General features: G+C 45.9%; 5 protein-coding genes, 1 non-coding gene and 1 pseudogene across 12 annotated transcripts in view; 6 read left to right on the forward strand and 1 right to left on the reverse strand.

Moving 5' to 3' along the window:
- The window catches only part of PARP6 (poly(ADP-ribose) polymerase family member 6), a 24,168-nt gene extending 18,792 nt beyond the window's left edge, over positions 1 to 5,376 (forward strand). For 2 of the 4 annotated variants that reach the window (XM_036495485.2, XM_004594654.2), the window contains exons 20-23: positions 4,111 to 4,190; positions 4,514 to 4,577; positions 4,732 to 4,816; positions 5,025 to 5,376. In XM_036495485.2, coding sequence (XP_036351378.1) covers positions 4,111 to 4,190; positions 4,514 to 4,577; positions 4,732 to 4,816; positions 5,025 to 5,127 — 332 coding nt within the window. In that variant the 3' untranslated portion in view covers positions 5,128 to 5,376. Of the gene's footprint in view, positions 1 to 4,110; positions 4,191 to 4,513; positions 4,578 to 4,731; positions 4,817 to 5,024 lie in introns of those variants that run through there. The other 2 variants (XR_009245568.1, XR_009245569.1) reach the window with 1 other exon arrangement.
- A 10,131-nt stretch (positions 5,377 to 15,507) lies between these two features.
- On the forward strand, positions 15,508 to 36,368 carry PKM (pyruvate kinase M1/2). Of its 3 annotated transcripts, none has more exons than XM_058665443.1 (12): positions 17,062 to 17,162; positions 22,172 to 22,288; positions 25,125 to 25,306; positions 25,424 to 25,515; positions 29,237 to 29,368; positions 29,711 to 29,897; positions 30,320 to 30,590; positions 30,806 to 30,956; positions 31,062 to 31,214; positions 33,448 to 33,614; positions 35,028 to 35,209; positions 35,766 to 36,368. In XM_058665443.1, exons 1-12 carry the CDS (start codon positions 17,113 to 17,115, stop codon positions 35,870 to 35,872), a joined length of 1,791 nt encoding a protein of 596 aa, XP_058521426.1. In that variant the 5' UTR covers positions 17,062 to 17,112; the 3' UTR covers positions 35,873 to 36,368. The 3 variants fall into 3 exon arrangements, with proteins under 3 accessions (XP_004594707.2, XP_058521426.1, XP_004594708.2); XM_004594651.3 differs by lacking the exon at positions 33,448 to 33,614 and adding an exon at positions 32,932 to 33,098 and having other exon boundaries at positions 17,098 to 17,162; XM_004594650.3 differs by lacking the exons at positions 17,062 to 17,162; positions 22,172 to 22,288 and adding an exon at positions 15,508 to 15,612.
- Positions 36,369 to 55,403: 19,035 nt separating this feature from the next.
- On the forward strand, positions 55,404 to 69,074 carry GRAMD2A (GRAM domain containing 2A). Of its 2 annotated transcripts, none has more exons than XM_058665296.1 (12): positions 55,404 to 55,517; positions 61,581 to 61,673; positions 62,120 to 62,297; positions 62,629 to 62,704; positions 63,552 to 63,655; positions 64,448 to 64,546; positions 64,737 to 64,808; positions 65,190 to 65,252; positions 66,741 to 66,885; positions 67,052 to 67,151; positions 68,697 to 68,801; positions 68,969 to 69,074. In XM_058665296.1, exons 2-12 carry the CDS (start codon positions 61,591 to 61,593, stop codon positions 68,970 to 68,972), a joined length of 1,029 nt encoding a protein of 342 aa, XP_058521279.1. In that variant the 5' UTR covers positions 55,404 to 55,517; positions 61,581 to 61,590; the 3' UTR covers positions 68,973 to 69,074. The 2 variants fall into 2 exon arrangements, with proteins under 2 accessions (XP_058521279.1, XP_058521278.1); XM_058665295.1 differs by having other exon boundaries at positions 68,697 to 68,760.
- Positions 69,075 to 86,280: 17,206 nt separating this feature from the next.
- SENP8 (SUMO peptidase family member, NEDD8 specific) lies at positions 86,281 to 105,618 on the reverse strand. The gene is made up of 3 exons (XM_004594649.4): positions 105,506 to 105,618; positions 98,697 to 98,814; positions 86,281 to 87,314 (listed from the first exon to the last, which is right to left on the reverse strand). Exon 3 carries the CDS (start codon positions 87,293 to 87,295, stop codon positions 86,657 to 86,659), a length of 639 nt encoding a protein of 212 aa, XP_004594706.1. The 5' UTR covers positions 87,296 to 87,314; positions 98,697 to 98,814; positions 105,506 to 105,618; the 3' UTR covers positions 86,281 to 86,656.
- A 452-nt stretch (positions 105,619 to 106,070) lies between these two features.
- Positions 106,071 to 341,384, forward strand: MYO9A (myosin IXA). Its single transcript, XM_058665444.1, has 43 exons — positions 106,071 to 106,206; positions 152,149 to 153,059; positions 162,652 to 162,746; positions 166,177 to 166,239; positions 170,332 to 170,431; positions 172,292 to 172,348; positions 179,560 to 179,657; positions 184,537 to 184,663; positions 195,889 to 195,978; positions 200,453 to 200,569; positions 207,497 to 207,631; positions 216,888 to 217,009; positions 225,289 to 225,430; positions 227,436 to 227,631; positions 234,025 to 234,144; positions 247,121 to 247,196; positions 254,857 to 254,997; positions 258,182 to 258,221; positions 262,561 to 262,683; positions 269,241 to 269,321; positions 270,939 to 271,049; positions 271,778 to 271,900; positions 274,460 to 274,609; positions 275,276 to 275,580; positions 276,078 to 277,670; positions 280,897 to 280,996; positions 281,503 to 281,715; positions 289,532 to 289,644; positions 292,647 to 292,759; positions 295,650 to 295,873; positions 296,319 to 296,435; positions 297,989 to 298,177; positions 299,352 to 299,399; positions 306,600 to 306,711; positions 309,709 to 309,770; positions 320,201 to 320,393; positions 322,658 to 322,786; positions 323,467 to 323,572; positions 324,230 to 324,361; positions 324,970 to 325,093; positions 337,180 to 337,382; positions 339,257 to 339,399; positions 340,478 to 341,384. The coding sequence occupies exons 2-43, from the start codon at positions 152,220 to 152,222 to the stop codon at positions 340,933 to 340,935; spliced, it is 7,824 nt and encodes a 2,607-aa protein (XP_058521427.1). The 5' UTR covers positions 106,071 to 106,206; positions 152,149 to 152,219; the 3' UTR covers positions 340,936 to 341,384.
- Positions 341,385 to 423,153: 81,769 nt separating this feature from the next.
- On the forward strand, positions 423,154 to 423,316 carry LOC118759384 (U1 spliceosomal RNA). Its single transcript, XR_004996174.1, has one exon. It is a non-coding gene; the product is annotated as a U1 spliceosomal RNA (small nuclear RNA).
- A 100,030-nt stretch (positions 423,317 to 523,346) lies between these two features.
- LOC101517515 (polycomb protein EED-like) lies at positions 523,347 to 524,656 on the forward strand (annotated as a pseudogene).
- Positions 524,657 to 535,183: the final 10,527 nt, after the last annotated feature.

Consider the following 535,183-nt stretch of genomic DNA (forward strand, 5'->3'; position numbering starts at 1 on the left):
GATTTTCTGTCTGTCAATTTTTTCACCAGAATGGTCACAACGGCCAGGGCTGAGCAGCACTAAAGCTTCCTGATAGTGGCCTGGGAAAGCCATAGAGGACGGCCCAAAGCCTTGGGACCCTGCACCCGCGTGGGAGACCCGGAAGAGGTTCCTGGTTCCTGGCTTCGGATTGGCACAGAACCAGCTGATGCAGTCACGTGGGGAGTGAATCATCGGACGGAAGATCTTCCTCTCTGTCTCCTCCTCTCTGTATATCTGACTTTGTAATAAAATAATAGTCAGATATATACAGAGAGGAGAGACAGAGAGGAAGATCTTCCATCTGATGGTTCACTCCCCAAGTGGCCGCAACGGCTGGAGCTGAGCCAAACTGAACCCAGGAACCTGGAGCTCTTCCGGGTCTCCCACACAGGTGCAGGGTTCCAAGGCTTTGGGCTGTCCTCGACTGCTTTCCCAGGCCACAAGCAGGGAGCTGGATGGGAAGTGAAGCTGCCGGGATTAGAACCGGCACCCATATGGGATCCCAGCGTGTTCAAGGTGAGGACTTTAGCCGCTAAGCCACGCCGTCGTTCCCTATATATCTGACTTTGCAATAAAAATAAATAAATCTTAGCTGGAACTCCAACCAATGCTCTTATGAGATCCTGACATAGAAATATGTAAAACATGGGGTGGTTCTGTGGCATAGTAGGCTAAGGCCTTGTCTGTGGCATTGGCATCCCACATAGGTGCCAGTTAATGTCCCTCTCTCTGTAGCTCTCTAACTTTAACTTTCAAATAAATTAATATTTTTTTAAAGTAATAGAGAGCTTTTCCATCTTATGGTTCACTCCCCAAATGACCAAAACGTCCAGGGCCCTGCCAGACTAAACGCAGGAGCATAGAACTCCAAGTCTCGCCTGAGGGTAGAAAGGACCCAAATCTGTGAATCATCTTTTGACACTTTCCTAATAATATGAATGGGGGGGGCGGAGTAAAGATGGCAGAATAGGCTCCCTGCTTGTGGCCTGAGAAAACAGTCAAGGACGGCCCAAAGCCTTAGGAGCCTGCACCCATGTGGGAGAACCGGAAGAAATCTGGTTTTGGTTTGTCTCAACTCCAGTCGTCGGAAGAGGTTTCTCGCTTCGAATCATCTTGGCTCCAGTAGTTGTGGCCGTTTGGGAAGTGAACCAGCAAATGGAACATCTTTCTGTCTCTCTTCTCTGTAAATCTCTCTTTCCAATAAAAATCAATACATGTATTTAAAAAAGAGGATATGGGATGCTGGTGTATCTCACGTGGTGGGAGCCTGTTTCATGTCACTCACCGTAGGCACAGGACTTGAGCCATCCTCTGTTGTCTTCCTAAACCGTAAGCAGGGAGCTGGATGGGAAGTGGAGCAGCTGGCACTGGAACCATATGCAGTACTGGTGCTTGACGTTGGAGTATTATCCTATTGAGCTATGGTGCTGGCCCCCCCTTTTTTTTTTAATTAAAAAAAAACCCAACATTTATTTGAAAGGCGGAGAGAAAAATCTTTCATCTACTGGTTCACTTCTCAGAAAGCTTTTTGGGTTGGGACCAGAGTGCATTGAAAACTCTGGAACCCTATCTAGGTCTCCCGTGTGTCAGCTGCCCACACACTTGGGCTGTCTTTGCTGCTTTCCCAGGCACGTTAGTAGGAAGCTGGATCGGCAGTGGGGCCAGCCAGGACTCAAACCAGCGCCCATATGGGAAGCCAACATCTCAGGCAGGTGCCAATCCCAGCGGTTCAGCTCTTGGGATGAATTTCTAGGTACCTGTTTTCCTATTAAAAGATGACGGTGTGTCTTGTAACAAAGGTTATGAGTCTCCCCATAAGGGAGACTGGATCTCATCCCGTGGGCTTGGGTCTCAAGGTGGGAGTGGGGCAGTCATCTGAACCTCTCGTCATGCAACAAACAGCATGCTCTGGCTGTCTGTGAAGATGTTTGATGGTGGGTGCACCACAGGGAGGTCAGAGGTACTCAATCCTCCCTTACTGTTTACCAACAACATGGTTGGTCCCAAGAGGTTAAGTGGCTTTCTCAGACCCCTGCTGTTGTGAAAGGATTAGAGAGGGTACAGGAATCCAGCTCTCCTAAGTTCTCAGCCAGTATTCTTTATCAGTATATTGGATGGACAGAGCAGATGTTGCTTGCATAACTTGATCTCTTTGGCCCCCGTAGACAGGTGAGAGTCCCCCAGCAGCAGGTGGGGTATTTGGTTTCTCCTGCATATGGCCAGCCAGCCGTGTGTTTGCTCCGACTCTGGCCTACTCTCATTTTCCATTGTCTTTCTCAGGGTGCCTTTAGTCTGATTGGTGTTTGGTACCCTCCAGGGCTGGGTGGTCAAAGTAATATTTCAAAGGTGGAGCTGCTGATAGCTTGCCTATAGTGTTGAAATGTGCCATGAGAAAGGAGATGTTGGGCACAAAGGATCCAGAGGTTGTTCTAGCCCCTGGGTTTTTGGGTCCTGGCTTCAGGACACTATACGAACAGGACAGTGGGTGGCAGGATTGTGATAGCCCCAAGTTTTAGTGAGAGCTTCCAGGGCCAGCTCGCAGCCCCATCTCAGAATTCAGGTCATTCTTTGTTACCTTCTGTCTGCCAGTTCTGGGTGTCACCTGCATGGAAGGGCAGTCACCGACCTCTTCAGGCTGAGGAGGTCATGCTGCTTGCAGGCAAAGCTGAGCCTTGCTAAGGCTCGTGGAGTTGCCGGAGCTGGTGTAGAGGGTCTGCTCTCTGGGAGGAAGACATTGGCAGTCCAAGCCTCAGACCTTTCATTGCCTTGCGTTTTGGTCAGACCACAAACCCGTCCTGAGTCTGCATTGTGAGCACATAGTGTGTTGGCAGCCTGGGCACTAAGGACTGTCACCCCAGCCTGTTCCCCCATGGCTGCTGGAAGGCTGAGAAGTGCGGCAGAGTGGAGTTTGTAAGCAGAGACCCCTCCAGGGTAGAGTGGAGACGGGGGGCCCTGCCTGGGATTGGTTTCTGTCTTCACCCTCCTCCCTCTCAGTCGCTCTGTGTGTCCCTCACGCCTAGCCAGAACCAGGCCTGTGATGAAGCTGAGCACAGATGGTGAGGGGGCATCTGACACAACAGTGTGGGTGCTGTTGGCTCGAGTGGTTGGGTCCCCAACACCCACTGGGAGACCCAGATTGGGTCCCTGACTTCTGTACTTGGCCTGGCTCTGCTCTGGCTCTGCTGGGCACTCATGGAATGAACCAGTAGATGGAAGAGCTCTCAGTGTCTATGTACCTTTAAGATAAAAGTGAATAGAAATTTTTTTAAAAATAGAAACTAAAAAAAAAAAAAAGTTGAGTAGAGAGAATGAAGTCTTTTCCTCCAGCCCAGAAAGAGCCTGGAGTGGGGGCAGCATGGTTTCCTGTCTGAACAGGAGACATGCAGGATAGTGTGGATAGGGGAGCTTGTGGGTCTGGACCCTGAGGGACGCAGTGGAGCATGGGAAGAACTGCCCCTGCAGGAAGCTGCTTCTCGAGCTTTCCGTGCTGTGACATCCCAGGAAGTGACTTGGCCCAGGAATGCTGTGCTGTGTCCTGTTCTTGTGAATGGTCAGTTTCACACATAGGCAGGCAGGTGCCACGCTGCCCGCTGGCTTCCTTCACACCAGCCTCACCCAGCCTGGTGCTGACACTGACTGTGGAAGGGCTTCTCTCCTGGGTCCTCTGCTGTTCCAGCTTCCTGTGCAAAGCCTACAAGGCTCACCGGGCAGCCCCCTAGCCTCCTTGTGCCACTTCATTTCCTGCCACGCCTCTGCCATTGCCCATCCCCTACTGTCTCGGACACAGACTTGGTCTTTCCTTCAAGCCCTTCATCTGCTGTTACTTCTGTGCAGAAAACTGCCCCCGCTGGAATCCCTGCTGAGGCCGCTCCCTTCCCCTGGCCCACACAGTGCTCCCCGACCCGTGGCACCACCTCTGCTGTGCTGTGCTGCCAGTCCTCTTTCCTGGCCGGTGGCCTCCAGAGACCCAGTCATGTGTTCACTGCCACATCACCCGGCGTCCAGCTCAGCGCCTGGTGCACAGTGGGTACTTTGGTCGCTGCTGGAGTGAGGACTGCATGGATGAACTCATTTGTTGTCCTGTGACAGGAATGGGAAAAGGACAGCACAGGATGCCTTCCAAGGATGAGTTGGTCCAGAGATACAACAGGATGAACACCATCCCCCAGGTACCACCAGCAGGCCTTGCTCTCTGCAGCAGACCCCTTCTCTGGGACTGGTTCAGGCTGCAGAGGTGGGTGGAGACAGTGGGGCAGGGTGACTGGAGAGCACTTGAAGGAGTCCCATGTGTCCTCAGTCCTACCTTGGGATGAAAATGGGAAGCCCGACGCATGGTTCCTTCCGACTGGTAATGGGAAAGTAAGGTTTTGTGGAGTGGCTGGGAGCGCAGGAGGCTCTGATGCCAATCCAGTCTCCAGCCACTGACCAGCCTTGTAGGGAAAGCTATCACCTTTGGCCTGGCTCTGCCTTCCTTGGATTCCTTCTCTTGCAGACCCGATCCATTCAGTCAAGGTTCCTGCAGAGCCGAAATCTAAACTGCATAGCACTTTGTGAAGGTAGGTGCCTGTTTCTGGGGTCCTCAGCCTTTATTTCTGATGTACCTTTGGCCCATGATCTGCCCCTGGTGGTGTCAGAGCTTTGTGTCTTCCCTCCCCTGGCGGGACGCTGCCGTAAGCATTCTGCCCCTGATATGTGGCCTCTTGCGCCCAGTGATTACATCCAAGGACCTCCAGAAGCACGGGAACATCTGGGTGTGCCCTGTGTCTGACCATGTCTGCACTCGGTTCTTCTTCGTGTGAGTCTCGGGAGGGAGGGTGTGGTGTAGTGGGCTGTGGCTCCAGGGAAAGCCCTTTTCTGTCCCCGAGAGTGGGTAACACTCAAACATCCCTTGAAGACTGGGGATGGGCAGATCCTGCTGGAGAGGGTTGGGTCCGAGTGCTGAGCCGGGGTAGGCACTGCTGTGTGGTGCCCGCCCTCATGCTAATGTGCACCGTCTTTGGCAGGTATGAGGATGGGCAGGTGGGCGATGCCAACATTAATACTCAGGACCCCAAGATACAGAAGGAAATCATGCGTGTGATCGGAACTCAGGTTTACACAAACTGAGGGGGCTGCGGCCCTCCTTCCACCCCGACCCCCAGGATCCATCTGCTCTGGTGAAGGGCTCAGGAGCCGCAGGTGAGGCTGACCTGAGGAATCAAGGGGCCATTTCCTAGGGGAAGAACAAGGATAGAAGACAAGAGCACGGAGGAACCACTCCACATCTGGATGGCCCTGACTGACTCCGACCCCTAGTGTCCCCACTTGACTTCCCCCTGTTTGTAAATAAACCAATAAAATGGAAGGTGCTGTGGACTGGATTTGATCACTGTGGTCTAACTAGTCTTGGCCCGGCACCTGCCACAAGCCCTCACATGGGGGTGGGGTTAGTCTGAGAGTTAGGACTGTGTGTATTGCATGGAGTCAACACTGAGCATTTTTTTTAAAAGATTTATTTATTTATTTTGCAAAATTAGATATGCAGAGAAGAGGAGAGACAGAGAAAGGTCTTCCACCCGATGATTCACTCCCTAACTGGCCACAAAGGCCGTAGCTGAGCCTATCTGAAGCCAGGAACCAGGAGCTTCTTCCCAGTCTCCCACACGGGTTGCAGGATCCAGGCCACAGACAGAGAGCTGGATGGAAAGTGGAGCTGCTGGGATTAGAACTGGCGCCCATATGGGATCCCGGCGCGTTCAAGGCGAGGACTTTAGTCGCTAGGCCATGCTGCCGGGCCCCATCTGATAACTTGTACAAAGAGCAAGTTGGCAGGCTTCTATTGGTGGGTTTGAAGCAAGCAACTTTCAAAAAGTACAAACTGGTGGGCTATAGGGCAGTGAGCCACTTATCTAACAAGCACACCAGGACTGTCCTCCCTGAGGAATGCTCTGCCCACCTGACCTGCCAGGTGTCACGTTGACTGTCAGGCCTGGAGTTCACACAGCTCCCAGCCAAGCAAGCAAGGCAGAAATCACAAAAGCAGAAAACACCTAGGTTCTTCACCTCCGCAGGGACTCGAGGTGTGACGTCTGCACGGAGAACACAGGAAGTGCACAGTGAGATGAACCAGTGCACACTTTATTTAACTTTTCTGGACTTCTTATATCATTCTTTTGCAGGACAAGCAGGTTGGTAACAGTTGCGAGTTAACTGAAGAATGGTACACAAACTACTCCAACAATAGAACAGGAGGGATTGGGGGAAACAATCACCAGGTTCAGAGCAGCCAGACAGGAATCCACACCGGTAAACAAACATCTAACTAGAAAAGGAATCCAACAGAAATTTGCACTCAGATGTATTTAGGCCACAATCACTCAAACAAGGAAGGTGGTGAAGACCACGCACCTCCCCAGAGGTTTATCTGCAGTCCCAGCAGGGCGTCTGCTCCCTGCAGCATTCCTGCTCCACTGAGAAGGGTTGAGATTAGGAGTCCTCAAGCATCGTGATCTGGTTGTTGAGGGGCAGATCTCCACAATTCTTAAATCTCCACGCAAAACATCCTAAAGGAATCCTGCTCCTCCTGAAACCCAGGCTCTCCCAGGTCGGTAAAGACAATAAAGGAAGGCAGCCATTTCAGGAAGTGGAATGTCTCAGTGGGTTTATCTTGTCATTCCTGTTGCAAACAGGAATGCAAAAGTGGAGCTTCTGGGACTAGAACCTGTGCCCATATGGGATCCCAGAGTGTTCAAGGTGAGGACTTTAGCCACTAGGCCACCATGCTGGGCCCCCCTAATAGCTTCTTTTTAAAAACCAATTATTCATGGTCCCAGTGCAGTAGCCTAGTGGCTAAAGTCCTTGCCTTCCATGTACCAAGATCCCACATGTGTCTCGGTTTATGTCTTGACGTCCCCACCTTCCCTGCTTGTGGCTTGGGAAAGCAGTCAAGGACAACCCAAAGCCTTGGGATCCTGTATGTATGTGGGAGACGTGGAGGAGTCTTCTGGCTCCTGGCTGCTGGCTCTAGATTGGCTTATCACCAGCTGTTGTGGCCACTTGGGGAGTGAATCAGTGGACAAAAGATGTTCCTCTCCTCCTTTCTGTAAATCTGACTTCCTAATAAAAATAAATATTGAACATTTAAAAATAACTATTATTGGGCCCTGTGGCGTGTCCTAGCAGCTAAAGTCCTAGCCTTGAATGCGCCGGGATCCCATATGGGCGCTGGTTCTAATCCCGGCAGCTCCACTTCCCATCCAGCTCCCTGCTTGTGGCCTGGGAAAGCAGTTGAGGACGGCCCAGTGTGAGAGACCTGGAGGAAGTTCCTGGTTCCCGGCTTCGGATTGGCACAGCACCAGCCGTTGTGGTCACTTGGGGTGTGAGTCATCGGACGGAAGATCTTCCTCTCTGTCTCCTCCTCTCTGTATATCTGACTTTGTAATAAAAATAAATAAAATCTTTAAAAAAACCCTATTTTTTATTTTATTATTTTTATTCATTTGAGAGGGAGAGACAGAGAAACAAAATTTATTATCTGCTGGTTTACTACCCACATGGCTTCAACACCCAAGGCCACACCAGCTGAAGCCGAGCCTGAAATTCCACCCAGGGTAAGTGGCAGACACAAGTACTTGGGCCATCTTACTCCGCTTTCTCAGACACCTAACAGGAAGCTGGATTGGAAGTGGAACTGGTAGGGGTGTCCATGTTGCAGGCAGTGATTTCAACTTTGGCCAACACTGGGCCCTAATAGCTTTTTGATTTACAAAGCTAACCCTAACTGTTGCTTTCCTAACCTTGGCCGTAAGGTATAGGTGCCTGGATATTGGACCTTACTGTGTGATTCAGGGTCTGCTGAAATGTGGGAAACCCTTTCCTAAGCCCTAGGCACTGTTTCTTCAATTCCTTCTTTATCAAGACTAGTCCAAGGTGTCATTGCCCCAACTGATTTCAAGTCTAGCAGGAATATCTCTGCCAAGAATGTGACCTCTCACAGCCCGTGCTTATGGGAATCCCTGCCTGCCGGAAGGACCCTGGCAGGGAGGGGTATAGAAACAGGGCTGGCTGGCACCTCTAAACTTCTGGGTGGGTACTAAGCATTGTCACTTTCTAGCACTTCATACGACTGGCAGGTGCTTACACTGTTCCTGGTGCCAACGCTGCCATCGTGCAGTTCGGCCTTTCAAAGGTTCTTCATTGACTCCTGAGAGCAAGGCTAAAAGATAGCTTCTCTCTATGATGACGTTAAACGCCTCTGAGGTCTCACGGCTGCTCAGGGAAGTGCCGGGTATCTAACTAGATTTCCCAAGTCCAAATCTCGTGGTCTCAGGTGTGTTCTAGAAATTCTCAAGTGGCTCTGTTGTTGCTGTGGCAGAAAACAAACAGTACACATTGGCCACAGGTTTTTCTTTTGGCTGTTTACTTGGAAGAGATCCATCTTCCATCTGTTACTTCATCCTGCAAATGGTCTCAGTGGCTGGAGCCAGGAGCTTCATCTGGATGTCCTGCGTCGGTGCAGGGTTTCGAGGGCTTGGGCTGTCCTCTGCTGCCTTCCCAGTCCACGAGTAGAGGGCTGTATAGGCAGTGGAGCAGCTGGGACTTCAGCCAGCCCCCATGTGGGATGCCTGCACTGCAGATGGTTTTACCTACGACGCTACAGCACCAGCCTCAGGTTTTTCTTCATTGTTAGCATTTCTTACACTTCATCAGTGGCATCTGATAATATAACCAAATGCTAGCAAATGGTGAGTGGTGAATGAGAGCAAAGGATAGAAATTCAGCTAGCTCGGGTAGTCTCATGGGGGGTAACTTTATTTGTATTGAAAGAAATATTTACAGAGGAAAGGAGAAACAGGAAGATCTCCCATTTGCTGGATCACTCTCCGAATTGCCACAATGTCCAGAGCTGAGCCCATCCAAAGCCAGGAGCTCTTCCACGTCTTCCACGTGGGTGCAGGGTCCCAAGGCTTTGGACCGTCCTTCGCTGCTTTCCCAGGCCATAGGCAGGGAGCTGGATGGGAAGTAGGGCTGCTGGATCATGAACCAGCATGCATTGGGGATCCTGGCACTTGAAGGTGGGGGAATAGCATAGTAAGCTGTTGTGCCAGGCCTGTGGTTCTTCAAGATATATATATATATATCTTGAAAGGCAGAATTACAGAGAGAGGCAGAGAAAGAGAGAAAAGGAGATCTTCTATCTGTTGGTTCACTTGCAAAGTCACAATGGCCCCAGGAACCAGGAGCTTTCTGTAGTTCTCTCGTGTGGATACAGGGGCCCAAGCATGTCTCTTCTGCTTTCCAAGGTCATTGGCAGGGAGCTGGACTGGAAGCATCCAGATCTCAAACCAGTGCCCATATGAGTTGCCATTACACTGTAGGCAGATCTACCTGCTCTGCTATAGCTCCTGCCCCCATAGGATTTGTATCTCAACTGAGGCAGGCTAAAGCCAGGAGCCTGATGTAGGTCTACCGTGTGTGTGTGAGGGCCAGGGATTTAGGCCATCTTCCTGCTTTCCTACGCATTTTAAAAGAGCCGGATTAGGGGGCCGGTGCAGTAACTTAGCGGCTGAAGTAATCGCCATGATCCCATGTGGGCACCGGTTCTAATCCCGGACGGCCGCTCTTCCCATCCAGCTCCCTGCTTGTGGGCTGGGAAAGCCGTTGAGAACGGCCCAAAGCCTTGGGATCCTGTACCTGTGTGGGAGCCCTGGAGGAAGTTCCTGGCTCCTGGCTTCGAATTGGCACAGCATTGGTCATGGCAGTCACTTGGGGAATGAAACATCAGACGGAAGATCTTTCTCTCTGTCTCTCCTTCTCTCTGTATATGTGCCTTTCCAATAAAAATAAATAAATCTTTTAAGCAAGTAAATCTTGAAAAAGACAGAGAGAGCCAAGTCAGAAGTTTAGCCGCCAAGTCTCAAACTGGCACCCATATAGGATGCTGGTGCTATAGGCAGTGGTTAACCCACTGAGCCACAGTGCCAACCCCTTGGGGATAAACCTTTTATACACAGCATATGGGGATTCGGCATTGTAGCATATTGGGTTAAGCTGCTGCTTATTATGCTGGAGTGCCAGTTTCCAAGTGGTGCCTACCTGGCTTCTGATGCTCTTGCTAATGTGTTTGGAAAGCAGTGGAAAAAGACAGTTCATGTGCTTAGGCCCTGCTACCTAAATGGGAAGCCATGGTGGAGCTCCTGGCTTCTGCCCGGCCCAGATGTGTTTTGTCATGGCAATTTAGGGGAGTGAACCAGAGGAAGGTAGATCTTCCTCTGTGTCTCTCCTTGTGTCTCGCACTCTGCCTTTCAAACAAATAAATGAAAAAAAAAAACCTTAATGATAATTTGTTGATAAAACCTTAATGAGGGGACCGGTGTGGTAGCATAGCGGCTAAAGTCATTGCCTAACACACCCAGGATCCCAATGGGCGCCGGTCCTAATCCCGATGGCTCCTCATACAGCTTCCTGCTTGTGGCCTGGGAAAGCAGTTGAGGACGGCCTAAAGCCTTGGGACCCTGCCACCCACGTGGGAGACCTGGAAGAGCTCCTGGCTCCTAGCTTCGATTGGCACAGCACCGTCAGTGGCAGTCACTTGAGGAGTGAATCAGCAGATGGAAAATCTTCCTCCCTGTCTCTCTTCCTCTCTGTATATCTGACTTTCCAATAAAAAAAAATCTTTAAAAAAATCATAATGAAATTGAAGCACACCAGTGTCCTGCAGAAAAGCACACGACTTTTTGGATAGGAGAAGTATGAAAGTCGCAGACAATCCTCTCATAAAATTCAAAACATGAAGAATTCCCAGCAGGGAATATGGCTGGGTGTGGCCTTCCTCACTGGAGAGGAATCCTCCTACAGCCCGGAGGCTGCATTCCACTCTGGAAGCTGCACTTACAGGCCCCTAAAGCCTTGGCCAGGGAAAGGACCGTTTCTTGGTTATTTTCAGGTGGAGAGAAGGTGGCTATGGTTTCTGCACGGAAAACTCAACAACTGCCTTGCTCCCTTGTGCGCTGGTAACTTTCCATGCAGGCAGGGTGTGGCTATGTATGAGTCAGTGTGGTGACCATGTGGCATCCACTGGGGAGGAGCTGCAGGGCTCTGCTTCGTTCTGGGTAGTGGGAAGAGGGAAGGAGACTCGGTGCTGAGTCACTGCTCTGTCACTTGCCAGCTTCTCACAGCACAGGTCCTGAGATGGAGGGTTGGGGACTCCTCAGCTTCCAGCACTGATGAGGGAGGGGGCTTGGTGGGTCCTGAAGTTCCCCTAGAACTGCCACTGCCCCCTCCCACCCCCGGGAAGGAGGGCAGCAGTTAGCTCGGTCCCCGACACCCGTGTCCAGAATGTACTCAACTCCTGCCGTGATGCAGGGATGCACCCTGGATGTGAAAGCATTGCCTGTGGACATGATCTAACCCAGGGAGAGGCCCTTGGGTGTACTTAGTCCTGAGATATAAATAGACCAGGTTGATCAGCAGCCCTGGCGTGTGCGTGGACGACGTGGGCAGCATGGTACCACTGTGAGCAGCCAGCAGGACTCCCTGGGGGGGGGGGCGCATGTGACTGACCCCTCACCAACACCTTCTCCATCGTGAAGTCCTAGTGTACAGGCTTGAAGACACTGAAGGTTATGCAGTTCCATTTGCACCCCGGAGAGTGGGAGCTGGGTGAGCACTAGCTGCCTCTGCAGGGGAGCACAGGGCCTACTTGAGAGTGGCTGGCATTGGGCCACCCGAAGGAGGCTTTGCCCAGAGAGCCGCGGCAGTTCTGGCTACCACGGCAGGATTGCAGAGGTCACATCAGGGACGCAGTCACCTTGGCTGGGTGGCACTTCCGTTAGAGTGACCCAGGACTCCTCCAAAGTGCTGACCTGGCATGTCTCCGTAGGAGAAACCCCAGGCACACAGTTGGCAATTTCAGTTTCTGTTTGCCATTGCAGCCTGGGCAAACCCAGGTCCATCCTGACCAGCCCTACACATCCAGCCCAGACACCTGTGTTCCATGTTTCCCAAAATTCAAATGGCGAGTGTTTGGGAAAAAGGGCAGGAAGTGTTTGGGAAAAATCTCTTGACATCTGTCACCCTGGGCAGGGCAGGAGGGAGATTTTACGAGCCTAAAGGAACACACAGAACAAATTAAAAAGTCCAGTGGCAAATGGTTTAGCTTGAATCTTGGCACCCCAGGCTTTATGCAGACTAAGTAGCACTGTTCATTTCTGGGTGTCACACACCCACATCATGCCTATGATTGAGCCCTCTGACTGGGTGCAAGTGTGGCTTGCTAACACATGAGCATCCATCCCTACCCTAGGACTCCAAATCACCTAACCCCAACACCAAACCCCAGAGTCCGAGGTTCTGGGACCAAGAACCCAAGTGGGAAAGCAGATGTCAGAGCTCTTACATGGGCTGGGGCAACAGGAAGGCAAAGGGCAGGTCCTGGGGTAGGGGCCTGTGACTTCATTCAGCAACCCCAGTTTGCTATAACCCTAGAGGTACCTTGCCATCAGGGTCAAAGGAACGAAGATTCAGAGGGATGGAAGGGCAAATTTAGATTCAGAAAAATGCCCTGGTCCTGGCCACTGGTCTGCCAGTGTGAGAGGGAATGGGCCTCAGCATATTCTGAGGAACAGTGCTCCTTGAGGTTCAATAACAGGGTGAGCTCATAGGAGCTGGACAGCGAGTAGAAATGGAGCAAGTGCAGGCAGCTCTCCTGCCCAGCCTGAAACTCCAACAGAACAAATTATTCTAAATTTATTCTAACAATATACCTACTTATTTGGAAGACTCAGTCTTGTGGGAAGAGGGGGCGCTGAGAGGGGATTGGTGATCAGTAGATTTTCCATCCCAGTATGACTACCAGACCAGGGCTGGGCCAGGCAGAAGCCAGGAGTCTGGAACTCCGTCTGGGTCAGCCACATGGGTGCATGAGCCATCCTGCATTGCTTTCCCAGATGTGTGAGCAGGGAGCTAGAAAGGAAGTGGAGCAGTTGGAACTCCAACCTGTATTCCCATAGATGGGGTGCTGGCATCACAGGCGGTGGCATAGAGTTGAAAACTAAACGGAGTGGGCATGGATCATTGCTAACTGCAATGCTTTTTGCTTTTCTAACTTCTGCTTTTTGGGAAATTGTGTGAGCACGGAGGCCAAAAGGCCTATGTGACCTTCAGCACTGATGGGCCACAAATCTTGTGAATCAAGGTTATCTCACAGATGACTCCACGGCCCAAGTCTGGTTATCTCACAGGTGGCTCCAAAGTCTGGTTACCTTAATTGTGGACCAGAGAAGAGCCAGTTATGGGCTGTCCAGCTAGACAGACAGGGAATGTGCGGCATTTCCTCCCTCACCTTACAGGGGGTTGTAAATCTCTCCTTTCAAGCTATTGTAAATTGCCCCCTATAAAACACCTGTGAATGAGCCTGAGTCAATGTCCTAGCCACTAAAGTCCTCACCTTGTATGCACCAGGATCCCATGTGGGCACTAGTTTGTGTCCCCGGCTGCTCCATTTCCCTTCCAGCTTCCTGTTTGTGACCTGGCAGTGGAGGATGGCCCAGGGCCTTGGGAATCTGCACCTGCCGTGGGAGACCCAGAAAAGGCTCCTGGTTTCAGATTGGCTCAGCTTGGGCCATTGTGGCAACTTTGGGAGTGAACCAGCAACCAGCAGATGGAAGATTTTTCTGTTTCTCCTTATATCTGTAAATCTGAATTTCCAATAAAAATAAAAAAATCTAAACAAAAACCGAATGTGCTGTTCTGGGCCACACTCTGGCAAGGGGCATTGGTCCTGGCTGGTTAGTCAGTTGCTTTGGCTCTCATTGTAATATTGTGCCTGTAATTGTAATTGTAATTGTCATTGTCATTGTCATTGTGCCTGTCACTGGTGAATGTAACATTGTCTTAGTGGTCAAACGGATGCAACAGTGGCTTAACCCTGAAAGGAGTCATTCGAACATCCCATTCTGGACCCGGCGCCATTTCCTCCTCCTCACAGCTCACGAAATTCGCGCCGGTCCAGCTGTCCACCAATCAGATGTCACCAGGCATTTCACCTGAGAATCCCATCCCCAGTCTCTCCCGGGCCTTCTCCAACCCCGCCCACTCATCAGTCCTCGGCGGCAATCCCCGCCCCCACACCTTGCGGGCTCACCTGAAGGACACAGCGTCCCCAGGTGCGGCTCTGCATTCCGCCCCCCTTCCTCTTGTCCCGCTGAAATAAACCTGGGCACTTCTGGTGTTTTTCGGCTCACGGCAAAAGAACTAGGCTGCGGGAATTAGCTGCGCGTAACAACGTTAAGAACTTCGCGTTGAGTAACTCACAAACCCTGTGCATGCACCACAATGCAGTCCACGGGGATCACCGTGACAGTCCAGCCCAATCTCTGCGACACACGGTTTCAGCAAACAGTCCGATGAAGGACCAGGGTACACAGCTGAATGGCCACAGCTTGCCAGCAGGTCACCTCAGTCTTGAGAGAACACATCTAGAATTACCACTCCAAAATGCCACACATCCCAGCATCTGGCCCCAGCTACTATTCTCGGGCAGTCCCTCAGCTCAACGGCCAAGATGAGCAGTTTTTTCTTTCATCCGCTATGGCAGCAACAGCACGGGTGACACGGGAGCTGGAACTTTCTCTCACTACCTCAACAGTCCAGTTAAAGGGTGCACAGAATCCTTATGGAAGAAATGGAAAGATTTTATCTCCCTGCAGGAACTTTGGCTGTTGGGCCCTAGTTTGCTCCGGGCAGATAATCAGGAAAAGAATGAAGGCCCCAGATTTAGGAGGCCACTCCCACTGGTTCCAGGAAAAGAAGAAGGGCTCACGTTTTAATCAGCCCTGCAAACCCGGCTGAAGCTGGCGAGCAGCAGCAGCAGCTGTTCAGCTGATAACCGCCCTCAGCATCGCTGCTGGCTAATAATGCAGAAATCAGAGCGCCTTGGGGCGGGAGGCAAAGGCAGGAAGGCACACGCAGCCCGTCTCTGCAGCAACGCCCACCGCAGCCCTCCTTCCCTCTCGGTCGGTTCTTACACCGGTGCTGCCCTCTCCTTGAAACTCGTGACCGCAGATTTCTTAGGACCCCCAACCCACACCCTTGCTCTTGAGGGGCTCCTCTTAGGAACTCGGCTGCAGAGCTCGAGCCCTCCAGGGTTGCTCCTTTCCCCCCCTCCTCACAGTGCCCCTCAGGCTCGGCCGGATGGGAGCCCTCGGGGATGGGTGGGGCGGCCGAGAGCTAAACGCAGTCTGTGGGGCCGTGCAGCGCATGAGGTGCGGGGAACAGTTGGCCTGGTGCCCAGGGGTCTGCGGGGCGGGGCCTGCGTGCTCGGGGCGGGGATTCCTGTTCGGGGGCGGGGCCTCCAAGAATGCTACGTGAGAAGAGAGTGTCCTTCCGCCGCAGAACGTAGTCCCCTCAGGCCCACAGCCCAAGCAGCTGCAGCCGAGGGGCGGGGCTTGCAGGGGGTTGGACCGGCCGCGTCGCAGCGGTCGGGCTCGGATTGGCCGGAAGGGCGGCGGAGGGATCCGCGGCTGGGGGATCACCTTGAGGCTGCAGCGCCGGCTCTCTCACTTGAGCGGCCGAGCCCTCGACGAGCACGCGCATCCGCAGAGTCGAAGTGAGGTGAGCGCGCGGCCCAGTCCCGATCCCCGTCCCTGTCTCCTCCCGGGCCCGTCCACCACGGGGCCCCCCACGTGGGCGGTGCAGGGGCCTCCTGGGCATCCTGGACCCTGCGGCTTGGGAAAAGGGAGGAAGGCGCGTCCGCAGCCCCTGCTCCGTTCTTCAGACCGCTGCGGCCGGGGTGCGCTCTCCTCCCTGTTTGCTCACTCCTTCCTTTGTTCGCACCCCGGGTCCTCCCTTCTCTCCCGCGCGCTCCGCATCGTCCGAGGCCGCCCTCTCCCCCTCCCCGTGCCGGACACATCCACCTCCCGCCTCCCTCAGCCCATTCAGGTCACGTGCGCGATGTTCCGGTTGGGGTCTCCTTCCCCGCAGGTCCCATCCTCCTCCCACCCGCGCCCGCCTCCGGCTGCAGTCCCCTCCCCCTCCGCGCAGGTCACGTCCGCATCTCCCCCTCCTCCCTCATGTCCCCTCCCCTTCGGTGCAGGTCACGTCCGCATCCCCGCTTCTGGTCCACCCCCTCCCGATTCCGAAGTGATCCCGGCTGCATCCCATCCCCGCTTCTGGTCCCATTCCAGACTTCATCCCGACCGCATCCCATGTTCGGTTCAGGTCCGGTCCCACTTCTTGGTTCGCAGGTGTAACGCGAGAGTTGCGCTCATGGCTGCGCCGCACGTGGCTCCCGCAGTCGGAACCCACCCGCTTGGTGGGAGGTGGGGCTGGAACAGGTCCTGGCGAGGCAGGAGGCTCCCCGTGCCCTCGGCGTGCGCGGCTCCCGCGCTGAAGCTGATGCGGAGAGCCGGGCAGGCCCAGATGCGCAGCATCCCCTGCTGGAGGAAGAACCGTGAGGGCGCCTTGAGTCCACATGGCGTCCGCGGGTCCAGACGAGCAGCGGCATCCCTCGGGCTCCCGGGAGGGAGGGAGGGAGACATGGGGACTCCGTGGATGACTGCAGGAGGTGGCTTCTCCGTCCCTCTCCGGTTTCCCGAGTGCAATCCAGTGGTACCATTTTCCTCATGATGGCTAGCTGAAAGGGCAGCATTTGCCCTCTAGTGAGATGTCCCCCAAGAAAGCGCAGCTACGTGACCCACAGTTGAACACCTTGCTGTCCCCCATAGGTGCTCCCAGCTCATGTATCTGCTGTGGCTTTCTGCCGACCACAGCTCCTGGACCGGTCACCTGGTGACCCTGGCAGTGTAACTGTTCTCTCCTGAGAATGGGGACATGTAGACAAAAGCAGGGGAGCTGGCGGTGGGAGGCTTAGCCCTGCCCATGGCTCCTCTTGGTGTTCTAAGCTTTGTTCAAGCCCTTACTGGATACCCAAGGGCAGAGTTGGAGACAACGGGCCAGTGTGGGAGACACTGAGGGGGAGCTAGGTCAGAACCCCTGTTGGAGTAGCATTATTAGCAAATAATTTGCCCTCTGGTGGCCTGGGGGTGCCTCATGGTGGGTAATATCAGCCATCACCAGGTCGGTAGGGGTTGGAGGGGGGACTGTGTGGGGAAGATGAGTCAGCCTTTCAACCTGATTGCTTTTGAGAGAATTTGCTTCCGTGGGTGAGTGGGGGAACTTGGCGCTGTGGCTTTGGAAGTCCCCTCCCCTTTCAGTCAGTGAAGGGGCATGCCCTTAAAAGTGGCTCATTACAGGGAAAGTGGGTGGTTCAGGTCCCTGTTAAGCCCTCCCTAGAATCCTTGGTAGAGTGGTGAAGCACTGTGGTGCCCCCCCATCACGCAGGCTATGTACCTGCATTCCAGAACATTCTGTGGTGGGCATGGGAGCCTCTCATGGGGAGCACATAGATAACTGGGCAGGGGCAGAATACACAGGCACTCGTCTCCAGTCAGCAGCTTGCATGGTAAGCCTTGTATTAGGAGTAGTTTTACAGAAAGTATAATTAGCTGGTTAAGAACTTCATGCTGCTACTGCCTGTGACTTGGCAGATTTGGTAGGTCTGCCTACGGACAGCCTGCCCCTTGCTGGAGGCACAGGAAACTCTGTTTTGTTTCTTAAAGCTGTAGATTACTTAAGATTGAAGCAATGTAGGAAATGGGGAAATGGTAGTGAACAGGAAGGTAGAGGAAAAAAATGCAGGCTTGTATCTCCCAGACTCGCATTACTTGCATGTTAACTTCAGCCTTTATGAAGGCAAGTCGGGATGTGTCGCTTTTGGTCAAGAACTGCGGCCCAGTCAAGGTTGAGAATGACTCACGGGACATTGGTTATGTTTCTGAATCACTACAGATGGGCACAGTCAGATCCCAACTAACTGGTCCACCGCAAGAATGCACTGCTCCTCTGAGCTTCAATGAGGCTTTGTTTGAGAGCCTTGGTGAGCTGTTTAGTGGAAGGTCTTGCAGACCTCAGCTAAGAGACTGTGTGAACACGTTCTAGAACCCTTCCCCCATTCTGGGGAGTTCATTGAGCATGGATTATTGAACTGCCTGATTGATTACTTGGGCCTTTGTTAAAAAAGCTGTTGGAGACTAAGCCAGGGTGTGGGGTGGTGTGCTGCCTGCTGTAGGTCTGGCATCCCTGTGGGACTGCTTGGCCCTGAGGTGGGGGGCTGGTCAGCAATTGAACAAAGTGGCAAGGCCCCGCCTCTGCGGTGGTGTGTGCAGAGCTGCACGTAGGAGGGAGAGCTGCAGTACCTCTGGTGGCCTGTGAGGCCCATCCGCAAAGCTCCTTGAGAGCTCTAAGCTGCTATTTCTTGCTGCTGGCAAGCTGTGGGCCAGAGGCCAAGACCAGCTAAACTAGGCCAGGGAGGTTGCTGGTCCTGGCATTTCAGTTTGGACCAACTTGGCTGCTGTTGAACTCTGCAATCAGAAAGGTTCCCTGCAAACATTAACCACCCTACAGATAAGGTTTCTTCAGCTCCTCTCTCACGGCTCTATCAGTCATTCCTGGCACGGAGGACACACTGTCCACGTGCCCTGCACGGAGGAGCCTTTGAAAGAAGACTTGCCAGTCACCTGCCAGCGGGGCTTACACTGGAGTCCCATCAGTGTTGGGTGAGAAGGCAGAAACTCACAGAAGTCAGAAGTCGTGGGTTGGTGATAGACTGGAGAGCCATTTTTCAGTGCTGAGGAAAGGAGAAATAAAAGGAACCTCAGGACCCAAGAATTTCAGACAGTTGAGGTGTTTGAGGAGAGGTTCCAGAGTAGGTTAACCGGGAGGACTGGCTTCCAGGGGAGGAAAGGGCAGTGGTCAGGGAGCTGATCTGAGAGTGATAAGGAGCTTCAATGAGATGCTAGGTCTCTGTGCCCACTGGGTGGGTCCTAAACGGAATGCTGAAGGAAATAATTACTCAGTGATACAGTGTGCTTGGGGACCAGCCCTGAAGGTTGCCAACCCCTGGAATTCAGTGTGCAACTAGGTACTCTGTACTACACTTACAGTGAGCCAAAGGAAAACAGCATTTTGGAGTAAATTCTGGAAGGTGTGTGTGGGGGGGATGAGTTGGAGAAGGTGAACTGCATTAAATTAGCTTCTGCTCTCTTTTACAAGGTGTAAAGAAAATGTGATTAAGTAGTAAGGACCTGTTCTGGGTTGTTTGTAGGTTTTGTTTTTAACAGAAAGCAAGATGGCAGCGCCTTGTGAGGGTAGCAGTAGGGAGACAGGTCAGAGGAAAGGCTGCTGTCTGGGAAGCTGATGGGTCCTGCCCCCTGTCCTCCCTGCTTGGACCCTGTGGGGGTCGAGGCCATCGTCCCCTCTGGTTGTGCCTTACCAGGGAGGGCTTCACATCACACTGCAAGCCCCTGACAACTTGGTGCCCAGCTGCCCCATGCATACGTGTAGAGAGGCTCCATATCTGAACACAGCAAAACTTCCCAATTTCCTCCTCAGGCCGGAACCATGTACCACTTGCTTGGAAGGAGTGGCCTTTGGTGGTGGTATCTGCTTGTTGGTGCTCTCTCACAGCCTTGTTTGAGATAGGATCTTAGACTCCAGCTGGTGAGGTTTTTTTTTTTAAAGATTTATTCATTTTTATTACAGCCAGATATACACAGAGGAGGAGAGACAGAGAGGAAGATCTTCCATCCGATGATTCACTCCCCAAGTGAGCCGCGACGGGCCAGTGCACGCCAATCCCAAGCCGGGAACCTGGAATGCGGGTACAGGGTCCCAATGCATTGGGCCGTCCTCGACTGCCTTCCCAGGCCACAAGCAGGGAGCTGGATGGGAAGTGGAGCTGCCGGGATTAGAACCGGCGCCCATATGGGATCCTGGCGCGTTCAAGGCGAGGACTTTAGCTGCTAGGCCACGCCGCCTGGTGAGGTTTTAAGTTGCTTGGTTAGATGCCTGGATAGAAGAAGAGAATATTCTTAAATTTTGAGCAATTGAGAGTTTGTACTTCAGCTTACACACAGGCTCATTTTGTTCTGCATAGCCTGATTACACCAGGCTTTGCTTCCTGTGTGTTTTGTTGGGGGTGAAGAGAAGACCGTCCCCGCCCCAAGCAGCAGCACTGCCCTCCTGTGTGCACAGTGTGCACGGACAGTGCTCGCCCACACCTGCCTGGGCTCTGGGCTCTGCTCTGTTTGGGGCCAGCCTTGGACGTTCTGTTTCTATGTTGCACTGTTGAAGGCTTCTAGGGAGCATCTGGAAGTTGGTGTGTCAGAACGCAGCCTTCCGGGTGGAAGCTGAGACTTGCATGCCTGCTTGTTGGCCTGGAACAGAATTCTGGACTCCTGCCAGAAATGTTGGAAGGAGGAAGTGGGCACTGGGTCTGTCATTGTTGGCTTTGTCCAAGGGGCGAATAGGCTGATCTTGACATGATTGGTGCAGGGAGATGTAACAGACACACTGGCTGGCCGGGCTCATTAGGGCAGATGGTGGGGGTCTTTGTGAGAGGTGGATGAAGTGTGGATCTTTCTCAGCACAGCCTCTCCTTCTGGCTGTGGGTATCCTCACTCCACCCTTCCTCTGTTCTTGAGGCATGGCCACAGGAGTGTTTCTGGCACAAAGGAATCTTGTTACATAAAGCTCTGGGAGCCATCTGGGGTGAGAGGAAAGGGCAGAACACCTGGAGCTCCGTTAACAGTTGTGCTTGTGGCTGTCGGGCAGCACATACTCGGGTCTGCAGCGGAGGGGCGATGGCATTGAGGAGGACCCTGCTGCAGGGGCTCAGCCTCGCTCGGCTGGCTGGAGATTGCCTCTGCAGGTCTGTGCAGGAGTGAGTCACGCAGTCCTGAGTGCAGCTGCATGTCCTAGTAGGAACTGGCCAGGAGGCCTACCCTGAAAAACCAAGGCTCGGGTTGTTCTCTGTGGCCAGGGACCATTCCAGAGGGTGTGTCTTCTGCTGATACCTGGTTGATGGGATGGGCAGCTGGTACTAGGCACAAGACCTTTAGTTCCACCGGTAGGGCTCTAGCTCTTTGTGTCCAGAGGCCCCAAGTCAGAGCCTCAGGGGGAAAAGAAGTGGGTGTGGTTCCGGGGGGGCTTCAATGACGTACCTGAGATCTTGCAGAAGGCTGGATAGGCCTCCCACATGGGTAGCTGAGCCACCAAGCACTTGGTTTGTCTTCTATTACTTCTTTGACACAGTACCAGGGAGCTGGGTGGGAAGCAGAGCAGCTGGGGCTCTTAATACAGGATCACTTAAGTGATTGCTAAAGGGTACTGTGATGTCAGACCCAGCGAGCCTTTTCCTACTGCTTGGTGTATAAATTCATCATAAAATACCATGTACCCTTCCTTTGTCATTTTTTGTCCTTCCTGGCCAAAAGTTGAGGTTTTTTTTGGCTTCAGGTTGAATTCAATATGGTGAAGCCAGGGTTTAAATGTTCGAAGCCAGCATAGTGGTTTGCTGGTGGCACCTTGAGTCCTGGAGGCCAACAACCTTGTCACAAAGGCTTCCCTGTGAGAACAGACTAAACAGGAAAAGGAATTGGCCGGATTGGAGCATGAGGCTGTACTATGGATCCATTTTTTAACATGTTTTTCTGTTTTCCTTCTCAGAGGTTCTGAGTGGGAAAAGGTTGAGACATCAAAGTGGCCTCGCTAGCGTTTGTGGTCTAGGACATGGGCTGCAGCCGGGAGAGGGGCTGCGAGCTTGGCGCTCTTTTGATTGCTCCCCACTGTTGGGCAGCTTGCCAGAAGAGTGACTTACGATTTTTTGTTTTACCCTGGTCCGTATGAGTATTATGTATCAGCAAATTTATCAGTAGCAAAAAGAGGCTGTCTGTAATCTTTCCACCCAGATAGCCTGCTGTTTAAACTTGGGGACATAGCTTTGCATCCTGTAATGTATGTTTAATTTGGTATCCCCTTTATAACCCAAGAAAGGGAGGGGCGGGGTTCTTGCAGAATAACGCAGTAGTAGTCACAGATTTCAAGGGACTTGGGAGGTGGGATTTGAGTATTAAAGGGGAGGAGACCTGGAGCACCACAGAGGGTACCTGAGCATTTCCTGTTAATCATATCTTTGCATTTTTGGGGGAGCCTGCTGTTCTCTGTAACCCAGCTCAGTCTAGTTGCAGCCACCACCTGGACATCTGATGAAGAAGGTAACTTCACTTCCAAAGAGCTTTAGTCACTCTCCGCTTCTACCTTAACCCTTGTGCAGCTCTCCAGGGCAAACCTTACTCAGCTCTGAGCGATCTTTGCAAGTGGGGCCAAGGAGCCGCCCTGAGCCAAAAAAAGAGCATTATGTCACCGGAAGCCCAAGTCCAGAGAACCAAAGGTATGACCCGATCGTCAGCGGCCCCAGCTAGGTCTGCCAGGAAACCCAAACATCTTTGGTCAAGGAAGGATCAACTCATGATTTTTTTTTACTTGTATTTTATTCTAAGGACAGAGTCAGCACCCAGATTTCCCATTTGTTAGATTGGTTTGCTTCCCCAAATGTCTGGGGCTGGGTCAGATAGACCAGTAGTGCCTGGAACTCCATCTAGGTCTCGTGTGTGGCAGGAACTGAAGTATTTGAGCCATTGCTTACCTCTTCCAGAGTGTACCTGAGCAGGAAGCTGGGACCTGAACTCTGATGCGCTCTGCAGGTGCCCCAGGCAGTGTGTTAATCACTTCACCATAGCACCTGTCCTAGCTGATGTTTTTCTATGAAGGTAATTGAGCTCCTCCAGCCCTCCCCTTGGGTTTTTTCTGTGTTCACAGTCGGTCCTTGGACTGGATGACACTGCGGGTAATGCTGCCTTCCCAGCCAGCCTTGTGCCCCGTGGGAGCTCTGAAGGTGTTCAGGCCATGCTGTTGGCAATGTAGAGGTTCCTCAGGTTTGGGCAGAGGGAAGCAGTGGTACAGCTGGAGGTCAGGTCCATCTAGCAAGCACTTGACTCAAGCCTCGAAAGAGAGGACCTTCTGATCATGCTTTGTGTGTGTTACTGAGTTAGGTATCAGTCAGGCCTGTGCTGTGCACAATGGTTATCTGGTATCCTTCCCCGTTTTGAAAATTGCTGACTCCATGGATGGGAGTATAGTGCTGTTTTCCATAGCTGACAGTCGCCTAGTGCCCTGTGCTGCAACCTGACCTTCTTGGAGATGGCAGAGATGAGCTGGCTGAATCCAGGGAGACGTCCAGAGTTGATGAGGTTGATGAGGGAGGAGAATAAGGAGTAAGAATCCTTTACAGAGGATCTTCAAAAAGTTCCTAAGAAATTGTTAGCAGGAGGGCCCGGCACGATGGCCTAGTGGCTAAAGTCATCACCTTGCATGTACTGGGATCCCATATGGTCCAGTTTGTATTCTGCTGCTGCATTTCCCTTCCAGCTCCCTGCTGGTGGCTTGGGAAAACTGTAGAGGATGGCCCAAACCCTTGGGACCCTGCACCCAATGTGGGAGACACAGAAGAGGCTCTGGGTTCCTCCTGGCTTTGGATCAGCTCAGCTCCAGCCGACGCGGCTGCTTTTCCTTCTGTAAATCTGACTTTCCAATAAAAATTAAAAATCATTAAAAAAAATGGCTAGCAGAAAAATGCATGAATTTCAAGATTTAATTTTATCTTTATTTGAAAGGCAGAAAGGCAAAGATCTTCCATCTGCTTGTTCACTTCCAAACGATTATAACAACCAGGGCTGGGCTGGCAGAAACCAGAAGCTGTGAATTCTGTGTCTCCTGTATGGACGACCGTTGTCTTTGAGCCATCATCTGCAGCTGTCAAGGTGGCTCAGAAGCAAAGCAGCTGGGTCCCAAACCAGGTGCTACAATATGGGATATAAGCAACCCAAGAAGGGAAGAAGGCAGGCTACATTCTAGTTCGTCCTTTTAAAAGTTGTTTTTAGTTGAAAGGAAGAGTTATGGAGAGGGCAGGAGGAGACAGATATCTCATCTGCTGGGCCAGGAAAAGCCAGGAGCTTTTTCAGGTCTCCCATATGGGTGAAGGGACCCAAGTTCTTGGGCCACCTGCTGGATCGGAGGTGGAGCAGCCAGGACTTAACTGGTGTCTACATGGGATGCTGACACTGCAGTTGGCAGCTTAACCTATTGAGTTACAGTGTCAGCTTCCTTGGAGGGGCCAGTTTCTGAACCTAGGTAGAAGCCTTTAAACTCGGGGATTGTAGAAGGAGCAGCCTTGGATCTGAGTTCACATCTATCCGATACCTATGATTGCCCGGAAGCTTCTTTTGACTTGTCCTTGAAGCAGCTGAGTGAGTTTCCTTGTAAGTCAGCAATAAAGTATAGCAAAGGTCAGGACAGTTGTTGGGATCCTGACCTGGGCTGGTTAATTGCCTGGAACCATCCTCTGCATTTCGTAAGGTCAGACTTGGCATTGGAATTGAGATGGTGTATCCAACATCGGTTGGGAGAAACATTTAATCACACTGCACCCATCTTGTTAATGTAATCATTTTAGGGCTGCACCAGTGCCACTATGGTAATCCTTAGTTGTATGCAAACTGCTTTGAAATTCTAAATTCCTCTGACCAAGAGTGGGAGTGGTTTTGAGATACAAGCTCCTGATAAGGAAGACTGTATTCAGGGAACCTGTTGGACTGAGTTTGTTGTTGCTGTTGGACAGGGGGTTTGGTATTGAGTACGTCTAATGGGGTTCTCTGGGTTAGTAAAAAAAAGAAACCCAGGACACAAGAGCCAGGATGACTCCTCGGACAGGGATGGTCTCGGTGTAATCACTTTGGGTTTGGGTGGGGAGTGTAAAAGACTTATAGCTGTCCCATGCCAGGGCACATATGGTGGCTGTGAGGCTTTGTCATACAAAATCGACTGGCATTGGTAGTAAGCCTGCTTCGTGTTTGCTGAAGGAATTGGCTTCAATGGGTTTCTGTGGGGTGACCTGCAGCCTCGCCGAGCCCCACCTATGGCATGTCCCTGGGACGTGTCCACACCAGATGTACAGCTTCTTTTGCTGAGGTCTTTCCTCGGTCTTTCCTCGTCCTTTCCTCGTTGCCCCGGATCCCACAAACCCTTTGCCCAATTTGAGGACTGCATGACCAGAGTATGACTGCCTGGGAGCTTGTGCACAGAGCATGCTTACCAAGTTAAATGTGTCAGCAGGAGGTGGCCTGGGCCAAGTGGTGTACCAGACCCTGCTCAGTCCTCTCTGTCCGCAGTCTCCCAGAAGCCAGGACCTCAGCAGCCATGTCGAAGCCCCACAGTGAAGCTGGTACTGCCTTCATTCAGACGCAGCAGCTGCACGCAGCCATGGCGGACACATTCCTGGAGCACATGTGCCGCCTAGACATCGACTCGCCACCCATCACGGCTCGTAATACAGGCATCATCTGTACCATTGGTGAGCATGTGAAGCAGCCAAGACACATACCAGTATCTATGAAGTCGGGGGAAATGTTCAGGGGGGAGGAATAAGATAACACCATATTAACACTTGCGGCTTTCAACTCCATAACAGGCCCTGCCTCCCGCTCGGTGGAGATGCTGAAGGAGATGATTAAGTCTGGAATGAATGTGGCACGAATGAACTTCTCCCACGGGACTCATGAGGTGAGCCTCAGCGGAGCAGTGGCTGCTGGGACATCTTGTGAGAAATGAGGAATGTCATCATGTTCACTGAGATGCTCCAAGTTCGAGGTTTCCCAGCCACCAGGAAAATGGCGTGCACTAGCCCATCCACAGCCACCTCAAATGGCCACCTCTGTGTCAGCCTTCACTAAGGAACAGCGAAGTGTGCTGACTGCACTGTCCTGAGCCTTTGCAGCAGCCTCTGTTGCCTTGGCTCTCCCTGGGTTCTGGCTGCAAAGGGTTGCCTCTCCTAAGACAGTGCCCCGCCCTGTCAGCATGCTGTTCCCAGCTTACCCCTTTCCAAGCTCGACTCAGCTGGCATTCTGCTATGATTGTTTCTGTAGCAGGAAAGGCACTGCTGTGTTCAGAAATGCGGGATTGTGAGGGTTGTGGGGCTTCCCTAAGGAATGGAAGAGTCAAAGGGGGAGGCTGGTTGACCTGTCCTGACCTCTGCCCTTCCCCTTCAGAGTAAGGAAAGCACACTCCTGTGAGGTCAGTGGGGAGGGGTCATCTGGCATTTGGAAGTTGGTATTAAGTTTGGACTAAAAATAAAGTCCCAGGAAATGCAATCCATGGGGTCATTTCTGCTTTCTGGAAACATGAGACTCTTCATCGTGGATGCTGTGGCCCCTGTTCATGATCATCAAGCTGTCCTGTAATGTAGGGGAGAGGGACACACCTAGCCAGGGCAAATTGCCACCTGAGAGTGATAAAGACGCTTCCCTGTGAATTAGATCCCGATTTTTCCAAAGCAGGGGCTCGGGCACTGGGAGAGCAAAGGCAGTTCACGATTGATCTGTGCTGCTGGTGTCCACCATGGCCGCCTGAGTGCTGGGGCAGGAGCAGAAATAGATTTTGAGCAGCTGACCTTTCAGCCGGCTGCATGTTCCCGCCACCCAGTAAAACAACACCGCCCTGCTCTGAAATGGCAAAGGCTGCACCTGTCGGACTAGGGCTCACATTTTGGATTTTAAAAGAACAGAAGCATTCGGAGGCATTCTGAAACGAAACAACATGTGCTTGTGGTGGTCCCTTTGGGGTCCTGGTCCCAGATGAGCTTTTGTCTGGGCTCGGCATGTTGGCAATGGGCCTGAGCTGGTAGTGCTAGTGTGGACAGATGTTACTGATGGCTATGGCCGGGGCTGGGCCAGGGTGAAGCCCAGGTCCAGGAGCTTCTTCTGTATGGGTGGAGTGGCTCAGGCGTTTGGGCCATGTTCTGCTGCTTTGCCAGGGAGTTGGATTGGAAGTGGAATGGCTGAGACATGAACCAGGGTCCATACGGGATGTTGGTAGTGCTGGCATTGGCTTACCTTTCTGTGCCACGACACCTGACCCTGCAGGTAGCATCCTCAGTGGTATGCCAAACATCCTGGCATCCCCGTGTCTTCTGCTGGCAGCCATGGTACCATGCCATCAGCCCCTACCTTGATGTGTGGGTAATTTCTGTTCTTGCCGAACATGTGGTTTCATAATGCCTTATGCACAATGTAAATATTCTATATCACCACAAAAGCCTCACGTTCTAGAAAATAAAATTAGGCAGACTCATTAGCTGGCAGTTTTGAACATTTATTTAAAATATTTGAGAGAGATACCCGACATCTCTGGTCCAGTCCTCAAATGTTCATAGCAAGCGGGCCTAGACTGGAACAAAGCCTCTATAGAGACAAGAGCACTTGACACATTGCTTACCTGCCTTCCAAAGCTCTGCATTAGCAGGAAACTGGATCAGAAGTGCATCTTGGGACTGTAATGCAAGAACTGTAGTGTGGCAAATGCAGATGTCTTGGTTTTGAGTTTGTTTCATGTATTTATTTGAAAGGCAGAGGTAAGAGAGACATCTTTCATCCTCTGGTTCACTCCCAGAATGGCCTCCATGCCTGGAGCTTGGCCAGGTCAAATCCAGAAGCTTCATCTGGGTCTCGCACATGGGTGCAGGGGCCCAGACCCTTGGCATTTTATGCTACTTTTCTAAGTGTAATAGTAGGGAGACAAATCTGAAGCAGAGAAACCAGGGCTCAAACCAGGGTCCATGTGGGATGCTGGCAGTATAGATGGGCTTGAATGCTACTCCATGGAGTTGGCCCCATCAGTGAAGTCTTACTTTTGGGGATGTTTATGTAGTTGAGAAGGAAGCATGTTGTAGACCACTGATTAGGGAGGAAGGGTTGAGGAATGGGGGGAAAGTGGATGATACCATTGTTGAAGCCATTTTTCTTTTTCTTCCTGTATCTGGGGTAGAGAAGGGGAGAAGCTGCCCCCAGCATCCTAACCACATTAGTACCGGGGGATGGTGAGAGCCACCCAGAATCCTCCCTGGGTCCCAGATAATGGCGCAAGCTCTGAGGGTACTCGGGATGGGGAGAGCCACCCAGTGTCCTCCCAGGGTACCTGAAGTGGAGCATGCTCTGAGGGTACTCGGGCAATAGGGCAGACTTGCCCAGGGTCCCCCCCATGGGGAATCTTAACTGCTATACAATACTCAACCTGGACAGGTTTTAATGAAAATCCAGACCACCAGTATAGAGGTGAAAAAATCTTTGAAGCTTATTGTAGGAGCAGAAGTTTGAAGTTAACAAACTATTTAGGTAGGAACACTAGGAACAGCAAGAAAAATAACCCATACTGTGTGCTTGACTGTTTTAACTCAAATGTTATCTCAATCCTTAGAGCATTTGATGTCTTATATCTAAGTGCACTGTTTAAGTCCCAGCTCTCTGCTTCCATTTCATTTTCTTGTTAACATGTATCCTGGGAGGCAACAGATGGTCCACCCATGTGGGAGAGACTTGGAGGGAGTTCCAGGCTTCTGGCCTCAACTGAGCCGAGCCCAGCCCTGCTTATTGCAGACATTTATTTGGGCAGAGAACCTACCAGATGGAAGACCAATCTCTGTCTCTGTTGTATGTTTCAAATAAAAATTTAAACTAAATTAATGCAAAATAAATTATGCCTGCTACAAGTCAGCAGTATAGTGAAAGAACTTTTTGTAACTTGCTACAAGGACCTCTACAAAGACAAACGGAATTGTCCTCGGGCAGTGTGATCCCTGGAGACAGTGCTCTGGTTGCAGACCTGAGGCTGTGACCCATAGGCAGGCAGTGGTGGTTAAAGGCCAAACCCATAAAATGCTGAATTAGGTGACCCTGTTATCAGTAGTGCTGTATTGATTACCTTATCTGAGAACTCTAGACATCTTATCTGGATTTAACTCCCTTTTTAACTGAATGGCAGTGGCAGGTGATGAGGAAAAGGCCTGGAGAGAAAGCAGGTGTCAGGATTTGTGCTGGGGTGCTTTGGCAAAAGGGCAGCTTGAAGAAAGACGTCTGTGAGCACCTTTTCCAGTTCCTGTCTCCTCAGGTCACACCCTGGACAGTGATGGCGAAACCAGGTCTATGTGACCTTCGTGGGGAGGTGTTCAATTCATCCTTTTAAGTCAATAACTTCATGTTTGAACTGTAGCAGGAATCAATTGGGGGGAAAAGCATTCAGCATTGCCATCTGGGTCAGGCTGTGCAATGATTGCCAATGCACTCAGCCCAGCCTGGTCAGTTGCCTGCTCTGCCAGCCGTGGGTGGCTGGTGAATCCTGGGGAAGAGAGGACAGTTCCAGATGATGCAAGGAAGTGAAGCTGTGGGTGCTCCTAAGCCCTTTCCTGAGTGAGCAGCTGTGGACCTCACTTTTCCTCTTGTTCCTCCTCCAGTACCATGCTGAGACCATCAAGAACGTGCGCACGGCCACGGAAAGCTTTGCTTCAGACCCCATCCTCTACCGGCCAGTGGCTGTGGCTCTGGACACAAAAGGCCCTGAGATCCGAACAGGACTCATCAAGGGCGTGAGTATGCTGGGAAAGTGAAGGCATGGCAGGGTTCCCAGCTTGGGGACCATAACGCCTTGGCAGCATTGAGTTCAAGTGAGATCTTTATTCTGGCTGGAGATAGTGCTGATCTGGTCCACTTTGTTTAAGATTGGTACCACAAAGGAGTCTACTCTTACGACCCTACTCTGACTTTGAGGAGGGGTTTCTTTATATCTCTTATCCATCCAAGTATGCTGAGAAGGGCATTCATCCACCAGGGCAGGTCTTTGTTAACTTGTCTAAGGTTGGAACCCAGTGTCCACGGGGCCTGGATATTGTCCTCTGCCAACTGGACTCTTGGTGATTTGTGTCTTACAGAGCGGCACCGCGGAGGTGGAGCTTAAGAAGGGTGCCACGCTCAAGATCACATTGGACAACGCCTACATGGACAAGTGTGACGAGAACATCCTGTGGCTGGACTATAAGAACATCTGCAAGGTGGTAGATGTGGGCAGCAAGATCTACGTGGATGACGGCCTCATCTCTCTGCAAGTGAAGCAGAAAGGTGTGTGGGAGGCAGGGTCGCAAGCTGACCCCAGCTCCACTCACACAGGAAGCTCAGTTGGCTTCCAGGAAGATTGAGTTTGTGTGTTCCCAGAAGTTCCTACTAGAACTCCTTCATCCTCTGACCAGGAGAACAAATCGGGGGAGAGCACTGTGCCTCTCTGACGCTGGAGAAGTGGAGAGACAAATTTTCCATCTAAATTTATTTAAATATTAAAAGGATTAGTATTTTCACCAGTAAAGCTAAGGTAACTTAGATGCAAAGAGATTGTTGGCTTCTCCAAGATTATGCAGTGAGTGGAGATGGGGGTATGAAGGCAGTTATGTGGGTTCAACCCCTGGTGTGTCCCTTCCCCAGTTGAGTGCAGGGAGGAAGGCACCTGCCGGTGGCTGTGCCTCCCCTACTTCCTCCTTTTCCCGCAGGTCCTGACTTCCTGGTGACGGAGGTGGAGAACGGTGGCTTCCTGGGCAGCAAGAAGGGTGTGAACCTGCCTGGGGCCGCTGTGGACCTGCCTGCAGTGTCGGAAAAGGATATCCAGGACCTTAAGTTCGGGGTGGAGCAGGACGTGGACATGGTGTTCGCTTCTTTCATCCGCAAGGCAGCTGACGTGCACGAAGTCAGGAAGGTCCTGGGCGAGAAAGGGAAGAACATCAAGATCATCAGCAAAATTGAGAACCATGAGGGCGTGCGCAGGTGAGCCCCTGTCCGCCCGGCTCCCCGAGTCAGGGCGTGAGAGAGAATGGCTGGGCTGATGACTGAGAAGTTTCCCATTTGACATTGCTCTGGGGCTTAGCTCCCAGGCCTCAGTGGGATAAGGAGTATGGACGGTGTTGGGAACTCAGCTGCCTGTCACCATTTGTGGGACACCTGTGGAACATGACCTGTGTTATCTCTGCCCTCCCTGTCAGGTTTGACGAGATCCTGGAGGCCAGTGATGGGATCATGGTGGCTCGTGGTGATCTTGGCATTGAGATTCCCGCAGAAAAAGTCTTCCTTGCCCAGAAGATGATGATCGGGCGGTGCAACCGTGCAGGGAAACCTGTCATCTGTGCCACACAGGCATGTAGCCTCCCCAAGCACCCTGTCCCACCTATGTCCCTTCCCTGGGTTCCTGTCCTGTGGGTTGGCCCCAGCTGAGCCTTATCTGGGTTCTTCCCCTTCCAGATGTTGGAGAGCATGATCAAGAAGCCCCGCCCAACTCGCGCAGAGGGCAGTGACGTGGCCAATGCAGTCCTGGATGGAGCTGACTGCATCATGCTGTCGGGAGAGACTGCCAAGGGCGACTACCCCCTGGAGGCCGTGCGCATGCAGCACCTGGTGAGTGTGCGGGGCCTACCCTGCCCCAGCCTTCATTTCAGCCGGGCTTGTAGGGCCTAGGCCGCCTTCCCACAGGCTGCCACCAAGCTCCACCTCACCTCACCTGAGTAAGGAGGCGGTGCAGGGATCACATTCCATCTGCTCCTGTGGGAGAGGCGTGATGCCCTTAATGGACAGTTGTCAGTCCTCCTCAGACGGGCTAGAGGGTCTGCCTACTCCTGCCTGATCTGGGAAAGACTGAGAACTCCTGCTCGGCTACTTTGTGTGTCTTCTAAGTCGAATGCTTATAGGGGCCTGTTGTTGGCCTTGCATGGTGCCTGCAGCGGGACCTGCTTGCTGCCTGTTGAAGGTGCAGCTGCCATACTCACCCCAGACAAGGAAGTGCAGCTTAAATGACTGGCAGCAAAGCCACAAAGAGACTGGTACAGGGGTAGCCAGCCCTATGGTCCCCTCCGCAGCTACCTGGAACTGGAGCTTCCAGAGTTGAATAGGACCATAGCCTACCTGACCTCTTTTCCAGGGTTGTGGGGGGTTTCCCCTCCTCTGCTGTGAGGATGGTCAGGCAGGACCACTCAAGCCTGGTGCCCTGTGCACTGTGGATTTCCTGTTGGCGGAGCTGGCACAGCCCATCATGTAGTTGTGGCAATGCCCTTTCTCTTGAGATGTTGTATTTTCCTATACGCTGTGTTAGAGGAGACATGCTGGCTGCTGGTGTTAAGTTCTGTCAAGTCACTGTGCACATTGATGTGATTTTTATGGCTACCAGCACCTCAGTTTATGTAAGGTCAGAGTGCCGCCGCCCAAGAGCCTGGGCTACTGATCCCAAAGCTGGCCTCCCTGCCTGTGACCTAGAGCCCTGGAGTAGAAATGGAGACCAAGATTCTGAGTCATAATGCCCTTTCTCCCGTAAGTGGTATTTCCCAAGCAGAGAGAAACACCTTAAGTCCTGGGTTGGGCCAGGTCTCCCGGCTTGTGTGTGCTGATGCACTTCCCGAGCTGTGACGGAGGGCTAGGCAGCACCAGGTACGCCCCCACCTCCCCGACCTATGCCTGTCCTCTGGGCTGTGTGTGTGTTCCGTTCTTAACTCGCTCGGTGCTCCCACACATCTGCTTCTACTGTGAAATTAATGAATGGCATTTGACTCCTCCCTTGCCCATTGATCACTAAGACGCTGGGAACTGCATGTAATCACCACAAACTTAAAATTTCCTCTCTAATTCTTGGTGTTGTTCGAGTGGGCAGTCTGTCTTCACCCGGTATCATGCCTGTTGTAATCATTACATGTTAATCAGCCCCCTGCATGCTTCTGTGGGTGTCCCCTCACATGGCTGCTCATTGTGCCCCTCCCAAACTAGCAGTCCTGCTCTCAGGCCTTTGGCCTCCCACCTCCCAGGGCTGCTCACTGGTGTGAGCGTCCCTGTGTCACTGAAAGGGCAGCCAGCCATGTGAGGAGGGGCCTGCTTCTTCTTGAGGCAGGAGGGTCAGGTCCAGCCAGGCGGGCCAACATGCCAGGGTGCCACGGCCCATGGCCACACTGCCTTGCCGTGCCACACGTGCCCCTGATGCAGAGGGTGCTGGCTGGACCTTGTCCCCTTGCCTCTGCCTGATGACCTCATTAACCCCTGATGCCTTCCTCCCTGATTAATCCCTCCTTCTGTCTTTCCATGTGTTGTCTTTTCTCCTGCCCTCCTCTCCCCCCTCCCCTGAACCTTACAGATAGCTCGTGAGGCTGAGGCAGCCATGTTCCACCGCAAGCTGTTCGAAGAACTTGTTCGAGCCTCCAGTCACTCCACAGACCTCATGGAAGCCATGGCCATGGGCAGCGTGGAGGCTTCTTATAAGTGTTTAGCAGCAGCTTTGATAGTTCTGACGGAGTCTGGAAGGTAGGGCCCCGAGGTCAGGTAACGCTGCAGGTACAGTCTCTTGTTCCAGCTGCTTCAGGATGCCACAGCTGGGTGCAGCTGTTCTCTGCTCATCTGTAGGAAGGCAGCCTAGGAAGTCACCACAAGGCAGGGCCACAAGGTCCTCTGGCTCAGTAGGCAGTCACAGGCAGCTGGGGAAGGACTCCCCCAGGGGAGCCTCGGCCTCCTCATCACTGGACCTCAGGCCTCGTCTTGGCCTTTGTTCCTGGGGTGTGTTCTTCACCTGCTGTCTGTAGACTCACCCCTTCCCCTGCTCCACGACAAAGGTCTGACAAAGCTCTGTCCCTCTGGATGGATGTTGCTCCCCTAGATTGCCCGTGAGGCAGAGGCTGCCATCTACCACTTGCAATTATTTGAGGAACTCCGCCGCCTGGCGCCCATTACCAGCGACCCCACAGAAGCCGCCGCCGTCGGCGCCGTGGAGGCCTCCTTCAAGTGCTGCAGTGGGGCCATTATCGTGCTGACCAAGTCTGGCAGGTAGGAGGCGCCAAGTGGTCCTGGGGGCACACCCTGCTCCATTGCACCCCAGCTGGAGGGGCCCGGGAGCAGTGCTCAGGTGATGCTGAGCCAAGGTAAGCCCCCCACCCACCTCAGGCCAGGAGCTGATGGAATGGGCTAAGCCCAGATCTGGCCACATGGGGTGTCTGGATCCAAAGCACTTCTGCAGATGGAACAAACAGGACAAAGTGGAGTTTTTAAAGCTGGTCCTTTAAACAGTCAAAGATGACCAACTTTGCTTATGCTGGTGATTTTGTTCTCTTTAAAAACCAAGTTGGGACAGTGGACTCTGGGTTGAGCCCCAAAAAGGTTGTTCCATGCTGGCATTTTGTGGCCCGGCTCTCTGGGGTCAGGCTACTGGAGTTAGCATCCCTGACTGATGGCAGGTGGGCCACTTTGTGGGACCAGGATGGGCAAAGCACTCAAGGTGCACTCCTGCCTAGGCAGCACCATCCTTTAGGGCTGACCTTGCAGAAAGCCCTGCCTTCGCCCTGGGGCTCTTTTTAGCTGGAGCTGTGGTCTGAGCTTTCAGCTGCCTCCCCGTGAAAGCAAAGCCTTTTCTCTGTCACCAGTCGGGCTCCTGGGGCTTGCTTCTCCTGCAGGTCCCTCCCCACACTGGCCACCACACACAAGTAAACTACTGGGAGGCACCTGGCGCCAGTGTTGGTCTCGGCGGTGCCCATGCCTTCCGTAAGATTCTCAGGCAGAACTGTTCCTGTGTTCAATCCCTCTTTGAGATCTAGCGTCTTAGGACTTGGTAAAAATTTGCCTTAAAAAATGGAGCGGAGAAAGATCTGGTTTGAACCATCTGCTGGACTACTTCCCAGATGGCCACAATGCCTGGAGCTGAGCTGCTTCTGGGTCTCCCACATGAATGCAGGGTCCCAAGGACTTGGCTCTCCTCCACTGCCTTCCCAGGCTATAAGCAGAGCTAGATCAGAAATAAAACTGGGACATGAACCAGTCAGTGCCAGTAAGATTTGCCAACACTATAAGGCAGAGGATTAGTTCTCTGAGCTATCACACCAGCCCCTTACATCTTGCATTTGGTTCTGGACCCCAGAACTCAGTTGCTGGGGCTGTTTCCGGGGTCTGGAACGAGGTTGGTCAGGAGAGCATGGGAATGGAGACTCCACACTTGGCTGGCCGCTGTGCTGACATTTGGCCATCAGCTAAAGGCTGCTCTAGGACTGGGTCCTTTCTCTAGGGTTGCCTCTGCCAAGATGGAAAAGTTCAGGGTGTGGGCAGGCTCCCCCTGCCCTCATCCCGGGGTTAAGGGGTTTGTGGGGTGCAGGTGGGGCAGCAGGTGTTAAAGGCCAGAGCTTTGGGATTAGGGGAAAAGTCTTGGTACTGCTGGATTGCTGCTCACAGGCCTCCTGTCTCCTGTCCCAGGTCTGCTCACCAAGTGGCCAGGTACCGCCCACGTGCCCCCATCATTGCTGTGACGCGGAATCATCAGACGGCCCGTCAGGCCCACCTCTACCGCGGTATCTTCCCTGTGGTTTGCAAGGACCCTGTCCAAGAGGCCTGGGCTGAGGATGTTGACCTTCGGGTGAACTTGGCCATGAATGTTGGTGCGTGGTTGGGAGCAAGGGCTCGCATCTTGAGGGGTGGTGTGGGCTGTTTGGCTACATCTCTAGGGACAAAGGGGCCTGCTAGCCTCTTGGTCCACACGGGGAATGTTTTCTGAACCCTGCCGGGAGGGGAAAGCTTAAAGGGGCGGAGGCAGCTGCCAAGCCCCTCTCATTGCTGACCTAGGTCCCAAAGCAAGAATGTTGTTTCAATACACCAGGGATTTATTTGAAAGGTGGTTAGTATTAACAGGAACATCTGGTTCAGTCCTCAAATAGGTACCAACAGCTGAGAGCTAGGCCAAAGCCAGGAGCGCAGAGCTGCTTGGGAGTCTCCCATATGGGTGGCAGGTGCAAGAGGCACCTGGACTTCCTTCTAACGCCTTCCCAAGCTCAGCAAGTTGGCCAGAACTGCTCCTGTTTGCAGGACACAGAAGGGTCCTGTTCCCCGCATGAGATATACCTGCTGTGGTCTGCCAGCCTAAAGAAGGTTGGCGCCACCTTATGGTGTCTGGAGGTCCTGGACCTGCCCATTTCTCACTGGCTTCTCTCTCTCCAGGCAAGGCCCGTGGCTTCTTCAAGACTGGAGATGTGGTCATTGTGCTGACCGGCTGGCGCCCTGGCTCCGGCTTCACCAACACCATGCGCGTGGTGCCGGTGCCGTGACAGGCTGCAGCTGTTCCCCCAGCCACTGTCCCGTCCCTTCCCCCTACCCATCCATTAGGCCAGCAATGCTTGTAGTGCTCCCTGGGCCTGTAGTGTGGCACTGGTGGGCTGGGACGTCGGTGGAAGAGCTGGAAGATGACTGTGGGCATGCCAGAACCCTGCTGTTCATCATGTGGCTCTGCCCATGGCCCCACCCGTTGCACTGTGCGGTTCCTATAGAGTGCAACCCCAGGACAACTCCCAATCCTGGCCTGGGGTCATGAGCAGACAGCAGGACCTTAAGGGAAGCTGCAGATCCGGTTTTGGCAGATCTGGGCCCCTGATCTCCCCCACTCCCAAGTTGTGTGCGTTGTGCTCACCTGCGTTCCCTTCCCCACTCAGCTGACATCAACAAACACTCCATCAGCACCTTCCACTTCACCCGCGAGCACGGCCCACCCAGGCCTGTTGCTGCAGAGCCTGCCTGTGTGTCAATAAACAGCGGCTGAACAACTGTTTCCTCTTCTCTGCCCGGGTGTGGCTGGGGTGTGGGCACGGGTGGGGATTGGCCAGGAGCACTCAGCCTGGTGCGGAACGGTCTCCTACAGATTCCTGGTCTGTGGGGTTCTGGGCGTTGCTGCTCAGGCTGTGCAAGCAGCAAGCTGCCGGGAGACAGGAATAGTAACCGCCCTGAGGCTGTAGAATGGCCAAAATGCCACTGCCCCCTATTGTATCAAACCCGACAGCGACGCTCACGGGCACGGCCCTCAGCATCGCAAGTGTGCAGTGCGGTCCCTCCTGGCCTCCTGAGGCAGGCCGCAACCGTTTTCCCTGCGCTGGGACGGATTAGGGAAAAGGGGCCCCAGGCTGAGGTTCCCGGGTAGCGGGTTGGGGCTGGGCCGCACGTACGCCTAATAGGAGGCGGTCTAGGCCCAGTCCCGCGGTAACCGGCGGCACCTGTCGGCGAGCGCTTTAGGTCAATCCCCGCCCGAGAACTGCCCGCCCCGGGCTTGGAGGATCCGCCCTCCCACTCCTCGCAGCCCGTGTGCCCTGCAGGGGCGCCAGGCGGAGCTGCCTCGGCAAGACCTCTGCCGCACCCGTTCGCCAGCCCCAGGCGACCGGAGCGGGTACCTGTGCCTTCCCCGTGATGGTGCTGAAGGCGGGCCGGGAGGAAGCAGGGTCGGACAACAGGGGACGGAGTGGCCGCGCAGAGCAGGCGGAGAGGTGGCGGTGCTCCCTGGGGCTCCAAAGATGAAGGTGTAAGTTGCTGCGCGGGGCGCACACCGGACCTCCGGGCAGGGTGGGCTGAGTATCCGGGGCCTTCCGTGAGGCTGGCAAGCGGGACGCACAGCCCGAGGGGCGCAGCCGCTGGGCCCCCTTGGAGCCAAACCCAAGTTCTCACCTGGGGAGAATTTTCTAAATGTCAATGGGAGCGCAGGTTGTGGTGCGGGTGGCTTCCCAACCACCACATTCCCGGGACCCCCGTGAGGACCGCAGCCGCACCGTGCCTTAGGGCTGCTCCCCAACCTACCCAGCTCCCCCATTCCATCACACAGGGCCAGGAATGAGCCCTGAGCCTCAGACTCAGTTCCGGGCCTCAGACTGGCTGGGAAGTGGGAGACCCGGTGTGTCTCCATCCCCCTCAACACAGCCGGAGATGACCGGCTTTGCTGCTTTCCTGGGGAGCGGATTTCCATTCCTCTCCCGGACCTTTTTTTGGGGGGGCGGGTAGGCAGACTCAGACTTCTGCATTTCAAAAGCTTTTTGTTTTTCCTTTGGCCTCCAAGTAAACACAACTTCCCGCTTCCTGTAAGCTTAGTGAAGTGCCCCCTTCCTCTTCTGGAAGTTTGCCGTGGCCCTGCAGTCCACCTGGACTGAAAACCTTCCCAGCCTTCAGGGTTATTATCACCGACCTTTGAGGCCTAGGACTGTTTATTGGGATGGGCACAATCCCCTGGGAGCCGGAGCTTCCTGTGTCATCAGGAGGAAGCAGCTCCTGCCAGCATAACCTGTCTACCTCTGCAAGAGAACATTCCAGAGGGAGGATTCCTTTCCATCACGCCACCACTCCAAATTTCCAGAAGTTTGCAATCTTCTGGGCCATTGTAAACTGAAGCATTTACAGCCTGTAAGAGTCTGACAATTTTTTTTTTATTATTATTATTATTTTATTTAGAAGCCAGAGTTGCTGAGAGAGCTTCCATTAACTGCTTCACTCCCCAAATGGCTGCAACAGTTGGGGCGGGGCCAGGCTGAAGCCAGAAGCTTTGTTCTGGTCTTCCATTTGGGTGCAGAGGTCCAGGCCCTGGACCTTTCCCAGGCCATTAGCAGGGAGCTGGATGGGAAGTGGAGCAGCCCATGTGGGCTGCCGGTGTTACGGGGTCCAGCCAGTGATAGCCAGCACCCATTGACTGGGCAAATGAAATGTGGCTGTGTCCCCCACCCTCTGTCCTGCAGGTGGGTCCTGACAGCAATGGAATGTTGATTCCATCCTCAACCACTTTCCCTCACCACCACTTAGGTATTCGCTCCTGTCCACCTGTGACTCACCTATCATCTGAGAGGGGACGGTATTGCATTGTTGTGTAACCACTCCCCTCACAAGCCCCTTTAAAGGGCCCCGTGAAGCAGGGCTAGCTCTCTTTCTGGTCAGGGGCTTCCGTTGCTCTGGCACCTCAACTCTTGGCTGACCCAGGACAGGTAATCCCGAGTATTGTCCCTGTGTACTGCTTAGATGGGACAGTGGATATAGCAGTGTTGTTTCTGGTTTGTGTACTATTGGGCGTTCCAGGAGAGGTGAGGCCTAGCAGTGATGGAATGTGGGCAGAAAAGCCAGGGAAAGGTGAATGTCTGCAGCTTTGTAAGTGTATCCAGATTATTCGTTGTGTGTCTTTTAGGATAACTTATATTGTTTGGGAAGCTGGGACATAGATCTTCAGCTTAACGGATGGACTCAAGGGTAATGACCATTTGTTCCTCTTGGGGTTATGTTTGGTTGGATTGTGATCGATACTTGTAATTTGTTATTTCTTTTTTTTTTTTTAATCTATTTTATTGTATTGTTGTTGACAATCTTTACATAGTTAATTACAGTTAAAGGAAAAAAAAGGTTCAGGGAGTATAGGGAAGTGGGTAATACTATTATGTCCATATTGTTTCCATCGTGTATCTGAGGTAAAGGGGGATATTGAGGGAGAAGCCCCACCCGGTTTCCCGCCCACCCCAAGTCCCGGATGTGGGGCATGCTCTGAGACATTTGCTCAAGTGGTTTTAATAGTTCTCCAGTTATGAATCGCTGCCAGTTTCGCTCGATGAGGTCGTCCACTGATTGATATGGTCCATCATAAAGTCTCCGTTTGCCCCATATTTCGCTGCCAACATATAGCTGAGATGAATGATTGATCTGTTCTGCCTTCTGTCTTTTCTTGATTAGAGTTCTGAGTCCAGCAGCTCAATTGGGGAGATCTCCAAAGAAACTTTGAGGTATTCCCAGACTAGTTTCTTGTATGTTCTAGCAAGCACAGGGCCCGGCACAGTCCATCACCCCGATCAGCTAGTGGTTTCAATTGCTGGGTTGGTTCTGTTTTCAGTCCCGAGTTGCACTGGAACCAATGGGTGTTGCAGTCCAATCTGGTTCAGCCCTTACATCAACCAGTGGGAGCTGCAGCCTAGTCGGGGCGACCCACAATAACCCCCACCAGGCCTGCCCCCTACCCTGGTTTGCCAGTATGTGTAGCAGACCAGTCTGTCACCCATCCCATTTGGCTCTTGGTAATTTGTTATTTCTAATGTGCTCTATCATCACCAATCTTTGTTAAAAAAGACTCCTTAATAAACCTTAGACATGTCTGGTGTGATCTTGCTCGCACCCCGGCATGGTAACTACATGATGTCACCTTGTCCTGAAGGATTGCCAGTCTTTGCAACAGACGTTCCTTGTTGCCTGGCACTGTGTGTGTGTATCAGTGTGGCATCAAACACACACATGTAGAATTCATGGAAGTCAAAAATGACCTGCCTCCTAGCATGTTGACATTCCGTGTCAGAATGCCACTGCACTTACACCCCACCAGCAAGCAGCTCTTCCTTTTCTGCCTTGAGACGGACCAGTAGTATTCTGCAGGACACCGTGCCCACGCCAGTGCCTGTGGTTGCTGGTTAGAACTGTGTTCTCTATCAGACTTGAAGTGTGTCCAGTAGGTGTCAGAATCAAGCAAATTCTGTAAAACTGGCCCTTTATGGCTCAGGTCACACAGAATGCTGTTTTCGCATAGCAAGTTAAAGTTCTGCCTGCAGAACTAGCCTCCTGTATGAGTGCCAGTTCAAGTCCTGGCTGCTCCACTTCCGTTACAGCTCCTTGCTAATAACCTGAGAAAGCAGCATGAGATGACCTGAGTCTTTTGGGTTCCTGTACCCATGTGGGGAACCCAGAGGAAGCTCCTGGCTCCTGGCTTTAGACTGGTCCCACTTTGGCATTAACACCCATTTGTGGAGTGAACTAGCGGATGCAATATCTCTTTTTCTGTCTCTCCTTTGGTCTATGTAACTCTGCCTTCCAAATCGGAAAATAAATACATCCTTAAAAAGTTTGTGGGAAAATGGAATTAAAATGTTTGTTTTGGTGTGAAGATTTTTGTGTGCAATAGATTTTCTGTGATGCAGTGTGTACCATCTCCCTTGCTGCTGGGTTATTTGGAAGTGAACCTAAGTTATTATTGGCAGAAATATGTCAGTGTGTATCCGTAAAAGATAACACTTTTGAAGAAATGCTGCATGACCTACACTCCAGTCATGATGACTGTGTCTCCCATTTGAATGTCTGGGCTTAGTTTCCCACTGTGGCTCCTGACACTTGCCTCCTGCTAGTGTAGACCCCAGGAGGCCACAGTGATGCTCCACTGACTGGGTTCCTGGATTGATTTCTTGGCGTTTGGGGAATACACCAGCTGATGGCAGCTCTCTATCTAAATGTGTCTCTGAAAAAACAGACACATTACTATTGTACCATTATTACACATAAAAACAATGAAAGTCCTTAAAATTGTCATGCGGTCATTAGCATTAGATTTCTGTCATTGTCTGGAAATACCTTCTTTCAAAAAATATTATTTGCTTGAAAGGGACAGAGGGAGAGATGGAGAGACAGATGTTCCATCTGCTGGTTTATTCCCCAGATGGCTACAATGGCCGGAATCCGGCAGCTCCTTCTCCCTCTCCCACATGAGCCAGAGGCCCAGGCGTGTGTCATCTTCTGCTGCTTCTTCCAAGCCCTTAGCAGGGAGCTGGGTGGGAAGTGGAGCAGCTGGGGCTGGACCTGGACTGGACCTGGCTCCCATATGGGATGCTGGTGCCACAATGCCAGCTCTTGTCTATGCCTTCAAACACTGGTTTTATAAGGATCTCAGTGTGGCACTTTGTATATATGTATGTCTTTTTCATCTTTCCAACTTTATGTCGTTAATGATCTTAAGAGGCAGAGAAGGGCCAGTGTGATGTAGCAAGCTAATCCTCTAACTGCAACCCATAGGGGTGCCAGTTCCAGTCCCAGGTCGGGTTTAGGTTCTGGCTTCAGTTCGCCAGTTCCCTGGAGGCTTGAGCAGAACCAGTCAGTCCTGGATCAGGGCATAAAGAATGCAATGATTCATCCGATTCCATCTTTCTTACATATGAGCCGTAATCTTCCAACAGAACACATGCTGCTTGGTAGTTGCTTGGCGGTACTGAGGACAGCCAGCAAGGGAGAGGCTGAGTCTGTATCATTTGCTCTGATTTCCTGGTGGGCAGGTTGCTGGCCTGGGTTCCTAAGCTGCCATAGGAAGGACTGTGACACAGAGCTTTGCTCCTCAGTGTGGGAGCTTTTTCAGGAGCTTCTTCCAGGTCTCCCACACGGGAGTGGGCTCCCAAGGCTTTGGGCAGTCCTTGACTGCTTTATCAGGGGCATTAGCAAGGAGCTAGATGGGAAGTGGAGCAGCCAGAAAACAGTCAGTCACCCATATGGGATCCCAGCAATTGCAGACATGAGATTGAACCACCATGCCTGCCCCTCTTATTTCTTTTTCTTTTTTATTTTTTAAGGTTTATGTCTATGGGGAAGGCAGAGTTAGAGAGCCAGAGAGATCTTCCATCTGCTGAAGTGGAGCAACTAGCACCTGTACGGGATGCCAATGCTGCAAGCAGAGGCTAAAGGTGCTGTTCTGCAGCACTGGCCTCATAAGAGTTGTATTTCCCAAGAACGTTGATAGACACCAGAAAAGCTGGCTCAGTTTCCAGGCTCATTTCCAGGATGACTGTCATTTCCAGAATGACTGTTTTTAAAATGAGAACAGTATGTATGTGTGAATTGCTTGATTTGGTCTGCCATCATGTATTTGCTCCCTGGGTGCTTGTACCTCCCAAGGTTTGCCTTGGGACAAAGTCAGGTGGGGACCAGAGGATAGGTGGACACAGTGGGCACTGCTGAAAGCCTGGCCTCCATTCACTTTTCTATGATCTTGTTGTTATTCACTTAGATGAGCTCATTTTGTAGAAGCAGGCATTGTGGCACATCAGGTTAAGCTGGCTCTTGTCATGCCTACGTCCCAGGTTGGCATGCCTGGAATCAAGTCGTGCCTCTGCGGCAGATCCAGCCCCCTGCCTACGCACCTGGGAGGCAGCAGGTGATGGCTCCCTGCGACCCACTGGGGGACCCAGGTGGACTTCTGGCTGCCAGCTTCAGCCTGGCCTGGTCCTGGCTGTTGCAAGCATTTGGGGAGTGAACCAATAGAAGGAAACCTGCCCTCTGTCCTTCTGTAGCAAATACATAAAAATGAATACACAGACAGAAAAGGACATACTTATTCAATAAGGTATAGTTTTTAAGATTTATTTATTTTTTAAAATTTTTTCCTGAAAGAGAGAAAGGGAGAGGAAGAGAGAGCTTATCTCCTAGTCCACTGCTTAAATGGCTGGAGCAGCCTGAGCTGGGCCAATCTGAAGCAGGGAAGCAGGAACTTGTCTGGAGTCTCCCACAGGGAAGCAAGGTCCAAGAACTTGGGCCGTCCTCTCCTGCTTTCCCAGTCCACATGCAGGGAGCTGGGACTCAAGCTGGCACCCGTATGGGAAGTCAGACTGCAGGCAGAGAATTAGTCTGTTATACCAATGTGCTGACCCCAAAACTTTAAATTTTTTATGAGTTTAACGCTTTGATGTGTTTTGTTTCTGGGTTATATATTTTGCTTAGAGAAACCTTTACAGATATTTAGCTATTCGGAGTATACTTTTGTGAATGAGGTGAGGTAGCAGTTTCCCTAATGCTATGTTTCAGGCCATGTATTTTCCTCTTGCTTCTTTGAAACGGGTTACACTGGGTTCTTTGAAACATGTTATATACTAAGTTCTTTCCTGCCCTTTGATCATTTCCAGGTCTCTATCTTATCTTTCCCTGATCAGTTCATCTCTCCCAAGCCAATACATTCCTCTCTACTGAATTGCTGTGCCTTTGAGGGTTGTTCTGCTATCTGATATCTTGCATTATTTGTCTTTTTCAAGGATTTCCCGGCTCTTGTCTTGCTCTTGGGCCAAATTCAGAGCTGAGTCACGTGTCTGCATGTACACACACGCACACGCACACATGCACACACACACACCTGCCTAGACGAAGTTATGATTATATTCTGATTATGATTAAGTTATCATTTGCAGCAAAATAATTAAAAATTTTTTTTTTGGTACTTCACACTCAAACGCAAGGTTCTTTCAGGTCATGTAAATATTTCTGCTTTTCTTCTGGTAGACAGACTAAATTTTAAAAGATTATTTCTGGGCACATTTTCGTTGTAGCTGGGAGGGGAGATAGTTGTTTTCCCAAATTATTTGAATGACCCTATGTTGCAGGTCTGGGTTTTCATGAGGTGACTGGTTAGGACAGGGCAAGCCACTTCCCTCACAGGCTTCCCTAGTTTCCTGTGACCCCTTGAGATAGCCAGGGATGGCAGAATCTACCCCCCAAACTAGAGGGAGAGCAGGTGTTTCTGGGGATCCAGAGGAAATCCCTGCTGGGTTAGAGGGGCATCGCCATCTGGGGTCAGGGATCAGAGAGTGCAGCCCCGCTGGGTTCCTGTGAAGGCAACAGCTGACCCAGGAGGCAGCCCTGCAGCTCCTGACCTGCTGGTCCCTGGCCTCTGCAAGTTGACTTCTGGCCTTGAACTGCTTATCTCAAGCCACTCACCACCACGCCTGCCCCCAGCCTCATGGAGATGACAGCCAGCTGTTGAGAGGGCCTAGTTTCGTTCAGTTGATCTAATCCTGGAATTTTCTCATTCCCCCTCTCCTGAGTAGATGACTGTGACCGTGTGGTTGTCGGGACCCATGGTTGTGGTCTTTTGTGACTGCCCTTGTGCCCTTGTGCTTGCCCTTGGTGGTATATGCTGGTGGCTTCACAATGTTGCCTGTGTTTGGCCAAATGTATGAACTGCATCCACTTTGCTGCTTTGGGCATTGGGGTCAGATCCCACGCTGTGGCCATGTGCTCATGTCTGTCTTTCGGCTTCAAGGAGCCAGGCATTGAACCCTGAACTGGTTTCCATGGCAGCCACAGCTGGCACCTGCTATTGATAATGGTCTCCTTTGAGTGAAATCACAGGTTGGGTTTACATTTCTCTGGTGACTCATAATGTTGACTGCCTTGAATGGCTCACTGGTTATTTAATATCTTCTTTGTAGAAATATTTATTCAGACATTTGTACCTTACAAATTATTTATTTCAGAAGCAAAGAGGGAAAAAGACGGAGATCTTCCATCTGCTGGTATACTCCCCAAATACCTGCAGCAGCTAGGATTGGGCCTGGGCAAAGCTGGGAGCCAGAGCTCCATCTGTGTGTCTCCTGTGGATGTTGGGACTCAAGCACTTGAGCTGTTGTGTACTGACAGGAGGCTGGAATTGGGGACCAGAGCCTAATATTGAACTGAGGCACTAGGATGTGGGTTGAGGGTACTCTAACTGCTAGGCTAAATACATGCCCCTGTCCATGAGGTCTGTCTTTTCTTTTCTTTTTTTTTTTAATATTTACCTATTTTTATTGGAAAGTCAGATATACAAAGAGGACGAGAGGCAGAGAGGAAGATCTTCCATTCACTGGTTCACTCTCCCAAGTGGCCGCAACAGCCAAAACTAAGCCGATCTGAAGCCAGGAGCCAAGAGCTTCTTCTAGTTCTCCCACACAAGGTGCAGGGTCCCAAGGCTACTTATAACCTCCTCCATTGCTTTCTCAGGATGCACGCAGGGAGCTGGGTGGGAAGTGGAGCTGCCAGGACACAAACCAGTGCCCATGTGGGATCCCAGTGTGTGCAAGGCGAGGACTTTAGCTGTTGCGGCTAGCTGAACCGGCATAGTAGGCACGGCGAAGGTCGGAGCGAAAAGCACCGACACACGGAGATCATGATGGTGTTAGAAGTGCTGGGTGCCGTCTCTCCACAAGCCTCCTTATTACCATATTATATCCTCTTCCCCCCAAGCCCATTAACAGGACAATAGGACGCCAATGAGTCTGCAAAGGTAAGGTGTCACTGCCTAAGGCCCAATTCCTGAGTGCTCAGCTAAAGGAATGTAAATCAGCTCCTCAGCCCACAACATTTAGCCACTAGGCTACTGCGTTGGGCCTCCCTGAGTTTTTTTTTTTTTTTAAGTTTATTTTTATTTTTTTAAGGCAGAGTTACAGAGAGGGACAGAGATCTTACATATACCAGTTCACTTCTTAAATTGCTAAAACAGCTAGGGTTGGGCCAGGATGAACCCAGGAGCCTAGAATTTCATTTGAGTCTCCCACAGAGGTGCAGGGGCTCAAGCTCGCTCGTTCGAGCTCTCTCTTTCTCTGTCTCTTCTTCTCTTTCTGCAACTGCCCTTCAAATGAAAATAAATCAGTCTTTAAAATAGTATTCCTTTGGGGCATTGAACGATAGCTAGTGGCTAAAATCCTCACCTCGGTTGAGCCAGGATGCCAAACAGGCACTGTTTCACGTCCCAGTTGCTCCACTTCCCATCCAGCTCCCTGCTTGTTGCCTGGGAAAGCAATGCAGGATGGCCCAAAGCGTTGGCACCCTGCACCTGCGTGGGTGACCCGGAAGAAGCTCCTGGCTTCGGATAGGCTTAATTCTGGTCCTCGTAGCTACTTGAGGAGTGAACCAACAGACAGAAGATACTTCTGTCTCTCCTCTCTGTAAATCTTACTTACCAATAAAAATAGTAAATAAATCTTTTTTAAAAAAAGAACAAATAATATTCCTTTTTTTTTAAAAAAAAATTAAGGCTATTTGAGAGGCAGAGAAAGATAGAACCTTTATCTGCTGGCTCACTCAGCACATGGCCACAGTGGCTGGGAAAGGCTGGGTAAGGCTGGGTCAGGTAAATGCAGGTTGCAGGAGCCCAGATACTGGGGCTGTCAGGTGCATTAACAGGGAGCTGGATGGGAAGTGGGGACTCAAGTGCCCGTGTGAGATGCTAACATTGTAGTGGGAGGTTTAACTCACTGTGCCATAAAGGCTCCAATTTCTTTTTTTTCTTTTTTGACTGTGTACCTCCACCACAGTTTATCATCTTATGGTTGTTAATGTGCTGGGTGGTCATGTGAAGTGTGTTCACACTATTATGCAGCTAGTTCCCATAGCTTTTTTTTTTTTTTTTTAAAGATTTATTTTATTTTTATTACAAAGTCAGATATACTGAGAGGAGGAGAGATAGAGAGGAAGTGGAGCTGCCGGGATTAGAACCAGCGGCCATGTGGGATCAAGGCAAGGACCTTAGCCACCAGGCCACGCTGCCAAGCCCCCCATAGCTTTTTAATGCTGCAAGACTGAAATTCCGCACTCATCCAACAACAGCTCCCCTCTCCTGCTCACTGTATGCTGTCAGCACCTTGGTTGTGTTTGTTTCTCTTTTTTTTTAATTTTTTTAAATTATTATTATTTTTTTAAAGATTTATTTTTATTACAAAGTCAGATATACAGAGAAGAGGAGAGACAGAGAGGAAGATCTTCCGTCCGATGATTCACTCCCCAAGTGAGCCGCAACAGGCCGGTGCGCGCCAATCCGATGCCGGGAACCAGAAACCTCTTCCGGGTCTCCCACGCGGGTTCAGGGTCCCAATGCATTGGGCCGTCCTCGACTGCTTTCCCAGGCCACAAGCAGGGAGCTGGATGGAAAGTGGAGCAGCCGGGATTAGAACCGGCACCCATATGGGATCCCGGGGCTTTCAAGGCGAGGACTTTAGCCACTAGGCCATGCCGCCGGGCCCTTAAATTATTTTTTAATAATCTTACTTAGTTGATTAGGGAACAAAGGGTCAAGGGCTACAGGGTGAAAGTGGGTAATACCATTGTTTCCACATCAATATCATTTTACCCTGTATCTGGGGTCAGGGAAAAAAACAAAGGGAAAAGCCCCACCCAACCTCCCACCCATCCCAGATCCCCAACGGGAGGCGCGCTCTGAGGGTCCTGCTCATACAGTTTCGATAGTTCATCAGTTCTGGATTGCTGCCAATCTCTCAGTTCCAATCGCAATGAACCCTATTCAGAATCCACTGGCTGATAATCTCTTCATGGTTGGGGTTCTAAGATCAGCAGTTCAGTTGGAGGGATCTCCAAAGAAACTTCATCTGAGATGATCCCAGACCTGATTCTTGCGCGAGTTTGCTAGTACAGAGTCCGACACCGTCTGTCACACCAATCAGCTTATGCACATGCTGGTCGTTGGGATTGCTGGGTTTGTTCTGTTTCCAGCCCTGTCTTCCTCGTGAACCAACGGGTGTTGTAGTCCAGTTCGATCCTGCCCACTTCATACTCGGTCCTCACGCAAACCGGTTGGAGCTGCAGCCTGGTTGGGGCGACTCTCCATAACCCCCACCAGTTCTGCCCCCTACCTTGGTTCCCATGCTTGCCAGTATGCACTGCAGGCTTGTCAAGTCTGTCCCACATCCTGTTTAGCTCTCGCACGTGTCGATGGGCATTGAAGCCCAGCTCAACCCAACCGACCTACTATCCAGCCCACACACCTACTGGCAGGTGCCCTTCTGTACAGCCACCCCTGCCCCTGTCCTGGTGTTCGTGCTTTCCAATGAGAGTGGTAGCCCCGAAGGAGGTGCCGGCTATTTCTCTTCTAGGCCACACTCACTCCCAGATTATGCACTCTCCAGGTAGTTCTGGCATTTGACTTGACAGAATTAGCTCCAAGTGCCAGCCTCTGCCAGCTAGTACTGCGGCTAGCCCATTGGTTGTGTTTCTGTGACTCTGCTACTTTGGGTCACACGGTATTCACCTTTTTGTGGCTGGGTTGTTCACGTAACCCTGTATCCTGATGACTGTACGGGTTCCTTGGTATTCTGGCTCCTTCTCAGGCATGCTTGCAAATACTTCTGTCATCCTCTGGATTGCCTTTCATTTTTCTTGTTTTAAATTTTCATTTAATTGTAAAGGTTTTGTTTTGTTTCGTTTTTTGGTAAAGGCAGAATTACAGAGAGAAGGGGAGGGGGGAAAGAAAGGAGGAAGAAAGAGAGAATGAATATCTTCCATCACTTCCCAAATGGCCATAGCAGTCTGAGCTAGGCTGGTCTGAAACCAGGAGCCAGCAGCTTCTTCTGGGTCTCTCGTATGTGGGTTGCAGAGTCCCAAGGCTTTGGGTTGTCCTGCACTGCTTCCCCAGGCCACAAGCAGGGAGCTGGATGGGAAGTGGAGCAGCTGGAACATGAACCAGCACCAATAGGGGAAGCTGACATCGCAGGCAGAAGCTTAACATGCTATGCCAGAGCTCCGGCCTCTGGTAATTTGAAAGGCAGCACAGAATTTCCATCTGTTGATTCACTCCTCAGATGTCTGCTGCGATGGGTTGAGGCCGAAACTGGGATCTGGGAACTCAATTCATGTCTCCCACGTGGTTGTCAGGGACCTAAATACTGGAAGATATCACCTGTACCCAGGGTGTACATCACGTGGGTGTGTTAACTGGAGGCTTATCCCCAGGGGATAGTGATGCAGAAAGTAGCCCTTCAGCCCAGAACTTTCTTCGGAGGAGCTCCTCAGTCACGTGACTGCTCCACTTCCCTGTCCTGTGTGTGGCTCACACTGGACTTATGGGGTGTTCCTCCGCAGGTGCTTGCCTAAGCTTTTCCCCTGATGGTTTGGTTAAAGCCACCCAGCATCCTATCGCAAGTCACGAAGCATCATTAATGACACCCTCTCTCCCTTTCAGCCCACATCTGACCCTTCACCAAGTCAGGTTGTACACACATATCCCGAATCCCTCCCTGTGGCTTGGTCACCAGTACCACCAAGGCCATGACATTGTGTTGGCTGTGCCACAGCCTCCCTGATTGGCTTGTCTCCAGGGGGGATGTTGGACACACAGGAAGAGAGTTAAACCAGTGGGTGGAAGATCTCTCTCCTCTGCAACTGCTTTTCAAATAAATATTTAGGCCTGAGCCATCCTCCATTGCTTTTCCAGGCCATTAGCAGGGAGCTGGATGGGAAGTGGAGGAGCTGAGACTATATAGGGGGTGCCAGTGCCACAGGCAGAGGATTCGCTTGCTACATATACACACAGCTCCTACCTGTTCGTTCACTCCTCAAATCCAGCAATGCCCCGGGCTGGGCTGGGTGCAAGCCAGGATGTAAGAACTCAGTCCAGGTCTCCCACAGGGGGCTGCAAGGACCCAACTCCCTGAGCCATGGCCGCTGCCTCCCAGGGTCTGCTTGAGCGGGAAGCTGGAGTAGTCAGAGGGGATTCCACCCCAGTTCCGCCACCCCCCCCCAGCATGGTATGCCAGTGTTGTAACTGCTGAACACCTCCTCACACACACTTGTCCATGGCTTTGAAGGTGAGCACAACTCTTTTTTTATTTTCTCCCAATGGGAAACTTAGATATACAGAGAAGAGGAGAAACAGAGAGGAAGATCTTCATCCGATGTTTCACTCCTTAAGTGGCTGCAATGGCTGGAGCTGAGCCTAACCAAAGCCAGGAGTTGGGAGCTTTTTCTGGGTCTCCTATGCAGGTACAGGGTCCCAAGGCTTTGGGCCGTCCTTGACGGGGTCCACCAGAATTAGAACCGGCCCCTATGGGATTCCCGTGTGTGCAAGGTGAGGACTTCAGCCGCTAGGCTACCAGGCCAGACCCGAGGTGACCATAGCTCTTACAGGGACACAGAGGCCCTGCCAGCCTCCTAGCCTCACCACTGTGCACCTCTACCCAGGCTCTGGCCTTGGGCATTTGCATAGTGTGACCCCTCTTCCAGTGCCGTACCCCTTCTCTGTGGCCAGTCCCCAGCCCCCATTCCCTACCCAGCTTCCCCCAACTTCCCGCTATGTTTGCTGCTACTTTCCCATTCCTTTCAGGAGGAAGCCCCTGTGAGGCAGAGAAGAGGGCCAGCCTGCACCCTCCTCCTCCCGGACCCAAGAGGACTCTGGGGTGTCCACAGAGCCAGAGGTGTCCTGAGGTGGGTTTCCACTCGGGAAGCACAGAGCTGACTTGTGGCAGGGAGGCCCCGGCCCCCCAAGCAACCCCCATCCCCGTCTGCGGCTGCCCTCAGGAGGTTGGCTCCCCTGAGCTGCACAGGGCGGTTCTGTGTGGCAGTGAATGCAAGTCTGTTTGCAGGCCTCAGTGACTGGCGTCTTGTCTGGAAGTGGCCCGCCAAGAAGTACTGCCAGGCCCTGAATGCTGCTTCCCGGGACAGGCACACGAGTGGGCGGTCGCACACCCTGCACAGTCATCAGTCTGTGGGACCTGGGAACCCGCCTCCGCCCCGGGAGGGCCTCCTGGCTCCAGCGCCCTGTCTGCCGCCTGCAGGCTTTAGCACTTCAGGCAGGAAGAAAAACAATGGCTGGCCTTCTTCCTGGGCTGTTGGGAGAACAGGCGGAAGAGGGTTCCGGAGCTGTCTGGGGTCTCCAGCCTTGAGGAGTTGGTGCAGCCCCTGGGAAAGGGGAGGGAGATACAGGGAGCCTTGTCTGTGGAGGACCTCAACTGCCCCTAAGACGGATTAGAGATCCCAGCTCTACTTCCCCTCAGAGAGGCACCTCCGGGGACCCTGCAAGGGTAGTATAGGGCTCAGTAGGTGTGGCCTGATCCTCCCCAAGGCTCTGATGCTCCTGGAAGGATGGGGGGGCACGGGGAGTGACCATGTGGTTCCCCCTCCATGTGGCTCCCCCTCCATGTGGTTGCCTGCCTGCCTGCCTACCTGCCACTAGGGTGACTGCTGAGCCTCAGGCTGTGCAAGACGTTGAGAGGAGAGGGGGCAGGGGCTCTTCCTACAGACTGGCAGGCTGCAGATTCCCCTTCCTGCTGTGCAGAACTCAATAGGAGGGGGAGGCTGAGTTCCCAGCTGAGTTCCCAGCTCACAACCCACCAGCGGCTGTTGCAGGTATTTGCAGGAGCGGCCCCGGGGATGGGAGATCTGTCTGTGCTTCTGTGTACCTCTCAAATATTCCCAACAAAAGAAAAAGAAGATTCCTCTGGTGGGGAGACAGGAGTGCCAGCCTGCAACTCAAGCTAAGAAAGATTATCGGGTAGTATGCATGTGGACAGGGGGAGGGAGGGAGCCTGCCCACCCTGAAATTCCAGACCAAGCTTCAGGGAAGGGAAGATTCTAGGGGAAAGGCGGGGCGGGCTAGAACAAGGGTCAATTGAGCACCTGACTCTGAATTCCATCCTGAGGGAGAGCCTGGGGCTGGGTGTGGAAATCTGGGAGCAGGGAAGTGGATGGTCCATGCGACACAGTGGTCCAGTGTGCAGTCAAGCACTGGCCAAGGGTGTGGCTGACCAGATCTGGGCTCCCTGAGAGCCTGGGGGGGAGGTGGAACCAGGCGCTGCCTCGAGCGCCTCAGGCCCCAGGGTTTCTGAGCTTCCTAGAGGTAGAAGGAACTGCCAGCTGCTGGTCTGAAAGGGGTCCTTATTTGTCCTGGATCCGAGTTCTCACTTGCATCCTCTTTGGCTCTGGAGTGAGAAGAGGAAAACTTTGGGAAGGTCTGACCTAGGGATGTTGTGCCGGATTTTGAAATCCCCAGATAATCATCAAGTCTGAAGTTGGTGCTAAGGCATAAAGGTGGTTTATTCAGTTTACCTAGGTCTCCCAGCCACCTCCCCCAGCCCAGCAGGGCTGGGCGGGGCAGGGACAGCCGCGGCCAAGACTGCTCAGGGAGGAGAAAAAGAGAAGGACACGTGAGCCAGAGAGAGAGAGAGAGAGAGCCCAAGCCCCCCAGTTCTTATACATTTCAGGCGATTAATTATACAGTCATGATTTAACAGGATGCTATTGGTGGGTTTGAAGCAAGCAACTTTCAAAAAGTACAAATCGATGAGCTATAGGGCGGTGAATCTTATCAAACACCAAGTACCTCCTTCCTGAGGAGTGGTCTGCCTACTTGACCTGCCAGGTGTTCAGGCCTGGAGTTCACACAGCCCCCAGCCAAGCCATTAAGGCAGAATCACAAAAGGCAGAAAACTTCCAGGTTCTTCAGGAACTCTTGTTTTTGCCTCCTCACACCCCTCTCCTGACTCTGGCGAGGGGCAGAATGCCAGGCTAAGCACCCAGGATGCTGTGCAGGATGGAGCAGGTGTCAGAACCAAGCAAGCTTCCTGCCGCGCTGGGAGCTAGCAGCTCTCTCATCTGGGCTGTGGTTGATGCCGTCTCCTGGTAGGCTGTAAGCTGCCTGTTTGCAGGTCCCCGTGGGTGGGATCTGTTTGCCTGGGGAACACAGCTGCCTGGGCCAGCGGGGCTTGACCAAGCTGGGACCTTTTCCAGTCTCTTCCTAGCCCTGGGACTTGCAGGCTTGGGTGTCCAGAGGGCGTCCATGAAGTCCCGGAACCCAGCTGGGCCTCATTGCCAGCCTGCCATATGTATGTGGCACCTTGCTCTGTAACGCTGGCATATCTCATATGAAGGCTCAAATCCCAGCATCTCCACTGCCAATGCAGCTCCCTGGGAAACAGCAGCCGATGGCACAAGTCCTTGGGTCCTTGCTTCTCATGTGGAGGCCTCAATGAAGTTCTTAGCTTCTAGTTTCCACCATTTAGGGAGTGAACCAGTAGACGGAAGCTCTCTTTGTCCTTTTCTCTGTAATTGTCTTTGGAATAACATAAATCTTTTTTTTTTTTTTTTTTTTTTGATTATCCAGAACAGTTCAACAGTTTCTTGGGGAGACCATCTCTGGTCTGAAAGTAGAGCTGGCAGAATATCATTCCAAACAATTAAATGCCCCAACATAACATCAAGAACAATTTACAACATTATGGGGTTAATTGACAAGGTACTGAGTGACCAATATGTTAGAAAACGCGAGTTCTTAGCCACATCCTGTGACGACTTCATTGACATTTCAATTTTAGTTTATATACAGAACCGGCTGCTATACACCTTAAAATGGCTATAGGGTACTATTCAGCTGTCTCGTGTCTATTTTCATTTTAGTATTTAGCAGTTTTTAGTGTTGAAGCATAATTTTGCTGAACTTGGCAGATTTTAGGATAGTCCAAACTGGCTTATACCTCTAACAAGGCATAGGAATAACATAAATCTTGAGGTATCTTCTTAGCTGCTCCCTGGGCCGTGTCCAGGACCAAGACCCCAGAGGGCATGGCAGCTCCTGGACGCTGTTTAAGCTGCCTGTGACCTATAGAAGGCTGGTTTTGGTGCTTGCCTGGTATGACTTTAGGACATATTAACAGTGGGACTCCTGGCCCCATGAGGAAGGTGCCTGAATCCCAGGAGAAGCAGGGACCTGGCCTTGACCAGAGGAGGGTCCTCTCTCCTGCAATAAGAAAAGGGAGGGGAGTGCCCTTCGTAATGCTGGCTGCTGGGAACCCGGAACAGCCCCAGCCTGGACACACACCCACCTCATGACCCAAGAAGTTCCTGTCCTAAGTGTTTACCATAAGAGTCCCGAGAAAGGCACTAGAATTTTCTTAGCCATTACATAATAGGTCCAACAGGAGTGTAATGAATAAATGAGTGGTGGCAGGGCTCAAGCCAGTGCCCGTATGGAATGATAGTGTCCCAGGAGCAGATTAACCCACTATACCACACACCAGGTCCTCTTCACTTTTTTTTTTAAGATGTATTTATTTTTATTGGAAAGTCAGATGATTCACTCACCAAGCAGCCGCAATGGCTAAAGCTGAGACAATCTGAAGCCAGGAGCCGGGAGCTTCTTCCAGGTCTCCCATGTGGGTGCAGGGTCCCAAGGCTTTGGGCCGTCCTCGACTGCTTTCCCAGGTGCATTAGCAGGGAGCTGGATGGGAAGCAGAGCTGGAGTCTAGGCCCTCTTGTCAGCAGACGTGGCCATCCCCAGGTGGCATCTTAACCAACTGCCTGCCTTTTATGTGCACTTTACGAATATGTAATCAATGCTTCGATGACAGCTTAGAAGTATGTCCTTCCTAAAAGCCTTCCACACAGATTCTGATTTAACTGGCTGTACTTCATTCCTCTAACATGTGCTGCAGGTGACGGAGGCCGGAGGAGGGGGATACTGGTGCGATGACTCAATGGCTAAATCTTTTCCTTGCATGTGCTGGGATCCCATATGGGTGTTGGTTCCTGTCCTGGCTGTTTCACTTCCCATCCAGTTCCCTGCTTGTGACCTGGGAAAGCAGTGGAGAACAGCCCCGAAGCCTTGGGATCCTGCATCCGTAAGGGGGACCTGGAAGAAGCTCCTGGCTCCTGGCTTGGGATCAGCTCAGCTCCAGCTATTGCAGCCACTTGGGGAGTGAATCAGCAGATGGAAGATTTTTTTTTGTTTTGTCTCTCCTCTGTAAATCTGCCTTTCCAAAAGATACAAACAAGTGCTGCAGGTGACTAAAGTCTGCACACCCAGTTGCTCCTGGCAGAGGGATGGCTGAGCAGGGGCTGGGGTGCTGCCAGGGTGAGGATGGAGGAGGGCCTGGGCACTTGGAGCCTCAGCTGGTGTGAGGAGCTCTAGGCTCGCTGCTGCCAAGCCCGTTTTCACAGTTCTGAACAGTGTGTGGATGCTTCTAGGGTCTCTCCATTTGTCCTCACAAGAGCCCCACCCCTAGCATGCATTTTCTCTGAGGTGCCAACCTTTGGTTGGCATTCACAGGGGCTCGGTATCCTGAGCTTTGTGGCTGGCCGTGGCGAGGGCCCACAGGGACGCCCTCAGGAGTCTGGAGGAGTTGGCTCTCAGCATGTGGCACCTCCCCAACCCACAGAGGGGAGCACCCCTCCCATGGCCACGCAGGCTACAAGGCCCTGGGCCTGGCATGAGCCCTGGCAAGGCCCGCCCTGTGGCTGGGAAGGGCTGGTACTACCCAGGCGTGGAAGGCTGAGGGAGAGCCTCTGAGTGGACGGGGCAGTGGAGACGGGAGGGGCCCAGATCCCCCTCCCACCATGCCTTTGCAGAGGCAGAGCCTCCCAGGAGGGGCCCCTGTGCTCTGGCAGCTGGCAGCGCTGGGTGAGCGCCTGATCCTGCTTGCCCGCTTGGGAAGGGCCCACTGCGGGGAAATGGCAAGCCTGCCGCCTCCTCTCCCTCTCCTCCTCCCCTTTGGGTGTCATCACTTCTCTGTCTCTCCTTCCTTCCTTCAGCAAACATCGGCTGCCAGCTGCGTGCCGGTGATGTGGAGCCACGCCCCTGCTGGAGCTGAGAGCCAGCTGGGGGAGGCAGGTGTGCCCTGGGACACACACTGGCTGGCGGTGAGTGCTGCGAAGCCCACACGCGAGAGAGGGCAGCTCTGCTGGTGGCTTCCCAGCGCAGGTGCTGATCTGAACTGGAGTTTAAGGGAATGCCCTGGGCACGTGAGCGTGTGGACAGAGTCCTGGAAGGGTGAGCAGGCCAGGTCTGGAGCTGCATGGGGTGGGTGGCAGGTGGGCAAAGCTGGAAGGTTAGGGGAGGGAATGATGGGATAGTTGCATGGAGGAGGAGAGCGGGAGGGGCCAGCCTGGCCCTGCTGGGAGGGTGAGACCGAGTCCAAGAGGGAGGGTGGAAGGCAGGGGGCATGTTGGTTCAGCCACCCGAAAGCTCTTGGGCCCTAAAGGATCTCCTGGTTGTGGGAGTGGGGAGAGCTGAGGACTTCTAGGCAGCCTAAGCAGGACAGGGCGGGGAGAGGCGCAGTGTGGGGGCGTGCTGCCGAGGGAAGCTCACTAGGGACTGCTGTGGATGAGGAGGTCTGAGGGCATGGGGGAAGCTGAGAACAGTGGCTCTGGGGCTCTGCCTGGAGGAGGGGGCTGGACTGGACATGCAGAGCAGTCAGGTGCAGGATGTGAGAGGAGCAGTAGGAGGTGGAGAATGGTGTGGGAGGCCCTGTTTGTAGCTGTGAGGCTCCTTGCTCATTTCTCCCCCTCCCCATAGCAGGCTCCTAAAATTAGGGGGTTGAGGGGATGGGCAGTGGCTCCTCACAGCTCATGGAAGGGCTGTGCCCTACAAGCTCTCAAGTGCCTGGCTCCCTTTTAACATCCAGAACCACGGCCACTGCCCTGCTCCATCCCACTACATCCTGCTTGCTACAGAAGCTCTGTAGCTTTGATTGAAAGCCTTGGGAAGGGCTTTCCAAACCCCTGATACTCACCCCGCGGTCTGGACACAGGAGGAGGATGGAAGGCAGGCAGGGTTCACCACGTAGAGGAAAAGTAGCAGGGGCAATGAGCAGAGGGGGCTGGGGCTGAGTGGACACGCCTAGGTGAGCTTGGGAATGCCGCCTGTTCCCTGCTCAGGCTCTGGGCAGAGCTGGCCGTTGGGCCCTTGCCTGGCTGGTACCTGGGTCTTCATTTTTCTAAACATTTGGAAGGTAAGAGAGGAATTTCAGGGGTGGAAAATCTGAGCTGGAGACTTTTTTTTAAAGATGTATTTACTTTTATTGGAAAGTCAGATATACAGAGAGGAGGAGAGACAGAGAGGAAGATCTTCCATCCAATGATTCACTCCCCAAGCGGCCGCAATGGCCGGTGCTGCGCCAATCTGAAGCCAGGAGCCAGGAACTTCTTCCAGGTCTCCCACACGGGTGCAGGGTCCCAAGGCTTTGGGCTGTTCTCGACTGCTTTCCCAGCTCACAAGCAGGAGCTGGATGGGAAGCGGAGCTGCCGGGATTAGAACCGGCACCCAAATGGAATCCCAGGCGCGCTCAAGTTGAGGACTTTAGCCGCTAGGCCATCACGCCACAACCCCTCCTTAGTTGGAGTTAGGGAGACAGGGATATCTTCTATCTGTTGCTTCATTCCCCCTAATGGGCCAGCCGAAGCCAGAAGGCTTATTCTGGGTCTCCTATGTGGGTGTGAGGGCCTGAGCGCTTGGGCCATCCATTGCTGCTTTCCCAGGTCATTAACAGGGAGCTGGATGGAAAGTGGAGCATCTGGGACTTGAACTGGTGCCCATGTGGGATGTCGGCACTGCAGGGGCAGCTTTACCCTCTATGCCACATTGTCAACAGCCCTAGAGACTGTTGAAAGCTGCCTCTGGGGTCCAGTGCAGTAGCCTACTGGCTAAACTCGCCTTGCATATGCCGAGATTCCATACAGGTGCTAGTTCATATCCCAGCTGTTCCGCTTCCCATCCAGCTCCCTGCTTGTGGCCCAAGGCCTTGGGACCCTGCACCTGTGTGGGAGACCCAGAAGAGGCTCCTGGATCCTGGCTTCAGATGGTTTCAGCTTTAGCTGTTGTGACCACTTGGGGAGTGAACTAGTGGATGGAAGATCTTCCTCTCCCTCTCTCTCGTTCTTTCTGTAAGTCTGCCTTTCCAATAAAAATAAATGTTTTAAAAAATAAATAAAACAAAAAGCTGCCTGTGCTGCACGTGGGGTCTCTGACAGCATTTGCAAGGAAGAGCTGGGAAGGACATCCCATGTAAAGCAGTTGCTTTTCTAAAAAATTGTTTTCATTTGCATTTATTTTCTGCTGAATGGATTCCTGAACTGTGAGTGTTTATTTTTTTAATTTCTTCTGGGATGGGTTTTTGTTCCATGCAACCTCCTTTTCTGGCTTAGCAACAATTTGTTCCTTTCCAGTGAAGGAGAAGGAGCTCAGGGATGCCTTAATGCAGCCATGGGCTCAGTAGCTTCCATAGCACATCTTGGGTTGTTCTGTTCACTGGTTGGAGAATCTACAAAGCCTTCAGTTCAGCCTTACCCTCTGCCGTTTATCTTGAAGATTTATGTTTTATTTGAAAGAGTGAGGAAGAAGCAGAGACAGAGAGGGAAAGATCTTCCATCTGCGGGTTCCCTCCCCAGTTGGCTGCCTCAGCCAGAGCTGGGCCCATCTGAAGCCAGGAGCTTCTTCTAGGACTCTCATGTGGGTACAGGGTCCCAAGGATTTGGATTTTGACTGTTTTTGTTTTTATTGTCATTTCTTAACAACAACAACAAAAAGCAGCCAGGATTTGAATCACAGCCTTAAGTAACACTGGTGCTGAAGACAATGGCTTTACTCACCTGTACCACAAGGCCTGTCACAAGGCAGTGAGACCGAAGGTGGGAGAGGTGTGTTGGATTTGCCCCATCATAGTGCATGAGCAGGCAAAAACACTAAAGGCACATCACCAACTAAAGGAAATATTAGTAAAAGTGATAAAACAGGGTTAATATTCTCAATAAAGACTGTATATAAGTTAAGAAAAATATTTGTTGGCAGTTCAGAGACAAAATTTCAATAGTTAGTATATATATTAATATATGTGTATTTTATATATATACACACACACATATATATATAAATTTGGGGTGGGGGAGTCCAGCCTACCAATAAGCAGAAACACAAATGAAATCAACAAGAGGTCAGCATTGTGGCCTGTGACACCAAATCCCATCTGAGCACTGGTTTGAGTCCTGGCTGTTCCATTTCCGATCCAGCTCTCTGCCAATGTGCCTAGAAAGTCAGCAGAAGATGGCCCACCTGCTTGGACCCCTGCATCCATGTAGGAGATCTGGATGGAGCTCCAGGCTCTCTACTTCCACCTAGCCCAGCACTGACTATTGTAGCCATTCAGGGAATGAACCAGCAGATGGGAATTTTTTTTTAATATTTTTTTTATTGCATTTCATTTTATAACATCGTTTCATAGGCTCTGATGTTCCCCCTTCCCCTTCCTGTGCCCTCCCCCCATGGTGGAATGCTCCACTTTGTTGCAGTATTACAGTTCAAATCCAGTCTTGTTTCTTTCATTGCAAGCATGTGCCATGCATAGAGTCCAGCATCTTATTGTCCAGCTCTATTCAACAGTTTCTTGGGGAGACCATCTCTGGTCTGAAGGCAGAGCTGGCAGAATATCGTTCCGACCAATTAAAAGCCATAACATAACATCAACAACAATTTCCAACATTATGAGGTTAATTAACATTGTATTGAGTGACTGATACGTTAGAAAATGCGGGTTCTTAACCACATCCTGTGACTTTCATTAACATTTCAATTCTAGTTTGTATACAACTGGCTTCTATCTACCTTAAAATGGCTATAGGATACTATTCCTGTCTCATGTCTATTTTCATTTTAGTATTTTTTTGCTTTCTCTTCTACATCCTTCCCTCCCTGCCATGTTACCTTCCAAATACATAAAGTGACAATAACATAAGTCCACCAGATCAGCTCATAAAGTGAGAGGATGACAGTAGAGTGGAGAGCAGGTAGAGACCCTGGCTGGTGCAGTGCCTGCATGCTCAGCAATAGTCGGTGACACTTGGAGTGCCCATGGAGTCTTGTCCAGCAAAAGACACAGGGCCCAGAGGTGGGTTAAGTGCCCCTGGAGATGTCTGTATCCCATAAGCATGTGCTGGCTCACATACTTGGGTTCTGGCCACCCATATCAAAGACCTGGACAGAGCTGCTGGATCCCTGCTACAGCCTGACTCAGCCCTGGCTGTCAGCATTTGGCAAGGAAATCAGTGAGTGGAAGATCTCTCTCTGTGCCTTTCAGGTAAAATTGAATTACAAGATTTAAAGATTTATTTATTTTTATTTGAAAGGCAGACTTATAGAGAGAGAAGGAAAGATGACTCCAGATGGCTGCAATGGCCGGAGGTGAGCCAATCAGAAGCTGTGAGCCAGGAGCTTCTTCCTGGACTTTCACATGGGTTCAGGACCCTAAGGACTTGACCCATTCTCCGTTGCTTTCCCAGGCCGTAAGCAGACAGCTCCTGGGACATGAAGCTGTGCCCATAGGGAATGCCAGTGCCACAGGCGAATGCTTGGCCTCCAGTGCCGTAGTGCTAGCCCCACTCTGGGTAATTTTTACTTGTTTAAATGTTCAACCCACTGTGGCATGATTATTTTTTTTTCAGCGATTGATTGATTGATTTGAAAGGCAGAGTTACAGAGAAAGGGAGAGACAGAGATCTTTCCATTTGTTGATTCACTTCCCAAATGGCCAGCAACACCAGGGATAGGCAGAAACCAGGGATCAGGATTTTCTCCCAGGTCTCCCTCATAGGTGCAGGGGCCCAAGCACTTGGTCCATTTTCCACTGCTGTCCCAGGTGCATTTTCAGGATTGGAAGTGGAGCAGCTGGGAGTCGAACCGGCGCCATGTGGGATGCTGGTATTGCCATCAGTGGCTTTTCCTGTCGCAGCCCCTGGCTTATTTTTAAATAATTTTTTTGTGAGCATATTTCTCATTTTCTATCATGACCCCCCCCCCAAAAAAAAGAAAAAGGAAACAAAAAAAAAAAAAAACAAGAAGAAAAACCCTTGAGAGTCAGAAAGTTCATTGCACCACCATCCATTTCAAGACTTAATAACTACAGCCACATGACATGCCTTAATGTGCATGTTCTGGTAAGTGGCGACTCAGCTGCTGTGCAAACATCAGCAGATGCTGGGCAGATGCGTGCCCCGACGTCCCTGGCGATACCGTGTCGGGGACCAATGTCCCCATGCCTGTCCATGCCGATGAGTGTGACGTGGAAGAAGAAGGACACAAAGCTGCGGCTATGCTGTCCCCGGGTGAGGTGCCCATCGTTTCGCTTGTGGAGCATGGCAACTTCCATCCCTTGCTGGCCTCCGTTTCATCTGCAGTGGGCCAAGTTGGCTGGCCTGCCGGTGAAGGTTGTGGCTCCTCCCACTCTTCCCAGAGCGAGGGTGGGTAAGCACTGGAACCTCAAGGCCAGGTGCCTGCTGCAGATCTTCTGAGAGAGACCAGGCTTCCTGGAGTCCCAGGCTGGCCTGGGGGGAGCAGGAGTGAGCAGACCCTGTTCTTGGAGCTGTTTAAAAGACTCCACCTGCCCAAGGAGAGTGCGGCACTCAGACCTTTCTCTCAGACATTTTTGAGATGTTTTGGCTCTCCAGGGTGACCAAGGCCACCTGTGGGCACTCGGTGTCTGTCTCCCTGACCTTTGGATGCCTGTGCTACTTGGCGTGTGATAGGGCTGCCCTGACTGAATCCCTTCCCGGAACCTGAGGGTTTACAGCAATCCCACTCGGGTACCACTGCCACTTTCCCTTTTGCTTGTGAGCAGGTGCCTGCACCTGCCCATCCTAGGTGGCTAATCCCAGGTGGGGCTGGAGGCCCAGCTCTACCTGGCCCCTCAGCCACCGGGCCCTGGCCCGGAGACTATTGCTGATGCAATGTTTTGACTGAGCCAGATACGTATTGAAGTTCAGCTTGTGGAAAGGAGACTGGCTGAGGTTCCCATGGCTGCAGGTACCCTGGAACCTCTGGTCGCTGCCTCCCAACTGTGGAAATCTGGGGACTGGCTGCGCAGGGAATGGAGGCAGCTAGCCACCCCAGCTGCTCCCTTGGAGCCCACTTCTGAATGTGGAATTGTTTCTCCCTAGCAAGCAACCCATGCCTGGAAAGACAGCTTCCTTGGAGAGCCCTGTGTCCGGCACACAGAAGGCAGACCAAGTGTGGGAGGCGCCATGCTACAGGTGAGGCACTTTCTGGGGTGCTGAGGGCTGGAGAGCCCTCAGGGAATGGCCCGGTTCCTTAACGGGCTGCCTGGTGAGACCATCAGAGCTGTCCAGTGCACTTGAACCTGGCCTTCTCAGGTTACCAGCCTCCTCCTGCCCACCTGTCCTTGGGCCACAGCAAAGGTTTGCATTTTGGCACCACCCCCTTGGACGGTTTGTGCTGTACTGCTCAGCCCACAGCCCTGGGGCCACGCCTGGAGGCAGCCTGGCCTTCCTGCCTACAGAGGGGGCTGTGAGTCTGACATCTCTGCCTCTTGCACTCCCCAAACTGGTCCTCCCACCCCCAAATCCCTGCCCTGCTTGGCCCCGAGGCAGAGAAAACTGGAGTGGGTCCCAAACGTCCAAAGGTAGGCTACTCCTCACCTTGGCAGGGCTTTGCCCTTTTCATTTTGCTGTGTTCCTAGGAAAGCGCCCGAATCTCTCCTCTCTGCCCCGAGCTGCTGGACCGAGGCCCAATCACAGTGGCCACAGAGAATGCACAGGCAGGGATCCGGGGCTGCCTGTTCCTGGAATGCAGCGTCCCCTTGCCGTCTGCACTGGTCGGAGGATTGCGAAGGGATGAAAAAGTGTAGCCGGGCAGGGGTAAGTGTGCCCGGCTGGCTTTGCCCATTTTCCAGGGGAGAGCCCAGTTTCCCGCACCCAGGGCTCAGCCAGCAGGTGCATGTAGGGGACTGGAGTGGGTCCTCCTTCCTGGGGGAGGGAGGCATTGGTGTGTCCCCTGTGGTCACAGGGCTACCTCTGGGGACTTGTGTCAGTGGGAGACATGCTGTGGTCAAAACTTGGTTCTTGTTGTGTGTTGGCTGCCGCGTGCTGAGTCCCTGGGCCCCTCCTGATGCTTCTTCGTGGTGGTGGGAGCGGAGCTCGGGGTCAGGTCTGGCCTTCTAGGTCGTACTTCCAGCTCGTATGTTTACAGGCCCTGCTGAGTAAGTCTAACCAGCAGTACCACAAGGTGTTCAAGGACATCCCCATGGAAGAGATGGTGCTCAAAGGTGAGCCTTGGACCTGGCCACCAAAGCTGGCAAAGCCCCGTGTGGACTTGGGAGCTGGCCTTGGGCACTGGTCGCCAGAGCCAGCAAGGCCCCGTGTGGACTTGGGAGTCAGCCCTATTGGGTGTGGCTGGTTCCGTCCAAGATAGGTAAAGCTGACTGTATGTGCAGGGTTTCAGTTGACAAGCATTCTCAGGAGCATCCTAGGCTCCTGACCCTTGTTGGCCATTGTTTGCCTCCAGCGTTTCCAGCTCAGGCTGTTGCTGGGGGCATCTGCCACAGCCAGGGTCCTCCTTCCAGGCAGACAGGGCAGACGCCTCTCCTGGGCTGGTGCTGTGGCATAGCGTATTAAGCCTCTGCCTGCAGTCTGGCATCCTATATATGTGAATGCTCCCTGCTTGTGGCCTAGGAAAGCCGTAGAGGAAAATGGTCCGAGTCCTTGGACCCCTCCCTGCTCCCACGTGGAAGACCCAGAAGAAGCTCCTGGCTCCCAGTTTCAGACTGATGCAGCTCAACATTATGGCCATTTGAGGAAGGAGCCAGTGGCTAGATCGCTCTCTCTGTTTCTGCTCCTCTCTCTGTAAACTTGCCTTTGAAATAAAAATAAAGTACATCAAAAAACAGAAAATAAAGGGTTCTTCTGAGAATCTAAACTTGACGCCTCCACTTGGACCTGCATAGCCCTGGGTGACATGAGTGCAGAAGGAGGGAGATTGAGTGCCAGGGAGGAACTTTCTGGTTCTGGGGGGTTGAGTGGAGGCCAGCGTGAGCAGGCCTCTGGCCTCCTGGGTGTGGGTGTCCAGGCCACGTGGCTGCGCGCTGACCTGGCTTTTCCTCATTGCTGTCCCAGTGTGCTCCTGCGCCCTCCAGAGGGACCTCCTGCTCCAGGGCCGGCTGTACATCTCCCCCAACTGGCTTTGCTTCCACGCCAGCCTCTTTGGCAAGGACGTCAAGGTAGGCAGCCTCTAGCCCCTTGGCCATAGCTGCCTGGCCTTCTTCTCCTTGTGAACCTGGGCGGCCCTCAAGCTTCCCATCCAGGGGCGGGGGAAGTAGTCCTGCTGCCCCTTCTGGAACATGGCCCCCATGGAGACCCAGAGTGTAGCCTGAGCTCGTTTGCCTGTGGGCATCTCAGACAAACCTTGAGGGTCCCTGACGTGGTGGCACATCATGTTAAGCCGCCCCTTGGAACACCAGCATATCTAGCAGAATGCCATTTCCAGTCCTGGCTGCTCTACTTCCTACCTCGCTTCCTGCTAGTGTACCTGGGAAAGCAGCAGAGTGAGTAGGCCCCTGCCACCCATGTGGGGGATCTGGGTGGAGTTCTGGGCTCCTGGCTTTGGCCTGGGCCACTCCTGGCTGTTGGAAGCATTGGAGGAGTAAACCAGTGGATAGATCACTCGCAGCTTCTCCCTATCACTCTGCCTTTGAAATAAATCAATCTTCAAAGAAAAACCAGGCCTTCGGCATTGGAGGGGAGTGTTGTACACAGGCAGCCATTACTATGGCCAGAAGGTGGCTGTGTCATTAGGGCTTAGGATCTGCCAGGATGGCCTATGGCTACCGGGGTTGGATCTCAGAGTGCTGGGTAGAATTGGTTGATGGGAGGGGTCCATATGAGAGAGGGGGTAGATGCCCATCCCTGACATGGGATCCTTGTTTGGCCCTTTTCCAAGAGCAAGGGGGCCCATGCTAGAGTGGGGGGCCGGGAAGAGCAGGAGGCTGAGCCAGCATGCCCTTCTCTCTTAGGTGGTCATCCCAGTGTTGTCCGTGCAGACGATCAAAAAACACAAGATGGCACGTCTCCTTCCCAACGGCCTGGCTGTCACCACCAACACCAGCCAGAAGGTCTGTGGGTCTCCAGCCAGCACCAGCCCCTGTGCACAGGGAGGTGGGGGCGGAGGATGGAAAAGGTTCCCAGCCCGTCTCTGGCGCCCTGCCATGTCTTCCCGTCTGCTTGCCCCACGGCTCCTCAGGAGGACGTTTCAGGCTACAGGGCGGCTACAGGGCACCTCACCACCCGTTTCCTTCCCTGCAGTACATTTTTGTATCCCTGCTCTCCCGGGACAGTGTGTTCGACATGCTCAGGATGGTGTGTACCCACCTACAGGTGCGCAGCTCAGGGGCCGGGTTGAGCTAGGGTGGCTCCAGGTCTCGGGCAGGACTGCTGAGTAGTGTGTGGGGGTGGGGATGGAGGCTGCAGTCCAGGCAGCAGGTGTGCCAGGTCTGAACTCGGCTGCATGCCCGGGTTTGTGTCTCTGTGATCCGCATGGGTTCCCCATGGGTATCTGCCTCTGTTCTTGACTGCTGATGCACAGGTGGGAGTGTGTTGGGGGGTGCGGAGGAGGAAGAAGAGGAGGGGTGGTTGCATAAGTTTTGCCCATGCTTTTATAAACTGGGAGGGCAGGCTTCATGGACACAGTGGCTAGTGTGGGGGAGGCAGTGCTAGTGTTTGCCACATCTGACCCTGCCCATTCCCGCCTCTCCTCAGCCTTGTAGCGAGAAAAGTCTGAGTGTACGGAAGTGCCCGGAGGAACCCATACATGAGCCCCTGGTGAGAGTGTGCGGGGTGTGGGGGACAGGGAAGATGGGGGTGAGATCACAGGCTGTATCAGGACTCGCAGGAGGGACCCACTGGGCAGAAGGGGCTCAGCAGCAAGCTGAAGAGCCCGTGCCAAGCTGTGCCAGGAGGCCCTGGTCCTACTGAGCCCCCGTGGTGCACAGCCAGCACAGGACAGACGACCCCCCCCACATGCTGGCCAGGTTAGGCTCCACCCCTGTGCAGAGGCCCAACTGGCAACCCTCCCTCCTCCCTTTCCTGAGACTGGGAAGTGGGGCCCCTGAGGGAGAGACCTTCATGGCGGGGAGCGGGTCTCTGCAGAAACTGGGCAGAGGTATCTACACATTGTTGAGGCCCCGGTAGTTCCCGTAGTAGCTGGAGCCCTGGGTAGGCACAAGTCAGTTTCTTTCAAAAAATGTTCTTGGGGCTGGCTCAACAGGCATGCCAGGAGAAGCTGGGAAATTGGAGCTCACACACCAGGCACCTTCAAGCACTGGTTTCCATATGGGCTCTGGTTCATGTCCCAGCTCATGAACCGCTTCCCATCCAGCTCCCTGCTTGTGGCCTGGGAAAGCAGTCAAGGACGGCCCAAAGCCTTGGGACCCTGCCCTGCGTGGGAGACCTGGCAGATGCTCCAGGCTTCAGATTGGCTCAACTTTGGTTGTTGTAGCCATTTGGGAAGTAAGCCAGTGGATGGAAGATCTTTCCTTTCTCTCTCTCTCTCTCTCTCTAAATCTACCTATCCAATAAAAATAAATAAATCTTTTAAAGAATTATTGATTTGAAAGAGAAGAGGGAGATCTTTTTCTATCTGCTGAGTCAGTCCTCAAGTGCCCATAATAGCCAGGATGAGGTCAGGCCAGAACCAGGGAGCTGGGAGCTCCATCCGGGTCTCCCAGGTACGTGGCAGTCCGTCACTCACTGCCTTCCAGGCATCTTCTTAGGCAGCTGGGATGGGAAGTTGGAGCTCACACACACCAGACACCATGACGTGGGATTGTTGGCTGTCAACCAAACACCTGCCCAAGCTGGGCTGAGCTTCTGGGACAAGCACGGGCTGAGAATGGCCCCGGGGTGGGATCCAAAGTGTCCTTCAGTGACTCTTGAGTGTTTAGCAAGGCGCAGTAGGTATACTGACTGGCACCCAGGGCATGGAAGGTGATGTTCCCTTTTTCTGTGGATAGGTCCCTGAGCCTCCCCCCACCTCCAGCTGAGGTCAGTGACTCATGCAGTTACAGCAGGGAACTCCAAGGAGCTGTAATTGACTCCCTCTCAACTTTATCGTGAGCTTGCGGGAGGAGCCTGGTGTGGTCACTGCCAAGGAACAGGCATGTGGTTGCCATGGCAACCCCCTTTCTTCCCTGACCTGCCTTGATCTGGTCATGATCTGGCTCCCTGGGTGTGTGGCACCAGTGGGGAGCAGGGGAGCCATTGGTATCCACCCTCCAACCCCTCACATCGCTTCTCCGACCCACACCACAGGATGTACTCATCCCAGAGATGAAGTGGAGGAACGTGTGCCCAGCCTCAAGGTCCTTGGTCCTTGCAGATAACATCTCATGTGTCCCTCGGGCATCCAGGGACACCACCGACAGCCTCTTTGCCTCTGGGAAGGCTCCAGGGCCTGGTGAGCTCAGGGTTGGGTTGGGGGGCTTGGTTGTGGGCACACCCAGGCCCAGCTGTGACTTTGTGGCTTGGGCTCAGCCCAGCTGTCTCAGTTAGTGAGGAAGGGGGAGGTGGGTGTGTATGGCCTTGGCTGCCCTCAGCAGGTGCCCACTTTTCTTTCCCGGCAGAAGCTGCAGCCCCAGCAGAGGACCCATTGCAGTGGGAACCCAGGAGCAGCCTGGAGCTGAGGCCCTGGGACTCGAGGCTCCTCAAGGTCATCTTTGTGCTGTAAGTAGTGTGCCATGGGGTACAGGGGAGGTCAAGGCCGGGAGCCAGCTGGCCAGTGTCTGAGGCCACAGTCACTCATCTACACTAAGAAAAAGGAACTCCAGCTTGTTTTTTGTTTTTAAGTTTTTTTGTTTTTTTTTTTTTTTAATGGGGGCCCTGAGTGGTGGTCTAAAATCCTCACCTTGAATGTGCCGGGATTCCATATGGGTGCCGGTTCTAATCCCGGCAGCTCCACTTCCCTTCCAGCTCCCTGCTTGTGGCCTGGGAAAGCAGTCAAGGACAGCCCAAAGCCTTGGGACCCTGCACCCGCGTGGGAGTCCCGGGAAAGGATCTGGGCTCCTGGCTTCGGATTGGCTCAGCACTAGCTGTTGCGGTCTCTTGGGGAGTGAATCATCAGACGGAAGATCTTCCTCTCTGTCTCTCCTCCTCTCTGTATATCTGACTTTGTAATATAAATAAATAAATCTTTAAAAAAAGATTGATTTATGGACTTGAAAGGCAGAGTTAGTAGCAGAGGTAGACAGCAATCTTCCATCCGCTGGCCCACTCTTCAGTTGGCCACAGTAGCTGAAGCTGGGGAGTCAGAGTGTCTTCCAGGTCTCCCACGTGTGTGCAGGGTGCCAAGCACTTAGGCTGTCCTCTGCTGCTTTCCAGGCCCATTAACAGGGAGCTGTATCAAAGCAGAGCAGCCGGGACTTGAACCAGCAACCATGTGGGATGTTTGCACTGCGTGTATCTGCTTAACAAGCTATACCACAGTGCCCACCCTGGATCTCTTGTTTTATTCTGTTTTGCACAGATATTTATTTTCCATTTTATTAAAAGGGTTGCAGAGAGGTGGCAAGACAGTGAGAGAAACAGGAACATTCTCTCAGTTTCTCTTTCTGGTCCATTGTCCGTACATACCTGTAATAGCCAGGCCTGGGCCAGCCTCAAACCAGGAAGCAGGAGAACTGCATTCACATCTCCCACATGGGGGCCAGGGACGCAGGTGCGTGAGCTATCACCCGGCGCCTCCAGCAGGAAGCTGGATCAGAACTGGAGCTAGGACCTAAACCCAGACACCCACATGCAGATGCCAGCGTCCCAAGCAACATCTTAGCTGCCTCCTCCTCCATTTTGTTTTTTTGGGTAGGGGGCTGGTGATGGAAGTGTGGAGAGGAGCAGCTGCTGCTCCGAGTGGGGAAGGGAGGAGGGGCTCTTGGGCAGCTGCGGGGAGGTGGAGGGGGAAGGGGGCAATCTCACCTGTGGGCAGGAAGTTATAGGAACAGCCGGCACCTGGCTTCCCCTCCGCATGTTACCTGTCCTAAGCTAGCTGGTCTTTGACTCATCTGTAATACCTGCCGGGGAAGGGGGTCGGGGAAAGATGGGCCTTCCACCTTTTGGGGGGGGCAGGGGTGACCCCGTGACTGTGTAGAGGGTGACAGCCATGGCTATTTGGGCTGTTCTGGAGTGCGGCACCTTCCCCACTGCTGCTGCTGGTGTGCTCAAAGTCGTCCTATTTCTTGGGGAAAACCTGAGCTCCTTCTCTCCCCACCTCCCCAGGATCTGCTTCCTAGTGCTGGCCTCGTCCTACCTGGCCTTCCGCATCTCCCGGCTGGAGCAGCAGGTGTGCTCCCTGACGCGGGAGGGCCCGCTGCCTGGGCACAGGTGCGACCCTTGTCTTTGCTCGTTGTGGGTGGAGGGAGGCCAGTTGCCTGCCTGATTGCACTTGGCTCCGTTTTGAGCCGGCTCAATGGTTCTCAGTAACCTTGGCCTTTCCAAGGGAAGGCCAGCTTCATGCCCTTTGTTCATCCAGGCGTCTTTGTTGTGTGCAGGTAACAGCTGCTCTCCTGTTGGGCCCAACGCTCCATGAAAAAAATTCCTACTGCTGTTCCCTCGGAGGATGCTGCTGAGTCTGAAGGAGAACATTCTAGAACCCCCCTACTCTCCACGCTGTACCCCAAGTCAGTGAGCTGAAGTACCTGTATACGAGCTATGCTAAGTTTTGAACTCAAAACCAAAAGTCAGATTTTTTGGAACCAGCTGAGGAATTCTGTGCATGACACTGAAGCAGCCACATCGGCAGGAAAAAATCCAGCATGTTCCTCTGGAGCCATTCTGACCTCTCTGTGGACAGCGGATATGCTTGGGGTCTGGAATGCGGCTCTGACTGTCACATGGCCACTCCAGTCTGGTCATGTGGGCTCCTTTGACCCTGAGAATCCCTGCTCTGGCGCTCCCTGGGCTGTTGTGCTGGGGAGCCAAGCACTGGGCAATTCTCAGCTGCCACTTTGTGGAGAGATGGGAGGCCCGCTGGCCCTGGGCTGTCCTGTCCCCTGTGGGCTCACATATTTTCAGAGTGTCCCAGGCCTGGGATGGGGCCACAGGACGGGGAAGGTGTTGAGCTGGGCACTCCCTGCTGGCAGCTCAGGGCTCGCTCGAGTCACCTGCAGGCAGCGTGTCTCAGCCGTGGAGTGGGCCTTCCCCCCAGCCCCAGGGCATCTGCTGTCCAGGAGCAAGGTGCAGATGTTCCAGGCGGGTTTGGTGCACACAGCATCCTGGCCAAGGGCAGTTGAGGTAGTGGGTGCCCCAGGGGACTCGGAGTGTGTCTGTCTCTGAGAGGCTTCCTCCTCCTCTCTGTTCTGAGAAGCTTCCCTGTACTCTGTGCCTGATTCATCTTCTGAAACTCCTTGGCTGCGCACACAATGCTTCTGGAGTTTCTGGAGGGGCCATCACCAGGAGGTCAGAGGTACCAGGGAGGTCATCAGCCATACGACAGGTAGTGTGGGACGTGGCCACTGGCTTCCCGTCTCCCGACACCAAAAGGTTAATCGGAACAAAGCCCAGGTGTGTGCTGTTCACTGCAGAGCAGGGACTGCCTGTTCTGTGGAGGCGGCCTGGGAGCGCTGGCTGTGGGGGACTCCATGCTTGCTGGCTTTCAGGACTTGGTTGCAAGCCTGGCAGTGTGGTTGGCGGGCACTGAATCTGTCCGTTTCAGGAGAAACTCAACACATGCCCCCCCATGCCACCTTGGATAAAGGCTGTGCTTTCTTCAGAACCAGCCTTCTTCTGCATTGAATCTTAAGGGAAATAAATTTTTTTTGCCCCCGTATTTTCTTCTCCCTGCAGGGAGGGCCAGCCTGCCAGGCTGAGCAGAGGCCGGGATAGAGGCTGGGTCATGGGTGGGAGGTGCTGGGTCACAGATGGACAGCCTGGTTTCCCACCACAGCCCGGCCTCAGAAGGAGACACTGTTGGACCTGACCTTCTCCTGTGGCTTTGTGACCAATCCAAGGGACCTGCTCGCTTGGCTGATGCGCCTCTGAGGCTCTGAGAGTTTAGCTCACTCAGCCACCCTTGGGTTGATCCATTGTGGCGTCAGCCTTTGAAAATGTGTTTAAAACAAGAAATGTCTAGCATCTGATGGTATGGGAAGTCCGTCGTCACCCTTGGCTCCCTGGGAGTCACAGGCGTGGCGCTGACGAGGCAGATCGGGTCTGCATTATACCCAGAATGCCGACTACCCTTGCCAATCTCCTGGGACTATGGCCGAGCTGACTCAACACCCCAGGCACGTGGGGCTGGCTGAGGCTGGCCACATCCTGGGTCGAGGGTACATAAGCTTACACAGCCGTGTCTGATTCCTGTAGCTCCAGGTTTCAGCCACAGGAACTAATATGTGGAATTCAAAGCCAAAAAGCCCTGAATTTTTTTTCTATGATGGAAGCCTAGCAAAGAGAGCTTAAATTCCAGTTTGGGGGATGAGTGACCTAGAGGTTGAAGACACCCCATGCTTCACATCTGGAGTGCTGGGCTCATTTCCAGGCTCCCAGGCCTGGCTCCAGCTTCCTGCTAATACCCTGGGAGGCTTGAGTAGCTGGGTTCCTGCCATTCGTGTGGGAGACCTAGACCTAAGAATTTGGACTATCACTTGCTGCCTGCCAGGGTGTGTGCATCAGCAGGGAGCTGGTTTAGAAGCAGAGGAGCCAGAACTTGGGCCCCAGGCACTATGCAGTGGCCTTCCTTAGGCGGTGGCCTTGGGTGGGGTGCTGAGGAGAGCTTTCAGGAGTGATGAAGGATGAGGAGCTGGGAGAGGAGCATTCCTGGAGGAAGGGCCAGCCACTGCAGACAATAGGAGAATGTGTACAGGTCTCTGAGGGTCCGAGACCTTTGCTGGGCACTGGGTAGGAGCTGAAGCTGGGACTAGGGACAGGGACATGGGCTCAAGGTCACTGACCAGGGTCGGAAGAAAGAGGGATGTTGGAAGTGGTTAGAGAGGTCCATCCCAAGACAAAACCGCAAACAGCCAGAATGAAGAATGCGTCCAGAATGTGAGTAGACACCTTTGTAACAATTGTTATATCCACAGGGCCCATTCCAGTTTAAGGAGGCTCACTCATCGCATGGGAGCCGCAAGTCACAGTCACCATTAGGGTGACTGGAAGTCATTGGGTGCACAGAGGTGGAGGCAGGTGACATGATGTAACCAAGGCAGAAACAAGCATGCAACAAGGCTGCGTGTGTGGCCTAACAGATAATCCGCTCTGTAGGACACAGCAATCCCATGTCCAGGTGCAAGTCTGGGCCTTGCTGCTCATTCTGGTTTCCTGTGAGTGTGTACTTAGAGACGCATCAGGTGATGGGTGGTCCTTGGCTCTCAGGTGGGAGACCTGGCTTCTGGCTTTGGCCTGGCTGCTGTGGGCATTTGGAAGTGACAGAGATAATGGGAAAGCACCATCTGTTCCCTCTCTGCCCTTTGAGATTTTTCCTTTAATTTAAAAATGGAAATATTGTGTGATCTAGCCATTCTACTTCTGGATGTGCACCCAAAAGCACTGAAAGCAGAGTCTTTTATTATTATTATTATTATTATTATTATTATTATTATTATTATTATTGGAAAGCCGGATATACAGAGAGGAGGACAGACAGAGAGGAAGATCTTCCATCCGATGTTTCACTCCCCAAGTGAGCCGCAACGGGCCGGTGCAGTGCCGATCCGATGCCGGGACCAGGAACCTCTTCCGGGTCTCCCACATGGGTGCAGGGTCCCAAGCAGGGAGCTGGATGGGAAGTGGAGCTGCCGGGATTAGAACCGGCGCCCATGTAGGATCCCGGGGCTTTCAAGGCGAGGACTTTAGTCGCTAGGCCACGCCGCCCGGCCCGAAAGCAGAGTGTTGAAGCTGTACCTGTACCCTTTAGCCATAGCTTTAGTCATCTTGGCGTCCATTGTGGTTTTCAGGCTGCAGAAGGAAGGCTGAGCCAATTCACACTGCAACATGGATTCATCTTGAGGATGAAGAAGATTGCTGGGTGAAGCAAGACAAAACAGGCCAGAGCTCCAACTACCACAAGGACCTGGAGTAACAACACATTCAGAGGCAGGAGGGGGCATAGAGAGAGGCCATGCTTGCAAGGTGCAGCCTTGGATATGGCACTAAAGAGCTGAACACCTAAAGCTAGGCCCGTGGTCAGTGTTCTGTGATGTGCTTATCGGCAGTGTAACTCAAAAGGTGGGAGTTCAGATTCACCTGCCCTGATTGATATCCAAAAGCCTGGAGGCTGGTACTTGTCCTATCAAAGGAGGAATGCTTGGGCGGCTGGCACCCTGGTGTAGCAGGTTAAGCCTGCTAATTCCTGGATCAGTTCAGCCCAGCTCCAGCCATTGTGGCCATTTGGAGAATGAACCAGCAAGTGGAAGATCGTCTCACTGACTCGTCCAACTGTGCACAGTCCCACTTTACAGTTTAAGATTTATTTAAAAGAAGGCCCGGCATGGTAGCCTAGAAGCTAAAATCCTTACTTCGCACGCACCAGGATCCCATATGGGAACCAGTTCTAATTCTGGCAGCTCCACTTCCCATCCAGCTCCCTGCTTGAGGCCTGGGAAAGTAGTTAAGGTTGGCCCAAAGCCTTGGGATCCTGCACCCATGTGGGAGACCTGGAGGAGGTTCCTGGCTCCTGGCTTTGGGTCAGCGCAACACCAGCTGTTGCAACCACTTGTGGAGTCAGTGGACAGAACATCTTCCTTTCTCCTCTTTTGAATATCTGATTTTCCGATTAAAAAATCTTTTAAAAAAGGATTTATATAAGAGTTACAGGCATGGGGTGGGTTGGGGGCGGGGACCCTGCCCATCCAGGGCAGGCGGTTAGACCTGGGCAGGTGACCTGACCTGAGGCTTCGGGGAGGAGGAGGAGGCGGCGACGGAGTGGCCCGCCAGGTGGCAGCAGAGTCCAGGGAGCCTTGGCCGACACCGGGTGGAAGTGGTGTCCTCCACCCAAGAGCTCCCCTGCTCCGGCTTTGCATCCTGGGGAGGCCGCAGGGAGAGCCTTGAGGGGGTTTTGGCCTGGGGAAGGAAAGCCTGGAGCCGGCGTAGGGGAGAGTGCATTGTGTGTTCGTGCATGCATGCACGTGTGTTTAGTGCATCGCGTTTGTGTGTGCGCACCATAGTACCAATGTGCATACGTGTGTGGTGTGTGCACTTGCGTGTGTGCCATGCATTCTTTTTTCTCTGTGTGTGCACACATATATGTGCAGAGCCAGCTAGGGGAGTTGCGCTGCTGGGCACAGTTCCAGGCTGCTCCGTTGCCTTTAGGCTGTCTTTCTCTAGGGTGCCTAGTGTTCAGTTCCCCTCCTACATTCATCTGGAATGGGACCGACTGGGCCTTGCGCAGAGGTTCAAAATATGAGGGTTACAAACATTTTATGTCCTGGAACGGAGAGGCCTCCCCCAAAAGTGAAGGCAGGGCCAACTGACTACGAAGCCAGTTGTGTGCCTGACGCGGAGCGAGACCACAGGGCTGGGTGCCCTGGTGCTGTCCCCGCTGGTTGGGCTCTGTGCCTTCCTGAAATGGGCTCCTTCTTGTTTGCCACTCAATGCCTGGCCCAAAGCCCACCCGGGGGCTGCTCGGAATGCCAGCCGCCCCCTCCCAGACTTCAACAAGGTGCTTTCTGATGGAGAAGGGGCGGGGTCCTCACCACCTCGCCAACAGAGCATGGCACCGTGATCTGCTCCGCTGGCAGCCCTGCGCGTGGGCTACGGGGTGGGCAGAGTTACTCACAGGCCTATTGATGAACTCGCTAACTACACAAAGGCTGGCTGACTGGTTGGCGTGGGGGGAAAACGTGACACCCGCTGCTGGGGCGGGGCTGGGAGGGGGTAAGGGGAGAGGAGTCAGCCTAGCATGAAAGCTGTGAGTTGGTGTCGGGTTTCCAATGGAAGTTTTTCTGGACTGTTCTGTTCTCAACGCCTAGCTGGTTCTGACTGCGTCTGAACAGCGCCCTGGGGGCCTTTCCTCCGGGGCACTGCCGGGGTGGTGGTGGCGGCTGCGCAGGTACCTTGGACATGGCTGAATCCACACAGCAATGCGCTGCCCCACCCTCCCGTGGAAGCTGAGATGGACCCCATCGGGAGAGCTTAGGGAGGAGCAAGGCTCGGGGAAGAGCTGTGCGCTCGCTGGGGGGGTGCATGTGCCATTTGCGGAAGGGTGTGCTGAGTTGACTCTGGGGGCCTGGGAGGGCACCTGCACAGGCTGTGGTAGAATGAGTAAGACCTGGATGGGGGAGAGAGATGGGGCGGAGCTTCCCAAAATGTGTATTTGCGGGGCTGGGGCCGGCACAGGGAGGCCCACTTTCTTTGACCCCCTGCCACCCCTGTGGGACACTCAGATGAAGTTTCTGCCTTCTTGCAGCCTTCTGAGGAGTAAACCACTAGATGGAAGCTCTCTCTCCCTCCTCTAACTCTGCCTTTGAAATCATTTTTTAAATGTAAGTATCATAGAATAGTCTAGACCAGTTTCCCAACCTGTTGATCTTTTCTGTGTATTTAAGGATGCTTCGCCTTGGACTCTGCCCACCTGAGGCCAGGTGCAGGCATCCCCGGCCTCCGGCTATGACAGCCAGAAACATCTCTAGCCCGTTGCTAAACACCTCTTGAAGGAAGGGAGCAAGAGGATTCTGGGTTTAGCTGACAGGGAATTATCAGAATATTTGCAGGTGTTTTCATAACTGGCTTGAGTTAGTCTGCAGACTTTGAGGAAAGCTAACAGAACTGAAGATGTCTTCCTTCACCAATGGAAACTCACCGACAGTGCCACAGAATGGGTGGGGCCAAGCACAGCTGGCTCAGAGTTGCCCTCTGGAGAATGTGTCCTTTCTCCGTATTGCCTTCACCCTGCAGGCTTTCCTGTCTTGCAGCTGGAAGAGGAGAAGGGTGCAGCCTGGCCTGCTCAGGGTACGGGGGTGGAGAGGGAGAAGGTCTGAATTGCCAGCACTGGTTTCTGGCTTGGGCAGGTGTGGGCACAGTCTGCAGCTGGTTTCGGGGGACACTGCCAGGCCTATCTGTTTGCGTGTCTCTGGCTGCTCTGAGTGCCAGGCAATGCCGAGTCAGGGTGTGACTCAGAAGCCTCAGGTGCCTCCTGCCTGGCCCTTTTCAGAGACAATTTGCTGGTTCCTGTGCTGCTGAAATTGTGAGCTTGTATTCTAACTCTGCTGGCCAGGAGTTAGAATTTTTATCCAGGTAATGCTCACTGAGTACCCACTGCAAGGCAGGCACTGGTGCTGAGGACTTGAGCCCTAAGAGGAGACTGCAGCAAGTCCATGCAATAGAGAATTACAGTTATTTGGGCACAAAATGTTTTTCCAAGGCCAGGTGTGGTTTTGTTTTGTTTTTTTCTGTGGTCTGCATCTCCCATGAGGTTTCCAAAGTGCTCTGGTTACTAAACGAAGCAGGTGCAAATGTCTGATGTATCCATGCAGTGAGACAAGTCAGCTGTGTGGAGGGATGACGAGATAGTACATGCATGCTGCAGGGTGTGGGCAGAGTGTGACCAGGGAACAAGATTGGCGGCGGGGTGGGATTGCATCTGGGCTGATGTTGCAGCAGGGATATACAAGCTGGACAGGGAGAGCATCTAAGGTAGGACGGAGCCTAGCTTCAGTGAGGGTGCAGCCACAGAGCAGGACCAGGGCTGCAGGGCAAGGTAGGGGTTGGTGCAGAGAGGCATAAAGACACACTGCACAGACTTGAGCTTTGACCCCCATGAACAAATAATCATCTCTTACGATGCAGATCTTGGCCAAAAAAAATTGGTCTGTGACTGTGAGGGAAGAAAAGACTGGGCATTGGGAGATGAGCTGGGAAACTTGCTGTCATCCAGGAAGACACGAGGTAGCTCTGAGCAGGGTGGTAGATAGATGTGATGTGGGAAGTGGTCTCCTGTTGGGTTCTGTAGCCTGATGCTCTGGGGGCTCCTCGGAACTGGGGAGATGGCTCCCTGCTCTGGGAGGTGTGAAAGGGTGGATGGAGGAGGAGCTGCTGAGCTCCTGGAGGCATGAAGGCTTAGGAAGAGTAGGAGCACCGTATCAGGCAGCACAGGCTGAGGGTGAGTTTTAGATATTGTGGGGGATGTGGAGTAGGCAAGAGGCTGCAGGGGGTCAAGAGAGAAGCGGAGGAGCTGTCCACACAGGATAGTTGAGGGAGACTGCAACTCTGCTAGGTCATTCCCCACATGGTCACACTAGCCAGGACCGGACCAGGATGGAGGCAGGAACCTGGAATTCCAGCCAGCTGGCCCACATCGGTCGGGGATGTGTGTGGAAACCCAAGTACTTGGGCCATCACCCTTTGTTTTCCAGGTCAATTAGCAGGGAGTTGGATTGGAAGAGAAGCAGTCTGGACTTGGTTTGATGCCCATATAGGATGCTGACATTGTAGGTTGTGATTTAACCTGCAGTGCCACCAGATGAGCCCTAGGATGTTTATTTTTCAAGATTTATTTAATTTTATTTGAAAGACAGATGAGAGAGAGAGAGAGAGAGAGAGAGAAAGAGAGAGAAAGAGAGAGAATCTTCCATCAGGTAGTTAATTCTCCAAATGGTCACACTGACCAGAGCTGGTCTGATTCAAAGCTGGGAGCCAGGAGCCTCTTCCCAATTTCCTATGTGGGTGCAGGGACCCAAGGGTTTGGGCATCATCTGCTGCCTTCCTAGGTTACAAGCAGAGCTCAATTGGAAGTAGAGCTGCTGGGGCATGAGCTGGTGCCCACATGGGATGCTGGGACTGCAGTCTGACGGTTAACTTGCTAAGTCACATTGCTGACTCTCAGGATAGTGTTTAAAAGTCTGAAATTAGGGGCTAGCATTGTGGCATAGCCCATTAAGCTGCTACCTACAATTCTGCCATCTCATATTAGAGCACCAGCTGAGATCCTGGATGCTCTGCTTCCGACCTAGCTCCCTGCTTATGTCCTAGAGGAAGGCAAGTATTGGGGTCCCTTCCATTCATGTAAAGGAACAGGATGAACAGTCATTCTTCCGGCTTGTGGAAGATTTCCATCCACCCCGATCTCCACCTATCTCTCTTTTATGTTCCCCTCTCTCTGTAATTCTGCCTTTTGAATTAAAAATGAGGCCTTTGAAAAATAAAGCTTGAGAGCAGATGAATTCATTAAGATTCTAAATTGGGGGCTGGGTGCCATAGTGTAGTGGTTAAGGTCCTAGTCTTGAACGTGCAATGGGATCCCATATGGGTGCCGGTTCTAATCCTGACAGACCCTCTTCCCATCCAGCTCCCTTCCTGTGGCCTGGGAAATCAGTAGAGGATGGCCCAAAGTCTTGGGACCCTGCATCCACGTGGGAGACCCGGAAGAAGCTCCAGGCTCCTGGCTTTGGATTGGCTCAGCTCTGACTGTTGTGGCTGCTTGAAGAGTGAGTCAGTGGACAGAAGATATTTCCTTCTGTCTCCTCTCCTCTCTGTACATCTGACTTTCCAATAAAAATACATGAATCTTAAGAAAAATGATGTATGGAAAAGAGTGTTTGCAGCACTGCTGATCCTGATGACCTCAGATTAGAACCCACCTAAAGACTCAAGGCAGGGAAAATGGTGGGGAAAAAAAAAACATAACCTACTAACTTGATGCAGAGCTACATGACCTTTGGACACTGCAAAATCACAAGGGCTGAGGGGGAAATTCACCCAGAACAGAAGAGTGCTTTACATGAAACTCCGCAGTGCAAAATGGGAAGATTCCCTAAGACAGCCTCAGCTGAGCTGAAGAAATGTGCATGGTTAGAGTGACGCATGCAGGCTTGAGTTCCTTATTTTTGGTCAGGTTGCTGAAGTTCACCCTTCCTGCTCCCCCCAGGCTTACTCTTGTGCAAGAATGAAGTTTACATGGATTAATGGGTGCATTTTTTGGAAGGATGTATTTTATTTATTTGAAAGGCAGACTTACAGGTTAAAAAAAGAAGAAGAGAGTGAAAGAGAGAGACAGAGAGAAAGACAAATCTTCCATCTACTGGTTCGTTTCTAAAATGATCACAGAAGCTGGAGCTGCTGGGGCAGGCTGAAGTGGGAGCCCAGAAGCTTCCCTGGTTCCCCCATGTGGGTGGCAGGGCTCTAAGCACTTAGGCCATTTTCCACTGCCTCCCCCCAGGTGTATTAGCAGGGAGCTGAACTGGAAGTGGAGCAGTCCAGACTTGAAATGGTGCCCATATGTGATGCTGGCATTTTAGGCAGAGGCCAAATCTGTTGTGCCACAACACCTCCCCCCAAGTGGGGCAATGTTTTTTTTTTCTTTCTGCTGCTATGGCATGGAAGGATTAAGGGCTTTGTTTGTGTTTGATAAAAAGCTCCTGTTTGTCTCTCACATATTCATTCCAGGAGTGAGTGTCTACACACCAGATGATGCTCTCAACAACAGGGATTCAACAGTGAACAAATCAGCTTGGTCCTGGGTCTGCAGGGCTCCAACAGAGCAGTAGGACCAAGGGTCAGATGCTAGAATTGTCTGTGAACACATGGAAAGCATGGTTCTAGGGTGTTGGTTAACAAACAGTGCAGTTGGTGCATCAGAGATGGTTTTCAGAGCCAGTCTGTGTGGAGGGTTGTGGGTAGCAGGGACTGAGCAGAAACAGGGAGGAGTGCAAAGCAGTTTGCAGATACAGGATGCAAAGACAGGAGCTGTGTGGCTTGTTTTTACAAAAGCACCGAGGGCCGCTGCTTCAGTGACACCAGTGCTGGAGTATTAGTCACAGTGGTTTACCACGCCACTTGGGATGCCTGCATTCCATACTTGGAGTACCTGGGTTTCAAGTCTCTATATCTATATCTATAACTTATTTTTATTACAAAGTCAGATATACAAAGAGGAGGAGAAACAGAGAGGAAGATCTTCCGTCCGATGATTCACTCCCCAGGTGACTGCAACGGCTGGTGCTGTGCCGATCCGGAACCCGGAGCCAGGAACTTCCTCCAGGTCTCCCACATGGGTGTAGCATCCCAAAGCCTTGGGCCGTCCTCGACTGCTTTCCCAGGCCACAAGCAGGGAACTGGATGCGAAGTGGAGCTGCTGGGATTAGAACCGGCGCCTATAGGGATCCCGGCGCGATCAAGGCAAGGACTTTAGCTGTTAGGCCACGCCACCGGGAGAGACAAAGAGGAAGATCTTCTGTCTGTTGATTCATTTCCCAAGTGGCTGCAGTGCCTGGAGCTGAGCCAATCCAAAGCCAGGAGCCTTTTCTGGATCTCCCACACAGGTGCAGGTTCCCAAGGCTTTGGGCCGTCCTTGACTGCTTTCCCAGGCCACTAGCAGGGAGCTGGATGGGAGGTGGGGCCTCTGGGATTAAAACTGGCGTCCATGGGGACTTTAGCCACTAGGCTACCATGCCAGGCTCACGTCTCCCGTTTCTGATTTAGCTTTGTTACCACACACCCTTGGATGCAGCAGATACTTGGGTCTCTGCCACTTAATGTTGGGGATCTGGATTGAGTTCTAGGCTCCTGGCTTTTGGCCCTGGGTATTCTAGAGATCCAGAAGATTTGTGTCTATCTTTGCTCTTCCTTTAAAAACAAAATCATGAAAATAAAAAACAGATTTATAGAGTATGCCTCTAGAATCAATTCTAGGCTTTGTTCCTCACTCCAGCTTCCTGTTAACGCAGGCCTTGGGAGGCAGTGGGGATGGCTCAAGTCATTGGCTTCCTGCTGCTCTGTGGGGTTACTTGGACTGAGTTCCTAACTGCTAGTTTTGCCCTGCCCCAGCTGTAACTGTTGCAGGCATTTGGGGAGTATCCCTCTGTTTCTCAAATAAATAAATGGCATTGGCAGGATGGAGGATGGGCAGAGAATGTGAATGGGCATTGATAAACACTTCAGAAACTGTTCTCCGCATTTCCCCTCTCAGTGTCCTCACCAGGGAGGGGGCAGCCTCTGGAGCTCGGGCAGGCCCAGGGACAGCTGGTTCTAATCCCGCAGCTACACTTCTCATCCAGCTCCCTGCTTGTAGCCTGGGAAAGCAGTCAAGGACAGTCCCAAAGCCTTGGGACCCTGAACCCATGTGGGTGACCCAGAAAAGGATTTGGGCTTCTGGCTTCGGATTGGCTCAGCTCCAGCTGTTGTGGTCACCTGGGGAGTGAATCATCAGAGGGAAGATCTTTGCTTCTCTCTGTAGATCTGCCTTTCCAATAAAAATAATTAAGTTTTTAAAAAAAAGATCTACAGAGAGGAGGAGAGACAGAGAGAAAGATCTTCCGTCCGATGATTCATTCCCAAAGTGACCACAATGGCTGGAGCTGCAAAGCTCCAAAGCCAGGAGCCAGGAGTTTATTCCAAGTCTCCCAAGTGGATGCAGGGTCCCAAATCTTTGGGTCATCCTCGACTGCTTTCCCAGGCCACAAGCACAGAGCTGGATGGGAAGCAGGGCTGCTAGGATTAGGACTGGTGCCCATATGGGATCCCATTGTTGCAAGGCAAGGACTTTAGTTGCTAGACCACTGCACCGGGCCCTCCCTGTTTTATTTTTATGATTTTGTTAAAGGATGTACCTTATTTGGAAGAGTTACAAAGAGAGAGGGCAAGAGAGAGAGCAAGAGAGATCTTCCATCTGTTGGCTCATGCCCCAGATGGCCATCAGGGCCAGGGCTGAAAACCCAGTCAAAGCTAGGAGCCAGGAACTTCATGTAGAGCTCCTTCATGAATGACGAATCCAAATGGTCATGTCATGTTCCACTGCTTTTCCTAGGCAATTAGCAAGGAGCTGGGTAAGAAATGGAGCAGCTGGGACTTGAACTCTGGCCCTTAAGGGAGGCCTGCATCGCAGTCAGCAGCTTTAGCTATCATACCACAATGCTGCCCTCCCTCCCCCTTCTCTCACACAGATTTGTGAGACAAAGAGACAGAGACACAGAGAACTTCCAACTACTGATTCATTCCATAATGGCTGTGGCTGGGCCAGGGGTGGGGAGCACAGGCCAGGCCTCCCACGTGACTGGCAGGCACTCAGCTACCTCGTGTCTCCCAGCATCTGATCTGGCAGGAAGCTGAAGCCAGGGGTCAGGAGCTGCGCACAGGTGCTCTGATATGGCACATGGCAGTCTTAACCACTAGACTGAATGCTCACTCCTAAAAAAATTTTTTTTTTAAGATTTTATTTTTATTGGGAAGGCTGAACTACAGAGAGGAGAGACAGATCTTCCATCTGCTGGTTCACTCCCCAAATGGCTATGATGGCCATAGCTGTGCTGAAGTCAGGAGCCAGGAGCTAGGAGCCTCTTCCTTTAGGTCCCGCATGCAGGTGCAGGGTCCCAAGGCCTTAGGCCATCCTCTACTGTTTTCGCAGGCCACAAGTGGGGAGCTGGATCGGAAGTGGAGCATCTGGGGCTGGAACCAGTGTTCATATCCATCTGGGATCCTGGCACATGGAAGGTGAGGATTTTACCATTGAACCATTGCACTGGGTCCCTGGAAAGTTTTTTTTTTTTTTAAAGATTTATTTATTTGAGGGCCCAGCACGGTAGCCTAGTGGCTAAAGTCCTCTCCTTGTATGCTGCAGGATCCCAAATCCCAGTCTAGATTGGAAGTGGAGCAGCTGGGACTGGAATGTGGATATTCTAAAAGTCTGCTCTAACTAGCTGCAGCACAACTCCAGCCTTCCAAGGAGGGAGGCAGAATTAGGATGACTTAATGATTGGAGAGCTTTTTGTGGAGTGGGGCAGAATCCAGATAAAGTGGGTTGAGGAATGGGAGGGGGATGTGGACTGGTGACCATAGATCTGGGAGTGAAGCGGTCGAAGGTCAGCACCTGGGGCGCTGTGAGCTCACGGTTTTATTTATTCTGAGGCTGGGAGGTTTGATGCATTTCAGTGATGAAGCAGCCAATGAAGGCAGGCTAGTGGGGTGTGTGTGTGTGTGTGTGTGTGTGTAGGAGCTTCTTTGCTCAAGAGATCCGGTCAGCAATGCGGTGCCTAGTGTAGTTTTCAGGGTCTGTATCAGAGACGGGTGTGCAGACATGGACAGGCTGGTTAAGCAGGTATCCTGCAAGTTGAGGTACATGCTTGGTGGCTTTTCCTTTCTTGGGAAGGAGGAGGCTTCTGGATCTGAGGCAGCAGGTGGATGGGGCAGGTGCGAGGTGGCCGGGGGCAGAGTCTGCTGTGAAAGCTTCTCTCAGCTTGCATTTGGCTTTGGTGCTGCCCGTGGGTGGGAGAGACCCAGGAGGCAGCCCTTACCTTGTCTTTTAACAACAATGGCAGTGACTTTTCCCCCAGTGAGGACATTCGTTCCCTCCCACTGACCCTGGAGGTGCCATCACTTCCTTTGCTGTGTTACTTTTTCCCCTAGGAAAGGACATTTTGGTGCATGTATAGCTTGATTTTTTTCCTTAGTGGAATTTCAGCCTCATTTTGGAACGTTGCCACCAATTTTTGTCCCTTTTGTGCAGGACACACCTTTTGCTCTCCCACTCTTTGGCCTGATTCTTTTAAGGCCCTCCCTCCTTTTGAGTGACGTTCCCCAAGCTGCTGCTCCTGCTCCACACACTTCCTCTGGCTCGCTCACGGCTGCTGCTGAGTTGAGTTCACACAGGACGTTCCATGCAGGGCCTCTAAGAGAGCATCAGGTCGTCAGATGGATGTGAGGTGCTCATACGAACATGACGTGAGATGCAACACAGAGTGGGCAGTCTTTGGGGGGGGGTCCCGCTGCCTGGCAGTCGAGGGCATTTCTGACCTCTCACTGTGGGCGCCCACTTCACCAGCTGAGTGTGAGAGGCAGAAAGTGAACCCAGGCTACGTTGAAGACATTCAAGCAGTGCCTCCCTGCCACCATCTTCAGGGAACTAGAACAGGAAACAGGGAGAGGGAGCATGAGAGGCCCCGCCTGTGATGCAGGATCTTCCCCAGGGAATTATCAAGAGGGAACGTAACTAGAAAACAGGAGGATGAGCTGGAATTGGGTACAGCCTCCAGTGTCACAAGGCACGCTGCTTGTGTAGCAGTGGACACGGTAAGCATGTGTGGCGCTGAGTCACAGGGCACCAAGCAGGTCAGCTGTTGCCATTTGCCACCCTGCAGGCTCTCCTTTGTACCTAATCCTACAGGCCTTGCCTCACCCAGCCGTGTGGCTGCATGGCAACGTGAAACCACATTTCTAGACTTGTTGTTGGTCTTAAACTGGAATGGGGGTGGGAGGGAGGGGACTGAGGTCTATTTTAGTGCCTGTGCTGCGCTTCCCGTTGTCCCTCACAGTGTCTGTTTCAACAGCGGCCTGGCTTCCCTCCGTAGTTGAGGCTGTGAGCTTGCACAGCTAGGATTTGAGAAGAAGCATCCATGCTCTTGACACCACGGCATGTAAGTTCCTGTGAATGTTCTTTCCTTTTCTGATGTTAGGGAAAAACCCCACCAAACCAACCTCGTTTTCATTGTAATAACCCTGACATTGAGAAATCCTACTTCGCAGGTTGAGTGTTTCTTACATCACAGGGTTAACGTTAATATAATAAAAATGGGGCCCGGCGGCGTGGCCTAGCGGCTAAAGTCCTCGCCTTGAAAGCCCCGGGATCCCATATGGGCGCCGGTTCTAATCCCGGCAGCTCCACTTCCCATCCAGCTCCCTGCTTGTGGCCTGGGAAAGCAGTTGAGGACGGCCCAAGGCATTGGGACACTGCACCCGCATGGGAGACCCGGAAGAGGTTCCAGGTTCCCGGCATCGGATCGGCGCGCACCGGCCCGTTGCGGCTCACTTGGGGAGTGAATCATCGGATGGAAGACCTTCCTCTCTGTCTCTCCTCTCTGTATATCTGGCTGTAATAAAATGAATAAATCTTTAAAAAAAAAAAAAAAAAAAAAAAAAAATAATAAAAATGATGGCATGGTCAGAGTAAGGCTTATTACCAGAAATGCAATCCACCCATAATACTTACATTATTCTGCTTTAGGTAGGGCCAATGCCTGCAAGGGCTGAGAGAAACTAGCCAAACAACAGAAGCATCTGTGGTTTAGATGCACTCGATGTAAAATCTACTGATGTTGGTGGTTCTTGCCACAGTCTATGCTGGGGTTGCACGGGTGACTGTTAGGAAGTCGCTGAGGGTCAGGTGGGATGTGTTAGAGTACACCTACAGGGCAACACAGCAGGATACCCGCCCCATGTTCAACTCACTAACTGCTGACACCAAAATCTAAACGGTTTTTTGGGAGTATTTGCACAATAAAAAGGTGAAAGATTTACATGATCTGAAGAGAAACCAGAGTATTACTTTCACAATAATTATGCATAAGGACTATAGATTTTGAAGCTGAACCTGGTGTCCTGGATTCTTTTGCTTCTAAGAGATAAAAAAATGCAATAGGAGCAAAACAGGATCTTTTTCCTCCTTTGTACCCTGTAACAGGCTATCAGAATACCCAATGAAATGCTGGGAAAAAAATACAAAATACAAAAACAAAAGAAAATCTCCAATCCTGCTATGTGAAAAAGAAAAAAGCATTTATTTAGGTTTTCATGTAATTAAAAGCCAGAGAGAGAGAGAGATCTTTTGTCTACTGGTCACTCCCTAAATGGCCACAGCAGCCAGAGTTAGGCCAGGCTTAGCCTAGAGCCAAGGAATCCCACTGGGGTCTCCCATGCAGGTGTCGGTGGCCTACCAAGTGCTTGGTTCATCCTTTTCGGCTGCCTTCCCAGGCACATCAGCAGAGAGCTGGATGGGAAGTGGAGCAGGCAGATTGGAACTGGTACTCTTGATACGTGATGTCTGGTGTTGTAAGCTGTGGTGTTTACCTGCTGAGCAAACACCAGCCCGGGGTGTGGGAAGGTAAATACTAGGGCTGATGGTTGCCTGAGTGCTCTTCTCTCAAAATACAGTGGCCTTCTGGAACTTTCTCTTTGAATTTCAGTTTCAACTTTAGTGCACTCAGGCCTGCTGTGGAAGCTGTCCTTACCAGTACTGTGTTCCCCTCCCAGGCTGACAGGAAGCGAGTGAAGCATTGGGCTCACTGGGTGGTGAGGTTACTCTGGGCTGGGGAGCTGGGGGCAGGGTAGGGTTGTGGAGGTAGCTGAAAGAAATTTCATGGCTCAAGCTAATCTTTGGTTTTCACATCTCTAATTCTCATGAGGAACAGAATGAGTGCCTCATATGATCGTGCATGACCCAGAGTACCTGCAAAAATCCCATCTGTGCTACCGGAGGGATCCCGTTTTGACTCTGGCTTCCACATTGTAAAAATTGCATTGTTTGCATTTTGAGTTAAGGGAAATGGTGGAGGGAGGTCATTTTTCTTCTTCTTTTAAAAATAAACCAACTCTAAATTTCAGATGCTCTGATGGTCCTAAAATTATCATGACGTAACTGAAAAACAAACAAAAAGACTGTGCCAGGTTCAAGGAGAGGGAATTCTTAACTACCAGAAAGCAGAAATATTTATCTGAAACAATAGGTAACCCTGAGAAGTTATCAACTCTTATTTTCTATAACCAAAAGAACTTTGTATATGAGGAGGGAGCATGCGTGTGGCCCTTTAGCCAAGGCCAGGAGGCACTGTTAGCAATGCAGGGGGCAGGAGAGCCGGCTTCCTGAGCACACCGAGGGGCCCAATGTTCAAGTTCTCCTGCTTGTCCTTAAAGCATTCCGGGAATCAGATGGGAGGAGGGGGCTAATACCATTTTTGTTTTTTTACATTAAATATATGCACAGGCAAGGCCTCTGCACTGTGAACGGCCAAGATCACAGACCTCGATCACTGATGCTTATAATGTTTTGGTCTTGGGTGAAATCTGGCTGTGATCTGCTTCTGGCCAGTTGAGCTCTTTAATTGTGCAGGTTGTATTAAAAAACAAACAAACAAACAAACCTGTAACATTTTTTTTTGTTGTAGTTGTTCTTTTCATAGCTTTTTTTTTTCTTTTCTCCAGACTACTCGAATTCCTGATTTGTTTTACAGATCACTGATTTTTGTTTTTTTTAAAGCTAATGGGGATTAAGGGAGACCAAGAGGGATTAATTTTTAGACCAAAATGAGAAGTGTGTGCGATAGATGTTAAGATATACTGACTTTAAGGTTCTGGTGCGTAACTCTGACGCGCTCTTACAGGACGTATTGCTCTCGAATCAAGGGTGGTAACAGAGGATGCTCACTCTCGCGCAGGAAGAGGTCAGGTCACGCTGTCCCCCACCAGGCAGTCTCCCTCCTGCATGGAGGCCGCGCTGCAGCCTCAGGAGAGACTCCACTGGCACAGATATTCGTCACCAGCTAATTTTTAGCAAGCCTGGCGATGAGCTCTTTCCATTCCGCCCTCTTCTGTGTGATGTATGTGGGGGTGAGCAGCTGCAGCAGGGCCTCTGGCTGCTGTCCAAAGAGGCTGTGGCACAAGGCCTCGGCATTACAGATCACATACATCCCACAGTCGTAGCTGTTCTGCTGAGCAGGGGCTTTCTCCTCCACAAAGGCCGGCCTGTCTCCATTTCTGACTAAGAAAGCCTGCAGCTTCTCTGCCACCTGCTTTGCGTGGATGGAGTTGCTCCTGCTATGGGAATCGTAATGACAGAAGCGGTTTTTATCTTGGAGATAAACCAACAGGCTCCAGTGGGTTCCCCCGGCTGCCTGGTTGGAGTTGTCATTGATGGCTAAAAATATCACCCGTTTCTGGGGGAGCCCCAGGGGTTCCAGGAACAAAGCAACCTCAGCTGGGTCACTCGTGCACTTGATGAACTGGGTGACTTCAGGGCTGATGAAGGCGACCTGGCTGGAGAAGTCCCGGAACTGACAGTTGGCAAAGTACTCAAAGGCGAATCCAATGATGTGGTCATTCAGCCAGCTCGGAGGGTCCAACAGTGAGATGTCTGACTGCCGCAGGAGGCTGTCCATGTAGCTGAGGACCACAGGGTCCATCCTGCACCGACTTCAGCAGCTGCAGGAGAGGCAGAAGATGTTATTTATAGCTGAGAGTGGCACCTAGCTAAGACTGGGGCTGTGGCACTGTCTGTAAGGGCTGTGGTCAAAATGATATGTCATTATAAATGGTTTGGCAACAACTCCTGGCTAAGTGTAAACATTCAGGGAACTTGAGCTGGCATGCTGTGGAGAAACAATTAGAAAAACTTTGGAGATTTTCCATGTAGATAGTAGGTATGAATTTGTAATTTCCTCTTTAAAGTTTTTAAAAGATTTTTATTTGAGAGGTGCCGACAGAGAAAGAAGGGAGGGAGGAAGGGAAGGAGGGAGGGAGGAAGGGAGGGAGGGAGGGAGAAGAGCAGGGAAAAGAGACAGACAGAATACTACTGCCCCCTCCCTGCAACTGGTTTACCACCTGAATGCCCAGAATGGCTGGGACTGGACTGGGACTGAAGGGAGGAGCTGGGGACTCGGTCCACATCTCCCATGTGATGCCAAGGGCTTAGTGATTTGAACTGTTACCAATCCTAGGGTCTGCAGGAGCTCAAGGCACTCCAATATGGGACACAGACAGGTATAAATTACAGCTTATATTCTATCAGACACCTTAGCAAATTCATATATTTGGCTCCTTCAGGAACATATGTGATGATAATGGGAAACTGTTTTTACAGCAAATATAAATTCAGAGTCTGAAGAAAAAGTTACTAATTATAAAGGGAAAATAGTTTCCATTTCAACACTAACTTTTAAGACATAACATGAAGCATGACTTCCTCCTTCAATAGTGGAAAATGACAGGGATGAGAACTGTAGTTGAAAGGATCTGGGATTTCAGGAAGAGAAAATCTTGAGAGTGAGACAAATGAAATTCATTCCTGAATTTGCCCACCTATGTGCACAGGGATGTAACAGCACATCCATTTCTCCTCTTCAACCTTAAAAGTATGATAAACACTAGATAAAGTATGATAAAGTATGCTAGAAATTCTTTCACACTTTTAAAAGGCACTGTAGCATATGAATCAGGAAATCTGGGACTGTCCCAGCTTTTTTTTTCCTTCCTTCCTTTTATTTTTTTTAAAGATTTACTTTTATTGGAAAGGCAGATATACAAAGAGGAGAGACAGAGGGGGAACATCCTCTGTCCTCCGGTTTACTCCCGAAGTGGCTGCAACGGTTGGAGCTGAGCTGATCCGAAGCCAGGAGCCAGGAGCTTCTTCAGGGTCTCCCACGTGGGTGCTAGGTCCCAAGCCTTTGGGCCGTCCTCTACTGCTTTCCCTGGCCACAAGCAGGGAGCTGGAAGGGAAGTGCAGCAGCCGGGATTAGACTGCTATGCCTATATGTGCATGCCCACAGGAGATCCCGGTGTGTGCAAGGCGAGGACTGTAGCCACAAGGCTACTGCGCTGCGTCCAAATTCTGTAATTTTTTATCTGTAAAAGGGCATCTATCTGCCTTAGGTACTCAAGAGAGTTGCACTGATGGCCAAGTTTATTTGAAGGTACTCAAAGAGGTTACCAAAGGGGCTGGTGCTGAAGTTCAGAAGGGTTAAACTTGGGCCTATTGTGATGGCTCAGTGGCTAAATCCTTGTATACTCTGGAATCCCATACGGGCCACTGGTTCATGTCCTGGCTGCTCCACTTCCCATCCAGCTCCCTGCTTGTGGTCTAGGAAAGCAGTGGAAGATGGATGGCCCAAAGCCTTGGGACCTTGCACCCAAGTGGGACACCTCAAAGAAGTTCCTGGTTTTTGACTTTGGAGCTCAGCTCCAACTGTTGTAGCCACTTGGGGTGTGAACCAGTGGATGGAAGATCTTTCTCTCCGCATCTCCTTTTCTCTAAATCTACTTTTTCAATAAAAATAAATCTTTAAAAAGAAAGAAAGAAAGGAAAAAAGGAAGCCTTAAGCTACTACTTGTGATATAGGCAACCTATATCTGAGTGTCAGTTTTGAGTCCTGGACCCTGCCATTCTAGTGGGATATCAAGATGGGGTTCCTGGCTCCTGGTTTTGGCCTGGCTCAGTTCTGGGATGTGAGGCCATTTAGGGAGTGAAGCAATAGATGGAAAATTTCTTTCTCTGTCATTCTGCCTTTCAAATGTGTACACATATACACACATAAGTGTTTAAGGTTTAGAAAACCCATTCAGAGCCCCAAGCCAATCCAAGCTGCTGATATTATCGTGTCCACCAACAAAGCTGCAGCAGGAACCAGATCAGGCTTCCTGTATGAGGGGCTGCCCGGCTCAGGCTCACCAGGAAGGGCAGCAGCAGGACAGGAAGGCTGATGGGAGAGGATGACATCATCCAGACTTGGCAGAGCCAACGTGGTTGAGTGCTGTGTGCTGCCTGTGGTGCCTTGCTAAGCTCTACTCGGTAATGCAGAGTCACTGGCAGACCAGAGAGTGGCAAGCAAAGCTCACTGTGAGGAACCGGTGATGCTCTGCAAAGGGCAGAGCTGGGATGATGGAATCAATTTGATCAGTTCTGGCCAGCAGACTGCTTAAAAGTTGAGGCTGGTGTTATGGCGTAGTAGGTAAAATCGCAATGTGTGACACCAGCATCCTATGTGGGCACTGAATCCTGGCTGCTCCACTGCTAATTCCCTCCAAAGCAGCCTGGGAAAGCACAAGATGGTTTACCTGTACCCACATGGGAGACCTAGCAAGAAGCTCCCGGCTTTGTCTGACACAGCCTGGCCATGGCAGGCATCCGTGGATTGAACCAGTAGATGGAAGACCTCTCTATCTCTACCCCTCTCTAACTCTGCCTTTCAAATAAATGAAAGAATTCTTAAAGAAAAAAAAAAGACAATAAAACTTGCGTGACATAGCCTTTTTTCATGTAATCAAAATCCTATAAAGGGCACAGCATGAGCATGATGTCTCAGTAGCTGAATCCTTGCCTGGCATGCAATAAGATCCCATATGGGGACTTGGTGTTCTGGTGGCCCCGCTTCCCATCCAGCTCCCTGCTTGTGGCCTGGGAAAGCAGTCAAGGACGGCCCAAAGCCTTGGGACCCTGCACTCATGTGGGAAATCTGGAAGAAGCTCCTGGCCATTGTGGCCACATGGGTAGTAAAGAAGAGGACGGGTGTTTCTCTGTCAATCAGCCTTTCTAATAAAAATAAGTCAATCTGAAAATAGAAATTGTTACAAAACAAATCCTGTAAAGCCAGCTTTCGGGCCTGGCGGCATGGCCTAGCAGCTAAAGTCCTAGCCTTGAATGCCCGGTATCCTATATGGGCGCCGGTTCTAATCCCGGCAGCTCCACTTTCCATCCACTTCCCTGCTTGTGGTCTGGGAAAGCAGTCTAGGACGGCCCAAAGCTTTGGGACCCTGCACCCGTGTGGGAGAACCGGAAGAGGTTCCCGGTTCCTGGCTTTGGATTGGCGCAGCACCGGCCGTTGCGGCTCACTTGGGGAGTGAATCATTGGACAGAAGATCTTCCTCTCTGTCTGTCCTCCTCTCTGTATATCCGACTTTGTAATAAAAATAAATAAATCTTAAAAAAAAAAAAAAGCCAGCTTTCATCTTAAGGTACATACCAGAAACAAAGTTCAAGCGAATGAACTAAGAAGCATCCAAGATGATTCTATGCATACACACTAATCCTTACCTGAACGCCTGCAGAAACAATGTAAGGCTGTTGATGAGAAAAAGAAATATGTGAAAGATGGCATGAGTTAACATTTCCTGAAGAAAGAATAACTAGAGCAGAGACATCAAGTGGAGCCAGGCCTGGAGTTAACGAGGCATAGCGCACATTTGTCATAGGAGAGCCACAGATCTGGCTCTAAGCTTTTTGGCAGCCAAACAGAGAGTGATAAGTTAAACATTCACAACATCCACAAGGTGAAAACAAGCTGGTGCTCAGGAGAGGGAAAAGCATTCTCTATATTAAGGCCAGGTGGCCTCTTCTCTGGCTTGTCCCACCACCACCTGATGATGAGCACGTTATCGCCAGGGTCCGGCTGATGGCAAACTGTCCCCCAGGAGCCCAGCAGCACAATGTGAGCCAGGAGTACACCAGGACACAGGGAATGACGGCGACTGTGCCCAGTAAGGCTCCTCGGGTGCTGTGTGTTGGTGTCCACCTGGAGAACTGCGCTTGGTGTTGGCCAATGAAGTCTGGCCCAGCCCATTCCCAGCCAATGGTGCTAGGGTGAGGAGCAGAGTGCCTGGGTGGACAGTCACCTTGCCTGGTGGGGAGAATCCTTTGCCAGGACCAAGAGGGCCTTCAGAGCTCTGTATTGTTCTGATGTTTCAGACAGCATACATACGGCAGGCGTGTGATGCAGTGGTTGATACCCTGGTTGGGGTACCAGCACCCCCATCAGAGTGCCCAGGTTTGAGTACCAGGGTCACATCTGATCTAGCTTCTTGCTAAAGAGCAGTCTGTGAGGCAGCAGGTCACGGCCCAGCTGCTACTTGTGACCCTGCCAGCCACGTGGCAGACCCAGATGGAGTGCAGAGCTTTGGCCTAAAGTTGAGCCCTGGTTGGTGTGGTCATTTGGGGAGTAAATCAGCAGATGGAAGAGCGCTCTCTCTCTCTCTCTCTCTCTTTCTCTCTCTCTCTCTCTCTCTCACACACACTCTCTCTTTCTCCCCCCTTCCCTCTCCCTGTGTCACTCTGCATTAAAAAGTAAAAAAAAAAAAAAAAGATCCTTTGAATGCATTAATTGGAATAAAATTCAAAATAAAATATAAAAGAAAAATGGAAGAGCCTTATTCAGTTTTTTTTTTTTTAAGATTTATTTATTTTTATTCGAAAGGCAGATATACAGAGAGGAGGAGAGACTGAGAGGAAGATCTTCCATCCAATGCTTCACTCCCCAAGCGGCCACAATGACTGGAGCTGAGCCAATCCAAAGCCAGAAGCCAGGAGCCAGGAGCCAGGAGCCAGGGGCCAGGAGCTTCCTCTGGGTCTCCCACATAGGTGCAGGGTCCCAAAGCTTCGGGCCATCCTCGACTGTTTTCCCAGGCCACAAGCACAGAGCTGGATGGGAAGTGGGGCTGCCGGAATTAGAACTGGTGTTCAAATGGGATCCCTGCGCATTCAAGGCGAGGACTTTAGCTGCTATGCTATTGTGCCGAGACCACCTTATTCAGTTTTATTTTTAAAAAAATTATAAAGCACAGCTGCTGTAGTCATTTTAAGTGAAAATGATTAAAAGTTAGTAGTTTCTGAGTATGGTTCCCCTCATCAGGCCCTTTGGTTACCGTTTCAAGTTGTGACAAACCACAAATGTTCAGACTCAGAGGGTCCCATGTCATCAGGAATGCTGACACCCACAGGCGCACTGAAGAACAGGCCCCACCCACCGGGCTGCTGCTTGCTGCTTCCTGCAGCTCTGACTTTGCCAGCTTCTATGGAAAAAGCTCAACAATTTGTTGGCTGACTTAAATATTTTAATCAGTAACAAAGTATTTTACTTATTAACTTAAACATGGACATGCTGCAGCACAAAATGCAAAACCAGCATGAATTTCCGAAAAAAAAAAAAAAATGAAAGATGAGATTCCCACAGAACTTTCCTACCTACACAGGCAGTTTTCTTGGCTCCATCCACTTTATTCCGCTGGCTCAGAAACTCCGGCCCAGCGGTCTACTCAGCGTCCACAGCCTCCCGGAGTTCCCTGAATCTTAAGCACTACACTTCTTATTAATTACGGAAAGCATAAGCACAGACTTACACTTTAGGAGATTAACTGTATATGGGAGGAAGACACTTATTGCAGCAAATCTCTTCAGAAGCTTAGTGTGCATTCATTGGTGCTAAGTGATGACAGTTCTGTCAATAATCAGAACGGAAATGGAGCTATGAAGAGACAGCATCCCACGGTTTTCGATTTTTTTTTTCTCCCTGTCTCACATGCAGTTGGTAACACGTCCTGCTGATTCTTCACCCACAATGTTCCAAGTGTGTTCAGGGCTTCTCACTACAATTTGCCTGACAGATCTCGCATACACCACTGACCCCACCCTCCCGCTGTATTTTCCACACAGCCACAAGAATCCATGTTTAAAACTTGGTGATGTCATGCCTGTGTCTGCTTAAAACATTCTAGCAGCTACCATACTGAGGAAAACAAAAATGCAATTCTGCAGTTTACAACGCTCTACCTAACTTGCCTCCAGCTCCTGCCATTTCATTTCTCTTACTTTCCTAATGGTCCACTGTATCCCAGCTTCACCAACTGGTCTTTCAGCGGTCAGACAAGCCATGCTGCTCCCTCCCGAAGGCTGTGGCTGGCTGCGCTTGGATCTACCCTTGGGTAGATCTGTGTTAAATACCACTTCTTTGCACAGTCCCTCTGACTTGCCAAAATAAAGGCCACTGTCTTTACGACCTTCATTACATTTTTTTTTTGGTTTTGTTTTACATAGCTTTCATGATTGACAGTTTTATTCACTTGCTTGTTAGTTAACTTCCTCTCTCTGCCCTCTGCTCTGTCTCCCTCCACTTTCCCCACCGTTCCCCACCCTAAAATGAAACTCTGTGAAAATAAGAGAACTAAGGACCCTGACTGGCTTGTTTGTCAGTGTCTGCAGACGGATCCTCAATGACTGTCAAAGGAGCGAGTCCGGACCTCAGCACGCAGAGAAATCTGAACACTTACAATACGTTGAGCAGTAGCAGGGCTTTTACTGTCCCATGCAGTCAACCCACTCTGTGCAGGAATTCTTCATTCCTTTATTCAGGAGAAAAGCTGGACTCACAACCACCTTTGTCATGCTGATGCAGAACTTCAATCAGTGGTACCACACAAAACGAGTTCATGTGCTTATTGGAAATTTCAAATCTGGTGATGGAGCTATTTAGAATGAAGATGAGAAGCTTGTGGTCCCTTGAACACACTACGTTCCTAGCAGTCCTTACTGTGACAATGGAAATGTCATGCAGAGGCCCCAGGCACATGTGGCTAGGGACAAATTAGCAGGAAGCTGGAGTTGGGAGTGGAAGTAGGACTTGACTCCAATACCCATCTGAGAACTGACTGTTGTCCAAACCACTAGGCCAAACACCCAACCCTATATTTGTGTTTTGACTCTTTTTTTTTTCTTTTTTTTTTTTAAAAGATTTATTCATTTTATTACAGCCAGATATACACAGAGGAGGAGACAGAGAGGAAGATCTTCCATCCGATGATTCACTCCCCAGGTGAGCCGCAATGGGCCGATGCGCGCCGATCCGAAGCTGGGAACCTGGAACCTCTTCCGGGTCCCCCACGGGGGTGCAGGGTCCCAATGCATTGGGCCGTCCTCAACTGCTTTCCCAGGCCACAAGCAGGGAGCTGGATGGGAAGTGGAGCTGCCGGGATTAGAACCGGCGCCCATATGGGATCCCGGGGCGTTCAAGGCGAGGACTTTAGCCGCTAGGCCACGCCGCCGGGCCCAGTGTGTTTTGATTCTTAAGAAGTATACATAGTTGGGGATTATACTTCCAGAAATATATCTCAAGGGAAATACTTGGGCTGTGTGCAAAAACTGAACGCAGGTGCTTACCACAGCAACACCTGTAACAGAAAGACTGGGGCACCCGAGAGTCTAATGTTCAGGTGTTACCAGGCTCATATGGGACACAGGGATGAAGCTTCTGGCTTCGGTTTGGTCTGGTCCCAGCCACTGCGGCCATTTGGGAAGTGAACCAGTGCATGGTGGATCTCTATCTCACCCTAACTATGATTTTCAAATAAATAAGGTAAATCTTTAAAAAGGTAAAGTTATAGATGCAGTTTATTGACACAGAAGACGCTTATGATATACTAGGAGGATGGTTACATAAAAAGTGTGTATAGGATAACTACATTTCATAGCAATCGATGATATAAAAATTTTTAAGAAATAGGATTAGTACTTTGTTTTTACTATTCTTTTAAGATTTATTTATCTGTTGTTGAAAGGTAGAATGACAGAGAAGGAAAAACAGTTTGTTTCTATAATAGCTGTAGGTGTCAGATCTGGGCCAGGCTACTCCATTCATGTCTGCCCTAAATGTGACAGGGACTTACGCACTTGGGCCATCCCCTGCTGCCTTCTGAGGCAGAATCCACTGGAAGAACAGGAGCAACCATGGTGGCTGGCACTGTGCTGCGGCAAGTTAAGCTGTTGCTGGCACCCTATACTGGTACTGGTTCAGGTCCCACCTGCTCCACTTTCAATGAATTCAGCTCCCTACTAATGTACCTGAGGAAACAGTGCAAAGTCCTTGGGCTCATGCACCCACACAGGAGACCCTGATGAAGATCCAGCCCCAGCTCTTCCAGCCACCTGAGGAATGAAATTAGTGAATGAAAGATCTCACCCTCACCTCCCCCTTCTCGCTCTCTGTAACTCTTTTTTTTTTTTTTTTAACTTTTTGGAAGATTAGTTATTTATTTGTTACTAGAAAGACTGATTTACAGAGAGAAGATACAGAGAAAAAGACCTTCCACCTGCTGGTTCATTTCCCAAGGGGTTACAACAGGCAGAGTTGAGCTCATCCAAAGCCAGGAGTGTTTCACAGAAGTACAGGGTCTTATGGCTTTTGGCTCATTCTCCATTGCTTTCCCAGGCCACAAGCAGGGAGTGAACGGGAAGTGGAGCACCTGGCACATGAACTGGTGCTCGTGTGGGATCCCGACACCTGCAAGGCAAGGACTTAGCTACTGAGCCATCATGCATGGCTCTCTGAAACTTTTTAAAATGTTGTTAAGTCTTAAAAAAAAAAAAAAAATAGAGCCTAGTGCGGTGGCCTAGTGGCTAAAGTTCTCGCCTTGCATGTGCCGGGATCCTACATGGGTGCCAGTTCTAATCCTGGCATCCCCGCTTCCCATCCATCTCCCTGCTTGTGGCCTGGGAAAGCAGTCGAGGACGGCCCAAAGCCTTGGGATCATGCACCTGTGTGGGAGACCTGGGGGAGGTTCCTGGCTCCTGGCTTTGGATCGGTGCAGCTCTGGCTGTTGCAGTCACTTGGGGAGTGAATCATCGGACGGAAGATCTTCCTCTCTATCCGTCCTCCTCACTGTATATCTGCCTTTCCAATAAAAATAAATAAATCTTAAAAAGAAAGAAAGAAAAGGAGGAAAGAAAGCAAGCAAAGCAAAGCGGTGAATTGCCCACACACAAGGCTGGCATGATGATTCAACCTGCTAATCCTCCCCTTGCAGGTGCCAGAATCCCACATGGGTGCCAGTTTGTGTCTTCCTTCTTCCACTTCCCATCCAGCTCCCTGGAAGAGGCTCCTGACTCCTGGCTTCATGTCAGATCAGGTCAGCTCCAGCTACCGCAGCCCTTTGGGGTGGGGGTTGGTGAACCCGTGGACAGAGGATCTTTCTGTCTTATTTCTCTCTAAATCTGCCTTTCCAATAAAAATGAACAAATCTTTAAAAAGGAATAAGGGAAGAAGGGAGAAGTAAAGTGAAAGAAGATGGAGAAGGAGGAGGACTCTGGCATGGAGTGTTGGCAAGTGTTCGCTTAGCCTCTTGCACCTTAACACTGGCCCCTACTCTTTGCTCTTCTCCCTTCTCCCTTTGGGTAATTACTTGCTTTCTCTGCATATCTCCACCACCCCACTCTATCAATTTTTATTTTTCTTTTTAAAACATATTTATTTTACTTTTGAACGTCAGTTTCAGAGGCAGGGGGAGAGACAGAGAGAGAATCTTCCATTGGCTTGTTCGCTCCTCCAGATGGCCACTGTGCTAAGAGCTGGCCAGGCATCTGAGTCTCCCATGGGGTGGTACTTGGCTGTCTTCTGCTGCTATCCCAGGTTCGTTAGCAGGGAACGGTGTAGGAAGTGGAGCAGCAGGGACTAGAACCCAGTGCACACATGGAACGCCTTTTATCAAGTGCTGTGCCACAACACTGGCCCTGACCACTTTCTCTTTACAATGAACACATAGGTGGTAAAAATCTGTGTCCACGTTGGAGAAAACAAGACATAGCATGTCCCAGTTTTACTTCAAATATGTGTCTTCAGCTTGATTCTTTTGCCTGCTGAGAAAACAGGACTAATTCTCTGTCTTTTTAAATAAACCACCAAACGAGGAGCATTCAAGATAACTTAGTGTCCACTGGGACTAGAAGGTGGGATCCAGCTCCTGGCCCCAGTCCACCTGCCTTCCCAGAGGGTCACATCCAAGCCTGACCTGCGTTTCCTAGCAGCAGAGGCAGGAATGCTTTCAGGAAGGAAGTTCATGGCTGTGTTCTCAGTTTCAATTTCCCCCAATTAAATGTTTCCTTTTAATGCTAGGGATAAGCTACTGCAAATGCGGGTCATGCGTGATGTGTATAATGTAAAAATTATCATTGGAACTTAGAGATCTGTTTTGGGCAGATATGAGCTCTTATCCTGTTAACAGCATGCCCCACAAACTTGTACTCATGTTTATGTTGGTAAGGTTTGTATTAACAGATGCTTGTTCTTCCTGAGCAACATAAGGAAGTGAAACATATTTGCAGAAACTCCTAAAAACACAAAATTGTTATAGGAAATGCTTTTAATTTCATGACTGATAAACTGAAAGAGCATGTCTCTAGTTATCAGCATTTTACCAGTGGAAGATTTGACCTCTTAAAAAATAAAAGGGGTGTCCTGTTTAGGCAATTCTACCACCACGGATTCCACTTGGTTCTGTTTGGGCCAGGGAAGAGGTCCAAGTTATCTTTTAGGGTTACCTCCAACACCAAGAGGCTCCACCAGTTTTGCCACCAGGCTCTGCTGTCAAGGGCTAGGATGGCATTGACCCCAAACAGAATATGATTCCCAGTTTTTTTTTCTTTAAGAGTTATTTATTTTTACTGGAAAGGCAGGTTTACAGAGAGAAGGAAAGACCAGAGAGGAAGATCTTCCATCCGCTGGTTCACTCCCTCAAGCGGCTGCAATGGCCGGAGCTGAGCCTATGCAAAGCCAGTAGCTATGAGCCTCCGCCAGGTCTACCATGCAAGTACAGAGTTCCAAGCCCCTGGCCCCCCCTCTACTGCCTTCCTAGGCCACAAGCAGAGAGCTGGATGGCAAGTGGAGCAGCCAAGACATGAACTGGTGCCCATATGGGATCCTGGCCCGTACAAGGCGAGGATTTAGCCTGAGTCACTGTACCAAGTCATTTTTACTTGGAGGGTTCTCTGTAGAGTGGTGTCAGTTTTTTTTTCCCGTGATCACAAACTCGGTGTGTAGCAAATTTTTTTTTTCAACTGCTTGAAATGACTTTCTTTTTCATCAGAGGAGACCTGATACAACTGTAAACTTTCAAATGATTAGAAAGTGAGAGCTGTGTATGGGGAGGCCATTTGGCTTGGCCAGGTCTGAGGGAGATGGCACAGGGGGTGCCAGCTGAGGGGGTGCACAGAATTCAAGTGGGTGCAACAAATACAGTTTGGCAGTGTCCGGCTAAGCTTGCCACGTCACTCACCTGATGAGATCAGTGATTGCGGTGCTCAGTAGCCCATGATGGTTACATGCAACCACGATGTTGGAAACGGTGTGAAAAAGCCATCATCTTCTCATCTTAGTCTGTTGATTTCAAAAGCCTGGAAGATGGTTAAGAGATAAACCGTCATCATAAATTGCTAATGAATGGGTTTCAAAATTATATCTGATATATAGTAGTGAGGGTTCAAAAATTTTCTAATAAATGAATTTAATTTATGCTTTATTGTACTCTGCAGATTGGAAAAGCAGCCTCATGGGACCCAGTCATAACATACACCTTTCTGACTTAGCAATTTATTTATTTCAAAGGTAGAGCAGCAGGTTTTCCATCCATTGGATCACTCCTCAAATGCTTCTAATAGCCAGAGCTAACTCAGAGTGAAAGCAGGAGTCAAGAACTCCGTGCAGATCTCAGGATGGCAGGAACTCAAGTCCTTGGGCCATCCTCTTCCCCCTCCTGGTTAGAAGCAGAGGAGTCAGGACTCAAACTGGGCATTCTGATACGGGATGTGGGCACCGTGATATGCGAACAATGCTCTCACCTGCTGCATCATGTGCCACGTCATGCACTCCAGCTATCTGCCTTTAAATGTTAATGAACAAGAGTCTTATTTTGGGACTGCCATTGTGGCGCAGTGGGTGAAACTGCTGGTTGGGACTACTCCGGTAACATCATCTCTAAGGAGTCCTGGCTGTATAGTTTCTGATTAGACTTCCTGCTAATACACTGGGAAGGCAGCAGCAGACGGCCCAGGTAGTAGGGCATCTGGTATCCATGTGGCGGACTAGCACAGAGCTTAGCTCCTGGGTTTGGCCTGACCCAGCCCATGTTGCGTACTATGTTCTCTGGAAAGAGAATCACTGGACGCAATATCTTTTTTTCCCCTCCACCCACCCCGGGTTGCTCTACTGTGCAAACAAACAAATACAATCTTGAAAAAAGAAAATACTTTAAAAAAAAAAAAAAGATTTATTTTTATTGGAACGTCAGATATACAGAGAGGAGGAGAGACAGACAGGAAGATAGTCCATCCGATGGTTCACTCCCTAAGTGGCCGCAACAGCTGGAGCTTAGCCAATCCAAAGCCAGGAGCCAGGAGCTTCTTCCTGGTCTCCCACGTGAGTGCAGGGTTCCAAGGCTTTGGGTTGTCCTCGACTGCTTTCCCAGGCCTCAAGCAGGGAGCTGGATGGAAAGTGGGGCTGCCGGGATTAGAACCAGTGCCCATATGGGATCCTGGGCGTGCAAGGCAAGGACCTTAACCACTACGCTATCGTGCAGGGCCCAAGAAAATACTTTTGAATTATTGGACTATGTTTGAATTACATGTTCCTGAGGAAGGCTAAACATTTCTAATAACAGTTTATTTCAGTTGCTAATGGAAAGTGCCAGATTGCTGCAATTGTTGTGAGAAAAATCAGAGCCTACTAACATTAAAATCCTTAATCTCCTTTCTAGAGAGATTTAAATGATCATATCACTGACAGAGCTTTACTTCACCAGCCATCGGAGAGGGCAGGCCCAAGGGTTTTAAACCCATAAGTGCTCCAAATAGTAAGTGCATGCGCATGCGCTGCGGTATAGTAAGTGAAGCCACTGCTGAGGATGCCTGCATCCCATAACAGAGTTGTGGCTGCTCTGCCCCCGATTTCAGCTTTCTAGCGACGCAGTCTGGGAGGCAGCAGGTGGTGGCTTACTTAGTTCTTGGATCCCTGCCATCCACATGGGAGATTCAGACACTGGGGTAATGAACCAGCAGATGGAAGATCTTTGTCTCTATTGCTCAGCCTTTCAAATGGATGAAAATAAACCAACATTAGAAAACAGTTATAATTGAGACAATCCCCTCTCCCCTACTTTGGTGTCAGCAGTATGGTCTAGTGCTTCTTAAAAAAAAAAAAAAAAAAAAAAGATCATTGTGGAACTGGTAGTACTGAACTAAAAGAGAAAGAATTTTTTTGGAAATTTCTTGTGAAGAATGAGAACTCTGAAGCCTCCTAAGGTATTCTCTTTGATTTCAGATATACCTGCTCACCCCTGCCTACAGGGGGGATGCCCTTGAGATTCCAGTTTGTGCTGAACTACGCCAGCTGTTCGCTGGCTGAAGAAGGTAGTGAGGGTGGACTGTCAGAGAATTTGTTCTGTATATCAAATAGCTATAACTCATTGGGATGAGTGACATGTCCACTCCAAAGTAAAATTTTTTTAGAATAATGTGTGTAGAAAGCACGTAATGTGGCTTTGTAATCAGTTTTATTCATTCAGCGGTTTCAAGGGATTGGCAAGGAAGGCCTAAGAAACATCTGTGAAACTAAGTGTGATAGCCATTTATTTTAACAGAAGTATAAGGGGGGGGGGTCTTCAATTTATGATAGGAAATAGATATTAGGAAAAAAGTATACATGGATATCATTTTTTGTTTCTAGCAAAATAAAGTTTATTGGGGCCAGCCACTACTTGCCATGTGGATGTGGGTACCCCATCTAGGAGTGCTGGTTTGAGACCTGGCTGCTGGTCTAGTGATTAGCTTCCTGTTCACGTAACCGGAAGAACAGTGCAAGATGGCTCTCTGCCACCTGTGAGGGAGCCCAGGATAAATCCTGGCTCTTTAGGCCATCTGCTGAGTGAACCAGTTATTTTAAGGTCTGTCTTCCCCTCTCGCTCTATCGTTTTCTTTGAAATAAATGTTTTTCTAAAAAAAAAAAAATCCATCTATTTAAAAGGCAGAGTGATGGGGGAAGGAGGGAGAGAGGTTGCTCATTTATTCGTTTATTCTCCAGATGCCTTCAAATGGCCAGAGTTGGGTCAGGTTCAAGTCAGGAGCCTAGGACTCTATGGGGTCTCCCGCAGGGACACTTTAGCCACACTTTAGCAGCAGCTTAGCCACACTTTGGCAACAGCTTAGCCCATGGAACAACATCCACCACTCACCTTCTAATCCCATTATGCTACACACTTTTTGAAGCACCTATGTATGAGCAACACCACTGAAAACATAAGAGTGAATTAGCCTCTTGCCTATAGTAAAAGGTAACTGATTCCTACAGTGAGATGTACATATCCTTTGTTGAAAGATATATCATCGCTCCAAGCTATGCTTCTTTAGACTGGTCAGTACACTGGGGAGAAAAAGTTTTTTAGCAGACCAGATAATATTTCCATGTCCATTTCTTAAAGTTACTTATGTATTGCTCTAGTACCCTCACTCCTACTTCTATTTCTGATTTTAGTCACACATAAATTCATATTAGTTTTTCAACTGCCACTCTAATCTGCAAAAACTTTTAACGTCTTCCATTGTTCACGAAATTAAGGACAAACTATAGTCTGGTAGTCAGTGATTTCCAAAAATAGCCCAAGTCTACTTTTCCTGATTTTTAATTTTTTTTACTACTTCTCCCATGGATGAGGATCCAAGCAAAATCGGACTGGAAGATGTCTCTGCTGTGGGCAGGCCCATTGGCTGAGATGCCTCTTGGGACACGTGAGCGCCAGGGTTCAGGGGCGTGCTGCACTCTCCTGATTGTGCCTGCTTGTTGACGCACATCCTGGGAAGCAGCGGGTCTCACTCAAGTAGCTGGAACCCTGCCATGCCATGTGGGAGACCCGGATTCAGTTCCAGCCTCCAAGTGGTGGCTGGTCCTGCCTCAGCTGTGGCCGGCAGTTAGGGGAGTAAACTAGTGGACGAGAACTCTCTGTTGTCTCTGAAATAAATTAAAAGAGTTGATTTTGGTACATTTTTTTTTGAAATCTATGCATTTTTCATAATTTGCATTTTCCATGAATTTTCTGCATACCCCTCATATGCGTGGAATTTAACATCTGTACTGACACGAAGTTATTTCATTTTCCAGGGACTTAATGACCCACTTTTCCTCTTGCATACACAACTACAGATCACTTGCCCTGCTGCCATTGCTGTTAAGCAACAGCAGGTTAGCTTTGGTTGCTGCATCACAGGTAAAGAACATAAACACAAAACAAAACAAACAAACAAACAAAAAAAGCCCTAAAGAAAAAAGCTGAGGCATAAGGGAACACTGCTCCATCATCTTTCTGAAACAGATTTGGTCTGTCACATTCTTGTCTAAAACTATCATCTGGTGGTATTTTTAAATTTTTCTTGGAAAGTCAGATATACAGAGGGAAGAGACAAAGAAGATTTTCCATCCATTGATTCACTCCCCAGGTGGCTGCAATGGCTGCAGCTGTGCTGATCCGAAGCCAGGATCTAGGAGTCTCTTCTGGGCTTCCCAAGCGGGTGCAGGGTCCCAAGGTTTTGGGCTGTCCTCGACTGCTTTCCCAGGCCACAAGCAGGGAGCTGGATGGGAAGTAGGGTCACCGGGATATGGACTGGAGCTCATATGGGATCCTGGTGTTCAAGGTGAGGACTTTAGCTGCTAGGTTACTGCGCCTGGCTCATCCTGTGGTAGTTTTAAACACAGCATCCATAGACTAGAATGTGGCTATTTCAGGATTCATGAACTTGACGTGGGGGAAAAGCTGCATCTTTATTTTTCTGATTCAAAGTTAGTCTTCTTTTCAATTACTATAGGCTGAACACTGAAATATTAGCAATCCCTTCATCTTTGTCACCAACAGAAATCTGATATTTCCTTAAACATGTTTTTTTAAAAGAATTTTTTTGTTTGATTTGAAAAGCAGTGTTAGAGAAGATGGGAGAGAGAGAGAGAATTTTCCATGTGCTGGTTCACTCCCCAAACGGCTGCAATGGCCAGTACTGGGCTAGGCTGAAGCCGGAGCCAGCAGCATCTTCCAGGTCTCCCACGTGGGTCATCTTGTGATGCTTCCTGAGGCCACTGGCAGGGGCTGGATTGGAAATGGAGCAGCCAGGTCTCTACAGCACCTATATGGGATGCTTAACTTGTCATGCCACAATGTATGCATGCCCCCTGATGGTTTCATATTATGTTAAAATATTTGTCAGTGTCTCAAGTATAATTTATACTCCTTATTTCTTTAAATTATGTACTTAGACCTGCTGCTAGATGCTACTTAATAAAAGAAGCCCTTATATGACTATATGACACATTTTAGTATTTAAATGACGTTGAAAAACACTGGTTCCCTCTTTCATGTCTATGCATTTTATACATTAAAAACATTTTTCGGGCCCGGTAGTGTGGACTAGTGGCTGAAGTCCTCGCCTTGAATGCGCCGGGATCCCATATAGGTGCCGGTTCTAATCCTGGCAGCTCCACTTCCCATCCAGCTCCCTGCTTGTGGCCTGGGAAAGCAGTCGAGGACAGCCCAAGGACTTGGGACCCTGCACCTGTGTGGGAGACCGGGAAGAAGTTCCTGGCTCCTGGGTCTGGATCGGCACAGCACCGGCTGTTGTGCGCTCACTTGGGGAGTGAATCATCGGACGGAAGATCTTCCTTTCTGTATATCTGACTTTGTAATAAAAATAAATCTTAAAACAAAACAAAACATTTTTCCCCCCTGAGATCAGGTACCTGGGTCAGACTCCCAAGAGGGCTACGGTGTGAAAAGGGTTCAGAATCTTTGTTATTTACACTCACTAACTGCTGATGGGGTATAATCTCAACTCCTCAGCATGGACCCCGAGGCTCCTCCCCATTGGCTCACACCCATTTTATCGTTTCCATCTCTGCCACACCCCTGCTCTCCGGTTGTATCTGCCAGGGCCAAGCCAGACAACAGGAACTGCTCGTTCTCTGGAGGCAGAGAGGCAGGTTTGTGGAGTAACCCTGGTTAATAAGCCAGCAGCTGAGCTCCACTCTGGGTTTCACCTTAGGCAGCTCCTTTCGAGAGCAGTGCCCCCCAGTACTGTCTGGTCCTTAGGTGACAGTATGTGATCCCGTGTAACCAAGACAGACTGTGCACCGGGAGGCACTGTGTGGAGTCATTCCCAGGGTTTTGGGGTTCAGCTTGGGGTCTCACAAGTGGGGAGGGTCTCCTAGCTGTAAAGCTGAAGAGCAGCCCGGGAGGGGAGGGAGGAAACCAGCAGTCTTGGAGGGGCATCAGAACAAGCCGAAGGTGACAGTGGTTACCTTGGCAGTCACTGCAAACTTTCAGCTTCTCATTCCAGCCCCAATGACACCCACTCCACCGAGCAGGTGTCCCCACCTCCTGCCCCGCCCATTACTGTCATCCAGGAAACTTGGAAGAAATCCCGACGTCTGGCCTAACACAAGAATCTGTTGAACTGGTTCAGGATAGGAAAGCAACATTGCTCTTATGATTTTTTTTTAAAGTCCCACGTGACTGCAACGTGCAGTTGAGGCTGGGTTGCAAGAGCCCTCCAGATCCTACCCATCAGTTTCCCTCACCCTCGGAGCACCAGCTTCTCTGTTCTGGGGACACATTTAATGCCCTCAGAGTCGCTCCCGTCGGGGAGCGGGGGCATACTCTGGGGGGTCAGTCCTCTCATCCTGGGTGCACAGGGGCGGGAGGTGAGGGGTGCACCTGCCCCGGTGTGTAAGCGATCCGTTCACTTCTTCCTGACACCCTGCGGGGTTGGCGGGGGGCAAGCACTGGACTCCGAGAGGGGTCCCCCCCGTCACGTCCTCCCCCGTCGCCCGTCCTGGGCCGCCGCTCACGGCGCGCGAATCACTCACTCGGTGAAAACTTTTCAAGAAATGAATGGAGACGGAGGTCCGGGGCGGAGACTCGGGGGGGAGGGGGTGGGCAGGGAAGGCGGCGCTCGATGGGGACGGGGGACGGACACGCCAGAGCCTGCGCGGGCGGCCGGGCGACCCCACTGGAGCGGCGAACCGACAGACCCAAGTGGGGAGGCGACTTCTTACCTGCCTCGGGACTCACCGCCCCCAACAGCCTTCACTCAGGCACCTCAGGGTTGGCCGCAAAGCGAGCGCTTGGAGTCGTTTTCCGGCGCAGCCTTTTGCGACAGACACACACACACACACACACACACACACACACACACACACACTCAGTGCAACCTAAGGCGGGGTTCCCCGCGCTGCCGTAAGGCGCGGCGGCGGCGTGGGGGCGGGGCCGGCGCGGCGCGGCGACGTCACGTGGGGGGGCGGGGCCGGGCGGGGCGGGGCCGGGCGGGCGGCCGGGGGCGTGGGCGGCGAGTGCGCGCGCGCGCGCCGGCGGGGCTGCGGCCGGGGAGTCGGCGGGGCCGGGGCGGCGCGGGTGGGACGGGCGCCGCGGCGCTGGAGGCGGCGCTCGAGGAGGCGCTGGAGGCGCCGCGGCCGTTGCCGCTGCCCGGAGCGTGGAGGCAGGCGCGGGGCTAAGGCGGGGTCCGGTCGCAGCGGCGTCCACGCGCGGTGTCGGGGAGCGGGAGGGGGTGGATGTGCCTGCCCAGCCGGGCGGGGTCTGTGTGACAGAGATGCGCGGCGGCCGCTCGCCAGGACCCTGAGGCGGCTGGGCCCACCCTCCTGGAAGCGGCCGGCCCTCGGGGGCCGCCCTCCCCATCCTCCCCGGGACCGCGGCGCAGGCGAAGGAAGGGGGCTGAGGTGGCCGCCTCGGCGGAGCCAAGGTAAGACCCGCCCCAGCGCCCGCGGCCCTGCTGGCCGCCCCGCCGGGCCCTCTCTCCGGAGAGCTCCGGCGGGAGGCCCCCCGCTCCCCTGCCCCGCGGAGCCGCCGCAGCCCCGCGCTCCCGGCTCTCCGAGGACCCTCCCGCGCGCCTTGCAGTGGCCGGACGCTGACGGGTCCCCGCCCCACAGCCCTGGGAGAGCCCGCTCGGGCTTTTTTTAATTTATTTTTTAAAATTTTTTTGGGGGGTTGTGGGGGGCGAGGACGTTTCCCGGAGCCTCCGGGCGCCGCGCGGAGCCTGGGACGGCAGCCCCCTCAGCTAGGCGAGCCCCCCGGCTCCTCTGGCCGCGGGCTTGCAGCCAGCCCGGGGCGCGGCTCGCGCTGTCGGCGTGGTGGAGCCGGCCTCCTTCGGAAGGGACTGGCTGAGGGAAGCCCTGGGAAGACGGTTGCGTGCCGAAGTCAGTCCCGCTGGGCCGGGGGCAGGCGGCCGAAAGGCGGGGAGCAGCGAGGAGGGCGGCGCCGGGCGTTGCGGGTCCAAGTGCTCCCCTTCCTTGTCCCTGGCGCTGCCGGAGCGCGCCCGGGTCTGACCTCTCAGGGGCTTCCATCTGCACGAAGTCCCCGTCGCACGAGTCGACGTTGACTGTAGATGTTTGCAAGGATTGCGCGTTGCATTTCGGTGATGCCTCCCCCCTCCCCCCGTTTTTGTGGGTGGGGAGGATGATTTGTTGTTACAAAATTCGGTCGAGAAATGCAGAGGTTTGTATCTTGCAAGGAGAGTAAGTAATAGACCTTAAGTAATTAGACCTCTGCTACTCGGTGCTTCTTCAGAGAGCAGGTACTGATGATGTCAGGGCAGCCCCGTCTGTAGCGGTGACAGGCTGGAAGACATAAATGTATGTTGAAGTTGTGTTCCTGAGGTGTCAGGAGATGTGATGTCACGTCAAGTGATCAGTGCGGTTTAAGGTTGGCATGGGATGAAGTAGAAGAACTTCTTTGTAGTAGTACTTTGTGTGTGTGTGTGTGTGTGTGTAGCAGAGGCGGGGGGACATCTTAATTGCAATTATTGGTCTGAACGCAGCTTGAAAGTCGAAGGCTCCCTTCCCCAAGCCACCCATTCTCCCTCTTTAGTTAGGGTCCCACTGTTCCCGGCTTCTCTTGCGTTGGTCCTGGGGTGTTTCGGGTGCTCAGCTGTTCTGTATGTTTATGTTGTAAAGATGCGAGGCACACTTGCATGTCTAGCATGCTGTCTGCTTTCCATCAAGCTTGCTTTTTGAACTTCAGAATGATTAGGTCCTAGAGGCCAATCTTCAGAAAGTTTTTGGAAAACGCATATTATGAAAGCACCATGGCTGGTTTAACTTTTTTTTTTTTTTTTTTTTTTTGCCAAAGTGAGTCTCTTTTGCAAGTTTAGTTCCATCTATTTGAAAGGCAGAGTGACTGACAAATCTTCCATCTACTTGTTTATTCCTGAATCCCTGCAGTAGCCAGAGCCAGGCTGAACAGGAGCAGGGAGGCTGGACCCAAACACTGGGTCTGTCCTCTGCTGTCAGTGATGGGTAAGTGGGAAGCTGGATCAGAAGCTGAGTAGCTGGGACCAAACTGGCTGGTCAGGGATGTGGGTGTCCCAATCAACAGTTTAACCTGTTGCTCCATCTTTTCATCCCTCCACTGTGAACTTCACTGTTGACGTATGATTTGCGTCTCAGTTTTGCCTTTTCTTTATTTTTCCCTCCCTTCCTCCCATATTTTTTCTCTTTCCCTTCCCCTCCCTGCTTCCCTCTCTCCCTTCTTCCCTTCCTTTTTTTTTTTTTTTAATTGGAAAGTCAGATTTACAGAGAGAAGGAGAGGCAGAGAAAGATCCTCCATCCGCTGGTTCACTCCCCAAGTGGCTTCAGCTGCTGGAGCTGAAGCTGAATTGATCCGAAGCCAGGAGCTTCTTCCAGGTCTCCCATGCCGGTGCAGAGTTCCAAGGCTTTGGGCTGTCCTCTACTGCTTTCCCAGACCGCAATAAGGGAGTTGAATGGGGAGTGGAGTAGCCAGGATACGAACCAGCACCCGTATGGGAGCCCGGTGCACATTAGGCAAGGACTTTAGCCACTAGGCTGCTTTACTTGGCCCTTGCACATTCTTTCTTAAGTTTCAGAAAGAAGTTTCACATAATTCCTTATTGCTTTTTTGTTATGTTTACCTTCTTTTAGTCCCAGATGTCTGCTCTCTAATGCTTTCTAAGTGGTGGTCTACTGTTTTTCTGCCTCTTGTTTTGTTGTACACTGGCGTTACTGCCTGCATTGCTGCCCAGTACATGTTCTAGGAAGCTGTTAAAGTGGAGCACTTGTTGAAAGGAGACGTGCACAAGGGAACCCAGGACTTCAAGAATAAAAGGAACCTAATACAGCTAGCGGCAGCAGAAGATAAGACTTCATCTTAGTGCCGTGTTGTCTTAGATACCATTTCTTTTGGGCTTTTTCTCTAACTCCTCCCATCTTACAGCTTTAGTTCCTAGTTTCTACTTGGGACGGCTGTGTCACTCGTATGCCAGCATCTTGCCTACTCCTGGCTGCTATCTTTTTTGTTGCTAGCTTTCTTCATCCTAGCAATGTCTGGCCTTAAGTCCTGGGAGGCAATTTCTTTTGGCTTGCTGCTGCTTCTCTCTGGCTGGTAGCAAGCTTGTGTACTCAAGTATCTAACCACTCCTGACCACTTAGTTGTCTGAGTGTTTATGGCGCATACGGACAGAGGGCAGGGTTGTAATGGTGACAGACACGGCGTGGTATGCAAGCTGTCCTTCCATAGAGTGGAGTTGTGAGCACGAAGATTTACCCTGCCTAGTCAGTGGGACACCAGGTGGGCGCCGTGTAAGCACGTTCTCACTGCTTGAGCGTGGCTGAAGGTGAGCAAGCTGTGGCTGTGCCTTTTCCTTCCCTTCTGTCTTCTCTAACTTCTGTGAGTTTTTAGTTAATCATGGTTGCACCTGGTGTTGGTCAGTTGCAGTGATATCAGCGTCTCTCCTTTTTCATGTTGTTTTGTGATTAGAAGCTTGGAGCTCCTTTCCTATAGAGTGACCTGCAGGTGCTCCTCCCTGCGTCTGTAGTAGTAGGAACTGCTTTCCTTCATATCGCTCTGATTACAGATTCCCTGCTCCTCTAGTAATAGTAATCACTGGCCTGTGTTCAGATTGTTTTTCTTTCTGTCCCTTTTTTCCCCACACATAATGGAAAATATGCGTTATTTGTCTTTCTGTGTCTGGCCTGTTTCACTTTTTAACTTTACATGATAACCCATTTTATTACCAATGAGAGTATTTCATTAGCTTTTTAAAATTCTATTTATGTACTTCATTTTCTTGATTGATTAATCTGTTGAAGGACACGTTGGTTGAGCCTGAATCTGGGCTATTGTGAATGGTTATGAACCTAAACACAGTAGTTCACATACCTTTGGAACCATGATTTGACTTTTTGTTTTTTTTAATATATGCCTAGTAAGATTGCTAGGTCATATTGCAGTTGGATTTCTAGTTTTTTTTAAATTTTAAATTTATTTTGTAAAGATTTACTTGTTTGTATCAGCAACACAGATTTACAGAGAGAAGGAGAGACAAAGTGAGAAAGATCTTCCATCTGCTGGTTTACTCGCCAAATGGCCATAGCAGCTGGAGTTGAGCCAGTCCGAAGCCAGGAGCCAGGAGCTTTTTCAGGTTTCCCATGTGGGTGCAAGGTTCCAAGGCACCGGGCCATTCTCCACTGCTTTCCTAGGCCATTAAGCAGGAAACTGGATGAGAGGTAGAGCAGCTGGGGCACGAACTGACACCCAAATGGGATGCCGGTGGTGCGGGATGGAGGATTAGCCTAGCACCATGCTAGTACCTATTTCTAGTTTCTAAAAGAGTTTCAATACTGTTGTCCATAGTAACTGTACTAATTTATGGTGCTTTTTCTTTGAATTGTTTTTTTCCATTCTTAGTGGATTTAAGCGTCCTCAGATGGCAGGTGTTCTTGCTGTAGCCCGTGGTTCTTTACAGCTCTGTAGTGTAATTGCTTAATTACTTGTCTGTTTTCTATTGTAGTCTTTGACTTCTTTGGTGGAAGAGATGAGTATCAGTGTTGTTAGTAATAAAGATTTTTAGATTGGTTTCTGAAGTTACACACTTTCTGTACGACATATGATGGGATTGTGTCCTGATAACACAATTGGAAATTCTGTAAGTTGAAAATGCATTTAATGTATCTGACCTACCAAACAGCATTGCTTAGCACAGTGAACTCGGTGGAATGCTGATTCTTTCCCTTTGTGAGTGTGTGGCTGACCGAAGGCTGTAGCTACTGCCACTGCTTAGCATCAGAAGGAGACTGAAGCTAACAGAACTATCCAAAAGGGGTTAAGGTTCAAAGTGCAAGTACAGTGCCTACTGAGCGAATATTGCTTTCCCCAAAGTGAATTGTCATTAAGTTTGGTGGGTATATTTTTATACTGTTTATGAAAGTACATAGATCAGTTGAATTTTCACCAAATGAATACAGAAATGTAAGAACACCTGTATTAGGATACAAAATATTACTGTTACTCTACAAACTATGTTGTATCCTATTTTAGTGAATTAGACTTATGTACGGGGAGAGAGAGAGAGACACCTTCCATTTGTAGATTTACTCTCCAAACGGCCACAACAGCTGGGGTTGGGCTAGGCTGAATTCAGGAGCCAGGTGCTGTGTTCTGGTCTCCCACATGAGTGGCGGGGTCCAAGCTCTTGGACCATCTTCCTCTGTCTCTCAGGTACATCAGCAGGTAGCTGGACTGGAAGTAGAGCAACTGGAACTCGAACTAGCACGCCAGTGCAGGATGCTGGGAGGCTTAACCTGTACCACAATGCCAACTCCAGATTTAATTTTAGTTTAACTGTTTAGTGTTCAGGTTTCTTGACATAACCTCTGTGTATCTTTAGACATGTAATAAGGGTCATCGACAGTGGAATTTTTATTTTATATGAAGAATTATGTAATTTATATTGTGCTATAGAAACAGTTTTGGGGGCTGATGATGTGGAGTAGCGAGTAAAGCCGTTGCCTGTGATGCTGACTTCCCATGTGGACATCTGTTTGAGTCTTAGGTGCTCCACTTCCATTCTGGCTCCATACTAATGTGCCTGGGAGAGCAGTGGAAGATGGCCCAAGTGCTTGCATCTTTGCACCTGGAAGAAGCTCAGGGTTCATGGCTTCAGCCTGGCCCAACCCTGGCCCAACCCTGGCATTGGTAGTTACCGGGGCAGTGAATCAGTAAATGGAAGATCTCTGTGTCTCTTTTTCTATGTAACTCTGACCTTCAGATAAAGAAAAGAAACAGTTTTGACATTTTTAATGCAATGGTTAAGTTAAAAAACATATACTGCTCATCTAAAATTTATTGTGGGGTGTTTACATTTGGGGAAGTTTTTTATTTATAAGTTGAATATGACAGATTGAAGTGCTTTGGCTGACAGTGGTCTGTTTGGAGTGGTGAACACACTTGGGCTGGTAAGGGGGCTTGAGGCAAATGCTGCTGGCTTGTGAGTTTGAGTGTGAATTATGTTACTAGCATTTTTTGGCGGTGGGGTCATCCAGCGGGCAGCTGGAGTGTAATTTTACATGTAGAGTTGAGGAAAGGACTAGCTGTCCTCTCATAGACAGCTGGCTTGCTGAAAATTGCTTCTTTTTATATGACTAGTGTTAGACTGTAACTCTCCTTTGATTTTCCTTAAACGTTTACAGTTTTGTAGTTCTTTGAATAATAAAAGTTTTTAAAAGTATACCTTTTCCTTAGAAAGACTCTGTTAACCTTAAATCCATGAAGTGGGAAGAATACGGACTTGCAAACCTGAAGTTCGGCAGACTTATGTTGAAGTTCTAGCCTCATGACCTGGGAGCTGTCACTCAGGGGCAGGTCACTTCCCATTTCTGAGCTCAGAATGTTCATCTCACAAAAGGTTATCACAGAGTTAAGGTGCTAAGCGCATGCAATCCAACAAGCCTGCCTTGTTGTTGTGTTTGGACATAAGATCGAGAATTTCATTGTGTGACTGTCAGAGTAAATGACTAATCAAAGTTTGTTGCTTGTAGAAGTAGATATTAAGATAATGTTTCCGTGTTTCAGGTATGATTGTACTTTTCAGTTCCGTACACTTCAAAGAAAGGCTTCTCTTGATGTCTTAGTGGGTAAGATGATTGGATATTGGAAAGTATTCTGATTCATTCTGGAGTATCACAGCAGAAATGTGTCGTGTTTGCCCATGACAAACATTCCTGAAATCATTGACAGATTGTGCTACTACCGCAGTTCATAGTGTAAGTATTTGCTTGAAATTGTTTGTTTTATCGATCAGTTGATAGGCTGAGCAATCACTGGACATTTATTATGTAAGGGCTTGAGGTAACTGAGTAGATATGTTTGTAAAGGATTTCTAGATGATGGTTTTTTTTTTGTTTGTTTATTTTGTTTTGCAGCTATCTCGTTTTTAGTTCTCTTGTTTCTTTGCCAACTTTTTTTTGGTAATGCTTAAAATATGCTAAAAAGTTGAAATGACAAAAAAGAACATCAGTACATCTGCCATCTAGATTAAAAGTTTAATGTTGCTCCATCCATACTTGCTTTCTTGTTGTCTGTATATGTGTGTATTTTTGCTGAACTTTTTGGAAGTTCATATAATGACACGTTTCCCTCAAAATACTTTGTATGTTTTCAAAGAGACAGGTATTTATTTATTATTAAGACACAGGCGCACACACACACACACACACACACTCACAGAAGAGAGACTAGTTCCTTCCCTCACTGCCCATGACTGGGGCTGGCCAGGCGAGAGCTAGGAGCCAGGAACTCAGACTCAGGTATTTGAGTTGTCATCTGCTGGCCTGTTAGGTCTTGCAGGAGCAGGAACCTGGAGTTAGAAGTGGATCTGGGAGATGAATCTAGGTACTTGATATGGGATATGGGCTTCTATTTTTTTTCTTTATTTTTATTTGCAAAGGCAGAGTCATAGAGAGAGGTGAGAGGGAAGAGGAGAGAGATCTTTCACCCACTTGTTCACTCCCCAAATAGCTGGATCTCTTGGGGCTTCAGCCAGGCTGAAACCAGGAGCCAGAAGCTTCATTGGCGTTGGCCAAATGGGAATAGGGTCTAAAGACTTGGCTGTCAGAAGTGGGGAAACTGGCATGCACACTGGTGCCCGTATGGTATGCCAACATTGCAAGTGGTTGCTTAACCCATTAATGCTACAATGCTGGCCTGGATACGGGCATCTTAAGTGGCTTCTTGACTGATAGGCCGCCGAATATCAGAGAAAAGGCATTCTTTACAATGCAAGCGTGCCATTGGCAGTGCCTGAGAGACAGTAGCCAAGCTTTACAACATGTTCCTGGGTTTGTGGATGCACTATGGTAGACTTCGTCAGCCAGTAGACTTTGGAAAGATTTTTCCCAGTCTTGATTCAGTGACATCTCAGAACTATCAAAACACTCAGAACACTCTTCCCCACATTGGGGTGTCTAAGGCTTCTTCAAATGATCATCACCCCTCATCTCCGGGTGCTGATACAGTTTGATAGCAAGGAGTGCTCCCCTCCCCATTCCTTCTTGCAGATATAGGAGAGAGAGGGAGAGAGAGAGAGAGAAAGAGAGAGAGAGACAGAGAGACAGAGAAAAGGAAGAAACATTTGTCCTGCCCACCTTCCTCCATGCCTGATCCTTCCTACCTTAATTGGAGATCCATAGTGACTTGCATCCCTTTCAGCTGTGTAAGCAATATTAAAAATAAAATAAAATAGAATTAGTGGCAATTCCTTAACATTTAAACCCAGTCTGTGTTTTTAACTTTTTAAACAGTTTTTAACTTTTTTAACTATGTTTTTAACAGTTTTTAACTTTTTTCCTTTGCTTTTCATTTTCTTTTTAGTTTGTTTTAATCTGTAATATTTTCTTTCCACATTTCCCCTCCTTATGATACTGATGCTTCTTTGCAGAAACCAGATCATGTATCTTAGGAAATGGCCTGCTTTTGAAGTGAGTATTTAGCCTGGTCCCCCTTGGGAATGCCTGAGTTCGATTCCCATTTCTGGCTCTTGGCTTGAGCTTCCTGCTGATGCCTGTCTGGGCGGCAGTGATGATGATGGCTGAGTCATCTGGTTCCTGCCACCCCTGTGAGAGCCCTGGCTTGTATTCCTGACTCCTTGTCTTGTGTTGGTCTAGCCCTGGTTACTGGGGACATTTTGGAGGTAAACCAGAGGGGGAAGCTCTGTGTGTGTGTTGATGGAGTGATTGTACCATTTTCTAAAGTAATTGATTATTTCTTTGCACTACTATTTACCCTCTTTTCTGTGAATATAATGTGTAAATTGAAAGGCATTTATTTTCTTTATTGTTTAAATTAAAAAAAAATTTTTTTTGTGTTTACATAGTTGATCACAGTGGGAAGGGTTGAGAATTAGGGGAAAGTGGATGAGACCATTGTTGGGGAGAAGCTGCACCCAGCCTCCCTACTGCCTCAGTACCCAGGGATGGTGAACAGCCACCCGATGTCATCCCAGGGTCCCCGGTCTGGAACATGCTCCCAAGAGTTCTGTTTAAGTGGTTTAATTCTGAAATGTTGTCAATCTCGTCAGTCCAGGGATGAGGAAATCCTTTCAAGGTCCATGGGCTGACAGAGTCCGCCTTAAAATCTCCATTTGCTCAGATATTTGCTGTCAACACTTGGCTGGGGTAACTGAGCAATTTGTTCTGCTCTCCTCCTTGTGCTGTGATACCAGATGTCCTCTGCAGACCCCAATGGACTGCCATATCTTCTGTGTGCATCTGGGCATGTCATCCATTGCTCTCTCTTATCCACTGAGGAGGCCCAGTTCTGACACATGCACTGCATCATCAGAATGCACACATTCTCCCCATGGTTGGAGTTCTGAGTCCAACAGTTCAGTTGGGGGGATCCTCATCTGATGTGATCCCAGACTGGTCTCACATGTGCTTGTCAGTACGGGGTCCTGCTCAGTCCGTCACTCATGTCAACCTAATGCACACAGTAGTAGTTACAATTGCTGGGACAGTTTGTTTCTAGCGCCATCTCTTATGCAAACCGATGGATGCTGCTGCCCAGTCCAACCCAACCCACTACATACTTGGCCCTCATGTACACCAGTGGGAGCACCTCCTAATAACCACCAGTAGATGTACCCTCAGCCCTGGTTCCTGTGCTTGCCAGTATGTGCAGCAGACTGATCTAGTCTGTCCTACACCCATCAGTTCTCATACACATTGATGGGTATTGGAACCTAGTTCAACCCAACCAACCACACTATCCAGCCCACGCTCATGCTCGTAGATGACACCACCTGTTTAGCCACGCTCACCCTCTGTGCTGCCCCCCATACCGGGCTTGTACCCCTTCCCCTGGGTCTCATGTGTACTGGTGGGTGTTGTGACCCAGTCTGGCATGGCTTGCTTCATCCTGGCATTTGCTGGCAGGTTCTGCAGCCTGATCTAGACAATTTGCCCCCAGATCCAACTCATGCTGGTGGGTTATGCAGCCTAGCCCAGCCCAACCAGCCCTCAGTCCCAGCCCTAATGTGGGCTGGTTGGCCAGTCCTGCATCCTGTCCTGTTTTTCAGCTCTGCCAGTGGGTGTTATGAACTGGCCCAGCCTGGGCCATCCCATACCTGACCCATATGTGCCAGTGGGTACTATAACCTAGCCTGGTCTGGGCTTCCCTCAGCCATGATTCTTGTACTTACCTGCAGAGACTGCGTCCTGACAGTGGAGTTCCCCAAGCTCCTCTATCAGTTCTCCTCCCGGGGCAGATCTCGCACATACTGGTGGATTCTTGGCCCAAACTGACTTAGTCTACCTTGTGTCCTGGCAAGAACCATGTCCTTGCCCGACCAGCCCCATCCACTCTGGTTCTTTGTGTTGAGTGCTACAACCCAGTCACACCTGGTGTTCACTCAGACACAGCTCTCATGTAGTTCAGTGGGTGCTGAGACCTAGCTGAGCCAGTTCTACACCCACTCTGGGTTTCATGAGCAGCAGTGGGTGCTGGAGTCTAGCTCGGTTTGGTGCACTCCAAACCCAGTCCACACTCACGCTGAGAAACACTGCAGCCATATCCAGTCCAGATCTCCGCCCCCTTTCTGGCTCTCATGCTCACTGATGGAAACCACAACCCATCGGGACATCCCCTTAGCTCCCCACCTAGGCTTGTTACTAGCCACAGATCTTGCATGTGGCAGTGGTTGCTCTGATTGGCATCGCCCATCCCTTGTCTTCGCCTTTCCCATCTGATGCTGTAACCTGTCCTGTCCCAGCCTGCCCCCAGTCCCAACTCTAGCTAGTGGTTGCTGCGGCCTAGTCCTGCCCAGTCTGCTCCCTGGTTCATACAAATTGGTAGATTGATATCCTAGCCTGGCATGACCCACACTCCAGCCTGCCTCCTGCACATGCCAATGGGCTAAGGTTTGTTCCAGCCCTGCCCAATCTGCCCCCCTCTGGAACCAACCTGCATACTTGATGATGGGTGGAGCAACCTTGCCCAGCCTGACCAACACCCAAGCCTGAATCACATGCCCACCAGCAGGAGCTACAGCCCACCAGGGACATTTCCCAGCTTCCTCTGCCAGGACTACTCCCAGAGCCAAATCTTACACGTGTCAGTGGGAGCTAGGCCCTTTCTTGGCATAGCCTGCCCCTTCTGTCCCAGCCTTTGTATGAGCTGGTGGATGCGGCCTGGCCCACCTCATGCCCTGTTCTTGGGTGCGCCTGTGGCTGCTGTAATCTAGACCAGCCCTGCTGTTCCCAACCCCAATATCCATGATTGTTGCAGGGTTCCATGGTCATGCCTAGCTCAGCCTGTTGCTACCCCAAACTCCTGAGCAAACCGGTGGAAATTGCAGTTCCACAGGGGTGATCTTACATATTCCCCACAGGATCTGACCCCAGACCTAATCCTCGCATGCTGGTTAGTGTCATGGCCCAGCGTAACATCACGCATCCCCTGTTTCTGACTCTGGTAGGTGCTGTGATCTAGCCCTGCCAAGTAGGCCCCAGTCCTAGCTTTAGTGTGCGCCAGTGGGTGATAGTCAGCTGTGGTCCATGCTAACTAGCCTGCCGGAGTCCAGCTCCAGCTGAGTTTGGAACTCGAGAATGGTGCGTGGAATAGGTGTAGAGAAAATAAACATCACTACGATTTCATGATCATAATAGACAAATGCAAGAAAGCTGTCCCCTTTATTTATACGGAAACCCTCAAAAGCTCTGGCACAGACTTTTGACGTCATGGTCAAGTGGATGTATCCAAGAATAATTCTGCCATTTGTTTCACCTAAAAACTCAATAGAAGTTCCTACTACAATTCTTATTTTACAACTCAATCTTGTATCACAAAAAGAGAACCTAAAGATCAAGGAAAGAATGAAACCTTAAACACAGATCCCTTCATTAGCATAAGGTCAATGCAGACTTTAGCCACTAGGTTAAGGCACTGCCCCCCCCCCCCCTTTATAAGATTTGTTTGAAAGGTAGAGACACAGTGAGAGGGAAATGGGAAGATTTTTCCCATTTGCTGTTTCACTTGCCATGAGCCCCATGGCTGTGGCTGGGCCAGGTCAAAGGCAGGATTCTGGAATTCCGTGTGGGTCTGCTCACAGACATGTAAGGAAAACCTAGTATTTTGGTCATCCTCTGCTGCCTCCTAGGTGCATCAGCAGGCAGCTGGGTCAAAAGTAAGGTGACTTGGACTTGAACCAGTGTTCTTGAATGGGATGTTGGCACTGCAGGCAGTGGCTTAAAACCAGGTGATCTTTTGGGGCTGGTGCAGTGCTGTAGCAAGCATTCTCTGCCTGCAGTGCTGGCATCCCATGTGGGCACTGATTTGTGTCCCAGCTGCCCCATTTCTCATCCAGCTCCTGATGCTTATGACCTGGGAAAGCAGCAGAAGATGGCTCAAGTCCTCGGGCCCCTGCACCCGTGTGGGAAACCCAGAGAAGCTCCTGTTTCCTGCCTTTGGATCGGCTCGGCTCCGGCTGTAGTAACCATTTGTGGAGTGAACCTATCGGTGGAGTATCTTTCTGTCTTGTCTTCTGTCTGTAAATCTGCCTTCCCTATAAAATAAATAAATCTTTTAAAAAGACACATTTCCCAGCTCTGTAATTTTTAGATGTTTATTAGCTGTCATTCTTCATTTATTAATAAGAGCTTTATAACCTTGTTAAGTGGAGAGAACTGCAGTTCTCTCCTGTCTAGCTTCTAGAGTGAAGAGTTGACCAATAGTTATCTATGCTAGGGACAACTGTTGTTTTTGAGTGGTATCTTGGATTTTTACTTGATAGGCATTTCTTTTATTATTATTATTATTATTATTATTATTTTATGGTATGGTTCCATAGATCCTTGGATTTCCCTTCTTCTGTCTCCAAGTCCCCTCACCCCCATTGAGTTTCCCTATATTTTTACTATAGTATAGTTCTTCATACACAGTCATATGTCCATCACTGCGGTCATGAACAGTGGCAGAGAGTCCAGCATCCCATTGTCAAGATATAGTTAACAGTTTCATTGGGAGTCCATCTTTGATCTGGAAGTAGAGATGCATACTGCATTGTATCCTCACATCTGGATATGATAGTCTCCATTACACAGTTACTATACATCCCTGTGGGTGAAAAGCTACAAAATAAAGTCAATAATAGGAAGGAAAAAGAAGAAATTAACAACACCGTGAAGTTAAATAACATGCTGCTGAATGACTAGTGTGTCGCTGAAGAAATGAAAAAGAAAATCAAGAACCTTCTTGAAGAAAATGCTACTGTATGATCTATGAGTCATTGAAGAATTTAATCAGAAGAAAGTGTTTTGAAGAGATGAAACTAACAGAAAACATCAAAACCTATGTGATAGTTTCCGCCGATTTTTGTCTCTTCTAGACAACAAATAGATGGGTTTTGTTTTTTTAATCCAGTCTACTAATCTAGGACGTTTGAGTGATGAATTTAAGCTAATATGAATGGGTGGTAATCTGATCTTGTCATTTTAGTATTGGGTTGTTCATTGATTTCATCTTCTGTTTTTTTTTTTTTTTTTAAAGATTTATTTATTTTTATTGGAAAGCCGGATATACAGAGAGGAGGAGAGACAGGAAGATCTTCCGTCCGATGATTCACTCCCTAAGTGAGCCGCAACGGCCGGTACGCTCCGATCCGGAGCCAGGAACCAGGAACCTCTTCCAGGTCTCCCACGCAGGTGCAGGGTCCCAAAGCTTTGGGCCGTCCTCGACTGCTTTCCCAGGCCACAAGCAGGGAGCTGGATGGGAAGTGGAGCTGCTGGGATTAGAACCGGCGCCCATATAGGATCCTGGGGCGTTCAAGGCGAGGACTTTAGCCGCTAGGCCACGCCGCTGGGCCCGTCTTCTGTTATTTTAATGGGATGTTCTTTGCATTTGCCTTTGGTTTTGGTGAGCACTGTTCCTTTTCTCTGTCAAGAGAACATCTTGAAGTATCATTTGTAGGACAGGTTTGGAAGAGGCATATTCTTTTAACTTTACTGTGGAAGAATTTTATTTCATTTTCAAAGACAAAGGAAAGCTTTTCTGGGTACGTTATCCTGGGCCTACAATTTTTTTCTTTTAGGAGCTGGAATATGTTGCACCATTCTCGTCTGGCCTGTAAAGTTTCCTGTGAGAGAGCTCCTGTGAATTTAATTGGCATTCCGTTATATGTCATAGATTTTTTTTTTTTTAAAGATTTATTTTTTTTTTTTAATTTTTATTACAAAGTCAGATATACTGAGAGGAGGAGAGATAGAGAGGAAGTGGAGCTGCTGGGACCAGAACCAGCGGCCACATGGGATCAAGGCAAGGACCTTAGCCACTAGGCCACGCCGCCGAGCCCCCATAGATTTTTTTCACGTGCACATTTGAGGTTCTTTTCCTTATATTCGATTGAAGAGAGCTTGATGATCATGTGTCTTGGTGAAGATTCCTTTTGATCAGGCCTGTTGGGAGTTCTGTGCCCCTCCTGAATGTTGTTTCCAAATTCTTTCTCTAGATTAGGGAAATTTTCCTATAAGTCTTATATTTGGTTTTTAAATACACTGTGTTTCAGTTCTTGAATACTTTTTTTTAGCTTGACTCAGCTCTGCTTCTAGATTTTTGTTTATTTCCCCCTGGTGACAGGAAATATCTTCCAATTTTGAGATTCTTTCTTCTGCTTGCTTCATTCTATTTTGGAGACTCTCCACTGTACTTTTAATTTGCTCCACTGTATTCTTCATTTCTGATACATCAGCTTTCATTTAATTAATTTTCTGTGTGACATATTCCTTAAATTCCTTGAACTCCTGTATTACGTGCTTCTCGTTGATAAGAAGCTTTATAACAGGTGTTTTGAATTCTGTATCGCCTGTTTTCTCGATGTCTTCTTTAGTGAACTCTGAGGTTGGCAAAGGGTTTTGCTCCTTTGCAGGGGAATTTTCAGTAATATTCATTGTGCTTCTGTCTCTGCTTTTACACTAGTCATTGTTCTTCTGGTTAGCAGATTCTTCTCCTTGGGGCAGGTTTCTAAGCTCTGTCACCCACAGGTCTACAGTTCGATTTTACTTATTGTGGTTGGCACACAACTCTTTGTAATCACTTGTGCCACTCTTTCCAGCAAATTTGAGTTCTTATGTTAGATTTCCACCATGGTCTCTGTAGCCCCAGCTCCTGGCTCACTAGTCGCTACCTCCTGTGATACCATGATGAGGCTGCACTATTGTCTGTACGACTTTTCTCCCACTTCCGGTTGGAGCAGGTTCCACGTTTAGGGAGACACCAGATGTCCTGTATGGCTAGGTTGTTAGTGGTGCTGATCTTGCTGGAACCTGTTGGCCGTTAGGTCTGGGTGACACATGGACCTATTTTGACCTGCTCGATGCCAAGGTCAGTATTATTTTCTCTGTGCAAGGGAGGATTTAGGCACCAAGGCATTGTGCTGCAACCTGCATGTGTTCTTTTGTACTACTTTAAAACTTGCATGGAATGCATTTTGTAAAACTTCACAGAGTTAAGAGTTTGTTTTTGAGAATGCCCAATATTCTCTTATTTGTCCACAGTTTTATTTAGTGAGTTTAGTTCCAATGTGTGTAATTTTCTGAGTATGTTTAAGTACATATTACTCATTAAGTTTAGTAAAAAATAACGTTTCTTTTCCAGATAATTGGGAAATTGATTTTTGCAAGTCATAGTTGACTTGGTTTTTGCAGAGAAAGTTTTAGGATAATTTAGCATGTAGGTGTGCTTTCTTTCCTTTGAGGATGGGACACAGGCAGTACTCACTGTTCATCTGTTCCACTTTTTATAGAACCTACGTCTGAAGGTGCAGTAGATACTGTTTTTTTCCCCTGTGCTCCTTGCCTTCATGAAGTGTTTGAACTAAAAACCTTTCATCTTGTGTGTGTGTTTTTTTCTTAAAGATTTATTTATTTTTATTACAAAGTCAGATATACAGAGAGGAGGAGAGACAGAGAGGAAGATCTTCCGTCCGATGATTCACTCCCCAAGTGAGCACAACGGCTGGTGCTGTGCCAATCCGAAGCCAGGAACCAGGAACCTCTTCCGGGTCTCCCACACGGGTGCAGGGTCCCAGTGCTCTGGGCTGTCCTTGACTGCTTTCTCAGGCCACAAGCAGGGAGCTGGATGGGAAGCAGAGCTGCTGGGATTAGAACCAGCGCCCATGTGGGATCCTGGGGCGTTCAAGGTGAGGACTTAAGCCACTAAGCCACACTGCTGGGCCCTGCGTGTTTTCTTTTTAAAGATTTATTTTTTACTTACTTGAATGGCAGAGTTAGTGGTTCTCTGCAGCACTGGTTTGCTCTGTTCCCATGTGTGGTGGAGCTGGATCTCCATCCAGCGCTGGTTCCCTCTGCTCCTGCGTGTGTGGTGGAGCTGGATCCAAATTAGAGCAGCCAGGGCTTGACCGGCCTCCTCTGGGATGGTGACTCATCCCACTGTGATCCAATGGCAGCTTTGACCTAGGTGCTCAACAACTCTGTCCTTGCTGGTTGTTTCCTGCAGCTTCCCCTCTCTCGTTCCCATTAACTTCAACCTTTCTTTTTTCCTCTTTTGTGCATTACATCCCTCACGATTGTAGGCTTCCAAGCATTCATTACATACCTATGTACAATCAAGTGAGAAAAAGAAGATGTGTTTTGTGAGTACAGTGGGTCAAAGGCTAGGAAATATTAAGTTGGCAGGAAATAATAGCCGTTGAAGTACAAGGAATTCAGACTCTAGGGCTGTGGACTAGAAATTTGCTGTAAGAGATTCTAAACTATCTTTTTAAAAAAAGATTTATTTATTTTAATTGGAAAGCAACATCAGATTTATAGGCAGAAGGAGAGACAAAGAAAAAGATCATGCATCTGCTAGTTCATTCCCCATGTGTTTGCAAAAGCTGGAGCTGAGCTGATCTGAAGCCCGGAGCCTGGAGCTTCTGGGTCTCTCATGCAGGTGCAGGGTCCCAAGGCTTTGGGCCATTGTCTGCTGCTTTCCCAGGCCACAGGCAGGGAGCTGGGTGGAGCAACAGGGGCATGAACTGGCACCCATGTAGGATCCTGGCTCTTGCGAGGTGAGGATTTAGCCATTGAACAATTGTGCTGGACCCAAAACTGTTTTTTACTCCTGTTATTGAATATTTGTTTCATCAATTGAACAAAAAATATTTGAGCATCTGTCATGAGCAGCTTGCTGTGTGCTGTGGGTGGGCATTGTGGAGAATGCCATAAATTATGTCATTATGATAATTTTAAGTTATTTTATCTTTAAAAATTATTTTTTATTTGAAATGCAGAGTTACAGAGAAGGAAAGTGGGAGAGAGAAACACAAATCTTCCATTTGCTGGTTCACTCCCCAAATGGTCACAATGGCCAGCGCTAGGCTGGCCCAACGCTGGAAGCCATGAGGTTCTTCTGAGTCTCCCTTGTGGGTGCAGTGGCTCAGGGCCTTGGCCACCCTCCACTGCTTTCCCAGGCTGTTAGCAGGGAGCTGGATCAGAAGTGGAAAAGCCGGGGCTCAAACTGGTGCCACCACTGGCAGAGGCTCAGTGTGCTACACGATGGCACTAACCTCAATCATTTTCTTTGCCTTTAAAAAATTTTTTTTATTTTTTGCGGTATTTATTTTTATTGGGAAGGCGGATCAGATTTTACAGAGAGAAGAATAGTCAGAGATCTGCCATCTGCTGTTCAACTCCTCAAATGACTATAGTGGCTGGATTTGAGCTCATCTGAAGCCAGGAGCCACGAGCTTTTTCTGAATCTCCCATGTTGGTGCAGGGTCCCACTATTGCTTTTTTAGGCCACAAACAGGGGGCTGGAAGGGAAGTGGAGCAGCCGCAGAAGACACAAACTGGCACCCATATGGGATGTCTGCGTTTAGAGGTGGAGGATTAGCCAGTTGAGTCAGTGTTTTCTAAAGTGCTCATTAGGTCCAGACCAGGTTACCTTTTTGAAAGACAGTGGTTTTACCATATTGTTTTGATGTATATGAGAATGTAATAAATACATACAGTTTAAGGAAAATTATGAAGGGAATATTTGTTTTGCCTTTGCCGAGACCAACAAACCAGAAGTGCCTCCCTCCTGCTTCACTTTGTCATGTGTCTGTCCTCAAGTGAATGGCCACATGTTCCCAATCCTCATCATCATCATTTTTTTTTCGCATTTCTCCATAATTGTAAATCCTAGGAATTATAACCTTAAACAGTGTAGGTTTTTTTGAACTAAATGGGGTAATACTGTATTTCATATGATTCTTACATATTTTTAAAAGATTTATGTATTTTGTACTTATGAATTTTGAAACTTAGTTTTGTATACACATGCATATACAGACACACACATAAATACATACAGAAAGAGAGAGAGAAATCTATCCTCTTGTTTACTCCCCTGATGACTACATTAGCAGGGAGACAGAATAGAAGCAGAGCGTCTGGGACTTGAATGAGACCTACAATGTGGGACGTTGGCTTCCCAAACTGTGGCTTCACCTGGCCTGCTGCCATGCTGGCTGCACATTTATTTATTTATATTTATTTTTAATTTTTGTTTCATGTGGCTGTTCATTGCTAAGCAGCTTGAGAAGAATATCCTGTCTTCATTGACTTGCCTTGGTTTCTTCTTCAAAGATCGCTTTACTTTGTTAGTGTAGGCCAGTAACAGGATTCTCTGTTGCACTGATCTGTTTGTGTAGTGTTTTGCCAAAGCTGTTTATCTTGATTGCTACAATTATTCAGTAAGTTTGAGATCCTGTAGTGTCTGGCTCCTTTAAATGTTTATGATAAATGTGTATTATGAAAAAACTGTGCATGGACTTCAAGTTTTTGTTGCATCAGAATACACATCTTTTAGCGCAATTTTCTATGAGTTTTTTGCAATTTCCTCACATTGACTTGTTTATTCTGGGTCTTTCAGGCTTTCATATAAACCTTATAATATCTTTGTCATTATCCGTGAAGTACTGTTGGTGGAGTTTTGATACAGACAGTTGAATATATTGGTAAATTTGGAGAAAGTATGCATCTTAATAACGCTGAGTCTTGGCCCAGCACGATGGCTCGGTGGTTACCAGGATCCTATGTGGGTACAGGTTCATATCCCAGCTGCTCCGCTTCCCATCCAGCTCCCTACTAAAGGCCTTGGAAAGCAGTCAAGGATGGCCCAAAGCCTTGGGACCCTGCACCTGCATGGGAGACCCAGAAGAAGTTCTTGGTTGTGGGTCAACTCAGCTCCGAGCTGTTGCAACCATTTGAAGAGTGAACCAGTGGACAGAAGATCTTTGTCTCTTCTTCTGTCTCTAAATCTAATCTTGCTTTCCAATAAAAATAAATAAATCTTTTTAAAAAATAATGCTGAATCTTCCTAGTCTTGAAAATAGTATATTTCTGCATTCTATCTTTCATGTCTTTTTTGTTAGTTTTGTTGTTAGGTTTGTTGTTATTCATTCGTTATTTGAAAGGTGGACACGGAGAGACAGACTGAGAGGACATCCAGCTAGTGGTTCACTGCCCAAATGCCAAAGCAGGTGGGGCTGGGGCAGGGAAAAGTTGAGAGCCAGGAGCCAGTCTTGGTCTCCCATGTATGTAGCAGGGTTCCAAACACTTTTATTAAAAAAAAAGTTTATTTTGCTTATTTGAAAGACATATAGAGAGTTGGAGGGAGAAAAACAGAAATCTTGTATCTACTGGTTAACTCCCTAAATGGCAATAATGATGGTGGCTCGAGCAGGCTCACACAAGATGCCAGGAACTCCATCTGGGCTTCTCATGTAGGGGTCAGAGGTTCAAGTACTGGGACCATCATTTGCTACCTTCTCAGGTATGTTTAAGAGGGAGCTGGATTGGAAACAGATTATCTGGGTCTGAAATTGCCACTCTAACATGGTATGCAAGTGGCAGGTTAACACACTGTGCCACCAGAGTTGGCTCCAGGGACCCAAGTACTTGATCCACTACCAGTTGCCTTCCACGGTGTGTTAACAGGAAGCTGAGGTGGAGCTGGGACTGAGACCCAGGTACTCCTCCATGGGATGTGGGTGTCCCAAGCAACATTGTAAATATGGTAGCATATGTCTTTCTCTTGGATTTAGATTCTGTCCTAAATATTGCTGTATTTCAAATATCACTTTAAATTTTTTCGTGTGGTATTTAGAAATATGCTTCGTTTGCTTGTGATGACCTCGTATTGTGTGAATTTGCCAACGTTGGTGATTAGTTTACTTGACTATTCCATTGAAACCTCTGTGTGTAAAAATAAATTGGGTGCTGGTACTGTGGCATAGTAGCTAAGCTGCCGCTGCAGCATGCCCTGAGGCCCTGGTTTGAGTCCCAGCTGCTCCACATCCCATCCAGCTCTGTGCTAATGCACCTGGGAAATTAGTGGAAGATTGCTCAAGTCCTTGGACCGCTGCACCTGTAAGGGAGTCCCAAGTATGTGGGCTTCTGCAACTCATGTGGGAGACCTGGAGGAAACTTCTGACCCTCCAACTCCCTCTCCTGCTCCCCTTGCTCCCTGTGTCTTTGTGTGTCTCCCTGTCTCTCTTTCAGAAAATAAATATCTTTAGATATATAAAGGATCATAACAAAACAAAAAAGACATATTATCTGACAATAATGGTGGCAGTTAATTCCTTCTTCAGTGTTTATGCATTCAGTTTTTCCCTCATGGCATTGGCTGTTATGTTAGGTCCATTGTACTGAATGGAAGCAGTGGACATGGCTGCCTTGGACTCAGTGTTTTCTGATAATGTTCATCCTTTCCTTCTGATCTAGACTCCCGTATGAGATTATTTTCCTTCAGTCTGAAGAAATTCCTGTGACATTCTTTTTTTTATTGATTACATTGCATTATGTGACACAGTTTTATAGGCATTGGGATTCCCCCCTCCCCTCCCCAAATCCCCCCATGGTGGATTCCTCCACCTTGTTGCATTACCACAGTTCAAAATCAGTTGAGATTCTTTCATTGCAAGCATCTACCAAGCATAAAGTCCAGCATCTTATTGTCCAGATAAGTTCAACAGTTTCTTGGGGAGACCATCTCTGGTCTGAAGGTAGAGCCAGCAGAGTATCATCCTGATCAATTAAAAGCCCCAACATTACATCAGTAGCAATTTATAACGTTATAGAATCAGTTGACATAGTATTGAGTAACCAATATGTTAAAAGAGAAAAAAAGAAAAAGAGTGCAAGTTATGAACCACATCCTGTGACTTCTACATTGACATTTCAATTATTAGTTTATATACAGCCGGGTTCTATACACCTTAAAATGACTATAGATTACTATTCAGCTGTCTCATGTCTATTTTAATTTTAGTATTTAGCAGTTTATAGTGTTGAAGCATGATTTTGCTGAGCCTGACTGTTTTTCGGGAAGTCTAGACTGGCTTATAACTCTAACAAGACATATGTCAACAGTTTAGGTGAACAGTTTTAGGAGGGGTGTGCAGAGAAATCTTCAATACCCCATTGAGGAGTAACTAATCTTTGTGTTTCACCCAGTGAGTTATAAGCGCATCCCCGCTGACCGTTTCCTGTCTGTTTCTAAGCTTTGCTTGTTGTTCTCTGTCTATTCTAGTTTTTTGTTTGTTTGTTTGTTTTGAGGGGTTTCTGGAGTGATCCTGATGGTCATTGCGAGAGAGGGTGGGGACCCAAAGTCGGAACCAGGCAAGGACCAGAGAAAGCTCCTTTCCCTAGTCCCGAAGGAAGTTTACTGTTCTTTTGTTTCTGTGGACTGCTCAGTGCTCCTGGTTGTCGTTCCGATGACCTCGGATCCTGCAAGGCAGAATTTGGGCTTCTTCCATCCCATGTGGTAGATCCAAATGGGGATGGGTGACCTCAGAGTTCTCAGCCTCTGAAGGTACTCCAATTCCCCGTGGACTCCTTGGCAGTTGGGATGTAGTCCTTGGTGCCCGTACTGATAGTCCTTGGTGAGGATCTGGAAGTCTCCAGGGTTGGGATACAAGCCTCCTCCTGTCCTTCTGCTCCACTCTGGGGTCCCCCAGCTGCTCTATGCATATGACCTCCTGTTAAGAGGTTGTTAGGATTGCTCCTGATTCCCCCCATATGCCTTTGTAGTTTTGCTGTTTTAAAAATATTTTTATATATTTTAATTATTTATTTTTATTGGCAAGGTAGATTTAGAGAGAGAAGTGGAGACAGAAAGTTCTTCCATCTGCTGGTTCATTCCTCAAATGGCTGTGACGGTTGGAGTTGAGCCATTCTAAAGCCAGGAGCCAGGAGCTTCCTTTAGGTCCCAAGGCTTTGGGCCATTCTCTGCTGCTTTTCCTGGCTAGTAGTAGGGAGCTGTATGGACAGTGGAGCAGCTGGGACTAAAAAAACTGGCACCAAAAGTGGAGGCTTAATATGCTATGCCATGGCACTGGCCCCTTACAATATATTTTTAGAGGTACATTTGTTTATTTAAAGTGCAAGAGTGACATAGAAACAGGGAGAGACAGAGATCTTCCCTCCACTGGTTCATTCTCCAAATGACCATAGCAGCCTGGGCTGGGCACTCTTGTCTTGGTCTCTCACATTGGCGACAGAGGCCCACCCCCAGATGCGGCCATCACTTATGTTGACAGGTGCTGCTGTCATGTTTATTCTGGCCTGTCCCAGCCCTGTTTCTTTTCCTCACCGGTGATAGATACAGCCTAGGAGGGGAGTGCCCACAGTTCCTCTGCCTGATAAGTTCCCAGCCCTGGATCTTGTGCTTGTCAGGGGGTATTGCAGTTCAGCCTGACATGAGTTGCATCAACTCATGGCACTTGCCAGCTGGTGCTGTAGCCTAGCTTGGCTGGCCCGTGTCCATTCAGACTCTCATGCACTCCAGTGGATGCAGCGGCCTAGTCCTGCCTGGCTCATCCCTAGTACCAGCTCTCACACTCATCAGTGGAAGCAGCAACCCAGCAGGAGAGACTCCGAAGTTTGCCTACTAGGCCCTCTCCTAGCCCTGGGTCTTGCATGTACCATCGGTACTGTTGCACAGTCTGAGATGGCTTGCCCCAGTCTTGTCATTTGCCGTCAAGTGCTACAGCCTGACTCAGCCTGACCTGCCTTGAGTCCTAGCTCCCACTATGGATTGTAGCAGCTTAGCCCAACCTGATCCAATCCCAGGCCTCATGTGTGCTGGTAGGTGTTGTCCAATCTGGTCTGTATTGTTCCCTGTCCTGGTTCTTACTAATACCAGTGTTTGCTGTGGACTGACCCTGCCTGACCTGCCCCTCCAGACCCAGCTAACATGTACCATTGAGTGCTCCAGCTCCTGCTCTCATGCTCTCAACAGCAGGAGCTGTGTCTAACAGGGGAGCTCCCCAAGTTCCTCTGCCAGGTCTGCTTCCAGCAATGGATCTCACATGTGCTGTTAGGTACTGCTACCCAGATGAACGTGACCAGCTACCAGTCCTGTACTCACTGGTGGGTACTGCTTCCTAGTCCTACTGTCCTGCACCCATTCTGGCTTTCACCAATGGATGTTACAGCCTAGCCCAACAAGGCATACCCCTACACCTCACTTCTCTGTGACCCTGGTGGGTGCTGTGGCCTAACCTTGCCTATCCCATACCCATTCTGGCTCTCGTGAGTACTATTGGGGGCTGGTGCCCAGCCCAGCTTGGCCCACCCTCAGCCCAGTCCACATGCATGTGGATGGGTGCTACAGCCTTGCCTATCCTGGTCTGCCCACAGCCCCAGGTCTCACACTCAGCAGTGGGAGCTGCAGCCCAGCAGGGGAGCTCCCAGAGATCCCCTACCATGCCCATTCCCAGCCCTGGATCTTGCATGTGCTGGCAGGTGCTTCAACCCAGCCTGGCATGGTCCACCTACAGTCTTAGCTCTTGCTGGTGGTTGTTGCGGCCTAGCTCAGCCAGTCATGGTCTGTACCTTGTCCTGGCTCCTAAGGCCTGGCCCAGCCTGGCCTATCCCTAGACCCAGCCTACACAAATACTGATAGCACCCTGTCCTGGCTTTAACTTGTATCAGTGTATGCTGTGGATTGACCCTGCCTGGCCTGCTGCCACACTCAGCTCACACATGTGTAAAGTGCTGTTACAGCCCAGCTTGGTCTAGCCTGCTCCTAACCCCGGCTGTGGTGCTCACCAGCAGGAGCTGTGGACTAGCAGAGATGTTCCCCAAGTTCTCTTACCAGGCCTGTTGTGTCCCCAGAGCCCACACGTGCCAGCAGTGCAGCAGCCCTGCTTGGCACTGTCTGACCTTAGTCCCGGGCCTTGCAAGTGCTGGCAAGTGCTTCAGCCTGGCAACACCCAGCCTCCTCTTAGCCCCAGCCTCTGTGAGTGTCAAGTGAGTTCCATGGTCCAGTCTGACTTGGCCTATGACTGCATCCAGCTCTCCCAAGTAAACCCTGAGGTGCTGCAGTCACACAGAGGCAAGCCCACAATTCCCCAACCAGAATCTGCCCCCAGATTTGGTTCTGTCATGTTCCAGTGGGTGTTGTGGCCCAACCTGACATGGCCTGCTCCCTGCTTTGGCTATTGTGGCCTAGCCCAGCCAGGCATGCTGCTCTTGCCCCAGCTTCTGTGAGAGCCAGCAGGCGGTGGGCAAAGCCATTTAGCCCAGCCCAGGTTTCCCATGTAGGTCCCCTGGCCTGATCCAGACATGCCCTCCAGTTTCTTGCCTGCTAAATCACTCCATCTCAGCTCCCCTGCCAACCTGCTGGTACAGTGGCCAGGTACATGGAAGACCCCAGAAGTCATTCCTCCCCTGTCAAACATGCCCTCAGCTTCTCCCACTCTAATAGGTCTTCAGTCCCCTTCCCCCCCCCCGGGCTAGTGTGGCATGTTCTGGCCTGGAGTTCCCCCTTCCCCAATTATCTTTAACAACAACCACAAAGCCAAAACAAACAAACACAACTAAGACAAACAAAAAATCAAAAAGAATAAGCACCTTTGGTGTCATACTGGTATAGTTAACCCTACCCAGCTGTTGGCTGCTTTTCTCTTAGCAGTGTAATACCTTCTGAGGAACAAAGCAACCTAGGCATTGGCCTACAGCTGGAAACTCAACTCAATTTTTTTTTAAAGATTTATTCACTTTATTACAGTCAGATATACAGAGAGGAGGAGAGACAGAGAGGAAGATCTTCTGTCCGATGATTCACTCCCCAAGTGAGCTGCAACGGCCGGTGCTGCACCGATCCTAAGCCGGGAACCAGGAACCTCCTCCAGGTCTCCCACGTGGGTGCAGGGTCCCAAGTCCTTGGGCCGTCCTCGACTGCTTTCCCAGGCCACAAGCAGGGAGCTGGATGGGAAGTGGAGCTTCTGGGATTAGAACCAGCGCCCACATGGGATCCCGGGGCTTTCAAGGCGAGGACTTTTAGCCGCTAGGCCACGCCGCTGGGCCCAACTCAATTCAATTTTGCACACACTTTTTGAAAGCCACTTTTTCTGTGTTTTAAGTAACAACAGAACAGACTCAGGGAATCAGCGTGTTGACTCTCTTGAGAGTTGTTGAATATCTGTCAAGTTTCAGTCAGTTTGTGGTGTATCAGCGGTATGCATAATGTAGCATAATTAAAGACACCATGGAAATCTTGCCTGGACAAATACCGAGTATCTCATATAGTTCAGGTGAATATCAAAACTTGTTCAATTTTGTTGGAGCCATCTGTGGATTTGTGTTGACTTTGTTGTTGTTGACATTGATACCACCTTTTCATGATTCTTTGAGTACCCTATAATTGTTGTGGTAGTGAATATGATACATAAAAAAAAAAAAGGATGACTGAATTCCTAACTGCATTCTGGAAAATTCTGGTAATTCCTCAGAGAGACCAAAAAGAATTAGGAGTGAGTGTATTCTGATGTGGAATTGAATTGTTTCTGAAATGGGTCACAAGTATGGTTAATTTTGGTTTCAAGTGTTTCTAGGGTGGGTTCAGTGTCTGCCATACAGCCTGCAATTAAGCTTTTCACTGTGTAGAAGCTGTCTTGGTCTTCCTACTGTGTGGTAGATAAATTCATGGTGCTATATACTTGACAAAAGCTGTGAGGAGAAGGCTGCTTAGGTTGTGCTGAGTAGCTTTATTTCAGTGATCCTTTGTATTTCATTGTGTTTTATTGATCCGTATCATTATTCAGCTATTAGCCCATAACCTCACGATTCAAAACACTTAGGCTTTGAACTTAGAACTGGTCAGTTGCCTTTTTACTTAGCAAGAGTTTGGGGCTGGCACTGTGTTGTAATAGGCCAAGTCTCTGCTGTGGCACAGCATCTCTCGTGGGCACCAGTTCAATTCCTGGCTGCTCCACTTCCAGCCCAACTTCATGCTTATGCCCTGGGAGAGCAATACAACATGGCCCAAAGTCCACCCGCATGGGAGACTTTGAAGAAGCTCCTGGCTCCAGCTCAGCTCAGCTCTGGTCATTGGGGCCTTTTGGGGAGCAAACCAGCAGATGGAAGATACCTCTCTCTGTCTCTGCTTATCTCTATAACTTTACTTTTGCAATAAACATAAATCTTTAAAAACGTTTTGTCCTGGGTTTGGTATTGTGGCATAGCAGGTTAAGTTGGCTGGCATCTCATATGGGTGCTGGTTTCTGTCCTGGCTGCTCCATTTCAGATCCTTATCCCTGCTAATATGCCTGGGAAAGCAGTTGATGTTGGCCAAAGTGCTTGGACCTCTGCTGTGTTTGTGGGAGATCTGGAAGAAGGTCTTGGCTTTTGCCTGGCCCAGCCCTTGTTGTTGCAGGTATCTGAGGAATGAATGAACCATTGGGTGGAAGATCTCTCTTTTCCTCTCGGTAACTATTGGTTTTCAAATAAATAAATACATTTGAAAAAGGGCATGCTCTAGATAAAATCAAGTATCTTTGGACTTTTGTATGTTTTCAGCTACCTGGTGGGTTTTAACATACAAATTCTGGGACCTGAGTCAAATGGCTCAGTGGCTAAATCCTCGCCTTGCAAGCACTGGGACTGGGATCCCGTATGGGCACCAGTTCGTATCCTAGTTGCCCCACTTCCCATCCAGCTCCCTTCTTGTGGCCAGGGAAGCAGTCGAGGACAGCCCAAAGCCTTAGGACCCTGCACACATGTGGGCGACTGGAAGAAGCTGCTGACTTCGAATTGGATCAGCTCAGCTCTGGTTGTTGTGGCCACTTGGGAAGTGAACCAGTAAGTGGAAGATCTATCTCTCCCTCTGTCTGTGAATATGATCTGCCTTTCCAATGAAAATAAATAACTATTAAAAAAAGAGGGCCCGGCGCAATGGCGCAGTGGTTAAGGTCCTCGCCTTGCACGCCGGGGATCCCATATGGGTGCCAGTTCTAATCCTGGCAGCCCCGCTTCCCATCCAGCTCTCTGCCTGTGGCCTGGGAAAGCAGTAGAGGACAATCTAAAGCTTGGGACCCTGCACCCGCGTGGGAGACCCGGAAGAGGCTCCTGGCTTTGGATTGGCTTAGCTCCGAGCCGTTGCCGCCACTTGGGGAGTGAATCATCGAACGGAAGATCTTCCACTCTGTCTCTCCTCTCTGTATATCCGTCTTTCCAATAAAACTAAAATAAATCTTTAAAAAAAATAAGTAATGCTTTAAAAATAGGGATTTTATAGTTTATCCAGCTTTTAGTTGTTTGTAAATGACTGTTGCTGTTATTATTTGCAGTAGTAGTATTTCATATTCTATATTCTAACAGGAAGAAATTTCATTTTCTTCTTTAATGTTTTAAAAGATTTATTGACTTATTTGAAAGCTTTGGCAGAGAAAGAAGAAGAAATAGAGCATCTGTCTGCTGGGTCAGTTGCTAAATAGCCAGAATGGACATGGCCGGTTCAGGCTGAAACCGGGAGTCTGGCTATCCTGCATTGGTGCTAGGGCCCCAGTACTTGAGTTGTCTTCAGTTGTCTAATAGATGCTTTTTTTTAATTTTTAAAGATTTATTTGTTTTTATTGGCAAGTCAGATATACAGAGAGGAGGAGAGACAGAGAGGAAGGTATTCCGTCCGATGATTCACTCCTTACGTAACTGCAATGGCTGGTGCTGCACCGATCTGAAGCCGGGAACCAGGAACTTCCTTCCAGGTCTCCCACGCTGGTGCAGGGTCCCAAGGCTTTGGGCTGTCCTCTACTGTTTTCCCAGGCCACAAGCAGGGAGCTGGATGGGAAGTGGAGCTGCGGGGATTAGAACCGGCGCTCATATGGGATCCTGGCTCGCTGAAGGTGAGGACTTTAGCCACTAGGCCATGCTGCCAGGCCCTAATAGATGCTTTAACAAGGAGCTGGACTGGAAGTGGAGTAGCCATGACCAGAACGGTTGCATCAGTATGTCATGCGAGTGTGCTGGGTGGCAGCCTAACTGGATATTCCACAACGCCAGCCCTTTACTAATTTCTCAGTTTAGGAAAGCAGAAAAAATATTAAGTTAATTAAGTCCTTACGAACAAAATTCTTAACGTGCTGAGATAACAGAAGTATTGCTTTCCTTTTTGTTTTCATTGAGCCTATATAGACTGTAGGGGGCATAATTATATATTTTGTTACTGTAGCACAAGCATGTGTAGTCATATCTACTTTAGAGTTCGTTCTCTTTGTGGATTTTAGTTTTTATGAGTTAAAGACAGGTTACTTGAGGATAATTTTGTGTGGATAGTTGCTTTTATGCCACAAAAGCGGTATTGAGAGGTTGAGTCAGAGACCATGTAATGTATAGAATCTAAAATATTTACTGTGTTTCTCTTTAGTGAAAAACTTTGCTGACTCTAAAACTAGACCATAATTAAATACCAATGTATGTTTTTAAAAAAATGTATGTTTTAAAAAAATTTGTTTTGGGCCCAGCACGGTAGCCTAGCAGCTAAAGTCCTTGTCTTGGTTCTAATCCCGGCAGCTCTGCTTCCCATCCAGCTCCCTGCTTGTGGCCTGGGAGAACTGCCCAATGCCTTGGGACGCTGCACCCACATGCGCGACCTGGAAGAGGTTCCTGACTCCTGGCTTTGGATTGGCACAGCTCCAGCCATTGTGGTCACTTGGGGAGTGAATCATGGGACAGATCTTCATTTCTGTCTCTTCCTTCTCTCTGTATCTGATTTATTTATTTATTTTCTTTCTTTCTTTCTTAGATTTATTTTTATTGGAAATGGAGATATACAGAGAGGAGAAGAGACAGAGAGTAAACAGCGCTGGGCTGTATCTGACTTTCTAATAAAAATAAAATAAATCTAAAAATATATTTTATTTTTAATGATGTTTATATAGTTGAAAAGGATGTATACCCATACGCTGCACTAATTAGTGTGGGGAGCGTCCAAGAATGGTGGAATGTATTTCAAGTTAAATAACTTTTCTCAGGCCACAGAGCTGGTTTTCTTTAGCTATTTCTTTTTTCCCCCAAATTTGTGTGGAGTTTTAATTTCATTAGATATAGAGTTAACATAATCCTTACTGCTTTCACCCTCTTGTTTCCTTTCTATTGGTATGTTTGTGAAGTTGACCAAATAGGGGAAATTTACATCAGGGAGGGATTTGTTCTTTGTTGTCTGTTCTGATTCCCCAGGAGCTTTTGCTGTAAAATGATTTGCATGGTGAGCCATTATTGTACAGCCAGTCTCATCTAGAGTTACACGTTTGTTTCCAAGTGAGTCTCTTCTTAAATTTCTTCTTCCAGTTCTTATGAGATTGTTCATTGATTGTGCTTTAAATTTATATGGACAAAAATGAAGTGTTGGCTGTAATGACTCAGATGTACTGGGGTCCAGATCTAATGAGTGTGCAGAATGTATTATTTGGTTCTGAGTGTTTGATGTTTCATGATAAAGCAGTCCTTTCAGTCCAGCTTTCTTAAAGGAGCCATATGCATGATTTCCACCTTGGGGAGAATTGCAAATTGTTGATCTTGATATATAGTTCTTTAGAGATGAATTTGTAAATTTAGTGAAAGGTCATACTAAAGAGTGGTAAACATTACTATGGTTTCAGCTGTGGGAACAAATGACTATGTCTCTACAGTGTCTTAAAAATTTAGTGACTAAAGTCCTTGCTTGCATGCACTGGGATCCCATAGGAGTGCTGGTTGGGTTCCTGGATGTTTCACCTCCCTTCCAGGTCCCTACTTGGCCTGGGAAAGCAGTTAAGAATGACTCAGGACCTTGGGGCCTGCCGTGGGACACCTGGGGTAAGCTTCTGGCTCGTGACTTCAGATTGGCTCAGCTGTGGCCGTTCCAGCCGCTGGGGGGGTGAACTAGCAGATGGGGGATCTTTCTCTGTCTCTCTGTAAATCTGACTTTCCAATAAAAACAAATCAATCTAAAAAATTCATACTGTTAAAGAATGATGCCATAAAAATATGTTACTAACAATGAATGGTTTTAACAGAAAGGAGATCTTACGGAGTTGAGAGAATGTTGGGTAATAATGATAATAATAATGCAGACTTAAATGCTGCTGACTTTGTGCCAAACACTGTTAAGTTACTTCTGTTTAGTAAGTTATCTCTGTTCCTAGCGTATTTGTTGCTTGAGCCAATGGAGAAATGTGCTTAAATTCAACTGGCAGCAATTAAGAATTGAATACAAGCATGGTCACAAATGATTTCCACGTCTGTAAATGCATAGTTGGCTTCTCTGTCTCTACCTGATTTCCTTTGCTGTGTCTCAGAACACAGTGCTTCTGTTTGTCTCTTTTAAAAACATCTTTTATAATTTATTTTATTTTTGATGATGTTTATGTAGTTGTGACAAATGCATGCCTACGTGGACCACCAGTCAGGGTGGAGTGAGTGAGGAATCGGAAGAAGTGGATGAGACAATTGCTTCCATTTTGTTTTTTTAAGATTTATGTTTTTGGGTCCCACGTGTTAGCCTAGTGGCTAAAGTCCTTGCCTTGCATCCACCGGGATCCCATATGGGTGATGGTTCGTGTCCTGACTGCTCCACTTCCCATCCAGCTCCCTGCTTATGGCCTGGGAAAGCAGTCAAGGACAGCTCAAAGCCTTCGGACCTTGCACCTGTGTGTGAGGCCTGAAAGAAGCTTCTGGCTCCTAACTTTGGATTGTCTCAGTTCTGGCCATTGTGGCCACTTGGGAAATGAACCAGTGGACAGAAGATCTTCCTCTCTGTCTCTTTTTCTCTTCGTAAACCTGACTTTCCAATAAAAATAAAATAAATTGTTAAAAAGTTTAATCTGCAACTATGCTGGGGCACTTGAATAATTAATACAAATTGGGCATTAATTAGGCTCAGAATGGTCGCCAACTTCTAGCTTCTTTTCTCCCTGCAGAGTACCACTTGCCTAGAAGATACAAGGCAACCTAGGTATTTGCCTGCAGATGGGGAGTGCTTCTGTTTCATGACTCTTCATTTGTCTGGTGGGTTTGCTGTGCTTAGGTGTGTCATCAAATCTGTTCGGTTTCATCATTTGAAAGTTGGTGTGGTAGCGTTTACAGAAGTTCCAAGATTTAATAATGAGGATGAGTAGCTTGGCACAGAATAAGTACTCTTTTTAAAAATATATTTATTTGTTGTTACTGGAAAGGCAAATATTACAGAGAGAAGTTTCAGAGAGAAAGATCTTCCATCGTCTGATTTGCCCCCCAAGTGGCCACAACTACAGCCGAGATGATGTGAAGCCAGGAGTCAGGAGCTTCTTCCGGGTCTCCCATGAAGGTGCAAGGTCCCAAGGCTTTGGGCCGTCCTCGGCTGCTTTCCCAGGTCACAAGCAGGAAGCTGGAAGGGAAGTGGAACAGCCGAGACATGAGCTGGTACGCACATGGGATCCTGGTGCATGCAAGGCGAGAATTTTAGCCACTAGGCCATTTTGCTGGTCTCAAAACATTTTTTTTTTTTTTTATTTGTAGTTTCAACAGCAGAATGGTTGAGGAAGAGAGAGGGAGGGAACGAACAATGAGGGAAGAGAATGAAAAATTTTCCATTTGCAGGTTTACTCTGCAAATAGCTGCAATGGCTAAGGCTGGTCCAGGCCCAAAGCAGGAGCCTCAAACTCCTTCTGGATCTCCCACATGGGTGGCAGGGTCCCAAGTGTGGAGCCATTCTCTGCTGCTTCTCTATGGGCATGAGCAGGGAGCTGAACTTAAGCTCAGCCTCCTCTCTCTGCCAGGTTCCTTCCTGATTGAGACGCTGTGTCCTGCCTGCCTCTGTTAGCGTGGAGCATCTCTCCCCTGGGTTGACAGAGTGGGCTGCTGCCGGTCTTTCAGTACCTCTGAGAAGCTCCACTCAGTGTCTCCGATAACTAAAATAGCATACCTAAGCTCTGGAGTATAATGACAGGCAAACTACTGCCTGTGGCCAAATCCGGCAGGTGGCCTACTTTTGTACTGTCTGAGTGCTAAAAATATATACATATTTTTTTTACATTTTCAAAGAATTGTTTAGCAAAACACAAAAGTCTTGAGTATGTGACTGAGACTTTATATGGCCCACAAGCCTAAAATACCTAATCATCTGACTCTACAGAAAAAGAAGTTAGGACTATCTAACATTATGTATTCATTTTTTTTCTCTTTTTTCCTTTTTTCTTCAGAGTGTCCATTTGTTAGAGTCTTAGAATATTGGTTGTCTGTAATGAAGAAATTCAGCAGAATTGGTTAATCACAGAACATTATAAATATTGTTAAAATGTCAAGGATGGACTTTGAGGCTAGCAGTTAAGATACGCATGTCCCACATTGGAATACCTGCGCCAGTTCTCGGCTCTGGCATTTGAGTCTGCCTTCCTTTTATGCACACCCTGGAGTATGATGGTTCAATTTTTTTTTTTTTTTTTGCTGTTCACGTGAGAGATCTTGATAAAGGTCTGTCTGCTGGCTCCATTTATAACTGACCTTTGCAGGTATTTGGGTTGGGGTGACTAGCACATGTATGTACTCTGCCTGTGTGTATGTGTTTCTGGAATAAATCAATAAGTGAAAAGTTAATAAAAACCAGGTGCCAGCGCTTAGTGCAGCAAGTTAAGCCTCAACCTGCAGCATTGGCAGCACACAGCAACAGCTTTAGGCCTGGCTGATTCACTTCCGATTCAGCTCTTTGCTAATGCTCTTGGGAAAACAGCAGAAGATGGTCCATTCTTCAGTCTCTGTACCCAAGTTAGGGACCCAGAAGAAGCTTCAGGCTTTGGACTGGCCTAATTCCAACTGTTTTAGCCATTTGGGGTGTGAACCAGCAGGTAGAAGATCTCTTATCTCTCTCTCTCTGTAATTCTGCCTTAAAAATAAATAATACATACAATATATATATTTTTTAAAATGAAGTTCAGAAAAGCAGGATAAGTAAAAATGTCGAGGGCCAAAGACTTGAGTCTGTGCCCATATGTGCTCACATGATTTGTTCACTGTGAGGATTCATGTCTGAGTTTATGACGTGTATCTGTGGAACCACTCAAATGATGAGGTGTGTACACATCTGAAAAGCCACAACTTGAAGTTAAATAACATGCTGCTGTATGACCAATATGTCTCTGAAGAAATGAAAGAGAAAATAAAAAACCTTCTCGAAGAAAAAGAGGCTGTTGTATATATGTCACAGAAGAAATGAAGAGGAAAAAAGCATATTTGAGGAAATGAAAATAAAAATATCAAAATCTATGAGATGTAGCAAGAACAGTATTGAAAGGGACAGTTATAGCATCAGATGCTTATAAAAAAATAGGAATTAGGGCCTGGCACTGTGGCCTAGCGCCTAAAGTCCTCGCCTTGAATATGCCAGGATCCCATATGGCCGCTGGTTCTAATCCCGGCAGCTCCACTTCCCATCCAGCTCCCTGCTTGTGGCCTGGGAAAGCAGCCGAGGATGGCCCAGAGCTTTGGGACCCTGCACCCATGTGGGAGACCCAGAAGAAGTTCTGGCTCCTAGCTTCAGATTGGCGCAACACCGGCCTTTGCGTTCACTTGGGGAGTGAATCATCAGATGGAAGAACTTCCTCTCTGTCTCTCCTCCTCTCTGTATATCTGACTTTGCAATAAAAATAAAATAAATAAGATAAATAAAAATAAATAAGTAAAATAAATAAATATAAATATAAAAATGTAAATTAAATATAAATAAAATAATATGGCTCTGGGCCTCCTCGACTGCTTTCCCAGGCCACAAGCAGGGAGCTGGATGAAAAGTGGAGCTGCTGGGATTAGAACCGGCGCCCATATGGGATCCCGGCGTGTTCAAGGCGAGGACTTTAGTCGCTAGGCCATGTCGCTGGGCCCAAAATAAAATAAATCTTAAAAAAAAAAATAGAAATAAATAAATGAATTAGTAATATATATAAAGGGCTTACTAAAAAAGAAGATAGTAACAGGAAGCAAGAAATGATAAAATCACAGCAGAATAAATGGAATTGATATAAATAAATTAGAAATTACAACAAGAAAGAGGCATTTTTTTTAAAGAAAATGAGCAAAACAAACTTTTAGCTAGACTAGGAAAGAAAAGCAAGAGGGAAAAACCAAGTAAGGTTACAGATGAAAAAAAAAATTCCTAAGAAACTGGTAAGGTGATCTGTTCCTGCTGAATGGATCCTTTGATTATGACGTGGAGGCCTTCTTAATCACTTTTAATATTTTTCACGTCAGAGTGTATATTATCTGATCCAAGAATGGCTACACCAGATTTTTTTTCTGTTCCATGAGCCTGGAGTATCCTTTTTCCATCCTTTCACTTTCAGTTTCTGCATATTTTTGTTGCTGAGATGCATCTCCTGTAGGCAGCAGATAGATGGGTTTTGTTTTTTGATTCAGTCTGCTTCTCTGTCATGCTTGATGGATGAATTTAAGCCGTTTACATTCTGGGTCAGTACCGATAGGTAGTAATTTGGTCCTGTCATTTTAGCAGTACGTTATTCATTGTTTGATTTAATCTTCTTTTATTGCTTTTTTGGGATGTTTTCCACATTTGCTTTTGGTGTTACTCCTTTTTTCTGTCAAGAGAACGTCTTTCATTGTCATTTGTAGGGCAGGTCTGGAAGATGCAAATTTTTGAGCTTTTCTTTACTGTGGAAGAAATTTTCTTTCAAAGACAAAGGAAAACTTTGCTGGGTGCATTATTCTGGGCTAACAGTTTTTTCCTTTTAAAATCTAGAATATGTCCATTCTCTTCTGACCTGTAGTTTCATCTGAGAGGTGAGTAGTGAGTCTGATTGGGGGTTCCTCTATATACTAGTTGATTTTTTTCATGTAAATATTTAGGGATCTTTTCTCTGTGTTTAGCTGAAGAGAGTTTGATTATCCTGTGTCATGGCGAAGATCATTTTTGGTCAACCCTATTGGGAGTTCAATGCCCCTCCTGTATTTTGTTATTTTTCATTTATTTATTTATTTTAATACATTTTTTATTATTGTTATTGTTTTATAATACAGTTTCATATTCCCTTATCCCCTCCCCAGTTCCCTCCCCCACAGTTCCACTATATCAGTACTAACATAAAGTTCTTCATACACAGTCATATGTCCATCATTGCGGGCACGGACAATGGCAGAGAGTCCAGAATCCTATTGTCAACATATAGTAAACAGTTTCATTGTAAGTCCATCTTTGTCTGAAAGTAGAAATGCATGCCACGCTACATCCTCACATCTGAATGTTAGTCTCCATTTCGCAGCTACCATACATCCCCTTAAATGAAAAGTCATGATTCAAAATCAACAATAGAAAGAAAAATAGAAATTTACAATGCCATGAAGTTAAATGAAATGTTACTAGATATGACAGTCTCCATTACACAGCTACTATACATCCTCTTAAATGAAGAGCCACGAAACAAAATCAACATCTGGGAGGAAAAAGAAATTAACAACATCAAGAAGTTAAATGACTAATGTGTAGCTGAAGAAATGAAAATCAAGAACCTTCTTGAAGAAAATGATGCCACGGCATGATCTATGAGTCATTGAATGATTTAATCAGAAGGAAGTGACATATTAATCAGAATGGAGTGACATATTCCAGATAATAAAAGAAAAAAATTGTCGGCCCTGGACAACAGATCCAGCAAAGCTTTCTTTTGTCTTTGAAAATGAAATAAAATTCTTCCACAGTAAAGAAAAGCTAAAGGAATTTGCCTCTTCCAAACCTGCCCTACAAGGGATACTTAAAGATGTTCTCTTCACAGAGAAGAGGAGTAGCACCTACCCAAACCAAAGGCAAACAGGAAGAACATCCCACTAAAATGACAACAGAAGACTAAACCAATGAACAACCCATTCCTAAAATGACAGGACCAAAGTACCACCCATGTATATTAAACTCTGAATGTAAATGGCTTAAGCTCAATTAAACGTCATAGATTAGTACACTGGATTAAAAACCAAAACCCATCTTTTTATTGTCTGGAGGAGACTCACTTCAACAAAGATCAGCAGAAACTATATCACATGGGTTTTGTTGTTTTCTGTCAGTTTCATCTCTTCAAAACACCTCCTGTATTTTGTTTCCCAATTCCTTTTTCAAAATTGAAAATTTTCCTTATTATATCATTGAATACATTAAAAAAGATTTATATATTTTTATTGGAAAGTCAGATATACAGCAAGAAGGAAATACAAAGAGAAAGATCTGCTGTCCACTGATTCACTCCCCACGTGGCCACAGCAGCTGAGCAGAGCTGATCCAAGGCCAGGAGCCAGGAACTTTCTTCAATGCTCCTTTGTGGATACAGGATCCGAGGCTTTGGGCCGTCCTCCACTGTTTTCTCAGGCCACAAGCAGGGAGCTGGAAAAGAGAGCAGCTGGGATATGAACTGGCACTCATATGGGATCCCTGATGTGCAAGCGGAGGATTTAGCCACCAGGCTACTGCACAGGACCACATTGAGTACATTTTTGAAACCAGCTTTTCTTTGTGTGCCTCCTAGAACTTCCATAACTCTTGCATTCAGCCTTTTAATAGTGTCCCTTAATTATTGAATGCGTTTCTTAGCTTAACTCAGTTCCTCTTCCAGCTTTTTGATTTTTCCTCCATTGTTGAAAGAAGTGTCTTTCAGTCCTGAGATTCTTTATTCTGCCTTGCTCATTCGATTATTGAGGCTTTCCACTGAATTTTCAATTTGCTTCACTGTGTATTTTATTTGTAATAATTCGGCTTGGTTTTGTTTCAGTGTTGCTATTTCTTGTGTGACATATTCCTTAAATTCCTTGAACTCCTGTTTGTGTTTCTTGCTGTTGATAAGAAGCTTTGTAACAAGTTTTTAAAATTCTTTATCTTCCATTTTCCTCCTTATCTTTCTCAGTTAACTCTGAGTTTTGCTCCTTTGCCGGGGGGGTGGGGTGAGGCATCAGTGACACTGATTGTGTCTCTGTCTCTTCTTCTGCTGTTGGTCATTGCTATTCTGGTTGGCAGGTTCCTCTCCTTATGGCCGGTTTCTAAACTGTGTTGCCCACTCGTCTGCAGGTTGATTTTATTCTTTGCATTTAGTAACGTGTGCCACTGCCTCCAGGGAGTTTCAGTCCTGGGCTGTTGTGCTAGGCTTCCACCATGTTCTTCATAGCTCCAGCTCCTGGCTCACCACTCTCCACCCCTTGTGACTCTGTGCTGTGCTCGCAGTGTTGCCTGCACAGCCTTTCTCCCACTCCTCGCTCGAACAGTGTGCAGGAATAGGGAGATGCCCGGTGTCTGAATGACAGGATCTAAGTGGTGCTGCGCTTGCTGGAATCTGTTGGCCTTCAGGTCTGAAGTCCACCTGGACCTTCCTGCTCAATGCTTGTGCAGCTCTCTGTTCCTTCAGTCTGACAGCTTTTTCCTCCTAACACCGCTTAAATAGCCTGCATGTTGAGTCACATTGCTTGGGCTCATGTCTGGATTCTGGCTTCCTGCTGTTGTGCACACTGTGTGGCAGCAGCTGATGTGTCAAGCAGTTGAGATCATGACATCTAGACAGAAGACCTGGGTGGGGCTTTTGGCTCCTGGCTTTCATCTCTCCAGTCCTGGCTGTTCCCTGGGAAAGCAGTGGGTGATGACTTGCACCCCTGCCAGCTGTGTGAGAGACCCAGTTGGTGCTGCCTTTGACATGCAGTGGTCCTGGCCACTGCAGGTATTTGGACAGTGAACCAGCAGATGGAAGAGCTGTCTGTCTGTCTGCCTTATTGCCATTCAGATCTTAAAAAAAAAGTATTAATTTATTTCTTGAAAATCAAGTTTTATTAATAGAACACTGCATTAAAATCTTTAGTTTCTCATTTTTTGTATTTTTAACAACTTGTAATTTAAGGCTACTCTGTATTCTGTTTTTGTTCTTCACCACAATTTTCTTCTGTAAATAGTTGCTTCTATTTCAGTTCAGTGAATTACATTATAAGTCGCCCTTTCAGAGCCATACCCTACAGCCACAGCAGCTCTCTTTCCACGTTTTCCTTTCTGTTAGTAAACTTTTGAAGAATCTACATTGGGATAGAAATCAAAGGAATATTAAGTAATTTTCTTGTAAAGGACGTAACGGTATCTTTTTGTTGTACAAATACCAGTTGTATATTTAATTCCTGATACACATTGTTTTAGTTTGTTCATATATTCAGGTTGTCATTTACCCCACATCATTTATTGAGTAGTCCACTTTTCCCTGTTGGTTTGAAATGCCATCTTTATCATATCTTATTCTGTTTATGATAAGGTCCTTTAGACTTTAAGGCTGTGACATGAAAGGTAGTACTTTATTCCCTGTCTTATAGGAATTGCTGGTCAACTCAAAGAGTTAATATTTGTCGAACTTACTTTTGGTGAAAGCTGAGATGGGATAATGATGATTTAGCAGAAGGCCAATGTTTTTTTTTCAAGTAGTTCATAAACATATATATATATATGTGTGTGTGTATATGTATATATGTATACACATGCACATACACTTATATTTTATGCATGTTTTTCATTCAGTATTGAAAACCTCTTTCAACATGTGGCATTACAAGCATCTCATTCAAATCTGTTTAATTTTTCAGTTTCGATAATGAATTTAAGTGTGAGGAGATATTTCTATATTTGAATCTATTTGGTTTTCCGATTTTGATAATGAATAGCAAGATAATAAAAGACAACGGAAGGTTATTTAGTTGTATTTAAAAACAAAGATTTTTCTTTCTGTTTTATTTGTTTGAGGGATACAGTTGGAGGTAGAGAGGGAGAAGAGTGACAAGTGAGCTTGCCTGTGTGTGCGTAGAGAGAGAAAGTGAGAACATCTGTCTACTGCCTCCCCACCCAAATGCCCCCAACAGCTTAGCCTGGGCCAGGCATAAGCCAGGAGTGGGGGACTTTGGGTCTCCTTAGTGGGTCATTGGGACCCAACTTGCTGTTCCTTTTAATTTTTTTTATTCATATAGAAAGAACAAACTTCATAGATACAATTAAAAATAATTTAAGAATTGTTTTTATTGGAAAGGCAGATTTATGGAGAGAAGAGGCATCCACTGGTTCACTCCCCAAATGGCTGCAAAGCCAGAGCTGAGCCAATCTGAAGCCACGTTCCTTGAGCTGCTTCTGGGTCTCCCACAGCAGTGCAGGATCCTAAGGACTTGAACCATTTTCTGCGATTTTCGCAGGCCATAAGGAAGGAGCTGGGTCAGAAGTGAGTGGCCAGAGCATGAGCCGGTGCCCCTATGGGATGCTGACCCTTGTAGACAGAGGATTAGCTGACTGAGCCATTGCACAGGCTCCAGATCTCAAGCTTGTCTTCATGTGTCTGTTGGCTGCTTATATTCATCCTTTGAAAAAAATGCTGTGTTTCGAGTATTTACAGTACAGAAGCTTCTTTGCCTGATGCAATTCCAGTTGTCTTCTTTTTGGTTTTATTGCCTGTGCTTCTAGGTTCTTATTCAAGAAGTTTGCCCGTGCCATTGTTTTGCAGTTTCCTTAATGATTTTTTTTTTGTAATTTGATTAGATCTCCAATCCATTTTGGATTGATTTTTGCATAAGGTGTAAGGTAGGGGACTTGTTTCATACTTCATGCAGAGGTACAATTTTCTCAACACTTTTTTTTTCTTCTTGTAACTTTTTGTTGTGAAGAGACTACCCTTCAGGAAGTGATTTTAACTTGATTCTGAAAGATTAGTTGACTGAAGTGCATAGATTTCTGCAGTTTCTATTCTGCTTCATTAGTGTACATATCTAGTTGTCTTTCCCCTTAAAGATCATTTTACTTAGAGCGAGAGAGACAGACAGACAGAGAGCGATTCTACAACTGCTGGTATACGCTCTCCAAATGGCCGCAAAGCCAAGATGTGGTTCAGTACAAACCCGGGAGCCAGGAGCTTTACTGGGGATCTTCCACGCGGGTGTAGGGGCTGAAGGCTCTGGGCCGTCCTCCACTGCTTTCCTAGGCCACAGGCAGGGAGCTAGATGGGAAGTGGAGCAATTGGTACTTGAATTGATGTCCATGTGGGGTGCTTTCCCCATAGGCAGGCAATTAGCTTGCTGCCATCACCATTCCGGTCCCTGTACCAGGTGGTTTGGGTGTAACTACCCTGCAGTATGAAATCTGATGTTAGGATGACTCTAGATTTGGTTTTGTTGTTCAGTATTGCTTCAGCCCTTCGGGGTTTCTGGTATTTCCATATCAATTTTAGGAAAATTTTTTTCTAGATCTGAGAAAAATGTCATTTTATTTGTGATTGCATTACATCTGTAAATTGCTTTGGATGGTATTGTCATCATGATAATATTCTTTGAATCCAAAGATATGGGTGATTTTTCCATTTTTTGTCACTAAATATTTTGTAATTTTCTTTTTTAATTTATTTTATTGAAAAATCAGACTTTTACAGAATGAAAGAGACAGAGAGAAAGATCTTTCATCTGCTGATTCACTCCCCAAGTAGCTGCAATGGCAAGAGCTGAGCTAATCCAAAGCCAGGAGTCAGGGGCTTCCTCCAGGTCTCCCATGCAGGTGCAGGGTCCCAAAGCTTTGGGCTGTCCTCTCCTGCTTTCCCAGGCCACAAGCAGGGAGCTGGATGGAAAGTGGACAGCCTGGACACGAGCTGACACTCGTGGGATCCCTGTGGATGCAAGGCAAGGATTTAGCCGCTGTACTATTGTTCTGGGCCTGATATGTTTGTTTTTAAGAAGTAGTAAGTAATAGATTCTTGATGTTTTTGTGAGAAGTGATGTTCCATAAAAGGTATACCAGAAGCTGCCTTGGTGCAGGGGTAAGGTGCTGCTTGGTATGCCCACATCTCATTGTTGGAGTGCCTGCATCAAGTCCTGACTCCCCTTCCAATGCATGTCCTGCCAGTGTGCGTTCTGCGAGGCAGCAGGTTGTGGTTGAAGTAGTTGGGTTTCTGCCATCCACAAGAAGCCTCCTGGCTTTGGCCTGGCCCAGTCTGTTGTGGGTATTTGGGGGAATGAAGCAACAGATGGAAGATCTGTGACTCTCTGCCAGTGTCTGTCTCTATGCCTTTCAAATAATAAGTAAACTACATGTTAATCTTAGTTCTCAGATATGTGAACCATCTAATATTAAGAAAGATGTGAATTCAGTCAGAAGAGCAGTTTGCTTGTATGGACCAAGCAAATCAGTGGGAACAGAGAACAGAGCCCAGGAAATTGATGGGTGTGTAGAATTTGCTTCATGACAAAGAGACATTTAAAATCAGATGATTCAATATGGTGTTGCTTCAGTTGCTAATCTAAGTTGGAGTCAATGAAATCAACAGACCTATTTAATAATATCTTGCAAACTGAATCCTACAAGCAAAATAAAGCTTAGACCGTCTAGAAGAAATTGTAGGATAACTCTGTGTGTGGGTGTGTGTGTGTGTAATTTAAGAGTGACAGAATGAGAGATGTTCAGTGTTTTGTTTTACTCACCAAATGGTTACGATAGCAGAGGCTGGGTCAGGCCAAAGACGGGCCAGCGACTCCATCCACATCTCCCATATGGGTACAGGGACTCAAGGACTTGGTCCATCTACTGCTGATTTCCCAGGCAAGGAACTGGATCAGGTTTGGAATAGCTGGGACTCTTAGCTGGTTCTTGGAATGGGGATGCTGACGTTACAGGCAGCTTAACCTGATGTGCCGTACCAGCAATAGGAAGAATTTGAAAAACTCAGTGAATGCTATTTAAGGGGTAAGGAATATTTTTATGCCAAGGGCCATTTGGATATGTGCAGTATCATTTACGGACCATACAAAATTAACCATTTAAAAATTGCCAACTATAGATTTATTGAATTTTGAGTTCTACCCGTGGTCCTGTATTGTGTGCTACTTTCCAGCTCAACTTTATCACATTGTAATTCTAACTTTGAGCAACTGTATAATCTTTGTGTACTTGTCTTCTCATTTTTAAAAAAATATTTATTTTATTTTTATTGCAAAGTCAGATATATAGAGAGCAGGAGAGACAGAGAGGAAGATATTCTGTCCAGTGATTCACTCCCCGAGTGACTGTAGCAGCTGGTGCTGCACCGATCTGAAGCCAGTAGCCAGGAACTTCTTCCAGGTCTTTCAAGCGGGTGCAGGATCCCAAGGGCCATCCTTGACTGCTTTCCCAGGCTACAGGCATGGAGCTGGATAGAAAACAGAGATGCCGGGATTAGAACCTTTGCCCATATGGGATTCCAGCACATTCAAGGCATGGACTTTAGGCACTAAGCCACCGTGCCAGGCCTTCATCTTTTTAAAGATTCATTTATTTTTATTGAAAGATTTTACACAGAGAGGAGAGACACATAGAGAGTTCTTTCATCTGTTGGTTCGTTCCCCAAATGGATGCCAAGGCCGGCGCTAAGCTGATCCGAAGCTGGGAGCTGGGAATCTCTTTCTGGCCTCCGACTTGAGTGCTATGACCCAAGGTCTCAGGCCATCCATCCTCCATTGGTTTCCTAGGTCACAAGCAGAGAGCTGGATGTGAAGTGGAGCAGCCAGAGCACAAACTGGAACCCATATGGGAAGTTTTGTGAATATAAATTGATATGTAAAATGCTTAGCAACATGAGTATAAATAAGCATGTGTTAAGGGTAAACTACTAGAAGTTCCTAATGTTTCTACCAAAAAAGAAGGCATAAGCAGTTAAAGATCACTATACTTGACTATTGGGAGATACATAGTACTATACATTGCAAAATAGAAAAACAAGGCATTGATTGGTAGGAGGTACTTGTTGCACTTGGTTGCAAATTGATTAATATTTAGGATATTTGTTCAAAGTAGCAAGAGAAAGACAGTGGATGAGCTGTGCCTAAATGACAGTTAAATTTACCTAATCGTCATCAGAGAGATGTAAAGTCCTGGGATATCATTTTTTAAAAATTTTCTTTGTATTTATTTATTTAATTGGAAAGTCAGATTTACAGAGAGAAGGAGATACAGAGAGGAAGATCTTCTATCTGCTGGTTCATTGCTCAAGTGGCCGCACTAGCTAGAGCTGAGCCAGCCCGAAGCCAGGAGCCAGGAGCCTCCTCTGGGTCTCCCACAACAGATGCAAGATCTCAAAGCCTTGGGTCCTCCTCTGCTGCTTTCCCAGGCCACAAGCAGGGATGTGGAAGGGAAGTGGAACAATTGGGATATGAACCGGTGCCCTGATGAAATTCCCGGTGCATGCAAGGCGAGGACTTTTTCCACTAGGCTATTATACTGGGCCCAAAGTCATGGGATATCATTTTACAGAGCAGATTGTCCGAAACTCAATTCTGACAAGATTGGGTTTTGGTATGGAGTGAGAAGAATCTGAATTTTTGTAACCTGGTTATGAAATATTCAATTGGAACAGCCATTTGGAGAATAGTTTGTTAATAGGTGGTCATGTTGGAGATAACCTAGATATAGCAGCTTCCTTATAGGAATAAAACCAAAAGAAATTCTGGAAAAGACACATGGAGAAACAAGTGTGGTATTTGTGGCGTGGTTTTAGTGTGTAGCTTTGGAAATCTGGCACTGTTCTGTAGAAGGGCAAGTCGGTTGGCGTGTTCTAGAGTCATACAGTGAGCAGTATTCAACAGTTACAGGTGGGCCCGGCGCAGTGGCCTAGTGGCTAAAGTCCTCGCCTTGAACACGCCAGGATCCCATATGGGCGCCGGTTCTAAGCCCGGCAGCTCCACGTCCCATCCAGCTCCCTGCTTGTGGCCTGGGAAAGCAGTGGAGGATGGTCCAAAGTCTTGGGACCCTGCACCCATGTGGGAGACCTGGAAGAAGATCTGGGCTCCTGGCTTCGGATCAGTGCAGCACCGGCCATTGCTGCTCACTTGGGGAGTGAATCATCGGACGGAATATTTTCCTCTCTGTCTCTTCTCTGTACATGTGACTTTGCAATAAAAATGAATCTTAAAAAAAAGAAAAAACAGTTACAGGTTGCATCAGCATTCCTCATCAGGAAAGACATAATGTTCTCCCATGTTTTTAAATTCTGAAAAAGTGATACAGTAATGTAAATTTTCTACAGAGATTTTCACAGTGAAATTATGAACATGTATACGGAATCAACTTAAGGGTAGTGGTTCTCTCTGCAGATCCAAGGAAGGAGCTGCAGGTGTGTCTCTAGTACTTGAGTCATTCATAAAATGATCCTAAGATGAAAGATATGTAACTTGTGTGTGTATGTGTGTGTGTTCTCTCATACTGTTTGAGAATTGTCAAATATAAGGGTAAAACAAAATTTCATGATTAGGGCTTGGCGGCGTGGCCTAGTGGCTAAGGTCCTCGCCTTGATCCCATATGGCCGCTGGTTCTAATCCCGGCAGCTCCACTTCCTCTCTGTCTCTCCTTCTCTCAGTATATCTGACTTTGTAATAAAAAAAAAAAAAAAATTTCATGATTAGAGGATCTTGAAAATGTGTGGTAGGGTAGAATAGAAGTATTTTAAGGTGTTTTCCATATTTTTAAAGAAGTACTATATCATCTTTATATGTTAAAGGGTGACATTAATGTAAAGGGAAGACTTGCCCGTACACAGGAGTGGCTTTTTATGGGTCAGATTGCTAATAGACATGGTAAGAAATAAGTGTTATGGGCCTTAGAAAGGCTGTGGGACATTTCTTCTCTATTGGCAGACACTGAGGAATAGAGATGAGATTAAAGCAGGAATAAATATTGAAATGTAGAAACCATTAAATAGAAGGAAATTCCTGTTTTTTAGGTGAGGTGTGAAAAACGTGTATATGAAGGTTGAGGAAATTGGAGTATTTATAGTACTTGTAAGGGGTGAAGTTAGAGCAGCATTGAGTAAAGACATGGTGTCTACTCGAGTGTTCTTTTGTCATCTTTGCTCAGCAAGTCCAGGGCAGGCTCTTTCTGCTGCTCTTAGCCAAACCCAGTTCTTCCCCACCTTCAAGGAGAGAGAGAGCCAGAGGCCAGAGTTCATTGGAAAGGTGTGTTATCTGTAGAGCAGATTTATCTCTTTTTTGTCACACCTTTATCTAGTTTAAATTTCTGTTTGTCTTATCTTAGTTTTGAATGAATTTCATAAAAATTTGTCCCAGAGCCTGGCACACTGGCTAAATCCTCACCTTGTGAGTGTTGGGGTCCCACATGGGCACTGATTTGTGTCTTGGCTGCTCCACTTCCCATTCAACTCCCTGCTTGTGGCCTGGGAAAGCAGTGGAGGACGGCCCAGGGCTTTGGGACCCTGCACCTGTGTGGGATACCCGAAAGAAGCTCCTGGCTCCTGGCTTCGGATCATCTTAGCTCTAGCCATTGCAGCCACTTGGGGAGTGAACCAATGGATGGAGATCTTACTCTTCTGTCTGTGAATCTGCCTAATAAAAATAAATCTGTGAAAATTTTTTTCACTGATGCCATTGTGTTTTTTTAAAAGGATTTATTTATTTTTATTGGAAATGGCAGATTTATATATAGAGGAGAAGAAACAGAAATTTTTGATTCACTGGTTTATTTCCAAATAGTCTGAATGGCTGAAGCTGAGCCAATCTAAAGTCAGGATCCTGGAGCTTCTTCTGTGAATCCCATGCATGAGCAGGTATCCAAGGGCTTGGGTTATTCTCTGCTGCTTACCTAGTCCATAAGCAGGGAGCTGGATCACAAGTGGAGCAGCTGGGACTCAGTCCCAGAGGTGGAGGTTTAGCATGCTATGCTACTGCACTGGCCCCTTGAATTTTTCTTTAAGAGATCTTAGTTGCAAAGCAGTTAAGTTTGTTTGACTGTCCTGTCCTTTTTTGTAATCAGGTCTTTAGTGAGGTTCTTCAAATGTATAAAGCATGGTTCTAATCCCAAGTACTTTGAAACATCTGTGGTTGCAGAGGAAAAACAATTTGTGTTCTTTGGCTTACGCCTTACTAATACAAACATTGAAATATATTTTTTGGTAAGTTGTTATTTTGGAAATTTCCTCGATTTGGACAGTAAACCTTCATATTCGGTCTCAGATGGTTTCCATTATTATTTCTATTCCAAAAGCTAGAACTTTGTATTCTGAAGGACGGAATCAGTGTGTTTCCTTTCTTTTCTGAATGTTAGAAGCAGTGTGCCATGAGACTTCTAAATGTTTGCCTTCTTCTTGTTGCAGCTGCTGGGCTGAGAAGATGGTCTGCGCCGTCCTGAAGACACTCGGTCCGTTCTGATGGGACTGGGTCCAATATGAGTGGGAGTGATGGAGGGAGACGACGCCTGGAGGACAGTGAGCACACACTACGGATCTATCCTGGCACGATTGCGGAAGGCACCATCTACTGTCCAGTTCCCGCTCGCAAGAGCTCTACAGCTGCTGAGGTGATTGACTGTCTTATAGACAGACTTCATCTTGACAAAACAAAATGTTACGTTCTAGCGGAGGTAAAGGAATTTGGTGGAGAAGAATGGATACTCAATCCAACAGACTGTCCAGTCCAGCGAATGATGTTGTGGCCTCGCTTGGCTCTGGAAAATCGCTTGAGTGGAGACGACTATCGCTTCCTTCTGAGAGAGAAAAACCTCGACGGGTCGATCCACTACGGTAGCCTGCAGTCGTGGCTGCGGGTGACGGAGGAGCGGCGTAGGCTGGTGGAGCGGGGCTTTCTGCCACAGCCACAGCAGAAAGAGCTTGATGACTTGTGCAGTTTACCTGATCTGAACGAGAAAACTCTATTAGAAAATCTGCGAAATCGCTTTAAGCATGAAAAAATTTATACCTATGTTGGCAGTATTCTGATAGTTATTAATCCCTTCAAGTTTCTTCCTATTTATAACCCCAAATATGTCAAAATGTACGATAACCACCAGTTGGGCAAGCTTGAGCCACACATTTATGCGGTGGCGGATGTAGCTTACCATGCCATGCTCCAGCGCAGGAGGAACCAGTGCATTGTGATTTCAGGAGAGAGTGGTTCTGGGAAGACCCAAAGCACGAACTTCCTTATTCACCACCTGACTGCTCTCAGCCAGAAAGGGTTTGCAAGTGGAGTAGAGCAAATCATTCTTGGGGCTGGACCAGTGCTGGAGGTAAGGACATAGAACTATTTTTCTTTTTCTTAAACACATCTTCTTAAAATTTTTAATTTTTAATATTGTTTACATAACTGAGAGGGATGCATATGTGGATCTGTAATTAGGGTAGAGAGGGTCTAAGTGTGAAACAAGGTGGTGGGGCAAATGTTTTTCTTGTTTTGCTCCTGAGTCCGCTGGGAGGGAAGGGGAGTTAGCTGGCTGCTCTTTGCTGTCAACCTGTGTCAGCTCCTAGGGATGGAGGCGGTCATTGGATGATACCACAGAGACACCGATATGGGAAGAGAGTGTTGTGAGGGTATTATTTGAGTAGTTTTGATCATTCTGAGATGTCATTGGCTTCTCTGGACCAGGGTTGAGGAAATCTTTCCAAGTCCACCTTAGTGCATCCACAGATCCAGATGCACTTGCTGCAAAGCTTAGGAGAGTTATCCTGCTTTTTCTGCATTCCAGGCTCTGATGGGATGTTTGATGTTTTCAGCTGTCATGTCCTCTGTGTGCATCTGGGTATGTTGTCTACTTCACAGGTATCAAGCAGTTGAGGAGGCCCAGTCCTGACACAAGCACTCCAAGATCAAAGCACATATATTGTGTGATTTTCCTTGTGGCTGGGTGTTTTTTTTTTTATACATTTTTACTATTATTATCATTTTATGATACAGTTTCATAGGCTTCTTGTATTTCCCTTATCCCAGCCCCAATCCCCCCTCCCACCTAGTTCCTCTATATCATTACTAAAGTATAGTTCTTCATACACAGTCATATGTCCATTGTTGCGGGCAAGGACAATGGCAAAGAGTCCAGCATACTATTGTCAAGATATAGTAAACAGTTTCATTGTAAGTTCATCTTTGTCTGAAAGTAGAAATGCATACTACATTGTATCCTCACATCTGGATATGTTAGTTTCCATTTCACAGCTACTGTACATCCCCTCAAATGATAAGTCATGATACAAAATCAACAATAGAAAGAAAAATAGAAACTTACAGTGCCATGAAGTTAAATAACATGTTACTAGATATGACAGTCTCTACTACACAGCTACTATACATCCCCTTAAATGAAAAGCCACAAAACAAAATCAACATCCGGGAGAAAAAAGAAATTAACACCACCATGAAGTTAAATAACATGCTACTAAATGACTAACGTGTAGCTGAAGAAATGAAAATCAAGAACCTTCTTGCAGAAAATGATGCTACTGTATGATCTATGAGTCATTGAAGAATTTAATCAGAAGAAAGTGAAGAGATGAAACTAACAGAAACCATCAAAACCCATGAGATATAGTTTCCGCTGATCTTTGTTGGTGAAGTGTGTCTCTTCTAGACAACAAGTAGATGGGTTTTGTTTTTTAATCCATTCTACTAATCTATGACATTTGTTTGAGCTTAAGCCATTTACATTCAGGATTAATAGGTATGGGTGGTACTTTGGTCCTGTCATTTTAGGAATAGGTTGTTCATTGGTTTACTCTTCTGTTGATATTTAATTGGGATGTTCTTCCCATTTGCCTTTGGCTTTGTTTGGTGCTATTCCTCTTCTCTGTCAAGAGAACATCTTGAAGTATCATTTGTAGGGCAGGTTTGGAAGAGGCAAATTCCTTTAGCTTTTCTTTACTGTGGAAGAATTTTATTTCATTTTCAAAGACATAAGAAAGTTTTGCTGGATATGTTATCCTAGGCCGACAATTTTTTTCTTTTATTATCTGGAATATGTCACTCTATTCTCTTCTTGCCTGCAGAGTTTCCTGTGAGAGATCTCCTGTGAGTTTAATTGGCATTCCTTTATATGTCAGTTTTTTTTTCACGTACACATATTTAAGATCTTTTCCTTATGTTCAGTTGAAGAGAGCTTGATGATCATGTGTCTTGGTGAAGATCACTTTTGATCAGGCAGGCGTGTTGGGAGTTCTGTGCCCCTCCTGGATGTTGTTTCATAATTCTTTCTCCAGATTAGGGAAATTTTCCTGTATTATTTCATTAAATATATTTGTAAAACCACTTTCTCTTTCTGCACCTTCTGGGACTCCCATAAATCTTCTATTAGGCCTCCTAATAGTGTCTTTCAATTCTTGAATACGTTTTTTGGCCTGATCCAGCTCTGCTTCCAGCTTTTTGTTTGCTTCCCCCTGATGACAGGAAATATCTTCCAATTCTGAGATTCTTTCTTCTGCTTTCTTCCTTCTATTTTGACGCCTCTCCACTGTACTATTTTTTTTTTTAAAGATTTATTTTATTTCCATTACAAAGTCAGATACACACAGAGGAGGAGAGATAGAGAGGAAGTGGAGCTGTGGGGATTAGAACCAGCGGCCATATGGGATCAAGGCGAGGACCTTAGCCACCAGGCCACACTGCCGAGCCCTCCACTGTACTTTTAATTTGCTCTACTGTGTTCTTAATTTCTGACATATCAGCCTTGATTTGCTTTATTGCTGCTGTTGCTTGTGTAAAATATTCCTAAAATTCTTTGAACTCTTGTATGTGCTTCTCATTGTTGATCAGAAGCTTTAAAATGAGTTTTCTGAATTCTGTGTGCCCTATTTTCTCAATGTCTTCCTCAGTTAACTCTGAGGTTGGCATAGGGTTTTGCTCCTTTGCAGGGGATTTTTCAGTAATATTCATTGTGCCTGTGTCTCTTCTTTTGCTCTTGGTCATTGTACTTCTGGTTATCAGATTCTTCTCCTTGGGGCAGGTTTCTAAGCTGTTCCATCCACAGGTCTACAGTTTGATTTTACTTATTGCAGTTGGTGCACAACTCTTTGCCTCCAGCCAATTGTGCTACTCCCTCCAGCGAGTTCCATGTCTGGGTTTTTATGTTAGAACTCGGTAGCCCCAACTCCTAGCTCACCACTCTCTACCTCCTGTGATACCGTGATGGGCTGCACCGTTTTCTGTACCTTTCTCCCACTTCCGGTTGGAGCAGGTCCTAGGATTAGGGAGACACCAGGTGTCCTATATAGTTAGGTTGTTGATGGCGCTGATCTTGCCAGAACCTGTTGCACATTAGGTCTGGGTGCCACACGGACCTATTTTTACCCGTATGAAGCCATAGTCAGTATTATTTTCCTGTGGGACCAGTGCAATCCATGGAGCTCAGTGAATTCTCGCGAGCTCAGCACATGTGCAGTTCACTGTTGTGCCCTGCAGTCCTAAAGCTTTTGCCACAGTGTACAAAATGGCACCTGACGTACCACTATTAGAGTTCTTGATCTGCTGGCTGTCAGGTCTGAGGGCTACCCTGACCTATCTTGGGTGGAACCTGTAGAATGCCGTGTTGATACAGTTCACTGAGTCAGAAATGAGTTCACTCCCAGGTCAGCGTATGCTCAGTCCTTTCCCTTGCCTTTTCCTCCTTATGCAAAATGGTGCCCAATTTGGCTCTAGGGGGCTGACTGGGCTGTGAAATCCACCCTGTTCTCATACTTCCCGTCTGGGATCTGCTGCTCTGTCTCTGCTCCTGGTCAAATTAAACGGACAAACAGGATGGACAGTTCTTTGTCTGGGATCACCTCCCAAGCTCCCAGTGTGAGTCCCTTCCCACCTGGTTGCTGGTGGAGTTCTGGCTGCTGGTGGAATTTAGATCACTGTTAGCTGAATGCCGCTGGAGTATCAGTCACTGCAACACCACACCATTGTGTCTGCTGCTTTTCTGTGTCTGTCAGTCTCCAGGTACCCCTCTGCTATTGTTCCGTTCTCTCCCATTTCCTGGAATGTATCCTCTCTGCTTCATCCTGATTAAAATTTCTCCATCCGTTTAAATGTGTCCTTACCCTATTCAGCCATCTTGATTCTCCCCAGGTGTTTTTTTTTTTGCTTCAGATTTATATTTTTATTGCGAAGTCAGATATACAGAGAGAGAAAAATCCTCCATTATTTTACTTAAAGGAGTTAGAGAGTTGCAGAGGCAGAGATCTTCCATCTACTGGTTTACTTCCCAAATGGCGTTAGTTGCCAGAGCTGAACTGCTTTGGATCTGGAAGCCAGGAACTTCTTCTGGGTCTCCTTTGTGGGTTCAGGGTCTAAGGCTTTGAGTAATCCTCTGCTTTTCTTCCTAGACTGTTAGCAGGGGACCTGCTGAGAAGTGGAGCAGGTAGGACTTGAGCCCGTGTCAATATGGCATGCCAGTGCTGCAGGCAGAATATTATATTAGGTTGTTTGCTGGCTCCGAGAGCTATTTTCGTTGTGGTAACTATGGTTAATATATTATATACTTGAAAATTTTCTGAGATTGAATTATAACTGTTCTTTCAAAGAATACAGAACGTGAGAAGTATGTGAAAATGCATTTATAAAATTTATATATATTTAAAGCCCAGTGCTGTGGCCTAGCGGTTAAAGTCCTCGCCTTGAACACCCCGGGATCCCATATGGGCACTGGTTCCAATCCCTGCAGCTCCACTTCCCATCCAGCTCCCTGCTTGTGGCCTGGGAAAGCAGTCAAAGACGACCGAATGCTTTGGGACCCTGCACCCGTGTGGGAGACCCAGAAGAGGTTCCTGGTTTCTGGCTTTGGATTAGTGCAGCACCAGTCGTTGCACTCACTCGGGGAGAGAATCATCACATGGAAGAACTTCCTCTCTGTCTCTCCTCTTCGCTGTATATCTGACTTTGTAATAAAAATGAAGAAATCTTTAAAAAATAATTTATATTTAAAGATTATTTTGAAAGCAGAGTTACAGAGAGACACAGAGATCTTTCATCCACTGGTTCACTCCCCACATGGCACAGACATGTCATGCCATGGCCTTGGTTCATCTCCTGTTTGAGCCTTAGGTTGCTTAGATTTGTGCTTAGTGTACATGTATTTAGGTCCTGTCTGTGGTTTTTTTTTTTTTTTTTTTAAAGATTTATTTTATTTTTATTACAAAGTCAGATATACTGAGAGGAGGAGAGACAGAGAGGAAGTGGAACTGCCGGGATTAGAACCAGCGGCCATATGGGATCAAGGCGAAGACCTTAGCCACTAGGCCACGCTGCCGAGCCCTGTGGTTTTTTAATACAATTTTGTGTGAGTAGATAATCCTACCTTGCGTGGCTTGAGTTTTCTTAATATCATTGAGAATTGTCCTTTCTGGAAAGTTCTTGGTGTACTTATGAAGAATGTCTAGTCTGTTAATGGGCAGGAAACAGCAGATGGGAACTCTGCTGTCTGACTTTACTAACCTGCTTTTCAGATAAGTAATGTTTAAAATACATGTTCAGAAATACCTGAGCAGATAACCTCAACAGGCGATAAAAACATAATCCCTTCATATTCACATTTTTTAAAAGGTTTATTTATTTTTGTTGGAAAGGCAGAGAGCAGGAGAGACAGAGAGGAAGATCTTCCGTCTGATGATTCACTCCCCAAGTGACTACAATGGCGGCCAGTGCTGCACTGATCTGAAGCCAGGAGCTAGGAACTTCCTCCAGGTCTCCCAAGCGGGTGCAGGTTCCCAAGGCTTTGGGCCATCCTTGACTGCTTTCCCAGGCCACAAGCAGGGAGCTGGATGGGAAGTGGAGCTGCGGGGATTAGAATCGGCGCCCATATGGGATCCTGGCATATTTAAGGTGAGGACTTTTGGTGCTAGGCCACAGCACCGGGCCCAAATTCTTTTTAAAGTTGAATTTATTTTTATTGTAAAGGCAGATATAAAGAGAGGAAGAGAGACACACACAAAATTTTCCATCCATTGATGCATTCTCCAAGTGACTGTATTGGCTGAAGCTGCACTGATCCAAAGTCAGGAACCTGGAGCTTCTTCTGGTTTTCCCATGTGGGTGCAGGTCCCAAAGCCTTGGGCTGTCCTTAATTGCTTTCCCAGGCCACGAACAGGAAGCTGGATGGGAAGTATGGCTGCCGGGATTATGACCAATGCCGGTATGGAATCCGGGTGCCTGCGAGACAAGGACTGTAAGCACTAGGCTGCTGCGCTAGGCCCTCCTTTACCTTCACTGTTGACAATTTTGAAAGATTCTTTTGTTTAGTTGAAGTAGTTACACAGACAGCATGACACAGTGATAGGTACTAGAACCTGTGATCTCCTGTTTCACTGCCCGAATAGCCTCCTGGCTGGCGCTTGTCCCGACCCAGACCAGGACCCTGGAGCTCAGTCCGGGTTTCCCATGCGAGGGGTAGGTGTCCGAGTACCTGGCCGGTCCTCTGCTGCTGTCCTGGGAACTTGAACAGGGTGCTGGAGCAGCAGCGGCACAGTCAGTACCTGAGCTGGCACTGTGATACAGAATGCTGGTTGTTGCAGATGGCAGTTTTGCTGGCTTGCCTTCATTTTTAAGTGGCTTCACTTTTTTTAAGGAGTTATAAAGCTTTTTAAAAAACACAAATAATTGTACAATAAAATTCTGAGTTTTAAAGCATTAATTTGTAGAATCTGTGTGTAGTGTGGATATGGAATAGTCTGAGTACTGTATGGACTCCCTACACTCTTCCTCCTTTTCTTCATTTCCTCTAAACTGCTTATATTCATTAAAGGCTGTTGCTTGTGTCTGTGTGTTTTAAAATATATACTTATTTATTTGAAAAGCAGAGTTAGAGATCTTTGATGCACTGATTCACTTCCCAAATGGCCACAATGGTTGGATCTGGATCTGTCTGAATCCAGGAGTCAGGAGCTTCCTCTGGGTGTCCCATGTGGGTGCAGGGGCCCAAGCCCTTGGACCGTCTTCCACTGTGTTTCCAGTTGCATTAGCACAGAGCTGGATTGAAAGTGGAGCAGCTGGCACTTGAGCCGGTACGCACATGGGATGCCAGCACTGCAGGTGGCACCAAACTCTCGCACGTCTGTTGTTTATTCTCCATGGCTGTTCTTTCCTGTTTGAGAATGTCATAAATGGAATCATATTATGCAAAATTTTGAGTCTGATGTTTCCTTGTTCGGAAGTTTTATCTTTGTGATTCATCCAGGTTGATTTTTCGAATTTTTTTTTTTATTTGATGGGTGAAGGATATGGGTAGAGAATGAGATTGAGGGGTGGAGGCTCTCCGTTTACCTTCATTGGCACTAGACATGGGTCTGATGCTTGGAGCTGGAGGTTTATTCCAGATCTCATATGTGGGAGGTTGGAAGCCAGTAGGTTGAACCATCACTTGCTGCCTCCCGGGATCTACATGAGCAGGAAGCTGGGGCAGGGACCCAGAGGCAGATGTTGAACCCAAGTGCTTTGCTGTGGGGCTTGGACATCCAAATGTCTACCTGCTTCCAGTTGCTGAATATGTTAATTGTTGCTGGAGCTGAGTAACACTCCATTTTGTAACTACCTCAGTTTCTGGATGTCATTGTTGAGCGATATTCTAGTGTTTCTAACTTTTTTTTTATGAGTGTCTCAGATAAAACTTATGCAATGACATTTGTTTCTGTGTGTTTAGTAAGCATCAAGAAGTGGGACTGCTGGGTCATATAGTCAGCGTAAGTGTAACTGATTTGTGAGACTCATGTGTCTTTCAGAGTTGCCTTTCTGTTCTGGCTTCCCCTCTGGTGTCATGTGTGTTTTTGATTGTGCATGGCCAACAACAGTATCATTGTTAGTTTTGCTTCTAGTCATTCTGATAATTGTGTGGTTAAGTGTGTTGTGGCTGTAATTGAAGTTGGGCATATTTCTCATGATTAGCTGCCTTCCATAGAAACTCACGGTAATGTGTGTGTCGCAAAGCTGTCTGTTGGAGTGGTCCTGGATGCCTTTACCGAGTGATGGGGCTTTATTGCAGTCAGAGGAATTAGCAAGCAAAGATTCTCATTAGTTGTTGGCGTCGGAGCCTTCAGAAGTGACACATATGGAATAGAAATAGAATATCATACACTCACATTTCTTATATCTAAGCTTGCATATAAAGCATTTGACATTTAAGTGATGAAATTGACATTTCTGCATTTCATGTTTCTTTGCTAAGTAAATTTTCAGAATTCCTTTAGGGGGAAAACATGCCATGGTCGAGAGAGAAAGAAATGGCAAAATGGAGTAACTATTCTATTCCAGCCTCACCAAGGCCTCACTTTTTTGTGTAGTGGTTTTGTGGTGTTGGAGAGCCAGGGCTGCTGTTATCACTGTTTAAATACACATTTAAATACATATGTGAGGGATGTTTCATACAAACTATCTCAAGAAATAATTTCCTTGTTAAGACTGGTGAATCTGTAATTACAGAGGAAGTAAAGTGATGGCTTTCCAGCTTGAGATCACATTTGAACCATCTAGAACAGGTGGGTAGGCTTTAGCGTAGAATTCCTGATTGGATTGTCCTTTAGGGACTGACAGGTTTTCACGTGAGTTTCCCTCCTCACCTGTGTGCGTGTCTGTGCGTGTGTGTGTGCATGTGCGCCCATTCACATGCCCTGCACTGTTACATTTCTATTCATGGATGGCTTTGCATTTAGCAAGTGTTAAATAACTAGTCTGAGAAATTGGAGTTGGAGGTTTTCCCTTCCCAATGAGATCTGAGTGGAAAATTCTGCAGTGAATCATCTCTGTGTTTTCTACTTTTGTTTCTTCAAATAGAAGGTGAATGGCTTAGCCTAGGGCAATGGCTTTACTTTTTTTTTTAATTTAAATTTTTATAAATGTTATTGCTATAATATATAATAAAATGGACAGGGTTGAAGCAGGTATATCAGCATTTATTTATTTACTTGAAAGGCCATTACAGGGTGGAGGTGGAGGAAGAGGAATAGAGAGATGGAGAGAGAGAGATGAAGAGAGAGACGAAGGGAGAGAAAGTGAGGGAAGACACAAAGAGGAAGATCTTCCATGTACTGACTCACTTCCCGGAAGGCAGCAGTGGCCAGGGTTGGGCCAGACTGAAGCCAGCTGCTTCTTCTGGGTTTCCACGTGGATGCAGGAGCCCAAGGGCTTGGGCCATCATCTGCTACTTAACTCAGGCACATTCTCAGGCAGCTGCACTGGAAATGGAGCAACTGGAGCTCAAACTGGCTTCCATATGGGATGCTGGCATTACAGGCAGCACCTTAAGCTGCCATATCACCATGCAGTATCCCCCTGGAAAAGTTTTGATAAGCCTATATGCCTGTGTAACCACCATGAGGGAGTCAGGCTATGGGATATCTTTAACACTGCTAGCCCGTGTGTGTGTTTATGTGTTTTACAGATTTATTTATTTGAATGGCAGAACTATTTCATCTGCTGGCTCACACTTCAGACAGATGCAAAGGCTGGTCAGGCTTTAGCCTGTTTGTATAGATCTTCCGCGTGGTGGCAGGGGTGTATGTACTTTGTCCGTGTTCGGCTGTTTTTCCCTGGCCAGGGAGCTTAATTGGAAGTAGAGCATCCTGGACATAAACCAGCACACAAGTGGGATGCCAGTGCAGTAGCTGTGGCTTGACCCACTGTACCACAATGCTGGCATTGAGTGTTTAGTTTGTACAAGTAAGGTTTCTTTTTCAGAGGAACACCCAGTTATTTGCTTTTATCTTACCTGAACTTAGGGTAGGAGTATGACTCTGTGAGTGGGTCGCCTTTCCACTATCTATTCACTGCCTTGTCTTTTTAAGGTGACCTGAAAAGCATTAAAAAATGCATATAGTTATTTATAAAATGAAACTTACTAGAGTTTTTTTTTTAAATTTTGTCAGGCCTTTGGAAATGCAAAGACAGCTCATAATAACAATTCAAGTCGTTTTGGCAAGTTTATTCAAGTAAATTACCAGGAAACAGGCACGGTACTTGGGTAAGTATTGTTATTTAATGATAGTGTACCTGGGAGCATGTTTTTATTTTGTGTCATTACCTCTTTATAACTAAGGACTGTTGATTTGATTTTTAATGAGAATACTGACATTGGCGTTTGCATTGAAATTATTTCTTCCGTACATTTTTATCTTTTGTAAAAAGTTAAAGCACAGGAGACTTGAAAGGTGAGCTTAATACTCATGCACCTTTAACCTAGATTTACTAATCATTAATAATTTGTTCTTCTGTGTCTTACATAATTTATTTGAATTGTTTTCGAAGTGAGTTAACTTGACCTGATTATTGTAGTTCCTTTTCAATCTGTTCAACTTTTCAATCTGTAGTCATAGTTCTCTGGTTGTGCCAGCATTATCTTAATTTTTTTTTTTTTGATTGCGGGGGGAGGGTCGAATGTTGTGGCACAGCATATTAAGCACCACCTGTGACATGGCATCTCATATTAGACTGCCCTTTTGATGGCACTTTTTTTAAGCTGTATTTATTTTTATGGGAAAGGCAGATTTACAGAGAGAAGGAGAAACAGAGAGAAAGATCTTCCATCTGCTGGTTCGCTTCCCAAATGACTGCAACAACTGGAGCTGAGCAGATCCAAAGCCAGGAACCAGGAACTTCTTCCAGGTCTCTCTCGTGGGTACAGGGTCCCAAAGCTTTGGGCCATCCTCTATTGCTCTCCCAGGCCAGAAGCAGGGAGCTGGAACAGCTGGGACATGACCCAGTGCACTATGGGATCCCAGCACTTGAGGAGAGTGTCAGTCAGCTGAACTATTGTACCGGGCCTAGAAATGTCTTTTATAGCTTGTTAAATAAGTTAGTAGACTGTGTTCTTTTAGAGAGGCTTTAGGTCCATAGAAAAAATACTTAGTAGCTACACAGGGATCCCCTGTTTTCTTTGATATCTCCACACTCCCATCTCAGTTTCTCTTGTTACAAATGGATGTTGGTGTGGACTGTCCCTTCCTTCCCAACTCAGCACCTTAGTCAGCTTCTAACTTATGACCTTAAAAGCTGGCTATCTAGCTGCCCCATTTCATTCCCCATTCAGAGACATCTGATCCTTAATTTTTAAGGTTTACTGACGGCTGTAGTTTCATCAGATGTTGGGTAGCTATTTACTGCTCCTCTGGGACACAGGCCGCGCATATGGAAAGTGCTTCTGTTCACATTTAGTGGGGCCTTCTCAATGACCCTGCACAGTGGCTGTGTCTCCTGCCTTGTCTTAGTTACACTGAGAAGTTGTTGCCTTCTGGATCAAATTTAGCAATCACATGAGAACAAATGGAAAGAAGTACATTGCAGAGGGAGTGCCTTTTAAGGAGGGAAAGTTTTGTTTTATGGTTTCCCAAGTACTAGGTGATGCTTGCCCCTGTGCAAGTTATAAAACCATTCAACTAGAGTGCAAAGATTTGTTTTTTTTTTTAACTAAAAACATCTTTTTTAAAGCTTAGTGGATTTTAGATTTTTTTTTTTTTTTTTTTTTTTTTTTACTGGAATGGCAGATTTACAGAGCAGCAACAGAAGGATCTTTCATTTGATGGTTCACTCCCCACAGGGCTACAGTGACTGGAATTGAGCCGATCTGAAGTCATGAGCCAGAAACTACTTCTGGTTTCCCACTTGGGTGTAGAGTCCCAGAGCTTTGGGCCGTCCTTTGCCACTTTCCCAGGCCACAGGCAAGATTCTGGATCAGGAGTAGAGCAGCCAGGACAGAACCAACACCCATAAGGGATTCCAGCACTTGTGTTGTGGTCTAGGTTTTCAGTTAAATATTTCCTAGGTTCTTTTACTTAAAAAGCATTTTAAGCACAAGTATCAACATGGTTTAAAGTGGTAAAGGGGTAATGTTTAGAGGGTGAGGAATACAAGCTAACTTGGACCTTGAGTCAGAAAGAAAAGGGGTAAGGGATAGAGAGATTGATACTTTTATTCTTAACTTACAGAGATTGTTCTTAGGGTCTGCCAGCAGGAATCAAGAGAATGTGGGAGAGGGGGAGGTTAAGAAAGAGCCCCACTGTGGAAGTGGCACCCAAAAGGGCCAAGAGGACCTAAAGGATGAGTGCCTTCTCACACAGGCTTTTTACAGGGCTTGAGGGGGTGACTAGTGACATTGCAGTCTCCCCCTCCCTCCCAAGACCCAGGTAATGATGGGTATGGATTAACTGACACATGAGTGGAGGGAAAATATTACACAAACAGGTGAGGTGCTGCTTTCAGACTTGTGACCCTGAACTAGCTACCTGCCTAGACTAGATCAGCCAATTGAGCCATTATGCAGTACCAAGTATATCCATTTCTGTACTGCTTGTTCTTTACTGCCCAGTAAATGAATGTTTATTTAGTAAAATAATAGATAATATGTAAGTAAATCTCAGGATGTGACATCATATTAATATAAAGAAAAAACAGCATATTTCTTTCTGTATTATTTAGCAGTCTTGCCCAAGTATAGTACCTATGAGAATTTGAACAGGAATGTGACTGTGAAGAATAGTCATGTATTGTGGAAGGCCTGGTGTACCAGGTTTTGAAGTTCTGAGTTTATTGGGGGCTGGCGCATTGGTTCAACTGGATAATCCTCCATCTCCACGGGCTGGCATCCCATATGGGCACTGGTTTGTGTCCTGGCTGCTGCATTTACCATCCAGCTCTGCTTGTGGCCTGGGAAAGCAGTGAATAATGGGTCAGTGTCTTGGGACCCTGCACCTGCATGGGAGATCCAGAAGAAGCTTCTGGCTCTTGGCTTTGGATCTGCTCAACTGCAGACTGCAGCCATTGCAACCATTTGGGGAGTGAACCAGCGGACCAAAGATATTTTTCTCTGTCTCTCCTCTCTGTAAATCTGCCTTTCCAAATTCAAAGAAAAAAAAAAATTCTGGACTTTGCACGATAGCCTAGTGGCTAAAGTCCTTACCTTGCATGCACTGGGATCCTGTGTGCACGCTCATTTGTGTCCCGGCTGCCCTGCTTCCCATCCAGCTCCTTGCTTGTTCCCTGGGAAAGCAGTTGAGGATGGCCAAAAGCCTTGGCACCATGCCACCCATGTGGGAGACCCGGCAGAGGGTCCAAACTTTGGATTGGTTCAATTGCAGCTGTTGTGGCCACTTGGGGAGTGAATCAGCGGATAGATCTTTTTTGTCTCTCCTTCTCTCTGTATATCTTTCCAATAAAATAAATAAATCTTTAAAAAAATTCTGACTTTATATTTACTTTGTTGAAGCATGCAAAATAGTTATGACTTTATGAATTTAACCTGGATGACCCTAGCAACATGGCATAATCAATTGCAGTAATATACTGAAATGATCTGGAGTAATAATAGTCTTTGTGGTTTTTCATCATGCTGTATAAATACTTATCTACCACATAGCAAACTTTATTATTCATATTCACCAGTTTTATTTTTCTTCCAGTGCCTACGTTGAAAAGTACCTTTTGGAGAAATCCAGACTTGTTTACCAAGAGCATAATGAACGGTACATGGTTTTATTTGTATAATTAGATATAGTTTATGCCATATAGATTGACATCTAGGCTTTTTGTATATAAAGATCCTTAAATTTGGTTTTATGTATAATTGTTAGTTCTTTCATGGTTAAACAGTGCAGTATTTCAGAGGCTGTAAGATGCAGCTTTTCATGATTTTAGACCAATAGCCCTTTTTAATTGTTGGGAGACTGTCAGAACAGGACAGCCGTTCTCAGGTGGCACCTTATTGCTATTTGTCTTGGATCATTCATCTTTGAGGAAAGTTTTCCATAATGTTCAATTTGCTTGCATTGTTCAGGTTTATGGGACACTAGAGATGTTCTGTTTAATATACAGAAGATGAAGAATCCACGTATCGGAGAGGTATATGATGTGTGTTGTGTTTTAGTGAGACATAGTGAAGATAAGAATCAGAGGTTAAAATTGTACAGACCCCCACTTTTTTTTTTAAAGATTTATTTTTATTACAAAGTCAGATATACAGAGAGGAGGAGAGACAGTGAGGAAGATCTTCCATCCGATGTTTCACTCCCCAAGTGAGCCGCAACGGGCCGGTGCTATGCCGATCCGATGCCGGGAACCAGGAACCTCTTCCAGGTCTCCCACGCGGGTGCAGTGTCCCAATGCATTGGGCCGTCCTCAACTGCTTTCCCAGGCCACAAGCAGGGAGCTGGATGGGAAGTGGAGCTGCCGGGATTAGAACAGGTGCCCATATGGGATCCCAGGGCCTTCAAGGCGAGGACTTTAAGTGCTAGGCCACGCCGCCGGGTCCCCACTTTTTTCTTTTGGTACTTTTTTTTCCATTCTATAGAATGAAAGACATTGTACAGTTGCTCAGAGGATTGTATGAAAGATATACAAAATGCTAATTAAGAACTTATAACTTAAAAATTATTTATTTGTTTGAAAGAATAATAGAGAGAGAGAAGGAGAATTACAGAGAGAAACTTTCCCATCCACTGGTTCACTCAGTAGATGGCTGCAGTATCTGTAGCTGGACTGGTCTAAGCCAGAGGCCAGGAGATTCCTCTAGGTCTCCCAAGGACTGGGCTGTCTTACACTGTGCTAGGCACATTAGCAGCTAGCTAGATTGGAAGTGGAGCAACTGGAGCCTGTGTGGGATGCTGGCGTTGTAGGAGGCAGCTTTACGTGCTGTGCCACACTGCTAGTTCCCAAGGTTTCTAATTAAATAATAACTTTATAAAGATTTGCAGCCTTTATCATTTGCAGTTAAACAGAAGGCTATGGGTAACTTTGTAGTACATTTTAACAATGTGGTGGGGGCTGTTAAGCCTGTTTTACTGAGTTTGAGATGGTGTATGGGTGGTAAAGATCCAGAATTTACAAGCTGATGAAGTTGATTTACAAGTCTATGAACATGTAATGCTTACAAGGTGTGACTGGATTTGGTTTGCTAGTATTTTATTGAGAATTTTTCTCTTGGCATTCAAATACTGCTTTTAAGTTTTCTTGGGATGTTATCTGGGTATTCTTTATTGATTCATAGAATGAGATATACATTTTTCCCCAATACATTTTTGGAAGAATTTTGGAAGAATTGGATTAACTTTTTAATGTGTTGTAGGATTCACTGGAAAAGCTATTTGGTTTTGGACTGTACGTATATGAATGCTATTTCAGACTCTTCAGTTGACATGGATGTGTTTAGTTTTCTTTCTTAGTCACATTTGTCTGTTTCACCTAGGTCATCTAATTTATTGCCAAAATTATTTAAAGCAAGTTAGTTTATAGCTTTAATTGCAAAGCCCAAGCTTAGGGGTATGAGTCTCTGTTAGTACTGCTTCAGCTCTTCCCTGTTCTGGTCGGTAGGTGGTTCTTGTGTCCATTAGTTCTGCATCTGGATCAGCCATCTGTTGGTTGAAAGTATTTGGAGGTTGGGGGAGCTGGTGCTGTAGCATGAGAGGTAATCCTGGCTGCTCTGCTTCTGGTATAGCTCCCTGCTAATGAACCCGAGAAAATCAGCGGCTTTTGTGTCCGTGTGGGAGATCTGGAAGAGGCTTCTGGCTTCAGCCCGCCCAGCTTCAGCTGTTGTAGGCATTGGGGAGTAAACCAGCGGCTGGCAGATATTTCTAACTGTGCCTTTTAAATAAAGCAAAACATCTTCTAAAAGAAAAAAGTATTTGGGGAAAAAAATTTGTTTGACCCGAACATGTGTAGACATTTTCCCTTATCATCAGCTGTTTGCATACATTGTATTATAATATGTAATACAGGAAATCTAGAAATGATTTAGGATCAGTTGCTGGATCCTGGAACTCCACCGGGTCTCGTGGTGGCAGGAGCGCAGACACCTTGGCTATCTTCTGCACATGGCAGGGAGCTGGATTGGAAGTGGAGCAATTGGAACTTCAATCAGTGCGGGGGGTGGTGGCTTAATCCCTGTGCCACTGTGCTTGCTTCTATAATTTATTTGAAAGGTAGAGTTATAGAAAGAGGGAGAGTCATTGTGTGTGAGTGTGATAGATAAATCTTCTGTCAATTGATTTATTTCCCTAATGGCCACAAGAACCCAGCCTGGGTCAGGTTGACTCCAGAAGTCAGGAACTGCATCAGGGTGTTCTATATAGGTGGCAGATTCCAAGTACTTGGACAGTCTGCCAACTTTTCTAGGGATATTAGCAGGGAGTTCGGTCAGGAATGGAGCGGCTTGTACTTAAATTGGTACTCCTTATGGACCTGTATTGCTGGTGGTGGCTTATCTTGCTGTTGCTCGGTGAAGACCCCCTGCTGTTTGTTTTATGGATGATGGTTTTGTTTTTATGTTCCATTACTCCCTTCTTTTATGTTAAATAAACATGTTCTAGGGTACTGTCTGAATTTTGTTGTTACTGCTTTCATAATGTTGTGTGTGTATTTTTTAGTGATTGCCCTGGAGATTGTAGAGGTTGTAATTTGTAATGATGCAGTTTTGCTGAGTAATAGCTTGATTTTGATATTCCGTGAAAACTTTTTTGAGGTCTACATGTGATGTAGAGCCTGTGCCTGTGGTGCAAGCATCCAATATGGGTACCAACTCGTTGCTTCACTTCTCAGCCAGCTCCCTGTTTGTGGCCTGGGAAAGCAGGCCCAAGTTTGTGATTGTTGTTTTTATTCCTACTGTGTGTTTTTGTGATTTTGTCACAGGAAGTTGTATATATTCAGCTGTGCCTTCAGCACGCAGCAGTCTTTGTTTTTTGCTTGTGCCAAGCCTCAGGTTTAGCCGGCGAGGAGAACATGGAAGTTCATGTAGTCTTCTCTGGGAGGGCATGCAGTCTTGGCTGGTATATCCTCATGCATGTGTGTGGGCTGTCTTCTCCCACATGCCCAGCAATGTAATGGAGCTATTACTCAGGGAGATCACTCAGCAGCTCTTTCTTCTAAGCGTTTTTGATTAGCCTGTTGCTTGTCTTTCATCCTCTGCTTCAGATGGCTGGAGTGTGCTGTAAATTCTTCTGTGGGAAAAATGTTGGTATCATGTGAACTTTGAATCAGGTCGTATAAAGTCAGTCTGCAACACAATTTCTTCTAGGAGATCACCAAACAGTTGAGATAATGGTCTTTGTTAGGGTGTGAGGCTCGGAACAAGTTCCCAGCCAGTTCTGCCCTGGCTGGGGGCTGCCCATCTGCTATGTGCCGTTGTGGGCTGCGGTGTTGAAGACATCTGTGCAGCTGGTGAGCAGGGCACGAAATGGCACAGATTAAAATGCTGCAGAAGATTCAGCTGCTTTTCTTGAGTAAATTGACTCTGTAGATGATTGCAAGCCTTTGTTTAATTTTCAGAATTAAAAAAGTAATTCTGGTGAATCTGACAGGTTCTTCTTGGTTCTGTGCACGAGAGATTTTTTTCAGAGGCCTTAAACTTGCATTTTGTTGGCTTCATCCGTCCTGTGTATTCACATCTAAAAATCATTCTATTTTACAGGTATACCTGGTGAACTTACCACATTTGTCATTAGAGAGCAAAACAAAGCTCGTTTTACTGTTTTATTGTTTACTTTTTGCTTTGTTTTTGTAGTTAAATGATAACCACAACTCATGATCATTATAAAGTTCCTTATAAAATTCTTCATTTCCAACAGGAACTACCATGTATTCTATTACCTCCTGGCAGGCGCGAGTGAAGAAGAGAGGTTAGCATTCCACCTTAAGCAGCCAGAAGAGTATCACTATCTCAATCAGGTGAGAAGGGAGGTCATGGTTTCTGAAATGTAGGGCACTGTTAAATTTTAGCTTCTGAGAAAAGCTTTTCTTCTAGGTTTGTTTGCCAAAACTGGTGATGGATGTTAGCCAGCACTTTCATGGGTGTAATCTAGAAATTTACGTGATGCAGCTTTCAAATATAAAAATTAATATAAGCATCATCATATTGAAATACTGGTTATATATGCATTTTTGAAATTCTTCACAAAAATATTAATAAGCTGTTTATTATTACCACATTATTAGAAAAGTGGTTAAAGCTTGTAAAGGTTTCTGAAGTGATTTGTCTTCCATGGACCAAGGATGACAAATGTTACCAGTATTTAACGCTTGTCTTTATGAGGAAGTACTTGGAACCTGCATTGTATGTTTTGAGATCTAGGATGTACACCTCTTTGCCTGATGTCATTGTGTTGACATAGAGTATGATCATGTATTATTTTGTAATATTTCTCTTGAATTATGTACATTATGTTGCACCAAAGGCAAATGACTTAGAAAGTTTGGATCTTCAAAACTCAACACTTACAATTAAGCTTTCATAGTCAGTAGTAACTCACAAGTGTCATGGCACAAGTTTCTCTAGTTTTGTTATTACGCTTATTAACAAGAATTCTAAAATAAATAGTAATGGAATTTAATAAATTCTCTTTTAACAATTTTTAAAGGCAGAGTTAAGGGGTGGCAGGGAGGTGTAGAGAGAAATTTTTCATCTACTATTTCACTGCCCAATGGCTCAGTGACCAGAGGTGGGCCAGGCCGATGCCAGAAGCCAGGGGCTTCCTCCACGTCTCTTGTGTGCATGGTAGAGCCCAAGAACTTGGGCCATTCTCCACTGCTTTTCCCAGGCATGTTAGTAGAAGCTCCATTGGAGGTGGAACAGCTGGGAGTGGAAGTGGTACTCATATGGAATGCTGGTGTTGCAGACAGTGGCTTACACGCTATTTCACATTGCCAACTCCTTATTTTTCACTTGTTTGAACTGAGATGTCATGTCTGTGGAAATTCCATTATAGTTAAAGAAAATTCTTGCAAAAATTTTCTAATTAATTGATGCTTTGATGGCTCAAAGATTATATGTTTAAAGTTTTAAAATAAATGCTTAGACTTTTATTAAGATTCACAGTGTATTCTTTCTTTCCTTGGTTTTCCTTTTTTTTTTAAAGATTGATTTATTTGAAAGGCCAAATGATAGAGATAAAAGGGATGGGCAGAGAGAAAGAGAGTATGATCTTTATCTGCTGGTTCACGCCTCAGACGGCCTCCACTGCCAGGGCTGTGTTAGGTGGAAGCCAGGAACTCATTCTTGGTCTCCCACATGTGTGACAGCTGCTCAAGTACTTGGGCCATTCTTGACTACCTTCCCAGGCACATTTTACGGAGCTGATTTGCAAGTGGATGAAGCAGGATTTGAACAAGCACTCCTATATATAAGGTGCTATGATCACAAGCAGCAACCTAACCCCCTGTGCCACTGTGCCAGCCCCAGTATTTTATGTTTTCATAAAATGGTGATTACCAAAGTAGTTTAATACCAGAATAATCCTGAGATTGGCTGTCTGAATATTTTTGTAATTAGTATACTAGTATGTAAGACATAGTCTTGTCATAATATCAGTGTTCATAGGATATGGGTTTAAGCAATTTATCCGTGCCTGGCAGAAGGATCTGTGGGTTGGATGTGGTAGGATACTTTCTCTCAGAACCTGAATCTTAACTTGCCTTTTTCTTGTTTTGTCTTGCTATGCACAATAACATTTCTTTGGATAACAGTAGTAGCAGAGCTAACTGAAATTTAATAACCGTTTCCTCTACCTAACTAATCTGCCTTACTTTCAGATAACAAAGAAAGCCCTCAGACAGAGCTGGGATGATTATTGCTATGACTCTGAGCCGGTCAGTACAAGAACTTAAATATTTCATATTCCTGTTAAAGGGCCCTCACATTGCTCACTTATGACTCTCTGTTGTGCGTTATAATGAAAATCAACAGAAGTACAGAATATCCTAGATAAAACGGTGTTTAACTTTCTGAATGAGTGATTTGTATGTGTATGGTTTGTGGACTAAAAACTAATCCGTTTGGATTCAGTGCTGTGGTGCATAGGGTTAGGCTGTCACTTGGGTGCGAGCACAATCACATCAGTACTGGTTCCAATCTCGTTTGCTGAATTTCAGTACCCAGCTAAGGTGCCTGAGTAAACAGAGTGTCACCTAAGGATCTGGGTCTCTATTACCCAGGTGGGATCTGAGTGTGACCTGGCCCGACCCTGGCCTGGGAGTAAAGCAGTAGACAGAAGATCTCTTTGTCCCTCTCTCTCTGTCACTTTGCCTTTCAGATAATAAATAAAGTTTTTTTTTTTTTTTTTAAGATTCATTTATTTTGATTGCAAAGTCAGATAATCAGAGAGGAGGAGAGACAGAGAGGAAGATCTTCTGTCCGATGGTTAACTCCTCAAGTGACTGCAATGGCTGGAGCTGAGCTAATCCAAAGCCAGGAGCCCAGAGCTGCTTTCAGGTCTCTCACGTGGGTGCAGGGTCCCAAGACTTTGGACCGTCCTCCACTGCTTTCCCAGGCCACAGGCAGGGAGCTGGATGGGAAGTGGAGCAGTCAGGACAGGAACCAGTACTCATAAGGGATCCCAGCACAGGGAAGGCGAGGACTTTAGCTGCTAGGCTACCACATTGGACCCTTATGCTTAATTTTAAAAGAATATTTTTCTGAATTTTCAACATCTTGAAAAACAAAATCAGGGAAAGAGATAGAGAGTTATTAGAGAGCTTCCCTGTGGTAGTTCACTTGCCAAATGCCCGCAAACTTTAGGACTGAGGCAGGTGAAGGTCTTAAGTCTGAAATTCCACCTGGGTCTCCACTTGGGTGTGGAGCCATCATCTGCTGCCTTCTAGGATTAATCAGCAGGAAGCGAGACCAGAAACTGTGTAGCTGGGACTTGAGCCATTATTACGATATGGGGTGTGGGTGTCCTAAGCAGTAGTCCAAACTGTGCTGTAGCGGTAGCCCCTGGTCTTTCCTCCCTCCCTGTTACTTCCACTGTCCTTGCCTTCCCCCTTTATTTGCCTTTCCCGGTCCTCTCCTCCTTCCCTTCCTCTTTTCTTTTACCAAGGATTCTTTTTTTTTTTTTCCCGCCCTTTGGCATTTGTAAATTTTATTTATTTATTTATTTTTGAACTTTTTCCATTTTTTAAATTATATTTTTGACAATCTTTACATAGTTGATTAGGGCAAAAAGGTTCAAGGGCTATAGGAAAGTGGGTAAGACTATTATTTCCATATTGTTTCCTTCATGTGTCTGAGGTAAACGGGGATATTAAGGGAGAAGCCCCACCCATCCCAGGTCCCAGATGTGGGGCATGCTCCGAGGGTCTTGCTCAAGTGGTTTTGATAGTTCACCAGTTATGAAGTGCTGCCAGTCTCACTATTCCAAGTACGAAGAGGTCGCTGAAGAATTTACTGATTGACATAGTGCATCTTAGAGTCACCGTTTGCCCAGTTTTTCACTGCCAACATATAGCTGAGGTAGTTGACTGACTCGTTCCGTCCTCTGTGTTTTCATGGTTTGGGTTCTGAGTCCAGCATTTCGATTGGGGAGATCTCCAAAGAAACTTTGTCTGAGGTATTCCCAGACCAGATTCTTGTATGTTCTACCAAGTACAGGGCCTGGCACAGTCCATCGCCACTATCAGCTGGTGGTTGCAGTTGCTGGGTTGGTTCTATTTCCAGCCCCGACTTCCACTGGAACCAATGGGTGTTGCAGTCCAGCTTTACTAAGGATTCTTAAAAAGAAGGTTTTAAAGGAGTCTGAGAGGTTGGGAGGGTGAGAGATTGAAATCTGAGAGAGAGGCAAGCAGACAGGCCGACATGTTGCACCTGCTTGTTTATTCTGCGGATGCCCACAGCAGCCTGGACCAGGCCCGGCTGGAGCCAGGAGATTGCAGCTCTATCAGTGTCTCACATGGGGGGCGAGGATTCATGTACCTGGGCTGTCACTTTCCCAGGTGCATTATCAGAAAGTGCGACTCTGCATTCCGATGTGGGATGCAGGTATTCTAAGTGTTGACTTCAGTTCTGTGCCATAACACTTACTTGCTGTGTGTGACATTTACCCTCTTCAACATGACCTAAGTCATCTAGACAGTACAGAGGAAGAATGTCAGTGTTGGCTCTAGGCTTTCTCACACCCATGTTAGGGGCCTACCACATGCTAGTCATTTGTCAGTGAAGAAGTATTCTTTTCATCTCATACAAAGGGGAAAAATAGTGGCAGTATCAAAGAGCATTTTTAAAAATGTAATTTGTGTGACAAGCAGTATGATGGGTTTGTGGGGAGAGGTCTTCAGTCTGCTGGTTCATGTCCAAATGGCTGCAGAGGCAAAACCTTGAGGCTAGAATAACCTATGGCTCTTGCATGGCAGTGTCCACATGGCTGTAGCCCAAGTGAATTGGTCCATCTCTGCTGCTTTCCCAGGTACGTTAGGAGTGGGGAAGTAGATTTAAAGTGGAGCAGTGACCAACCATGCTCATCTCTGTAGGTGTGTTTTGGGATATGTGCAGTGGCAGAGCAGTCCAGCTACAATGTTTTGAGTGGAAGAGGTGATAACATTACTTCTGATTTTCCTGCCTTGACCTTTGAACAGTCCTTTCACTGTTCTCTGGCTAAGTAACTTTTGTACCTTGGTGCCTGGAGGCTTTTTTCTCAGATTCTTGGAAGGCTTCTGTGGTCTTCCAGAAATTATGAGTTAACAGCTGCCTACGATATACAGCATGTGCTCAGCTAATCAATGTTGGGAGATACGAGCTTCCTCTTTGGGTGTTAACATTGTTGCCCAAAGATAACCTTGGGACTGAACTCCAGTTACCCTCTGTGGCCAGTACTCTCACAGTGCGTCTTATTTGGCTGCCTTCACCTCCTTTTTCTCTTTCTAAATTCCTTTGCTGCTTGCACTGGCATTTTGGTCTGTTTCAAGCTCTACTTATAGGGAAACCCACAGTGAGAGGCATTTCTTATATGGTATAGTTAACCTGTCATTTTTTCTTCTAGAGTTGATATTTTCAAACAGTTAAGGGCATCATTATGTTTTTAGAAGCTTACTATGATTCAGACAGTTACAAAACTCATTTTGTGTTTCTAGAGATTAATAATGGTAACACCCAAGATAAGTGTGTTTGTATTTCAGTGCCCTTTTTGATTTTCTTTGCCAGTGTTATAATATTATAACTCTTAACTGTTACTGCTAACTTTTGAGGCAGATAGGAGCACTCTCAGAAGAGTTTGGACTGTACAATTGAGTTTATACAGGTAGAAACTTTTTTTTTTGCCTGTTAAAAAAAATGTTTTCATGTTTGTGTAACAAACATTCTGTAAATGGAATGAATGGTTTGTGCTTAGAGGGGAGGAAGAGAAGCAAGTGCTTGAAACAAAAGCTGAGTTGTTAAAAATATGTTAAAATTAGTTTCTATGAGCAGGACTGTAAATTGTGCCTTGACATTGTTTTTAAAAAATGGTTTTTGGTTGAAAATTTAAGTATATTGGTTCTCAGAAATTTTCTTCCAGTGAATTAAACGTTTTTAAAAAAAGATTTGTTTATTTTTACTGGAAAGTAAGCCATATATAGACGGAGAGATGGAGAGGAAGATCTTCTATCCAATAATTCACTACCCAGGTGACTGATCTGATGCCAGGAGCCTGGAGCTTCTTCCGAGTCTCCCATACAGGTGCAGGGTCCCAAGGCTTTGGGTCGTCCTCAGCTGCTTTCCCAGCACACAAGCAGGGAACTAGATGGGACGCGGGGCTGCTGGGATCTGAACTAGCACCCATAGGGATCCTGGTGCATTCAAGGCGAGGACTTTAGCCACTAGGCAACTGCGTGGGGCCCTTAATTTAAATTTTAAACTAGTTTTTTAAAAAAATATTTATTTATTTTATTACAAAGTCAGATATACAGAGAGGAGGAGAGACAGAGAGGAAGATCTTCCATCCAATGATTCACTCCTCAAGTTTGCCGCAATGGCCGGTGCTGCACTGATCCGAAGCCGGGAACCAGGAACCTCCTCCGGGTCTCCCACGCGGGTGCAGGGTCCCAAAGCCTTGGGCTGTCCTTGACTGCTTTCCCAGGCCACAAGCAGGCAGCTGGATGGGAAGTGGAGCTGCCGGGATTAGAACTGGTGCCCATATGCGATCCCGGTGCGTTCAAGGTGAGGACTTTAGCCGCGAGAACTTTAGCCGCCAGGCCACGCTGCCGGGCCCTAAATTTTAAACTGTGTATAAATTTCTATATAAGAAATAAAATATTATTAATGGAGTTCTGATATGTAGTGTTTAATTTTAAACCTTAACTCAGTCTTACAGAGCCTAAAACTGTTTTTTTTTTAAATACATGGTGAATACTCAATAAAAGTTTTTAAAAAAAATGAATGAGCATTTCATTTCTGAGAAAGGAATTTTTTTGTATTTATGCATTGTTTAATAATTCAGTGATTATCTTTTTGTATTTTTCTGTAATTGTTCTTTCATGTGTTCTTGGACTTGGATCACTGATAATCTGCCGTGAACAAGGCAGTTAACTTTTCTGTGTCCGTTGAGTACTGTCCCTGCAAAGATTGGTGTTAAATTGTAGAACTGTCATGAGGTCAGGACACATAGTAATGGGATTCAGAAACTTAATTATTGTCTTGAAGATTTCACTGTTTTTGAAATGGAGTGCAAGGCTACAGTAACAAGTAGTATATATTTTTAATCTGCACAATTGTTCTCGACTATGTTACAAGATGTCTGAATTTTGAAGGCTTTTATACTTAAAAAAAATGATATGAAAGCAGAGAGAAAAAGATTTTCCATCTGCAAATGGCTTCTGGGCCAGGTTGAAAATTAGCAGCCTGGGGGCCTGGCGGCATGGCCTAGTGGCGAAAGTCCTCGCCTTGAAAGCCCCGGGATCGCATACGGGCACAAGTTCTAATCCCGGCAGCTCCACTTCCCATCCAACTCCCTGCTTGTGGCCTGGGAAAGCAGTTGAGGACGGCCCAATGCATTGGGACCCTGCACCCGCGTGGGAGACCTGGAGGAGGTTCCAGGTTCCCGGCTTCGGATCGGTTCCCGGCTTTGGATCGGTTCCCGGCTTCAGATCGGCATAGCACCGGCTGTTGCTGTCACTTGGGGAGTGAATCATCGGATGGAAGATCTTCCTCTCTGTCTTCCTCCTCTCTGTATATCTGACTTTGTAATAAAATAAATAATTCTTAAAAAAAAAAGAAAAGAAAAGAAAGCAGCCTGGAACAACTTCTGGGTCTTCTCTGTGTGTGGTAGGTGCCTGGGCACCTGGGCCATCTTCTGCTAAATTTTCCCATACACTGTACTAGGGTACTGGCTCAGAAGTGGAGAAGTCAGGACATGAACTGTTACCCATGGGGGATGCCTGCATCACAGTGGCTTTAAACTGTGCTCAAGGGCTCGGCAGCGTGGCCTGGTGGCTGGGGTCCTCGCCTTGATCCCATATGGCCGCTGGTTCTTATCCCAGCGGCTCCACTTCCTCTCTGTCTCTCCTCCTCTCGGTATATCTGGCTTTGTAGTAAAGATAGAATGAATCTTTAAAAAAAAAAAAAATTAAAAAAAAAAAAAAAAAACAAAAAAAAAAAAAAAAAAAAAAACTGTGCTCAAAAATGCTGGGTTCTGCGCTCTTGTACTTTCCCTATGTAGTTCATTCTTTCTTCATTTTATCCTGTGAGTTTATTAAGAACTATTGATATGAGATGTCTTAAAGTTGATGAACAAACCACATTCGGAAAAACCAGCCATTAATTAAAAAAATTTTTTTTGCATCATAGTAATCCTTTACTTTGTTTTCAATTAATTTGAACCGGCACTCATATGGGATCCTGGGAAATACAAGATGAGGACTTTAGCCACTAGGCAACTGCGCCGGTCCCTCAATTAATTTTTAAACTAAGTTCTTGTTTCTTGTAAAAATTATGTATTTATTTTTAAAGATTTATTTATTTTTATTACAAAGTCAGATATACAGAGGGGAGGAGAGAAAGAGAGGAAGATCTTCCGTCCAATGATTCACTCCCCAAGTTTGCCGCAACGGCCGGTGCTGTGCCGATCCAAAGCCAGGAATCAGGAACCTCCTCCAGGTCTCCCACGCGGGTGCAGGGTCCCAATGCATTGGGCCATCCTCGACTGCTTTCCCAGGCCACAAGCAGGGAACTGGATGGGAAGCAGGTCTGCCGGGATTAGAACTGGTGCTCATATGGGATCCCGGCGCGTTCAAGGCTAGGACTTTAAGTGCTAGGCCACAGTACCGGGCCCTGTAAAATTTGTTTTTGTGTCACAAAGATCTGCCTCAGTGTCTTGCATGTGGTATATATTTGGTAAATGTAAATTGAATAAATGAGCTCTTTCATGCTTTGAATTTTCAGAATTCTAAAGAACAGTTTAAAAGCATACTTGATATTAGTGTTTTGTAAGTATTGCTAAGTCTTAAGTCACTTTTGAGATCCTTATCTTAGGGCCCGGCAGCGTGGCCTAGCGGCTAAAGTCCTCGCCTTGAAAGCCCCGGGATCCCATATGGGCGCTGGTTCTAATCCCGGCAGCTCCACTTCCCATCCAGCTCCCTGCTTGTGGCCTGGGAAAGCAGGAGAGGACGCCCCAAAGCTTTGGGACCCTGCACCCACGTGGGAGACCTGGAGGAGGTTCCAGGTTCCCGGCATCGGATCGGCGCGCATCGGTCCATTGCGGCTCACTTGGGGAGTGAATCATTGGACGGAGGATCTTCCTCTCTGTCTCTCCTCTGCTGTGTATATCTGGCTGTAATAAAATGAATAAATCCTTAAAAAAAAAAAAAAAAAGAAGAGATCCTTATCTTAGTGCTTATGAAAGAGTCCAAAAAGGTAATACTGGTATTTTTATATGGGTTTGCACACCTATAATAGGATTAGAGGTCTCCTGAATTTGTGTCCATATACTCTGCCAAATCTAATTTGCATTTGTGCATAGATTTGTATATATATCTTAAATGATTGTATTTTTGAATATCCCTCATTATTTTTCAGTAAATGATCTTGATTGTTTTTCTTTCTTTTAAATAAACAGGATTGCTTCACAGTAGAGGGAGAAGATTTGAGGCATGATTTTGAACGGTTACAGCTGGCCATGGAAATGGTAGGATTTCTTCCCAAGACACGAAGACAGTGAGTTTATTCTTTAAAATTTAAAAAACTTTGTTTCAGGGACTGGTGTAATAGCCAGTCTAAGTGGTTAAATCCTCACCTTGCTTGCACTGGTATCCCATATGGACGCCAGTTTCTTCTCTGCTTCTCCTGTTTGTATATCTGACTTTCCAGGAAAAGTAAAGGAATCTTTAAATTGGAAAGTCAGGTATACAGAGAGGATGAGAGACAGAGAGAAAGATCATCTCTCCAATGGTTCACTTCCCAAATGGCTGCAATAGCCAGAGCTGAGCTGATCTGAAGGCAGGAGCCAGGAGGTTCCTCCAGGTCTCCCCTGTGGATGCAGTGTCCCAAAGCTTTGGACCATCGTCTACAGGTTTCCCAGGCTACTGACAAGGAGCTGGTTGGGAGGTGGAGCAGCCAGTGCTTGAAGGTGAAGGATTAGCCAGTTGAGCCATCACACCAGTTGCCCACACTTCTTGTTTTTGTGAGTTTGGTTCATAAACATCTGCAGAAATTCTTGATGACCTTGAATGTTACATATGGACTTTTAATTGTTGATTTATGTTTTAACCTTCTCTAATCTTTTTAAATCATGTAGATATTAGAGAAACATACTTTTCTGTATGTGTAATTTGTGTGTACTGTTATAGTTAACATTTTGTTCATTATGAATATAAGCAATTTCAAAATGTAAAGTTTGAGATAAAGATGAAGAAAATAATTTTAAATGAAACCCAATTTACAGATATAAACTGACTCTCACCAGAATAATTATAGGAACTATTCAACACGTTAAACATTTCATTTATAGTATTTGTTTGAATGACGGAGACAGAGAGGTCTTTAATTGATTTTTTTTTTAAATTCCTCAAATACTCAAAACATCCAGGACTGTGTCTGGCCAAACCCAGGAGCTGTAAACGTAATCTAGGACTCTTATGTGGTTGCCATGGACACAAGTGCTTGAGCCATCATCATCAACTCCCAGAGTACACATTAGTAGGAAATCAGAGTTGGGAATGGAACTGGAACTTAAACCCAGGTACTTTGTATGGGATGCTGGTGTCCTAAGTAGTAGTTTAACTGGTATGCCAAATACCTACTCCCAAGGACAGTTTGTCTTAAAATATTTATCTATCTGAAAGAGTTACAGAGAGGGAGAGACGAAGAGAAGAAGGAATAGGAGAAGAGAGAGAGACAGAGAAAGCATCTTCCGTTTGTTAGTTTAGTTCCCAGTGACGTTCCAGGCCAGTGTGTCAGAGTCTCATACTTGGACCCAAGCATTTGGTCCATTTTCTGTTGCTTTTCCTAGGTATTTAACAGGGAGTTGAATCTGATATCCAGCAGCTGGGACATAACCAATGCCCTTTGGGATCCTTGCATTGCAGGTAGTGGGTTTGCCTGTTATGCCACAACACTCTCCCCTCAGGACAGCTTTTTAAGCGTAACTTAATGCTAATGAATACCTCATAGCTTTTCATGATGACAGCTTTTACACTTCTTGTTGAGCTCATTCTAGAAGTAACAGGATAATAGCTTTTGTATTTTTTTTTTGTTTGTTTTGTGTTATTGCTGTGATGCTTTAGTTAGCAAACTTTTTGTTTGTTGTTTCAAAGATTTACTTTTTAACTCCCATTTTGGGGGTGAACCAATGGATTGAAGATTTGTCTCTTCCAATCTCTGACTCTGCCTTTCAAATAAATAAATTTATTTTTAATTTTTTTAAAAGATTGCTTGTGTAATTGAGAGGGATGCTAACTGCCTGCCAAGGAAGTGTGGGCAAGCCTAGCATTTGGTTCCGGCATGTGCCAGCTGGTACAGCATTCTAGCCTAGCCTGGCTCAACCCCAGTCTTTGCTCACCCATGGAAGCAGTGGCTCAGCAGGGGGGTCCTGCAGGTTCCCTTACTAGATTTGCTCTGAGCCTTGGTCTTGCATGTGTTAGTAGTTAAGACGGCATAGTCAGGAGATGGCCATTGAGCAGCAGGTGCTGCAGCCTGGCTCAGCCTGGCTCATTCTGGCTCAGCCCAGCTTGCTCCAGTCCAGATGTTGTCAGTAGATGCTGCAGCCTAGTGCATCCCAGGCTACCCCCAGCACCAGCCCTCATATGAACTGAGAAGAGTTGTAATCCAACTTGGCCTAACCTTCACTCTGTCCTGGCTCTTGCTTGTGCTGGTGTGTGCTGTGCACTTGACCAAAATAACCTGCTCCTAGATCTGGCCCACATGTATGTCAACTGGTGCTGGAGACTAGCCTTCTCTGGCTTACCCCAGGCCTGGCTTTTACGCTGTCATTGGTGGGAGTTGTTGCCTGGCAGGGAGCTTACCAAGCTCCTCTACCAGTTGCTGCTACTCAGGTAGCTATGGCCTGTCCCTATTCCTGGTACTTAACCTGTGGTAAAAAAATAGAGAATTTTAGTAGAGGGTTGTTTGTGTTCAGAAAAAAAAAAGTTGGAAATATCTTTCCAATGTGACTGAGTTCTCTTTTGGAAACCACTGAAAACTTCCCTTGAAACTACTGAAAAATTCCCGGTAGATTGGCCTTCAGTGTGACACTTCCTTTTCGGTCAAGTTTTATCCTGAAATATTTCCTATACATAGGCTTTATGTTTTGACTAGTCTAGTTTTGTTCTCTGAAACTTTGTTTCATTCTAAACATTTAATATTTTTTTTTAGTATTTATTTATTTTTATTACAAAGTCAGATATACAGAGAGGAGAGACAGAGAGGAAGATCTTCCGTCCGATGATTCACTCCCCAAGTGAGCCGTAACAGCCGGTGCTGCACCGATCTGAAGCCGGGAACCAGGAACCTCCTCCGGGTCTCCCACACAGGTGCAGGGTGCCAAGGCTTTGGGCCGTCCTCGACTGCTTTCCCAGGCCACAAGCAGGGGGCTGGATGGGAAGTGGAGGTGCCGGGATTAGAACCGGTGCCCATATGGGATCCTGGCGCGTTCAAGGCGAGGACTTTAGCTGCTAGGCCACGCCACCGGGCCCATTTAATATTCTTTCATTTGTAATGATATTCATGTCTCTTCTACTCATTGAAATAGTTTTAATATTTTGGGTAGAGAGCATGTTGCTTCCCTTATCCCCACATGGCCATGGTAAACACTGCTAATAAATCACAGCATTTGTCTCCTGAAGTTAACGCCTCCCAGAATATTTAATGTAACCTTGTGGGTGGCTAAAATTTTGAAGGGTTAATTTAAGCCTGTTTTCTTAAAATAATTGTCCATGTTCTGCCCTTTTTTTTAAAAAAAAAAATATATATATATATATATATATTTACTTATTTGAAAGGCAGAGTTACTGAGGAAGAGGGAAAGAAAGAAATCTTGCATCTGCTGTTTTACCACTTAGACAGCTGCACCAGCCAGGGCTAGGCTGAGGAAGTCAAGAGCCAGCAGGGAGTTTCATCTTTGCCTCCCACTTCTGGATGGAAGGTATCCCAGCACTTGGGCCATCTTTTCTTTGTTTTTCAGAGGATTAGCCTGTTAAACAACTGCATTGATCCAATCTTGAGCTGTCAGGGAGCTGGGTCAAAGGCGGAGCAGCCAGGACACAAGCTCACCTGTATGGAAGGCTGATGTTGCAGAAAGTGGTTTCACTCACTATGCTACATTGCCATATAATCTATCTCTTTGGTGATTTTTTTCTTAGTTTTGATTTTTTTCCCCTTTTGTGTTTAAGTATCCTACCTTTTAGTATAGTTGTTTCTGAGTACCGCCCAGCAGAAGGTGAGAAGCTTTTTGTGAATAAGAATCATTATTCCTTTCTTAAAATCTTTTATTCATATGCTTTATGATGCTTCAAATTTTGTATCTGACATTTTTTTTTTTTTAAAGATTTATTCATTTTATTACAGCCAGATATACAGAGAGGAGGAGAGACAGAGAGGAAGATCTTCCATCCGATGATTCACTCCCCAAGTGAGCCGCAACGGGCCGATGCGCGCCGATCCGATGCCGGGAACCTGGAACCTCTTCCGGGTCTCCCACACGGGTGCAGGGTCCCAATGCATTGGGCCGTCCTCAACTGCTTTCCCAGGCCACAAGCAGGGAGTTGGATGGGAAGTGGAGCTGCCGGGATTAGAACTTGTGCCCGTATGGGATCCCGGGGCTTTCAAGGCGAGGACTTTAGCCGCTAGGCCACGCCGCCGGGCCCCTGACATTTGTTTTTAATGGAGAGACCTTGTGTGACCTACTTGTGTGAAAACATTAACATGCTGATTGTTGAACACAGAATGTGGGGACAACAATGGAACCAACCTTTTCAACTGTTAAAAATAGTTTGATTTTGTTTAAAAATGTTTTTTCGAAGATTATGTATTTACTTAAATCTTAGAGTTAAGGAAAGAGGGGGAGAGACAGAGAGATCTTTGCTCTGCCACTTTACTTCCCAAATGGCACCGTGGCCAGTGTTGTGCCAGGCTGAAGTGAGGAGCCAAGGGCTTCTTCTGAGTCTCCCAGTTTTGGGTGACAAGAGGCCACATACTTGGATCATCTTCTGCTTTTCCCAAATCATTAGTAGGGAGCAGGAAGAAGTGGAGCAGCCACAGTGAACCAATGTTTGTCTGCAACGTTATCATTACAGGTGGTAGCTTACTCTACTACACCACAATGCTGATTGCTGGTTTTAAAGTATAGTATGTAGAGGTAGTAGCATGAAGTCCTCTTGAGAGTCATCAGGAAGTGGTATAATACTGAAAGTATATTCTTGTAAAGCACTCTGTGACATGAAGAAAGTACCTAGAAAATTCTAGTTATAATTAGTATTCCTATAATTTTCTTTTTCTGAAAATTTACTGTCTTTACTAGTTAATTGATTACCTGGTGTTTTGGAATGAAACCATGAGATTGCACTTGAAAAAGCTGTAATTTGTGCTTTTATATTCATAGGATCTTCTCTCTCCTCTCGGCAATTCTACACTTGGGTAATATCTGTTACAAGAAGAAGACCTACCGGGATGACTCCATTGACATCTGTAATCCTGAAGTTCTGCCCATTGTCTCAGAATTGTTAGAAGTGAGTGTCATGGTCTCAGTTCTCACTTCAAGTGCTGGATAATGCCTCATTTAAAAAAAAACTATTTAAGTATTTTATAGGTGTTAATGGGATATGACTTTTATTTTTTTTCATGCTAAATGATTAAGAATTGCCTAATTAAAGTTTATTTGAAATTTCTCTTCAGATATTAAATAATTGGATTACTTTGTGGTGTACTACTTTAGAGTTGTTCACGTCTTCTGATGGGTTTACAAGCAGAAGTGGTGCTGTCTTTTTCAGTATCACTTCCTTTTATATAACAAACTAATAAAGATTAGAGAATAAAATTAGGCAAGGACATACATATTTTATAACAACAATAGAATTTACAACTTTGTACTATTGTGCTGAAATTTAATTTCTTATTGGACTATCATTTCATCTTTGCCTGATTTTGGTGTTTTATACTTTATACTAAATTTTCCACAGGTTTTAAGGCATATTATTACAAACAGTAGTAATGATCTGTCCATCATAAATATTTGTGTTTTTTTGTTTTTTCTTTTTTTTTAATTATTTTTTAATAATCTTACTTAGTTGATTAGGGTACATAGAGTCAAGGGCTACAGGGTGAAAGTGGGTAATACCATTGTTTCCACACTAATATTATCATTTTTCCCTGTATCTGGGGTTAGGGGAGTAACAAAGGGAAAAGTCTCACCCAACCTCCCACCCATCCCAGATCCCCAACGGGAGGCACGCTCCGAGGGTCCTGCTCGTACAGTTTTGATAGTTCATCAGTTCTGGATTGCTGCCAATCTCGCAGTTCCAGTCGCCATGAAACCTATTCAGAGTCCACTGGCTGACGGTCTCTTCATGGTTGGGGTTCTAAGATCAGCAGTTCAGTTGGAGAGATTTCCAAAGAAACTTCATCTGAGATCCCAGGCCTGATTCTTGTGCGAGTTTGCTAGTACAGACTCTAACACTGTCCCTCACACCAATCAGCTTATGCACATGCTGGTCGTTGGGATTGCTGGGTTCGTTCTGTTTCCAACCTTATCTTCCTCATGAACCAACGGGTGTTGTAGCCCAGTTCGATCCTACCCACTTCCCCACTTCATACTCGGTCCTCATGCAAACCAGTTGCAGCTGCAGCCTAGTTGGGGCGACTCCCCATAACCCCCACCGGTTCTGCTCTCTACCCTGGTTCCCATGCTTGCCAGTATGTACCACACAGGCTTGTCCAGTCTGTCCCACATCCCATTTAGGTCTCGCACATGTTAATGGGCATTGAAGCCTAGTTCAACCCAACCAGCCTACTATCCAGCCCATACACCTATTGTCTAGCCTACACCTTTCTGTTTAGCCACCCCTGCCCCTGTCCTGGTTTTCGTGCTGTCCAGTGAGAGTGGTAACCCCGAGGGAGGTTCCCACTATTTCCCTTCTAGGCCACACCCACTCCGAGATTATGCACTCTCCAGGTAGTTCTGGCATTTGACTTGACAGAATTAGCTCCCAGTGCCAGCCTCTGCCAGCTAATGCTGCGACTAAACCCAGCCAACCCTCACCCACTCTAAGTTTTGCTTGCACCAGTCAGAACAGTCAGCCTACTGTGACCCTTCCCTTATCTAGCTCACATGAGGCCCACAGGTGTTATAGCCCTGCCTAGTCTGATCTGCCCCCATCCTGACTCACGCTTTCCAATGGAAGTAGTTGTCCAGCAGGGGAGCCCACATTCCCCTGTCAGCTTTGCCTCCTCCCGTTGGGATATGACTTTTAAAAGCTCATGCTGTCTTTATTTTTTTCTGTGGTATCTGCAAAATGCCAGCACTGTCCTGACACTTGCCCCTCTGTTGCTAAATGTGCTGACATGCAGGTGAGTGGAGCTCTTTCCGCTGCCTGCCATTTGCCCCAGGCAACCATCATTCCTGCGTGTCTTGAAGAGGGTGAATATTTCTACACGAAACTATATAATATTATGATACTTCACTAATTTTCCCCTCTTCTTGCTTATGGCTTCTTGATGTAAGATTTTGTTTATTTAATTTGAAAATGGAGTATTGGGGTAAGAGGAAAGAAAAAGTAGTATACTTTTTTCCTCATAGGTCAAAGGGGACATAAAGTTCCTCATTTCCTACCATGCTCCTACCAGGGCAAGCATTTGATGCTGTGGTTAATATGCCACTTGAGGCACCTGCATCCAATATTGGAGTGTCCTGAGCTTGGGTTTCAGATCCTCTTCTTTTTTTTTTTTTAAATTTATGATAATTTTTACATAATTGATTAGGGTACAAAAGGTCAAGGGCTAGAGGAAGGTGGGTGAGACCATTTTGTTTTCACATTCTCTTCTTTCCTTGCTGTGTCTGGAGGAGGAGAGAGATAAGGGGAGAAGTCACACCCAGCCTCCCAACCATCCCAGGGTCCCTGATGTGGGACATGCTTCGAGGATCCTGCTCAAGTGGTTTTGATAGTTCAACAGTTCTGTATTGCGGTCCAGATCGTCTTCGAAGTCCAGGTTCTTGCTAATACATATCCTAGAAGATAAAATGGTGCTGCGCCAAGCGCTGGGGTCCCTCCTTAGGTGAGAGAACTGCGCTGAATTCCTGGTTCCTGACTTTATTGTGGTGCAGCGCCTGCTGTTGCTATCATCTGGGGAGTGAACCACAGGATCAGATATTTTTGTCTTTCTCTCTCTCTCTCTCTCTCTTTCTGTGCTTTTGTTTGTTCGTTTGAAAGAGTGACAGAGAAGAGAGAGAAAGAGGCAAGCAAGTGAGTGAGATAGAAAGAGATCCTCCATCTTCTGGTTTATTCCTCAAATGGCCGGGCTGGAGCCAGGAGCTTGGAACTAACTCCATTTGGGTTTCCAGCTGGATGAGAGGAACTTGGGCCATCACCCACTGCTTTTCTCAAGATTTGCAGGGAGCTGGATCACAAGCAAAGCAGTAGGATCTTGAATTGGTGTGCCAGAATGGCATTCCAAGTGGTGGTTTTACCTACACCAGCGCAAAATCAATACACTTACCAAAAGATTCACCCAGTATATGTGGGGTTTGATAGCTAATCTCTTTTTACCTGTGGATATCATATTATGTAGATGTGTGATTTGTTTATCTATTTACTTATTGAAGGACATCTTGAGTTGTTTCCTATTTTGGGTAAATATGAATTACTTGCTTTTTTATATTAAATGTTAGTAATTTTTCAACTCTAGGTTCATATGCCATTTCATGGGATTTGAGTTTATTATATTGTCCAAATTGACTCCCCATGCATAGAGCATTATTCTATGTTGGGTGTTGGGGTAGGGTTTTTTTTTTTTAAGATTTATTTTTATTACAAAGTCAGATATACAGAGAGGAGGAGAGACAGAGAGGCAGATCTTCTGTCCGATGATTCACTCCCCAAGTGACTGCAACGGCTGGTGCTGTGCTGATCCTGTAGCCGGGAACAGGAACCTCCTCCAGGTCTCCCACAGGGGTGCAGGGTCCCAAGGCTTTTGGGCTGTCCTCGACTGCTTTCCCAGGCCACAAGCAGGGAGCTGGATGGGAAGCAGGGCCACCGGGATTAGAACCAGTGCCTTTATGGGATCCTGGCGCGTTCAAGGCGAGGAGTTTAGCCGCTAGGCCACAGTGCCGGGCCCGGGGTAGGCATACAATTAATTGTTTACAAGTTCCTGTCAATTATACTGCTCTTTTGAGAACAGTGAATGTCTTCTACTTAACTAGGCCAATATTTATGTTTCTCTGAATGTGACTAGCCATTGCTTATTAACTTTAGTTGGCATGCTAGGCCTGGCAGAAGGGGAGGGAGAAAGTTCCCTTGAATTGAAACTGAATTTTTCTTTCATTGGCACGAAGTTCAGATCGTCCTCTCAGAATGTTGTGATTTTGAGAATCATGAGGGTTGAACAATAAAAGATGTTTCGTATGATATTTTATTTTTTTTAAAAAAAGATTTGTTTACTTTTATTACAAAGTCAGATATACAGAGAGGAGAGAGAGAGAGGAAGATTTTCCGTCCGATGATTCACTCCCCAAGTTAGTGCAATGGCTGGTGCGCGCTGATCCGAAGCCGGGAACCTGGAACCTCCTCCAGGTCTCCAACGCGGGTGCAGGGTCCCAAAGACTTGGGCCGTCCTCGACTGCTTTCCCAGGCCACAAGCAGGGAGCTGGATGGGAAGCAGGTCTGCTGGGATTAGAACTGGCGCCCACATGGGATCCCGGGGCGTTTAGGGCGAGGACTTTAGCCACTAGTCCACGCCGCCGGGCCCTCATATAATATTTTCATCAAGCATTGCTATTATAACAGTACAGCACATTTACCAGTAGTCCTGTGTGAAAGTCCAAGCCTTGAGTAAGTGCCCAGTGTTGATAGTACAGTACTCCTTTTGGGGGAGAACCTAATAAGAGAAAAGTGAGATTAAGAGAGAAACTCAAGCCACTTCTGTGAATAGGGCTTATCTGTATCAGAAGCAAACTAATGACAAATTGATTTGATCAGTGATCTCTCTTTTGAACACAAGTATCTGAAATTCCTTGTTGTGGGGTCTGCATTTGACACTGTTTGGGATACCTGTGTCCAATAGCCCACATTCCCTTTAGGATTACCTGGATTGGAGTTCTGGCTTCCCTCCTGATTTTAGCTTTCTGCTGTGGTACAGCTTGAGAACCAGCAGGCAATGATTCAATTATGTTAAGGTCTGCCACTTGAGTGGAAGCCCTGGATTGAGTGTTCTGTTCCCAGCTTCAGCTTGGCCCAGTCCAGATTGTTGTGGTCAGTTGGTAAGTTAACCAGTGGGTAGGAGCTTTGTTTGCCTGTCATACTCTCCTTTCAATTTAAATAAAATGAATCAACACATTTAAATTTCTTCTTCTGTAAAGAGTGCTATGATTCTAGGATTGAGGTTTAGTGTGATATAGGAGGAACTGGAGGTGCTTGCCTGTGGGTATTTCTTAGAAGTTATTTTGATGAGTGTTGGACTCTTGGCCCCCTAACATTGACAGTAATTGCAACTTTTCAGGGTTTGGTTGTTATAAAATATAAAGATAAGTGCAATAACTGGTGTAATTAAATTCTTAAGATTTAATTTAGTATTGGCTGCTTTCCAAAGTGATTCAATTCAATAATAAATACTGATTTAGTTTGGAGGAACAAATATAAGTATTACATATTAATTTAATTTAATTTTTTAATAATCTTTTTTTAAATTATATTTTTGACAATCTTTACATAGTTAATTAGGGTAAAAAATGTTCAAGGGCTATAGGAAAGTGGGTAAGACTGTTATTTCCATATTGTTTCCTTCATGTTTAAACAGGGGTATTAAGGGAGAAGGCCCACCCAATTTCCCACCCCAGGTCCCGGATGTAGGGCATGCTCCGAGGTTCTTGCTCAAGTGGTTTTGATAGTTCACCAGTTATGAATCGCTGCCAATCTTGCCACTCTAAGCATGATGAGGTCTTTAAAGAATCCACTGATTGACATATTCCATCATAGAGTCTCCATTTGCCCCATATTTCGCTGCTAATATATAGCTGAGGTGGTTGATTGACCTGTTCTGTCTTCTGTGTTTTCTTGGTTAGGGTTCTGAGTCCAGCATTTCGATTGGGGTGATCTCCAAAGAAACTTTGTCTGAGGTGTTCTCAGACCAGATTCTTGTATGTATTAGCAAGTACAGGGCCGGGTACAGTCCATTGCCCTGATCAGCTGGTGGTTGCAGTTGCTGGGTTGGTTCTAATTCCAGCCACGACTTCTACTGGAACCAATGGGTGTTGCAGTCTAGCCTGGTTCTGCCCAGCACATACTCGGTCCTCGCATAAACCAGTGGGAGCTGCAGCCTAGTCGGAGCGACCCACAATAACCCCCACCTGGTCCGCCCCCTACCCTGGTTTGTCAGTGTGTGTAGCAGTAGTTCAGTCTGTCCCACATCTCATTCGGCTCTCGTACATGTCAGTGGGTATTAAAGCTTAGTTCCATCTAACCAGCTCCACTATGCAGCCCACACAGATGCTGTTGGGAATCTTCTGGCCACCCCAGCCCCTGTCCTAGTTTTCGTGCCCTCCCGTGGAAGTGGTAACCCAAGAGGGAGGAGCCCACTATTTCCCTCCCAGGCCTCTCCCACTCCCGGATTATGCACTCTACAGGTAGTTTGGTGGTTTGACTTGACAGAATTAGACTCCAGTGCCAGATGGGTAGTTGTGAAATTTTGGCAGATGAGCAAGTTCTAGCAAATGTATTGGGAGCATAATTTTGAGATGGAATTTAAAAATTATCACCATTCCAAAAGATGGACTTAAAATGAAACTGTTTACTGTATCTTGACAATAGGATGCTGGACTCTCTGCCATTGTCTATGCCCGCAATGATGGACATAAGACTGAGTATGAAGAACTATATGTTAGTAATGATATAGAGGAACTGCGGGGGGAGGGATCTGGGGAGGGGATAAGGGAATATGAAACTGTATCTTTTTTTTTTTTTTGTATCTTAGGAGGTTTATTCCAAGGAGGCAGGAACAGGGTGGAGGGGAAGGAGAAGGGGAGGGGGGAAGGGAGGCCAGAGGAAGACGGGGAGAGCAAAGAAAAGAGAAACTGTATCTTAAAATAATAACAACAATAATAAAATATATTAAAAATTATCACCATTGTTAAATTTTTTCAGTTTTTAGCAAGTCTGTTGAGATAATGTAAAGAATCTGTTTTTAATGCACATATCAGTTTCTCACTGGTATTAAGAAAGTTGAATTTTTAGTCATACATGTACAACTTAGAATATTTTGAAAATGTTGGAGATAGCTAACTTAGGCATCATGAATTCAGTAATATTTTGTTGGAATGATTACAAAGTATAATCAGCAAGACTAGTGTGCTTTATGTGCGTGTGTACAGTTACTAGGAGGTTCAGTGCCAGCATTCGCCTCGCTCCCTTAGATGATCAAAGTATTCATCCTTTGTTCTCTGATTTGTGTTTAGAAGAAAGGTCATCAGCAGAGAATAATATATTTGTGTAGGAGCCTGAGACCTATTAAACCCTTATGAGCAACTTTTTTTGATGTCTTCTCCGTTTCTTTTATGTTAACTAACCTTTTAGAGTTTTAAAATCTTTCTTGAGTTATTTTGCTACTTTGTTTTTTTTTGTGATAATATTTTAAAAGTTTAAAATTTATTTCTTTAATGATTTATTTATTTTATTTGAAATAGTTGGAGGGATAAAGAGAACAAGGAGAGAGAGAGAGAGAGAGAGAGAGAGAGAGATATCTGTGTATCTATCTTCTGCTGGTTGACTCCCTAAATGGCTACAGTGGCCAGAGCTGATCTGATCTGAGTGTAGGTGCTGGAAAATAGCAGCTGTTATCCAAGTCTACCATGTGGATGCAGGGTCCAAGGATTTGAACCATCCTCCACCATTTTCCCAGGCTCCAAACAAACAGGAGATTGGATCAGAAGTGGAACAACTGGGACTGGAAGTGGCACCAAAATGGGACATCAGTGCTGCAGGCGGGAGGATTTCTTTGCTGTGCTGCCATATACTAATTAAAGAGTTGTTTATTTATGTGAAGGCAGAAAGACACAGAGAAACAGAGAGGTCTTCCATCTTCCAGTTCACTTCCCAGATGGTCGCAACAGCCAGGTCTGGACCCAACCAAACGTAGCAATTAGGAACTTTACCTTTGGCTCCCACAGAGATGATAGTGGCCCAAGATTTGACCATCTTTCACTGTATCCCCAGGTGTTTTAGCAAAAAGTTGGATTAGAAGTGGAGTAGCTTGAACTTGGGGCCCTGCGCCGTGGCCTAGTGGCTTAAGTCCTCGCCTTGAACGTGCCAGGATCCCATATGGGCTCTGGTTCTAATCCCTGCAGCTCCACTTCCCATCCAGCTCCCTGCCTGTGGCCTGGGAAAGCAGGCGAGGACGGCCCAAATCCTTGGGACCCTGCACCCGCGTGGGAGACCTGGAGGAGGTTCCTGGCTCCTGGCTTTGGATTGGCTCAGCCACTGAGGCTGTTGCGGTCACTTGGGGAGTGAATCATCGGACAGAAGATCTGCCTCTCTGTCTCTTCTCCTCTCTGTATATCTGACTTTGTAATAAAAATAAATAAATCTTTAAAAAAAAAAAAAGAAGTGGAGTAGCTTGAACTTTGACTCTGACACCCCAGTGTGAGATGCTGTCTTTGCAAGCGGTGGCTTAGGCTGATGAGCTACAATACTGGTCTTTAAAATTGATCAACTTCGTTTCTTTTTAAATAGTTTATTAATGTTGTTATTTAAAAATTCTCTGTGTTTTCCTTTGTGTTCCTTAATTTTTATATGGATTTATCTGTTGTATCATTTTATTATTTACTTCTGTTTTACTTTATTTTCCTCTAAGTTATGAGGAACATATATAGTATATAATATACATATTGTGTAAAATGCAAAATAATAAGCACTTACTCAAATTCTCACTCAGTTAATAAGATTTTGTATAAGACGGAAATCCACTTGTATCCTGCACCATCACAAAAGAAAAATAATTGTGAATTTGGTGATTATTTTGTTTTTATATTTGCAGAATTGTTCTGTGACAGGTATTTTGTGCATATACCCTTTTTAACATAAGTTAGAATTATTCTGGGATACAGTCCAAGGTGTAGAAATTTGGCAGTATTTTAAATATTTTTAAAATATAAATCTATATTTAGTATTTTTATTTTTAAAATTAAATATTTCACACCATATACAAATATATAAATATGTATAAAATTAAATATACATTTAATATATATTTATACTGAGAGAGAGAGAGCATGCTTTATTGATGTGATGAACTGATGAGTTTCAGTGTATGATATTCTTTCCTCAAGTATGTGGAAATGACCATTATTCTCTGCTGTTTGTAGCTCACATTATTCCTCCTGAAAAAGTTGTTGATCATTTATTCTGAAATGTTTAACCTTCACGGTGGGAAGCATTTGGGTGCAGCTCGGGACACATGCATTGCTCCCAGGGTACTTACTAGGTTTGCACATAGAGACAGTGATGATGGAGGCAGTGATGATGGCGTGTGTCCTTGGGGCTCTAGTTGGCCTCCCAGGGTACTTACTAGGTTTGCACATGAAGGCCATGACGATGGAGGCCGTGACGATGGAGGCAGTGATGATGGCATGTGTCCTTGGAGTTCTGGTTGGCCTTTTCTAGTCCTGCCTCTTTTGGGGGTCTGGGAGTGATGCTATCTGTTTCGCTATCTCTGGCTTTCAAATAAATAAACAGTACATACCTTACAATATTACTTAGGTTTTTATCACATTTTTTTAAAAGATTTATTTTGTTTTTATTGGAAAAGCAGATAAACAGGAGGAGAGACAGAGAGTAAGATCTTCCTTCCGTTGATTCACTTCCCAAGTGACTGCAATGGCTGGAGCTGAGCTGATTCAAAGCCAGGAGTCAGGAGCTTCTCCTAGGTCTCCCACAGGGGTGCCAGGGCATCAAGGTTTTTGTCCGTCCTCAACTGCTTCCTCAGGCCACAAGCAGGGAGCTGGATGGGAAGTGGGTACACTGGGATTAGAACCAGCACCTGTATGGGATCCTGGTGCGGGCAAGGCAAGGACTTTAGCTGCTAGGTTACCGCACTAAACCTTTTATCACATTTTAAAATCATTTTTGTTATCTGATATTTTTATATGTCAAAGGGCCTAAATGTTTATAGTGTTGGGCTTTTATATGGAAATATGGTGATTCATTTTTCGTTTCAATGCATTTTGTCAAGGTGATGTGCTTCAAATATTCAATTTTTAAAATTGAAGTGCTGAGTCACTGATTTTTTGGAAGAAGGTGTTTAAAAACTTACTGGCCTATCAGATTGCGAGTAGTAATGCTCCATTCTTTAATTTTATATTCAGACTCATTATAATCTAAACTTTTGCTTGATGTATTTTTATGTTCCTATGTGTATACAACTTTATCAGTGTTTTATATTTACTGTGTATAGATGCTTTTTAAAAATGTGTTTTTGGGCACAATTTTATGCTCACAAGTTTGGCAAAATTCAAACGTATAGTTAAGCTTTGAAGAAATAGAACTCTGTTGCTACCGAGAGAGAAAAGTGATCAACCTTGTCTGTAGGTGCTCACCAGAACCCTGTCCACCAGCAAATGTGTACATACACCTGGCAGCCCCATGGTTGGGTGAACTCATGTGTAACAAGTGAATTTGTAGTTTTTTAGTTGTGCAGAATTATAATTAAATAATGTGAATGTACTTGTAAAGAATGTAAATAAGAGAATCGATTTTATCTGCTGGGATGCTATTAATATTAATCCAATTTATCAGCATAGTTAGATCTAAAAAACATACTGTTATGTACTATTATAGGTGAAAAGTGAAGAACATTTGTTAGGGCAACAATGTTTGTGAATACATTTAATACATATAACGTAAAAACAGGAATCAACCTCATACATGCCAGAATCATTATAGTATTTACCTCTGGGCCTAGACTTGGGACGCAAGAAACATCAGCTTTATCTTTGAAGTTTAACATCCACAGATAAAATTAAACATCTGGGCTGTAAGAGGTACCCACTGATATTCCTGTGGTTGGAGCAGTGCTGTCACTGTAGGCCTTACATGCACTAAGAGATTATATTTGCTTGTACTGTTCTGTGTTTCCTGTGTTCTGCACAGTCATGCACGTTTCTCCATTATGATAAAAAAGTAAACTTTCTAAATTAAAAAGTCCTGCTAGGGAGGACTTTTAATGTGTTAAGTGTTAACGATGCTGGTTAAGGAGCCCACTTCTTTCATCTGGGTACCTGGGTTTGCTTCCCAGCAGCTCTGACTCCCAGCCTGAATTTCCCATAGCAGCAGACCATGGGAAGTGGCAGGGATGGCTCAGGTAGTTGGGTACCTGCTGCCCATGTAGTAACTCTGGCTAAACAAAAGAAAAGAGGTGTTTTTTTTTTTTTTTTTTTTTTTTTTTTTTTTTTTTTTTAAAGATGTGTTTTGAACTGTTTTCCTTTCGTCTCTTTGCTTCTCTCTTTCTCTCTCTAGCTCCCTGTCTCTCTCTCTCTCTCTCTCATTTTTGGATGAGGTAGAGTTCCTGGTGAGTGGGACACCTAAATCCTATGTTGACTAATACTAAAATTGCCTAGTTTTGTTGGTTTTTTTTTTTTGCTTTTTTAATTGTATATTTGCTAATTTCATGGAAATACTTCTCTGAGTTTTCAATAGAATGATTCAGCCCATTGTCTTCAGTGTTCTATATAGGACTTGCATTTTCTGTCGTGCAGGTTAAAGAAGAGTTGCTGTTTGAAGCATTAGTGACGCGGAAAACGGTGACAGTGGGAGAAAAGCTTATCTTACCATACAAGTTGGCAGAGGTGAGTACATTTCCTATGAAATCAATTTTTGAGACGTTTGTGATTTGTTTCTCTTGAAAAATGAAAACAACAGCAGCAAAAGTATATTCTGAACGTGTCTAATTTGACCAAGAAGTTTGCAAAGACTTAGAAACTTGAAACTGAATTTTAAGCATTTTTCACCAAGGATCTTCACCTTGCTGGTGTTGGTAGGTCTTGTGTTACTTGCTGGGATGGAGAGATGGCAGGTTTCTTCCTGGGACCGGGCTTTCAGTTACCTTGCTTTGTGATCGCTCACTACTGCTCTGCAATTTGTTTTGATGTTTCTGTTCTACTTGATCTCTGGAAGGTGGGGCCCCAGGACACAGTCTCTCTTTTCCTCCACATTGTTGAATCTAGGTTATCTTGCCCTGCTGCACAACTTTCCACTCTGTAAACTGAACCTGCCAGTTAGGATTTGTGGCTGTCATTATGCCACTCAAGTGTCAGGGTAGGAAAATGGTAGAAAAATAGGATTTTATAGAGTATTTTTATGAGAGTGAAAAGAAATCAAACTGACAATTATTACAAAAATGGAACATGAATGTGCAGTTAGAGTATCAGAAAACAGTGAAGTGAGGAAGTGGTGAGTGAATTCCATAAAGTGATTTTTAGGCCAACACTGACCCACTTACGCCACTTCTGGGCTCGCTTCTGCTATGCCTCCAAGTAGGCTTGTGTTGTGGTCTCATGTTTTATGGTATCCTACTCAGAGCTACTTTCTAAACAACAGAAAACCCAAAATTTTAATAATTCTTTTCATATATAGGTTTTGGTGTGTGTGTATATATATGTGTGTGTGTGTATGTCACACACAAATATTTATTAAAATGTATTATATTCATATACATATGTAATATGTATGTACACATATTTACCAAAAATATATTTAATATTTTACTTAACTGAATGAATTACAGGGAGAGACCTTACATCTGTGTTTCACTCCCCACATGGCTGTGATGGCCAGAACTGGCAGGTCTGAAGCTAGGAGACAGAGCTACTGCTGGGTCTTCCACGAGAGTACAGAGCTCCAAGGCCTTGGGCCATGTTGTGCCGCTTTCCCAGGCCATTAGCAGGGAACTGGATGGGAAGTGCAGCAGCTGGAATTTGAACTGGTGTTCAGTGAGATGCCAGTGCCACAGGAGGAAGATTAACCTTATAAGCCATCGTGCCGGCCCCTGATGTTAATATGTGTATATTAAGACTTACTTATTTTTATATGAAAGGAAAATTTTACGGAGAGGTAATAAGAGATAGAGAGAAGAAGGTGTTCCATCTGCTGGTTGACTCCCCAGATGGCTACAGTGACCATAGTTGAGTTAATCCAAAGCTAGGAGCCAGGATCTTGTTCTGGGTCTCCCATGCAGGTGCAGGGTCTCAAGGCTTTATGCCATCCTCTGCTGATTTCCCAGGCCTCAAGCAGAGAGCTGGATTGAAAGTGGAGCAACTGGACATGAACTAGCACCCTTATGGGATGCTGGTAGCACAGGGTGTAGGATTAGCCTGAAGCACCACTGAACCCGGTGTTTGTTTATTTTTACAATCTTTTTCATTACAGAATATTTCTTTATGCTTATTTACATTCTTGCCTTTAACTTGAGATTTTCTGAGGTTAATTTTGTAACCTTTGCTATTTTTGTTTACGTTTACAAATTTACAAATTTTTAAAAATCTCCATTGTGCTCGGAAATGTGCATTAGGGGTGTAAGTAAACTACTTCCCCAAAGGTTTTCAGATTTTATGTGAGGAGCAGTGGAAACCCTTAAAGTATTCTCACAAAGGCATTTGACCTTGTTTTCTTGCAGTAATGGGAAACGTTTTACTGCTAAGGTCCATTTGAATGTAGCATCATTAGTGGGCCATACAACATTATCAACTTAATAATTAGCCTGTTTTACATTTATCAAATTTAAAATCCAGCCTGTGATTGCCTTGCCAGGGCTAGACCAAAGTATGTCCTGGACCTTATATGGCCTACAGGCCAGGTGCCCCTACCCCTGTCATGGAACACTTTGGCAGCAGTGTGAAGAATCAGAGGAGTGCAGCAAACATAGTGACTTACTGCAGTACCCATGTATTTATTTATTATGAATATTTTATTTATTTAAAAAATGATGGGGTAGAGGGTGGGAGGAGAGATTGAGAGATTTTCCATTCACTAGTTTATGTTCTAATTGGCCTCACCTGTTGTGGCTGGGCTAGGTCAATGCCAGGAGTCCATAACTCCATGGGAGACTGGAACCCAAGCCCTTGGGCAGCCTCTGGTGCTTTACCTGTTCCTTGATAGGTAACTGGATAGGAAGCGGAGCAGTTGGGCATATGGGGTGGTGCAGATGGGGGCATATCCTCTTGCGCCACAGTGCACAGGAGGCCTCAGATTTGTTCATTTGATAGTTCCTGTGTATCTGGGCACAGGGTAGCTGGTGGAATAGTATTTGGTAGTTGGACTTTTTGAGGCTAAACTGTGATAAGCAGGACTATGAATCAGAAGAAATGACTGCAAGCCTAAAATTGGCAATTATAGAGCAGTGTTAGTATTACTGGATCTGGATTCCATCTGACTGTGATGTTTTAGGAAAATGATACATCTTGGAGCTGGTGTTGTGGTAAAGCCTCTTCCTGGGATGCAGGCATCCCATGTGGTTTCTGGTTTGTGTCCTTGCTGCTGCACTTCCCGTCCAGCTGCCTGCTAGGGAAAAGAAGCTGAAGATGGACCCCTACCACTGATGTGGGAAACCCAGACGTTGAGATCCAACAGATGGAAGATTCCTTCTGTCCAGCTCCCTCGCTAATTGAAACTTTAAAACAAGCAAACCAGTCTTTTGAAAAATGGTGATATTTTTAATAAAAATAGGTATTAGTTTTTATTTTATTCTGAAGGTCTTTGAACATAAAAATTGACATTTATGAAGTTAATTGTGGTAATGTTTTATGTATTCTAAATGTTTTGCTTAGTTTTTTTTTTAAAGATTTATTCATTTTATTACAGCCAGATATACACAGAGGAGGAGAGACAGAGAGGAAGATCTTCTGTCCGATGATTCACTCCCCAAGTGAGCCGCAACAGGCCGATGCGCGCCGATCCGAAGCCGGGAACCTGGAACCTCTTCCGGGTCTCCCACGTGGGTGCAGTGTCCCAATGCATTGGGCCGTCCTCGACTGCTTTCCCAGGCCACAAGCAGGGAGCTGGATGGGAAGTGGAGCTGCCGGGATTAGAACCGGCGCCCATATGGGATCCCGGGGCGTTCAAGGCGAGGACTTGCTAGGCCACACCGCCGGGCCCTGTTTTGCTTAGTTTTAAAGCATTTTCTTTGTGCTGAATTTGATCAGATTGTCTTCGTTCTGGTTATTTTGCCGGAGAGATACAGATTCTGCTGTTGTTTGTTGATACCTCACCTCAGTATACTTCTGAACTCATGTCCCTGTTACTCTGAGTTCTGTCAACAAGTTTCTAATAATGAGATGGAGAATTTGATTGAGTCTTTCCCTGGTGTGTAATTAGTTTTGTTCTGGAGACTTATGTATTTCATTTATTTTTCCTTAAATTCAGAAGTGAATTTTTCATTGAAGAGTTAGGTTATGGTGTTACTGCCGTTGTGCAGATGTGTAAGCTGTAGCCTAAGAGTTGGAAGCACCTTGGCCCTGGTTATCCAGGTGGAATAAGAGAAGCAGGACTGTGTGGCCGGCTCTCCAGAACAGGGACAGAACTACCTACTTGAGTCCCAGCTTCCACAGTCAGCCCGTCCATAATGAGTATCTCTGTGAGTGCAGGGGTTAGTACCATAAGATGCTTGCTTTCTGTGTAAGTTGAATGCTTTCTAAATGATAAGTTTACCTTAGTAAATTTTACCTTAGTAAAAAAGCAGCTAGTACAGAGGATTTCCATAAACTGGAGAAAGCCTGGAGCAAGTGAGGAGAAGATAAGTTTCATAGGTTGTGATGAAGAATGGTTATTTTTTTCTTGGTATGGAGCAAGCATAGAGGCCAATGTGGCAGGCTGAAGACAGGTTAGAAGTGTGTTGTGGTATATTGTGCGTGCGTGTGTGTGTGTGTGTTTAAGAGTGTTGCAGGAATACATATTAGTGCCTTTTTGTTGACAATTTATTCCTCTGCTTAGAATGGTCTTTCCCCTTTTGTCTGATGAAATCATTAATTATCTTCCCATTATGCTTTCTTTTCTTTGGGAAAAATAATTCACTTAACAATATTTTGAACTGACTGACCTGAATTTTGTTTCTTAACATTTGTAAATATTTTAGGTTAGAATCCCTAAGTGGCACTGAATTAATGAGTGCAGATAGGGATGTCAATTATATCCTGTTAATATTGAGAAAAATGGTTTCTAAATAAGGATAGCTTACTTTCTATATTAAATGAGTAGAACTCTCTTAGTTTAAGTGTCTTGGATTCTTGCTAGTTCTGCTGTACTTCTAACATATTTCTTGTTTTTCAGGCTGTTACAGTGAGAAACTCCATGGCTAAGTCTCTGTATAGTGCACTGTTTGACTGGATAGTTTTTCGAATTAACCATGCACTTCTGAATAGTAAAGATTTGGAGCACAATGCCAAGGTAAAAGATACCTTACATTAAAATTTCTTTTTGTGAACACCATTTTAATAAACATGTTAGTACATGAAATTTGAAAACAGAATCATATAATCAGAATCACCTTTTCTTTGCTTTTTAATTGCCATATTCACCTTTTATTTCACACATTGTTTATATTCCAGTGATGTATCTATACAGAATTCTTTTATATAAATATAATCACAGTTGTCTAAACTTGCATTTTCTTTCTTTTTTTTTTATTAATTACATTGCATTATGTGACACAGTTTTATAGGTACTGGGATTCCCCCCCACCCCTCCCCAAACCCTCCCCCTATGGTGGATTCCTCTACCTTGTTGCATTACCACAGTTCAAGTTCAGTTGAGATTCTTTCATTGCAAGCATATACCAAGCATAGAGTCCAGTATCTTATTGTCCAGATAAGTTGAACGGCTTCTTGGGGAGACCATCTCTGTTGTGAAGGTAGAGCCAGCAGAGTATCATCCCGATCAATTAAAAGCCCCAACATGACATCAGCAACAATTTGTAACAGCATGGAATCAGTTGACATAGTATTGAGTAACCAATATGTTAAAAAAAAAAAAATGCAAGTTCTTAACCACATCTTGTGACTACTTCATTGACATTTCAATTTTAGTTTATATACAACCAGTTTCTATACACCTTAAAATGGCTATAGGTTATTATTCATCTGTCTTGTGTATTTTCATTGCAGTATTTAGTTTTTTATAGCATTGAAGCATGATTTTGCTGAACCTGGCTTTTTTTTTTTTTTCGGGAAGTCTAGACTGGCTTATAACTCTAACAAGACATATGTCAACAGTTGAGGTGCAGAACAGTTTTAAGGAGGGGTGTGCAGAGAAATCGTCAATGCCCTAGTGAGGAGTAACTAATCTTTGTGTCCCACCTAGTAAGATATAAGTGAATCCACACTGACCGTTTCCTGTCTGTTTTTAAGCTTTCCTTGTTGTTCTCTGTCTGTTCTTGATTTTTGTTTGTTTGGTTGGTTGGTTATTTGTTTTGAGGCGTTTCTGGAGTGATCCCGATGGTCATTGCCAGAGAGGGTGTGGACCCGAGGTTGGAAACAAGCGAGGACCAGAGAGAGCTCCCCTCCTTAGTCCCGAAGGAAGTTTATTGTTCTGTTTCTGCAGACTGCTCAGGGCTCTTGGCTGTTGTTCTGATGCTCTTGGATCCTGTGAGGGAGGATTTGGACTTCTTCCATCCCATGTGATAGGTTCAAGTGGGAGTAGATGACCTCAGAGTTCTTGACCTCCGAGGGCACTCCAATTCCCCTTGGTCTCTTTGGTAGTTGGGATGTAGTCCTTGGTGCTCGTACTGATAGTCCTTGGTGAGGATCCGGGAGTCTTCAGGGTTGGGATACAAGCTTCCTCCTGTCCCCCTGCTCCACTGGGTGTCCCCCCCTGCTCTTTGCATATGACCTCCTGTTAAGAGATTGTCAGGATCGCTTTTAATTCCCCCTATATGTCTTTGTAATTTTACTATTGTCTAATGCTGATTTGAGTCTGTTGTCTATGAGTTACCAGTTATGATCCTGGTAGGTTGTATTTCACATCTACCTCACACATTATAGGGAGATGGAAGATTTCTCTGCTCTCCCGCTCCATTACGAAATAACGTAGGGTATTAAAAGTATATTAGGATTTACAGTTCTTTGATGTAGATCAGAAGCAGTCTGACTCATTGATTGTTGGTTCATTGGTTATTTTACAATATCTTATTGCATGTGGGATAGGCTGTTTGAGGTTGAAAAAATATTGCATTTTACAGGTACTACTTTTCATATTGACATCATTTCATGTTAAATTAAGGCAAACACGTGGTATCTAACCTTTTGGGATTGGCTCATTTCCCTTAGCATTATGGTTTCCAGTTTGGCCCATTTGGCCACAAAGAACTGCATTTTATTTTTTTTTTTAAAGCTGAGTAGTATTCCATGGAGTAGATGATCCATAGCTTTCTTATCCAGTCTTCTGCTGATGGGCATTTTGGTTGCTTCCATGTTTTTGCAATTACTGATTGTGCTGCTATGAACATAGGGGTGCATGTTGATTTCTTGTGAAAAGGTGTTTTAGATATATTCCTAGGAGTGCTATTGCTGGGTCATATGGTATCAAGATTTTGAGTTGTTTGAGTGTTCTCCATACTGACTTCCATAGAGGTTGTACCAACCTGCAGCCCCACCAGCAGTGGAGTAGGGTTCCCTTTTCCCCACATCTCGCCAGCAAGTGTTGTTAGTGTTTTTTTTTATGTGGGCCAATCTTACTGGCGTTAGGTGGTACCTCATTGATGTCTTAATTTGGATTTCCCTTATTGCCAGAGAACTTGAGCATTTTTTCATGTGATTGTTTTCCATTTGGGTTTGTTCCTTTGTGAAATGTCTGCCCATTTCCCGTGCCCATTTCTTGAGTGGCTTGTTTGTTTTGGTATTTTGGCTGTTTTGTAGCTCTTTGTATATTCTGGAGATTAGCCCTCTATCACCTATGTTGTGTGCGAAGATCTTCTCCCATTCTGTGGGTTGCTTTTTTATTTTGTTTATTTTTATTTTGTTGATTGTTTCCTTTGTTTCTTAGTTTGATTAGGTCCCAATTGTTTATTCTGGTCTTGATTGCTATTGCTTTTGGTGTCCTTTTTAGGAAGTCAGGACCTACCCCTAGATTTTGCAGGGTGTTTCCAACATTTTCTTCCAAAAGTTTGAAGGTTTCTGGATGTAGGTGTAGGTCTTTTATCCATTTAGATTTGATCTTAGTGTATGGTGAGAGATGTGGGTCTATCTTTTTGTTTCTGCATGCTATCAACCAGTTGTCCCAACAGCATTTATTGAAGAGACCTTCCCATTTGCCTGGATTGTCGTTTGTCTTTTTGTCAAAGATTGGCTGTATCTGTGTGGGTTCCCTTCTGGTGTTTCTATTCTGCTCCATTGATCTTCCTCTCTATCTTTGTGCCAGTACCAGGCTGTTTTGATAACCACTGCCCTATAGTATGTCCAGAGGTCCAGAACTGTGATTCCTCCTGTTAACTTCCTATTCTACAAGATGGTTCCAGCTATTCGTGTTTTTTTGTGTGTGTGTTTCCAGGTGAACCTTTGTGTCATTGTTTCCATTTCTATGAAGAATGTTTTGGGCAGTTTGATTGGGATTACGTTGAATGTATATATTGCTTTAGGTAGTATAGACATTTTAATGATATTGATTTTACCTATCCAGGAGCATGGGATGTTACTCTATCTTTTGAGGTCTTGTTCAATTTCTTTTTTAAGTTTTTTGTAGTTTTCTTCAGAAAGGTCTCCTAAGTTTTTGGTTAGATTTATTCCTAGATACTTCATACTTTTTTCTGTTATTTTGAATGGTATCTTGCTGGTTAGATCTTTTTCCATCTTGGGGCTGTTTGCATACACTATGCTGTTGATTTTTGTTCATTAATTTTGTACGCTGCCACTCTACCAATCTCTCGTATAAGTTCTAGCAGTCTCTGTATTGAGTCTCTTGGCTCTTCTATATAAAGAATCATGTCATCTGCATATAGTGAAAGCTTGATTTCTTCGTTTCCCATTTGGATTCCTTTGATTTTTTTTTTTTTTTTCTTGTCTTACGGCCTCAGCAAGTATCTCTAGTACTGTGTTGAATAGCAGTGGAGATAGCGGACATCCTTGTCTTGTTCCAGATCTCAGTGGGAAGGGTTCCAGTTTTTCTCCATTCAGTATGATGCTGGCGTTTGGTTTTTCATATATTGCTTTGATTATGTTGTGGATTGTTCCATCTATGCCTACCCTGGTTAGGGTTTTTAGCATGAAGTGATGTTGGATTTTGTCGAAAGCTTTTTCTGCGTCTATTGATACTATTACGTGGTTCTTATTTTTCAGTTTTTGAATGTGTATCACATTTATGGATTTCCGAATGTTGAATCATCCCTGCGTTCCAGGGATGAATCCTACTTGATCCGGATGAATGTTTTTTTGAATTCTATTGGCTAGGATTTTGTTGAGAATCTTAGCATCAATGTTCATCAGAGAAATAGGTCTGTAGTTTTCCTTCTCTGTTGGTTCTCTATCTGTTTTTGGGATTAAGGTGATGCTGGCTTCATAGAATGAGTTTGGAAGGGTTGCTTCATTTTCTATTGTTTTGAAGAGTTTGTAGAGGATTGGGGTTAGTTCTGTTCAGAATGTTTTGTAGAATTCTGTAGTGAAACTGTCTGGGCCTGGGCTTTTGTTTGTTGGGAGATCTTTAATCACTGATTCAATCTCTGCTTCAGTTATGGGTTTGTTCAAGTCTTTTGTTGCCTCTGGGCTAAGTTTTGGTAGGTGGTAGGAGTATAAGAACTTTTCCATTTCTTGGTGGTCTTCTGATTTGTTGGAGTACAGTTCTTTGTAGTAATTTCTAATTATTTTCTTAATGGTTGCAGTGTCAGGTATTATGTTGCTTTTGTCACCTTTGATGCTGTTAATTCTCGCTTTCTCTTGTTTTTTTCTTTGTCAGTCGGGCCAGTGGGGTGTTTATTTTGTTTATCTTCTCAAAAAACCAGCTTTTTGATTCATTGATTTTGTGTATAGTTTTTTTGATTTCTATTTGGTTTATCTCCTCCCTTGTTTGATGATTTCTTGTTTCCTATTGTGTGTGGGGCCCTTCTGCTGCTGCTTTTCCAATTCCTGGAAGTGTGTGCTTAATTCCTGTATTTGACGCCTTTCTTGGGCCTTGACATGAGCTCCAATTGCGATGAGTTTACCCCGTAGCACTGCTTTGGAGGTGTCCCACAAATTTTGGAATGTTGTATCAGAGTTTTCATTGGTTTCCATAAATTTTTTGATTTCGTCTTTAATTTCTTCTCTGACCCATTGTTCATTTGATAGCATATTGTTCAATCTCCAAGAGTGTCTATATTTCCTGGGGCATTTTGAATTGTTGATTTTCAGTTTTATTCCATGGTGGTCTGAGAGGGTACATGGTGTTATTGCAATCTTTTTGAAGTTATTTAGATTTGCGTTGTGTCCTGTCATGTGGTCGATCCTGGAGAAGATGCAATGCACTGCTGAAAAAAATGTATAATCTGTGGCCTTAGGATAAAAAGTTCTATAAGTGTCCACCAAGTCCAGTTGTTCTATTGTTTGTGTGAGCTCTGTTGTTTCTTTGTTGAGTTTTTGTTTCGTTGATCTGTCTATTGGTGTTAATGGGGTGTTGAGGTCACCTGCAATTATTGTATGTGTGTCTATGTCTCCACTTAAGTGTGTAAGTAATTGCTTCATGTAGCTAGGCGCATTTGAATTTGGTGCATAGATGTTTATGATGGTAATTACTTCCTGATGGATCATTCCTTTCACCAATATAAAATGTCCTTCCCTGTCCCTTTTGATGTTTGTCACATTGAATACTATATCATCTGAAATTAGGACAGCTACCCCAGCCTTTTTTTCTCGTCCACTGGCATGAAATATCTTTTTTCCATCCCTTCACTTTCAGTTTCTTAGCATCTTTTCTGGTAAGATGTGTCTCGTGTAGGCAACAGGTGATTGGGTCCTTTTTGATGATCCATTCTGTTAATCTGTGTCTTTTGATTGGTGAGTTTAGGCCGTTTGTGTTGAGTTAATATTTAGAGGTTGCGATTTTGCCCTGCCATGCGTGTGTTTTTGTGGGTGTTGGTATCTGTGTAATTGCGCCTGCTTGTGTGGACTTTAGTGGGGAGACCTTCCTGTTTGCCATCTTTGCTTATGGTTTGCCTCCTTTTTTTTCTGGATTTAGCGCATTTCTAAGGAGATTTTGTAGAGCTGATTTTGTGCTGGCATATTCTTCTAGTTTCTCTTTGCTATGGAAGTATCTGATTTCGTTCTCAAATAGAAATGAGATCTTTGCTGGGTACATTATTCTTGGTTGATAGTTGTTCGTTTCAGGATTTGGAAGATCTTTTCATTCTCTCCTTGCTTGTAGGATCTCTTCAGAGAAGTCAGCAGCGATCCTGATTGTAAACTTGTATTTTCTATCCAAGGTCTATTGAGATAATGCACATTTTTGGGTATATTTTATCTGTATTAATTTTCATAATTTTGTAATACATAGTATGTTGTGTACCATAAGTTCTCCCGTAAAAATTAAGTATTTTGTGTGTAAAATTGTGAATTTTCCTTAATTACTAGACTTTACTTTTTAGACCAATTTTAACTTAAGAAAAAGCATTAGGACAAAGATTACATAAGAAAATATAACATTATATGCAATTCATTTTTATTAGTATAAATAGTACTGTAACAAATGTTTTTTTCTAAAGATTTATTTTTTTTTATTGAAAGATTAAAAACTGGAGAGACAAAGAGAAATATCTTCTGTTCACTGATTCACTCCTCAAATGGGTACATGGCTGGAACTGAGCCGATCCAAAGCCAGGAGCCAGGAGCTTATTCTGCGTCTCTCACATAGGTTCAGGGTCCCAAGGCTTTGGTCCATTCTCTGCTGCTAATCTCGGCCACAAGCAGGGTTGTGGAAGGGAAGCGGAGCAGCCAGCACCCATATGAATCCCAGCAAATACAAGGCAAGGACTGTAGCAACTAGGCTACTGTGCCATGTCCTCAAATACATTTTTTTAAAATAAAAATACATGACACCCCACTTCCTGTCCAGATGCGTGCTAATGCAGGGAAAGCAGAGCATGATGGCCCAAGTGCTTGTGTCCCTGCCATCTATATGGGAGAACTCTTGGTTGCAGTATGGTTCAACCCTAGTTGTTGCCAGCAGGGAAGTGAACCAGGTGCTGGACTATCTCTTTGTCTGTCTCTCTGTTTCTGTTCATCACTCTGCTTTTCATACAAATACGTAAACTAAAAAAAAAGCATTTAATTAAGTTTAGCTATCTTTTGGTTCAGTATTATGTAGTAAATAAATCTGATCATAATTTTGAAGCCAAAATTTTGCCTTATTTTCTAGACTTTGTCCATTGGTGTTCTTGATATTTTTGGATTTGAAGATTATGAAAATAATAGTTTTGAGCAGTTCTGTATTAATTTTGCTAATGAACGTTTGCAACACTACTTTAATCAGCACATCTTCAAATTGGAGCAAGTGAGTACATGTGCATACTTGTCTTGTCACACCCCCCCCCCCATTCTCTGATGTCACAGGGATAATAAATGTTTTAGGTTTTGTATTTAATGCAGTAGTATCTTTATATGATAAAACGAATGGCAAATCAGGCATAGTTTCTCAGCCCTGCTATACAGTGTTATTTTATGTGCTTAGACTTGTCAGTATGTGCTTTTTGGACTATACCTTTGAATGAACATTTGTCATGTATGTTTGTTACTTTTGTTGCTGTGACTGTTAATTGATCCATTACCTTTGATACTATTTGTAATGCTTAGTATGCGGCTTTGATTGCCTTGGTCTCCAAGTTCTGCGATGGTATTGAGGAACTCATTAATAGAATATCAAGTCATCAGAGAGGATACAAAGAGGAGGAAGGTTGGAGATATGAAGATGGGTAATCACATATATCTTGTGCATCCAGGGTTGTTGTTTTTTTTTTTTTTTTTAATGAGCTTTCAGACCCCGTGAAAATTAGTAAAGATAAGATCAAACAGAATGTAGGCTTTTCCTCTAAACTATGTTTGGAATCAATAACTGGAGGTTTCAAACCTAGAATTTCATTCTGTATGTGGGAGCATAGACCGAAGGGAAGTGGAGAAGAATGAAAAACGAACAGCTAGCAGGTTTGCAAATGGCAAAATGAGAGCTTTGTGTTGTCAATTTCTGAGTGTGAGGTCACTTGCTCTCTGTATGGCTTTAAGCACTGTTTTTGGCTCGAAGGGTTTAATGCTGGTTAACAGCAGCATAAGATATGTTAGTACTGGCTGCTTTGATGAATGCAGAAGATGTAAAAAATAGAAGCTTGAAGAGCTAATACCTTTTTTTGTAATATTAGCTAACACATATTTAAAAGGATTATTAAGTAGGGATTTTTTTTGTCTCTTTTTTTCTCTCCATTAAGTATTTTTGTTTTTTGATTTTTACATAGTTTGAGTGATAAGGGTCAAGGGCTACAGGAAGGTGAGTGAGATCACCATTTCCACATTCTCTTTTTTTTTCTTCCCGTTTCTGGGGGAAGGAGAGAGACAAGAGAGAAGTTACACCCAGCCTCCCAAATGCCTCTGCACCCTGGGATGGAGATGGAGGGAGAACAGCCACCCAAAACCACCCCAAGGTCCCTGATGTGGGGCGTGCTCTGAGGGTCCTGCTCAAGAGGTTTTGATAGTTCAACAGTTCTGAATTACTGCCGATCTCTCCACTCCAAGCATGATGAAATCTCTCCAGAATCCCCTAATTGACATAGTCCACCTTAGAGTCTGCATTTGCCCAGATATTTACTGCCAAACTTGGCTGGGGTTGTTGATCAATTTGTTCTGTCCTCCGTTTTCTGTTGTGGTACCAGGTGTTCTCTGCAGACTCCAGTGTACTGCCATGTCTTCCATGTGCACATGGATATGCTGTCTACTGTTCTATCTAAGCCACTGAGGAGGCCTAGCTCTGACACATGCACTGTACGATCAGACCATGGAGCCTGAAGTTCTCTCCATAGTTGGGGTTCTGAGTCCAGGAGTTCAGTTTGGGGGTTCCCCAAAGAAACTTGAAGTGATTCTAGGCCTGATTCTTGTACAGGGTCCGGCACAGTTCTTTGCCCCGATCAGCTTATGCACATGCTGGTGTTTGCAATTGCTTGTCAGTTGTCTTCAGTCCTTTCTTCTACACAAACCCAGGGGTGTTGCAACCCATCCTGATTCTACCCACCACACACTTGGCCTTCACGTATGCCAGTGGGAACTGCGGCCTAGTCAGAGCGACCCACAATGACCCCTACCAGGCCCGCCCCATGCCCATGTTCTTGGTACTTGCCAGTATGTACAGCAGACAGGTCCAGTCTGTCCCTCATCCCATTCAGCTCTCATACGTGTGAATGGGCATTGAAGTCTAGTTCAACTCAACCAGCCCCACTAATAGCCCACACATGTGCCAGCTAGTGTCACTCTGTCTAGCCATGCCTGCCACAGTCCTGGTTCTCATGCTCATCAGTGGGAGTGGCAACCCAAGAGTGAAGTGCCCACTGTCTCCCTAATGGGCCCACTCCCATTCTCAGATCTTGCACTCTCCAGATGGTTCTGTGGTTTACCTTGACAGAATTTGCCTCCTGTGCCAGGATCTGCCTGCTGATGATGTGGCAAAGTCCAACAAACCCACACCAATTCTAACATATGCATGCACCGGTCGGAACAGTCAACCCAGTCTGGCATTTTCCTAATCCATCTCACATGAGGCCACCAGGTGTTGTATCCCTGCCTGGCCTGGTCTGCCCCCATCCCAGCTCTCAAGCTCCACAGTGGGAGTGGTGGTCCAGCAGGGAAGCCCATCGCACCCCCCTCTACTGGCTTCACTCCTTCCCCCCTTGGTCTCACATATGCTGGTTGGGCGCTGCTGCCCAGTCTGGCATGGCCTTCCTCACCTTGGCATTTGCCAGGGGTTGCTGTAGCCTGGCTGAGCTCGGTCCAACCCCCAACATTCCAGCTCACTCTGGTGGGGGTTGCAGCTTAGCCCAGCCCAGCCAGCCCCCAGTCCTGGCCCTCATGTAAATGGGTTGTGTTGCGACCCAACCCGGCCCAACCCACATTCCATTCTGGTGCTTGGATTCATCATTAGGTGATATGAATTGGTCCACCCTGGTTTGCCCCAGACCTGAGCCAAATATATACTAGTAGGTACCATTCCATGGCCTAGTCTGGGCTGTTCCCTATTGTGGTTCTTGTGCTCACCTGCAGGGACTGTGTCCTGACAGAGGAGTTCCCCCAGTTCCTCCATCGGAACCTCTGCCAGTGCCAGATCTCTTGCCCATCAGTGGGTCCATGGGCCAACCTTACTTACTAGTGCAACTCCTGTCCTAGCAGGAACAGTGGCCCTTCCTGAGCAGTCGTCACACATTCCAGTTTTTACCATTGAGTGTTACAGCCCAACCAAGCCTGACCCACACCCAGACACAGCTCACACATGGCTCAGGAGGGGCAGAGACCTGGCCTAGGCCATCCTACACTACCCTGGTTCTCATGAGCACCAGTGGGTGCTGTAGTCTAGCCCAGTCTGATACACCACAGACCCAGTCCACATTTGTGCCAAGGGACACTGCAGCCATGTCCAGAGCAGGCAGCAGCCCCCACTCTGGCCTTCATAATATGAACCACAATCCAGCCAGGGCATCCTCTTAGTACTCCAGCCAGGCCTGTTCCCAGCCACAGATTTTGCATGTGGCAGTGGTTGGTCTCACCCAGCTTGGTATAGTCCTTCGCCTGTGTTGGCCTTTGCCTTTGGATGCTACTGACCTGACCTGGCCTGCTCTCAGTGCCAGCTCTGACTGGCAGGTGCTGGAACCTGACCCTGCTCAGTCTGCTGTCATCCCTGGTTTATGCAACCAGTAGGTGTGGCAAGGGAAAGAGCCTTGGTTGCTCCTGAGGACTTGAGGGTGCATGTTAACAGTAAAGATGAACCAGCTGTGGGCCGATTACCATGAGGAATGAGTTTCCATTTTCATCATTCATAATTTTAACCCTTGGGTTAAAATAGTGTCAGTTTCTAGTATATGTGCTGCCAAAGCGAGCACAAAATAGTGTCAATTTCTAGTATTCTCAGGACCAGCTGCATAGAGAAAAAATCCAGTTTTCACTGGAAGAAGAGATCATCCTCGTGCTAAAATTACATCTGCAATAGAAGCTAGAAGAGAAGAGGATATTTTTGCTTTAAGCCAAGACTTGTAATTTAGGCAGTAACTAACAGGTCCCTGATTATAGCTCAGAGATGTAGGAAGGCATGAAGAGCAGTGAAAATTATGAAGAAGTGGTGAATCTATATCATTGTTAACTAAATTAGAGGAAAAGTAAGTGTTCAAATAGCTCTACATGAGAACAATATATATGTTAGAAAGGAAGTAGATGAAGTTCATTTGACTCTGATTATTAAATTGCTTATGTAAATGCAAATATTTTCATAAAGAACATTGCAAGTCAAGGCAGCTCCAATGTTGGTTTACTAATGTTGAAAGTAGAAATAATTTCCGTCTGACCAAATTCCCTGTGTGCAGTAGGAAAAAAAAAAAACAATTTGAACACGCTTTGGGGTTCAGGATAAGCTTATTATCCAGTTTTGTTAAGGGTGTGTGTTTTAAAGATAGTTTACTCAAAATACAGAATTAATTAGATTGGATTAGAAAAAAATCTGCTGATATCTTATCTCCATGGCTCCAACTGCCAGGACTGGGACAGGCTGAGGCCAGGAGCTCTGTCCAGCTCTACTATATAGCCAGTGCACTTGGGCCATCTTCTGTTGCTTTTCCCCAGGCACTTTAGCAGGGAGCTGGATTGGAAGTGGAGCAGTGAAGACTCAAACCAACACTCAGGTGTGATGATACTGTTTCGGGCAGGGCTTAACCCAATCAAAGTGCCAGCTCCTTTTAATATTTAGCAAACATTAAGAAACACAGTCTAAGACTATGCACAAAGGATAATATAACAGAAGCAGCTAATATTTTTCTTTTCTTTAAAGAGTTTACTTTTATTGGGAATGCAGAGTTACAGATAGAAGGAGAGAAAGAGGGAAAGGAGAGACAAAGATCTTCCATTTGCTGATTTCACTCATTCCCCAAATGACCTCAGTGGCTGGAGCTGAGCCTATGTGTAGTCAGCGAACTCTTCTGGGTATCCCACATTGGTGCAGGGTCCCAAGAACTTAAGCCACCCTGGATGTTTTCCAGTGCACAAGCAGGGGGCTTGTAGGTGCCTCTCTGATGGGGGCTGCAGCTCCCACTTGTGAACATGAGAACCAGAGCTGGGGGCAGGCCTGGCTGGATAGGTGGTGTCACCTGCCAGGGGTGTGGACTGTATAATGGGGTTGGTAAGGTTGAACTAGGCTTCAACTCACATTGATGCGTAAGAGCTGAATGGGATGTGGGACAGACTGGACCAGTCTGCTGTACGTACTGCCAAGCAATAGGAACCAAGGCATGGTTTGTGCCTGGTGAGGGGTTGTTGGGAGTCCCTGACTAGGCTGCAGATCCTTCTGATGTATGTGAGGGCCAAGTGTGTGATGGGCAGGGTTGGGTTAGGCCATAAAATCCAGTATTTTAATAAGAGACGGGGTTGGAAATAGGATGGACCCAGCAACTGCAACTACCTGTGTGTGTAGACTGAGGTCGGTGATGGACTGAGTTAGACCCATACTGATAAGCACATGTGAATCAGTTCTGGGATCACATCAGATGAGGTTTTTGTGGGGATCCCCCCAGTTGAACTCAAACCATGGGGAGATGCAGCATTTTTGGTCTGATCATGGAGTGCATGTGGCCGAACTGGGCCTCCTCAGTGGATAATAGGGAGCAATGAATGGCCCAGATGCACATGGAAGATATGGCAGTCCATTGGGCTCTGTCGAGGACATCTGGTACCATAGTAAAAGAAGGAGGGCCGAACAAATTGCTCAGCTACGCTAGCCAAGTGTTGACAGCAAGTATCTTGGTAAATGGAGACTCTAAGTTGGACTATGTCTGCTAATGGACCTTGGAAGGATTTCCTCATTCTTGGACTGATGAGGTTGACAGCATTTCAGAATTAGAGAAACCACTAAACAGAACTCTTGGGGCATGCTCTACACTGGGGACCCTAGGATGACATCAGGTGGCTATTCCCCATCCCTGGTTACTGAAGTGGGAGGGAGGCTGGGTGCAGCTTCTCCCCTTATTTCCCCCATTTCCATGATATAGGAAGAAGAAAAAGGAAATTTGGGACACTAGTCTCATCCACTTTTGCTTAATCTTTAATCCTTCCCACCCTGATCAACTTTGAAAACATCATTCACCCCCCCACCACCACCATGTGAAGGCCGTATGGTCTCAATTCTGTGGTTATATCCAGAAAACAGCCATAGGCAAAACAAAATGATGGTGGTGTTTCACAACTCTTGCCATACAGCAATGTAAACAAACGAACTTTAGGCACTTCCAGCAACAGTAATGTGTCTCTCAAAGATACATTGAGGTTTTTTTTTTTTAGATTTTTATTATTATTGGAAAGCCAGATATACAGAGAGGAGGAGAGACAGAGAGGAAGATCTTCCATCCGATGTTTCACTCCCCAAGTGAGCTGCAACGGGCCGGTACTGCGCCGATCCGATGCCGGGACCAGGAACCTCTTCCGGGTCTCCCACGCGGGTGCAGGGTCCCAAAGCTTTGGGCCGTCCTCGACTGCTTTCCCAGGCCACAAGCAGGGAGCTGGATGGGAAGTGGAGCTGCCGGGATTAGAACCGGTGCCCATATGGGATCCCGGGGCTTTCAAGGCGAGGACTTTAGCCGCTAGGCCACGCCGCCGGGCCCGATACATTGAGTTTTTTAAAAAAAGTAACATGTATTATGTGGCTCTGATTAGAGAACAGTAAAATAGGTGTAAAGAAGGATTTGGATTACTGCTGAGAAGAAGAGGGAAGAGAATGTTGGACTAACACTGCTGTCTGTCAGATCCTAACATTCTGGCTGGTTATCATGCTTATTATCTATGCTGCAAAGAAGACCTGGAGAAAGCACCTTTCTCGATTGTTTTTCTTTGTGGTTTCACTTACTTACATGAATGACAGAGAGATAGGGAAGGAGTGTAAGAGGGGGAGAGGTAATTTTCCTCTCCTGATTCCTTCTGCAAGTGCTAGAAATAGGGCAGCCTTGGCCAGGACTTCAGAACACTGTTCTGGTTTCCCACTTGTGTGGCAGGGACCCATGCATTTGGTCCATCTTCTGCTGTCTTCCCAGGCACGTTAGCAGGGACCTGGATTAGAAGTGGAGCAGCCACTGCTCAAACCAGTGCTCAGATACGAGATGACTCAAACATAGGATGGTGACGTTACAAGTGACAGCTTCATTTGCTAAGCTTTTATTTTAAGAATTACCTTTACATAACAATTTCTTACTTTAAAAATCATCCCTGCAAGGCAAGCATTAGGCATTTACATTTCCTGATTAGGGTAACAAGTTTATTCTAGGATCCATTCTTCTTTACAGAGTAAAAATAATGATAGAGTTACCAAGTTAAGGGACAGGCATTTGGGCGAATGGTTGGGATACTCATGTCCCATAACCGAATGCATTGGTCCATTGCCGAGCTCTGACTTCTGATTATGGCTCCCTGCTACTGCAGGAAGTTCAAGTTACTGTGTCCCTGTGGTTGGACTTTCTGGCCCTTGGTTTCCTCCTTGCACAGGCCTGCACTGTTGTGGGTGTTTGGGTAGTGAAATAGCAAATAACAGGTCCTATCTGTCTTGTTTGTCCTTCTGCCTGTCAGATAAATAAGAGGTACTGAAATTCTAAATAAAGAGAATACAAATAGTGAAGAAAAAAAAATACCTGTCAGAATGGAATGTGTCAAGCCAGAGTGACCTGTTTTTCAAACCCAAGAAGTAAATCTTGTCTAGGAGATGAGAAGCTGTGTAATTATGAAAAAAATTGGTAAATAAGTAAGCAAATAATGAAAAGGAAGTATTTCAGCAAGTATTATCAGTGAATGGTGAAGTTATCAGTTAAACAGGATATCTTCCTTAGTGTACAACCTTGACATGCTCAGGAGGCTGTTTATGAAAACAATATTTTAAAAATAAAACCATTGCATGGTTAAATAAGAGAATATTTCGCAGCACACAGGACAAGGTTGGAAAAATGAGTGCTTCTTAAAGGTACTTGAAGTAGTTACTTAAGGCCTGAGTTTTTCAGTCTTTTAAATTTGAAACTTGGAGTCTTTTCAGTTTTAACAAATATTGCTAGGATTTCATTTTGCCAAAGAGTATGTGACTTCCATGGACTTATTCCATTGATCATTGGAGGAGCTGGTATTCTCACTTTTCCTAGAAATTGCATCATTGTTGATGATCCAACAAGCACAGTTCCTGTTGATGTTTTACAGTCATTATACATGAATGCATTTCAAAAAGTTTATGAAAAGTGGATTTGAAAGATCATTTTCTTTTGGTGCAGAAATTTTTAAATCAGTACATATGAGAGGTTTTTCACAGAGTTGTTGAAAAATTCATGTTATTAGAGACTTTATATTGGTTTTTACACCAAAATAATGTCTCCATTTTATTATGATTTAAAAAAAATGCCATTGTATTTTTTGAATAATCCTATATTTATCTATTATTAGAAAGGCAGAGATACAGAGAGGAGAGACAAAGATCTTTGTTCTGCTGACTCACTCCCCAAATGGCCACAATGGCTGGAACTGAGCCCATCTAAAACGGGGAACCATGAGCTTCTTACATGGCTGCAGGGTCATCTGCTGCTTTCTCTGGTCATAAATAGAGAGCTGGATCAGAACTAGAGTATCCAGGACAAGAGCCAGTGAACAAATGTGATGCTGGCACTTGCAGGTAGAGGGTTAGCCTGTTGAGCCACTGTGCTGACCTCAAATACTGTCCTGTTTTTCTTCTGTGATTTCATCAGATAATGTGACTAAAAGAAATCCAACAATTTTGATTGGCATGGTTGCAGAAAAGGGATTATAAACAAAATAGTTATATCACCTTTTAAAAAAAGATTTAGTTATTTTTATTGGAAAGTCAGATCTACAGAGAGTAGGAGACAGAGAGAAAGATCCTCTGTCCATTGACTCATTCCCCAGATGGCAGCAATGGCTGGAGCTGCACTGATCCAAAGCCAGGAACCAGGAGCCTGGAGCCCCTTCTGGGTCTCCCGTGCAGATGCAGGGTCCCAAGTCCTTGGGCCATCCACCACTGCTTTCCCAGGTCACAAACAGGGAACTGGGTGGGAAGCGAGTCTGCCGGGATTAGAAGTGGTGCCCATATGGGATCCCAGTGCATATAAGGCGAGGACTTTAGGTGCTAGGATATTGTGCTAGGCCCAGATGTATGCACTTTTTAAGCAAAACTCATGTACATTATATCAAGAGTTCAGTTGAAATCATAAATCCTTCTAGCGTGGTTATTGGGGATAGGGTTTTGCCTATCTGCCTAGGCATATCTGCCTAGTTTTAGGTTCCTTCCTCTCATATGGGATACTGGGGTGCCGTCCCCTGCTCTGGCTGCCAGATCCTGGGTGCAGGTATTTGGAGAATGAAGCAACAGAGGGAAGCTCGCTATTTGTGTGTCTGTCTCAAAAAATATGTTAAAAATATTTTAAAAAATGTTAGATCATTCTTTTATGGCTGTTAAAAGCTTTTTAAAAATCCTTATTGCGTATGTATTATTTTATGCATGATGAATAAATCGTTATTGTGTTATTTGGTTTTCCCAGGAGGAGTACAGAATGGAAGGCATCAGCTGGCATAATATAGATTATATTGATAATAGCTGTTGCATAAATCTCATTAGCAAAAAACCAACAGGACTGCTCTATCTTTTGGATGAAGAAAGCAAGTAAGTATGATTCTTTCTGACATTCTAACTAGTTGATTGGGCTCCTCAGGTTATCTTAAGTTGAAACTTTCTTGTTATTTTTTCAAGATTTTTATTTTATTTATTTGAAAAGCAAAAAGAAAAAGAGACAGACAGATCTTCCATCTGCTGGTTTACTCCCCAAATGACCATAAGGCCAGGGCTGGACCAAACTGAAGTCAGGTTCAAGGAGCTTCATCCAGATCTCTCTTATGTGTCCAGGGCCCAAATGCTTGGGCCATCTTTCTGTTTTTCCCAGCCCTTTAACAGGAAGAGTTGGATCAGAAGTGGAGCACTCAGTATACTAACAAGCGCCCATGTGTGATGTAGGTGTCTTAGGTGGTGGCTTTACCCACTGTGCCACGGTACTGACCCTGATATGTATTTATTTTATGATGTATGTCCCTTTATTCTTGAATTGAGTTTTTTTAACTTTTATTTTTTAAAAATTTATTTTTATTCTACAGTTAAATATACAGAGAGGAGGAGAGACAGAGAGGAAGATCTTCCATTTGATGATTCACTCCCCAAGTGACCACAATGACTGGTGTTGCACTGATCTGAAGCTGGGAGCCAGAAACTTGCTCTAGGTCTCCCACATGGATGTTGGGTCCCAAGGCTTTGGGCCGTCCTCTACTGTTTTCCCAGGCCACAAGCAGGGAGCTGGATGGGAAGTGGGGCGGTCGGGATATGAACTGTTGCCCAGATGGGATCTTGGGTGTGTAAAGTGAGGACTTTAGTCACTAGGATATTTTGTCAGATCTGAGGTTTAGATTTTAAAAAGTTACTTAATTTTGGGCCCGGCGGCGTGGCCTAGCGGCTAAAGTCCTCGCCTTGAAAGCCCCGGGATCCCATATGGGCGTCGGTTCTAATCCCGGCAGCTCCACTTCCCACCCAGCTCCCTGCTTGTGGCCTGGGAAAGCAGTCGAGGACGGCCCAAAGCTTTGGGACCCTGCACCCGCGTGGGAGACCTGGAAGAGGTTCCAGGTTCTCAGCTTCGGATCGGCGCACCACCGGTCCGTTGCGGCTCACTTGGGGAATGAATCATCAGATGGAAGATCTTCCTCTCTGTCTCTCCTCCTCTCTGTATATCCGGCTTTCCAATAATAATAAAATCTTTAAAAAAAAGTTATTTAATTTTATCTTTTGAAAGGCAAAACAAACAAAAAGTAAAAACAAAAACCCAGAAACCAGTGAGTGAAGGAGAGACACAGGGTTCCCTTTTTCTGGATCACTTCTAAATTCCCTGAGCAGCCAGAGCCGGGCCTGGTGGAAGCTGGCATATGTCGTGAATGGCAGGGATTCAGGTCCCCGGTCTGTCACCTGCTGCCTCCCAGACTGCAGAGGAGCAGGGAGTGGAAAGTGGAAGTGGAGCTGGGACTTGAACCCAGGCACTTTAGATTGAATGTTGGTATTCTAAGTGTCGTTTTAATCACTTCCCTAGAGATCTGCTCCTTGAATTCAGTCTTTTTATGAGCTACGTTTGTAGTGCTTATGTTGAATGAGAAAAGATAGCAGAATAGTGATGGCTGCCCTTACTGTGCCAGTAGTTAATTGCTGCATCGGCCACATACTTTTTATTCTTGCCAATACGGTTTAGTGTACAAAATGTAAATAGGAGCTTCAGAAAGATAGGACTGAGATGGCATCCTCCACAGTACTTTTGCTCTTTGCCATTCGCAAAGCTTGCAGTGACTGTGGCTGGTGCACTGTTGAATCCAAGAGATCGTAACTCAGTATCTGTGAACTGTCACAGCTGCCTCCCAGGGTCTGCATTTGCAGGAAGCTGGAATCAGAAGCCAGAGCTGGGATTGGAATCTGGGTTCTCTGATGAGAGACCTGGACCTGTCCCCTTAACCAGCATCTTCACCACTAGGCCAGATACCTACCCTCTCAGGAGTATTCCTGACAGTTTATGAGACATTATGTGTAGTTAATTCTACTAAGAAATGGCAGATCTAGATCTGGGGAAATTGAGGAGAGTACACTGTGTAGAGTCTTCATTAAAAACATGTTGAAATAAGAAAACATGTAGAAATTGAATTTAGTTTTCTGTCTGCTGGTTTACTGTTATATCCATTAAGTTAGGATTGAGAATAGTAGGAACGTACTATATCATAGGCAGGAGTCTTGCATTAGGCAGTTTAAAGATCTAGTTAAATTTTTTTTTTTTGGAAAGTCAGATATACAGAGAGGTGGAGAGACAGAGGAAGATCTTCCATCTACTGGTTCACTACACAAGTGGCCACAAGGGCCTGAGCTGAGCTGATCTGAAGCCAGGAGCCAGGAGCCTCTACTGGGTCTCCCATATGGGTGCAGGGTCCCAAGGTTTTGGGCTGTCCTCTTCCAGGCCACAAGCAGGGAGCTGGATGGGAAGCTGGGCTTCTGGAATTAGTACTAGCGCCCCTTGCAAGGCGAGGACTTTAGCCACTAGGCTACCATGCCAGCCCGCATTAGGCAGTTTAAAGTGCTTATTGTTCAGGGTATTTACCCAAAGTGACTCTTACTGTTAAAAATATTCTGTTTTGTATGGCAGGTTCTTTGTCATCTCATGCATATGCCATAAAGACACATCAGTTACTGCATACAAATAGAATGGCAATGTATAGTTTTTTCTTGTTTTGAATATTTATTTATTTTTATTGGAAAGCTAGTTATAAAGAGAGGAGATACGCAGAGAAATGTCTTTTGTCCACTGGTGCACTCTCCAAGTGGCCGCAGTGGCTGGAGCTAAGCCGATCTGAAGCCAGGAGCCAGGAGTTTGTTCTATCTCTCCCATGTGGGTGCAGGGTCCCAAGGCTTTGGGCAGTTCTCTACTGCTTTCTCAGGCCACAAGCAGGGAGGTAGATGGGAAGTGGAGCAGCTCGGACATGAACTGACACCTGTGACGGATCCAGGTGGTTGCAATGTGGTTGCAAGATTGCAATAGCCACTAGGCTTTCATGCTGGGCCCAAAGTAAAGTTATCTTTAAACTTGTTTGGCATACATCACTTCTAGTATGTCTGTATTTGGCAAGGTTTTAAAATCCTTGGGAATTTTGTTGTTGGTTTTGAAACCATTGTGATTACCAATTTAATGATAAGCAGTTGTTTTGTGTTTGAGACATTTTTATAATAGGAAAAGCAAATGTTTCTAGTAATTTATGCCAAGGATCACACAAGTAGTAAATGACAAAGCTGAGATACACTCTTTCTGTGTACTTGTAGCCAGTACGCTTGTACTTACTACTTGTGAGTGTTTTATTACACTTACATTGTTTTCCTGTAATGCTTGCATTTTAAGGTTAGAAGTACTGGGTTTTATCCATCTCTGAACTGCCCTCTGCCAGCCTTAACATTTTTTTGGCATAAAAAATTAAAATGATGATAAATGCTGTCTGCTTTATGTGTTTTTAATGAGAGTTATTTATCTGAAATGCAGATGGCAGATGAAGAGACACAGGGCTTGGGTGTGTCTGTTTAACTGCTGGTTTGTCCCCCAAGTTGCTGCAACAGCCAGGTGCAGAATTCTAGGTTGGTCTCCACTTGGATGACAAGGGCCCAAGGTTGGGCCAGTATCTGCCTTCGCTGGTGCATTTCAGAAGCAAAGGAGGTGGGACTTGAACTGGGACTCTGATGTCAAATGCTGGCATCAAAAATGGCAGCTTACCTTGCTGTCCTACATGCTGATCCCGGTCTGCAGCATATGTTAATGTGTTTGCAAACTGCACCGTACGCAGTCTCGCAACCATTCCAGTACCCAGGGATGGAGAATGGCTACGTGATGCAAGCCATGGTCCCAATGCGTCACGTACTCGAGGGTTCTTCCTAGGTGGTTTCAACAGTTCTGAAATGTTGATGTTGCCGATGAAAGGATGAGGGTCCCCTTTCAGTGTCCATTGGCTGTACATAGGAATTCTGTAATGAAAATAGAGACCTGAGGAAACAACCAGCTCAGAAATCCAATTAACTTTTTAGATAAATAAATGATAAATTTATGAAGCACTGAGAAGGCTATGGGTTTGGGATGAGCGCATTAATTTGTGATGAAGTGAGAGAAATATACTTGGAAAAGCTAGTGGAAGATAAAGATTGTTTGGTCAAATTTGTATAGATCTTTGTAACCATCCAGTTTTATTTCTTCAGTATAAGGATTTATTCCCCATGGAACTTCCCTTTAGAATTCTTCTGATTTTTTGAAAAGAAGTAAACCGAGAAGCTAGTTCTGCCTGCACTTGCAGTTTCTGAAGTGCTTTTAGTCCAAACTGAAGTGGAGTTTGGGGTGGTGGTTCCTGAACTCCTTCATGCTGAATGAGTCAACATTCCAGAAGAGGGAAAGGTGTGAAATTTTCCCTTTTCATTTTCCTGTAAAACATTGAAAATAAACTAGTCATCTTTAGGGAGCGGAAGGTATAAACTGAAATACTTTGTTCTGAATGGAATATGTAGTAAGAAATAAATTCTGAGTTGTGTTTCTCTTTGGGTTGTGAATTTGTAGTGTTCCAGGGTTACAGGTTAGTGTGAGAAGTCTTGATTCATCTTTTCTCTTACTACATGTGTGATGTCAGGCAGCTTTAGCTTTAGTTTGCAGGATGAACAGTGATACTCAGTGGGCAAGGCATAGTGTTAGTCGAGTCTCGGAACTGCCCTGGAGAAGGATGTTGGGAGTGACTATTCTCTGGATGGCTCAGGGTGTCACCTGGCTTCCATCCTAGACTTGTTGGATCAGAATCTGTATGTAAACAAAGACTGAAGTTTTGATGAGAATGTTCACTTTGTAGCCTGTTGATGCTTATTACTACCCTGATGAGTTAATTCAGACACATAGTAGGTGGGCTATAGACATTGTGAGTTTCCAAGGCTCCTGTTGAAGATAGCCTTGAAGGGACTTTGGTTAGAGCTTTGGTGTGAGCAGTGATGCCTGACTGCCCTGTGTCCAAGCTCTTGTGCCCGATAAAGTGGTAGATAACCACAGATATCTGTTGGATGCAGGACCTGTCAAGAAATTCCCTTTTCATCTTTTCTGCTTTGGAATAAAATCCCATTCTCATGGTTGTCCTGCTTTTGAAAGTTCTCCACTTAAAAGTGACAGAAAAATGCAAGCTATTCTGTTACTCAGAGAGCTAGAAGGCAGATAACCCCGGATACAAGGGGAAGAGCATCCTGTTTGAAGTGTGCAACATTCTACATCGGAATTGTGAGGAGCTTGCAGGTGTTGGCTTGACGTTGGCTCTGTGCCTTGGTGATCTGTGGGTTTTCTGAGTAGGAGAGGCATATAGTTGAAGCACTACTGAAGGAAAATACATTTCAATAAAAATGTAAGATTGGAATTGGTGAAACTTACAGTGTCTGTTGCCATAATCTTTGCATAAAATTACAAGGGCTTAATGTGTATTGTGGTATAATGCGCATTATACTGCCACTCGGTGTGCCTCCCTGGTCTGTCAGTGCCACTCGGTGTGCCTCCCCTGTCTGTCAGTGCCACTCGGTGTGCCTCCCCAGTCTGTCAGTGCCACTCGGTGTGCCTCCCCTGACCGTCAGTGTCACTCGGTGTGCCTCCCCTGTCCGTCAGTGCCACTCGGTGTGCCTCCCCTGTCCGTCAGTGCCACTCGGTGTGCCTCCCCTGACCGTCAGTGCCACTCGGTGTGCCTCCCCGGTCTGTCAGTGCCACTCGGTGTGCCTTCCCTGGTCCGTCAGTGCCACTCGGTGTGCCTCCCCTGTCCGTCAGTGCCACTCGGTGTGCCTCCCCTGACCGTCAGTGCCACTCGGTGTGCCTCCCCGGTCTGTCAGTGCCACTCGGTGTGCCTCCCCGGTCTGTCAGTGCCACTTGGTGTGCCTCCCCTGACCGTCAGTGCCACTCGGTGTGCCTCTCCTGACCGTCAGTGCCACTCGGTGTGCCTCACCGGTCTGTCAGTGCCACATGGTGTGCCTCCCTGGTCTGTCAGTGCCACATGGTGTGCCTTCCCTGGTCTGTCAGTGCCGGTTTTAGTCCCCCACTATGTACTTCTGATTCATCTTCCTGATCATGTACCTAGGAGGAAACAGTTCTTAGATATTTGCCACCAATATTGGAGACCCATATGCATTTCCTGGGTCCTGACCTTACCCTGGCCTCGCTTCCAGCTGTGGATGCCATCTGGGGAGTTAACCAGAAGACAAAAAAAAATCTGTAATTCTTTTCTCACTGTCACTCTGCCTTTCAAATAAATGTGATCTCATAAAAAATTGCAGATGTTATTATCTAAATAATAATGTTTTAAAACAACTTTATACTCTGGGAGTGAGCGTTTCATGGAATTATTTAGGAAGGAAAAAGTTTTTCCAATGTAAAAATAAGTAGGTATTAGGAAAATGGTAGTGTTAGTGACATTAAAAAAAATTGATAAGGGCCTGGCACAATAGCATAGTGGCTAAATCTTTATCTTGCATGTACCAGAATCCCATATGGGTGCGGGTTCATGTCCTGGCTGCTCCACTTCCCAGCTGACTTCCTGCCTGTGGCCTGGGAAAGTAGTAGAGGATGGCCCAAAGCTTTGGGGCCCTGCACCCACATGGGAGAGATAGAAGAAACTCCTGGCTCCTGGTTTGTATCGGCTCAGCTGTAGCTGTTGTGGCTACTTGGGGACTGAATTAGCAGAAAGACCTTTCTGTCTCCCTTTCTGTCTGTAAATCTGACTTTTCAATAAAAATAGATTACCAAAAATTGATGATACAATTCATGTAGAATGCTATGTATTGTCAGTGTATTTGTGCTACTTTGTTTATTTTTGCTAGTACTGTGTTATGTGGTGTCGTATTCAGTTTATATGGATTAGAAGAACAGTTCTGTAAAGTTTGGTAGCTTGTGCGTGGTCTCTGGGGATCTAACCTCTGACTGACGCCAAGCTCCATTCCTTAACTAGCTATTGTAAACTTGCGGGCATCTTTATACATTCAGTTGGATGTTCAGCATCTTTTCAACCTCTTGCTATGTTATTTCTTGTTGTTGCTACTGTTAAACTGTTTTCTGAAAGGTATATATATGTTTTTTCCTTAGCAGATGCTATTTTTATTTATTTGAAAGGCAGACTTAAAGAGAGGGAGATACAGAGAGAAAAATCTCCTCTTTCCTGGTTTACTCCCTAGATTTTTATAACAGCTCAGGCTGGGCCAGGTCAAAGCCTGTTAGCAGGAGGTTAATTGAACCTGTGCCCATATGGAGTGCTGGCATTGCAGGCAATTGCTTATCCTGTGAAATCACAGTGCTAGCCTCTTTCTCTTTATCAGTGGTATTTCTTATATCTGAAACTACTACCCAGCCTGAAATCTAGGTCATAATTGCCTCTTAGTCCTCTGTGAACTTTTTCATTATTTCTAACCATTAGCGATTAAAAAAATTACTTTTAAGAGTTGTTTATTTGAAAGGCAGGGGGAGCTGTGCATATGTACCTGCATATGTGTACATTTATCCACTCATCCTGTCTGGTAGCTCACTCTGCATGTACCTTCAGTGCTTGAAGCCAGGGCCCGAGCCAGAAGCCATGAACTTAATCCCAGTCTCTCATCTAAGTTGCAAGAACATAGCTGTCTGGGCACTTGCTGCTGCCTTCCAGGGTCTGCGCTGGGTGAAGTGAGGAGCTGGAGCTGGGCCTTGAACTTGTACTCTACTGTGGGACAATGGCGTAGTGTTGGATAGGTTTGCTACCCTCCTCCACAAGCATTCTCCTCTCTCCTTTCTCTGATGTTTGTTTTCCTGTTGTGCATTTCATTCTGGTTTTGCTTGTTGTGTATTTGATTCTTGGATGTGAAATGCTCAAGTCAGTGCAGTCAGTGAATGTAGGTGGACAGATGCATATTTGAAGTAATATAAGGAAATATATACAGTTATTGCTGTACTTAAGAAAATTGATACTTATACATGAAGAGATAGCAAAACAAAGAATGACTATAGATTTTAAGAACTTGTACAAATTGAGAGATTATTTGATCTTTTGAAAGTTGACTGCGTGATTAGATTTGGTTTGTGTATTACGGCACAGTGACCCCTAAGCTCTGTGTGTTGAGTTTAGTTACTGTCTCAGCATAGCTGCCTGCACAGCATGCAGGTGGACAGATCACAGCCGAAGAGCCCTCGTTTCTCGAGGAATACCTTTCAAACTGACACTTTAGCTAATTGGAATCAGATGTGATTAAAAAAATGTTAAACGTCACTCACTTTAATGTAGTTTTTGAAACACTGTGCTAACTACTATGTCCTTTTTGTATTTTTATTTTATTTTTATTTTATTTTTTTTTGAATTCAGCTTTCCACAGGCTACAAATCAAACATTGCTAGACAAGTTTAAGCGTCAGCATGAAGACGATCCTTACATTGAATTTCCGGCAGTGATGGAGCCTGCTTTCATCATTAAACATTATGCTGGGAAAGTAAAATATGGGGTAAAGGTCAGTACGTTTCTCACTAGGGATGCTTTCTGTCTCTTGCAGTCTAATGTGCTGTCAGCGTTTGGTAAGCAACATTTGGAAACATCTAAAAATATCATGGAAACTCAAATTTAGCTTTTCTAAAATACAGTGTTTTCTCAGATAATGTTTCTGTTGGTTTGCTTATGCAGATAGGTCTGATGTCAGTCCATTGTCGTAGATAGGGAAAGGGTAATATTTACCATACCAGTTCCTTCATCCCCATGACGTGCTACATCGTGGCCTCTCTCCATCCGCAAGGTGTAACAAAGCCTTCATGTCGTCATGTACCCTTACGTGTCTGTGAGTTTACACTGCTCATGGATCTGCTTCTAGGAAGGGACAGTGTCATAACTATCTCCATTTCTGTTTTGGGACTGCTGATTATATTACTGTTCTAACACTTGCTTTTGGAGCCTGTCCTCTGAGGTGCTTAGTTTCCCAGGCAACACAATGATGATCTAGCAGTAGTAGAGAAATAGCTTCTTGCTCTTGAGGTGTTTCTTATTGTAAGTTATTTATTGATCCACACACTGATTGATTCAGGAAGTGTTGGAGAGGCACTGTGTGTCCTTCTCTCTGCTTGGTGTTTGTAATATTCTAAGGATAAACTAGACAGGTCTTGAGTTCTTATGTATGTATTTACCCTATAGGGTGTGTGTGTGTATGTGTGTGCATACTCACACGTGCATACGTGTGTATAATAAAGATAGATGAGCTGTATTCTGTTAGTAATGCATTGGCTTCCATTAGAGGGTGAACCAGTTGCTTCTTAATTTGTGGATCTGTGAGCCCCACTCTGACAAACTTAAATTCAAAGAGATGACCTGTAAATGAATGAGGGTAATAGGAAAGAGATTGGGTTGTTGAACTACAAACAAGACAATGTTATTAGATTATATGAATTAATGAAGGAGATGACATAAAATTAATTTAGAGGATATTAGGTTCATTCTTCAGGGCTTCTGTGTCAAGTTAAAGGAGTTCAACTTTTTTTTTAAAGATTTATTTTTATCAGAAAGTCAGGTTTACAGACAGAAGGATAAGAGCTCTTTGATCTGACTCATTCCCCAGATGCCACGATGCCCGGATCCACTCTCTTCACCCTGCCTTGTTTGTAGTGTGTGTGTTTAAAGTGATAATCTTCCCTTTGAGCATTGCATTAACTAAATTCTTTCAGTTGTGATGATGCTGTATCTTCATTAACATCAGGTTTAAAGGTCATAATTTTAATAATTTACTAAAACTAAAATAGGCTCTTTAAGCTCTGATTTTTTTTACTTGAAATTCTTACTTGGGTTATTCAGAAGAGTTTGTATAATTTTTTTTATTTACTTATTTTTATTGAAAGGGCAGGTTTACAGAAAGAAGGAGATAGAGAATGATCTTCTGTCCACTGGTTCATTCCTTAAGTGACTACAACGGCTGTGGCTAAGCCACTTCGAAGCCAGGAACCTGGAACTTCTTCTGGGTCTCCCGTGCGTTTGCAGGGTCCCAAAGCTTTGGGCTGTCCTCGACTGCTGTCCCAGATGACAAGCAGGGAGCTGGATGGGCAGTGGAGCCGCCGGGACATGAACCAGCGCCCACACGGGATCCCAGTGGTTGCAAGGCATCATGCCATTCCCAGTACCCATTTCTGCTCCCGGTTCCTCCTGAGACACCCGGGAGACAGCTGATGATGACCACAGTTCTGGGGGTCCTGTAGCCCATGTGGCGTGGAACTGGGCGGAGTTCTCCTGGCCTTGGCCTCACCCGTCCATCCGTGGCTGTTGCAGGCGGTTAGAGAGTGAACAGGTAGATGGAAGCTCTCATGAGCTCTCTTTCTCTCTCTGCCTTTCAAGTAAATTACTGTATCTTAAGTAAATCATTGTCAGTTCTTGTGCAGTGTATTGTGCTGTCCCCGAGTTCTGGTGTTTCAAAAATATCACCTGTCATCTTTTCAAAATAATGGTTTTTCCAAAAATAATGCTGGTACTTTTTCATGCAGGATTTTCGGGAGAAAAACACAGATCACATGCGCCCAGACATTGTAGCTCTTTTGAGGAGCAGCAAGAATGCCTTCATCTCTGGGATGATCGGAATCGATCCCGTTGCTGTTTTCCGATGGGCAGTTCTCCGAGCCTTTTTCAGAGCTGTGGTTGCTTTCAGGGAAGCTGGGAAAAGACACATTCAGAGGAAAAGTGGTAAGCAGTACTTATTTGCATTCTGCTATGCATTTTGTCTTTGATTTTATCTCTGTTGCCTCATAAGAAGTTGAATCATGATAATATTTATGTTATTGTCCAACCATGTGCTGGCATGTTTTGGATTTGATGAATTGAGTGACATGAGTCATGCATGTGTGTCATGTGCTGTATGTGTGTTAGTGCATTGGTATTAATGAAAGCTCGTAAGAGTAACAGGTGCTGAGCCTCACGCTCAGTGTACACATGCTTGGAATATGCTCGCCCTCTAGCGGTGAGCCAACAGCTATGCCCAGAACCCATGTCTAGCCCTCTGTCCATTACTGCTTCAGTGTCAGGGAAGGTGAGGCGACTGTGAGCTTTCAAGAAGGCAGATATAATTAAAGCAGAATTACGAGGACTGGAAATCATTTCTGACCCTTCCCTGAGCGGATGATGTGTGCTGCAGTCTAGAAAGCATTAAGAACTTTCATGGTCTCAATCAATGAACAAAATAAGATGTCAGAATTGCATCAGATCCCAGTAAGCACATTAGCAGATGCTCAGATCATCTGTCACCAAGGAAATGCAGATGGAAACAAACTGTCATGAGATAGCCCTTCTTACTTACTGGGTAGGAATATGTGCTGGGTCTTCTGAGGTGTTAGCATCCCATGTGAGTGCCAGTTCGTGTTCTGGCTGTTCCACTTGTGAGCCATCTCCCTGCTTATGGCCTGTCAAAGCAGCAGATAATGGCTCAGGTTCTTGGGTCCCTATACTCATGTGGGAAACTCAGGAGAAGCTTCTGGCTCCTGTCTTCAGACTGGCAAACTCTGGTGGCTAAAGTCAGTGGGGAGCAAACCAAAGATGGAAAAGATCTCTGGATCTCTTTCTGTAACTCCTCCTATAAAAAAAAATCTTAAAAACAAAAGAGAAAACTCATGTCCAAATAGGTACTTTCAGAAGGGTTTTCTTGCTGCATTATTCTTAATAGCCAAAGGGGCAAATAAACTGAATGCCCACCATTGGGGTGGATACATAAAATGTCATACAGAGGTACAGTGGGGTGTTGGAATACATAGTGCCAGAAACCGGAACCTGGGGGCTCCTGGTGTAGTTATAGACGAGAGTGGCATTGATGCCAAGGGGCAAGTGTAATATAACTTTCTAGATCTAAGAAATATTCTTAATCTTGATTCAGGATTTTAAAGTTACCAAATTGAGTCCTTAAACAGCTGGGATAGGCAGGTTATACTGCTTGTGGGGCTGGCATCTGTCACATGGCTCAGACCTGAATGATGCTCTGGAGCCAGGATGCAGCTCCTGTTTTGTGATCCATGAGTGTGACAGAGATGGAACTTCTTTGTCACTGACAAAATAATTTTAAAATTCTGTTCAATATCCTTGTAAAGAGAAAGGAGGAATTTTTGTGGTTTGTGTTAGGCCTTAGGTAAGGTGCTTTATCCCTAATTATCTTTTTTTTATTTATTTATTTATTTTTACTGGCAAGACGAATTTGCAGAGAAGGAGAGACAGACAAAAATCTTCCATCCACTGGTTCACTCCCCAGATGGCCACAATGGCTGGAGCTGAGTTCGTGTGAAACCAGGAACTAGGAACTTCTCCTGGGTCTCCCATGTGGGTACAGGGTTCCAAGGCTTTGGGCCATTTTGTACTGCTTCCCCAGGCCACAAGCAGGGAAATGGGTGGGAAGTGAGTAGCTGGATAGGAACTGGCACCCATATGGGATCCTGGCTCGTTCAAGGTGAGGATTTAGATACTAGGTTATTGTGCTGGGCCTGAAAATAATGATTTTTTTGGTAAAGACTCGACAAGCTGCCAGGCATAATGCCGCAGTGAAAGCCCATAGGCACTCAGAGCAAACTTATTCCAGAAAAATCAGTTTGGAATCAAAATAAATAAATGTATGATTTCAGCTATGCAAATGAATTTGAAATCAGTTCAGTGTTTGAAAGTGCTCTGAAGCTAAATGTGCCCATCAGTTTTGAAGTCATTAGAGAAAGTGGGTCACCACATATGAAAAGCTTTTTTTTTTTTTTAAAGATTTATTTCTATTACAAAGTCAGATATACAGAGAGGAGGAGAGACAGGAAGATCTTCCGTCCGATGATTCACTCCCCAAGTGAGCCGCAACGGTCCGGTACGCGCCAATCCGAAGCCGGGAACCTGGAACCTCTTCCAGGTCACCCACGCGGGTGCAGTGTCCCAAGGCTTTGGGCCGTCCTCGACTGCTTTCCCAGGCCACAAGCAGGGAGCTGGATGGGAAGAGGAGCTGCCAGGATTAGAACCGGCGCCCATATGGGATCCCAGGGCATTCGAGGCGAGGACTTTAGCTGCTAGGCCACGCTGCCGGGCCCGAAAAGCTTTGTTAAATGGTTGTTTGTGGGAGAGTTCTCTGCCAAAGAGGGAAATAGCAAAGCAAACAAAAACAACAAAACAAAACAAAACAAAACAAAAAACCTACAAACCCCCCAAACGTTGAAGAATCATGCTGCAACCAGGAGCTTAAAAAAGCTTCCACCTCTTCCTGAAATGGAAAAGGCATATATATATATATATATATATATATATATATATATATATATATATATATATACCTTTATTGATTGGAAAGAGTGGAGGCGAGACAGAGAGGAAGATCTTCTGTCCGTTGATTCACTCCCCAAGTGGTCACAATGGCCAGAGCTGAGCCACTTTGAAGCTAGGAACTAGGAGTTTCTTCCAGGTCTCCCATGTGGGTGCAGGGTCCCAAGGCTTTGGGCTGTCCTCGACTGCTTTCCCAGGCCACAAGCAGGGAGCTGGATGGGAAGTGGAGCAGCTGGGATTAGAACCAGCACCTATATGGAATCTTGGCACATGCAAGACGAGGACTTTAGCTGCTACACTACTGTGCTGGGCCCAAGGGAAATATTTTTTACAGGTACCCTAAAAGAGTAGTGAATGCCAGGTCAGAATATGGTGAAGGAATGAACCCCATTGTCACTTGGCTCTACTTCTAGAGTCTCAAAAGGGAAAGGAGCCCCAGATTATGTTTTGCTTTCTGAAAGGAGAATGAATGCCTTGCTGTTAGAAACTCATGATGCAGGTCACAGCAGGCAGTGAAGTTGCTGTAGGAGCCAGACCTGATCTAAAGATAGTGGTTGCACCCCCATCAAAGCCTCAGAAGCAGTGCTGTACAACCGGCTTAAAACACTTACACTCGTTTTCAAGACCATCTTTAGTAAGACAGGGGAAAACAAAAGATGGAGTGGGATTCTTAATTTTTTCTTCTGATATTTATGGAGCCAACTACCACAAAATAATCTCTGGACCCATTCTAAACTATTTGTCACTCAAACATACAAGGCAGCCTTCAAACTCTTCAGTGTTTCTCCCACATCCAGTAGTTCAGCTGCAGTTTCCAGGGAGCTCAATATGAATGGAGCATCTACAATCACACCCTAAGTTTGAAAGGAATTTCTCCTACTTTCCCGTGTTCTACAGTATAACCTTCAAACTGCTGGCATGATTAGCACGAATTCAAGGCTTTCAGATATGAATCAGAAACAATCAGACCAATGGATTAGCCCCACATTCTCCCTCTTTCCCTCCCTCCTCTCCTTCCTTCTTTTTTTTTTAAATTTTTCTTCCTTTCAAGATTTATTTATTTTACTTGAAAGTAAGTTACAGAGAAAAAATGAGAGAAAGAATCTTCCATCTACTGGCTCACTCCCCAAATGCCCATAATGGCAGAGTTGGGCTGGGCTGAAGCTGGGAATAAGAGCTTCCTCCTGGACCCGACATGATAGCATAATGGTTAAGGTCCTCTTCTTGAACGCGCTGGGGATCCCATATGGTTACCGGTTCTTATCCTGTCAGGTCCACTTCCCAACCAGCTCCCTGCTTGTGGCCTGGGAAAGCAGTCAAGGCCGGCCCAAGGCCTTGGGACCCTGCACCCGTGTGGGAGACCCAGAAAGAGGTTCCTGGCTCCTGGCTTCGCATTGGCACAGCACCCGGCCACTTGGGGAATGAATCATTGGATGGAGGATCTTCCTCTCTGTCTCCTCTGCTCTGTACATCTGCCTTTCCAATAAAATAAATAAATCTTTTTAAAAAAAAAAAAGAGTTTCCTCCTGGCCTGCCATGTAGGTTCAGGGGACCAAAGTCTTGGGCCTCTGTAGCTTTTGTGGGCCATTAACAGGGAGCTGCATCAGAATTAGAGCAGCTGGGGCTCTAAACTGGCACCCGTATTGAATGCCAATGCTGCAGATAGGAGGTTAATGCGCTGTGCCATTGCACCCGTTTCTATCCCTGTGTTCTTCCTCTCTGTCCATGCTTATTGTTGCCTTCTAGTGTGTCCTGTGTGCCAGTTACACTAGAGATGATTTAGGAACATAAAGGCAAGAAGAAAAGAGAACTACATGCACACACCTCTTTTCATTGTCAGTCTGCGCTACAGTTATTTTTCTGCCTTTGTTCCCCTCTTTTCTCGCCTCCTCCTTTTTTTTTTTTTTTTTAATGATTTTCATGTTCTGTTCAGTCCTCTGGTTAGTCTTAGCTGGATGTGTCTCTCTGCTCATGACAACTTCTGCAAACAAAAACTCCATCCTCAGACATTTAGTGATAGTTCTTCACACTCAGTTCCCCATCTTTGCATTAAGATTTTTTACTGGTGAGTTTTCTTTTGTTGCAGGTTTGTATTTGTCATTGCATTGACAGTTATGGTTCAGATACACTATTAAGGGTGCATGTCCTAGGAGTCTGCTAACTTGATATGTGGACAGTAATGAAATGCTGTCTAGTTGTTTAAAGCGTAATGGCGTGTATTTGTTTTATTGGCTCATGTTTTGAACTGAGCAGCACCTGCCTCTGGTGGGGTCCACCACTCTCTAGGTAGTCAGTCTTAAAACTAGTTTATAGCTTCTGGACATGAATTTGGGGATGGGAACTTTGTTCTTCCCTAATTTTGGTTCACTTTTGGGTAAAAGCACAACCACCAACCTTCTTTTATGAAGTAGTTAAAAGAATTATTAACCCTGTGAAGGGAGAATGGCATTGAATTTCTTAGTTTCCTTGAATGTAATGTGCTGAGATTTAACTGTTGACCTGGTTGGATGAGCTGGGACTTGCTTGTGTATTAGCAGATTGTATGGCATCCTCCGATTTCACTGCTTTTTCCTTCGTGATATGATTCCTTAAGAACAAAAACTGACATTTTCCAGATCTTTCCTATATGGAGTGATCATGTATTTGTAATAAATTTTCAGGTTCATGTTAGAAGAAAGTAGATCATGTGTTCTTTGGGGGGATGTGTTGAATGATTGTTTCTTTTCTCCCTTTCGTAGAGCTCTTGATTTCTTATAATTTATTGCCAAATAGTTGTTAGTATTTTTAATTGGATTCTTGATATGAAATTTAATAAGCTGTTACCATTTAAAAATTGATTCTGACTTAAAATCCATTCATAGATGGTTCCCTTGTATTTCATTTCTAATTATATAGTAAAATTCACTGGGGGAACTTTAGTTCATTGTTCTTGTATTATTTAATTTGTGTATTATTACATTATGTACTTTTGTTTCTTAAAGGCAAGCTTATTTAAATGTGAACAATGTGCTGTAAGTCTGGAGGTGATTTCTGTGTAAACGATGCACAGCATCCCCCAAAGCCTTGGTTTCTCTTCTGAATCCATTTATTGCTAGTTTTGATGGTGCTGACCACCTCACGCAGCCCTTATTGCTCAGGTGACTCACTGTCAGACGCTCTCATCTGGGAGTTTGGTACTTGCTTCCCTTTCCTCCTGGCAGTGGATGTCTGTCTCACTTGGCCGAGTGGTGGTAAGCTGCCCTTGCGTTCAGATCTGTAAATACAGAACTGCTGCTGCGTTTCCTGCTCTGGCGCTTGCCTTCACACTTCACACATCAGTGACACACTTGTTGGGATGCCTACAAGTGTGGTTAATTGCAGAATCTGTGAAAGAATTGTTTAAACTTGTGGTAAATTGTTTTGGACATGATCTCTTTGGGGCTCCATCAATATTCCTGTGGTGTTGCCAACTACATGCTAATGATATATATCAGACCCATTCAGGAAAACACAAACCATACAAATTATTTTTGAAATTTCCCTAGTAGTTAAACATTTTAAAATTTAAGTGGTGGCAATATTCAATATTTTGATAATTTAAAAGGAGAATTTGAATAAGCAAAAGGGACCTTTATTTACCCTTCTCATGGAATTTCATGGAGTTTCAATTTTTCATAATTGGAAAAATTATTCACAATTGATTTATTATTTGACACTGTTTTAAACATGGTTAAGATAGTTGGCAGCATTACTCTTGATTTTCTTGGTTGGGCTTATGTAATGTCTTTTTCTCTCCCCCCACCCCTTTTTTTTCTTTTGCTTCCTAAGGACATGATGATACAGCGCCATGTACAGTTTTGAAAAGTGTGGATAGTTTTAGCTTTCTCCAACACCCAGTCCACCAGAGGAGCTTAGAGATTCTGCAGAGGTGCAAGGAAGAGAAGTACAGTAAGGCTGCAAATCCTCTTTGTCATCATATATCCTTTAGGAAATGGAGACCAGGAGCATTCTGTACCAGGGTAGGGGACAGGCTAGGGGGACAGCATGGCCTGCTTCATTGTTTGCAGTGTTCCAGGCTGTTGCACTATCCCATTTGCCAAGATTGTTGCTGTTAATTATGATTGGCTACCATTACTGAACTTGTGTCCATTTCTGCCATTCAGGTCGCAAGTGGTGGATAAAAATGGACATTTTCCCCTGGTCATTTTTTGTTTTCAAAAGCATAGTGCCTAACTAACATTATAGTCTAGTTGACCAAAACAGTTTGGCATGTTTCCACATTTGTAAATACCCATGAAATTATCGATACAATCAAGATAATTGACATATTCAGCGCTCCCAAAACTTTTCTCATACCCTTCTAAACCCATCTCATTTCTATGCCTGGCTTATGCTTGAATTTCAACATCAGTAGTGTTGCTTTTGTGTATTATTGGCAAATGTTAAACTCACTTAACGTTACAATCTTCCAGTCTGTTTACTGTGTTTTTTAACAAACCCATTTCATTGATGTTTAAGCTTAAGGAAGAATAGTGGAATGATGGCACATTCCCTGTTTTGTTTGTGTTTTTTATGAAATTGGTGTAAAAAGATGCCCTTGGTCTCCATTTCCTTCCTTGCTCATAGTTATACTCACTCTGCATGCAAATTGGTTCTTTTGTCTGTTGTGAGATTATACTTATTCGGCTATGGCGATTATGGGAATAAATGGATTTTTTCAGAACATTCAAAACATAATTAGCAATTTCTGTATAATGAACATAAATTACACAAATTGTTTTGATCGTTTAATAAATTGCCACAAATTTAGCTTGCTAACTTTACAGGTTTTTTTTTTTTTTTGACTGAATTTCCATGAATTTTATTATTTTAGCATGTGAAAGAAGAATGCAGATAGAATTTCTAGACTCAAATGCTGTGGATTTTTTTTGTCAATCTCTCTTACTTTTGCTTTCTTGGTATGATAAAAAGAATGTAATGTATTTTGAAAAAGAGTATTATACATGTTTTCCCACTTTGAAACATAAAATGTAAGTATTTAATTAAAAAAATTTTTTTTCAATAGTTCCTAATTGTTGCCATGTCTCTTAAAGTCTCATGTACTTCCTACTCTAAATATTTAAATTCAAGGGTCATCATTTAACGTCATCTGTAAGTCATTTTTGTGGAGGAGCTTAAGTTTGTTCAAATCTTAATATGGTCATAAGTGCAGTTTGCTTTGTAGTTGTCATGGCTCTCAGCGTGACCCACTGAGACTAGCTTTGGGTCCAAAATAGGAAAACTCTGAATGCAACAGAGGTGGCGTGGAGAAATTGTGTGTTGTTGTATGGGTCTATACAGTTTTGTCTTGTTGGGGTTTTCCGTTACATAGTTTTTATTCCATTTTCCACCATAAGTGCTAGCAATAAAAAGTTTTTATAATATATAAAATTATGAATTCAAGTTTGAGAAATTTTCTTTAAGAACTGTAAGACTGTTAGCTTCAGGCAGCAGTGAATTGCTGGTTTTGTAGCACAGCAAGTAAGATTGCTACCAGTGCACCAGGATTCCCTAGGTGTGTTATGGCTGCTTCACTTCTGATCCAGCTCCCTCTAAGGTGTGGGGAAGCAGCAGTAATGGCCCAAGTACCTGAGTCCCTGCCATCCAAGGGTGAGACCTGGACAAAACTCCTGACTCCTGTATTCACTGTGGCTTGCTTTGGCCTGTCTGCCCATATGGACCCCAGTTCATGTCCTGGGTGCTCCACTTCCCAATCCAGCTTCATGCTAATTTACCTATAGAGGCAGCAGAAGATGACCCAAGGGGTGGGGTCCTTGCCACCCATGTGGGAGAAACAGATGAAACTCTGGTCTTCTGGCCATTGTGGCCATTTGGGGTGTGAACTAGCAAGCGGTAGATTCTCATTCATTGTCTTAGGTGTGTCTCTTTTTCAGTCACTTTGTCTATATAATTCTCCCTTTCTGCTCCTGCTCTGTAATTCTACCTTTGAGATAAATAAGCAAATAGATAAGTGGATATTTAAAAGTAAGTGAAGTAGAGGAAAAACATGAAGTCAAATGCCAGAAACAAATACTATTTGAAGTTAGTGTAAATTGGGGTCCAGCAGAGTAGCATTGCTAGCTAATCCACTACCCATAGTACTTTCATCTGATTTGGCCCCCAGTTTGCATCAGTTTGTGTCAACAGATACTGTAGCCATACAGGGAATAGTCAGAAATTAGTTACAAACAACTATATGCCAACAACTCAGAAGACCTCCATGAAATGGACTGATTCCTGGACTCTTACCATCTACCAAAACTTAGTCACGAGGCAACAAAAAACCTAAATTAACCTATAACAGAGGCAGAGATCAAGTCAGTAACTAAAGCCCTCCCAACAAAGAAAAGCCTGGGCCCAGATGGTTTCACTGCTCAATTCTACAAAGCATTCCAGCTAGAACTGCCCCCAATTCTCCACAAACTTTTCAAAACAATAGAAAGGAGGCAGTTCTTCCCAAATTCATTCTGTGAGGCCAATATCACCAAAGCCAGATAGAGACACAGCAAAGAAAGCAAGCTATGGAGTGATATGCTTTATGAATATTGGCATTAAGATCTTCACCAAAATATTAGCCAACAGAATACAAAAATACATCAGGTAGGTCATTCATCTGGACCAGTGGAATTCATCCCTAATATGCAGGGATGTTTTAACATACGCAAATCTATACATGTGATACATCACATCAAGAAACTGAAGAACAAAAAACATGATAGTTTCAATAGATGCAGAGAAAGCACTTGGTAAAAATCCAACACCATTTCATGCTAAAAAATTCTAAACAAGGTAGGCATAGAAGGAACATTCCACAATATAATCAAAGCAATATATGAAACACCCAATGCCAGCATCGTACTGAACAGGAGAAGATTGGAGGCTTTCCTATTAAGTTCTGGAACCAGACAAGGATGCCCACTTGTCGCTAACCAGCAGCGACACTAACGACGAGGCTGGAGGGTCTGGGAAAAGCCGGAGCCGCAACCGGACCCCTTATTGCCAACAGCGGCTGCGTTTATCCCTTTCTCTCTGCTGCCTTTATCCCCGTTGGTCTTAGCTCTTCTCCCTGCTTCTCTAGCCCTTTCTCTGCTACTTTTCTTCCCGTTCCTCTCCTCGTAGGTCTGTATTGCTTTTGTACCCCTCTCTGCTGCTTTTCCTGTTCTTGTCCCCGTCCTTTTCTCTCCGTAGGTACTGCTTTTGTAACCCCTCTCTGCTTTTTCTCCCTGTACGCCTTAGCTTTTCCACCTGAAGAGCTTAGCCCCTCTACCCGCCTCTGGTGCCCCGTTCTTCCCGTTCCGTCCGTGGTTCTTCTCCCTGTCTTTCTCCTCCTCATCCCATACGCCTTAGCTTTTCCCTTAACTTTTCTACCCCTCTCTGCTGCCCCGTTCTTCTAATTCCATCCATCGTTCTGCTCCCCATCTTTCTCCTCCTTGTCCCCCTCCTTAGCTTTTACTGGCTGCTTTTATACCATTCTCCACCAATCACTTCTTCCCGTGGGTCCACTTGGCACTACCTGATAGGCCAGTGGCAGTAACATAATCACAGTGAGGGCATCAGCCTATCCTTGTGACTTCCTGTTTACCTGCTTGGCGAGACCAACCCCGCCTCCTGGCCCTGGGCCAGCTGCCATTCTGTGACAGCCTTTCCTATTCTGGGGAGCGGCTTTGGCATCCCGCTCCCCACACCCATTATTACCACTGATATATTTTTTTTTTTTTTAGATTTTATTATTATTGGAAAGCTGGATATACAGAGAGGAGGAGAGACAGAGAGGAAGATCTTCCATCCGATGGTTCACTCCCCAAGTGAGCCGCAATGGGCCGGTACGCGCCAATCCGAAGCCGGGACCAGGAACCTCTTCCGGGTCTCCCACGCGGGTGCAGAGTCCCAAAGCTTTGGGCCGTCCTCGACTGCTTTCCCAGGCCACAAGCAGGGAGCTGGATGGGAAGAGGAGCTGCCAGGATTAGAACCGGTGCCCATATGGGATCCCAGGGCGTTCGAGGCGAGGACTTTAGCTGCTAGGCCACGCCGCTGGGCCCATCATCACTGATATTTTACATAGTACTGGAAGTACTTGCAAGTGCTCTTATACATGAAAAAGAACTCAAAGGAATTCAAATTGGAAACGAGGAAGTCAAGCTATCTCTGTTTGCAGATGACATGATTCTATATATAGGAGAACTCAATAAAGAGACTGCTAGAACGAGAGTTTGGCAGAGTAGCAGGGCACAAAATAAATGAACAGAAATAAACAGCCCTAGTATATGCAAACAACTCCAGGGATGAAAAAGAACTAACCAGTGCCCTTCAAAATAACAGAAGAAAATGAAATACCTGAGAATAAACTAAAAATGTGTAAGATCTCTATGAGGAAGATTACAAAGCATTAAAAAAATCGAAGAAGACTTCAAAAAGTGGAGAAATATACTGTGTTCTTGGATGGGCAGAGTCAATATCATCAAATTGTCCATATTACCAAAAACAGTATATAAGTTCTATACGATTCCAATCAAAATCCCAAGAACATTTTCATAGAGCTGGAAAAAATTATACAAAGCTTCATCTGGAAACACAAAAGATCATTAATAGCCAGAACCATCCTGAAGACTAAGAACCTAGTGGGAGGGATTACAATCCCAGGCCTTCAGACATATTATAGGGCGATAGTCATCAAAACAGCCTGGTACTGGCACAGAAACAGAGATGAAGACCAATGGAGTAGAATAGAAACATCAGAAGGGAACCCATGTATGCACATCCATCTAATCTTTGACAAGAAAACAGAAAGCAGTCCAGGAAAAAAGGCAGGTCTCTTCAATAAATGCTGTTGGAACAACTGGCTAATAGCCTGCAGAAATAAGAAGCAAGATCCACACCTTTCACCATACACAAAGATCAAATCCAAATGGATAAAGGATCTAAACCTTTGGAAGAAAATGTAGGAAATATTCATAAGATATAGATACTGGCACAGACTTCCTAGAAAAATCATCAAAAGCACAGGCAATCAAGACCAAAATAAACAAATGGGCCTACATTAAGCTAAGAAGCTTCTGCACAGCAAAAGAAACAATTAAAAAAGTAAAAAAGCAACCAACAGAGTGGGAGAAAATCTTTGCACTCTACTCAAGAGACAGGGGCCTAATATCCAGAATATACAAAGAACTCTAGAACAACCATTCAATAAAACAAACTAGACGAAATGGGCAAAGAAAATGAGCAGACATTTTTCAAAGGAACACATCCGAATGGCTAACAGGCATATGAAAAAGTGCTTGAACTCCCTGGCAATAAAAAAAATTCAAATAAAATCCACACCCTGATAAGAATGGCCTACATGCAGAAAACTATCATCAACATCTGCTGGCGAGGATGTGAGGAAAAAGGAAACCTACTCCACTGCTGGAGGAATTGCAGGCTAGTGTAACCACTATGGAAGTTGGTATGGAGAATACTTAGGGCAACTGAAAATCCACCTGCCATATAACCCATCTACCCCACTTCTAGGAGTATATCCAAAAGACCTGATACGTGAGAAAGCAACTCCTATGTTCATTACAGAACAATCAGTAATTGCAAAAACATGGAAATAGCCTAAGTGCCCATTACAGAGGATTGGATAACGAAACTGTTTCATCTGCTGTATGGAATACTACTGAGCTATTAAAAAGAATGAAATACAGTTGTAGACATGCAGGTAGACACAATCTAACTATAAGAGATTGTGCTTGGTGATGCTCAGTGCTAACATGGCTAGGGGAAGTTTTGCACATCATCTCAGGGATGGCTCTTTCCTGTTTCGATAATCAGTATTATGATGGCAAGTCTAATTATTTTACCTGTGAATTTTACCTTTTTGCACTTCCTGGTTTTTTGGTGTCTTTCTCAGATCTTGTGATGTGATTCATTAATCAGTCATCCATAAGAGACCGATTGATTGGCCCTGGCACAATAGCCTAGTGGTTAAAGTCTTCGCATTGCACGCACCAGGATCCCATATGGTCACCAGTTCTAATCCCGGTGGCCTTGCTTTCCATCCAGCTCTCTGCTTGTGGCCTGGGAAAGCAGTCGAGGATGGCCCAAATCCTTGGGACTCTGCACCCGTGTGGGAGACCCGGAAGACCTCCTGGCTCCTGGCTTAGGATCGTCTCGGCTCCAGCTGATGCAGTCACTTGGGGAGTGAATCATTGGACGGAAGATCTTCCTTTCTGTCTCTCCTCCTTCTCCTCTCTGTGTGTCTGCCTTTCCAATAAAAAAAAAAAAATCTTAAAAAAACTGATTGATTGTAAACACCTGAGATTGTTAATGTCCCTTTTATCACTGTTATTGCTACTTCTCATGAAAAAAAGTTTTTTAAAAAAGTAGGAATATAAATGATATGTTTACTAATTAAACTATGAAAATAAATTTTTTAATAGTTAAATGATTTCTGAAAGATTTTTTTACTTAAAATGGTAACATTAAAAGAGTTAGTAAAATACCAGGCTAACATGAATATTCAGTAATAAAACAAAATAGTAATCTAAATAGATCTTTACCAGTAGATCCTATGAAATAAAATTTGGTTGAGAAAAAATATGAAAGATAAAAATGTCTGAAACTTTTGGAGATTAAGAAATGAATTGATAAAGATGTAAATCTGAAAGTAAGTAGTTGTAATAAGGCCTGATTTGCTTGATTTAATTGAAGGTAAATGGCATGAAAAAAGTGCTAGATAATAGCATGCCTTGTCAGAGAGCCTGACTGTAACTAAAGCACTTGAAGTCTCGGACTCAGCAACTACCAAGATTAGTGAGTGTGTTCAGATTTGAGAGTGGGTCTGTAACAGAGTGGGTTAGGCAGTCAGCAGCTACAGCTGGGTGCTGATTTGAGTCTCAGATGCTTCAGGTCCCATCCAGCTCCCTGTGATGAACCTGGGTAGACAGCAGAAGATTGCTCCAGTGTTTCTGCGCCTCCACCCAAACCCATGTGGGAGACCCAGAAGAAGCTCCTGGCACCTGCCTTCAGTCTGGCACTGACCCAGCCACTGTGGCCATTTAATTAATGCAAGATTTATCTCTTCTCTCTGTAACTCTGCCTTTCAGATAAATAAACATAAATCTTAAAAATTTGGGTGTAAAAATTTGAAATCATATACAGTTTCCCAAAGAAAGAAATCACAGAGCAAACAAAATAGTCATCAAGGGCTAGATGAAAGCATAAATTAATTAGGGTAAATACAAGCATGGAGGAAACTCTAGAGGTTTTACTAATTATTAGTATATTACAACAGACCAAGTAGCACAGTTAAACAGATGATAAAATTAAACAAGATAGCCAGAATTCAACTGTGATGTGTATTTTGGTTTTAGAAGTATCAGAAAATGTGCTCTTGTTCACTGCATTTCATACCTCTTTTTTTTATTCCTTTAATTTGTCTTCCTATTTCTGTGTTTGTGCTTTTGTTTCATGCTTCTACACAAGCTCGTGAGTCACAAATGTACCTTTTTTTGCTGTGGGTATCAGCACTTTATCATTCAGTTATGTTCTGTTATCTATGTACATGCAAACATGAAAGGAGCTTCAGAAACCTCATGGAACATACACATTGTCCTTTAATTCCATTCCGCCCACAGAGCTGTATATGCTGCAGTATGTTTAGTGTTCATTTCTTTTGTTAAAGATTCAGTTTTTTTTTATCAGAAAGGCAGATTTACAGGGAGAAGGAGATACATGGAGAAAAATCTTGCATCCATTAGTTCACTCCCCAAGTGGCTGAAATGGCCAGAGCTGAGCCTATCTGAAGCCAGGAGCTTCTTCCAGGGCTCCCACGGGATGCAGGGTCCCAAGATTTTGGGCTGTCCTCTATTGCTTTCCCAGGTCGCAAGCAGGGATATGAACTGGGGTATGAACTGGCGCCCACGTGGAATCCCAGCATGATCAAGGCAAGGATTTAGCTTTTTGGCCACCACGCTAGGCCCTAGTGTTCATTTCTTCATGAATTTAAGGGTGCTGTACTGTCAGAGCTATCCTGAGGGAACTCCTGCTGGGAACATTTGTGTTTGCTGTCATTGTGTTGGACATGTGCTTCTCTGAATACTCAACCCCATGAATACTTTGGAGTTGAGTTACTGTTTCATAAAGCAGACATTCCATTAACACCAGCAGGCACTGTCAGACTTCTGATAACTAGAGAGATGTCATTTTCTTTTCTTTTGGCTTTTTGGTAATGAGTAACCCAAATGTCATCCTGTTGTCATTCCCCTGTGTGGAATATACCTATTTTCCCTCTGGCTACATTAGGAATTTCCTCTTTAGTTTTGGTTTTTAGCAATTCTCTCATGCCTAGCTCATGATTTGTATTTGTGCTTTTCCTGTTGGAGACTTGTTACACCTTTGAATCTCTGTTTCACAGCTTTTATGAAATTTGCCAATTAAAAAAGCAAAATGTATTTTGTCCCAATTCGGACTGTGTTTCCCATGGCAGTGAAATGATCCACATACTTGAGCCTTTATCTGCTGCCTCCCAGGATGTGCAGCAGCTGGGAGTCGGATTCTAAGTGGAGCAGTTGGGGCTTTACACAGAACTTCAATGTGGGATGAAGGCTTGTTCCTTAACATTGTTCCAAACACTGCGTCTCCCCTTCCTCCCCAACTTCATTCTTCTCCATGTGATTAACTTTCACGGTAACATTTGTTAAGAGCTTTACTCTTTCCTACTGAATTGTCTTGTCTTATCAGAAACATTGGTTATAAGTATAAAGATTGGTTTCTGGACTGATATTTCTAGTCAGTCCAACTTACTGTGTTGATTAGTGTCCTTGAAATAAGTTTTGTAGGGGAATCTGAATAATTGGAAACCCCCCCCCCCCTTTTTTAAAGTATCTTAAGGTTTATTCTTATTGGAATGTAGATTTGCAGAGAAAAGGAGAGACAGAGGGAAATATCATATCCACTGGTTCATACCCAAATGGCCTTATTGGCTGGAGCTGAGCCAGTCCAAAGCCAGGAGCCAGGAACTAGGATCTACTGCATTTCCCATATGGGTGCAGGTTTCCAAGGCTTTGGGACACCCTCTTTCTAATTTTTAATTTTTTGGCTCTCCTGGATCTCTTGCATTTCCATATTAACATTGTGCTCAGCTTGTAGCTCGGATTTTAATAGAGATGATCTTGACCTAGTGAGTAAATTGAGGAGCATTGCCCTCTCATAACATGCTTTCTCATTCACGAACTTCGATGGTATTCTGTTGCTTTGGATCTTTCTGAATTTCTCTTACTCATGTTTTGTAGTTTGCGTTATAGATGTCTTATACTTTATTGTTAAATTTTGTCCTGTTATTTTGACGCTGTTAATGGAATTATTTTCCTGCTTTATCTTTTCCATTCCTTATTTGTTTTCTTAGAAATACATATGATTTTTGCAGATTGATCTTGTTTCTTGGAAGTCTGCTGAACTCTTTTGTTAGTCCCAGATTTTTCTGAATTCCTTAGCGTTTTTGTAGATTATGTCACCTTAAGTAATTTTTTCCACATTTTATCTTACATTAAATGTTTGCACTTATGTAGGGAAATTTAATAACTTTATATTTTCAGATCTTAAACTGTTTATCATATAATCTGAAGAGAGTCATATTTAAATTTTTAAAGATTGACTGATTTGAAAGGCGTAGTGACAGAGATGGAATGAAAAAGAGCAAGAAATCTTCCATCCACTAGTTTGCTTCCTAAGTGGTTGTAACTGCTGGGTCTGGGTCAGCCTCCTCCTGGCCTCCCGTGTGGGTGGACACCCAGCAGAGGGCTGGGACAGACACAGACGTGGACCGGTGCTCCTGTGCAGGATGGCTGCATTGCAGGTTGTGGCATCAATTGCTGTCACAAACCGAGATCCCCTGTCTTAAATACTGATAAATCCTTCGGGAAACAGTTTGTCATCCTTGATGCTCAAGTGTCTTAAAAAAGATTTATTTGCTTATATGAAAGACAGTTATTGGGGGAGGAGTAGAGAGTGTGAGAATTGATTGGTCTTCATCTACTGATTCATTCCCCAGATGACTGATTACATACAGCTAAGGCCAGGCCAAGTGAGAACCAGGAACCTAAACATCTGATTCTCCCACATGAGGTGCAGGGGCCCAAGCACTGGAGCCATCTTCACTGCATTCCCAGGTGTATTACCTGGAAGCTGGGTTGGAAGTGTGGCAGCTGAAACATGAAGCATTGCCCACGTGGGATAGTAGCTTAACACACTGGTGCCACAACACTGGCACCCTGTCTTTTCCTTGAAGCTCAATTGATCTCTTAAAAAAAAAAAAATAGAAGCTTGGGCCCAGCGCAGTAACCTAATGGCTAAAGTCCTTATCTTGCATGCACTGGGATCCTGTATGGGCACTGGTTCTAATCCTGGCAGCTCCATTTCCCATCCAGCTCTCTGCTTGTGGCCTGGGAAGGCAGTCGAGGACGGCCCAAAGCCTTGGGACCCTGCACCCGCGTGGGAGACTTGGAGGAAGCTCCTGGCTCCTGGCTTCGGGTTGGCGCAGACCCAGCCATTGCAGCCACTTGGGGAGTGAATCAATAAATGGAAGATCTTCCTCTCTGTGTCTCCTCTTCTTTGTATATATGACTTTCTAATAAAAAAAAGGCTTAATTTAGTTTTATTGGAAATGGAGATTTACAGAAAGAAGGAGAGACAGAGAAAGATCTTCTATCTGCTGGTTCATTCACTCCCCAAATTGCTGCAACTTCTGGAGCTGAGCTGATCTGAAGCCAGGAGCCAGAAGCTTCTTCTGGTTTTCCCACATGGGTGCAGGTTCCAAAGCTTTGAGCCATCTTCTACTGCTTTTCTAGGGCATAAGCAGGGAGATGAATGAGAAGTGGAGCAGCTGAGACAGGAACCAGCATTAATATTGGATCCCAGTGCTTGCAAAGGGAGGATTAGCCAATTAAGCCATCACAGCAGACCTTTACCTATATATGTATTTATATATATTAATATATACATTTATTTAATAAATATATATTTACATATCAATTTTAATATATTTATATATTTATTTATATATATAAAATAAAATCATGATAATAGTAAAAAAAAGTTTTTAAAGATTTACTGAAAGCCAGAGCTGCAGAGAGAGAAAAGGAGAGGAAATCTTCCATCCATTGGTTCGCTCTCCCAAATGGCTGTTTCTGCTGGAGTCTGGCCTGTCTGAAGCCAGGAAATAGGAGCTTTCTGTGGGTCTACCATGTGGTCGCAGGGGCCCAAACACTTGGACAATCTTTTGTTGTTTTTTTTTTGGACAGACCAGCACATCACTTGATTGGAAGTAGAGCAGTCTGGACTCTACCTGGCCCCCGTATGGAATGCCAGTACTGCAGGCATTGGCTCCATCTGCTCTTCCACAGCACTGGCTCAATCTCTAAGATTTGTAGCCCATGTTATCAGTATATTTATTGGTGAAAACAGTTAAAAGGGATAATATGAAAAATTATTTATTTTTTTTAAAAAGATTTTATTATTATTGGAAAGCTGGATATACAGAGAGGAGGAGAGACAGAGAGGAAGATCTTCCATCCGATGTTTCACTCCCCAAGTGAGCCGCAACGGGCTGGTACGCGCCAATCCGATGCTGGGAACCTGGAACCTTTTCCAGGTCTCCCACGCAGGTGCAGGGTCCCAAAGCTTTGGGCCATCCTCGACTGCTTTCCCAGGCCACAAGCAGGGAGCTGGATGGGAAGTGGAGCTGCCGGGATTAGAACCGGCGCCCATATGGGATCCTGGGGCTTTCAAGGCGAGGACTTTAGCCGCTAGGCCACGCCGCTGGGCCCATATGAAAAATTATTTTGATATCAAAATAAAAAGGAATTTCCTGCCTTCTCTGCCTTCATTGCAGGCTGCTTTGAGCTTCCTCAAGTTAGTGTTTCTATGAACGAAGGAATAATGTGGCTGATACTGTAGTGCAGTGGGTTAAGTCACTGTCTGTGAAGCTGATATCCCATATGGATTCCAGGTTGTATCCTGGCTGTTGCACTTATGATTCAGCCCTTTGTCAATAGCCTGGGAAAGCAGCAAAAGATGGTCCAAGTAACTGGGCTCCTGCACTCATCTGGAATACCCAGATGACACTCCTAACTCCTCCCTCTGGCCTGACTCAGCTTCAGCCAAATACTGTGGCCATTTAGGGGTTGGGAAAGTGATCTCTCTCTCTTCTTCTGTTTCCTCTTTTTATTTCTTCTCTATCACTGTCTTTAAAGATTTATTTTTTTGAGAGGCAAATTTTATAGAGAGAAGGAGAAACAAAAGGCAGCACCCTTCCATCCTCTCGTTTGTTCCCTAAATGGCTGCGATAGCCAGAGATGAATTGATTCAAAGCCAGGAACTTCTGGGTTTTGCATGTGGGTGCAGGGGCCCAATAACTTGAGCCATCCTCTGCTGCCTTTCTAGGCCACAAGTAGGAGCTAAATCAGAATTGGAGCAGCCAGAACCCTAATCAGTGTCCCCATATGGGATGCCAGCACCAAAGGCAGAGGTTTAGCCTGCTAAGCCATTGCACTGTCCCATTTCTCTCTCTCTCTCTCTCTCTCTCTCTCTCTCTCTCTCTCTCTCTCTCTCTCTGTCCTCCTCTCTCCCTCTCCAGTTCTGTATTTCGGAAAAATAATGTTTTCAAAAAAGAATTCATTATTAGAGTCTCATTGGTTTTATTTGTAATGATGATTATGAGATTTGGTTCATATTATTTAGATGTTTCTGACATATTTAACAGACATTGATTGAAGTATATCAATTTTGATTGCTATATTGATATTTTTGATTGATATTTTGATTGATCAATTTGCTAAAGTTATTTCATGTCCAGCTTAACATTGATTTAAATTTTGTTTCTTTTTTTTCTTTTTACGTCTCTTGCTAGATATAACTCGGAAAAGCCCCAGAACACCTCTTTCTGATCTTCAGGGCATGAATGCTCTGAATGAGAAAAACCAGCAGTAAGTGCTTTTGATTTATATTGTCAAAGAATTGAAAAGAAGTGACTTGCTTTCTTACTGTTTGTGTGTCTTTAAAAATATGAAGAAGGGCTTGGTTTGGTTTTAATTTCTTAAAACTTTTGTAAATGAGAAAACAGAAAAGCAAAACAAAACAGAAATCTTTTGTAAATGTTAAAATAACAATATATTAGTTAACAAAACTTGCCTAAGATTGCTTTGGAGAAAATGATTAGATTACTTATGAGCCTTGTGTAATTTAATTTCTGAGACCTTGGATTTTACATCTTTTGTAAGCCTAAAGTTTATATTCTGCTGATTTTTTGTGGAGCAATCTCCCATGGTAGGGAATAATTAAGTATACATAATGATTTACATGAGAGTGTGTAATACCTTTTCTTGGTGAGTATAAGCATCAGAGCTTATACCATTTTTAGTGACATTTTTCTGAGTATAATTTGGAAGTAAGTAAAATTTTCAGAGTTAGCTAAGTTTTGTTTTTATGTATGTCATTTATTAAGTGTTGTTTAGCAATTTCTAGAGTGTGGCCTAAATGTCATCACAGTCGAGTGTCTTAGTAACTACGCACCTGCTCTTTCAGTGCCTGGTATGTGTCGTCGCTTAGTTGCTCACTGCCTTTTGTGTGGCTCTGTTGCTCCTGAAGAAGTCTAAGTTCACTAGTGCCTTATTCCAGATCTGCCAGATGCCACAAAGCTAAGACAAATGTCTTCATCCCCAACGCTGGCACGTGTGTGTCCTTTGCTCTCGTATCAATGATTCTTGGCTGATGATGCAGTCCACCATCATATTTGCGTGCTAAACTTTAGGATGCAAGAGCAACCTGGGTCATTGTGCCTTTATCACTCACTATTGACACCATTATCACCGTGGTTAGGAACTTGTAACTTAGGGAACTCGTCTTCATGATTTGGAAAACAAAAATCTGTGTCCTGCTCAACAGGGCAAAGCAGTTGACTGATTATAAATTTGCTAATTCCCAGTGTGTGTATTTATCTTTGTCCTTTCAATTGTGGTTACCTGAAAAGATCTTTCTGAGTTTCTCCGGGGTGATCAAATTGATCCAGTGTTGTAGCTTAGGATTGACTGATTGGGTGTGAGCTCACACAGTTACCTGGTTTTAGACCCCCATGGAATGATAAACTGGTCGTTGAAAGACATGTATTTCTTTATGAAGATCATTTTACGGGGTATTAGATCACACCAGCTTTCTTTCCTTTCACATGTAATGAAGAGAAAAGTGACACTGGTGTAATATTACCAGGAAAAGGCTGCTGGCCATCTGCTTTTAAAAAGATTTCCTTCTTTATTTGAAAAAGAGACAGAGGAAGAGATAGCGGGACAGAGATCTTCATCTACTGATTTACTCCCAAAATGGCTCTGGTGGCTGGAGCTGGTCAGTCTGAAGCCAGGAGCTTCTCCTGGGTTTCTCCATGCGGTCACAGGGGGCCCAAAGATTTGCGCCATTTTCTGCTGCTTTCCCGGGTACATTAGGAGGAAACAAGTTCCAAAGTGGAACAGCTGGGACTTGAACTGGCTCCAGAGAGGGTGCTGGCACCACTGATGGCAGCCTTACCTGCTATGTCCTGGCACTGGCCCTTTGCTGGCGATCTTAACAAGAGTTTGTAAGCATTGTGTTTATTAAAAAAAAAAAGAATTGTGTTTATTGGGTTGACGAATATATTTTATATGTTATTTTAGAGGAAATCGATGAGGATTGAGGACAGAGTAGTAGTTGTGAGTTCCAACTGAAATGTGTGATGAGTTCCAGTCTCATTCTTGTGCCTCTGGCCGTCTCCAGTCTTCCCTGTACCGCTTGTTAGCAGATGGTTATTTTCCCATGGACGTTTGCTGGCAGATTTCTGGAATTCAAGTTGTCCGTAAATTGAAATGCTTATTTCTGGATTGTGAATGTTGCTTTCATTGTTCTGTGTGTCTTTTTTTTTTAATTAATTACATTGCATTATATGACACAGTTTCATAGGCTCTGAGATTCCCCCCACCCCTCCCCGTACCCTCCCCCCATGGTAGATTCCTCCACCTTGTTGCAGTATTACAGTTCAAATTCAGTCAAGATTCTTTCTTTGCAAACATATACCAAGCATAGAGTTCAGCATCTTATTGTCCAGATAAGTTCAACGGTTTCTTGGGGAGACCATCTCTGGTCTGAAGACTGAGCTGGCAGGACATCATCCTGATCAATTAAAAGCCCCAACATAACATCAGCAACAATTTATAACATTATGGAATTAATTGACATGGTATGAGTGATCAATATGTTAAAAAAAATGCAAGTTCTTAACCACATCCTGTGACTACTTCATTGACATTTCAATTTTAGTTTATATACAGAACCGGCTGCTATACACCTTAAAATGGCTATAGGATACTGTTCAGGTGTCTCGTATATATTTTCGTTTTAGTATTTAGCAGTTTATAGTGTTGAAGCATAATTTTGCTGAACTTGGCAGATTTTAGGATAGTCTAAACTGGCTTATAACTCTAACAAGGCATATTTCAACAGTTTAGGTGAACAGTTTTAGGAGGAGTGTGCAGAGAAATCTTCAATACCCCATTGAGGGGTAACTAATCTTTGTGTCCTACCTAGTAAGGTATATGTGAGTCCACGCTGACCATTTCCTGTCTGATTCTAAGCTTTGCTTGTTGTTCTCTCTCTAATTTTTTTGTTTGCTTTTTTTTTTGGTGGGGGGGGGGCCTCCTGAGTGACCCTGACGGTCATTGCCAGAGAGGGTGGGGATCCAAAGTTGAAACTAAGTAAGGACCAGAGAAAGCTCCTGTCTCTATTCCTGAAGGAAATTTACTGTTCTTCTGTTTCTGTGGACTGCTCAGTGCTCCTGGTTGTCGTTCCGATGACCTCGGATTCTGCAAGGAAGGATTTGGGTTTCTTCCATCCCATGTGGTAGATCCAAATGGGGGTGGATGACCTCAGAGTTCTCAGCCTCTGAAGGTACTCCAATTCCCCGTGGACTCCTTGGCAGTTGGGATGTAGTCCTTGGTGCCCATACTGATAGTCCTTGGTGAGGATCTGGAAGTCTCCAGGGTTTGGATACAAGCCGCCTCCTGTCCTCCTGCTCCACTCTGGGGTCCCTTCCTGCTCTTTGAATATGACCTCCTGTTAAGAGGTTGTCAGGATCGCTCTTGATTCCCCCTGTATGTCTTTGTAGTTTTACTATTGTCTAATGCTGATTCGAGTCTGTTGTCTATGAGTTACCTGTTATGTTCCTGATAGGTTATACTTCGTGTCTTCCTCACACATTCTAAGGAGTTAATATTGAGCGACTGCGATTTTGTCCTGCCATGGGTGTGTGTTTTTGTGGGTGTTGTTATCTGTTTGTCTTTGCTTGCATGGACTTTAGTGGGGAGATCTTCCCATTTGCCCTCTTTGTATGGTTTGCTTTCTTTTTTTCTGGGATTAGCACATTTCTAAGGAGATTTTGTAGAGCTGGTTTTGTGCTGGCATATTCTTCTAGTTTCTCCTTGCTATGGAAGTATCTAATTTCATTCTCAAATACAAATGAGATCTTTGCTGGGTACATTATTCTTGGTTGACAGTTGTTTTGTTTCAGGATTTGAAAGATTTTATTCCATTCTTTCCTTGCTTGGAGTGTTTCTTCTGAGAAGTCAGCAGTGATCCTGATTGGTCTACCCCGAAATGTGAGCTTGTCTATGCTTCATGCTAGTCTCAGAATTCTTTCTTTGTATTCGTTGGAGGGGAGCTTGAGTACCACATGTCTGGATGAGGATCTCTTTGGGTCGAATCTGTTGGCGGTTCTCTGTCCTTCCAGGATTTGGGCTGGATTCATGTTCCAAGTGTTTTGGAGGTTCTCCTGTAGAATTTCATTGAGTACCGGTTGCATACCTGTCTCTCTTTCCACTCCTTCTGGAAGGCCTGTAATTCTGATATTTGACTTCTTGATGTTGTCTTTCATTTCCTGTATGGCCTTACTGGCCTTGTTCAAATGTTTCTCCAGCTGATTGATAATCTGCCTGCTTTCATTCTGGGAGTCTCCCAATTCAGAGATCCTGTCTTCTGCTGCATTAATTCCGTTGGAAAGGCTCTCAACTCTGTGCTACAGGTTAAGGATCTCATTTTTGACTATATTTGTTTCTGTGATCATATGATTTTTGAATTCCTTGAGCTTCTCCCGTCGTTTTTCATTGTCTCTGAAGAGTTTTATAATTATTTTTCTGAATTCCTTGTCTGATAGTTCATCAGTTTCTTCATCTGTGATCTCTGCGATTGACCAGTCCTCTTGGTGACTTTTTGTGGGTGGCAGCGGCTCCTTCCTCTGACTCATTTCTTTTCCTGTGTGCTTGCCCGGTGTCTGTGTGATCGCCGAGATTGCTTGCTTCTAACTCTTGACCTCTGCTGCCACCTAGTGGATGACCTGAGATCTTGCTGACCTAGTTTTTTTTTCTTTTTTTTCCCTTCTTTGTGGTAGCTGGCTTCCCCGCCTACTTCTTCAGTAGCACAACTCTGTGGTCTTGTTAGTTCTTCCAACCAGGGCGATATTTACAGTAGCTATTAGGTCTCCCTTCTGTGGGGTTCTTGTGGTCCTGGGATTGGTGCAGCCCAGTGCGGGGGAGTTCCAGTTCCCAGGTTTGCCCAGGCTCTTTGTTTCTGTGCTTAGTCATCCTCTCTGGCCAGTCCGCTCAGATCCAAGCCTGGCTTGAATTGCTCAGTTCAGGCACCCTTCACCGCGTTTTGTTCCAAAGATAGTTCAGGCACTCTTCACTGCGTTTTGTTCCGGAGATTCGCCTGCCGGTTACCTCCTGCTAAAGGCGGGCACTTCCCTGTGTTAGCGAATCACTGAGGTTTGCTCCCCGAATTTCGCTCACATTTCGCTTGAGTCTCTGCAGCCTGGCGCGCCCTCCTTGACCTTCTCAGGTTGCTGATTCCAGTCTTATGCATCTGTTTCACTGCCGCCTTTCTCAGTCCTGAAGGCACTGGGGGATATCCCACAGTGTTCCCCGCGGTTCTTTTCTTCTTGGGCTCACTTCAGTCTGCTCCCGTCCCTAACTTTTCGGACCCCAGGTCACATCGGTCTACCTCCATCAGCTGTCTTGACTTCTCCGTTCTGTGTGTCTTAACCAAATTGTGTTGTCCTAATTACCAAAACTTTGAAGTAAGTCTAGAAATTCCAGACTGCTGTTCTTTCAACTTTTTTCTTTTTCATAAGCATGTTAAGTGTTGTGTGCCATTGGCATTTCCATATGTCTTGTAGTGTCAGCTTATCAGCCTCTGCAGTGGAGGTGGCTGTCGTGTGGGCAGGTGTTGTGTGGAGTTAGTGGATCAGCTGAAGGGGCATTGCCGTCTGAACAATAATGTGTATTCCTATTTCCAACGTGGCCTGTCTTGCTATTTCCTTAGATTTTCCATTAACAATTCATGTTTTAAAATTTTTATTTATTTATTTATGTAATTTGAAAGGCAGATTTTTTTTTTTTTTTTTTTTTTTTTTTACAGAGAAAGGAGAGATAGAATGTCTTCTATCTGCTGGTTCACTCTCAAAATGGTCACAACAGCCAGAGTTGAGCTGATCCAAAGTTAGGAGCCAGGACTTTCTTCTGGGTCTCCCACATGGGTGCAGGATACCAAGGACTCTGCTGCTTTCCCGGGTTGTAAATAGTGAGCTTGATCAGAAGTGGAGTGTTAGAACGTGAAGCCGTACCTGTGTGGGATGCTGGCACCACAGTGCAGAGGATGAGCTTGCTGTGTTATCACACTCCCTCCCATCCCAACAGTATTTTTAATTGTATAGTGGTTCCTATTTTTAGTTTGTTCCTATGTAGTATTTTATTTTTGCTGTTATTACACGTGAAAAGACTTTGCTTTCATGTTCAGATTGCTCATTAATATTACACAAAATGCAGTAATTTTTTAGATTTATTTTAGTTTAATGTCAGAGATAGAGCTAGAGGTGCAGAGAGAAATCTTGCATCCACTGATTAACTCCCAGATGACTGCAACTGCCAGAACTGGGCCATTCAGAAGCTGGGAGCCTGGCGCTTCTTCAGAGTCTCCTGTGTAGGGGCAGGGGTCCAAGGCTTTGGGTGGTCCTCTGATGTTTTCCCAGGTTATTATGAGGGAACTGGATTGGAAGTGGAAGCAGCTGGGGCTCAATGGGTTGCAGGTGGAAGATTAGCACAGCTACACCACCACGCTTTCCCCAACTCCCAGACCTTTCTGCATATTAGTTTGTGTCATATTTTGCGTGAATATGATTTCTTTCTAGCTGTGGGTGCAGGTTCCCAAGGTTTGGGCCATCCCTCACTGCTTTCCCAGTGCACAAGCAGGGAGCTGAATGGGAAGTAGAGCATCTGGGACTCCAGGTGGCACCCAGACGGTACTGGTGCCTCAGACAGAAGCTTAGCCTACTATGCCATGGTGCTGACTCCTGGGGGTGCTTGATTTGTTTCTCTGTCTCCTTTGCATCACCTTTTATGTGGCTCCTGTTGGTCAAACCTCCTTCCCTGCCTGGAGCCTGGTGCTGTTTGTGCTCTTTCCTTACTTTGTCTTAGCCACGATGAACCGGCATGTCTGCCTGCTTCTGCCTTACTGTAAGCCAAGCAATTGTAGGATTTGGGTTTTTAATGATTGATATATTTTCATTGAAAGGGCAAATTGGGGCCTGGCGGTGTGGCCTAGCGCCTAAAGTCCTCGCCTTAAACGTGTTGGGATCCCATATGGGCGCCGATTCTAATCCCAGCAGCTCCACTTCCCATCCAGCTCCCTGCTTGTGACCTGGGAAAGCAGGTGAAGACGGCCCAGAACACTGGGACCCTGCACCCACATGGGAGACCCAGAAGAGGATCTGGGCTCCTGGCTTCGGATCAGCGCAGCACCGGCCGTTGCAGTCACTTGGAGAGTGAATCATTGGATGGAAGATCTTCCGCTCTGTCTCTCCTCCTCTCTGTATATCTGACTGTAATAAAATAAATAAATCTTAAAAAAAAAAAAAAAAGAAAGAAAAGGCAAATTGCCAGAGGCAAGACGGAAAGATCTTCCATTCTCTGGTTTTCTCCTCAAATTCTCTCAGTGGCTGGAGATAAGTTTAGCCAAATGCAGGAGCCAGGAGCTGCTTCTGGGCCTCCCATATGTGTGCAGGGTCCCAAAGCTTTCCCAGGCCAGGGCAGAGTGCTGGATGGGGAGTGGAGTAGCTGCAATATGGACTGGCACCCATATGTGTTGTTGGCACTTGCAAGTGGAGAATTAGCTAGTTGAAACAAATGGCGCCAGCCCTATATGTAAGGGTTTTTAAAAATTATTATTATTTACTTATAGATTTATTTTATTTTAGTTTTCAATTGTATTTGATTATTTTTTTTATTGAAAAGGCCCTCCCAGGCCACAAGCAAGGATCTGGATGGTAAGTGGAGCAGCCAGGACATGAACCGGTGCCCACACGGGATCCTAGTGGATACAAAACGAGGTCCCAGTTACTAGGCTATTTCATGCTTTTAGTGTGAATGAGTAACTGATTATAACTATTCCGAGAATATAAACGTTATGCTTTTTTATTTTTAAAATATATTGCAGTGTTATTTATGGTAATGTTAAGAATGCAGAGACTGTTAGAGATATGCTAATCTACTAAGGCAGATTCTACTCTTATGTTTACAGTGACGTGTTTGATATTCCCTGGAACGTCAGAACTGGGATTCGCCAGAGCAGACTGTCAAGTGCTTCCCTGCTTGATAAAGATGGAGTGTTTGCTAACTCAGCCAGCAGCAAACTCCTGGAGAGAGCCCATGGGATTCTCACGTCAGTGTTATTCAGTAATGAAGATTGTTTTTAGTGTCTGCTTCCAGACTTCTGGCTGAAGAATTATAGAGGAGAAATGATGACAAGTGTTGTTGTAATGGATGGACATTTGGTTTAGTCAGTACTTGGAGTTTTGAATCTTAATATTCTTTTTCTTTACAATTGTGTTTTTCTTTTGGTACTGCTTGCCAAACAGGTGGGAGAGTGACTGTGAAAGGTGGGTGGGAGCATGTGTAGTGGTGCAGCTGGCGCAGAACCCTCACCCAACCCACTGTCCGTCAGCTGCTGACCACAGCACTGCTGCAGCCTGTCTGCTCATCAGAGGTGTTAACACGACTCAGACACACATATGCATGGGGTGCTGTGGAACTGGATTCTTTAATTCCTACGTCATTACTTAGTAGCACTATGTAACTCAATTTACGTAGGCCAAGCAGAAATGTACATTAACTCATTGAGTCCTGACATGGGGTGCTGTTGAACTGGATTCTTTAATTCCTATGTCATTACTTAGTAGCACTATGTAACTCAATTTACGTAGGCCAAGCAGAAATGTACATTAACTCGTTGAGTCCTGACATCAAATCTGAGAAGTAAATGATACTGTCCTCTTTGTTCTGCATTATCACACAGTAAAAGGACCATCAGACATGGCTCTTTTTTTAAAAAAATATTTATTTATTCTATTACAGTCAGATATACAGAGAGGGGGAGAGAGAAAGAGAGAGAGGAAGATCTTCCGTCCAATGATTCACTCCCCAAGTGAGCCTCACCAGCTGCTGTGCGCTGATCCGAAGCCGGGAACCAGGAACCTCCTCTGGGTCTCCCACGCGGGTGCAGTGTCCCAATGCACTGGGCCGTCCTCGACTGCGTTCCCAGGCCACAAGCAGGGAGCTGGATGGGAAGTGGAGGTGCCGGGACTAAAACCAGCGCCCATATGGGATCCTGGCGCGTTCAGGGCGAGGACTTTAGCCACTAGGCCACGGCGCCGGGCCCCAAACATGGCTGTTGATAGACTGGAGATTCTAGCCTATGCCTATTTTTAAAGATTTATTTATTTGTATTGGAAAGGCAGATATACAGAGAGGAGAGACAGAGAGGAAGATCTTCCGTCCAATTGTTCACTCCCCAAGTGAGTGCAATGGCTGGAGCCGAGCCAATCCGAAGCCAGGCACCAGGAGCTCTTGCGGGTCTCCCACGCAGGTGCAGGTTCCCAAGGCTTTGGGCCTTCCTCAACTGGTTTCCCAGGCCACAAGCAGGGAGCTGGATAGGAAGCGGGGCCGCCGGGATTAGAACCAGTGTCCATATGGGATCCTGGTGCATGCAAGGCAAGGACTTTAACCACTATGCGATCATGCCGGGCCTGAGCCTATATCTTTTTAACTTCCCAGCATTTATTCATAAGCACTAGGCTTTCTCTCCTGTCATTTATTTATTTATTTTCATTTTATTTTAAAAAGACAGAGATGTATCTTCCACTGGCTCACTGTCGCTGTGCTTGCAACAGCAAGGGATTCAGCGATGACCAGGTGGAAGCCAGGAGCCAGTAGATCGTTTTGGGTCGCCCACATGGACGACTGGGACCCAGGTACCTGAGCCATCGTTTGTTACCTCCCAGAATGTGCATTTGTATGAAGGTGACTCAGAAACAGAGCTAAGATTTGACCTGTCAGCTGTGAGAATGAATTGGGTATCCCAGGCAGTGTCGTACTGCTGTGCCAAGTGTCTGTTACCAATATTAATTTTAAGTTACAATAACAGTTTAAAACAAAATTAAAAAGAGACTGGTTTAAGATATGAATAAGAGGGCCCTGCGCAGTGGCCTAGCAGCTAACGTCCTTGCCTTGAAAGTGCTGGATTCCCAAATGGGCGCCGGTTCTAATCCCAGCACCTCCACTTCCCATCCAGCTTCCTGCTTGTGGCCTGGGAAAGCAGTAGAGTATGGTCCAAAGCCTCAGGACCCTGCAACCACGTGGGAGACCTGGAGGAAATTCCTGACTCCTGGCTTCGGATCAGCGCAGCACCCACCGACTGTTGCTGTCACTTGGGGAGTGAATCATCGGACGGAAGATCTTCCTGTCTCTCCTCCTCTCTGTATATCTGACTTGGTGTTAAAAATAAAATAACGCTTAAACAAAAAGATATGAATAAGAGACAGAAAAGAGAATCTATATAAGAAAGCAGAGCTAGGGCCAGCGTTTTATAACTAATTTAGCTGCTGCTTGGGACACTGGTATACTATGCCAGAATTCCTGTTTGGAGTCTTAACTTCTTTTATTCCCTTCCCTTTCTCTTCCTTTCTTTTCCTCCCTCATTCCTCCCTCCCTGTCTTTCTTCCTTCTTTGCTTTCTCAGATCAAAGTTGCAGACAGGGGCTTGGCAGTGTGGCCTAGTGGCTAAGGTCCTCGCCTTGATCCCGTATGGTTGCTGGTTCTAATCCCGGCAGCTCCACTTCCTCTCTCTCTCTCCTCCACTCAGTATATCTGACTTTGTAATAAAAATAAAAAAATAAAAATATTAAAAAAAAAAAAACAAAGTTGCAGACAGGAGCAGAGACATAGAGAAAGGTCTTTCATCTGCTGGTTTACCTCCCCAGGTGGCTGCAACAGCTGCAGCTGAACCAATCCAAAGCCAGGAGCCAGGAGCCAGGAGCTTCTTCTGGCTCTTCCACAGGGGTTTAGGGTCCCAAGGCTTTCATCTACAGTTTTCTTAGACTACAGGCAGGGAGCTGGATGGGAAGTGGAGCAGCTGGGACTTGATGTGGTGCCTGTGTGATGTGCTGGCCTGTGCGAAGCAAGGGTTTAGGCACTGAGCCATCATGCTGGACACTCAGCTCTGCTTGTGATTTCGGCTTCCTGCTAATGTGTACGCTGGGGAGGCAGTCATGTCTGAAAACATGGATGGAAAATCTACTTTTACTTCCGTGTCTCTTTGAAATAAAATGAAAATTTAAGAGTAGAGCTCTAGTAACATGAAAGACAGTAGAGCTTTGGCTGAGGACATACACTGTTGCTCAACATTAGGCTAAGATCTGCTCACACCTGTGGTACAAGGTAGACTTCGCTTCTTCCTCCCAAGGATTGGTGGTTGAGGCAGAGTGTGTCACAGAGAGGACCTACATTCTTAGAAGCAGGCATGAGATACCCTGATGTGGCTCATTTCTAATGGGTGATTTCTCTCTATAGGAGGAACAAAAATCCCAGGCCCAAGCCTATTCTTCCAAAGGTGAGTATTATGGGATGCCTTTTTTCTGTTAGTACTCTACTACATGACAAGTTTCTTCTGTTGTGCAAACGACATGTATGAGTATAAAACAACACATGTTAATTTTATCCTGGGTGAGAATTTGTTGTGTGCACCTTCTTTTGTGGAATAGTAAAGCTGAATAGTTCAGGTATGTATATTTGTGGTATATACCATTTCTCAGTTGATTTTCAGGCTTCAGCATGGAGGTAATTTTTATTCAGTAATTAGCTCCTTATGGTTATATTCTGGAATTAACTTGCAGTTTGCATGTTGCACTTTTTCTGTGTTGAGATCTGATTTAAATTTCCCATTATTATTTCAAGTACAGTTGTGTGCAGCTGTACATTTTTTACAGCTGTTTGTGTTATAGTAGCTCTAGTACTTCATTTTATTGACAATAAACAGGATTCGGAATTATTTTATTGCAATCCTATATGATTAACATGGGCAGACGGTTAGGAAGTTTAACTACAAGGCTCTGTACCTCATATAATGTCTATATTTTTGCTTTTGTGTGTTTTGGTTAGCTTTGTTTTCTTAATGTTCATATCATCTTTGTGATAGTAAAACCTGGAAGTAACTGAGTATATACCACCAGACAAGTGGGTCATTAAGCAGTGGAATTGTCCGTGCAGTATAATATTGAACTCACCAGGAAGAGCAACCGTTGTTGATTCATTGAATAGTCTGAATGAATTTTACAGTGCACACAAGCATAAAGAGGTGTTTGTACACTATGCACAAGCCTTTTCAGACGCTGTGTCCCCAAAGAATCAGTGTAGAGAAGCTGATAACATGTGCTTGTGCACATTTTTTCTATCCTCTGTCTTCCTTGTATCTTGGAGATAACAGACAAACAAGCAGGATTTCTCCCTGCTTCCTCCCCTGTGCATTCTCAAGTGGGCGTTTGTCCATGCAGGAGTTGTGGTCTTGGTTGTCCAGGTCTGATGAATCACTTTGAGCTGCTGTTTGCCTGCAGTGAAAGGGTGTGGTCTGGACTGGTGTAGGCTCTAGTCACACGTCCTTTGCCTAGCTTCACTCTGGGAATTGAAATGCACATTTAACACCTAGTTTGCATCAGAAGAAACTGGCTAACAGAACTTGCATCTCCTGAATTCTGAGATCCAGTAAAGCAGTTGGCAATTAGGAAAAGCACCCAAGATTTTAAAAACACTTTAGGATCTCTCTCCAGACTGACTGATATGATCCTTCTCCTAGAACTGGGGGTAGGCTATTGTCCTTATGTACAGAAATCAACTTAGAGAGGGAGAGAATCTAGGAATGCGGGAACAGATGTGTCCCACAGAAATGGGTCAGCTCATTCTCTACATGAAGTGGAATCATGTAACTTAGCTGTCAGCAAACTCCAGGACAGGCCCTGCAGCTGCTCGCTGAGGTCAGTCACGGGAGCCATCCACGAGTGAACATGGCGTTTGGAGAGAGAAAAATGTATAAGCAAACTGGGGCTGGCCTTATGCCATAGCTGAGAAACGCCTGTAATGCTGGCATCCCTTATGGTTCCTAGATGCTCCATTTCTGATCCAACTCCCTGCTAATGGCCCAGGAAAAGCAGCACATCACCCTGGTGTTTAGGTCGTTGCTGCCCACTTTTGGGATGGGGAAGAAGCTCCTGGCTCCTGACCTCGTCCTGACCCAGTCCTGGCTGATGTGGCCTTTGGACAGTGGATTAGCAGATGGAAGAGCTGTCTCTTTTCCCATTAACTTCAACTTCCAAACAAATAAATAAATCATAAAAAGTGTGTAAGTGAAGAAAAAGAAATTGTAAAACTAAAGAATTTACTAGCTGGACTGCGAAACCAAGTAAAAGTGTCCAGCAGCAGGTTAGATCAAGCAGATAAATGGTTCCATGAACACAACAGGTGCCTGAGGCACTCCAGCCGGGGGAGCAAAAAGGAAAAATGAATGAGATGACATGGGGAACTTAAGAGAGAGCATAAAGTAAAATAGCCTGTGTGTTATTGGTGTTCTGGAGAGAGAGAGAAATCATTTCAAAGTAGTAACAAAACTTGCCAAGACTGAGGGAAAAGTAAATAACCAAATCAGAGAAATGGCACTAAGTAGTTTAAACTTAGAGAGACCTGTATTGAACACATTGCAGTCAGACCGAAAGAGATCCTGAAAAAGCTGCCAGCTGTAAGCACTAGACTTAGAACGTGATTAAGTTTATGTGAGGTCTTTCAGGCATTAGCTTTTTTCAGTATAAGCTGTCTTTCCGATTTGCTGCCAAAAGCCGAAGCACCAGACGCATGCAGGAGGTTTTATCCCAGCAGAGAAGGTGGCCACAGGGACGGGAGCAGAGGCAGGAAGTGGGAGAGACATCTCCTGTTGTACTGGTAGGAGGGGGCTCTAAGGGAAGAGGCAGAGAGGGGGACAGCAAGATGAAGAAGGGAGGCATGCATGCAGGAGTGTGCCTTTTTTTTTTTTTTTGCCAGTTTTTAAAGCAAATATTTATTATCTAATTGTTGAAATCCTCAAGATGCACTGGGTGTGGCAACAGCTGCTCTCTTGAGTTCAGGCATTATTCCTTCATGAAATCCATGTCTGAATCTGTGGTACCTGATTTTCAGGTGCCTCTTCTGGCCAGTCCCCATGGTATTGCGTCTTTTGGCCTTAACACTCCAGTTATACTTCCTTTTCGACTTGGCGGAGTAGCTGCACTTGCAGCGGAGACCAGAAAGTGGGACTGTGCCTTTTTATGGTCGGGTGGGCCTCCCGGGGCTGTGAGGGCTTGGTGGATGGGGCCAGGGGTGGGGAGTGGGCCTGCAGACCATGAGGGGTTTGTGGATAGGGCCAGGGAAGGGGATACGGTGGGGTGGGGGGATGGGCCACAAGGAATTGGTGGATAGGGCCGTCAGGTAAGGTGTAATGAGATTACAGCGGACTGGTGGGCACAGGGTTACAAGTTCACAGTGGTATTCATGGGCACAGGATTACAAGGTTTCAGCAGATTGGTGGACAACCAAGTTTGAAACTACAGGGTTCGTTAATCTTAAGGAAGCTGAGACTTAGGGGAAGCAGACATTTAAAATAGTGCCTAGTCCAAGTGTCCAATAGTGCCGGTGTTCAGGTCCCTCTTCACAGCTTTGGCACCAGTAGAACTGCCTTTTGTGATTGTCTTCCAGCAGAATGAAGAGAATGCTACCTAACAATGTGGGAACACATCTAACGTCAGATTCATCCACTGTAATCCTCTGCTGGCAGTTTGTAAAGCAATTATAGCTGTAGTACAAAGTTTAATCAACAAAACAGTTTTCAAGGCCTGGCATGATAGCCTATTGGCTAAATCCTCGCCTTGCTTGAGCTGGGATCCCATATGGGTGCTCCACTGTTCTGGCTGCTCTACCTCCCATCCAGCTCCATGCTTGTGGCTTAGGATGGCCTAAAGGCTTGGGACCCTGCATCTGCGTGGGAGACCCGGAAGAAGCTCCTGGCTTCAGATTGGCTCAGCTCTGGTCATTGCAGCCACTTGGGGAGTGCACCAGCGGATGGAAGGTGGTTCTCTGTCTCCTTCTCTCTGAATATTTGCCTTTTCTTTAGAAGGAAATAAATCTTGGGGCTCGGCAGCGTGGCCTGGTGGCTAAGGTCCTCGCCTTGATCCCATATGGCCGCTGGTTCTAATCCCGGCAGCTCCACTTCCTCTCTATCTCTCTTCCTCTCAGTATATCTGACTTTGTAATTAAAATAAAATAAATTAAAAAAAAAAAGAAGGAAATAAGTCTTTAAAAAATGAAACTGAATTTCCAACAAACTATAGCTAAGGTAGTTTGTTAAGAGACTTGGAAATATCATAAGAAGGCCTGAAGAGCCTGTAGACATGGTAGGGTGTATTTTTGGGGTGTTTTTGCTGTGGTGCAGAAAAGGCTGGCACTCTCTCAACTCCGTGTTGTTCACTAACCACCTGGCTCTGCGAATCAGAACTGGTAGTTCCCGGAGTTGGAGTGCCAGCAGAAATGTCCTGTATTCTGCCTGTCAACACTCATAAAAGCTAGTGCTTGGAGCTTGGATTGCAGAAGGTTAAAGTACCTTTGTCAGAACAACCAAACCAGCAGGCAGAGGCTCTTCTTCAGTATTCCTTCCCAGTTTCACATGTGAAAACTGGATGCAGGAATTGTTTCAGTTTCCAGGCATCTAGAGGAAGGCGGAAGGAGAGAAGGATGTATTTGAATCTCAGACTTCCATATTCATCATGGTTGTATAAAATAGTGTTTACAGGGTGAGGAAAGGAAAAAGGACTGTTTGTTTTTCTTGTTCTTAGATTAATGTATGTGCAGAATTTATTTTTTCTTTTTATTTGCAGCATTTGTTGGAGGTGAACTCTTTAAAGCACCTAACAAGCCTGACTCTACAGGATCGCATAACCAAGTCTCTTCTCCACTTGCACAAGAAGAAGAAACCTCCCAGCATCAGTGCCCAGTTTCAGGTTCTGTCCTGTTTTACTTGATGCCATATAGGAATCCATTTCACTGAAAGATGAAATTAATCTGTAAGGCATTTGAATAGAATATGATCTGCAAAGAAGACATGGAAAGAAGCTAGCTATCTTTCTTTTCAATCCAAGTTATCCCTGAATAGTGGCTTTCCTGAAGAATGACTCATTATTCCCTTTGCAAGTAGAAAGGAATCAGAAAATTGGTAATTTAAGCAAAAGCTCTTTTTTTTTTTTTTTAAAAAGGTTTATTTGTTTTATTGGAAAGTCAGATATACAGAGAGAAGGAGAGAGCAAAATCTTGTCTTAATTTAAGCTGCCCAGATACAGTCAATGTCTGTAGTGACGTTGATTTTATGTACTTGAATCTGGTGCTGTTGCCATTCTTTGTATGGGGCTTGTGTGTGTGTGTGTGTGTGTGTTAATTTTACATAGCCAAATAGTTTCCAGAATAACTTTCATGAAGGTCTTCAGAAAGTTCATAGAAAAAAAAGCATGTTATATGAAAACTGTTTGGCTTTCCAAAAAATTGTTACGCCAAAGCAAATTGCATTTTTCATGAATTTTTTTCAAGTGCTCCCATACTTTTCAGTGCTCCCTTTAGACCAGGACGTGTAACCGGAAGAGTCTGCTTCCGTGTCATTGTATGTGATCCTGTTTTGTTTATAAGCACCGTTCTTCAACATGTGGGCTAATACTGCTATTTCATTTTAGGTGATCCTCACCATATATCTACAGAAAAATTTGAATCTGTAAAGGCTGTGTGGTGACATACTTCACACACACACATGCACACACTCTTTTTTTTGTTTTTGTTTTAAAGTAAATGCAAGGGCAAATAGCTGGCTAACCTACTTAGTAAGCTTAAAGGAAAGCCAGTTGAGTATGATGAAATTTTGTGGTGATGGCATTTCCCACCAATATTTATTTGAAGCTGTTATTTCACATAGAAGGCAAGTTGAGGGCCTGGTACGGTAACCTAACCACTGAAGTCCTCACCTTGAATGTGCCCAGTATCCCATGTGGGCGCCGGTTCTAATTCGGGCAGCTCCACTTCCCATCCAGGTCCCCGCTTGTGGCCTGGGAAAGCAGTCGAGGACGGCCCAAAGCCTTGGGACCCTGCACCCACGTGGGAGACCAAGAAAAAGCTCCTGGCTCCTGGCTTCAGATTGGCTCAGCTCCAGCTGTTGTGGCCACTTAGGGAGTGAACCATCGGATAGAAGATTTTCCTCTCAGTCTCTCCTCCTCTCTGTATATCTGCCTTTCCAATAAAATTAAATAGATATTTTAAAAAAAAAGCCAATTGAAAAGAAAAACCTGGGTGAAGTGCAGTGTGGAAGCCAAGTTTACTTACTGAGATGGCAGAGGTAGTACAACCTTAGTTGAGTTTACATGTGTCCATCATGGCCTTTTTTGTCATTATAGAGGAGGCTCAGTGCATTGTGTTGTAGTGGCTGTACTGAATCGTTGTGGAGTAAGTGGAGTTCATTTTTTAGCAGGGCCTTAGCACAGAGACTGCTGAGAATGTTTCTGCTCTGTTGTTTGTCACTAATTCTCTTCCTAGTCCTAGCATTATCTCTTCCATGAACTTAAAATATCCTTCTTAACTAATAGCTGGAAAACTTTATTGTTGAATGGTACTTGTTTGCCCTATAGAAATAATGAGAAATGGTGCTGGGGCAAATTTGCCTTTGCCCTGTAACTGTTGTCACATTCCAGAGTTCTAACTATTCCCTTTGTAGACTTCATGCAAAAATGAATAATTGTAGCAGAAAAAAAATGTTTTATATAGCAGTTATGTAAACCCTGCTATGCAAGGATGGTTTAACATATGCAACTCTATAAATGTGATACACCGCATCAAGAAATTGAAGAATAAAATCATTTGATAGTCTCAATAGATGCAGAGAAAGCATTTGATAAAATCCAACACTGCTTCATGCTAAAAACACCAAGCAAGATAGGCATAGAAGGAACATTCTACAACAACCAAAGAAATTTATGAAAAACTGAATGCCAGTGTCAGAGTGATTGTGAAGAAATCGACAGCTCTTCCACTCAGATCTGGAGCTAGCCAGGGATGTCCACTAGCCACCAGTGTTATTTAACTTAGTACTGGAAATCCTCGCTACAGCCATTAGGCAAGAAAAAGAAATTAAAGGAATTCAAATTGGAAAAGAAGTAGTCAAACTGCCTGTTTACAAACAAAATGATTCTATATATAGGAGAACCAAAAAATTCAGTGAAGAGACTGCTACAACTTATAAGAGAGCTTGGTAAAGTGGCAGGGTACAAAATAAATGAATGCAAATCATTTGCCCTAGTGTATACAAACAACTCTAGGGCTGAAAAAGAACTAGCCATTACAGTCCCTTTCAGAATAATAGAGAAGACAGTTAAGTGCCTTGATATAAACTTAACTAAATATGTGGGAAATCTCTATGAGGAAAGTTACAAAACATTGAAAAACAAAATAGAGACTTTAGAAAATGAAGGAATATACCATGTTCCTCAATAGGCAGAGTCAACATCATCAAAATATCCTTGTTACCAAAAGTGATATACAGATTCAGCATGGTTCTAATCAAAATCCCAAGAACCTCCTTCACAGAGCTGGAAAAAAATGACATAGAGGTTTATCTGGGAACACAAAATATCACAAATAGACAAAACCATCTTGAAGAATAAAAATATAGCTGAAGGGATCACAAATCCAGACCTTAGGACATTATAGTGGTAGTCAGTATAGCATGGTACTGGTACAAAAGCAGAGGAAGATCACTGGAGCAGAACAGAAACACCGGAACAGAGCCCACACATGTACAGCCATCTAATATTTGACAGGAGAACAGAAAACAACTGAGGGAAAAAAGATGGTCTCTTTAATAAATGCTGTTAGGATGATTAGATAACAGTCCGCAGAAGTAAGAAACAAGATCCACACATTTCACCATTCACAAAGATCAAATCTGAATGGATAAAGGATCTAAACCTACACTCAGAAACCATCAGAGTATTAGAAATACTCTGTAAGAAATGGGTGTAGGCACAGACTTCCTAGAAAAATCATCAAAAGCATAGGCAATCAAGACCAAATAAACAAATGGGCCTACATCAAAGTAAGAAGCTTCTGCACAGCAAAGGAAACAATCAACAAAGTAAAAAAAGCAACCAACAGAATGGGAGAAAATCTTTGCATTCTATACAACAGATAGGAGTCTAACATCCAGAATATACAAAGCACTCCAGAAACACAGTAACAACAAAACAAGTAAGGCAGTTAAGAAATGGGCAGAGGAAACAAGCATTTTTCAAAGGAGTAAATCCAGATGGGTAACAGACGTATAAAAAAATTTTCAAACTCACTAGCAGTAAGGGGAATTCAAATAAAATCCACACTGAGGTTCCACTTAGCCCTAGTGAGAATGGCCTACTTACATATCAACAGCACCTGCTTGTGAGAATGTGGGGGAAAAGGTACCCTACTTCACTACAAGGTGGGACTGTAAACTGGTGCAGCCACTGTGGAAGTGGGTATGGAGAACAGAAGGCAGCTCAAAGTTCACTTACCATATGACCCAGTAATCTCACTCCTGGGAGTATAGCCAAAAGAACTGATAACATACACATTAGAAACCAGCATGCACCCCTGTAATCATTGCATTGCATTGCAATCAACGACCTAGACGCCAATTGAAAGAGATCTGGATAAAGAAACTGTGGTACATCTACTCTGTGGAATACTACTCAGGTATTAAAAAAAGAATGACATTTTATTATTTGCAACCAAATGGTCCCAATTGGAGACCATTATGCTCAGTGAAATGAGCCACTCCCAGAAGCACAAATATCATATATTTACTCTGAAAGAAGATAACTCCATCTACAATATAAAACAAAAAATAAATATAAACACACACACGTGTAATCTCACAAATGAAGGATGTAATGGAGACCAAAGTACTGGAATCAAAAGAAAATCAACAGAATGCATCTCTACTTCTGAATAAAAGTAGGCTCCCAATGAAACTTCTAAATGTACCTAGTATCAGAACATTAGACTTTCTACCATAGCTTACGCCAACAGTGGCATGACCCACACAAAGAGCAGAAAGTGGGAATCCAGACTACACCTGGTAGACTGTTTTACTACAAAACACAGGTGATGACATGCAGTAGAGGGGAAGAGGGAGGCTTGTGCCTGCAAAAATATAAAATGGAAAAATAAGAAAAAAAGGTTTAGTGATGTACAAGATACATATGAGAAATAAGCAGGTTTAATAAAATTATTAGTTCATTAAAAATTAATGAATTCCCCTTGATCATTGAAGGGCCATGGTGAGATGGATCATATGAAAAGGAGTTACCCTGAGACTGTCCCATGTCCTGTGTGTGGTCCTTGGATCTTGTGCATGGTCCATGTTGTTGAGTCTTCACAGGTGCTTCAAGAACCAGCATTGTTCCTTATTCTGAGGAGTCCTGTGAGTCCACAGCAGTGAACACCTAGTCATAACCACAGTACCATTTATGTCCCTTAAAGTCCTCCAAACTCAGGAATTGCAGATAGGATAACATCCATGTACTTTAATTTTAGAAAGTATCATCTCTTTTTTCCTAATGGATTCTCGAATTATTGTAAGAGTTAATTTCTGATTATTTAGAAAATATACGTGAGCAAGAGCAAATGAGTCATCTGACAATCAATGTATATGATCTGTATTTTCCTCATGCTTTCTGAATATTTACATACATGTTTTACTTAAGTTTTATACCAAGCATTCTATTAATAAATACCATTTTTCTTATTACACACATGAGGAAATTTCTAGTGGTAGAGTTGCAGGGATCCAGGTATTTTCCTATGCCTTTTCTCTGAATGTTTATTTTCAACAAAATGAAAATCATAGAATTCAGAAATCCTAGAATTCAAAATTTCCCTTCTTCTGTAAGAGCCAGACAGTTGGACAAAACAAGACAATAAATATTGCAGTACTGAAGTCCTGAGAAAAGGGAAATGAATGGGCAAAGCCCTCAGTTAATGAGTCAAGAAAGTTTGCCAAAGCGCAGGATAAAGGAACTTAACCAGATAAAGAGTAAGAAGCAGCTAGTTTGTATGACAGAATCGAGGAGAGGGCTCAAGACGTACTGAAGGGGTCTCCTTATATCCAGGGCTGATGGCTAGTCTGTGCATATGTGGATTCGATCTCTACAAAGTAGACAAGCAACAATGAAAATTAACTTTTAAAAATTTTTAAAATTGGGCCTGGCACGATAGCGTAATGGTTAAAATCCTTGCCTTGAATGCCCCGGGATCCCATATGGGTGCCGGTTCTAATTCCGGCAGCTCCACTTCCCATCCAGCTCCCTGCTTGTGGCCTGGGAAAGCAGCCGAGGACGGCCCAGTGCTTTGGGATCCTGCACCCATGTGGGAGACCTGGAAGAAGTTCCTGGTTCCTGGCTTCGGATCAGCGCATCTCCAGCCATTGCGGTCACTTGGGGAGTGAATCATCGGACGAAAGATCTTCCTCTCTGTCTCTCCTCCTCTGTATATCCACCTTTCCAATAAAAATAAATAAATCCTTAAAAGATTCATAAAACTGTACACTTATGTTGAAGTATTTTATTTTATATATATAGTGTTAGAGTAATATAAGAATACTTGAAAGTAAAATAATTATATATTGATATAATATCTAACAATAAACAGTGGTCCCTATGGTTCTTAAATTTGTGTTGTTTGACTTGCAGTTTTAAAAGCACTGATCTAAGTAGACTGACAGGTTTGTATTGCTATATCCCCTGGAGCAGCCACTAACAGCCGTACCAAGGTACCGCCCCAGGAGTTGGACTTACATGAAACATTAAAGTGATCTGAAAAGGTGCAGGAACTTCTTAACAAAGAAGGTAGACAGATAGCATTGGATGTCCTAAGTTCATGGTGTAAGCTTCTAGTATAATAAACTAGAAAAAGGAGAATATATATTAAGAGAAAAGCAAGGAAAAAGGAACAATAAAGAAAACAACTGAATTCAATGAAATTGAAAACAGAAACAATAGAAAAATTCGTGAAGCTGAACAGCAGGTTGCTTGGACATAGTAAGAATTAATGAGTGTCTGGCCAAGCTTAGCACTAAAAAGGAGAGAATACATAAAAGAACATTCCTGCAAACGTAAAAGCTCACATTATCCCCATGGTCATCCCATTGAGGCATTAGACTCAAAGCCTAAATGTTCTTCTAGGATACATGAATTTTAGTAAAATTACTTAATGAAGTGTAAAGAAATATGAAAAAGTTTGTATATACAAATTATTCACAGATTTATTTGCATTGCTTACTATTGCTATGCTGTCAGCTTTAAGATTAAACCACCCTGTTTTTCCTTAATTTAACCATAATAGAAATAGCACTTTGCATTACTGAAACAAACCCCTTTTTACGTTTGCCCACTAGGTTTTTTTCCCCATATTTTGCCAACATTATAATTTATATGTATAAATTACTTATTGCCATGTTTGGGAAGATATGCTAAATAAATGTTGTACATTGCAGGCATCGTTAAGCAAACTGATGGAGACACTTGGTCAAGCAGAACCATACTTTGTAAAGTGTATTCGCTCTAATGCTGAAAAGGTATGTCCTATATGTGAGAGCACATAGCTGCCCAACAGAATTTTCTTTCATTCTTTAATTTCTTATAAGGAGACAGCTGGAGGTTAAGAGTATGTGTAACTTTTATAAGGAAAATAGCATTGGCTGTAATTTTCTATAGATACTGCATTTCAACACTTGAAGCGTGTTTGGATGGAGGCTTGATTTAGCATCTCCTAGAGTCTGAGAAGCAAATATTGCTTGAAATTCAATCAGAAAAAAAGGCATTTTCTTTGATGAGCATGTTGTTACCCTAAGAATAATCATTTTTCTTGTCTGAATATATACCATGTCTCTTAAGGAACTGCTCCGTGTTTTTCATATTTAAAGAATTTTATCCCCATAACTTAGGGAATATTCTTTATTCCTTTTTCTGTGACAGTTCCCCTAATTAGAATTTTTCTAAATATGCCACAAGTAAATATTTGTCTTCTTTATTTAGTCATCATTGAAAAAGTATTCCCCTTCCTGGATAACTAAAATGTATTAGGAATTATATCCAATGTTGTTGATTTTTGAGAAGTAGTCTGCAACTGCTGTTTATAATCTTTGCGAACTTTGACAAAATACTTGATCATTCTGTGGTTTGAATATTTTCATTTGTGTAAAACCACACCATGATTATTGGACCAATCTTCTAATTTTTTTGATTACTTAGAATGTTTTTTTCCTGTAGTAAATGCCAAGGAAATGTTCACCATCCTGAAAGGGATTATTGCAGTTTAACAGAAGTTTGGATTTCAGTTACAATTGAGACTATGCTATACGAGAGTTTGATTAATGTAGTATTTTATGGTACCTGATCAACAGTTACATAAAATAGGAACTGTTCCTATTATTTTACATAAATTGCTCAGTTTATTAATTTTTTTGCCTTGACAGTGGTTATACCTCACCCAGGTTCAGGAAATGCTTGGTATTGCCTCGGAGAATCAATGAAAGTAGAATTTAGAGGACATTACATTTTGTCGTGAATACCCAAAAGCAGGCCCACTGAGATGCCCAGGAGTGCCAGGCTGTGGAGACTGCCTCCTTGTCAGGGCCCGTGTGATGGACGAAACGAGGTGGCTCATGCTGAAGACTACTGGAGAGTTGTGTTTCCCATGGTTCAGATGAATATCATCAATAAAATCATATTTAGGAATAATTATGTGTAACCTTGTTCTAGTTATTATAGGCATGACATTAGTTCCCAGTTAACCAAAACAACTGGTAAAGTGTGGGCAGATGTTTTCTTAGTTATCCTTCTTACGTATAGAAAAACTATGTTCTCCACTCTGTAACTAGGTTAATCTTGTTAGATTTTGTAATGACTGGACCCTTCAGTTTTAAAGGCAACCCCATTCCCTTTGAACCTTATCAAAGAGTCTTGTTCCTTCTCAAGCAGAGAAGATTGGAAGCTGCTGGTTTTCTTTTCCCTAGCCTTTGGCAGTTTAGAATTTTCCTGAAGATGTCACTTTGGAAGTGAGCTTATCCTGTTCCCTTAACTGTGTCGTGACCAGACAACCTCCAGTCCCTAGAGAACTTATCTGTACTTATAAGATATATTCATTCAGTAATTATTTTGAAATAATCCTTTTTACGTTTCTTTTGTTTTAGCTGCCCTTAAGATTCAATGATGCCTTGGTACTTCGACAGCTTCGATACACTGGGATGCTGGAGACAGTCCGAATCCGTCAGTCAGGATACAGCTGCAAATATTCTTTCCAGGTTATGCTTCTATAATTATAGTTCAGTATATGCATGTTACATTAAGTAGTACTATTTGTCTTGTTTATTATTTCTTTGGGGATCCTGTGTTTATTTCCCAGGGTTCTTCATTTCCAAAACACCTTTTGTATACAGAGTTGAAGAGTTCTCTTCCACTGAAAGAAAAGTCTCATATGTAATAGAATGTGTTTCTAGGCTGTTTTTGTTTGAGCAAAATGTTTGCTAATACCGGTAATTCTCCAGTTACTCAACTAGTTCAATCAGAATACTCAAAAAAGTGTCACCAGGACTTAGTTCTGCAGCAAGCTACTACCCACAAGGCCTTGGGCTGTTGAGACGAACAGCTGCTGCTGCTGCTACGGGTGCCAGGGTTATGTTGCAGGCTCTTGGCAGTGGAACTGTCTGTGCTGATACAGCAACAACTGTGTCATGGCATGCCTTCTGACAGCTGCCATGTTGGATTTTTTCTCCCTTGCTAGAAGTTTTACGCTTTGTTAAATAACTTTTAAAAAAAAATCTTAGGTTCTGCCCTTCTTTTTCCATTTTCTTTTGATAACATATAAAACTCAGTATCTATCCTCTAAACCTTTTCATAATAATATATAATTGATAAGTACTCTTTTTTGGGTTTCAGCCTATTTAACAAGAAAAAAATTAACAAAAAGATGATTAAGTAGTTTAAAACTGTGTTTGCATATGATTTTACAACACTTTGTTTCCTTTTTCAGGATTTTGTGAGCCATTTCCATGTACTTCTTCCCCGAAATATTAATCCATCCAAATTTAACATCCAGGATTTCTTCAAGAAAATAAATCTTAATCCAGAAAATTATCAAGTTGGAAAAACCATGGTAAATATAATAGACACAGCCTTTGTCAAAACTAATTATATTTTTGAAATTTAAATAGTGATACTGATATTTTCCTATGAGAAGGTTTATGGTAGTTTATGAGATAGTATAGAGATGGTGATTAGGTCAAGGTTTTAGCTTTTCAAAGAAGGATTTATTTTTACTGGAAAAGCAGATTTACAGAAACATAGATCTTCCATCTACTGATCCACCCCACAAGTGGCCACAATGTCCAGAGCAGAGCCAATCAGAAGCAAGGAGCTTCTTCTAGATCTCCCACAAAGATGCAAGTTTCCAAGGAATTCAGCAATCCTTTGCTTTCTCAGGCTGTAAGCAGGGAGCTGAGTGGGAAGTGGAGCAACTGGAGCATGAATGGGCACACTTATGGGATCCTGGCACTTTCAAGGAGAGCATTAGCCAATTGAGCCATCACACCAAGCATGTAACCACAGAACTTCTAGTCAGTGCTATGACTCTGATGAAATGTAACTACCTAGGTCTTGTGCTGTGATCCCCAATTTAGCTGGCTCAAAGTGGCTTGATCCAGATATTTTACTGCCCTTAGTGCTTTGCAACTACTTTCCTTCTCTGTCACCCTTCCAATGCTTCAGACTAGGAACTATAATCATTTTTGGATTTTTTTCTTCAATTCTTTTATGAAGTTTTGTTTCTTTTATCTCTCCCTTAAAAATAATCTTCACAGCTCTCTTTCATTTTTCTGTTGCTTCCACTAACTTAAGCTATTGCATCTGTCTTGCTGTTAGATTTTGTAGCTCATTTGGTTCTGTTCTATTTGTAATCCCATGAACCTTTTTCTACCCTTTATATTAAAATCATCTTAACAAATGTCTTTCTTTCTTTTGGCCTCTTGTTCAATAATACTGGCTTGTAACCGCCAATAAATTCAGAATTCATCCTGTGTTCCATGGGCCTCCATATTGTGGCTTCATATCCTGATCTTCTTTATGAAAATTAATTGTTCCACTGATTCCTGTGCATTCCTGTGTTAGGATTTCCAGCTCCTGGTGTTCTTCATTACCAATCTTCTCTTGCCCTTGTGAATTTACCATTCTTCTTCTTCAGTATATTATATCTTCCTGCTCTTAAAGGTGGGATATGGATTGTTTCTAAAGGGATATATCTTGATGTATCTTTGTATTCTCCCAAATCCCTAAAGATTTATAATGGGATAAGGGAATAAATAAATAACTTTTATTTGAGTAATAGCTTTGGGGAAAAAGAATCCTTTGATGCATGTTGGATTTTAGAGTGTTATCCGTGATTGACTTGATGCTATGATCTGTAGTTCCCACATGTCCTCACCCTCCATCCTCTCTGCAGTCCTTCAAAATCCTTAAAAAATAGACCATTTATTGGGATTGTGTTGTGTATGAAGTAACACCATTACTGTGATGTGAGCATCCCACGAGTTCTGGTTTGTGTCCTGGCTGTTCCACTTTTTAATTTTTAAAGATTTACTGAATTGATTTGAAAGACAGAGTTACTGAGAGAGAAAGGAAGAGACAGAGAGAGATATCTTCCATCCACTGATTTATTCCCCAAATGATTGGAAAGGCCAGAACTAGGCCTATCTCAAACCAGAAACCAAGAGCCTATTCTAGGTTTCCCACTTGGGTGACAGAGACCCAGGTACTTGGGCCATCTTCCAGTGCACTTTAGCAGAAGTCAGATTGAAAGTAGAACAGAAAAAAAAAAAAAAAAAACCAACAACAACAACAACAACAACAACAAAAAAAAGAAAGTAGAACAGCTGGGACAATGTCGATACCTCTTCCACTTCTAGCCCAGTTCTTGCTAATGGCCTGGGAAAAGCAGCAGATGGCCCAAGTGTTTCTGCCCCTCGGTCCCTCTCACATCTGAGATCTGCAAGAAGCTCTTGGCTATTTTGGCCAGCTGGGGAGTAAAATAGCAATAGATCTCTTTATCCCATTCTGTAGCTCTGATTTTCCAATAAATAAACAAATAAATCTGAAAAAATAATAGCCTGGTGCAATGGTTCAGTTGCCTAATTTCCCCCCCTTGAAAGTGCCAGGATCCCATATTGGGATTGCTTCATGCCCTGACTATCTATCCACCTCCCATCCAGCTGGCTCCTTGTTTATGGCCTGGGAAAGCAGTGTAGGTTGGGACCCCTCACCCACGCCAGAGACCAGGAAGAATCTTCTGGCTCCTGGCTTCAGATCAGCTCAGCTCTGGCAATTGTGGCTATTTGGGTAGTGAACCAGAGGACGGAAAATCTTTCTCTCTGTCTGCACTTCTCTGTGTGGCTCTGCCTTTCTAATAAAAATAAATCTTAAAAGAAGTTTAGCAGGAGTACATTGACTCATTATGACAATGATTGTTGCTAGGGAGCAATGTATACCCTTCAGCACTGGGTTTCGAGTATTGCCATCTTCTACATCCTCATATCTCCTTTTGAGCTTGAGAATTATTATGTTGCAGTGAAGCGATGAAAACATTGATCATTTCTAGGCTTATACTCCTGCCATTATGATTGCTCTGGGAAGCTGCTCACTGCCCTGTCGTTTGTTCCTCTAGGTCTTCCTGAAGGAGCAGGAGCGACAGCACCTCCAAGACCTGCTGCACCAGGAGGTGCTGCGCAGGATCGTGCTGCTGCAGCGCTGCTTCCGGGCCCTGCTGTGCAGGCAGCATTTCCTGCGCCTGAGACAGTCTGCCATCAGGATCCAGGTGGGCACAGGGTGAATTCCTCTGTTGGGGCTTTGTTTAGGAACCAGAGCTATTTGGATGTGAAAGGTTTAGATAGTAATTATGTGAACTTTAGGGGTGACCATGTGAGAGGCTCAGTTTTGATAGCTGCTGGCATTCTGAAGATGACCTGGTGTATGAATAGGGAGGGACTATTGCTGTTTACTGTGCTGAGTTGAAATTAAAGTGAGGTTATTTTGCAGGGTCTTAAGAGCAAAGGAGCCACATGCTTCATCTTTGTTGACGTTGTTCTTGTGAATTCATTTTTAAGTGATGTTTCCTAGTCTCTTTTATTATCTCTCTCCTTATATCTGTCAGTGCATGTTAGTGCTCTCCATGGGACTTTGTGTTTGTTCAAGGCAGTCTTCTGTTACCTTAGGCAAGTTATAGCAAGAGTGGAAAATAATTTATTAAAATTAACTTGTACAGCGTGAAAACACACCTAAATTTTAAATTGGCTTCATCAAGATTGTACTCATGTTCCTTAAAGTAGTTTTAACCAAATGTATCTACAAAACCTGTTTTTAGTCATTAATAATTTACCTGCTTTTAGCCACTTAACCTCTCCTCTGATTGTTTTTCCCCTTTTTTGTGAAAATGTGGGGTGAGATGTGACAGCCGGTCTCTGTTGTCTTGTCTTGCTCACAGCGGTTCTGGAGGACCTGCCTCACTCAGCAGCAGGCTCAGGGGGAAGTAGTGCTGGAGGACGCTGCCGCTATGGCCAGCGCCGCTGCTCTTCTGCAGGCTTCCTGGCGTGCACGCTCGGAGCGGCAGCGCTACCTGGAGCTGCGGGCCGCGGCCATCACCATCCAGCAGTGGTGGAGGGTGCACCAGAGGCGCAGGCACAGGGCTGCCGTCTGCATCCAGGCAAGGTGGAGAGGATACAGGCAAAGCAAGCAGTACCAGGAGCACCGGAGCAGAATCATCCTGCTGCAGTCCATATGGAGACAAAAGTAACTCTTCTTTATTTTATAATGGATTGTGTGCAGTTTGTTACACAGTGTTATTGCTGTCCATTTTTAATTTACATTATCTGGTTTATAATAGAAGCTCAGTAAGCATTTATTGTGTTAAATTGAAGACCTACATGGTCTGTGGTTATAATAGCCAAGAACTGACAATTATTACTACATTTGTGTTAGGCTTAATTCAACCGTTTATATTGTCAGAAACTTTTTACTTTTAAGGTCTGCTTTAAAGTAAGTATATGGAGTGTCAGTGTCCAGTTAGGAAAAGTTAATTAATATGCTTAATTAAAATGTCATTTGATTCATAGAAATAAGAGAACTTGAAATGTGCACTCAGGTTTGTTTAAGAAATACTGGAAAATTATAAGTAGAAAATTTCACAACTTTCCATTTTTTCCTAAATTCTCAGTAAATGTATACTTTATGGTACCAAACAAGAGATATTTGTGACACTTTTGCTTATTATTATTATTATTTTTCAGATTTAAAGCTTTAAAAGAGCAAAGACTCAGAGAGGCAACACCAGACCTTGGACTGATGAAGATCAGGGCACGTGGAGCTCTGGAAATCCAGGGTTCAGACCCTTCCAACTGGGAGGATTGCTCTTTTGACAACCGAGGAAAGGCCATAGAGGAGCATAGATCTGTGCTGGAGAGGAGTCGCACGAGTCATGAAGGTTCAGAGAACTGCTCAAAGGAGTCCCCAAGCAAGCGACAGGAGAGAGCCAGAAGCCAGAGTGGTGTGGACTTGCAGGAGGACGTGGTGGTCAGAGAGAGGCCCAAGTCCCTGGAGGATCTGCATCAGAAGAAAGCAGGCCGGGCGAAAAGAGAGAGTCGGAGAATGAGAGAACTAGAGCAGGCTATATTTAGCCTGGAATTGCTAAAAGTTCGTTCTCTTGGCGGGGTGTCACCTTCTGAGGAGCGCAGGTGGTCTACAGAACTGGTGCCTGAAGGCCTTCCCTCTCTGCAGGGCACACCTGACAGTGAGAGCTCTCAAGGAAGCTTGGAGCTTCTGAGTGGTGAGGACAGCCAGAAGAGCAAGCCAGGATCACTAACTGTAGATGAAGGAGATCTGCAGCTTCCAGCTCGAAAAACACCCAGCAGTCCGAAAGTTGGTTCACAGGACTACACCCTCAGTGCCTCCCGGGAGATGAGCCAGGGAGCACCTGGAGAGCCAGCACCCTTGAGGAGTAGCACTGCGAAGGAAAAGTCGGCCTGCCGTTCGGAGCCTGTTACCTGTAAGCCACAGCCAAGAGACTCCTTTATGTCGAATAGTCTGCCTACATTCTTTTACATTCCCCAACAAGACCCACTAAAAACAAGTAGTCAACTAGACACAAGCGTCCAAAGAAGCAAACTCTTAGAAAGTGCAGACCCACTGGGGACAGCCCCTCCTTTTGACAGCAGCAGGGAAACTGAAAAGCATTCCTTCTCAGCAGAGGATCGCGTTGCTCCGTCTGTGAAGACAGAGTCTGCGAGGACTGTGCTGAAGAAGTTAGAAAAGCTGAACATGGAAAAGGAAGAAAGGCAAAAGCTGCTGCATCAGCAAAATGAGAAAGAGATGATGGAGCAGATCCGTCGGCAGACAGATATCCTAGAGAAGGAGCGGAGAGCCTTCCAGACCATGGAGCAGCCAACAGCTGGGGAGTCCTTCCCGGCACTGTCTTCCTTTCAGCCCAAGCAGAGGACAGAGAGGCCTGCCTCTCTCTTTCTCCCAAATGCCCCAAATAAGGAAGAACTCGGTGCACGGGGATCTCCATCAGTCGCTGTAAAAGATTCAGCTCGCACCACAAAAGGTGGTCCCTCTGCTCACTTACCCGTAAAGGACCGGCCAGTAACCCTGTTCTTTGAAGGAAAAGGAGCCCCATGCCAATCTGGTACTGTCAGAGAATCATCCAAAACATACAGAGTGGGCACCCAACAGAGTATAACCTGTAAACCCTCCAATAATGGTGTTTCCAAAAGAGAGCACTTTAGGCCAACTCAGAATTACGGCCACAAATCTGATGACCCTTCCAGAGAGGGAGATACAAGGACCATTTTCTTCACACCAAAGGACAATATGAGTACTCCCCTGTAAGTGAAATGTTTATGTGTGGATGGCAAGCTTCCTAGAGTGTTTTATTAAAATAAGATCCCTTATTCTGTTCCACCTCTTTACATCTATGCAGCTCAAATTAGGTGTTTCCACTCACCATTGGATATTGGCTGCTATTTTCCTTTAGGAAGCATTGACAAGGCTTCGATAGAGTTTTTGATAGTAGAGTTTTTTTTTTTTAAAGATTTATTTATTTTTGTTGGAAAATCAGATATACAGAGAAGAGGAGAGACAGAGAGGAAGATCTTCCATCTGATGATTCACTCCCCAAGTGACCGCAATGGCCAGTACTGTGCCAATCTGAAGCCAAGAGCCAGGAACTTCCTCCAGGTCTTCCACGTGGGTGCAGGGTCCCAAGGCTTTGGGCTGTCCTTGACTGCTTTCCCAGGCCACAAGCAGGGAGCTGGATGGGAAGTGGAGCTGCCGGGATTAGAACCGGCGACCAAATGAGATCCCAGAGCGTTCAATGCAAGGACTTTAGCCACCAGGCCACTGCGCTGGGTCTGATAATAGAGTTTTGATACTGAGTCAGTGAAGGGCACTGAGTGACATTGAACAGCAGAGGCGTTTAATAAAGTGCTGATTGCCTGGGAGCCAGGAGGCAATGTGTGCAAGCCTGCTGGCATAAGGCTTCAACATTGCTGCTGGCCCATTGATGGTCTTTGTTCTTTTCCTCATACTTTTCTGTATGTGGTAAAGATACAGATAAAAAGTATCTCTTTTGTTCTTAAAGATTCATTTGTTTATTCAAAGGGCAGAGTTATATAGTTATATAGTTATATATAACAGAGACCATCCATCTTCTAGTTCCTGCCCCAAGTGGCCTCAGTTGCCAGGGCTGGGCCCGTCTGCAACAAGGAGCTAGAGCTTCATCCAGGTCTCCCATGTGGGTGGCAGGGGCCCAAGCACTTGGGTAGTATTCTAGTTGGTTTCCCCTAAGCACATTAGCAGGGAGTTGGATCAGAAGTAGTGCAACTGGGATTCAAGCTCATGTGGCTTGCTGATACTGCAGTTGGTGGCTTAGGCTGCTGTGCCACAATGCCAGCCGCACAGTTAGCTCTCTTTAGTGTACACCTCAATAGTGTTAACTGCGTGCTTGTTGCTGTGAGGCAGCTGTCTGAGAAATGAAACTTTGTAACCACTGAACAACTCTTCTTTGACTTCTTTCTGGTAACTACTGTTCTGTTTTCCGAGAGTTGAACTACTTTGGTTATATAAGTAGAAATCCTTTAATGATTTTCAAGTGTTTTTAAATTACTAGTAGTAATGAGAATAGTGTTTTAAAAGTTTTGTTTTATTTGAATGGCAGAGACACACACAGATTTCCCATCTACAGGTTTAGTCCCCAAATACAACAATAGGTGAGCCGATCCTTGTCAGTAGGCAGGAGCCTCTTCCAGGTCTTCCACACAAGTGCAGGATCCCAAGGCTTTGGGCCATTCTCTACTGCTTTTCCCTGGCCACAAGCAGGGAACCAGATGTGAGGTGGAGCAACTGGGACACGAATCAGCACTCATACGGGATTCCAGCCTGTGCAAGGCGAGGGTTTAGCTACTGAGTCAAGGCACCTGGCCCCTGATCTCCTTTTCCAGTAAAAACAAATAAATCTTTAAAAAAAAAAAAAGTAAATTGCTGAGAAAAAGAAGGCAATTTATAGAATTTATGGGAACCTATTTTAGCCATGAACGGTGACTACAGATATAGGTAACTGAGAGTATGAAAGTACAATTTCTGTTCCTATTTTTATTTGTCTAATTCTCCACAGAATTTAGTGAAAAGACAATCACATTATACAGCTTTTCAAACAAAAATCAAGTTTTTCCAAGCCCATTCTATAGCATCTTTAGGACTGGAGGGCTGGGGGTATCTTTTTGCTTGTTACTGATTTTATTCTGTATAACCTCAAGGTTTAAAACACAAATAATTGACGGGGGCTGTAGAGAAACTTTGAGAGGAGATTTTGCTAACTGAAGACATCTGAATAATGAAGTCCTCCCTGCTGGGTGATGTTCACTGTCCAGCAGCAATGGACTTGGTGCACAGAGCTGATAATAACAACACACATGGGTAGACTGGTGGTCAATTGTTAGAGTTTATTAGTGGCATCAGGCTTTTATAGACTGAGGGTCACATAGGATAAGGGAGGAGGTGTTAAGGAGCTTACATAGTTCCCATAAGCCCATCTATGAAACCTACCAGTAGTTTCCACACCCTTGTCTGAAAATATCTCTTTGTTTTGCATATTTAATTTGTTGTTTCCATTCAAATGCTGTCCACTCAGTTATTCTCATACAAATGATATGAGTATCAATTATCCTCCTGTATCCAGTCATTTGCTGTCATATAAATGATATCCACTCAGTTGTTCTCACACAAATGATATCCTATCAGTTATTCTTCTGTATCCAATCATTTGCTCTTTTTTTTTTAAAGATGTATTTATTTTTATTACAAAGTCAGATATACAGAGAGGCGAGACAGAGAGGAAGATCTTCCGTCCGATGATTCACTCCCCAGGTGAGCCGCAATGGCCAGTGCTGTGCCAATCCGAAGCCGGGAACCTGGAACCTCTTGCGGGTCTCCCATGCGGGTGCAGGGTCCCAAAGCTTTGGGCTGTCCTTGACTGCTTTCCCAGGCCACAAGCAGGGAGCTGGATGGGAAGTGGAGCTACTGGGATTAGAACTGGCGCCCATATGGGATCCTGGCGCATTCAAGGCGAGGACTTTAGCTGCTAGGCCACACCGCCGGGCCCCAATCATTTGCTCTTATATAAATGATACCCACTCAGTTGTTCTCACACAAATAATACCAGTTGTCCTCCTACAGGGAGACTATTTGTTAGCTGTTTTATGATTGGAAGAAAAGACCACTTCTGAGACTTGTCTCGGAAAGATTTGAGAATCTGGTATTTTCCTTTTCTCATCACTAGATTCACTTCCATTTTTGAGCTAATTTTGCTGCCACTATTCTTAAACATATCATTGGAATAAAGTATACTTTCCGGTTGTTAAGACAAGGCCTCTAGGATTTCAGTCATACTCACAGGTTGTTGAAATAGTATTGAATAACCAGATTTTGAAATTCTCTATGGGATTTCATAGCATTATTTCACTTGACTTATTAGAACTACAATTCATCCCATACTGTAAGATTGCTGCCCTAGAATATTTGCTAGGAATTGAAGTATAACTGTTTTACCTGCAGTGTCAACAGAGAAGCCTTAGGCAGTGAAAACCCTCGTGCGTGTAGACAAGAGGAACCAGCTTGGAAACCTGTGAAATTCGCTGGGCCTGGCCAAGGAGAGGTAAGCATCAGGCCTTGAAGATCTGTCTCTTGTGTGAACTAGATGCATGATATTTTGGAAGTTATTTTTGTAAGGTAGAGCACTTCATTTACCCACCTAGTCCCAAGTGTTCTAGAGGAAGAAGCTGTAAGCTGAGGCTGTTAGGCTTAGGGAGGTGCGCTGTAGGTGGGGAGTGGTGTCTGAAGACTCAGGTTACACAGCAGAGAAGCCACCAAGGAGCTCTAGTGCCTTTCCCTAGCCGTGAGGGGTGACTTGCTGTTGTGTAGAGCAGGGTAGGTGTAGCTAGCTTTCGTTGCTCTCCGTAGTAAGGAACCTGAATTCTTTTGTTCATTCCTGTCACTTCTGCCAGTGGAATGGGCACAGTGGGAGGCGGGGTATGTCAAGACATTTGTGAGACCTTTGATGTCTTGCATTGGCATCATATCCCCCCCCTCAAAAAAAAAAAAAAAAAAAAAAGCAAAAGCAAAACATTGTTGTGTTATTTGTTTTATCATTTGGTCAAGCAGGTTGCCAGACCGGCCCATAAAAAGAAAGCTCGAATGGCGCGGACGCGCTCCGATTTCTTGACTAGAGGTACTTTTGCCGATGGGGAGGGGGATACAGAGGAAGATGATTACGATGACATTATTGAGCCCCTTCTCTCCCTTGGCCAAGCCGCTCACTCTGAGCTAGAGTCTGTATCCAGCCTGGGTCAGGCCTCTCACAGTGACTCCGAAATGGTAATTTTACAGCAATATAAGAAAAATAGACAGCAAACAAATCTGATGGGAATAGTCTTTGCTAATCTAAAGCTAACCTTCACAGCTTCTTTCCACAAAATGGCTTGTACATGGGAAACCTCAGTGAACACCACGGCTAAAGCTAAATCTGGAAGTTTTAGGACTCAAATAAAGGGCGCTTCAACAGTTTGTCTAATCACACATCAGGTAAATTCAGGTCATTGAACATAGTGGTAGTGTAGAGCATGTCTGTATTATAGCTTAGAAAGTCAGGAGTAGGGCTCTTCTCGACTCTGTAATGTAATCCTGTAACTTCTAACGAAAATGCTATTTACTTTCGCTTCACCTTTTGTTGGGGGAGCAGGGAGTTTTTCAGTTTGTTCCTGTTCCTATTTTTTGGTAAGATAAAATAAAACTGAATTTTAGGAAAGATTTAGTGGAGCAGGGATTCAAACCCAGGCATTGCAGTGTGGCATACTGATGTTCCAAGCCACATTTTTCTTTTTGAAGACTTTTTCTTTTTGGAAAGGCAGATTACCAAGAAGGAGAGACAGAAAGATCTTCCATCTGCTGGTTCACTGCAGTTGAGGCGATCTGAGGCCAGGAGCCATTAGTTTCTTTCAGGTCTCTCACATGGGGTTTAGGGTTCCAAGGCTTTGGGCCATTCTCTGCTGCTTTCCCAGGCCACAAGCAGGGACTTGGATGGGAAATGGAGCAGCCAGCATATGAACGGTTGCCCATATGGGATCCCGGTGCATGCAAGGCAAGGACTTTTGCCGCTGAGCCATCATGCTGGGTACCAAGTCACATGTTAATTATTTTGTGAAATACTCTGATTCACTTAAATGTTGGTCATGGAGCTGTTTTGTAGTTTTTGAGTTATGTCAAAGGCTGAGTTAATGTGGTCAGTGTTGTAGCATGCAACTGAAGCCACCATCTGCAGCACAGGCTCCCCTTATTGGTGCTGGATCGAATCCTGGCTGCTCCACGTCTGATCCAGCTCCCTGCTAATGAGCCTGGGAAAGCAGCAACTATGGTTCAAGTCTTCAGGCTTTTCTTCCCATGTGGGAGACCCAAAAGAAGTGCCAGGCTCCTGGCTTTGGACTGTCCCAGCTCTGGCCATTGCAGCCAGATGGGGCAGTGAATCGGAGTTGAAAGTCTTCTCTGCCTGTACCTCTCCCTCTCTCCAACTGCCTTTCACATAAACAAAATTTTAAAAACTAAGTTAATTAAAACTTCTGCGAATTTCCTGAATACTGCTACTATCTTTATGTTTTGTGAGAAGTATATTAATGACACTGTTGGTGCTCTGTGAAGGAAAAACAATCAACAGACCTAGAACAATGCTGGACAAGTTTTCTAGAGTCACTAACCAGATTAAAACTATAGGACTTTAGAAATGGGAAACCACTGTGTATCTATAATTTAGAGCCACACTTGAAATGAGTCCATTTTGAAGGTGCCCTCTATTTAAGTGATAATGAAATAGTTTGATTAGTGGTTAAATATGAAATTGTGAAATAAAACAAGCTGGTTTTAGGGAAGGACATATGGTCATGCTGTGTGTGGCTGCAGCCCTGTTCCTGAGGATTCCCTCTGAACAACCTTGGTGTCTCGGTGGTAGGCTCTCCCTGACATAAGCGGAAGTTGGGTCTTGTGCTGGGAGCACTCAGCCTCTGCTCACCTGCTTGACAGTCACTGCATGCCGTAGTCGTAGAGCTCCTCCCTCTGCAGCCGCCTGCCTGTCCCCCTGTTGTCACGCCTGAGGATAGGTGCTGGTGGTGGTTTCCAGTGGACACTTGCGCGAAGCAGCTTTGCTTTCTAGAATATGCTGATAGAATCTTATTTGGGTTGGGGTTGGGGAGGGGAAAGAACTGTGCTAAAATATGTTTCTCTGTTTATTTTGAAAATATGCCATGTTCTGACATTGTCTCACGCTGTGAAGATGAAAACTTATCTTTTTCTAAGTGGAACCTACTGTACCCTTAAAGTTCAAGTATGTTTTTGAGTTTAAAATGGATTTGACTTTCTGAGCACATGGAATTTAAAAAATTTGATTTGTCGTTGGTATTGGGCTTTGTATTTGTGATCCTGTCATTGATATTTGAATCTTTATTTTACTTTGCAGTTATAAAGGCAGTTAAGAATTGCTTATCTGCAAGGATCTGATAAGTGTTAGAGGTGGTTAATTATCACTGGGTTGTCACCTTGCTTGGGAGAGGAGTTAGTTACATGGGTGGTGCTGCTCCTGCCTAGTGACTTTGGTGTTTTCACTTACTGCTTCAAGTTCTGCTGTTTGGATAAATGTCTAGTTCCTCTGGGCTGCTGTCACCTGGTTCTTAAAAATATGTTCTTGGGTCCGGCGGCGTGGCCTAGCGGCTGAGGTCCTCGCCTTGGATGCCCCGGGATCCCATATGGGCGCCAGTTCTAATCCCGGCGGTCCCACTTCCCATCCAGCTCCCTGCTTGTGGCCTGGGAAAGCAGTTGAGGACAGCCCAAGGCTTTGGGACACTGCACCCGCGTGGGAGACCTGGAAGAGGCTCCTGGCTCCTGGCTTCGGATTGGCCCAGCACCGGCCATTGTGGCTCACTTGGGGAGTGAATCATCGGATGGAGGATCTTCCTCTCTGTCTCTCCTCCTCTCTGTATATCTGACTTTGTAATAAAAATAAATCTTTAAAAAAAATGATATGTTCTTCTAGGCAGTAATTTTCAGATGATTTTCCTATAGTTTTTTAGGCTCTCATCTTGTAACTGTTAGGTAGATTGTGTCCCTGTTTGCAGGATCAGCTACCTGTCGGTAGCTCTCTGGCACAACAGCACTGGTTTTCTCACCTTCCCCCAAAGCCGCATGGCTGTTTCCCTGTTATTTTGAGCTACTCTCCAGACTTCACCTGCTCTTCACTGTCCTCCACAGAAACAGCCAGAAAAGCCTGTTAATCAAGCAAAGTCGTACAGCCAGAGAAAGCCTGTTTTGACCATGTCTTAGTAATATCTCCCATGGTGGAAGCCAGCAGAGAGCATGCGGACAGTGTTAGTTCAGTGCTGCTTAGTCCAAGAGGCAGCCGGCACAGGATCGAGTACTTAGTGCTGCTATGTGTGTTTAATCCTGCCCCCTCCAGAGGCAGGAGCAGTGGCATAGCATTTTAACTTGCTGTTTTTTGAAGGATTTGGTAGAATTTCTCTATGAAATCATCTCAGATTGGTGCTTTTGCTGGCATGGTTCTTTGATAAGTTTCTCTGTTTCTTCTTGGGAAATTGGTCTCTTTAAGCATTTTATTTAATGGTTCAGTTTTGTAAACAATATTTTGTTTAAAACTGTTAGTTTTATCTGATGTTTAAAAATTTTTTGCCCAAAGTCTAGAAGATAGTCACTTGATGATTTTTAATATTTTTCTTGAAATTATTTCACTTTTATTTTATAAATTTAGATTTATTTTTCTTTGCTAATTATTTCTCTGTTTTGTCAAGTGTTTCCAAAATACCAACATTTTTATTTTCACATTTATTTTCTCATATTCTGTTGATTTCTACTTTATTAGTAGCAAATAATAAATTTAAATTTTCTCTTATTAACAACAATAGTAAATCTTGTTCTTCAGCTTGCTTTCTTGTTTTTTTAGGTTTTGGATTAGAAATTTAGTTCACTTATTTTTATTGATGAAAGGTTTTTTTTTTTTTTTAAGATTTATTTAATTTTATTGTAAAGTCAGGTGTACAGAGAGGAGAGACAGAGGAAGATCTTCCATCCGATGATTCACTCCCCAAGCGCCCTCAACGGCCAGAGCTGAGCCAATTAGAAACCGAAACCCGGAATTCGAACTTCTCCTGGGTCTCCCACACGCGGGTGCAGGGTCCCAAAGCTTTGGGCTGTCCTCGATGGCTTTCCCAGGCCACAAGCAGGGAGCTGGATGGGAAGCAGGGCCACCGGATTAGAACTGGCACCCATATGGGATCCCAGTGTGTGCAAGGCGAGTGAATTTTGCTTTAGATTGTTTTAGATGTATCTCATGAATTCTGATATGTAAGGCTTTTATCACTTTGTTTTCTAGATGATCTTTAATCTTACTCTGTCTCCCTTCTTCCTGATATATACATTTTAAAACTCAAGACTTGCTCAGTATTTTACAGTTTTCAGAGGAAGAGTCTTTTAAATTTGTTTGTTATATTCTTATTTTAGTATTATGTTTTCCTTTTACGGGTCCACGTGGGGCAGGGCCTATGTTGGGGAGCTGGCAGTTCAGTCCTGCTCTTCCCATGGGTAACAGGTGCCTGCTGCCTCCAAGAGTGTGTTTCATAAGGAGGCTGAAATTGGTAGGGGAGGCCGATGCAAACCCCAACATTCCCTGTGGTGGCTGAGCTGCTGTGCCACACAGCTGTTGCAGTAGGAGATATTTAATTCGTTTTAAGAATGACTAATTTTTTTTTTTTTTTTTGCTGCTTGTTTTTGTTTGGGGTGAAGTATGTGGTTAACCTACTAAGGTGTTTTGACCTCATTTTGGTTGTCATTTGATACTCTTCTTGCTTTGTTTCTTGTAGTGTGGTATAGATTTTTGTGTGTTTTAAAATTCCTCATCTTGTCTGTTTGTGGTCATTCCATACATGACCAGTTTGTTGACTGCTGTCACTGTTTAAAAGAACAGTGTCTTGGGTGTCCCACTGCGCTGTGTCAGAGGTGATGGATGAATGTCGAATCCTCTGGTTTTTTGCATCTGTTCCTGGTCACAGTCTCAATTCCTACCTTCTGCCGCCTTTGCTCTTCATGCCCAGTCTCCAGAGGGCACCCTTTGCTTCCTTTTCAGCCTGCTCTGCCTCCAGAAGCAGTGCCTTCCAACTACTGCATGTGCTTTTAAAAATCCCTTCCCTCAAGTCCGTTCTTCAGACTCTTGGTTGACTTTGCTGTTTTCACACTGAATGAACCTTCGTGATTTTTAGAGCAGTCCTAAGCCTACTGCTGGTTTTGTTCTTTTTTCTGGGACTGCCCTTGTCCTGTGCCAAGCTCCCAGTGGGGCTGTGGGAACTCATCGGGACTATCCGTAGTTTCTGGCCTGTGCATAATCTGATGTTACTGTGCATTCCTCTTTTCTCGTTTCACTGTAGGAGTGTATATTTCATGTAATTTTGCTTCATTTCTGTCTTTATACTTTGTTTTGGTAATATGTCACTACATTTGTGTTTTGGCAGCCTCCATTATTAGTTTCTTAATAATTAGAATACTTAGAATATTTCTAATCCATAACTTTTCCCTCTCCCTTTGTTGAGGAGCTCAGATCATTTGTTAGTTGTTCACCAAATTTCGGCATTTTGCTGATTGTAATCCTGTATTTTTTAATATGACATTCAAATTTACAGAACATACAGGCTCAGAATCACTATAGAAAGAGTGTTTGAATCACATTGGGGTTTAATTTCTCGAGGAGAGTGGTGAATCTATGCTGTTGGATCACATTAGCAGCCACATTTCTGTTTTGCTGTGTCCTGGATTTATTAGTACTGTTTTGTAATTGAGGTACAATATGCAGAGCTTCAGTGTACGTTTTGATAATTTTTGGCATATACAATACAACTAGGTAACCTGCTATCATGCTCAGATTTCTGTAACTTGAAAACTCTCATGTTTCAACTTTCCTCTTCTGCTCTAACATCAGAAGCAACTGCCATTCTAGAACTTGTAATGAATACAATTAGTATATGTTCAGTGGGAGGAAGAATTCTGAAATGATCCTACAAGATTGCTGGTCCTACTGAAAGCAAGTTCATCCTCAGAAATTCAAATATTGATCTGCATTTTGTTGTAAAGAGATTTTACAGATGCAATTAAAGTCTCAAATTAGCCAACCTTAAGAATTGGGCATTGTCCATATGCGCCTGCCCTAATCTCATCACATGACTCTAGAACGTCTTTTTCTCAGTTGATCAGCAGAGATCCGAGGCTTCTAGCATAGGAAAGGTGCCAGGTGTCTTTGCAGACTTGAGGGTGTTCTTGGGCTCCTGAATCTTATCTGCAACAGCAAATCTGGCATTAGTACCACATCTGTGTGTTTCTTTTTGGTATCTTCCAGCGCTGCACTTAACCTTTTTGAACACACGGAATGCAGTTGCAATACTGTTTTAGTGTTTTTCTAGTTCAGTAACATTTTCTGGTCTTGATTCAGTATGATTTGATTCTCCTCCTCATTCCAGGTTTTATACTCTTGAGTTTTGTGTATCTGATTATTTTCTATTTAAGTGCCTGATACTTTGAATTTTACCTTGTTTGTTTGCAGGGTTTTCGTTTGGACTTGATTTTCTAGCTCTACTGCAGAGCTTTGTTCTGGAAGCAGTTTGATCTTGGGTTTTTCTTTCAGGATCGGTGAACTCAAGTAGAACTCAGACTGGAGCTAGTAATTTTATTATTATTATTGTTATCACTATTTACTTGGAAAAGTTACAGAGAGAATGCTCCTGAACCTTCCGGTTCACTCCCAAATGGCTGCAGTAGCTGGAGCTGGGCCAGTACGAAGCCAGGATCGCAGAGCTGCTTTGAGATCTCCCACCTGGTTGCAGGGACCCAGTTACTTGGCCTCTGCTGCTTTCTCAGGCACATCAGCAGGGAGCTGCATCCAAAGTGAAGTAGCATGTGTGAGAATGAATGCCATGTGGGATGCCAGCACCACAGGAGGCAGCTGTATCCAACAGGCCAAAATGCTTATCCCAGACTGGTTTTTCTTAACAGCTAAAGCCCAGAGCCCTGGCATCCTCTGACTCTTGGGCCCAGGCAAGACCTTTTGTGAGTGATGGCACTATTACCTTTAATCCTTTCCTTGGTCCTTTCTCATGGTTATTAAACAGGCAAGTGTTGATTAATACTCAGCTAAGTACTCCAGTGGGACTAAGTGTAGATCTTCAGAGGGTTTTTTTTTTTTTTTTTTTTTGCTTGCATGTATCTCTCTTCTCCAGGACTGTCATTTGGTTTCTGTCGCCTTGATCACTTTGGACTTTGAGCTTCATGTGTCCAACTTGGCCAGTCTGCTGAGGTCGGCCTGGGTTGGTGTTACAGCAGTAACTTGGGACAGGTGTAGGACTCATTTTTTTCAGGGATATTTGTCCTTTGAAAACTGTTGTTTACTATTATTTTGTCTGATTTATTTGAGGCAAAAGGGTAAAGAATTTCCTAATTTTCCATCTTGGCCAGAAGCTGAAATCTGTTGTTTGAATTTTTACAACTCAGGAGATTGTTTCTGTTGATAGGTTATATTCAAGCCGACCAAAAAGCTAAAGAAAAATATAATACTAGAGAATTACTTGAATATATTACAAGAAATTCTTTACTGAGGATGTCTTTAGAGGAGCACTTTATAAGCAAATAGCATATGCATTGCTAGTTGTAATGCAGGTCCTGGTTTAAAAGCCTTATATGTTGTGTGTAATTTGGACAGTTAGTGATGGTAATATTTCATTCTTTGAATCTTTTTCTTATGTTATATGTGTTCTGGCTCTTTTAAGTCCTTGACAGGATATAATGAGACTCAATGGCAGCAAGTTAAGCCGTAAGAGTAATTGCCACTTTGGGATGGAAAAAGCAGATGATACTCAGTGGTCCGAATTTTTGATACTGTATGTTTTGTTTGTGTCTTCAGCTGGTCTTGGCTTATTCTTGCTCTCTTACTTAAGGGTTATAACTTCTATTATTTCAGTGAATCTTGTATTTATATGAATGTATTTTTTGTACTTATAACAGTTATAATTCTCAAATAATTCCATAACTTGAGTTTTAATTACAGTGCTCTCATATATGTACTTTGTTTTAAAGTCTTTTATGTGTGCAATCATTACAGACGTCACAGAGATTTTCTTCAACTGATGAACAAGCAAAGCTTCATAAGGCTATGTCCCAAGGAGAGATCACGAAGTTGGCAGTGAGACAGAAAGCTTCAGATTCAGATCTAAGGTATAAAGAGCACACAGGGTACATTACAGTTGAATGCTGAGCTTCATTTCCTAGGTTGTTCTTTTTAAAGGAAATCAATACTGCTGATGATAGACGCACGTTGGTGCAGATCTGTGTAATGAGATGCATCCTATGTGAGGGCTGATAGTATGATTGTGGAGAGTTTGAGTCATTATTTGACTTTTGTTGTAAAAGAAGCAGACCAGATTGAGATTAAAATATGTTCCTTGCTTCAGACTTGGAGTGTAAGTATTTCAGAGGCACAACTATAAAAGCTGTTTTAGAAATTATGTTTTTTCTTTAAAAGAGCTTGTGTAGTTTTTGCTTTCAAGTAAATTCCTATGTCCCTTGTTGTGTTAGGTAAGCATGTGTTCCCTCAATGAAAATTTGAAAAGTATGCTGAAACCTTTGTGATTCATAAACCCGGACAAGTCCCCTTTATGACTGATGCGTCATGCCAGGTGACCTAGCTGAAGGAGAGTGAAGATACACCCAGAGATAGCAGATTTAATATCAACATCTAATTTCTACTGCTTCTCTCCAAGTTGATAATGTGACAGTATCTAAAAAAGAAAAATAAAATGGAGACAATAAAGTAGGCTCTTGAAATACAAAGAGCGATTTGACTTTAAATTTTAAATGTTTTGGTCAATGGGGGAAATCCTGAGAGAAACCAGCTGGATAAAGTAGAGTGAGTGTTAGCAGTCCCGCGTTGTCCGCCTCTGCTCAGCTCCCACATTTCCCAAACGCTCTAAGGAATGGCTCAGAGAGTCTTTGTAACTTTTATGCAGCCCTTCAATAAAGACTTGAAGAAACCAACGTTAGGGACTCTCCTTGAAAATCTGGCCAGCCAGGTAACCCTATAAAGAAGTCTTATAGGTTAGCAGTCCCACACTGACATCCCTTAGAGCTTCTAAGCACCTTTGGTGGGTTTGCCTTTAATCAAAGTCCGATAACAGTTTGCCACACGTTGAAGAAATGCCTCGTATTAAAGAAACCAAAGCTAACAGGAAGAAAGCAATGTGAAAGCAATAAACTATTTAGGCGATAGAAAACCTCCAGCGGAGGTTGTCAGTGGAGTTGCTTTATAAATATAACTGCATTAATAAAACCAAACAGGGTGCATGAAAGACAAAAAAATCCTAATAAAAATACTTTTGAAAGTTAAAACATAATAGCAGGGAACAGCTCAGAAGAATTTAAAGGACAGTTAGGTGCATAATCTCAGAAAGTTGAGCAGAGATGGAAGAGATAAGAAAACTTAGTTCAGGAGGGTCAGTGCTTAGTGGTTGAGAGGTCTGAATAGAGCATAGAAAATTGGGTAGAGCAAATGGGTTATAAAGTAAATCAGCTAAATTTCATGGACCTGAAGACCCGAGTTGCTACGTTGAAATGGCTTACTGATCACCCAATATAATGCTGAAAGGCAACCCAACTTGAAAGACAAATCACTGTAGAACCAAAGAGAGCCAAGGCTGCCCGTGATGGTGGTGAAACCTCTGGATTGGAGCAGGTTCCCAGGGCCCTGGGAGAGCTCTAGGAGCTGGACCTGAGTGAGCACCTGCTGTGAGCACAGAGGCAGATGGAAGCACTGGAGATGAACGGTGTGCAAAGTGAGCCAATGGAAAACTCTAGCATAAGACAGTACATAGGGAGTTACATGCTTCAGCTGTGAATATTGCTCACACAATAATAAAAGTACAGATTCCTATTTGTAAATAAAATGGCAGTGTAATCCTCCTGGGGCTGTGTGCTTCTGGTGAGGGTAGAACAGGAGGGTGAAGCATGCTTGGTTTTTGTGTGTGGTCACAAGCAGGAGAGCACCACAAGAATGGTCAATGAAATGAGTTTTCAGGGAGCAGAACATGCAGTGATGCCGTTACTGTAAAGAAGCCTTAAAGAACAGTTTCTCATTACAACAGTGAGTGTGTTTTAAAACAGAAGCAAACAATTAAAAGGAAAATGAACTTGGGTTACAGAATCAGCCATATCTGAGTCTTGCTTTCTGAGCCTTAGTTTGTCCATGTGTGAAGTATGTGAAGTAGGGTAATGATATCTGCTTGCTGGTAGTTACATATTAAAAAGTGCCTGACACCTAGTAGATGCCAGAGTAATTTTTGACTAAATGAATGAACCTACAAATGAACAAATTAGTACACAAATAAACCTACTAGTACAGAGTTAGCATACACAGTGAATGACCAGTAATGTCAGCTGGTATCATTGTACTTCCTGGTTGGTGTATTTCCTCAGTTTCTACAGTGAAAACAGCATATAAGCTGTACTAGGTATATACAAAGAGACTTTGTCACTTCTGGGTGTGTAACCTTGAGAAAGTTACCTAATGTTAAAGTCTCTAGTTTTTCACTTGTAATATATTCATGATAGTTTGTTAAAAGTTTTTATGATTAAATAAAATGATTCTATATTAGCACTTAGCAGTGCATGTCGAATAAAACAAGAATCAAATAAGAAATGGCTATTGTTAGTTAATAATATTGATAACTCATGAATATAAAATAGTGACATGTAAACTTTCATTGCAAAATAGTCAATGGAAAGGTTTAGAATTATATCTGTATCATGATTACAGTGATAGAAAAATCAGATTTTAGAAGATAGTTTCCACAATATACGAAATAATGTTTTTTAGAATAGGATTATTCATGATTTCTTAAATCCAATCTGGATGGGACAAAAATGGAAAGATAGCAGTTTATAAATCGTATAACCTGAATTGGAATCCTAATTCTGCTGCTTTATAGCTGTCTTATATTAGGAACCTATTTTCACTTCCTCTTGGGTCTTAGTATTTCTATGTTCAAGATAAGAAAACTGTCTACCTACAAGGTGGAGTTTTAAGTGGGAACCTGAAAATTTGGTTGAAATGTGAATGTTAAAGGAGCCCGTATATACTGAAGATAGATAAGTTTGAGGTGATACGCACATATTATCACTGGAACAAACTGATTTCCATTTTTTACTTTTATTTTTTGAAACAGACCTCAGAGAGCTAGAATGCGATTCTGGGCCAAAGGGAAGCCAGGGGAGAGGAAGACTGCCCGAGTGAAGCCTGCCCCACCGTCGGATGTCTCCACACACCTGGGTGCAGACGGTAGGGACGAGCTGGGTGGTGCTTCTTTCTTCTGAAAGTTTGCTGTTCTCCAGGATTCATGGCTAGATTTTTGTATGAGGGGTGACCAGGATTGCTATCTCTTTGCTTAATTAAAAATTGTTACATTTTACCCATACTAGAAATTCTAACAAAATATGGCATAAAAATGGAGAATCCTGGCCTTCTTTCATTGACTTCACAGACTAATAATAGTAACTGATATTTGAATGTGGCACTGTACTGAACTACTATATCAACGTCTTTGCTCCACACGGCAGTTGTCTTGATGCCTAGTGTAAGAGTTAGAGAACTAAGGCCCAGAGGCATTGTGTGTTCGTACACATGTGATGACTGGGAGACCTGACAGCTAGGTTCTTATTCCACATACCTACCCACTGTGCAGGGGATTACCTGGTGTTTCACAATACAGGGTTATTTTAACTTTTTGGGTGTGATTCATAAGTATTTAAGTACCCTTTTTTAAAGTTAGTCCATTCTGTTGGGAAAACTGACCTTTCTTTCTAATATATATATATAGGAAAGTCAGATACATACAGAGAAGAGGAGAGACAGAGAGAAATATCTTCCATCCGATGATTCACTCCCCAAGTGACCACAACAGCTGGTGCTATGTAGATCCAAAGCCAGGAGCCCAGATCCTCTTCCAGGTCTCCCATGCAGGTGCAGGGTCCCAAGGGTTTGGGCTGTCCTCGACTGTTTTCCCAGGCCACAAGCAGAAAGCTGGATGGGAATTGGGGCTGCTGAGATTAGAACCGGTGCCCATATGGGATCTCGGCACATTCAAGGCGAGGATTTTAGCTGCTAGGCCACAGTGCCGGGCCCAAACTGACCTTTCTAAATGCTTGGGACTGTTAACTCTCCAAGGATTTCATTAATCTGAATTGTAAAAGGCTATCTCTTATTTCGAAGCCCTTCCCTCAGGCATGCTTGATATGTGTACTATGACATAGAGGTGCTAGCTGTCTTCAGCAAGATGTGCCTCAGAGGTGGCCATGTGGTAATAAGTGAATAATGTCCCAGTGTTAACTAGAATGCGATGAGGTCCCAGGAGGGAAGCTGCTGTCTCGTAGGAAAAGATAGTTACAATTAGTAAGGAAAAACTGCCTGTGTTGGGGAGAAGCTGAAGGAGGGACCATGTGGGGAGGTACCAGGGCTGCAGCAGGAGCCTCTGTCAGCACTGTCAGCACTGCAGGCCACAGGCTGTCATAGGAGGGATGTATCTAGACCCCTGTTTTATGCCTTGGGAGCCAACAGACTGAAGAGGAAAACCATCATAGAATTCTTCCCTGTTGCCTTAACTAAGATGATCCAGTTTTTTTTTTATTGACTAATCATTCAGAATTTTTCATTTTATACAATTCTTCATTGCTAATTCTTAAGAACTGAAAGTTATTTAGTTGAAAACCTATGCAATTGGATTATAGTTTTTTTTTTTACTTACATTTATGTAAAAATTTGTTAAGGTAGTTATTTGGTTATAGTCTTCCTCCCTCCCATCCTTCTTTTCCTCCTTCCCTTCTTCATTCCTTTTTTAAACTTATTTTTTTGTTGGGGAGGCAGATTTACAGAGAGATGGAGAGAGAATGGTTCATGCCGAAATGGCTCCAACAGCCTAAACTGAGCGATCCAGAGCTAGGAGCAAGGAACTTCTTCCAGGTCTCCCACATGGATATAGGATCTCAAGGCTTTGGGCCGTTGTCTACTTCTTTCCCAGGCCACAAGCAGGGAACTAGGTTGGAAGTGGAGCAGTTAGAACACAAACTGGTGCCCATGTGGAATCCCAGCACTTGACAGGGGAGGATTAGCCAATTGAGCCATAGCTCCAAGCCCAAGAGAATTTCTTAAGTAACATTTATTATAAAATACTGACTTTAACAAATGCAATAATTGCATCTTTATAAATAAAGCTAAACAATGACATTAAAATCAGCTGATAATGATGTGACTCTGTATCCTGTGTCTTTATATTCTCTATTCTGCTGTTTTGTTTTTTTTTTTCCTGAGAGTTTGTCTCAAGAGTGCACTGTTGGCTGGTATTAGCATATACACTAGAAGAAAGGAAAAGGAGCATGCATGTAGGGGAAACAAGCATGAGCTAGCTCCCTCGTCAAGTTCCAGGTGGGGCTTTGGCAAATCTGGTTCTAGATAGCAGTAAGCTACATGGAATTTAATTTCTCTAGTGTAGAATGCAGAAAAAAAGAAAAGTTGCACTCCTCAGCTGTATACACAGGTAGTTCTTTCCAGGAATACTGTGAAGATTTCGGACAGTTATTTGAGGGATCTATAAAGAAAATATTGAAGAAAACCAAGCAGAAATAAGCCAGTTTGGTCATCTGACTCCGTAACAGGTTGCCAGAATATCACATGAGGTTACTGAAATATTCATGACTCCAAACTTTAGTAAAAGAATAATAATCTGAATCGAACTCCACTGAGTTTTTTGAGTTACATTTGTCTAGGCGTTCTTTCCAACAGGTGTATAGCAAAGCTGTGACAGCATTCGCACTCAGCAGTACTTGTGCCAGTGTGGTTGCTTACTCTCATTTCTCTGAGGCTGAGGGCCTCAGTATGTAGGCTGAGGTTCTGCTTCTACAAGGCACTACCATCCAGACTTGCAATATCATGCCTGAGCTCCCGGGGAGATGTGGCAATGTACATTTTTGAAAAGTGGTAATTATTGGGTATTTTTGTCTACAAGCACGCTACCTACCTGCCTGACTGCAGGCAGTAACCTTAGTTTTCTTTTCAGATGTTTGTATATGTTTCTTTCAGTATATATTCCTGCACCAGAGGAAGCTTGAAACAGGGGAATATAGAAATTATCAGTGTCTTTACTGAATGTATTGTCTCGGCTACTCTTGCTTTATAGAATTACCTCAGCATCATACAGCACCTCCTTTGAGCCCAGAACTGCCTGGTAGTTCCCACAAGGAGTTCAAAGAAAACAAAGAACCTTCTCCAAAGGCAAAACGCAAGCGAAGTGTGAAGATCAGCAGTGTGGCTTTGGATTCTATGCACTGGCAAAATGACTGTGTCCAGATCATAGCAAGTACCAGTGATTTGAAAAGCATGGATGAGTTTCTTCTGAAAAAGGTATGCCTTGCTTGCTGAGCTGAGTCTCTGAACAACTTTGAGGATTGTATATGCATGTGCTCCCTAGTGATCAAGGTTAAGACATGTAAGAAAGATGGTGTGTTCCTTACTAGGAAGAGCCAGAAACAGGAGAAGAAATAGGGAAAAACACAGATTGAGCAGCCAAGATTTCAGAGTTTAGGCTTTCTTGTTGACTTCCGTTTTACTGTAGCTCTGTTTGCTGTGTGTGAAGGTGAGGTGTGTTGCACATGATCGAGGCTGTTCTACTGATAGCTACAGAATTGTGCAGCTGAAGACACCCCAGTCATGATAGTTGGCTGTCTAGTTACACTCTTACCCAGGTTCCATAGCAGTCCATGGCTTGTTGTTTGAGGACGCTTGTTAATTGAGGGAATGTAAGTGTCCACTGTTGATTGTATCCAAAACCTCTTTCTGCCATCTCCAGATGAATGACTTAGATAATGAGGACAGCAAGAAGGACACACTGGTGGATGTGGTATTTAAAAAGGCTCTGAAAGAATTCCGACAGAATATTTTCAGCTTTTATTCATCTGCATTGGCGGTAAGTTGGACTGTGTTAGGACATACTCAGTAATTCGGTGTATGGAAAATAAGACACTGTCGTGGAAGTTACAGCACAAAGGACGTGTTCAGCTAGAGTGTTCTAGCTTTTGTTTTGGGAGTAGCAGAGGAAAGGCACACAGAAGGGCCTCAGATTAATAACTTCCTCGCATTTCCTTGAGTTAGTTTTCTTCACCTTACAAGTATTTTTCACATCCTGCAATACTGGTTTCAGATATTCTGGATAAAGTTTTGTTTCACCCAGTTGCTCCCTAGGGTTTTGTCTTGTCATAATCCTGTTAAACTCTGTTGCTAAGGTGTAACTTCTACATTTCCTATGTGTGGAACTTAATATGCAGGGTTTTTTCTCTGCTTGTGTAGTTAGGGCAGTTTTGTATCAGTGATTTCTGCCTATCAGTTTATATCACTCGGATTTATTTTATACTTTCACAGGATACTAGTTTTAGAAAAATTCTTTTTAGTGTATATAATAACTGGTATAGTAATTTGGTGTATAATAATTTTGGAATGTAATAATTAATCCTTTGATCAATTATCCTTTGATCAGTTCCTTTGAGTAATTACTGGTGTTTATGAATTGTTATATTATGTAAAACAGTAATTCATGTTTTTCTTTGTCTTTTTTGTTTCATAGTGGAAAGAGAAATCACGAGCATTTTTAGTGTATAGTCTAAGTAGTAAAAACTTGTAACTTTCTCTGGGCATGACCTTTTCATCTATTTAGAGATGGGAGAAAGTAGTAATCTTGCCACTCTAGGGTCTATGGCAGATTCCTAGGTGTGAGTAGGGATGGTTTGCCCATCAGTTCCTAATCCCGACTTGCAACTTCTCATTCTCCTTGTGTGTTAAGCCCCTGTTTAGGGTGCTGGGTGCTTAGGGTGCTGGGTGCTCTAGTTCAGATGGGGAGGGACCGCACTGTGAAGCAAGGCTCCAGGTTGGTTTGCTAACTTTGTGTCACAAAATTGCACCCTCTAAATCTAAAGCAGGAAATAAATTCTAAATGTTTATTGTATCTTTTTATCACTTAAAAGTTATTTTTCCTTCTTAACACTTGCTCCAGATCACATTTAAATAATTTTTTAAAATTCCATTTAAATTCTTCTGTAAGTAATACGATTGAGTGTGTCACTCTGGAAAAAAAATAAAGAAAGGGTTTTGGATGTGTTGTAAGGCAGAGATTCAGCTACTTACGTTTAGAGAAAAACTGTTTAAATAAGTTCATTTTGGGGTAGATTAATATTTAAGCGGGATGTGAGTCATCTTTACTGTCATATAAAATCAAAACTCCATACCTGCAGGAGGAATTTCCAGGATTTACTGAAACAGTTACATGTCTTCAATTATTAGGTGTTCACTGAAACCTGGCAGGTTCTATTTTTGCACTAGAGTGGAAGTTTATAACATGGGCACTCTTGCTAGAAAACAAAGCTAGATCCTAACCTTTCTAAATATTGCCAACACACAGCAGATCCGTCTCCTACACATAAAGATGTCTTGATAAAACTTTTCCTTTTTTCTCCTACTGCTTATTAGATGGATGATGGGAAAAGCATACGGTATAAAGACCTTTATGCCCTGTTTGAGCAAATTCTGGAAAAGACCATGAGGCTCGAGCAGCGTGACTGGAGCGAATCTCCAGTGAGAGTTTGGGTCAACACTTTCAAAGTGTTTTTAGATGAATATATGAATGAATTCAAGACTTCGGATTGCATAGCCATAAAGGTAAAGTTGATATATTTTGAGTGAATATTTTAAAGGATCTGTTTGGTACATCTAGTTTTTGACGAAGTGTCAGTGTTAACACATAAGCTTAGCTCTCCGTCAGGTCCTCCAGACTCCTTTCTGTTTCGTAAGTTTATCAGATCGTATTTCCTAATCCCTCAGCAGTGAATACATTCTCCATCAAATTAAAATATACGGTGCCCTCGACACTGCTCTTTGAATTTTAATACAAATCAGCACCTTTGTTTTATCATTTGGTGGCCTTTCTATAAGGATTGTATTTCTACAGATTGTATTTCTTTTTGAGATAGTTTTTGGGAAAATATATACTTTGAGAAGCATATACTGTAATAAATAGCTGTTAAGTTTCAGACCTGTTTGGGAATGTTACTTGTTATGTGTTACTTCTTTGCTTCTTACTTCAGTCCTGTTGAATGACTCTTCAGAAAGCCACATTGTAGAAGAGATCGCAGACTTAGAGAGTGGGTTTCTTTGCAGCATTTCAGATGCAGTGATTAGGTACCTGTTTCTCTCAGGAATGTCATCAGTTCTTTGTATTGGTTATCTTGCATTTTATTGTTACTCTAGTTTCAATCTGTTTATATTTACAAACCATTATAGATCAGTTTGAAGATCATCCTTGACAGGTCTGTCTTACAGCTAAGCTGAAGTCTTTATTTTATACAGAAAAACATTCTTACTAGGCACGTACAAAGCCTGTTTATCAGTTTTAAAGAGTAGGTTTAGATGGTTCTGTCTTATAGTCATCAGGAAATATCGTGTATAGCAGCTTTTCCATATCCCAAATGACATCTTTTGTATTTACCTCAGTGCTAGTTTTCTATAGCCAGAATGTGAGAGGTAAAAATATTTAAAATGAAAGATCATTTAATTAACGGTTAAAATAAAATGGTCATTTTAATTAGCATGGTGTGCTTTTGGGTCAGAACTAAGGTTCAAAAAATCAGCACTAAGGTGTCCATCCTTCTGTTCTATTGATTTTATTAGCATTGTGTTTTAGCAAATATAAACATTTTCTCATATTTGCTTGTTCTCAGTATACATTTCTTCTTAAAGAATAACTGGTTGAGCCAATAATCCAACACATCAAAGAAGTAAGATAGTGTTATTGATCTTACCACAATGTTCTTTATTATTCCCTACCCTCTGTTAGGTACCGAAAACAGAAAGAAAGAAAAGAAGGAAAAAAGAAACTGATTTGGTAAGTTGTAATCTGCCTTTCATAGTGTAAGAAAGCAGTGTTTAGCTTGGTGGCTTTAGTAAATTCCACATTATTTCTGTGGATATATTTAAAAATAGGTTTAATCAGATGCCGAAGAGATAATCACTTCTTCCTTTCCAAAACTGCGAACGACAGATGTTCCTTGAATTGATGGTTGGGGCTGCTCTCAGTGGTGGCTCCAAAATGGTTTTCTGCAGGTCATGTGTCTGCTGTTCCTCTTAGTCCAGGTTGGGAGAGCTACAAAGGAAGTTTTCCTTCCCTTGTAAAGAAAACTGGAGATATTCAGTGTTTTACAGATACAGGTACTTAGAATTCAAAAGATAGTTCCAGAGGCAATTGGACATGTTGTTTATATTTTCTGTTTCATACTGTCTATCTCTATTGCAGGGTTTCTGATCATTTCTGTAGTTCCAAAAATAAATTTAAGGGAACACATACTTTACTAGTGGAGACAGGAGTTTTAAAATTTAAATACTATCAAATATGGTTTATATTAGAGTTGAAATAGAAACTACTATTGAAAAGATGGAAAAGAGGGTAAAAACTGTGATTTACAGGCCCAACATGGTACTCGTGGCAAAAGTCCTCACCTTGCATGCACCAGAATCCCACATGGGCGCCAGTTCTAATCCTGGCAGCCCCTCTTCCCATTCAGCTCCCTGCTTGTGGCCTGGGAAAGCAGTCAAGGACGGCCCAAACCCTTGGGACCCTGCAACCATGTGGGAGACCTGGAGGAGGTTCCTGGCTCCTGACTTCGGATTGGCTCAGCTCTGGCTGTTGCGGCCACTTGTGGAGTGAATCAACGGACGGAAGACCTTCCTCTCTGTCTCTCCTCTCGGTATATCTGATTTTCCGATAAAAATAAAATAAATCTTTAAAGAAAAACAAACAAAAAAACTATGCTTTATGAAAGAATTTTTGCTGAGTAGTCATTGACAGGCAGTGTCTAGCCGGCAGAAAGAATATTACAGATGTTAGTGAAGAACCTGGCATGTTGAGCCCACAGCTTGCATTGGTTCGCGTATTGAGTCAGTGGAGAAGGTAGGTGTCTGCTGGTTGTGCTTTGTGTCTGTCCTGTAGCTGACCATCTCACATCACTGCCTCACAGAAGTTAGATACACTACGCGTAGTCTCCTAACTGATCTCTCTTATGCTAACTTCTTACAAACCCAAACCTCCTTTGCTTAGTCTGAAGGATCCTCTGTCTGCTGGTTCACTCCCCACATAGCCACAACCACTGGAGCTGACCTGATCTGAAGCCAAGAGTTTCCTCCGGGTCTACCACAGGAATGCAGGGGCCCATCGTCCCAGCCACAGGCAGGGAGCTGGATTGGAAGAGGAACAAATGAGAGGCAAACCAGCACCTCTGTGGGATGCCAGCATTTGCAGGTGGATGATCAGCCTGTTGAGCCAACGTACTGGTCCTGAAAGCTTTATTTGAAGCACAAGATACAGAGAGAGGTGGTGGGGAGAGAGAGAAGGATATTTCCTTAAATTATTTTTTTAAAGATTTATCTTATTTTTTTTGTATTGGAAAGTCAGGTATACAGAGAGGAGGAGAGACAGAGAAGAAGATCTTCCATCTGATGATTCACTCTGCAAGTGGCCGCAACGGCTGGTGCTGTGTCAAGCTGAGCCAAAGGCAGGAACGTGAAGCCTCTTCTGGGTCTTCCTTGATTGCTTTCCCAGGCCACAAGCAGGGAGCTGGATGGGAAGCAGGTCTACTGGGATTAGAACTGGCACCCATATGGGATCCCAGCATGCAGAAGGCGAGAACTTGAGTTGCTAGACTTCCAAGCTGGGCCCCTCCTTAATTTTTTTTTTTAAGGAAAAAAATTGACTCCTGGTACTTTTCTACTGTATAGTTTGACATGGGCAGTGCTGGCAATCAGAAGTTGTAGCATTTTTGATCTAGCTCAGTTTTGTTGACATAATCTTTTAAATTTTTTAACTGATTTTTTTCAGTTAAAAAAATCATACAAATATAATTCAAAATCATGTTCTTTCACTGTCTTTCTCTACTGTTATCGGGTTATTTTCTTTTTTTAAATCTTGTTTCAGAAATACCCTTTTCCTTAAAACATCTGTGTGTTTTCAGGAATATGTTTTCCTCCTTTTATTCCAGATATTTTGTTATTATTTACTTTGATTATAGTGTATTTATTATAGAAAATTTATCTTCTCATTTTTTTCTTTATGCTACTGGGATTTCTATCTTTTTTTTATTGATTATTTTGCATTATGTGACAGTTTCATAGGCTCTGGGAATCCTCCCACCCCTCCCCACGCCCCTCCCCCCGGTGGATTCCTCCACCTTGATGCAGTATTACAGTTCAAATTCAATCAAGATTCTTTCCTTGCAAACGTATACCAAGTATAGAGTCCAGCTACTTATTGTCCAGATGGATTGAACAGTTTCTTGGAGAGACCATTTCTGGTCTGAAGTTAGAGCTGGTAGAATATCATCCCAGTCAATTAAGAGTCCCAATATGACATCAACAGCAATTTGCAACATTATGGAATTGACATGGTTTTGAGTAACCAGTATGTTAAAAAAAAAAAAAAAAAAAAAAAGCAAGTTCTTAACCACAACCTCTGACTAGCCCATTGGCATTTCAATTTTAGTTTATATACAGGACCGGCTGCTATATACCTTAAAATGGCTATAAGGTACCATTCAGGTGTCTGTATCTATTTCGTTTTAGTATTTAGCCATTTGTTGTGTTGAAGTATAATTTTGCTGATCTTGGCAGATTTTAGGATAATCTAGACTGGCTTGTAACTCTAACAAGACATTTGTCGACAATTAAGGTGCAGGACATTTTTTTGGGGGGTGGGGGATGTGCAGGAAAATCCTCAACACCATGGTGAGGAGTGACTAATCTTTGTGTCCCACCCAGCGAGGCATGAGCCGGGATTTCTATCTTTAAAAAATTATTATATAGGGCCTGGTGCGATAGCATAGTGGTTGAAGTCCTTGCCTTACACGCATAGGGATCCCATATGGGCACCGGGTCTAGTCCCAGTGGCCTTGCTTCCCATCCAGCTCCCTGCTTGTGGCCTGGGAAAGCAGTGAAGGACGGCTCAAACCCTTGGGACCTGCACCCACGTGGGAGACCTGGAAGAGCCCCTGGCTCCTGACTTCGGATTGGCTCAGCTCTGGCTGTTGCGGTCACTTGGGGAGTGAACCATCGGACAGAAGGTCTCCCTCTCTGTCTCTCCTCCTCTCTGTATATCCACCTTTCCAATAAAAAAATAGATAAATCTTTTTAAAAATTATTATATAATTACTACATATATTTTTTCTTTTTCCTTTTTTTCCTATAATGTTACTTCTTTTCTCTCTCTTTTAAAGAATTACTTATTTTTATTGGAAAGTCAGAGATACAGAGAGGAAGAGAGACAGACAGATCTTCCATTTGCTGGTTTACTCCCCAAGTGGCTGCGACGCCTGGAGTTGAGCCAATTTGAAGCCGGGAGCCAGAGCTTCTTCTGGGTCTCCTTCGTGGGTGCAGGGTCCCAAGGCCTTGAACCATCCTCAACTAGACCGTCAGATTGCTTGTAATCTTCTGCTGTTAAAAACAGTGCTTAGGGCTAGTGTTACTGCACAGTGGGTAAAGCCTGAGACACTGGCATCCCACATGGGTTCTGCTTTATAACCGACTGTTCCACCTTCTCTGTCTGCTCCTTGCTAATGTACCTGGGAAAACAGCAGAAGATGGCCCAAGTAAGTACCTATCCCTGCCACCCATGCGGGAGACACAGTGCAGCACCTGGCTCTTGGCTTCAGCCTGGCCCCAGCCCTAGCTATTGCAGCCATTTCAGGAGTAACCCAGCAGATGTGGAAAGAGAGAGAGAGAGGGAGGGAGGGAGGGAGAGAGAGAGGGAGAGAGGGAGAATGTTTGCCTGCTTTCACATAAATAAATCTTAGAAAAAATTAGGCAGTGTTCATTAGATAAATGTTATGTGATACAGCACTAGAATTGGAATTATTGGGTCATGAGCGTAAATGTAGTTGTATTTCAGCAAACGCTCCTTCATCTCCTTGTAATAGTAGAGGTAGTCTTGATTTTACTTTCCACAATATGTGAAAATGCCTGCCAGTTACATTAGAGTGGGTTGTTAGATACTGTGTTTGTTCGTCTAAGATTGGGAAATGTTGTATTTCATGTAGTTTTACCTCTTTGTATGCTTAAGGCCCTTGTGCCCCTCCCCTCAGGGGTCTGTATGCTTCTGCTCTTGGTCCATGTTTCTGTTGGAGATGTGGCCTTTTCCTTCTGAATTTCTAGGGAGGCTGCACTTTGTGACATAAATTTCAAGTATGTTTTTCTTATTTTTCATTTCATATAGTATTATCTTACAGGTAGAAATTGTTTTATTTTTATGAAGTTAAATGTGCCAGTCTTACAACTTCAGAATTTTGAGTTGGTTATAACTTTATATGACTTGATTCTGTTTTTCTTTGAATACATTCATGGTCATGTTTGTTACATTTAAATTCTGATTTTCTTGATGTTATCCAGGTATACAATGTAAGGTGTGAGTCTCTTACATATATGGCTATCAACATCATTTATGTGAAAGTCCATCTTCGCCTGTCTAGTTTGAGATATGTCACCTTTTATATTCTGAATTCCCCCTTGATGCTGATCCTTTTATTCTGTCCTTTTGATTGGGTATTCATGAGCCAGTTCTAACTGTTTTATTACTTAAATACTTCATTCAGTTTTATGGTCAAACAATATTCTGTTTTGTAGATTTATCATATTTTACACATTCATTCAGGAGTGGGATTTTTTCTTGATAAAAGCCATTTCTATATTTATAACATTAATGGATTATGCAAAATTATCAGCTTTAAAATTAGCTTGCTGTAAATGTACTGAGTTTCGATTTGCCTTGGCACTATTCGGCCAAATGATTCCGCAGTCCTTTTGGCCTGCAGGTTAGACATTCCCCCTCCTCTGCTAGTTGGAAGACATTTAAGCTGTTAATACTTTTTGTGAATTATGGATTAGGCTGTTCTGACAATTTTTCCTTTTTATTTTTGATGTGTACATAGTTGATCAGGGTGGGAAAGATCGAGGATTAGGGGAAAGTGGGTGACACTGTTGCTCCCTATTTTTTTTCTTGTTGTATTTGGGGGAAGGAGGGAGACAAGTGGAGAAGCCGCACCTAGCTCCTAACCGCATCAGTACCTGGGGATGGGGACTGGCCACCCGATCAGGGTCCCTGATGTGGAATGTGCTCTGAGGGTTCTGCTTAAGTGGTTTCTGTAATTCTGAAGTGCTGTTGATCTTGCTGATCCAAGAAAGAGGGGATCATCCTAAGGTCCACTGGCTGACATAGTCCACTCTGGAGTCTCCATTTGCCCAGATACTTGCTGTCAGTGCATGACTGGGGCGGTTGTCCAATCTGTTCTGTTCTCCTTCCTCTGCAGCCCCCAGAGGGCTGCCATGTCCTCCACGTGCATCTGGGCATGCCGTGTTCTGACTATTTGTGTCCCAATTTCTGTGACAACATGTTTCCAGCTACTTTTTTTTTTTAATAGAGACACCATTTTTACCTTAAGAGCTTACAGACTTTGATATTTGGCAGGCATTTTCTGAAAATGAATGGTGTGTCACTGTCACTTTAAACAGAAATGAATGACACTAATTTCTACCCATGGCACAATTTTAACTTCTAAGAAAACTTAAAATTTTGGAGAAGTTTTATGCTGCTTGCTTATGGCAGCTTCCCGATGAAGAATGTCCTAAAAAGATGGATGGCAATACTAAGGGATGTAACTGTTCAGTGATGCATAATGAATGTGTCAATATTTGGAACAGTAAATAAATCAGGGAGCCAATATTTTCTATATTATATATGCAGTGTCCACTCAAAGTACAAGATAGGTTTGGGATTTTTTTTTTTTTTTGCTTTGCTTAAGTAGAAAATCTCCTTTAAATGAAAAAATGGATTGACCTGGTAAGAAATTTATTAAAGTTCTGTGTCCTCTTTTGAAAAAAAAAAAACTAGGTTTTTTGAGGCAAATTCACTTAACACAAAAGTCAGCCTTTTCAAGTATGAAATTTAGTGATTTGCATGTAAGTACACATATTCCCATCACCTTACTCATACTTCCGAAACATTGGCATCACCTGCAAGGATTGTTGATTTGTAGACACTGCCCTCATCAACCCAGTTTGCCTTTTCTGGACTATCAGGTCAATGGAATTATGCAGTGTGTAGGTTTTGCATACAATTTCTTAACATTTATTTCAGGTTTATTATCACTTATATAAGGTTTTTGTGGAGATATAGTTTTCAGTTTTTTAGGATATATATACACATATATGTATATGTACATATATACATATATGCACACACACACATATATATTTGTGTATGTGTGTGTAGTTTCTAAGTAATATAGTACCGCTGTGTTTAAAGTGTTCAGAAACAAGGGAGAAGCAATGTTGGTATGGGTTTTAATGTCAGATTTTAATTAGCCTTTAAGTTACCATCTGTACAAATTTGGTGTGATAGTGTTTCTGAACCACTAAGATACTCCACTATCTTCCACTTTCCTCTCTGGATATAGCTGTTTATGGAGTCAAACTAAACTGCGTGCTGTAAGAGACAGCATGTAGAAGTGGGCATGAGGATATAAGCTTCTCTTACTGAATCAGACATTTAAGGAATTAAGAGATGTAAAACAATACCCCTCTATTACTAATTTTTTTGGCTTTCAAGACATTTGGCTTTCATTGAAATGTTATTTTGTCATATGTAATTTGTTTAATATTATTAATTTTAAATAATGAGCAAAATTCCAATTTTATTTTCTATTATACTAAATTGTTACAATCCATGTATGCAGCAGCTCTTCAGTAATTTTCAAAATATGAAAATTTCGAGAGTATGTTAAGTATCGTTCCTGAGTAAAAAGCAGATTTGAGAAGTGCTACTTTTGATTTGCTTCTTGATTGAGTCTTCTGAGACAGTTGTCAAGTTCTAGTACATATTGGCCATATTGCTTTTGAAAACAGGGACCATGTATTTTATTTTTGTTATTTCTCAGAATATAGTTCTCCCACTGGAATGAGTACCTAATGAAGGCTCAACAAGGGATTCAGGGGTTCCCATAGATTGATGTGTTGGCTTTAATATAAATGGCTGAATTTCTTCATCTAGGTGGAAGAGCACAATGGTCACATCTTCAAGGCCACTCAGTATAGCATCCCTACCTACTGTGAATACTGTTCTTCCTTGATATGGATAATGGATCGAGCCTCTGTTTGCAAATGTAAGTATGAGAGACCTCGGACCTGATATTCTCCTGTTTTCCTGAGTAACCTTAGAGCTTCTTTAACTTGAAGGAATAATTCACACTGCCCAATTCTTTAGTGTTATCTCTCACCATACTATTGTTTATCTGTACTCAATCCAAACCAAACATCTTTATCCAACTTGGTCCCCACAGCACACTGTCTCTCCTCTCATAAGTTGGTATGATTTCGTAGTTCTACCTACATGTCATTATTCAACTTGGTTCCCGCAGGATACTGTGTCTCCTCTCATAAGTTGGTGTGATTTCATAGTTCTATTTGCACGTCTGCACTTCAGAGACTGCTTTCTTTTCCTTATTGTTTTATGTAAACCCACTGTCCCCCAAGTTTCTGTCCTTTTACCTGGGTATAATTTTAGTATTTTTATAACGCTAACAAAACCCAGAATTACATGAAGTGTTTTTGGTTTTCTTATTTATCAATTTATCCTGCTATTGTTCAGGCTCTGTAAGGTCAGAAAGCTTAGCAGTCTGTAGTGTCTGCACAGCCTAGAAGACGTCTGGCACAGACTGAGTTGAATAGACTTGTTGGATAGGTGGGCCTATAGATAGATAGATGAACGAATGAACAAAGTCTTACACTATAGCCAAAAGGCACTTTTTCTGTTATCCTTTCCAAAGAGTATGTAAATCCTATCATGTAAGTAGATGCATGTTTACTGTGGTGTTTTTTTTAAATGTTTTATTTCTTTATTCATTCCCTTAACCACTCACTATACAACATTAATTATATTTAAAGCATTGTTTTAGGTACTGATGACTTAGCAATGTACACAATGATGCCTCTAATTGTGAAGTTCTTATATGTTCTTGCTGGTAATAATAAGTAATAAGTAAAAAAATAAAGCCAATGTATTACTGTGGTGTTTAAGGCACTGCTTAGTGCCTGCATCCCATTATGAAGTACGTGGATTAAAACCCTGGCTGTGTCTCCTGTCCCAAGCTCCATGGTGACGTGCATCCTGATGAGCAGCAGGTGGTCGAAAATAGTTGGGTTCCCAGCACCCATATGAGAAACCTTGATTGAGTTCCCTGCGCCTGTCTTTGGCCTGACCCAACCCTGAATGTTCCAGGCACTTTGCGAGTAAAATAACAGTTGGGAGCTCTTTTTATCCTTCTGTCTCTGTGCCTCTCAAATAAATAAGTAGATTTTAAATCAAATATAAGTAGAGACTGTAGATCAGCTTGGTCTGGCTCTCAATGGAGCTTTAGTGTTCATTCCCTTTACTCCGTGTATCTGCTTGAATGTTTGAGTCATCTTGGAAGGCTTTGCTTTTATTGCAGGACCAGAACTGAGTGAAACATTAGTGAGATCTAGTCCAGTGTAAGACACAGGTAAATGGGGCCCGGCGGCGTGGCCTAGTGCCTAAAGTCCTCGCTTTGAACGCCCCAGGATCCCATATGGGCGCCGGTTCTAATCCCAGCAGCTCCACTTCCCATCCAGCTCCCTGCTTGTGGCCTGGGAAAGCAGTCGAGGATGGCCCAATGCATTGGGACCCTGCACCTGCGTGGGAGACGTGGAAGAGGTTCCTGGTTCCCAGCATCGGATCGGCGCAGCACCGGCCCATTGCGGCTCACTTGGGGAGTGAATCATCGGACGGAAGATCTTCCTCTCTGTCTCTCCTCCTCTGTGTATATCTGGCTGTAATAAAAGATAAATCTTTAAAAAAAAAAAAAAGACACACACAGGTAAATGTTGTGTCTCTGCAGCCAGGTCGCCACCACTCCGGGTGTGTCTGCTTACTCCTTGTTCAGCAGCAGTTTTCCTTTCATCTTTTTTATTAGTAGCCTGGAAATTAACGAGAGTAAACATAGGAAGTAGTTTGAAATACACTTTGGGAATATACTTGACTATATATTAGTCTGATTCTTGTACTTTTTTTAAGATTATTTATTTTTATTGGAAGGGCAGATCAGATTTTACAGAGAAAGATCTTCCATCTGCTAATTCACTCCCCAAATGGGTGGAACTGAGCTGATGAAATGCCAGGAGCCAGGAGCTTCTTCCAGGTCTCCCATGCGGGACCCAAGGCTGTGGGCCATCTTGTACTGATTTCCCAGACTACAAGCAGGGAGCTGGACTGCAAGTGGGGCAGCTAGGATATGAATTGGTGCCACATGGGATTCCAGCTCTTGCAAGGTGAAGATTGAGCCATTGAGTCATCATGCGGGTCCATAATTCTTACAGATTTATAATAATTTCTTCTGTGACTTACCTTTGAAACTTTAAAGCATTTTCTTTTTCATCTAAGGTATGCTTGATATCACTTGCTGATGGGATTACCTCACTTTCCTTGTGATTGTCCTAATTATTTCACTGGTACAATGGCATTTCTTCTCCTATCTGATCTTGGCTTTGAAACCCCTGAAAGTTAGATGCTCAGAGGCTGAGAAGAGGGACGTTGAGATGGCCTGGTGTGGTCAAGAGTCTTCCCCCTTTTGTGCTCACTCTTTCTCTAGCTACGTTGTTGTACTGTCTCTCCAAGAGACTGTTCTTGCTGTGAGACTTCTTCATCTGACCTTCCAGATGACAGCTCTGCTGCTTCAGAACTCTGGGCTGGAACCTCAGAGACAATAAGGCCTTTTCTATATCTGAATGTGCTGGCCAGTTTTTCCATTTCATTGGGTTTTTTTTTTTTAACAACAATGCAATGCCTTCCTTATCCATAAGAATATATCATAATAGGTGTTTGTGGCATCTTAGCAGATTGTGGAGTATATACGTGAGGGAATGTGGCACAAGGGTATAAGGGCTAGAAAAGTAGACATGTTCTTTTATTCCAATAGGATGGGCCTAAGTTCTTTTTAGTTTTTAATACAGTATCAAGAATATGCATGATTTATAATCAGTCTCAAATTTAGAGAAAAAAAGTACTTCAAAAATAGAGTTATAAACCTGGTAGTTCTCATTGTTGGTCTACAGACTCCTAAAAACCCTGCATTCTTGTTTTTCAGTGTGTAAATACGCCTGCCACAAAAAGTGCTGCCTAAAAACCACAGCCAAGTGCTCCAAAAAGGTAAGAAGAAGGCATCAGATATTAGCAATCAACCATAGATTTCATGGTCTGTTTTGTCCTTTGAAAAGAAATCATGGCCTGTGTGATGATTTTATAGAGCAGTGACTTTCACTTTTAACTACAAATACAGTAAGAAATATGATTAATATTATGATCCAGAGAAGGATGTGTGTATATAACTGAATTGATTTTCATTAAACTTTTTTACCTTCATTTTGTATGAATTACTAATCCTTGGTACAGTTATAAATTTATCCTGCATTTTAAAGGTTTCCAGTTTCTTTAGATACTTGTAAATCTTCCATAAGGAGCTGCCATTCAAGTAATAGGCTATAACTAAAAATAAACAACCTGATGAAAAGATAGAAAAAACACTCCAATGGAAATACACTTGATCTTAGCCAAAAGGCTGAGAAGCGATATGCCATGCCAATGAAAATAAAAACATGAGCAGTCATAGCTGTTCTCACATCAAACAAAATAGATATTAAGGCAGAAACTGTTAAGAGACAAAGATGGTCATCATGTAATAATAAATATTTTAAAAAGTTGATAAACTGTTGGCTTGTCTGACCTCCCTCCCTCCCCAAATAAAGAAAAGAAGGGAGAAGGCCCAAATTTGCTATTTTTATCAAGTCAGAGATGAAAAAAGAGATGTTACATCTGATTCCACAAAGATCAAGAATTATCAGGAACTGTTAGAAGAAATGGGGAGATTTCTGGACACATACAACTTACCAGAATTGAAGCATGAATATGCAGAAAATCTGAACAGATTCATAACCAAGGCTGAGATGAGTCAGTAATAAAGATCCTCCCAAGAAGAAAATGTGCAGGACCGGACAACTTTACTGCTGAATTCCACCGAAGAAATACTCCCAGATTTTCTTAAACTATTCAGAAACAATCAAAAGGGAGGAATTCTTCCAAGGTCTTTCCATAAGGTAACTAAGCATTACCTTAATTCCAAATCCAGAAAAAAAGAGAAGTATACAACAATATCCCTGTGAACAAAGCAAAAATCCTAGTACAGTACAACAGCACATGAAAAAAATCACCTCCCCACACCAAGGATTTTGGATAGTTCAATATGCACAAATCAGTAAACATGATAGATAACACTGGGAAAATGAAGAATAAAAACCAAGTCTGGTGCTAAAGTCCTTGCCTTGCATGTACCAGGATCCCATGTGTACGCCAGTTCATGTCCCACGTGCTCCACTTCCCTTTCCGCTCCCTGCTTTTGGCCTGGGAAGGCAGTCGAGGACAGACCAAAGTCTTGGGGTCCTGTATCCATGTTGGAGACCTAGAGGAGGTTCTGGGCTCCTGGCTTCAGATCAGCTCAAAAATCTGAGTTTCAAATAAATAAATAGATTTTTAAAAAAAATATGAATATTAATAGATGCAGAGAAAGTATTTGATGAAATCCAATATCCTTTCATGTTTAAAAAAAAAAAAAACTTTAGAAATCCTAAATAAGGCAGGACAGTACTTCAACTCTGTTAAAGTCATGTCTAATCAAAACAACCTGGTGCTGGCAGGAAAATAGACATGTGGACCAGTAGAACAGAATAAAAAACCCCAGAAATGAAACCAATTATTTACAGACATGTAGCCTTTAACAGATGAGCTAAAACCACTCTGGAGAAAGGACAATCTCTTCAAAAAAATTAACCCTGTACAACAATCGACTCATGCGGCTGACTGTGTGCATAACAAGTTAAGTTGCTACCTGCAGTGCCAGCATCCCAAATGGACATGGTCTCGAGTTCTAGTGCTAGACAAAGGAAAACACAAATTAAAACCAAATGTGGTGTATCCCTTTACCGTAGTTAGAATGGCTGTCATCCAAAAATAAATAACTTAATAAATGCTGGTGAGGACATGGAGGAAGAAGCAACCTAATACACTATTAGTGAGAATGTAAACTTAAGGAAGACGTTATGGAGATTTCTAATGCTGTAAGAAGTACCATAAAATTGAAATCAGGTTACATGTGTGCTGTATATGTCACAATAATGGCAAACAGTTTAGTTAAGGGGTGTATTTTCATTATTATAGTGAATATTATGTTTTATTTCTTTAATTTATCTGTTAAAACATTTATTCTCTTGAGAGGCAGAAAGAGGGAGAGAGAGAGAGAGAGACTGAATCTTCTATCTGCTGGTTCGTTCCCCATACGCGTAGTGACTGCAGCTAGGCCATACTGAACCCAGAGCCTGGAACTCCAGTGAGGTGCCCCATATGGGTGGGGTGAGAGGGGCCCAAGCTTCTGCTGTTTTCCCAGGAAGAAGGGAGCCAGATCACAAGTGGGAACAACTGCAACTTGAACCTGTGCTCATATGGGATGCTGGCATCACAGGCAGTAGCTAAACCCATCGTGCCACAATGCCGATGCCTCTTTCTCCTCTTTTAAGATTATGTTTTTGAAAGGCAGAGTTAACATGGAGGGAAATGGAGGTGCATAGAGAAGGAGAACAGAGTGGTATATTCCACTTACTGATTCATTCCCCATAGGGCTGCAATGACTGGAGCTGGGCTAGTCTGAAGGCAGAAGCTTCTTCCAGGTCTGCCATGCAGATGCAGGATCCCAAGCAGTTGGCCATTCTCTGCTGCTGTTCTGAGCACATAAAGAGGGAGCTGGATCCCAAGTGGAGCAGACAGGATTTGAACCAATGCCCATATGGGATGCTGGTTCTGCAGGTGGCAGCCTTACCCACTACACTATGTGCTACACTCCCCTTAAATCATCTTTAATAATTTTTAACTGCTTATCATATACCAGGCACCATGCTGTTTATACTTTTTAACTTAATCTTTAAAACTTTGAGTTTGATAAGTGATATTCCTTTTGCAAATGTAAAATAACATAAGCAAGTTCATATCCTGACAATTCAAACTTTTGTTTGAAAACATTTATGTATTTGAAAGGCTAAATTACGGAGAGAGAGAGAGAGAGAGAGAGATTCTTCCATCAGCTGTCTGCTAATGTACTAGGAAATACACAGAAGACAGCCCAATACCTGGAGTCCTGCCATCCTTGTGGGAGACCCAGATGAAGTTCTAGGCTCCAGCCGGGACCAGCGCTAGGCCTTGTCATTTGGGAAGTGAACCAGTGAATGGAAGATCTTTCTCTCTCTTCCTCTCTGCCTTTCTGTAACTTTGCCTTTCAAATAAAAAAAGTAAATATTTTTTAAAAATAGCTAGTAGCTTCTTTTTTTAAACCTTATTATGTATTTATTTTTTCCATATTTTTACATTTTATTATTATTATTATTATCATCATTTTATGATACAGTTCCATAGGCTCCTGGTATTTCCCTTATCCCCGTCCCAATTTCCCCCCCGCAAAACCTTGTTCCTCTATATCATCACTAAAGTATAGTTCTTCATACACAGTCATATGTCCATCATTGCGGGCATGGACAATGGCAGAGAGTCCAGCATCCTATTGTCAAGATGTAGTAAACAGTTACATTGTAAGTTCATCTTTGTCTGGATGTAGAAATGCATACTACATTGTCTCCTCACATCTGGATATGTTAGTCTCCTTTTCACAGCTACTGTACATCCCCTCAAATGAAAAGTCATAATACAAAATCAACAATAGAAAAATAGAAATTTACACTGCCATGAAGTTAAATAACATGTTACTAGATATGACAGTCTCCACTACACAGCTACTATACATCCCCTTAAATGAAAAGCCACAAAACAAAATCAACATCAGGAAGAAAAAAGAAATTAACACCACCACGAAGTTAAATAACATGCTACTAAATGACTAACGTGTAGCTGAAGAAATGAAAATCAAGAACCTTCTTGCAGAAAATGATGCTACTATGTGATCCATGAGTCATTGAAGAATTTAATCAGAAGAAAGTGTTTGAAGAGATGAAACTAACAGAAACCATCAAAACCCATGAGATATAGTTTCCGCTGATCTTTGTTGGTGAAGTGTGTCTCTTCTAGACAACAAGTAGATGGGTTTTGTTTTTAATCCATTCTACTAATCTATGACATTTGATTGAGCTTAAGCCATTTACATTCAGGGTTAATATGTATGGGTGGTACTTTGGTCCTGTCATTTTAGGAATAGGTTGTTCATTGGTTTAGTCTTCTGTTGATTTAATTGGAATGTTCTTCCCATTTGCCTTTGGCTTTGTTTGGTGCTATTCCTCTTCTCTGTCAAGAGAACATCTTGAAGTATCATTTGTAGGGCAGGTTTGGAAGAGGCAAATTCTTGTAACTTTTCTTTACTGTGGAAGAATTTTATTTCATTTTCAAAGACATAAGAAAGTTTTGCTGGATATGTTATCCTAGGCCGACAATTTTTTACTTTTATTATCTGGAATATGTCACTCTATTCTCTTCTTGCCTGCAGAACTTCCTGTGAGAGATCAGCTGTGAGTTTAATTGGCATTCCTTTATAAGTCAATTGATTTTTTTCACATACACATTTAAGGATCTTTTCCTTATGTTCGATTGAAGAGAGCTTGATGATCATGTGTCTTGGTGAAGATCGCTTTTGATCAGGCGTGTTGGGAGTTCTGTGCCCCTCCTGGAACTTGTTTCCCAATTGTTTCTCCAGATTAGGGAAATTTTCCTTTATTATTTCATTAAATACATTTGTAAACTCAGCTTCTCTTTCTGCACCTTCTAGGACTCCCATAACTCTCATATTTGGCCTCTTAATAGTGTCTTTCAATTCGTGAACACTTTTTTTTGGCCTGATCCAGCTCTGCTTCCAGCTTTTTGTTTGCTTCCCCCTGATGACAGGAAATATCTTCCAATTCTGAGATTCTTTCTTCTGCTTGCTTCATTCTGTTTTGGAGACTCTCCACTGTACTTTTAATTTACTCTACTGTGTTCTTAATTTCTGACATATCAGCCTTGATTTGCTTTATTGCTGCTGTTGCTTGTGTAAAATATTCCTGAAATTCTTTGAACTCTTGTATGTGCTTCTCATGGTTGATCAGAAGCTTTTTTTTTTTAAAGATTTATTCATTTTTTTATTACAGCCAGATATACAGAGAGGAGGAGAGACAGAGAGGAAGATCTTCCGTCCAATGATTCACTCCCCAAGTGAGCCGCAACGGGCCGATGCGCGCCGATCCAAAGCCGGGAACCTGGAACCTCTTCCGGGTCTCCCACGCGGTGCAGTATCCCAAAGCATCGGGCCATCCTCAACTGCTTTCCCAGGCCACAAGCAGGGAGCTGGATGGGAAGTGGAGCTGCCAGGATTAGAACCAGCGCCCATATGGGATCCTGGGGCTTTCAAGGTGAGGACTTTAGGCACTAGGCCACGCTGCCGGGCCCGATCAGAAGCTTTAAAATGAGTTTTCTGAATTCTGTGTGCCCTATTTTCTCAATGTCTTCCTCAGATAACTCTGAGGTTGGCATAGGGTTTTGCTCCTTTGCAGGGGCTTTTTCAGTAATATTCATTGTGCCTTTGTCTCTTCTTTTGCTCTTGGTCATTGTACTTCTGGTTAGCAGAGTCTTCTCCTTGGGGCAGGTTTCTAAACTGTTCCATCCACAGGTCTACAGTTTGATTTTACTTATTGTAGTTGGTACACAACTCTTTGCCTCCAGCCAATTGTGCTACTCCCTCCAGCGAGTTCCATGTCTGGGTTTTTATGTTAGAACTCGGTAGCACCAACTCCTAGCTCACCACTCTCCACCTTCTGTGATACCATGATGGGGCTGCACCGTTTTCTGTACCTTTCTCCCACTTCTGGTTGGAGCAGGTCCTAGGATTAGGGAGACACCAGGTGTCCTATATAGCTAGGTTGTTGATGGCGCTGATCTTGCCAGAACCTGTTGCACATTAGGTCTGGGTGCCACACGGACCTATTTTTATCCGTATGAAGCCACAGTCAGTATTATTTTCCTGTGGGACCAGTGCAATACACGGAACTCAGTGAGTTCTCGCGAGCTCAGCACATGTGTAGTTCACTGTTGTCCCCTGCAGTCCTAAAGCTTTTGCCACAGTGTACAAAATGGCACCTGACATACCACTGTTAGAGTTCTTGATCTGCTGGCTGTCAGGTCTGAGGGCTACCCTGACCTGTCTTGGGTGGAACCTGTAGAAAGCCGTGTTGATGCAGTTCACTGAGTCAGAAATGAGTTCACTCCCAGCTCAGTGTATGCTCAGTCCTTTCCCTTGCTTTTGCCTGCTTACGCAAAATGGTGCCCAATTCGGCTCTAGGGGGCTGACTGGGCTGTGAAATCCACCCTGTTCTCACACTTCCCGTCTGGGATCTGCTGCTCTGTCTCTGCTCCTGATCAAATCAAACGGACCAGCAGGACGGACAGTTCTTTGTCTGGGATCACCTCCCAAGCTCCCAGTGAAAGTCCCTTCCCACCTGGTTGCTGGTGGAGTTCCGGCTGCTGGTGGAGTTCAAATCACTGTTAGCTGAATGCCGCTGGAGTATCAGTCACTGCAACACCACACTGCTGTGCCCGCTGCTTTCCTGTGTCTGTCAGTCTCCAGGAACCCCTCTGCTGTTGTTCTGTCCTCTCCTATTTCCTGGAATGTGTCCTCTCTGCTTCATCCTGATTAAATGTTTCTCCGTCCATTTAAAAATATATATCTAGTAGCTTCTCTTAGCTAATAAGACCCAAATTATATAGCCTAGACCCCAAAAGCCATTATATTCTCTTTGCCTTGCCTTTTCTCATGTTCAGCCATGCCATGGTATGTTTGTTTTGCTTTGCCTGACTCTGGAGTTCTGTTCCTTTGTCCAAAAGGTTGTTTAGTAATCATGTACTGCTTGTTTCCCTAAAGGTGAGCTTCTGGTCTTTCCATGGCCTGTGGTTCTGTCCCTTGTGTTACATGATACTTGTTAATCCATCTTTTCAACATTGTGCTATCTCCACGTAGCAACATGGCTGGTCTTAGTGTCAGGGATAGGGGTTGTTTCTTACTTGATTTTCACATCCCTACTACATAGCACATAATGACAACTGAATGAATATAAGGCTATTACAAAGAGAAGTCAGGATCAGTTCATGTGAAGCATTAAGTGTCAGACCAGAAATGCTTTGTTTTGATATACACTAATTAGTCACTGAATGTTTTTGAGCATAGTAAAATTGATTCCATGTGCAATGGAATATATTAAAAGGGAAGATGGGCCCGGCGCCATGGTCTAGTGCCTAAAGTCCTCGCCTTGAACGCCCCGGGATCCCATATGGGCGCCAGTTCTAATCCCGGCAGCTCTGCTTCCCATCTAACTCCCTGCTTGTGGCCTGGGAAAGCAGTCGAGGACGGCCCAAACCCTTGGGACCCTGCACCCGTGTGGGAGACCTGGAGGAGGTTCCTGGCTCCTGGCTTCGGATCAGCACACCGGCCATTGCGCTCATTTGGGGAGTGAACCATCGGATGGAAGATCTTCCTCTCTGTCTCTCCTCCTCTCTGTATATCTGACTTTGTAATATAAATAAATAAATCTTTAAAAAAATAAAAGGGAAGAGAATTCAAGCCCCTGGGACAGTTCCAGTGGGCAGGAATATAGGTTGAATCAGGGTAATGATGCTGAGAGCAACAAAGGGTATCCGGCAGGCTAGTGGTTGCAGGAGCCTGGCAACAGCTGTTCGCAGAATGGGAGAGAGATGGGGCGTACACTGCAGCAGGGGAAAGATCTACAGAAGATTCCAGGCTCAGAGATATTACTTGCATTTTTATTTTCCGCAAATTATTGTAAGCAATCATAAGCATAACCAATTCTGTGGAGTTAGTGAAGTGTTAAAATCATTTTAAAAAGAGCTGTAGGCCTTGGGCTGATGTGAGTATGCCTCTGCCTTCAGTTATGAAATCACTTTTAGTTGAGCTCCTGCAAAGTTTTAACTTTGAAACATTGAAGCATTCTTTATGCTTCATGAATTACTAACAATTCTAGATTCTTTCAAGTTAGTAGTTTCTAATGTTCCTTGCTACTTGTTCAAGCTGTTTGCTTAAAAATTTCAACCCTCTTCACCCACATCCAGAACCCACTTTGCACAAAGAAAACATTTTTATACTTTAATTTATTTGAAAAGCAAATTTGCAGGTACAGCATATAGTGTGGTGGGCAGTTTGGGGCTGGGCTGCAATACCCATTGGTTTGTATAAAAGATAGGAATGGACAGAGAACTGACCCAGCAGTTGCAACCATCAGCATGTGCATAAACTGACTGGGGCAACGGACTGTGTTGGACCCTGTACTGATGAGCACACACAGGAACCAGGTGTGGGATCACCTCAGATGACGTTTCTATGGGATCCCCTATCCCTCCCCCCCAAATGAATTGCTGAACTCAGAACCCCAGCCATAGAGAGTTTTGCAGGTTCCATGATCTGATCATGGAGTGCTTGGGTCAGAGCTGGGCCTCCTCAGTGGCTCAGATGGAGCAGTGGACAACATATCCAGATGCTCATGGAGGATGTGGCAGTGCATTGGAGTCCGTGGAGGACACCTGGTATCATAACAGGAGCCAGAGGACAGAACAAATCGATCAGCTACTCCAACCAAGTGTTGGCAGTGAGTCTCCTGGGCAAAAAGAGACTGTAAGGTGGACTATGTCAACCAGTAGATTTTGGAGAGATTTTATCATGCTTGGAGTGGTGAGATCGGCAAGATCGGCAGTAATTCAGAACTGTTAAATTATCAAAACCTAATGAGCAAGACCCTCAGAGCATGCCCCACGTCGGGGACCCTGGGGTGGTGTCAGGTTGCTGTCCTCCATCCCAGGGTGCAGAGGCATTTGGGAGGCTGGGTGTGGTTTCTCTGCTTGTCTCACCCCTTCCCTCAGATACAGGAAGGAAAAAAAAATGTGGAAATTGTGATCTCATCCACCTTTCTGGAGCCCTTGCCTCTAATCACCCTAATCAGCTATGTAAAGATCATCATCAAAGAAAAAGCAAGTACAGTATAGAAGATGGACAGCATTAAGAACAGGTACTCACATGGAGGACTCCTCAATGATATCATGAGTGGATGGAGACTACTGTATAATAAGAATGGTACAAACATCATTTTGAGGCAGCTTCGGTAAAGTGCAAATGCTGGCATTGCCCATGAACAGTTAGCAGGTTAGGTTTTATAAAGTGAAACAGCTGAAGCTTTATCACTGACCCAATTTTATTTGTCTTAATGCTCTATGCCCCACATTTATGTAAGAAGATCACGCAATTAATTGTTTAAAAAGGCACACACAAATGAAATTGGAAAAACTGATCTCTGTCCCTGGTTTTTCCATTCCCAATCATATACTTGTACTTTTTCACCCCATGGGAAGAAAACCCCTGATGCTCAGAACTATCAACAATAGGAAGAGGAGAAAAATGTACTGTTGGTTTTTTTTTTTTTTTTTTTTTTGAGAATGGATTACCTCCCTTTGTAGTTGGTATTTCTTTGGGGTGTATGTATAATATACACACACACACACGTTTATTTTGTCTGAATGACAATGTTAGAGGATGTACATGTGAGTGAGCTTTCACCCACTGGTTCACACTCCCCAGATGACTGGGGTAGGCTGAAGCCAGGAGCTTCATCTGGGTCTCCCATGTGAGTGACAGGACCTAAATAAGCTGGACCATCTTCCGCTATCTTCCCAGGTGTACTTGAAGGTGGAATGGGATGGTGGCGGGGACTTGAAGTGGCACCCATATGGGTTAACAGCATTGCACATACTGCTCAACTGGCTGTGCCACAATACTGGCTCCTAAAGTTCTTAAAGTTGTTCTCCATGTGTGCAGGTTTCTGGTCAGATGTATCATATTTGGCATAGGATGCAATGGGTTGGTGTCTTCAGAAAGGCTTCCCTAGAGGTCTAATGCGGCTCACACGAAACACCAAGGCCACTGTGGAAGTGGTGATATCTTCTGAAAATCTTGAGTAATTTTTTGTACCAAATGCTGGAGAGGGATGTGGGAGTCAGAAGTTTGGTGGGCTTAGAGGACGTCTAATTTCATAGAGTACCACAATTCCAGGCGTATTCTTCACCCCTCCAGTAGAGGGTACAACTCTTAGAAGCAGTTTTTTTGCAGCTGCATCCTAGGGGCTTTTCCCCCAGGCCAGTTTATGGGCAGCCTGTTTTGGTCAGAGCCATGATGTAAAGCCCTCCTTCCTCACCCCCTCCTCCCTTGGCTTGAGCTTGGGCAGCGGAGGTGGCACTGCAAATGCCTGCACGAAGGTATTTTTGGCGCATAGCCACTTCCTCCATCTTCTACTCCTGTGGTGGCGGGGATGGGACTCCCAGTGTGGGAGGATTGAGGCTGGTATCTCATTTGTGTTCATTTAATTGTAATTCCCTCCTGTCTACCCAGGTTTTTAGAAGTGTCCTCATAAAACTTAGAAATAAAAAATTCGTGTTAAGAGAATTGGTTAAACATGTTTCTAAAGATATTTGAGTGCATTCAGAAACAAAAATTATCTTCTATTTAGTATGATCCAGAACTGTCATCACGCCAGTTTGGGGTTGAGCTGTCCCGCCTGACCAGTGAAGACCGAGCTGTTCCATTGGTGGTGGAGAAGCTCATCAACTACATTGAGATGCACGGGTTGTACACAGAAGGCATCTACCGGAAGTCCGGTTCCACGAATAAGATTAAGGAGCTTCGGCAAGGTCTAGATACAGGTGAGCTAGAACCCTCCGAATCAACACCAAATGCCAGTGTTTGGATAAGCTACATCAGGCTCTTCATGTTTTCCTTACATGTAGATTCTTGGTTTTTCCTGTGGTGCTTGTTTGCCGTCTTGTGGCTTTCTGAAGCATCTTTCATTTTATGAGTCAGTTCAGCCAAGATAATGAGTGTGTGATTGTTCAAATCGTTGTTAGTTACTTGAAGCTGACCTCTTTAATCTTTCAATGGTCTGCTAAGGTCTTGATACGTGTAATTTGCAAAGAGGAAAATGTAAGATCAGAGAGTCGCGGAGTGGGGGATGATGGCTTTGTAGTAGTCCTCATGGCACTTGTGTGAGCTAGGGAGGGTCGTATTCCCTTACAGGTAAGTAGAACCAGGCTGGCGAAGTTTCATCACTAGTAAGTGGGTGTTAGCCCTGTTTCTTTTGAAATCACAGACTAAGTTACTGCCTGTTCATCTTTCTTATTTTGACCCCAGGGGACACTCCCCGCTGCATTTGTAGAGAAGACTGGCCTCAGACCTGCAGTGTGTGCAGGCAGCTGACTGTGGCTTCATTCTCAACCTCACTGTGTATCCCTGAAATGAACAGATGCAGAACTAGTCTGTCTGTGACCATGACCCTACCCAGAATACTACTTCTTATTAACTGGTCTATGAGAAGTGCATTAGTGTTGAAATGACAGGAGAGGACTTTAGGTAAGAGGTTCTGCCAGCTAGACGCCTGATCAGCTCCAGTTTACAGGCACTTGAGCAGAACAGGTGAAAATCATTTGTGGCTAAACTTTCCAACCCTAAGCTGTGCATCCTTCAGGTTAAAGATTCTCTCTTTAGATTTCTTGAGTTTGCATCTCACTGTCCTTTTATCTCTTAAGAACTTAGAAATCAGTCTCACTTTTAGAAATTGTCTTATAAGACGGTTTTCCTTTGTCTCTCTCTCGTTCATGTGCACGCACTTTCTCATTTTATTTTATTTGAAAGGCAGAGTTAGTGTTTGTTTGTGAGATACCTTCTATCTACTGGTTCATTTCCTAGTATGAAGCAAAGCAGTCCATTTATATCTCCCATGTGGGTGGCAGAGTCTCAGGTAACTTGGACCATCTTCCACTGCTTTGCCAGGACACAATAGCAGGGAATGGCTCATAAGTTGAGTAGCCGGACTCCAACACACTCCCATGCAGGATGTTGGCATCATAAGTAACAGTTTAAGCCCAGTACCACACTGCTACCCCCTCCTCACGCACATGCACACACATACACGCGTGCTCTTTTTGTCTTCTGAAACACAGCTACTCACAGTGTGGTCCACAGACCAGTCTTGAGTAATGTCAGGACAGTAATGAGAGCAAGTGCTGAGAAACATTTATAGCAGTTTGACAATGCTGAAGCATCAAAGCACATAATCTTTTATTTTGCTTGTGTTTGGGGTCATTAAAGATTGAAACAAAAAAAACCTCACAACTATTCCTGTACTGTGGTCAGTAGCATGATTCCAAAGCGAGGAATTAGAGTGTGGGTGAGATGAGGCTGTCAGTTTGAATTCGAGCCTGAATGTTTTGGAGCTGGCATTATTATGTAGTAGGTGAACCACTGCCTATCATGTTGGCATCCCATGTGGGCATCAAATTGAGACCTGGATGCTGCCCTTACAATCCGGTTGTCTGCTAATGGCTTGAGAAAAGCAGTGGAAAAGGTGGCCAATGTACTTCCACGTGGCAGACCTGGAAAAAGCTCTAGGCTCCTGGCTTCTGCCTATCACAGATTCAGCCATTGCAGCCATGTGGGGAGTAAACCAGCAGATGGAAGATCTCTCTCTCCCCCACTTCCCTCCCACTGCCCTCACCTTTTCTTCTTCCCTCTCCTTCCCTTCCCCTCTCCTGTTTCTGCCTTTCTAAAAACAAAAAAAGTGAGTGAATCTTTTAAAAATACATTTTTATTTGAAAGGCAGAGTTAGAGAGAAGAGACAGAGAAAGATGTCTTTCTTCCACTGGCTCACTCCCCAAATGGCTGCAGTGGCTGGAGCTGAGCCAGTCTGGAGCCGGGAGCTTCCTCTGGGTCTCCCATGTGGGTGTAGGGATCCAAGGATCTAGTCCAGCCTTCACTGCTTTCTCAGGTCATAAATAGGGAGTTAGATTTGAAGTGGAGCAGCTGGGACTGGAACCCGCAACCATAGCAGGGTTCTAGGGATAGTAGCTGGTGAAGTGAATTTGTTTGAATCTTCTAGTTTTGGCTTTGTTATCTAATTCTTGTTTCTAAACAGATGCGGAGAGTGTAAACCTAGATGACTATAACATACACGTCATTGCAAGCGTGTTCAAACAATGGCTTCGGGATTTGCCCAATCCACTCATGACTTTTGAACTCTACGAGGAATTTCTTCGAGCTATGGGTAAGCATAGGCTTTCAGGATTATAGGGAAGGCCTATGTTTGGGGAGGAAATACTATCTGCAAGTATAGATGATGAAATTATCCTGGGATTTAGCCTTGCAGATCCAAAGGCTAACAGTCTGACAGTCCATATAAAATCACCAGTGTAGGTGTTGCCTATTCATATGTTGATGATTTACAGACATTACATGGTAGTATTTCAGAAGTTTTTCATGTGACCGTTTTATTTCTTGTTAGAAAGAGATTGGAAAACTAGGGTTTTTAAGCAGCTTAAAAGATCATTTAAGAGATGTAAGTCTCAAACAAGAGCTCTGTAAAATCTGGATGTCTACATTCTGCCCAGCCTGCTAGGTTGTGCAGCTTGTTCTCTGAGTGCTACAGGCGTGTGGCAGGAGAGGCAGGCCAGTCTTGGGGTGTGGGTTCTTTCATCTGTTCCAATCATGGGTCATGGGGCTGAACGTTAAAACTCAGGAGACTGCTTATGAGTGTGGAGGTCAAACAGAGGGAGTCAGGTGGTAGCAGTGGTGATGGTTCTGCCGTGCAGGAATGTCCACCTTTCCTGAGATTCTCCCAACTGTAGGGGCAGTTTTTCCTGCTCCCTGGCATCTGCCCAGCAGGAGAAGGGTGTGGCGTGTGTGAGAGGGGATATGGGGTCTCAGTCGCTGCTGTTGCTGTTGTAGGCCTTCAGGAGAGGAAGGAGACCATCCGCGGGGTGTACTCTGTGATTGACCAGCTCTCCCGAACGCATCTCCACACACTGGAACGCCTCATCTTTCATCTGGTCAGGTAACTTCAGCACGCAAGGGCATGAGGGTAGTTTGTTTTGGATGCTGTCAGTTAATGAAGAGCTCCTCCATTTGGGAAATTGACAAGAAGAGTTTTGTTATTTGTTCTCCTGTTTATAAAGTCAATGCTTCAAACCAGTAGTTTGAAGCAGAAATCCTCAGCTGAGCTGGACAGCGTGTTTCTGGGCCCTGTTTGAGCCACGCGGCAGCTTCAGCCTCTTGGTGGCGTTGTATGGCATAGCCTGTTCTCTGTGTGCGCCTGCACCATGAGGGATGGGGTTGGGGAGTGCTAGGAACTAGTCCAGCAGAAATGCTTTAGGAGTGGCTTCTTCCTCTGAGGAATTGGGAAGAAAGCAGATCTTTCCTTCTGTTTAAATATCTCACATGATTGTCTGACGTGTTTTGTGGTCTCTACCCTGTGCATAGAGGGTGCTGGCCAGAGCAGGGGTCGGGATCTCTTGGGGAGCTTTCTGTGACTTAGCTGGCCTCAAGCCAGGAACAGAGTTGGAAAGAAGGGAAGAGTCTGCAGTCTCTCCTTCAACGTGATGTTTGTATTCTTCCAGTCACGTGCAGCTGCTGCCATGTTATCCTCGCTCTCTCACCTCTTTTGTTTTTCTTTTTTATTCCCTTTTCACTTATTTTTTCTTATGTTTCTTAGGATCGCTCTACAGGAAGACACAAATCGAATGTCTGCTAATGCTTTGGCCATTGTGTTTGCACCCTGCATTCTCCGCTGTCCTGACACCACCGACCCACTGCAAAGTGTGCAGGACATCAGTAAGACCACCACGTAAGGCCAGCCCACCATTTCTGCAGGGCCTCAGAGACTCCTGGTGGAGCTGCTGTAGTCGCTTTATCCACCGCTCAAGCATAGAGGATGGCTTCATCACAGTTAGCCTCCACAACAGATTACAGGATATTGTGTATGCTAAGACTAAAGATGAAAACGCTTAGATTGTTTTCAGCTGAACAGCCTTAACTTTGAAGGATCTGATTTTTCTTTAGGACTGCTTATAGAATCAAATAAATGTTTAAATTCTGGTTTGCTAAATCATGGATACATTATATTTTCCTGTAACTAATTCTTACTGTAGCCTTTGGGCCTGTTTTTCACCTTGGTCTTTCCTCTCAGGCTTCTACTTTTCCTTCCTAGCACTGACTATAAAAATAACTTTAAATATGTCAGTCCTTGGAGAGTCTTATTCAGTTGCTCCTGAGGTGGAGTGTGTCACTTGTGCAGCCACAGCTGTGAACCCTTGTGCCAAGCTTGCCTCTGGACTCAGTGTGAGTCTCTTCCTGCTCAGCCAGCTGTCACAGTTAGGTGAACGGCACTTTGTGGGTGGGGAAACTACGCGGTTTACTGCTCATAACCGTTCTCTCCCTTTCCTCCTGTTTCAGCTGTGTGGAACTGATCGTTGTGGAACAAATGAACAAATACAAGGCTCGCCTCAAAGACATCAGTAGCCTGGAGTTTGCTGAGAATAAGGCAAAGACCAGGCTGTCGCTGATCCGCAGGTCAATGGTAAGGTCACGAGGTGAAATCACAGGGGAGGTGGATGCTTGCTTGCAGTTTCAAGTGTACATTTGTGATGTGTATAGGAATTTTCAGCATCTTTCACAAGAAACATAAAAGAACAACAAAATCACAAACCTCAGGGTGCTATGGGACCTCATACTTGATGTGTTACCTCGCTTTAGGATTGTGTGCAGAATATATGTAATTAAAGGTGCACAGAGTTGTACATAACAATGTGGGTAGTTTAATAATCTGCCCTGTTTTCTTTCCCTGTGCTTTTTATGAAGAATGATTCCAATCCTCACTTTTTCTTCTATTTCCTTGCCTCTGTCCCACTTCAAACCCTATGTTGGTCTTGCCCAGGACCCCTGAGAATAGAGACTTTAGTCACTTGCAGCTAAATTATTTGATTCATAAGAATATGGAATTCCATATATGAATAGTATTATCAGAAAAAGGTTTTGTAATGTAAGCTGTTAAATCTTACTAAAACAGTTATTTCCTCTGTTTGCCCACTTTTCATTAATGTCTTCTTTTGTAACCATGATCTATATAGAAATAACTCCAGTCTCATCAGCTAATAATCAGTGGGATATGCATACCTGGAAAACTGCTGCACTCAAGTTTAATTTCTGTTCATCTACTACCCTTCCACTTGATTATAAAATGAGACTTGGCAGTTAATGCCTGCTTCAGGCCCCCAGTAACTCTAAAGAGAAGTGGCCTCCCTGGCACTGTGCCTTTGTTCTTAGGATCCCAGCTTACTTCATAGCTGGAGCTAAGCTAATAGTGAAGTAACTGCATGTCTGCCCTTGATGAAGTGGCCTGACACAGAATCAAGGCTTGCCAAAGGTATGCTGGATGCGTGAATGAGCACAGACCTTTCTTAGACAGTAAAGATACTAAATTAATTTATCACATGTTACTATCTAAATCTTTTCTCTCCAAAACTGAAGGCAGAAATCCCGTTTAAAAGCGGAACTTCTCAGTAGTGTGACTTTTCATGGGCTCAGTCCTGAGAGGTCCTCCTAGTGTCCTTCATTTTAGAGCCACCTCCTAAAGCAGGTGGACTGGCTGTGCTGCTTCACTGATGCTACAAAAGATGGACATTGTTCAGTCCATTTAAAAATGAAACCTTCTCTTTGAATGGGGCAATGATGTGTGCGTTCTAACCTTCTGCTTTCCTTTCCATGTCCTTCGTAATCCAGAAACCTGTACTAATTGCAGTTAGATTTATGAGCATTACCCGCAGTTCAGTCTCGGTATGTATTAAACTGCAGTGCGTCACGGCCACTTGACATCATTGTCTCCCATTCACCCAGGAGTTGTCTGCCCTGTGTGTCACTCATGCCTGTCTGCGCTCCGTGTTCAGCCCTACTCAGGCTCACTTTGGACCAGCCTTCTCTTAACTCTTTCTTTAGATCCTTCAGTTTTCTTCCTCTGTACTGTACGGGTATATGCTATCCATTTAAAATACACTATTTTTTTCTCCTGTTTGTCAGAAAGACCTCCTTTGAAAGCATTGAGTCATTAGAAAGGTCAAAGTTGGAAACATCGAGGTACCAAATTAGTCTCTCTGTGAGCTGTGTTGCCAGTGGTCTCCACTTTTTTATTTGAAATATGTATTACCACTTGGAATATCTTCCCTTATTAGTAATGCTTATTTGTCCATTCATTCATTCATGTCTGTGACTCTGATAGTGTCTTCCCAAATATAGAAATATGACTCTTGTCTGTTTAGTGTTTATCAGAACAACAAATAGGAAAGAACACATTGATATGCTGGTTCTAGACTTAATATCAAAATATAGCAGAGCTAATGCTAGGACTTCCTTGCTGGTGCCTGTCTTCAGTTCTGTTGGCTTTACTCTTGACCTTAGCCAGAAGACCAGGAAGCAGTTAGTTCTGTTGGCGTTAGAAAAAGGAGGTGAGAAATGGAAAGCTGAGAAGCCCAGATGGAACCATTTGATGTGAAATACAAATACAGAGAGATTTTACGTTTTGTCTAATAATGATCTCTCAACTCTATTTCCCACTAGATATCAGCAACTTTAACAGTATCTCATCACTATTTCATGGTTTCAAATATTTCTCTTCATATTCAAGCTCCAGCTGCAGGCTTGATGCAGTGCTCTTCTCATTCTTGCCAGGGCGGACTAGACCTTAATCTGGCGGCCTACAACTTTGGGGGGTGTCTGGGTAGTTTCTGTTGGTCTCCCTCTTGTCCTTGTCTCTTTCTGGTGTTGATGCTGGGAGGAGTGATGGAGTGGCATTCAGTGGGGAGGTATCTCAGCACCGGGCTGCGGGGAGGAGTGCTGGGGTAGCGTTCCACGGGGAGTGCTGGAGCCATGTGCTCTGTCAGCTTGCCCTGGTGGCCGTGAGTGCAGTCCTGACAGGCGTAGAACTGCTCACTGAACCCTGACTGCTGGGATGCTGTCAGACCCACAGGGCAATGACAGGTATTTAAGACTTCTGGTATTTGAAAGCTTGAAATTCTGTCACAGCTAGCAAATATAATAACGGCTACTTGAAATGATAGATTCCCTTCATGTAACTTCAAAGAAAATATTGACAACACACCAAAGTCTCAGTAATTCATGCAATTCCACAGATAATCTTTCCTGAGAAACCATGCGTATTTTTATGTGTACTTCCATTTCGTCCGACAGAAAACAACAGATAGTGAAGTCAGTGGACAAAAATTAAGATTTACATTTGATCAGTGACATACTAATTTGACTTATTACTTGTAAACACATGATGGCAAACAGATAATATGACTGCTGTTGACATTTGGTTCCATTGCTAGGATTCATTATAGGTACCAGCAGTTTACCAGCTGTGGGTTAACAGTTGCTTCCATATAACTAATATAAATGTCAGCAGATGAAAAATGAAGTAGTCTCTTAGTATCTTAATGAAAGTCATTTGAATTTTGGATCCTTTGATGCAGTCTTGGGGACAGTCCCACATCACGTCTTCTGTGAGAGGACAATGTGTGCATGTCAGCTGCTGTCTCGCTGCTCTGCACAGCAGGATTTGGTGAAGACCATTTTTGTATACAGGAACTTGGGTGTGATTATTGAGCAAACCTGTGTACCTCATATAATTCTACATGAAATAAAATAACCTGTCTTTAAAAAAAAAAAAAAGCCTTGGCGTTAAAGACTTCTCTTTCCCAGGAGAGTAGATTCGTTAGGAAATAATCTAGTAACTCGGTTCCTTCTTGTTTTTTGACTTCACAAACAGTACCCAAGTGAGCTGCTGTCTTGGCTGTTTGGAGAGGAATTTCATTAGGATTATGCACAGAGTTCTGTCTGGTTGATACACAATTCCTCTTGCTTTCATAGTCAACCCCTGGACAAAGCGCAGTTCCTTGCCTTTCTTCCTGAGAGTACTGTGTGTCTTTCCCCGCATGGCCATGAAGTTTGTTAAGGGTGGGGCAGTCAGATCCCCCATCACCACCAGGAGCCCCTTTTCTTATTCCCACAGGACTCGGTGGACTTTGCCTGGTGGTGGTCATCTTTGTGCCAGTAAGCCATATCTTGCCATTGCTTCCTGCATCCTTTCTCAGTCATGAGCTTGTGGCAACTTAAAAGAAACCAAGCCTTACACCTTATGATTGGGATATCTTCTCACTTTCATGAGTACCTCCATATGAGAAAATGGAAGATTTAGGTCCTTTCGAGCATTCCCTCCAATAGAATATATTCAGTTAGATGCCCCATGTTAAAGCATTTGACTTCCACTGTGTTTATTATAGTATAGGAAGCTTACTATGCACTGGTCTGTGTGATTATTTATTTTATACCTAAATCAAATTATAAAGCTTTTTGTCAGAATATCATTCCTAGAAAATGATATTATTAGGTCTGGGGGCAAAATTTGTGTGGCAGTATGTGGGCTTACCCATGTGGAACAGCGATCTCTGTTGGCAGGAGCAAGATCTGTGGCTGGGAACAGGCCTTGTTGGGGGGCTATGGGGACATCCTGGCTGGGTTGGGATTCCCACTAGTGAATATAAGAGCCAGAATGGGGGTAGTGGGCTGGGCTGGACATGGTTGCAGTCTCCCTCGGCGTGGGTGGGGACTGGGTCTTGGGAGTGCCAGACTGGGCTAGACTCCAGCACACACCATATTCATTAGAGCCAGAGTGGGTGTAGAACCGGCTGGGTTAGGTCTCATCTCCCACTGAACCACATGAGGGCTGGGTCTGGGTGTGGACCAAGTGTGGCTGGGCTGCAACACCCAACAGTAAGAATCAGATAGGGTATGTGCTGGTTGGGCAAGGACTCTGTTCCTGCCAGAAAAAGAGGTAGACAAAGTCAATCTGGGCCAAGAACCCAGCAGTGTGTACAGGATCTGCCACAGGGAGGTGACCTGATAGAGGAGCTTGGGGAACTCCTTTGTCATAACACAGACCCTGCAGGTGAATGCAAGAACCAAGTCAAGGAGCAGTGCACACAATGTGGGTCAAGTCTGACTGGTGGGCCAGGCTGGGCCAGTTCATAGCATCTACTGGCAGATCTGAGGACCAGGACAGCGTGCAGGAAGGGCCAGGACAGGGGGCTGTCTGGGCCGAGATAGGCTACAGCACCAACCATTAGGAGCTGGAACTGGGGGCAGGCTGGACTGAGCCAGGCTGAATCACCCACTTGTTGATGCCAAGGTGAGGTGAGCCATGCCATTCTGGGAGCAGTGGGTCCTGGAACCATAAGTTCCAGAGTGGAGAGCCTGGCAAGGCTGAGGTCACCTGACCCGGGCCCTTGAGTCTACCTACAAGAACCGGTCCTCTTTAGTGGAAAAAACAGGGTAGTGTACAGCTGGCCCAGATCCACAGAAAGGTTATGGCAGCCCAGTGGGGCCTCCAGAGGACATCTGTTACCATAGCAGAGGAAGGAGAACAGACAGATCAGACAACTACCCCAGTCCAACGAAGACAGCAATCTGGGCAAATGGAGACTCTAAGGTAGACTGTGGCAGCCAGTGGACATTCCCTGGGTCAGCAGAACCCTCAGAGTGTATGCCACATTAGGACCCTGGGTCGACATTGGGTGGCTGTTCCCCATCCCTAAGTGCTGGGGTAGTTGGAAGGCTGCGTGTGGCTTCTCCGCTTGACTCTCTGCTTCCCCCCAGATACAGGGAAAAGAAATGGACAGCTTGGAGACAGTGTTCACACCCACTTTGCCTTGATCCTTATCCTTCCCACCCTAATCAACTGTGTATCATACAAGATTAAAAATAAAATAAAAATAAAAATTGGGCACAAACTGTTCATACAATCTGTTATCAGTCAGACCCAATGAAATCACTGCCCTTGGTGCCCCGTGACTGCCGCCTTCTGTCCTTGCCACTAGTCTTTTCCCAAAGCTGCATTTTAGCTTCATCCTCCCCCCCCAAGGCTTGTGTACTCTTTGTCATTTCTTTCCTTGATTTAGTGTTGAAGTAAATATCTCCTTCATTTTCAATGTCTCCTGTTTTCTAATGTGTATGGATTAAAGGATATGATTTAAGGTAAACAGGTTTTGACATTACTGTTTAGTTCAAAATAGGTTCTGATTTCCATTGCATGTTCTTTTCTGGGCATTTTTTTTATGACATACATACATAAAGGCATGATTACACAGCGAGAAGGAGAGGCAGGGAAGAGCTGCCAATTGCTGATTCACTTCCCAAATGGCTACAAAGGCTGAAGTTGTATTTGAGTCAATCCAAAGCCAGGAGCTTCTTCCAGGCCTCCCATGTGTGTTCAGGGTCCCAAGAATCTAACCATCTTCTGCTGTTTTCCCAGGCCACTAGCAGGGAACTGGATGGGAAGTGATGTTGCTGGGACTAGAACTGGTGCACCATGAGGGGTTGCCAGCACCTGCAGGTGAAGGCTGTGCCACTGTGCCAACCCCAAAATTCCTCTTTTAAATTTATGAATTGTGGGGATTTTTAACTTTCCTTTTTTGTAACTGTATTGTCAGAACACTTGTTTTATTTTTTTATTTTAAAAAATGTATTATTATTATTATTATCTTCATTTCATGATACAGTTTCATAGGCTCTGGGATTTCCCCTACCCTGTTCTCAACCACTCCCTTTAGTTCCCCCATATCATTACAACAGTATAGTTCCTCATAAACAGTCATAAGTTCATCACTGCGGGCATGGACAATGGCAGAGTCCAGCATCCCATTGTCAGAACACATCCAACAGTTTCACTGGGAGTCCATCCTCAATCCGGAAGTAGAGATGCACACTGCACTGCATCCTCACACCTGGACATGACAGTTTCCGCTACAGTCACTGTAAATCTCCCCTCCCCAGCCTCAAGTGAAAAGCCACAAAACAGAATCAACTACAGGAAGAAAAACAGAAATTTACAATGCCATGAAATTAAATAACATGCTACTAAGGACTAATGTGTTGCTGAAAAAAAGGAAAAGGAAATCAAGCACCTTCTTGAACAAAATGATGCTGCTGTTTGATCTATGGGTCAGTGAAGAATTTAATCAGAAGGAAGTGTTTTGAAGAAATGAAACTAAAACAAAAACATCAAAATCCATTAGACATAGTTTCCGCTGATCTTTGTTGGCGAAATGTTTCTCCTGTAGGCAACAAATAGATGGGTTTGTTTTTTGATCCAATCTAAAAATCTATGACATTTGACTGATAAATTTAAGCCATTTACATTCATGACTAATATAAATATGTGGTAATTTGGTCCTGTCACTTTAGCAATGAGTTGTTCATTTTGATTTAGTCTTCTGTGGTTATTTTACTGGGATGTTCTTCACATTTGCCTTTGGTTTTGGTGGGTGTTTTTCCTTTCTCTGTCAAGTGAAATCTTTAAGTATCATTTGTAGGGCAAGTCTGGAAGAAGCATATTCTTTGAGCTTTTCTTTACCGTGGAAGAATTTTATTTCATTTTCAAAGACAAAAGAAAGCTTTGCTGGGTACATGATTCTGCGCCAACAATTTTTTGCTTTTAGATTCTGGAATATGTCGCTCTATTTTCTTCTTGCCTGTAGTTTCCTGTGAGAGATCTCCTGTGAGTCTGAATGACATTCTTCTGTATGTCAATTGATTTTTTTCATGTACACATTTAAAGATCTTTTCCTTATGTTCGATTGAAGAGAGCTTGATGATCATGTGTCTTGGTAAAGATCACTTTTAATTCTTTCTCCAGATTAGGAAAATTTTCCTTTTTCATTTCATTGAACATATTTTTAAACCCAGTTTCTCTTTCTGCACCTTCTGGAGCTCCCATAACTCTTACATTTGACTGTTAAATAGTGTCTCTTAGTTCTTCAATACTTTTTTTAGTTTGACTCAGTTCCTCTTCCAATTTTTTTATTGTTTCTCCATTGTGGCAAGAAATATCTTCCAATTCTGAAGTTCTTTCTTCTACCTCATTCATTCTATTGCTGAGGTTTTCCACTGAATTTAAAATTGTTCTATTTTGTCCTTCATTTCCAATAATTCAGTGTGAGCTTGTTTCAGTGTTGCTATTTCCTGTGTGACATATTTCTTAACTTCATGTATGTGCTTCTCGTTACTGATAAAAAGCTTTATAACAAGTGTTTTGAATTTTTTATCACCCATTTTCTTGATATATTCCTGTTAGCCCTGAGGTTGGCAGAGGCTTTTGCTCCTTTGCAGGGGAATCTTCATAATATTCGTTGTGCCTCTGTCTCTTATGCTCTTGGTCATTGTACTTCTGGTTATCATATCCTTTTCCTTGGGGCAGGTTTTATAAGATGTGTCATCCACAGGTCTACCATTCGATTTTACTTGTTGCAGTTGGTACACGGCTCTTTGTTTGCAGTCATTTGTGCCACTCCCTCCAGCAAGTTCCAGGTCTGGGTTCCGCCATGGTCTCCGTAGCCCCAGCTGCTGGCTCACCAGTCTCCACCTCCTGTGATACGGTGCTAAGGCTGCAGCATTGTCTGTATGACCTTTCTCCTGCTCCCATGTCGAGTAATTCCCAGGCTTAGGGAGACTTAGGTATCCTAAATAATTAGGTGGTTGGTGGTGCTGATCTTGCCGGAACCTGTTGACCAGTAGGTCTGAGGGCTACATGGACCTCTTGGGTTGTAAGATGCCAAAGTCTGTATTATTTTCAATGTGGAACCAATACAATGCACTGAGCTCAGTGAGTTTGCTCTCAGCTCAGCACCTGCACAGCTCACTGCTGTCCCTGCAGTCTTAATCCCTATGTCACACTGTACAAAATGGTACCTAATGTGCCGCTACTAGAGTTCTTGATCTGCTGGCCATTAGGTCTGAGGTTACTTGGACCTATCTTGAGTGGAACCTGCAGGATGTCACGTTGTTGCAGTTCACTGAGCCAGAAATAAGTTCACTCCTAGCTTAGTGCATGCACAGTCCTGACCCATAGCCTTTGTCTCCCTACACAAGATGGCGCCTGATTCAACTGTATTGGGGGTCTGGGCTGTGAAATCCACCCTGTTCCCACACCACCTGTTTCGGATCTACTGCTCTGTCTGCTGCTGGTACAGTCAAGCAAACCAGCAGGATGGGCAGGTCTTTGGGTTCAGCTCATGATCTCCAGGTTAACTCCCCTTCCCACCTGGTTGCTGGTAGAGTTCCTGCCACCAGTGGAGGTCAGATTGCTGCTCGCTGTATGCTGCTAGGGTATCTGGTCACTGCAACAGCACACCATTGTCACCACTGCTTTTCTGTGTCCATCAGTCTCCAGGTGCCCCTCTGCCTTTGGTCTGTGCTCTCCTATTTCCTGAAATGTGCCGTCTGTGCTTCACCCTGGTTAATGTTTCTCCATGTGTTTAAACATGTCCTTATGCTATTCTCATATCTTGATTCTCTCAGAACAATTGTTTTAAATTATTGCTCAAGAGTCATAAGCAGCAGCTTAAGCTGCTGAGCCTTGACTCTGGCCCTACTTTCATCTTTTCTGAATTCTTACATGTTATATGTCCCTTGTAAAATTCATGATATATATGTATGAAAGAATGAATGTGAGCTGCTATGCAGAGAGGGGTAGCCATCTTCTGTCTGCTAGTTCCCTGCCAGAATGCCCACTCATAATTCAGGTCCGGTGTCCTCTGTTGGTGGCTGGAACCCATGTACTTGGTCCACTACACTTTCCCTCCCAGAGTCTGCATCACTGGGAAGCTGGATTAGGGAGTGGGGCTGCTGCTCAAGCCCAGGCACTCTGAGCTGGAATGTACATGTCTCAGGAGGTGCCGTACCTGTGTTCTGTGTTTAATACATTCTGACAGTCTTCAAAATTTAGTGGAAATATTTAATTTAGCAATACTTAGTGTTGTCACCAATATGTTTGGATTTAAAATCTTATTTTTATGTGTTCTGACATATTTTTTTCCTTTCTTTTGGGTACCTGTACCTTTGTTTGTTTGTTTGTTTGAAGGTTAACTCTTATTCTCTGTTTTCAGTAAGTTCACCTAAGGATGACAGCATCTATGACCTATCAAAGTTAGTCACTTGGTACCCTCATCTTTTTCTAAATAATACAAGGACTTTCATATGCTTTAGTTATTATGTGACTTAGTGATTTTTTTTAATTGGAAAGGCAGATATACTGAGAGGAGAGACAGAGAAGAAGATCTTGCATCCGATGGTTCGCTTCCCAGGCAGCTGGAATGGCTGGAGTTGAGCCAATCTGAAGCTAGGAACCTGGAGCCTGGAGCCTCCTTTGGGTCTCCCACATGGATACAGGGTCCCAAGGCTTTGGGCCGTCCTCCACTGCTTTCCCAGGCCACAGGCAGGGAGCTGGATGGGAAGTTGGGCCTTTGCAATACTCTGGTGCCCATATGGGCGCATTCAAGGCAAGGACTTTAGTTGGTAGACTAACGCGCTGAGTCCTATTGTTGTTTTTAATCTGTGTGCTTTAAATGCAACACGTTCCATTTCATGAGGTCATTATTCTCCAATGTTTGCATTTTTACAATGTTGTTGCCTTTTATTTCTCTGCGCTTCTCTCACTGTTCCTAGATTATTTTGTCTGCTCTTTAATATGTCATTTTGTGAAAGTCTGCTGCTATATCAGATTCTTTGTGTGAAATGTCTTTGTTTCCGTTCCATTCCTAAGGTTTGTTTTTGTTATGCATGGAATTCTATGTTGGATAGGGCCAAGGTCATGGCTCAGTTGGCTAATTCTCCACCCCCAAATGCTGGCATTCCCTGTAGGTGCCTGTTTATGTCTTGGCTGCTCCACTTCCCATCCGTCTCCCTGCTTGTGGCCTGGGAAAGCAGTGGAAGATGGCCTAAGTCCTTGGGACCCTGCACTTGCGTGGAAGACCCAGAGAAAATCCTGGCTCAGCTCCAGCTGAATGAACCAGTGGATGGAAGATCTGTCCGTCCTTCTCTCTGTAAAAATCTATCTTTCCAATAAAAATAAATCTTGTAAAAAAGAATTCTAGTTTGACAGTTACCTCTTCCTTTCCTCATTTTTCTCTGCCTCCTATTATTTTTGCTGGGAATTGAGCATTGGACTTTAATAGTTGCTCCTTGAGGGAGTTTTCTCTTTCCTTTAGGACTTCTCTGCCCTTGGTCTTAAACATTCTTAGACACTGTAGACTTTCCTACGTCAGCAGCTCAATGTCTTTTACTGGCTGTAGGAAATGCCTTCTCAGCAAATTGTCAGCAGGGCTTATCAGACCACTGTCTGCTTTTCTGGTGTTTTTTTTCCCTGTTTCTATTTGTTTGGTTTTCTGTTTGAAAATAGAATAGACCGTCTTATGTCCTCTCGAATCTCTGAAGTTTTCCACTATTTTGTTTTCCTCTTCAAGATTCTGGATTCTTCATCTGACCTAACTTCTAGTTCACTGATTCCACCCCTTCAGTATGGTTATTTGAAGTCTACCTGAAGGCAACAGTGAATGGAATTAGTGGGATGTTATTTTCTGTGTTATTTACTTTGTCTTGTCTACTTTTTTGCCAGGTTACCTTTGATTAGGCATCAGATATGGTATTTGAAAAAATTATCGATAAAAAGATTTGAGCCCCAGCGAAGCTATTACTTTCCTCCAAAGAGTAAAGTACTTTTTCCCAGGTTCCAAGGCATTGGCAGTTGAGGATTCCTTGAATCCAGCTGTCTAGACCATTCCTGTGTGTTGAAGCTAAGTTATGGTGGCTGTAGGGACTGTTAACATCTCGGCTTACTCCCTTGTATAGGCTGCAAACAGTTGGATCCCAGTGTCAGGCAAGGAGATTTTACCAGCCTGCAAGCATGTCCTTGGATGGTTCTGGATTCCAACTTTGGTTTTATGCCCCAGGGTTGCCAGACTTTTCCACAAGAATGTCTGTATTTCAGGCTTTATAGACTACGGCGTCTCTGTTGCAACAGCCTGCTTTGCTGTTGCCGCCAGAAGCAGCTGTGGACAGGCAGCAGAATGTGTTTCAGAAAAACTGCATTTGCAGAAATGGGCACTTGGCGAGATGGGCCTCCAGGCTGTCGTGCTGCAGCTTCGGCTGTGATCTGTTCAGAGCTCTCTCAGACTTGTGCTGCTGCTTTTGACATCTGGATTGGCATGGGATGCTGGCCGAGCCTCTCCCTGGCCTGCCTGGCTGACACGCAGTGCTTTCCTTTCAAGCATGATGTTTGTATGTTTGGTCTCATCATGTTCTTTCCTCATCCCAGGGTCAAAGTCATTGAGCACTGTTGTCCAACACCAAAACATTCCGTGGAATTGGATGCTCTGTTGTCCCTGTTCATTGTGGCAGCCATGAGGTGCCAGTGGCGACCAAACACTTGGAATGTGGCTAGTGTGGCTTTAGAACTTACATTCTTGCTCTAATTTTAATTTAACCAGTCGTGTCTGACTGTGTAAAGTGTGTGTAGCTTGTATTAAAAGAAGAACCTCACCCCAGCACCCTTACACTGGGCCCTGACCCTGTCACCCACTGAAGTGTCCATTTTCCAGTGTTTTTAACTGAAGTATGCAGGTGTATGATATCTAACTACCCTAGGCCTCACAGAACGTTCTCATTGATTCCTGGCATTCACCTGATGTGGTAGAAGTTTACTTGTTAGCCCTCATGGATCATGTGAAACACAGGCAGCTTCTTGATTGACTTTCTGACATGAGTTTTTTTCTCCGCCAGGGAAAGGGACGTATCCGCCGAGGAAACTATCCGAGCCCATCCTCTCCTGTGGTGGTTCGATTGCCTTCCATGTCTGATGTCCCAGAGGAGCCTCTGACTGGCGAGGCCGCCATGGACACTGACCTCACTGAGCAGCAGCAGGCGGCCATGCAGCAGGAGGAACGAGTACTTGCCGAGCAAATTGAGAATCTGCAGAAGGAGAAGTGAGTGTCAGGAAGCACAGGGGCCCCTGACTATCTCTTCATTTCCTCCCTTCCATCCTTTGTTTCCTCCTGTGTATTAGATAGCCCCTGTGTATCACACACTGTCAGTTGATGAAAGGATATAAAGGTGACAGGCACACGTTCTGTTCCCAGGGGATAGCAGGGAGGGAGAGCAGGGTGAGTGGGATGAGGATGTTTTCATGGAATGGCAGTCTGAGTTAGGGCCTGTTGACCTATGGTGTCCTGACAGGTTGGAGGCCACCTGCCAGGAAGAATATAAATTTCCACACTGAGATGGAATCTTTCCCAAGAATGGGCAGTAGCAGCAGGTGCAATGGATGACTCCTGTGTCCCAGAAGACCTGGGTGTGATTCTTGGCTCCAGTTCCTGTTCATGCAGACCCCGGGAGGCAGCAGTGAAGGCTCGAATGGTTGGGACCCTGCCACGCATGTGTGATATGCATATTGAGTTCCCTACTCCTGGCTTCACCTGAGCCCAGCCCTGGCTATTGTGGGCGTTTGGCTAGTGGGCCAGATGATGGGAGCTCTGTTTGTTTCTTTGCCTCTCAAAAAAGCAATTAACCAATTACTTAAATTAAAAAAAAAAAATCTTAAGGGTTCTTTGTTCATTAGTTCCTGGAGCCTAGTTAGGTAGCAGCCAAGGCTCAACTGTGACGAACGTGATAAGGCAACAGTGTGTGCCCAGGGACTGATGGTTTCTGTGGGAGTGATCTGGACAGAGCCCCTGGCTTCACTTTGATTGGAGGTGTGGAGGGATGGAAGGATAGATAGGAAAATTCTCTAGGACCAGAAAGTCTCTCCAGGGCAAGGGGAGAGCATAAGCCACGACCCAGAGACACCGGGGGGAACTGCAGAAGGGAGTGGGTGAGACCCCTTAGCAGGATGGCCCCCGGATCTCGCATGTAGTAAAGAGGAAGTGCTGGAGACCTTCCTCAGCTGTAGGTAACTGCCTGGCCTGGTCCTTGGCTGGTGTTAAGCTGTGTAGGAAAGCAGCCACTTGCTGTTGGGCATTCTGGGCCTGGTCCATGTGAACTCTGTGCTAACTACACCAGTGTGCCAGCGTAGTTCCTATTCAAATAAAATCTATAGTGATATCCTCCTTTCATTCTTGTTAGTGGTAGCTCGCATCTCAATTTTTCTCACTAATCCTTTATCAATATTGTTGGTCCTTCCAAATTACTAGCTTATGATTTCATTTTTTATTTTCTTTTGTATTAATTTGAAGGTAATTAGCCTTGTTGCATAAATAGTTTATATCATTCATGTAAGAACTTTGTTCTAATGGGAGCATATGATACATTAAACAGTGTGATACACTGTTTGAAAAAAGATCTTATTCTAAGTGTGGGAACAGTGTGACAGGCCTTAGCATTCAGTTTGAAGCGTGTTGGGATGATGTCAGGCAGCAGTGAAAAAGCAGACTAGGAGCAAGTCCCAGGAAGAAGCCTCAGGTAGGGAGTGGACTTGTTGAAGAATGGAGACTCCCACGGCTGAGGGACCAGACCGAATCCAGCAGTGTATGGCTTCATCCACAGGCCTCCCTGTGTCAGGGCGGAGCAGGTGGAGATCTGTAGCCAGTTGGCCCAGCCCCAGGACCACCATGCAGGGGCCATCAGGTGAGCAGGCTGAGGAGGCTGAGGTCTAGAGGAGGAAGGTACTCTGCTGGCTCGTTAGGAAAGGTCTCTCTTCTTCACTCCATGCTCCGTCTACTGGGATCCTAATTTGCTGTCTTTTGTCGCCCATTAGTCCCCTTAGCTTCAGCCTTCACCCTCAGCTGGCACGTGACCCCTCACTACCCCTGTGTTACTGGTGCCTCCACCTGCTGTCTATTGCGTTCTTCCTTGTGTCTGGCAGGGAGGAGCTGACATTTGAGATGCTTGTGCTGGAACCCCGTGCCTCTGATGATGAAACCCTCGAGTCCGAGGCTTCCATCGGGACTGCTGACAGCTCAGAGAATCTGAATGTGGAGGCTGAGGGTGCCATCTCTGAGAGGCCAGGTGAGCCACATGACCAAGAGAAGGCTCCAGGTTTGTGTTGCGATGGAGGCATGAAGATTCTCAAGTTAAAACGTTGTCTCGTGTTTTTGTTTAAAACTTATGTATTAATTTTATTTAAGAAGCAGATAGAGAAGTCCCATTTTCTTGTTCACTTCTCAAATGCGCACAACAGCCAGGGCTGGGCCAGGTGAGAAACAGGAGACAGGAGCTGTAGCTGGGCTTCCACACAGGAGCACAGAGTGTGCGTTAGCAGGAAGCTGGAATCAAGCGGAGTGAGGGCCTGATCCAGCTGGGTGCCCCAAGCAGTCTGTCAACCACTGCCAGACACCACTGACCTGATGTGAAAAGGTGACACAGTCCAGGAAATCCCCGTTGTGACGAGCCCTTCAGTGTAATGGAGTTTTCTTTTGTTTGTAATTGAAGGTTTTTCACAAAAAACAAAACCACCCAGTAAGCACATACATGTTGTCTAACTGGCCTAGGAGCATTTCCTAAGGGTGGAAGCAGCAATGGTACCGCTGCGAGGTGGGACCAGGGATGGGAGGAGCTATTTATTTTTTCTTAAGGATTCTATTTATTGAAAAAAAAGTTTCTATTTATTGGCTTGAAACAGTTTACAGAAAAAGGAGAAAGAGAGAACTTCCTTTCATGTGCTTTGTTCATTCCCCAAATGGTTGTGATGACTACCTGGGTCAGGCCAAAGCCAGGAGCTTGGTCCAGGTCTTCCATATGGGTTCAGGTGCAGGGACCCAAGTACTTGAGCCATCTTCTGCTTTCCCATGCTATTAGCAGGGAGCAGTTGGTGCCCAGATGGGATGCTGGTACCACAGGAGGCAGCTTTACCAGCTATACCACATTGTGGAACAAGCTCTTTAAACTGTTGCTTGCCCAAGGGTGACACGTCATACACCAGATTTCCTTGATAGCTGCAGAATGGGTGACAGATTCCTCAATGATGCCTGACAGTTGATTGCATGTGTGGACAGGGAAGGGGAGGGGGCAGTTACTGCCTTCTGTTACAGCACTGGCATCTGCGGAGGGTGCTGTTACTCACATGCTGCCATCTTTTTTGCTTCAGAGAGAAGCTTAGCCCTTATTGGCTCCCTGAAGGCCACTGGCAAGCCCAATCCATCAAGCAAGTTGCGAAAGCAGCAGAAGCCACAGCCTGAAGCCGTGGATTCAGTGGACCCCTCGGTTCCCTCCTGTCCAACTAGCACTGCATCCTCTCATGGGACCAGAAAACGATTTCAGATTTATTCCAAATCTCCCTTCTACCGAGCTGCCTCAGCTGGAGAGGCCCTGGAGGGAGTCCCGAGCCCCAGCAGAATGCTGGAAGACAGGCCTCAGTTCATCAGCAGAGGAACCTTCAACCCTGAAAAGGGCAAGCAAAAATTAAAAAATGTGAAAAACTCACCTCAGAAAACCAAAGAGACCCCAGAGGGAACAGTCACATCTGGGCGCAGGAAGCCTGGGGACCCCGACTGCAGTTCAACTCCACAGTTAGCGCTCCTGGGAAGTCACGAGTTCATGGTGTGAGGTGGCAACTGTGTGTCCCATCCCCTTGTCTGCAGCTGCCCCTCCTGCGTAGGGCCCTGCCTGCTGCCTGAGCCTGTGGCTGAGACCCCTGTGGCACAAGGGAAAGGCCTCCTGAGGCTGCTGTGGCTGCTGGGACTTGAGGCCTCACTAAACCAAGCCATTCGGAGCGTGGGTCAATACAGTGGCCTCTTTGGGCCTGAGAGAGTCTCTGACATTTGAAGGAAATGCAGAAATCTGTGTTAACCACGAATGCACAAGGCGTTGGGTTCACTTTGGGATGGTAAGAAGCTGGAGTAAAAAATTATCTTCTTCCCAGAGTTTTACACAAAAACCTAAGTCCCCTATTTTAGGTTTTTTGAAAAAACAATCCATGTTCTGTTCTGGAGAAAGTGAACAAACAGCTGTGTCCAGGAGGCACAGGGGCATGTGAACAGGAGCACAGGTGTTATCAGGGTGCTGGCTATAGCGTCAGCGCCATGCTCCAGCCAGATCCGGGTGTTCCCCTTTGGTCCTCCAGCTTTCCTCCATTGCTGAGCCCAGTCACCTGCTGGTGGGCCCTGCCCACCACAGGTCCACACAATGTGACCCTCTGTCACTTCCCCAAATATTCCCGTACACCATTGCATGAACAAGTGTTAGAGAGCTGCCAAAACGTGTTATGTTTTTAATATGATCTATCTAACTTCTATCTTTCTTTCCTCATAATATCAGTATTAAATAGATGACAAAAAATCAAGGATGACTTGAAGCTATTTTTGTTAATATTCAGTGACTGAAGTTTACTGTAAATATATATATATATATGTATATGTATAGGATGCACATTTGTTTTTAACCTTCGCTTCCCTCCTTCCTCATGCAGTTTCTTCCCACAGATGAGGGGCTGTGGCTGGGCTGGAAAGAAAAAAAGTGAAGCCATCTTTGTTACTGTCATTGGTCACCTAAGTTACAAGAATAAGCATCTTGGCATTTGTGGCACTGGACATCTGCTTTTGCTATTTATGATGTCTGAAAAATGAAACATGACGCCCTTCAGAGAAGTCCATGAAAATGTTGATTCATACAGTCAGTAAACACATCTTTGTAATGGCCACACGCACTGCTAAATAAGAGCCTGTGCCGTCCAGCCTTTTTTTTTTGCCCTCCCCCTCCTTGCCTGTTAGGAAGTTGGGGATGCTCAGTCTTCTCTTAGGACAGAGGCCCCTGGTCCCCAGCACTGAGCCTCCTGCTGCTGCCTGGAGCGTCTGAGAGGCCCTCTGAATGGCAATGCAAGCAGTGGCCTGGCTTCTCCTGGCCTGGGCTCCCCCTCTGCCCAGTCTGCAGACGGTGAGGCTCCTGAATCAGGGATGGGCTTATCCACACAGACACCTGCCACCCTGCCCTGGTGTTCCCAGAGTCCCATGTGGGAGGGGCCTCTCCTGGAGGGCCCCCCCCCCAGCTGTGGTCAGCGTTGTGGGGACAGGGAGGCACGCTCCGGCACTGCTGCTCCCCACTTGCTGCACAGTTTTACTAAAGCACTGTTGAAAGAGGCGTCACCCTTGCCGGGTGCTTTACCAGCCCCTGGAATGGCCCAAAGAACACATCTTGGCACTTGGTTCTCCCTTGTAAATGTGCGTGGGCTTTGGCAGTTTAAAAACTACTTACTATACTATAGGTCACTTTATAGAAAACTAGGCAATGGATGTTAAGAGACTTTATAATTTTGCTCAGGGACCTAAAACCTGAATTTGGATTAAAACTAAATAAAAGCTATTGTTTTCTCCTTTAGTAGACTTGTGGACTTTTTCAGTCGTTTGGGAAGGCAGGAGAAGGGGGGAAGGGTCCAGAGGTGTGGCTCTCCCTCTGAGGCGGAATAAGCCAGTCTTCTCTGAGCTGGCAGACATGGAGAACCTGAAACACCAGAACTTGTCCCAGTTGTCACCAAGGTGACACTGTTACAGTCACTTAGGGTTGAGATTTTTGGCCCTAATATGTGTCACATTTGTGACTTCCTGTTTCTTCTTGGCTTTTTGGTCTCCCAGCAACAGGGGCAGTGCTGTATTTGCAGCCTACTTCCCAGGCCTAGTTGTGCCCATCAAAGCCAGCATCTGGGAGGTAACATGTTATGTCTGCAGAGTACTTCCTGCATTCAAATCACTTTGCTATTCTGTGTTAGGAGAACACCCAAGGAGACACAGGAGCGGTGGAAGGGCCTGAAACCAGGGCTAGAGCCTGCCCTGCAGGTGTCAGCTGCGTCCTCACTGTGACTGACCAAAGTGCTCCCCTCCCCAGCACTTCCTGAGCTTGAGAAGGGATTTGCAGGATGGGTGCGGAGTTAAGAGAATTCCAACAGTGTTCTTCACGCCTCCTTCCATCTGTCCACTCTGCTGTGAGCACTCCACAGCCCTGGGCTCCTGTTTGTAGGAGTCTGCTGTCGTTGTAGACCACTGGAATAATCTGAACCACTTTTCTCTTGAACTGTTCCCATGCAGTGAACTGAAGATTGTGGAGCTGGTGTTCTGGTTGAGACTGCATTACGGCCCACCTGGGCCTGGCCTCGCAGTCCATCCACCCCAACGCCTGTTGACTAGCCCTCTGGGCCCAGATAAAACTTGTACCTTTCGTATTTACTCCAGGAGAGGTATGGACTGCAGATTAGTATTATATTATTTTAATGGATTTAAAATTATTTATAAGTAAGCTGAGCATAAATTTTTAGAAGACTGTACTGTAAAAAGACATCCTTGTAAAATATACTGTGGTTTTGTTGTTGAATAATTCTGTAAGATGTTCTGTCACCCACGGAGCTGACGATACTTACATCCCTGATGCAGTCAGCAAGTCTGCCACGTGACAGTTTGGGGGAGGCGGGGTGCTGGAGAGATGTCTGTCTGAGGTATGGCTGTTTCTCCCAGAATGTGCACAGAAGCAGCTGGATGGGCAAACACCACAGTTCATTAAAGGTCAAAGCTTGCAGAAGCAGCACCGTGTGTGGTTGGTTTTCTGATGGGAGCTCCCTCCAGCTCAGTTTGACAAAGCACAGAGGTAGGAGTGACCGGGAGGCAGGGAGATCTGAGATGGGACTCCAGCTGCCAGGTGTCAAGCCTGGACAGGGAAGGTTACGAATGTGGAGGATCCTCACCTGAAAGCCTCTTGGAGAAACAGCCAGATCTGCCCAGGATGGCCGCACTGCAACGGAAAGTCATCCTGTGTAGGACTTCTGTACCACTGCTAGCTTGACCACGTGACAGGGCAGCGCATTCGCTCTGCGCATGCTGGCCTTCCCTACTGGGACGGGAGTTCACCTCAGATTCCTTCATGGCCCTTCAGCTTTCGATTAGGCTGTGAGTCTCCTGTGAGTCAGGGTAGGTGACACATACTCTCCACAGCTGGTGGTATTCCAAGCCTCCAACACCAGCTGGAAACTTGAGGCAGGAAGCTGCCCAGGTCACCAGCTTAGGTCCCAGGGTAGCTGGCAGTTAGGATCCGTGCCTCCCAAATGGCAAACAAGGTCAGAAAATAAAATGAGGGGTGAGGTAGAGGAAGGGCAAGGATATAATGTATTTCCCCTAGTATCACGTTAATTCATTTGTTTTTTAAATTGGGAAGGCAGATATACAGAGGTAAGGAGAGACAGAAATATCTTCCCTCCACTGGTTCATCCCCCAGGTGGCCACAACAGCCAAAGCCAGGAGCCTTTTCCAGGTCTCCCATGCAGGTACAGGGTCCCAAGGCCTCAGGCCATCCTATAGTGGGACCTGTATGGAAAGTGGAGCAGCTGGGACACAAACCAGTATCCATATGGGATCCTGGAACATGCAAGGTGGGGATTTAACCACTAGGCTACCTCGCTAGGCCCACATTTATTCAATTTTTTTAAATCCCGAGAGCCCATTTTTTTTCCATATCTTTTTAAAAAAATTACTTTATGATACAGTTCCATAGGCTCTGGCATTTCCCCTCCCCAAATCTACTCCCCTCACTGATTCCCCCTATACTAATACAATAGATATTCCTTCAAGTCATAAGTCCACCAATCTGCTGTTTAAGCTTGTCCTGACACTGTAGGTGTAAACAGCGTCAGAGTCCAGCATCCTGTTGTCAAAACCCAATAGTTTTGTTGGGAGTCCATCTTTCGTTTGGAAGTAGAGATACATAGTGCATTGCGTCTTCACATGTGGATGTGATAGTCTCTATGGTTAATACACATCCCCTTGAGTGAAAAGCCAGAAAACAGAATCAACAACAGGAAGAAAAATAAGAAATTTATAACAACATGAAGTTAAATAACAGTGACCAATGTGTTACTGAAGAAAAGAAAATCAAAAACCTTCTTGAAGAAAATGATGCTACTATGTGACGTATGTGTCACTGAATAAAAACTTTTTGAAGAAATTAAAACCAAAAATATCAAAACCCATGAGATGTAACAAAAACACTATTGAGAGGGACATTTGTAATAGGTGCTTACAAAAATTCCAGATAAATTATATAATAATGCATCTCAAGAACTTACTGAAAAAAAAAGCAAAAAATGAAAAAACCCACAGCAAAAATAAATGGAATTAAAACTAAAAAAACAATATGCGTCAAGAAAGCAATTTTTTAAGATTAGTGAAATAGACTTTTAGCCAGACTACCAAAGAAAAGCAAGAGGGAAAAGCACTATAAAATTAGAGGTGTCAGAGTAAACTTCCTGAGAAACTCGTAAGGTGAGCTTGTGAACGGACCCTTTGATCATTATGTGGCGCCCTTCCTCGGTCACTACTTTCCAAGTCGTCTATTTTATCTGATACAAGAATGGCTATACTAGCTCGTTATTCTTTTCCATTAGCCTGAAATATCTTTTCCCATCCTTTCACTTTTAATTTCCACTTATCTTTGTTGGTGAGATGTGTCTTCTGTAGGCAAGATAGTTGGATTTTGTTTTTTAGATCCACTCTGTTGATCAGTGATGCTTGATTGATTAATTTAGCCATTTACATTCAGGGATAATATTGATAACTAGTGATCTGGTCCTGTCATTTTAATAATGGGTTGTTCATTGTTTGATTTAGTTTTGTTTTACTGCGAGGTTCTCCATGTTTTCCTTTGGTTTTGGTAGGTGCTATTCATTTTATTCTATTGAGAGAACATCTTTCAGTATCAGTTGTAGGACAGGTCTGGAAGAGGAGTATTTAAAAAAAAGATTTATTTATTTTTATTGGAAAAGCAGATATACAGAGAGGAGGAGGAGACAGGAAGATCTCTGTCCACTGATTCACTGGAGCTGAGCCAATCTGAAGCCAGGAGCCTCTTCAGTTCTCCCATACAGGTGCAGGGTCCCAAAGCTTTGGGCCGTCCTCGACCGCTTTCCCAGGCCACAAGCAGGGAGCTGGATGGGAAGTGGAGCTGCCGGGATTAGAACTGGTGACCATATGGGATACCTGCGCGTGTAAGGTGAGGACTTTGGCTATTAGGCAGCCGTGCTGGGCCCTATATTATTGAGTGCATTCGTAAATCCAGCTTCTCTTTCTGTGCCTTCTGGAACTAGCTTAACTTATATTTGGCCTTTTAATAATGTCCCTTAATTCTTGAATACTTTTCTTAGCTTGACTGAGTTGCACTTAGTTTTTTGTTTATTGTTTCCCTATTGTTGAAGGAAATACCTTTCAAATCTGAGATTTTTTCTTATGCCTCACTCATACTATTACTGACGCTTTCCACTGAATTTTTAAATTTGCTCCTTTGTGTCTATTTGTAATAATTCTTCTTGATTTTGTTTCAGTGTTACTATTTCCTGTGACAAATTCCTTAAATTCCTTGAACTGCTGTATGTGCTTTTCATTGTTAAGAAGCTTTATAACAAGTTTTTAAAATCCTTTTTAAAAAATAATTTTAAAAATGTATTTCTTTTTATTGGAAAGACAGATTTACAGAAAGATCACAGAGAGATCTTCCATCCACTGGTTCAGTCTCCAAGTGGCCACAACAGCCAGAGGTGAGATGGTTTGGTATCAGGAGCCAAGAGTTTCTTCTGGGTCTCCCATGTGGCTACAGGGTCCCAATACGTTGGACCATCCTCTATTGCTTTCCCCAGCCGTAAGTGGGGAGCTGGATCAAAATGGGGCATCCCGGACATGAACCAGTGCCCATATGCAATCCTGCTGCATCCAAGGCAAGGACTTTAGTCACTAGGCTACTGTGCTGGACCTGGCTGCAACAGTTTTAGGCTCCGTTGGCACCAGAGCCCTCCCCAGTTGGTATGGTCATTTCCCCCTTCCCCTCCCACCCATCCCATCTGTTCTAGCCACTGGCCAAGATCTGCCACCTGTGTGACCATTAGGCACTAGTGCAAGGCCAAGTTCAGACTCCCTGAGATTTTGTATGTCTTTATCAAAATTACACAGCCTCAGAAGAGGCTTCTGCTGTGAACCATTTGTGTTGAAAATGCCCCTGTGACAGACACAGGGGAAGGGGGACGCAGGAGGGGGAGGAGGAACCAGAAACATGATGGGAGGGGGAAGAATGGGGCGGAGGAAGTGAAGCAAGGGTGCACTTTCAGAAAAATCCAGGCCATTGACTGGTTCTGAGATCCAGGAAGAAGCAATGCCCTAGAGTCTGACCTCCCCGAGGGAGAGCAGGAGACTGTTGGGTGTCCCCACTCCCCTCTCAGCAGTCACTGTGTAGGCCACCTTGAGGACACAAACTCTACACCCCTTGGCCATGTGCAGGTGCAGGCTAAGGTGCAGGATTCCAAGCACAAGTGTCGGAAGGAGACCCCAGGAGCAGACTTTACAGTCAAGGCTGGGGAGAAGCTGGGCACCCACTGACCTCAGCCTGATCACTGTCATCGCCTGAGCTAGTCTGTGCCATGCAGCCCTCAGTGGCTCTCGGAGTCTGAGGGCTCCATGCAGGAGGGGCATCTGCCATATGCATGGTCCTGGGGGCCAGCATGGCCTGTGAAGCACTCTCCTTGGACAGGGTGGTGGGTACTAGGGGGAGGAATAGGACATGCTGACTGCTCATACCCTCTCTCCTCCCTGCTCCCTGCTCCTCTCCTCCCTCTCACTCCCTCTCTGAGAGTGTCCAGCACTTGAGAAACAATGGATGAAAAGGCTGTTGATGTGAGGAGGGTATGCCTGAATAGGTGTCTTGTCTCTGAAACACAGATCTCACTCAGTGACCCTCAGCATGGCACTCAGAGAGCGTGGCTGCATATGGGGGTGCAGAGGCTTTAGTTTCTGTCTGTGACGTTTCAGAGGAGACTGTTGCTACAGCAGCTTCAACTGTCATTCACTGCATCTGCTCTCTTGTTGCTCCAGGGTCAGGGGGTTGCACATCCAGGTTTGTTAGCTCCATGGATGGGTCCCTGTCACCAGTCACTTGCCCAGTGCCTGGACTCAGCCACTCATGCAGAGGTGGCCCTGCTGTGTGCTTCCAGGGGTCCAAACCTTGTTCTGTTTTCCATGCGCTGGCCAGACTGAGTGGCTGGACCTTGGGGTCTTTGTTCCCACTGCCCTGCACCTGAGGCCCTTCCTCCTCTTCTTCCTGCCAGACTCTCTCCAGGTCGCCCTCGGGGGCTGACATTGTCTGATTGCTGCCGCAGGTGCAGGAGGGGAGCTGGGCTTACTCCAGACCCCACATGTCACTCAAACCTCAGTCCAGAACCGGAAAGGGCTGCAGGAGCCATTCATGTCACCAAGCTACCCGAACTCCAGCTGGCCAATGATAAACTTAGGCAGACATTCCTTACCTAAGTAGGACTCAAGCAGAGCCTGTGTCGGCATCTGTGTTGGGAGCTGTACAAAAACCTCCTATGCTCCCCAGCTTGCCCTTTTCTGCTCCCTTACCTCTTTCCTTGCTACACACAGAGCGAGCCTGGGAGTGATCCCCAATAAAGTCTCTACAACTTTTTACAACCTGCTGCTACTATTCTTTTAAGGGTAGTTGGCAATTATCTAACATTTGGTGCCGAAACCCGGGAGGGGTCGTAAATCTCCCCAACCATGGGTTTGAGATATCCCCCTCCCCTTCTTGTCTCCAAGCTGCTGGACCCTGAGGCCCTTGCCTGCTGCACAACTACAGACATGAGGTAAGCCCCTCTTCCAAGCCCCTGCTGTCCTAACAGTCCTCTTCCTCTGGACTGTCCAAATCATGTGCATATTGGTCCTCCAATTCCTGGGCCCTCGGTGAGTCAGGAGACGTCCCTTTCACTGACCCACCTTCCCCAACCAGGAACCAGATTCCCTCCTAGTCCAAATCTTGAGGTGGGGATGCCTTCTTCGTATCCAGATTAGCTGTGAGGCACTCTGTCTGGGCAGGATTGGCAATGCTGAGTCCTGAACCTAGGACCCCAAGACCAACTTCAAAACTTTGCGTCTAGGTCAGGACTTAGGCCTATGCAGCAAACACCTTACCTTTTACTCGACCATGGACTGGCCATAATACCTTCTAGACAATGGCTCTAAATGGCTGGCGGGGGACAACTTTGATTTCAGTGTCTTCACAGATTTGGTTAATTTCTGTTGCCGCAATGGCAAGTGGTCCAAAGCTCCATGCGTACAGGCTTTGCTCCCTCCCCTCCCTGTGTTCCTCCTGTTCTGTTTCCTGTGTCCTTCTGGCTAAGGCCAAATTTTCCCGACCCTCTGAGGACTCACCAGATCCTCCACCTGATCATACCTTCTCCGAGCCGCCTGAACTCCTGGGACTTTCTCCCACTCTCACTTCTCCTCTTCTGCCTTCACCTTCACCCTTGGCCCTTCCTCCTCCTCCTGTTAACCCAGACGCCATTTCTCTGCCCACTTCTGCTTTCAGCCTGCCAGCACCATCTTTAGACCCACCCCTTCCATTCTTTATCCACAGATGCCGCCTCTGGAACAGACACAATGTTTGACCTCCTCGCCAGTGCCATTGTCCCCACCTCCCACTTCCAACCCCTGGCTCTCCGGTGCCAAATCCAGGTCACATGGACCTGCTGGTGCCATCTTCAAACCCACCTATTTGTATTCCTACCCCACCAGTGCCACCTTCAGGTCAGATGTCATCTTTAACTTCACAGTCAGCACCCACTCCTGGTCACATGGACTCCTCTACCTTCCCCCCTCCTTTGTTCCTATTTCTCCTCCTACTCTTCCAACTGCTGCCCTGATAACCCCCACACACCTCACCTGTCAGTGCTCAAAGCAGATCTCACACGAGCCTGTCTTCACAGGTGGTCAGTTCGCAGATCCGCCTGTGTTCCCTTCATGAAGTGGTTGGAGCAGAGGGCATAGTTCAGGTTCATGTCCCTTTCTCCATCCAGGATCTCTCCCAAACTGAAAAGCATTTAGGTTCCTACTGCGCTGATTTGGAAATATATACCAGGGAGTTTTGATACCTTTCCCAGGCTTACAACTGAACCTGGCAGGGCATTCGCGTCATGTTCATTTCCTCAGCCTCTGAGGAATGGGTTCACATCCTGCAAGTGGTCAGGGACCATGTGGACCATCAGTGCACCTCACTGACCAGATCCTCCTACCAGGGGCTCAGGCACTGCCCCCAAACTGGGAATACCAAGATGGTCAACAGGGCTGCCACAATGTGGCCCGCATGGTCCAGCACCTCCTGGAAGGCATGCAGGCAGTCTTTAATACGGTGGTCAACTTTGATAAACTGCAGGTCACACAGGACTCATGAAAATCTGGCACTGTTTCTAAACAGGTTGACTGAGGCTCTTATTAAATACACTGTTAGACCTGGAATCTCCCTCAGGGACTGCAGTCCTGGCAACTCACTTTATTTCCCAGTCTGCCCCAGATATTCAGAAAAAGCTCAAATGAGCAAAGGAGGATCCTCAGACGCCTATACAAGATCTGAAAATGGCATTTAAAGTATACGACACTCACGAGGAGACAGCTGAACAGGCAAGGCAGGCAACGTTGCAGAGGAAGTTGATTCTCCTGTTCCAGGCACTGGTGGCGGCTCTGCAGCCTACACCACCACGTGGGACTCAGGCACCACCAGGAACCTGCTTTAAATGTGAGCAGGATGGACACTGGTCTTACTTTTGCCCACCCCCTCGCAAACCTACCAAGCCATGTCCACACTGCAGACAATTGGGTCACTGGGGATCGGATTGCCTAATGTGGGGGGTTTGGTGGTCTGCCTCCACAGAACACTGCACCCCCTGCAGAACAGTCCTACCAACCCCACTGACCTCCAAACTCTTGGGACTGGCTGAGGATTAGTGGGGCCTGGGGATGGACACCCCCATCACCCTGGCTGAACACCAGGTCTCCACTGAGGTAGCGGCTAAGTCCATCAATTTCCTCTACTCTGTGCTACCTGCCCACTCGTCGTACATATCCTTCCCAGATCTCGGTTATGGGTATTGATAGAACTTTGTCTAAACCCTTGCAGACAGGCCGCTTGCCATGCTCTCTTGATGGAATACCTTTCACCCATTATTTTCTTGTCATCCCCTGCCCCACTCCCTCGTTGGGACATGACATTTTGTCCACATTGGGCACCTCTCTCAACCTGTTCAGGACACAGCCCCTGTTAACGTCACTCCTCCCTTTACTGGAGTGTAGCCCCTTCCTTCTTTCAAGGGTGACCCCTGGTTTGGGACACCTCCACAGCAGCGGCAACTACCCACCACGATCCTGTTGAGATATCTCTCAAGCCGGGTGTTCCCTATGTCTCTACAACACAGACGAGGCCATAAACCCATTATCGACCAATTATTAAATCAGGAACTTCTTATACCCACTAACTCTCCCTGAAACAACAACCTTATCTTTCCTGTTCACAAGCCTTTGGGAGCTTATCGCCTAGATCAAGATGTCTGTCTCATAAACAGTGCAGTCATTCCTATTCATCTGGCAGTCCCTAACCCTTACACCCTACTCTCCCAGTTTACTCCCAACACCACCCATTTTACAGTCCCAGATCTCAAAGATGCTTTTTTTCACCATCCCCCTGCACTAGAGTTCTTACCATCTATTCGCCTTCACATGGGAGGATGCAGACTCTGGCTAATCATGACAACTTACATGGCCTGTCTTACCAAAGGGGTTCTGGGCCCCCATCTTTTTGGCTAAGCACTAGCTAAAGAGCTCTTGGCATATGACCAGGACAGCTCTGTTATATTACAATACGAGGACGATCTCCTATGCAGCCTTCCCTGGAGGCCTCATGCACCTCCGTGACAGCCTACTAAACTTTCTGGGAAACAAGGGATATGGGGTCTCCCTGTCTAAAGCACAGCTTTCTGCCCCGTAAGTCACATACCTGGGGGTCCTCCTCCAACGTGGACAAAAGTCCTTTACAGAACTTAAAGAACTTCAGCCACTCATGGATGCTGACTCTATTCTTTCCTTTCTAGGACTAGTATGTTTTTTTTTTTTTTTTCCCGCAATGGATTCCTAACTTTGCAGTGTTGGCCAGGCTTCTTCATCAGGCAGCCAAAGAAACCCCCAATGGACCCCTAACTTCTCCTAAGGATGTGGCACGGGACTTCAACCTCCTATAGGACTCAAAGACCTCCTCACCTATTCTGTCCCTCTCCGATCCCTAGTGACCGTTCAACCTGTTTACAGAGGAACAATGGGGAATTGCTGTGGGCTTACTGGCACATCTGCTGGGACCAACTCACCAGCCAGTAGCCTATTTATACAAACAACTGGACCTTACGGCCAGCGGCAGCCCTTCTAACACAGGAAGCTCTAAAATTAACCCTTCAGTTGCCCACCACTGTGTTTTCAGCCCACCATCTCAAGGATCTGGGAACTAAAACTCTTCCAGAGCCTGGCAGCATGGCCTAGTGGCTAAGGTCCTAGCCTTGAGCGTTCCAGGATCCCATATGGTCGCCGGTTCTAATCCCGGCAGCTCCACTTCCTCTCTGTCTCTCCTCCTCTCTGTATATCTCACTTTGTAATAAAAATAAAATAAATCTAAACAAAATTTATTAAAAAAAAAAAAAACTCTTCCACTACTTAGCCCCTCCCAGATCCAGGATATACACCTACTTTTGATTGAAATTCTGGGTATCACCCTCTCCGTCTCCACCGCTCAGTCCTGCCTCCCTCCTCTTGACTCCCACGAACCTTTGGCTTCACATTCCTGCCCCAGTTTATTGATTGTTATCTATCACAAAGGGATGGCTTACAAGATTAACCTCTTTCCTCTCCTGATCTCACACTATCCATGGATGGCAGTTCAGTGTAGGGGTCCGAGGGGCATCGCCATGTGGCCTATGTGGTGGTATCCTTGAACTCTGTCCTTGAGGCACAGTTCCTCCCCCGAGGAACCATTTCCCAGAGGGCTGAACTTTCTGCACTCATTTGGGCATTGACACTGGCCCAGGCAAAACGGGTCAAACGTCTACACTGATTCCGAATATCAATTTCCTCATTGCCCACTCACGTTCAGCCATCTGGCAGGAGAGGGGATTCCTCACTACTAAGGGCACTCCCATCACTAATGCCTCCTTAAATCAACAAACTTCCCCAGGGTCTTTCCCTCTTGGCACGGGTGGTGGTTATACATTGCCAGGGACACCAGTCCTCTACAGACCCAGTAGCTCAGGGCAACAACAAGGCTGGTCATACCGCAAGGTGCCTCACTACTCAAACACCAATGGCTCCCATACTGACCAACTCACCAAATTATCCCTGAAACTCTGGTCCTTTTGGGTTGACCTACTTCCCTGGGCCCCTCACAAGCTGCTTGGATTGAGCCCCTTTGAGCTTAAGTATGGCCGACCCTTCCTGGTTATTCACCAGTTGCCCATAAAATCTCCTCCCCTGGTTAACTATTTACCTAAACTAACTCTCATTCATAAGCTTCTCTGAGAACACTCAGACCTGTGCTTTCCCAGTCTTGATCTGAACTCACCAGCAAACCCTTAACGCCTTCCCTCTCCAACCGAGCGACTTGGTTCTCCTCAAAAAAAAAAACTTGCAAAATCCTGCTCTCTTCAAGTGCGAAGTTCAGCAGACAGGCCCCACCAAACTAACCTTAAAATGCCAGGATGCTCCTCCTTCCCTTTCCACTAGAAGTTTCCACTACTCCACCTCCCGTTGACTAGACGGACCCTTATGTATAGATTCATTGCCCAACAAACCTATACAAGCTGGGGAAGCACCTATACTCAAACTTTCTCTGCTCAGAACTGCCCTTTACCCTGCCAGGAGCCTTTAGTTATTCCTTATAAATCACCTGACTTTGCTTGCTACTCTGATACTTGTTCGAGGGTGGGCCCAGGGACTATGTCATTTGTCTTGCTTATCAAGAAACAAACCTGGCATGCAGAGATCAATGGCCCAAATATTATGACTGCCCCTGGAGGTCTTGCGTCATGCGGTGCAACATATACTACTGACCAACCGTGTAATACCACATTCTCTCTCTGATACATCATGGGCAAAACACAAGCCCTTCCTATCATATTGGCCAGCAAAGGACATGTGTTATTATATGCTATTTAATTTCTCCTTAATCATTCAAGATCCAGACCATCCCCACTGGGCCCAGGGACAGACAAGGGCTTCTCTAGAAGCACCGGGCCAGACTATTAAGATTTCAAGGACCTTGAGGACCCCACCTCCTTCCATTCCCTTCAAAATCTCACTGAGACGATCCAAAACCAGGAAGACACTCTTCTGATTCAACAGATCAAACAAACCTAAATATACCAGCCACTCCCCCAGTCCTAACTCTCCAATTCACCCTACTCTCTTGATCAGATGCAAAACTGGGAGCGTTCAGCCCCCAAGGGTTGGAAAGAGTAAAATGAGCAATTTTCATCCCTCTCTTGGTCGGAATGTCCATTACAGCCTCAATACTGGTGATGGGTTTCAGTGCCAGAGCACTGGAATCCTCTATAGTTCAGGACCAACAACTTCAGGTGCACCTTAACCAGGCCTTGGAAGACTTGCCCCAATCCCTGGCATCCCTACAATGACAGGTCACATCACTGGCAGAAGTATACCTACAAAACCGATGGGCACTGGATCTCCTAACCACCAGTAAAGGGGGAACCTGCATATTCTTATAGGAAAAATGCTGTTACTATATCAATAAATCCAGGGTGATGAGAGCCAGCATTAAAAATTGATAATCAGTACGCAACAGGCTCAACATATTACAAAGCTCTGGTAACAACTCTGGACTCCGGATTCCCCCTCCTGTCATGGCTCCTCCCAATGCTCACTCCATTAGTGGTTGTAGGGCTCTTACAAATGGTCACCCTTTGTTTCCTAAGGTTCATCCAGGAAAAAATTCATGAAGCCTCATGGGTCACTTTCAACCACATGCTACTGTACTCATATACTGCGGTGAGCACGGTGCCTCAGACCTTGCATAAGGACTGCGACCCTTCTCAGGAGGAAGTAGCACAACTTCATTGCCTCTTTTACTCAAACCTCACACATTCCCCCACTCGCCCTTTCTGCTCTCTCTCTCCTTTCTACGCGGAGAGTGCCCAGGAGTGATCCCCAATAAAGTCTCTTGACAACTTTTTACAACCTGCTGATATATTCTTCCAATGGTGGTTGGCAATTATCTAACATTCAGCCCACAACAACATGGCCCTGCCACTCCAGGCCCATGTGTTTGTCAGTGAGGACGCTGCCTCTGAGGTCTGTCCTGCAAGCGCCTGACTCAGTGTACCAAACTCGGAACTCAGAACATGTCAGGGCTGTTTCCTCCTGCATCCTGCCCTGCTCCTCCCCTCTCATCCTGCTTTTCTCTCTTGCTCTGCATTCCAGGCAGGGCACTGGGAGCCACTGAGTTTCAGAGAATTCCAGAACGTCATCACTGGCTCAAGGACAGACGTGGCATGGCAGGTACCTCGCTTCATGCAGGACTCGGATGGATCACATCCCTGAGCAGTGGAGTCAGGCTCTCCAGGAGGCATCCACGGGGCCCCTGACTTGGTGAGGTGGGGCAGCCAGGTGACCTTGCAGACTCAGCCTGGAGGAAAGTGGACTCCTGGGTGGGGACTCTCGTTGGTGACCTCACCTCCATGCCATTGTGCCCAGGCGGCCTCTCCGAAGTGCTAAGGAGACACCAGGATGCTGAGCACAATCACATGTGCAGAGCTGGGAGTGGAACAGTTGCAGTCTCAATCAGCTGTCTTGGTGTCCCCAGCCCTCCATGTCCCCTTTCCATGAACCTCAGTGAGTGACCCAGTGCTGGGGGAGAACCAGGGCTGAGCCCAGCAGGTGCCTGCGCAGGGAGGGGCCAGTGGGAGAGCCCATGTCCTCCCTCGCTGGCCGCCTTTCTCCTGCTCCATGCCTTTTCTTCTTGCTGGGGTCCCTTTGTTAAATCCCCCTCATAGGAGGATCCCCCAGCCCTGGTTGGCTGTGCAGTGCAATCAGTTTTGTCTCCTCCCCTCCTGTCCAGAGTAGTCCCGGGCCTCTCTGCATAATTAAAAGATCCATTAAGGCGTTTTCCCAACACCAGAGCTGCTGTGTTCTTTGGAGGAATTCTGGGATCCTCTTAGGACAGCCATGGCCAAGTACAGTCAAGTGCTATGGTGGTGAGTGAGACAGCTGTCAGTGTCACCTGTGTGTGAGTGTGTGTGTGGTGTGTGTGTGTGTGTATGGTGTGTGTACGTGTGTATGGTGTGTTTGTGTGTGTGGTGTATATGTATATGGTATGTGTATGGGTGTATGGTATGTGTGTGCGATATATGTGTATTGGGGGGCTGCCCTTCTCTGTTGTGCAGGCAGAGGGGGTGTGGCATTTGGTGAAGGGAACATTCGGTGCTTCCTCCTTGGGTAAGGGATGCTCCCTTCAGCTCTGGAAGAGTCCCTGGCTGCTGCCCTGTCCCTGGTGTTCACCTTCCTACCGTCATCTCCTCAGGGCCAAGGCCAAGGTGAAGGCCAAGTGCCTCCCTTCCTGCACAGGCTGCCCCGGCTCTGCCATCACCACTCCCAGGACCCTCCTGTCTCCTGCTTCCTCCCCTTTGGGCTTCACCTTCTGGAACTTTCCCCAAGATGAAGAAGGTTGTTGTTTTAGATGGATCTCCCACACTCAGCCACAACAGACCAGAGCAAAACAAAACAGTCACTCATGCTAAGTGACACACAGTCAAACCCAAAGTCCAAGGAAGCAGATTGGTCTCGGCAGGGACCAGGTTTTCCTGAAAACAGGAGAGCTGGGTCTGCCTGGGTCAGGGAAGCACAGCCGCCCCTGCCCCTGCTCCCACTCTTAGAACAAAGCAGCGTGAAGGCCACCTGCCTTTTTTCTTGCTGTTCGCACCTCAGAGGGACTGCGCCCTCTGTTAGCTCTTCTTCAATGTCCAAGACCTCTTGTTTGAATCTGCCTTCTGTTTCAGAGCTTCCCCATCTAGTGTTGTAATGATGTATTCGGCCATAGTTTTATTTTTACATCTAGGTTTGCTTGGGAGATGGGGAGGGACAGATCTTTCCACACACTGCTGCCCTCCTCAAATTCCTCACAATGAGGGCCAGGCCAGGCCTAAGCCAGGAGCCAGCTGTTCCATTTAAGTCTCCCATGTGGTGGAGGGAGCCGCCCACTTGAACGATCACCACTGCCTCCCTGCATCTGCACCAGCTGGAAGCTGGAGTGAGGAGCTGCAGTTGGAACCAACAAGGAACTCCAACATGGGATGTGGGTATTTCAACAGAGGGGTTACTGCTGGGCCAGACACCTGCCCTGATGGTGTTTCCAAGTCCCTGCTTTCTTGAAGAGGCAGTCTTGCAGGTGCACGGGGAAAACAGAGCCATGAACTGCAAGTCATGCAACCTGGGCCCACATAAAAGAAAACCTGGCCTGGGAAAGCCACAGACCAGAGAAGGACAGAACCTAGAAGCTGGAGTCTTTAGAAGAGAGGGGGCCCAGTGGCCAGGGATTCCCACCTCCCTGTCACCATGAATGCTTGGTTCCCTGTCCCTCCCTCCATGCACACCAGAAGGCCTTTCTCACCTGTCCCCCTAGGCCCAAGCAGGGATACAGACTTGGGCCCTGTGTCCTGTCTCCTTTGCAACTTGGCCATGCCAGCCCAGTGTTCTGTTTCCTGCCAGACAGCATCACAGATTGGTGTTCCTGTCCCCTGGTAGCCAGCCAGCCTCGGGCAGTGTCCTCCCTACCACACAAACCCCACTCTGCTCCGACCCAGCACATGTCCTCGTTCTGCTCCACAGGATGCAGGTTACACATGTGCCCCCCATCTGCATCTGTGACTAACTTAGGTGCACCTGCGTCTACAACAGGCCCTTCCCTCAGTCTCCTTTGCATGGGCCCGGGGGTGGGAATTGGGGGTGACTTTGTGGCTCCCAGCCATGCTGGTTTCAGAGCCCAGCTCCATCAACTCCCAGTGGTCTGCCAACCCCACTCATAACCTGCTGGCTGCCACCCCAGCTGCTCCTCAGGGACCTCCAGTATCTTACACTCCTCTTCAGGCCACAGAAGCCTAAACAGACATGGTGCTGGGGCGTAGATAGGGCTGGGCATATGTGGGTGCTGTCCAGCTGAGTCCAGCACATTTACTTCCCTGGAAATGTGGAAAAAATACAGGTTAGAGCCCCATGTGGCCAGGCGAAGGGAAGTTGAGCTCAGGCTGTGAGCAGGGCCCCTAGGGCTCTTGGCCACAGTCTGGGCACTGCTGGCTATGAGGGCACTAGTGAGTCAGACACAAGCAGCCCAGGCTGCTGGCTGGCTGCTGAGGTTGGGGTCCATGTTCCTGTAGCGGAGGCCACTGACACAGACATGGACATGGGAGGAGAGGCTCTCATGTCATGGAAAGTGATGACATCGGGACCGACGAAAGGCTGAGCAGCAATGAGGTAAGAAGCTGACAAGGGGACTGTCAGCAGAGGCCAGAAGAACAGGGCCCTGAGGAACACCATTTCCAGGAAGAACACTCAGAGTGTTGTGTGGATTCTCTCAAAAGCACAGGGATGCAGGTGGATGGAGAAGGGACCGTGTGCCCTGTGAGCAGAATTCAGGCAAGTGATGCCCAACACAGGAAGCCACACTGAAGTTCTGGTCAGAGTGGTGTGTTCAGGGCCCAGTACCTTCCGACTGCACAGGAGGGTGGCTATCACATGCTTGTCTGGAGCAGAAAGCACAAGCATGGCCTTTATGTCTGGAGGGTCTCCCTGCCAGACCCATGGGAAACCCAACTGTTCTGAAGAGTATTGGCCCAGTGGAGCCAGCCCTGCCTTGGAGTGCCAGAGACAGAAGTAGCAAAGAGAAGAGGGGTCTCTGGGCTCCCCGCTTTTTACACACAGGAGGCAGGCAGAGAGCACCACGCAGCTCCAACATGATCCACCAATTTTTTAAAAAGCAGAGTATTTCAGAAACTAGATCCACAGCCCCCAGCAGGGAGCCAAGGACCCAGGAGAACAGGGGGTTAGGAAACCACTTGCAGGAAGTGGGAACTGTCTCATCATGGCACACCCTTGGTACTGGTGGAACTGGGGACATCTGCCCAGCTCTCCCTCTCTTCTAAAATGATGTCTCTTGAGGGACAGTCCACCCCATCTCAGCAGTGTGTGTGCAGGTCAAACAGCTCGGTTCCTGTCTCTGGGTCAACCTGAGTACCATCTAAGGACACAGCCATGAGGCCCCAGTGGTTTCTGCTCCCATGGCTCCTGAGGCTTGTCTGCTTCCAGGAATGGGGCAGGGCCCTGGTCTCTTGGGTGTCCCCTTATATGGGGAGCACGGGTGGCCTCGCTCATCCCTGAGTCACCCTCACATTCTTTCCCTTTTCTTGAAGTACAGCACAGTTGCTCCTCACTGGACAGCTCTGTGGGCTGGTGACCTGGCTGCGGGGTGCTTGAGCTCTGGCCTCTTGCCTTCACTTGTGTACTGTCCCTGGCCCCTTTGGTCCTGGCTGGCACTGCATATCATCCTCAGAACCATGTGGCTCTTCAAGTGTGTCAAGAGAACCTGTGTACGAGACACAGGGCTTCCTGGTTGGCCCCCTCTCTGTCCTGGACTCCTGCTGCCTTGGCTGTGTGGCTCTTTGAGTTGTGTAGCTGCCCGGGTCTCTCCAGAGCCCTCCTCACAGCACCTTAACATCATCTGAAGTCCAGGAATTTTCTAGATCCTCAAGTTCTGCTTCCTCTTACCTTGAATGTCAAGAAGGAAATCAGGCTGCAGCTACCATACTTTGCTTAGAGATTTCTGCACCCTCCTCCTCCCACTTCCCAGGAGAACACACATCAGCAACATCAGAGCTTTCTAACAAGGCTCTCATTCTTCCAGTTCCACGGAAACAAGAGTAGGCACATCTGGCACCTTCTTGTTTCTGCCAGAATTCTGCTCATGACAATCTGTATTTTCTCTTCCACCCTCTTCACTTCAGTCTGAGTCCTCACCAAAATCTTTATGGACTATATTTCTACCAACAGTATCTTCAAGGTGATCTAGGCACTCATTACAGAAACACCACTTCTTGGTATCAAAAATTTGCATTGGCTTCCATGGTCCGTCACCACCTTGGTGGCTTAAAGCAACAGATATTTATTTCCCCATAGATCAGGGGACCAGAAGTCCAAAGTGAAGAAGGTGTTGGGAAGAGCTGGATCCTTGGAGGCCCGGAGAGACCATCATGTCTCTCTCCTGCTATCTAGTGGTGGCTCATGCTCATTGTCAGTCCTTGGCTAGCAGCTGTATCCTAGCAACTGCTGCCTCTCTCTTCACCAAGTGTGTCCTTTGAGTTACTGCATGCTGTTCTAGGACTGGAGCAGGCCACATCCAGAGCCCAGGTCTCCCATGTGGGTGGGAGGTGACACAAGTCCTGAGTCATCACCGCTGTCTCCCTGGAAACTAGAATCAGAACTGCGACTGGTAAGCAAACCCAGTCACTAGATGTGGGATGTTGCTCCCTTAACCATCCAGCTAAACATCTGCCTGATGGGTGACCCACTCATAAGGAAATGAGTCGGCTGACTTAGATCCAGTGTGATCTCAGCTTACAAATTCAGGATCAAATAAGGTCACATTGTGAGTTGTTCCTTGGACCATTCAACAAGACACAGACATGGATTTTTGGCTGGTGGGATCCTCTGTAGGATACTCCCACGAGCAGCAGAGGGGAATTCCCCTCCAGAAGACTGGGAAACAGCAGGCCCATGTTGGATCCCAGACAGAATTCCTTTTCCTCCGAGACTGTCTCAGTGCAGTGCTCCCAGCTTTTCCATATGAGCCCTACTCCTCGAGCAATCTGATGTCACGAATCCTTGCTTTGTTTTAGCCCTAGCCCCTGTCACCACCAACATAACTTGCATTTTACTTTTGTTTCCTGTCTTTGTCACTGGGCGAGCATCTGCATTTTGGCCCCTCCTATTCATTGCTATATGCCCAGGTCCCAGAACCATGGCTGGCACAGACCAGGTTCTCAGTGCTAACCTGTCACGTACCTGAATGCACACATGAGGGGAGGCATTCCTGGAAAGTGGGTGTCAGGGAGCCCATTCATCCATGAGGCAAGTTTTACCCTTTACACTCATTTCATGGCAGTCACCACTCCTCCAGCTCTAAGCAGGACAGCCTGGAGAACCTATCCCTGCTTGGGTGAGAGGAGAGTCAAATCCAGGCCTTGGTAGCAGGTCTGTTCTGGGAAAGACAGTACCAGGCAGAACTCTGGGCCCTTGCGCCCAGGCCAGAATGTGTGGAGTGACTGTGACCCAGAGAGCCAGGTGGCAAAGGCACGTGTCCCCACATCGGGCAGCAGTAGCAAGGAGGACCCCACCCTGTGGAGTGGTATGGGAAAGCAAGCCCAGAACCAGAGCCCAGAGAGGAAGGAGCTGGCAACGGCTGCTTCATCTCTGTAGAACAACCCTGAGCCAAAGGGGGCCACTGCCTGGCAGTGAATGGGAAGCAGAAAGCCCCTAGTAGCCAGCCTGACACTAACATCTGATCTGTTTGCTGCTGGAGATCCCAATGGCCCTCCCAGGGCCCGAGTCAAGTATGGAGCCGCCAAGCTTGTGTACTCCTGCCCCACACCAGACACAGCCCAGCCCGTGTTGTTCACCTGCTGCCTGGAGCCACCTGCAGGACACATGGGTGTCTTGTGAGCAGCCAGGAGGCCCTGTTCACCCTCCCACAGCCCGGGAGAGCCTGAGTGCTTCACTCTGAGTGGTTCAGCTTATTGGAGCCCCAGGAAAGTAAGAAGGCAGCCTTCCTTGCTTGTCCAGGCTCCAGGAAGCAGCTGAGCTGCTCTTGGAAGCCCCAAGGTACCTTTTCCCAACCCTGTCCACTCACCTTCAGCCCAGCAGCAGTGGGACAGACCTCCAGGAGCAGCGTGGCTCCTGGGAGCCCCATACATTTACCTGCGCTGGCCCCTACCCAGGCACACTGCTGTGGCCTGTACCCTGTGCAGTCCTGAGATGCTGACAGCAATTCAAACCATCAGCTTCACCCACCGGCACACAGCAGAGCTCTACCTGCACAGGATCCTTAGAAACGGGCAACCATCCCACGTATGGTGCCCAGAACTGTCAGCAAACCATCCTGCCTCAGGAAGCCACATCCCAGCTGGAGTGGCCATCCCACGCCATGTGCCCAAGTCGCTGAGACTCGCGGAAACTCCTGCCATTGAGTGCAGCTGACCCTGCACTAAAGCACCCACAGGAAGTAAGAGCCAAGCACTATCTCTAACCTGCCCTGGGGTACCCCACCAGAAGGAATTCTCACTACTGAGCCATCTAGGAAACTGGCAGATGTAACAGGAAGAGGGGAAGGCAATGTGACACTCAAATTGGGCCCTGAGCTCTCTAGCAACACAAAGAGCAAGTCGTGAAGGTTCCAACCAAGAATTCAAAACGAATGATTTTTCAAAAAAACTTAATGAGTTACGAGATATTGTAAACAGTTCAACAGTAGGAAGAAAATTCATGATATGAAAGAGAAATTTAGCAAAAAGAGATAATTTTTTAAAGAGCCAATCACCAGCAGCTTCCGGCAAGATCAGCACTGCCAACAACCTAGTTATTTAGGACACCTGGTGTCTCCCTAATCCTGAGAACTGCTCAAACTGGAGGTGAGAGAAAGGCTGTACAGATAATGGTGCAGCCACAGCACAAGATTTTAGGAGGGGGAGAGTGGTGAGCCAGGAGCTAGGGCTACGGAGACCATGGTGGAAATCTAACAAAAGAACCCAGACCTGGAACTTGCTGGCAGGAGTGGCACAAGTGACTGCAAACAAAGAACTGTGTGCCAACCACAAAAAGTAGGGCCGACCTGTGGATGACGCAGCTTAGAAACCTGTCCTAAAAAGAAGAATCTGATAACCAGAAGTACAATGACTAAGAGCATTAGAAGAGACAGAGCCACAATGAATATTATGAAGACTCCCCTGCAAAGGAGCAAAAGCCTTTGCCAACCTGAGGAAGATATTGAGAAAGTGGGGAATACAGAATTCAGAAAACTTGTTATAGAGCTTTTTAACAAAAATGAAAAGCACATGCAGGAATTTAAGAAATAAGACACTGACTATCTGCTGAGAAAATGAAACACCAGGGACACCAGCAAGGATTCTACCGCAGAAATGGGGTGGGGGCCAAAGCTGAGCCCTGAGCAGGCCCAGTCACCTCTGCAGGGCCCAGCGAGAGTGGAGGACCAGGCATGGGCAAGGAACCCCTTCCCTGGCTCGGCAGTGGCTTTGAAACAAGATGAGGACTCATGTGTGCCTCTCCTTCTGGCGCTGTCCATGGCTGTTACTGTGAGGGGTGGTCAGTGCTTGTTCCAGGGTCGTTTGCTAGCTGACCTGTGAGGCCCCAAGGTGAGCCCACGGCCAGGCACACCAGCAGGGTCAGTCATGAGCAGACAGGGGAGTGAGAAACACACTCCCCAGTCCTATCCTGATGAAATGGCCTGGGATTCCTGAGGCCCAGAAAGGTCTCCTGGGAAGGGAGAGGACACCCTCCTTGGGGTGCCTGGGGTCAGAGGCTACTGCACTGGCAGGTGTGAGACAGGACTTCTTTCCTCCTGACTGGGTAGGGTATGGAGTCTTCAGCCTGGGCATGGGTGAAGGTTGGGCCATGTGTTGGGGGCTGAGAGGGGCAGAGGAGCACAGCCAGCCTGACAGACAGCTTCGCTGCTTCCACAATGCTCTGGGCTGCATCAGCATCTCTGTGCTTTGGAGGGCATGAGTGACTCCACAGACAGGGTACTGGCATGGCGGGAGGCTGGGAAGAAGAGACAGAGCCTCATTCTAACATTCCAGCAAGTGCTGCTGGAACCCGGCCCTTCTGCCCCTTCCTGCTCTTCTTCCAGAATCTTCCAGGACCCCGGCGGTGCAGCCAGCCCCGCAGCTGTCCCACACAATGTGGGCGTCTGTGTTCGCCTGCCACAGGACATGAACCCTCTGCTGCACTCTCAGCCCTTTATGGGAAGTGGCAACTATGGTGGAAGCTTTGCATGGTGTTAATGATTTTTCTATCAAAATAAACTTATCTTTCAGTGAATTCCATTTCACACAATCTTTTCGAAGTCTCCCACGCAAAAAAATAGTGCAGTTTTGGGGAACGGAACACTGCCCCAGCCATGCCCGCTGTCCCCAGCGTCAGCTGCCTCCAAGTCCTCCTAACATATGCCCACTTCCCAGTAACTGTCCCTCAGCTGGCCCCCAGCATGCCGTGAGCTGCTATGAGTCACATGTCTCTGCCATTTGCTTAATTTTTTTCATTTTTTTTAAAGATTTATTTTATTTTTATTACAAAGTCAGATATACTGAGAGGAGGAGAGATAGAGAGGAAGTGGAGCTGCCGGGATTAGAACCAGCGGCCATATGGGATCAAGGCGAGGACCTCAGCCACTAGGCCACGCTGCCAAGCCCGCTTATTTATTTTTAAAAAGATTTATTATGATTGCAAGGTCAGATATATATAAAAAGGAGGAGAGACAGAGAGGAAGATCTCCTGATGATTCACTCCCCAATTGGCTGCAATGGCCAGAGCTACGCCGATCTGAAGCCAGGAGCCAGGAACTCTTCTGAGTATCCCATGCAGGTGCAGGGTCCCAAGGCATTGGGCTGTCCTCGACTGCTTTCCCAGGCCACAAGCAGGGAGCTGGATGGGAAGTGGGGCTGCCAGGATTAGAACTGGAGCCCATATGGGATCCTGGCACATTCAATGCGCGGACTTTAACCTCTAGGCCACTGTGCCGGGTCCCCATTTGTTTATTTTTTGACATTCAAAATAATCTGTTAATTTGAAAAGCAGGGTAAAACAGAAAGAGCTGGCATCCACCACTTCCCCAAATGCCTCTGACCGTCCAGGCTGGGCAGGGGCAGAGCCAGAAGCTGGGACCCAATCCTCATCTCTCCGTGGGCTGCAGGAACCTGTGCACTAGCAAAGCTGGTTGGGAATCAAAGAGAGGAAGTGAGTCTAGATTCTCCGATGTGGGACACCAGCATCCCAACAGCCGGGCCAGATCCCCACCCTGGCATCTGGAAGCTGACATTTGCTTATGCGTATGCTCACCTGGGCTTCACCCCACAATCTGGAAGATGGCCAAGGCACTGGGCACTGCACATTCCCCCCAGACTCTGGGCTTGGCCCAGACCCTCAGTGGACACCTATCACCACAGATGGTACCAGATTCTCTGTATAGTGCACACTTCTGGGCGTATGCATTCGCAAGAAAGTTCAGTTTCTACCTCAGGCACGGGAAGATGAATAACTTAAAATGCACTAGAACTAACATTGAAATAAAACTTGTAGCGTCCCCAGTCCTGCGCTCTGGGTCACGTGAAAATGACTTGCCCTGTGTTCAGGATTTTGCTCAACTCACACTGATGTTTAAACTCTGATGCCTTAGTGTGAAGTGGTGAAGGCAGTGTCTGAGTGGAGGGTGTGGTGAGAGGTCTCTAGGTTTCTGGGGACTTTGGGGAGGCAGTTTTTACAAGAGGATGGCTGACTGAGCCCAGTTCAGCCCAGCTGCTACTTACTTTCTGGCACCTCAACATCCAGCCCACCATGCCCAACCTTCACTGTGTGCCAGGCCACAGGTCACCTGTGAACCCAAAGCAACTTTTTGCTTCACAAGAAGTTGCTCTTGGGTGTTTCACGGGAGGTAAGGAGAAGCAGCCACACAAATCCCCACAGGAGGGCCCGGCGGCGTGTCCCCGGGATCCCATATGGGCACCGGTTCTAATTCCGGCAGCTCCACTTCCCATCCAGCTCCCTGCTTGTGGCCTGGGAAAGCAGTCGAGGACAGCCCAGTGCATTGGGACCCTGCACCCGTGGGAGACCCGGAAAAGGTTCCTGGTCCCGGCATCGGATCGGCGCAGCACCAGCCGTTGCGGCTCACTTGGGGAGTGAAACATCGGATGGAAGATCTTCCTCTCTGTCTCTCCTCCTCTCTGTATATCCAGCTTTCCAATAATAATAAATCTTAAAAAAAAAAATCCCCACAGGCCTGATAGCTGGTCTGACGGTCCAGACGGCCACTGAGCCGCCCACTGCAATTGGCCAGTGCAGTGACAGAAATGTCAGGAAAAGGGAATGGCACCTCCCTGGTCAGGCACAGCAGCCAGCACAGAACCTCTACCCAGCACCCTGAAATGCCCCCAAGCACAACTCACAGCTCCTTTATTTCTGGAATTTTCCATCTCATAGTTTCAGACAATGACTGCCTATAGGAAAACTGAAACCAAGGCAGAAGAGCTGTGGGACTGTGTGGGCCAGGCCATGGAGTCCTTGCATTGGAGGCCATGCCTATTTAGCTTCCTGGTGACCTCTGTGGGGCTGGGAGACAGCAGATGCTGGTGGCAAGGGCTTCGAGTTCTGGGGTGAATCGCATCAGCACAGAGCAAGGAGAAGCCCAGAGGGCACAAGCTCTGATGAGGATTCTGATTTACTAATGCTTATAATGTAAAAGTCATGAATGCCAGAGATAGAGACAGAACCACAGTGACAGAGAGCTAGTTGCTACGGCTAAGAACAGTCAGGCCAGGAGCCCAGAATCCTGGATGGCAAGGACCTAGCTGCTTGGGCCACACCACTGCCTCTCAGGACAGGACTCGGGGCAGGCTCTCTAGGGTGGCACACACATGGCCCAGTGGATGTCCTGACCCCGACACCAGCCCAGACCTCCGCCCGTGCCTCAGACCTGTGGATACCCCCTTTCAGAGGCTCCCATCTCAGCAGGTTTTTCTCTGTGTGACTCCCACGGAGGTGGACCCCAAGGCACAGGCTTGTAGTGAGGCCTTGCTGCTTGGGGACAAACACAGATCAGCCGAGAGCACCAGAGAAGAGCCAATGAGCAGAGCAAGTGGGAAGCAGACACAACGGGCTTAAGAATTCAAGGAAAAAGAGAATTAACAAGTACACTTATTTGCTGCCAAAACTTCTGAAATTTTGATGTGTATTCTGATGTGTGCTTTTTTTCATAAACTCCTTGAAGCTTCCTTGTATGCAAATGCATATATTTTAGGGTTTTCACTTTGCACCAAATGAGCTTTTAATTGTGTTTTCCAGGCCTGTGTGGAAGTCCTCCTTTACAAGATGGCACCACAAATTGTGGACCGACTGTCCCGCAACAAGACATGCTGAATTCCTAATGCTTGCATGTGTGAATGTGACCCAGTTTGGAAATAGGGCTTGTGCTGATGCATTGAGAGGAACCCTAACAGGGTTAGGGTGGTACATACATCCAGCACTCCTGCTGAACTCGTGATGCAGATAGCGGGGAGAGTCCGTGGGCAGGCAGAGGTAGAGCTGAGAGCAACGCTGCCACCACTCACAGAACGCTTGGGGCCACCTGACCTGGGCCTCCCTGGGAGGCTGTGCAGGTTGGCCAACCCTATCACCCCAGCATGTCTGCCGCGCGCCTGCTGAATCCTGAGAGGACATGGTGACAGGCACTCCCCGAGTGTTCTCCTGGCAGTTCTCACAGGAGCTCTCACAGGAGGCAATGACTGCACAGCAGAGGCCCACAGCAAGCAACTTCCTGCACTCCACCCGTAGCCTTGGCTTCTCACTCTTCTTGCCACAGGAAGCATGTCCATAACTCCTAGGGGTGCAGCTGCGGTGGTGCACCCACTGAGGGTTGGGAAGGAAGATAAATGATGAGCAGGAGCTGGGGAGCTGCTGTTCTTAGGGACTGTGCACAGCATGTAGGTGCACAGTCCAGCACCAGGGGGCGACGTGGTCATAGAGCATGCCTGGGTGCAGTGACAGCCCTGGGACCTTCTGTGTGGGTGTGGATGGTGAGTGCCCACAGTCCTCGGGGCCTCCATGGTGGAGCCCTGGCTCTGTCTTCCACCACAGCAGTCTCTCACTGAGGCAGGAGCAGTGTATCCCTGTGCAGAGCAGCCGCGGGGGATGGGGAGGGAGGCGGAGCCAGCAAAAGTACTTGGTTCATGTTCTGGAATGCACACCGCCATGCCACTTGCACTGAGGAGCAATCCAAATCAGAGCAGGACATGGGTGCAGGACAGTCCCATCTGACACACCCACTGCCCACAACACCTGGGGGAGGTCAAGTGTGGCTGCAGAGCAGCAGGAGAATGTGGTGGTGTGTGTGTGTGTGTGGGGGGGTGTTGAAGCTGATGCGCTACAGCAAGTGAAGACACCACCTGTGAAGCCGGCATCCCACAGGAGTGCTGTTTCGAGTCCTGGCTGTTCTTTGAATGCAGCTCCCACCGTGGGCTCCTGCACCCATGGAGGAAGACCTGGTTGGAGTTCCAGGCTCTTGGCTTCCATCTGACCTAGCCAATATGGCCTTGTGGGCAGTGAACCAGTAAAAGGAAGATCTCTAACTCCGCCTTTCAAATAAATGAGTGAATAAATTTAGAATGTTTGGGGAGAGTAAGCACCTGGTACCAGCTACATGTCCGGCCCTTCACCTGTCTGGTGTTGCCCACTGTGGAGGCGGCCTGGGAACCCGAGCAGGTTCTGGGAGCACAGCAGCAGGGCTGCCCCTGGGTCCTGGGAGTCTTGCACTTGAACCTGTGGTCCCCATGCCCACTATCGGGGAGAGGAGCTCCCAGGGGGCCTGATACTGCCTGCTGAGGGCCCCTTACAGCCCGTCCCCGACCCACCCTGTGGTGCACATGGGCTCCTGTCTGCACACCCACGTGCAGCTCCTGAGTGGGGACCACTTCCTCTTTTGGTGTCACCAGTGGAGGGGGGCACGTCTCCCTGCATGGGTGGGGACAGTGCAGAGGTGTGGGGAGGTCTTGGGATGCAGGCCTTCCAGCCTCCTCGTCAGATGGACGACTAGTGCTCTGTACCAGCCACGGCTGCTTCCAGGAGGCCCTGGGCTCTGTGTAGCTGCAAGGTGCACACAAGCGAGGAAGATCAGTGACCACAAGGGGCCCAGGAATAGCTCAACAAGGTCCTCCTGAGTCTAGCTGGGGAAAAAAAGCTGTGCTTAGCATTCCATTGTGATGGGACCTTGCCCCGCGCACCCACTGTCGCCCCAATTACTGATGCTCACTGTAGCCCAGATCTCAAATGCACTGACCTCCTGATGGTGTTTAAAAACACCTGCCCCAATCCCACAGATGCACATGGGCTTCTCTGGTTCAGAACCAAGCAGCCTGCAGGCTGTGCTCAGCTCTGAAGACTCTGGGCGGAATCCAATTCTGTGCTGGTTCAGGTGGTGCTGTGGCCCACTTGCTCTCAGCCACAGGACCGGGATGCCCTTCAGTTCCTTGCAGTCCCACTGCTGGGAGTCCTGTTTTTGGCTGGCTATCCCCTAAGGGTTCTTTCAGATTCTAGAAGTTGCCAGCATTCCTTGGTTGGTGACCCCATTTCTCCAGCTTCAAACCAGCAATGCTGGTCAGCAACACTCACACTGAAATCTCCTGTGGCTTCTTCCATCGCGTCTCTGGGAAAGCAGCCAAAGCTGCCCTCAATAGTTGGGTGGTCCCTGACATTTTTGTTGGAAACCCAGACGGAATTCCAGGCTCCTTGCTGTGGTCTGGGCTTGATCAGCACAGCCATTTGGGGAATGAACCAGCAGATGGATCCTGTCTCACCTTCTCCAACTCTGCCTTTTGATTAAAACAAATAATCTTTTTTAGAAAACAGAGATTTCTGCAAAATCCTTATGCTCAGTAATTGCTGGTCACATAGTAAGCTGTGCTGTGAGCACTGTGGCTGGATGTTCTAGTCTCTTACATGCCAGATCATGTGATATATTACATGGCATCCACCAGCTGACTCAGCACACACGCTTGTTAGTGCCTCAAACACGGCAGCTCAGGTGCAGGCTGGAGCATGTTCGTGTCCAGGTCCCTGTCTCCTGTTCCTTTCCCCACACTGCAGGTGTCTGGCTGGGAATGCCTGGGTTCTGGCTCACATCCCTGGGGGACATTGGGTCAGACAGCAGCTGGCACCTGAGATGTGAGTGTATGTTTTAAAATCACCAGTGAAGGTTACGTGAAAAGAAGGAAAAGAACTAACATTTCAAAAGATCCCTTCCTCTCCCTCAGGACCTGGAGCAGTGAGCAGCAGGCAGTGACAGCTGTGGGGCTGAGGAGGGCCTGCCCCATGCTGAGAGGCCCCCAGCCACTCAGACCTCTCACAGCTGGACCTGCTGCTCCTCACAACTGGGTTGAGGGAGGAAGAGAAAGGGTACAGCCGGGTCCTGCGGTATAGGCTCCCAGGAATGGCTCTGAGGTGGCCTTCTGATGTCGGTAGAAGTCTTTCAGCTTTCTGAGTCCCACCTTGTGTGGCTGGATCCTGGAGGGACACTGCTCACCTGGCAGGGTTACCAAGTCAAAGTTCAAACAACTGCCCAGAGTAGGGGCTCAAACCCTTGTTTTGGAACACTGACTCATTTAACTCTACCAGCTGACCAAGGTCACCTCCAGGATCCAGAACCCAAGTTTGGGCTTAGAGATGTTGAGCCCAAGGCCACAGGGGGAATGAGGCACAGAGCCAGAATCCAGAATCCACCTGTGTAGGTGGGCTCCACAGCCTGAGCCTCAGTGATCCGGCATCTGAGATACCTGCCATGTTATGTAGCTCGTGGGCAGAAGAAAAAAAATCTCCTTAAAAATGTCACTACAGATACAGGTGGAAAAAAATGATATTAATGTGGAAACAGTGGTCTTACCTGTAGCCCCTGGCCCTTTGTACCCTAAGCAACTAAATAAGATTATTTTTTTTAAAAAAAAAATGTTACTGCAGCTGCATGGAGGGGTGAGGCCTCAGTCTGCCTTCTGTGACCATAACAAAAGCCCCGAGGCTCAGCTGGACACTTGGCTCCAGACACTGCGGGCCTGGTGAGGGCCTCCCAGAAGCATCACCACAGCAGAGGAGAAGAATGGGAATGGGCTGTGGGCAGAAGAGGCCGAGCTGGGGCAGCCTTGCTTTACACCAACCCGCGTGCCAGAACACACTGACTCTTAGACCCAACCTGCTCTGTGGGTCCAGCACTGACCTATCCTGAGGGTGGAACCCCCAGGACTCTGTCATGCTTTGCTAGCCCCGCCTCAGTCCCACCCCACTGGGGACCAAGCTTCCAACATGGGAAAGCTTTTGAGGGAACAAAGCACATTCAAGCTCTAATGTGGTCTGTACTAGCCATGGACTGCAGAGAGAGTTTCAGCTGCTCCCCTTGGTCATAAAAAGCGGAAACTGGGTGCTAAATGAGAAATTCCTTGGTCACCGCCCAAACTGAGACTCCAGGGCTGGACACTGCTGCTTCTGCTCTTTGCTTTAACAGATAGACCAGGTACTCGCAAGGAAAGCCTCCATCTGTATCACACACCACACAGGACTAGGGTAAGGAAACTGAGCCTGCAGCTGGACCTGTGCAGAAGAGAGCTGCCCTGGGGGCTGCAGGAGACACCTGCAGGTCTCCGACATGACAGAATGCCAAAATGGAAGCGACAACACTTTACGCCTATGGAAAGGTGCTATGGGCACTCCGAGGGGACCCGTCTCTGACGGTGCTCAACCTTCACTGTGTTGGGCTCTAAAACGACAGCAAGCTTCCCTGAGTGGGCCCTGACAGCCGTGAAACTGGATGACTGCATGCCTTCAGCCCTAGAACATCTGGGTTCTCTGCTGGGTTTGGATGCAGAAGGATCCTTTCTGGCAAAGCATAATGCTGGAGAGGTGTGTGATGCATGCCCAGGACTGGCTGTGGTGTCTTGATACACCTGATGCCTACCTGAGACACATGCATGGCTCAGGGAGCCCAACAGGGGGAAGAGGCTATCATGTCCACTTCTGCTGGGACTCCAGCCCCCGAACTTGGTGTTTTGGGCACAAAAAGCAATCAGACCTTTTGCCTGGAGTGCCTGTCCCCACATGATCACATGCATGTGTTATTTAGAACTTCTGACTTCTGATTCTTACTCACTTATACTTTACACTTCAAAAAGTAGTTTTCTAAGAGCTTCTCGAAGCCCAAGAAGTCTTGGAGGTTTTCTTCTGAACAAGCCAACAACTTTCAGGAACCAAGAGGGAGCATCTTGCCAAGAATAAATGCGAGAATTGCAGAAGGCTCCAGTTCAGTTTTAAAATGCTGTAAGGTTTCAAGTAGGCTCTGTCTCTGGCTTCACTCCATGTTCTCTCATCAAACATCAACCACAGGACAGCAGATGGTTGCTGGCATGCAACCATTTTGTAAGCATTGAATGCAGTGATCATTTCTGATCATCATTAGTTAGAGAAATCTTAGCAGAACAGTCCCGATGCAATGACATAAGCAGAAACAGGTAATGTGAAATGGCTCTTATCTGGGAGTCAGGCAGCCCCAGGCTCAGGTCTGCAACACCATTGGCTGAACAGTACGGCTATCTCTCTGTGCCTCAGTTTCCTCAACTGTGAAATCAAGAAGGGCATTTTACCTTCTTAAACACTCTGAGATGAGAATTGCAAATGACCCCACACCTAGCCCATGGAGTCAAGGAGACTCATCGAGAAGAGAATTTGTCCACCCGTGTTGGTTTCCACTGATGAAGGTCCAACAGGGACCAGAAGCAGGCTAGTGACAGGCATGATGGAAGCAAACACATGTGGCCGGGAGCTGTGAGGAGGCTGCACCAGAGACCCAGGGACCCCTCACCAGCCTGGACTGCACCTCCTGGCCACTGCCGGGGGGCACTGCCTGGTTGGAACTCAAACCTAGACACCCTGTAGCCTTGCTGTTGGACTGTGTAAGCTGGAGGGGAGAGAAGAAAGATCTAAGAGCCCCTCTCTGCCCCAAGAGATGTAAGGCCAGTGGCTGGTGGTCCCCCCAGTCCTGTCCCTTCTGCTGGGGAGGATGACCTCAAGGGTGCACTTCTGGCTCCAGGGCCCCCTAAAAGTTTGTGGCTGAATTCCCACCATGCCTCTTCAGCTTCCCTCCCAGGTTTGCTGAGCAAACTCCTCTCTTATCCGCCATGCATCACTTGCTAAGAACCCCGTTGCCAGTCTCTGCCAGGAGCCTGAACAATGTGAAGGGAAGAAGAGAACCAGCTGTGCGCAGAAGCAGCCTGACCTAGGCTGGTCCACATCACACATGGGGGCAGCAGGGGTGTAGGGCCCTAGAGAGAGCTGGATACTGAATCTGATGTAGGTGAGGACCTGGCATCCTGCATGCACTGGGCAGAGAGCAGATCACACTGTGGTGGCTGGGGACCTGCAAGTAGCTTCTCTTCATTGGTTCAGTTCCTGTCACTGCTTGACTAAGGTGGGCCCTTCCTGGGCTTAGAAAGGAGTAGCTGGGATCAGAGGGGGAGGGCAGGGCACCTGAGTTCCTCCCAGGACTCCTCCGGAGGACACAGGAGGGGGTGGAGGGAAAGGAGAGAGCACAACCTCCTGAAAGTTCAGGGAGGCCACCCTGATGGTGGCTGCATTTACCCAGGACGCTGACTTCACAGGGAGGAAACTCCTAGGGAGGGTGTTCCAGGAGTAAAACAGCCTGAGCTCAGTGAATGAGCTCTTGTCATATTTTAATTTTTCCCATGAAATGAAACCAAAGTGAACTTTCAGGTGTCGGATAGCACCTGAGCACTGAGCACCCCAGCACCTGCATGCCTCCTGATAGCAGGTGACCTTCTCCTGGGAGCTATGCTGGCCACAGCAGTAGGGTCTGCAGTCTCAGGCCCCAAGGGAAGTTGGCATGGGGTTGAGTGTATGGGAAGGCCACGCCAGCTCCTGGGAGAGGAGTTCTGGGCTGAGCATGCGCAGGGAGAAAGGTGGTATCCTCAGGGGAGATGGGGGCTCAGGGATGGCCACCACAAAGGCATTGGCAGGTGACCGGCTGGTCATTCCCTGACTGCAGCCATTCCTACAAGGTGCCAACATGCAGAGGGGGCAATGGTTGCTGGCACCTCTGCATGTGTCCTTGGCTAGCTGGGAGGCAGGCCTGTGCCTAACCAAGGTGGGCGTGCAGGGGCACAGTGCATCCTCTGTAGGACTGCAGAAAGCCAGAGGCAGTGACGCGTGAGGGTCTGATAGTCCAGGAGGGGAACAGCAGGGTGCCCTACAGGAGAGGTGGTCTGCACTACCCTCACCGCTGTGGCCCCAATCCTCAGGGACAAGGTGCTGTGCTGCCCCAGGACAGGACAGAATCTTCCCATAGCTCCTCTTCCTTTTGAGCTTCTAATTTCCCCTGCTGTGAGAAAACCAATCCCCCTCCTATAGTGCCAGCATTTCATATGGACTGATTCTAATCCTAGCTGCCCCATTTCCAATCTAGCTTCCTGCTTGAGGAGGATGGTCTAAAGCCACAGGCCCCTGTCTCCACACAGGACACCTGGAAGAAGCTCCTGGCTCCCAGCTTCAGCTACGGTCAACCCTGGGCCGTTGGCAGCCTTTTTAAGCCGATTCAAGGATAGAAGATAGAAGATCCCTCTCTATGTCTCCTCCTTGCTCTGTGTAACTCTACCTTTTGAAATAAATCTGTGAAGAAGAAGAAGAAGAAGAAGAAGAAGGAGAAGGAGAAGGAGGAGGAGGAGGAGGAGGAGGAGAAAAGAAACAATACTTGCTTTCTACAATATGCAAGACATTTTCTTCTAACATCCCGGGGATGAATTTGGTGCACACAGTGGGATGAGACTCTCATGCTAAATAAAGTTAATTTGTGATTCTCGCTGATTCAAAAAAGGAAACCAGTGGCTTACCATGAGGGTACTCATTTGGAAAATATGACCATGGACAAAAGGAAAAATCATCATGATCTCCCCATTCAGAAACCATCATATTCAAAATCCCTTTTTTTATTCTTCTGTTGCCTCTAACTATGTTGACAGGGACCATACTATACATATAAAATTATACAGGCTGACTTTGAACATTTCATCTGTTTTAACTAGATGTATAATATATCTTCATTAAGGGTATTTGTAAAGTACATAAAGTTATGAGGCATAAAATTAAATTAATTCAGTTTTAGATACTTCCTTATAATAATGCAAAGTAACATGTAACTATAATTTTGTATTTGCTACATCTCTGAGACCATACAGCCAATGAACTTAAAGCATTAGAAATGTATATGGGGGCAATGAATGGTTCAACTGGCTAACCCTCAACCTGCAAGTGTCAACATCCCATATGGGCACAGGTTTGTATCCAAGCTGTTCCACTTCCCACCCAGCTCTCTGCTGGGAAAGCAGTCGAGGATGGCCCAAAGCTTTACGACGCTGCACCCACATGGGAGACCCAGAAGAAGCTCCTGACTCTTGGCTTCGAATCGGCTCAGCTCTGGCCATTGTAGCATTTGCGGAGTGAACTGGAAGATCTTTCTCCCTGTCTCTACTTCTCTATAAAAGTCTGCCTTTCCAATAAAAACAAATAAAACTTAAAATAAAAAAGTATAAACAGGAAATGGAAATCCATCCACATTTAGTCTGTAACGTATCTGCCTCATACTTGTGGGATCAATGTCAGCTCTTCCCCATGTAACACTCAGGGCTCTGCCCAACGCAACCTTTTCCAGTCGTAATAAGATTTTCTTTCGTAAGGTATGTACACTGCCTGAGGAGTCTCAAAAAAGTTCAGAGAAAATGCATATTATAAGAACACATTGTGTGAATTTCAGTATTTTTGTACCCAAATAAACGTATTTTTGGATCCTGTTTTTCCCTGGACTTTTTCACGAATCTTGTATTTTTTGCACTACTTTTTTAAAAAATTCAAACATAGGGGTGTATCAAGATGTGCTTACTTTCTCTTAAACCTTTAAATCTAGCAATAAACTCAAATCTATAAGAAATGCAAATAAAAGGCAGTCACATTGCCAAATTTACTTGTTTGAACTATTTTAAACCTGTTTGCGTTTATCATACTCTCTCTGTGAGAATTATTTTTGCTGAGGCTCTGACTCCCAACTCTCCATTACGCTTTTATTCAGAGTGTATAATACAGTTGTGATCTTTGTTTCCTAAAGGCAGTGTGAGGGAAGTATACTTTTCTTCCCCCTCACCTGTTAGAACAGTCTTCGCTATCTTTCCCCTCACACTCCTCCCACAACAATAATAGACGGGAGATTAATACACCCTCCGGGGATTTTAGCAGTGAGTTTTCATCTAATTTTTAAAATTGTTCTCCAATTCAACTCCCTGTTTATGACCTGACAGAGCAGAGAACGGCTCAGCTCCTGTGTCCAGATGGGAGACCCAGACGCAGCTACTGACTACTGGCTGCTGGCCGTGGTTCAGCTCTGGCCACTGACAGCCACTGATTTTCTGGCCTTCACAGTTGTACTTTTTTGCTTATTATTATATAGCTGGAATCATGCAGTGTGTTGCCTTTTCTGACTGGCTGCTCTCACTGAGGAATAGGCATTTTTTCTCTCCACGTGTGAAGCTGAACACCTACTGAGCGGCATCCCATCACCTGGACGCACCTCAGTTTCTCTCTGCCCACTTACTGAACACTGTCCAGGCGGCCTCCATCATTTTCACAATGGTGAGCAGGCTGCTGGAACACCTGTGCAGGTCGCGGCATGGACACACGTCTCAGCTCATCCAGACAAATGCCACACAGCACAATGCAGGACTCGTGTTCAGTTTTATAAATAACAGCTTGTCTTCCTTCTTTGTTTTCAGCGGAGGGTTTGGTTCACCTTGTTGTCTTGCAGGAACATATTTACAACTGAATTTTAAAAAAGGTTCTTTAACAAGGTGATGTTAGTATGTTTTTTTTAAGTACATCCTTCTCTGGCTTTTATCCACAAACGTCACAATGGGCACACTTAGCTTTTTTTTGTTTTATCATAGAGCTTTTGCTCAAACATTGATTCAGATGCCACATCAGTGTCTTCTGTTGGTCTGTCTGACTGATGGAGCTCTGAGCTCTTACAGAGAACAGATTCTGTGTACCTCGGGCCTCCAGCCAGCCTTCTCTGCGACTCTCCAGAGCCGAGAACATAGCAGGAGGCCGGCTGCTGGCAGCGTGGAGCCCTGTGCATGTGTTTTACTGTGAATGTGGCAGAACTTTCCAATGCAGACTCTGGACTTCTTAATACTCAGTGGCAGTTTTCTAATGAACATTTAATTCTCACTTATTTCAAATATCCTGGTGGCTTCCCCAGAAACATTCTTTAATTCTGTAAAATGCTTCAAGAACTCACATCTTTAAATTTTCATCCTTTGTTATGCACTGACTTTGGTCCCCAAACCCATGCACGTGATTACACTCTGCTGTCTCTGTGTCCGGCGCTGAAGGACTATGGATGGGTATTGATGTAATCCTGACATCTGAGGGTGGCCTGATGGGAGGTCTTAAAGTCACTGGAGCATGCCCTCAGAGGGTGGCTCTTGCCAAACGGCCAGTTATTTAAGCACAAGTCTCCCAGCTTCTCTCTCTGCTTCTAGCTTGACTCTCGACCAATCGTTCCTCCAGACCCGCTCCTCCACTGGATGCCAGACTCATGGGCGACCCAGTCCTGAAGTGTGACCTGCATACCGTGAGCCAAAACAAACCTGTTCCTTCCCGGAGTTCCTGTGGGGGCTTCAGTCAGGGGAACAAAACCCTAATCCTCCACATATCTTTATCATGCTCACGCTTTTCCTCTTTTCTGGAAGGTTCTCAGAGTTGGGCTTCTCAGGTCAGGGTCAGGCCCTCCCTACTGTCTTGGGTGGGAATTGTGACTCCAGTCCCTGCATCTTTGAGACCGCACTCCTTTCTTTGTGAGAGCTCACGCCTTCTTGCCTTTTGTTAGGGGCGACAAACGATTTTCTTCCTCCTCCCTGTCTCCGACTCCGGGGTTTCTGGAGATCGGGCTGGAAATCACCACTGCTGGCTCCCGTGCTTGCGGACCACAGGTCTCCTATCCATACATTTACCTGCTAGACCGGAAGACTACAGGACACGTTTAGAGCCTGTGTTAGGTACAAAAGGTGGGCTGGGGCTGGGAGAACATGTCCCTCAATTAGAACTGCCCCCTTCCTGGGGTGCACCCTGATGAAGCTGATGTCAGCCTTCCTCCAGCCAGAGTACCGAGGTGCACCTGTGCCTCAGATCCACACCTTAGGTGAGAGATTCCTGCTGTCATCTTTGACTTTGGGGGGTGAGGGAATGTGGGGGTAATGTCAGAGCCTCACACACAGACTTTACCTCCAAGCTTCCTGGGAAGCGTGAGAATCTGATCCCTTTGCATCCTGGGAAAGAAAAAAAAACTATAGGCCTGGAGGAAAAAAACTGAGTGCTCAGTGCAGCTCAGCCTGCCGGCCTGCTCTCAGCACATATTTCCAGTGCACCTGCTCCAGGCACATGGGCTGGCACCAGGAGTTCAGCACCATATTAGATGCTGAGAACTACCCTAATAGCACCACTGGGGACAAGAGACACCCCCGAGACACTCCTCTGAAGAAATGAGTTCTCCGAGCATGCAGGGGCATTTAGCATTCTGCTGTCAGGTGGGAGGAGTGGCTGGGGAGGTGGTGAGGCTTCTTTAGAGCACAGGCAGCCAGGAGGCCGCAGCTCCCAGGAAATGTCAGAACTGTGTCAAAGCAAATGAATTCAGAGTTAAATGGAAGAGCTGGACCTGGCTTCCACAGTACAGTAAAGACCTGCAAACATCGGGCTCAGTATTGAACCTGAGGCATGGTGGTTAAATTCATCATTCACTTCCCCATCCGAGAAGCAGAAGTGTGCCCACTTGGGACCAGTAGGAATGAGCACAGTAATAAATCAGGTCCTTTATGAGTCTAGCAATGAAAAAAAAAATTAGCTGGTGTGTAAATGTGGGGGGGCGGTACTCTGCAGGCAGCCAGGGTGGCCGAAGCAGTGGCCAGCTCAGGCAGCCAGTCTGCTGCCTGCAGATGTCAGACGGTCAGCCTCTCAGCCACCCAGTTGTATGCTTCCTGGCCATAGCACAAGGAAACAACCTCCACCCCCCCAGAAGGAGGGTCCTTCTCCCACCTAAGATGACTGTTCTCATAAGTGGACAAAGGATGGAACATAGGCCATTGCGGTTTGATGGGGATGACCCATAGCCTGTTGCTCCCAGGGCATTTGGGGTTCCATGTCCTTCTGGCTTGCCAGGGCCAGGATCCCTGAGTACCGTCAGTCACCAATCCTGAACAGAGTCTTGACTCCGCTGCCTATAGGGAGGGTCCCTGTAGGAACTGGGACTTCCTAAGGAGTTGGAAGGCACCGCATATTCCATGGCTACCTGTGTGATACAAGGTAGGTCTCCCCCACAAGATTCCTGCTCTGCTATCACATGGCCACCAAACTATTTAGTCGGCTATCGCTTGTCAACTACACATACAGGTCTTTAAAAACTCTTCCTTTCAGTAAAAAAATGCCAAACACTGTCTCCACAACCTTTCCTCATATTTCTAAATTCCTGCATGTGTTGGCATTTGGTCATAGGCCATTTCCCACTTCACGTTTCCTCTTCTCAGCCTGGGCTCTCAGACAGGCACCTGGCTCCACCCCAGGGTCCCTGTCATGAGAGCAGCAGTGCCACTGGGTGACTCTGAGCCATGCACCTCCCTCACCTTTCACTTTGAGGACCACCTGCTGGAAGAGTTTCAGTCCAGTTCACAGATGAGGAAACCGAGGCTTCAAGAGGTCAAATGTTCTGCAAAATTCCACTGACTTGATACACTGACTGCTAACCTGCACAGACCCTCTGGCTCACCCAGCGCCTAATGCATCATCATCCACTGTGCTTGAGATGCGGTTTCAGGCTCTGCTGAGTGTGGGAACTTTACTCCTTGGAGCCAGGTTGTGTGGAAACAATGGCCAACGCCCATTCATCTAACAAGTGCAGCATCACAAAACAACAGAAGCAGACAAATGGGTAAAACTTCTACGCTGTGTCCCACCCATCCCTGAGCCAAGTGTCCCAGGATGGGGAGAAGCAGCCACTCACTCACCCCAGGCAGATGCTGGGGCCCAGGGTGCAGTCTATTCCCTGCCTCACTTTGCCTCATTTGGTCCGCAAAGGAGCATGGTCCTTTATTTATGGGATCAAAGACAAGCAAATGAACCCTGCCTGACTGGGCTCTGAGCAAGCAGTGGGAACATGAAGTTCCTCTTCAGGCCATCTTATGAGGGTCCACATATGGGGCACCCTGACTCTGCCTGCCTGACAGACAGGACAATGTGCCATCACATGCCTGCTCACAGTAGGTGCACCCTGACCCTGCTGACCTCACTGAAGGCTGGATCCCATGACAGTGGTGGCTTGAAAAGAAGGAGCACCCTGACCTCACCAGTGTCACGAACAAGCACCTCTGAACACAGCTGTCAGCCCAGACGGGAGCATGGATACAGCCTGATTGATCCAAAGAATCTCCCAACACTGCCTGGATCACCAACAGGGGAGCCTGGACCCAGCGGAGTTCACCCAGAGAAGAGCTTGGCCCCGTCTGAATTAACGACAGGTGTGATCCAACACTGACTGCATCACCAACAGGGAGACATCAATGCACCTGCCGAAACCACAGACATGCTGCCACCTGTCATACCCACCAACCTGGGTGTCCGAAACCCACCTGGAACAACAGGGGCTCCAGGATACCACCTTCCACACCAAAAGTGATGCCCAAAACTACCTGCAACACCAATACAACAGCTGTACATGTCTTCTACACCAACAGGGGCAGTTAAACCCACCTGAAACAAAATATAGCACCTGTACCCACCTAATCCCTCAACAGAGGCTCCAACAATCTTCATGACACATAAATGGGGGCACCCAAAAGAGGTCTACCACAACAACAGGGTTTCAGATCTCACCTGCCACATCAAGGGAATGTCCGTAACCCCCTTGCCACATGAAGTGGGGGCATAATGAACACAACAAAAAAGGAGTCCAAAGCTGACCTGCTGGCCCAACGGTGGCATCTGTAATGCACATGCTATGCCGCTAGGGGTGCCCAAATAATACCAGATACACCAGCAGAGGGTCTGGACTACGTCTGCAACCACCTTCCTCACCACTGGGACTGCCTGTAACCACCCGTAACTGCAGCAGGGCCACCCGACATTCACTTGCAACACCAACAAGGCACTGTAACTCTCCTGACATAGAAGCAGGGCAGCCAATATCTGTCAGCCACAACAACAAGGCACCAGAAACCCAACAACCACATCAAACAAATTCCACTGGCCACAGCAATGAAACAGTTCTTAGCCAACTGCCACACCACTAATGGCGCCCAGAACTCACTTGCCACCTGTCTGCCACACCAACAAGGATGTGAAAAACCCATATGCCTCACAAACAGGATCACACCAACGCTACTCTCCTCTCTTCACCGACAGGGATACCCCAAGGCAACATATGTCCTGACAGGGCACCCTGATCCTACTAACCTCAGCACAAGGGGCTCACCAACCCTTTCCTCATCACACTCAGAATTTGTCTGATGTGGTCATTGGGTCATTCATGGTTATCTGAATCTAGTAATGTCAACAAAAGGGTGGTTTCAATCCTACTGGGGAGATGCCATAACTATACTAGCTCATTGACAGGGGAGCTCCAACTTGTTTTCCTGACATGCATGCCCTGACCCTACGCCATCAATGACAGGGGTGCTCTGCCACAATTTGTACCACTATCAGGGCAGCACGACCTACCTTCCTCAGTGACATGGTGCCCCGACCTACTTTTCACTGACAGAAGTACCTTAACCTGACTTACCTCAGTGACAGAAACTTTCCAACTGTCCTTTCAGACAGGGCACCTCAATCCAAAATGCATCACTGACCGGGGTGCCCCAACACTATTTCCTTACCAACAAGAGTCCCCTAATACTACTTTCTTATCCACAAGGGTGCCTACTTCTTCACTGTCAGGGTGCCCAAAGCCTACCTTCAACACCAACAGGGGTGCACAGATCCTACCTGCAAGGCCAGCAGAGGTGCCTGCCACACCGACAAGGGCACCCTACAAGCACCTACAACATCAGCAGGGGCAGCCATACTCACCTGCAACACCATCCAGGTGCCCCAAACCTGCCTGTAGCACCAACAAGGACACCCAAAACTCACCTGCAACAGCAACTGGGGCATTAGTGTTAGGGTTGCTTTATGGTTGTGTTTTGCCTTCTGTTTAGGGATAGGTTTAGGGTTAGGGTCACTGTTAGGGTTAGCTTAGGGTTAGCATAGGGTTAACATTAAAGCTAAGGTTAAGGTTAGGGTTAGGTTTGGCATTAGAGACAGGATTAGCATTAAGGTTAGAATTGGGATAAGAAATTTGTGATAGCATTATTGCTAGGGTTACCTTTAGGGTTAGGGTGTTATGCTTAGGGTTATAAATAGCTTTAGGGTTAGTGCTATGGTCAGTTTTAGAATTAGGGCTAGGGTTAGAGTAGCTTTAAGATTAGGATTTGCTTTGTATTTAGGGACAGCCTGAGGTTTAAAGTCACTGTTAGGGTTAGCATTAGGTTTAGTGTTAGGATTTATGTTAAGGTTAGATTTAGGATTAAAGGTAGGGCTAGCAATTATTGTTAGCATTAGCATTAAGGTTAGGGATAGAGTCAGTTTTGATGTATTGGTTACATTAGGGTTAGGGTATGGTTACTTTAAGGGTTAGTATTAGTGTTAGGGCTACTGTTATCATTAGGTTTAGCGTCAAGGTTGGCTTGAGGTTGAAGGTACGCTTTAGGTTTATGGTTAGGGTTAATGTTTACATTAGCATTTGGGTTAATAACAGTTAATAACAGTGTTAAGTTTAGGATTAGGTTTAGCACCATAGGGTTAGGTTAAGGTTATGGTTAGATTAGAATTAGTGTTAAATTTGGTATTAGCATAAGATCTAGGATTAGGGTTTCTGTTACGGTAAGCATTATTGTTAGCTTTAGTATTAATGCTTTCTTTAGTCTTAAGATTTAGGGTCAGACAACCTCTTAACAGGAGGTCATGTGCGTGGAGCAGGGGGGCACTCCAGAGTGGAGCAGGTGGTAAGGAGGAAGCTTGGATCCCAACCATGAAGACTCCCAGACCTTCACCACAAGCTATTAATAAGAGCAACAAGGACTATATCCCAACTGCCAAGGAGGCCACAGGGAATTGGATGCCCTCGGAGGCCTAGTACTCTGAGGTCACCCACCCCCAACTGGAGCTTCCTCAGGGGATGGAAGAAGTCCAAACACTACCGTGCAGAAACCAACGTCATCGGAAAGACAACCAGAAGCCCTGAGCGGTCCGCAGAAACAGAAGAACAATAAACGTCCTTCGGGACCAGGGAGGAGAGCTTTCTCTGGTCCGAGCCTGGCTCTACCTCTGGACCCCCACTCTCCCTCGCAATGACCATCGGGATGGCTCCGAAAACCCCTCATAGCAAACAAACAATCATACAAACTAAAAAAACCTAAAATAAATAGACAAACAACAAAACGTAGAGGTTGGAATGTGACAGGAAAGAGCTGGCGTGGAATGGCTCATGCCTCACTGGGTGGGACACAAAGATTAGTTACTCCTCACCATGGTGTTGAGGATTTTCCTGCACCCCCCCTAAAAAAAAAATGTCCTGCACCTTAATTGTCGACAAATGTCTTGTTAGAGTTACAAGCCAGTCTAGATTATCCTAAAATCTGCCAAGATCAGCAGAATTATACTTCAACACAACAAATGGCTAAATACTAAAATGAAATAGACATGAGACAGCTGAATGGTACCATATAGCCATTTTAAGGTATATAGCAGCCGGTCCTGTATATAAACTAAAATTGAAATGTCAATGAGCTAATCAGAGGTTGTGGTTAAGAACTTGCTTTTTTTTTTTTTTTTTTTTTTTTTACCATACTGGTTACTCAAAACCATGTCAATTCCATAATGTTGCAAATTGCTGTTGATGTTATATTGGGACTCTTAATTGACTGGGATGATATTCTACCAGCTCTAACTTCGGACCAGAAATGGTCTCCCCAAGAAACTGTTCAACCCATCTGGACAATAAGTAGCTGGACTCTATGCTTGGTAGAGCCTATGAAACTGTCACATAATGCAAAATAATTAATAAAAAAAAAGATTTAGGGTCAGAGTTGGAGTTAGTATATTGTTGGACCTAGCATTAAGGATAGGTTAGTGTTAGGGTTCTAATTAGCATTATTTTTAGGTTTAGGTTTAGGCTTAGAGTTAGTGTTAATATTATGGTAAGGTTCAGCATAACAGTTTTGGTGTGGGTTTGGATTAGGTTTAGTGTTAGTGTTAATATTAGTGTTAGGTTACACATTAAGGTTAGAATTAACATTAGCGTTAGGGTCAATGTTAGAGTTAGAATCATGGTTAGCATTACTTTAAAGGTTATAGTTAGTGTTAGGAACAGAGGTTAAGTTTAGGCTTAGGGTTAATGTGATTGCTAGTATATGGGATAGTATTAGGGTTAGAGTTAGGTTTAGGGTTATTGCTAGGATTAGGTTTAGATAGGGTAGGGTTTTTGTTAGGGCTAGGTTTAAAGTTAAGGTTATGCTTAGCAGTCAGGTTAGGATTAAAGTTAATGTTAGGGTTCATGTTAGCCTTAATGTTAGTGATTACTGGATATGGGAGATGGCTAAGGTTTGGGTTGGAAAAAGTTTTAGTATTATTATTAGTTTTAGGATTAGTATTAATGTTAGTGTTAGGATCATTATTAAGATTAACGTTAGTGTGATGTTAGCGTTTATTTTAGTGTTGATTAAATTGTGTTATGGTTAAGGTTAGAGTAGAGTTAGAGCTATGTTTTTGTTGAGATTAAAGTTTGTTTTAGTGTTAGGATTAGGGTTGGTTTTTGCACTAGGTTTGGGTTTGGTTTAATGTTATAGCTAGGTGTAGGGTTAGGTCTAGAGTTAGGAGTACGGTTAGAATGAGGTAGTGTTAGAGCTAGGTTTACAGCTAGGTTAGCTAGGACTAACAGTGTTAGGGCAGTTTTAAAGTGATAGTTTGCCTAATATTTAGGGATAGGATAATGCTTAGAATTAGAGTCACTGTTTGGATTAGCATTAGGTTTATTTTTCAGGTTATTTAGTGTCAGGTTTAATTTTTAGTCTAGGGTTAGTGTTCAGGCTAATGTTAGTGATAGGTTTATACCCAGCTTTGGCATTAGGATTAGGTTAGGGAGAGTGCTAAGGCAAGGGTTGTAGTTAGGGTTAGGGTTTTATAAAGAGTTAGGTTAGAATTCGTTTTGGGGCTAAGGTTAGGGTTATGGTTAGTGCTAGGATTAGATTTAATGTTAGGGTTATGCTTATCATTAAGGTAAGTGGTAGGATTAGAGTTACAGTTAGGGTTAGTGTAGGGTTAGGGTTATGGTTAAGTTAGGGTTAGAATTAGCTTTAAGTTTTTAGTTAGGGCAAGAGCTAGGGATGGCTTTAGAGTTAGCTTTAGTGTTGGGGTTAATGTTTGGGTTAGGATCTGGTTTCGTGTTATATTTAGGATTAGGGTTAGTTTTAAGGTTAGGTTTAGGGTTCCTGTTAGTGTGAGGGTTAGGTTTAGTTTTATAGTTAATGTAAGAGTTAGTATCAGAGTATGGTTAATGATATATTCAGGGATAGGGTTAGCAATAGCTTTTAGTTATGTTTAGGGTTAATGTTAGGGTTAGGATTAGCACTAGCGCTTGGGTTGCCTTACGGTTAGAGTGTGCCTTATATCTAGTGATCTAGTGACAGGTTTAGGGTTAGGAGAGAGTCACTGTTAGAATTAGTGTTAGATTAGGGTTAGCATGATAGTGTTATTGTTAGCCTGAAATATGGTTATGGTTAATATAAAAGTTAGCCAATACTTAGAATTTGGGCTTGGGCTAGAGTTTAGGTTTAGGGCTAGGTTTAGGTTTTGCAATAACATTAGTATTAATCCTTAGATTTAGGGTTGTCTTTAATGGTATGTCTAGCATTAGGGTAAGGGTTAGCATTACAGTTAGTGTTAGTGTGAAGGTCAGCCTTATGGTTACTATAAAAGGATGAGAGTTAGAGTTAGCCTTAGGTTTAAGGTTAGGGATAGTGTTAGCACTAGGTCTAGGTTTAGGATTAACATTAGTTTTAGAGTTAGGGTTACCATTAGTGGTAATGTTATGGTTAGAGTTATGGTTGGCCTTAGGGTTTTTTTACCTTAGGTTGAGGTTTAAGTTTAGAGTTAAATTTATGACTATTGTAAGGGTTAGAGTAAGAGTTAGGGTTCTGTTAGGTCAGTGTAGTGTTAAGTTTAACATTAGGGTTAGATTTAGTAGTAGGGTGGTTTATGGTAATGTGAGGGTAGGAGGGTAAGATATAGTATTATCTTTAGGGTTAAAATTTGGTTGTGTTACGTTTAGAGTTCAGTTTGGGATTAGGCTTATCATTATTGTTAGGGTTGCCTTAGGTTAGGGTTTGCCTTATATTTATGGATAGAGTTAGGGTTAGTGTAGAATCACTGGTAGGGTGTAGTTTAGAGCTTGGGTTAGCTAAGGTTAGTGTTGGGTCTAGGATTAGGGTTATTGTTAGCTTTAGCATTTAATATTAGAGTTATGTTTACCATTAGGTCAAGTGGTAATATTAGGGTTAGTTTTACTATTAGGGTTAAAGTAAAAATTGGTGTTAGCCTTTGGTTATGTTTAGGATTAGTGTACGGCTGTCAATAGAATTAGGGTTAAGGTTAGTATTAGTGTTAGGCTACCATTAAGTTTAGGTTTTGTCTTATATGTATGGATAGGCTTAGGGTTAGGTTTTGAGTCACTGTTAAGGTTACCATAGAGTTGGTTAAGGTTAGTGTTACGGTTAGTCTTACAGTCAGGGTTCACATTAGTCTTAATGTTATGGTTAGAGCTAAGATTGGCTTTCAAAGTTAGTGTTATTTTTATGGGTAGGGTCAGTGTTAGTATTAAGTTTTAGTGTTAGCATGAGGGTTAGCATAATGGTTACTATATGGGTTAGTATTAGATATAGGGTTAGTGCTATGTTAGGTTTATGCCTAGGGTTAGGTTTAGGCTTATGATTAGCATTAACATTAACGTAAGGGTTAGAGTCAGGGCTGGCTTTAATGTTAGGGTTTGCATTAATGTTAAGTTAGGGCTAATATTATTGTTAGTGTTAGCATGAGGGTAGGGTTATGGTTATTAAAGTGCTAGTATTAGGTGTAGTGTTAGATTGTTAGTGTTATCGTTAGGGCTAAGGTATGGTTTGTGGTTGGTTTTAGTGTTAGGTTTAGAGTTAGGGTTAGCATTAGTGTGACCCTTGCTTTAAAGTTGGGGTTTGCCTTAAATTTAGAGATAGGGTTATGTTAGGTTTAGAATCACTGATGGGTTTAGTTTAGGATTAGTTTTAATGTTAGTGGTAGGGTTAGGGTTAGGGCTAGGGCTAGGTCAAGTTTAGGACTAGTGTTGGCATTAATGTTAAAGAGTTAGAGTTGGCATTGTTGTTAGGGCTAGGTTAGTACTACGGTTAGGACTAGGGTTAGAGTTAGGGTTCAGGTTAAAGTGAGGTCTTGGCTTGGCCCAAGGTTAGTTTAATTAGGGTAGGATTTATTTTCACTTTCAGTGTGAAGATTAAGGTTAACATTAGGATTATTTTTAATCTTTGGGTCAACATTATGGCTATGGTTAGTATTAGGTTTAGTATTAAGGTTAGGTTTATGGTTATTTTTAGGATAAAAATGATTGATATCCTTAGAGTTTGGTTTAGGATTAGCATTACATTAGGTTTGATGCTATGGTCATGTTAGGGTTAGGGTTAGATTAGGCATTACAGTTAGGCTGAGGATGATATTTAAGGTCAGCATTAGGGTGATGGGCAGTGTTAGGAATAGGTTTAGGATTAGCATTAGTGTTGAGGAAGCTTTAATGTTAGAGTTTGCCTTATACTTAGAGATTGGATTAGGATTAGGCAGTGTTTTGTGATTGAATTAGGATAAGAGTGTTAGGGTCAGCATTAGATTTAAGGTTAGAGTTATGTTTCAGATTAAGGTTATAGTTTGTGCTAGCTTTAGGGATAGGGTTAGTGTCACTGTTGGCATTAGGGTTAGATTTAATGTTAGAGTTAACAAAGATTTTCATTAGGTTGGAGTTAGGGTTACAGTTAGGTTAAGGTTTAATGTTAATGTTAATTTAGGGCTAGGGTTAGGATTTGGGTTAGAGTAAGTATTGGTGTTAGGGTAGTTTAGGATTTGTGTTATCTTTAGGGTTAAGTTAGGTTGGGTTAAGGGTAGAGCTAAGTTTAGGGTTAGTATTAGTGCTATAGTAGCTCTAAGGTTATGGTATGTCTTATATTTATGGATAGGATTAGGTTTGTTTTAGAGTCACTGTTAGGGTTAGTATTTAGGTTAGTGTTAAGGTTAAGGTTACTGTTAGGTTTAGTGTTAAGTTTATGGTTAGGATTAGCCTTGGGTTAGGGTTCGAGTCAGTGTTGCCATTAGGGTTGGGTAGGGTTACCATTAGGGTTGGGGTGAGGGTTAGCATTAAGTAGGATTAGATTTAGGGTTACTATAGGAGTTAGTATTCAGTTTACAGTTTTCAGTAGCTTTAGGGCTAAGTTTAGGGTAAGCATTAGGATTAGTGTTAGGTTTAGATTTAGAGTAGTGTTAGCTAGGGTGATGGTTAGTTAGGGTTAGGTTTAGAGTTAGGGTTAGTTTTAGCATTAGGCTTAGGTTTATGGTTAGGGCAAGGGTTAGAGTATTGGCTAGTCTTAGCATTAGGTTTAATGCTAGTACACTGGCTAGTGTTAGCATTTGATTTTTGGTTAGATTAGCGTTCATCTTAGGGCTTGGGTTATGTTAGGTTTAGGGCTAATTTAGGGTTTGATTTAGGCTTTTGTCAGGGCTACAGGCAGGGTTAAGTTTACCACAGGTTAAGCATTTGAACTAGTTCTATGGTTATTAAGTATGTTTGGGGCTAGATCTACATTAAGAAGTATGGTTAATGTCCTTGATAGGGCTACAGCTATGTTTTAGGTTATGGTTAAGTTTAGATTTAATTACATGGTTAGGGTTAGGGATTGGCTTAGTTTAGGGCTTCTACGAGAGCTATTTTAAAAGTTAGAACGAGAAATAGGACTAGAGTTAGAGCTAGGGCTAGGTATAGGCATAGAGTTCTTGTTAAGCCTACAGCTGATGTTACTTTTAGCACTAGGCCCCAACCATTCCTGCTACTTCAACATGATACCTAAAACTCACCTGCAATACAACAAGGATATCCCAAGCAGTTTCAACACCAATACAGACACCGAAACCTGCCTACAACAGCAAGAGAGGTGGCCCAAATAGCTGTAAAACCAGTAGGGTGCATCAACCCTATTTGCAACACAAAAGGTGCATCTAAAACTCACCTATGATGCAAACAGGGGAGCCCCAAACTGCTTGCAACACAGGGGCACCCAAACCTGTCTAAATAACAACAGACATGTCCCAAACGGCCTACCACTTCAACAGGCACCTCACACCTACCTGGATCCCTCAACAGAGGCTCCAGAAGCCTGTATGACACATAAATGGGGACAACAGAATAGACCTGCCACAACAACAGAGTTCTCGGACCCCACATGTAACACCAAGTGAATATGTGAAACTCCCTGTCACACGAAGAGGGGCATCATGAACAAAACAGAAGTCCAAAACTCACCTGCCACCCAAATGGAGGTATCTGTAATGCATGTGCTACACCACAAGGGTTGCCTGAAAAATGCCAGATACACCAACAGGGCACTTGGAATGCATCTGTAACAATAGGGCAGCCGGAGTCCACCTTGCTCCCCAGTGGGACTGCCTGTAACCATTCACCACTGCAACAGAGCCACCCAAAAGCCTCCTTCAAGAACAACAAGGTGCCTGTAGCCCTCTTGACACAAAACAGGACCATCCAACAATGTACCTGAGACCCAACAGCCACATCAGCAGGGGCAACCAAAGCCTGCTGGCCACACTAATGAAATGGCTCTTAGCCACCCATACCAACAGGAGCCAACTGCCTGCCGCACCAACAAGGGTGTCCAAAACCCATATACCTCACACATAGGATCAACCCCATGCTATTCTCCTCATTGACATGGGCACCCTAACACAGCTCTCCTGACAGGATAGCCCCATCATGTTAGCCTTGACATAAGGAACTCACTGACCCTACTTTCCTCATTGACAAGGTACCTGACTACTAACCTTAACAAGAGTGGTTTCAGATCTACTTGGGAGACACCCTAACTCTACCTGCTTGCTGAGAGGAAGGTTCCTTCCTGGCCTCACTTTCTCACTGACAGGACACCAAAACCTTAATTTTCATTGACAGGGGTATTCCAAACCTATCTGCTATTAGGGGTGCCCAAATCATACTCTCTCATGATACAGTGTCCTGACCCAGTTTGCATCACTTACAAGGTCGCCCCTACCCTACCTCCTCACCACAGGGTCACTGCATTTCTACTTAGAATTAGGGTTAGAGTTAGGGTTAGGATTAGCATTAGGGTTAGGGTTAGAGTTAGAAATGGTATTAGGCTTAGGGTTAAAATAGGGCTAGCGTTATAGAGTTGTGTTTAGGGTTAGAGTTAGCATCAGTTAGTGTATTGTTAGTGTTGGGGGTAGCATAAGGTTAGAGTCAGGATTTGAGTAAGGGTTAGTGTTAGGTCTAAAGTTAAGATTAAGCATAGCGGTAGGTTTTTTGTTTGTTTTTTTAGGCCATCTCTAAAGTTAGGGTTTGCATTCTGTTTAGAGAAAGTTATGATGAGAGTCACTGTGCTAGCATTAGGGTTAAGGTTGGGCTTAGGATCAGATATATGGTTAGCTTTGGCCTTTAGAGTAGGTGTAGTGTTAGTATTAATGCCTGAGTTAGAGTTGTTTTTTAGGGTTACGGTTATCTTTAGGGTTAGGGTTAGGGTGAGAATTAGAGTTGGGGTTAGTATGTAAGGGTGATGGTAACTATAACATCAGCATTAGGTTTAGGGTTAGTGTTGGCATTATGTTTGGGGTTAGTGTTAAATTAAATGTTACAGTTGGCCTTACAATTAGGGTACATTTTTGTTAGGATAGGGTTAGTTTTATCTTTAGGGTTAAGGTTTGGTTCAGGGTTAGGATTAGAGTTAGGTTTAGGGTTAAGATTAGCATTTGTATTATGTTAGCTTTAAGGTTAGGGTTTGTCTTATATTTAGGGATAGATAAATTTAGAGTCACTGCTAGCATTAGTTTTAATGTTAAAGTTAAGATCAGGGTTCGGGTTAGTGTGAGAGTTACAGATATGATTACTACATGTTAGTATTAGTGTTAGATCCAGAGTAATGTTAGAATTAGCTGTAGGATTAGGGTTACCATTTGGGTTAGGTTTGGGGTTATCATTAAGCTTAGGGTTAGTGTTAGTGAGATAGTTATGGTTACCTGATAAGTTAATATTAGGATTAGGTTTAGGTTTAGCATTAGCATTAGGGTTAGCCTTAGGTTTAGGTATAGCTTTATGTTAAGATTAAGGTAGCATTCTTAAAAAATAATGATAAATGAATTTTAAAAGGAAAACAAAAAAGATTACATTTAGCGATAGGTTTAGGATCAAGTTTAGGATTACGGTTAGTGTTAACATTAGTTTTAGGATTGACATTAGGGTTATCATTAGCATCATGGTTAGGGATAGTGTTATGGTTAGCATTTGGGATTGTGTTAGGGTTTGTTTAGGGTTAAGGTTGGGGTAGTGCTGGGGTTAGTGTTAGCATTAGGGTTGGGGTTATAATTGTTGACACTATAGTTAGATTTGGGAGAGCATTCAGTTAAGCTTTATGGCTAGTGTTAGTGTTACAATTAGCTTTGGGATAGCTTCAGGGTAAGCCTTAAGGGTTGGGTTTAGTGTTGAAATTAGGATTAGGATAAGGTTTAAGATTAGGATAATCATTAGTGTTAAGGTTGCTTTAAAGTTAGGTTCTGCCTTATACTTAGGAATAGGGTTAAGGTTAGTGAAGGGTTCCTATTAAAGGTTTATGTTAGGGTTACAGTTAAGGTTATCTTTAGAATTAAGTTTAGAATTAGGGTTAGTTAGAGTTAGTTTTGGGGTTAGGGTTGGATTAGGTTTAGAATTTTGCTTAGGGTCAGGATAGCTTTCAAGTTAGGGTTTGGTTTATGATTAGGGTAAGATTTAGTGTGAGGATAGGGTTAGGGTTGGCTAGGGTCAGGATAAGTTTGGTTTATGTTTAGCATTAGGATTATCATTAATGTCAGGGAAGCTCTAAGGTTATGTTGTGTCTTATATTTATGAATAGTGTTAGGATTAGAGTTACAGTGAGGTTAGTGTTACGTTTAGTTTTAAAGTTAGTGTTAGATTCAGGGAAGGGTTGGGGTTAGCATTAGGGCTCATGTTAGGTTAAGTGTTGGGGTTGGCTTTAGTGTTAGGTTTAGTGCTTGGGTTAGGATTTGGTTCTGTGTTAGTGTTTTTGTAAGGCTTAAGATAGGTGTATAGTTAGGCTTAGGGTTTGTTAGGGTATAGTTAGTGCTATCTTTAGGGTTAGAGTTAGCATTAGGGTTTGGGTTAGGTTTAAGGTTAGATTTAGAGTTAGGGTTAGCATTAGTGTTAAGTTTAGCTTAAGGTTAGAGTTTAACTTATATTTGTTTCAGGGTTAAGAGACGGTCACTGTAAGGATTAGCTTTCGTGTTAGAGTGAAGGTTTCGTGTTAGAGAGACAGGCTTAGGATTAAAGTTAGGTTAGTGTTAGGGGTACTGTAAGGGTTAACTTAAGTCAGTGTTGATTTTAGGGTTAGGTTAGGGAGAGTGTAAGTTATGGGTTATGGCTAGTGTTAAGGTTCACTCTAGGGACAGTATCAAGGTAAGTTTTAGGATTAGGTTTAGGATTAGAGTTAAGGTTAGGTTTATGTTTACGGTAAGGTTTAGTGTTATGGCTAGAGTTAGGATTGGGTGCATCTTTTTGGTTAAAATTGTGGTTTTGGTTAGAGTTAAGGTTAGCTTCAGGTTTAGGGTTACTCTTAAGGGTTAGTATTAGCATTAGGGTTAAAAATAGAGCTAGGGTTTGCTTTAGCATGAGTATTAGGATAACATTAGTTTTAGTATTAGGGTTAGATATGATTAGTGTAAGGGTTAGTGTTATGGTAGGACTAGGGTTAGCATTATCTTTAGGGTTAAGATTTGGTTCAGAGTTAGTGTTAGCATTAGGTTAGTGTTAGGATTAGCATTAGTGTTAGATTTTTTTCAAGGTTAGTATTGCCTTATAATAGGAATAGCTAAGGTCAGCTCTAGAGTCACTGTTAGGGTTATCATTATGTTTTATGTTAGGGTTAAGGTTAGGGTTAGGTTTAGGGCAAAGGTTAGGTTTAGTGTTAGGCATACCATCAGGTTTAGGGTTACAGTCAGTGTTGGCTTAGGGTTGGGGCTATTGTTAGTATAAGGTTATGGTTACTACATGAGTTAGCATTAAAGTTAGAATAAGATACAGGGTATTATATATTTTTTTCAATTTAAGGTTAGGGTTAGAGTTTCATTAGGGTTAGCATTAGTGTTAGGGTTAGAGTTCTCATTAGGTAAGGGTTAGCATTAGGGTAGGGTTAGATTAGGGTTAGGGTTAGAGTTATTGTTAGTGTTAGGGTTAGGGTGTTGCTTGGTTCTTTAGTTAACTAAGGTTGGTGCTGAAGTTGGTGTCGGGGTTAAGGTTAGTGTTATAGTGTTACTGCTAGCGATAAGTTTAGCATCAATATTATGTTTATCTTAGGGTAAGTGGTAGAGTTTGTGTACAGTTAAATTTTAGCATTATTGTTAGGGTTGGGGTGAGCCATATGGTTAGGGTTAGATTCATTGCTATGTTTAGGGTTATAGTTATGGTTATTTTGAGGATTAGAGTAGCTTTGGGTTAGTGTTAAGGTAGCATAAAGTTTAGGGTTTGTCTTAAATTTAGGGATAGGATTATGTTAGGTTTAGAGTAACTGTTAGGGTCACCATATGGCTACTAAAGGGTTAAAGTTTGGATTATTTTCCACTTAGTGGTTTAGTGTTAATGTTAGCATTAGAGCTATCATGGGGATTAGTGTTAGGGCTAGCATTAGGCCTAGTTTTAATGCTAGTGTAAGGTTAGTACTATTGTTAGCATACGGGTTAGTATTAGTTTTAGAGTTAGAGTTAGGGCCTGGCATGATAGTGTAGCAGCTAAAGTCCTTACCTTGAATATACCAGCATCCCATATGGGTGTCAGTTCTAATCCTGTTGGCCCTGCTTCCCATCCAGCTCCCTGTCTGTGGCCTGGGAATGCAGTAAAGGACGACCCAAGGCTTTGGGACCCGGCAACCATGTGGGAGACCCAGAAGAAGCTCCTGGTTCCTGGCTTCTGATTGGCTCAGCTCCAGCCATTGCGGTCACTTGGGGAGTAAACCATCAGATGGAAGATCCTCCTCTCTGTCTCTCCTCCTCTCTGTATATCTGCCTTTGAATAAAAATAAATAAATATTTTAAAAATAGAGTTATATTAGAGCTAGGTGTAGGTTTTGGGTTAAGTTTAGCATTAGGGTTAGTGCTAATGTTAGCGTTAGGATTGGTGTTAGGGTTAGTGTTAGTGTGAGGGCTATGGTTACTAAAAATGTGTTAAGGTTAGGATTGTGTTATGTTTATGGTTAGTGTTAATTCTAATATTATGGCTAGGTTTAACATTAGGATTAGATATATGGTTAGATTAGGGTTAGGTTTAAAATTAGTTGGTAACATTAGTGTTAGGGTTAGGATTTAGGTTAGCACTAGGGTTAGCATTACGGTTAGGTTTAGAGTTATGGTTAGAATTATGTTAGCTTTATGTTTAGGGTTATGTTAAATTTAGATTTAGGTAGGGTGTGTTAAGGTTAGGATTCGTATTAGGGTTTAGTTAGGGTTATTGTTGGGCTAGAGTTAGTGTTAAGCTTAGTGTTAGGGTTAGGGTTAGGTTCAAGGTTAGGTTTAGGCTATCTGTAGTGTTAAGGTTTAGTTCAGTATAGCGTTAGAGCTAGCTAGTGTTAGAGTTAATATTACTTTTAGGTTGGCTTAAAGACTTTATCATAAATTTAGGACTAGATTTAGGTTTATAGTCCCTGTTAGGGTTATCACTGGGGTTAGTTCTAAGTTTATAATTAGGGCTAGGTTTAACTTTAAGTTAGGAGTAGGGTTTAGGATTAACATTATATTTAGGTTTAGAGTCAGTGTTGGCCTTAGGGTTAGATTAGGGTTATTATTAGGGTTAAAGGTAGGGTTAGCATTAGGTAGGGTTATGGTTACTTTAAGGATTAGCATTAGCCTTACAGTTATGGTTTCTGTAAGAGTTAGTATTGCAATTAAAGTTAGATTAGGGCTAATGTTAGCAGTACAGTTAGATTTAAGTTTAGTGTTAGGGTTAGGTGTAAACTACGGTTTGGTTTAGGGAAAATATTAGGGTTAGTAATAGAGTTACGACTAGGGCTAGGGGTTAGAGTTAGGATTATTGTTAGCATTAGGTTTAGGGTTAGTGTTAAGGTGATGTTAGGGTTAGTTTTGGCATTAGATTTAGGTTAACAGAGTAAGCATTAGTGTTTGTATTACTTTTAAGGCTAGTAGTATGGCTAGGGTAGGCATCAGATTTAAGGCTAAGATGAGGGCTCAGCTTAGGGCACGGGTTAGGCTTAGGGTTCTGGGTAGGGCAAAGTTAGGATTAGATTTTGGTTAGAGTTACAGCTAGTGTTAAAGTTGCCATTATGCTAAACATTTGGACTAATTTTAGGGTTAGGATTAGGTTTAGGACTAGAAGTATGGTTATAAATAGGGATAAAACTAGATTTAGAGTTAGAGCTAGGTTAGGGTTACAGTTGATGACTTTATTATTAGGGTTAGGGTTAGGATCAGACTAGGGTTAGGTTTAGAGCTAGTGCTACAGGTAGAATTCAGCAACATCAACAAGGGTGCTTCGAGCTGTGTCCATCAGCACCAGGGGTGTCAAAGGCCACCAACACACCCAAAGCACCTATGACACCAACAGGGTGCAGTAAACATACCTGTACCAACAAAGGTGCATCAAAAACTTACCTGCAATACAAACACAAGAGGCCCAAACTGCCAGCAATACCAACAAGAGCAACCAAACCCGCCTGAAACACCAATAGAAGTGCCCACCTAGATCATCAACGGTCACCACATGCCAGGCTGGATCATGTGAAAACTAATTCTTTTCTGGGAGGAGTCAAGATGGCAGAATAGGGTAAGGACATGTTTAAACACATGGAGAAACATTAGCTAGGGTGAATCAGACATGGCACATTTCAGGAAATAGGAGAGCACAGACCAAAGGCAGAGGGGCACCTGGAGACTGATGGACACAGAAAAGCAGTGGTGACAATGGTGCTGTTGCAGTGACCAGATACCCTAGCAGCATACAGCGAACAGCAATCTGACCTCCAAAGGCTGCTAAAGCTCCACCAGCAACCAAGTGGGAAGGGGCATTCACCAGGAGCTCGGGAGGTGAACCGAAAGACCTGCCCATCCTGCTGGTCTGTTTGATTTGAACAGGAGCAAGAACAGAGGGGCAGATCCCAGATAGGTGGTGTGGAAACAGGGTAGATTTCTGAGTCTAATCCCCCACCTAGAGCCAAATCAGGTGCCATTTTGTGAAGGGAGGCAAAGCCTATGGGACAGGACTGCACATGCATTAAGTGGGGAGCAAACTCATTTCTGACTCAATGAATTACCACGACATGGCATTCTACAGGTTCCACTCTAAATAAGTCTGGGTAGCCCCGAGACCTGATGGCCAGCAGATCAAGAAGAGCAAGTGCCAGGCTTTCAGACTGGCAGGGAAGCTGCACATGGACTGAGCTGGGAACAAACTCACTGAGCTCAATGCATTGCACTGGTCTCACATCGAAAATAATACTATGAAAAAGAAAGATGGCCGACCACGGAGGGTTGGTGTAAAGGAGAGTGCAGAGAGAGAAAGGGATGGAACAAGGCAGCAGAGCGAGCAAGGAAAGAGAATTGCAGGGAGAGGTGCACGAAGTTCCCAGGACATCGCAGAATCAGGAGGATCCACGCAGCAGCCAGGAAAAAAAAAGGAAGGGAAGGCAGCACCCCACTCGAAACTTGGTGAGTCACAATCCCAGGGAAGGTCAGTGGGAGTCTCAACTGACTCAGAGCTGACAAAGGCAGTTGGAAGAATCTTTTACAAGTACCCCCACCAGTGGCAGCAACAGACCACAGGAGTGCCAGAGGCCCCAGTACGGGTGGCGATATTGAACTTTGGGGTGACCCAGGCAGAGGCAGTGGCTGAGCGGGGGCTCCCAGAGCCCATTTCCCAAAAGTGGAACACCTTTGAGAGAGAGTAGTGGGAAGTTGAAACAAACTAGAGCCGCCCTAACCCTGCTGCTCAGTAGCTGGTGGCAGTGGCTCCAGTGGAGATCCCTGAGGCGCAGTGGAGTCCCTAGAGGTGGTGCTTTGAACGCAAGGCCAGCCTGGGCAAAGACAGCAGCCGAGCAGGTGCTCCCAGATCCCACTCCCCCAAAAAGAAAACACCTTTGAAAAGGAGAAGTGGGGGATTAGACGCACTACATGGAGAGCATCCCGACCCTGTTGCTTGGTGGCCAGTGGCCCTGGCGGGATTCCCTGCAGGCGTGCTGGAGGCCTCAGTGGACATGTCACTGACTTGTGAAGTCAGTGCCCTTGGTGGCATGACACTGACTCGTGAAGTCAGAGCCATTGGTGGCGGCAATGACTGAGCAAGACCACAAAGGCACCAAAGGCAGTAGCAAACGTGAGCACGGGGGCTGTGTAAATCTCTACCTCCCAAGGGCACCAGCGCCTAAGTTGTGCTGAGGGATATCCAAATATGCCCAGAGCGAAGACAAGCAGCCCCAATGCTACAAAGTTCCTTACCTGCTCCGCTATCACCACTGCTATTCAACACAGTACTAGAGGTACTCGCATAGGCCATAAGACAAGAAAAAGAACTCAAAGGAATTCAAATAGGAAATGAAGAAGTCTAGCTCTATTCGCAAATGACATGGTCCTATATATAAAAGAACTGAGAAAATCAATACAAAGACTGCTAGAACTTATACAAGAGTTTGGCAGAGTGGCAGGTTACAAAATAAATGAACAAAAATCAACAGCATAGTGTATGCAAACAGCCCCAAGATGGAAAAAGATCTAACCAGCATGTACCATTCAAAATAACAAAGAAAATGAAGTACCTAGGAATAAACCTAACTAAAAATGTAGGAGACCTCTTTGAAGAAAACTACAAAAAACTTAAGAAAGAAATTGAAGGAGACCTCAAAAGATGCAAAAACATGCAATGCTCCTGGATAGGTAAAATCAATATCATTAAAATGTCCATACTACCAAAAGCAATATATACATTCAGTGCAATCCCAAATTACCCAAAACATTCTTCATAGAAATGGAAAACATGATACAAAGGTTCATCTGGAAACACAAAAAAACACGAATAGCCAGAACCATCTTGTAGAATAGAAAGTTAACAGGAGGAATCTCAGTTCTGGACCTCTGGACATTCTATAGGGTGGTGGTTATCAAAATAGCACGGTACGGCACAAAGATAGAGAGGACAACCAATGGAGTAGAACAGAAGTAACAGAAGGGAACCCACACAGATACAGCCAACTAATCTTTGACAAAAACAGACGACAATCCAAGCAAAAGGGAAGGTCTCTTCAATCAATGCTGTTGGGACCACTGGTTGATAGCATGCAGAAACAAGAAGATAGACATATATCTTTCACCATACACTAAGATTAAATCCAAATGGATAAAAGACCTAAACCTGCATCCAGAAACCTTCAAACTTTTGGAAGAAAATGTTGGAAATACCCTTATTTCCAACAACAACAGTCAGGTGTAGGCCCTGACTTCCTAAACAAAACACCAAAAGCAATAGACATCAAGACTAAAATAAACAAATGGGACTACATCAAACTAAGAAGCTTCTGTACAGTAAAGGAAACAATCAACAAAGTAAAAAAGTAACCAACAGAGTGGGAGATCTTTGCACACTACCTAGGTGATAGGGGGCTTAATCTCCAGAACATACAAAGATCTCCAGAACAACCAAAACACCAAATCAAACAAACCACTCAAGAAATGGGTATGGAAAATGGGCAGACACGTCACAAAAGAACAAACCCAAATGGCAAACAAACACATCAAAAAAATGTTCAAGCTCTCTGGCTATTAGGGAAATCCAAATTAAGACATCAATGAAGTGCCACCAAACGCCAGTAACAACGGCCCACATACAAAAATCTACCAACAACACTTGCTGGTGAGGATGTGGGGAAAAAGAAACCTTACTCCACTGTTGGTGGGATTGCAGGTTGGTACAGCCTCTATGGAAATCAGTGTGGAGAAAATCTGCATACCATATGATCCAGCAATAGCACTTCTAAGAATATATCCAAAACACCTGTTACACAAGAAACCAACGTGCACCCCCTATGTTCTTAGCCGCACAATCAATAATTGCAAAAACTTGGAAGCAACCGAAATGCCCATCAGAAGAAGACTGGATAAGAAAGCTATGGTTCATCTACTCCATGGAATACTACTCAGCTTTCAGAAAAACAAAAAACAAACAAAAAACGAAATGCAGCACTTTGTGGCCAACTGGGTCCAACCGGAAACCATTATGCTAAGGGAAATGAGCCAATCCCAAAAGGTTAGACACCACATGTTTGCCTTAATTTAAAATGAAAGGATGTCAATCTGAAAAGTACTACCTAAAAAATGTAATATTTTTTCAATCTCAAACAGCCTGTATCACATGCAATATGATATTGTAATGTAACCAATGAACCAACAATCAATGTGAATCAGACTGCTTATGATCTACATCAAAGACCTGAAAAACCTAATTAGCTTTTAATATCCTATGTTATTCCACAGTGGGTCGGGAGAGCAGAGAAATCTTCCACTTTCTTAGAATATGTGAGGAAGATGTTACGTATGACCTAACAAAAATATAACAGGTAACTTATAGACAGCGGAATCGAATCTGCATTAGACATTAGCAAAACTATAAAAACATACAGTGGGAATCAGGAGTGATCCTGACAGCTGTTTAAAAGGAGGTCATATGCACGGGGCAGGTGGAGACCCCAGAGTGGAGCAGGAGGACAGGAGGAGGCTTGTATCCCAACCCTGGAGACTCCCAGATCCTTACCTAGGACTATCAGCATGGGCACCAAAAGCTATATCCCAACTGCCAAGGAGACTCCTGGGAAATGGAATGCCCTCATAGGCCAAGAACTATGAGGTCATCCACTTCCTTTCAGAACTCCCACACGGGATGGAAGCAGCCCAGATCCTTCCTCACAGATCCATCTAAAAGACAGCCAGGAGCCCTGAGCGGTCCTCAGAAACAGAATAGTAAACCTCCTTTGGGACTCAGGAGGGGAAGCTTTCTGTGGTCCTTACTTAGTTTTAACTTTTGATCCCCACCCTCTCTTGTAATGACCATCAGAGTCGCTCCGGAGGCCTCCTCCCCCTGAAAAAAAATTAGATTAGATAGAGACCAATAAGCAAAGCTTAGAACAAACAGGAAACATTCAGCTTGGATTCACATATACCTTACTAGGTAGGACACAAAGATTAGTTACTCCTCACCAAGGTACTGAAGATTTCTCTGCACACCCCTCCTAAAACTGTTCTGCGCCCCAATCATTAACATACGCCTTGTTAGAGTTATAAGCCTGTCTGGACTATCCTAAATTCGCCAAGTTCAGTAAAAATCATGCTTCAATACTATAAACTGCTAAATACAAAAATTAAAATAGACACGAGACAGCTGAATAATACCGTATAACTATTTTAAGGTGTAGAGCAGCCAGTTGTGTATAAACTAAACTTGAAATGTCAATGAAGCAGTCACAGGATGAGGTTAAAAACTTGCATTTTCTATCGTGCCGGGAGTGGCGAAACTGGCAGTGATTCATAACTGGTGAACTATCAAAACCACTTGAGCAAGTATCTCAGAGCATACCCCACATCCAAGACCTGGGGTGGGTGGGAAACTGGGTGGGGCTTCTCCCTCAATATCCCCCTCTACCTCAGATACAAGAAGGAAACAATATGGACATAATAGTCTTACCCACTTCCCTATAGCCTCTGAACCTTTTTACTGTAATTAAATATGTAAAGATTGTCAAAAATATAATGCATATATATATATACGAGAACTTGCATTTTCTAACATATTAGTCACTCACTACCATACCAATTAACTCCATAATGTTGTAAATTGTTGTTGATGTTGTGAGTTTTCATTGGAGGGGATGATATTCTGCCAGCTCTATTTTCAGACCAGGGAAAGTCTCCCAATGAAACTGTTGAACTTGTCTAGACAATAAGATGTTGGACTCTATGCATGGTACATGCTCACAATGAGGGAATCATGACTGGATATGAATTGTACTATTGCAACAATGTGGAGGAATCCAACATGAGGAGAGGGTATGGGGAGGGGTTGGGAGAATCCCAGAACCTATGAAACTGTGTCACAAAATTAAATAAAAAGAAAAAAAAGAAAATAATACTGACTTTGGCATTCTACGGGTCAAAATAGATCCATGTGGCACCCAGCTCTAACAGCCAACAGGTTCCTGCAAGATTACCAGCAACAACAACCTAGCTATATAGGACATCTGGTGTTTCCCCAGTCTTGGGACCTGCTCCAACCAGAAATGGGAGAAAGGTTGTATGGACAATGATACAGCCTCAGCACAGGATCACAGGAGGTGGAGACTGGTGAGCCAGGAGCTAGGGCTAAGGAGACCATGGTGGAAATCTAACATAAAATCCCAGACCTGGAACTCGCTGGAGGGAGTGGCCTAAGTGACTGCAAATAAAGAGCTGTGTACCAACTGCAATAAATAAAATCGAACTGTATACCTGTGGGTGACAGAACTTAAAAACCTGTCCCAAGGAGAAGAATCTGATAACTAGAAGTATAATAACCAAGAGCAAAAGAAGAGACAAAGGCACAATGAATATTACTGAAGACTCCCCTCCAAAGGAGCAAAACCCTTTGCCAATCTCAGAATTAACTGAGGAAGACAATCGAGAAACTGGGGATACAAGATTCAAAACACTTGTTATAAAACTTCTTGTCAACAATGAAAAGCACGTAAAGCAGACATTCAAGGAATTTATGGAATATGTCACACAGGAAATGAATCAAATGAAAGCTGATATATCAGAAATGAAGAATACGGTGGAGCAATTAAAAGTACAGTGGAGAGTCTCCAAAATAGAATGAAGAAGGCAGAAGAAAGAATTTCAAAATTAGAAGATATTTTCTGTCACCAGGGGGAAAAAAACAAAAAGCTGGAAGCAGAGCTGGATCAGGCTAAAAAAAAAAGTATTCAAGAATTAAGAGACACTATTAAAAGGCCAAATATAAGAGTTATGGGAGCTCCAGAAGGTGCAGAAAGAGAAGTTGGGTTTACAATTGTATTTAATGAAATAAGGGAATTTTTCCTAATCTAGAGAAAGAATTGTGAAACAACATCCAGGAGGGGCACAGAACTCCCAACATGCTTGACCAAAAGCAATCTTCACCAAAACACTTGATAATCAAGCTTTCTTCAATCAAACACAAGGAAAAGATCCTTAAATATGCACATGAAAAAATCAATTGAGTGGTGGGTCCCAGGAAGGGGTGTCCTGCTCGGATCCCAACTCCAGCCACCATGTGCATGTGGTGAGCTGTCCCCAGGCCTGCCTGGAATCGGGGGCTGCTTCCTTTCGGGGTGAGTACACCGAGGGGGCAAGTCTCTGTAACTGGGTAGGTCTGGGGCCCACTCACCACCCTCATTGGGCGGTGAATGGGATTGGGGAAGGGCACGACCTTGGGCCTGGGGATTTAAACTTCCAGCAGCCAGGAGGCTGTTGGTGGGCCCCAGGAAGGGCTGTCCTGCTCGGATCCCGACTCCAGCCACCATGTGCACGTGGTGAGCTGTCCCCAGGCCAGTGCGCCATATGGCGCCAGGCTCTGCCTGCTGGCTACCCTACTGGGGAGCTCTGGGGTATTGCTTCTCTGAATCGCTGCTTAGGTAGCTCCAGGTTGATCCCACTGTGCTTCTGGGATCTGAGTCAATCCTAAACATTCCCAATATCAGTAATTCTTCCTTTGAACAGGATGTACTGGGCAGGACTGAGCAAACCTTAGCCTACACACGAAACTAGAAGCCAGGATGGAGCACAGGTCATGCTGAGCTAGACTCTTGCACCTAATGGTCTACGTGAGTCAAGTACACTAAGCCACAGTGTCTAAGGCAGAGGCCAGGACAAGTGAGGGACTGAGACAAGCTGAGTCAGAGCAGCCACCGGCATGCGCGGGATCTATGGCTGGGAACAGGCCCAGCTGGGGAGCTAAGGGGACACCCTAACTGGGTTGAGGTTCCCACCAAGGGGCACGTGTGCTGGCATGGGGGCTGCGTTCTAACTAGGAAATAGTTGCAGTCTCCCGTGGCACTAGTGTGGACTGGGATTGGATGCACCAGGCCAGCCCAGACCCCAACACCGTCTGGTGTTCTGGAGAACCAGGATGGATGTGGGACTGACTAGGCTAGGTCTCAACCCCCTACTGAGCCATGTGTGAGCTCTATGTGGGTATGGACGAGCCATGGCTGGGCTGAAACATCCAACAGCAAGAACCAGAATGGGTTGAAAGCCAGCCAAGAAAAGCCACTATTCCTGCTAGGACAGGAGGTAAACTGAGTAGGGCTGGCTCATGGACCCCCTGGTATGCGCAAAATCTTGCATTGGGAGAGGTTCTGATGGAGGAGCCTGGGCAGCTTCTCTGGCAGGACACAATCCCTGCAAGTAAGCACAAGAAGCATGATAGGAAACTGCCCAGAATAGGCCATGGAAAGTTTCCCACTGGCATACATTTGGCATGGGTTAGGGGCAGACCAGGCTGAATCAGTACATGTCATCCATCCACTGGCATATCCGGACACCAGAACAGAGTGTGGGTCGAGCCAGCTTTGGTCGCGACAAAACCCAGAGCACAATATGGAATGCCAGGGTGAGGTTGTGCCTGTACTGGATGTGACTGCAGCACCCAATCAGCACGTATGAGAACCAGGAACGGAGGGGGCAGAGCCAGCAGGGGGATTAAGGGGCTGGTCCCCTCGCCGGACAGCTACCCCCACTGGAGAGCGTGGGCTGGGATGGAGACAGACCAGACTAAGCAGGGCTACAACACCTGTGCGCTGCATGTGGACTAGATCAGGGAAAAGCCAGGCTGGGCTGATTATTCCTGCCGGTGCAAGCATAAATTAGAGTGGGTGAGGGTTGTTTGGGCTTAGCCACAGCATCAGATGGCAGAAGCTGGCACAGGGGGCTAATTCTGTCAAGTCAAACCACAGAACCACCCGAAGAGTGCATAAACCGGGATTGAGAGAGGCCTGGGAGGGAAACAGTGGGCTCCCCCCTCTTAGGTTACTACTCCCACGGGAGTGCATGAAAACTAGGATGGGGGCTGGGGTGGCTAGACAGAGAGGCACTCAACAACATCCGTGAGGGCTGGATAGTTGAGCTGGTTAGATGGAACTAAGCTTTAATACCCATTTACAAGTACGAGAGCCAAAGGGGATGTGGGACAGACTGGACTAGTCTGCTACACATACTAGCAAACCAGGGTAGGGGGCGGGCCTGGTGGGGGTTATTGTGGGTCGCTCCGAGTAGGCTGCAGCTCCCACTAGTTGATGTGAGGGCCAAGTACATGCTGGGCAAAACCAGGCTGGACTGCAACACCCATTGTTTCCAGTGGAAGTCGGGGCTGAAACCAGAACCAACCCTTGCAACCACCAGCTGACCGTGGAGATGGACTGTGCTGGGCCCTGTTGCTTGCTAGAACATACAAGAATTTGGTCTGGAAATACCTCAAAGTTTCTGTGGGGATCTCCCCAATCGAATTGTTGGACTCAGAACCCTAGCCAAGAAAAGACAGAAGAAAGAACAAGTCAATCAACCACCTCAGCTATATGTTGGCAGCGAAAGACTGGGCAAATGAAGACTCTATCAATCAGTGGATTCTTCAACGACCTCACCAAGCTAGCAGTGGCGAAAATGGCAGTGATTCGTACCTGGTGAACTATTAAAACCACCTGAGCAAGGATCTCAGAGCATGCCCCACATCCGGGACTTGGGGAGGGTGGGAAACTGGGTGGGGCTTCTCCCTCAATATCCCCCTCTACCTCAGATACAAGAAGGAAACAATATGGACATAATAGTCTTACCCACTTCCCTATAGCCCCTGAACCTTTTTACCGTAATTAACTATGTAAAGATTGTCAACAATATAATTAAAAAATAATAATAAATAAAATAAATTTTAAAAAAATCAATTGACACATAGAGGAATGGCAATCAGATTCACAGCCGACCTCTCACAGGTAAAACTCTATAGACTAGAAGGGAATGGAGTGACATATTCCAGATTATAAAAGCAAAAAAAACGGTTGGTCCAGAATAATGTTCCTCAGCAAAGTTTTCCTTTGCCTTTGAAAATGAAATAAAATTCTTCCACAGTAAAGAAAAATTCAAAGAATTTCCCTCTTCCAAACCTGCCCTACAAATGATACATAAAGATGTTCTCTTGGCAAAGAACAGGAATAGCACCACCAATAACAAAGGCAAATGTGAAAAGCATCCCAGTAAAACAACAACAGAAAATTAAATCAATGAACAACACATTGCTGAATGACAAGATCAAGTTACCACCTATTTATATTAACCCTGAATGTAAATGGTTTAACCTCATCCATCAAATGTCATAGATTAGTAGACTGGGTTAAACAAAAAAAAGCCCAGTTATTTTTTGCCTACAGGAGACATACCTCACCAACAAAGATCAGCGGAAATTATCTCTCAAGGATTTTGATATTTTTGTTTTTAGTTTCATTTCTTCAAAACGCTTTTTTTCTCATTAAATTTTTCACTGACTCATAGATCATACAGTAGCATCATTTTCTTCAAGGTTCTTATTTTCTTTTTTATTTATCCAGCAACATATTTATTATAACATACAATTTATAATAATTTATAACAACATAGTCATTCAGCAGCATGTTATTTACCTACATGGCATTGTAAATTTCTATTTTGCTTCCTGTTGTTGATTTTGTATTGTGGCTTTTCATTTAAGGGGATGTATAGTAACTGTGTAATGAAGACTTTCATATCCAGATGTGAGGATACAATGTAGTATGCATCTCTACTTCCAGATCAAAGATGGACTCCAAATGAAAGTGTTAAATATAAATTGACAATAGGATACTGGACTCTCGGCATTGTCCATGCCCACAATGTTGGACTTACGATTATTTATGAAGAACCATACTATTGTAATATTACATGGGAACTCAGTTAGTTGCAGGGAGGGATTTTGGGAAGGGGGTAAGGGAAATCCCAGGTCTTATGGAACTGTTCCATAAAATGATAGTAATAAACATTGAAAAATAATAAGGATTCTTTTCTTTATATTATTGATACAATTTTATTGTGTACACTAGCATTAAATTGGCATGTTTCAAATTTCTTCTGGTAATTAAAAAGGTTTGTAACATCATTCTGTTGTTTTGTTGATAGTTCAGTGCGACTTCCATTTGTTTTGGGGCAAGTACTCCTACACAAGGCATAACAAAACATCCTATGGCAGTTAAGATGCCCAACACAATAAGAGAGGTTAGAACCTAGGCTGTCATTACAGTCCATTTTCCTAATCAGCCATCTCTTAAAGGGATCATTAATTGCTGAATTTTGAGCTAACTTCTTAGATGGGACTGTAAGATTTCTTCATGTTCTAGAAATTGATCCCTCAAGTGAAGTTAGGAATAACAGTACCACATTGTCCTCCCAACTTTACATAGCCACTACTGTCCTCTGCCACAATATATCTTTTTAAAGACATTTATTTTTATTGGAAAGGCAAATATACAGAGAGGAGGAGAGACAGAGAGGAAGATCTTCCGTCCGATGGTTCACTCCCCAAGTGGCCGCAATGGCCACAGCTGAGCCAATCTGAAGCCAGGAGCCAGAAACCTCTTCCAGGTCTCCCACACGGGTGCAGGGTCCCAAGGATTTAGGCCGTCCTCGACCGTTTTCCCAGGCCACAGGCAGGGAGCTGGATGGGAAGTGGAGCTGCCGGGATTAGAACTGGCGCCCATATGGGATCCTAGCACTTGCAAGGCGAGGACTTTAACCGCTATGCTATCAGGCCGGGTCTTGTCACAGTATTTCTAAGACCATCCTATTTTCTCAAGTCATCCTGGGAGTGGCACTGAGTTGCCTGGTCAATCTCTTGAGGGCCTCAAAGGTAATAATTAATACATCTCCACTGATTACAGTAAATACAATTAATCCAACCAATATTTTTTTGAAAACAACAGATTTCTTTTTATTTGAAAGTCAGGTTTGGGACTAGCAAAATGGTTCAATTGGCTAATCCTCCACCCACAGGCACTGGGATCCATATGGGTGAGGGCTGCTTCACTTCCCATCGAGCTCCCTTTTTGTGGGATGAGAAAGCAACACCTTGGGAGACCTGGAGGAAGCCTCTGGCTTCAGATCAGCTTAGCTCCAGCCACTATAATAATTTAGGGAATAAAAAAGCAGATAGAACATCTGTCTTTCCTTCTCTCCGTACATAATGCCTTTCCAATAAAAATAGATCTTTAGAAAAAAAAAGCCCAGATTTACAGAAAGAAGGGACAGAGCAGATCTTCTACCTTCCAGTTTTCACTCGCTCCCCAATGGCCACAATGGGTAAAATGGAGCTCATCTGAAGGGGGGAGCGAGGAGCTTCTTCCAGGTCTCCCAGGTGGGTACAGGTACTCATGGACTTGGGTCACCCCTCTCCCCAATGCTTTTCCAGACTGTAAACAGAGAGCTGGACTGGAAGTAAAGCAGGCAGGACATGAACCAGTACCCATAAGGGATGCTGGTTGCACAGGGAGGAAGATTAGTGAGCTAAACCATGGCTGGTTTCTCCATACAATATTTCTATGAGCAGCTGACCACCACAAGAGAGCAGACTCCAATTTAGCCACTACTGGTTCTGATTTTGAATCCAGTAGGGACTCCTCTGGGGACTTCTGTTAGCTCCTGGTACTGCTGACCTCTACGATCAACAGTGGTTAGTACTGGTACAGGACAGGTTCTGAAATGCAGAGGTGAAAGAGACAGAAAATTGCACCAGGAAACATGTCCCTGTCCAAAGTCATGGCAACCAATCATGGAGTTTTCCTCCCCCTAAACCCACCAGACATCAGCCGCTGAGCTGTCGCTATAGATTCACCACAGTTTTAGGACCCAGCTACAGATTGAGAGTTCTCCCACAGGTTAGAATTCCACCCTGTCTTTCTAAGGAGACAGGAAGAGTACTTCACAGGGCCCATGGAAAAAGAAGAAACAACTGCTTGGCAATGGGACTACTGAAGAGCATGGAACAGCAATGACAAGCTCTTGTGGGTCTCATTTCCCCATGTGTCCTTGTCATGGCACACAGCCAGCATCCAACTCATTCTAGGCAGTGTCAGAGTCCACCCAGATGATAGGGAACCACATGTGCCCATGGACACCCCGCTGCACAAAGGTAACAACTGCTAACAGCTGGTGCTGAAAATTCTATCCACTGAGCCCAGGTCTTGCTTCTTCATATCCCTTCCATTTCTAGGGTTTCTCTTAAGCCAGGGTGTTTGTGACTATTTTTATATTTTTGCAAATTTTATCGACATAATATCCACTACAGAGACCATCGAATTTTGCAACTTCATTGGTGGAGACTGAATACAATTAGAAGGCTCAGTGCAAGAAACCTATTCATCTGGTCTTGAATGTATGACAAGAAAATTCCCTCTAAACACAGAAAACACTATAAGGGTGAACATCTGCTCCCCACCCCAAGGCTAGGATCAGGGCTGTTACTACCCACAAAGACGGAACAACGGGGCAGTAAGTCACTATGTCACCCACATTTAGGTCTCATAAGTACTTAGTCTTTCACAGTCACTTTTAGAGGGTTGTCAGCTGGTTGTTCGTCTCCCTCTTCCTCTGGAGCCCCAGTTCCCAGTTCTTGCCCTTTCTGTCACTTTTTAGGGCTGACACAGTGGTCATGAGCTCTTGGCAAGGACTCTCCCAGCATGGCTACTTTCCAGGGCTTGACCAGCATCAGGTCACTGAGCTGGAAATGAGCAGCTATGAGCCCACTATAAAGCAGGCACACAACCAGATTATTATTTTTTTTTATGAAGTTCATCTTTGATTTTTGCAGCAGGGAGATCTGCAGACCTGCCTCAGTCAGGGGTCCCTATGATCATTCATAAGGAGACAATCCCAAACTCTCCATGGAGAGCTTCTCATTCTAAAAACAGCCATCAGGAGACACTCTATCCACAGTACCTAGTTTTCCAAGATCAGCTTGGTGATATTTCTTTATAAGAGTCTGGGTCATTTTTTCCACCCTTTCTGTAGAAGCGGGTAACAGGGGCATGACAGTTCCAAAAAGCCCTTCATCACCACTTTAACACTGTCGATATAAAATGACTCCCAGTATCTGAATTAGTATTTTTCACAAGATCAACCAAGATACAATTATTTTAATAACACTTAAAATTATTTAATTTGAAGGCAGAGTTAGAGAGAGAGAGCTAGAGAGACAGAAGGAGACGGGGGAGACAGAGAAGGAGAAGGAGAGAGAAATCTTCCATTTGCTGGTTCATTCCCCAAATGGCCAAACTGGCATTTCTGGCAGAGGTTGTCCTAAGAGGAAAAGAGTTCACCTTCTACCAGGCCAGAGAGACAAGTCATAATAACCACCAGACACTTTAGCCTCTCTGTTTAAGGCATTTTGGTGATGTCTACATGAACACTTTGAAATGATAACCCAGGAAGTCTTCCTCCTGGAGTTTATATTCTAATTATTTTTTAATTTCTTTGGCAAGAACCTCTGAATATTTAGTTAAGGATGAATTTCCACTTATCCACAGTCTTTAATTTTTAAAAAAGATTTATTTATTTTTATTTGTAAGGTAGATTTTTACAGAGAGAGTAGCCTTCCATCTGCTGGTTTACAGCTCAATGGCCACAACGGAGCTGAGCCAATCCAAAGCTGAGAGCCGGGAGCTTCTTTCCAGATCTCCTACATGGGTCCAGGGACACAAACACTTGGGCCATCCTCCTCTGCTTCCCCAGTTATAAGCAGGGAGCTGGATCACAAGTGGAGCACCTGGGACACAAACTGGCACCCATGTGGGATACCAGCATTGCAAGTGGAATATTTACCTGTTATGCCGCCATGCCAGCTCAGTCCACAGCTTCATGTATAGCATCCTGCATAACGTGGGGACCCCAGTGGCTACTTCTATACAATATAGGCATTAACTCTCTCTTCAGGGGATATGGTCTATTTCTCTTTGCTGTTGAAGTTCAGTTTTTGGAGATAATCCTGCCTCCTCTGCTTTGCTCTTTGGCCCACGTGTTTGTTTCTAAGGAACTTCATTAGGACCCTCAGTTGTTCATTACCTGTGATGAGCCCCAGTTCTAACTGAAGGATTACATGTTTGCCTAGAAGGTTGGGTCCCACGGCTGGACTTACAAAAGGATACTTTAATTGGTCCCAACTCTAACAACTTTTGCCTTTTCAGAGGCTGGAAACTGAAATCCATCCTCCTTTGCTCCAGACACTGTCCATTTTTCTTTCGGCAACTTTGTGCCTTTTGTTTGACAAGCAAGGCAGGGTCCAGGCTACTTTGAAATGCAGCAGGAAGCTTAAATCTTCCCTTTCAGGTCCCACTTCTAAACATACATCAAAATGAAATCCCTGACCCCTAGTTTTTACTGAGAAACCTGAGGGATTTATCTTTCTTTTTCCAGCTCAGGACACCGTGGTCTGAAATGTTGGGGCCCTCCTCAGTGGTAATCTCCAGCAGCTCTAGGTGTGCACTCCCCAGTCAGGAGCTACTCCTTCCCTCTCAGGCTTCTGGACCCCGGGGAGACCTCACGTCCCTCCAAGGGGCACCTTTCTCCTAGCTTTGCGTTCATTGTGGCTTCTGCTGTGCCTATCAGTTTTGTCTTTTTTTTTTCTCCTCCTTCCTTTGAAAAATAGACTTCTTTCAGTTTCTCCTGATTTTTATCTCCAGTTGATTTCCCATCCTATTTGTCTAATTTTTGCAGTATTTGAATCTTGCAGTGATATCAACCCAGCTTTTAGTTACAACATTAATACCCAGCTCCACTGGTGTGCATATCTGACACACCCCCCTCCACACTGTTTGGATGTCTGACACACCAGCTCCCCTGACACAGCCAGTTCCCCTGCTGTGGACGTCTGACACACCAGCTCCCGACACACCCAGCTCTCCTGACACACGCAGCTCTCCTGACACACCCAGCTCTCCTGGTGTGGAGGTCTGACACACCCAGTTCCCCTGACACACCCAGCTCTCCTGACACACCCAGCTCTCCTGGCGTGGAGGTCTGACTCACCAGCTCGCCTGACTCACCAGCTCCCCTGACACACCCAGCTCTCCTGGTGTGGAGGTCTGACTCACCAGCTCCCCTGACACACCCAGTTCCCGTGCTGTGGAGGTCTGACTCACCAGCTCCCAACACACCCAGCTCTCCTGGTGTGGAGGTCTGACACACCCAGTTCCCCTGACACACCCAGCTCTCCTGACACACCCAGCTCTCCTGGTGTGGAGGTCTGACTCACCAGCTCCCGACACACCCAGCTCTCCTGCTGTGAATGTCTTGTGCACTGGTCCCATCACACTCAGCCTTTCCTTCAAAGGTATCTTACATGCCAAAATTGTTTCATTCTTGGCTATATTCCAGTCACATACATATCTCCCCCAAAGATGCTCCACCTCCAAGGTACTACCTATTCTTCCCTTAGCCCTTCTACAGAGTCCCTAGTAGCCACAGATTGGCTGATGTCATTCCCCCACATTGCTTTGTTTTGGCTTCAGTCACTTTCATGTTGTCTATAGTTTCTGTGGATGGATGGAACACCTGGGAAGAGTGGATCACCCAAAATCAGGTGGGCCATGTCTGCCCCTCTCCCCGACCTCCCGCTCCATATATGCCATCTGAGTCAGACCAACTGAGACCACCTACCCACCAAAGGATAGACTCTGAGAAGCAAGAGACACAGAAAGCGAGGCGTTTGTAGCTTTCTGGTTTTGCGTGACAGCATGTAGTAGAAGTCAGCCCCACCCTTAGAAATTGAGCTCCTGTTGTCCCACCATGCAAGGGTCCCCTCCCCAGGGGTGAACCAGCAGATGGCAGATCTTTCTGTCTCTCCTTTTCTCTGTATATCTACCTTTCCAATAAAAATAAATAAACCTTAAAAAAAAAGATATTCTAACCCCATCTGATTTATGGAAAGGGTATTCCAATCCTCATACCTCAGAAGCTTGGAACCCTGACAGTACCTATCTCATGGGAGATGACACGTGGTCCTTACAGGCCGGACACACTGAACCTGCCTTACACGCCAGACACACTGACCCTGCCTTACAGAATGGACACACTGACATTGCCTTACAGAGTGGACGCACTGACCCTGCCTTACAGAGTGGATACAGTGACCCTGCCTCACAGAGTAGACACACTGACCCTGCCTTACAAGCCGGACACACACTGACCTGCCTCACTAACATGGCACTCCGATCCCACCTGCCTCACGGAGGGGGGTACCTTCCAATGTAGGGAGCCTGGTATTAAACCCAGGCCTCTGTCTAGGAACACTGTAGATCCATTCTCTTTACTCTTCTTGAAAAAAAAAAAAGTCTTTTTCTGTTTCAACTGGCTGCCTCCTTGCCTTCTTAGCATCCTACAAATCCTAAACTTTCAGCAGTTAGCAGTTTTCAGTGTCCTTGTGGTGGCTCTGCTGGCAATGAGCATTCCAGCAGCCCTTGCATTTGTGCTCTATGCCCGGTTTGTCCAGTCTGAGGTAGGCTAATCAGGCTTAAGTGGCCTCACAGGGGCTGACACCTGCTCCTAGCATCCCACTGTGCTCCAGCATTGAGAATGCAAAGTCCTCCCATTCACACAAGAGATGTAGAACAGTCACTTTTGGGCTTCAATACCATAATTTATTTCCCTAAATAATATACATCGTGAAAGAAGACTTGTAGAATCAAGTCTAACACTGTAACTTTGTGAAGAATAATGAATGTGACTGGCATTATGGTATAGCAGGAAATGTTACTACATGCAATGCCGGCATCCAATCTAGGTATCTGTTCAAGTCTTGTCTGCTTCACATAGGTTCAGCTCCCTGTTAATTGGAAAAGCAGCGGAAGATGGCCCAAGGGTCCCTGTTCCCTTGTGGAAGACAAAGGATACACAGCTCTGGCCCAGATAGGCTACTGCAGTCCTCTGGGGGAGTGAACCAGAGGATGAAAAATCTACTCTCTCCAGTGGTATTCCAACAGTCACTGTAACTTTCAAATAACTGGATACATTTAACAAATACTATAATTCTGTACTTTTTCTTTTAAAAAATATGGCATCCCTGATCCCCACTTCCCTCACAGAAGAGCATTCTAACCCCACCTCCCTCACAGACAGACGCCCTAATTTGTGCTCCTTCACAGATGGGCACCTGACTCCCCCTTCCTCACAGATGGACACCCTGACTCCCCCTCTCTCAAATTGGTACCCTGACTCCCTCTCCCTCATAGATGGACTCCATAACTCGCCCTCCTTCACAGATGGGTACCCTGTCTCCCCCGCTCCCTCACATTCACAGATGGGCACCCTGACTGCTCCCTCTCACATATGAGCACCCTAACTCCCCCCCCACAGACAAGCTCCCTAACTCCGCCTCCTTCACAGATGGGCACCCTGACCCCCTCCCTCACAGATGGGCATTCACACTCCGCCTGTCTTGGGTGAGAAAACCAGCCTTGAGAAGGGAAATGTTCTATGGTGAGAACAGAGGTCTAGAACTCACTGGGGGTTTTCCAGCATGGCAAGAGCAACATTCACGTGTGGGGGTGGAGGGAGCGTTTCAAACATTTATCTGAAAACTGAATAAAAGGTTGAGTTTATAATGGGTCAAAACAATTTCCAACTTCATGTATAGGTTTTTTATAAAGTGCATTTTTCCTATATTCTGAAAATAAAAAGCAACAAAGTAAATTTTAACTCTAGTTCCTTAAGAAGCAGACAGAGAAGCACAGATGTGTAGAGAGCCCTCCGTGGGTGACCCTGCAGGCCTGCCCCGGCAGCCAGGAGCTGGGGACACACCCACCTGAGGGACAGGAATCAACCACCACTGCCCCAGGGGCTCCGTGTGACCAGCGACTGGGGCGCACAGCCAGCACCTGGCTGGCAGCTATTCCGAAAGCTGATCCATGGATCCGAAAGGCCGAGTGAGTGCCGGGGGAGGCAGAGCTCTCCCACACTGGGTCCCCCTGCAGCTGCAACAGCCCCACACAAGCTGGACTCCCTCCAGCCTACCAGTTGCATGGCAGGGACCTGGGTCCTGGGCCACCTGCTGCTGCCTGCCCAGGCACAGGGCAGGAAACTGGTGTGATATGGTCCAGGCAAACAGTTAGTTTAGGGTCACAGTCTGGAAGTCACACTCCCCCCCACCGCCTGTGTAATAGTTCTCACCCACTCACGTGCGCCCATCATTACCTGGGACTTGAAGGGGGGTTGCACTGTGATTGGACACGGCCCTCAAGCCCTATAAAAGCTCCAGTGAAGAGGGGTTTGGCCTTTTGGCCCTTTGGGGCGCTTTTGGCCATTGGGCTCTTCCGGTCCTTTAGGGCCTTCTGGGCCTTCTGCTTTTGGCTGCTTTGGGCCCAGCTTCATCCACTGGGCTTTTCTTTTTCATTCTATCCTGTGGGCAGACTCAGAAAAATGTAGCAATTTCTTTTCCCTCAGGACTCAATGTACCAATCTCTGGCTTACCCCTTTTTACTTTGCGTAAACATGGTTAGTTTCTGCATCTCACCTGCTGAATAAACTTTACCACTTGTTTATGGCGTGTCGGTGCCTGTGCTGGAAACGCTAACAAAACCTGAACCGCACAGGGTGGCCGCGGGTCTGTGAGGGCTTGGCCTGCCCGCCTGCGCGGACGCTGGCTCCCACACGGTCTCCTGGGCCCTGGGCTCCCCGGCCGGAACTCACACTCAGCCTCACTTCCCACAAATGTCTGCCGCCCATCGAGCGACCCCAGGGAGCGGCCGCGGGGCTGGACTCACGTGGGCGCCATGTCCGGCTCCTGGGCTGGAGGCAGGGCAGCAGGGTGGGCCGGGAGAAGCGGACGGAGAGGTCCTGTGTGGTCCCGTGTGGTCCATCCCGGGGCTCCGGCCTCCTCGCGTCGCCTCGGGCCTCCTCGCGTCGCCTCGGGCCTCCTCGCGTCGCCTCGGGCCTCCTCGCGTCGCCTCGGGCCTCCTCGCGTCGCCTCGGGCCTCCTCGGGCCTCCTCGGGCCTCCTCGGGCCTCCTCGGGCCTCCTCGGGCCTCCTCGGGCCTCCTCGGGCCTTAGGCGCCTGCCAGGAGCCCGCGCTTCCTTGGGACCAGGCCTGGGCTCCACCGAGCACCGGCCCGGCCCCGCCGGTCCCAGTCCCTGTGGGCGGCCGCGAGTCCAGAGTCAAACCCGCCAATACCTGAGCTCGGGACGCAGGTTCCGCCCTGTAGCTGCCGCCCAAGAACCGGTAGCGGAATTGAGTGGGGCCAATCAGTTGTCACGAAACAAACTGCGACTTCAGTGTGACCAATCAGATTCTACGACACTGCCACGGGGTGGCACGTGCGCTGGGAGCCTGAGCATGCGCCTCCCGCCTCTCCTCAGGGACGGCGAGCTCCCTGAGGCAGGCGACGTTCATTCAAGTATTTTTCTTAAAAATTAGCAGAAATGAGACATGTATAACAAACAAAAAAGCTTACTCTTTGGTCATGGAGAAAAAGAAAATTAAAAAAAAAAGCACCTAGCCAGAAATCACTGAAGAACAGATGTATTTTGTTTCAATAATTTACTTAATAGTCTGCATGTGATAGCTTTGTGATTGAAGTCAAGCCATCCCCACAGTTCTGAGGCCGAACCCTGAAACTTAGTATGCTGCAAACATTTCCTATAACCAGAAAAAGCTTGAAATATTATTTTAAAGTGTTTATTTTTGCTTATTGGAAAGGCAGAGTGATTGGAGGGGAAGGTTGTGTGAAAGAAAAAAAAGAAGAGGTGGGGAGAGAGAGGAGTATCTTCCATTCATTGGTTTGTCTCCAAATGTCAACAATAGCCAGGGCTGGGCCAGGCCAAACCCGGGAGCCAGCAGCTCCATCCAGATCTGTGTGAGCCATCACCTGTTGCCTTTCAAGGTATATTAGTAGGGAGCTGGATCAGAAAGAGGCAGGATTCAACCACAAGCTCTTGGATATGGGCCTGCTGTACCACAAAGCCTGCCCTCTGACTCCATGTGGAGCCAGTGAAGCCACAAAGACCTACATACCTTCTCCTTTCCATAATATTGAACGTTGATACTGTGTTCATGTTTGCCATTTTAAATACCACCCAACCTACACCACTGTGCTTAAGCAGGTGTTTGAATTTCTAACAATTACGGAATTACTGGATCGAGAGGTATGGATGTTTCAAAGGCTCTTGGCACTAGTTGCCATATTGTTTTCTAAAATGGTTTGTAAGAGAGAGAAGGAGAAATGGCAATTCCATACATTAGTTCACTCCCCAAATGGCTGCAGCAGCTGGTTCTGGATCCAGCTGAATCAGCCTAGACCTTCATCCAGGTTGGTCTCCTACAAAGGTCGCAGGGGCTCAAGATGGCCATCTTCTGCTGCTTTCTCAGACAGCTTGGCAGGATGCTGGATCAGAAGAGGAGCAATGGGATTTAAACCGGTGCTATAATATAAGATGCTGGTATCACAAGTGGTGGCTTAACCTGCTGTGGTATAGCATCAGGGCCAGATCAGCTTATCTTATTTTTTTTTTTTAAGATTTCTTTAATTTTATTGCAAAGTCTCCATACTAGGGCCAACAAGAAAGCCAGAACATCCATACAGGCCAACCAACATCATCTTCTCCATTGGATAGAACTGATATGATCTAGGCAGGCAGCTAGTTCAGGGTCCCAAGTTCAGAAGCCATACTTCCTCTGCCTGTGCCATAGCTTAGCTTTTGCCCACGTGTGTGTCAAAGGATGCACACCATCATTTCCACTCCCCTCTCAAGCCCCTTTGAAAGCCTGTGCAGGGGAGGGGCTCACTGTCTAGGCCTCATGCCTTGTTGCATGTTTCGTCACTTGCACTTTGACTCCCCATGTCTCTTGTACTGTGGCTCTTGGCTTTTCACATAGCCATTGGTCTCTTGCTTCCCACAGATAGACTCTGAGGATAAAAGATAGCAATCTCGGGCCTGGCGCCGTGGCCTAGCAGCTTAGGTCCTTTCCTTGCAAATACTGGGATCCCTTATGGGTGCCGGTTCTAGTCCCGGCAGCTCCACTTTCGATCCAGCTCCCTGTTTGTGGCCTGGGAAAGCAGTCGAGGATGGCCCAAAACCTTGGGACTCTGCATCCGCATGGGAGACCTGGAAGAAGTTCCTGGCTCCTGGCTGCAGACTGGCGCAGAACTGGACCATTGCGGTCACTTGGGGAGTGAATCAGCAGATGGAAGATCTTCCTCTCTGTCTCTCCTCTCTGTATATCTGACTTTGCAATAAAAAATAAATAAATCCTTAAGAAAAAAAGTAGCAATCTCTCCATCACCCTTTTGCTTCCTATCTCACTCTCCTTGTACATGGCCCACATAAGTCTGTATTCTTCAACCTCTGAATAAACTTCACCACTTGCTTAAGCAATGTCAGTGTCTGAGCTTACAATGCCTTACATGTAATAGGCCAAACCTAGAAAATTAATAGTAGGCCCAAACTTAGGCCACACCAGAGCTAGAGCCCTTGGACAAAAATAACTTCAGGCTGTAGGAACCATGAGCTCAAAGCTGAGTATTGGCTACAAAGGACTGGAGGCAGGAAGTATATTTACATCTTTCTACTGATTCAGTGCCCCACCTCACAGTCCTGCTCTAGCCCCACAGCCACAGCAGGGCAACTCTGCTTGCTGCCACTCATGTTCTAGTCCCTTCCTCCCAGGGTCCCTCGATGGAGCCTCTGTGTGCTCCAAGAGTTCCCAGCAACAGGACTCATGCATCATCCGGTGGCTCTGCTTTACATCTATTACATGTGGAACTGTTTAGTTTGCTTCCGAGTGTGGATGACGTTCGTCCGTGGCTTATTCCAAGTCCTGGCAACGTCGCATCACAGATGGGTTCTACCTTGTTAGACTTCTAAATAGAAAATATACAGCAATATGTTTACATTTTCATGCTAATATTTTAATAATTTCTTAATTTTAATCTCAAAATTGGCATATGCTTAAAGCAGAAAATTTAGACACTCCAGGAAGGCAGGAAAGCAGGGCTGCTACCAAGCAGCGAGCATGGTGGCCTACCCGGCAGATGGACAATGCATGTGTCCTGGGGGACCTCCATGCAGGGCTAGCAGGGATCATGTTCAGCTCAGCAGATGTTAGGAGATAGCCACAGCTGAGGACCGGCAAGGACTTCCCAGCACCCGACAGTGTGGAGGCCCTGAGGTCTCAGTTTAACTCAAAGCAGCTGGGAGGAGAAAACAGCTGAATTAAGATGAAAGTCATAATCTGGCAGGGGGCACTTGGGAGGGAAATTAATTGCATTGGAACATGGAATCCAGCTGCATTTTCTTTCCAGCACTCTTGGCTTCTGAGCCCCAACTGCACATGCATCCCACTATCAGTAGAATGGGACCTGTTAACCAGTAGCTTAATTCAGCTGTGTCCTGAGACCTGAGAGAGCTTGAGGCACAGACTGAGGTCTTGGGGGTGAAGAACCCTGCAAATCACCAAGGACACAGAAGGTAACTTCACGGTTCACGCTGATCATAGCCTATGCTACAAAAAGTTGCTGCTCAAGGATATAGCTTGATCTGAAAGGATTTCCTCTTCCTTCCTCAGTTCTCCTCCTTGGAACCAGGAATTTAACCTCACAGAATACTGGGGGTGGGGTCACAACAATGGAGCAAACAGAAAGCCAGGTAGGGACACGATTCCTTCTAGGAATGTGCCAGGAGCAAAGGATTTGAGAGTCTGGAGTCCACAAGCCAGAATCAGCTCTGTTCTTCAAGGATCCCAGAGTGTCTGCCACAGGTACCCTCTCCTGGGGGCCATGCATCCTTGGCAGCATTTCAGGGGAACCCCAGCTAGGTCACTCAGCCATCAGGACAGGGCAGCTTCAGAGAGAGGCACTGGGGAGGCTCCGGGAGCCCTAGAGACCTGCAAAAGCAGGGCAGAGGTGCAGGATTCTGTCACTACCGTGACATCCACCACTACAGAAAACCTGACACACCACGGTGCTGGCATGGACGATGGCACATCCCCACAAGAGGACCACAATGCACCTGTTGGACATTGCATTGAATGTGTAAACTAAATATGAACATAGTATTAAGTTCTTGGAACATGTGTCATAAAAATTATGCATGGATTTCATCATTTTGCACTAATACCACTTATTCTTTTTTTTTAAAAAAGATTTATTCATTTTATTACAGCCAGATATACACAGAGGAGGAGAGACAGAGAGGAAGATCTTCCGTCCGATGATTCACTCCCCAAGTGAGCCGCAACGGGCCGATGCGCGCAGATCTGAAGCCGGGAACCTGGAACCTCTTCCGGGTCTCCCGCACGGGTGCAGTGTCCCAATGCATTGGGCCGTCCTCAACTGCTTTTCCAGGCCACAAGCAGGGAGCTGGATGGGAAGTGGAGGTGCCGGGATTCGAACCGGCGTCCATATGGGATCCTGGGGCTTTCAAGGTGAGGACTTTAGCCGCTAGGCCACGCCACCGGGCCCAATATCACTTATTCTTTAATTCTAATTCCATAAGCTACTTGAGGTACCCTCACACAAGTCAAGGTTTTTTTTTTAAAGCAATGTAGAAAATGATCTTATATTTAAGTTTAAAAACATGTTTGTTTATTTACATACACTTGAACAGCACAAATGGAATTTCTGACAGAACAGAAAACCTCCTTTTTCTGCATGTTTAAGATGATTGTAACAGATACATTGCTTTACTTTCTAAAAACTATAACCAGGCTACAGTGTTGTGACACAGTGTGTTAAGATGCTATCTGAAACACCAGCATCCCGTATGGATGCTAGCTTGAGTCCCTGCTATTCCACTTCTGATCCAGCTCCCTGCTAATACTCCTGGGAAAGCAGTTCATTGTTGGCTCAAGTCCTTGGGTCTTTGAACCCGCATAGCAGTACACTGATCTAATTCTATGTTCCAGGATTTAGCCTGGCTCTTCCCACCCTGTCCTTCCTCCCCGACCTCCAGACTTGCACCCCCACCTGCCATCTCCCTGTCTGCCAAGGCCTCTCCCTCTGCTTATACCTCTGCCTTGCTGTCTGCTCCATGGAGGATTCAGCGGGATTCCTCAGTGGTCCTGGAGGTTCAATGAGAGCCCTGTATGAAGTTCCTTATAAAATGGAATTAAAAGATGCAAATGCTTGTTTTGATGCAAAACTTTTTTTTTAAACCCATGCAGAGTGTTCTCATAACACATATTGTCCATGAGCTTTTTGAAGATGCTGTAGAGGTAGAGGCATGGATTCCAAAAATAGTTGGCACCAAAATAAGCTTCCCTTTGCACTCCATTCTGTGTGAATCTTGTGGAACGTCCTGTGTTCTTTCCTTACAATACTCTCCCAACCCCCCAGGATACGTACCCAGATGACCAACAAGTGGTCTCATGAACAACTAATAGGATTGTCTTCTTACTGTCACTGCCAGAAATGTTGTCCATTAAGCCTGGCCTCTCTCTGCTGCCCCCAAGTGGTGCTATGACCTCAATGCCTGTGACCTGTGCCACTTTTGGAATGGGAAAAGCCAGTAAACAAGAAGGAAGATCTGACAGCCATGGGACCTGAACACCACCAGGCAGGCCTTGACTCTGCAGAGATGGTCAAAGCCACAGGGGCGGAGACCTTGGAGCCAGTGTGAACTGTAAGCAGGGTGTGCCAACTGTCCCACCCAGTCCAGTCTTCCAAGGCTGGGCAGCCGCCAGGCACACAGGCCTGCTCTGCCTGTGCAGGAAGGCTCAGGGTCACCCCCATAGAGAGCATTTCCTGTACACTGTGAGGGACAGAAGCCAAACTCTTTTTTATAAAAGTATTTATTTATTTTTATTGGAAGGACAGATTTTACAGAGAGGAGGAGAGACAGAGAGGAAGATCTTCTATCTGCTGATTCACTCCCCAAGCAGTTGCAATGGCTGGAGCGGCGCTGATCCAAAGGCAGGAGCCTGGAGCCTCTTCTGATTCTCCCACACGGGTGCAGGGTCCCAAGACTTTGGGCCATCCTTGACTGCTTTCCCAGGCCACAAGCAGGGAGCTGGATGGGAAGTGGAGCAGCTGGGATACAAACCGGCGCCCATAAGGGATTCCGGCGTGTGCGAGGCGAGGACTTTAGCTGCTAGGCTATGGTGCTAGGCCCAGAAGTCAAACTGTTAGAGTGGAGGTCCTGGTTGCACAGCTGGTCCTCAGGCCATGTCTCCAACCCACACAGACAACCTCCCAGCTATTCAGCACCTGCAGAGGATGCTTCTTACTCCCTTAAAGCAATCAGGTCTGGTCTCTGCCACTCCTCAACATCCTGATTGCCACAGCTAAGTAGGCAGAGAACAGCAGGATATTGAGTGATTTTGAAGGAAAACCACTGGATGACGAGGTGTAACAGCTAGACTGCTCACACACATTTCTGGGCGTAGCGTGAAGTTGGGAAGGACATGACAAGGAAGGGGACGAAAACATAGGAAGAGTTATAAAGACTGCACCCAAAAGGGGCGCAGTGTGTGTTGCTCCAGAAGGTTCTCATGTTACCGTTGACAGTTCGTGCAAACCTGGCACCCGGAGCAGAGCTGGCACCCAGAGCAGAGCTGGAACCTGAGCCCAGGTCCTCTGACGAGGGATGCCGTATCTTCAATGGCATCTCAACCACTGCACCAAAGCAGCAGAGGCTCCGGGCTCCTGCCTTTGGATCGGCGTAGCTCCACCAAAGCCCGCCCTCCATATTTCTTTCAGAACTTGTATTAGTTTATTTTAAAAAGTCTTAACTCTTTGGGAAAATATTCTGATATATGATATTCTGGATATATAATCCATGTTATTCTTACAGAGCTATCTAGAAATCCCAACCACACTTACTAAAAATGGTGCTTTTTTTTTTCTTTACCACTATGTTGAGATGCACTAAATTTCCATTTGCAATTAAACTGGACTCTGTATTTCTAACCTGTTCCATTGTTAATCTTACTATACATGTGTCAAGAACATGTTTTTAAAATTAAATAATATGTTTAAACAATTAAGAAATTTCATTTGGGTCTTGGTCTTCTTCCTCCCCCAGTTTATGGTTTTTTTTTTTTTGCTTGTTTTCTTTTGCAAATAAACATTATGAATGTCTCAGCACTAGAAGAAAGCTGGGTGGTATTTCAGGAATACTCCATTAAAACTGTAAATTAATTTAAGAACACTAACATATTTTAAAAATATCTGTGATATTCTTATCCAAAGAAATGCTGTTTCTTTTTTTTTTTTCTCCATTTTTTGGGATCTGTTTTCCAAAATATTTTGTGATGTAGATTTTGGATATTTATTGCATGTATACCTAGGTATAGTGTCTTTCATGATACCTCCTCACTTGCTTGGTTTGTACTCGAAGAATGCTCTGGACTTTTGCTTGTTGATTTTATAATTTGCTGCTTTATAAAATTTTCTTCTCATCTAGAGTAGTTTTTTGCTGATTCCTTTGGGTTTTGGAGATAGAGTTTTATACTATCTTTGAATAGAATTAATTTACATTTTTTTTGCAGTGAAATTCATAAATGACATTGCTGTGTAGTCTTTAGTAACGTTACACCCGCTTCACAAACAGTAGTTGGAATTTTAAAAACATCATACTTTATACTCACCTGGCAGGGGAGACACCATGATCACGAAGGTGGTTTTCCCAGGGCGAGGCTCACCCACTGCACTCCGGGTGTGCTGACCCTGCGATTTCCCCAAATGTGGGAAACTCGACTGCATAGTTTGTGTTAGTGTGGAACTGCGTTCGTGCGCTACCTTGGGAAAAACAAACAAAAACCCCAAAACAACAACAACAACATACTCTGATTTCCAAAACATGGAAGGATTCCCAAGAGGCCCCTTTGCCCTGTTGGTGTCGTGGGCTGTACTCACTGCACTAGAGGGACCTCTTGGAGGGGGGCGAGCTTAGCTGTGTGTTTCCAGACCTGTGCCCATCTCATCTGATTCTTCACAAGTTTTTGAAACAAATTTAGGGTAAAGTAACTTGTGGTGATCTTAAGGCTTTCCCCTGATTTGCTGGTTATTTTTGTGCATTTTCATCTTGCTTTCCTTTTTTTTTTTTTTTTTTTTTCTTCATTAGTTTAACAAATTGTTGTGACATGCCGAGTTGGTTATTTTTAAAGTAGCTTTGGGTAAAACTTCATTGTACTACCCTTCCATTTCGAATTCATTAACTCCTTAAACTTTTATCTATCTTTAATCTTTTACTTTTCCTCCTTGTGATTTAACTATTTACTTGGATGGCAGACAGAGATCTTCCATCTGCCAATTCATTCCTCAAAGGTCCACAATAGCTAGGGCTGGGCCAGGCTGAAGTTGGGAGCCTCCAACTCATCCAGGTTTCCTGTGTGGGTGATGTGGACCCAAGCAGCTGAGTCATCACCTGTTGCTTCCCAGGGTGTGCAGCAGCAGGAAGCTGCAATTAAAAGCAGTTAGGACTTCAACCCAGGTACTGTAATATGGACTTCGGGAACCCTAGCCTGCCTCTTTACCACTGTGCCAAATACTCTCTATTTGTTTATTTACTTATTTATAAAAGATTTATTAATTTTTATTGCAAAGTCATATATATAGAGAAAGAGAGAGGAAGAGAGACAGAGAGGAAGATCTTCCATCTGATGGTTCACTCCCCAAGTGACCACAACGGCCAGAGCTGGACTGATCTGAAGCCAGGAGCCTAGAGCTCTTCCTGGTCTCCCACATGGGTGCAGGGTCCCAAGGCTTTGGGCCGTCCTCAACTGCTTTCCCAGGCCACAAGCAGGGAGCTGGATGGGAAGTGCAGCTGCAGAGACTAGAACCAGCACCCGTATGAGATCCTGGCACAATCAAGACAAGGACTTTAACTGCTAGGCTACTGTGCCAGGCCTAAATCTGTTTTTTGTTTGTTTTTAAAAAAGGAAAGATATAATAATGTTTGAAGGCAGTGTTGTGGCACAGCACTTTAAGTCACCATCACACAATACCTGTATCTCACGTGTGCCGGTTCAAATCCTGGCTACTTTGCTTCCAATCCAGCACCCTGTTAATGATGTCCCTGTGAAAGCAGCAGGACGTAGCCCAAGTACTTGAGCCCCTGCTACCCATGTGGTAGCTCCTGACAGAGTTCTAGGCTCTTGGCTTTAATCTGGTCCAGCCTTGAATGTTGTAACCATTTATGGAGGAAAACAGCAGGTGGAATGCCTATCTTTCTGTCACTCTGATTTTCAGTTAAATAAGCAAATCCCTTTTTAAAAAGGAAAGAATGATGTTTGTCTTTATGACTCCTTTGGCTTAGTCTTTTCTGGATTGGGAGACTGCATCTTTTGAACTCTGAGTTGGCATGTTCTCTGCGGACAGCAGGTGCTACAGTGCTTCCAGAACCCGTGTGTTCTCTCGGCTATTTTGTTTCTTAGCCTCCTGCTTTGCCTTTGCCATTCTCACTCACCTGTATCCAAGGCCTCCCTAATCTGCTGCTCTGTAGTGTGTCCCTTCTAATACACCTGTGGCTCTTAACCATGATGCTCTAGCACTGTGCAGGCCCCCATGCTGCCACAGTTTCCCCTCCAGGGAGTAGGAGTTGGGGAGAGAGGAAGGGAAGAAGTTTATGGCACGCAACCTTAAAGTGATTTCACAGTCAAGTGCTTATTGATTCAGCTGAGTTGAGCTGGTTCAGATTTTACCTGGGAGCAAGACAAAGGAAAGGTTAGACTTCCACTGGAGGCCTGAGAGAGGGGCCCAAACGCACTTTAGAAGGAGACCCTTGCCCTATGGTTCACATTCTGTATCAGTAGGTTTGCAGTTGTGTGTGCACACTGGAGTATGAGTGCACTTCCATCTGTGTGTGTACGTGTGAGTTCGACTGCACGTTTGCACCTCTGTGTGCACACATGAAGGAGTGTGTGTAGTTGCACTCAAAATCCCTCCGGTTACAGAAAGCTTATTTTCCCTCTTTGTAACTCATAGTCCACTGAATTACTCCAACTGAAATGGCCTCTCCTATCCCAAATAAATTAGACATCAACAGCATAAATCATGGCCCAAAATGTTGTTTCTTATTTTTTAAATAGCGACAAGGTGGGTGACATTGAGTGTGTAGCTCCAGTTCCAGCCAGGACTCCCAGCAAGACCCCAAATACAGCTTCCTTCATTCTGCAGCCTCACTCTGTGGCAGTGAGGCCCTGCCTCCTTGCTGGAGGAAGGTGCCCATTCCCGGCTGAGTTTTCTATAAACAGAGGCTGAAGCTGAGACACCAGAGGGAATGTAGAACACACAAAGCCTTGTAGTGTCCGCTCTGCCCCTCCCCTTGGCTTGCACGCTGGCCACAGTAAGGCTCTATAAGACTGTGACCTGGTCAGGCCTGCTGGACTCTGTGGAGGAGGAGCGGTGATGGTGCAGGTAGCTGAGGTTGAGACGCCCCTGGGCAGCTAGGCTGGCTCTGCTGGGCCTCTGGCCCCATCTCATCCCATGGTGGGTAACTGTCACTGTTCCGCAGCGATGGACTTGGTGCACAGAGCCGATAATAACACATGTGGACTACTGACTGACGGTCAATAGCCAAAGTTTATTAATAGTACCAGACTTTTAAAGGAAGGTCATCAGGTAGGCATCCAGGGAGGAGGGGCTTGAGCCATTTACATCTCAACAGCAAGGTAAAGTTCCCCAAAACACAGCTAGTTCCTCCAGCAGGTTCTTTATCTAAACCTCAATTGCTCCTGGTGCCTTCAGGGGAGATTCAACTGACTGTTGTCTCCCACAACAGCAAGGATTCTGAGTGTACTTCTACAGGCAATGACTTCACAAGCTTAGACTTAACAGAGTTCTTACTGTTTTCCATTTTCTTCTTAAAAACTCCTAGGGGAATTCCCAACATTGTCCCCACCCTGGCCCCTCCTTCACTGAGCTCAGGAACTCAGCCATCTGGTGAGCCCCTTGGAGATGGACAGGACCACCTCCTGTGTTGCTGTGTGTGTACAATGTGAGCAATGGCACGTGGACTAATTAGCTTTACTCTTCCCCCCCCTTTCCTTCTGCTCCAAGTGTGCTCCTGTGGCAGGGGCAGGAGAGCTGTTGTCAGCCTTGCTGGAGTTTGCAGCCCAGAACCATCCCACTGACTCCTGCATTTGGGTGTTGTGAGGGTCGAGTCTGGCATTTGGGTGTTGTGAGGGTCGAGTCTGGCATTTGGGTGTTGGGTGGGTGGCTGATATTGTGTACTTAGCACCTCTGTCATCCCTGTAACTCATTTAAGTTAGCAGGATTCTATTGGAAGCCATTGAAGTTGTGTTTAACATCTGGCTGGCGACACTCCTGAAAGATGAGTTCTCCAGCTCAGATCCTCAAGCCTCTTCTTGCTTCTAGATCTTCCTATATATTTCTTCCATGGTTTTCTCTTCTCTCTTCCTCATCTCTGAAATGTTGCCCTATCTCCACTGGACCCTGCCCTTTCAGCTCTGAGCCTATTTCAGGCACAGGTGGTGGTGGTGGTGGTGGTAGTGGTGTCGGGGTAGGCTCCTGGTGCCATACTCACCCAGCCAGGCCCTAGCTTTGGCACAAGGTGGATGACACGGATGTGTCTCTCAGCAGTCAGGCCAAGCTGTACAACCAGTGTCACTTCTGGACTGGAGCCCAGTGTGTGGCGAGAGACCTTTGCACTCTTGCTTTCCCCACAGTAGTGGTCTCGGAAAGGGTTTGTGTTGAGAGAGCAGAGCCACAGACTGAGGGAGCTCAGGCCACTGGACTGCCACATGGGGAGATGGTGTGCTGCAGCCACTTGGACTCCTGGGTGATTTGGTCTAAGAAATAAGAACCGGTGGTGTTTCGTTTGGTACAACAATTAAGATGCAGCCTGGGACACTGCATTGCTTATCAGAGTGCCTTGGTTCAAATCCCTCCTCCACTTCTGACCCAGTTTCCTGCCAATGCTTATCCTGGGATGCAGTGGCTGATGGGTCATATAGCAGGATTCCTGCCACCCATGTGGAAGACTAGGATGGAGTTCCAGTGAACCTGTTTTGCCCTGGTCCAGCCCTGTGGTATCTCAGGCTGCTGTAAGCAGCTGGGAAATGAACCAGTGGATAGAAAAGTCTCTATCTACCTCCCACATAAATAATTTTTTAAATTAAAAAGAGCAAGATAGAGAAACCTGAGAGATTTGGTGCTGCCAGTTACTCCAGAGCACATCAGTTTACCCTAACCAGCACCTCCTGAGAGGTACTGGACGATGCATGCCTGAGTTAGCAGCAAGCATGGTGTCCCTGCCTCAAGCCTTGTTCTCTCCTAGATTATACTTCACCGGGCGTTCCCCTGAACTCTCCTCTCAACATGTCCCTGCTGTTTGGCCCTTCCATGCTCTGCTCTGCAGCATCCATTGTTTGCAGGAATTCTGCTGAGCTGGGTTGGCCATCCTCCAGGTCTGATCACCCTCTGGTTCTCACTGGACTTCCCTTGCCCCCAACTTCATCCCATAGGTGGGTCTATTTAGCTCCGACTGATTTCAGCAAGAATACTGTTGAATCAGTTCATCAGAAATCCTCTGACCCTGATCTCCCTCTTTGTCCTTGTCCACCACTGACTGCTGTCTGGCTGCTTGGCTGTGATTCCCACATTGTTGCTCTCAGCTGAGCCCTGGCTCTCTACCCCGCTGTGAACTGCCCCTGCAGTGCTTCCTGTACCCAACACAGCAGTCTCAGAAGGCTGCATCATCATCTTCAACAAGAATCAAGCAGGGTTGGCTGCTGGTCGGTGCCAGGCCGGGTTCATCTCCATGCTCGGAGCCCCGATTCCAGCCACCGCGTCCATGCGGTGATCTGTCCCTGGGCCTGCTTGAACTCCAGAGACTGCTCCCTTCATGGTTAGTTCACCGAAGGGGGAAGTTTGGAGGGCCTGAGCCCCCACCCGCCACCCTCATGGCGTGGGGGATGGGATTGGGAAGGGGGCGAACTTGGAACCTGGAGATTTAAACTTCCAACTGGGTGCCAGGCTGGGATCATCTCCATGCTCACAGCCCCGATTCCAGCCATCGAGTTGGAATCAAGCAGAAGTTGTTTTTTAACAACTCATTGGGTCACAGAGCTTTGGTGAGTCCACAGGAACCTGGTGCCTACACCAGAACTTAGGGGCAAATGGGAGACGTGACCAGCTATGGGAAAGCAGAGCCACAGAGCAGCTGGGGAGTGAAGCAAAATTACCCAGGCGAACCAGTGGGCATCTGTAAGAAGCAGAATGACGAGAGGGCACAATTCAGCTCTCTGCAATGTGGAATGAATATTTTGCTGTGAGCTGCATATCTTAAAAGCCCTGAGGCTGAGAGCAGATGTCAAGGTGCAGAGGGTTAAGCCACAGCACAGGTTGCCCACATCCCGTATCAGAGTGCCTATCTGAATTCTAGATACTCAGCTCTATTTCTAATACAGCTTCCTGCTAATGTGCCTGGGAGGAAGTAAGTGACAGCTCAAGTACTTGGGTCTTGCCACCCATGCTGGAAACACAGCTGGAGTTCTGAGCTCCTGGTTCTTCCACCTAGGCCCAGACCTGGCTCTTGTTGGCATTTTGGAGGAGTGAACCAGTGGATGGAAGGTCTCCGTTTCTCGATTCTGAGTCTTGGACCACAGCCAGACCAAGGAAATCAGAATTTCTGGGAGCAGTGTCTAGGCACCAAAATTTTACTTGGTAAAGTTTTATTTATTGTTGTATGTTTGAAAGGCAAGGCCCTGACACAATGGCTTAATTGATTAATACTCCCCCTGGAAGTGCCAGGATCCCACGTGGGTGCTGGTTCCTGTCCCAGCTGTTCCACTTCTCATCTAGCTACCTGCTCCTGGCATGGAAAAGGAGGATGACCTAAGGCCTTGGAACCCTGCATCCACATGGGAGACCTGGAGGAGGATCCTGGCTCCTGATTTTCGATCAGCTCAGCTCTGGCCATTGTGGCCATTTGGGGAGTAAACCAGCAAGTGGAAGATCTTTCTGTCTCTTCTTCTCTCTGTAAATTTATTTATTTTAATGCTGTTTCCAGTTGAAATAAATAAATCTTAAAAAAAAAAAAGAATGCAGGATCTCTCTCTCTCTGTCTTTCTGTCTCTGACTCACGCACGCACACATGCACACACACAGAGTCTTTTATTCTCTAGTTAATTCCCCAAATACCTGCAATTGCAAACTCTGGGCCAGGCTGATGCCAGGAGCCAGCAACTCCGCTGTGGTCTTCCACCCCAGGGTGTGAATTAGCATGCAGCAGAACTAGATCCACGACAGAAATTCAGGCACCCTAACATGGGGTCATCTTGATTGCTGTGCTCAAGGCCTGCTCCCAGAAATCAGATTTTTTTTATTTTATATCATTTTATGACACAGTTTCGTGGGCTCTGGGATTCCCCCAGCCCCTCCTCAAGCCCTCCCCCCATATTGAATTCCTCCATATTGTACAGTAGCACGGATCATAGCCACTCGTGATTCCTTCATTGCGAGCATGGACCATGCGGAGAGTCCAGCATCTTATTGTCCAGATAAATTCAACAATTTCATTGGGAGACCGTCCTTGGTCTGCAAGTAGAGCTGGCAGAATATCATCCCCTCCAATGAGATGGCACTACACAACTTCAACAAGAGGAAGAAACATCAAAATTAACAGCATCATGAAGTTAATTAACATGGTATTGAGTGACCAATATGCTAGAAAATGCAAGTTCTTAACCGCATCCTGTAACTATTTCCTTGACATCTCAATTTTAGTATATACACAACCAGCTGCTATAAACCTTTTTTTTTCTTCCAAGCTAACATGTGTTTGAGTTTAACCTAAATCAGAGTGGCACAGGAACAGTGGAAGCATCAACATTAACATCCATCATATATATAACAACTGAGTACAAACTTAACATCAAAGTTTCTATGCAATTACATCTTGTTTAGCATTAACAGTCATAAATTGATTAAGTTTTTAGGGGGAGAGAAAATTAAGCAGAAATTTAAACTTTACAGTATATAGTGATTAAGCATGGTTTTACAGAACTTTGCATTTTAACAATTGAAGAATAGAAAAGTTTTAGGCAGGTGAGCAGGGAAATCCCCAACAACCCAGTGAGTGAGGAAGAATTTAACTCTACATCCTACCTAGTGAAGTCCAGGAGAAGCAAATAGGGAGCCTGACCAGTAAGTACAGGCTGAGCGATGATAAGCTAGTTGGCCTTTTCCCTGGCTGTTTCAGACTTTCTATATCCATATCTATGTCTCTCTCTATCTGAGAAATTTTTTTTCTTTCCAGGTAATTACAATGTGCAGCCAGGGATTGAGATTGGGCTCCAATTTCCTGGTGTCAGTTACAATTAATGCCTTCATTATGCCAAGCAGCAGCCTAAAGTTCCGAGCAATGTTCGTGAGTTGCAGTCCCAAAGGGGTGTACATGAAACCCCGCTGTCTAGGGTTGATTTCGTACACACACTCCCACCCCTTCCCTGGGACACTTCTGGACAGTTACATTTCTTAGGAATGAGAACCAGGTCTGGCTCCTCAAAGGTCCAGGATGCTATGGGGAATGCTCACAGGCCGGGAAGCTGGCTACCAGGGGGTATTCCAGGGTAAGCACTGTGGGATATGGTATGGAGGAGGCAGAGGTATGCTCTGTGAAGCAGAAAGGTCCTGCCCCCAGCAACCTGGGGCCTGTTGGAGAGCTGGGGGCAGAGGGCCTTGTGTTAGCAGTGTCCTGCACTGACAGACACAGCTCAGCCATCCGGCAACTACCCTAGTGGGTGGTATTGGGAAGCAAAGGGGCTCACAACGACTGGGCTCTCCCTACTGGCAGGACACAGACTGGGTGGAAGGACCTGCTTTATGACCCTTGGCCAGCCCTCCTGGTCTCTGGGTCTGTTTCCCCCTTCTATACAATGAAGCACTTGGAGCAGCCCATCCTAAAGTCTCCTTGTGGAGGCTACAGGTGGGTCCACACAATGCCTGACACCCCATTTCTTCTGAGAGGCTGCACACCCTGGCTCTGCCTTGACATCCATCCAGAATGAGCAGTGTGAGGGCCTCCTGCCCAGCCCTCGCCCCCTTGAACTCCAGCCCAGCCCTGCCTGAGGGCCAGCAGGCCCAGTCACTGGCCTTGACTGATCCCTGGAACCTTCCCACCAGGAGGCTGGGCGTGTGCTAAGGGTCTCTAGCACTCCAGGTTGTGTCCATGGCGTCTACCTCCAGGACCTAGGGTTCTAAGCAACACCTGCGTCTCCTCTGCACACTGAGGCCACTGCTGGGGGGCAGCGCTCTTGAGCCACTGATTCCTCATGCCCCCTGGGACTGTCTCATGATGACAGATGTATCTTAGGGTCCCCCAGCCCCTCCCACAGGCTATCCATCTGGACTCTGGTCTCCTGAATCACAGCCCAGGACATTTCACTGGCTTCTCCTCTGTGACCTCAGACACAACCCAGATTCTTCCTGCTCCGTGTATCAGGGTCACTGTGCAGCCTCCTCTAGCATCCTCTCCAGTCGCACATTTGGGGGCTCTCACACAGGTCTGTCTCTGCTGTTGGCCCCATGCTCCACACCAGCCAGTGGTCACCAGCACTGCCCTTTCAGTGCACATCCTCCTGCCACCTCCTGGCCCCTTCTGGGTGGGTTCAGGGTTCCCACCTGCCTTGTCACCCTGCTCTAGGTCTCACTCTGTGTGTCCCCTCCTCAGCTAGCAGCTGTGACCCATACACTGACGTGAGATGTTAACAGGAGAAACAGGGTAAGCGCTACAAGGAAACCGGCTCTCTGTCTAAAACAATCCCACCACTGCTCACAGCCCCCACTCTGCTCCCACCTCTTCCAGTGCAGCCTGGTCTCTTCAGCCATTTATCTTCCCACTCAGGGTTGACACACTCACTGTGCTTCACTGAGGATGGACAGACCGGGCTCCCTAGGGGTAGAGACCTTGACTTGTTTTGTATCCCGCCCCCAACCTGAGCCCCAGGCCTCATGGACATTGGGGTGGGGGACATTTGCAGTGACTCCCACCCCCAGAAGTAAGGAGGGGGCTGAGGAAGGGTCTACTGGCCTCCCAAGCACAGGGACATGGCCACATAGTGCCCTGCTCTATCTGGGGCCGAAGGGACTCCAGGTGCAGGGAAGGGGCCCCTAGGGAGGGGGGAGACTACACCCATATGAGGCAGGAGTCCCCACACCTATCACTTTCCAGGATCAGCATGAAAATCATAGCTCCTGGTCTCCCTGCTAGCCCCTACATCCTTCAAGCCTCAAGTTGGCATCATTGGATCTGGGTGCTTCCAAGGGTTTTCAGGGAACAAGCCTGAGAAACCTGCACATACGCAGGGCTGTCTCGCCTTATCTATCATTGCTTCAATAAGTAGGCAGCCAACAACTCACGCTGTAGAAGAATATAACAGACCCACATGGGTACTTCTAAAAAATACACCTGCCTTGGTCACCTGTTCACACTGAGAGAGATGACATTGATACACACATAACCAAGAATGCCACTACTGATCATGACACCATCTGCCCAGGATGGAAACCCATGCATGACTTCTGACTTAGTTGCCATGGTGTCCCCTGCCCCGTGGTACACCCCGCAGCAAATCATGCTGGGGATGGAGAAATGCACTTGCCCCCTGTGTTCAGATTTGCCAGTCATCATTATTCCTCGGATTACATGCAGGAAGAAGCTGGGCCCTTTGGGAGTGGGGGCAGTGCTACACAGAACATTCCTTCTTTGGGGATGGGGGTGTCTGACCTTGGCTGGCCCAACAGCTGGGAGCCAGGATGCTCTTGGGGAGTGGGCTAAATCAGCACGTCACCCTCACTCCAATCCAGGCTCCTCCTGCACATGCCAACTGGCACATAAGGGAAGTGGTGTGGCAAGAATTGGGGACCTCTTTATGCTACCTAGCTTCACCCGTTCCCCATGATCTGGGGGCTCTCTTCCTTCACCCTGTCACAGGGCCACTGCCTCTGAGAGGAGCAACCAGCTCCCGTGCAACGGCCCAGATAACCCTCCCCTTATTCCTTCAACCAGGGTCAGTACTTCTCTCTGATACTCCTGCACATATGAACTTGGGAAGAAACGGCAGCTGGTTTTCTACCTGGCACAATGCACAGAAACACCTGCCGGAGGAGACAGACACACAGAAGCAAGGCTAAGGCGGTGCACTTTGGGTGCCCTTTGACCTATTCCAGGCCCTGTTTACAAGTCATCCTCCAGTTAGCTGCCTTTACTTTCCAGGAAGAGTCTCCATCCCCATGACAAAGGTCACTTTTTTTTTATCTCAAACACCCTTGAGTAGGTGTCTGTGACTTCCCATGAAAAAGACTCCTAATACACATATTTTAATACCACAAAACCATGAACAGTTTGCTTACAAATAATTCTTGCAACTGGGGCCGGCACAATGGTGTAACAAGCTAATCCTCTGCCTACCTGCACTGGCGGATGCCATATGGATGCTAGTTCCTGTTCTGGCTTGCTCCACTTCCCAATCCCGCACCCTGTTAATGGACTGGAAAAGCAGCGAAGGATGGCCCAAGTTGTTGGACTCCTGTACTCATGCGGGGAGACCTGGAAGAAGCTCCTGGCTCCTAGTTTTAGCCTGGCCCAACTCCTGGCCATTGCAGCTGTTCAGGGAATGACCAGCAGGTGGAAGACTTCTCTCTGTCTTGCCCTATCTATACCTCTGATTTAATAGGTCAAATAAATAAATAAATACTTAAAAAAATAAATTGTGATGATCAAGAATGACTGTTTCTGATAATGATTGATCATTAAAAATCAAATTACAAAATCATTAACAGTATAAGCTTAAGGATATGAAATTGCAGAGAAGTTTGAAAAAAATAAAAAAATTAGTTGTGACTACTTGAGGATAACTAAGTACATTTTATTGTCTTCACATTGTCACTTTCTCCTGATTAATACATTTCTCATGCACAGAATGCATTCATTTTATAATCATAGGATTTACTACAATCCAAAAATTTAAGAATCTTTCCCTAATTTCCCCTTCCTGCCCACTAAAACTTCACAGTGGAAGAGGCTGCCCTTGTCCCTGGCACTCACAGAAGAAGCACCAGTGTCTGGCGAAGCTGGGTGGACAGGCTCCAACAGGAGAAACGTCCAGGGAAAACTCCAGAATGCAGGACCGCCACACAGCTAGCCAACCCAAGAGCCTTGAGTTTCACATGAGCGGTCATTCCAGACACTAGGGGACTGCAACAAGTCCACAGCAAAATGAAACTTGCAGGTGAGTTTATTTCAGCACCAAAAACAAAACAAACAAATAATGAAAAAACCTGCTGAAATTCATGCAGGTTTTTAAACAACGTGCAAGTTGTCCATGAACTTTTGAAGCTCTCCAACCTGTGTTATTACACAGACCAGTTGAGCTGCCCGCGTCACAAGCAGAGGACGTGTTCAGACATGTAGGGCTTCTTCCCTGAGAGCTCAGGGAGACAGAAGGACCAGGCAGCCTGACCCAGCCACCTCTGCAGACGGTAGTGTGTTCTTCTCTCACCTCACAGCTTTACCACCCGAGTAAGGACAGTGATGCCTGGTGGGTATGGTTTCAGTAGTCCCTGGGGGAGTAAGGACAGCAGTGCAGAAGCTATAAGAGGAAGGAGGCCTCCATGATGGAATCCACATGCAAGGTGGAACAGGAGGAGCTAAAAACCCAACGCCGCCTCCAGAACCCTACCGAAACCTCCAGAGCCAAGCTACAAATGAGGAGGCTCGAAAGTAAGTTTTCGCATTTTCCATTCTCTGTGCAGAAGTAAGCAAGGAAGAGGGATTGTTGGGACTGAGCACTGATGTGAAGGAGTGAGTGAGTGAAAGACCAGCATCAAATAAAACAGGCAAAATGGCACAGAGGAGGCTCTGAAAGGATTTCGCTCTGATTTGTTTTATCTCATTCCTGTGCCCAGGAGGAGTGACCGTGTGTCATGGCTCAGGTGACACTCTGGGTGTCCTCCAGGGGCTGTGTGATAGTTGATGGATTCAGGGTGGAGCCTTGAGCCCATTACGGTGTCTGGGAGGTGGGCCCAGGGCAAAATCTCTCAGGGGCTGCCCAGGAAACGGAGAGCTAACGGAGACAAGTTGGGGTGCGCTGTTCTGTTTCCTGACTGGCCATGGGACTGCCTCCCGCTTGCTCTGCTCCAGCCGGCCACCCCTGTACATTAGAACGATGGCTGCCCGACCATGAACCTTGTACCTCCATGCTGGGAGCCCTGACAAACCTCTTTCCTCCATCTGTAGCCTCTCACGGGGATTTTGGTTAAAGTAATGGAAAAGCTAACTAACACAGCAGGTGTTTGCTTACATTTTCAGTTAAAATCATGTTTGACTGTGTCATTCTTCATCACAGTTCACAGTAACTGACAGCTTCCTACTTGTCAGCTGTGAACACCATTGTACTCTGTATCAAGTGGGCGCTGGTCCTTTGCTTCATGTTCAGGACAATCACTGTGGCACAGTGGGTTCAGCAATCTCTTGGATAGGGCATTCAATATAAGCATAGGTTCATGTCTCAGCTCCTGGACCTCTGATTCCACTTCTCCAGTATCACACCTGGGAAAGCGATAGAAGATGCTCCAAGTGCATGGCCCCCTACCACCCACGTGGGAGTCCTGGTTGGAGTTCCAGGCTTCTGGCTCTGGCATGGCCTAAACCCAACTGTTGTGGTCATTTGAGAAGTAAGCCAGTGGAGAGAAGCACACACTTTCTCACTGTCTCTCTCGCTCCCACTCTCTCTCACTCCTCTTCCCTCTCCCTCTTTCCTCCCTCTCCCCTCTCTCTTTCTCATAGTAACTCCTTCTAATAGGTAAACCTTTTTTTAAAAAAAATCAAAAGTTCCTTCTTTCTGTTGCTCTAACTTTCAAATAAACATTTAAAAACAAGCCTTCATGTTTATTAGAAATATTAGCTCATATGGAAATGGGCAAAGAACCAACGCAAAATTTAGTGGCTCTGTAACCAGCCTTCCAATGTCCTTGGCCATGTGCAGGGACTCACATTTTGCAGAGACGGGAGGATGTAGCCCCATCTCTCCTTTTCTGTACTCGTGTATGTCACAAGCAAATTTCAGTGCCCTCTGAGATCTATGCTATCATTGATCCATTATGTACATGAAGTGTCAGAATCCTTTAACCCATCATTGAGCCCAATAGATACATATGCATTTCTCAACAATTCCAAAGGTGAGAGGGAAAGTCCTTGCCTTAGGTTTTTGTGCACTTTGGAAATTACTGTCCTGGGGAAAATTACAAGAGGAGGGATTGCTGTGTTTGAAAGACACGCATACAAAACACTTGAGGTAGGCCAACTGCTATGGGAAGAGAGGGAGTGTGGACAGTCCAGCGAGGAACACTGGACTGATTTATGTCACCACCAGCAGAGAGCGAACAGGGCCAAGTACCAGCCCCTTGCCAGCCAGAGGCTCTGTCATCCTTCACGGTTCAGAGCTAAGCATCAGAAGGATCCCCTTCATCCAGCATTGCTCTCCAGTGATCCTCTTTGTAGTTTTTTTTTCTTTTTTTTTGCATAGGTTCCATGCTGGGATTCTCTCTGCCGCCTAGTTATCTCTAATGGAAGCCAGTTGTATTAGGGATCACTGCTGGCTTAAAAACCAGTGTAACTGTCTCGAATGTTTTGGCTTCAATTTGAATCTTCTTCAGGATTTAAATTGAAAGGCTGGAATCCAATCAGAACCTTCTCCCTGACAATGCATTCGTCAGCCAGCAAGTGAAGGAGGAGAGCCAAGATGCCTCTCACCCCAAAAACATTGCCACTCCTGACCCCTCAACACATGGGGAGTTCAGGTTTTTCCCTGCTCTCCCGCTTCTTGGCAGGTAGTGACTTTGGGGTCAAGTGGAGTGACTCATTCGGTTGGTGCACTCCTTTGAAAATGAAGGTATGGCAGACCAAGTTACACAGGGGCTAACTTAGCTGAATTAATACCCTCCTGGGTCACTTTCTAGATTGCTAGGGTTCTTAGCCAGCCAGTTCTCCATCCCAGGAAAACCTAGGTCTGTTCTTAGAACTTGATGTGATGCTATCCAAAGAATTACCAGGAGTGAAGCCTTATCAGTCGACATCTGCATTCAGGGTCTGGAGTTATGGCCTTAAAGATGAAATGTTGTCCACAAGAGACACTGCTCTTCTTTGGGACAGACACCTGTTCTTGCCTATGGGCTACTCTTCCTGCTGAAAGGGATTAGGACAATGGTGGGACCTTCTCACCAAGAAAGGCATTCATTTGCACATGATGGGACCAGGGCAGGGGGTGGGGCTGTGTGTATGTGGTCAATAACAACTATGGTGATAAGAGGCTGGGAGGGTGCTCCTGAGCAAATCCATCTGTGATCTCAGAATTCCACCAACCAGTGCTCAGAGAAGGCACCCAGCACAAAGGCTAGATGGTTTCTACATCTCCACCTCCCACCTCTGCTAGCTCCATGGCCACCCTGACAACTCATGACAGGCGTGGGGCTTCCACAGCCACTCTCCATCCCCTCATGGCCTATGTGTGTCATGTATGACCTGGGTCTCAGTAGGCACCAGGCTGTGCCCCCTCTCAGAGGCCCTGGGGAACTTCCTTTGGGTTCAGGCAGGTGTTCTGCACAGTCCAGGTAAGTAGTCATGGAACCAAGGCCCCCACTTCCTTGGTGACTGCTGGCCGGGAGTCATTTTCAGATTGTCAAAGTTACCTGCATTCCTTGGTTCATGACAACAGAAGACCAACTGAATCCTCGTGTTTCCTCTTCTCTTCTGCTCTTTGCTCTATCAGTTCACTGGTGATTTAATTGAGGCCACGTGGCTGATCTAGATCTTTCCCTAAGCTACTAAGTCTGACATGCTCACAGTTCCAGGGATGCAGCGTGCAGGTCTCCGAGGACTATCACTCAGGTTCTCATGATCTTTCTGGCCAGGATTCACCTGGACTACACGATTTCTTCCTCCTGTGTCTCCCAGCCACACTTCCCCTCTTCCCATAGTAGTTGGCCTACCTCTGGGAGCGGGGGTGGATCTTGCCAGACTCACACTACAGTCCATCCCCATCAAGGTGCAGCCAATCTCCCAGCACTCAGGATCAGGCTGCAGCTTCCCAACCTAAGCCCTGCGGGTCCCATCTGTCTGCTCACGGCAGGTCCCTGAAGCAGAGCCAAACCCGTAGCAGGATCCCAAGAACTTGGCTGCAATCCAGTACGCCTGGGGCTCTACTTTCTCTCTCACAGGGATCCTCAGAGCCTTAGGCTAAGGTTCTGGTGCAATCACAGGCATTACTATCTCATGGCAGCTGGCAACCCAGGAAGTTTGAGCCATCTCCCTGACAACCAGCCCCTGCTGGAGTCCCGTGTGAAGAGAAGCAGAAGGATGAGATTAAAGGGGGGCACTGTGAGATGGGCAAGTGGCACAGCAAAGATGTTCAAGCCCTGGCTCTACACCTGATTTTCAGCTTCCTGACTGCACATCCTGGGAGGTAGAAGGTAGAAGGAGATGACTCAAAGAATTTGTCTTGGCCACCCATGTGGGAGGCCCAACTCTAACTCTAGCTTTCAGCTTCAGCCTTGTCTGGACCCAGCTGCTATGGACATCTGGGGAGTGAATCAGAGGTTGGGAGTTCTCTGTGTCGGTCTCTCCCTGCCTTTTCCATTTTTCTTAACAGCCCCCTCCTCCCTAACCTTACCGAGGAGCTGAAGCTCTTCCACAGGCCACAGAAGGACAATTCCACAGGGTGGCTGCGTTCTAAGCAAGCCCAACCTCCCCACTTCCTCATGAATCTCAGTCTAAGGCAACCTGTGCAGGTTCCGGTGCTCAGGGAAGAGCAGAGGCCAGTCTCATCCATGTGCGTGTGTGCTTCAGGCCCGCTAAGCAAGCAGCTAAAAAACAGGAGGTGCAGGCCAAAAAAGAAAGTGGGAAAGCGAGCAAGATCATCCATAGTTGTCCTTCTGGGAGTGTTCTGGACTCTGACCTGTCAGATCTGCACCAGCTCTTTCTTCCAGCAGGGGGCAGAATTAGGAAGGAGCCAGGAGGAGGCCATGCTGGTATGCCAAGAAGGACAAACAGCATGGTCCATCAAGCACCATGATCTGTTTCTGGTCTCAGCCCAGTGACTACCCCGAGGTTCTAGAAATGGGTGATGGGTGTGAGTCCTTACTGTACCCATGTGGTGTCAGCCACTGTAGTTCCAGCTGGCCACACCTGCTAGCAGAGGACATGCCAGTCAGAGAGGGCTCCTGGGCCAGGGGATCCGCAGCAGTCCAGGTACCTTGAAAGCTCCTGGCCTGAAATGCTGGGTAAAGCTGCTAGCTGAGCAGTCCAAGTCATCCTCAAGTCTTGGGAGTCAACAGATCCAGCAGATTTTTTTTTCCCCCACCAAAGTCCTGTGCTGAGATCTTGCTGATCTGTGCTTAGCAACAGAGACGACCTCCTGGGTTCTAGAAATTGCTGTCCAGGTAAGTTAAATGTCCCTTCCAGGGTGTCCCTGCCTCCCCTTTCTGCATTGACATCACCATGACTGGTCTGTTTCCCCTCGTAAACGGAAACTCCTTGATCCAGGGCCCCACAGAGTATAGGATCTCACATGGCAGGACTCAGCTAGCTGACAGCACTGAGAGCTACCCTGAGTGGCCACTGTACCACACCTTGGACTCTGGACTGCTTGGTCGGCCTGCCAGTCATGCTGCTCCCAGCACTCACTGCCACACTGATAGCAATGCCAAGCAAGAAAGGAGGACAGGGTCCAGCACATGAGGATGCTCTGTGGAGGGCTGAGTCCAAGCACCAGCAGAGTTATGTACCCAAGCCTGCTGCTTCACAGGTGCCCCAGCCCATTTCCAATTTCTGAGCTGGCCACTGAGGAAAAGGTTCCAGGCATGGACAGACTCCCAGACCTATAGGTCGCAGCACTGGGGAGCAAAGATTAGAGGACAACATGGAGGCCTCTGCTTTGCAACCTGCCTGCCCAATTTAGGGGGCTCTCAGGTAGCTGTGGGATACTTTTGAACAGAAAGGATAGGATTGGAACCAATCTGTGGCAATAAGGAACACAGGAGGAAATGGGAGACTTCTGGGGATCTTGGTGATCTCGGTCACGAGGGGGGTCTTGATCTGAGGAGAAGCAAGTGTGGAGTTGAGGTGGTGGTCCTGGTGCAATAGGTGCAAAACTATGGAAGTGGAAAGCTGAGTGAAGGAAGGGGTGGATGGGAAACTTAGGGATAGGAAAAACGCATGGAAACACCAGGATGAACAGTCTGGAGAGCCAAGGAAGGGGCCACTGTTTACAAAATCCCGACTAAGGAAGCAGAGGTTTCTCAGAGGTGACACTCTGGGCCTGGGGCTGGGCGGGATGCTCAGGAAGCAGTTAGGAATTCTGGATCCATGTCAGAGGGTGACTGTCATTCCAGCTCTAAGAGGCCTCCACTGGAAGGGATTGGGATCTTGGGTTGCCTACGCAGTCACTCTGGGCAGATTGCTAGGTGACAAACTCAGAACACAGTGACCTAAAACCACTACCATCTCCATCTGAACATGAATCTTGTGGCTCTGGGGACTGGCCTGGGTCAGGTGGGGGCTGGGTCAGGTGACTGGACAACAGCTGAGGCTCAGGGCCAGTGCACTCCAGGGTTCCTCCCTCATGCACATGGAGAGCAGGTTGGGAAGGAGCTCACAGCCACTGTTCCTCAGGCAGATGCCTTTCCTCTCCACAGCTCAGGCCTCCAACCTGCTGACTCCAGAATCTCACCTAAGAGGCAGGAGAAAGCCATCTTCGCCCTTTGATGACCTGCTGCCACCACACCATCCCACGCATAGCCATACAGACTCATGGGTCAAGAGGGGACAGAGACTTCATGACTGCTTAATGAATAGACAGGGCCTGTGGGCGTATTCTCAAACAGACCCCAATCCTCCTGAGGGTGTCACCTTCACTGTTTGGTAACCTTCCAGAAGCCTACAACCCTCCAACATGGTTAGCACTGTGGACCACGTGACTGGTTGTGTATGTAAGCATTATCTATATGATGCACTTCTGTGAGCCAAGAATCATATGACGCAGCAAGCAGATAGGCTGTGGACGGAATTCCAGAGCACGAGGAAGGGTGGGTGCAAAATCTTGCTGAAAACATAGATTTGAGACACAGAAAGCAAAAACAGACTTTGAGGGAAGGTCTTCCTAAAGTACAGCATAATGGTCTTGGCAAAAGCCTCGACATTTTCCTTATCCACAAAAATTGTCCCCTGAATAAAGCCAATGTCTCTTAATGGTGAGGAACATCTAGAAACACCCTCCCACCCACCCCCATACACATTCATACCCACACACCCATGCACACACCCACACACACTAACACATACTCACACTCCCACACACCCACCCCACACTCACCCATACCCACACACCCATGCACACACCCACACACACTCACACATACTCATACTCACTCACATCCACCCCCACACTCACTCATACCCACACACCCATGCACACACCCACATACACTCACACTTACATATTCACACTCCCTCACGCCCACCCACCCACACACTCACACACACATACACACTGACACACACCCACACACACCTACAGATGCATACACACACACCAATACACACACATACATACTCACACGCCCTCTCACCCACCCACCCACACACACACACTCACACACCCACATCCACACACTGACACACACCCTCATCCACACACCTACAGATGCATACACACACACCAATACACACACATACATACTCACACGCCCTCTCACCCACCCACCCACCCACACTCACACACACATACACACTGACACACACCCACACACACTCACACACACATACACACTGACACACACCCACCCACCCACACTCACACACACATACACAGACACACACCCACACACACTCACACACACATACACACTGACACACACCCACACACACACACTCACACACACATACACACTGACACACACCCACCCACACACACTCACACACACATACACACTGACACACACCCCCACACACACACCTACAGATGCACATGCGCACGTGCACACACACACTCATACCCACACACCCATGCACACACACTCAACTAATGCTTTGTAAGCCATGGCTTCCAAGTTAGCTCCTTATTGTCATTACGGGAAGCCTCTGAGTGTTCAAACCTCAGGAGCAATCCTAGCCCAACACAAAAACAAAAACTCAGAATCAGAGTGCATCAGGTTTTTGTTTTTTTATCCAAAAGTTACAATGTGATAAAACATACCATGATCAGATTCACTCACCCATAATGAGTCTTCAAGCGAGACCAAGAAACACATTTATGCTTATTAAAGTAGAAGAATGTTTAAAAGATCCTGTACAAGGGCCCCAGCGCCACCAGACAGTGCCCAGACATTTCTCACAGAAGCGAGAGTCACTCCAGCCATCCTTGGAGGACAAAGGACATTTGAGAATTTGCCTTCCTTCAGGCAGGAAGCCCTGGCTGGAGCATACATTCACGGGGAGGATGCTGAGCAACGTGTGTGTCAGGACAGCACGTGGCCCCACAGGCACAGCATGGAGGGGGTGGTGCCAGGGACCAGTCCTGGGAGGTAAGATAACATGTGAGGAATGAGGCCCATAGGGAAGTCTTCAGGTGGGTTGGGGCCCTGGCCTCAGAAGTGATGTTGGCCTCCAAGAATGGGTTCTTAACAAAAGCCTAGGCTAACCCAAACCTCTCTCTACTTCCAGATGAGGGGCTTCCTCCTGCAGGGACTTTCGCCATCCACCCCAGGGCCTGCACTGTGTGGTTTGGACTTCCAGCCTCCACAACAGCGAACTGAATAATTCCTTTCCCTAGAAGTAGTCTGCCTTGGGTATTTCATTCTAGCAACAAAAGCTGATGAATATAACAAAATTCTGGAAACTAATGTTTACAGAGGGGTTGGCTAAATAGATTAACTCACTCATATGCTGAAACATAATACAGCCACCGAGAAATTGTTTTTTGGAAAACTTGTTAGTACAAAAATAGGCTCACAATGCAGTATTTCTAGCAAATAAAACAATAAAAACTGAATAAATTACACAAATTCATATGATGCCAAATTTGTTTAAAAGTTAGATATGTACAGAGAAAAGATAAAAGGCAAATTCCACAAAATGTTAATAGCAGTTATATCTGGGGTGATGGAATTATAGACCACTTAAATGTATTAAGCTTTTCTTTTTTGCATCAGCGTGTAAGACTTTTGTAATCAGGAAAAAATAATGGGCTTATTTGAAAAGACCCAGTAATGGCTACTGTGAATGAGTAGGAAATTTAGAAGATAGAAATATTTTTTCCTGAAAAAAGAACTAAATCACTTATGATAAAGGCTCTGGTACAGAATTACACACATTTTCAAAGACCCCGGTGCACCATGCAGTAGCCTGGATGCACAGAAGTGCTGTCTCCGAGGTGTGAAATTTCACACCTGCCAGGGCCTGTGCGATTTCCTTTGACAGCACACTGGGGCCTGTGGTCCTCTAGCTGTAACTAAGATGGCCTCTAATGGGCTCAGGAGCGCCGAGCTGAGCCTTCCTTGTCTGCCCCGGATGCCAGCCAACAAGAAACAAGCCCATTCATCTCTTCAAGTTCCCTGATGTAGAAAGTCACTCATGTCAATAGGACATCTATGGTAAAAGAGGAAGCAAGCAAAAGCCACAAAGCAGGAGGTTTTAGACAAGGAATCCAGGCCAATGGGACATGGCTGCCTGCACCCAGAGCGCCTCCTTCTTCAGCATCACTGAAGGCATCTTTACAATGGCCCAGCTGCGGGCACAGGCAGGGGGACCTCCTCTGCCAGGGCAGTCTCCACTGCAGGCCTCAGTTACCGGGTGCAATGGTGGCAGGATTCCTCTGATCTCTAATGCCAGTTCCAAGGGTACACGTGGTCAGCTTTCTAGCAGCGTCCAGCCAGCAAGTGAACAGCTCTGAGATCTTGTTGTGAGGCAGTTGTGAGGAATGCCAGATGCCAGGGGAGCCATGTTCTAGATGCAGCTCAGACTCAACACATGGTAGATCCTTCACCAGTATTTGAGGACCAGGGATGGCCAACCAGGGGCCACGGACCAAGTCTAACCCTTGCATGCATACTGAGCCAGAGGTAGCAGAAAGCTGCAGCAATATCAATTTAGAAAATTATTTTGCTTAAATTGGAACTACAATACTAGACCACCTGTAGTGTTAAATAATGATCATTAGTCTTAAATATATTTATCTTAATGCACTTGTTCAGTGGAGGGAGAGAAAGTAGACACTAGCTTAAATTCAAGGAGGTGAATGACACTAGACTTTCATTATATCATTGCTAGTATCCTTGCTATAAACCTAATAGTGCTTCTGTCTGATTGGCAGCCAAGATAGGGGCCATTTTACAATGGAGACAGAGAAAGGAGGAAGAAGGAGAGAAAGCAGCAGTGTCTGCACGTGGAGACCACATAAGATTGCATGGACTCCCCGCCGACATACCAGGAGGAGCCTGGCCAGACTGGCCTCCAAACCCAAGATCCCAGACCTGCTTCGGACAGCTCTGAGCTGTGTGACTTGGGTTACGGACATGGCTGCAGCTTCATCTGTTGAAACATAAGAGTGCCCGTTCAATAGGGCTACTGGGATGGTTAAGTAGGACAGTGCACTTACCCTTTTAATTTAATCTTAATTTAAAAAGTTTTTAAAGTCCTCAACTGCCTTCCCAGGCCACAAGCAGGGAGCTGGACAGGAAGCAGGGCCACCTGGACATGAACTGGCACCCACACATGATGCTGGTGCATGCAAGGCAAGGACCTTGGCCATTAGGCCACCACGCCAGGCTTGTATACCCATTCTTGTATGAGCTTAGGATACAGGGGTCACTCAGTGTTCGTGGGGAACCAGTTACACGACACTTGGGTAGACAGTAAAACTCTACTGATGCTCAATCTCCTTCTATACAGTGGCATGGTATTAACATGTAGCCCATGCACAAAGGATTTATTTTAATTTACTTGACAGGCAGAATCAGAGAGAGAGAGCAAGAGAGAGAGAGAGAGTTCAACTGCTCATTCACTCTCCAAAACGCCATAACCAGAAACCCAGATCTTCATCTGAGTCTCCCATGTGGTTGGCAGGGGCCCAAGTGTTTTGTCCATCTTCTGCTGCTTCCCCATACCCATTAGCAGGGACCCGAGTCAGAGGTGGAACAGCCTGGATTTGAACCTGTGCTCGTCAGTGATGCTGGTAATCCTTGGCAGCAGCTTAACTCACTGGACCACATGCCAGCTCCGCTGCCTGTATACTTAAAATCATCACTTAAAATCACTTCTGGTATACTTAAAATCAAAGGTGACTTATACTGAATACGAAGTAAGGGCTGTCTAAGTTGCTATCCTGTGCTGTGTAGGGAACGAGACAAGAAAAGTTTGCACATGTTCAGCACAGATGCTCATTTTAAAGGAGATTTTTCTGTCCACTGTTGGTTAAAGGAGACTGTGAATGTGGAGGGCTGACTGCATGTGTTGAACCAAGATTACTGTTCACAGGATAGTGACTCCCTGATCTTTCCCCCCTAAATTCTATATTTCAAGAGGATGGTGTGTGTACACACACACACTACAGACTGTATCCATCATAAGCATAATATGCAGCACACAGCGAACCAGGCAGGAACAGAGAGGGCTAAGATACGGGTGGGAGAGAATGCACCTGCTCTCTGTTCCCTGTTCAGTGGCAATATCTCCTCAGCTTCACTCTATCTCCATTCTTTTTGCCCAAGTACTTTGTAATGTATGATGGGATCATGACCCTACCTGCTCAAATATTTCAGGAAGTGTCTCTAAGAAGTAGTAAAAGTTAGCAATTCCCACGTATAACACTCAATCTGTTTTCACATTTCTTTAATCAGACACCCCAACACTATGACAACTCATTTCCTCACAGCAGGAACAACAACAAAAATCCATCAGAGTTACATTTAATTATTAGCCCCTTTGGACCCCTTCTGACGCAGAAATAGGCATCCAATTCCTTTCTGTCTTCTGACACTGGCTTGGAGGCAGCACCATGGTACCACGCAACGTTCTACTCTTCAGATTCCTTCTCTGAGATGACACCCCATGTGTTTGTTTCCTTGTATTGCCTGTGAGCTGCAAGATAAATCTACAGTCTTGGTGTGGCTTTTGGTTATCATGCCACTTGAAATGCCCACATTCCATGTGGGAGGACCTGGCTTTGAGTCCTGCTCCACTCCTGATCTGTCTTCCTGCTGAGGTGCACCCCTGGGGAGGCAGAAGTGATGGCTTCAGTTCCGCTACCCACAGGGGAAGTCTGGACTGAGGCACTTGGCTTGGCTGTTGTAGGCATTTGTGGAGTGAGTCCGTGGATGGAAAATCTTGCTCTCTGTCCTTCTGCCTCTCAAACAGAATTATATTTATATATATATATAATCTTTTATATGTATAAAGTTTTTACTTAGCACACTCAGAAAGCACTGGGTACTTAGCACCTAGATATCGCCCCAAGAAAGATGCCATGTCTACATTTTGCTAGCATATACACCGATCCTGCTGAGACTGACCACATAAGGTAAGATGGCGCTGGCCAGATCCCTAAGTGAGGTTGCTCTGAATCCTGGAGACAACAGATAAACCATAAGGCGAGACTTGGATTCTCACAGCGACCCTCCCACTTCCCACTCCCAGCATCTACCAAAGAGCTTCACCAAGATCCATCACTACATGGGCCACAAAGTGACTGTTTCCAATGCTTACTATGTTAGCCAACGTCCGCCTGTAATAAAGGTGATGGAAATGATAGGAGGTGTGTGTGTGTGTGTGTGTGACCTGATCCCTTTCTTGGCCTGTTTTTGACAGAAACTGGTAAGCAGCGACATACTGTAAGTGCTCAGGGTGAAAGCTGTGTATGTCAGGTGGTTCTTGATGGGCCAGTGTTGGTGATTGCCTTCCCAGAAGCCTAGGGAGGGTTAGGGCAGCAGAACACACGAGCCCTTCCCAAGCTGCTTACTGGACCTGGCACTCCTCAGCTCATGCTCTCTGGACCACAGAGCCTTCCTCCAGTCTGCTGACCCATCCTCCAGCCCGGGTGAAAAGTTGCCAAGTTGTGTCTCAGCCCAGATCCTCGTTATCTAATTTACAAGTTTGGTTCTAACCTTCCCTCCCTCTCTAATTGGAAGGCTCTCATCCCAGGGTTTTTCCAGCACTTCCTGGGAAGACTGTTTATCCCACATGCTGCTAGAATTTCAGTGTCACTTATGTTTCCCTTTGGCCGAGAGTTTTATTTTAAGCATTGCCAATGAGAACTCTTCCTTCTCCAACCTCAGAGTGAATAAACCCCCCGCCCCCCGCTTGGCTTCCCGTGTCCAGGCCTACCGCAAGCACGGATCCTCCAGCTCCAATCCAGCAGAGCCACACGTGCTTGCCCTTTCCTGCGACCTTCAGAAACCCATGCCACTCGCAGCTTCTTCCCGCGGGTGCCCTGGGGTTCCTGCATCACTGAGCTGTCCTGCTCAGGCCTTCTGTCTGGAATGGTCCCTTTCTGAAATCGCATGCAACCGGCCCTACCCTCTCTTTGACCCCTTTGCCGCCACAGTGCAACCTAAGCTCCCGTCTAATTGCTGCTCTGCCCTGCTCAGCAGAACCTGACCTCTTGCCGGGCCTTCTCTTAAAGCAACTGGCCCTGTTTCTCATTACATTTGCTGAGACATATTGGGTTTGAGCTCTTTCCCTGGGGTAAGGAAATTTTTTTTTTTTTTTTTTTTTTTTTTTTTGCTTTGTCATCTTCAGGCACTGGAGCTGGCAGGTTCTAGTATGCAGCCTCCAGGGACACAAGGGACTGGTCCGGGAGCTTCTAGGACACCGGCACTGAGGGAGAGTTGTCCCTTTAAGACGTGCACTAACTCTGGTCGCAACTTCAAACCTCAGCTGAAAGTTCAAGCCACAAAGTGAACACAAACGGACTTGCCCAGAAAGCTGCCCCGCCTTGCCTTTGAGTGGTCTGCCAGCCCCATGTCCTCCCCATCACCCACCCACCCCTCACAAACACAACTTGTCCTTCTCAGCATTGAAAGGCCCAGAGCCTCCACCCAGAAAGGAGAGCTGAAAGCCAACTTCTAGGCAGCCTGCAGCTCCTGAGAACTGACCAGTAACCTGGCAGGAAGTTCAGCTGTGTTTAGCCCAGCAACAGTGTGGGTTCCTTTGGAACCCCACAAGGATGCACCTCCAAGTTTAAGCTGATCCGTTCCTTAAAAGAAAGTGCTCACTGGTCTGGGGAGAGCGGTGGGGGAGGGGGAGCACAGAGCAATGAACATGCCAATGAGAAGGAAGCGAGTTTGCCAGCATTCAGCTCCGCTACCAAAAAAAAAAAGTCGTCTATAAAAAGCATTGGAAGGCTCCTGCTTGCAGCCTGGGGCCACAGCCAGGAGGACAGATTTCTCTCCTTCAACTCAGTTTTTTCCAACCCCTTTCCTTGTGTGTTTTTCTTGTGTGGAGCCCTGTCTGTCAGGGACATAATCTGGGGGTGTCCAGAGGAAATTACAAGCTCTGGCACTGGGAGCCGACAACAGCCCATGCCCTGCCGACAGGGTTAAGGCAGAGAGACCCCACTCAGTCCTTTAGCCTGGCAGGTCTTGGAGACTTCCATGCTCCCTGCTGCTTTTCAAGTACCTCCTTTTCTTCCCCTTTGCCTTATTTTCCTGGTGACAGGGTGGCCAAGGATATCTCAAGCTCCAGGATCCCTTCCCCAGCCTTCCCTACGGATACACGTGGCTACACAAATTTGAGGGCGGCCTCCCTGACCCGCTGCACTATCCTGATATATGACCTCAATGTCTGCAAAAGAAATGCTGCCATCTCCAGGGGCTGCTGTGGAGACGAATAAATCAGGATGTAAATAAATGCACCAGAGTGGGGGATGCTGGGACTTTGCACAATGGCGATAACGCATTCCGGAAGATGGATTTGCATTCTTTCTGGTGAGCTCAGACTGAATGGCTGTGGTTCCCGCCAGGGGCCGCTGGGGAGAGAAAGCGAGCCGTGGCGGAAATTCCCTCGTGGGTTCGATTGGGCTTAAATAGATTCCAGGAGCCAACCTAATTGCTGGTTCAGTCTCGTGCTTTGATGTTCCTTCTCTCACCGCCCTGCTTTCCAAACAGTCTTTAAGAAGGGGCCCCGGGCTGCCCTTGGTCCTACTGGGAGCTTTCTGGCCCTCAGGGTGCTGGGGGTTCTGCTCTTGGTCACAGAAAGCACCAGATGCTTCCAACCACGGAGGGCGAAGCCTGCAAGGACATTTCCAGGGCAAAGGCCGGCTTTCTCATGGGGATCTCATGGCAGTGCAGGCAGTTGTCACTGCCCCAGACCAGGGCCCTGTTGCTATTAAGATGGCATGCTCATGGGGTCTTCATACGGCACAAGGTCACAGATGATGCCCTCCGCAGTCTGACCCCTAACTCTCAGCCCTCTTCCCACCACTGCTGCCAGTCTCCTGGGCTTAACCTCTGTGTCACCAGCTGACACTTTCCCTCCCTCTCCTCCCACTTCCAGTCCACCCTCCTCCTTCTTTCCACACATTTGCAAACTGCAGAGTAGCTAGAGCATCAATGCCTCCTAGTTCCCACCAGCACCAAATCAAGTCCAGTTGGTGATGTACATTTTGAAGAAACGTCAGGTATCATTTACTCTGTATCTGGCATAGCATATATCCCCAAAAGGTAAGGACTCCTTTCTGGAAGTAATTTTGTTATTATACCTAAAAATAATTGCTTCTGATTGCCTCCACATCTGTCAGTGTACCAATTCCCCCACGTCTTGATTTGTTTTTACATCTGTCCAAGTCGGGAAGGTATAGCTGTGGGTACCCCCTGACTCTCAATGGCATGGCCTGAGATGTTCTGACTGCACAGAGAGTAACATGTTCCACACATGGAGCCTCCACTCTGAACCTGTACCCCGTGTGTCTCTCTCACAAGGCTGGGCAGTGGCAGCAGGTGAAACCCCGTGCTAACTTGGGGAACATCTGTATGAGCACCGTTTCATGAGTTTTAAAGCTTGCTTCACACACAGGGATTGACAATGAGATGCAGTGCAACAAGCTACCACTTGCAACACTGGCTTCTAGTATCAGAGTGACAGCTCAAGTCCTGGCTGCTCCATTTCTGATGCAGCTCCCTCTTAATGTGCCTGGGAGGCAGCCAATATGGCCCAGGGGCTCGGGCTTCTGCCACACACAAAGCCCAGGTGGAGTTCCTGGCTCCAGTCCTGGCTATGTACTAGTTATGTAAGTAAGGAGTGAACCAGCAAGTAGAAGATCTTTTCTCTCTCTCTGTCGCTCTCTCTCTCTCTTTCAAATACAGACATAAACACACACACACATGCACACATGGCTACTTCATAGGATACATTCTCCCATCAGATTCCCATTTGTCTTTCTTCTGTGATTTGAGCAGCCATTGAGTGCCTCTATCTGCATCCATTGCTTCTTCCAGTTCATTGAGGGTTGCATAGCTTTCACTACGTCTTCATTTTTTAGCTAGGCTGTGGCTGTTAAGAGACATCTGTCAATCAACTACTCATCCTCCAGGCTATCCGCCGGAAGTCTTAGGCCACACAAGCAGAATATATAGATGCTCTGTGGTTATTATTCCCCAGACCATGAGGAAAGTTCCATGGAAGGAAACTGCTTCCTTTCCTAGACCATCTGTTCCCTTTTTTCAAAGCTCTTTCAAAATCCATTTGTGAGCCAACAGATTGGCCCTGCTTTAGTTCTATAGGTTCTGCATTTACCAAGGGGCAAATATAGATTGTCTAAATAATTCAGAAAAAAAACCTTCCTGCACTTAGCTGTCCTTGAATCCACCCATGCAGAGCAGAGCTGGGCGTCCCACGGGCTCAGGGGGCCTACTGTAGACCACGTCCATGCCACAGACCCATACTTTCAGGGGTGTGCTGCTGTATGTGTGTCCTATGCAAGAGCCACCTTCACATTTCTGGCTCAGAGAAGGAGGTGAGCACAGAAATCTTCAGGTAAAGAAGCCTTAACCACTTAAGAACAGGAGTGAGGCCAGGACCTAGCTAGTCACCTTGGGCCACCAGTCTTGTCTACTGATGACAAGAGCTCCAGCCTGAAGCAAGCATTGTTGCCCAGGCTTCTTTGCCACGGTGGAGGGGAGGGACAGGGTGCACAGGTTGCACTTAGTAATTCCCATTGGAGCCCACCCACAGATGTTTGCCAGCCCATATCAGATGAGGAAGCAGAGGTGGTTCTTCTCAGGGAAGCCATCAGAAATCTCCTCAGAGACCTTAAGGATAGAAGAGACCCTTGCAAGCAGACATCAATAAGGACCCAGGGCCCTGGTTCAGGGTCAGGCCAACTGGGCACACCCACACACTCTTGGAGCTCTTGGAGGAGTGAGCCCCAGGGCCAGGCCTGGACTGCAGCCACAATCCACTCAGCACCTACATTCCCATCCCAGTAATGACCAGGGTTGCCTCAAAAGCATATGAGGAGAAGCAACGCCAGGAGGACAACATCTCCTCTACTTCTCATTCCCAGCAACTTACACAACGCACAGGGCTGTGGGGCTCAACAATACCACCTGTGATCTCTCCCGAGAAACTTGGTGTCTGGGAACCCAACTGGGTGGTCTGTGTCCATAGACGAGAAAAACAAGAACTAATGGCAAAGCCAAGGAGGCAGGTCCTTCCATGGAGCCTCCAAAGGAAGGTAGCTGACACCTTGATCCCTGCCCATGGAGGCCCATTCTGAGAGGGGGGCTTCATGACTTCTGCTTATATGCCAGGAGGTTCTAGTTTAAATCTACCCATTCTAGAGCCAGACTCTGCTCCCATAGGCCCTGGATCCAGCCAGTCTTAGTCCAGGGGACTGTACCTGCTGCATGCAATATGGGAAGAGTCGGGAGGCTTTTGCTTTTAAGATGCTTTCAGTCTTACTGAGTCTTACTGAGTTTGGGGGTAGGGATAAGGAATGGAGGGGAGGCACACATGAGGGCTTGGTGTTGCTGCTCACCTTATGTTCCTGATTGTATCTCCTGCTGACAACCAGATGTAGCTGGTGTGTGTTCTGTGACCTGCCAGCTTCACTTCAGTATCCTGGTGCACACAGGCTGTGCAGGAATCTCCCAGCTCTCCTGTACAGGAAACAAGCAAGGTCACTGGCTCTGAGTTACACAGCATTAGAGGTGGTTGAGGAGTAAGACTTGCATTCAGAAGTTGACATCCAGGACTGAAGGAGTTCCAAGGGACAGCAGACGCTGCCAGTTCTCTGTGACTCTGGTTATAGCCAGGAGCTTAGAGCGAACCAGGGCTTTCAGGATTCACTTAGGTGACATGGGGCTGCACTGCCCTGCCATAGACTCCTGTCTTTGAATCTGCTTAGTGTCATAGTAGGAGCACTACTTGGAAGCATCGCTTCATTTGCATCAGGAACTAGGGGAAATGATTAGCAGTCATTAACGTTTTACACCTAACATCCTTGCATCTCTGCCACTTGCACTCAACATCAGATCGCCTTTGTTGATCCAACTGTGTAATGGTGAAACTGCCTACTAGCTGGTGAATGAATGGTGAGCAGGAGCGACAGGTCACATCTGAGACTGTGTTTTAACTGTTTGGCAAGATAGAACTCTTCCCTCCATGATCTCTCTGGGTTTTTGTTTGTTTCTTGCCATGAGAAACATGCTCTACACGGTGATGGGTCCATTTGCTTGGGTCTCACAGTGAGGAGCAGAGAGCACAGGTCTAGGGTCTCACAGTGGCTCAGTGACCTTTGCAGAGGAAGCCACCATGATCTGAGGATTCTTTTTCACTACAGCATAACTTCACCCATCTTGACTGACACACCAGACCAGGCATGCCAGGGAAAACCACCTGTCTAGGGCAGCCTCCTTGAAGCCTCAGTGTCTTCCATGAGCAGCTGCAGGATCCCTTGTACTCAGAGCCACTGCTAATCCATGCCAGTAACACATCTGCAGACTCTGGCGTGACTCCCTCCAGGCACCAGGCTCCTGGGGCCTGCCCTCCTCTATGAGGCTGTTCACGCCTTTAAGATATGAACCCAAGTGAATGGTGTGCCTAGGAAGCTGAGGGTGTGATCAGTAGAATCATGGTCCTTTGAGGACATCACATCCTAACTGTGAGGATCTGCAGAACGCTGCCTTCTTTACCCACGTGAGGGAAGATTCTGCGATGGGAGATGACCTGGATCTTCCTGACTGGCTCAGTTCTCACCACAGTGAAAGAGGAAGCAAAGATGTTAGGGTTATGGATGTGAAGATGCTGTGTTTCTGGCTCTGAGCACGGAGGAAGGAGACTGTGGGCCATGGAGCGCAGCTGCATTGAGAGGTCAGCAAAGCCAGAAAGGCAGGTTCTCCTATGGAGTCTCTAGAAGGAAGGCCGTTGGCACCCTGACTCTGGCCCAGGGAGACCCATTTCTGACTTGCTGAAGTATAAACTACTAGAACTTCATTGTTTGAAGCTACCAGATTTGTAGTGGATTGTTAGAGTAGCCAAAGGAAACTAATCCGCAGCAGTAGAGCAGAGCACTGCTCAAGCCTGCCAGAATCATGGCAGAACACATATCAATGGCACAGCTCTACACCGGCCATCAGCCTCCACTGCATGACCACCTACACTCCCTAGTCCCCACTGTCACTGTGGCCAGGATCCTTCTACATTCTCTGAGTGTGAATTTCTGCCTGCTGCCCATCACTCTCAAAAGGTCCTGGAATCGATGCTCTGTGTCTTCCTTCTTCATAGCTACCTGTTGCGCAGGTGGAAGACATCAATACGTATTAATGAAATGGAAGAATGAATGAAAAAACATGAGCCATGGAGAGTCACCCAATTATCTCTGCAGCTCTTGATAATTTACTCAAAATCTTCAGCAAGAAACCCTGCAAGCTGTATTACGAACAACCAAAAAAAAAAAAAAATCCAAACAAAACTGCAAATGGGCACAAAAAAGCACTGACTGCATTGCACGCTCACCACCCTGTCAGGCGCAAACACAATCTGGATAATTCCTTTGCTTCTTTCTGCTGAGCATGGTTTTCTTAACATGTGCTCCCAGAGGAGCTTTCTGGTAGTGCCACAGATCTGGGCTCCCCTTGGCACCTGTCTCCTCCAGCTTATGAAAATCTCACTTATTTACTAATATGATTTTATAGACAAGGATGTTCACTGGCACTAGAAGGCACAAACAAGTTCACAGTGCAAGTGAGCTGAGTATAGTTGATTCATTCATGGTGATTCCAACCTGCATTTGAAGACCAATCACAAAAAGAATGAGAGTGTGTGCTGCCATCCAATGGCATGCTGGACAGGAGCCAGGGATGACATCTCATCTTAACAGAGCAGGTGTCTCACCCAAAAACAACCTGCTCCCGAGAAACAGGGTGTGCCCCCAGACCCCTGGCCATTTTACTTTCTTCTTAAATTTTTAAAAAATTTTTATTATTGATGATGTTTACATAGTTGATCAGGGTGTGAAGGGTCGAGGATCAGGGGATAGTGGTTGAGGCCCTTTTTACACATTTCCTTTTTCTCCTTCCTGTATATGGTGGGGAGAAGGACACAAGAAGAGAAACCACTCCCAGCTTTCCAACTACCGCATTACCCCAGGGGTTGGGGAACTGCCACCCAATGTCATCCCAAAGTTCCCCACTGTAGAGCATTTCAGAGGGTTCTGTTCGTGTGCTTTTGATAGTTCTGAGATGTTGATGATATCATCGCTCCATGGATGAAGAAATCTTTCTGAGATCAATTGGCTGTCGCAGTATGCCTCTGAGTCTCCACTGGCCCAGAAATTGCTGTCAAGTTTCACTGGGTTGTTGATCAGTTTGCTCGGCCCTCCATCCTCAGCAAACCAATGAGTGCTGCAGCCCAGTCCAGACCTACCCAACATACACTCAGTCCTTATGTACCATAGGAGGGCTGCAGCCCAGTCAGAGCGACCTCCAAGCCCCCCAGAACTGGCCCCCCAGCTCTGGTTCCTGTGCCTGCCAGCATATGCAGTGGACTGCTCTGGTTTGTCCCACATCCCGTTCAGATCTCGCACACATCATTGGGTACTGAAACCTAACTCAACCCAACCCTCCAGCACACACTCACACTAGTGGGTGTCACTGCCTGTCAGCCAGGTGCGCCCCCAGTGAGAGTTGCAGCTCACCAGAGAGCTCACAGTTTCCCTACTAGATCCATTCTCAGTCCCAGATCTTGTACTCTACAGGTGGTTTTGTGGTTTAGCTTGACAGGACTTGCCCTCAGTCGCAGCACTTGCTAGCTGATGTTGCGGCAAAGTCCAACCTGCCTGCCCTTATTCTGGCTCATGCCTATACCAGTGGATACAATTGACTACCCCAGCCTGGCTCTCCCCCAACCCGGTTCACATGTAGGCCAATAGGTGTTATAACCCTGCCCAGCCTTGGATGCCCCCAATACCAGCTCTCACATTCACCAGCATGAGAGGTGGCCCAGTATTGGAACCCCCACAACCCCCTACCAGGCTCAACCCCTGTCCTGGTCTCACATGTGTCGGTGTGTGCTGTGGTCCAGTCTGGCATGACCTCCGCATTTGCTGGTGGGTGCTGTAGCCTGGCCTGGCCTGGTCTGCTCCCATTCCAGCTTGTGCTGGTTGGAGCTGTCGCCCAACTTGGCGCAGTCAGCCCCCAGTCCCAGTCTTAATGTGAACTGGTTAGTGATGTGGCTAGACCCAGCCTGTTCTGCACCCCATCCTGGTTCTCAGATCTGCCAGTGGGTATTATGAGCTGGCCCAGCCTGGCCCACCCTAGACCTGAGCCACACTTATGCCAGTGGGTACTGTAACCTGGTCTGCTCCGGGCTGCTCCTTGCTTTGGTTCTTCTGCTCACCTGCAGGGACTGCGCCTTGAGTCCTTGGGAAGGGAGTTTCCCAAGCTCCTCTATTGGGTCTCTTCTCAGTGGCAGATCTCAGTCACACCGGTGGGTCCCTGATCCAGGCTCCTGTCCTGGCAGGAAGAGTAGCCTTGCCCAACTGGCTCATACCCAATCCGATTCTTACTGTTGGGTGTTATAGCCTACCCATGCCTAGTCCATGCCCTGACGCAGCTCTCATGTGGCCCAACCACTGGTCATTTTAAATGGAAATAATACATTCCATGACACTGCAACACTAACATTCTAAAACATATCTGGACATGGAAAAAATCAGTTCATGTCACTGCAATCAGGTTGCATTAAAATGCTTTACAAAACTGCCCTTGGGCCCAGCATTGTAGCCTAGTGGCTAAAGTCCTCACCTTGTACATGCCAGGATCTCATATGGGCTCTGGTTCATGTCCCAGAGGCCCTGCTTCCCATCTAGCTCCCTGCTGTGGTCTGGGAAAGCAGTTAAGGCAGCCCAAAGCCTTGGGACTGTGCACCTGTGTGGGAGAGCCAGAAGAATCTTATGGCTTCGAATCGACTCAGCTCTGGCCATTGTAGCCATCTGGGGAGTGAATCATTGGACAGAAGATCTTCCTCTCAGTCTCTCCTCCTCTCTGTATATCTGACTTTCCAATAAAATAAATAGATCTTTAAAAAAAATCCTACTCTCTGGGACTGAAACTGGCACAGTGAGTTAAAGCACCACCTGCGATGCTGGCATCCCTTATTCACAGTGCCAGTTCAAGTACTTGGCTGTTCCACTTCTGATCCAGCTCCCCTGCTAATGCACTTGGGAAAGCAGAGGAAGATGGTCCCAATGCTCAGTCCACTGACACCCAGGTAGGAGACCCTGGAGGAGTTCCAGGCCTTCAGATTACAAGACAATTTTGCTAAAAAAAAAAAAAAATTGCTCTGTAATCAATAAAATGACGAAGTTTAAATCATAACAGATCTAACACCTAAATGCTAAAGATGTAGATCTTTGTGTGTGTGGGGGAAACATAAAACAGTATTTCTGACTTTGGATTAGACACAGCTTTCATTTTATGATATAAAAAACCCAGCCTATAAAAGAAAAACAATGCTAAATTGGACTTTACCAAAATTAAGATCATTGATTCTTCCAAAGATACTGTGAACAAAATGAAAAGACAACTCATACACTGGGAGAAAACATTTGCAAATTATGTGTCTAATAAAGGACTTGATTGATGAATACATGGAGAACTACCAAAATTCAATCTGAGAAAATAAATAATTCAATTTAAAAATGGGCAAGAGATTTCATCAAAGGAATATATGGCTGACAAAAACATGACAAAGATCCATGCCATCATTCGTCTTAAGGAAAATGCTACTCAACTTTAGAACGGCTATTGTAAAAGAAGGTTGGGGGTGTATTTGATGTGGAGGGGAAGATGCTGAACAGAACACCACCTACATCCCATACCCCAGTGCCGGGGTCCAAGTCTCAGATCTACTCCCAATTCCCTCTTCCTTCTAACACACACCCTAAGAGGCAGCTGGTAAAGGTTCAAGAACTTGGGACCCTGTCAGCACACGTGTGAGACCTGGACTGAATGCTTCATGACTGTCTTTGTCCTGACCCAGCTCTGGCCACGGTGGGCGTTTGGGGAGAGAATCAGTGAATGGAAATGCTCTCACATTCACATTAGCTCTCACTCTTCTCACCCTTTCTTGCTTCTCAAAAAACGGGCTCTTAAAAAGTTTCTGACATCAAGTGCTGGTGGGGGGGGATGTGGAGGCACAGGAGCTGTCACTCCTCCCTGGTGTCAGGGAAGCAGGGCTGCAGCTAACCCAGGAAACAACAAGCCCTCTCCCTGTCACGTCAAAGGAAGAGAATTGTGTGTTCACACGGACATCTGTATGTCAACGTCCGTGGGTGGATTTATCTACAAGAATAAACATCTAGATACAACACAACTGCTGCTTAACTGGGGAGTGGACACGTGAATCCAGGGACTCAACAACAGAACGCTCTGAGCAGTGACTAAGAAGGGCTCCTGGGTCCTCTGAGTGAATCCCACGTGTGCTGTGCTGAGTGACAGAAGCCAGGCACATAGGGCTTCTTACTGCACAGTCTCACTCGTGTGCCGCCCAGAGGAAGGAAGGTGATAGGAACAGAAACTTGGTCCGAGGTTGTCACCGGCGGGGTGGGGAGAGAAACTGACAGTCAGAGGAACACGGACGATATTTGGGGGATAGGAACGTTCTGTGTCTTGGTTATACTGGGACTGATACTTGGATTTTGTTGAACCTCGCAGAGCTGTGCCCTGCGTTAAAGAGTGAGTTGGAGCGAATGGCAGTGTTGCTATCATAAGCAGCAGCAAGCAAATCCACCCCAGCTGCTTGCCTTGGGTACAGCAACCTGAAGAGTTCCCGCGGAAGGTGGAGACTCTGCCAGCTGTGTGAGACATCTGTCCGTGACCCGGACATGGAAGACTGAATTTAGCAAGCAAGTTAAGACTTCATTGCATGTCTTGTTCAAGCACTGAGTTGAGGTTTAGCTATGTAAATATTGAGTTTTTTTCCTTTGTAAACATCGGCCAAAAATAGATGGACAAATACATGTGTTCAATAAAGTTTGGATGTTGAAAACCAGAGGGAGTCCCCTAGGAAAACACACAGAAGAGACTTCTGCAGGGTGTGTGCCAGGGTCAGGGCACGGCTTAGCTCTATTTTTACACCCTGGCTGACAGCCGATACGGGTGCTCTTAAACCTCCATGCAGATGACGGGTCCTGCTGCATAAAGCTGCGTGTGTTTAGCAGCTCTCATTTCAGTCGTCAACAGTTAAACTACAAAAAATGTTGAGGCCCAAAAGAGTTGAGTGATTGGGAGGATAAGGATGGTCTGTTATTGATGATCATTGACATTATTTATCCAGTATATTTATCCAGTACTAAGAGGATACATAGCCATTTCAAATCCATGGCATATTTACCAAAAAAATATGGTATCTTAGTCTGTGACATTCTAAAATGTGCAAATAGAGTAAACTGTGCTCTCTGATTATAATTCAGTGTAACTATAAATAGATGATGGAAGAATAACCAAAAAAGGCTGACTACTTGGAACAAAAATAATTACAGAATGTGTGGGAAATTTTAATATTATGATGTCAAAACTTATAGCTAAAGCTATACTTGGAAGGAATCATATAGAGTAAAATAAGTTATTTGCCTATTTGTACCAAGTAAAAACAAATATGAGCAATGAGTTAAGAAATCGCTGAGTATGCCTGGCTCAAGGCAAGAAATCAGTTAATATTAAGTGAAGAAGTTAGAGGAGAAAGACAAAGAAACAGGAAAACTAGACCAAAGGAAAAAGGGGTGATACAAAAGATTATTCAGGAGACGGTCGATTTACTATGAAAATGAGCACAGTTAAGAAACATTCCGGATAAGCAAGGAGTTGCAGTCACAGATATGGATGAAATGTAGAGACTTGTCATAGACAGCTGGCACAGCAGTGAACGTGCCACTTGGGAGTCTGCCTCTGCAGGGACCTGGCTTCCAGTTCTACCTCCATTTCCAAACCAGCTTAGGGAACAGGAGCTGAAGGCCCTGCTACCTACGTCAGGGACGCAGTTGGAGTTCCAGGCTCCTGACTTGGCCCAAGCCTGGTTATTTCTGGTATTTAGGGAGTCAACCAATGCATAGAAGATTTGTCTTTCAATTAAAAGCAGTTTTTTTTTTAATTCAAGGAATTGTGAAAGATGCTTGCTTTCTTATACTCCACATTTGATAATAGAGATGGGAGATTTTCTAGGAAAATTTAACTCACTAGAAATGTGTGAGGGGGCCAGTGCCAGGGTTCCATATTGAAGCACATGTTCAAGTTTCAGTTGCTCCACTTAACCATTCAGTTCCCTATTAATGCACCTGGGAAAACAGTAAAAGATTCAAATGCTTGGGCCCTGCCACTCATGCAGCAGACCTAAATGGGGTTCCTGGCTGTGGCCATTGTTGTCATTTGGGGAGCAAATGTTCTGTTGTGGTACCAGGTGTCCTCTGCAGGTTCCAGTAGACTGCCATATCCTCTATGTACACTTGGATTTACTGTCTACTGTTCTGTCTGAGCCTCTGAGGAGGCTAAGCTTTGACACTTGCACTCCATGGTCAGGCCATGGAACCTGCACTTCTCTTCATGGTTGGGGTTCTGAGATCAGCAGTTTAATTGGAGGAATCTTCAAAGAAACTTTGTCTGAGATGATCCCAGTCCTGATTCTTGTGTGTGCACGTCAGTACAGGGTCCAGAACAGTCCATCACCCAATCAGCTTAAGCATATGATGGTGGTTACAATTGCTGGGTCGGTTCTGTTTCCAGCCCTGTCTTCTACAAGAAGCAATGGGTGTCGCTGTCCAGCCTGATTCTGCCCACCACACAATTGGTCCTCACCCAAACCAGTGGGAGCTGCAGCAAGTTGGGGCGACTCCCAATAATTCCCACCAGGCCCACTCCCTGCCCTGGTTCCCGGGCTTGCCAGTATGTACAACAGACTGATCTAGCTGTCCCACATCTCATTCAGCTCTCCTACATGTCAATGGGCATTGAAGCCTGCTTAATCCCAACCAGCCCCACTATCCAGCCCACATACATGCTGGTGGGTGCCGTTCTGTTCAGTGATGTCTGCCCCTGTCCTGGTTTTCATGCTCTTCAGTGGGAGTGGTAACTCAAGAAGGAGGTGTCTACTATTTCCCTCCTGGGCCCACTCCCAGATCATGTGCTTTCCAGGTAGTTCTGCAGCTTTGCTTGACGCAATTAGCCCCCAGTGCCAGTATCTGCCAGCCAATGTTGCAACAAAGCCCAACCAACCCTCACCCATTCTGATCTATGCTTGCAGCAGTAGGAGCCGTTAATCCAGCCTGGCTTTTGCCTGATCCAGCTCACATGAGGCCCACAGGTGTTGTAGCCCTGCTTGGTCTGGTCTGCCCCCATCTCAACTTACGCTCTCCAATGGGAGTGGTGTTCCAGCAGGGGAGCTCTCCACATTTTCCCTATCAGCTTTATCCCATCCTCCCTCCCCTGGGTCCTGCGTGTGCTGGTTGGGTACTTTGTCCCAGTCTGACATGGCCTGCCTCACCTCAGCTTTTGCGAGTGGGTGCTCTAGCCCGGTCCGGCCAGGCCCGGCCTACACCCAATTCCAGCTCAGGTTGATGTGGGCTAAAGCCTAGCCCAGCCTAGCCGGCACCCAGTCCAAGCCATAATGTGTACTGGTGTGTGTTGCAACCAGACCTGGCCCAACCCACACTCCACTCTGGTGCTTGGATTCACCAGCAGGTGATGTGAATTGGCCTTGCCTGGTTCCCCTCCCCCTTTCAACACTTCCAATGCTAGATCTCACACACACCTGTGAGCCCTACTCAGTTCACCTCCCGATCTAACAGGAACAATGGCCTTTCCTGACCAGCCTTCAACCCATTCTAGTTATTATTGTTGGGTATTTCAGCCCAGTCTAGCCTGGTCTACACGCAGACACAGCTCATACCCGGCTAATCAGGGGCAAAAACCTAGCCTAGCCCATCCTACCCTACCCTGGTCCTCATGAGCACCAATGGGTGCTGGGGTCTAGCCCAGTCTGGTGCACCCAGCCCCAGCCCACACTTGTGCCAAAGTATGCTGCAGCCTTATCTAGACGAGAACATGGCTCCCATTCCAGCCCTGTGCTTACCAGTAGGAACCACAACCCAGCCAGGGCATCCTCTTAGCTCCCCAACTCAGTGTGTTCCCAGATATGGATCTTGCATGTGACTGTGGTTGCTCCAAACCAGCTTGGCCTAATCCTTTACCTGTCATAACCTTTGCATTTGGATGTTGTAGCCTGTCCTGACCCAGCCTAAACCAAGTCCCACTACTCGCTGGTGGGTGCTGGAACCTGGCCCTGCTCTGTCTGTTCCCCTACCAGTCTCATGCAATCTGGTATGTGTGACAGCCTAGCTGAACTTGACCTTTGTTCCAGCCTGGTTTCTGCCCTTGCTGATGAGGTAAGGTTAGCCTTGGCCTGCCCAGTCACCCCCCATCCAAAGCCAACCAACACATTAGCCAACAGTTGGAGTTACCCTGCTCAGGCTGCCCAACATCCAGGCCTGAAACACGTGCTCACCAGCAGGAGCTGTGACCCTCAATAGGTTGTCCAGGTTCCCAGGTTCCCCCACTTGGTCCACTCTCCAACCTAGAGCTCAAATGCTCCAACAGGTGCTAGGTCTTTGCCCTGCATAACCTGTCACTCCATCTTAGCCTTTGTATGAGCTGGAGAATATTGTGCCCCAGCCTGCCTAACCTTGTGGAAGGATGCATGAGTGCCCATGCTATCACCAGCCCCAGCAATCATGTGTGTCAGTGGGTTCCATAGTCATTCCTAGCTCAGCCCATCTCCACCCCAACTCTTTTTTATTTTTTTAAAGATTTTATTATTATTGGAAAGCCGGATACACAGAGAGGAGGAGAGACAGAGAGGAAGATCTTCCATCCAATGTTTCACTCCCCAAATGAGCCGCAACAGGCCAGTGCGCGCCGATCCAAAGCCGGGAACCTGGAACCTCTTCTGGGCCTCCCACGCAGGTGCAGGGTCCCAAAGCTTTGGGTCATCCTCAACTGCTTTCCCAGGCCACAAGCAGAGAGCTGGATGGGAAGTGGAGCCGCCGGGACCAGAACCAGCGCCCATATGGGATCCCGGGGCTTTCAAGGCGAGGACTTTAGCCGCTAGGCCACGCTGCCGGGCCCTCCACCCCAACTCTTAAGCTAACCAGTGGGACTTGTATTTCCACATGGTTGGACCCATTTATCTCCTGCAGAATCTACCCCCGGACCTGGTTCTCTCGCATGCTGGTTGGTGTCATGATCCTTCCTATTGTGACTCATATCTGTTCCAACACTCAGTCAGGTACTGGAATCCAACCCTGCCAGACAGGCCCTCAGCCATAGCTTTCGTGTGGACTGGCATGTGGCAGTTAGCAGTGCTCTATGCTAACAGCCCATCTCAGGACTCCCATGTGGGCTGATGAATCAGTCTGACCCAAATCGATCATACCTACTCTCCCCTCCAAATGGCCAGGTGTCAGTCCCCATGCTTGCCAGCAAGTTCGGTGACCCTGTTGTAGGGAGTCACACAGGATTCATCCCTCACCTACACTCACATTGGTCTTATCCATTGCTGTCTTTAGGCAGCAATTACATACCCAAAAAATCCCTAGAGCTCATGGCCAGCAGGCAGAGCCTGGTGCCCAAGGGTGCACTGGCCTCCCAACAGCCAGGATTCACTGCGTGGCAACGATGTCCATGGGCTGAGTCCCAGGCATTGGGTCTGACCTGGCTCGGGTACTCTCTGCAAGCAAGCCACCATGCTGTTGAGCGCTGCTGTCACCCGAGCTGCCAAGGTCCAACTCCCGACCAGGAGAATAAAGAGAAAAGAACTAAAACATTTATCACACTCATTTTCTTTCATACCTCAACCCCTCCCCACCCTAGTTGATGGCCAACGTGGGTGTGCATCCCTTTCTGCTATATAAATCATATTAAAAATAAAATTTTAAATAAAAACGAAAGGACACCATGGAAGAAGACTGTCTCTCATCAGAGCTTCATTGCTCCTGATGCTGCTTAGGCAACAGGAAGAGCCTTGAGACAGATACCTATTCTTGCTAGGAAAGAATCCCATCTCAGCCGGAAGAAGATAGTGTAGGAGAGAAAAGCAAATATTGACCTTCTTAGCAATACAGACAACAGATTTCCCACCCACAGTATCAGAACTCAGTTTCAGCAGTGGTGAGTTACACACGCCTCTGATGTTCCCTGCTTTGTTACATTTCTGAATTGGCTTCCTGTGCCCACTTGCAACCAAAGGCCACGACCTCGGTGGCTTCAAAACACCAGCTTGTTCCCTTACAGTTTTGAAAACCAGAGTCTGAAACCAGTTTCATGGGGACAAAACCCAGGTGTCAGACTCTTTCTTAAAGTCTCTGAGAGAGTCCGTTTCCCCGCCTGCACTGATTTGTAGAGCTAAGTCCCTCCCCACTTCTGGCTTCTGTTCTCCGTTGGCAAGTCTTGGCTCAAGGCCCCTTTCTCCAAAAATCTGCCCGCTGTGCTGACGGCACTGCCCAGGGTTGCCTCTGCAAGCCAAAGACCCTCACTCTGGACCCGTGACTGCAACTGAGCTCTGCTGGACTAATCCTGGGAACTCCACCATTTCAAGACCCTTCGTGGAATCCTAATGCAAAGACTTCCCTTTGTCCCATAAAATAAGCTTGCTTCTTTGAGCAAGGATGGCTTTTGTGGCAACACGTTGCAGCTTAGCAACGTGGATGCTCTGGGCCCCAAAGAGTCCCACTGATCTCTCATGCAGCACACACACACACTGTAATACTAGTCCCAGATTCTTAACCCTTAATTGCACCTAGTCAAGCCCAAAACAGGTGTCCTTTGCAGCCCTGGGCCACACTTTTTCTCCATGCATGCACGTTAGGACACTAGAAGGCTATCCTCCAACACAACGGTGGTCCAGGTGTAGTGTAATTGTTACACATGTTCCCGTGGCAGATGGAAGGAACATTTATTGCTCCCAATAAATGTCAAAATCTAGCAGGGCAATTTCCACTATGTTTTAAATTCAGACCGCAATCCTTTCTGACTTAAGTTTCTGTGGCCTTGGCGTCTGCCTCTGTTACTCTGGGTTACCCCTTTAGACTCAAGGTTCAGCCCTCTTAGGGATGCCTCCTTTTTCTTGAAGGACAATGTACATTTGCAGGACAGCAGTTTCAGTAGTCTCGTGCCTGCTTGGAAAATTTGGGGAGATCGGCAACCATGCTTTCTTTCAAACTGTCTGTTCTTTTCTATCCAAGGTGGTCCAAAACCCTCGTGGTGTATTAGGTCTCCCACCTGTTCACAAACCCATGCCATTAGCCCCTAGGATCATTCCTGGGAAATCTTGTATTTATTCTTGGCTTCTGTCAAGATCCCTGAGTCATATCATCCATCTCATTAGCTCTAGCAGGAGTTTATCTGGACACACTTCTTGGTTTATTTCCAAAGTGCCATTTTCAACAGCAGATCTGTTGGTTTTGCTTATTGCATTTTTCAGTGTGGATAGAGTGAGAGCTTCTAAGACCATCAGATCCTGGTTCCTTTCGGACCAACAAGGGGTCTTCCTCTTTAATGTGTGTCTTTCCTCTTCCATTTTACTGAGGGAATCAGGCTGTGCCTTCCACATGTGGCTTAGAAATCCCCTCAGGTAAATACCAAGTTCATTGCTGACAGGTTCTGTCTTCTATACAGCTGTAAAATGCAGTTCAGCTGGAGTTTCTGCTCTTGCTTAACAAAGATTTCCTTTCCTCCATTTGCCAAAAACACTTGCTTCTGGGCCCTCACCAACAGCAACACTCACACTGGTCTCTCTCCACACCTTCGGTTTAGGACATGCGTATGCTATCAGAATACAACGGCTTTCTCTGCCATGCTCCTCACTTCCTCCTGAGCCCTCCCTGGCATCCTTCACATATGCATTTCCACCAACCATCTGCTCAAGCAGGCCGAGGCTCTCCTATCAGAATCTGTCCGTCTCTGCCCTACCCATGCCCTAATTTTGGAGTTGCTTCACATTTCAGGTGTCTATTACACAAATATCCTATGTTCATTACCAATTTATGTACTATTCAGTGATTGATATACCGGCAAAACAGAATATGTAAAAAACACACACATTAAATATATGACATATAAATATATGGCAGAGAAGTGGCTTATGTAACTGTAAGGGCTAACTAAGGGAGTCTGAAATCCACCAGGCAAAACATGAGTAGGGCAGAATTCTAAGGCCTATAGAGACACTTTAGAGAAGCTTCAGTTTTGCTCAAAGCTCCTTCAGTTGAATGAATCAGGCCCACTAACATCATCAGGGAATCTTTTCTTTGTTTCAAAATGTCTGCTGCAGATGGTCATCATTTGAACACAACACTGGATTGGTGCTGGGGATTTAGACTACCCCGAAAAAATTAAGCAGTGAAAATGATCAGAGACCAACCACCCTGAGTTATCATCCACAAATCTCTCTATGTATTTGTTCACATTTGATTCTGCACAAATACAAATTATCTTTTATTTTAAAATGAGATCACAAAATAATGAAATAGCCACACACACAGTTATTACATACAAGCAATATGTGTTTAACTATCCAACTCTTCACAAGAGGCAAACATTATTCTGATATCAAAGCCAAAGAAATGCTAAGAAAAGAAGACCACAGACATAAATATCTGCAATCAAAATTTAACAAACTAAATCTGGTAGCACATTCAAAGGGATTCATACACCGTGATTAAATGGGATTTTTCCTTGAAATGCAAGAATGATTCAACATATACAAAATTATATACTATCTCAACACAATGAAGTGTGAAAATCATGTGATAATCTCAATGGACACAGAAAAGGCTTTTGTCAAAATTTAACAAATATTCAAAGTAAAAACTTAATATGAATTGGGTATGGGAAGAAAGTGCCTGAGCATATTAAAGTCCGTATTTGGCAAGCTTACAGCTAAAAATCATACTTGGTAATAGAAAGCTGGACACATTTACTCTACATCAGGAACAACACAAGAAAACCAGCTCTTACCCTTATTATTGAATATGGTGGTGGAAGCCCTGGCCAGACAACGTGGGCAAGAACAGGAAAACAGGCGCAATGGCTCAGTGGCTAAAATCCTTACCTTGAACATGCTAGGATCCCGTATGGGTTCTGGTTCATGTCCCAGCTGCTCCACTTCCCACCCAGCTCCCTGCTTGTGGCCTGAGAAAGTAGTAGAGGATGGCCCAAAGCCTTGGGACCCTGCACCTGCTCAGGAGTCCTGAAAGAGACTCCTGGCTTCAGATGGGCTCAGTTCTGGCCGTTGTGGCCATGTGGGAAGTGATCCACTGGCTGGAAATCTTTGTAAATCCATACACCAAGAGTGAACTATACAGGAAACAACCCCACTTACAGCATTAAAAAAAAAAAAAGCTTGAGAATAAATGTAACCAAGGAAATGAAAGACTATACATGGAATGATAAAACCAGGGAAAAATTGCAGATGAAACAAATAAGTGGAAAGATATCCTATGTTCGTGATTTATACATATTAAAATTGTGAAAAGCTATCTGCAAATCCAATGCAGTTTTTATCAAAAGGCCAATGTTGCAAAACAGGTATTTGTTGCCGGGGTTAAGACACCAGTTTCAGAGCTCACATCGTACATTACAGTGTCTGGCTTGAGTTATCAGGGTCTCTGCCACCCATGTGGAAGACATGCTGGATGGAGTTCTGGTCTTAGGCTTGGTCTGACCAGCCCCAGCTGTTACAGGCAATAGGGGAATGAACCAGTGGGTGGAAAAACTGGCTTCACATTTCTTTGCCTTTCAAATAAAATGAAAAAAAAAAAAATCCAAATTCCGGCAAATGACAAACACACCACACTAATTCATGAGAAACTAAATAATAATTGGCTGATGTGATCCAAGTTTGGGCAGAGCTAGGGTCATGATTAGCAATCTCAGATTTCTGTCTTTCCAGCCGTGGTGGGCTCTCCATAGGCTCCACATGACTGGGCTCTCCTGGATAACGTGCCTGACTTAAAAGTCACCTGCCCAGCAACCTCACTGCCCTTTCGCTGTGTATGCTAACATAGTCCTAAGTTCCAAGGATGTAGGAATGTTGGGCGCACCACTCTTGAGACACAGCAGGGGATTTTCATAGCCCAATAAAGACCAGTTACCAAAAAATCCACAGTCCAAACCACATGAAGAGAAAGACTGGGTGGGGCATGATCCCTTAAGGTTAGGAGTAATGCAAAAAAAAAAAAAAAAAAAACCCAGCAACAACAACAACAACAACAACAAAAAAAAACCCAGCAGACAATGATATGAAAAGTCTGTAGACTGCAAAGGAAGAAATACAATGATCTTTGTTCACAGGTAAGATGATTTTATAGTGGACATCAGAAGACTCCACTACAAAACCATTAAAACCAATAAACATGTTCAGGAAAGTAGCAGGATACAGGGATAAACCATTATGCCTCTTGACAGTAGCAATGGAAAATATGAAAATAAAATGTTCAAGATTCTTTTATTTATAACATTAAAAATAAACAGGAATGAATTTAATGAAAGAAGGGCAAACACATAGTCTAAACACACAAAACACATCATTAAAAAATTTAGTCATTTGAAAGACAGGTATCTTCCAGCTGTTAGTTCATTCTCTCAGAGTTTCACAGTAGGAAGGACTGAGCAAGGGCTAAGCCAGGAGCCTGGACTTAACCAGGTTCCCCCACATCAGAGGCAGAGACCCAAGTACAGAAACTGTCAGCATTGTTCTCAAGATGTGCATTAGTAAGAACCTGGAGAAGTAAGAAAGCACAGCCAGGATTTGAACCCAGGCACGCTGCTATGGGACATGAGTGTCTCAAAGAGCTTCTTAACTGCTTTGCCAAATGCTTGGCCTATGCAACATTCTTCAAAGAAATTAAGATAGAAATACCTGTTACTGTATCAACAGAATTAATATCGGCAACACAGCCCCAACTAATTTATAGACTATGCAATCCCATCAAAATCCAAGCTGGCAGGTTTTTTTTCCTTTCCAGAAACTAACAAGTTGATCCTAAAATGTATATGGAAATGTGAGAGACCCAGAGTGCCAAAACAATCTTACAAAAGAAGAACAAAGTTGGAGGATATATATACTTCACAATTTCTAACTTTCCACAAAGATACGGTTGCCAAGGCAGCATAGACTGACTTAGGGTAGACATGTCGGTGGGACAGGGTGGCGAGTGTGGAAACTGTTATATTCATGATCAATTCATTTTCCAAAAGGGAACAAAGACACCTGAAAGGGGAAACAAAGTCTTTATATCAAAGGTGCTGGGACACTGGATATACACATATAAAATGATGAGGTTACAGTACTACCTCATGGACACACACATCAGGTAAAAATTTCTAAGACTCAAGTGAAGGAGCTAAAGCAAAGAACTCTTGGGAGAAAATCTGGAGTTGTCTTTGCTGCAACCTTGGCCTTTCTTTGTTGCCACGAATAGCGTAAATGACAAAAGGAAAGCTGAGCAGGATTCCATCCACACTGGGACACACTGAGAAAGTTAAGGATTGAATATCTAGATCCCACAATAAAAAAAAACTAATCACCCAACTTTTAAAAAAAATGATATATTTTCTTTTTATTGGAAAGTCAGATATACAGAGAGAAGGAGTGACAGAGAGGAAGATCTTCTGTCCGTTGATTCACTCCCCAAGCCAGGCCCTAATCACCCAACTTTTTAAAATGAGCCAATGGGGCCCAGTGTGGTACCCTAGCAGCTAAAGTATTCACCTTGCATGTGCATGGATCCTATATGGGAGCCGGTTCTAATCCTGGTTGTGGGGAGCGGGGTGCCAAAACAGCTCCTGGGATTGGGGAGGGGCTGTCGCAAGATGGCGGCTGGCCCAGGGCCAGGAGGTGGAGTTGGTCTCGCCAGCAGGCAAACAGGAAATCATGGGGATAGGCTGATGCCCTCGCTGCAATTATGTCATTGCTACTGGCCTATCAGGTAGCGCCAAGTGGACCCATGGGGAGAAGTGATTGGTGGAAAACAGTATAAAAGCAGCTGGTAAAAGCTAAGCAGGGGGCGACGAGGAGAAAGAGACTGGGAGAAGAACCATGGACAGAACACGAAACACAGGGCAGCAGAGAGGGGAAGAGGGGCTAAGATCTTCAGGTGGAAAAACTAAGACGTATGGGGAGGAAAAGCGGCAGAGAGGGGTACAAAAGCAATACGGAGAGAAAAGTACGGGGACAAGAACAGAGAAAGCAGCGGAGAGAAGGGAAAAAAAGGAGAGGGTAGAAAAGGAGAAAGGGGTAGAAACACAGGCACTTTTGGCAATAAGGGGTCTGGTTGCGGTTCCAGCTTTTCCCAGTCCCTCAAGAGTGTGCCTCATCGGTAGTGTCACTGCTGGGCGGCGACACCTGGTGGTCCCGCTTCCCATCCAGCTCTCTGCCGTGGCCTGGGGAAGCAGCTGCGGCCAGACCAAAGCCATGGGACCCTGCAACCATGTGGAAGACCCAGAAGAAGATCCTGGCTCCTGGCTTCGGATCGGCTCAGCTCTGGCCGTTGCAGACACTTGGGGAATTGATCAACAGACGGAAGATTTTCATCTTTGTCTCTCCTCCTCTCTATATATCTGACTTTCCAATTAAAATAAAATAAATATTTAAAAAATAATAAAGTGAGTCAATGATCTGAACACACATTTCTCCAAAAATATATACATGTGGCCAATGAGCACATGGAAAGACACAAAACCATCATCAGCCACCAAAGAAATGTAAATCAGGACCACAAAGAATTATCATTTCATACTCGCCACAACTAACTATTAAAACAAAAGCCAGGCGGTAATAAGTGCCCAAGAGAACACTTATTGAAACCTTCCCATGTTGCTAAGGGGGATGTGAAATCACACAGATACTCTGAAAAAACAAGTGTGTGGGTCTTCAGAATGCCAAACACAGCTACCACACACCCCAGTATTTCCATGGCTACGTTTACACCCAAGAAAGAAGAAAACGTTCACCCACCCCAAAACTTGTGCCCTAAAGTTCACAGCAGAGCATTTGTCACCAACAACAAAGAAGAAAACCAATGGCTGACAGTAAGCGGATCACTAGAACATGGCACAGATCATGGGACATCATTCCATCCCAGAAAGGAACGACATCGAAGCAATGCTGCAGCACAGGCCAAGCTGACCCGAAGGGGCCAGTGCCAAAACCCAGTGTTGTGGGACCCTGATCACACACAGGGTCCATAACGGGCGAATGCATAGACACAAGGGACAGGTGCTCACTTCACTCCCAGACCCAGGGCCCCTGTACAGTCCTGCCTCCCTCTGGCTCTTCTTGAGTCCCTGTTTCTTTAAATGTCCCTGTCTTTCTTTAGGCTCTGGGAGAATCCTCTGGTCCCATCTTTCAATTAAGCAGGTTGTAAATTCAGGAGCCCTTGCCAGTCACCAGTAGGAGTGGTGAAGAATGTAGCATCGTGGCCCCACCTGAAGCCCCCCATCCTCTATGTGTCTGGAGGACTGGAATACTGGAACTAAAGCAATCTGGACAGTGTGCGGCTTCCACGCAGCTTCTCAGGCACTCTGACGCTCTCACAATTCACTCAGCCCTCATTCTGGGATACTGCCCTGCATTTGCTGCTCTGTTGAGCATTGTGTTTGACCAGTGCTTTTCATCTCAGAAGCCTCTATCTGAGTGTCAGGTTGCTCCTTTCTCATGAAAGCTTTGCTTTTTCTGCCTTAGCACTGCAGTGTCCTCCCATAGCTGAGAATACTGATGAGGAATTTTTAAAGTTCTTTTCGATGTTGTTTCCTGTGTGTCTCCCAAGTACTCACATTTTACTGGCTCTTCTTGAAGCTCCCTCAGCTGGCAGGTGAGGGTTGTGAACGCTGGGTGGCAGGCCCTGCCTGGCTGAAAATTAGCAGCCGTGTGACCACACCTACTCCATATGCCTAGACAGCCCCATCAGCAAGTCCCCAGCATGCACTCACACACTGCCTCCTGAAACATGGGTTCCTACCTTGTCCATTTTATTAGCATCAATCAGGGCTTTTAAAACCCCCAGCCCAGGAGCAGTGGGACTGGCAGGAATTCCCACAGCTTCCCAGGTAACGTGTACTTAGAACTGCAAACACAAGTGTGACCCAAAGCAATGTGTGCCTGGGACCCCTGTGTTGCGCATGTCTAGGGGAATCTCAGCGGCAGCAGATCTGGGCTCCTAAAGGGTGGCCGTCGAGCCTCTGTGTGGTGTGAAGGCTGCCACTGCAGGATTCATACTTGGGATATTAAGGGCCTAGAGCAGTGAATCTCAAAGCTGTGTTTTGGGAGCTGAAAATCTGTTGGAAATGCAAGTTCTCAGGTCAGCCCCAGACTTCCTGAATCAAAACTTGGGGCACTGGGAGGTTGGCATCTGTGCCTGCACAGCCACTCCCCATGATTCCAGTGCTTGTTCCATATTGAAAGCCCCACAACAGATTTCTCCAAGCACGGGGCTCCTCTTATTGCAGTCCCCAGGCTGGATGAGGTATAGAGGGGCCCTCACCCACACCCACATGCCAGGATGACACTCAGAGGAAGGCCCCATATTCCGTCTTTCCCAGGAGCTTTCTGGATGTTGCTGATGCATACTGAGTAGCCTTTAGGAACAACTGTGCCTGGTGCCTCGCCCAGGCTAGGCCCCATGGGTGTTTCAATGTCCCAACATTAAGGCAGTTTGGGTAATTTCGATGCCCCAGGTTATTTCTACCTGGGTAATTACCTGTGTAGAAGCTTAGCATGATTAATTCAGATGGATACCATCTTGGAAGTCCCATGGAACCCTGTAATTATGTGTGAAATACACATTTAATTTAGCACAGGGGTGAAGATTACCCTGAGGAGGCCCAGGGGAGTGCATAGCAGACTGAGCAGAGTGTGGAAGCCGCTCCCTGCCAGGCCCCGCTGTGGTCTCCTGGTGCCAGGGGAACGCTGGGAGGGGCTGCTCAGTCTCTGTAAGCCTTGACAGCATCCAACTAAGTCTCAGGGCCGCTAGTTTGCCTCTGCTGGCAAGAAAGGGGAGATGAGGGGGTGAGATGACAACAGGTTTTAAGCCTTGGTGGATAACGCCCAGCAGCAATCTGGGTGTAATTATTTGGATAATCTGACAACAAAATGTGCAAAGAAAACGTAAACTTTTTGTTCCCGATATGTGTGCTGTATCTGACTTTTCAAAATCTTGCTGGTCTCTTGTTTTGGCTCTTGTAGGAACTAGATTTCTGAAGGTATGAGTTTGCTTTAACAAAAACAATCCATTTTTCATATGCTGTGTTAGGATGCATTACACAAATGTAGCGACGAGGGCTCAGAAATTTTGTTGTTGTTTTTTTTTTTCCTTCATGCCAGTCAAGCATTTCAAAGGGTTTGCTTTGGCTGCAGTGTTGATTTGGGGCTTCCTTTAAAAAACAAAATGCTTGGCCTAAAGCATTACCAAAAAAAAAAAAAAAAAAAAAGCAACCCCCAAATGCCTAAAGGACCAGGGCAGCTCTGTAGCTCCATAACGGGCCACCACACCCCTGGAGAAAGCACCAGGAGCGGCTCACTTGCTCCTGAGGGGTCCCTTCCCCACCCAGGCTGGGTCTCCAGGGCTGCTTCCTGCTGAGGCTGGAAGGGGGCCGGGCTTCGGCACCTCCTTCTCCGAACAGGACTTCGGCTGTTTATCCCCTGGGATGTGATTGTCTGTAATTAAGTATAATCTCGCCCTGGTTTACTCTGCCCCACCAAAGCTTGAATGTGCTTCAATCGAGCCTTTCTCTTTGCTCTGCCTGGCACAACGGAGAAACAGTTCCTGTATTTTCAGCTGTTTTTTCCCTCCCTGAAGTCTTAAAGGCCTCATTTTCCCAAACATGAACGGAGTCACAGGGTGGGGGCAACTCAGTACTGCCGATACTAAGCACCTTGGGCAGACGGAGCGAACTCCAAAGGGAGAGTGTTCCAGAAAACCTTCCCAGAACAAGTGTCTCTCTTTTTGTAAACTGTGTGATAACTTAGAGGAATGAAGCATTAACTGAAAACATACTGGGAAGAAACAAGGCCAGACAACTTATCTTCACTAACAGCAGAGCAATCGACAATCTTCCATATTTTCCCTCGTGCAGTCACTTGCTAGCTTAATTCCTGAGTCTACAGCTGAGTCTATCAAGGCAGGGGATATGGGGCCTGTTGGCTTTTTGCACATGAGGTTATCTACCCTTCTCTACGTGAAGTAAGTACAGCGTATCTGTTTGGAAGCGGGATTGCTGAGACTGCCTGGTTATGCTTCCTGTCAGCATGGCGGATCCAAAGGAGGCAATAGCCAATCAGCGGCTTCACCTGAGCACCTGAGAGCCCAGGCCTGGTGGTGATGGGGTGGAGACGCTGCATGGCCAGGGACCAGCACCTTGTGAAGACAGTACCTGCCGCCTACCTGCTGCTCGGGACCCACCCCCACTAAGAGGGGTTTTGCTTGGTGGGAAGCAGCTCAGGCTGCTGAGACACTTGTGGGCACTGCCAGCTTGGATCATGACTGAGGAAGCTATAAGGACAACGCACAGCGCCCACCTGGAAACACAGCCAACCCAGGCAACACCCGCTCGTGGACGTGTTGGCAGCAGAAGGCTATTGAAGTAAGAGTGGCAACTCGCCCATTAGACACAAATGCCAATGTGGGGATCCAAGAAGCATGAAAAACAAGGTACCGCGATGCTTCCCAAGAACATGAGAACTCCCTGGCACCAAACCCCAAAGGGAAGGAAATGCCTGAGAAAGAATTCAAAACTAAGATTTCAGGGAAATGTAATGAGCCACGGGAGAATACAGCAATTCAATAAAAGTGACAAAAAATGCATGCTATGAATGAAAACTTCATCCCAGAAACAGAGATCGCCCAAAAGAACCAAAGAGACTTTGGGGCTGCAGAAACTAAGGTTGGGAATTACATGCAATGAAGATGAGAACCAGAACAGGTGCATGAACACATGTGTGCAGGGTGTGAGCCCCACATTTAGGCTCCATGCACAGCAGCACAGGAATCTCCACTCTAACCCAGGAACCCAGCCCTGGGCTCAACGCCTTCTTGTCCCACCCTGACAATTTGAGTAACCAGGGAGCAAGGGACTCCCCAGAACCCAGGTTCCTGTGCAACCTTCAGCCACTCTGAGCAAAACTGAGCTGCAGTTCCCAGGATTCTGAGGTGCCAAGGCGAATGGGCGAGGGGGAGGGGCTGAGGGCAGTCGCGTGCTGATGACTCTCCGGCACTGCTCCAGCCTGTTGTTTAGATTGCTTTAACAAGCCCATTAATCTTGTCCAATTTGGCCTAGCTCCTCTCAAAAGAGAGCTGAGCCCAGAAATCTCCCTGCTGTGACTGCATGGACCCTTCTGAGGGTGCTCCTCTGGGTGGCTACCTGGCTCCCAAGGGGGAGGAAGGAGCTCCTCACCCAGAAAATGCTTCTGGGGTGTTATGTCCCAAGCCAGGGCAGGTGGGGCCTGTTTGCAGCCCCATCCTCCCATCCCCAAGAGTTATAGAAAGGGACTATGGGATACACAAACCCAAAATTTTAATTTTCAGATTCCCAAAGGAGAAGAAGTCACTTTTGGGTGTCCCTCTATACCAAGTACTCCAGGGAGAAAAGAGGCCAGGGCTGTCTCCACAGTCTAGAGTAAGCGTTTCCCTCTGCCGTGCCCCCCTGGGTTGTCAGAGAAGCTTTGCTTTGTATTTGTCGAGGCCAGCCATGGTAAGAGAATCTGTTTCAAAAAAGTTAGAGTTAAATGTGAGAATCTGGAGCTTTAAAAAATCCTAGAAGAAGAAAAGGACACCAGGTCCCAGCACTTGATCTTGATCCAGGGTGGTATGCCTGTGATTAGAATGGTTCCTCTTTATTGGTACTTGTTTTCCCCAAACTGTTAACAAGCATGCCTTTTTGTTTCCATGTATAAAAGTCAAGCTCTCTTTACAGTCATTGAAAAGGAAGACTTGCAGTTACACACAAAATGGAGAGCTGGGCATGTAAGACGACTTGCCTGGGTCCCCTGCCTCATCTTCTACCATCCATTTCAGGCACTGAGACTCAAAGGAGGGAGAAGGTCGTTTGATTTAAACTCCTCTCTTTGGTAGTCTTAGCTCTGGGGTGTCACCTCAGCATTCCCCGTGTAAGTCTTCATTCATGCCCAGGTGGTTCCTGGGCCAGGGGGATGGGAGCCAGGAGCAGCCAGCAGTGACCTGCCCCTAGGAAGGTCCAGTGATCCTCCTGGAAACCAAGGGCCCTCTCAGGCCCAGCACAGCGGTGCAAGGACTCACTTCACAAATTACCTGGCATGTGTAAGCAACAAGTTTTGCAAGAAAGTCTTTCAACTTTTTTTTTTCCCTCAAGAGGTGCTAGTGGCGCTTTCAAGTGCCAATTATAAATTTCCAAACCCCAGACTTGTGGGAGCCAGGCTGAACACAGCTGGTCCTGCGAAGACTTGCCGCCACCGGCAGCCGAACAGGCATGTGGAAAGTGGGTGGTTTGTTTCCCAGGGTTTCAGCAGGGACTGCAACTGCTCCTTCCAGGCGGGCCTCTTGGCGACTCCCAGCTGGACAGTGATGGCTTTCCTAGGCTCCTGGAAGAGGCTGACCAGTGGAGTAGCCAGCAGGACAGAACTCAGGCCTCCAGGCACTTGGATCATCAATAAGAAATTGACTGTGTCCTGCAGCTTCCAGCTCACAGAAGAATACGAATGAGCTCTGTGTTCTTTCCAGGGCCTCTCACCTGAGGCTCGAGGCTGATGCATATGTATGTGTTCACTGTATCTATAAAGAGACTCACCCGAAGCATCCTTTCATGACTTACAAGGTGAAATGTGTACAGCATTGGAAGTTCACAGATATGGCCTTGTTTGGGACAAAAGGTCTTTGGGCTGTCTCTAAGAGATTTGACAAGGAAGGAAGAAGGTATGGAAAGCCTCGGAGTGGCAAGAAGTGATCTTGTGAACAGCAAAACTTGTCTGTTTCACACACGCATGTGCACATGTATCCATAGACTGCCGGTGGCTGAACAGTACCACCAAGCTGGCATTCTGCCAACTGAGTGCATTTGCAAATTTGTGGATTCTGGAGGAGATGGCATAGGCCAGCATGGCTAGGCCAGCAGGAAGAAGAGTACAGGCTGCAAACAGAGAACAGGATGTGCAGCTCTATGGCTGGGGTTGCTGGGCTAGGAGGGAACTCTTGGATTAACCCCATGCTCAAGGCCATACCACCTGAAGCCGCTGGCATGGTGAGTCCACGCGGCTAGAGGTCAGGCTCTTTATACAATCTGGCACCTCAAAAGGGAGCATCAAGATCCATGATTCAGGAAGAAAAGGGAGACAGTCAAAAAGATTTGAGACCCTCAGCCCACAGGAAAGCCTGACAGATCCAAGCGGAGGGCATGGGCTTCTCCCTAGCCTGTCTGAGGGTCTGCTAAAGCGGACAGTATCCAATCCAATAACAGGGGGAAGGATGTTACCCAACTCCCTTTAGGATGCCAAGCAGGAGAGCACAACCTGGACCCTGGCATACAGTGGCACTGCTTGAACTGTGCACCAATCAGTCCCAAAACAGAAAGCTCTAGAAATGAACAGCACTGACTGTAAGTGAGGCATGGGCTGGGCTGGGAGATACCCACAGGAGGCAGGGAGATGTGTGAGAACATGGGACAGGGGACTTTGTGGAAGCTCCCAGGCTTCTGCAGTCAGTGGGGCATCAGCCAATACGGGTGCTGTTTGGAGAAGGGTGTTAGCTGCTAGAAGGATCCTGTTGCTAACTGCAAACCTCAAAGCGAGTGTAAAAAAGGTGGCACTATGGCTTCAAGTAGACCTGACGTACTGGAGCTTCAGCTTCCTGGTCTTGAAATTATTGTGCACAATAAAGCCTGTATGCTGCAGTGGTCGGGAGGATTTTTAATATAGATTTTATTTATTTTAAAAATTTATTTGTTATGTATTTGAAAGGCAAAATGGGATAGAGAAAGAAGAGGAGAACCAAAAAAGGAGAGAGAAAAGGAAAGACCTTCCTTTTGCTGGTTAACTCCCCAGACTGTGTGCAACAGTCACAGGTGGGCCAGCTTAAGACCAGGACCCAGGAACTGCATCTTTTTCTCTTCTGGAAGGATTTAATGACAAAATTCTGACAAACAGTAGGCACTATAAAAACGTTAGTTCCTTGTTCCTTTTCGTCATCCCCTATTTAATCTTCTTGATTCATACCATGAACTATATCTTATCCTATTGTGTTTTCTTCACAATTCTTCTCTCTCCATTTCAAGAGCACAAGTGGCTAGCAGTGCACACGCATGCTCTTGCCCCAGCCGGGCCTTCGGTCCAGCGGCTGACTGCTTCCTTGCCATTGAGTGGGTTGGACACGCACAGGGCTCCCAACCGCCACAGAACTGACAGTAGAGTATCATGTGGACTTTGATCTGAATCTCCCTTCTAAAATCATCTCAAGAACTGCCTTGTCATGGCCCAGGCCACTTGAAATTACTGTCATTCTTTGGCTTAATAACACTTATAATACTCCAAAAATCTTTAAGGAATGGTAGGTTGAGCCTATGCTGCCTATGAACTTGGACCAAATATAAATTTCTTGGTTCTCATTTATGCAGCAAATAACTTTTTAAGATGAACCACAACCAGGACAACTTTGTCTCAAGGGCCAAGATCAACTCAGGGTGCAGACAGTAATGTAGAGGACAATGAAGTCACCTGTGTTATTCCATTTTTTTTTCTTTTTTTTGCTCAGATAGTACATTCTCAGGGATAACAAAGTCAAGGCAGCCATAAAAAGAGTGAGTGCTTTTTCTCCCATCCTCCACAGTTTTTCCCAAAGAGAACAAGTCAACACAAATATACATTTCTCTTTTGCCCCTTTTTACCCAACGGACAACAAACCACGTCCACTGTTCTGAATCTTGCTTTTAAATTGATATATAGAAAGGACCTGGTGTGTTTTTCCTAAGGTTTTGCAAATTCATAATATTCTACCATGGGTATTCACCCCAAGTCAACCCAATCAAGCATGGTGGACGCTGGGATTGTTTCTAATCTTAACCAAAACAAAAACTGCCAAGGCAACTTGATTGAGGGACCAATCATCTCACTCACATGTAGGTGGATCTGGGGGAAGAATTCCCAGGAGCTGGCTTAGCAGGTTAGAAATCAAGGTATTTGTATTTTTGCAGAAATTATCAGATTGTTCTTCATTGGGTTGTAGCATTGTGGACTTCCACCCACAGAGTGAGTGAAGGAACGCTACATGCCAACAGAGGATGCTGTCAAATATTTATATTTTTGCCATGTACATATATGCATATATAATGATTACATATAAATCATATCCCATATGTATGTATATGTACATATCATAAATACATGTATATATGTGTATGTGTGTGTATATTTATATATGTATATAAGAATTGATATCTCAACATCACTTCCAGGTGTCATTTCATGGCATTCTGAAAATGCAAAGATGTCCATGTCTTTTGCCTAAGTTTCTGTTGAGTCAGAGGTCTTATTTTTGTGTATTTGTTAGGTCTCTTTTTTTAAGATTTATTTTTATTTTTATTGGAAAGTCCGATTTACAAAGAGAAGGAGAGACAAGCAGCCACAATGGAGCTGAGCCGAGCCAAAACCAGCAACCAGGAGCTTCTTTCGGGTTTCCTGTGCAGGTACAGGGTCCCAAGGCTTTGGGCTGTCCTCAACTACTTTCCCAGGCTACAGGCAAGGAGCTGGAAGGGAAGTGGAGCAGCTGGGACACAAACTGATGCCCATGTGGGATCCAGGCATATGCAAGGCAAGGACTTTAGCGACTAAGCCACTGCACCGGATCCTGTAGGCCTCTTTATACAAGCAAATATTAGTTCTCTTTTTAATATGAGTTCATTTTTTTTCTATTTTTCTGTTGTTCCTTTTTACATAATTGAATTAATCACAATTTTAATCTATGACATTGAACTTTCAGTAATGTATGAGTTTGAACTTTTACTAAGGCTTTTCGTACTCCAGTATTATAAAAGAATTTTTCCAAATTTGTATCTAGCATGAGTGTAATTTGATTTATATTAAAACAATTATTCCAGGCTCAGCGTGGTAGCCTAGTGGCTATAAGTCTTTGCCTTGCACGCGCTGGGATCCAGTTCGAATCTCGGGTGCCAGTTCTAATCCCGGCAGTCCCGTTTCCCATCCAGTTCCCTGGTTGTGGCCTGGGAAAGCAGCTGAGGACGAAAGCCTTGGGACCCTGCACCAGCATGGAACACCCAGAAGAAGTTCCTGGCTTTAGATCAGCTCCACTTCCGGCCATTGCAGCTACTTGGGAATTGAATTGACGGATGGAAGATCTTCCTCTCTGTCTCTCCTCTCTGTGTATCTAACTTTCCAATTAAAGTAAATAAATCTGGGCCCGGCAGTGTGGCCTAGTGGCTAAAGTCCTCGCCTTGGACACTCCGGGATCCCATATGGGCGCTGGTTCTAATCCCGGCACCTCCACTTCCCATCCAGCTCTCTGCTTGTGGCCTGGGAAAGCAGTCGAGGATGGCCCAAAGCTTTGGGACCCTGCACCTGCGTGGGAGACCCGGAAGAGATTCCTGGTTGCTGGCTTTGGATCAGTGCAGCACCGGCCGTTGCGCTCAGTTGGGGAGTGAATCATCAGACGGAAGATCTTCCTCTCTGTATATCTGACATTGTAATAAAAAATAAATAAATCTTTAAAAAATAAAGAAAGAAATAAAGAGATAAAGAAATCTTTTTTAAAAATTATTCCGTGTGAGATCTGTCCCAGTGTACAGGGTGAGGTAGAGTTCTACCATCAACTTTTGGCTTTCTCCAAATGGTTACACCTTTCCCCCAGTACTGTTTACTTACAAATATATTTTTCTCTTCACTAATTCAATATATCACTCATTGGTATTTGCATCTATTATTGGATCCTTTTGTTTCATACAACCATGAAGATGGATTAGGGTGGAAGGGGGGAGTTGAAATACGGAATTTGAAATCAAATTAGCTAGATTCAAATCCAATGTACCACACATGCTCTGTAGGTGCCTTGTAATTAAACCCTCAGCCAATGTCAACTACAAGAACTGTGAAGTTAGTTTGGGCTCCAGCCACTGGACAAGTGTCCTGGTTTCCCTTACAAGAACTTCCATAAGATGCAATGGTTTGTCCTTCAGTTGCTGGAAGTGTCCAAACTGGCAGAGTTCCTCAGCATGTAGGAAGGCCTGGTGATTTCCAGGCATCCCATATCCCTCCCTATGGAAACGGGTCTTACTCCCCGTCCCTCGCCACAGACCCTGGCCTGGGTCCCTAGAGGAGAGGTTTTGGGGTAAGTTCGCATGCAGCTTCCCCTTCACAAGTGTCAACAACTGTCTCCCTCATCTTCCACACCAAAACCTCATCTAAATCAACCTTCATCTGTGGGTCTGTCTTCCAACAAACCTTCTTGGGTGGGGGTGAGCCTGTCTGTCTGTCTGTCTCTCTCTCTCCTCCCTTTAGACACAGTTAGACATTCACGCTAGAGAGCTCTCTGGCAACCATATAATGTTAGAGATGCCTGGATCCAAGAACATGAAGGGATGAATTTGCAGTGTCCAGAAGCACTGGAGTATTAGAAGGCAGGCAGCAGTGAGGAACTTAACGTCAGTGATGGCCAAGCATTCAACAACCTGGCCATGTGCACGGTCTTGCCCTTATTGTGGTGGTCACAGCTAGATTCTATGGGAGGAAGCAAGAGAAGGCAATGCCCCAGCCTGCCAATCAAAGAATTTCCACTTTAACATTTGTACAAAAGCTGTACCAACATACATGAAGCAAAAGAGAAACCATTCAGAAAAACTCTCAATGCACAACAGCCCACGCTTCCTTCAGCCCTGACTGTGTGCCTGAAACTCCTCTGTGAGTAACGCATTTGAGATATTAGAGATAATAATAGTAATGCAAACACAACTGTCCACGCAGTTTAAGGGTGCGGGGAAGGAAATCAGGTTTATATGTAGAAGTGCATTGCCAAGCTTTTCTGCAAAACACGAGCTGATCAATTTGGGTCAAGTCAATGAAAATGGAGCAATTTAACAGACCAAGCACATAAAATCCAGGTAAACATTTACTCTATCTCTTAATCCTTCAGGCCTGGCCTCACAGATGTGCCCTCATTTTAGCCATTCAGTAACTTCTAGGATCCTTTTAGAATCCTGGAAGAATAAGAGTTCATATGGTGCACACCAGGCACGTTAACAGTTCAATGAGCTCCCCCTGCCAGGAGCCTATCCTTTTTTCAGGGTCTCTTGGCTACTTACTAAACTGCAGAACATGAACTCAGGTCTACTCTCAAGTCCTAATTCCTAACCTCTGCTTGAGTTATCCCACAACACTTGGTCTTCAATTACAAAGACTGGTGGCATCCAGCCTGGATGAGTAACCTGGAGGCATCCATCACACAGCAATAACAGGGCAGGTGCTGGGCCCTGTTTGCTTTCAGCTCCTGGGGTGAGCTGATTGTCAAACATTCCCTTTGCTTAAAAACGCTGTTTGGCCCCCAGCTTGGAGCCTTGCACCTGCTTGTGGCAGATGGCCTAGAATGAGAGAGTGCTTTACAAATCCTTTCTTTCTGTCTTTCTGTCTTTCTTTCTCTTTCTCTTTCTCAAATTTTCTATTTCTTTTTTCTGTATCTGGAAGGAAGGGTAAGATAAGGGGAGAAGCCATACCCAACCTCCCTACTACTCCAGTACTCAGGGATGAGGAATGGCCACCCATTAACAGCCCCGGATCCCTGATATGGTGCATGCTCTGAGGGTTCTGCTCAGGTGGTTTCTATGGTTCTGAAATACTGTTGATCTTGTCAATCCAAGGATGAAGAAATCCTGCCAAGATCCATTGGCTGACATAGTTGACCTTAGAGTCTCCATTCACCCAGATTTTTGCTGTCATGTTTTGGCTGGGGTAGTTGTCCAATTTGTTCTATTCTCCTTCCTTTGCTATGGTACCAGATGTCCTTTACAGGTCCCAATGAGCTGCCATATCCTCCTTGTATATCAGGGCCTGCCGTCCACTATTTTCCACTGAGGAGGACCAGTTCTCTCAGGCCGACCCAAGGACCCAGGCCAGGTGACCTGGACCCCACCCGAACCGCAGCCTCCAGGGCCCATGGACTTGGCACTCACTGTGCTGGTGGGCCCAGGAACTCAGGCCAGACCAAACCCTTCCTACAGGCTTTTTGACCATGATGATGGGATGGTTGTAAGTAGGAAGATAACATTGAAAACAGGAATGGCTAAGAAAGATTGCAATAGAGGTGGTATGAACGAGTCATGGGCCCACAATATCTGCTCCCCAAACTGAGCTGCCTACAGATGCCAGGGTCCCTCCTGACAGAATCATTCTTGGCCAGATAAGCCAGTCACCTTCCCTGCCCCTTTCACTTTCAAGGATCCTTCCTGAAATAAACAGGGGTACCAGGAAGGAGCTAAGGACAGCTCAGAAACAGGCCCATTTACTTAATACAGTCCATAAGCTTCCATCAACCATCTACTCTAGGCTGAGCACTGTTCTAGGTTCTGGGGACAGAGTCACAAACAACCCACCCTTCTGATAGAAACAAAAATCATGGAAATTGTGTTCTAGGAGGGAAGTGGAGCAGTGGGACTCGAACAAGAAAACACAGTGCTTTGAGAGGTTAAATAGTAGGTTAAATAGGGGACAGAAATATGGAACTGGTTACATGCAGAGCACAGACAGGTGTGGAAGCGGAGAATGAGCGACCTGTCATCTCAGTCAGAGCCCTCGGTGAAGCCCACCTTGAGGAGGCCCCTGCAGGAATGGTGAGTGTGAGCCATGCATCCCTCTGGGCAGGGGTGTTACAGCTGGAGAGAATAGTGAGGGTAGAGAGCCTGAGATAGGAAGATGCCTGCTTTCTTCCTGAGCTAAGAGCTGATCTGTGTGTTGGTACACCACAGTTAGACAAGGGAATATGACATGAGACAGGTGAGGGATGTGAGGGACTTGCAGGCTTCAGTGAAACCTGAAGAGAGAGCAGCTGTGGAAGGGCTTTGAGCTGTGGGTGGCATGATCTAAGGAGACCATTCTGGTTGCTCTGAAGAGGAAGATAGGCCAGCTGTTGAGGTTCTGTAATACTCAGAAGAAAGATGATGGTGTCTTGGCCCACAGCAGAAGCTGGCCTGGTGGCATACATGATCACATCCTGGGTGCTTTCAGCATTTGAAAATGGAAGGGACTGAAGGTGTGGAAGGATCGAAAGAGTTAAGAATCCCCTCCAGGGTCGTAGGTTTGAGCAATGAAGGGCATGGACCTGCCACTTTGTGAAACTGGGGGATACAGCCTGAAGAGCAGATCTGGGGCTACATGAGTAATTTGGTCTTGAAAAAATCTAAGTGTGAGGCCTGCTAGGTATCTGGTGAAGATGTTCCAAGGGTGGCTTGGCATTCAGTGGAGAAGTCTGGGTTTCAAGAGAGTCACCTTTAGCTTTGATCATTGATTTAGTAGAGAGGTACTGAGTCAGAAAGGGCAGATTTAAGACAGATTGTGTTGGCTTAATGAGAAGTCAGGAAGGGCGGATGAGGAAGAAAAAGGTGTTGATGAGCAGAGCATCCTGTCAGAAAGCCTGCTTTGGCAGCACTGTTTCCAGGGACTTTGACTCTGTGTCATGAGCGTATTGAGCCAAGTTGATGTAGAGAGGAAAACCATGCTCTCCAGGAAAAGTGCAAATCTGAAAGGCAGCAGTGCATTTTGAAATTAATTGGTATGAAAATGTAGAAAGAGTTCATTGTTTTTCTGTATTCTCCAGTCCATAATTGATTCTCAGCAAGAATATTTTATGACGTGGAGTTTCAAGTTTTACTGCATAAAAATAAAATGGACATATTCAGGCTCATGCATAGAACCCAAACCCAACTCTCATTTGTCACTGCCTTACATTAACTTCAGCCATTACAATTTTTTTCTGACTCTTGCAGCTCCTCATTGATTTTTTTTTTCCTTCCATCTCCTCTCAGTGACCTTTGTTACACAGCCCTTTCTGAGACTGGTCCCTCCTATTCCATTTAATCTTTTCAATTTCTCCCTGATGAGATACCTTATCTTGCTGGTCCTGTTTCAGACACAGACTGAATTGTATAGATTCCCCCAGAGAGTCTGCACTCAACCAAGGAAGTGACTGATATTTCTACAATGATATACCTGAGTTTACAAAAATGTTCTTCTACCCTATTACTGAAAATCGCCTATTAATTTAGCGAATAAAATTTTGGCACATTCTCTGCGCTTAAGCGTTGCTCTGGGTTTCTAGAAATGCATGTTTCTGTCCATAAGGTCAGTGCCACAATCTTCATGCTGCTAGCATTTGTAATGGAGTCACAAGTGTATTCATATTCCAGCTCAGATGAGTAATGGGAAGACTTGTCCACAATGGATCTGCCTCTGACCCCTACCTGCAGGGAAGCGGGGGAAGAGATTTCTGCATTTTAGTCGATCTTATATGTTGGTGTGATGCACTCGTTTTTAAAATGGCCTCCAAAAACACCCCTCAATCTTTTTAGGTAAAAATGTTTGGTATCTGGGCCCGGCGGCGTGGCCTAGGGGCTAAAGTCCTCGCCTTGAATGCCCCGGGATCCCGTATGGGTGCCAGTTCTAATCCTGGCACCTCCACTTCCCATCCAGCTCCCTGCTTGTGGCCCGGGAAAGCAGTCGAGGATGGCCCGATGCTTTGGGATCCTGCACCCGTGTGGGATACCTGGAGGAAGTTCCTGGCTCCTGGCTTCAGATTGGCTCAGCTCCAGCCATTGCGCTCACTTGGAGAGTGATTCATCGGATGGAAGATCTTTCTCTCTATCTCTCCTCCTCTCTGTATATCTGACTTTGAAATAAAAATAAAATAAATCTTTAAAATAATGTTTGGCATCTTCAACATCCAGCCACCCTCCCTGTTCCTATGCAAGACTGGTGTCGAGCTGTACAAAGAAGGGCTAAAGCTCAGTGACCTTGGCTGTGCTGAGAAATGTCTGTGCTCCTCTGTGTCCATCTGAGCCCTCGCTTGCAATCAGTGGCAGTGGCCTCTCTTGTTGGATGCATCTGCATTAGTTCTGGGAGCTTCCTCTGCCTTCTCTGAGGTCTGGACCCTCTGCCCATCAAACTACAGTAGCACTTCCTGGCTGACTGACCCTCAGCTCTGTGGCCGTTGCAGGCTTTTCTGAGGCTCTGCCTTGTCTTGCACGCAACCCTGCACAAGTCTACCTCTTTGCCCCTCACTACCACATTTCCACAGCTCCCAACTCAGGTAATTCATCAACACTTACCTGGTCATGGGCAAGTGAGGACAACTAGGTCCTACCCATGCCACATTAAAACCAGAGATCACTGGAGAAAACCAAATTCTGGTTCTGCTTCAGCAGGTTATACTCAGATGTGGCCCTACAGATGGGAGCACTGTAGCCTTTGAGGTCAATTCCATCCGGAGTTCACAACATGGAACACAACCCAAATCTGCCTGCTCCTCATGTTCCCTGTAACCTGCCACATCACTACTCTGGGCAGACATCTAGACTGAGGGGTTTAGACACATGTACTGTTCTCCTATTTTATGCATCAACTGGGCTTCTGCAGAGACCAGGATGGATGGATGTGTGGATGATGGGATGGATGGTTGATTAGATGAATGATTAGATTATGAATGGGTGGGAAGATGGATGAGTGGAGTGAATAAATGAATAGATTGTTGGTTGGATGGTTGGATGGATAATGATGAATGGATGGATGGATGGATGGATGCATGGGTGGATGGATACATGGATGTGTGGACCAATAGAGAATTTATTAGGAGAATTGGCTTACATAGCTATGAAGGCTAAGTTATCCTAAAGTGAGCCATCTGTAAGCTTGACAACCAAAGAAGTGGGTGGTGAGATATAGTTTAAGTGGGAAGGCTTCAGGATCATGGAAGCCAATGAGATAAATCTCAGTCACAGTCTGGGGACTTAGAGAGTCCCATGAGGTGGCTGGTGCAAAATGCCTAAAACCCTGGTGTTCCAATGTCCAAGGGCAGAGGCAGAAGCATTTTCCCCATTGGAGAATTAGAGAGAGAGAGCAACTCCCATCTGCTGAGTCACTCCACAGGTACCTGTAATGGTTAGGGGGTCAAGGTCAGGAGCTGGGAAATGCAATCCAGGTCTCCCTGTAGGTGGCAGGAACCCAATTACTTAAACCATCACTACTGCCTCTTCCTCAGTGCCTCAGTCCTGTCTTCTCCAGCTCACAATATGCGTGTATTTCCCTTTTCATTTCAGCCACCTAGATGCTTCCTCCCAAGCATGGTTCACACCCTCAGTGCTAAAGTGTGAGCATGGTACCCTAGTTGCAGTCTCTGAGCATTGAGTCTCATAGGATGTGGGTCACAGATTGTTTATGTTAGAGTCTACTAATGCAAATTAAGAAATACTTGCTCCCTACGCTCCACCCTTGAGACTATGTAGCTCACTGAAATGCCTTGGCTTGAACCTTTAGCAATTCCTGTCAAGAAAACATGGGAGCTTGAAGCAGTCACGCACTCCACTTCCTTCCCCCAACATATCCCTGATGCAGTTTACAACTGGCAGAACTCAGTTTCAGGACTTGCCTGGGCTTGTAGTTAGTAAAGTTATTTTAAAAAAGCCTCCAGGTGCTAAAACAACCAAGCACAGAGCTACCGTGCTCCCCTGCAACGCAACTACGTGAAGTAGTGACTGGGAGAAACCCTAGGATTGCATTTACTCCTTCTTCTTTCTCAGTATCTCATCTGCTCCCTCCAAGCTGCACTTTAGCTTTGAGACCCTGCCTGCCGCTTGGGTAGCTGCACACAGGACTCCCAACAATATCCCACCAGGAGAAAAGTCCCCAGCACTGCTAGACAAGGGAACTTCATCACATTCATAGAGCATTGAAGAGATAAATCTTATTTGGTGCAAAAATATTTTGGAAATCTATGCATAACTTTTTTATGCTATATATATATATATGTTTTCCATGAGTTGTTTGTTGGAGATACTTTGTGCTGTTTCATAATAGCTTCATGGTCAGTTTGGATCATCTTGAAATGGAAGAATATGGCCCTTCCTCCCACCCAGTCCTTAGTATGCGCATCTGTAAAGACTTAATTCAGTCCTAATGAAATATTAACCTATGACTATTGCATTAATCCATGTAAAGTAGCGAGTCTCTTAGATTCCTACTCTGGCTCTTAAGTGAAATACCTTAAGTGGATGCAAAGATGGTGATATAATATTCCCAGAAGAACTGCAAATTTTGCATTTCCTGACTCAGGCAGGTTTTAAGTTCCATCATTTACTTTTAAAAAACACACACACATGCAACTCTCTGGCTTCTGGGGCAGGCTGGCAGCAGAATGTAGTTCCCGTTACAACTCATCCTGGCTTCCCATTAAAAGGTCATGAGGATAGAGCAGAATGCAAAACTGGTAGCAGACTGGCACTCTGTAAGTCAGTCAGTCAGTACTCCTGGCCTGCAGCAGAGCGGATGCAGGAAGGGTGGGGAAGTACGTTGTCTGATTCGCCTTCTGCAAGTTCTGCCAGTGGAAGGAGAATTGGGCAGGTGGCCCCAGAGAAAGCCCATGTACTTAATTCTGCCCTGGTGCTTTTCTAGAAAAGCAAATTGCCGTTTCCTGACCGTGCACGAGCCATGCTGACTATGCGTTAGGATCAGCCCACATTCCCTGTCAGAGCAGCTCCCAACCTTTCCCTGGAGACACAACCCTAGGCATGCAGGGTTGCCCAGGAAGGAGTAAGCATCACATTCTGGGTGGGGAGCAGTGTGGAAGTGGGAAATGCATCTAGTGGGATGCTGGGGAGGGAGACACAGACACTGTCCCTGCATTGACTCCCTTGTTGAGAAAACACACCACCTGCATGGATTGCGGGTATGGAAGGCCCCTCTGGGCCACACGGGAATGCTCAAACACTGCTCAGCTCCTTCATGAGCCTCAGCTTCCACAGACACCATCTCCCAGTTCCGTTGGCTAACACAGAGAGCAAGTCTATTTGCTTCCTTCATCTGTGACACACATAACACAGGAACAAGAGGCTCATAAAGCTTAATATTCTTGTCATTGATAAAGAAATAAAGATTATTTCTAAGCCCAAATATACCAGTAAAATAATTAAACATGGATTTTCTGAACTGTAAGTTTACCAGAGAATTCAAGCATGCAACCATTCTGTTATGAATTTTTAGTAGAACACATAGCACAGAAGACAAAGAAGCAAAGGAAACCTCTAGCAAATGTAAAAAGCGGAAGGTATAAAATAAGCTGATAGGAATCCCTCTCACAAAACATACAAGTAGCCCTCTGCTTCTTAACACACTATGGGCCCCTGCCAAGACCAACCTCCACAGGTCATAAACTAGATATACAGCAGGGCCACTCAACCTTGAACTGTTATCTCCAAAACAGAGACAGAGAGGAGAAACACCTCTTCCATCCACTGGCTCACAGCTCAAACACACATATGAGCTAGGCTTGGGACAGGTTGGAGCCAGGACCCTGGCACTCTCTCTGAGTCTTCCCTGCAGGTGGCAAAGACCCATAAGCCATTATCTGCTGCTTCGAGGAGTATGCATTGGTGGGATGCTGGATCAGAAGCAAAGGAGCTGAGAACAAACCAGTCATGCTGATAGGGCAGTTCAAGCAGCAACTTAGCTGATGAACTGAAAGTCTTGTCACCAAGCAATTGATATTTGTATAATGCACAGTCAGATGCCACAGAGAAACACTTGCATAAGTGGATATACATAAATGGATCCTATGGAAATATGACTGGCATTGACACTAAAATGTTGATCAACTAAAAATAATTAAATAATTATCATTAATTTTTAAAAAAAGATTTTTATTGGAAAGTCAGATTTACAGAGAGAGGGAGAGACAGAGAGGAAGGTCTTCCATCCATTGATTCACTCCCCAAGTGGCCACAATGGCCAGAGCTGAGCTGATCCGAAATCAGGAGCCAGGAGCTTCTTAGGGGCCTCCCATGTGGGTGCAGGGTCCCAAAGCTTTGGGCCATTCTCAACTACTTTTCCAGGCCACAAACAGGGAGCTGAAAAGGAAGTGGAGCAGCTGGATAAGAACCAGCACTCATATGGGATCCTGACACATGCAAGGCGAGGACTTTAGCTACTAGGCTATAGCGATGAGCCCAGTAGTTCTCATTTATCAAATGTAGGTTATGTATTACATATATCTTTTAAAAACACATAAGTAATACATGTGTTATAATATAATATAAGTGTTATATATTATATATATATATATATATATATATATATATATATATATATATGTATGTATATAATGGTCTTCAAAGAAAACAGCAAAACCTCTACTCTGCTCTGTCCCTAATGGAAGATCATACTTTCTTCTTAAAGAGAAAAGTATATACTGGAGACACTAAAACACTTCATTAAGACTAGAGACATTAAAACAGTGTGGTTCTATCCTACAGAAAGACACATAAATGGAACAGAATTAAAATTAGTGGAAATCAGATGACATTCAATAAATTATGTAGAGATATACTAGTCCAAACAGAAGCACAGTTATGAGAGGTTACAGATGAAGAATGTAAAAACTTAGATTATGAAGCTAACCTAAAGAAAAGATAGGAACTTCTTTTTTTTTTTAAGATTTATTTTTTATTTTTATTACAAAGTCAGATATACTGAGAGGAGGAGAGATAGAGAGGAAGTGGAGCTGCCGGGATTAGAACCAGCGGCCATATGGGATCAAGGCGAAGACCCTAGCCACTAGGCCACGCCGCCAAGCCCGGGAACTTCTTTTTGAAGCTTGATCCCCAACAGTAAAAATTATAAAGACTGTAAGAGTAGACAAACCTTAAAATGTCTAGAGAGGATAAAGCACTTTGTAGTCAGTTAAAAAAACAAATGTGTGTTTGCAACATTACGTGACAGAGGGGCATAGCAGAGGGCCTGGGTTCGAGTCCCAGCTTTGCATCCCATGCCAGTTTCCTAATAATGTACACCCTAGCAAGCAGCAGAAATGGTTCTTGCACTTTGGTCCCTACCACACACACAGATGGGGAGCCTGGATTGAGTTCAGGGTTCCTGGTTTTAGCCTGGCCCATCCCTAGATGTTGTAGATACTTGAGGAATGAACCAATGAATGGTGGTCTCTCTCTTCCTCTCTCTTTCTCTGTGTGTGTCTCTATTTCTCTTCTTTCTCTCCTTTTTCTCTCTTCTGTCTTTCTCTCTTTTGTCTTTTATTTTTTTATAAAAAAGAAAAAAGCAGCATTTGGGAACAAAAACACAATGCCAATTTCTGACTCTGGCATATGTAAAGTGTACAAAAGTGATTGGCCTTGGTTTACAGGCAGCAGGGAAGCAATGTCCCCAGGAGAAAGCTTGGAGCCAGCTAAGACTAGAAGTGGAAGATATCTTTAACACAAATGGTGAAGATACAGAGGCATTTGCTAGTTAAGAAGCAGGAAATTCAGAGCAGAGAAAGGGGCCTGAGAGGAAGGGAACAGATACATTAAGCTGTACAGGAATGAATGCCTAGAGGAGAACTTCAATCTCAACCCAAGATCCGAGCTTTGGTCATTGGAGATGGCCAGTAAGGATGCACTGCCCTGTCCTTCCGCTGGATTGATCTCTGACTCCAACTCCCACCAGGGACTCAGGATTAACAGGTTGGGTGTAAGGGCCCAGTGTAGTAGTCTAGCAGCTAATGTCCTCACCTTGCATGTACCAGGATCCCATATGGGCGCCAGTTCTAATCCTGGCGGCCCCGCTTCCCATCCAGCTCCCTGCTTGTGGCCTGGGAAAGCAGTCAAGGACAGCCCAAAGCCTTGGGAGTGCATCCAGTGGGAGACCTGGAAAACCTCCTGGTTCCTGGCTGCTTAGGGAGTGAATCAGTGGACAGAAGATCTTCGTCTCTGTCTCTCCCCCTCTCTGTATATCTGACTTTCCAATAAAAATAAATATATCTTTTTAAAAATGAGGTTGGGTGTATACTGTGATAATATGAGAAAAAAATGGCAGGCAGGGAAAATGGAGAGGAAGGAAGGGAGAAGGAGGAATTCCTATACCTATAAAACTGCATCATGGAAAATACTACTACTACTACTACTACTACTACTACTACTAATACATTTAAAAAGAGGGTGGGTGAGTGTCACAATGTAGTGAATATGAATTGGGTTAGAAGCCACAGAAATCTGCCTACAGGGTGGCTCGCTGGGCCTCGGGGTGGGGGTTTGAGGGATGGTGGAAGGCCCATGGGGGCCAGTGGATGCCCACTTGGGTGGCGGGGAAGGTTGGTGGTATAGCACCAGTGGGCATGTGGGGAACTGGGAGCTCACCTCTAGATAGGTGGAATGAACCTGGGGATTTCCACATGTGCTTAGTCCTGGGTGGGGAAAGGGAAGCAGAGAGCCCCAGGTCAGCATGCTGCCCTGGTGTGCTGAGGGACCAGGCCTGGAGAACCTCAATGATCTTAGATCTTGGGTTTGTAAAGGGATAAGGCACCAGGTCAGCACATGTGTCAAAGCTGGTGGGTGCGGAGAGGTTTGGATCAGCATACCACCCAATGGGCTTCTGAAGGCTGGGCTGGAGAACCCAGGTACTCCTGGGCACAAGGATTGTGGATTGAATGGGGGAAGGAGCAAGGGATATGGGGTAGGGAGGATCACCGTGGGAGTACCTTGAAAGTAAAGAGGAACTCTTGAGGGACTCTCAACAACAGGATCACTGTACTTGCAGGTAAGCGAGGGGACTGAGACCTGATGTTTTGGAGGGGAGAGCCCAGAAAACCTTTATGGGTCAGACCAATGGACTAGCCCACATGGGAGACCTGAACTGGGCTTATTAGCATGGATCATTGTCGACTACCACACGCCAGAGCACATGAAAGCTATGGCAGGGGGCCTGTCTGGCTAAGCCAGATCCCAGCACCTGACAGTGAGTGTTAGAATAAGGGACAGGTCACAGTAGGCTGGGCCATGACACTAACCAGCACTCAAGAGAACCAGGTCCAGGGACAGATTCTGTGGGGGATGGGTGGACCTAACCCTATGAAATTACAAGTCCCGCTGGTTGGCTTGAAATTGGGGTGATGATGGGCCAAGCTAGGCAAGACTGTAGAACCCACAGACACTCATGGGTGCTGGGTCTGGGAACAGGAGGGGCAGATCCAGGCTGCAGCACTCACATGGGCACTCTCATACAGGGTGTTGGGCGGGCCAGGCTGTAACATTCACCAACCCATACAAAGGCCAGGATGAAGAGGGCAGCCTATGTTGTGTAAGGGCCTAGCACACAACGGCATGCATGAGATCTGGGTCTGAGAGTGGGTCTAAAGTGGGAACTTGGGAAGCTTCCCTGGTAGGACACAGCTTCTGCTGGTGAGCACATGGTCCAGGCCTAGGTGTTGGGCAGGCTGGGCAAGGTATCTCCACCCACTGACAAGTGTGTGGGTTGGTTTTGGAAGGGGGTGGACCAGGCAGGGCCAAGCAAATCTTGCCCGCTGGCGAGTACAGAAACCAGGCTGGAGTGCAGGTCATGCCAAGCTAGGCTGTCACACCTACTGCTTTACATGTGCTAGGGATGAGAACAGACGGAGCAGGCCTGGCTTGTAGCACCCACCAGCAAGAGTTGGGACTGGGGGCCAGCCGGGTCAGGCCAGGCTGCAGCATCTGAAGACAAAGATCATATTGGGTCATGATTCCCATTGGTGAGCATTAAGACTGAACTTGAGCAGGGCCAATGATCTGGTCTGGACATGGCTGCAATCTCCCTTGGCATGGGCGTGGACTGGATCTGAGATATACCAGACTGGATTCCAGCACCCACTGGTACTCAAGAGAATCAGGGTGAGTGTAGGATGGGCTAGGTTAGGTCTCTGCTCCTGCAGAACCACACATGAGCTATGTCTGGGTGTAAACCAGGCTTGACTAGACTGTAGCACCCAATAACAAGAACCGGAATGGGGGAGGACTGGTCAAGAAAGGCCACTGTTCCTGCTAGGACAGGATGTGGACTAAGTAGGGCTGTCCCATGGACCCACTGATGTGTGTGAGATCTGGCATTTGAAAAGATCCTGATGGAGGAGCTTGGGGAACTCCTCTGTTGGGACATAATCCCTGCAGGTGAGTACAAGAACCAAGACAGGGAACAGCTCAGACCAGGCCAGGATACAGTACCCACCAGCATGTGTTTGACTCAGGTCTAGGGCAATCCAGGCTGGACCAGTTCATATCATCCACTGGCAAATCTGAGAACCAGAATGGGGTGTGAGTCATGCCAGGTCCGGCCGCAATACGAGTCAGTCAATATTAGAGCCAGGACTGGGTGTTGGCAGGGCTATGTTAGGCTGTAGCCCCACCAACGTGAGCTGGAATTGGGGTGGGCAGGGTCCAGTCAGGCTACAGCACCCACTGGCAAATGCTGAGGTGAGGCAGGGACACGTGAGACCCAGGTAGGGATGATGAACTCAGTAGGGGGTTTGTGGGGAGCTCTTCTGCTGGGCCATCACTCCCACTGGACAGCGTAAAAGTTGGGATGAGGGCAGACCAGGCCGGGCAAGGCTACAACACCTGTTGGCCTGCATGTAAGCTAGATCAGGGGAAAGCCAGGCTGGGCAGACTGTTCCTTCTGATGCATGCCAGAAGCGGGTGTGGGTGGATTGAGCAGCATCAGCTGGCACAGGCTGGCACGGGGATCAAATTCTGTCAGGTTAAACAGCAGAACCACCTGGAGAGTGCAAGAGCCAGGAGTGGGCCCATTACTCTGGGGTTACCACTTCCGCTGGTGAGCATGAGAACCAGAACTAGGAGCAGGCATGGCTAGACAGATGGTGGCACCTGGCCTGAATAGTGGGGCTGGTTGAGATGAACTACGCCTCAATGCCCATTGACATGTATGAGAGCTAAATGGAATGTGGGCCAGCCTAGAACAGTCTGTTGTACATATTGGCAAGCACGGGAACCAAGGCAGGGGATGGGCCTCGTGGGGGGTTTTGGGGGTCACTCCAACTAGACTGCAGCTCCCACTGGTTTACATGAAGGCCAATTATGTGATGGGCAGGATCGGGCTGGGCTCCAACACCCATTGGGTTGCATAAAACACGGGGCTGGAGCCAGAACTGACCCACCAATTGCAACTACCAGTGTGTGTGTGTGTGTGTGTGTGTGTTGATTTGGGTGACAGACTGTGCCAGGACTTGCATTGGCAAACACATACAAGAATCAGGTCTGGGATCACCTCAGATGAGGTTTTTTTTTTTGGCCATTCCCCTCCCCCCCAACTGAATTGCTATACTCAGAGATTCAATCATGAAGAAAATTGCAAGCTCCATGGCCTGACCATGGAGTGTGTATGTCAGAGCTGAGCCTTTTAAATGGCTTAGACGGAGCAGTGGATAGCATATCCAGATGCACATGGAGGATATGGCAGTATATTGGAGCTGGCAAAGAACACTTGGTACCATAATAGAGGACAAAGGACAGAACAAATTGTTCAACTACCACAGCCAAACATTGGCAGTGAATATCTGGGCAAACGGAGCCTCTAAGTTAGACTATGTCAGTCAGTGGATTCTGGAGAGATTTATTCATAATTGCAGTGGTGAGATCAGCAGTAATTCAGAACTGCTGAACTATCAAAACCGCTTGAGCAGGACCCTTGGAACATGCTCCACAGTGGGGACCCTGAGATGGTTGGGAGGCTTGGTGGGGCTTCTCCCCTTATCTCTCTCCTCCCCCAGATACAGGAAGGAAAAAAAGAGATTGTGTAAACAATGGCCTCACCCCCGTTCCTAAAGTCCTTGACCCTTTTCACCCTAATCAACTATGTAAAAATCGAAACTATGTAAAAAAAATAAATTTTTAAAAAAATTAAGTGAACACACAAAAAAGAAGCCACAAAAATCCAAATTAAATTAGCTGAAGTAAATGTGGTTAATCCAGGAACCACGGAGCAGTGGAAGGACAGTTGTGCCCCAGGTCAAGTCTCTGCTCTTTCTGCATGTTGCTCATCTTGTCTCAGTCTGATTCTAGACATTTAGCTCCCAGCAACTCCCAAGTTCACATCTACCAGATTCACCATCTACAAAGTAGAAACCCCCCAAGCTCAAAACTTTCACGGAAGATCCCTGTTTGGCTCAGTTCAAGTCCATCGTCCATCCTTAACGAGCAAGGACTCAAAGCCTGGTACAGTGGATACCACAGAGGGAGAAGTCATTTCCCCAACTCTACAATCAATCCAACATAGAGACTCAGAGCAGCCAGAGATTCATACCAGTGCAGGCCTGACATCAGTGCTCAGTGATACTCCTCAGCAAAGGAATATCCCAAAAGCAAGACAAAGTAATAGCCTCATGCCAGGGACTCCCTTGCTCAGGAAGCTTCCAGAAATGCCTGCTCCTTAAAAGCATCTTTGCAGTAAAGTCTTGAGATTGCAGTTGGAGTAAATGAGCAAAGCATGAGATATCCTCAATAACCCAAAGCATCCAGGAACCCAGGCTACCAAGAAGGACGTGAACCAACACAAAACCACTGCTTACCCACTCTTCTCAACACAAGCCAAGTAGTTTGTTGGTCTCACTAAGTGTTCAACTCATCCTTTCACAAACAGTAGTCTGCAATCCAAACCTTACCTTTCAAAGGCATAAACAGGTGCCAGAAAGTCAGCCAGGTTTTTTTTTTTTGAAAATTTATTTTTATAGCAAGTCAGATATACAGAGGAGAAGAGACAGAGAGGAAGATCCTCCATCCATTGATTCACTCCCCAAGTGACCCCAACTTCCAGAGCTTAGCTATTCCGAAGCCAGGAGCCAGGAGCTCTTCCAGGTCTCCCATGCAGGTGCGGGGTCCCAAGGCTTTGGACCATCCTCAACAGCTTTCCCAGGCCACAAGCAGGGAGCTGAATGGGAAGCAGAGCAGCTGGGACATGAACCGGCGCCCATATGGGATCCGATGGATCAAGTAACTTGGTTACTGTCATTCACGTAGTAGGTCTGGATTAAGTTCCCTGCTCTCAGCTTCAGCCTAACTCAGTCCTGGCTGCTGTAGCATATGAGAAACGAACCAATGGATGTATATATAACTGTATCTTTATTTTCCAAATAAGTTATTTTTTTGAAAAAAATGTGTTTATTTTTATTGGATAAGCAAATATTCAGAGATAAGGAGGGACAAAGAGAAAGATCTTCTGTCTGCTGGTTCACTCTGCAAATGGTTGCAACAACCAGAGCTGAGCCAACCCAAAGTCAGGAATTTCTTCCAAGTCTCCCTTGCAGGTACAGGTTCCCAAGGCCTTGGGGCATCTTTCCACTCCTAGGCCATAAACAGGAAGCTAGTTGGGAAGTGAATCAGCCAGGACATGAACTGGCACCTGTGTGGAATCCCAGCACTTGGAGGTGGCAGTTTAGCCAATTGAGCCATAGTGCCAGCCTCTCACCCAAATAAAGTCTTTTTTAAAAATGTAACATGCTCAACAAGTTGTCACCACAGGCCATGAGTTACAATGGAAATTGCCATGTTAATATCTGCTGACAGGTAAGACTCAAGACATTGCAGCAGTAACATCATTTTATAGGCATAATCCTCTGCAACACACTTTTGCCTAATCTCTGACACCTTTTCATGTATTTTTTAAAATCATGTATTTGTTGTCTTCTTATTTGAAAGACAGATAGTAAGAGATCTTCCAACCCCTTGTTCACTCCCAAATGCCTGCAATGGAGAGTTGGGCCAGGTCAAAACCGGAAGCCCAGAATTCCATCCAGGTGTCCTACGCAGGTATCAAGAATCCAAGAACCTGAACCCTCACTGCTGCTTTCCAGGGTGTGTATCAGCAGGAGACTGAAACCATGCACTCAGACATGGGATGAGGGCAACTTAACTACTGAGACAAACACCTGCCCTGATGACACCAGTGGTAGCTTGGAACCAGTCACTTTTGAATACAGCCTGTGTGACCAAAATCAGAAACACACACACACACACACACACACACACACACACACACACACACTGCTTTATAGACTTGGTACTTTTCTCTCGGTGATATAGTCTACAGACCTAGCCAGACCTGTGGGCCACCTATGGAACCAAGTGCTGCATTTGTTTCTCCAGGGCCTAATAGGAGAGGGATTACCTGTGGCCTGTGGTATATGGCAGGGATCCTGCACTCCGCTTTGTAAAGGGAACAGCATCTGTCCTTTTCACTTTTTCTCTTTTATCCTGAAGATTATTATTCACAGTTCACAAGGGAAAATGACAACTTTCCCAGAAAGTTCCCCTCTGTGGCCTTAATCCAGAAATAATTTTCAGTGTTTAGCAAAGCCTGTTGCAATGAACTCTGTACAGTTTTGAATCTTTTCTAATCATCAGAATTATTACTGGGTAATAAAATCACCGATTTTTCCGTGGGTATAGGATTTGTTAATTTTTTCAGATGCATTTATTTATTTATTTGAAAAGCAGAGTTGCAGAGGAATAGAGAAAGAGAACAGGAGGAACCTTCCATTTGCTGGTTCTTTTCCCATATGGACACAACAGCAGGGGATGGGCCAGGATGAAAGGTGGGACTTCATTTAAATCTCCCATGTGTGTGGCAGAGGTCCAAGTCACTGGGCCATTTTCCACTGCTTTTCCTGGCACATTAAGAGGGAACTGGATCCAAAGTGGAGCAGTAGGTATTTGAATGGACACTCAGATGAGCTATCACCATGACAGGCAACAGTTTAACCCCCTGCACTGTAATAGCCACCTCTTACAGTTTTACTTAATAGAAGGTTACACTATAATTTCACAATCCCCTTACTTTAGAATGTTTCATTTCGGTGTACATTCTGCTTTTTTATTTCCTTTCTGGCACCCTTCCTTGAGAGTACTTGACTTGTTTTCACCCTGGGAACATTGATCTTCCAGGATGTTTTGTGATTTTTTTTTTTAAAGATTCATATGTCTTAAAGGCAGACATTATGAATCTAATGTCATCTACTGGGCACAAGTGGAAAGTCTCCCTAAGGCAGTGTGTTCCTTCCCTTTTACTGCCTTCATCCTCCCCGCCACAAGATGAGCCGGACTCAAAGACTCACTTCTGAAGGACAGAGAATTTTTAAGGGGAGCACAGTGACTCCACAGGTGAGAAACCTGCTGCCCACCCCTCACAGCATGGCACCAAGGATGAAAGCATCAGCAATACAGGTGACTCTCAGGCACTGTCTGATATGGTGCCATGGAAACAGAACAGGACCCCGATGTATTAATCCCATCACCTGGTGTAGCCATGAGACTATTTAAAACCAGACTGACAGTTTACAAAGCACGTGGCCAATATTTTTCATAATCCTGAAGGCATAAAAGATAGGGGATGACCAGGGAAGCGTAACAGCTCAGGGAGGCCGAAGAGGCATGGTAACTGCACGCACTGTGGAACTGAAAGCTGGGTGCAAGATGGGAAAATGGCCATTTGCAGAAAATCTGGTGTGCTCTGCATAAAGCTAGAATATAGTTCATGGTAATGGAGGCATGGGAGGAATCTCTCAATCTGAGAAATGTCCCTTGGCACAGTGACAGGTCATTAGAGGACACTGAAACTGGCTGAAAGGTTACACAGAAAACTCTATACTAGCTCCACAACTTTTCTGTAAATCCAAAATTAGAGATTTATTTTCAAACTTTACATTTGCATTTTCTATTTTGTCAAGATTGTGAGGCCCTAAAGTTAGGACTTTATTTAGCCAGAATAGCTTGACCCACAGTTCAAAGATTGGCTACCGCCAGTCTTTTGATACCATCCAGCCAAGGCTTTGCTGGGTTTCTAAGTAACTGAGAAGGCTTGGCTTGTCCTCCCTTTGGACAGTGCAGGAGCCTCCCCTGCACTGCACTTCTTCTTCCCTAGGACAGGAAGCCTTAGCAGAACTGATGACGTCCAAGTGAGGTCACATGGTGGAACCTCGTCTTAAGAGAGCTGACGTCCCTAGGAGGTGAGAAACAGACATCAGAGCTCTCCCACTTGTCCCACAGTGGACACAGTGAGAAGGTGGCTTCCCCCAGGACGTGAGGAGAGCCTCACCAGACCCATATCCTGCAGGACCCTGGTCTGAGACTGATAACTCCTACAATAGGAAACAAATCTCATGGGGGAGGCATCACCCTGTCAGGCATTTTGTTCTGGTAGCTCCAAGCAGACTGAGACAAGGCCTCTCTTCTGCTTCTCTTTTCATCACAGGAAAGAAGAATATCATGAAACACAGAATAGAGTCGTTATAGAAACAAGCAGCCTTCCTCAATTTTAATCCCAGCAGTGCTTGCTGGGGAAGGACCAAGGAGATTTACAGGATCCAAACTCCCAGGTTCAAGGAGAAGTGCAGCTGGTCTGAACCTTAGATTCTGATGAGGTGATGATAACAAAGACTGGCATTTAGAGTTCCTCCTTCCCTTTCCTCAGTCCTATTAACCAAATGACTTATTAAGTTCTTTAGGAGCTACTGAAAGAGAACTTACACAGTTTCCTAGGTTCTTAGCCCACTGGAGGGGTGTCTCAAGTCTCTTCACAAGGTAACAAATGCAGTAGTGGTTCGTAAAATGCAAAGCATTCTGTGCATGTGAGCTTGATTGGAAATAAGCAGAGACCTCAATCTGCATCCCAAGACATCCCGTGAAGCGTGTGATAGGTGCCCCCAGCTGAACGGTCATCCTCAGTGAGCATTTACACACCATTTAGCAATTTCTCCGGGCGCTCACACCCGTTTCCTCAGTGACATCCTGGCCCTGTGCTGGGGAGGGCAGGGAGAGGCTACAGACAGCAGCAGCGCCTACAGAGGAAGGGGGCTCGGTTGCTAGGAGACCAGTAAAAGTGGGCATCCAGCGAGGATGGATGCTAAAAGCCTATTTCCGTCTGCTTCTGCTGGAATTGAAATTCTCTTCGTCCAGCCACCAGTGATACAATCTGCTTATATTACTAACGTCAAGAGGCCCTTGAAAGGGATCTCTTTGGCCATTGCCATTGTGTCTCCCTCCCGCCTACCCACAATGCTTGATATTAGGCAGGCATTTAAAAGAAGAGGAAGAAAAAGAGGAGATGAAGGAGTCCAGGGCAGACACAGAGAAGCATTGGCAAGAATGAACCCAAGCACATCCAATCACAACCTGCAGGTCACGTGAGTGTGCAGCACACCTTCCACAGCTTCTGCCAACACCAGAGCAGGCACTGCGCACAGCTGCAAGGGGTTTTTGCATCCAGGAGAAAAGTCCAGCAGGGCTTTGCCTCTGGAATTGATCTTCACCACCCTAGCATGACTCCTGTGCTTCTGGGCTAATTGGATGAAGAGGACAACTGCTTTTTAAGTTGTTCCTTTGAGGATTCTGGGAAGAAGTGTGATTTTTTTTTTAAAGATTTATTTTATTTTTATTACAAAGCCAGATATACTGAGAGGAGGAGAGACAGAGAGGAAGTGGAGCTGCCGGAATTAGAACCAGCGGCCATATGGGATCAAGGCGAGGACCTCAGCCACCAGGCCACGCTGCCAAGCCCAGAAGTGTGATTTTAAATGAAGAATTTTGAGCTTGCTTTTGTTTTTCCCAGAACACACAGGCACATCAAAGAAATCAAATTCATTTTCTAACTCTGTGAGCCCCTAGCAACATAGACCAATGCACAGGGCTGTCTAGGGCTTGAGAGAACCTGCTGGAAAAAAAAACAACAGACCCGCCGGTACATTTAGAGTCCTGCATGGGCTGACTCTGTGCCTGTTACCCTACAGCAATACGAGCACGGCCGCGGTGCTGATTCATCAGAAGGGAGGGCTCTGCCGGATTGGAGGGTCATGAACCTGCCCTGAAGAGGCTCCATGCCCTAAGCAGACAGACACACTTTATTTGGTTAAGAGCATGGTGGCTGGCAACAAAATGGAAGGACAATTCCAGTATTTGCAGGACATGCTGGCTCCCTGCCTACTTATACAGGCAGTTAGGGTGGGGAGAGGGTGGGGACTCCACAGAGTAAGAACAGAAAAGTCAAGAAAAACAGAGGAACTGTGCCTGCTTCCTGCAGGTGACAAGGGGCTGACCTGAAAGCCCTCCGTTAGCCAGTAATCTATGTGTTAGGGACACAGCGAGGAGCTGACATGGGGCCTGTAGCAAGGAAGGGAGAAGAACTGGCTTGAGGCTGCACATTGTTGGGAAACAGAGCCCTGCACACAGCTCCCTGAGAGATGGGACCAGATCTGCCTCTGTCTCCCCTGGCTCTCTCCACTGCATTGAGGAGAAATGAGTACTTGGTGTCTGTGGGACAATCATGGGCTAAGATCCCTCCCACCTTAGGTCAAGTCCTGGTCCTGCCACACACCTTTGACAGCATGTTTCATCTGCTGAGTCTCTAATTGTCTGATGTGACAGCAATCATCACACCTGGACCACCTACCTCCCTTCAATGGAAGATCTGGCTTCCTTCTTATGCTCTGTCACCAACTCCAGATTCCAACACCCGGGTGTGAGGCAGAGAACTGTGACAGAGGTGCAGGTGACACAATCCACAGCTTTCCGTGGAATCAGAGTGAGAATTGCATAGCTATGTCTCTGAGGAGAGACATGTTGGCCTACATATATGCAATCTAGGCAGGACAGCTGACTTTGTTAATTCATTACAGTCGCAGAGAGACAGGGAGAGATGTGCAGAGAGATCATCCATCTGCTGGTTCACTCCCTAAGTGATAACAATGGTTAAGTCTGGGGCAGACCAAAGCTGGGAGCCTGGGTCTCACAGATGGGGGACACCTGCTGCTGCTTTTCTGGAGCTCAAACCGATGCCCTTATAGGACACCAGCATTGCAGGCAGTGGCCTAATGTGCTGTGCCACAACACCATCGCTCTTGACTCAGTTTTCGAGCACAACACCAGGTGACGCTCCTTGTTTGTAGGCTAGTGATAAAGCAGTGCGAGCAAATCACCCTAGGGTGTCAGTCACCTGACAGCCTTATGTGCCTCTCCTAAGACATGGCCACATGGTTCCTCCACATCTCCTCATAGCTAGGGCCGTCTAAAGCCACAAACATCCCATTGCCCACAGTTCCAAAGGACAAATATAAGTCTTCTGCAGGCACTGGGGTCCATGGGGCTCAGGGTCTCTGAAAGACATCTGTCCCTCCTTGCTCTGTGAATGCGTGTGACTCTGTAAGCCTCCCTCAAAGATTCTGCATAAGGAGGGCCCGGCGGCATGGCCTAGCGGCTAAAGTCCTCGCCTTGAACGCGCCGGGATCCCATACGGGCACCGGTTCTAATCCCAGCAGCTCTACTTCCCATCCAGCTCCCTGCTTGTGGCCTGGGAAATCAGTCGAGGACAGCCCAAAGCTTTGGGACCCTGCACCCACGTGGGAGACCTGGAAGAGGTTCCTGGTTCCTGGCTTCGGATCGGCGCACACCGGCCCGTTGCAGCTCACTTGGGGAGTGAATCATCGGATGGAAGATCTTCCTCTCTGTCTCTCCTCCTCTCTGTAGATCCAGCTTTCCAATAATAATAATAATAATAATAATAAAAAAAGATTCTGCATAAGGAACACTGGGCTCCTTGATAGATAGATCAACATCTATCATCAGATGCATGTGTGACAGCAGGAACCACCTCTCAACAAAGGGAATGTCCAGGCCTGGTTGGTGAGGGCCTAGTCAGGTTCTTGCTGTCTTTTCCTTTTCCAACCTCAGCAGACCCCATCACAGCAATTGGGTTTAGGTGGGAAGGCCCAAGGAGCTGGGCTAGAGCTCAAGCTGAAAACCAAGAGAGCGATGGAGGGGCAGAGTTTTGGCTTTTTGCTCCCTACTGGTGGCCCATACCTGTGGCTTGCTGGGTTACCTTGTGCATGGAGTGGAACAGAAGAGGTCCCCAGGAGAGGAGGTAGAATTGCTGGCCCAAGTACAGGCTGCCTGGCCACACAGTCCGGGTCTTTGTAAGTCAGACCTCCCAGACCAGAAAAAACCTAGTCACCAACTTCTGCGAAGAGCCTCAAATGGCCCCTCCAATCTCCCTTTCCCAGTGTGGGCCTTACTATCCCTCATCATCCCTAAGAGAACAGATTGCCAAATCATGATCCTTACCTACTTCTTGCCCTCCCCAGACAGGTGGAATCTGGGAAAGGTCCCTCTCCGGCCCGAGAATCACAAGGTCAGAATCTCAGTATTGCTTTCCCCTGAAAGATTAAACTTCTTCCCTATGCTGTGAAAATTCATCATGGCTTTGTGTTCAAGGTGTTGTTTGTAGGTCTGTACCCACGTCCTAGACTGAACAAATAGGGATTGTCTCAGTTGGGGGACAGGTGGACAGAGAGGTCCTGGGGGCTGGGTCAAGTGTGACCTAAATAGGACTTATGAGCTGACAGGTCTGGACACAGCAGCCAGGAAGCTGAACCTAAATGTAAAACCTTCAATAGGAGAACTCAGTGATTTCCCTGGAAGACATCAGGGTTGAGTAATGCAGAAAAGAACAACTTCTATCTCACTAGAGCCAAAGAGTGAGATGAAGATGAGGAAGCAGGTTCCAGAACGGAGAGGGCTTCGGGGAGGCTGGCAGAGGATATGCAATTCTGTGTTCAGGTCCCTAGGCAGATGGGGAAAAGGGAGCACCTGGCAGCACCAGCAGCTGGCAGCCATATAGATTCCATGGAAACACATGCCACACCTGAAATAACCTTTTAAGCAAAGTGGCCCAAACCAGTTCTTTCCTATGTTGGTTGGCTGTTGATTATGCCACATGATTATGTCAGTGAAACCACCTCAGTACCTTTGACACAACTGGCTTCACCAGTCACTGATGGTGAGCTAGAGGTGGCCGACCACCTGGGAGCAGGACAGGAGCATGGCAGAAAACCTGTCCCACGAGGGAATCTCATGCCAAAAGGTGGCAGAACTACCTGCTGTGGACTGAATCTTGCCCCTACCTCCCAAATCCTATGTGAAGTTCTAATCCCCCCAATTCCATGGCATGTGACTGTATTTGGAGGCAGAGCCTTCGAAGAGGTGACTGCATTGCGTTGAAGCCTTTAAGGTGTGCCTTTGTCCAACCTAATGGTTATCCTTGTACAAACAGGAACTCAACACAGCAGGGGGCTACAGATGTGATGGTACACAGAGATGGGTCCACCTACAGAAAGCCAAGAAGGTTTCAGGAAAAATCATAGCTACAGACACCTTGATCTTGGACTTGCATCCTCCAGAACTGTGGAAAGTGGTATCTGTTGTTTTAAGGGTTACAGTGGATCCAGCAGTCTGAGAGTCTGAGAGTCACCGGATTCTGTTCTCTCTTTGTGGGAAATCAAGTGCAGTCAGGATCACTCATCGTTTGCTTGGAAATACTAGAATCTCAGAGCTCAACCAGCCTGTAATGTGCCATATGATTCTGCAGTCTTGTTTAATATAAAGCACCCATATGAGATGCCGAGAGGAAGCTCCTACCTAGCTCCTGGCTTTGTTCTGCCCCAAGCCTTCCCTTAAAAAAATAAATAAATAGATCTTAAAGAAAGAGGAGCAAGAAAATGTGTGTCTATGTTTTTAAGAAACTCCAAGATATTAACGCGACTCTAGCTGGAGCTACAAATGAACAGTACGTCATTATGGGGGAGGCTGGGCTCTTCCTGGAGAGTGAAAGCGAGTGTCAGGAAGGAGAGGGTGTCTGTGGCTCTGGGAGAGTCACCCCCGTGGAGGGAATCAACACCTCCCAACAGGAGCAGACTCCAGTTCCTAAGGCTGAGCATCCCCATCGTCTTCCCCAGTTCTCTTCCAGAGAAAACACAATTGTTTTCCTACAATCAGCTCACAAAACAGTTCAGTCAGCTGTTTGTGCGTATTTGCCTCTTCCTCTTTCATACAAGGTCGTTTCGAATATATTTTAAAACTGATCAAGGGGGTCACTGATATTTTTTACTCCATGAGGGTTCCTTTCACTTTGGATTCTTCTGGAAAGATGGAAATCCAGGGAAAGGGAAATAATCATGAATTGCCCCTGGCACAGGAACTCTGGCAACAGTGTAAAGACACATGGCTGGCAAAGGTGGGGGAGGGGAAGAGGGAAGAGGGGTCAGGTAAGGTGTATGAGAGGAAAACTTCCTGAGTTCTGTATTTGTCCACCCCTGGGATGCAGCATTGCGTTGGTTTGATTTTCTTGTTTTGCTGAGGACCCCAAACCAGGCATGAGAGGGAGCTGAGGGAAGGACATGTTGTCCTGAGCCTAGGGGTCCAGAGGCCCCTCTCACTATTTCTTTGAAATTTGGTTCCTTCCCTTCTCCTAGCTCACTGCTTGAAGGCTTGGTCAGTGCTTGAGGGCAGCATCTTAGTCCATTTTCTGCTGCTGAAATAGGAGGCCTGAAACTGGATTATTTATAAACAGAAGAAATTTTTTTTCTGACAGTTCCAGAAACTGAGAAGTCCAGGACCAACAGAATGTACCAGGTAAAGGTCTTCTAGCTGTGCGACTCCACACAAAGGGCAGTACTTGGCAAGACAGTCGGCTCATACCTCTCTTCCTCTATCTTACAAAGCCACCAGTTCATCAGGCCCCATCTCGCCCTAACTACCTCCTTGACCCTCTTCTGCATACTGCCAATTTTGAATCTGGGGTTAAAGTTTTGGGCGTATGAACTTCCAGAGGACATGCTCAGCCACAACATAGGAGAACAGTGAAGACTGAAGGTGATGCTGATAGCGATGGACTGAAGAGCCGTGGGAGAACCAGCAGGGGCACCGACCCTTTGCTAAGAGCCTTTCCAGAGTTCAAGGGCCTTCAGAAATCACCAGGGACATTGCAGACGAGAGGCCTCAAGTGGGTACTGTGTTCACCACAAACAGCTGCCTGAGCACCTAGCAGAGGATGGGACGTCAGGTTTCCAAACAAATTTTCTAAGATCATATTCCTAGAACCTTCAGTCGGGGAAACCACAGTCCCCCTGATTTGTGGGAGTCCCCAAGGGCTTGTCATTTGGTGGGGAAGAAACAATTGTCGACATGGAAACAGGATTCACATCAGCACAGAGATCTTCATGGAAGGGGTGTCAACTCTCCGATTAGTTAAGACACTTCCTCTGCCCAGATATGGAGACATAGGTCGATAAGACGATCACTTGAGAATCCTCTCCCATTGATGATACTCTGTTTTCTCAGGGTTAGGTAATATTCCGATTGCCCTGCTCAAATTCACAATATGGGAAATCAATCATAAGTATCCTTTCGTTATGAGATTTGCATGCACATGCACACCAGGCGTGCATACTGGATTGTAAATCTGCTTGGCTCCACATTTATTTTTCATTCCCTTGGAACACTGTGACCGTGCATTTTGAACGCCCTAAATACACACAGTTGTACAGCAGTTGTGTGTATATCTGCACAACCTTGAGGAAACAGCCTCTTTAAACATACCAACTGCTTTGGCAGTCGTTCATGGGAGGGGCCTCCAGCGAGCTGTGCCTCTTGTGTGCGTCTTGCAGGGTACACAAAGGGCTGGATGCAGAGCTCCTAAAGTTACACTATGTGACAGGAATGTTGGGGGAAGCCACACTATGTGAGAGGAGTGTTGTGGGGGCAGCAACCAAGACCCACACACACTCAGTTGCCACAGACAGGAGACTCAGAGTTCTCTGTCCAGGGGCCATCACAGCTGCTCTAACACAGAGTTCACATTTGAGGGATGTGGCTGGAAACATCACGTCCATTTGGCTTAAGCCTACAGAGGGCTTATAAAACACATTGGGAACTGCCAAGAGGCCACACACAGAGAAACTAGGAGAAGGACAGACACACCAAAGCAGGAAGCCCAGTGGGGAGCAACAGAGTGTGGACTTTGCCCAACAACCACATCCGGTAAGAAGGGTGAGGCATACACAGGTCCAGAGGGTGGAGAAGGAAAAGTCCTTCCCGGGGCTGGTATCATTCAAATGGCCCTAGAATCACGGTAAGAAGGCTTGGCCTCTGACCACCAACTGCTGCTGGCTGCTTTATCTTGGGAGGGTGACTTTATCTCTTTTCACCTCAGCTCCTCAGCTGTGAAAGAAGGGAAGGGAAAGGTACTAAACCGGAGCACCTGCAGTGAGCAAACAAAGGCATGCATGACACCTGGGCTCAGGCCTGTGCATGAGGTATTTTTGTCCTCACTTTGTGGGTGAGGACACAGAAACTTAAGGGAAGAAAGCAAATATCGCCAGGAAGAATAAGAGATTAAATGATCTACCCAAGTTCACATGACTGGTAGGTATATGGCAAAGCAAGAATTTGAGCCCAAGACAGAACAAAAACAAGACTTAACTTACATAATCAAGTCCCTGGTGGTGATCCCCCAACTCCCAGCCGACTGGGAGCAAGAAGCTCCTAAACTCTGATGTAAGATCCCCCCAACCCAATGTAGGGACTTCAAATGTGCAGAAGCAGCCAGTACCTCCAAGGGTGATGTTCCTGGGGAAGCAGCAGTGAGTGGCATCACCATTTTGAGCACATCCTATTTAAAGTAGCAACAGTGGTGTGGGTCCTGAACCCAGTGTAGACCAGAGTGCTGTGTGCTGAGGGGTAAAAGGGGTCAAGTCAGAGACCCAACTGTTAAAACTCCTGTTGAGTTCCCTTTAGGGTCTCAGTTGGTGGAAACTTGCTCTGCCCTGCTGTCCCCCATGTGCTGGAGCCTAAGTCCCCAGTGAACCTCACCTGCGGGAAGGCTCGGTCATTTGTTCAATTTTGTTATGAGTGACACCAAGCCCAGTTCTATTTGATCTCCCAGCTATAAAACACACCCCCTTCCCTTTATCACAGAAGCGAGAGTTGAAAGGGCACAGTGTATGTGAATGAACTCATTCTGGCCCAGTGAGAAGCTGAACAGACATTAAGAAGTCTCACTGTGGAAGGTCAGTCTCTAGAATAGCCCATGCAGAGACGGTGGAGAACCCTGGTTCCGAGAATGGTGCTTGCCCGCCAGGCATGGGGGTCGCTTCCCAGATCACACAGTAACAAAGCCTTTTAATGACTGAAGGCAGCTTTTAGTGGTGGGTTGGGCTGCATGACCCCTCTGGCCCTGCCAAGTCAGTATTTCTGAGAACCAGAGATTTTATGAAAGCAGGAAGAATGCTGCCCTGTACTGGATTCTGCCTCAGAGAAATCTGCAAAGTCAGCAAAACCTTTCCCTCTTCTCTCATTTCATTTCTCTGCTTTCCACCCTTGCCTCTCCCACACACCCCCTGTCTGCCAGGCAGTCATCACTCTTGGGTGTCCTCGGGCTTCGTGCTCCATGCAGGAAATGCATAGGATCGATTAATTCAGACGAAGGGAGAGAAGGGTCACATTTGCTTGCTGGCTGGTGGATGCACAATACAGAAATCGTTGTGCAGTCTCCCGGGGTCCCACCACTCCTCTGCAAGGTGAGCAAATCGCCCCACTGAGGATGAACATGAACACTGAGTGTCAGTTCCCGTGCGCCTTGCAGACAGGCACAGAGATCCTCTAAGACACATCTGTGCATTTCAAAAAGGATTCCCGGAGAAGGTAGTTTCGTCTACAGCAACAACCAGTCCAAGGGAGGGTGTTTTGTTTCTCCAGTAGTGAGAAACCTCACTGTGGAAGGTCAGTGGGAGGGGAAAGGATATGGGACTTCTCTGAGCCTCTCCCAGTTTGCTCCATCATTTACACCAGCCCCTAGCATCGCACTTGTGCGACCAAGCTGGGTACAGCAAAGTGAGACTACTTCTTTCCTTCTTCCCTTAACTCCATTTCAGTTACGAAAATGACCTCCCCTGAGAGTCTGCGTGGTGCTTTCACGTGGACAACTGAGTGAGCCTGAGAGATTGTTGGCAAGTGTGTATGCAGAGGTCCTTCCCAGGATCCAGAGGTTCTTTGGACATTTCACCATTTCAGGTGACAATCAGATATCAGTCAGTTTAACCAACACTGATGTGGGTACAGAAAGAGTTCAGAAACAGATGCCTCTCAACGCGTACAGGTTGACTGGGAAAGGCTGGGTTTCTTTGGAGTCCATCTACCACGTACTGGATTCACTTCTAATAAACTGGCACTTAAAAAAAAGTGCTTGTGGTGCAATATCTGTGATATAAGAATCTTATACAAGATTACAAGACTGGAGTCCTGGCTGCTGGTCTCTTTCCAGTTCAGCACCCTGCCAATGTGCATGGGAAGGCAGGAGAAGATGACACTGATGCTTGGGTCCTTTCCATCCATGTTGGAGACCTGGATGGAGTGCTGGGATCCTGACCATTTGGGAAGTGAATCAGTGGATAGAAGATCTCTTGTTGTGCCTTTCAAAGAAGATGAATATTTTTCTGTAAGTGAGGCTTTCCTCTCTGGGTGTAGAGGATTTTTGTCTGTTCTGGCTATCACTGTGCTTCTGGTGTCTCATAGTTCCAGGCAATCAACATTTGTGAAGCCAATGAGTGGTGGAGATGGTGCTTCCGAGAAGCAGTCCTTCAGATTCGCTCCAGAGATACATCGTAGCAGGACACTGCTTTCCAGCTTTTTAGAAGCCCAGTGGGTATGGTGGGTAGTTTCCCCAGGCTCAGGAAGATCTCAACACTTGGCAAGAATCCATGTGTTTGGGGCCAGTGCGATGGCTAAATCCTCACCTTGTATGATGAACCTTAATCCCATATGGGCGCCAGTTCATGTCCTGGATGCTCCACTTCTCATTTAGCTCCCTGCTTGTGACCTGGGAAAGTAGTGGAAGATGGCCCAAAGCCTTGGGACCCTGCATCCACACAAGGGACTCTCAAGAAGCTCCTGGCTCCTGACTTTGGATAGGCTCAGCTTTGGCCATTGCAGTCACTTGGGGAGTGAACTAGTGGATGGAAGATCTTTCTCAGTATATCCTTCTCTCTGTAAATATGCCTTTCCAATAACAAATAAATAAATAGATATTTTTTAAAAAGATTCAACAAACTCATTTTTAAAAAATTTGAAGACACATATGGAATAGAGCCTTCTCCTACATCCTTTGCCTTTTGCTAATAAACAAAAAATACGTCCTAGCAAGCATCTGCCCTTTATGGGTAATTGGGGAAATGTTTACTTTGGTGATGGGCAGAGAAAGAGGTGACCTTTTAACTTGTATTCACTTGATAGGTGAGAATAAGGAAGAAAAAAATGATGAACTAGAGAAGATAATATTCTGGCACACTTTCAAGCATGAAAAGCCAACACAGTTGAATGCAGTCCCAAAACTGTCCATGTTCCAGCTCATTTAGGCAAAAAGGCTTCTTCATTCAAAATACAGGAAATTATTAAAAGAATTCACAAGGGCCTCTTAGATATCAAGTAGCACTTTTAAAACACGTTATTAAGTGAGAAGGAATGAAGATCGTGATTAAATGTCCTTGGAAACCCATCTGTGTTTTTAAGATTAGGAGATAAATTCCAGGGAGAGCACATTTTGCATTCTGTTGAAAACCAAACATTTGAAAATAGTTCTAAGTAGTTGCTGGAATATGCAGTTCTGCTATCTATAGTTCTTTCCAACCTTCAGATTTTATTTTGAAAAAACTAGGAGCTAGTTAGTGTATATTTTCCAATTTCAGAATGAGGGGGTTCATCATTCAACAATAATAATTCATGTTTCCATGATTTCTCTACAGAAGCATCAGCCCTGGGGTTGGATGGAAGATGGGGTGATATAAAAGCTGCATGATTTAAATAAATCTATTTCACAGGCTTTATACTTATCAGTTGTGTATATGTACATATAATATTTTAGAAATAGATCCTTTGACTTATAATAACTATTTAGAAATATATGTTCCTTTAAAACAATTTTTTTTTCTAATTGGACAAAGTTAGAATTCCAGATTGTCTGGTTTAATACCAGACGCTTGGCAAACCTGAGTAAGCCCATATTGCTCGTTCTCTTGAATATGTGCCATTATAACGATGGTAGGGTGGGAGAATCCCCCGGAGCACATCCCGGCCAGGGGCCTTCCCACAACTGTGGCAAGGTAGGGCCACCAAAATCAGCCAGCGGGGAGCCCCAGAATGGCCTCTAGCAAGAGGCCAGGTCCAGAAGGCAGGCTCTCCTTCTGAAGGTCAGCATCCCAAAGGCAGACAGCCAGGTCTAGACAGACAGCTGTCTTCCTAGCCAGGCAGTCACAATACAGGAAACCAGGAGCCAAGAGGAGTTGCAGGGCCAGGCCTGATCTGGCCTCTCCTCTCCTTTCTCTCTACAGTCAGTCTCCAAGGCTCAAGTTAGTGATACAGGTGAAACAGTATTCACCAGTTTCTTAAATGTACTGATGGGCTCTTACCTCAGGACAGAGACTTGGAGTTAACCCATCTACAGGGGGAATGAGTGGGCCAGGCCAGGTGGAAGCTGCCTGGTCTGTACCTCAAAGCAGCAGCAGCGAGGGCATCAGAAGCGGGTCGCAGAGTATAGAAGGACATCAAGGGAGACCTTGGTAGCAGAGGGTTGAATGGAAAAGGCAATCAGAGAAGCAAGGAAAGAAGTACTATGGCATGGCAGTCCTGGAGCCTGGGCTCCTGCTGGACCTGCGCTGGCCTCCACAGGCAAAGAAGGCTGTACTTGCACAACTGTCCAGTGAGCAGAATACCAGCTGTTATTCAGGAAGCCCTGGGGTGGGGATGAGACCCCCAGAAAGTGATTTTTCATAAGAATAGGTGGTTATTAATTTATCAGCTAAGGAGGGTGACAGATCCAATAACCACAGATTTGCTGAGGGAGGCTACGAAAACCTGGGGACCAAGCTGAACTGAATGCAGTCTGGAGACACCACACCCACTCACAGCAGTGTCAGCAGGGTGTTTTTAGGACGTATGAACATTAGTTCTCCATGCCAGTACTGTCCCTCTTAGCATGAATGTTTGCATGCCACTACAAAGATGGGACATGAAGAGTGCTGTGGCTTCATCATACTACTGTGGGACGGAAATCTCACATGTTGTGGCAAGTGGCACCACCCAGTGCCCTCATGACCCTCATACAGCCTCTTTCCTTGGCTGACATTGGATGAGAATTTTCACCTGTCGCAAGGTCCCAGTCTCCTGGCATGAGCTGCAAGGTGAAATCTTCCAACCACATTCCCATTCCTCCCAGTCATGTGGATAAAGAGTGAGCTGGCTGTGGGATTCTGTGGCAATTCAGTAACTTTCTGTGGGAGTAATGGGACACTTGTTTTGATTCCCTGGGGACATCTCTGGGGAATGGAGCTGGGTACCGGAGATCTGAATATAGAATTTAAAATGAGCTGAACAAACCTGGAGAGAGGAAATTTGTTTTTAAAGAGGTGTATGCTTGGACCCGGCACAATAGCATAGCAGTTAAAGTCCTCGCCTTGCACGCACCAGGATCCCATATGGGCATTGGTTCTAATCCTGGCAGCTCCACTTCCCACTCAGCTCCCTGCTTGTGGCCTAGGAAAGCAGTCAAGGATGGACCAAAGCTTTGGGACCCTGCACCTATGTGGGAGACCTGGAAGAACCTCCTGGCTCCTGACTTCGGATTGGCTCAGCTCCATCTGTTGCGGGTGCTTGGGGAGTGAACCATCGGACAGAAGATCTTCCTCTCTGTCTCTCCTCCTCTCTGTATATCTGCCTTTCCAATAAAAATTTAAAAAAAGAGAGATGTATGCTGGCTGATTTCCCTTCTCCTTCAAGGGTGCATGATAGGTCACTACAATTGTTGGACAAACAATTCAAATATATATAGATATAGATATATAGAAGCACATATACACACATACACGTGTGATCAGAATATAATTCTTTCTGAGTGAAAAGAAAAATTACAGCAATCAATAGTCTCTACCACGCAGTGGAATGGAGAGGAGAGAGGTAGGATGCAGACAGCCCCTATTCAAGCCTTGAATAAACCAGTGCTGGTGAAGTGGCCCTTTCTATGCCAGTAAGTTGTGCTTAACAGCCAGGAATGGAACATATTTACCCCTTCCCCCACAGCCTTCTCCTCCGTCCATGCAAAACAAATTGCAGTGAAACAACACCATCTGCTCTTGTCTCACTCAGGGAAGAAGCACGTCAATTCCTTCTGAAGGTTAGGAAGCCCAAACGCAAAAAGACACTTCTCTAGTCACACAGAAGAAAATGCTGGTGAAAGCAGGAACTTGATAAGGTTAGAAGAATACCACGCTCCCCAAAACATGACACTGCTAGACTGACTGGACGATCTAGAAAGCTGAGGGGACAGCCTTGTTACGTGTAGCTTTACTTAATGGCACAAGTCCTGCTTCAGTTGCAATTGTACTTTCATGATTTTTTTTTTCTCTGCTTCAGATGAGAATAGCAGTAGACAAAAAAAGTGGATATTTGGACTAGTGGTTAAGACACCCAAAGCCCACATCTGAATTCCTGGGTTTGATTCCCAGCTCTGGCTCCTGACTCCAACTTCCTGCTAATGTACCCCCCTCCCGGGGAGGCAGTGGGTGATGGGTGGCGTCTCTCTGCCCCCCACATGGAAGACCAGGTTCGGTTCACAGCTCTTTTTGACCCCCCAGCCTTATATAACACCTCTATCGCAACACCACTCAGCTACTGGAGGCATTTGGGTAGTGAACAATGAATGAGATCTCTCTCTCTCCTTTCAATAAATGAAAGTATACACATTACCAAACATGAAAACCACCACTATAATAACCACAATTCTTGCATCTTAGTACCGTACAGTAAATAATGAAATCAAAACAGAAAACCAGCTCAATTTGAGAGGTTTTTTGTTGTTGTTGTTTGCTTGTTTTTTGTTTTTTAATTTTTCTTGAGTGTAGAAACCATTTCATTCTGTTTGGGCTCTGGTTCATGTCCCAGCTGCTCCACTTCCCAATCAGCTCCGTTTGTGGCCTGGGAAGGCAGTGTAGGAAAGCTCAAGTCTTTGGGCCCCTCCATCCACATGGGAGACCCCAAGGAAGTGCCTGGCTCCTGGCTTCAAGTCTATTCAGCTCTGGCCATTGCTGCCATTTGGGGAGTGAACCAGTGGATAGAAGATCTTTCCCTCTGTCTCTCTTTCTCTCTGTAAATCTGCCTTTGAGATAAAAATAAACAAATCTTCCAAAAAAAATTAAAATCTCAATTCCTAGAAACCCTTAACTCTCTCCAGAGATACTGCTGTGAATTAGAACAGAAATGAAACGATTTTGTTCGTATCCTATTTACTCTCCTTAGACAATCTCTGGGGTGAGAGGTAGAGAACATGGAGGACTCCTGGTAATTCACACAAACGAAAAGATGTCCTTTGACTTTGCCAACAAATGTCAGTCTCCACAAAATCAGAATCAGCCCCTACTAACAGTGTTCTTCCCAGAGAATGCCTGGAACAGTACGTGAGCACACTCATCCTAGAGACTAGACACTTACAATACAAAATGTGAATGGGCTGTGCCTGGTTCAATAGGTGAATCTTCCACCTTCAAGTGCCAGCACCTCATATGGACTGGTTCGAGTCCTAGATGCTCCGTTTCCCATCCAGATAACAGCTTATGGTCTGGGAAAGCAGCTGAGGTTGGCCCAAAACCTTGGGACCCTGCACCTACATAGGAGACCTGGAGGAAACTCCTTGGTCCTGGTTTTGACTCAGCTCAGTTCCAAACATTGCATCCATCTGCAGTGAGACAGTCTAAGCAAGATATTTCTTTTGCTGTCTCTCCTTCTCTGTAAATTTGCCTTTCCAATAAAAATAAATAAATACTTTTTAAAAAAAAATGTGGGACTCAAATCTCCTACTACCTTCAGTGTACCTCACAAGGATGTGTGCTTGTAATTTACAATCTTTTTGGAGAAACAGGAGATTAAAGTGGAAGAATAAATTGTGACATACTCTGGATCAGATCTATGTTTCTTATGTAAATATGTGCTTCTTTCTGGGTCATAAGGCTCTTGTGGCAGAGTTTTAGATTTGGTGAACAAGATCACACTAATCTGAATCCATCCATCCATTCAACCATCTGCCAGGGTGTCCATCTGCCCAACAAACATGACCCCAGGGCCCATAGTGCCAGCGCTCATTGTTACTGAGACAACAAAAGCATTGGCCTGTCCTCGTAGAGAGGCAGATATATATGGTAGTATAGTCATGAACAAAATCACAGGAGTGTGGGCCCGATGCACTAGCCTAATGACTAAAGTCCTCGTCTTGCACATACAGGGATTTCATATGGACATCGGTTCGTGACCTGGCGGCCCTGCTTCCCATTAAGCCACCTGCTTGTGGCCTGGGAAAGCAGTCGAGGATAGCCCAAAGCCCAGGGATCCAGCACCTGCATGGGAGACCCAGAAGAGGCTCCTGGCTTCTGGCTTCAGCTCCGGCCATTGTGGCCACTTGGGGAGTGAATCATCGGATGGAAGATCTCTCTGTCTCTCCTCCTCTCTGTTTATCTGACTTTCCAATAAAATAAATAAATCTTAAAAAAAAAAATCACAGGAGTGTGTCCCAGGAAGGTGAACAAAGAGTGGGAAATGCAGAGTACAGGGTCTCTGAGCAGGTGGAATCTCCATGGAGGAGCTGAAAATATGAAAATTAGAATCTGCCAGGCATGTGCACTGTAAATAAGACAGTCTTGCTTGAACAAAGCCATGGGGGCATGAAAAGCACTCACTGGCTCAGGAGCTAGAAGCTAGGTGACCTTACTGCAGCGTCTGGTATGGTGGTGACAGGAAATGAGCCTGGAGAGACAGGCACAGGTCAAGGTAAGACAAACCTTACAGGCGCTTCTGCAGCCCACAGGCGAAACTAACGGGAGGGCATTTATTTGGAATCCTCTTTGTTGGCTGTGAGGAAAGTGAGAACAAGCCCAGGAAACCCAGACAGGGCAAGCTGTCACTATGATCATATCATGCTTTTAAAATCTTTGATCCTGAATTAGCCTTTGCATTTCCAGACTAAGAAATGTCAGCATAAGATAACCCAGCATTTTGGATGCCACGGCTCTCACAGAAATTGCTATTGTTTTTGTAGTTTTGCAGGGCGTACTACCCGGTCTGTCCATAGCAGAAAAGTGCAGGGGCTTTCACTCTGTACAGTCCATGTGAGGCTCTAGGTAATCAGCAACTCAACCTCACCTGCAGCACAGTGGCTTCATGCCTCATGCCTCAGTGGCACTCAGGGTCAATCTGTAATGGAAATGAATGAGAAGTAATCACCCAGCTTGAGTAGGGTAGAGCTGGAAGCCAAGCTTTGGTCTCTTGATTCCAATTAGAGTCTTTTCCTGCTAATCCAATTGCATTGCCTCTTGGACCTGTGCTGCCAGAGGATATAGCGATACTTGTAAACAGCCCACAGGAGCTAGTCAAGGAAGCTGCGGATATTTACGGCTGATCTTCTAGACAGTAATCGTGTCCTTTTGCAAAATATCTTTGGTATCAAAGTCGGAAGAGAAATGAATTATGTAGTTCATAGGTTACTTCCATTATCGTTCATATTTAATGAATTACCTCTGTAATCTGCCGTATGTAGACATGGGGATCTTGGATGATCTATGAAAGTAAGCTGGCAAGTGAGTGGTACAACGACAGCGAAAAACGTCCAATTTTTCTGAGCTCTAGCTGAAGTGTTATACTTACCATGGTTACTCTTGCAGAGTTTTCACACTGGCGAGTAAGGATGGTGCAATCATGGTATTTTTAATTTTCTATTTGGTCTATGAATAATTCATTTAAAATAAAATCTTCAATATCTTCTGAGCTTATTTTAGAGTCTTTGGCATTGATTAAAATACCAGTCTGTTCAGCATCTGAGCCTGCTTGTGGCAGTCCTTAGGAACATGCCCCCGCAGCTCATCCCCCCAGCCCCCTGTGCCATTATGCGCTCCTCGTGGATTTGTTTCCATTATATTACGGGATGCTCTCCTTACCATTAACTTTACACTACAACTATTAATGGCATATTCAGTTCCGCACCCCCAATATGTGTTACCCCATGATTAAAAGGGCCACACTGAAAGTTCTGAAGTTATCCACCAGGTTGGCAGAAATAGTGAAACTTACTGATTCTTACTTCGTTCCTGCCTTCAAAGTGTCATATCTAGGGCTAAGGAGGGAAGTGTGCTGTTGGTAACATTACACCTCTTAGCTGCCCTGCAGAGACTGCCAACACAGTGGCCAGACACCTGTCCTGATTTCTGGGAGGCATCTGCAACATTGACACTTGGCCCTTTGTGAACTGTGCCCGGCTCCTCAAATCACTTCACAAGGATCTGAAAGCTGTGGCTGGTCGGTGAAAGCCCTCGATTGTTACTGACTTGGGCTAGATGTGTGTGCTCTTCTTATGACTCTCCATTTGGTGCTTCCGTTTGTTTTTGAGTCAGGGCAGAGTTACATTTGGACTCTTAAAATTCATTTCATACTCCTCTGAGTCAACATAAATCAAAAGCAGTCTCAGAAATGCCTCGTTGTCGATATGTCTGGCCAAGTCAGAAGTACATGTCATGTCTTCTGAGGGTTGCATTTTCTCAAGGAGGCACTACTCAGGCATATTTGTTACCTCAATTAGCCTGATTTAGTGGCTCAGTCAGTGAGCAAGCAGCCTCTGGCACTCAGCAGAGTAATGTGATTTCCAAGCGGCTAGTAAGAGGCTGCAAACCACCCCTAACGGTAAATCCACATCCTGGAAACAGAAGTACAGATCTTGACACACTCAGTGGCACAACTGTCAGGCAAATGCAATCATTGATCTGGTCTTTGTCTGGGATCCCAACCCCTCAGGGTCTCACAGCTGGAAGTTCCGACTTTGACCATCAGTTCCATGTGGCAGTGCTGGGTGGCAACAGGACAGATGTGCCTTTTGGAAAGCCAAACCCTTAAAGTGATGCGTTTTCTTCTTTAACTGCATTTAGCTGGCAAAAAGCACTGGCCCAGCCCTGACAGCAGCACTGCGGGGAGGTTCAGAAAAGGAGCACAGGGTTCTAAAAGGCTGCCAGTCTGGTCTCTGTTCCCCTCACTTCCTCCAGAGGCTGTCAAATCCATCTTTTGTCTGCATCTGTGCTTCAGAGTAGTTACATCTTTGTTGGGATGCCAGGCCCTCAGTCCAGCGGCAGAGGCAGAAGCGTGGCTTGCATTGTCTAGAGAAGTGCTGGGGAGGATGACATCAAGAGACCCTGTACTATGCTCTTTCGTCTCTTAACTCCCTGCAGAATTGATCAGCCACAAGTAACACAAAACATAATGATTTATCACCTCTAAATAATTATTTGTCACCTCTAAGAACTAGAAAGCAGTCTCACACTGCTGTTACAACAGTAAATCTATGTAGCCAGTGTTGGGGAGCAATAGGTTAAGTCTTCACCTACAACATCAGTATCCCACATGGGCCCAGGTTTGAATTTCGGATGTTCCACCTCCAATGCAGCTCCCTGCCAATGTGCCTGGTAAACTAGTAGAAAACGGCCCAAGTACTTGGGACTCTGCTCCAAAGTGGGAGCCCTAGGTGGAGTTTCAGGTTTCTGGCTTTAGCCTAGTCTAGTCTTGGCTGCTGTGGCCATCTGGAGCCTGAACAAGCAGATGAAAGATCTTTCTCCCTCCCTCTCTCCTTTCCCCATTTCTCTGTTACTCCCCCTTTCAAATAAGTAAATCTTTTTTTTTTTTTTAAAGAATTGGGCTGGGTGCGGTGGCCTAGCAGCTAAAGTCCTCACCTTGCATGTGCTGACATCCCATATGGGCACCAGTTCTAATCCCCGGGGGCCCCGCTTCCCATCCAGCTCCTGCTTCTGGCCTGGGAAAGCAGTCGAGGCTGGCCCAAAGCCTTGGGATCCTGCACCCGCGTGGGAGACCGGGAATTGACTCCTGGCTCCTGGCTTTGGATTTGCTCAGCTCCAGGCTTTGCAGATGCTTGGGGAGTAAATCAATGGACAGAATATCTTCCTCTCTGCCTCTCCTCCTTTCTGTATATCTGACTATCCAATAAAAATAAATCTTCAAAAAATAACAAATCTAACCTGCTTTCAAAAAAAAAAAAACTCACTGGATCAAGACAAAGACATTTCATAAAACGCAAAGCATAGTTTACTACAGGTGCAGAGACGCAGCTGCCCCCATAGGAACACAGAATTGGGACAATGTTTGGATGCTGTCCCCTTTTCACTACTGAGATTTTGCTTTATGTGCTGGGCAGGGGTTTCCTCCACATGTTGAAAAGGGTGGCCTCGGTCACTTCCTGGTTTTTATGTGTTTAGATTTTCAGATCTTTCAACCACTGGACTTGCTCTCTGAGTAGAGTCTCCTGTGGGCTCAATTTATGTTTGATACTCCTGAAAAGCCAGTCAACCTGAATCAGGAGATTAGGGTTTTGTGACTGGACAAGCTTGGGTCCAGTATCCATATGAGGCCCAGTCCATTGTGGCTAGTCCATTGTGCAATACTATGACAACTCCCATGGTAACCGAGTATGAAAAGAGTATACATGCATGACAGGCAGTCCCATAGAGGGTCCTAAACACAGGTAAAGCAAAAAGGGAACATTAAAAAGGCAAAGCAGGGCCCGGCACGATGGCTTAGTGGTTAAGGTCCTTGCCTTGCATGCACCAGGATCCCATATGGGCACCGGTTCTAACCCCGGCAGCTCCACTTCCCATCCAGCTCCCTGCTTCTGGCCTAGGAAAGCAGTTGAGGATGGCCCAAGGACTTGGGACCTTGCACCCGTGTGGGAGACCCGGAAGAGGCTCCTGGCTTTGGATTGGCTCATCCCAGCCGTTGCGGCTCACTTGGGAAGTGAATCATCGGATGGAAGATCTTCTTCTCTGTCTCTGCTCTCTGTATTTCTGCCTTTCCAATGAAAATAAAATAAATCTTTAAAAAAAAGGCAAAGCAAAAGTATTATGCACAAATAAACATACAGCCAGATTCATGCCAAATCCTACCGATTAAAAAAATTATTAGAAAGGCAGAGATAGAAAGATTGCTCTTTCCTATGTGCTGGCTCACTCCTCCAATGTTTACAATAGCCAGGGCTGGGCCAGACGGAAGGCAGAGCCAATAACTCCATTCAGGTCTTCCATGTGAACAACTAGAACCCAAGCACTTGAGTCACCCATGTCGTGCTCCCCAGTGCATTAGCAGGGAACTGATCTGAAGCATGTTGTAGCCAGGACTCCAACCAGGAACTCTAATACAGGATGTGGACATGTCAAGCTTAACCTGCTGTACTACACAGGCACCAGAGAGTAAATGATTTTGATAAGAGATATATTTCAAAAATAAATATATGTAATGGTGATAAAATCTAAAGCATATTTGCAAAACATAAGAAAACTTGTTATAAATATAATGGAAGTGAATCATGCATCTATAAAAAGAGACTCTATTAAATTTAAAAAGATTTGATGGGCTGGAATTGTGACATAGCAATATAAACCATCTACAATACTGGTATCCTACTTAGGTATCCCAGCTGCTCCATTATCAATCCTAGAAAAGAAAGTGAAGAGTGCCAAGCATTTGGGCTCCTGTCACCTGTATGGGACACCTGAACGATGCTCCCTGCTTTGGCCTGACCCAGTCTCAGCTGTTGCACGCATCTAGGGAGTGAACCAGAGGAAGGAGCATCTCTCTCTCCCTCTTTCTGTAACCCTGATTTCAAATAAAACAAAATGAATGTTAAAAACTAATAAAAAGGCAGAATCAAGATAGCAAAATAGGGTAAGGACACCTTTAAGCAGACTGAGAGTCATTAGCCAGGGTGAAGCAGAGAGGGCACAATCCAGGAAATAGGAGAGGACAGGCTGATGGCAGGTACCTAGAGACTGACGGACATGGGAAAGCAGTGAGACAATGGTGTGGTGTTACACTGACCAGATACCCCAGTGACAGTCAGAAAGTGGTAATCTGAGCTCCATCAGCGACAAGAGCTCCACCAGTGGCCAGAACCCCACCAGCAGCAAGGTGGGAAGGGGTGTTCACCAAGAACTCAGGAGGTGAACCCAGGCAAAACAAAACAAAACAAAACAAAACAAAAACAAAAAAACCCTGCCCATCCTGCTGGTTTGTTTGATTCAAACAGGAGCAGAGACAAAGCAGCAGACCCCAAACAGGCAGTACAGGAACCGGGTGGATTTCACAGGCCAGACCCCTCACCAGAGCCACATCGGGAGTCATTTGTGTAGGGAGGCAAAGGCTTTAGAGAGGATACTACACATGCACTAAACTGGGACCAAACTCATTTCTGGTTCAGTGAATTGCACCAATATAGCATCATACAGATTTCACCCAAAATAGGTCTGGGTAGCCCTCAGACCTAATGGCCAGCAGATCCAGACTCCAACAGTGGCACATCAGGTGCCGTTTTGTATAGTGTGGCAAGGGCTGTGAGACTGAAGGGACAACAGTGAGCCGCACATGCACAAAGCTGGGAGTGAACTTACTTTCACCTCAGTGCATTGCACTGGTCCCACAGGGAAAATAATACCGACTTTGGCACCGTACAGGTTAAAATAGGTCCAGTTGGCCCTTAGACCTAATGGCAAGTAGGTTCTGGCAAGATCAGTACTGCCAACAACCTAGTTATATAGGACACCTAGTGTCTCCCTAAACCTGGGAACTGCTCAAACTGAAAGTGGGAGAAAGGTTGTACAGACGGTAGTGCAGCCACAGCACAGGATCACAGGAGGTGGAAATTGGTGAGCCAGGAGCTAGGGTACGGAAACTGTGGTGGAAGCCTAACACAAGAATCCACACCTGAAACTCGCTGGAGGGAGTGGCACAGCTGACTGCAAACAAAGAACCGGATACCAAACACAATAAGTAAAATTGAACTACAGACCTGTGAGTGACACAGCATAGAAACCTGTCCCAAGGAGAAGAATCTGCTAACCAGAAATACAGTGACCAGGAGCAAAAGAAGAGACAGAGGCACGGTGAATATTATGAAGACTCCCTTGCAAAGGAGCAAAACCCTTTGCCAATTTCAGAGTTAACTGAGGAATGCATCAAGAAAATGGGGGGTACAGAATTCAAAATACTTGTTATAAAGCTTCTTATCAACAACGAGAAGCACATGCAGAAATTTCAGGGGTATGCCAAATAGAAACTAAAAACACTGAAATAAGAACAAGCAAAATTATTAGAAATGAAGCAATGGAGCAAATTAAAAATTCAGTGGAAAGTCTCAAAAACAGAATAAAAGAGGCAAAAGAAAGAATCTCAGAATTGGAAGATAGTTCTTGCCACAAAGGGAAAACAATCAAAAAGCTGGAAGAAGAACTCAGTCAAACTAAGAAAAGTACTCAAGAATTAAGAGATGCTGGAGGCGGAGGACTATGTCTGAGAGGGGAGTGTTGACAGCGCCAGCAGGAACAGACATACCTGCGGCCAAGAAGCAGAAGCCGAGCAGCGACAAGAACAGCAACCCAGATCTTTGTGAAGACGAAAATGACGATGCCATCAGTACAGAAAGTGGCACAAACACCGATCGCCCTGATACACCTACAAATACACCAGATGCACCAGGAAGCAAAACTTGGGGAAAGGGAAAATGGAAGTCAAAACATGCAAATATTCTTCCAACTGTGTAAATAGGCTCAAGGAAGAACAGAATCAACCATTGTTTGGAGTTCAGTTTAACTGACACAGTAAAGAGGGAGATCCATTACTGTTTGCAACTGTGGGAAGCAACAGAGTTACCTTGTATGAATGTCACTCACAAGGAGAAATCTGGTTATTGCAATATTATATGGATGCTGATGCTGATGAAAACTTTTATACATGTGTGTGGACCTATGATAGTATTACAAGTCATCCTTTGCTGGCTGTTGCTGGATCTAGAGGCATAATTAGAATAATTAATCCTATAACAATAGAGTGTATAAAGCATTATGTTGGCCATGGAAATGCTATAAATGAGCTGAAATTCCATCCAAGAGATCCAAATCTTCTCTTAGCAGTAAGTAAAGATCATGCTTTACGATTATGGAATACCCAAATGGACACTCTTGTCGCAATGTTTGGAGGCATAGAAGGGAACAGAGATGAAGTTCTAAGTACTGATTCTGATCTTTTGGGTGAAAAAATAATGTTCTCTTAAACTTTGGAGGATCAATTCAAAGAGAATGATGAATGCAATTAAAGGATCTTATGATTACAATCCAAATAAAACTAACAGGCCTTTTATTTCACAGAAAATCCACTTTCCTGACTTTTCTACCAGAGACATACACAGGAATTACATTGATTCCATGAGATGGTTGGGCGATTTGATACTTTCCAAGTCTTGTGAAAATGTCATTGTACGCTGGAAACCTGGCAAAATGGAAGATGATATAGATACAATTAAGCCTAGTGAGTCGAATGTGCCTATTCTTGGGCAATTTGATTACAGCCAGTGTGATATTTGGTACGTGAGGTTTTCTATGGATTTCTGGCAAAAGATGCTTGCATTGCCAATCAGGCTGGCAAACTTTATGTTTGGGACTTAGAAGCAGAAGATCCTCATAAAGCCAAATGTACAACACTGACTCATCATAATCGTGGTGCTGCTATTCGACAAACCAGTTTTAGCAGGGATAGCAGTATTCGTAGAGCTGTTTGTGAGGATGCCAGTGTTTGGCATTGGGATCGACTTCGATGAAATTCTTTCCTAATCAAAATTAGATTGTGTTTTTGTAAACTAGAATTAATGTATCTTGCTAGTAAGGGCACATAGAGCATTTAGAGTTGTATTTCAGCATTCAATCAGGCTGAGCTGAATGTAGTGATGTTCACATTATTTACATTCTTTGTACCGTCTTCCTGTTCAGACTCCACTGCTTTTAATAAAAAATTTATTTTTATAAAAAAAAAAGAATTAAGAGATACTGTGAAGAGGCCAAATATAAGAGCTATGGGAATTCCAGAAGGCACAGAAAGAGAAACTGGATTTGAAAATATATTTAATGAAAAACTTCCCTAATCCAGAGAAAGAATTGGAAAACAACATCCAGGAGGAGCACAGAACTCCAAGCAGAGTTGACCAAAAGTGATCCTCACACGAAACATGATAATCACGGAAAACATCCTTAAATATGCATGTGAAAAAAATCAATTGATATACAGAGGAATGGCAACCAGAGTTACAGCTGACCTCTCACAGGAAATTCTACAGGCCAGAAGAGAATACAGCAATAAATCCCAGATTCTAAAAGGAAAAAATCTGTTGGCCCAGAATAACGTAACCAGCAAAGCTTTCCTTTGTTTTTGAAAGTGAAATAAAATTCTTCCACAATTAAGAAACGCTCAAAGAATATGCCTCTTCCAGACCTGCTCTACAAATGATACTTTAATTGTTCTCTTGACAGAGAACAGGAATAGCATCCACCAAAACCAAAGGCAAATGTCAAGAACATCCCAGTAAAATAACAACAGAATGGCCCAGCGTGGTAGCCTAGTGGCTAAAGTTCTCAACTTGCACACACTGGGATCCCATATGGGTCCTGGTTCGTGTCCCAGAGGCCCCACTTCCCATTCAGCTCCCTGCTTGGGTTGGGAAAGCAGCTGAGGATAGCCCAGGGCCTTGGGACCCTGTACCTGCACTGGAGACCTGGAAGAAGCTCCTGGCTGCTGGCTTCAGATCTGCTCAGCTCCAGCCATTACAACCACTTGGGGAGTGAATCAGCTGATGGAAGATCTTCCTCTCTGTCTACTCCTCTGGGTAAATCTGCCTTTCCAATTAAAAAAATAAATCTTAAAAAAAACCAGAAAACTAAATCAAATAATGAACAACCCATTGCCAAACTGACAGGACCAAATTACCACCTATTCATATTAACTCTGAATGTAAATAGCTTAAACTCATCAAATCAAACTTCCATTAGTAGACAGGATCAAAAAACAAAACCCTGGGCCCGGCTCCATGGCCTAGCGGCTAAAATCCTTGCCCTGAACACGCCGGGATCCCATATGGGCGCTGGTTCTAATCCCGGCACCTCCGCTTCCCATCCAGCTCCCTGCTTGTGGCCTGGGAATGCAGTCGAGGACAGCCCAAAGCCTTGGGACCCTGCACTCACGTGGGAGACCTGGAGGAAGTTCCTGGGTTCTGGCTCCAGATCGGCACAGCACCAGCTGTTGCAGCCACTTAGGGAGTAAATCATTGGACAGAAGATCTTTCTCTTTGTCTCTTCTCCTCCTCTCTGTATATGTGACTTTGTAATTAAAAAAAAAATCTATCTATTGCCTTCCGGAGACACATCTCACCAACAAAGATCAGCAGCAACTTTATCTCATGGATTTTGATGCTTTTGGTTTTATTAACCCTTTCTTTAAAATAATTTTTTTCATAGTAAATTTTTCACTCACTCACTTATAGGTCATACAGCAGCACCGTTTTCTTCAAGAAGGTTCTTGATTTTCTTTTTCATTTCTTCAGCAACACATTAGTCATTTGGTAGCATGTTATTTAACTTCATGGTGTTATAAACTACTATTTTTCTTCCTGTTGCTGATTTTGTTTTATGGCTTTTCATTTATGGGGATGTATAGTAACTGTGTAATGGAGATTATCATATCCAGATGTGAGGAAACAATACAACATGCACCTCTACTTCCAGATCAAAGATGGCCTCCCAAGGAAAATGTTTACTGTATCTTGACAATAGGATGCTGGACTCTCTGCCACTGTCCATGCCTTTAATGATGGACATATGACTGTTTATGAGGAACTATAATATTGTAATAATATAGGGGAGGTCAGTGGAGGGGAAAGGATTTGAGGAGGGTGTAAGAGAAATCCCAGAGCCTATGGAACTGTATCATAAAATAATTATAATAGGAAAGAATTTCAAAAATAAAATTAAATAAAAATCCAAGTAAAATAAATAAATCATAAAAAGCTATATTTGAAGTGATAAAAAGTGTGAATAAAATGATAGGATGAGATAAATATGTAAAAAATCAAGTGATACCTAGACTCAAAATGTGATTGAAAAAAACATCTGATTACTGATAGCATTAAAAACATAGTAGGGGTGAATGCTAGGCACAGTAGCTAAACACTGTTTGAGACACTCGCATCTAATATTGGGATGTCTTGGTTCAAGCCTTGGATTAACCCGATTCCAGCTCCTGCTAGTGGAGTTAACAGGTGATAAGAGATTGGAGACCCAGATCAAGTTTCCAGAACCTGGCTTCAACCTAGCCCAGGCCCAAACATTGTGGACATTTGGGGAGTGGTCGGGGATGAGAATTCTGTTTATCTCTCTGCCTCCCTCTTCTACTAGCAAAATAGGAAAATTGTATGATAATGGCAGGGAGATGTACAAAAATTATCTGGAGGAATAAATCACAAATAACACAGAGCATACAATACACAGGGACTTTCAAAAGTTCATGGAAAATGTACAACCTCTTTTAATTTCATTTCTCTATACTTTTTAATTTGAAATTCAGAGTGAAAAGATGGAGATTCCCATCAGCTGATGTACTTTTCAAATGTGTGCAACAGCTAGGGTTGGGCCAGGCCAATTTCAGGAATGTGGAATTTTATCCCGGTCTTAAGTACTGGAGCTGTCATGTGCCACCTCTTAGGATGTTCACTGTCAGGAAGCTGGAATTGAGAGCAGTACTGGAACATGAACCAAGACACGCAAATATCAGATGTAGGCATCTTACACAGTATCTTAACTGCTAGGTCAAACGGCCCGCTCTGTCTGTGAAGCTTCTCAAGTCCCCTGATACATATTAAAGCAAGGCTAAAGGGGAATTCACCCTGCCAGATAGCAAGAGGCATTAAACTTTAAATTATTTATTTATTTATTTGAGACAGAGACTGAGAGGGGGAGAGAGAGATCCCATGGTTTACTTTTCAATTCCTGCAAAGTAGAATTTGAAGGAGGCCGGGGAACAGGAAAGTGATAGAAGTCTCCCACATTGGGGTAGCAGGGACTTAATTGCTTGAGCTGTCATGACTAACTCCCAGGATCTGCAGTGGCAGGGAGCTGGAATGGAGATCCAGAGTTAGCACTTGAACACAGCACTGCAATGTGGGGCATAAGCAGTACATTTTTTTTCAAAGATTTATTGTTATTGGAAAGCCGGATATACAGAGAGGAGGAGAGACAGAGAGGAAGATTTTCCATCCGATGTTTCACTCCCCAAGTGAGCCGCAACGGGCCGGTGCGCGCTGATCCGAAGCCAGGAACCAGGAACCTCTTCCAGGTCTCCCACGCGGGTGCAGGGTCCCAAAGCTTTGGGCCGTCCTCAACTGCTTTCCCAGGCCACAAGCAGGGAGCTGAAAAGGAAGTGGAGCTGCCGGTACCAGAACTGGCGCCCATATGGGATCCCAGGGCTTTCAAGGTGAGGACTTTAGCCGCTAGGCCATGCTGCCGGGCCCTAAGCAGTACATTTTTAGAGATTTATTTATTTGAAAGGCATAGTTACACAATGAAGGAGAGACAAAGAAACAGAAAGAGCTTCCATCTACTGGGTCACTCCTTAAGTGGCCGCAATGGCCAAGGCTGGGCCAGAATGAAGCCAGAAGTCAGGAGCTCTCTGTGGGTCCTGTGTATGTGCAGGGGCCCAAGCACTTGTGTCATCTTCTGTTGCTTTCCCACGCACATTAGAAGGGAAGCTGGATCAGAAGTGAAACAGCCAGGACTCAAAATGGTGCCCAGATAGGATGCTGGTATCAAAGGTAACAACTTCACCTGTTATGACACAAAACTGGACCCTTAAATGATACACTAAGTGTTGGACCAAACACCTGCCCCAGAAGGTCTTACATTCGAATAATTAAAATGGTGAGGTAAATGATGGAAAGACAGGCAAATGAGCATAATAAACAGCCATGAATTAAATTCTGGTGAATCAAACTGCATAAATCAATGTATGAGGAAAATTATTCAGTGAAGAGTGTTGGAAAAAGGGTGCTTATGCAAATAGCAAGTGGCACATCACCAAAGTTAAGAGCCAGTTAAGAATCTGGTAACTTGTAGCAAATACATATGGTAAGAATTCCTATTTTATTTTGTTTTATTTTTTTTTTTTTACTGTTTAAATGCCAATATACAACTGTTAGGAATTCAGATAAGCAGAGCTTATGAAGCAGAATATGTGTAAATACTCAATGATCCCACCTCAAAAGTGCCAATACAACTGGTATAACCCTTATGGAATATACTTAGGAGTGTGTATCAAGACTATGAAAAACCATTCACACTTCTTCAGGCAGAATTTTCCCCCTCCAGTTAACTATCTTGACACAATAATTTAAAACAATTGAAAAATGTTATAAATCTGCCTACTCGTGGTGGCCTCATCTGTGGTAACTACAATATAAAATTGCATCTCTGTTGTCTGCCTTGATCCCTTTTCCTGTTTGACGGCTTCTATTCCCACCTCACCCTTCCTCCTCATCACACTAGTCTCTCCTTCTACCACTAGAAGGCAAGCCCCTTGAGAATTCATTTGCTTGCTTCTCACATATCCAGCTCCCCAAACCCTTCCTTGCACTCAGCAGGAAGTCCATACATTGTTTTGGGATGAATAGACAGCTACAAATCTCCAACAATAAGGAGATGGTTGAAGAAGTTATGGTTGATCCGTATCAGATCATATGGTGATGTTGGCGAAGGTATTTATGACAAAATACTGAGTTGAAAAAAGAAGGAATTCTTACATAGATACAATCATGCACTAGGTAATATTTCAGTCAGTAACAGAGCACCTATGCGAGTGCAATCCCACAAGAGTTACAATGAAGCTGTAACGTTCCTATCACACAGACACAATTTAGCCCTGTTACAGTCATCACACAACTCATTACTCATATGTTTGTGGAGATGTTGGTGCAGACAAAGCTGCGATTCAGCCAGCTGTGCACAAGTACAGTAACACAAGCACAGATAGTGCTAAACTCATGATCACGGCTGTGATGCTCATTTATGTCTTCGTTGTAACTTGGTCGTTAGGGTATATTCCTTGGTATATAAAATTTACAAACGATATGCTAGGTTACTCCGGCAAAAATCTCAACCATTTTCTGCTCACTGCTTCTCTGGTGTGCATGATGTTCTGTGTTTGAGTTGATCTCATGTTGCTTTGTTCATCAGGCCCAATAGACATGTATAGGTTATGCACCACATAACCTGTGTATCGTAATAACATCACCTAAGTTTATGCAAGTACACTCATGGTGCTTGCTAACATCATGTTTTGTTTCCATTGCTTGGTTATTCACTTCCTATAGGTATATGTAGATGTCTACTAAATAGTCAATGTTAAGTGTTGTAACTATACCACTTAGGTTTGTGTAAGCACACTCTGGGGGTATTTGCTAACAACACATTTCTCAGAACCTAGCCCCATCATTAATACATGACTATATACTGTGATTTCAAAGATAAAAAAGGAAACTGGAAACTGGGGAGGAATCAAAATGGAAGGAGATGGTGCCAAGTACTAAAAATTGCATGAATATTTTCCACATGGCTCATGATATGCATTTCCTTTAATACTGAAATCTTCAGTAATTGTAACATCAAAGGTAAAGACTTTTTACATTACTGATAATCAGAGGGTATTACTTCACATTGAAATACTCATAATGGTGGCAGGCAGAAATAAGAGTGGGAACAAAATTGCTAAAAACAGGAAGTTACATGGTATGTATAAGCTAAGTTACATGTTATGTATTAATATTACTTTTGTATATACTGTCAGTAGTTAGAATATGAAAATCTACATGGTTCATTATCCTTTGAATTACTATACTAAAAAAACCCTATTTTGTTCTTCTGCCATACAACTATACCACCATCTTTAAAACAGAGAGAGAAAATAATACGGGCCTGATGCGATAGCTAGCGGTTAAAGTCCTCACCTTGCATGCACCAGGATCCAATATGGGCACCAATTCACGTTCTGACTGCTCCACTTCCCATCCAGCTCCCTGCTTGTGGCCTGGGAAAATAGTGGAGAACAGCCCAAATTCTTGGGACCCTGCACCCAGGTGGGAGACCCAGAAGAAGCTCCTGGCTCCTGGCTTTGGATTGGCTCAGATTCAGGGTGTTGTGGCCACTTGGGGAGTGAATCAGCGACAGAAGATCTTTCTGTCTTCTCTCCTCTCTCTGTTTGAAAGGCAAAGTGGCACAGAGAGGGGGATAGAAAGAGATTTTTTTCCCAGTAATTCACTTACCAAATAGTCAGGGGCAAGGCTGAAACCAAGAGTGTGGGACTCCAAACATGTCTCCCTTGATAGTAGCGGGGACCTCAGGCACTTGAGGCATCTTCTGTTGCTTTCTGAGGCACATTAGCAGGGAGGATGGATACAAATCAGGGCAGTTGGGATTGTACTCCAATATGGAATGCAGGCATGAAAGGCAGCAGCTTAACCCCCGACACCATAATGCTGACCCCCACCATCCTTAAATTCCTCCTACAAAGAAACATTGGAACTAATGGCAGTTTCTCAAAACTGTAGCTCCCAGGGGTCATCCCTGGGCATGTTTTAATCCGAGAGCGCTGGGGTTAAGGGTATTTTCTGCTAAGAGGTTTCTCAGCTTAGGGTAGGCCAGCTGTGCCATGAGAAAGGAAGCAAAACACAAGTAGCTCTAAAACAAGACACGGTTAAAGAAATACATGCAGTTCTTCCAGTTTTTCTGTTGTCAAGGCACACTTCCTGGTGACTGGGAACAGATTTTTGGGGAATGAGGGAGAGACAGCTTAAAATAAGGAGGGTGGCTGTTCTTTATTTTGATGATGTTTACAAAGTTGATCAGGGTAGGAAGGATAAAGAGGATAGAGGGTTATGGAGGGTGGGGAAGTGGATGGGATAATTGTTTCCAAATTTTCTGTTTCTTCTTGTTTCTGGGAAAAGGAGGAAGATATATGGAGAGGCCATACCCAGCCTGCCAACTGCCCCAGTACCCGGGGATGGGGTACAGCCACCTGATGTCATCCCAGGGTCCCCAGTGTGGTGCACACTCTGAAGGTTTTGCCCAAGTTGTTTGGATAGTTTTGAAATGCTGTTGGTTTTGATGATCCAAGGATGAAGAAACCCTCCCAACGTCCACTGGCTGACACAGTCAACCTTAGAGTCTCCATATACACAGATTTTTGCTGTCACCATTTGGCTGGGGTAGTTGTCCAATTTGTTCTGTTCTCCTTTCTCTGCTATGGTACCCGATGTCCTCTGCAGGCCCCAATGGGCTGCCATACCCTCTATGTACATCAGGGCTTGCCATCCACTGCTCCGCTTTTTCCACTGAGGAGGACCTGGTCTCCCAGGTGGGCCCAAGGACCCAGGCCAGGTGACCTGGAACCCCATCGGACCCCCAGTTCCCAGGGCTCATACTCAGCACCTACTGCACAGGTGGGCCCAAGGACCCGGCCAGGTGACCTGGTCCCTGCTGGACCACCCGCCCCTGGGGTTCATGGATCTACAACCACTGCCCCCAGATTGGCATGGCTTGCTTCACCTTGGCATCCACCAGTGAGCTGAGCAGCCTGGCTTGGTCCAGCATTTCCCCAGTTCCAGTTCCTGCTGGTGGGTGCTGCAGCCCAACTGGATCCAGCCAGCTCCTTATCCTGGCCCTAATGTGAACTGGCTCGTGTTGTGGCCCGACCTGGCTCCTCCTGCATCCTGTCCTGGTTTTCAGATCTGCCAGTGGATGTTGTGGATTGACCCAGCCTGATGTGACCTGACCCACATATATGCTGGTGGGTACTGCATGCTGGCCTGGTCTGGGCTTCTCCTTGCCTTGATTCTTATGCTCACCTACAGGGCCTGCATCCTGACAAAGGAGTTTCCAAAGCTCCTCTATTAGGCCTCCTCCCAGTGGCAGATTTCATGCATATCAGTGGGTCCTTGGCCCAGGCTGACTTTGTCCACCTCTTGTCCTAGCAGGAACAGTGTCTTTGTCCAACTGGGCCATAACCATTCTGGTTCTTACTGTTGAATATTTTAGCCAGGGGTGGCTGTTCTTGATTGTTTTTTAGGGAGCAGACACTCAGAGTCGTTGTGGAAAGCAGAAAACAAGTTCTGTGATTGGCAACCAAGGAGAACTGAATCCAGAGAAGTAAGAAGGAAAGTCCTACCACTTCCAAAACATTCAAATAACGCACCAAAGAGTGAGACATCAAACATTTACCTTAAGATGTCTTGGCTCTCATGACTCCTGGGCAAGAGTGAGCGTCAGTATTTGAGTCTCAAATATTTAACCTTCTATCTTTGTGTTGCTGTTTTTCACTTCACTTCACTAGGACCTCTACTCTGAGTGCCCCAAATCCCAGATACTCGTATTTTCTCCTAGGTTCATTGCTTCAGTGTCTCCAGGGGTGGGGAAACATGTAGCCTGTGGCTGTGCAGAGCCTACAAAATCATACGGTCCAGTCCTGTCAACACAACTGCAGATAGACCTCAAAATTCAATACGTCTATAGCAAGCTAATTTTTAAGTCAATAATTTTGTACGGTCTCCAAATGTTGTTATAAATATCCAAATGGCTCCCCACTCCAGAGCCTAAAGCACATGGCTTGTTAGTGCAGTAACTGTTTCAGCACCCTTGTCCTTTTACTTCACTCACTCCTAGAAATCTCCAACTCTGACTCAATCCAACTGCCTTCCCTTTTTCTTCTTACCATAGATTGCTTTAAGAGTAACAGATGGCAAAAAAAAAATCACAAATGTATCTTTGTCAATTTTACCTGGGCCCTGAAACATACAGTTTCTACTCTTACTCTGCTCTGTGACCCTTCTAGACTCCACCAATCTTCTTAAACACTATTACACTCTTCTCCTTCTCTTGTGGCAGATGACTTTACTGCCTACTTCATAGAAGATCAGAGACCCTTAATGATGAAGATGACATACTCTTGCTTATAATACCAGGCACAAACACCTATATTTGCTTCCTTTCTTTCTGGATCCTCCCACTCAATTCCCAGTATCTTGATTCCCTTCACATATCAACACTAAATATTTATTCTTCAGGCAAATATTTGTTAGGTACCAGGTACCTGGCTGGATGATTGGAATAGACTGACAGATCCCAGTTACAATAAATGCCTGTTGAACGCACTGGTATCAGTTTTCCACGGATAGCAGCACATTCCTTCTTTGTTTACTGGTTCCTCGCAGGTACAGCTGCCACTCTAGGAAGTTCTGTGCAGCGTCTTCCCTGAATGGTGTGAGCTGGAGATCTAAAATCAGGATTGGCCATCAATCTGTTCACAAAAGTTTTTTTTTTTTTTTTTTTTAATTGGGACAGACAGCATCAGACTGTAATAGGACAAGTTGGCAGTTGGGGACAGCCATTTGCTTTGTGGACTTCAAAAAAGTGAGCCAGTGTGTAGCCACTGAAGCTGAGGCGCTTGAGAGATCCGATGTAGACAAGACTTTGGAGATTCTCCAAGTTGTTCCAGACTCTGGCTCTGTTTCTGAGGTCCGTTGGCATCCTTATCCCAAGACACCAGGGCCCTTTTTAATAAAACTGTTCTCTGCTTAAGGCAGGATTTAATGTCCATATACTACATGACTTGCAACCAAAAAGCAAAACCCTACCATCCTCACTGGTAGGCTGGCTCAGGTAAGCCAATGTCAGGATGTTGCTGCTTATTTTCTGTCTTTCTTAAGGTACTACAGGAATGAAATAGGCTACAATACTGCTGAACATCTCCTGGCAACCACAGGGCTGAGTGTCATTCCATTCTGCGAGGTCCTTTTGCCTGCTGCCTGAGGTCAGATAATCACGTGCCTTGCTGCATTACTGCTGTAAATTATCCATTGCACTGTGTTTGAAGCTACCAATTATCCTGTTTCTTTCTTGTATCTTCAACACTTCCCTCTACATTAGCTTCTGGCATTAGCATTGAAATCTCCTGCCCTTTAAAAAGCATAATCCTTTCTAGACTTATCCACTCTTTTTTCCTGTGACAGGTAAACTTCTCCAGCAGTTGTTTATCCTCGGTAACAGGGCATGGCAACCAGAAGCCTAGCTTTCTCTCATGACTGAACCATCCCCCTCAACTGAAATTACAACGGATGTTTTTCAGATCTTACTGACCTTGACCTTTCCAAGGTGGAAGACTGTTGGCTACTCCTGCATTCTGAAACACCTTCTAATCTTGGCTTCTGTGATAGCACAGTTTCCTGGTTTTCTTTTCATGTCTGTGTGTTGTTCGCATC

Source organism: Ochotona princeps, chromosome 6 (assembly GCF_030435755.1).
Source record: "Ochotona princeps isolate mOchPri1 chromosome 6, mOchPri1.hap1, whole genome shotgun sequence".
Classification (NCBI taxonomy): domain Eukaryota; kingdom Metazoa; phylum Chordata; class Mammalia; order Lagomorpha; family Ochotonidae; genus Ochotona; species Ochotona princeps.

Bases quoted from the DNA above. Each gene is read 5' to 3' on its own strand.
- SENP8 (XM_004594649.4), bottom strand. From the start codon at position 87,295: ATGGACCCTGTGGTCCTCAGCTACATGGACAGCCTCCTGCGGCAGTCA.
- MYO9A (XM_058665444.1), top strand. From the start codon at position 152,220: ATGAGTGGGAGTGATGGAGGGAGACGACGCCTGGAGGACAGTGAGCAC. The intron at 217,010-225,288 runs GTAAGTATGATT...TTTTGAATTCAG, and splicing joins CTTTTGGATGAAGAAAGCAA to CTTTCCACAGGCTACAAATC. The intron at 281,716-289,531 runs GTAATTTTACAG...CAATCATTACAG, and splicing joins CTCACAGTGACTCCGAAATG to ACGTCACAGAGATTTTCTTC.
- GRAMD2A (XM_058665295.1), top strand. From the start codon at position 61,591: ATGCCTGGAAAGACAGCTTCCTTGGAGAGCCCTGTGTCCGGCACACAG. The intron at 66,886-67,051 runs GTGAGCTCAGGG...CTTTCCCGGCAG, and splicing joins TGGGAAGGCTCCAGGGCCTG to AAGCTGCAGCCCCAGCAGAG. The intron at 67,152-68,696 runs GTAAGTAGTGTG...CCACCTCCCCAG, and splicing joins CTCAAGGTCATCTTTGTGCT to GATCTGCTTCCTAGTGCTGG.
- PKM (XM_058665443.1), top strand. From the start codon at position 17,113: ATGAGTCAGCCTTTCAACCTGATTGCTTTTGAGAGAATTTGCTTCCGT. The intron at 33,615-35,027 runs GTAGGAGGCGCC...CTCCTGTCCCAG, and splicing joins GTGCTGACCAAGTCTGGCAG to GTCTGCTCACCAAGTGGCCA. The intron at 35,210-35,765 runs GTGCGTGGTTGG...CTCTCTCTCCAG, and splicing joins GAACTTGGCCATGAATGTTG to GCAAGGCCCGTGGCTTCTTC.